Raw genomic sequence first — 565,194 nt, forward strand, 5'->3', positions numbered from 1 at the left:
CTTTTAATATTCACATAGCTAACATTTTGGTGAAAATTAACTACGTGAACATTAAAAGATGCCTCAATACAGCCAATATAAAAGGGTTTGTTTCATGCTTCTTTACAAATATGAAAGGTTTTGTTGCTCCAGTCTCTTGGCACAGAGAAAATTCTAATGAATAATGCCACTGTTAGCTGGTTGTGGTCAAACCCAGACAGGAAGGGTGGTGTAGTGGTCTGGGCACTAGCCTGGGATCTGGAAGACCTTCAACCCTCTGCTCCACCACAGACGTCCTGTGGGGCTTTGGACAAACACTAAGTCTCTCTGTGCCTCATTTTCCCAGCTATAAAATGGGGATACCTACCTCCTTCACAGGGATATTGTGAGAATAAACACATTAAAGAATGTGAGCTGCTTAGATACTATCTTAAGAAGGGCCATGTAAGTACATAAGATACATAGGTAAGCCCTCTGATGCGCTAGAGGGTAAGGAGCTCTCTGCCACCATCTACTGGGGAAAGTTTGGCTGCAGAGAGAGCTTCATTTGCAAAAGTGACACTTTTGGAGCCACCATAACTGAACACAAACTCAGCATTGGTTGGGCCAGACCCAGTGACTTAGGTGCCTATTTACTTTCATTGGGAGTTAGGCATATCCTCCTAGGTGCCCATCTGCATTTTAGGAATCTAAATATCTTTGAAAATCTCTCCCTTAAAAAACTGTGGTTTAAAATTCTAAAAAACCACCAAATATTGTATGTGATTAAAAGAAAAACCCTGAAATTCTAGAAGTGTCACTTAGGGAAACACAAACATACCAGATCCCCATGAACCAAAAGTGTATAAAGTATCATGGGAAACAATGTACCACTGTAGTCCAGGAAGGTGACAGCACTTGTGAACTAAATGGACAGCTCTCTTTCATTAGGTCTACATTTCAAAGGGGCATGTGATTCTCTTAGGTGGATGAAGGAATAGTCAAAGGGAGGATTAAAAATTCTTCCGTTATTCTTGTAGAGTCAAATGAACTTAAAATTCTTCATGATCTTAAACTAAAATGATATAAGTAGTAAAGGCCTAGATTTTTTTTTTTAAACTTCACTGCTTTATCATGTAGCTAGGTTCAAGCCATCAGTACTATTACTTGTTGATTAGGATCTTACCTTGGACAAAGACCACCCAATATTGTCTTAAAGTTAAGTACAGCTCTCTGGTGGAATGGGAGTCATGCATGCAGAACTGAATACCCTTAGTGTTTTGTGCTATATGTTCTTGTATCCTAATATGGCAATCTAGGTGTTACAATTAGACAGACAGGTAAGGCAGCACTTTATGGCACATTTTCTATATTGGAACCGATGGACTTCAGCCAAATCAACATGCATTACTCTGATTTTTCTAAAGCTGTTAAACAATGTACTTTTTAAAAAGCATGTACAGTGTTATGAAGTACTAAATGCCAAATTCAGACCTCATTATAGCCTAATAATGTCAACACATGGGCTGCTGCAGGTGTAACCAAAGATATAATTTGGAGATAATGGGGTTGCACAGGTCTCTCAGAATATCAGGGTTGGAAGGGACTTCAGGAGGTCATCTAGTCCAACCCCCTGCTCAAAGCAGCACCAATCCCCAACTATCTCATTGAGGGCACAATTTAGCCTAAAATGTTCTTATAGCTGGTGATGAACCATGAGATGGAAATAACCTAGCTGGACCGCCAGAGTCCAAGGGAGATTGCAGAGCAAGCAATTAGGGGGTGGGGGGGAAATCTTTTAACTTGCAAACCGAGCACATTTGATAAGGAAATCGGTGAGGCAGTGACAACTATGAAGCCCCACTATGTTGAATCTATTAACTGAGTTTCCTCTCTCCTGAAGTCATTGATTGCCCTCAGCACTGGCCTTCCCCTTTTTGTCTCCACAGTGCTACCCCCACCTCATGACACCATGGGTGGGGGAAGCGGGTCAGGCTCTCTATATTCCTCAGTCCCTTTAGAGTTGCTGGGCCAGGCAAGGAATGGGGAGTCAGGCATCTGCCTCATGCCTGCTCAACAGCCACAGGAGAAAAACCACCTCTAGTGGTGGCCAGGAGAGACTCCTCTTTACAAACATATGTCCAGCTGGAAGAGGATGTGCCAGGGAGCTGGAAAAGGATTGCAATGAGTCCATCTCCAGGTACAGGTTAGGCAGCTATTACTGCATTCAGTGCTAGTGGTGGAAGCTTGAAGACAAAGAACATAGCCTCCTATAAAGTTCCACCTGGTACGCTTAGGAGTCTTACACCAGGGTCTATTTCCTTTGCAAGTATCCAACCTTCTCAACTACCACGTTTGTGAGCTGTTTTTATTTTTAATCCTTCTTGTGCACTCTAGGCAGCTCAGGAATTCTGGCTGAGCAGCTTGCAGTTCCTGCCCCTGTCTCTGAGGAGCTGCTCTTCTACCTTCCTGAAAATGTTTCTGTGTTCTGAGCAGCCGCAGAGCGGGGAATCCCTGCACAGGCACCCAGAGCAGCAGCCTTTCCCTTCCAACCTCATTACAGTTAGGTTGACCAGATAGCAAGTGTGAAAAATTGGGACCGGGGGTAATAGGAGCCCATATTAAAAAAAAGCCCCAAATATCAGGACTGTCCCTATAAAATCAGGACATCTGGTCACCCTAATTACAGTACACTAAGGTAGGGGAGGAATCTGCCTGGGAAGTGGCCAGGGTGCTGTGCCACCCCATCCCAGGGATTAAGAGGCCCTTTCTCTGACAGAACAAGGGTCTGTGGGTGTGCATCACAGGCAGAACTTGCTGAGATTTATAGTAATGCATTTTCCCTGGCTCACCCATAGAGGACACTTAGCGTGGATAAGGAATGCTGAAGAGAAACACTCTGAGCAGGGTCCTAATAAGCTTGAAAGCTTTCCTGAAAGTTCCCTTAGAAGGAAGGGGAAAGGATGTAGGCAACTTGCCAGAGGTTGGTCTGCCCAATTGAAAGAAATTAACTTAATTACTGGTCACAGTGGCTAACTCCAAAGGCAGAAAACCTGGACAGTAAGGGCAGAGGCAACAAAGCATCAGCTACCCCTGGAACTGCTGGAGGGAGCAAGGTACCCAACAGTAAGGACTTGTTAAGATCCTGTGGTTTAAGGAAATCATAATCCTAAAACCTCAGAGTTGCCACACTGCCTCTGGAAATTTCCACCACATGCGTCTGACGAAGTGGGTATTCACCCATGAAAGCTTATGCTTCAATACATCTGTTAGTCTATAAGGTGCCACAGGCGCTTTTTACACATTAAGAGAATCATTTTCAGAGAAGAACCACGCTTTAAAATGCAGCTTCCATGTTCATGCACACAGTAGCTGGCACAAGGTATCAAAACACCTCCCAGCATTACTCAAATTAAATCAACACCTCACCTTGCAAATCACATGCACCGCCTGCAAAGGGGGGCTAAGCAGAAGATTAAGGCTGTCCTCGTTTTTGCAGTCCGTGATCTTTCCACACATAGTTGGAATTCCCAAGCCCATGGAAAAGACAGAGCTAACAACTGTGTGATTACAAAATTATATTTTGCTTATTTATTTTCCCTCTGAAGATAAGAACAGTTGATGTCACTGTTGTGGGGCCTCAGCAATCTGCCGCCAGGATTTGCTGTTTGAAACTGTCAACTATCCAGTTTAATCCAAATTAGTAGGAGCTTCAGAACAGGATTTTGGCAAAGTCACAACTGGAAAGATTTTTGTCATTAATTCTGCCAAGTATATAAGAAAATACAAAAAAAGGGGGTGGGGAGAATAAAGATTCTTGGCACAAGTGTTTTCTTTTTAAATAAAAAAAACAAATGAAAATCCAGATTTAATTAAGAAATGTTCCATATTTTTGCCTACCCCATAATTATTATGAAATGGCACAAAATCTAGTAGATGGTTATATAATTAAATTTAGAAAGGGGGAAATTTTCTAAATTTTAAAGGGAGGAAAACTAGTTTGAGGGTTTTTTTCCCCCAGTTCCTTTCCCCCCAATAGCGATGTAGGCCTGGGTCATTTCTGGCAGGTCATTTCTTGCAGCAAACAGAAGTAGTTTATCGAGTTCAAACTGTGGCTTGTCGGGATTGCTTCCCAGAACTCCACTATTCGGAAACAAAACAACCATACAGAGCTCCCAGAGTAGATAAAAACCCAACCACCTCTGTGTGGCGCTATCATTCAGGCAGACTCAACTGACCTACAAGTAGGCTTGATAGATTTCCATTTCCATTTTTTAAATAATTTCAATGGATAATAGCTATGTTTAACATAAGGCCATAAGAATGGCCATACTGGGTCAGACCAATGGTCCATCTAGCCAGTATCCTGTCTTCTAACTGTGGCCATGCCACGTGCTTCAGAGTAAATTAATGGAACAGGTAATCATCGAGTGATCCACCCCGTCGCCCATTCCCAGCTTCTGGCAAACAGAGGCCACGGACACCATCTCTGTGCATCCTAACTAATAGCAGTTAAGCATTTTTCTGTACTTATTAATTGAAATGTTTACAGTTGCACAAAATTACAGGTTTGAAGCTTTTTTCTAATTAATACTATTTTCACAGTTATGAGAGATTGTGGGGAGGATGTCAGACAATGGGAAGGGGGTTAGACAATTATTTAATGACAGTAGACATTGATCAAAAAATTAAAGCTTTATAGCCATTACAAGGCAAATTGTAACCATTACATGTCAAAATATACAAACTAAATATGCTTGAAAACTGATTTAAGGCTATTTCTTACTGTACCTATCTGTAAATTTCAATTAGCACCAATGGAAATATTTTTTCATCAGTGTGTCTCTCTATGACAAAAATTGATGTTTATCAACATTTACTGACAAAAAAATCTAATCCTTCCAAGACTATCTACAAGCCATTGTCATTATCAACTGCTTTAAAGCGACATGGCTGACCAGGTCCATTGTGTTAATAAACAAAAATGATTTATTTTCAAATAATTAATAGCAAGTTACTTTAATGCACCGTAAATTTCACCAGCAGCTCTCCGTAGTGTGAGTCACCTTGCACCCTCATTGGCCAGTCATACACCTGTCCCTCCATCTGAGACCTGTGAAGAGGAAAGACTTGAAAGGCAACACAATGCTCCTGGGCTCTTGAAATTACAGTGTTGAATTTCAGAGCTAGTGGTTCAATTCCCCCTAGGAACAGGGATTGTTTAACACAAATGTCTTCTCCCTCTTTAAAAACACATGCACAAATTCCTTCATTTTACAAACTATATTCTAGAATAAGCTAGGAGAGCAAGAGCCAATTCAGGGAAGTATCTCCCCAAGCCTGTGAACATAATAAGAATAAATATAACAAGACCCAGTGGCCCAAGGAGAAGGGTTGTTTTTTTTTCCTTTGGGGGGGGGGGGCAAATGGATTTCTACCCTCTATTCCCAAACATGCAATGGCAGCTTCCAATGGCAATAGGGACTATAGCAGGCTGAAGTTTTTCCAAATTCTGAGTTTGAGAATTTATTTTTTTAATTTGATCCCTGTCTCCCCCAAATTTCATCTTTTTTTTTTCTTGGTCTGGCGGGGGGGGGGGGTAGGTGAGAGGTTGAACAGCTGTAGAACTTGTCTAATATTACTGCCAGTTTTGAACAGCCACTAAATACTTTCAAAAACATCCTGGAATCTTTTTATTTTTATCAGCTGTACTAGGGATAGAAGTGGATATCCTAAATGGTAGGGACCATGATGTTAGCTCTGACTGGGTGTATCCACAGTCTGTGGTTTATTACCATATAGAGCATATTGTACTTACCTAGCACCTCTCACCTCAGGATCTCAAGGCTTCTTTACAGATATTAAGCCCTTACACACCCTTATGAAGTAGGCACTGAACTCAAATTACATATGAGTAAACTGGGGCCAGAGAAGTGACCTTGCTCAAGATCACACTAGTTCCTGTCAGAGATAGGAACAGAACTCAGTAAAGGAAACTGCATAAATAAGGACATCTAAATGCCCTTCCAAATTACTTGGAATTACCCAAGTAATTCTGTACATGTACATAAAGGTTATTTTGACCTTTGCTAAGAATCTGTAGTCACTCAAACCCACTATCCAAAGTATTTTGATAGCTGAATGAGTGCATCCTGTGCTGAATTTATCCACCATATTTATTTCACAAATGCATCCAGTAGATGAGGGGAGGGCAGCAAGGGCAGAAGCCTTTTGGTCCTTTTGATACGAATATCTACAGCCTTAATCCTGCTCCCAATTATGTCAATAGCAAAAACTCCATTGTCTTCAGAGGGAGCAGCATCTGGCCCCATGTTTGCAATGAATCTCAAACAGAATGATGAGGAATTTGCTAAGGACAGTTACCATGGCACTGGGCAGCTGCCCTATTCTATTCAGAGAAAAAAACCTATTCTGGGACAGAATGGAATGGAAGATGATGATTGGTGTTCCTGTTCATTTGTCCTCAACTGCGCATTAATAGACGTGTGCTTGCACTGCCACGGATACATCCCCACAGAAGTGAGGCATCAGTCCCACCAAAATACATATTTCTTAACGAAAACCAGAGATATGTTTAAGTAACTCTAAGGTTGGGACATACACTAACGAAAATCAGTGTCATGCTGTCGGGAGTGGCTCACGGCCATGAGTGCCTACTCAGGGCAGACTGTCAAAAACAGGGCAAATACCCCAAACTGGTGGTATGTTCTTTAATTAGATTTCACCAAGCCAGTAACAAATGTGAACTCCTGGATCATTATGAGAGTCTTACCAGGGAGCCATAGACAGTCCTCTTAGACTCTCCAGTCTATCTTGCCAGCCAAACTGGATTGAGTGACAAGTGGTCACTTACACCAAAAAATCACACCACATTCAGGTTGCTTCCAGTCCCAAGAGACCAAACATGCACCCCAAATCAACTGGTATCCTTGATCTTACATCAAAGACAATGCCTGTAGCCAATACTGTAATAAACTATCTAAAGGTTTATTAACAAGAAAAAAGGAATAAGAGTTATTTACAGGTTTAAGCCAGCAAACATATACACACAAATGAGTTACCATCTAAACCCTGAGAATGAAAGAATTGTAGTGATCTGTCAATTCAAAGTGTCTTTCAGGGTGGATCCCGGAGGCAGCCTCTCAGGATCTCCGGCTTAAGTTTACCATCTCTGGTACTTCAGAGTTCAAACAGTCAAAAAGATGGAAAAATTTCCTGTGGCTTTGCTTTATTTCCTTCATTCATTTTCCAAGCCCACAGGACGAGCTTCCCTGCACGTAGCATTTCCCAGGTGCAATAGAGCCATTAACCAATCCTTTGTTTTGTGAAATTTCTTGATGGCTCATCTGATTTTGATAGTCCTTCTAGATGGGGAGAGATGATTCCCATGCCTGAGTTCACAAGTTCAGAGCAGTTTCAAAGTTATAAAGCAAGAAACTTACATATTTTCTTATAGCATGGAATAGAGACATTACAAGTGAGATTAATGCATGCAGCAACTTACAGGCATTTCATAAAGTCTAAAGACTAAATACATTCTTATAAGACTAATACTTATTGTGAGTAAAACAGACCAGGTGAACTGGTCTGGTCTCCAGCTATAAATGTCAGTTCTTAGTTAATGCCTGCAGCCTGGGCAAGAACTGGCATCTGACCTGCCAGGATCACAGCCAGATCCATCTGAAGAATGGCAGATGGGCAACTCAGAGATGAACACCTACAATAGAGGAGGAGAAGAGAGGTGGTGCTCACATTACAAATACCCAAAGCTGTTCCTTGGCAGCAGGTCAGTTCTGTTCTTGCTAGACTTGGCTCCTACTCCTCCCCAGCTGTCAGACACTCTGAGCTTCCCAAAAAGGAGGTGACAACATAACTGTGAAGGGAACTAACCCAGCTGCAGTGTGGCCCTGCAGCCTTCTACCTGCCCAACAGGGAGGCCCTGCAGAGAGGAGACTTCTGCAGACGCCTGATGACTGAGCGCAGCAGCTGCTCACTTACTGGCAGGGGGAGGAAAGTATGATGAGCAGGACTGCATAAAACCAATAGCCTCAGACTGGACACTTCCCCCTCCACTGCCCTGGCAGGATCATTGTTGTTCCTGATAAGTGGTGGGGAGGGGGCATTAAATAGGGTTTAGTATGTTCACTTGTGACTCTCTCACCCCCCCACCCCCACCCCTACCTCTAGCTCATAATCCACAGGTCACAAAAAAGTCCTGGATATAGAGGAAATAACCACTGGGGGGGGGGGGGGGAAGAGGCAGAGAGGAGGAGAAGAGAGACTAAGAACAGTAAGATTTCTTTCCATAATAGCCAGCACTCACTAGTTCTCTGTACGGATCCATTCTGTGAGGACATTGGCACTTAGAGCAATGTTTCTGAACTTTTTCAGATTGGTGACCCCTTATTCAAAGACATAAGTTTTCACAATCCTCTTACATTTACTATAGGAGAGTAAAAAAAAGTGTATCAATGATAAGGCAGGAAATGAATTGGAATCTGAGGAAGAGAGATGGGATTGAGTCAGCTTGGAAAGAGGATGTCAAAAACCTTTGCTATTAATGGCTGATTCCTCCGAGGAAGAACAATCCATCTATCTATAATGGAGAGGAGCCCCCAGTCGACAAACTTGAAAGGACCCTTCATTACAGAAAGCATGGCCGCTGCATCACAGCATTCACACTATCAAAACAGCAGCATCCATACGTTGGGTACATAACTGGAGAGTCTACTATAGGGATGTCAGATCAGGAAAAAAATTGACTGAAGAGCTTAGACAATTGAAGCTGCTCTTAAGTGACATTAGGTGGTCGAGAGATGCTTCTTTAGCTGACTTTTTAAATTTGGTACTATTCTGAAACAGTGGATGTAACACCAGTGCCAAAATTCCACTTGTACTTTCAACTGGAATGTGGTACTCTTCAGTTACTTAAGAACATGATGTGTGAACTGCTTGTCTCGTTTCAGGGCAACTGCACCTGTACTTCCCCTCAGTGGTCTAGCAAGGGCACCCACTCTCAGGCCTCCAGCTCCCCAACCACTGCCTTTCTTGGGAAGAGCCCCCATCTCACACCCTTCTACCAGCGTATTCCCAGGCTGCACTGTTCCCTTCACTGTGTATTTCCAGCAAGACAGGCTGCCCAAGGTGTAATTGCTACAGTTATAAGTTACCACCCAGTTTTCTCTGCAAGCCTACTTTCTTTGTAAGGTAAAAGCACTACAGAGAAAAACATGTTAAAAATAATAGAAGAACCTACATACATGCTCATAAACTTACCAGACACCATCCCAACCCTAACATGGGGCTACTCTCTGGCAGAAGCAGTCATTCAACACCCCACCCAGAGGGTTTCCTTTGCGGTAACAAGTTCATCATAGCTTCTGCTCAGAACAGGCACGCAATCTTAGAGGGTCTCAGGACACAGGTGCTGGAACCAGTTTAAAACCAGATTATTTATCCAAAAATCATCATCTTCTTCTATTAGTCCCTGGAGAATTCAATTTGAATTAGTATATGAAACATCTCCAAGCAGGTGGCTTTAACGGGCTGATAACAGAGAAAGTACATTAGCAACCCCCTTCTACTAGAGAAGGCACATACTATGCAACAATAACACATACCAAATTGCATTTTAAATACAGTACCCCAAAGGTATTAACCCTAATTCAATAAGGTCTGACTTCACTCTTTATTGAGTTACCTTAATTCCATAAAATTTGCTCAGGATATTAGCAGTCTGTCACATGCTAAATAGATGCTACATGTCATTCCTGAGGTAGCAGCATTCTGGGACAAGTGGAAGAGACACTGAATCAAAGCTCTCTCACATATATGGGGCCTGATTCTCCCCTGCTAATATCTTATACAGATATTTAGATCATGTCTGCCAGAAGAGCGGGGGTGGGTTGTGAATAAATCACTCCCTGTACAACACAAGTTACACCAACTAAAGTGCCGGCATAGACAGCGTTAGGTCAGTCGGAGAGTTTCTCCTGCCAACATAACTACCGCTGCTCACGGAGTGCGGGGCTGGAGTAGTTAAGCTGACAGTAGAGCTCAGTTGGAGCTACATTAGACAGCTCACAGCAATGCAGCTGCATTGTTGCAGCTGCGCTGATGCAAACTCTGCAGTGTAGCAATGCCCTCAGAGTCAAACACAAGGGAAGGTGAAATAAATCAATGAACCGAAGAGATGCAGACTCGTGCCTGCCTAGGTATCGCTGGCTTTTTGAAGGTCACCACTATATGCAGACTATTCTATGACCACAATAACCTGCAGTAAATTAAGAAATGGGGCTCTATCTAGCTGGAACAAATAGATATACCTCAGCAGGGCACTGGTGAGTGTATTTGACCACCAAAAGCAAGTAAAGCCATTAATATCCTTAATTAATGGGTCTAGTAGTTTTCAACAAAGATATTTTCACAATGGACACAATGTAGGTTCAGCAAAGTTTTCCCATTTAAAAATACAATTTCAGTTTCAAAGAGCTGATCAGGCTTAATACCATTAAGAAACCATTACCAAATCTTTTGTTGTTGGTACGGCTTTAACTATCAGTTAGTTTCTGAATCAAAAATTGCAGACAGTTGGCTTGACCAGCAGTCAAAGTTTAGGAATGCAACAGCAAATCCAAGGTACAGATGAGCTTCAGATGCGGACAGGCTTTATGGGGTTTAATAGTCTCTCCAAGCCTTGTCAGGTCCTTCCTCAGCTCCTAGAGGTTTTTTTGGGTTTTTTTTTTTTTTTTAAACATAGCTGGCCCAGTACATGGCAGTAAGAATTCACATGAGAATCTGTTGCATGCAACACAATTTTAAAAAGTCACAACAAGCTCTGTTGGTTTTTATTTTGTATCAGTTACAAAAAAACAAAACAAATGAAAGCAATATTCCTAATGAGCAAACCCTGATCTCTATTATGTGTTTCTAAAGCATCCAGATGTTCACAGTTTAAGAAGCCAAACAATACTACTATTTTCTGTAAAAGTTAATGGTAAAAGAATAATAATAATGGTTTTAGTCAATCATCATTAGTACTTGAAAGTACAAATATAAATTAAATAAGGCTCAAAACTTGTACAATAAATCTGCTATAAACAAAGCTAATTAAAAAGAACTGTTCTTAACCTATGTTGTGGTTTTCATTGTGACTTTTTTTAAATTAAAAACAGTATTTGCTTTCTGAAGCATCCAGATGTCTTTACAAAAGAAATACAATCTTCATACTTTCCTCATTTTTAATGTTTGTTTTATTTTTTTTTTTACTTCTGGTTGTCTTTTTCTTCCTTGGCAATCCTCTTTGTCACACCACTGAAATACTTCTCACGAAAGGAATTGTGACCCTTGTATAGCAAAGATTGATAATCCAACAAGTGAGAATACTGGTCTTTGTCCTGTATAGCATTAAAATACAGAGATTAGTCCCAAAAGCTCATTCAAAAAAATGACAAATGAAAGTAAATAGTCAAACTAAAAGTCTTTCTAAGGTTTGGGGGTTTTTTTTGTTTTTTTTTAAAATAGTCCAAAGATAACTCAAGTTTCAATAAGAGTTTACAGGAATGTTGATATTCTTCTCCAAATTTCAATATTAAACAGAATTGAGAAATAATTTGCAATGAATAATTGATGTGAGTTTGCAGATATTCTTGGAACAAAAAAGCTAATAGATTGTTTCAAGTGTATTCATTATTCAAATCTTCTTGCCCTTTTCCATTCTATGCACCAGTCTTGAACAATTTGCTATAAGTATTTGATACCTGATATTTGAAAAGTGAGCCGTGCTGTTTAATTACAATTTTTCAGATCGAAACAGCAGCACGCAGCTGTCTCCTGACCGGAGACGTGGACAGGCACTTCCACCATGATGATTACTCAGACAGCAATTTAAGGTTTGGTTTCTGGAAATGTTGCTACCAGTAACACTTAATCACACAAATATTTGTGGAAAGCAAACATAAAAGAGGCACAAGAATGGCCAGAGTGAATTTGTATAAAAATTACAGCTATTGGTGGAAGGATGGTTGGGTTTTTTGTTTCGTTTTGTGCAGTACTCACTCAGCTATAATGTTAACATTTTGACTGATATCCTTATAAATTATACACATCTTATGTTAGGCAAGAATAGTTTAAGTTGGTATATATGTGTGTGTATAACAAAGCTGATGTGTTTTAATGTATAATATATAGATACTTGACAGGGATTTTGAAACTTTATTATGTGTATTTTGAACAAAATCTCTTGGCCTTAAAAGCCAGTAAATGACTAAAATGACATTTTAATTTGTGTTAAAATTAAACACACACACACACACACACACATATAAATGTCATTTTAGCCATTTACTGGCTTTTAAGGCCAAGAGATTTTGTTCAAAATACATGTAATTAAGTTTCAAAATGCCTGTCAAATATCTATATTGTACATTAAAACACATCAACTTTGCTTGGGAATAAACTTGCTGGTTACTTTACACTAACCATAAATGCTAGACTGTCATTAAATTGATCATGATTGTCAGCAGGCTTGAATTAGTAAAAGAAACCTTAAAAAAAGAAAAAAAAGCTAAATAGTCCAGGAAAGTGTTTCTTCTGTATATACATATGAGGTTTGTGATTGTAGTTTACTTTAAAACAAACAAAGCAGCAAGTTACACCTCTACCCTGATATAACGTGACCTGATATAATATATGGAGATATACATATCTCCTAGAACTGGAAGGGACCTTGAAAAGTCATTGAGTCCGGCCCCCTGCCTTCATTAGCAGGACCAAGTACTGATTTTTGCCCCAGATCCCTAAGTGGCCCCCTCAAGGATTGAACTCACAACCTTGGGTTTTGCAGGCCAATGCTCAAACCACTGAGCTATCCCTCCCCTGCCCTGATATAACACAAATTTGGATATAATGTGGTAAAGCACTGCTCCGGGGGTGGGGAGGGGGGAAGAGGGAGGGCTGCACACTCCCGTGGATCAAAGCACGTTCGATATAACACAGTCTCACCTATAACGCAGTAAGAGTTTTTTGGCTCCCGAGGACAGCGTTATGTAGAGGTGTATTCAGTTTATAATTTTCAGTAGAGGGTTATCCCTCCTCCCTCCCCCACCAGCGGCGGCTCCAGGCACTAGCGCTCCAAGCGCATGCCTGGGGCGGCAAGCCGCAGGGGGTGCCCTGCCAGTCCCTGCGAGGGCGACAGTCAGGCAGCCTTCGGTGGCTTGCCTGAGGGAAGTCCGCCGGTCTTGCGGATTTGGCAGCAGGTACGCTGAAGCTGCGGGACGGGAGGACCTCCCGCAGGCAAGCCACTGAAGGAAGCCTGACTGCCGTGCCTGGGGCGGCAAAAAAGCTAGAGCTGCCCCTGTCCCCCACTGCTTTGAAATTAGGGTTTCTCAAGTAGATTTTGTCACATAAATGCAAACAGTAAGATGAAAATAATTTAAGGCAACATTTACACTCAGCATAATAAAGTCTCCAAACCTTAGTCAATACCATATGGTGACCATGATGTAGTGGACATTTGCTTTTATTAATATTAAATACCCTGATAGTAAAGTGGAACATTTTTCAACACCAGATTGTAACAAGGTTAAAATAATCAAATTCAAAGGAGCTTCCCCTATTATGCAACTCTGAGATTCTAAGCGTACAAAGCAATCTGCACAATTGGAACTTTGTGATTGCAAGGAGTCCCATTGGCTTCAGAGTGCATGACACTTAGAAAAACTACAATGTGTATTTTAAAAGACTGAAACTAAGATTTGTAATACTGGTCTGTGTGTATGCGTACAACTTCCCTAGTCTACTAGATACAATTAGATATATTCCTGTATACATGCATATAGTTTGTCTCTACCAGTAAATTCTATTAGCTCAAGCTACCAAAACCAAAGGTATCTAAGGAAATGTAATGTGTAAACTCACAAATAGAACAGCATTAAACTCCAAGTGCTAACAAGTCTATTTAAATACAGAGAAGATAAAGAGAGCGGGTAAGAGAAAGATGACATGGGTAAATCCATAACAGATTAAAGAAAGTAGTCAACCCATTGATCAAACATTCGAATTATGGTTTGCTCTCTTCTTAAAAGAAAAAGTCAAACATTGAACTGTTCTGAATCCAATAATTTACCAATCACAATGGACATAATTCTGTAGGGAAGAACTAGAATTGGAATGATCAAAATCAAATTCATTCCTGATTTCAGACTCAGATACTAATATTTAAAACCTATTTTAACATTTCCTTTGTTTTATTAAGACTCTAAATAGGTAGGTTGGTGCATTTAGGTTGTCTATTTCATTTTTGCCTAGAACACCACTGTGACCCTGTATAAAAAGAAAGATGACTATGTTTACATTAAGGCGCCACCACTGTTGCACAACTGTGATAAATCTTATATAGAGTATACCTTGTAAGGCAGGGGTGGGCAACCTATGGCACGCGTGCCAAAGGCGGCAAACGAGCTGATTTTCAGTGGCACTCACACTGCCAGGGTCCTGGCCACCGGTCCAGGGAGCTCTGCATTTTAATTTAATTTTAAATGAAGCTTCTTAAAAACATTTCAGAAACCGTATTTACTTTACATACAACAATAGTTTAGTTATATATTATAGACTTATAGAAAGAGACCTTCTAAAAATGTTAACATGTATTACTGGCACGCGAAACCTTAAATCAGAGTGAATAAATGAAGACTCAGCAGAGCACTTCTCAAAGGTTGCCGACCCCTGTTGTAAGGTATAATTTAAAAAGATGTAATCTGTTGAACAATGTTATCCCATTTATATCCATGTATTATCATTGTATACGAAGGTTAAGAATCTTTGCTATGTGTTTGTATCTCAAACATGTTGTGTCCCTTGGTAACACTCAGAAGACAGCTTCCCCCCCCCCCCCCACCCCCCGCTAACGATAGCTCATCTCAATTGATTAGACTTTTCCTATTGTTATGCATACTTCCACCTTTTCATGTTCTCTGTATGTATAAATATCTCCTGTCTGTGTGTTCCATTCTATGCATCCGAAGAAGTGAGCTGTAGCTCACGAAAACTCATGGTAAAATAAATTTGTTAGTCCTTAAGGTGCCACAAGTACTCCTGTTCTTTTTACGGATACAGACTAACACGGCTGCTACTCTGAACTCAGAAGACAGATTTACATCAAGACGAGCCAGCCATGTGTTGATGAGCCATTAAGGAGAATCAGCTCTTCCAGTGGGCCCCTCCTGAGGATGCCTCACAGACAGTATGAACAATGGAGGCCCAGTGACTCAACAAGACTTGTAGAGCATGTGACCCCTGACTCCATGTTTGAGATAGTTTGTCTCTATCAGTAAATGGACTGGAGGTATAAACTGGAAACTGTGACCACTCGTGGCCTCTTTCCTGCTCCACATCTCTGGACTATGATTTCTAACAAAGGGAAGCTTTGAACAAAGGACCGAATACCCTCAATCTTTTGGAAGATCCAGAGAAACTTATTGCAAGCTAACAGATTTAACATCACTGCTATTATCCTGATCTACAAACTCTGAAATCAACTGTAATGCATAGGATTCATTTTAACCTTTTAATGACTCTTCTCTTATTAATAAATCTTTAGTTTACTAAAGACCGGCAATCAATGCTGCAGCCAACTTTCTATCCGCAGAAAACTGAATATTCTTGCCCCACCCTGCCCCTTCTCCGAGGCCCCACCCTGGCTCCGCCCCTTCTTGGAGGCTCTGCCGTCCACTCACTGCATCCCCCCCCCTCCATCCATCACTCGCTCACTTGCTCATTTTCATCAGGCTGGGGCAGGGGGTTAGGGTATTGGAGGGAGTACAGGCTCTGGGCTGGGGGTGTGGGCTTTGGGGTAGTGCCAGGGAAGAGGGGTTTGGGGTGCAGGAGGAGGCTCTGGGTTGGGGCCAAGGGATTCGGAGTGTGAGAGGGGCTTCAGGCTGGGGCGGGGGGTTGGGGTACGGCAAGGGGTGAGGGCTCCAGCTGGGGGTGTGGGCTCGGGATGAAGGGTTTGGGGTGCAGGAAGGGGCTCTGAGCTGGGATTGAGAGTTTTAGAGTGTGGGAGGGGGCTCTGGGCTGGGATTTGGGCTCTGGCCTGGTGGTGTGGGCAAGCGGGTGGGTGTATGGGGGGGCTCAGGGCTGGGGAAGGTGGTTGGGGCATAGGAGGGAGCTCCAGGCGGCACTGACCACAGGCAGTGCCCAGGAAGTGGTAACATGTCCCTCCGACTTCTAGGCAGAGAAGTGGCCAGAGGGGTCCATCCTCTGCCTCCACAGATCTCATTGGCCATGGTTCTCGACCAATGAGAGCTGTGGAGCCAGCACTCAGGGTGATGCCTGCAGGTGAGGGCAGTGCACAGAGCCCCCCTGGCCACCCCTCTGCCTAGGAGTCTGAGAGACATGCAGGCCGCTTCCCAGGAGCCACATGCAGCCTGCCTACCCCGCTGCAGCCAACTGGACTTTTAGCAGCCAGTCAACTGTGCTGAGCAGAGCTGCTAGGGGTCCCTTTTCGACCAGGTGTTCCAGTCGAAAACCGGACGCCTGGCAACCCTAAATGCAGTATTTGGTAAGATCCTGAAGTACATATTGACCTGGGGTGAATGTCTGGTTCACTAGAACTAATAGTTGTTATTTGGTTTTAATAATCATTTATCACAGAAGTCTGGTTTGTCTGGATGGTGCATGAGAGGCTAGAGGGCCTGATGGGACAGTCTGTGGCTTCATAATAACTAGTATAGTAATTTGGAAGCACACATTTGTTACTGGCTTGGTGAAGTCTTATGATAGAATAAACCACCAGTTTGGGGTGCATGCCCTGTTTTCTGGCAGTCTGACCTGAAATTGGCACCCATAGCTCTGTCCCACTCTAGGCAGCATGACAATCTGTTACCTAATGACAAGCTGAATGGGTAGAATCTGAACAGTACTGATATTCTGACTTTAGCCATAAAAAAAATGACAAATACATGCAAGATCTTTTGGAAATAATTTATTCTCTACTATTTTTGCTGGATGTTAGGTAATTACAATGAACAGAATATAATGGTTAACTAAAATATGCTTCTGAATAATGGCTGAAGTCAGCAGGTTTATACAAGCACTAATCCTGCAACAGTATCTCTGCCAAATCTCTAAAGAGGCTCTCTCTTCATATACACCTTACAGTAGGTGCATGGGCCCCACTAGTTAATGAAATCTGCAGCACAGCAGATTTCATACAATTAAAGTGTTGGTGTCAAATCCTCTTGTACCACTGAACTGCCAGGTGCAGTTTCCAAATATTGTGCCTTTTCTTCCCCTAGCTCCCGCTCTTTAAGCAAAGCAACAGGTCAGGGACAAAAGTTGAACTTTATAATTTGAACTATCACCTTAAAGCTCCCCTTCCTCTCCCTAACATTACCTACTCCAGTGCAATGACATCTCCCACCCCTCTTTTTCTGTTTTGTTCCCCAGACCTGAAACTGAAGAGGAGGGGAAAGAATAGGAAAAGTTTTTTCATTTTATTTCCTTTGTAACCACTGCCCAAAGTTGGTATTAGAGGTAAAACATTTAACTGGTTACTCTGTACAAGCAGGTGAAGTTTCTCTAGAAGCCATTGCTTTGGGTCAGGTACCAAGAGTGGCCAACAATGAACTGTACACACTAACTTGATTAAATCTATCACTATTATGATATCAGTTCAGGAAAGCAAGTGATTTCCTCCTTTGTTTGCAAGACTCAGGTTTCCACCATCCTTTAACCTACTGTCAGTCTCTGATAATGATTTCTTTCACATCGTTGGTATGAACCATGATATATTTATATTCTCCTCAGTGGCACCAATTTTCAACTAAACTGCTGTTTTTCATAAACGTTTACCCACATATGGCTTATGATGCATCCTACAATAAATGAAAGCCAGAAAGGCTGATATCAAAGTGAAAGCCACTTAGTGCTTACAACTTATTTGATCATGCAACTTCACATTAGTTTTGCTTCTATAAAATAAGCATAAAATGGTGCAATATATTTCTAGCATAACAACGCAGGTAGGGGAGGACGAAAAAGAACTGAAGTTTACAAACAGAGCTGTGTTTACATTAGATATCTGCACAGATGTTAAACTTACGTACAAGCTTATGCTGAATCTAGTGGGCCTCAGTTCAGCCTCAGGGTAATTACTCATGTCTGTTTTTTGTTTTAAAAAAATCCTCCTATCCTTATCACAGCTTCCCAGTGTTCTACATCTGGAACTGGACAGTAGCTACAGAAACCCTTGTACAAATTTTAGACAGCTATAAACATCACCAAGTAGTTCAAACAGGACAACAGGGTCAAGTCTAGCAACTGATGCTGCTAAATACAGTAGAAAAAACTCAACTCCAATAAAGATGCCTAGAATGGCCATGTAACAAGGAGGTGCTGGAAACCTTCAGCTTTGCAAAGCCGTTAACACTTTGCTCCCAAGTCTTTTCATGGGCAGTCATTTGTTCAGAGTGCACTTTCAGTTTAGTTCTTGTTCCCATCTTGACATGCAATTCATAGGCACATTTCTCAAGTGTGGTCAACAGCCCCTCTCCTCTAGAGCTCTACAGATATCAGTATTTTGTCAGGAGTACAGATTAAAAGTTTCAGAACGAGAACAATCACCAGCAAAATAGATACGAATTATTCTATAAAGACACCAGACACAGAATAATAGTGAAACAGAAAGTGGAAGAGAGTATATAGTCATCAAAATATTTTACAGAGTGACTCAACAAGCCCCACAAAACTAGAAGCTAAACAGTTTTATTTAAAAAGTGGAACAGACAAAAGATCCCTCCTCTTCTTCCCCCCGCCCTCCCCCCCCAAAAAACCTAATTACAACAGGAATTTAAAAACAAGTTGATCTTTAAAGAATAGATATGGAGCCTCAAGAATACTTCCCGTAATAATGCTGGAAATTGTTTTGTCCCATATACATTTGTAGTTACACGGTTTCCATCTGATTCTACTTTGGAATTAGAAAAATATGAAGTATGCAACATAAAACTGTTTGTTTCCTCCTTCCCTGCGTCACCTACACAGATTGCTTATGAAACTTGGAAACTAACCTGGTGCAACATCAAGCACAGTACACTTCAACTTGGCTCAACCTACAGCTAACATAAAACAAAAGACTGAACCAGTTTTACTGGACACCAACCAGATTATATACCACAAGCTGGACAGATTCTGCATCTGCTGAAGAAGCAGCCATTCATATGCCTCACCATCAGACACACTATGGTGCTTCCACATGCATGCCAAATTCTAAACTCTGCCTCCTCATCAGCCTTGATGAGGACAGGCTCATATCCCCTATGTGGAAAAAGCTTGCTGTAATAGCACTGGCCCATGTGTAAAAGGTCCCCTTTATAATAATGGTTTTAGGTCCTTATCATCAAGGGTAGCAAATACTCACCTCATATCCCTCAAACTTTACTTCTCCCCCACTTCCTTTCCTTGTTCTTTCACTTTCTTGGTTTTTATTTCATACAGATTCATAAGGTATTAACTAGCTATTATTAACCTACCTCCATTATGGCCATACCCATTTATTATGGGGAAGGAGTGAAGTAATTAACAACAGACACCTTGGCCCAAAGTAAGCCTCAAAATGTTTCTTTTAAGATTTCCCACCCATTGGGTGCCATACTTGAGTACATTTTTTGTATAGACTTTGTCCAGTTTGCTCTGTGTGTACACATTACTGCACATTTTTTAAAAAAACCTTTATCAGCTATAAGAGGAATTCCTATTGAACTTAATGAGATAAAAACAATTCAAATTGTTTATTACTAGGATGTTCTGTGGTCTTTATGCTTATGATAAAATTATGTATATGTCAATTAATTTTTTGGATAGGATTCTAGTCTACTTTGGTTTCTTAGATCACTAATTTCTTGAAAATATAAACACGACCAATTTTCAACACCCGTTCAATGGGGATGAGTATTTTCAACAACAGGTCAATTTCTTTAGTAGAGTCAGGGTTTTAGAGTGTTTATACTGTACATAAATATATACAATATATTTGTTACTGCTAGTACTTGTAACTCCTGGCAATACTGCATGATGATTATGCAGTATAATTAAGGCTGCAAGTTTGTCATGGAGCTCACGGATACTGTGAATTTCTGTGACCTCCATGACTTCTGCAGTGGCCGGTGCGCTTGGCTCAGGGACAGCTCAGGCAGCCCCTGCGCCAGGCGCACCAGCCACTGCTGGAGCAGCCCCAGGCCGCCCTCCTCCCCCCGCAGCAGAGTTTGGGTGAGGCGCGCTCTGGGCATCACTTACCTGGGGGCTCCCCGAAAGCGGTGACATCCCCCTCGCTCAGCTACTAGGCGAAGGCATAGCCATGTGGCTCTGCGCGCTGCCTCCGTCCAGAGTGCTGGTTTTGCAGCTCCCATTGGCCAGGAACTGTGGCCAATGGGAGCTGCAGGGTCGGTGCCTGGAGGCGGAGGCAGTGCGCAGAGCTGCTTGGCCACACCTCCGCCTAGGACGGAGCTGAATGAGGGGGGAAGTCACCGTATCCGGGGAGCCCCCCCAGATAAGTGCAGCCCAGATCCAGCCTCACCCCATCCTGTGCCCAATCCCCTTCTCTCCCCTGACCCCAAATATGCTGCAGCTGCTGGGTGGAGGAAGGTGTGGAGGCAGGTAGAAGCCTGCAGACCCTTCCAACCCTCCCACCCCAGTGGGGGTCCTGGCTGCCCACAACCACCTGCCCGCCCCCAGCACCCAGGCCCCCCGCCGCCAGCACTCATGGGGGCCCCGGGCAGCCCACCCCCAAGTTTTACTCATGAGTATTTTTAGTAAAAGTCAGGGACAGGTCATGGGCCATGAATTTTTGTTTACTGCCTGTGACCTGTCAATTTTTTTTTTACTAAAAATACTCGTGACTAAAACATAGCCTTAAGTATAATCTAAAAATCACTATCTTTATAAAAATGTATCATCATCATCATTCACAGACACTGTACACTGTGGCTGAATTATCACATACACTAGAAAATTAGTTCCTAATTAAATGAAATTATACTGAACAATGCCTGGCAAAGTACATTAGATGCTGGAGTACGAAAAAAACCCTCACTTGCACAAAAAAGCAAGATAAATGGGCAGACCTCCAATTCTCCCCAACAACTTCTTTTCGTGTCACTTCTTTGCTTTTACTGGACACCATAATGTCCCTACAAAACATTTGTTTGATATGAAACAAGGTAGGAAGAATGTCTAAGAGATCCCTGTAAAAGGAACTAAACAGTGTGATGCCAAACATACCCTCTATCAGGGGTCGGCAACCTCTGGCACGCGGTTCACCAGGGCAAGCACCCTGGCGGGCTGGGCCAGTTTGTTTACCTGCCACTTTGGCAGGTTCGGCTGATTGCGGCTCCCACTGGCTGTGGTTCGCCATCCCAAGCCAATGGGGGCAGCGGGAAGTGGCGTGGGCCAAGGGATATGCTGGCCGTACCTCTCCCCCGACCCTCACTTGTCACTGAACTGACAAGATATATACTGAAGAGTAACTGATGTACAAAACACAATAGTGATAAATGAGTGAAGCCTATATACAGAAGGGTGAAGAAGTGGTTTAAATTAGAACATGTAGTCCAATACTACTACTATTTTTTATATATTGACAGGTTTGACATTAAAACTGGCATAGGGGCAGGGGGGAGAGATACATGTCCAAATTTTAAGTTATAAATGATGGTTTGTTACTGCCAAAGTCAACAGCACCTGTTCTGAACAACTTATACAATTTGTTACACTACGTAAGTGCTATTTGACAATTTAAGTCATCACTTGCATTATGAAATCCAGACTGGAAGCCTGCTGGATTGCTAGTGTATACCATAATGCTGAAGCATTAATTTGCTGCAAACCACATCCATTGTTTAAAATAATAGCTTTTTACAGCTAATTAAGAAAATACTGGAAGCGCGTGCTCGCCTCCTACACATTTTAGCTAAGAACAATGTCCTACTTATTGACTTGCCTCTGCTTTCCTACCATGTCTAAGTATCTCTTTTGTAATGTTCCATTTCCAGACTGATTTTTTTGTTAATCATCTTTAACAGTTTAAGCAACTGAAAACACATTACCTTTCCTGCATGGAGAACTGGAGATTAAATACCACTGTCAGGAGGCCCCCACATCATTGAACTAATGTCAGACTTTAGTACTGTTTATATAATGGATTAAAACCCAATTTTCAGAGATAAGCACTCTCAATCCCCACTGAAGTCAACAGGAAAGGCACGCAGTCAGCACCTCTGAAACAATATCTTGTCCTCAAAGATCCTGCCCTCACCCATACTAATCAGTTTGCCCTGGGTGAAAAATTGATCAAAATGTTTTAAAAACAAAAAACTACCTTAAATCATTGCAAGTGAGCAACACAACAGGCTTGTGTTTTGTCTTTAAGATGTGGCATTTTTCAAAGCCTCTAATTCATGTCATAAAAACATCTTAGCAGCAGCAGAATTGACAATCCAGTACTGGATACCAAATCTGGTGATGGTAATACAATAAATTCCCTTTTGCAGTTCAAACAGTAGAGCAAACCTTTCATATATTTGACAGCTGTCATTTCGCACAACACACCCAAGAACATTTTACCTCAAATTCTTTCACCTTTTCCATGGTTATCAAGCGCCTTGACGTGTGGCTGGAAAGCATCTGCTCACAGTTACTAATAAGTTTCAGGCAGGGGTGCCGGGGTATAATCTCTTCTGTATATCTGGAAGAAATAAGCAGTCAGAAAGCTGTAAACCCATGAACTGTACCATGTGCATCTGAAAAACGGTTATACAGATCTATTCAAACTGGCTTACCCTACAAGCTTCCACACATTTTATAGCCATACTAAGTTACCAGAAACAATGTTTTCAGAAATCATAAACATATATCCCATCTTTTTGGGACACAAATAAAAGACATGGTGCAGATGAACTAGCTATAAACGGGAAGAATATTTCCCATAGGGCTCTCTACAAATAGGTAATTGAGCTCTTGAGGTCCCTTCCAGCCATAAATTTCTATATGTAGATGCCTGCATTATGTCAAGTATCATGGGAAAATTCCTCCAACCATCCAATCAGGAACTGTGCTTTTTAAAAGTATTTCAACAAGCATCCAATTATAATCAACTTATTTGGGTGGCTGTATATTTACTGACGCACCCCAATAGGAGACTACTATACTTGGACTTCAATATATATTACAACACAACCTCTTTAATAACCATTGAAATCTTTTGGATTCAGAGACTGGTGTTATAAACAGACTGGAGCATATTGGACTTCCTCTGTTAGACAGGGAAAGACATTTTAAAAGAGAAAATCTGTTCTGATAGCCCTTTGACAGAGGGCAATAATACTGTCTGGCTGACAAAATGTACCAAAATTAATTCAGTTAAAAACTTCTGTACTAGTGGGTGAAGAGTAAGCTTCCACAATATTTTACGTAACTTTGATCTTGCAGAAAAACTACATCTACACCAGCCATACGAAGACGAGTAGATTCTTGGAAATTAGATCTCCGAAACTGCATTCCCCCCTCTTATTTTTCCAAGTGCTAAAAGCTGAATTAGGTTTTAAAGAGATTCAGGAAGGGGGAGGGGAGGAGACATCGGACTCAATTAACAGCCTATAAATATATAATAAAGGAAAGTGTGAATATGAGGCATCTTCACCCTGCTGCTGAGTCAGTCAGTCTTTAAAAAACTAACCCACACACATCCCTTGAAGGGCAAGGAGTACTTGGGTAAAATATGGAGCATCTGCCTTGTGCCCCATGACAAGGAGGCATTTCTGAACATCTACTGAAAAGTAAATAAAGGGAAAACAAAAAATATGCAAAAGCAGTTCCTACCGCCACCTACTGCCACCTATGATGGTACCTTCCCAAGTTTGCTTGTTTTACTTTTTCTATGCATCTATACACTTTCTGTGTGACTGTCAGTTAGTCTCCATGCCTCAGTTTCCTCAACTGTAAAATGAAGATAATAGCAATCCCCTACTTCACAGGGTTGTTGTAAGGATAACTACATCAAGAGACTGCTCAGATACTACAGTAATGTGGCCACTCAAGACAGAATATAAGTGTACGGTTTGCATTGCTACCTGAAAAATTATGAACAATGTGACCAAAGTTGAAAGTCTTGCTTCTTTCAACTGTATTAGAAAGCCTGCTACAACAGCCATAGACACTAACCTTTGCAATAATGCTGGTACAGAGCTGGGGGCCATTAATACAGAACACTGTAGTATTTTTTAAATAAGGGGAGTTCCACCCCCCGCATAAACAAATAAATCAAACCAAAATAGAACTAGAGTTTCTTAGGTCTATACTAGGAATTTACATTAGTATAGCTATGTCTCTCAGGAGTGTGAAAAATCCACACCCCCCGAGAGACAGCTATACCAACCTAACTCCTGATGTAGATGGCTCTAAGTCAACAGATGATTTCTTTTGTTGACCTAGCTACTGCTTCTCGGGAAGGTAGATTACCTATGTCATCGGGAGAAGCTTTCCTGTCAGTGTACAATGAAGTGCTACAGCAGGGAGGCTGCAACTGCTGTGGTGTTTTACACATAGACATACCGAGCAGCTACAAGATTGCACAGGAAAGTGGAAAATAAAACGTCAATGACAGAAGTTCCAGGCTCCTTAATTCTTGTACTAACGTGTGTCTCTTCAGCAAAGCTCAAACAGCAATAAACTTCTTGCCTCCTGAGCTGCATTTATTCTCCATTTTCTGCACTGGGCACTACTATGATGCCCAAGAACTCCTAAACCTGTTTAAATTTTTATCTGCTACCTGAACTAGCACCCCAATACACTGTGCTTCAGTCAATTAATGGATAAAAGGGGATGGTTTTAACCTATATAAAACCCTAAATCGCTCAGGACCTTTTTATGAGACTGCCTCTCTCTTCTTGCTACACTACCACAGCTGCAATCAGCAAATGTGCTTGACCAAAAGCCCCCTAGATTTATAAAGGAGTGGGGCTGGCAACAGAGTTATCCGTAAGAGGCTCTGAGCTCTGAAACAAGCTAGCTCTGATCTGTTGAACTTCAAGGCATGCTGAAAAGCACATTTATCTGTGCAGGCTGCTCCAGAGGATGGTGGGTTTGATGTATGTGGGGAAAGGGAGATGTGTTCTGTGGGCAGGTAAGTGGCTATTTAGTTTTATTTTTGTTCTTTTGATTTGTGGCAGAATGCTGAGTCTTCGATAGGTGCCCTTTATTGTATAAATCCACAGAAAATTTTAAATTAAAAATTACAGCCAAAGCGACACTCCATGCCTTATGGAGGACAGACAGCATGAAAAATAACTAGACTCAGAACACTTGAGCATAGAGGAAAGGGAGCTGGCAGGAGTCTCTCCCTTAGTTCCTTAAACAATGAAAGTTTCTTCTCTCTCTTGCTTCAGGAGCGGATAACAGGCCACTTTCTCTCTTCCCCTATTGCTAGTCTGCTCATGGGAGATGGCTGCTGCAAGGCAGTGGTTTAAGCAAGCACAGTCATAGGCCAGTGTAAGAGACAGCAGTAGCCACCAACAAGGTCACCCCTTCTGCGCTGCATGCAGCTCTCTGGTCAAAGCAGAGCAGGGTGCAGAGCATGCAAGCCAAGGAGTGGGTGAGGCAGTCTAGGCCTGAATGTCAGAAGCAGATGGCACAAAAGGCAAATGCCCAGTTAGCTGGTCCTAGTCTGGGTGGATAGCAACACAGGGAGTGACAAAAATTGTGACTTTGGAAAACATAACCCCTATGAGATAGGTTTTGAGCTTGTCAAAAATAGCACATGGGAGGTGTGATGCTAACAGACCAGCTCAAGCCAAAGGGCAATTCATTTGTGTATGAATTGTTAAAAGAAGTGGTGTTAAAAGATATTATAGTGTATTCAGGCCAATTTGCTTGTGTGTTAGTATAGATCAAAAGAGATGTTAATTGTATTGTTTTCAGTTGTCTATATCCTGTTTGCTATTACATTACATTTATATTATGTATGCCCCAGTAATTAAATGACCCTAGATCAAAGGTGTGTTAATGTAAGAGTGTATTCAGGTGTTAACATTTCATGAAAACTAATGGAATCTTACTTGTATTTTTTCACTTACCTATTTCTATCATAATGTAATGGCAGGCTATGGCAGGTATTTACATTATATATCTATATATCACTATAATTAAATTACTCATCAAACGCAATTGGAGCCTTGGAAATGTAAATGAAGAAGAGTGCTAACTTCAAAGCGAGGGCCCTTGTGGTCAACAATGGGAATTCACATATTCAGTCTGCATTTCCTACTCATTGTCAAAGGGTAAAAACACACTATCCAGATTGTTTTCTGGAGAAGAAACTATAAATATAGATTCAAGGAACAGTCCTGTGTCCCTGGACTGTTTGGATTCTAACAGGGTAGAATAACTGAACAAGACAACAGACCCCAGACTTATTAAGGGGACCGAGAGACATTTAGAAACTGGCAGTTTATTACACCTCTGCTATCATTTCAGACTTACAAACTTTGAGTCATCTGTTAATTTGTGTTACCTACTTTAACCTCTCAGTACCTCTCATTTCTTTTCCTTAGCTAATAAACCTATAGTTAGTTTACTATAGAATTAGCTGCCAGCGTGGTCTTTGGTGTCAGACTTGCAGTACCAATTGATGGGGGGTAAGTGACTGGGCTCTTGGGATTGGTAGAAACCTGATGTGGTGTGATTTTTGGTTTTTAATAACCTTTTATCATAAAGTTCAGTTTGTCTGGGTGGCAAGATGGACTGAGAGACTAAGGGGACTGTCTGTGACTCTATGGTAAGACTGATATAGTGATCCAGAGTTCACATGTGCTACTGGATTGGTGAAATCTAATCATAGAACGTACCACCAGTTTGGCCCTTGTTTTCTGACCGTCTGCCCTGAGATAGGCACTCACAGTTGAGTGTCACTCCAGACAGCATGACAGGAGAAAAATATTGTTTTGATCCTTAGGAGTTCTGATTACAGGAGGTAACAAATCTCATGCAACTTTTAGTTTGCAAAAGGCAAATGATAAATCAGAGCCTCACTTATGCACATGTACCTGACAGGACACACTACCATTATTTGTACTGAAGTAGTGCGTAGGGACTCCAGTTCTGGATCAGAACCCCATTGCGCCAGGCATGGTACAGATATACAACGGAGATGGGCCCTGCCCTGAATAGTTTATAATTTAAGACAGACAACAGTCTTGAGGGTTTTGCTTTTTTAAGAAAGAGGGAGTTTAGTAGCCTAGGCAAATATTACTACATTTCACATAATGAGACTGGCAGGGAGAGGGACGGACACTCTTGGCTAACACTGGCCCAAAGATACAAAACTAATATTTTCATCATTAATAAATTAATCTAGCTACCATGATTTATGACCACAAGCACAGAAAAGGGTCACAGACCAACTCAAACAGTAGCTGGAAGAGCAAACTCTACTACTATTTTTCCCCACACTTCCTTTTAGTTACCCAGTTGCTGAGGTCTTTGCTACACATAATGTGATCTGAAAGCCAGGTAACAACTGAAAGTACCCCATGCTCTTTTAGCTATTCCTCAGGTGCAACAAGTATTATTACCGGATCTTCATTCAAAAGCTCTATTATAATCTTTATGTTCTCCATTTTAATTCTTTGCCCAACCAAACTGCAGTTCTATTTCCCAAAACAGACATCAAACCAACCACCAACAGAGTTTCAGCTACAGTGTTACCAGGGTGGAGCACTTTGTGATTGTGAACAAACCAGTCCACAAAATCTGGATAATAGAAAGCTAAAGACAGATCCGAAGCACCTCCTACAATAGACTGCAACTTCAAACAACCATCCGAAAAAGCAGGAAAGTGTAGGTGAGGAGGAAGATTTTGAAATTTCTTACTTAAAAAAAACAAAAACAAAAAAACTAGATGTGAGCTTTTATAAAATTAAGATGATATATCACAAGTCCTACCAAGTAAATGAGTTGGTTCTGTGCATCATTCCAGAGGCTCCAAATTCACTACCTCAAACTCCTCTCCCAATGCACCTACAGCTTGAAACCTGGCAACGCGTTACAACAGGTAAAAATCAGGAAATGCATGACAGAAGAGGGCCAAAGAATTCTTAACAACTTACAAAGATAGGCACTCTGCCACCACTTCTTTTAGAAGTTTCTCTTCATAATTGTGTAAAAGCCTGACAGCAAAGGAATTAAAAGAATTCAAGCCTAACAATGATTTCAATGTCAGATTGAAACAATAAACTACTTTGGAGTGTAATGTTATCTTTCAGAATGAGAGGTGTTATCACTCTGCTAAAACACCTTCCTGTCTTTTTAGCATTAATGCAGACAGTTCTTTCTACAGGTAATGATTACTCTGTTAGGTAAATCCCAGAACCTTGTCAAATGAAGTATAGTAGCAATTGCTTTAACAAAAATCCATTTTACCCAATTTTCTTTTTAATGTAAAAGAAGGGGACATATGGTAACCATAAGTTACAGGTGGATAGGAAGGGAGACCTTGTCAGTGAACACCTGACAGCTCAACAGATTAATCACTAGCTTCTCTCTCCTTGGCCCACAAATTTGCTAGCAAGTTTGTTAAAGTAAGAACCTGCACAGAGGATTAGAACAGAAAACTCAGTGTGTTAATATATTAATGTTTCACATTTCCATGGTGCATTTCATCTGAAATTTTCACACTGCACTACAAAACATTCGTAACAGTAGGTAGTCAGCACCATTTTACACATGGGGAAACTGAGAAAGTGAGAGGTTGATTTGCTCAAGGCAAGTCAGTGGCACAGCTACAACAGAACACAGAATTCATAACTCCTAGCCACCTGTTCTAACCTAAGCCCCCTGTAAGCTGTGCGGCTGTGAAGCAACCTATTTAGCACCATGCAGGAGCTCAGAAAACCCACCCAGAGACCTGCCATGGCCGGAGAGGGGTGCCCCTCCTCCAGCCCCCACCTAGCCTGGCCCCTAATCTGCCACCAGAGCAGGGCCCCTCCCCCAACCCAGCCTGAGGCCCAGACCAAGCCACAGCCAGATGGGGCCCAGCTGCGCCTGGGGCAACATGGCCCAACCCCGGAGCAGCCCAGACCCAGCCAGGCCCTGGGGTGGTGCAGCCCAGACCAACCCCGGAGCGACGTAGCCCTCTCACAGCCCAGACCTGCTGGGGCCAGGAGAGGGGCACCTAACCTGTAGCTCCAGCCCCAGAGCTGCCGTGGTGCGGAGAGGGTCCTCCCCCCTCCGCCCCCAAGCCTAGGTGCTGCTGCGGGAAGAGAGCACTGTGGGGAGTCCTCTCTCCCCACTGTAGCCCCGGAGCACCCCCCTGCACTCCAAACCACTCATCCATGGCCCCACTACAGAGCCCACACCCCCAGCCGTAGCCCTCGCACCCTGCACCCCAAGCCTCTGTCCCAGCCCTGAGCCCCCTCCCACACTCCGAACCCCTCAGCCCTACCCCCACCATATGAATTTTGTTACGTGCACCAATATGACACATCACCTCCATATTGGTGCACATAACAAAATTCAGTCCGCACATGGATGGGAAAAATTAAAGGGAACACTGGCTCTAACCAGTAAACATAGCTTCCATTGTTGGGGCAGCACTGCTGTTGCACAACTTCAGAAAAAGTAGGGAAAACGTGATGCTGTGACAAACAGAATAGACATGACAATTTTAAGCAAACAGCATATTAGCACAAGCCATACATTTTAGCAATCTAGGATTCACAAGCACACACAATGCCATCAGAGATAAGCAGTAGACATTCTGAATAATGAATTAAACACTTCCATTGGTTAAGGCACCTTTTTGTTTGCAAGAACCATATAATAAGTATACACAAAAATATTTATTCCATCATTCAAAAAGAGTGACATGCAAACTATATGTTACAGATCCACTAAGCTCACCTTTGAAGTATATTTTTGTAGTGATTCCACCATCACAAAGCAACTAGAGAGAGGTCTGATGTTAGATTATTTGTCTTTTCAAGTGTTAAAATGATCTCATTCCCAGTCTTTCCCAGGCAGATGGACGGGGTGGAGTTTAACCCTTGGTCAATGCTTCCCCTTCCAAGAATCACCCAAGGCCAAATCAAACGAATTTCTCTAGCTCTTCCCAGACTTAATAGTCCTTCTGCCCTGTTAGTGCAGGCTTGCTCTCCTGGGGGTACACAGTGCCTTCCTGCTGAACCAGCTACAGCTTTCACCCATGTTGATGCATGACTGCCCTTCCATACCCAGTTAAGTCATATGCCGTCCCCCAGGGCCAAATGATTCCTTGCCCTATTGGCAGAGGGTTCTCTGCTCTTCTCAGCCTTCTCCAGGCTTTGAGACAACAGTCCTTTTCCTCTCATGGCAGGTGTGTCAGCTCACCCTCTCCCCGTAGAGCAGTGGAGGGACAAGAGAGGCTTGTCTTCTCCTGGGCCTCTCCCAGGCCTCATTAGCCAAGCCCCTCTGGCAGACTCCACCCCAGCTCACTCTCTTCACAGGGAACCACCTGACCCCTCGCAAGCTTGCCCAGTCCACCATAGTCATAACCCACACGTATGCAGCTGAACAGCCAGCATTTCCAGTTCCCTGCAAGTCTGCCTCTCCCCTAACTGAGCTACAGGCAGCTTCTTATATAGCCTGGCAGTCATGATTCCTCTTGGTCACCTGACCTCTGGACTCTCCTGGAGAAGTTAATTGTCCAGAATTTCTCTCTTTAAAAGGGTCAAGCCCCAATAAAAAGGCAAACTAATATTGCCTGCTCTTAAAGGGGTGTGCATTTAGCTTTGACGTTTACCTGGATTCCAGTATTGTGGTTTTCCATTCCTTTATCAGTTGCATGCATTTTTGCAAAAAAATAAAAAGTTTTGATTTCTAACTGGCAGCACATGGCTCTCTCTCTCCTTTCAAAAATTGTTCCAAACTCTTCTCCTTCACCCACCCAGTTTTGATATATGAAAATCGTAGGAATCCCTCTTAAACCCCAGTAGGAAGTTCTAGAGACACCCCACCCTGGAAGAAATTATAGCTAGGTTATACTATATTTTTTATCTACTACAGACTAGATATCAAGGCATTTAGAAGAGTACGTACTCAGGTTTGTAAACTGGTAGCCAGTACACCAATCTTCCTCCCATCACCAGGTACTCTGCCGCAGAGTTTAACAAGTCAAAAAAGATATCACTCAGATGATAGTTCGAGGAAATGGAGATGTGATTTTCTGTGCTAAACAATATTGAAAAAAATACTGAACAAGTAATAGCCACAATTTTATTTTATTTTTTGAACACAGTCTGAGATTTGCAAAGCCAGGTAAGGGTATTAGATGACCAAGTCCCACTTAAATTAATGAGAAATCTGCATCCAAACTCTTTCACAGTGGCTTTTTAAATGTTAGGGATGGAATTTGCAAAGAAAACTACTCAACTAAAATCACTTTTGAAATACACCTATTTTGTACAGTGTCTTTCATGAGCGTTATTGTAAGAATCAAAGGAGGATGAGACATTGACATGAAATCTGAAAAGAACAGAAAACCAAGGCCAAGCAGCAGAAAAGGCTGTCATCCCAACAACGGAGAGATTGTCTGCCAGGACAGAGAATGCCTGCTGCAGGTGAGCACAAAGAGGTGGGCAAGGGAAACTAAAAGACATGGGTAGGGCCCTACCAAATTCATGGCCATGAAAAACATGTCATGGACTGTGAAATCTGGTCTTGTGTGCGCTTTTACCCTATACTATACGGATTTCACAGGGAGATCGATGTTTCTCAACTTGGGGATCCTGACCCAAAACGGAGTTGTGAGGGGTAGGGGTGGGGTCACAAGGTTATTTTAGAGGAGTTGCGGTATTGCCACCTTTACTTCTGCACTGCCTTCAGAGCTAGGAAGCCAGAGAGTGGCAGCTGTTAGCCGGGTACCTAGCTCTGAAGGCAACAGCAGCGCAGAAGTAAGGGTGGCATGCTACGGTATAGGGGTCCTGACGAAAAAGGAGGTTGTGCTTGGGGGAGGGGTTGCAAGGTTATTGTAGGGGGGGTCCGGTACTGTTACCCTTACTTCTGTGCTGCTGCTGGTGGCAACGCTGCATTCAGAGCTGGGCAGCTGGAGAGCGGCAGCTGTTGGCCGGGAGACCAGATCTGAAGACAGAGCTGCCGCCACCAGCAGCAGCACAGAAGGATAACAGTACTGCAACCCCCTTACAATAACCTTGCAACCACCCGCCCCCCGCACACACACAAACTCCTTTTTGGGTCAGGACCCCTTTAATTACAACACCCTGAAATTTCAGATTTAAATAGCTGAAATCATGACATTTACGATTTTAAAATTCCTATGACCATGAAATTGACCAAAATAGACCATGAATTTGGTAGGGCCCTAGGCATGGTGGTTTAAAACAAAGGTAAGCAATTTTGGACTGGATGCTTGAGCCTTCAGGGGATTAAGTAGAGCTGTTCAAGGACACGCACGATGACGTGAAGCTATTTTGTAAATGTAAGAGAAGGAGCTTGGGACTTAGAAGCTAGAAAACTTGCTTGGCCAAAGAGGAGGATTATTTTAGGAAGACTGGCATTGACAGTCACTTTTGCAAGCTACGTAGTGACAGTGGTACTTTTTAAAATTGTTTGGTTAAAGGACAGCAATGAAGTAAGTTTCTAAAACTGTGGCTGGCCTTCCATTAACACATTGATATGTGCAATGAATAAAAGGTTTACCTACCCTCTTTCCGTTGCTTTAAGTATTTCTTTTTGTGAACCAGTTCTTCTAGTAGCTTCTCGTATGCCATATGGAGCTATACAGAGTAAGTACATAATGTCGAGATCAGGAGTTCACCCTTTACACAAATAACGTCATGAAATTCTACAATAGTGTACATGTGGTAGCAGTTGCAAAGAGTTTATAAGATTAACTTCTTCAAGATGTATCCATTAAAAGTTTATCTTGATCCTAAGGCTCACTTTTTTAAAGCTATTTCAAAAAGGTCTCTTATCAGTAAGACACTAAACAGTCAAGTGTAATAGCACACTAACCACTTTAAAACTATTTAATATGGTGCTGAAGTGGGGTTGTTGTTTTTTTTAATGATTTTGTTGACTAAAATATTTTCTTGACATTTCCAACTCACGACGCTGTTAATCCCCTTCCCTTGCTTCATCTTGTAATGGGGTTTAATGACTCTTTTAAGGTTAGAGGGGGCCAGAAGACCCTATACCAGGAATTTGAATTGGAAAAGGCCCAGAAAATGGCCTGGCTCTCCAGAGAGGTCAAGGGCTGATGTGGGACTGATAGAGCTCCCTCGTTGGGGTTCAGAGGTAACTGGAGGGGGAACTAGGAACCAGATGCCCTGGAATGAGAGTGAAATTGAAAACCTCAGAAAGGATTTGGGCCAATAAACTGAACCCCAGGAAGTGAAGTGTTACTTTAAGTACTCTTGCCTGCAAGTATGTCACTGAGGGAACTGAGGGCAAGATACCTGCAGGGCCCCACTGTGCCTCGAAGGGGTATGCCCTGGGATGGGACCCTGCCACACTGATGCTGCAGGGCAGCATTGGGAAAGGGAGCTTCAGAAAAGAGATTGTTATTGTATTGTGGTAGCGTCTAGGAGCCCTAGTCATAGACCAGGACCCCAGTGTGCTAGGCACTGTACAAACAGAACAAAAAGGTGGTCTCTGCTCCAAAGACTCTACCATCTAAGTATAAGACAATGTATGTAGCCACGGTTCTTCTTTTTATCCCTGGTTGAATGCCCAAGTAAACCCTAAAAGTCCAATTGCATTTTTCAGAAAGATATGGGTTATCCCTAGTGCCCTGGCCAACAGCCCTCTCCCCCAATCTCAGGGCAACAAGTCGTAAATGTCCAAGGTTATGTCTTAGTTCTTGCTATGGCTGTTAAGCTCACCTGTCTAGCTGTTTCACTACCACTATCTATTGCTTTGTAAAATACTTGGACTACTTTGGGATCAGGAGCCCTGTAGTGCAGACCTGGCTGGGTTCCCTTCTCTTTCAGCCCACTGGGAGCAGCTCTCTGGAGGAGGGTGGTATATACACTGGCTTTTCCCTCAAGACAAGGGGAAACACTGACAAGAGAAGAAAGCCAGGGCCAGAGCTCCAACCAGAAAGGTCTGGGACTGGCAGATTTGGTTAGCGCAGACTTGGGTAGAGCAAAGCTTTGTGTGTGGCAGAAGAACCAGGGCTGAATATGAATTTGTGTGTCGTCATTATGAACTTTGTTTTAGGGACTCTCTGATGATTGTTTGTTTGAAATATTTTGTTATTAAGGACTGAGGATTGTTTGAACCTTTTCTATTATTAAACCAGCCGCAGGTGGGGATGCTGTTAGCCAGAAAAGAGAGACTTGCGGGGGGAGGAGGGGTTTAAGGGACCGACAAGAGGGGGGGCTAAGAGGGGCAGGGTGCCTGTAAAGTGACACCTGGCCACAAGGGGGTGCTCCGTAAGCAGCCACCCCACTACAAAAGTCTGAAGAACAAACCCCTGTTAATGCACTTAGAAAATCTGTAACATTTCAAAATGTTGTAATCGTCTACATTTTTAAAAAAAAATTCCTAAAAATACTACACAAGTCTTTATTTTTACACATCTCCGCAAAGCTTTAAGAATGCTGTACAAACATTAATTCATCTTCAACACTTCTGTAACCTTTCCTAATGCTCTTATTGCCACGGCATCGGAGAAATGTCATCTCCATTTCACAGACATGGAAACTGAAGCACAGAGATTATGGGCTTGATTCTAACACCCTTACTCACAATGTGCATTACCTTGTTCGGCCAGCAGTCCTGATGAAATCAATGGGACTGGCTCCTGGAGCAAAGTAACATTCCCCAGGAACAAGGACAACAGAATAGAGTCTCAGCTGATTTGCTCATGGTAACACAGCAAGTCAGGGCAGAGCCATAGTAGAGGTCAGGAGTTCCTGGCTCCCCATCCCACGTTTAGTCTAGTAGACTGTGCTGACTTTTAGGTCTCCTGCTCATGACAAATAGTGTCTAATAAACAGACTCAAAAGGGCCTTAACCGAAGGCATGATTAAAGTCGGTCAGACCCTTTCCATGGACTTCAATAATGTTTGAATCCAGGCTCAAGGGCAATGCAGAACAACTTAAAAATTGAACAGAAACCTCTCCTAATGTAGAAGGAAGTATGACTCAGTAAAGGTATAGGAGACAATAAGATTGGTTCCTATTCAGAAATATAATACTCTTTCAGTGGAAAGAAGTTAACGAAACAAAACACAAAATGTTATAGTTACAATGCTTTAATAAAGTGGTCCATATTTCATTAGGTATTTAACATACTCAGATTAAATGTAGAAGTAGTCAAAATGTAGCCCCAATTTCTACAATGCTGCCTATGATGTTCATCATTTCTAATGTGGAAATCACAGATTCCAGCACACTATTAGTAGAATTGTGGTCTCAGCAGGCCATGCTTATGTCAAGATGGTAGATGCAAACGTCTCCATTTTACACAAATTAAGAGCAAGGTTCCAATCTTTTGGATACCACAGTTAGGCTGTTATGAATCATATATATTTAGGACATTAATCAACTTACGATCTGTAATAATTGCATCAAAAAGCATTTCCTTCCTCCATATAGGTTTTGATGCATCAGAAACGAGTGCATCAAGATAGTACTTCTCTAAACCATACTGCCGAAGGTTAGCTCTGATATTCTCATCTGGTCCTCTCCACTTCTGGTTCTTCCTGCTAGCCTTGCCTGCAAGAAAATAAAAAAGGCATAATCTAAGGCAGTGGTCCGCAGACTATGTCTAAGATTTCCAAAGGGGTCTGCAAATGAAAAAAAAGGTTGAAAACCACTGATCTAAGGCAAATCAGATGTGGCAAAAGTGTTCTGATTTTTCATTATTTATTTTAAGAGAATAATAATATCACCTAGCTCTTATATAATGCTTTTCACATTAATGCAGATCTCACAACACTTCACAGGATTCATATTTGAGTAGTTGCCTCAAATAAAAACAATTTAAGACCTCTTGTCACCAGACATGTTCTACTTATTGTGGGAAGTGGCTGTCAGGATTCGTCGAAGTATCAGAAATTAATCTAGTCAGGCCTTCTATTTCAGTTACGTTGTTCCATAATGCAAATGAGAGGGAGAATAGTTCAATTAAACGCCCCTACTTCACAGAGATATTGTGAGGAAAGTTTATTAATGTTTACAAGGCACTCATGCTATGCTAACATACACCACGTAAAACCCTATTCATACATCAAATTTACTCTACACAAGAATATTCCAGAGTAGCAAAAATATTGTTAGAACTTTGGGTTTTGAAAGCTACTAAGAAAATAACTACTGTATGACAAAACAGGATGGTTCCACTAGTACTAGCAGTGGTCTATTGTTTTTTTTAATCCCTATGATAGACTAACAGTGGCTAACCTTTTATCGTAATTTAACACAGAAAACCAAAGGGATTCAATAAAGCCAATAGTGATTTCTAACCATGAAAGTACTTCTCCAGGATTTAACAGGAAGAGAGAACACATTTGTATCTAACTTTAATATGAAGATAACTCTCTCTCATCTTGAATATTTGCAGGTTAAAAAATACACACCTGTGGCAAAGGCAAAAGATCTGAATGGGAACATATAGTTGTAATATTGAATTCTACTACTTCGAACTGCACTATCAATATAACTAGACAACTCTAAAAAAAGCTCAAAAAAGTTAAGTTTTTAGTAACAAAAACTGCCAATACAAACTGGTATTAAAGCCAAAATACTTAAAATTGAGCATTAGTGAGTTCCAACCCACTGCAAAGAAAACACCCATCTCAAAGCCAACTCCTCCTCACTCAGTCACATTTAATAAGTTTGGATGGAACCTCACTATGCTTGTCCCCACGACCCAATGGCTCTGGGACATCACTGTTAGCCAAACCAATCTACCTGCTAATCTTACCACTAAACTGAACCATGCCAGGCACTGCCACGCCAGATGCCATCACTTAGTGTTGTTGGATTGGCAGTTAAAGTTTTCTAATACATGTAACTAGTTTAAAATAAAATTTTAAAAATCCCATCTTTATATCTTACTGACCCTTAATATTCTGAGTACTGCCTAGCTAGACTATATCTGTAAATGAGTTAGTATATCACAGATGTTTCACAAAACAAATTCTGTGAAGAGGAATGCTCCTTTCATACCTGGATCTACTCGTACCTGCTATAAAAGATACTTAAATACCGAAGAGTTAGAATTACCTTGTTCAGAAAGAAAATATCCAACATACCTAATCCATGGACAGTATTATAATCTATATCAGTACCACACACATATGCTCCAAAACGTGCGGAGGATATAAGAAGGCCACCTGCAAAGAAAAGATAAAAGTCTGCTGTCATGGATATTGCTACCTGAGAGTCTGTATTGAGGAACATGAGAAATTTGAAAACACATGTACCACTCTGGGTTACAATCAGATGGCAGTTGCCCCTTTCTATTAGAAATAATATTACTGTGAGGTCCCCTGTATGCCAACACTATTTTCCCTTTTATTCTCCTCACTGAACCTTCGTTTAACTTTGGAGGCTGAGCGTATGGTCTGCTCACAAGGGTGCCCATTTCTGCAAGGCAGGCATCCACTCCCATGTACTAAAGTGCATTGACTTAAAATGTGATGGAATGAAAACCATGAGATGTGGGCCACCTTCACAAGTCGACACTGTGCAGTAGCCAAGATAATGACTTAGGTAATGGAATGGAGGATATGGTTATAAAACTTGCAGATGACACTAAGATGGGAGGGGTTGCAAGCATTTTGGAGGACAGGATTAGAAATCCAAATGACCTTGACAAATTGGAGAATTGGTCTGAAATCAACAAGATTAAATGCAATAGACAAGTGCAAAGTACTTCACATAGGAAGGAAAGAATCAAATGCACAATTACAAAATGGGAACTAACAGCTTGGTGGTGGTACTACTGAAAAGGATCTGGGGGTTATAATGGATCACAAACTGAACAGGAGTCAACAATGTGACGCAACTGTGAAAAAGGCCAATATCATTCTGTGGTTTATTAACAGGAGTGTCATGGAAGACACAGGAGATACTTGTCCTGCTCTGCTTGACACTGGTGAGGCCTCAGTTGGAGTATTGAGTCCAATTCTGAGCACCCCACTTTAAGAAAGATGTGGACAAATTTGTGAGAGTCCAGAGAAGAGCAACAAAAATGATAAAAGGTTTAGAAAACCTGACTTCTTAGGAAACAAACACTGGGCATGTTTAGTCTTGCAAAAAGACGACTGATGGGGGACCTGATAACAGTCTTCCAATATGTTAAGGGCTGCTATAAAGAGGACTGTGATCAATTTTTCCTCATGTCTACTGAAGGTAGGTCAAGAAAATAACGAGCATAATCTGCAGAAAGGGAGATTTAAGTTAGATATTAGGAAAAAAATTAAGTAAAGCCCTGGAACAGGCTTCCAAGAGAGGTTTTGGAATTCCCCCCCACACGCACACACACTGGAGATTTTAAGAAACAGGTTGGATAAACATCCATCAGGGATGGTCTACATTTGCTTGGTCCTGCCACAGTGCTGGAGGCTGGACTTGATGGCTTCTCAAAGTCCCTTCCAGTGCAACATTTCTATCCTATCACTGAAACTTGTAGAAACTGGGGCTGCATTGAATCTGAGAGGGAGATAAGAGACAGTCAAGGGTAGCAGTGTTCCTCTGCAGCTCAAGAGGTACTGATGATATGTCTGAAGATGTGGAAAAACAGTTGCTAAAAAGAGGTAGCGTTCTACTGTTCATCAGCCCTATAAACACCCAGAGGATAAGGATCCACACCAGGCAGAGATGGTTTGTTCAGCACTTACACTCCCCTCTGGTTACCGTAAAACAATTAAATGGATATCAGTTTAAAAATCACTTCTGTCTGATACACCTCTACCCTGATATAACTCTGTCCTCGGGAGCCAAAAAATCTTACCGCATTATAGGTGAAACTGTGTTATATTGAACTTGCTTTGATCCGGCGGAGCGCGCAGCCCCGCCCCCCCAGAGCACTGCTTTACCACGTTGTATCCGAATTCGTGTTATATTGACGTAGAGGTGTAGTCTTTTTTTAAAAACTTTCTATTGTTACAACTTTTCCCTAAGGTTACTTAAAGTAAAATATTATCATGGGGAAAATATTGTTCTTAGTTTTTCCTAGTTTACTTTGTCCATTTCACAGCAGTTTGTGTAAATTCAATGTCCGTGTTTGTGGGAATACTTCACACAGCAACAGGGGAGAGAAGCTAAAATACGAGGAAAATGTAATTGTAAAAAGCACAACAATTGACAGTGTCAGATGCGGTACTTGAAATAATTTTTAACTCATTTTTACAGTTAGACTTGAAATTGACAATGTCCCGTTGAAGTTATGTAAGTATGGCCAGAACGAAGACAGTTTATTTCCTCAGTTATTGTGATGGATAGGACTGTGTACAGTTACCATTTTTCTTGGGTATATAAAATTCTTGTTTTACTATGTCAATGGTGTCCTTAGTTTTTGTTGTGTGTATAGAAGTAAATTAAGTATTTCTTTCCCCTTACTGTTGCGATCTATTAGCTTAGTAAAAAGCTTTATGTATGATTTACCCTTGAAATCATGCTGCATCTGAATGGTATATAAAAGGGATTCAAGTGTTTTCTCTCTGCCCTGAACAGCTTCCAAAATAAAGAGAAGGATGGTAGTAGTGTACTTCCAAAGAGAAACTGCATTGTTGGGTTAAATTATTACAAAGGAGATGTGCATGTCAGTAAGCCTAACATAATATTACAAGGCCTTACACTGCAACTATAGACCAGACTCTGAACCTGCGACTCACAGTGATGAGTGGTTATGCATACAGATCATCCCATTTTAGTGAGTGGGACAGTTCCATAAGAGTCAACAGCTCACCAATGTGAGTAAGGGGTTCACAATCTGACCTTTTGTGTTCATAATACAGATTTTTACTTTAGCCGTAATCTGAAGAGGAGTTTCACACAGCTACATTAATCAAATGCTACCCATCACCATCTGTGTATTCTTAACACTCATTAAATATGCCTGCTAAATATGCCATTTCAGAGCATATAAAAAAACCTCTTAATTTGAATTCATTAATTTATCAGTGTAAGTAAAAATGAGGAGAAAACAAAAATTGTCCTCCACTTTTCTTTGTTAATTGGATTTGGGAAAAACAAGGTTACTCACCCTAAAGGAGTCAACCATTTCCCTTCTCGACTGTAATCCCTCAGAACAGATGGGCAGTGCCTCCAGAAAGTCAAGACAAATTTAGCTAGCCCTGTCCCCAAGTATGATATACCACCCAGTCCTATAAACAGAGCAAGAAAGAGTACTTTGCTCATCTAATAAATTTTTTCTTGATTGCAGAAAAGGAAGAGTTAGGAAACATGAACTGATCACTCAATAAGTCTCTGGTTTTACCTCCCACCTATATCAAATAGTCACACTTTAAAACTGAATCATAGAGAATACAAAATTGATGATAAAGAACGTATAATACTGTCTTCAATTTCTGTACTTCCACCATTATTACAATGAATTCTTCCCGTTCTGTCTAACCTTGCCCACCTCTCTCTCCAAGTTTGATTTCCTAAGAGAATGAATTCCCCTGCAAAGTTGCTTTGTAACTTTAGTTTTTATTTAAACACAAATATTGTAATTAAATGAATCTGCCAAGAAAAGCAGAACACAAGCCTAAGTGAATTTCCTTGACCTTCCAAAAAGCACTACCAATCTGTGTGTGGGGGAGGGGGGATGTGGGGGGGGGGGTAGAGACACAAGAAGTTTCTGAAGAGATTATAGTGTGGACTGAAAATCTCAGTTTGCACATGAACTATATTATATACAAAATGTAGAACTGACAAACACTTTGTATCATCCGAAAAACATTGATGCCATAAAATCAGGATATTTTCCAAGTCACATTTACACATAATAAAGAGAATCAGTCCCAGAACTGTGGGACCTGCTCCTCCCCATTTCTAACTTCTCAATGAGGACTTGCTGCCATTCATTCTCTGGACCCTTCCTGCCAACTAAACACTCCCTTCCCCTCCCCTCTACATTAGCAAAGATACCTTTAGATCATTTCTTGTTCCCCTAGTTCCTTCTGGATACCTGATCAAAGTTCACCTGGATTTCACTAAGTCACATCTACTGCCCTCCTTCATCTATGTCCTTTGAAGAAATTGATGAAATTATCTTGACATAATCTACTTAAATGGCACATCCTGAAACATACGTTTTTCCATTTCAAATTTAAACAAGGTGCAGGAAAAGGTACTTGAATGCCTCACAAGTGATCCAATAAATGGAATGAAAGCTCCCCCTACTGACTTGTCAGAAAAAGGAAAAAAAAACCTCAGCCAGAGAAAGAAGTGGACAATTTTGTCACCACATTTCCCTAGGACACAAGGAATTGCTCATTATTTCCACCCTTGAAGAATGTGTTCCCACAATTGCCATGCTAATGTGTACAGTCGAGGGTGCTCTCTGCTCTTCAATACCATCCTAACAACTCCCCTACAAAAATGTAAGTTCCTACAGTGACTTAGGAGTCTAACTTCAAATTTCACATAATTTTGGAACTTAAGTTCTATTGAAAGTCAGAGTGACTTTGGCTCCTAAACAGTTAAATAACTTCTGAAAATGGGACTTAAGCGCTTTTAAAAATGTTACTCGAGGTAAATAAAGAATTGGGAAGGTACTTTGTTCTACAGTTTCAGCAAATCTACCCAGTCCTTCTGAAGTTATAACCACTGCCCCTACAGGGCTTTGGGAAATAACCAAGCAGTTGATTTTATAATTATTCTTATTTGTACTGTGGCAGAACCCAGTCATGAACCAGGACCAGGAGCCTCAGTCATGAACCAGGACTTCACTGTGCTAGGCACTGTACAAACAAAAACAGACAGACAGTCCCTCCCCTAAATAATTTACTTTTCACACACAATGTATATAAAGCAAGCAATGCCCAATTTTTTTCAGCAGTAGAAAAAGAAATACCTGTTCCAACAAATGGATCAAACACAACATCATTTGCTTTTACTCTCCCATGATTTGCCATGATGAAAGACAAGCAGGCATCCATGCTTGTGTTCCCAATAAAATGCCTCCTTTTTACACTGTATGACTCAATAAGCTCCCTTTGCCCATCCGCAATCTGTAGGAACATTCAGAAAAAGTCAATGTGATGGCCCTAGATATAATACGTAAGTAGACTAATAAACAGTCTTAATAATATTACATCACAAACAGAATATCAGGCATTCTTCATTGAATAGTATGCCACCTGGATTGAATCCACTGAAAATATAGAAATGAGACTTCTCTATAAAAGAACTGGCCTATTAGTAAAATTCCCAGACTTTAGGCTATTCATCAATTACAGGGATGATGCAATTACCAACCGTTATAGTGTCAGCTACCTTTGGGGCATCCTCGTGTGACTTGAGTTTGCTACGCAGGCCCCCACCTTCAACCTTCCTCCTTCCTTCTCAGGGCTCCCCAAGGAAATACAAACCAGATCAGTCCCGCAGGTCCCTTTGGCTTTCCCTCCCCCACCCCCACAAACAACAAACCAAAAATAAAAACACGAAAACATCAAGCAATTACCTTGCTGGCCTTAGTCTCTGCCCTGAGGTATCTCCAAAAGCCACTGCCAGGCTTGCTTTCTCTGGCAGTCCCTGAAATTCTCTCAGTCCACCTCCTTCCATTTCCTATTACTTTTTACAGGGAAATCAGCTGATCCGTGTTCAGATGTGCCTCCTTAGTAAGTAGGGTTGCCAACTTTCTACTTGCACAAAACCGAACACCCTTGCCAAGGTCCCACCCATGCCCCACTGCTCCTCTGAGGCCTTACCCTCACTCACTCCATCACTTCCCCCTGTTGCTCACTCTCACTTACTCATTTTCACTGGGCTAGCTCAGGGAGTTGGGATGCGAGTGGGGGTGAGGGCTCCAGCTGGGTCGTGTGGCCAGAGATGAAGGGTTTGAGTTGCAGGAGAGGGCTCTGGGGTGAGGGATGGAGCCAAGGGGTTTGGAGTATGGAGTGTGGGAGGAGGTATGGGCTCTGGCCTGGGTGTGCAGGTTCTGGGCTGGGGCCAGAAATGAGGGGTTCAGGGTGTGGGAGGGGGCTCTGAGCTGGGGTTGGGATAAGGGGGATGGAGGGATGAGGACTCCAGCTGGGGGTGCGGGCTCTGATGTGAGGCCGCGGATGAGGGATCTGGGGTGCAGGAGCGGGGCCAGAGGGGTTTGCAGTGTGGGAGGGGGCTCTGGGCTGGGATTGAGGTATTTGGACAGCAGGAAGGGGCTCAGGGCTCAGATAGGGGCACTGGTGCAGGGGAGGGTTTAGGGGTACAGGCTCTGGGTGGCACTTACCTCAAGCAGCTCCCAGACACAGGAGCACGTCCCCCCTCCAAGCACCTATGCGGAGGCATGGACAGGCGGCTCTATATGCTGCTCTGTCCGCAGGCACCGCCCCTGCAGCTCCCATTGGCCACAGTTCCCGGCCAATTGGAGCTGTGGGGGTGGCACTTGAGGTGGGGGCAGTGTGCAGAGCCCCCTGGCCGCCCCTAAACATAGGAGCGAGGTGGACACATACCAGCTGCTTCCTGGGAGCCGCACGGTTCGGCGGCTAGCAAAAAGCATGCCAGCCCCACTGGGTGGCGCTGCCAACCGGACAGTCAATGGCCCAGTCAGCGCCAGGATCTCTTTTCAACCGGGTGTTCCGATCAAAAACCAGACACCTGGTCACCTTATTAGTGAATAGGGTCAGCTGGACCCAGGCCTCTGTCCCATAAGGGTATGTCTGCACTGCATCCAGGAGTGAGCCACCCAGCCTGAGTCCACTGACTTGTGCAGCTGGGGCTTGTGCTAGCACACTGCAAAATAGCTTTGTTTGGAGACCTTGCAGCTTGTGCTGAAGTCTGAGGGCGGCTCGAGAAGCCAAGCTCCAGCCCAAGTCACAATGTCTACACGGCTAATTTTAATGCCCTAGCTTGAGCACCACCGACACAAGTCTGTAGATGTGAGCTGGGAGGCTTGCTCTCAGATGCAATGCAGACATATGCTATGGGGCAAGCCATCTGGTTACGCCCAGAAAATTCAGAATTAAAGCTAACCTTAAAAAAACTCAAATATATTAAAGTATTTATGTAAATGCATGGCTACACACACAAACCACTTAAGTTCTACATTAAGGTCCTAGATATACTGGTTTTCCAGTTATGTTTATAAGCTATGTTTAAGTGCTGTTAAAAGCAAACTGTCTTCAGACCAGAACTTGTTGAAAAAAATAGCATACATTTTTAATGAGAATTTCAACCATCATATTTCTAACACAGTTTGGACAGAACCAACATAGGCAGGGTCAAACCACGTTAGAACACTAATCTGCCACCATGTGCCAGCATAGTTTGATATAATACAAACTGTCTTGCCAAACCATAGTAGAATCAAAAACAGGTTTCTATGTTTAAATATTCAAAGCCAGTACAGATGGGACAACAATGACTTTAGGCCTTTCACAGTGTTGCAGCAACTCAAGGCCTTCTCTACATTAGTTACAAAGGTGGACAATACTCTTAGTAGCTAAGAGTGTGGATTCTTGCTAGCAGCCCAGGTGGTCACGATTGTCTTCTTGTAACCAGATCTTACTACTTGGTTAGGGGTCTTGTCCAGATATCAAAGTCTGTGTAAACAGGTTGGTTGGTCTTCCTTCCTTCTAGTTTTCTTTGCACTAGGACATCCAAGAGTGGATTTTCCCAGGTACTGCTGGTCCTACCCGTGAACATGACCTCTGGATACTCTATCCTTGCTGAAGCAGTACAAGAGACCAGTTTAGATTTTCCCAGGATGCACTGATACAAATATAGTTAGGCAGGTGGCATGGTAGAATATGGACATGCCATTGTGACTGAATCATGGCTGTATTGTGAAAGACACTGCTGTATGAACACAAATCAATCACTTTTATTGTACATGGATCAGATGAACATGTCCCAGCCAGTTTAAAAAACATGGCAGTACTTCCTATATAGTGTAGATGGGGACAAAGTCCAGCACTTCCAGTCTTCTGCTCTATGAAACTCAACTTCTGATTTACGCTGAGTCAACAACTTCTGAGATCCCAAGTTCATAGAATCATAGGACTGGAAGGGACCTCGAGAGGTCATCTAGTCCAGTCCCTTGCACTAAGTATTATCAGGACTAAGAATTATCTTAGACCATTCCTGACAGGTGTTTGGAGATTTTGAAGAGCAGGTTCAACAATGATGGAGATTCCACAACTTCCCTAGGCAATTTATTCCAGTGCTTTACCTAACTGTGAGGGCAGTTAGGTAGATTTCCTAATGTCCAACCTAAACCTCCCTTGCTGCAACTTAAGCCCATTCCTTCTTGCCCTATCCTCAGAGGTTATGAAGAACACATTTTTCCCCTCCTCCTTGTAACAACCTTTTATGTACTTGAAAACTATTATGTCCCCTCTCAGTCTTTTCTTTTCCAGACTAAACAAACCCATTTTTTTCAATCTTCCCTCACAGGTCATGTTTTCTAGACCTTTAATAATTTTTGTTGTACTTCTCTGGACTTTCTCCAATTTGTCCACATCTTTCCTGAAATGTGGCATCCAGAACTGGACAGAATACTCCAGTTGAGGCCTAATCAGTGTGGAGTAGAGCGGAAGAATTACTTCCTGTGTCTTGCTTACAACACTCCTGCTAATATACTCCAGAATGATGTTTGGTTTTTTGCAACAGTGTTACACTGTTGACTCGTATTTAGCTCGTGGAGTTGCAGGAATAGGACCCATGGGAAACAGGTTGCGGGAAAACAAACTACATAGGTGTCATCCGGGGCCACTTAGAGTCCCTAGGGGCAGATTAGAACAGCCTCAGGGATGCCCTAATTTGGATCCAGCTGCCTATAGCTTCAGGAAATTGTTCAGAGATCCTGGAACAGCTAGAGAGTGGTGCTTCAGCCACATACCTCCCTCCACACAACTTTACTCTGGGGGTAGCGCAGGGAGGCTGTGTAGTACTATTAAGCCAGTATTGTGTGTTGCAGATACTTGCTCCTATGTTGGAGAACTCTCCAGTGGACAGGAGTATAGCTCCTCTGTGCTGGCAGAGCTGCCATAAAGGGGATGTACAGTGGCACTAAAATTCACTGGGTCTCATGTCTAATCTCTTCACAGACACCTTAATCTTTTCATTTTTGTTTGGACTGATGAATTAACCTGCCTTTTCTTACTCACAATAAGGATTCCCAAAATTCTGCATTATACTGTATATGGTGGCATGAACAACTAGTAAATTTTTAAAAAGCAGAGAATTTATCACTTTTTTTTAAAGCCTTAAATTTACTTACATTTAATTTCTAAAAAAAATAAAGTTTAAGTAATGATGCTAGAATCTGGCTTTTCTGATTATGCAAATTACTAAAATGTGATATAGTTTTTACCACTCACCCATCTACCAAAATACAAATCAAGAGGTTCTTCTGGAATGTTGTTAGGGTCCATTCCATAATCTTCCAGAATCCAGAAGATATGTTCTGGGTTTTTTAAATTCACTTTCCCTTCAAATGGCAGAAATTCCAGAGCCTGTATAAATAACAAAAACAAATTCTTCCTGAGGCAAATTTTTAAATAGCCAGGACAAGAAAAACAAAACATCTCTTAATAAGACATTAAAAGTTACCAGAAAACAGGAAGGGGACAAAGTAGATTGAGATTGCCCTCTTTAGCTTCTTTCTGATGTATAAAGAAAGTCTGAATGGTTTTGGATTGAAGATAGGTCAGGAGCCATTGTGTTTATTATTACATATGCATTGCTCACTTCTAAAAGAGATCTGCTGTGAATACTACATATGGACTTTTTTGTTTTCTTCAAGTCAAGCCAAAAGGTACCTGCTCTTAGTAAGGACTATAGCTACACCAAGGTCTACTTTAAAAATTCAGACATTTTTCATGTAGACATTTAAAAAAAAATATTCTAGCCATAATGGGGGATGGAGGGGGAGAGAGAGGATTCATCCCAACTCCCCTGTAAGTGAGAATCAGCTGAAGGAATTTTGCTCAAACTTCCTTACTGCAACCCAACACCATAAAAATGAGAATCAACATTAATAGTGAAAATTTCAGCAAGATATATAAAATAGGTGGTTATAAAGATTGCATAAGTACACTAGTCACAATTTCTTTAAAAGACCATGGGAATATACAAAAATTACTATTCATTTACCAATGCTTCTTGATTAAAACACTATTCTAGTTAACAAAGAGACAGCATGGTCCAGCAGATTGGGCATAGGACCAGGAATCAGAAGACTATTTCCAGCTCTACAGCTAACTCATTGTATCACATTGGGCAAGCCACTTAAGTCAAAGTTTTCCAAACACAAATTCCTAAAGTAAAGGCACCTGAACATGGCCAGAGTTCCAGAGGTGCTGTGTCCAGAAGTCCATTGCCTAACTTTAGCCATCCAACTTTGAACATTTTGGCCTTAACACCTCTGTGCCTCAGTTTCCCCATCTGTAAAATAGGTACACTGATACTTGTTTTTCTTCATAAAAAGGTTTTGAGTGAGATCTATTAGGAAAAGTACCAACTGTGGGATTTTCAATGGATTTTGAGTTAGGTACACAACTCCCATTCAATTTCAAACGAGATTAGGGTGACTAACTCCCTTAAACTCTTTTGAAAATCCCAACACAAGCGTAAATGTGTTAACACTGTTGTACTCATATGAATACATGAAGTTGAAAATAAATTATTTTTTTTTAAAAAATCCACTTACATCTATCCTTCTGATTTTTTCCTCTTGTGTCAGTGTTTTGTTAAATGCATGAATATGTATTTTGTATGTTGAGTTTGACTGTAGATATGGAACCTAAAATAAAGAAAAAACATCTTTTGGTTAGTACAAACTGCAATGCTAGCCAGTGTGACTGTGAAATTAATCGCCTAGATTTTTATACACGTACCATCTTCTCCATTGGGTAGTTCTTCAGAGATGTGTACAGTTCCTCTGCAGATTTTCCCTGACCCCACAGTTCAAATATAGACCTGGAAATTCCATGATTATTAGATTGCAGTCAGTGAAGAAAATTATGCCTATAAAATAAACACCCTATTTCACACAGTCTTCTTGCTCAACATATTCAGGCCCTGATTCAGGAAACAGGGTTTGTTAATTGGGGTCTCAGGGCTTGGCTACACTTGCAGATGTGCAGCGCTGGGAGTTACAGCAGTGTTCGTACAGCTGTGTAGGGAAAGCGCTGGTGTGTGGCCACACTCACAGCTACCAGCGCTGCAGTGTGGCCACATTTGCAGCATTTGCAGCGCTGTTGGGAGTGGTGCATTATGGGCAGCTATCCCAGCGTTCAAGTGGCAACAATGTGCTTTTCAAAAGAGGGGGGTGGGGTGGAGTGTGACAGGGAGCGGGGGAGAGAGAGAGAGAGAGTGGATTTTTGGAGCCGACACTGTGTGTCAGCTCCCTGCCTTGCAAAATCTGAACATTTCCTCGACCCCCCATTCACTCTTAACTGCAAATAGCCTGCAGACCAGATAAGCAGCTGCTCCAACGGACTCCCTTTCTCCCCCTCCCCCGCTGTTTCTCTCCTCAAGCAAACACTAGCTAGACATTCATCCCCCTGCCTGCCTCATTCACAGCAAGGTAGTGGGTTATCTCAATTGATTGTTCACAGTCAGTTACAGATTGATCACAGCAAACAAGAGCTGTGTTTGTTTTTTAGATAAGCAGCTCCTGCAGCCCCGAGTTCACAACAAAACAAAGAGAGGCATCATAACAAAACAAAGAGTAATTTAGTTAAAAGCATTCTGGGATATCTCCTAATACCCTGGAAGCCAATAACAGCGCTGGTGTGTGGCCACACTTGACGAGCAGCGCTGCATCACCAGCGCTGCACTCGTTATACCCCAAGCAGACCAGGTGTACAGCCAGCACTGCAGCCAGGGAGTTGCAGCGCTGGATGTGCCCTGCAGGTGTGGACAGTTACTAATTGCAGTGCTGGAAAGCCTTCACCAGCACTGCAACTCTCCAGTGTAGCCAAGCCCTCAGTGATGCTTTCCCTCTCTTGCATCACAAGCTGGAGATGCAAATTTTAGTTCCTATGTTATGGGATCCTTAAAAAATATCCTTCATTTAACAACGTTAGCATGGTAGTAATTAATGCTACCAGGTATGATTCACCAACAAAATTTCACTCACGTTTAAAAAGTTCAAGAAAGAGCATTCAGGCTGAAATTCTGTTCTTTACCTATTTCAAAGTGTTTAGGTATCATTATATCTGAGCATTATACTGTGCTGTAATACCCAAGGTATAACGGGACCAGCTACCATCAGAGGTTCTGCCTCATTTTTAAGATGTTCTGTCTTATGCCATTTTGAGACAGATCATTAGCATTAGCATTACCACCACCAACATTTTATGGATTTCCTTTGCTTTCTATACTACTATAGAACCATTCTGCCCAGCCCCTGAGCTCCTGCCTCGGGAGGCTAGCCCCCGGCTCCTCCCCTGCTGTCCCTCCACCCCCGCAGCCTCGCCTCACTGCGCCACCGGCGCAATGCTCTGGCCAGCGGGGCTGCAAGTTCCTGGGGTAATGCAGCTCCAGAGCCCGGCCTGACCCGGTGCTCTGTGCTGTGCGGGTGTGGCTGGCTCCAGCTGGGCAGCGCGGCTGTAGCGTTGCCAGCCACCGGTGTTCCAGGCAGTGCGGTAAGGGGGAAAGGAGCAGGGGAGGGGGTTTGGATAGAGGGCAGGGGAGTTCGGGGGGTGGTCAGGGGTGTGGATGAGGTGGGGCGGTCAGAGGGCAGGGAACAGGGGGGTTGAATGGGGGCAGGTGTCCCGGAGGCGGTCTGGGACACGGGGGGGTTGGATGGGGCAGAGGTCCCGGGGAGGGGACAGGACAGTCAGGAAGGAGTGGGGGTTGGATAGGGCAGTGGGGGGAAATCAGGGGCGGGGGTTCTGGGGATGGTCAGGAGACAGGGAGAAGGGGTGGGTTGGATGGGGCAGGGGGCCTGGGAGGGGCAATCTGGAAGGGGGGTTGGATGGGCCGTGGTGGGGGGGCAGTTGAGGTGGAGGATCTGGGAGCAGTCAGGGAGAAGAGGTGGTTGGATGGGGCACGGGTCCCGGGGGGCAGTCAGGAAGGAGAGGGAGGGTTGGATGGGGCAGTTAGGGGCGGAGGGTCCAAGGGCGGTCAGGGGACGAGAAATAGGGGGGTCAGATAGGGGGCAGGGGCCGGGCCACGCCTGGCTGTTTGGGGAGGCACAGCCTCCCATAACGGGCCCTCCATACAATTTCTGAAACCCAATACGGCCCTCAGGCCAAAAACTTTGCCCGCCCCTGCCCTAACTCTTCCTTTTGAAGAGTTATATACACCATAGTTTGTCTTTTCTCCCATTCATATAGCCTAATCCAATGGCCTTTTCATGTCAGAAAATCCCTTTTTCAGTACCAGGAACTTTAATGGTACCATATATTGCTATACATTCTTATGGTGCAGTTACAGTACATCACATGTTAAGAACTCTGACAAAGTATCTAAGGATTAGTCACTGCGCAGCACCTTATTTTCAAAGATAAGGGTCTAACATCTTAAGGAAATTCTTCAAAATGCTCAAAGGTTCTAGTTTGCTCAAACTGACATGTAAATGAGCTATATTTTATTAAGCAACAACAAAAGCCACTCAGAATAAGTCATTTTATTAATGTATTCAGTTCCTGAAAGTGTTATTTAAAGCTAAATTTGTAATCAGCATTTCCCCTGGAAAATAAGACATTTTTGAACAGTCTGCTATTTCTTCTCACAGCATCTGTGTTTCTATCTACTGTGAAATTTTAAATTACTCAGAGTAAGAGCTAAAGAAATGCTGACAGTATAAACTGCATTAAGCAGAACTGAATATTAATCTTTGTCTTTTGATTTAATGTTAGAGGGGTATTTAAAAAAAAGGTCTTAGGCCCATATCTCACCTATTTATCTATCTGTTGGCAAAGACCACGTCATTCATTTTTTTGTTGCTGGTGTTGGGTTTTTTTAATAGTGCTTCAGAGTACAGTATTTAATCACCTTCATTGCTAGCAACCTGGAAAACCATTAATAACCTTATACTAAAACTAGTGTGTGGGCACAATGGGTGAAAAAAATACAATGAGCAGCTATGCCAGGTTCGTTCTTTCTAAGGGATGTCCTTAATTATTTTTTTTTCTTTCATATTAGAAATACATTTGTTGAAGGCACCCTTTATAAAAGATCACTACCACTTAGGTGAATTTCAAAAAACATTTTGCTGAGAACGCCATACCTTTCAGTTTCCTTCCCCATTGTTTTTTGAAGTAGAGCAGAATTTATCCCCAAAGGAAATACAACTATATTTTTCCATATAAAGGTACATTTGCATGAGCACACTCATAGCTCAGCATAGATTAAACTAAATATAAGACGCAATCGACAGTCAAAAAGACATAAGGCTTTCTTTTCAGCCCCCAGACCATTGAATCTGGTCTGCAAAGTGCCATATAATGGTCACCGACTTCTGCAGTTTGAAAAGCATATAGGGCTGCATTCTCCAAAACAAGGAGACCTCATCTTAAGGGAGGATGGCACTAGCTCCCTGGAAAACTTTCCCCACCCTAGGACCTGCTCTCTGCTGCAGCTCCACAGGCTGAGTACTCAGCATTCAGGAGTGGAAGAGTGAAGCCAGGAAGCAGCTACTCTGTACTCCTTTTTTAAAATTCAGTGTATAACTCTTATCACTTCCAACTGATGTAAAAATAAAAATATACCCAAACGGATTTAAAAAAATCTCTCCCTTTTCTCCTTCAAAAAAGTCACTAACTTAACATGACAAGATGTCCAAACAACTTTGCTACAAGGTTGTTAACGTGAAGAAATAAGTACTGTACTCTGCAATGAAGAACACAGGATAAGACTGCGAAAGAGACTTGAAACTAAAGAATAAAGACGGATTCTTTTCAATCAGCCATATTTCATTTCATTAATGTGTACACATTTTCAAAGTTTCAACAGTGAAATTAAAAAAAAAAAAAGATTCCATGTAAAAATATTTGCCACAAAATAGCTGAACATGTTGCACAGCTATACATGATTTGTAACTCTTACTTTGCACATACTGTCCTTTTCATTAGTCCTCTTGCCATCTCTTCTGAAGGAATATTGAGAATCCAAAATGGAGACTGAAATAAAAAGACAGTACAAGAAATCCGAGTGCTAAGAAGAGGATATCACAAGATACACTAAACAATTAAGATTACTTATATAGAATTACAATATGCAGTGAAAAGGTACAAGAACACCTTTTTCTGGTTCTAATATTAACTGCTGTATAAATACGAGGAGGTAATGTTTGAGGTCAAACAGGAGTAGTTGGAATGCACACACACACGCTCTGTTTAGCATGTGTAGATAGTCCAAAATAGTAGACTGTCGACTTGTTTATTCATTCTTCCTCAAAGAATCCTGTAGAAGCATAACCTTACAGTTGTATTTACATTTATTTATCCTTGCTTGATTTGTTTTGAGTAACTGCTAAGACTAAAATTTAATACCTTCACCTTTCTAGACACTCACACATTAGATTTAGAGAAAAAAACAAATCCAATCAGGACTCCAGCTACTGCAAAGACTAGCAATTCTCATGGCTCAACTGCTTTAGAAAGAAGCAACAGACTTCCAGTAGATGGCACTATTTCTTTTAAGATTATAGTCAGTAGCATGTATGGCAACTACCCTTCAACAGTTCTATTTTGAGACGTCACATGAAGGGGTAGAAAGCAGACATTATAGCAGGGGTGGGCAAACTACGGCCCGCGGGCCGAATCCAGCCCGCTAGCCGATTTAATCTGGCTCTCAAGCTCATGCTGGGGAGTGGGGTCTGGAGTTTGCCCCGCTCCAGCGGGGGAGCAGGGTTGGGGGCTGCTCCACGTGGCTCCCAGAAGTAGCGGCATGGCCCCTCTCCGTCTCCTACGCATAGGGGCAGCCAGGAGGCTCTGCTCTGCATGCTGTCCCTGCAGCTCCCATTGGCCGGGAACCATAGCCAATGGGATCTGCCGGGGCAGTGCCTGCGGACGGAGCAGCATGCAGAACTGCCTGGCCATGCTGCCGCGTAGGAGCCAAAAAAGGGACATGCTGTTGCTTCCGGGAGCCACTTGAGGTAAGCATCACCCAGAGCCTGCAACCCTGAGCCTCTCTCCATGCCCCAACCCCCTGCCACAGCACTGATCTCCCTCCCGCACTCCAAACCCCACAATACCAGCCCAGAGCACCCTCCTGCACCCTAAACCCCTCATCCCCAGACTCCACCCCAGAGCCCGCACCTCCATCTGGAGTCTTCACCCCCCCAAACACAGCCCACTCCCCCGCCCCAGCTCGGAGCCTCCTCCTGCACTCTGAACTCCTCATTTCTGGCCCTACCCCGGAGCCCACACCCCCAACCAAAGCCCTCACTCCCTCCCATACCCCAACCCCAATTTTGTGAGCATTCATGGCCCACCATATAATTTCTATTACCCAAGATGCTGGCAGAACAGGCACCAACTGATGCCAAGGCCCAGGACCTCACTGAGTACTGACATATGCACAGCTGAAATCCTGTTTGGTTTACCAATGGGTTAGCATAGTTAAAATCGATATTAGTGTTACAAGAATGTGTTTAGATCTATGAAATACTTGTAGGATGTTGCATGTATTAATCCTTCTTATAATATATGTATCCCATGGTATAAAGTTATATCGAGACTTTGCATTGTAAACCTCTGTAACTGTGTAACTCACCAAACAGGAAAAAAAAGCATTAAATTCAAGTGCTCGCCCTGCACACAAGATGGCCCACTGAAGGCAAATGAGTTATTGTGTAACAAAGGACAAAGACTTTGTTGATTGCATTCCTCACTCCCTCCAGGAAGGGGAGACCTGTGCAGGAACTCATCCCATGTTCAGCTTGGATTCTGGGGTGAAAGGGGATAAAAATCCCTGACAAGGAGAAACAGGATTTCTTTATGCTGTCTGGACTCTGAGGGGCAAAGATTCCTAAACATAAGCAAGAGATCCCCATGCTGCTTGGCATGGGTCAGCCCTAAAGGATAAGCAGCTCTGTGTATTATAGAAGCTTATACTACCTTTTTAAGTCCAAGACTGTATCTCATTTGTGTGTATATTTCCTGTTTTAACCTTGTAAATAACTCATTTTTTCCCTAAGTTAATAAATCTTTAGTTAGTTTATCACAGGATTGGCTACAGGTGTAGTCCTTGGTTTGAGATTTAGTACAATTGACGGGGGCAAGTGACTGGTCCTTTGGGACTGCAAGTAACCTGAATATTATTGTTATTTTTGGTGTAAAGTGACCATCTATCATGGGGCGGGCAAACATTTTGGCCCGAGGGCCACATATAGGCATGGAAATTGTATGGTGGGCCATGAATGCTCACAAAATTGGGAGTTGGGGTGCGGTAGGGGGTGAGGGCTCTGGCTGGGGATGCGGGGTTGGGGTGCAGGAGGGTGCTCCGGGCTGGGGCCGAGGGGTTCGGAGGGTGGGAGGGGGTCAGGGCTGGGGAATGGGTTTGGGGCACGGAAGGGGGTCAGGAGTGCAGGCTCTGTGCGGCACTTGCCTCAAGCAGCTCCCAGAAGCAGCGGCATGTCCTCCCTCCAGCTCCTATGCGGAGGCACGGCCAGACAGCTCTGTGCGCTGCCCCGTCTGCAGGTGCCGCCCCTGCAGTTCCCATTGGTCGCTGTTCCCAGCCAACAGGAGCTGCGGGAGCGGCCCTTGGGGCTGGGGCAGCCTGCAGAGCCCCCTGGCTGCCCCTATGCGTAGGAGCCAGAGGGAGGACATGCTGCTGCTTCCAGGAGCCACATGGAGCAGGGCAAGCCCCCAACCCCGCTCCCCGGCTGGAGCACTGGAGCGGGGCAAACCCCGGATCCTGCTCCCTGCCAGGAGCTTGAGGGCCAGATTAAAATGTCTGGAGGGCCAGATGCAGTCCCTGGGCCATAGTTTGCCCACCCCTGATCTATCACATAGTCCAGCTTGCCTGGGCGACAAGATAGACTGGAATGCCCAAGGGGACTGTCTGTGACTCCATCGTAAGTCTGTTACAGTGCTTCAGGAGTTTACATTTATTACTGGGTTGGTGAAATCTAATTACAGAATGTACAACCACCTTAGGGTTTCTGCCCTGCTTTTTTAAAGTCTGCCCTGAGGTTGACACTCATGGTCTTAAGTCACTTCAGACTGTGACACACCCACCATTTCCCCTCCGCCCCAGTCTCCTATTATCCCCCCAATTCAATGCCAGAAACTCTGTGTGAACCTCCATACCCCCATGGCGAGGCTCCACGTATCCCATTGCCAATATGAGGTACTCCCAATCTCCATCACTTGGGGATTCTGTGTGCCCCCACATAGCTCCTCCCCTTATTCCTGGGTCTCCTATTCTCCTTTTCCCTGCCAGGGGTTCTGTGTGCCCCCCACTCCTCCTACAGCAGGGTCCCCCATTCTTCCCCCCATACCATTATTTTTCTGGGAGATAAGTCATTCAAGGTGTCAGCATTTAAAACTCTATTGGGAGGATAAGTAGGAGTACTGTTATGCTGAACAGTGTTGATGGTTGCCATCAACCAGCTGTTTGATCTAGAGACAATTGCAGAATGCTTGAAGCTGTGACCATGCTAAATATAGCAGCAGCACCACATGCCCTCCATTTCCCCCCTTTTTGTCTTCTAATTCTCCCCAAAATCAATAGGGTTCTGGCAGCTGATGTTTAGAGTGTTCCCTAAAATTTTGGTATTGACTAGATGCAGATTTCAAAAGTTTTTGCGTTACATGCACACAAACACACACACAGAAATGCCATGAAATTGAATGTAAGGCAGACACAAACTCCACCAATGACAGTTTTTGGAAAATGCTCTCTTCTCCCAAGCATCTTTGAAATTTGATCAGCTACTCACAATGAATAAAGATAATACAAAGAAAATACATAAGTCAAGTCAATCTATCACAAGTAGCCCATATATATTATATATTTATTTCAAGTAAAACATTACAACTTACATTTATACGAATTTCTTGTTGACTGCTGAATTGTCCACCACAAAGTGAGAGCAAGGACTTTATCTCCTACAATGAAAACATTGTAGGACAAAACATTTTTTAGAAAACAGAAGTATTGTTCCCATACCATAATTTCACATACATCTACAATAACTTTATACTAAAAACAAAATTTCAAAGAGACTTCAACAACAAAGTTATAATAGTTCTTATGTCCAATATCAATTTATAGGAGGAGCCAACTATTAAAAATCTTAGGAGAGGAGAAAAATCTGACATTGTGGTAGCGAATGACTACTTACATTTTACTTAAATATTCCACTTTAAAAATAAGCCTTTTTTTTTTTTACTACAGCCTACAAGTACCCTCTGATAGTAGTAATACATTGATTAGTAATCCAATGCACAATGGGATTAGGTTAAAAATTAGCCTAATCATTTTATCAAGCTCCAGTGTGCTTCATTTTTATACTTACCTCTCTCTGAAATTGCTAATATTTAACAAGGTTGTACACTGACTATAACTATAATTGAATTCTGGGTAATGGGTCTAGTCATAGAAAGATTCAAGTGTATTATTAGCAAGGCAAGTCCCTCTTGAGGAAAACAATGGCAGGAGTCCCTCTTTCTGCTTCCTTCTCTGCTTACAGAGATCTTGATAACTTGCTCTGTTGGGTGCATTTTCCATAGTAACTGAAGTTAGAGACTGTAAACTGAAGCAGGAAGATTATGAATCCCCGAGCAACCATTAAGTACTAAGGAACAAGAGAATAATGAACTAGAATAGGCTTTCAATCTCTGATGTCTCTGTTGTTTCTCAAGATACTTCTCTTGGAGATCTATCCATATCAATAAATATCCTGAAATGATGAACTTCCCATTCATTTTCTAACAGATGACTACCTATTTCCTCACAAAATTATCCTTATAAATACATATGCCTACATTTTATTATGGACTGAGAATTACATGGGGATGGAAGACAAAGGGAAGAAGTCATTCAGTATTGTCAAAAATCACTGGATAATGCTAGTCATCCACTATTTTAGTAAGACTGCTATTATGACCCTTTTCCTCTTCTATTTTCTATAGAAAATAAGAGGATGCTAGAGTTTTCCAAAAGCAAGTTACTTGCCAGCTTGCACAAGGTGAATAAAATGCCATTAGTTGGTTCATTATGATCATAGTAGTCATGGGACCACATGGGTAGATATTACATATGGGTTGGTGATGTTTCCTGACAATGTTAAAAAGGAGGGTTTATAATTACAGTAAAATCTTTATTATCCAGCATGCTGGGGGAATAGGGGGTGCTGATAAGTCAAAAATTCCAGTTAACTTAGGGGAGGAGTTTGGGTGTGGGAGGAGGCTCAGGGCTGGAGCCCGGGAGGGCTTTTGGGGTGCCGGATCTGGGCGGTGCTCACCTCGAGCGGCTCCCCACAAGTAGCGACATGTCCCTGCTGCTCCTAGGCAGAGGCACGGCTGGCAGCTCTGTGCACTGTCTCTGCCCACAGGTGGAGCCAGCGATTGGGATGGGGTGGGGGCAGCGCACAGAGCCTCCGTGGCTGTTCCTCCACCTAGGAGCAGCAGGGACATGTTGCCACTTGCAGTGAGCTGCCCGAGGTGAGCGCTGCCCGGATCTGGCACCCCAAAACCCCTCCCATGCCCCAAACCCCTGCCCCGAGCTCCCTCCTACACCCAAACTCCCTCCCAGAGCCCGCGCCCCGCAACCCCTCCCAAAATGCCAGTTTCTAGAGCTTTCCGGTTGGTAAAGTGCCGGATAACATATCTTTTACTGTATTTGTTTCCAATAGCGCCCACAGTGTGCTAGCTGCTTTCCAAACATAATTCCAAACTTAAAAGTGGCCTTAATCATCTCTGAAAATCCTACCTGGTACCAAAGTTTGAAGAGAAGAGAGGACAAGACACTCTGTGCCCTGAAACAGCCAATGAAGATGTATTCACTAGAGCTAAAAAATACACTCTTGTTTTTTTCTCCTCGCTCTTTTTATATGTATCTATGGGTGTGTCTACACAGAGATAAAAGACCTGTGGCATGGCCTGGATCAGCTGACTTAGGCTTGTGGGACTAGAAATCACTCTGTAGATGTCCACACTCGGGCTGGAGCTCAAGCTCTGGGACCCTCCAGCTCGTGTTTGAATTTCTATACAATGCTTTTTCAACCCCAGAATCTGAGCCCCACAAGCCTGAGTCAGCTGACCCAGGCCAGCAACAGATTTTTTATTCCTGTGTAGATACACCCGATGAGACAGTTGGATTTGCTCTGGTTTTGTTGCTTTGCCTACTTAGTGTGCCTAAAATTTGCCTATATAAATCTCATCCCTTTCCCCGTCAATAATACCAACAACCAACACCAATACAGAATTAATATCTGCCATTCACTGAGCCCCCCTAGCCTCTCTCACACAGTCTCTCAGCCCAAGACTGTAGCAAAGACACATGGCTCTACATGGGGAAAAAAGGAGATAGAGTCACAGTCCTCCATTAAAACAAGACAGGAACTAAAGCAAAACCTCAGAAACTCAAACCTAAGAACTGACATAGCGCTGTAAACATCAGACAAAATATTGCAACACTAACAAAAATAGCCAGGAAACCCTTCTTATGTTATTTGTTTTAAGCTTCCAATTTGAACACTCCTTGAGACATAGTCAGGTACGCTAGTTAGCCCAACATGCACAAGTGGAGATGCCTTCAATCTTACCAACAACAGAGATATTTGCAATGTCAATAACATTACCAAACTATCCTTTAGCATCCTTAAATAAAATACAGATATTGACAAAAACCAACATAATCCAGAATTAAACTGGATTCCTCATGGATTCTAAGAAATGATCTAACCAGAACTTTACCCTATGGACACTTGTTAACAAACATGTAAAAAAGACAAGTAAGTTTGTTTGTTTCATATATTTGAAAGAACTTTTGACTCAACTGAGCAACCTGGACTGAAGTGTAAAGGCATATATAAAGGTATCCATATTTCAGTCCCATCAAAAGCCTGTGAAAAAATGAATATACAAACAGAAATCTTCATGCAAGCAAGGGGAATAAACAAGAGATGTAACCTTCACCCAATCATTTTCAATATATATATATATCCATGACCTACTAACTCTAATGAAATAGTCCTAAAACACAGGACTACCATTAAACAACTAAGAGCTTTTTAAAAAAAAATACTTATCTGGATGTCATATTATCAGCTATGCAAAATGGCCCCCAAAGGAACATACACCAGACAGAAACATACTGCAATGCACAGGATATTTGCTGACCAGCCTGGGAAAACAAAACTCTTGATTTCTGTAGAAGACTCAAAACAAACTAATTTTTTTATTAGAGACAGAAATTGAGTATATACTAAATTATACATACTTGGGCCTCAAACTCCACTTTAGAGAGTTTCAGATTAGCCATAAAAACACCTGCTAAAACTATTCAGCAGGATAATTCAATCCAATTTACTAGATTTACTGAGCTTTTGCAACCAGTTATGCCTCTGGAGACAAGACCCCCAACAGAAACGGTACATCTGTAATTCTGTATATACTCTGACAGGTTTCAGAGTAACAGCCGTGTTAGTCTGTATCCGCAAAAAAAAACAGAAGTACTTGTGGCACCTTAAATAAATTTGTTAGTCTTTAAGGTGCCACAAGTACTCCTGTTCTTTTTTTTTTTTTTTTGTAAATACTCTGTTTGTTAGAACATAAGAACGGTCATACTGGATCAGACCAAGGGTCCATCTAGCCCAATATCCATCCCCTGTCGTCCTGTCCCAGCATCTGGCAGTCAGAGGCTTAGGGACACACTCAGAGCATGGGGTTGTTGTGTCCCTGATCACCTTGACTAATAGCCATTGCTGGCCCTATCCTCTCCCTGTTGCTGGGTTCACGTTTAATGACTGCAGGGCAGAGCTGGGATGATTCCCTCCGCTAACCCACATACCGAAAATACAAGCAGGCGCGTGGGCCCATCTCAGCCAACGGGGCACACACAGGCCAGCTCGATGCCCGGCTAGGAAGGCGGCACAGTCCCCAAAGAGAGTCACCGCAACCCTCCCTCCCGCGACAGGGGGGAAGCGAGAGAGCAGCCTGCCCACGAGCGGGGCAGCGGTAGCTGGCAAGGGAGGGAGCGGGCCGGGGGGCCGAGGTTTGCACGCCCCCCTCCGCTCGCACACACCGATGGTGCTGCAGGGACGAGCTACCCCCCAGCTCCTGCCCGGCAGGAGGCACGTGCCCAGCGGGGGCTGCCCCGCCCCTGCGCCCCGGCTCTCACCGGCAGCCGGAACTCCAGGTTCTCCTGCGCCAGCAGCAGCAGGTAGCTCGGCAGCGGCCAGCGCGCCATAGCCCATGGAGTGCTCCGCCCAACCGCGCATGCGCCGCCGAAGGGGGGGGCGGGGGCTCGTGCAGGCCGAAGCGCCTCGAGGCGCGGGCGGGGCTCCTCGCTGCGGCCCGTTACGGGCTCACGTCTGCGGCCGCCGGCCGGCGTCACAACAACGGCCAGACTCGAGGCCGCGCCACCACGGAAATCTGGCGGGAACTGGGGCCGCCTCCCCCTCTCGGGACGTGACGCGTCTCCTTTGACCCCACAGGGGAGCCGCGGGGGCGGGGGATAACCCGGGAGCCGCCCCAGCGGGGGGCTGTTTGCACGTGAGCGCAGCCCCATTGGGGGGATCCCTTCTCTGGGGAGGAGCAGAGGCCGGGGCAGGGCGGGGTTGTGCGTCCAGCGCCCAGGGCAGCGGGAGGCCTGTGGAAGAGACTCTCCAGAGAGGCCAGGGGCTGCTGTGGGGTCTGACAGAGCTGGCTGGCTGGCTCGGGTGAAATGGGGAACCTCAGGCAGGGAGGGTTTGGGCCTGAAGGGCCAAAGGAGGTGGCATTTCATAAGGTCTCAGTTGAACCCCAGCAAGAGGAGTGTTACTTTAAGTACTCTTGCCTGCAAGTATGTCACTGCAGGTAGGGTGTGTGCAGGGCCAGACTCTGCCATGCCCTGGAATGCCACATTGATGCTGCAGGGCAGTATTGGGAAAGGGAGCTTCAGAAAAGAGATTGTTATTGTATTGTGGTAGCATCTAGGAGCCCTACTCATAGACCAGGACCCCAGTGTGCTAGGCACTGGACAAACAGAACAAAAAGATGAGCCACATCCTAGGGAGCCTACAATCTAAGTATAAGACAAATTACGTAGCTAAGACTCCTTTTTATTCCTGGTTGGATGCCCAAGTAGGCCCTAAAGATCCAATTGCAATTTTCAAGAAGATATGGTTTATGCCTAGTGCCATGGCCAACAGCCTTCTCGCCCCATCTCAGGGAACCAGGTTGTAATGTCCAAAATTATGTTTGAGCCCCTGCTGTTAAGCTCGCCAATGTAGTTGTTTCACTACCACTATATATTGTTTTGTAAAATAGTCTAATATATTGAGTATGGAAGATGCTTTATACATATACATTGTTCTCCACTTCAGTACTGAGCTACCAAGAAAAAAAAAAGCCTGGGAATCAATTAGAAGCAAGATGGTTTTGGCAGCATCTGTGGTCTATAGGTAGTACTTTGGCAGTGCAGGAGACCTGACTTCCATTTCTGGTCCCGATTTCACATCCTGTGAAGTAATGTCTATCTCTCTTAAGCCCTATGTACTCTTGTAGAGAATTGTTACAAAAACTTCCAACCCATTTACCTAGCTTTCTGATTATGGTAGCTGTTTTCAGCACTAGGTGGAAGGGACTGTCTTTAAATGCTTTGGGCAGCACTACCAACTTTAATGGTGTGACATACAAATGTTACAAAATAATACTACCTTAGAGTTTGGAAATGCTCTTGAGGGCAAGAGGCTTTCCCTTCTGGAGGGCAGGAGTACTCATGTTGCTCACCATTGACCCCTCCAGCTGATTAAGGAGTGGCACAATCTAGATTCTATCTAGAAGATGGACTAGAAGGCATCAACAGTTTCTGAAGGGAGTTGCATCCAAAGAGGACAGTAGCCATTGCATAGAGTTGTGAGGATGGGAAGTGAATGGAGATGGAGAAAATGGAGAGATACTCAGGATTGTGACAGACATGAGGATAAAAAAGGCGGACTTTCTTCCTGTATTTTTCTTGAAGGTTTGTTCTCCTTTGTTTTGGGTTCCCCCCCCCCTCCAATATCTAGGTGTGATTACTGTAATTCCCTACTGGCTGGTGTCTCTATTTTGCTGACTGAAAGGTTTAGCTTATCCAGATTTCACTAAGCCTTTTATTAGCACTAGACCAACTCAACACTTAACTCGTGTTTTCCAGCTTTTTGTTGTTGTCATATGATAGCTTTCCTTGTAGATTTTAAGATCTTGCTCATGACTTATAAGAGCTCCATGGACTGCATTCTTTATATATTTGTGTTCAGAGGTTGGAAAGAGCTGCTGTTGGCTGATGCATTACACTAGAACTTCTATGGTCACCTCATTGGTTTCTGCAGAATTTACACTTTCACTTTAAAAATGTCTAGCCCTTATAATCTCAAAGAAAACGTTCCAAATTTGAACAGAGGCAGTACTGTCTGAGTCTACAGACAGAACAGCTTTGAGAGATGTCAGCTATCCCCCTTTGTCTCAGAATCTTAATGCTGAAACCTAATTTTGACACATTTTTTATCAACATTGTTAACAGTTTCACTGCTAATGATTTCAGCAGAAACATCCAGCTAGTCTGGGGTTGTTGACAAAAGTTTGGGATTGCAGGAAGAGATTAGCGGAAGGTCACCACTTTTATTTTTCCAATCTGACCCATTTGAGGTTTTTTTAGCCATTTAGTCTCTGTCTTGGCATCTTGTAAGTAGGAGTTATCTGTTCCATTGTTTAAAATTATCTTTGACGAGATGATTTTCTCTTCACATGCTTTCTTTTGTCAGGAACGCTGAATACTTCACTGTATTCCAATCATACTGTTTTCTAAACGGGTTAAGAGAGTGAACAAATAATCAATCTTGTTTGCGGGGGGGAGATTTAAAATTTTAAACACCTCATGCAAATAACACCAGATAAGCTTGTATATTTCTAGTGTATTTTAAAATCTGAACCAGCTACATGCACATGTGAACAGAGATACACTTCATGTTAGTATTATCTCATAAAATTTTGTTTTCACATTTTCACTGTAAATGCCAAACAAAAGCACAAGCTGAGTCTCTGTAATGAATGTGCTGCTCAATTCTGCTTGACTGCACATGTGATAGCTATGATTTATACAGAATGTTAGATCCTGAAAGAATCCAAACAATTTTACAGATTGTATATTTTTTTATATATAAACCATTTCTCTACTATTTTTTATATATATTTTTTATATATAAACCATTTCTGCTATTGAAAAGTAACTGTTTTGAGGATGGAATAGGACAGCCATATTAAACCAACAACATTACATAATTGATTTTAGGAGGGGGAAACGAAAAACAATCCCTCGTTTCAGCCTACGGGGCGAATTTTAGGTAAGCAGTATGTAATTATCCAAATTGGAATTTGACCAGTACACTGGAGTTAACACTCCCTTCTCCTGTAGCAAGTGTCATGGGATCTTATAATGATCACGAGTTTGAATGGGGGTGGGAGAAATCCTCAAAACACTTCTGATGAACAATGATTTAACTCATGCTGTTGTTTTTCTAAATTATATTTCACAACCATTGTGTGATCCCCCACGCATAATTCCAAAACCATTTATAGTAAAAATGTTTAGTGAAGTCATTCTTTTTCCACCCAGAAATACTTCATTATGAGCATAAATTCATTATAATTGGTATTGAAGTTTACACATTACAATGCACTGGAGCAATTTGGGAATGCCATTCTTATTTATTATTAATGGAGTATTTCTATATCGGAATTCACTACAAGCAGCACTGCAGTCTGCTTATAGACAAATTGCCATGAAATTTTAACTTTTAAGTTATAGGAGAACATACAAAACATCTTCCCTTGCATTGTTATCAAACTGGTCAGGTTTGTGTTACTGTAAATTAAAACAGTAATTAACCCATCCACCCCAACCCCATCTAGGGGGGAAACACCTACAGCTTTTCTTTTGTATTGGATGGTCCTAGTATGTTAATTTTAACAGCCAAAGTATAAGGCTGGTATAAAGAAAAGACTAATACAAATGGATCCATCTCTATAAGTGGGACAACTACACATGATCTTTCTATATATCAAATAATTATAGCTGCACATGAGCTGATTCCATAGTTCTTATCCTTTTCTTTTCAATGAGATCTAGGACAGCCCATGTATATCATTTCCCACATGCAAAAGGTCTTTTGACTGCAGTGCTGCAATGCACATTTTCCTTAGCAGGCATCCCTGACTTTGCTGTACAGAACAAGCATATTAAGGGAGTGCCATCTACTATAGTCTTACATGCTTCAGTGTTTGAAGTGCATAGTTGTAGATATCAAAATTTGTTGGGATTCCATTTCCTTTTCAGCCTGTGTGACCACTGAAATCCCTTTTAATACACTGTGCATCAGTGTATGGCATATCGCAGATGAGGGGATAATGTTTTCTGTAAAGAGTAACTAACATCAGCTTTGGGAATCTTCAAAGCATGGTTTGTGTGTCCACCTTAAGTGTATAAGCAGGAGAGAGAAAATCCCCACCCCTTAGCACTTATTGGTAGGCTGTTGCTTGATGACTGGTTTGTTTTGTTGTCTGTCAGCAGGCAGCTGCAATGAACAGGTCAAAAAATATCAGAACAGATTATTTGGGTATGGTCTGTGCTACAAAGGGTGAATGCTTTATAAAAGATGCAATTGCATGAAAAAGTAAGTAAATATTATAATGCATTTTTATTTCACAAAGGCTATACTGTATTGATCCCAAGCCTACTGGGCTATATGGTATATCTGTATGGAAACTGAAGGAAATGTATGTCCTGTAACAGACTCAAAGTTTAATTTGTTTAATTTATGGACCTACATTATTTCAGTGACTTATTATTTAATTAGGGTTATTTTATGTTTTTGATTGTTGTTGAGTTAGGAGCAGACATAATGACTCACTCAGATTTTTACTGTATTCTTTGGTCTAAGCCTCCAGCCCTAACTCAGGCAAAACTCCCATAGAAATCACCAGGACTTTTGCCTGAGTAAGGACTGTTATTTTCAGTTCATGCAGGTTGTACAATTGAAAGAAGTGGAGGTATGGGGGGCTTTGGATGCTACATCTGCTACAAGATGTGAATGGATTTTTAAGAAGATGAAAAGACCCAGAAACTATTTCATTTTTTATTATAATATTTTATATAAGCACTTAAGGATCTTTAGATAAGAGCTATATGAATGTAAAGTGTTATTTTCCTCCGCAGCTGTGAGTGCATACAGGAAGCTGCTGTTCCAGCAGTGCATTGCTTTGACTCCTGCTTGGATGCCACAAAACATTTTTGAGAAATGGAGGAAAACAAAGGGCAGAGTGCTGGAGCCACCAGAACCCAACTCACCGCAGTAGGTGACCTGAGGAGAAGCTGGCAGAGCTGGGCAGAAGATCACATTGATTATCAGAGACAGAATCCATTCAGCAATGATAGCAAGCCCGTGACTAGGTCTGTGCATCCCCAAAGAGGAGATCCCATCTATGGGAGACCGCCTGAAGGGTCTAAAACAGAGCAAAGAGGGAAAGATGCCCACACACATGTGGGAAAGGAAGTGGAAGAGCTATGCTTGATCATGAGAAATATTGGGGAGAAAGGAGATGATGGAAATGTAAGAGTGACATTCCGACAGCTGTTTGAAACATATGTGACTATTTCCAATAAAGTAGTGGGAATCCTGCTGAGAGCAAGAAAATATGGGCTGGTTCAGTTTGAAGGTGAAATGCTTTGGCAAGGAAAAGACGACAATGTCATCATCACCTTACTTGAATAATACTGATGAATGTTTCCATTTTGGAAAATAAACCATCTAAATGTCAGCTTGATAAAGGTTTATACAGCACAGGGGTGGAATGGAAAACCAATGAAAAATATTTTGATAGGATCCTGGAAGTTGGAGATAGAAATGATGCAATGGGTCAACTAATCTATCCCTGTGCCCTTTTCCATCACAGCTTTGTCTTGTCTACTTCTAAATGTCTCAAGTGATGGCTTCTCTTACGGCTCTGCATAATTGAAGTTAAAATTCTTTACTAACTTACTACCAGTCTGCACTGGGTCTTGTAGCACTGAGTTTAGAAATAAGCACAGAGTAAAATCTATCACTGAATGTGGTATCTTGCTAATGAACCACAGTAGAATGCTTGGAGATGAATTAATAAACTTTTTTCACTTAAAAAAACAAACAAACTGTACCTATGGTACAACTTTAATTATTTTCACATATTGAAATTGTAATAATACATGCAAACTAGCCATAACTTCACACAGTACTTGAAAAATTCAAAACCTACCAACTTAATGAAATACTCCTTACTTAAATGTTCTGCAATTCCAGCAAGAGCATTTGGTGATTTCATAAGTTGTGTTCCACTTTATGTATTTTTGGAAGCCAAATTTTTTTGATGTGGTAGAAAAATCTCTTTGCTTTCTTTCCCACTACCTTTAAGTGTCTCTGCTTTTTTTTTTTTGGTCCTGTTCTCATGCTTACTTCTGTCCCAAGAAGTTTACAGGGCAGTCTCTGCTATGCCCTTTGCAGGAAATCTGGAAGTGCCCTTGTAAAGGGATTCTATCTAGGCCACCTCAGAAGGAAGGCTGCCACATAGCACAGGGCCTTTGAGGGCAGAAAATGTAAACTAGGCTAATGCTCATGGCACTGAATAAAGAGGATGATTCCCTTGAAACAAAATACAGCAATGTTGTGCAACTTTTAGAAGGAAGAGCCCGGGGGGAGAGGAGATGACAGACCGTAGAGTGCCAAATAGACATCTAATCATGCAACACATAATCATATACCTCATTTGGCAGATGCAGAAAGACAGAGTGGTTTAAACTCCATGCATTTTCAGAATTCTTCAAAAAGGGGAGAAAGAATGGTCTTGTGGTTGAAAAATGGGAACTAATATATATCGATTCTACTTCTGATTCTGCTATGACGTTTCTGGACTTTTCTACACTAGAAAAATTAGAATCTGTAATTCAAATTGATGCATCAATACCACTGGAACCTGTAATATACTCAGGAGCCCTGTTTACACTACAGTTTCCCTCAATGCATTTGCATCCAGTGGGGATAACACATTCCATTTTTGACACTGTAGATTCAACTCCTTGTGTGATACTGACCAAAAGTGTCTTAACGGGTCTGGTGCCTCAGCTTCCCCACCTGTTAAATGAAGACTATTCCCCTGCTTCAGAGGGATGTAGAGAGTGAATTGAGTGCTCTGATAGACTCAGAAGGAGCTTGATAAGTTCAAACTATTATCATGCTATTAGAGATACTCGAAAATTTGTCAGCTTTCAAAATGGAAGTTTTGAAACAAAACTTCATTTCAGTTTGAGTTGATGCAAAGTTTGGTTTTCAATTTTCATTCCCCCTAACCCAGGGGTCCCCAACACAGTGCCCATGGGTGCCCGGCATCTAAATGCATCCACGTCCTGGCCGGCGGTCGAGCATCCGCTGAAATGCCACTGAATTTCTGTGGCATTTCGGTGATGACGCCTCTCGATGATGCTGTTTGCCACCGACAAGCGATGTCAACGAGAGGCGTCGCCGCCGAAATGCCGCAGAAATTCAGCGGCATTTCGGCGGATGCTCCACTGGTGCCTGCCAGACGAAAAGGTTGGGGACCACTGCCCTAACCTCTTCTCTCCTTTTACCACTGGAACTGGAGAGACAAAAAGAAAATTGAAAACTTTTCAGTTTCAGTTGAAACAATTGCTTGTTTTGATGAAAATCAAACTTCAAGCAATACAGAAAGCTTGAAAATTTTCATATTCAAACAGCCATTGGTCAAAACTTGTGCTTCTCAGTAGCTGTAATAGTGCATGTGTATTGTATGAATATGGACATATAGTAGAATCAAGTTTTTTTAAAATACATTTACAGCTAGTACGCTTAAGTTTTAAATGCTGTAACCCCCTTGATTTCTCATTACAGTAGTGGATCATTCCTCCTAGGAAGTGTTTTTTAGGTAGGACACGCCTTGATGGGTGACCAGTGGTACAGATCAGCATTGCTGGGGAAAAGCAAGCAACAGCCTGCCTCTCTTAAAAGTGGTACCCCAGTGCTCCAGCCCCATTGGGATGGCATAGAGGCAGGCCAGTTAAGGTCCAATGAAATGAATGAGGAAAGGCTACTCTTGTGGAGATAGAGTGCAATTGGCTGGTCCTATCATACATACATAGGTTACTAGACAAAACTTAGTGAGAAGGTTACTGGGGATTCTAAGTGCAATAAGATGTGACCTGTTCACAAGTTATGCACATGAGTCCCCTAAAGACTGGCAAATCCTTCTGAGTGATAGCAGGGGATAGTTAAGCATGTAAGAATAACCATACTGGATCAGATCATAGCTCTGAGTTCACCAGCCTGCAAGGGGTGTGTGCAAGGGTGGGAGGGCACAGAACTGGGGCACAGAACTCAAGAGGCTAGGGCAGGGAGAGTGAGCTCCTGGGCCGGAGATGACAACTCCAGCCCTGGGGCCGCAGCAGGAGAGGCAGCTTCTCCAGCCTGGAGGGTGGAAGAGTGCCAGTTCCTCGGGCCCTGGGGGCACAGAAAGTGCCCTGCCAGAAGTGGACAAATTTTTATTCCCATACATGCCCTTGCTAGCTTGCTTTCAGCGATGGCTAATACCTTAAAAGAAGCTTGAAAGAATGGAGTTGTCCAATTTGTTCTCATGGGGTGAAAAATAAAATCCTGAGCTTGTCAGGAAACCATTAAGTATAGTGGGTAGAGCATGAGACTGGGGTGCAGACCTGACTTCTAATCCCAACTCTAATATTCACTAGTTGTATGTATGATGCAGACCAAATACTTAAATCTTTCTTGCCTTAGGTACCCCAGTGTAGCATGGGGTAACTCACCTTTGAAAAGCACTTTGAGATCTACAGCTGAAAAAGCACTACATAACTGCACATAATTCATTACGATCAGCTAAACTGATTACAACTACCACTGCCACTCATAAGAGAGCATGTGGAATACATTAATTTACCAGGAAAATTTTTACCATTTATTTTTATTGGGTTGAGTTCTGTTTTTTGATATTTTAAATTGCCACACATTCAGTAGCAAACCTTGGTTTTGATCATATTAAAATTCCTACTTTTGCTCTGCCAAGTCACTTTCTTTTCTTCCTTCCAATCCTTCCTAAAAGATTAACTTTTTCTGGGTTCCCACAAGTAGTGAGCAACTTAACATAAGCTACCAAAAGGAAAAAAAAAACATATTCCTTCATTTGTCTTCCAGTTGTGACCTGTCCACTCTGTGTCTATTCAGCTGAGAGTGTAAGTTCTTTGGGACAGGCTTTATCTTGTGAAGCATTGAGCACAGTGCCAGCAGTTTAATAAATATCCTCATGCAACAGTTGAACATGTGAGATGTTTTTCTTATGCAGCACCTTTTGTTAACACCAGTTTAAAATAAGGTGGGCAAACTAGAAGTGTTGATCTATAATTAGCATGAAAGGAATACACTCCAAAATAACTTGAAGGATCATTGTCAACTTAAATTACATTAGTGGAACTTTTTGTATTTATGATGCTAAACAGCCCTGTCACTAAGATGTGTAAGAAAATATTTCCTTTTTACTTGGTGCTATCAAATGCACTGTGTTTAAACCATATTACAGTTTAGTTGCTGGTACTTACTTTAGCATTAATCTCAAGCTCTGTTCTCAGTGCGGGGAAAGGAAAATTTACATTGCAGCTTAAGGGTATGCCTAGACTGAAACTGGACTCTGTAAATTCCAGCTTGAGATCACAGCCATTCTAGCTATGATCAAGTTAACAGGTTAAAGCATATAGCCACCGTGGGATGAGGGGCTACTCCCCCAACTATGATCCCAAGAGACCCTAAGTGGGTACTCAGGAAGTTATCCCACCCCCCCCTCCCATTACACCTCCACCCTTTTTAGCACACTAGTTCAGTCAGAGCTAGCATTGGTATGTCATGTCAAGGTGGAATTTACACCTTTCACCACTAGTGTAAAATATGCTCGGTCACAGGCCCTGCAAGAAGGTGTTGTTGCTGAATTGCTAGAAGAGCTTTTGATGTTCCTGAGTTTGTGGCCAAAAGGGTGGTTTTATTCCTCTTAGGAGCCAGGGCTAGGAAACCCCTTCACACCCTAGGCCCCTGCAGGCATTAGAAGAACTATAAACATGAGGAAAGCTGCTTCAGTCTCCAGGCTCCCACAGGGGTCCACAAAGGAACAGTGGCTGAGGCAGCTGAGACCACTTCCCAGGCTTCCATGGAGCATCCCCATGAGCAGAGGTAGCTAGAGTGGTGTTCATTTCTTAGGGGATGGGGGAAGCCTTTATTTCAGTGCTATTAAAGAGGGTGGGAGAAACAAGTGGGGGAGAAGAGAAGGAACAAGCCTATCCACTGTCTTACTAAAAATAAAACCTTTATAAATATCCACAAGGAGCAGGAAGCTTTAAGAAATCAGGAGACTAAAAGATTCTATCAGAAAAAAATTCTTACTTTTTTATTTAAGTTATTAACACTGACAGTGCCCTTTTCAAGAAGCAAACTTACTACTCCCAATAGGTCCACCATGAACTTAGTCAGCCCCCAAAGGAAACAAAGTGAAAATCTACACTGAAGTACTTCTCCATGTCTACACTGGCAAGCTTACAGCAGCAGAGCTGTACCGATACAGCTGTGCCACTAAGATTGCGCGTGTAACCACATTATGCCAACAGGAGAGAGCTCTCCTGTCAACATAAAACCAGCTCAACGATTGGCGGTAGCTATGTCAACGGGAGATGCTGTCCCACCAACATAGAGCTGTGCACACAAGTGCTTACACCGGCAAAACTCACGTTGCTGAGAGTGTGTTTTTTCACACCCCGAGCGATAAAAATTGTGCAGACGTGCTAGTGTAGACATGGCCTAAGAAAAGCAGTGTGAGGTTCTGTTTGTCTCAATTTCTGTAGCCCCATTTACAATTAAATGTTAACAGCCTGCCCTGTAAACAATCTAATCTCAGAATCAAGTTGGCTTCTTTCAATCTTGCACATCACAAAAAGGGTTTTGCAGGCAAAATTATGCCCTCATTATACCCTTATAACCCTATTGTGTCGAGTGAGGTTTGCACACATATAACTGGCTGGAATTTACAAAATTCCATTGATGCTCAAGATGTAATAAAATCTAACTCTTGATATGAGGTGCTGATCTTTCTGGAGGTAAAAATTTATTAACTAAAATTGAATAGGCAATTCTAAATATACGCAGCTGAGTAAGGCTGTCCTGTTTATACATTGTCTCTTTCCAGAGTAGAGTCTCATTTTACAAGTACAGTTGGGCATACACTGTACACTAAATTCCCAATTTAATTTTACCCTGGGAAGAATGACAGTATGGGCAAGGGCACGTCTAACAGGGCAACAGTAGTGTCTACTGCCACACACAACCCTGACTATGACTCAGCTATAAAGGTTTAGTCTTTAGTTAGTGAAAAGGTCATTCAGTCTTTGACCTTAGTATCTACTAAAAACAGGGAGTAATTGTTAATTATGGTGTTCTTTGTGATGTAAATACCCATCCCCTATTAACTTGATTAAAACTAAATTTTGTTTATATAAGCCACTGAACAGCCATTAAATGGCAATGTGGTTTTGTTGTTTTGCCATTACCAGCCTAGACTGAATTGGAACTAGCAACCCAGAAATGAAAGTTTCTGTTTCCCGTTAACAGTTTCTAGCACCATCTGTCCCACTAGAGTTTCATTCTAAGCACTGAATGTGACCCTGTCTACATTTTCTATACCAGAGTTAAGATACTTTTCATTTTCACATTTTAGCAGCTCTGCAAAGGTATGACACCTAAGAATATAACAGTTAAATTCAACCATCTACCTCTAACAGAATTATAAAATATTCCAAGAAGGCTAGGTTAACATTTACTACTTCTGGTTTTTATTAAGCTTTTCCACAATATTTTAAAACTGGCTCATAAAAGTAGCTTGTAATGATGCATATCAGTTAAGTATAGTTACATAAATTAACTCACTACCACAATATTCATGAGCAGTATTTTTAACACTGTTTTAAAAAAGATGTTAATATATTGGCATCCTAATATTTTAATCAAGTTAGGATGTGTGAGTTGATCCCCAATTATTGAAAGGAATGAATCAAAGTCTTCCTAGCACCATTCTGAAATAAACCAGACTCCAAAGTACTGTAAGTTACAAGACAATCCCCTGTAACAAGAGGATCAAGACACTAACACTGCATCTATATTTGGAGCTGAAGATGCTTTCCCAGCTCCGGTAGATGTACCGGTGCTAGCTTTGATCAATCTAGCATGCTAAAAATAGCAGTGTAGCCAGAGTCACACAGGCAGCAGCAAGTGGCAGCGTGGGCTAGCTGCCTTGAGAAGGTAACCACTGGGTCTGGGTGGGATACAAGCAGGACAGCTAGCTCATGCCACAAGCTCACGCCTCCCCCCCTACCATAAATTACACTGCTATTTTTAGCATGCTAACTTAAGCAAAGCTAGCACAGGTAGGTCCGGGAACCACACCCTCAGCTCCAACTGCAGAGATAGCCTAAGTGCAATGTCTCAGAGAAAAGATAGACAGAAGCAAGCTCTTTATGGCAGGGAATTTTGTTCTTTGGTCTGCATATTCTTAACACTTCAAGTACTATATACAAGTAAGGTGTTACATAAATAAACATTACAAAACATTGCATCAGTAAGGCAACAGGATCCGTGGCAAGCACTTCAAGACTTCTCAGAGAAACCTGCAGGTGTAATGGATAACCACTACCTTGGCTGTTAACACATAGATGCTAAGGGCACTGGTTTCAATTAGGTAAATGCAAAATGGTTTGGTAGAAACAAACAAAAAAACACCAAACAAACAAGGGATAAAATTATTGTCCTGAAATTTTATCTTCTTTTCAAATTATCGGAATTAATAAAAATGAGGGACCGACAGCACTGGCCAAAGCCAGGCACAGTGCAGACAGGCCCTGTGAACACCTCCTCATGCAACTCTTTGACACCGCATCACATGAATATTTCAGATTTGGGCTTTGATATGCCAGATGTCCCAGATATGCCAAAATCTATCAGATTATATGGTAGTTGTGTGTGGTGAGCTCAAGAACAACAAGACCTACCATCAGTGAACAATTTATCTTGTGACCTATAATAGTTAGGAGTCAAATTTAGCCACGGCATAAGTAAATCCAAGTGACATTCAGTAGAACCATATGTTAGGGCTTGTCTACCCAGTGTGTTCGTCTGCACGAGAAGGATGTAAAATTCTAGTGCACACTACCATGTTGCAAACTAACTGGCCCATGTGAACCTCACTGGCATGCTCTAAAACAGTGGTCCCCAACCTTTTTCATCTGGCGGGCGCCGAGACACAGAGGACAGTGGCCGGCAGACAAGCATCTGCCGAAATGCCACCGAGAAGCGGCAACGTCAAGAGGCGTCACCACTGAAATGCTGCCGAAAATCAGTGTCAATCCTCTTGATGACGCTGCTTTTCAGCGGCATTTCGGCAGCAACGCCTCTTGACGTTGCTGCTTTTCGGCAGCATTTCGGCGGATGCTTGTCCGTGGGCCAGTAGGCAGGCGCAGATAGATGCCCCAGTGGGTGCCATGGCGCTCACGGGCACCGCGTTGGGGACCACTGCATTAAAAGATCCCTAGTGTGTGTGAATGTAGTACTGTTTGAAACAGGACTACATTCACACACACTAGGGATCTTTTAGTGCATTCCAGCAGGAGCCACACAGGCTAGTTAGTATGCAACAGAGTAATGTACACTAGAATTTACACCCCGCTCTTCTAGTGCTGACTAATGCACTGTGTAGACAAGTCCTTAATCTAGGTTCTAGTTAAAACTTGATTCCCAGAGGCAAGTGTGTTAATTCAATCCATCCAAACTCTTGACAAGATTTTTAAATGTATAGTTAAATTATTTAGAGAATTAATATTCAAGGTGAGTAACAATCTTAATCCAAGTCCATCATATAAACATTCCTACACACATTTAAACTAAATTCTATGTTCTAAAGCATCATCATATTCTGGGCTCAATATGTTATGTTTAGCACTTGCTACAGACCATTACCATGCAAGATACAGTGATGGTTTAGCACCAAAAAACAGTAGTGTCTATCTTTAGCACTGTACCTACTCAGAACTAGACATCACCAGCATGACTCTTGCAAGTACTAAAGGAAACCTGTACGTTTTAAACACTATTGCATTCCCCAATTTTTTTAAAATAAAAAAGCTAGATTCCACTTTTAAGCATTCAACTTGGTACAGTGTACATGCTATTAATAGTTACTGTTGAAAATTTTCCCAGTTTTAATACATTCAAACCATTACTGTTTATACTCTGTTTTACTAGGACTAGTGTTTTATAAATTACTCTATTTTCCAGTCAAATATTTTGCATCTATTATCAGAAAACTTGAGTATACATACATTAAGAATTAGGTAGACAATCAAAAGTTTCTTGCCCTGAAGGAATAGACAATCAATTCAAGCTTTTCCTTTTCTTAAAAAAAACCCTAACAAATAGTTGCACCAAACTGTATAATCTTAATCAGAGTTCAAAGAACAAAATCTAAATTGATTTGCGATCCAGAACTAGGCAAGGTGCTTTCAACTGGCAGCATTTTCAGTCTGCAGTCGTTCAATCAGCTGTTCAGCCTGCAGGAAAAAAGAAGCAAGATATTAACCCTATAGCCGATGGATCTCCAGTTTAATAACTGGTCTTCCATAAATCCAGAACATCCCACTGAAAGCAACACATTTAGCCCTGGACCTCACTATGAGTTTAGGTCGAATTTAGCAGCGTTAGATCAATTTAACCCTGCACCCGTCCAGAGATTTAAAGGGCTCTTAAAATCTATTTCAGTACTCCTCCCCGACAAGGGGATTAGCGCTGAAATCGACCCTGCTGGGTTGAATTTGGGGTAGTGTCGATGCAATTCGACGGTATTGGCTGTCCCAGAGTGCTCCATTGTGACAGCTCTGGACAGCACTCTCAACTCAGATGCACTGGCCAGGTAGACAGGAAAAGCCCCGCGAACTTTTGAATTTCATTTCCTGTTTGGCCAGCGTAGCGAGCTGATCAGCACAGGTGACCATGCAGACCTCATCAGCACAGGTGACCACGGAGTCCCAGAATCGCAAAAGAGCTCCAGCATGGACCAAACGGGAGGTACTGCATCTGATCGCTCTATGGGGAGACGAATCCATGCTATCCGAACTCCATTCCAAAAGATGAAATGCCCAAATATTTGAAAAAATCTCCAAGGGCATGAAGGACAAAGGTTATAACGGGGACCCGCAGCAGTGCCGCATGAAGCCTACCAAAGAACAAGAGAGGCAAACGACCACTCCAGGTCAGAGCCCCAGACATGCCACTTCTATGATGAGCTGCATGCCATTCTAGGGGGTGCCCCTACAACTACCCCACCGCTGTGCTTCCCTCCTTCCCCACCCCTCCCGGGCTACCTTGGCAGTTATCCCCCCATTTCTGTGACGAATTAATAAAGAATGCATGAATTTGAAACAATAATGACTTTATTGCCTCTGCAAGCGGAGATCAAAGGCGGGAGGGGAGGACAGTTGACTTACAGGGAAGTAGAGTGAACCAAGTGGGCAGGTTTTCATCAAGGAGAAACAAACAGAACTTTCATACTGTAGCCTGGCCAGTCATGAAACTGGTTTTCAAAGCTTCTCTGATGCACAGCGCGCCCTGCTGTGCTCTTCTAACCACCTTGGTGTCTGGCTGCGCGTAATCAGCAGCCAGGCGATTTGCCTCAACCTCCCACCCCACCATAAACATCTACCCCTTAATCTAACAGATATTATGGAGCACACAGCAAGCAGTAATAATGATGGGAATATTGGTTTCGCTGAGGTCTAACCGAGTCAGTAAACTGCGCCAGTGAGCTTTTAAATGTCCAAAGGCACATTCTACCACCCTTATGCACTTGCTCAGCCTATAGTTGAACTGCTCTTTACTACTGTCCAGGCTTCATGAGCCATAGGAGCAAGGGATAGGTGCAACCGCATGGTGCTGCCAACTGGGAAAGCAGCCTGAGGCAGAAGCCTCCAGCTGGCATGATATTCCAGGCAGGACTGAATCTCCATTAGAGGAAACTTAAAGAAGAGAATGACCTGGAGTCATTCCCATTTTTGTCCAGGTGCCCCCGACCGACCTCACCAACGCCAACCAGGAGCACCCACGGGACGAAGACGACGACTAGCAGTCGTATTGTACCATCGGCCATCTGCAAGGCAAGGCAAGGGGATGCTGCTGTGTAGCACTGCAGTACCGTGTCTGCCAGCAGCACCCAGGAGACATATGGTGACAGTGAGTTGAGCCGGCTCCATGCTTGCCATGGTATGTTGTCTGCATGGGTAACCCAGGAAAAATGGCGAGAAACGATTTTTTGCCATTGCTTTCACGGAGGGAGGGAGGGGGGCCTGACGACATGTACCCAGAACCACCCGCAACAATGTTTTTGCCCCATCAGGCATTGGGAGCTCAAACCAGAATTCCAATGGGCAGCAGAGACTGTGGGAACGCTACCACAGTGCAATGCTCCGAAAGTCGACGCTAGCCTCGATACTGTGGACGCAGCCCGCCGACTTAATGCGCTTAGTGGGGACATACACACACACAATTGACTGTATCAAATCAATTTCTAAAAAAATCAACTTCTATTAAATCGACCTAATTTTGTAGTGCAGACATACCCTTAGTTTAAGGTAAATATGTACCAGATACATTAAGCAGAACAGTGAGAGCTTCTTGCTTCACATAGCCAGGATGTAAACCAGAAGTTAAATCTGCTAGAGCAACAGATTCACTAGTTTTCTCCCTCTACCACTGTAGGGTTAGTATGTCAGCAGAAAAAGGAGAAAGTTTTGAGACAATTGGGATGATGACTGGTCAAGTGTGGGTCACCCAGGCAGGGTGTTTTGGAAACCTAAGAGGAGAAGTATGCTTAGAAACAGCTGAGTTATGAAAGCTGGGGCACAAGGAGCTGGTACTGCTGACGACTTCATGCTTGGACACCTAGCCAAGCAAAGGTAGGGCAGCCTATGGGTGACTCATCAACATGGAAGGACAATGTGGAGGGGGCCCCAAGTGAGACATAATGTGGAACTTACTAAAGGATTTCCAAGGATATCCAAATTCCTTTAGCAGACTAAACTGGGGCACACCAGGTATTAGGCATGAGGAGCCCTAAACCTATTTTAGATGGCCCTTAAGAGCCAAGCTAGGAGCAACTCGGTTGACAATTGTAATAGGGTATTTCTGACCTTTTCTGCCAGTCCTATTAAGTTATCCTTTCCATTTGAACATGTGTCTGAGGTCTTACTGAGACTCACTAGGTACCGGAACCTAAAAACGCAAGCCGCTTAAGTGCCTCAACACTTGCCTTCAAGTCATTAATATACTTGCTAACTGTTATGGGACACCAGACCTCTAGCATGTTACCAAGCTCACCTGGTGAGGACAATTAAACAAGGTTAAATACCCTTACAGTTCATTTGCTATTAAAAAGTCAGGTAATTAAATTTTGAGTTCTATAATTTAATATAATTCTGAATCTTGATTTCCATTCTTTCAAAATCAAGTGTCAAAAATTCAAGTATGTTTTCCATTTTATGTTATTTGTATTTATCTTTATAATGTCATCTCAGAAAATTAAAGGGGCCCTCTCTTGGCTTTTTATTCACCTTTACAGATCCTATGTCCCAGCAACACTCCCTTAAGCCAAAGGCAAGGCAGGGATTTTTCTAGCACTTATGTGGAGGGTCTGTCTCACTTAACAGGATAATGCTGCTGCACTAAAAGTGTAGGTTTTTCTGTTTATTCAACACAGCTGTAGCTCAGAAGCCTTCCCCACCCTGCCCTGCCAGCATGCCTCAACCCTTAAAAGATAACTTCTCAAGATTAGTAAATTATTCAGTCTCCATGCCAATTCTGGTCTTACCCCTCTCAGTGGAGATTTGGCACTATTTGGTACTTTTGCTGCAACAGAAAATTTTTTGTGAAGTGGACACTAGATGACCTCCTGAAGTCCCTGCCAACCCGGACATTCTATGAACAGTCTCTTAGGCTACCACACTGCTCACAAGTATTTTTTCTTGTTTCCAAGTTTTACTGTATTTGCATGTTTAATATAGGCCATATATTAGATCTAAAACTACACAATAGTTTGTACGGCTCATATTTTAACACCACATTTGCCTTAAAAAGGAAATGGCTGTAAACGGTCAAGTAAAGCACACTGAGTTTTACCTTGACATTTGCTCAAGGAAGGTATAAGTAATTCTGAATTAAAAATTATACAAATGTCTTTCTCAAAATAACTGTTCAAACAGTAGTTTTAACATGGATAACTAAAGATTTTTGCATTGTATTATACATTTCAAACTAGAACCTTGCAACCCTTCCTCTGCAGCACAGGGCACTTGCGGGTTAACTAGAGTAAATTGTGGATTCTCTGTAACTTGAAGTCTTTTAATCATTATTTGAGGACTTCAGAAACTCACCCAGAGGCTACAGGTCTATTACTGGAGTGAGTGGATGCAGTTCTGTGGCCTACAACATGTAGGTCAGATCAGATGATCACAATGGTTCCTTATGGTCTTAAACTCTATGACCCAAACCCAGTGGGACCCGACTACAAGTGTTAGGTTAGATCTGAAAACAGTCGAAACATCTCAGGCTTGTGTTGAGTAGGCTCTAATCTCCTTCTCCTACCCATGGGGTCGGTGCACCAACAGCTGCATGCCCTGTTCTTGCTGCCCACTGACACCTTGGTGTGCTGTGTATGAGGAGGAGTGGGAAGTTCTATGACTCGTTGGCACACTCACTCCACAGCACAGCAACTGTCCCAACTTCACCAGAGATGGATTGCAGGCATGGAGAAAAGCAGCACTCACCATACTGAGCCCCCAGGATGTGGGTGTGACAATAATTCAGGTTCAGAGGGAAGTGTTGGATTCAAGTTGGGCTGGGTCTGAAAACAACTCTACCTCTGAGGCTTGGGTATGGTTTAGGTTGGCTATGGGGCACATCGGATTTGGAGCAGTCTTTAAAATTAGGACCGAGCAGATCACTATTTCAAATCATTTGAAAGCTTTCACTTTTTATGCTTGCAACTGGAAACCTACCAAACCAACTGTGCTGCACTTACCGTGATAAACCAATAGGAATTGATTCTGTATATCATCCTGGACAAGAATCCCAACTGACTGGCTGGGGCCAGGACATGAAGATGTAAGTGAGATATTGAGCAGAATGGAGGCCAGTGGAATCCCATCCTTGAGAAGAGTGGGGGAGGGGAAAAAATCAGCTGCATTAATTCAGACAGAGGCTAGAACAGCTTAAAACTGTGTCATGGGCTGATTGTGTTGAACTGTAGATTTTTGCCTGGAGTACCAGAACTACTTCACAGATCTAGCAGCAAACACAAATATTTATGTGACCAAACAAATTTTTTTTTTAAATTTTCACCGCTTTTCCCCCCACAGAGTCATAAAATTGAAATAACAGAAGCTACAATATGTGTTAAGGGGTATTTTTATTTAAGTCAAGGGTTCATACAGTAACATTAATACCCCCTTCCTTCACTCAGGCTGTCAAGACAATATCTCAATTTAGGGCATTATTTCTCACTTAGTTAGCAGTTAAATATATTTTCCTATTAAGAAAAAGAAGATTTTAACATACTACCAAAAATGCATCACATCTAACAGTGAAATCAGCAATAAGCTGTCTCCTAAATGAAAGGTACCCTCCAACTTCTTCAGCCACAAAAATATGGGCCTATCCATTCTGGGAAACATGGTTCAAGCCCAAAGTATTTAAATATGTTTTTAAAGCACTTTTGATATTTGAAACACGGTTTTGCTTGCTAGCATGGCAGGGGCCCAACTCTTTTCAAACAAATTCTTTAAAACAGCATTTGAGACTAGCATAAGCTCAACCACATTCAAACTCATCTCAAATAGAGACCCAGGGTTCCATATGGATAGGGCCAGGAAGTTCATCTCTACTTTGGACTCCAAAGCATGCTACTGGCACCTGGTCAGGGCAGCCTTTTGAAGTTTGTTTAAAGTTTTCCCCAAGGCCTGGCCATAGACAAACCTCAAACTGCAACACTATTTTGTTACATTCTAGAAAACAAACTGTTCTAGAAAACAAACAGGAAACTAATTTCATATAGAATCATGCTATATTTTACCAAACAGTCAAATCAAATTAACTCTGCACTAAAAATGTATCAGTGGAAGAATAGTTTATGGTCCCATGTTTGTGCATTCTACCAGAGAGCTCACGCTGTATTTCAAATCCTAATCAACTCCCAAGTCCGTTTCTCTCAGACAATTAACAATGCCGCCCTTGCTACTACTATCAGAAAAAGTACCGTTGTAAAAAAAAGTCAATACTGTACTAGCTATATCCAGAAAGCAAGTTATATACCTTATATCGTTCAAGTCAGTAAAATTATTTTGCTGAAGAATGTTCTTTCCAGCTTCCATCATTTTCTCCACTAAGTAGAAAAGAGGTTAAATTGAATGTAAACTCTAAATGTAATGCACTAAATGCCTCTAAATAATGAGAAATCTAAAAAAAATGGGTACTTCTCTGTAACAGCCCCAAACTCTTCCAGTCTACAAGGATTGTTTTGTAAAATACTATTTTAAATTTTTTAACAATTTAGTAGCAGGGATAAATTGGAAAACTCATGAGATTGATAATTAAATACAAACCCTTTGCTGATTTGTATCTAGTGCAGATTGTTAGATGTGGCTGTCTGATGATGAAAGTGAAATGCAAAGGTGGTGTCCATCCACTTTAGTGGTCAAACTTCCACATCAAAAAACTTCCACCCATATTTTGGCACCATTTTTGGCAGCTTCAGCAAGGCCAAAAAATTATCTTCTCATGCCTAAAACCTCCAGGCCAATGCTGATGCATATTAGTGGGTCAGAATGGGGAAGTTTGCTCTGTTGCCCCCAGTGATTATCTGTTTTATAGACAGCTGCAGGACTTCAATCTCTAGGGCCTAGCATTTTTCTTAAAGTCTGACAGCAGCAAACAGGACAAAGGCCAGCCTACACTAGTACTCCAAGCTGCACTGGTGTTAGTGAAACAGTAAGAGATGTTAAGAAAAAATGCCAGAATACACAAGGACTAGGACTGTTAATCCAGAATCTTTCAGATTCATTTTTTAAATTCTTGGTTTGTTTGTTTTTTTTAACATTTTTGAAGTTTAAGTAGGTTGAATGAGAAACTCAGGACAAAAATTAATGTTCACGTTAACAAGAATAAACATTTCATAGTCTCTCTCTCTGATGCTTAACATACACAGCTAATCAGAACATTTCTTGCAGACTAAAGCAATCATGGAGCGTGACCAGGATTTTTTAAACCAGAAAATCTTTGACATTTTATGAATGCTACAAGCTGATTAAAAAAACCAAACCAAAAAAAAAAAAAATCTAATCTGTTCTCACTGAAACTGCACCTAGCTTTAGAAACTGCACTATCTTTCCAACATCATTAATAAACAATATCCCAATTTAGCCCAGGTAGTAAAGCTAGTAATAAAATACCTTCCACATACTTATTTCTTCTCTCCATTCTCCAAAGGAAAAAAAGGTTTTATGAGAAGCACTAACAAAGATTCTCAACCAATTTAAACTACATCTGCAACTTCAAACAAGAAGAAATAGCTATATTCTTGGATCTTAGGACTTGTATACACAGGCAAATTGACTGACATAGCTACAGTAGAATTATTAACCCAAAACAGAGTATTCACACAGAGGACTTATACCACCATAGCCACAGCAGAATAATTATAACTATTCTGCTATAGCTATGCCTGTCAAATTCCCTGTGTAAACAAGCCCTAATATACTACTATCCAGTAATCCTCTGATACTGGGATGGAGGAAAACCAGTGATCTCTTAATAAAACAAAACAAAAAAAATTGACATTTTAAATTTAAATCAGAATTTTCAAATTTAATTTTTAAAGGGTTTACTAAAATAATTGAATACACTTTGACAACCTATGTCAAGGCCTTGACCTAAACTTAATATAATCTATTAAAATAATTGAAATAAATATTCAAGCAGTACATATTTGCTGCCAAAGTTTTAACGAAAAATCAAACCACTGAACTGGTGGAATACACTCGCTAACGGCTAGAAGCAGGGTTTGAAAATGTTCTAAGCCAGCTTTTGACAGCATTTGCCTCTTCTGCAGGTGCAGTGAGAATATTTTCTACATTTCAGTTTATTCAATTTGCTCAATTCAAATTGGACTAGTTCATTCAAAATTGAGAAATCAATCAGAAGTTGAAAAAAGCAGGAAAGCATTTTTCTTCTTCCTAAAAACTAGGTGTGAAAAGATGATACTTACTAGTTCTAAAATCCTGAAGGACATGGTGACCAGTGTCAATCAGTTCAATGCACTAACTACAGATGCTCTGTGTTTTGTTTAAGAAATCCATTTTAAATGCAAAATTTGTTGTAATAGGCTTTTTTTTTTAAATGCAACACAGTTAAGGTTGTTTTAGTTAAATAAAACTATTTTAAAATATTGTTTGTGCATTTTTATTGAATTTCAATTTCCTTCCAAATACAGTTTGACAAATCAGAAGTAAAATGTATCATCTAGTAAACAAGAAGTGAATCATTCACTAATTTCTAACAAAGAAATAATAATAATTAAGAATCTGAATAAATGTGTGATGTCATATATTGAATAAAAGTATAGATATAGTGTATCCTTCTGGTTACTATGAAGTACCAAATCATACCAATCTTTCTTTAGGAAAAGAACTCCCAAAAGTACACCTGCAAAACGAGATTTAAATCAATTACTTAAAATCAATGCTTTCTGTTTGCTGATTTAAGTCATGATTAAAATCTGATTTAAATCAAATTACCCTGACACGGTTACCCATTCCCATAATATATCTTTATCCACAAAATAAACAATGCTCAAAACTACAATGCAATTGACAATATACAGTGGCATGCATCTCTACAGGAATAAACAATGATCCACAACTGTTTTCTTTTGATTCATGCAATAGCCATAGTTACAGTCTTACCTAGTGGTATGTGCTCTTTCTTTAGAGTCTTGCAGTTTCCCATATGCTCTACTGGCACTACTAGATAATGGTGTGGAGCCCCAGGTCTGATATCTCTAAAACAGACTAGGCCTTCAGACTAATGGAACAACAACGACATATTAATCTCTTATTAAAATTAACACATTAGAAAACAGCAGATAACATAAAATCACTTTTACTGGACCTGAAGTGGCATTCACACAGTGGAGCACTCTATGGTTATTCAAATTACATTATAGTTCTATAAACTGTAGCATTAGCTTCACAAGTATTTATCTCAGTGATGTACAAGATGTATATTGGAATTAGTCCACAAAAAGCAATAATGCTGGTAAATAGTTACATCATCAGCCACTCTCCATCCAGGCCTCCCCAAAGTTCTGATGCTCTCCTACTGTAAGGATACTGCTCAGAACAGTGAGACATTTTGAGTGACTGCCTTTCTGATGAACATCTCACTAACATCTCCATCATATTAGTGTAGGAGATCTTCCAGCTTTTTAGCTATGCCGGCCCCAAACCCACAAGGAACTCTGTACAGGCAGACCCCTGTGTTTACTTAGAGCCCCATGCAGGTTCAGGGCTTAAATTTGTGAATTATTGTATTAGTCCAGTACCACAATATTTAATCTACAGAATGATTATGGATAAAACTAAGAACCTGTCATTTACTGACATTTGGAAATTAAATTTTCCCTACAGATTAAGTGAAATGATAAAGAATAAACCAGACATTTTAATTCAAATACACATTTTTAGCTATATTTACTGCCCCAAGCCCCGGCCCAACCTCAAAGTTAAGACTGAAAAAAGTTTAGTTCTACCCTCATACTCTACTGTTGGACCCCACCCATCCCACTTTCTGGGCAAGGCAGGGAAGAATGATTTAAGCTAAGGCAGTTTAAATATTGTTCCAAGCAGCAAGACACTAACAAGCAGCAGATGAAGATAACCCCTGAACTGACTAGTTAGCTAGAAAACAGTAGATTAGGTGAGTTACAGATCATTCAACTAGAACTACTGAGATTTGGACCATCCCAGCACTGGCTCTGCAGCACAGACTGCACATCTTTATTTGCTTGTTACTGTTCAATAATGAGGAGAATGGAGAATAATCCATAAAGTCATGAATCACGGCACCTTCCGCAGCGTTTCTGCTCAGTCGAGTCTGGGGCACCCCTGCACTTCCCCTGGGAGCCCCTGGGCTCTGCTTCCCAGACCTGTGAGGAAATTCTCCTTCCCTCAACTGCAGGATCAGCAACTTCGGCTGCTCTTCCCACGGGGACGGGTCAGCGAAAGAGGAGACAGACCCCAGGGTCTGCCACGCTGCCCGAGCCAGGTCCCGCCCGCCCCGGGCTCGCAGCCGGCCCACGCCCAAGCCCCGCGCTGCCACCGGCGGCTCTGCAGGGCCATGCCCGGACACCCCGGCTTAGACACCTTTAACTGTGGGGTCACAACGCCCCTGGGCCGCGGGGCGGGGGCAGGGCTCAGAGGCCGGCAGGGAGGGGTCGGTGCTCGGCGGTGCCCGGCTCCCCTCACCTCGCAGGGCAGCAGCGCGGTGCCCGGCTCCTCCCCACGGCCGATCCTGCAGAAGACGCACTTGCCATCGTAGCCGCCGCCAGTGCCCGGGCTCGGGTCCGCGCGGGGCTGCACAGCCTCGGGGGCGGCGGCTCCGTCCTCCCCGGCCATCGCTCAGCGCTGCTACCACCCCCCGCCTGCCCGCCCGGAGCCCGGCGCAGCCGCCGCGTCGCCTAGTGCAGCGGCCCCTGCCAGACCCAACCACCCCGCTCCAGCAGGGCGCGGGGCACGTGACTGTGAGCAGGCGCGCGGCGCTAACGGCACTGAGACCTAGAGGCGCGCGCGCGCGCGCTAAGTGGCTCGGGTCATCTCCCTCTCTCTCTGCGGGGGCGGGGCTGCGAGCTCTCTGGGCAGGTACACGTTCTGCTCCAGCCTCGGGCCGGGGGCGGGGCGCTGACTCCCCTGCGTACCCCAGGCCTAGGACCGGGCTGCCGCGCGGAACCCCGCTAGGCCCGCGTCCCCCAGCCAGGCCCGCGCGGGAGAGGGGGGGGGCGAAGGCGAGACACGCAAGGATCCCTGTGGAGGGCTGGCGGCGCAGCGCTTGGGGGCGGGGCTGGGCGGGGCGGAGAGGGCGTCGCCGCGCGCAGCTCCCAACGCACGGGGCGGGCGCGCAGGAGCAGGGAGCGAGGCGCCGAGGGGTGCGCTGGGCCCAGGGGTGTCTGTGGTAACGCCCCTTCCCCCCCCCCAGTGCTGCGGTTGTCTGTGGGGGGCCCTGGGCGAACGGTTCACCCCGCGCGCTGTGTCTGCGCACGTTTCATACACGCGCAGCGTCTGGAACAAACCTGAGGAAGGCGGCGCCCGGGAGAGCTGGCAGACAGGCGAAAAGGCACAGCTGGGAACGGTCCTGCGGCAAAGGAAAGGCAGAGGTAGCGGCAGGCCAGTGATGCGCTGAACGCCAAACAAGGAACCCTACCAAAACTGGGGATTTGGACAAGTTGCTAAAGAGAACAAAAGCGGTGTCCAGGTACTCAGGGAAAACAGCAGAAAGGCTAAGGTACAAAGCAAGTTACAGCCTGCACGGGCCATAGGAAGGCAGTAAGAAGAGGTTCATTATATACGCTAGGAATGAGAGAAAGATGAAGGACCGTGTAGGGCTGTTACTTGATGGGGAAGGAGAGTTAATAACTGATGCCATCAAAAAGACTGAAGTGTTTAAGGCCGATTTTGCTTCAGTCATTGCTGACAACGGTTAATGGTGACCACATCCACAAGTGATTATTAATAAAGGGGAAGGAATGCAAGCCAAAGTAAGGAAAGAACAGGCTAAATATTTAGATAAGTTAGCTGGATTCAGATCAGTAGAGCCTTTGACAAAATTAATCTTAGGCTACATAAGGAACTAATGGAAGCAATCTCAGAAACATTAGCAATAATCTTTGAGGACAGGTGAGGTCCTAGAGCAAGGGATCTCAGCAAAATTTTGGTGGCCTCAGAGTGTGGTCACCAACCCTTGCTGGTGTCTGTACTGACAATTTTTTCCCTAAATTTTATTTTTCCTAAAGTTAATAAAGTAATATATACATACAAATCATTGTAAATTATGTATCTAAGGTTTTGGGTTTTCTTCTGTAGACTCAATAAAAAAAATGCAGTTCTCTCTATTCATTACTGGACCTAACAGAATCTAAACAGAAATAAGGTGCTTTGCATGTTCTTGTCTTTTTATTATTGTTCTTTTGCTTTTTTTGGTAAAAGTAGTTGTATAACAATTCTGATGTAAAATTAAAAATGTTTTGACATAATAGAAGTCCAAATAATAATAAAAAAAGTCTGCAAATTGTTTCTGAAATAAGAAATTTCCATCTGACCAAAAAAAATAAATCAAATAATAATGATATTAACAACAAACATAATAGAAATACAGTGTGACAAAGGTTCTGGGTTTTACCACATCTGTTGTGTGGATCAGATTACTTGCAATAACTCATTTTAAAAGGAAAGTTTGCAGCATATTGGGTCGCCTGTGAAATTAGCAGAGAAGCTTAGAAGTTAGCATCAGTGAGGCACTTTCAGTACTTGTTTTTCAGGAAATGAAGTGCACTGAATGCCCTCTCACACAGCACCATAGTAGAAAACAGGGACAAGAAAAGCAAAGCAACTTTAGCTAGGGGCTTGTAGGTGTCCTCAAACAGGTACACGTTACTCCAGAACTCCTGTGCTGTAACAGCAGCTGCCAGCAGTATGTTTTCATTCTTGAATCATTGCACATTTTCAGCATGAGGAACTTGAGATTCCTTAAATCCAAAGAGTCAAAGGAAGCTAATCTGTCTTGTGGGGATCAGTCCCTGCAGCTCCGCTTCAATGGACTCCAGAGTGTCACATGACATAACCCCAGCTATCCAGTACAGCAACTTTTTTCGGTTTAAATATTTCTCAGGCCACTCATGTGCTTTCTGCCTTTCGGAATAGTACCAGCTTATCAGGTTCTGGTGTAGAACCTGAGCAAACCATCATATAATTGGAGTGAGGTGTCTCTATCAGCAACCTGAAGGTCAACAAGGAGGGCACCAAAGTCTTCTCCTTGCATGCACTCCTTGATTAGAGCCACTGCATCCTCCTACCTAATTCCAAGAAGGAAATTTACTTTAGCAAGCCGGTCGAGATGTTTCCTTATTGAGGGGGCCTAATGCTTTCTCCATGGCCCTTGCCTGCTCCAGGGTATACGGTTTTATTTCATGCTGCATTTCAGTCAATCCTGATGACCCTGGTCCATAACTGACTATGTTGGTGGTCACCAGGGCCAAAGGCAGGCTTCTTCCCTCTTTGGGTCTCTTCGTTTCTGGCGGCGCTGACGTCTCTGCATGACATACTGTTTTCCGAAGAACTTCTGCCTCTTCAGATTCATCAGAGCTGCTGCTGTTTGAGCTTGACTCTTCTGGGTTCTTCCTTAGAGGGTCCTGACCAATAGCATTGAGAAGCCCCTTGGTTTGCTTTAGCTTGTGTTCAAACTTTCTAATCCTTTCCTGGTAGTTGTTGTGTTCTGCCTGCTGGTGCTGGTTTTGGCAGTGCTGGAGTTCTATCATCAACTCTCGAATCGCTGCCTGCAATTCCTCTTGTTTAATTGTCAGTATGGAGATTTCTTTCTCCCTCTTGGAGACTAGGCTGCTTAATTCCTGAACTTGCAGATCTAGTCTGCCTATCTGGGTTACATACCCTCCATTTTGAGCCTCTAGCCATTCCACCCATTTTTCCAACTCAGTATCCTGGGCCTTAACCTGGTCTTTTAGCTGGGCTATTTCAACTTTTGCAGTGCCCGTCGAGCTCCCTACTAGCTACATATAGCCCGTACATCAAAGCCCTTTTTCTTTCCTTTTTTGTGGGTGTGGGCTCGTCCAGTACAAAGCCCTCCCATTTACTACGCAAGGTGGCATAAGCATCACCTCCCTTGAGCAAACTCACCGCCCAGGGGTTCTTTCCCTTTCCAAATAAATGCACACACGCATCCAGGGAATTTTATTTGTGGCAGCCATCCATTCTCCCCACATGTGTGAGTGCTGATCCCCACAAGGCACTTAAGTCTTCTCCTGAAATTCCTAGGATGACAGCAGTTGCAGTACCCAGCAACGTCTGGCGTATTACCAAAAGCACAGTGTTACTAATACCAGTTCAAATCCACTAAGCAGATGGGATTGGATTCTGCTCTAAGTGAGGCTTGCCTTTCAAAGCCTGCTTCAATCAATTAACTGCTGCTTTCTGAGACTGCAGTGAGGTTCAGATCCATCTCAGAGCTGGGCTCTTTGGCTGCAGTCCCTTTGTAGAGCTGAGTGCGTTGCTGGAGTCTATTTCACTTGCCTCCAACAAGTGTACTCCTTTCAGCAGCGCACACGGCTGCAGCACCAGCAGCGCACAGGGCCACTCCCTGACAGCACACAGGGTAAGTGCAATGGTGGCACACAAGGCTCTACTCAAACAGTACTACTAGGCCTCTCCCCTACGGCACACAGGCTCGCACTCAAGGGGGTTGTAATGATGCACAAGGCCACACACACACAGCACAGAGGGCTGTCAGCACTCAAGGCTGCTTCACTGCTTTAGCATACAGGCCCGAAGCCGCCCTGCCTGGACCCAAGCCAGGTAGAGGCGTGGTCCCAATAATCGAGACCTGCAACCAGTGTTCCCTCTAATTTTTTCCATGCATGTGGCAATGAATTTTATGTGCACCAATATAGAGGTGATGATGTGTGATACATCACCTCCATATTGGTGCACATAAAATTTAATGTGGTGGAGGTGGGGCTGAAGGGTTCGGCGGACGGGAGGGGGCTCAGGGCTGGGGCAGAGGGTTGGGGTGCGGAGAGTGAGGGCTCCAGATGGGGGTGTAAAGCTCTGGGGTGGGCCAGGGATGAGGGGTGCAGGCTGCCCCTGGGCTATAGCAGGGAGAGAGGACTCACCCCAGCTCTCTCCCTGCAGCAGCACCTGGGCTCGGGTGGAGAGGTGCCTCTCCCCTGGCCATGGCAGGTCCAGGGCTGGGTTGGAGCTAGGGGAGGGGCGCCTTTCCCCCAGCCATGGCAGGTCCGGGGCTGGGTGAGGGACATCTCTTCACGCTGCAGCCGTAAGCACCTGTGCGGTGCTTAATAGGCTGCTGCACGGCTGCGCAGCTTAGAGGGAACTTAGCCTGTGACCCCCTCCTAGACTCAGGCTAGGTAGAAGTCAATGGCGCACAGGCCATCACGGTACCTAGGCCCCACCCGCTACCAATCATTGCCGGTGCTTGTGATCAGTGATCCAACACTGCCAGTACTCGCAGCCAGTGTTCCATCCACACAGCCTGGGGCTGCAGTTAACGAACCGAGCAAATAAGCTTAAAGCAAAATACTAAAAAAATCAAGCAAAGGAGGTCCTGCCACACTCACCAAATTTGTTAAAGACTTTTACTTGGACTAGACTAGATGACATAGAAGTGGGAGGAGGTACAAACCTGTGACATCTATCATTGGTGCTTGATAGAAAAACTGATGCACAATTAAGGTGCAAACACAAACAGTTTATTTAAAACAAGGACACCAATACTAATAACATACAAACAAACCACTCTGTCGTTAAACCAGAGGGCCTTAAGCCCAGGAACTGCAAAAGGTATACACATGGTGGGTAAAAGATATAACAAAAGATTTAACGTGTCACCATATTCGCAGGAACATGGGATACGAAAGAGGTAGGGATCGACGAGGGCACTAGGATATACCGAGATGGAACACAGGTAAGACAATCTTCAGGTAAGCTGATCTTCTACACTTGTCTCATCCTGGGTGGATGTATGTGGACACTAACCCGATAAGTGATGGTATGCCAGGTGAGTGGGAGCAATGCAATTGCAAATGGAACAATGGGCACTGGTCTGCCACTCTGATTGGCAGCAGCCGCAGGATGGGTGAACCAACCTTAAATACTCTATTACAAGGCAGATTAGGATCATGTGACTTTGCATTTTCCCGCCTTGCGGAGAAAAAAGCACCAAACCTGGCAACAAGAAGGGCACCAAAAATGGAGGGACAACCACCACCCCTTGAATCCAAGATGGTTAAGTAGGGGAAAAACAATAAAAACAGAAAAATTTCCTACAAAACCATCTTTGTGGCTTTCTGCTCCTGGAGCTGATGGATGCTGGCACAAGATAGAACAGTTTGGAAAATACAAGCCAATCTCTACAGAGAATCTTCCAACCAAAATCAAACAAGAAAGTTGTTTTAAATTGAGACACTTTGAAAAAGTTCACCTCTGAAGATTATTCTAAGACATTTTCTTGCAAGATCCTAGTTTGAGAACAGAAAGTGGGAGCTAATTTCAGTGATTCCAACACAAAAAACTGTGGTGTGCAACAGCTAAGTTTGCACAAGTACAACTACCGACTCAAATATTAAACTTAGAAAATTCAGTTAAGAGGTAGCAAACACACTATAGCAGCCAGCCAACAAAAATGCATGGAAATTAAAATCTTAATCATCCATCACACACTTGTAAGGAAACCAAAATAACCTTCAACTCTATTTCTGTAGTGATTAAAGCACACGATTCTGAAACAACTTTCCATCAATAACAGTTTCAAAATCCTAGTGACCATAAAACACTTGACTATTTTACTTCTAGTTACAGTTCTCCTGCAAATTCTGGTAACTTAAGTTTATACAAAGATGTAAATTTATTAAAAGAGGATATTCTCTTTCTGAGACCTCTGAGTTTCTCCAGTCAGACCAAAAACTTGACATGCCTGATCTTTCTGAAATTAAAGAAAAAAAATGCCCAAAAGAACCCAAAACCAAACAAAAATAAAACACACCACAGAAGAGTTTTTCTGGTTTTAATTTCAGGCCTTCTTCATACACTATAAAGTAGCAAAAAAAGCACAAGTTCCTTTGTGGATTACTTTCATGTTACTAATACCAATTTTAGCTTTATTTTAGTTATTTTTTGTCTGGAAATAAAAGTACTATATTTTGCAAAGTCAGATGGTAAGTTGTATGTGTGCTACCATTTCATATCTTGAGATCTGTTGGGACTCAGGAATATCATGGCCATTTTCAAAAACATGAAGTACTTGGAACATGGCATGTGGGCACATACAAAAGTATGAGTAAGCAATGCAGAATAAGGTTGATCAGACCCTTAAATTAACTGTTATATTATTTTAATTATTTTTTCCCTAGTAAAAGGAAAAAGTGTTTTTTTCTTTTTTTGCACAGCTTTTCTTCTTGAAATCCCTTCATAGGTACATTGAACCAACCCAAGTTAGAAAATAGCATACCAAAATAGATCAGCTTCCACCATCTGCTCCTGTATTCTGCCTCTGCTACGATCTGTACCTTTGAAATTCTCTTCTCAAGGAGGATTCAGCTACTATTCTTATCTGAAGCATTTGTGCCTTAAGGAAGGGCTCATATTATTCCCTCATTTTTAGGCGTATTCAAGGTTTGTAAATAAATGTAAAAGGGAAAACATCCAAAATAAGCATCTGAATGCATAAACTCCTTTATTGAAAATATTGTGATAGCACTGCATTACATATATTCAAGATTCATAGTTTAAAGTGTAAAGGGTCACAGAAGTTTGAATGAACAACACTGCTGAATATAGAACACAGCGTTTAGATATGCTCTGACAAATACAGAGTAATGGAATAAACTGTAGTTAAGTAAGAGAGATAGGTATGTAAAATGACAATTTTTTTGCTTGTTACCAGTAAGTGGTATGCAACTGGCCAAAATGGCAGACATTATTAGACATTCCTAGAATCTCTCAAAGCACTATGCTATTAGCAGTTTCTGAAATATCTTACAGCTAAATCCATCAGAACTTTTTTTTTTTTATGGATAGGCCAAGTGGAAGAAAACTGTGTTATTAGCGTATGTGCACTGTGTTACAGACTTCTTATTTTCACGGCATCAGTTTTTAACTGCATGGAACCTCTGTGTGGACTTAAGACTGATTGATGCTTTTGGGAAAAAAACCCACACACTTGGCATCTAAGTTGTTCCCTTTTATTTCTGGGGGACGGGAGAAGAGGGTGAAGAGTAGTAACTAACTGGAGTTGTACTACTTCAGTGGAATATTCCAAGTGTTTACAGTGCTTTTTTGAGCATGGAAGTGCAACACCAGTTCTAAAACCTGCCTTCTTTTAAGATTAATTGGATTCAGTATGATGTGGTTACATTTTGCTTTGAACTCTAGAGACAGGACAGATTCCTTTCCTACCAGCAGAAATTATCATTTAAATAATTTTTTTTAAACAAAAACACCCACAAAAGCTATGTTTTTTGACAAGGCAGAATTGGTCACATACCATAAAGAAAAAAGTATTTTCTTATTTCCTTCAGTTACATTTTGTATCTATCGATGTTTTCACAGCACTACCTGGATTAGAGTTCAGCTCTGCCTTTCGCAAATGAAAATGTCCCTCAAGAGAAAAAATTCTGGTCTGTATTTAAATGCCACTTCATTAAACCAAAAAAGAAATAATTAGTTACTTGTAAAAGCATAAGTTAGCCTGTTGGTTCAAGCCTTTTTCAGGAAGGAAACCAAATATCAGTTACCAAGAAAAACAGTTATTATATCAACATAACATGGCCTAATTGGGAAAGAACATTCCTTCCCACTTTTCACATTATATTTTCCCCCCTATTAACAAACAAGATTTTCTTTACCAAAAAAAAAAAAAAAAAGTGTAGGGTAAGACACATGAAACAGAGCTAGTTTTCTGTGCCACCAAACAAGTGGCTGAGAAAAACAACCCGTGTTTCTTTTCAAACATTTTCTTAGTCATGAGTATAAACATGCTGGGGCAGATCCTGAGCTGGTATAAACTGTCATAGCTCTACTGAAGTCAATGAAGCTATGACAAGTTACACTAAGAATATGCCCTGCTGTCTCATATATTGCCAGTAGAACACCCAATTAATAGGAAGATGGCAGCAGAGTCAATAATGAATGCTGACAGCACCCACCTCTCTCCCACCATCTGAAAGAAATCCAGAATTATGCACTCAGTGTTTCTGCCAAAAAACAAAAACCCTAAATTAGGGCAACAACAACAAAACAGAAACAAAGTTTCATTTACAAAATTAAAAAAATTATAAAACTAACTTTAGAAATCAAATGGATTTGTTGCCAACACATATGAAAACTACCTCAACAGTATTTTTCTGTCAAATTCTGAGGTTTTAAACATTAAAAGAAAAAAAAATACCTAATACATTTTAAACAAATGTACTATACAATGAACAATAAATAAAAAGATTTAAAAAAAAAACATGTTCCCTTTAAGTGCTGTGTTCATCTATTATTTCAGATGATTATTATTGTTTTCATGGCAAACAGAAAGTATGTTGTAGAGTTTCTTTTTGGTTAGCACTTATATGTAATATAAATACACATGGAATGTACTATATATATTTTTTCCACAGTTACTGAAAATAAAAAAACCATTTTAAACAAATTCATACACCATGAATGTCTTCATAAGCATCTTGTTTCCTTATTCAAGGACTGTTGGTGGGAAGAGAGTAAAAACACTAACACACACTAGTCCTCTTATTGTTTTCTCCATTTCTGCCTCTTAAAATTGGGTCTCAATGTTTTCGTGTAGTCGTGTTCTGCTACGATATCAGAAAGAACGTGTTGCGTTGTGAGGCAGCCTGTGCTGGGGATTTGGCTTTCAGCATCCTCAACGAACCCAGTCCATAAGGCAAGCCGTATTTCACTCAAATGTCCATACTTCCACATCTTGTATTATGAAATCTTCTTTCTTGGATAAGATGTCATTATTGAAGGTGCTGCAGGAGTTGCTTCGCCCATGATACAAATCAGCATCTAGCCATAAACCAAACCGACCACTAAAAAGAAAGAAAAAAAATTGTTAAAGTTTGAACTTTATCTACAGCAGCTAAGCCCACATCCTTATTAGCTGGAAACAAAACAAAAACCCCACAGCTTGGGCAAAAAAGAGTTACCTTCTTGTAACTGTTGTTCTTCGAGATGTGTTGTTCACATCCATTCCAATCAGGTGTGCGCACACTGAGTGCACGGTTGTCAGAAACTTTTACCTTAGTAACTCCCATTGGGTCGGCTAGGGAGCCCCCTGGAGTGGCACCTTCATGGCGCTCAATATATGACCCCCCCCCCCCCCGAGTTTCTTCTTGCCGGATACTCCAACAGACAGGAAGGAGGGTGGGTATTGAAATGGATGTGAACAACACATCTCAAAGTACAACAGTTACAAGAAGGTGAGTAACCGTTTTTTCTTCTTCAAGTGCTTGTTCACGTCAATTCCAATCAGGTGTCTCCCAAGCTCTCCCCTGGAGGTGGGGTCGGAGTTAAGGAATCACTGATTGGAGAACCGCCCTGCCGAAGGTGGTGTCCTCTCTAGCATGCTGGGTGATAGCATAGTGGGTGGTAAACGTGTGCACCAAAGACCAGGTTGCTGCTCTGCAGATCTCCTGGATGGGCACCTGGGCCAGGAAAGCGGCAGATGAGGCTTGAGCTCGTGTCGAGTGGTCCATATTAGCTGGGGCTGGGATCCTGGCAAGGTTGTAGCAGGTATGGATGCAGTCCGTGATCCAGGAAGAAATGTGTTGTGAGAAGACGGGAAGTCTCTTCATCTGGTCTTCCTGAACCAAGCTGCCTGCACTGCCGTGGGGCATAGCTCAGTGGTTTGAGCATTGGCCTGCTAAACCCAGGGTTGTGAGTTCAATCCTTGCGGGGACCACTTAGGGATCTGGGGCAAAATCAGTACTCGGTCCTGCTAGTGAAGGCAGGGGGCTGGACTTGATGACCTTTCAAGGTCCCTTCCAGTTCCATGATAGGTATATCTCCATATTAAAAGAAAAAAAAAAAAGTGGGACAGACGATTCAGGAAGTACGGAGAAGGATCTGGGATATTGGTGGGTACGCCGTCCTCGGGCGTCCCTTGAGAATCCTTGTTTGGAGCCCGACAATGACTTGGTTGGGCCCTGACCCCTGCCCTGATACGGGGGTATCAAGGCTTGCGCCTGTGATTTCTGCTCTTTCGCCTATAAAATCCTGCCTCGGCCAAGGAGGATATGGGCATTGCTGTTGCAGTGGTTGGGGCTTAAAGTGCTTGCGTTGGGTTGCAGGGGTGTGCATCCCCAATGACTTCATGATCGCCCTGGAATCTTTCAAACTGTGCAGCTTGAAGTCAGTCTGCTCCAAAAAAAGCCCTGCACCCTTGAAGGGAAGGTGCTGCAGGGTTTGCTGCACTTCCGGGGGTAGCCCAGATGCCTAGAGCCATGATATTCCTGAGGAGAGGGTACTGGCAGCTGAATCTGTCGAGTCCGGGGACGCCTGCAGAGAGGTCCGTGTAAACGCCTTCCCTTCCTGGACAATAGCAGAGAATTCCATTCTGGAGTCCATCGGGATCATGTCTTTGAACTTCAACATGGTGGTCCATGAACTGAAGTTGTACCTACTGAGTGGCTATCCTCAGTTGTAGACTGCCCGTGGCATTGACCTTTCTGCCGAAGAAGTCCATCCTTTTCACCCCCTTGGATTTGAGGGCTGGCCCTTGCTTCCCTTCACACTCCTTATCATTGACTACTGACACAACAAGCGAGCATGGCTGTGCATGTGAGAATAAATACTCATATCCCTTGGAAGGGATGAAATATTTACGCTCTACACCTCTAGCAGTCGGCGGGATTGAGGCCGGGGTCTACCACAGAGTTTTTATATTGTTCTGCACCATCTTGATTAGGGAACAGCCACGCGTGATGGACCTTCAGGAGCAAGAATGTACACCATGGGGTCCTCAGTCTTGACAACCTCCTCCACTTGCAACCCCACGTTGTGGGCGATTCGCCTGAGGAGGTCTTGGTGCACCCTGTGATCTATTGGAGGTGGCCTCGAAGTTGATGCCCCTGCTACAGTCCCTGCTCTTCCTAGCTGTGGTCTTAAGGGCCAAACAGAAGGAACATTTCTGGGACATGTGGAACTCCCCCAGGCAACAGACACACTTGGGAGTGCCCAGTGCTTACTGGTATGGCCTCCAAGCAAGACAGGCAGCATCGGAAGCCTGGTGAACCAGGCATGCCCCACCAAAAGAAGACAAGTCTCCCCCGAGGGAAAGGGGGAAAAACCATCCGCAATCATCTCACCAAAACTAACTATGGTAAACACTAAGTACAACTATCTGTGCAAAACAAAGAGAAGGCCAATTACGCTCTAGGTGGACATGCTAGGTGTTCCATAAGGCTGAGGCAGTAGAGAAGGAACTGAGGGTGGTTTGCGTGTGCATCCTTCTGTAGCCTTAGTGTCTGCCACCAGGAGGCATAGGGTGCATGCACAGGCCAAACAGACACCGCTGACTAGAAATCTCTGATTATGGGCTCGGGAGGCGCATGTGCGCCTGACGTGGAGCACCCATAGGGAAACTATTCTAAGAAGGATAAATTAATCTACTGGATTAACTTAACTTTCACACTTACATGTAACAATATCCCTTCTCTCCCAAAGTGTAGTCAATTTTAGGATTTCAAAACCAAAAACCACATACTTACCCTCCACCTCCAAGTTCTAGAGAGCTGATATCTCCATTGATAAAGTAAGTGTTTTCTCCAGACCACTTAAACACCTAGAAATGCAAGACCCAAATTTGATTATTGGGAATATAATAAACTAAAAAAAGTAGGCTGGGGAATTATTCTGGGTAATTTAATGTGTGTGTCAAGGAGGGAAAAAAAAAATAAAGCAGCATGGTTCATATCTAAAAAAGGCACCAAATTGCTTTAAATTTGACATGTGTCCAATCAATACACCTTTCCATTTCATAGACTTCTTTAATATCTTCAGTATTTAAAAATAATCAATCTATTTACATTTTAAGGGTGTCTCACAGTTGCCTCATTCTTTAGTTTCTTGTCACTATGGCCTAAACACTATGTGAAATCGTAAACTGCTTCTGTAGTTGCCACCTCTCTGGTTTTATGAGTGTTCCATGGTTTATTCATTACATCTTCCCACACAATCAACCTAGAACCCTCTTCTTACTCTCATGGAAGAGACTGATCCAGCTCCTCCAGCCACTTTTGCTGAAAGTATTGCAGTTTGGTAGCACTGAATGAAGAGTTTAGTGATTAACTGCATTCACAAGAAGTTTGTCTCACATCTTAAAACTGATGCTTTCTGAGGAGTCAATTTTTTTCTTCTCTCTCTGACTAAGAGAAGTTGGTCCAATAAAAGATATTACTCCTCCCACCTTGTCTCTCTAATATCCTGGAACCAACATGGCTGCCTCAACACTGCAAAAGGTTCTCATGATAAACATGCTGTATCAGTAATGTTTTGTCAAGCATGTTTCACAAGTGGAGCTCCCCTTAGCCTTGGGTCCCCTCCCCCAACAAGTTACCTTGAAGTTTGGACTAAACGTGTAGAGGAAAGTTTCGCCTGTGCCGTAATAGTGGTCACTAAATCTGAAAGGATGTGTTGCATATGCTCCAAATATCTGTCAAAACAAAAATGGTTGTGTTATACTTGAAGACGATTTGCAAAATTCAAAAGGAGAAAGGCCTTTCAAATATAGTTTCTGACAAATAACTGCACTGATGTTTTAGGTAATAAAGGCTAATTAGTAAAATTCGGGGGGGGTGGGGAGAAGCGGGAAGAGGGGGAAATGTTGATCTGGTGTCTGGGTTGTCCACACCCCTTTTTAGTTTTAAAAGCCACATGGCTCCAGATATGGGGATTCTAGAAGCTACTGGAGAACTTCACACCAGTCCCAAGGATGCTCTCTGCTATTTTATAGCAGATTGATAACTGAATTCTGCTAGTGACTGGGATGGATGCTTCGAGAACACTATTACAATTGCAAAGCATGCTCCATAGAAATTTTGAATTGCTGTAGAGATTTTACCTCTTTTAGTACTAATATTTTCCTGGGTTTGAATTTAAGGATAAATATGCTAATTTAACAGTACTAAGCATAGTATAACATACATCTTGTCTTATTTTGACTCATACTATTCCATATAATTGAATTTGGCTGAAAACTGCTGCTTTAATAACAAGCATATGCAACTCTTAAAATTTTATGGAATACCCATGTGAAGATTGCACTGCAAATGATAAAGATTGTAAATAGATTAAACATAACTATCATAAGGTCTTCTTTAATGGGGTCACTCCAATCAAGGAGACCCCAAAATAAGTGCACTATACTCAGGTCCTAACCTGGTTGTCCATATCTTTGATGACAAGGAGGACTGGACTGTCAAGAGACGCTGATTTCCTGTACAGAGTTTTCAGGCTGGTTCCATGCTCCAATGTGCTATATGCAAGCCGCCATGGATATCCCTGCACTCTTGCTGGCAGACAGCGGGCAAGCTGGGAGTCAAAGAAAAGAATGGTGTAGACATTTAATTATATAGGATTTCTCTCTCTCCATCTCAAGTCAACAGCCAGTAGAGCACTGCAAGAAGCTGTGCCTGACACCTAGACACTACAGAGATGGGTATTTACAGTGCACTCAAAATAAAGAGCTGAAGCATTGTGGTTAGAAATTTAAATTTGCGATAGTGTGCCAATATAATTTCTAATGTAACGGTTCCAGTGTCAGCAGGGAAGAAAATGAGAATGTGGGGAAGGAAGTAACCCAAAACTCCATTACGAATTATACCTGTTCTATGTGCATATTCTCTAGGAGCGCGCTGTGGTGCTTTAGGACAGGTAAAGAGTCATCGTCATCTTCCTCATAATAACTGCAAATGCTCTTTCGACGTTTTGCCTCTTCTACAGTGATAATCTGAGACAAGGGGACACAAGTATTATAAATTTGAGTCAACTTCTGGGTTTTCATTAACCTTACACCTGAAAGAGTGAATTAGACTAATGGAGTTAAGTTAGTACCAGGCCCAGAACTTGTACACTGTGAAACAGCCCCAGAAAGCTAGTATATCATAGGCAGGACCACCCCAACGTAAGGGGATACCCCAGGGACAATGTTACATAGTGAATAAAGAAGTGTTGTTGACCCTGTTCCACAATACCAAAATCAGGGGTCACCTGATGAAATTAAATAGGCAGAAGATTTAATACAAACAAGAGGAAGTACTTTTTCATACCCCACAATTAATCTGTGGAACTCATTGCCATGGGATTTTGTGAATGCCAAAAGTATAACTGAGTTAAAAAAAAAAAGGAACTGGATAAATTCATGGAGGATAGGTCCACCAATGGAAATTAACCAAGATGGTCAGGGATGCAACCTCTTGCTTGGGGTAACCCTACACTCTGCCATAAACTGAAAGATGGGGTAGATCACTCCAAAATTGCCCTGATCTGTACACTCTCCCTGAAGCTCTGGTACAGTCACTGTCAAAAGACAAGATACTGCTTCAGACCAATAGTCCATCTAACCCAGTATGGCAGCTCATATATTCTTATTCTATGGGTAGCACAGGAAGCATGGACATGTCTTCCTTATGGACTGACAATCCCTTGTTGCTGTATTATCCCCTTGAGGCCATTAGCTGGTGGAGTAACTAAGCTATGTTGGGGAACTAGCCTGGTACATACTTAGTCCAACATCAAAGGAGTGCAAAGGCCACTTCCTCCTGAGAGGCACAATGTGCATCTGGGCCACGGGGCTTGGGATGTTCTCTTAAATATGAAGGACACAGAAGCTTCTTCATTTTCCTTCCTGCAGTTAGTCAAGCGCAATGAACTCTTCTCAGATGCTAATGCATAACACTAGTTTATATAAAGCTTTAAGTTTCACTTCCCATTATTCAAGTATCAGAGGGGTAGTGGTGTTAGTCTGGATCTGTAACAAGCGACAAAAAGTTCTGTGCCACCTTATAGACTAACAAGACGTATTGGAGCATGAGCTTTTGTGGGTGAATATGCATGTGTCTGACAAAGTGGGTGTTCACCCACGAAAGCTTATGCTCCAATACGTCTGTTAGTTTATAAGGTGCCAAAGGACTTTTTGTCATTTTTTACTTCCCATTTTTGCTAAACTAACAGCAGCCCTTTCTTGCTCATTTACCAATAAATAAACATTTATTTATATAAACTGAAATAAAACACCACACCAAAGAACCAAAAAGAAAGTTACATTTGAGCAAAACCTGGAAGAAAAGCACGTGCTCTGAAAGCTGCATCATATAGGCAAGCTCTCAATGAAACTATGTGCTCAGTCAAGTATTTAGTCCCAAATTCTTTCTAGTGTAAGTTCTTTCTTGTCTATAAAATAGTCATTTTGGGAAACTGATGCTTATTTCAACAAATTTTAAGAATTTATTCCAAGGTCAAAGGTCTCATGGTATGATTTTTTAAAATACATTTTCAGTTGAAAAACTATCCAATAATTCTTTGGAAGTGTGGAGAGGGATGGGTTACTGATAGTTTTTAAATCTGAGTGTGCTACAACTTTAAAAACAACATTGATCCATATAAAGACTCATTAGTCAGATCTGGATTCAAATGTTCTTCCTATAGTTAGAAGGAAAATACCATGCCCCCAGAACTCCACTAAGGGGATTCATTAAACAGCAATCCAGACATGTGTTAATGAAATGTTGTGTGTCTGTCTGTCTGGAAAGAAAGGCACTGCATATTATATTATTATTATGGATAGAATAACAGTGTAAGCAGCAGTGCACTGCATGCAAGGGCAGCAGCAACATTACTGTTGGCTCAGCCTCAATTTCCCCTCAAGGCATCCCTATAATCCTGAAGCCCTGTGCTGCCTCTCTATTAGCCCTGCTCTATATTCATGGGATAGAAGGTCATTGCCTGTTCCAATGGGGCTATAACTTTAGTGAGAACTGACTGCAGAGTCTGTGGCTTCAAATTTATCCCTCTCTATACAAACCTATTAGCCTACAATTCCCACTCTGATGACCTGGAATAATGGCCCTAATCTTTGTGCTGAGTGCTCTACAGCCAACTCATAGGTGCAGCCTGAGGCTATCTTTACAGAGCTATGCAAAGCCATTCCCCTCCAGCATCAATTTCCCCCCACAAAAGCTGTTGTAATTTGCAGAAGCTGCCAAGAATTTCCAAGAAGCCCTCTCCTCCTACTTTAGCCACAGGTAGAAGCTGCTGGGACAGCTATCTGCCACTAGAAGATTCCCCCTATACTGGGGCAATTTTCCTCATGGCCAGCTTTGTACCAGTGTTACTCAAAGTGGCTGCATTGCAGTGTGGCATCTAGTCCAATATGTTTAAAGCTGTTCAAGGCAGTGGTTCTCAACTAGGGGTATGTGTATCCCTGACGTTATGCAAGGGTCTTTAGGGGGTACATCAACTCATCAGGATATTTGCCTAGTTTTACAGTAGGCTACATTAAAAGCACTAGCGAAGGCAGTACAGTAGAACCTCAAAAGATATAAACACCAGTTACAGACTTACCGGTCAACCGCACACCACGTGGAACCGGAAGTAATCAATCAGGCAGCAGCAGAGACCAAAAAACAAAAAAAAACCACACCACACCAGCAAATACTGTACCGCCTCAGGACTTCAGCCTTGGCTGCAGCCAAAGGGGAGTTGGGGGGCAGGGTCAGGGCTTTTGCCCCACAGGAGCACGAGGGCTCAGGGCTGCAGTCTGGTGGCTCTGTTCCCAGCTTCTGCCCCATGGGGGAGTGTGCCAGGGCTCAGGGCTTTAGCTACAGGGGGAAGCACCTGTTTCAGCCCCAGCACTCCCCCCTCCTGTAGCTAAAGCCCCGAGCCCTGGTGCCCCCTTGTGGGGCAGCAGCTTGGATGGGAGCTACGAGGCTGAAGCCCCAAGCCCCAGCCCCCAGAGAGGCTGAAACTGGGAGTGGAGCCGCAGGGCTTAAGCCCCGAGCCCCAGCGCTCCTCCCAGATCTAAAGCCCTGAGCCCTGGTGCTCCCATGGGGCAGAAGCCCTGAGGGCCCCTCCCCCCCAAGCCCTGACCTCCTCCCACCCCGCAGCTGCAGCCCCAACTCCCTCGTGGCTGAAGTCCGTAACATTCGGTTGAGCGTTACAGAACATTTCAGATATATGAACAACCTCCATTCACGAGGTGTTCGTAACTCTGAGGTTCTACTGTACAAACTAAAATTTCATACAGACAATGACTTGTTAATACTGCTCTGTATACACTGTACACTGAAATGTAAGTACAATATTTATATTCCAATTAAGGCTGTCAAGCAATTTAAAAAAAATAATCACGGTTAATCGCACTGTTAAACAGTAATAGAATACCATTTACTTAAATATTTTGAATGCTTTCTACATTTTCAAATATATTGATTTCATTTACAACATTGAGCACTGTACACTTTGTATTCTATTTATATTTACAAATATTTGCACTGTAAAAAACCAAAGAAATAGTATTTTTCAATTCACCTAATACAAGTACTGTAGTGCAATCTCTTTATAATGAAAGTTAATTCTACATTTCTAAGTTCATGTACAAAAAATAACTGCATTCAAAAATAAAACAAATGTAAAACGTTAGCGCCTACAATTCCACTCAGTCCTTCTTCTTGTTCAGCCAATCGCTCAGACAAACAAGTTTGTTTACATTTATGGGAAGTAATGCTGTCTGCTTCTTGTTTACGATGTCACTTGAAAGTGAGAACAGGTGTTCACATGGCATTGTTGTAGCTGGTGTCGCAAGATATTTTCGTGGCAGATGTGCTAAAGATTCATACGTCCTTTCATGCTTCCACCACCATTCCAGAGGATATGCATCCACGCTGACAGGTTCTGCTCAACAATGATCCAAAGCAGTGAGGACCAATGCATGTTCATTTTCATCATCTGAGTCAGATGCCACCAGCAGAAGGTCGATTTTTTTGTGTGTGTGTTCAGGTTCTGCAGTTTCCACATCCGAGTGTTGCTCTTTTAAGACTCCTAGCAGCATGCTCCACAACTCCTCTCTCTCAGATTTTGGAAGGCACTTCAGATTATTAAATCTTGGATTGAGTGCTGTAGCTATCCTGAGAAATCTCACATTGGTACCTTCTTTGCGTTTTGTCAAATATGCTGTGAAAGTGTTCTAAAAATGAACATGTGCTGCTATAACTGCTATAACATGAAATATATGGCAGAATGTGGGTAAAACAGAGCAGGGGACATATAATTCTCCCCACCCACTAGGAGTTCAGTCACAAATTTAATTAACACATTTTTTTTAAATAAGCATCATCAGCATGTCCTCTGGAATAGTGGCCGAAGCATGAAGGGGCATATCAATATTTAGCATATCTGGCACGTAAATACCTTGCAACGCTGGCTACAAAAGTACCATGTGAATCCCCGTTCTCACTTTCAGGTGTCATTGTAAATAAGATGCAATAAGCAGTATCTCCCGTAAATGTAAACAACTTGTTTGTCTTAGCAATTGGCTGAAAAAGAAGGAGGACTTGTAGGCTCTGAAGTTTTACATTGTTTTGTTTTTTAATGCAGTTATGTAACAAAATAATAATTAAAAAAAATCTACATTTGTAAGTTACACTTTCACTATAAAGAAATTGTACTACAGTACTTGTATGAGGTCAATTGAAAAATACTATTTCTTTTGTTTGCCATTTTTACAGTGCAAATATTTGTAATAAAAAATAATATAAAAAGTGAGCACTGTACACTTTGTATTCTGTGTTGTAATAGAAATCAATATATTTGAAAATGTAGAAAAATATCCAAAAATATTTAAATAAATTTCAGTTGGTATTCTCGTTTAACAATGCGATTAATCACAATTAATTTTTTAATCACAGTTGTTTATTTTTTTTAGTTAATGGAGTGAGTTAACTGCGATTAATCTTAACCCTAATTCCAATTGATTTATAATTATATGGTCAAACTGAGAATGGAAGCAATTTATCAGTAATAGTATACTGGGACATTTTTGTATTTTTATGTCTGATTTTGTAAGCAAGTAGTTTTTAAGTGAGGTGAAACTTGGGGGTGTGGAAGACAAATCAGACTCCTGAAAGGGATACAGTAGTCTGAAAAGGTTGAGAGCAACTGGTTTAAGGGATGTGAATTTTCTGCTGTTTCCTTTCTTCTCATTAACTGTGGTCTCCCTGGAACCAGTACTTTTTTACATTTTTATTTTTGAATATTTTATGAGTGACTCCTCTCCCCCTCACTGTAATCAAAACAACCCTCCACTAAGCTTTCATAATGCCTCCAGGTTTCTCAAAGCTTTCATAATGCCTCCACGTTTCAAAAAGAAAGAACTCATACCAAGTCTACCGGCCAAATATGTTTGTAGTGATGTATAACTGAATTTGCAGAGGCAAGCAGCGGCAGATATGTTTCTTCTTAACAAGTCCATCATCAATTCCTATCAGTCAGGAATAAAAGTCAAGCCTCTCTTACCACCCAAAAAAGAGACAGAAATCCAGTTCTTAAGAAGTTAAAACAGAAAGGCAATCAATAACTCTCCAAAAGTTCACCTATTTGCATCACACCAGATTAATTAAATATCTCAATGCTGTAGTCCAGGGGTCGGCAACCTCTCAGAAGTGCTGTGCCGAGTCTTCATTTATTCACTTAATTTAAGGTTTTGCGTGCCAGTAATAACGTTTTTAGAAGGTCTCTTTCTATAAGGCTATAATATATAACTAAACTATTGTTAAGTATCAGAGGGGTAGCCGTGTTAGTCTGGATCTGTAAAAGCAGCAAAGAGTCTCGTGGCACCTTATAGACTAACAGATGTATTGGAGCATGAGCTTTCATTGGTGAATACCCACTTTGTCGGATGCATCTATTGTTGTATGTAAAGTAAATAAGTTTTTTTAAATGTTTAAGAAGCTTCATTTAAAATTAAATTAAAATGCAGAGCCCCCTGGACCGGTGGCCAGGACCCGGGCAGTGTGAATGCCACTGAAAATCAGCTTAAGTGCCACCTTCGGCACCTGTGCCATAGGTTGCTATCCCTGCTGTAGTCAGACCAAAACAGCAATGAAGAGGTCTGCATTACCAACCATTTACAGGTCAGTTCAGGTAGCATAAACATTAAAAACCACACAGAGATCTGAACTGCAAAAAGGTTTTTAAGTACTGCCATTTTTAGGAACAAAGAAGCAAGCCCCAGCATGCAGAAATACCAAGTTAAAATATATTTTAGTTTATTGGTACAGAGATAGAACACAGGACCACACCAATGTATGCAGTCCAACATACCTGCACAAAAGGCTCCTGGTCAGGTCTGACAGAGTAAACAATCTGAATATCCAAAGGTATTTTTCGCACTCTCATTGTTATAGAATTTATTTTCACTATATCAAACTTCTCTTCTGTACTGCCAAAGCTGTTTCCTACACACTAGACAAGGCAGCTACTGCTTCTGCCACGCTGTGATAATATTGCTTATACACTTCCCTGGTACAGTCTTACTTTCTGTTTCCCCAACATGAAGTATAAGTTTCACAAAGGATTATGACCAAATTAGGACTTCACTCAAAGCCATTTTCTGGTAGATCCACCTTCATGTGTAAAAGCTGTAAGGGTTTGTTTTTTTTTCTTTGAACCTTTGGAACCATTCCCAGCTATTTCCTTATTACCACCAGCACATATTTAAAATAGAACAATGAGAGTTCAGCATGATAGGAGCAGCGGTTTGTCTCCTGTGCCTTGTGGTAGGCGTTCTGCAGCTCCTTCACTTTGATCCTGCACTGCAGAGTGTCCCGATCATGGCCCCTTTCTGTCATGCATTGTGAAATCTGTCCGTAGGTATCATAATTCCTATGGGTAGAGCACAGCTGGGACTGGACAGCCTCCTCTTCCCAAATGCTGATGAGGTCCAGCAGCTCGGAATTGCTCTAAGCGGGGGATTGCCTGGTGCGTGGAGCAGGCATGGTCACCTGGAAAGATGTGCTGAGACCACTGCACGCGTCACGGAGCAAACAGGAAGGGGACTTTCAAAATTCCCCAAGGAATATAAGGGCTAGGGCTCATGGTTGGTCACCTGAAGGCAGGGCAGTAGAGTTCAAACCGATGACCAGAGGCAAGAACAGACTGTAATTGACCAGTGTCTCTACACTGGCACCGCAGTGCTGTAGCCCTGGCACAGAAAGCTCTACGCCTCTCACTGAGGTATTTTTTTTTACAGCACTGCAACTGTGCAATTTTTACACACTAAGTGGCTTGGCATAGTGTACGCACCTCGGGGTTACAGCACAGAAAACTGCTTTACTGCACAGAAACTTGCCAGTGTAGAGAAGGCCTAAGTTATTCCATCATCTTTTCTTCCTCTCTTCAGCTTCCCTCAACCCCTCTCTCTCTGTCCTTGGGTTTATTATCCCTCCCCATCAAATCTACTTACACATCGTGTGCTTGAACTAACAACTGCACAGTGAAACTTACCATATATACTTGTTCATAAGCCGAATATTTTTGGTAAAAAAAATGACACATCAAAGAATGGGGGTCAGCTTATAAACGGGTCTACACCAACATCCGAGGATTTTAAACTCTATGGAATCATTGAATTGAATATCTAATGCAGGGATCGGCAACCTTTGGCACACAGCCCACCAGGGTAAGCACCCTGGCAGGCAGGGCCGGTTTGTTTACACCTGCCGCGTCCACAAGTTTCTCCAATCGTGGCTCCCACTGGCTGTGGTTCGCAGCTCCAGGCCAATTGAGGCAGTGGGAAGCGGCAGCCAGGACATCCCTCAGCCCGCGCTGCTTCTCGCCGCCCCGATTGGCCTGAAGCGGCGAACCGCGGCCACAGGTTGCTGAGGGGCTCCATGCCTGCAGACGCTTCAGGGAAACAAAACGTCCTGACCTGCTAGGGGCTTACCCTGATGGGCTGGGAGCCAAAGTTTTCCAACCCCTGAAATATAGGGTCAGCTTATGAAAGGGTCATACAGTTTTTGCTATTTTTACCTAACCATCTTGAGGGGTCGGCTTATAAATAAACGGGCTAATGAACGAGTACAGTAAGAATGATTCATATCCACTGACTGTACACTCAGCCCTGTACAAGGCAGGGAATAAAGTCATAAATTTCCCTTTGCAGAACTGAAATCTGTTTCTTTATACAGCATTTAAGCTACAGACTGTAAAGTGGAAGTTATCAACAATTACAGACGGGCGACAGTTTTCCAATATAAGCCCTACTTTCCATCCCTTTCTCTAACTTTTGAGCAGAGCAACTCATTTGTTTGCAGATAGGAATGCTTAAAATAGGAGAGCTGTAGAATTTTTCTAGAGATGTTTGAAATTTTACTATTTAAATTCTTAAATACTAGATCAATTTTTTTTAAATTAAAATTAAAAACTTGATGTTGGAAGACTAGCAGTTCTAAGTGCTACATTAGGTAATAGGTAATAATTGGAGATATACCAATCTCCTAGAACTGGAAGGGACCTCGAAAGGTCATCGAGTCCAGTCCCCTGCCTTCACTAGCAGGACCAATTTTTGCCCAGATCCCTAAGTGGCCCCCTCAAGGATTGAACTCACAACCCTAGGTTTAGCAGGCCAATACTCAAACCACTGAGCTATCCCTCCTGCTCCACTGAGCTATCCCTCCCGCTCCAGGGAGTTTAGAAGGGGAGTGGGAAGGGAGCGGGAGTCCATCGCCGGCCGTAACCCCTTCCCTGTGCCCCCCCCCCTAAAATCCTAAAACCTATAAACCAAACTACATTCAAAACCTCTTTCTTTAAACCACCCTTACATTAACTAGGAGACAATGCAGGCAGAAGCCCAGCAGCAGGGTGGGGGCTATCCAGTTTATTGCGCTGAGTGTTGCATGTATGATTACCTGCCCTGTGGGCGGGTGGCGTATGTGTGCAGTCGGTGCAAGGAGCTCCTGGCCCTCAGAGACCATGTACGGGCTTTGGAGGCCAGGGTGGCGGAACTGGAGGAGCTAAGAGAGGCAGAGAGGTATGTTGATGAGGCTTTCCGGGACACTGTAGAATTGTCCCACCTCCGCTCAGACAGCTCCTGTGCTGTTGAGGAGGAAGAAAGGCCCAGGGAAGCAGAGCAGTCAATGGGAGCAGAGGGAAACCTTCCCATAGTTGGGACCCTCCTTCCAGATGGTGCTGGGGTTGCCTCTCGCACTGAGGTTGCCTCTCCGGGGGAGGGAACTCCAGTTTCTAGGAAAAGGCAGGTGTTAGTAATGGGAGATTCGATTATTAGAAATGTAGATAGCTGGGTCTGTGATGACCAGGAGAACCGTATGATGACTTGCCTGCCTGGTGCGAAGGTTGCGGATCTCTCGAGGCATCTAGATAGACTTATGTGTAGTGCTGGGGAGGAGCCGGTGGTCGTGGTACATGTAGGTACCAATGACATAGGGAAGGGTAGGAGAGATGTCCTGGAAGCCAAATTTAGGCTGCTAGGGAAGAAACTGAAATCCAGGACCTCTATGGTGGCATTTTCAGAAATGCTCCCAGTTCCACGCGCAGGGCCAGGTAGGCAGGCAGAGCTTCAGTGTCTCAATGCGTGGATGAGACGATGGTGTAGAGAGGAGGGGTTCACGTTCATTAGGAACTGGGGAAACTTCTGGGATGGGAGGAGCCTATACAGGAGAGATTGGTTCCACTTTGGTTTAGGTGGAGCCCGACTGCTGGCACTAAATATTAAAAAGGTTGTAGAGCAGTTTTTAAACTAGGAGATGGGGGAAAGCCGACTGCTGCAGAGGAGCGTGTGGATCAGACACAGACTTCTCTTAGGGGAGAGTCTGATGATAGAGAATCTCCAGGTTATAGTCAGGAGCAGAGGACTGAAAAGTATAATGTAAGGGCCGGATCAGATGATAAACAGTCACATAAAAAAGAATCTGGCACATCAGAAAAAGGCAGGCTAATAAACAGGGACAAGTTTTTAAAGTGCTTGTACACAAATGCCAGAAGTCTAAATAATAAGATGTGTGAACTAGAGTGCCTTGTGATAAAGGAGGATATAGATATAATAGGCATCACAGAAACCTGGTGGACTGAGAGCAACCAATGGGACACAATAATTCCGGGGTACAAAATATATCGGAAGGACAGAACAGGTCATGCAGGGGGAGGAGTGGCACTATATGTGAAAGAAAGTGTAGATTCAAATGAAGTAAAAATCGTAGTTTAATCCACATGTTCCATAGAGTCTCTATGGATAGAAATTTCATGCTCTAGTAAAAATATAACATTAGGGATCTATTATCGACCACCTGACCAGGACAGTAATAGTGATGATGAAATGCTAAGGGAAATTAGAGAGGCTATCAAAATTAAGAACACAATAATAGTGGGGGATTTCAATTATCCCCATATTGACTGGGAACATTTCACTTCAGGACGAAATGCAGAGATAAAATTTCTCGATACTTTAAATGACTGCTTCATGGAGCAGCTGGTACGGAACCCACAAGGAGAGGCAACTCTAGATTTAATCCTGAGTGGAGCGCAGGAGCTGGTCCAAGAGGTAACTATAGCAGGACCGCTTGGAAATAGTGACCATAATACAATAGCATTCAACATCCCTGTGGTGGGAAGAACACAACTGCCCAACACTGTGGCATTTAATTTCAAAAGGGGGAACTATACAAAAATGAGGGGGTTAGTTAGACAAAAGTTAAAAGGTACAGTGACTAAAGTGAAATCCCTGCAAGTTGCATGGGCCCTTTTTAAAGACACCATAATAGAGGCCCAACTTCAATGTATACCCCAAATTAAGAAAAACAGTAAAAGAACTAAAAAAGAGCCACCGTGGCTTAACAACCATGTAAAAGAAGCGGTGAGAGATAAAAATACTTCCTTTAAAAAGTGGAAGTCAAATCCTAGTGAGGCAAATAGAAAGGAGCACAAACACTGCCAACTTAAGTGCAAGAGTGTAATAAGAAAAGCCAAAGAGGAGTTTGAAGAACGGCTAGCCAAAAACTCCAAAGGTAATAACAAAATGTTTTTTAAGTACATCAGAAGCAGGAAGCCTGCTAAACAACCAGTGGGCCCCTTGATGATCAAAATACAAAAGGAGCGCTTAAAGATGATAAAGTCATTGCGGAGAAACTAAATGGATTCTTTGCTTCAGTCTTCACGGCTGAGGATGTTAGGGAGATTCCCAAACCTGAGCTGGCTTTTGTAGGTGACAAATCTGAGGAACTGTCACAGATTGAAGTGTCACTAGAGGAGGTTTTGGAATTAATTGATAAACTCAACATTAACAAGTCACCAGGACCAGATGGCATTCACCCAAGAGTTCTGAAAGAACTCAAATGTGAAGTTGCGGAACTATTAACTAAGGTTTGTAACCTGTCCTTTAAATCGGCTTCGGTACCCAATGACTGGAAGTTAGCTAATGTAATGCCAATATTTAAAAAGGGCTCTAGGAGTGATCCTGGCAATTACAGACCGGTAAGTCTAACATCGGTACTGGGCAAATTAGTTGAAACAATAGTAAAGAATAAAATTGTCAGACACATAGAAAAACAAACTCTTGAGCAATAGTCAACATGGTTTCTGTAAAGGGAAATCGTGTCTTACTAATCTATTAGAATTCTTTGAAGGGGTCAACAAACATGTGGACAAGGGGGATCCGGTGGACATAGTGTACTTGGATTTCCAGAAAGCCTTTGACAAGGTCCCTCACCAAAGGCTCTTACGTAAATTAAGCTGTCATGGGATAAAAGGGAAGGTCCTTTCATGGTTTGAGAACTGGTTAAAGGACAGGGAACAAAGGGTAGGAATTAATGGTAAATTCTCAGAATGGAGAGGGTGTTCCCCAAGGGTCAGTCCTCGGACTAATCCTATTCAATTTATTCATAAATGATCTGGAGAAAGGGGTAAACAGTGAGGTGGCCAAGTTTGCAGATGATATTAAACTTCTGAAGATAGTTAAGACCAAAGCAGATTGTGAAGACCTTCAAAAAGATCTCACAAAACTAAGTGATTGGGCAACAAAATGGCAAATGAAATTTAATGTGGATAAATGTAAAGTAATGCACATTGGAAAAAATAACCCCAACTATACATACAACATGATGGGGGCTAATTTAGCTACAACGAGTCAGGGAAAAGATCTTGGCGTCATCGTGGATAGTTCTCTGAAGATGTCCACGCAGTGTGCAGAGGCAGTCAAAAAAGCAAACAGGATGTTAGGAATCATTAAAAAGGGGATAGAGAATAAGACTGAGAATATATTATTGCCCTTATATAAATCCATGGTACACCCACATCTCGAATACTGTGTACAGATGTGGTCTCCTCACCTCAAAAAAAGATATTCTAGCACTAGAAAAGGTTCAGAAAAGGGCAACTAAAATGATTAGGGGTTTAGAGAGGGTCCCATACGAGGAAAGATTAAAGAGGCTAGGACTCTTCAGCTTGGAAAAGAGAAGACTAAGGGGGAACATGATAGAGGTATATAAAATCATGATTGATGTTGAGAAAGTGGATAAGGAAAAGTTATTTACTTATTCCCATAATACAAGAACTAGGGGTCACCAAATGAAATTAATAGGCAGCAGGTTTAAAACAAATAAAAGGAAGTTCTTCTTCACGCAGCGCACAGTCAACTTGTGGAACTCCTTACCTGAGGAGGTTGTGAAGGCTAGGACTATAACATGGTTTAATAGGGGACTGGATAAATTCATGGTGGCTAAGTCCATAAATGGCTATTAGCCAGAATGGGTAAGAATGGTGTCCCTAGCCTCTGTTCATCAGAGGATGGAGATGGATGGCAGGAGAGAGATCACTTGATCATTGCCTGTTAGATTCACTCCCTCTGGGGCACCTGGCATTGGCCACTGTCGGTAGACAGCTACTGGGCTAGATGGACCTTTGGTCTGACCCGGTACGGCCTTTCTTATGTTCTTATGAGAAGAGAAGACTGAGGGCACAGTCATCAAGTATGTAAAAGATTGTTCAAAAGAGAAGGGTGATAAATTGTTCTCCTTAGCCACTGAGGACAGGACAAGCAGGAACGGTCTTAAATTGCAGGAAGGGAGACTTACATTAGATATTAAGAAACATTTCCTAAACACTGGACTAAATTACCTAGGGAGGCTGTGGAATCTCTGTCATTGGAGATTTTTTAAGAACAGGTTTGACAAACACTTGTCAGGATGGACTGGAAGGATAATACTAAGTCCTGCCTTAGTGCTGGGGTCTGGAGTAGGTCCTTTCCAGTCCTACATTTCTATGATTCTTTGGTTACATTCATGAAAAAAGGATCCCAAGCCTTCCTGGTTGGGAGCACTATAAAAGACATTTTAGGTGAGAAGAGACTGCTTTTAGACAGATAACTTAAACAGGTTAACCAAGTTCAGTCTCTAGAAAGCATGTATGGATTTTGTTTTTTATATAACCTGTTTCCATTATTGTCATTCACTATCTCCTAAATCTTAGCTTTTGATGATGAACTTAAGATAGTTTTCATGATAAATATATCTCAGGGCTGTGATGTTACATAGGGGCTGATCCTGAATTGAATCTCATAAGCTGGTATGTACTTGCAAATTAACATAATGTTTTGTTTGGAATTTGTTGTATTTATTTTTTGTTAATTTCTTATTTCATCTCATGTCAGGCTTCTGCTTCAAGAAAATTTCTGTATACTATCTAGTGAAAACTTGAATGTTGGTGAAAGCTTTGCTGAGAATGCAAAGATTCCCCGCCCCCCCGGAGATTGCTCACTAGCTATATGGTTCTGCTTCTCAGACAATCTCGTTCCCAGATCCCACAAATCGTCTCTGGCCTTGGTTTCCCAACCACTCCTAGCTCTCTGATTCCAGACTCCAGCTGGTTCTCATTACCAAGCTGCAGACTCATTCCCATTCTCCAGCCAGCCCCTTTCCTTGACTTGCTTCTTTCCCTATCCCTAGTGCCCGTTTCTCCCACTGCTAGGTGTACAGAGGATACTCCTGGGGGAATTCTGCATCATTGTGCATGCACAGAATTCATGTCCCCTGCAGATTTCTTTGCTTCCCTGCAGAAAAATGACTTCTGATGGGGAAGCAAATGGAAGCCTACAAGAGCAGTCATTAATATAATATATGGAGATATACCTATCTCATAGAGCTGGAAGGGACCCTGAAAGGTCAGTGAGTCCAGCCCCCTGCCTTCACTACTGATTTTGCCCCTGATCCCTAAGTGGCCTCCTCAAGGATTGAACTCACAACCCTGGGTTTAGCAGGCCAATGCTCAAACCACTGAGCTATGTGCCCCCACAGCAACACAGGCAGGTTGGTTCAGGCACCTGGGGCAGCTGGTAGAGACGTAACTCACCACTAGGACGGAGGAGGGGATGTGCAGGGCGGGGGCTGGGCAGTCATGTGTGTGAGAGGGAGAGAGACACTCTGTCCCTCTTGCTCGCTATTGTGGCACGCTTGGCGTGGAGAGACAGGGCTTTGGGGTGTTTCTGAGGAGGGTGGTGTGGGGCAGAGCAGAATGTAGCAGCCTTCCTGCTTACTGAATTGTTCCCATTGTCTTTGTGAATTCCTCCAGGAGCATAAAACAGATGTAGAAGTTTTAAGGTTCCTTTACATTGCCCGAGTGGTGTAAAGGACAATATGGCTGTATAAATGCTTATGGTGCGTTAGTGATTAGAACTGGTCTAAATTTTTGGACTGAAAAAACTTCCTATCAAAATGTGCTCCATGAACTGTTCGGTACTTACCTTTCTGGAGATGGTCAGTAGCCAATATAAATTGTGAGTTTGATACCCCAGCCCTTACTTGCTCTTCAGTTGCCTGTGATATAACACTGAGCATATGGCTGCATATATTTGTTGACTAATAACTAGAAATAAAGGGTCAAACCTAGCTATATTACTATTAGACAAAGGGGTGGGGGGTTCTCCATCCATTGAATTGTAGTTTAAATAAATTGCCAAAGTAATTGAAACTGGCATGATTATATTGCATTATTTTGACACAATGTGTGGAATTTTGTAGAATTTTAAAATATCGTGCACAGAATTTTTAATTTTATGGTGCAGAATTTTATTATTTTGGTGCAGGCTTCCCCCAGAAGCAAGAGGAGGAGTCTTGCTTGACTGGAGCTTAGGAGATCTGCTGGTTTTCAAAGTAGCCTGAATATCAGAGCCTGGAACCTCTTCTCCTTGGAGCCTATAGAATACACCCTACCCCCCGTTCAGTGTTCCTCCATGATTATCGAAGTCTGCCATCCCCAGCTTCTGTTAATTCTAGAACACAGCTGAATGTGACCCAGACTAAACAAACCCATTTTTTTCAATCTTTCCTTGTAGGTCATGTTTTCTAGACCTTTTATCATTTTTGTTGCCCCCTCTGGACTTTTTTCAATTTGTCCACATCTTTCCTGAAGTTTGGTGCCCAGAACTGGACAAAGCTCTGCAGCTGAAGCCTTATCAGCACAGAGTAGAGTGGAAGAATTACTTCTTGGTTCTTGCTTACAACACTCCTGCTAATACATCCCAGAATGATGTGTCTTCCCTCCCCCCCCGCAATAAATAAATAAATAAGGAGCAACAATTTTACATTGTTGACTCATATTTAGTTTGTGATCCACTATAACCTCCAGATCCTTTTCTGAAGTACTCCTTCCTAGGCAGTCATTTCCCATTTTGTACATGTGCAATTGATTATTCCTTCCTAAGTGTAGTACTTTGCATTTGTCCTTATTGGATCTCATCCTATTTATTTCAGGCCATTTCTCTAGTTAATCACATTGCCTGATTATTTCCTAAGGTGCAGGATAAGGAGACGTCCTTTTGCCGCCTCATGTGCTCACATCCCATTTTTTGTACTTAGAGTCAGGGTGATCTGATAAAGTCTATTCCCTGCTGTGACTTCATGCTGAATTCACATCTTCATGTTGACTTCCATTGTGTTGGCTTGCAATGCTTAACTTACACATGAACTGAGGCAGGCAGGTAAATATACATCCCTGGCCTGGCAGAAACACATTTTTAAGGCCTGCCTTGATTCAGAGACTTTAGGAACAGAATTTTTTTATACATATAAAACTTTTTATGTAGTATCTGTACATACATTTCACAATGATAGTAATGATCAGTGGCTTTTATTAAAGATCCTACATGACATCATTTATGGATAAACAGATGAAAGCAGTGTACAAGATGTAGTTTGTCAGGCTTGTTAGGTGTCATTGTTACAGTGCAGTGAACTCTTTGCCAACTGACACTGAGGTGTTCTTACGGTTACAATGATGAGAATCAGAAGCTAATATTACAACAAGTTCTACCCTTAGCACAGAGGTGCGCAAACTATGGCCACCTCCATGGCGCCGCGGGCCCCGCGCCACTCCCGGAAGCAGCCAGCATGTCCTTGCAGTCCCTGGGGGAGAGGGGGGCAGAGGGCTCCGTGCGTTGCCCTCAGCTGCAGGCACCGCTCCCCGCAGCTTCCATTGGCCGGGAACGGGGAACCATGGCCAATGGGAGCTTTGGAGGAGATTCCCGCAGCGAGGGCAGCGCGCAGAGCCCTCTGCCCCTCACTTCCCCAGGGACCGCAGGGACGTGGTGCCGGCCGCTTCCAGGAGTGGTGCGGGGCCAGGGCAGGCAGGGAGCCTGTCTTAGCCTCACTGCCACCCCGGAGCTCCTTCAGGTAAGCGGTGACGGGCCAGAGCTGGCACCTCTGAACCCCTCCTGCACCCTATACCCCAACCCCCTACCCTGAGTCCCCTCCCACACCCCAACCCCCTGCCACACCCCTCCCACCCCAACCCCCTGCCACACCCACACCCTTCCTGCACCCCAACCTCCTGCCCTGGGCCCCTTCCTGCACACCACACCCCCTTCCACAGCCCTACATTCATGGCCTTGCATGCAATTTCCCCACCCAGATGTGGCCCTCAGGCCAAAAAGTTTGCCCACCCCTGCCTTAGCACCAAATCCACAAAGTCTGTTGAACAAAAGCCATGTCCCAAAGACCAGCACTCAGACCTCCTTAACTCTGTTCCAGTAATGCAACACTCAAAATAAAGTTCACTTACGCTTCACAGTTATCTATTCAGCACAAAGCTTTCGCCCAGAACACTAAAACTTTAATACCTTATCTTCCTTATTCTTTTTCATACAAACATTGTGAAATGTTTGGCCTTTCACACATGCAAGTACAATCCACAGACCAGAGATACATCAGCAATGCTGTAAAAGTATTCATTAATGATGTAAAACAGATGCTCAAGCAAGCACTATACTAAATGATATTCTTCTCCTTGGAACTTCACTGAAGCTGACCTATAAGTGCCTTTTTTGCAACACCTGCAACTATTGTAACATTTGTAAAGTTTCAAAAAAAATGTTCTCTCTAAAAGGCTATGAAATATGGTTTAAAAACTTGTTATGCAAATACTTACTGCAACTATTATACATTCTATTGATTCTGCTGGAATCAGAAAGTTCCTTGCCTGGCCACTACCTTGATCACTAGAGGATGATGGGAAAGGAGAGCTGTAGGGATGAGAGTAGGTATGTTGGACAGCCACAAAGCCTGAGGACACCATAATACAAGGAGTAAGTGTCCTATCAGTAAATAAAGTACCAGAATGTTAGAAAAATTAAAAGAGTGTGTATTTAGATTCTCAGTGGATGATGCACATTCCCTGTATCATTCTTGCATCTCTGAAAAAATAGAAGACACTTACCTCCCAGCTTTTAGTTGATGGCTCACTGAAGAAGTTGTCTATCATATCAAGCTCTTCCTTTTCCACCACTACAAAACCTTGCTCTTTGGCATCTTTTCCATATACTTCTGGTGACCACTGAACAAAAAATGTATACAGATGATCTACCCTGTGAAACAAAACAAGAGGAGACATGGTATTCAGTTTTCCACAGAATTGACATATGGTATGCAAATGTCACTCAGTGGCAAAGAATGAACAACAATTCAAGTTTTTGTCTATCTGTTTCACACTCAAATTAATGCATTGCACATCTACAGCTCCGTACAGCATTTTAAAATTTCAGCTCATGTCACCTTTGTGTTTTTCCCACATTTTACACATGAGGAAACTGAGGTATAGAGAAGCCAAGTGGCTTGCCCAACGTTACACAAAACTTGTGTGTCAGAGTCAAAGACAGAACTTGCACGTCCCAGTCTTCACAGAATTTAAGGCCAGAAGGAATCAATCATGATGATCATTCAGTATGACCTCCTATGTAAAACACTGGCCAAAGAACTTTTCACCCAATAATTCCCACATCAAGCTCCTTACTTATGGTTGAGCTATAGCGTTATTTTTTTCGTTAGAAAGACTTAACAACAACACTGCCCTTCCTCCTTTTATCACAGTGGAAATGATCAGTTGTTGCTGGTTTTCTGAAACTGACAGTATAACAACAGCATCCCGAGGTAGGTAGAGAGCTAGCTCATCACCATCTTCCTTTGCTATTTATTAAACACGCCTGAAAAAATTATTGCAGTGTATAAAAATGAGCAAGTTATTCAGTGACCTATTTACACCAAAATTATTTTGTTGTGATAGTGCTAGAAATAGTGCAATTAGAACACACCCTCTCACTAATACTTTCCTGTCAGTAGGGGTACCACTTGCCAGAGGCCTTTACCTACTGGTGAAAGTTAAAGTCCTAACTAGAGAACATACCTATGAAGTTATAAATAATTATACTACATAGGAATATTGTCAACTAACAAGATATTTTACCAGCAGTTTTGATTACTCCTTGACAGACAGATAAAAACCAAAGATGAAGGGCTCTATTTTATTATTTTTTCCTGGGAATTTATCAGAAGTTATTACTACAACAACAACAAAAATTGGAGGAAAAAAATATTAATAATTCTTCTGGGTAAATATTGGGGTATATTTTTGTGGACGGAAGAACATGTGTGTGTGGGGGGGAAGTATTCAGTAGATTAATGCTTTAATGAATGGAATTCAATATGGTTTGCTACAGAACTAAAACAGAACTCAAAACTCAATGCCACCTGAGTTTAAGGAAATAGATTTCTAATCCCCAATTAAAAATTTTCATTAGAACGAACAATGTACTGTTGTAGACTTAATACTATTAGCCCTATAAATATTTACATTTAATAATTGGGCCACACCATTTGCAGTGCATACACCCAACTTCATGCTTTCTCCTGTTTTTGTTTTCTTAAAACTTGATTCCTTCCTGGTGTTCTGAAACATACTCTAAAATGGAAAGCAAACGAAAATCTGTATCAGCGTGTCAGATCTTTAAACCGTTACCTGCTAACCACTTAAAATGGGTCACGGGTGGGCATGAGATTCATTCAGATGTACATGCACTTCATATATATTATTTTGATAGATATTGATGTTTATTTTTAAGCTTTTTTTATTTTTATCAACTGAAATTTCACAGTTGCAGAGTTGTCAGACAATTATTGTATGACAGAGACATTGAGATTTAAAACTTTAAAGTTTTATAGACAATTTGTGTATAAACAGTTAACATCATGTGTCAAAAATATACAAAGTAAATATCCTTAAAATCAATAAATACTTGTTTTTACTAATCACTTGCTAATCCATTTGTAACAAGCCTAATTAAATAGTCTAAATCACTGTTTTTCCCCCAACAGTCTTACTTTGCCTAGCTATAAATTTCAATCATCAAAGGAAATATTTTTTCATCGATTTGTGTGTATGGTGAAATCAATATTTATCAACATTTACCAATACAAATCTAATCCATCCAAGCCTACCTAGAAGATTCGTTTTACATTACAAATCATTTTAGGATTTATGATGTATGCATGACTGATCTTGAACATTTTTTATAAAACACCAAATAAGCAACATCATTAATTTCATCCTAAAGTGTGAACACTGCAATAAAACACCTGTGGTCGGGGTAGGTCAGTTGACTCAGGGGCTTAGGCTGCAGGGCTATAAAACTGCAGTGTAGATGTTTGAGCTCAGGCTGGAGCCTGGCTCAGGGACCCTCCCCCCTTGTGGGGTCTCAGAGCCAAGCCCTGAGACCCTGCGAGGAGGGAGGCTCCCAGAGCCTGGGCTCCAGCCTGAACTTCTACACTGCAATTTGATAATCCCACTGCCTGACCCAGCTGACCAGGGTCAGCGACGGGTGTTTAATTGCAGTGTAGACATTTTCTTAAGAGTCAAATTCTGCTGATGGCTAGTCCAGTGTAAATCCAGAGTAACTGCATTTAAGACAGTGGAATTACACTGGTCAGAATCTAGCCTTTAATCACTTAAATTATCAACCCCCAAATTCTAGACAGATTAGTCCCCAACTAGCATTTTGTGTTTAATAAAAAAATTATACCTATAAAAAGGGACACCGATAGTTGGCTGCAAATGCTCTCCCAGATCTCAGCTACATCTTGGGCCGCTGGCTCACTTTGGACCCAGAGATTTGGCTGCAACTCCCCACACCCAAAGCAGAATGAGAGGTGGGTTTTTGCTACATCACAGACACTTCCTTTCCCTATCTCCAGAGGGGGAACAAGCTTACTCCTCTTTTGTTCTCCCTGTCAGCACAGATACCAGCTGCACAAATCCACGTTCCACTGGAGGCCCTTCTGTTTTTAGTGAATTTAAGTTCTCATTTTAAAATTTTGTAAAAAGTGACTCTGGTTGCAAAGAACAACATTCCAAAGGCAAGGCCAAATCCAGTGTAATCTTTCAGAGTCTGTGGACAGCCTGTAACAGTAGCCCAGAGGTGTATGCAATGCATGGGGGCAGGTAAGAAGGGTGTGTGTGGAGGGGAGTTTAACTCTGAAGTTTAATGGCAATTTACAATGTCCATTATTAACTATTTCACTGCTCATCACCACAGCAGAACTATTTAGCTAACGTGCTTCTCCAAAGTGGTTGGATAACAGAAATTAGCTATGCAAAAAAGGGAGTGGAAAATAAAAGTTATGTGCACTACACAGGCTGAGCAAATCTGGGGATGATCAACCGTAAACAGCGAGGGGAGCTTATGGAAGGCTTATTCTCTAGCTATTGAGGACTCTACTCTGCAAATCTGAAGCCACTTGACTAACTCAAACAGTTAACAAAATCTGCATGCTTATAAAAATATCAAGCTGTGGAGAGGAGCTTGTGGCTGTCATAATGGGGGAGGAGATAAGGCTTTTATTTCTAGTTGCAAGATTTTTTCCCATGGACAACTTCAGCAGAAGGATCTTTCCCACTCCTGACTTGCTCAAGAAACAGGAATGTAACAATGATCCCTATGCTGAATGGATCAGAAAGTTTCCACATTCATTTGATCAACAGTTTTAAAATTTCTAAAGGGACAACAAAATGTCCAAGTTCCTTACAGACTCATTTTTAGCTTAACCTGTAGAAAACAGTCACAGTTGAGCTAGACATGTCTGACGTGCAATACTCTGATCCAAAGTTTGGGAAGCTAGCTAAATTTCTACTAATCCCTGTGAAGGGACTAATATGCAGAGAGCTACTGTTGTGAAAGCATGTTTGAAAGTATTTATGTTTGTGAAAAAAAAATTCTATGAGAGCTAAACAAATTCACACACTATAGACCCAAACCAGATTCTATAATGTATGTGACAACCTCAAAAACAAAGCCAGACAAGAGGATGGACTGAGAGAACCAGTACGAGCCATTAATACCAGTTTCTTAAAACATTATACTGTGCATGTACTGAAAAACTACTATGTATGCTTACAGCACTGTCTACTTATAAAACTGTGTGGTTAGCATTCGCTAAAATCCCATGTACATTTCATGTAAATTAGGTGCAGTCCTTGTACCACGGTGCAAGAAAAGTTTTGCATCACTGACCTATTTAAGAGGCAGGCAACTGTGGAGAGGTTTTTTTATTTTGACTAAGGCCAGTTTTACTGTCTAATTCAGTCATCTGCTTTTCAAAGCAAGGTCTTTGTATTAGGCGGTCATACAAGAAAAGGAGGTCAGTTGTTCAAAGGATGAAATGATGTCCCTTTTGAAGGTAACTGAAGAAGTGATATACAACACATCACCTCTGCTTCAGTGCATTATAAATGTCAAAATGGAGGAATTCGCAGTTCTTATTTTCTAAAAATTATAACTGACAATTTCCTAATTCAAAAAGTGTGGCATCCAACATGGGGAAATCCTATCTTAGACCTAATTTTGCAGATAAAGAGGACATGATCACAGAACTAAAAGTTAAGGGTTGCCTAGATGCATGCAACTGTGACTGGATTACATTTGTATGTCCACAGAGATAGAGTCCGAGCCAGTAATATACATAGTTAGTCCTTTACAAGGGCCATTTCACAAAGATGAAAATTATAAGTCAGATCAGCTAGGAGAAAGAACAGAAAAATGTTAGTGATAATTGGGAACTGTTCAAGAATGTTTTACTAGATGTCCTAAAGGCAAAAAACCCAAGAAAGAAGGCTATGCTGGTTAAACAAAAAAAAAAAAAAAAAAAAAAACCAACCCCCGACCCATACCCTTGCTTAGAGGGGAACTGAACGCAGCAATAAAAATAAATATATAACAAATGGAAAAAAAGGGAAACTGATAGCAGTGAATATACATTAGAGGTGAGAAACTGTAGGAAATTGATAAGGAAGCAAAAGGACACAAGACAAAATCCATGCCAGCAGAATTAAGGACAATAAGGAGAGGCATACAAGAACGAAAGGAATCCTGACAATGGTACTGGTCCATTATGTAGAACTGTCACTAATAATGCAGCAAGGCAGAAGTATTCAAAAATATCTGTGTTCTGTATTTGGTAAAAAAGCTAATGTTTTCATATCATATGAGGATGATTAAATAACTCTACATAAGTAACTTAAGGGCATGTTACACAGTAGCTACTGAAGTTAAACATCTTTAAATCAAGAGATCCAGATAACTTGCATCCAAGAGTTTTAAAAGAGCTGCCTGAGTAGTACTTTTTAAATAGGTCTTGGAACACTGGGGGAGGTTCCAGAAAACTGGAAGAAAAGCTGATGTTATGCCAATATTTAAAAGGGGGGAAACAGGACAACCCACGTAATATCCCCGACTTCAATCCTGGGAAAAATAATGGAATGGCTGATATGGGACTCAATTAATAAAGAAGGGTAATTGAATTAATGCGGATCAGCTTAGGTTTATAGAAAAATATCTCAAACTAACTTGGTATAATTTTTTATAAGATTTTTGATAATTAATTTAAATTAATAGCCTGATGTTATATACTTGGATTTCTGAACGGCATTTGACCTAGTACTGCACAACATGATGTATTGTTCTAGTTTCTTAATCAAAAATCAACAAGCACATATTCAATTAATTAAAAACTGGCTAACTGATAGGTCTCAAAATATAATTGTAAATAGGGACAGTCATTGAGCAGGTGCATTTATAATTGGTTCCTCCAGGAATCAATTCTTAGTCCTATGCGATTTAATATTTTAGCAATGATCTGGAAGTAAATATAAAATCTAGAGCTGGTTGAAATTCAGAAATGTGGGAAACTCCAAAATTTAAAAAAAAAAAGAAGAAAAATTAGTTCAGAATCACAATGAAGATGAAATTATAAACTTTCTTACAAAAAAATCAGTTGGGTTAATCAAAATGGCCTATTTTGATTTTTTAAAATATTTAATTTTCTTTTTATTATATTTTCTTTTATATTTTTATTTGAGAACTTGGTGACTGGTTTTTGAAATAAATAATTGGTATAAATTGGTTTGGTGGTATTCTAACTGACCATCTGTCATTGTTATTCTAATTATTTGGGAACTGGTACTGTAATTGATTAATAAAATATTAGACATTTCAAAACTAAAAGGAGTTTTTAAATGAAAAATCAAAGTATTACATTTCACCTTTTCAGAACAGAACATTTGGCCTTAACAAAATGCTTTGTTTCAATTTTTTTTTCCTGAAAGCAAATTTCATTGACAACAACACATCCCCACAGAATGTTTAGTTTTCCATGAATCAGCACTTTCTAAGAAGAAAAACACTGCGTTGGAAAATTTTTGACCAGATCTAATAAAATCCATCACTGATGAAATTTGTAAATGACAAAGATTGGGGAGCAGTAAATAAGGAAGAAGAGAGGTCACTGATACAGGGTGGTCCGTCTTGCTTGGTAAGCTGGGCACAAGCAAATAATATGTATTACAGTATAACTAAGGCAATGTCTACACTAGAGAGCTTATAGTGGCACCGCTGTACCAATGCAGCTGCACCGCTGTAAAATCTCTGGTGTACCCGGTCTATGCTGACAGGGGAGAGCTTTCCTGTTGACATAATTAAACCACCCCCAACGAGTGGCAGTAACTATGTTGGCGGGAGAAGCTCTCCAGCCGACATAGCGCTGTGCACACCATCACTTATGTCGACATAACTTATATTGCCGGTTTGGGTGGGGTGGGAGGGGCTTCCATACCCCTTAGCGACATAAGTTTTGCTGACGTAAGTGGTAGCGTAGCCATGGCCTAAATGTAAGGTCATACATCCAAGAACGAAGATGCAGACCATACTTAGGCCTTGTCTACACTGCAGAGTTTTGTCAGCATAAGGCAGCTTTTGGCAACAAAACAGTGGAGGCGTTCACACTGCAATGCCTGGCGACAAAATACAGATGAGAGACAGAGCTTTTTGCGGCAAAGTTAAAGCAACAAGATGTCAGCATACTCCAGTGGTTCTCAACCTATTTATCATTGTGGGCCGCATATACAGCTTTCTAAGTATTATGTGGGCTGCATCCACACAATAGATATACTACCTGTATGGCCCTGAGGCTGTCACGTGGGCCAAATCCGTGCGCTGACTGGGCCACAAGTGGCTTGTAGGCTGCAGGTTAAGAACCACTGGTGTAGACACGGCCGTTCGTTATATCGCCAGAGCTGGCCTCCCCCAGTATCCCACAATGCCTGCCGTAACCGCTCTGCTCACTGTTTTGAACTCAGCTGCCCTGCAGGCATGTGCCCCTCTCAAAGCTCCAGGAAGTTCTGACAGCTGAGCATGCCTCCAGAATCCTCTCCCTCTGCACTAGGAACACAGCAGCAGGCAGTCTGCTGCTGGGGGCGGGGGCGGCAGGGACTGCTGTGCTGTGCAGAGCCAGGGAGGGAGGCAGGAGCTGATGGCTGCCCCCATCTAGCTATGCAGTCATAGCCTTTTCAAAGCCTCCCTTTTCAAAACTCCAAGAAGCTTTGACATTCCTCAGTGTGGAGAGCTCACAGAGCTGCTGAGGATGTTGCTCCCAGCAGCTGGAGAATCACAGAACCATAGGCAGGCAGGCAGAGTGGGCTGCTGCTGCGGGAAGGATGGTAGAAGAGACTGCTGAATTGTCCAAAGCCGGGGGCTGATGTGTATGGGGGAGGTCTACACACTTGGTTTCTGTCTCTCCCCACATACACACTACCTGTCACATACTCTTTTCCCCCCACCCCCCTTCGCCCCCCTTCAGTTGAAAAGCAGCTGCAATCTACTAGGATGCCCTTGGAACAATGCAATTGAGAAACCTGCATCATGTGACACTGTACCTGCCCCATGAGGCATTGCAAACCCTTCCCAAAGCACCCTGCAGCAAGTTGCACAGTGGGATAGCTTTCACAATGCACTACTCTCTGTGTCAATGCTAGAGCTATTAGTATGGATACGCTCTGCTGACATAAGAAGCATAGTGTGGACATGCAACAGTGGTTTAATTAAAGTGCTTTAATTAAAGCAGCATATTTTTCTACAAAACTCTGTAGTGAAGACGAGGCCTTACAGGATGGGCTACTCTATCATGGGAAGCAGTGACTGAAAAACACTTCAGTGTAATGGTGGATAATCAGCCGAATGCAAGCTTGCTGCGCAATGCTGTGGTTAAAAGGGCTAACATGATCATGGAATAGGAAATATTAAGTACAAGTAAGGATGTTCTATTACCTCTGTATTTGCACAGGTGTGACTGCTACTGGATTTTGAAATATTGGAGAGGGTTCAGAGAAGAACCACAAGAATGATTAAAAGGGTTAAAAAAATGCCATATAGTGAGAGAGACTGAAGAAGTTCAATCTATTTAGCATATCAAAGAGAAGGTTAAAGTGTGACTATAAGGGAACAGATATTTGATAAAAGAGGGCTCTTTAATCTAGCAGACAAGATCCAGTGTATAACAAGATCCAGTGGCTGGAAGTTGAAGCTAGATAAATTCAGACTAGAAATAAGGTTAAAAAAAAAAATTAACAGTGGAAGGACTTTCTAAGGGTTGTGGTAGATTCTCCATTACTGGAAATTTTAAAATCAAGATTGGATGCTTTCCTTGAAGATATTCTCCAGTTCAAACACGAGTTCATTCAGGGAAGTCTCATGGCTTGTGTTATATAGGAGGTCAGACTAGACAGTCACAGTGGTCCTTTCTGGCTTTAGCATCTATAAAGGATATATGAAAGTGAACATCCAAGGCACCCACTGGCTGCATAACTAGAACACACTGCAAACCTATTGTATCTTTTACTTGGTATCTTGCCTCTCTGGAGTTCCAAAGGGCACTGGACATCACCCAAGGAGTCCAATCCTTAACTTTATCCAGTCTGCTCCATTAATCATATGAATAATAGGAAAGGGAGGGAAATTTTGGGTCAGCCTCTCCAGATGGCCCTAGCACCAATGTCCAGAGTCATGTCAAAATCCAAACGGCTCCCTGTCACACCACCCATGATGTACAGTCCTGGTGTATTTGACATGGGACCATGTATGATTCTAGACCTTTGCTAGTTAGAATGGAATTCAACTTTTTGAAATTTCTTGCAAGAGATCCAACTTTAATAACCACTAATCTCCTCTCAACTGACAAAATGTCACAGTTTGTTTACAGCCAGGGTTCCCATAAACAAAAGACAAACCAGCAAGAATCTCATCTTTTAAAATCAACTGTGTTGGAAACAGAAATTGCCCATATTCATCAAGCACCAAAACCTATTACCTCTCTTTCCTGAAGCTACTGTCTGCATCAAACATAACAAGTGAGTGCCAATGAGAGAGCGCCTGATTCCTGGATGCTGATAACAAGGCAAAAAATAAATCCATACATTTGCCTGGTGAAAGGCTACTGCAGGTAACTGACAAGGTTTACTTTTTAATATGGAAACTACCCTGAATATTGTAGTAATTAGAAAAAAAATTAATGTAGCATGCACATGTGTGTTTTGAATTTGTAAGTGTATATTTGGCAGTTCTGGATTCAAGCCTGATATGTGCACTTCAGTCCCTGCAAAGCAGAATTTAAAACAAAAATGAAGAAATTATTGAATAGTGTGTTTCACCTTGAATCATTTCATACTAATCTTCCTTAATCTGTGCATCATTGTTTTTTCACCACTTTCCATACATACCTTAAACTAAAAACCATTCTACAGTTGTGTTTATTTTCCAGCACTAGATATTTTTTCTCTTAATGCCTTTAAATAAATAATTTTAAGAGTAGCTCACCAAACAGTCTAATATCCTCAACAACAACTGAGAATCAATTCAGAAATGTAATTCTACAGATTCACTTAGCTCCAGCAAAATATAAAGCCATACAATTCAAGCCCACTTATACTTACTCTCCAACGCTGTAAGCAACACCCATTGTCAGGTCTACCAGCAAGCGAATAAGTTACTCTCAGTCACTGTCCAAAAGCATTAGAGCTACTCTGCCAGTTAGCAGCGCAAGAAGTTCCCTTATGTAGTGCACCTTTTTCAGCTGAGACTTCTTTAATGATTACATCTTCCCAGTTACGTGCTGGAGACAAGGACTGCTGCGATTTTGCAATCAAAAGAGCAGCCTTGGAGTCACCGATTAACTCAACTACATCATCAGGGATAATGGGGAGACGTATTTTTGGGACTTTCTGTAATTTGTAAGTCATGTATTGCACGAGAAGGAATGCACTAGAAGAATTAAGACAGAAGACAAGGTGGATACATGATTCGTTACAGTTTTGCGACCCCACAGGAAGCAAATACTGGGTTCTGCACATATTTTTTTTAAAAGTTGTATTAAAAGCTATTAAAACAGTTAAAACTAAGGAATAAAATTTTTTGTGTCTCCACGACTGATGTTTCAGGTGGCTTACAGAAAACACTGAAAAACAGATTAATTCAGACAGGTATATGATGGTATGATACCGAATTTGAAAATCATGAAGTAACTTTTTGCATGTGACTTTAGCACTCATGAAACGTACCAGACTGAAGGACCTGGGTGCCTGCACTATGTATGCACACAGCAAGTACTACACTAGGAGGGGCAGTTTAAGTCCCCACTATCTCTGCAACACTGAAATGCAGGCACCTGTGGGGCTAATTACAGCAGTGGTTTAACAGCAGTACTACATGGAAGTTTAGGATGGGGTGAACTCAAAGTTGAAACTATGGGGGAAATTTCACTGGACAGAATGACTGGGAGCATGGATACTGATTTCGCCACATTCTGGCTACAGTTGTTTGTTGTTTTTTTTTAAAAGATACACTAAGATGTCACACAGGCTACTACAGGGGTGGCCAACCTGTGGCTCCGGAGCCACATGCGGCTCTTCAGTAGTTAGTATGTGGCTCCTTGTATAGGCACCGACTCCGGGGCTCAAGCTACAGGCGCCAACTTTCCAATGTGCCGGAGGTGCTCACTGGTCAACCCCTGGCTCTGCCATAGGCCCTGCCCCCACTCCACCCCTTCCTGCCCCCTCCCCTGAGCCTGCCGTGCCCTCGCTCCTCCCGCCCAGAGCCTCCTGCACGCCACAAAACAGCTGACTGGGAGGTGCGGGGAGGAAGGGGGAGGTGCTGCAGCAGGGCTGCCAGTGGTTGGGAGGCACAGGGAGCAGGGGGGGAGGGGGGCGAGAGCTGGTGGGGGTTGCTGACGTATTACTGTGGCTCTTTGGCAATGTACATTGGTAAATTCTGGCTCCTTCTCAAGCTCAGGTTGGCCACCCCTGGGTTACTATGACTGGATTGCATGGGGGAGACTTTGGTTTCACTGGTGGCAGGTTGAGAGGGTTTGTATGTGGCTATTGAGCCTATATAGGTTGGGTTTGGTTTTTTTTTGTACATTTGGAATAAATAATTTCATCAGCACCTTAAGTTTTATAACTAGAAAATGCTTTTTTTTGATCTACAGAAAGAAACAAAAACAGCCCTACATGATCTGCTGTTCACAGCTTTCCCAAGGAACAGCACAGTGAAACAGACCTGATTATGGACAGCAGTGAAACTGTCAAGGTTTTGAATAGCAGCTCTGAAAGTCACCAGTCTTGTTGATTTCACTGTGAGGCTCTTTGACAAAGACCAGCAGCAGAGGTATTGGAGCTGTCAGCCTGCAGACTCAGTGGCAGCAGTTCACATTTAGAATGATTTCTTTGTAATCACAAGGGCTAGAAAATTAGTTTAAAAAAAAAAAAAGCTTAATTATACATGGCCACTTCACTCACCAGAAGAATTTTCTACTCCTCAATGACAAGGCCGCAAGTCATTTTTCAAGCATGGCTAAGGTTAATATATATTTCAGATTTATCCTTGAACACAGAATAAGCACCCAGAGAAAGACCTTTAGCATTTTATTAATACAACATTAAATTAGATACACCACCTAAAAAGCAATACTGGCCTTGCATTAAGTTACAGTATCACTCAACCTCTGAAGCGCTGGCTCACATTTTAATCTAGAATTTTCTTAATCTACAATTTTGTGACCCTACTGGAAGCAAGTACTGGGTTCTGCACATAGCCAGTGAATTAAAAGCTATCTTCAACTACAGCTCAAACCACTATAAATTTAACTACTACCAACATTCCAGCTGGATTAAACCTTTATCTCTGAGTCAGCAAGTTCCACACCACTGCTCTGCTTAACTAACTCCTTTCTAAAATGCACCCGGGGATCAGACATAGCTAATTTTATCTTTGTTTTTTGTATTCTGAAACTATTGGAAGATTAGGGAAATATGATTTTTAAAAAATGACTACAGCTTAAACCCCCTGACTGATATTTGCAACAGTGGGATAGTTCTCTCTCAATTTTTCGATCATCAATAAAACTAACTGAGCAGCTCTGCATATTATGCGAGTCCATTATAGCAATACAATTGCAGAATGCTGGGGGGCGAGGGGAGGAAGAGGGTAGGAGCGTTGTATGTGGAAAGCGGCAGCCGCTGGAAAAAATCCCTCTCAAAACATAAGTCTGAAAAAGCCCTACCATTGCAAAGATCATTTAGCAATATGAAATGAGACTTTAGGTCATTGACTGCACTAAAGCCTTATTTCAACAAGTTTGATGAGCAAATACAGCCAGTTATGTTCTTTTGTCCATCAGTGAAAGCTAGATGTTACTGATACAGTGAAATGCAGGTAAGCAGTTTTAGCAAACTGGTCCACATCTGCCAAAAAGGAGAAAAATCAAGAGCATGGCTTAACGGGTGATTTACTTTGAAAAATGACCTTTAAAATAACTGGCATTGCGGGTTCTGCATTTATTGCTGCTCACTGACCTACTAGCAAACTACGCTAACTTGCTGTGTAAGAAGATAATTTGTGCCAACCCCACAAACTCAATCTGGGGAGTTTAAAAAAAAAACCAAACAAAAAAACCCCCACATTGGCTTCCTTTTGGCTTGTACATCATTGTAGTTGTTAGGGCAGAATTGGGTTTGCAGGATCTCTAATTTACACCAAAGAAGCCCCATTGACTTCCATCCATATTTTGACACTTACATAACTTGTAACTGCTCAAATGAAATTGACAGGCAGAGTTTGAAATTGAACTGAAAAAATGCAATGTGTAAGCCTGAACAGATCCAGCTCATTCTCTCACATAATTGTGTTGGCTCCATGCTGCTAACAAAACTTCGGTAGGACGACACTGGCCACGTTCTAAAGCATTTGACAGACAATCAGTCTCCAAATACAAACTGAGAACAGATGTGAGTAAGAAGATGCCATTTTTACATAACCGCATTGAAATGCAGACCTAAGGATTGTACTCTTGAGCTCTGATGGAAGCAATACCCTTTGAAATGCCCACTTTTGACAGCATTTCTCTGCAGCAGCCACATGACTATCTTTACAAGCTACAAATTCCAGTGGAATAAATAATATTTTAACAGGCTAGAAATTCAAGTGAATCATGATGCTCTAATGAAGTCTCTGGAACTTATTCTATGGCTCTTAGAAGCAAGAAATTATTCAACTACTATACACAATATATCCTTCCAGCAGAGTAAGTTGTTCTTTTCACAGTGGTCTCCTTCAATTCAGAATACAAGAAACGAAGGCTCAGTGAAAAAAATAAATAAATCTAATTCCTGTGCGCAGGAATCCAACCCTCCTTTGTTGAACATTGTTTATTACAATTTATACTCTTCTAAACAACGGAAGCAGAAATAACTGAACTTCTTTGACAGTCACTCCTTCATCCCCACCTCCCAAACACCTCTCTGCTCACATGCTGCTAAGGAGGAGTATGCTTTCCTTTGTGCTTCCAGTCCCTCTTCACCCCATACACTTCCCCTGCATCCTCAAGAACACCACACAGACTCCTTACCTCCTCGCATTCCTGCTGCATTTGGGCTCTTGGGCAAACTTTGGTGTGGGATACAGGATGTCAGGATTTGCCCCTAAAATTGTTGATGTGGTTGATAATTAATGAAGAGACAAATGCGTTTTGTATCATGCACTGCAGCCTACCTTTCCCGAGGAACAGCAAACCAGTACTCCGGCTGCTTTCTCCTTTTACCATACTGCTGTGCCATGGTGGTGCTTTGAGTAACAAAGGACTTTCTCATGGGCTTGCCCACTTTGATACACAGGAACATGGGAGGGGTCTTGCTTTTCTCCTCTTTTGAAGGAAGCATATCTGAATCAGAAACAAAAGGAATGATAGGCTTCCAGTACAGTACTGGTAGCTTAGATACAGACACAAAGATCAATCTCCTCCTGGGAAGGAATATTCAACACTCTGAGTTTACCACATTCACCCTGGGAAGGCTTGAAGGCCACCGTTTCCATAAGACAGATAGATGCCCAAGAACGGTCAGTGGCACACAGATCTTTTCCAAAAAGGGGAGATTTAATTCCCCCCCCACCCCCACACAGACACAATTTGTGACCTAGACTCTGATTCTCCTCTCACCTACTCTGGTGTAAATCAAGGATTTCTCCACTGAAGTCAATGGAGTTTGTTACCCCCTGGTTTTAAGGGAGAATCAAGCCCTTAGACTTGAAAAAAGAAACACCTCACACATGCTGTGTAAACTGGAGGTCAGTTTGGCTTGGGTTCAAGAGAATTCCACATTTTCCAATGTGCTCCTATATTTCATCTATAGTCACATAATAGTAGAACAAACAGAATGGTGACTCAGCAAGACTGTGCTTATACTCCTGCTCAGCAGCACATCTTGGGTGGTCCAGCAGCACAAAAAGGACTAAGAAACAGTATAAACATGTGCACGCCTGCACACACTCACTCTTTTGAGTCATTATGTTGCTATGCATCACTCTGGATTTTTACACATTAGAAGCAACAAAGAATCCTGTGGCACCTTATAGACTAACAGACGTTCTGCAGCATGAGCTTTCGTGGGTGAATACCCACTTCTTCAGATGCAATAGTACTTGCATCTGAAGAAGTGGGTATTCACCCACGAAAGCTCATGCTGCAGAACGTCTGTTAGTCTATAAGGTGCCACAGGATTCTTTGTTGCTTTTACAGATCCAGACTAACACGGCTACCCCTCTGATACTTGACACATTAGAAGTACATTGGCAGTCTTCAATGAAACTGCAGATCGTGTCAATACATAGCAAAATAATAGTAATCTTTCAGCCACTGCTTGTCACAGTCAACACTATACATGGATGACATTTTATTGCACTTATTGCTAAAATGTTATGAAAAATAGTTACTAAACATGGACAAAGCACACTAGCCATCCGTCAAACTTAGGAGGGTGGTGAAGCACTGGAATGGGTTACCTAGGGAGGTGGTGGAATCTCCTTCCTTGACAAAGCCCTGGCTGGGATGATTTAGTTGGGAATTGGTCCTGCTTTGAGCAGGGGGTTGGACTAGATGACCTCCTGAGGTCCCTTCCAACCCTGATATTCTATGATTCTTTGAAACTCTGTAGCCCAAACTATTAGAAGGGATCCTTTTTCTCATACATTACTTCTGGATTGAGAATTTGTACGGTCAAGTTATTGCCTCAAGATTTATATTGTAAAATACCAAACTACACTGAAAAAGAAATAAATAGTACTGAGCACTGAACTCATGCTGCCCAGCTCCCACAATTAACAGAATAAGCATAGACAGAGACCTACCTTCAATTGGTACTTGAATTCTCTGTAACAGCCACAGTCTGATTTCTGAATTATTGTCCAACTGTGTTTCTTGACACACCTTGTCCAGAGATGGTACCGATGAAGATTTCACAGACTCTTTAAGATCCTTTTCCTCCACTGCAGCCAAACAGACTTCCAGTGAAGGCTCTTTCCTTTCAATGCAGCTTGAATCCCCACTTTTAACTGCAAGAAGTTTGTTAACTTGGGACTCTGAACTGCTAAGTGTGAGGTCTACACCTGTTGCTTTATTGTTTTCACCTTCACCAATTCCAGCCTTATGTAGGTTTTCAGAAGGCTGTGACCCATCTTTATCTTTACTGAGGTAAAACTCAATAAGTTTGTTTTTATCTAGCTCCTTTTGAATGTCCAGTGTAGTCTCCACCTTACCTGTCGGGGAACTGGCACACTTGTTTACTTCTGGCATGGCATCTTGCTTCTCACATGATTCTGAGTCTAGATCAGCTTTGGGTTCAACATCATTCTTTGTGCCCAAGGAATCAAATGCCAGTAGGTCCTGGACTTCTGAAACAGATTTGGTTACTTGCGACCTGGCTTTCCCCAAATCCTTGAGGTCAAAAGAAAAACCTTCTGTTACTGCATCTTTTCTGTCTAATCTGGTATTTGTAAGAGATGCAGTCTCTTGGAGTTCAATGAAGTCATCATCTCCTCCTTCTATAATGGAACGTTCTTTGGTTTTGGAGTCTGAAGCAGCTTTTTCCCCAGAAGGTTCCTTGGTATGTGCCCCTACAGCAGACCTTTCAGATGCTTCAGCAGAGGCCATGCCACTGGGAGGTTCCAATGACTTAGCTTCCATTGAAATAGTGCTGTCAGAAGGCTTAAGAAGTTCAAAATCTGCAGATTTCTCCTTGTCCAAAGGCTTTATTGATTTGGAATCATCCCCATTTTGCTGCCTCTTTTCCTTGCTCAGGGACTTGAATTTGCTGAAAGGGTTGATATCTTTCTCAGAGGAAAGGTCTTCCCACTCTCCTGGCCTGTACAAAGGACAAAGATCCTTTGGAATGTCACTGTCAGGAGAAATGGTGGATGTACGTGGGATGTTAAAAACAAAATGGAAACGAAACAAAATGGCAAAGAAAACAACTTAAATATGTGAAAATGATTTTAAACAACAAAACCAAACCAAAAATGGCTTCCTTGAAAATAAAACGTAAGCCAGCTGAAATACATGGTATCAAAATGAAGAAACTGTGGGAAGTATAACTTTTAAAAGATGAGTAATTCTGCAGCATATATCTCTTGGGGGAAAAATGGTACATAATGTCACTGACATTGTATACATCATCAGGTATTCAATAATACAAAAATAAGGCCAGCTGGTCTAAAATGGCATTGCTTTACTGAAGTCAAAGGACCTGCACTGATTTGCACCAGCTACGGATCTAGCCCTGTTTATTCTGTTACTTCTCATCCTTTATAAAAGAAGAGTGGTATGTCTGGGACAATGCTCCAGACTCTTGCAGCATTCCTGCTTCTTTAACTGGTAGAAGTTAATTATTGAAAGTACAGAAAACCACAGAGAGACTCTCCTCTACATTTTTTAAGTACTTACACAACTTTAGAGCTGTAAGTGCCTTAAAAAGCTTAAGTTATTTGTTATTCCTCCAATGCTAAAATTGATCATTTGACTGCAGAATTTCCCCAAAAACTCTAGGGATGGGTGGGGCAACCCATCAAAGAGCCTGAAATTAGGAAAATCTTGGAAATAAGGACATATAGCTCAAGATCTTTACTTACTTTGTTATTCACATAGGTCAAGTTTAAAGAGCCTGAGAACAGATAATGAAAGCTTATATATTTTCCCATGAAGATACTGAGATGCAAAGTATGGTATAGATGTCTAAACAGCTAAGACAGGAAACCCTATGACTAAGGATCACATTATGCCACAGAGGTCACAGATTCTGTAACATTCAGAGACCTCCGTGACATTTTCCACCTCAGCCCTAGGGCCCCGGAGACCTGAGCTGCCGCGGGCAGGCCCTGGAGCCCCAAGCCGCCCCATTATTTTTAGTAAAAGTCACTGACAGGTTGAGGACTTCTGTGAATTTTTGTTTATTGCCCGAGACCTGTCACAAAATCTTAGTCTTACCTATGACTATATCACCATTATACATCTCTCCAGGGCTAGCTGCCTTTGTTCTGCATGGCTGAGATGTTATGACTAACAGGGGAGGAGAGGGAAGATGACACATTTACTTAAACGGTGAAACCCTGTTATCTGCATTGAGAAGACAGGTTGTTTTCTAGAACAGACCTGTGGACAGTGTTCATCATCAAGGTATAATTGACCAAGTGTAAGTGAAAATACCAGGTAAGAAAACACTACTGTGTATTAGAAGTAATTAAATGGGTTACAATCTCTTATTCCTACCTAAGAGGACTGATATTTTGGAGGTTTGTGGGAGGTAGTGCTGTGACCAGAAATGTTTAAAAATACCTGTTCCATTCACCAATATAGTCACAATAGCAACAGCAAGCAATCTGAATGAAAACTAATCAGTAACATTCTGTAGTCACCTCCCTTCCATTAAAATTGTGGAACACTTTCTGGGGGGTCTCAATCAGTTGTAGAAACTAACCCGCAGGAATAAATATCACATAAACCTAAACATTACACCTGGCGTGCCATCTTTCTCTCTGCCTTTGGACATTTTCACTGTCCTCTGTCTCTTAGGTTTTGATACCTACTACACATGTCTCCTTTTCTGCTGTTGAAAAATTTATTTTCCTTCATCTTTTATAGCAGTGGCTCTCAACCTTTCCAGACTACTCTACCCCTTTCAGGAGTCTGATTTGTCTTGCATGCCCCCAAGTTTCACCTCACTGGAAAAGTACTTGCTTACAAAATCAGACATAAAAATACAAACATGTCACAGCACACTATTACTGAAAAATTGCTTACTTTCTTGTTTTTACCATGGTATATAAATATTGTACTTACATTTCAGTGTACAGTATATAGAGCAGTATAAACAAGTCACTGTCTGTGTGAAATTTTAGTTTGTACTGACTTCACTACTGCGTTTTATGTAGCCTGTTGTAAAAGTAGGCAAATATCTAGATGAGCTGATGTACCCCCTGGAAGACATCGGGTACTCCCAGGGGTATATCTACACCTGGTTGAGAACCACTGTTTTATAGGACATCACACCTTTCTGCCTTTCTCCAGCTCTCTTTCCTTTAAGGCACTGTTAATTGTCTCTTCCCATGAACTTTATTACCACTCCCACCAAACCTCTCTTTTCTTGTTTTGTTTTCCCCTCCCCAGCTGATAAGATGTAAACACAATCAGGAAAGAACACTCCTTACGATGGCAGGGCATCTTTAATCTTCATGTGAGAGATATCATTGTAGAGGGCTATCGAGACAACCTCCTCCATAGGGCAGATGAGCCCATACTCTTCACAGCCATTCTCAATTACCAGAGGATCCGACTTATGTGGGTCAAACATGATGTTGTTTGGAGTCACTATCATGACACCCCCAACTACACCCTAATAAAAACAAATAAAGAGAGAGTTAGCACATCAAATCTAATCACTGACCAGAGGTCACTTTAATGAATAGCTCAGTGTCAACCTTTAAGTTATTTGCCTAGTATAATACTCTCTCTCATCTCTCTTTATATCCCTGTGGGGCAATATTTTCTAACAGAACGCTCTGGCTTCCAACTGCACTGGGCCAGATATTATAAAGAAGGATAAATAAAAAAGAGAACTCTTTGGAACACTCAAAATGCTTAGCTGACAAGGACAGTGTTATAAAGAGGATTCAAGGTACTTAACTTTCATCCCTGGCTGCTATAAACTGGAGCTGCAGCTTGTTAATTAACCAGAAGCAAGAAAAGACTATTTTTTTTAAACCCACCGGCAACTTTTTATTTTGGCTACACCTGCCTGGTAAATCTGTGCTAGCAGCCCTACCTCAACCTGCTGGCACGGATTTCTGCACACATACAGGGCCTCCCAGTAATAGGGACATGGAGATGTTGCTGTACTGACAGCAGATGAATCTAGGGTTCCACATCCCCTTTCTTGAGAGAGCCGTCTGGTACATAGAAAATCTTTTCTTGACCTATTTTACAGGCATCCAACATGGTAATTCCATTCTCCACCCTCCAATGGCTCTCTGGCCAAGCTGGGAATTTACACTGCTGTGGAAACAATTTTTAACTCTTGGAAATGACTAGACCTGGGTTGGATGAATGACCGTCTCCCACAACCGGACATGGGGCTCATGGATGTGGCCTTTTAGTAGCCTACAATCATGACCAAAATTGTCAGCAATACTGCATTTGATCAGAAGTCATTTGACAGACAGCTATCATAGAGCCCAAATGACCACAAGATTAACCTGCATAACACAGCAAGCATCACTAAGGAAAAGGCTAGTCAACCAGCAAGTCATGCCAGTGCAGGCTAGGAAGCCAGAGGAAGAGATACAACAAAACTAACAGATCGATACTAGGGAGCACGTGTTGCCTTTTGTTTGTGGAGCAAAGGCAAGATATACTTTGCACATCCTTCTTCTGTGTGATCTGTGTGTATAGCGGGAGGTTCTGCCATTCAGACTCACAGGTGTCAAAGTCACTATTCTCAATACAGACAGCAGAATGTCACATATTTAGGCCAAGTTTTGTATTTGGGCCAAAGGGGAAACAGGAATAGATCAGACTCTGCTTGAAGATATGTTGCCAAGACCAAAGTCCACACTGGACTGCTGAGGTGTGAAGCTGTTTTTGGCTCCTAAAGCATACGTAGGCTTCAAAGAAACTGACAGTTATATAATTTGAAATGGAACCCAGTATCAAAAAAGCTTTACACAAGAAAGCACTGTGTTGTACAAGTTTCTGCACAAGACACACTAGTATTCTGCTACTTTCTACAAAAACTCCAAGATGGTTAAATGCATATTCCACATCTGTTCAGAAACAGAAAAAGTGAGCGCCCTGAATGTAAATCGTATACAAAACAACAGGACAAAAGAGAAAAAAGCTAAGTTGAAACAATTAGTATCTCAGGTGTTTCCTGTTGACTCCAAAGAACGTGAAAACTCAAGTGTATAAACATCTTTTATAGGAGACGTAAATGAGAAACAACAAGAGTAAATAAGAAAATAAATAAATATAGGAAAACAGTTTTCAAACTTCGGGAGTAAGAGAACTAAGATCTGCCCTGATCTTGTGCATTTACCCCTAGAGAGAGTTCAAAGCCAATTCAGGTCACACGTATACTACAATAAACATTTGTCCATTTTATAAAGCAATCCTGTAATTTGATGGAACTTGGCAGTCTCTGCTCAGGCATTTTATACATCATGATTAATGGAACTATGAAGTGCAATACTCTCTGTACAGGTGTCTTCCAAGCACATGGGTGGGGCTCCCAACATTTCTTGAAAGGAGACCTTTCCAGTAAAAGGCTGTAAAGGAGAAGGAGATGGGTGGGAAGGAAGAGCTTCAAGCAGTCACTGTAATAGGTAAATGGATGTAAAGAGCAAATATGTCACTATAGTGTGGAGTAACAAACAGAATGTCCAGAGCACTTTCTTACGTTATGCTTGGCTCCCAAACCCGCTGTTAGCCTCTGACTTACACTAACAACAAAGCTCACGCTGTAAAAGGATCTCGAATCAGACACAAGGCCCAAGCTCCACTTACCTTACCATCTGTGAAGTAACGGCAGTTCATTTTTAAAAATTTGACAACTATTGGTTCATCTTCCTCCGAGGTAGATGACAGGACTCGCTCAATTGGTTTGAAGGCCTTTCTTGCCAAGTCAGCATCCTTTAAAAAGCAAAAGCCTCAGTGCAAAACATCAGGACCAGTTTCACAGACATTTTCCTTCTCAGATTTTGAAAAATTAAAGACCAAGGTGCATTAACAATTTTCCTTTTGGTTTAAAGGAAGAACACAGCCAGATTTATATTTCATACTCCACCCAGCATGTGTCCACATTTTGTTTATAACATACATATATATTTATAAATAAAACTCCAAGTAAATGAGACACAGGAAATTAAGGAAAAAAACAAAACCACCCACTACAAAAGTTTCCAATTAGACACCTAAGTTAATCACACTAAGGCCTAAGTTCCCTGTAAACTACGCAGCCACGCAGTAGCCTATTTAGCGCCACGCAGAGGCTTAGAGAACCCACCCGGGGGCCTGCCTCAGCCGGGGGAGGGACAACTCACCCTGCGGCACAGACCTACCACAGCCAGATCGGGCCCAGGTACAGCCCCAGGCGTGGCCGGGGTGGTGTTGTAGATAAATCTCTGATAATTTTCATATGACTTTACATTGTGCCTCTTCATATAACCTTGTAGTGGGTCTACCCATGCGTGACCTCTGTTTTCATGAGACTTTGTATCAAAGCCTCATATAGAAATCTTGTATTAATGAGCCTTGGTATATGGAAACTTTGTATCAAAGCCTCATGTAGAAACTTTGCATTGCCCTTGGTATAATGTTATAGCCCCTAAGGATAGAATAAGATAGAAGAAAAATGTCTTTTTGCTAGCAGTAGAACAAGATCTCCCCCCAGCCCCCAACTCCCTTAATCAATTGCCCTGTTGAATGAATGAGGTGTGAATGAGCCAGGCATGGCAGGCAGCACCTCCAGACAGCCTCAACCGTTTGGGGTTGAGGGACTGGGAGCCAGACCCAAGGACAATAAAACCTGTCAGGTGGGCTCATTAAAGACAAGCAGACATACTGACAGCCTCGGGGGTTAGAAGCAAGCACCTTCTTTTGGAAACACGCTCTTTGCAGCATTGGAACAACACCCAGAAGAAAGCAGGACAAAGAACCAATGGACACAAACACAAATTTTGAATCTGGTACGTATTTGCATAAGAGGGAAGCTGCTATAAAGGTGAGGTGTCTTGCAGAGGACCCCGGGTTTCGTCTTGTCAACATGGGAGCATCAATCTGGATCAGCAGAAGCCCGGCTCCACCCCCTACCCCATCTAACTCACCTGGCCAGTGCAGTTAGGGGGAGCAACTAATTGGTAACAACAACAAGTCGGAGTGTGCTTGTGTGTGTGTGTGAGTGCATAAGTGTGAGATATATCTCATATGCATATGATACAATGTTAATGAATACATGTATTACTAATAAATGTGGCGTTTTGCCTTATTCCCCCTGAAAAGATCCTGGGCAGTACTTTAAGTACAATAGTGTGGCTTAGGCCAGCCCCAGGCGCAGCACGGGCCGACCCCAGCCTGCCAGAGCTGGGCGCCTATCCTGCTGCCCTTGCCCCCAGAGCTCCCACAGCAGGGACAGGCACCTCTCCCCCCAAGCCCAGGTGCTGCTGTGGGGAGAGAGCACTGGGGGTGGGGGCAGGAAGAGTCCTCTCCCCTCACAGTAGCCCCAGAGCACCCTCCTGCATCCTAAACCCATCATCCCCAGCCCCACCCCAGAGCCCGCACCCCCAGCTGGAGCCCTCACCCCCTGCACCCAACCCTCTGTCCCCACCCAGAGCCCCTCATCCCCAGCCCCACTCCAGAGCCTTCACACCCCTTCACCCCAACCTTCTGCCGCAGCTCCCTCCCACAAAAATCACTCGGCCTCACCCCCACCACACGGATGTTGTTATGTGCACCAATATGAATGTGATGTGTCACACCTCCATAATAACAAAATTCATTCCGCACATGGGTGGGAAAAATTAGAGGGAACACTGACTAAGGCCCAATTCTTCAATTTGATTGACATGGAAAGACCAATGAACACAGCCCCACTGACTTTAATGGGACTCCATTTTCATGGATCAGATCATAGGACTGATGGGGGGCGGGCGGGGATTGGTTTAATTGTGTAAACATCAGTACAGAAACACCTAAACTCCCAAGAACAACTGGCTCAAACCCATCAGCCGCTTTTAATGCCATTTTCTACAATGCCTCAATTGCAACCTCATCAAAAAATAACTATTTAATAGGATTTAACCTGAGTTTCAAAGAAACAGTGTTCTGTAAACACAAGATTTACTTACAGGAAGTTTATCATATTCAGCATCTGATGATGAAGGAGAAACAGGAGCACCAGGACTGGAAGACGCTAACCTAGAAGCACTGGAATAGTGGTCAGTATCTGGGACATAGAGAACCTGCACAAAGATTACATTAAATATAAATAACTTATCTGAAAAGAGTTACATATACAAGAAAAAGAGAGACATATGTAATATAAACACTATGGCCCTGATTCTGCAATGAGATCCATGCAGGAGTCCCAACAAAGACAATCTGGTATTGATCACACACATCTCACTGCAAAACACATTCTGGAATAACTCCTATCTCTAAAATGCTATTTGTCAGTCAGTGGGGTTCCATATGAATCTCACTGCAGGATCAGGGTCTATATTTTGTTTTTTGAGAAAGGCAGCAGCGTACACCAGTTTTGAAAGAATGATAACCTCCCTTACCTGTGTAAACTACAACCTAATTACAAGATGAACTAATACAGAAATCATCACAGTATAGTTTATAGACGTTAATGCAGCAGATACCTGTTATAAAGGCAAAAATTGGACCCAAAAAAAGAAGCCACTGGAGGAAGCAACAAATGTAAATTTTAGAGCTAGAAGTTACAGGAAATTATGTTTTGCAATAAGATTTCTCTTTTCCAAACCATATTTATGTCAGAGGGAAAAACTCTTCTGAATTAAAGAGAAAATATGTAATGGAACACTGTCAGGTACCTTGGAAACTTTTTATTAATACAAATAAATCTAATGTCAACAATTTTTTTTTATAAAAAAATTAAGCCATGTCTTATTTGGATTTTTACTCTTACAGACTTTCAAGCGTTTAGTAGCATAAGACCCTAAAAATAAAGCTGCAGAGTCATTTGTCAATGTCAAAGCCCAAAGAAGTGCAGAAAGAAATACACTTCAATGGTCAAAAAGAAAAATTAAAACTACATAACTTTTTAAACCCACAGTATTATTTACGAGTACAGACATTTAAAAAAAATTATTTTTCTTTAAATAATAAAAACTTAAGGCGTCCCTGTACTTGAATTCACTCTGCTGCTGAGTGACCATAGGCAAATCACTTTACCTTTGTGCCTTGGTTTCCCCATCTGTCAAATGGAGACAATGATACTTGCTTACTTTATAAGTTGCTTTGAGATCTACTAATGAAATGTACTTTATAAGAGCTAGATATTATCATCACTAGAGCTGGCCAAAACTCAGGATTTCTGGTTAGCGAGAAATTTCAGAATTTCGAGAACTGGTTTTGTTCTGACTCAGAATGAAATCAAATTTTCAAGATTTCCTGCAAATCAGAAATTCTGGAAAAAAAAACTGTACCCTGTGTTTTCAAATCTAACTATGCTCCCAGGACAGCAGCAGCTCACTGACTATTAGCAGTGGTGAAGCTGACAAGGATGTCAATTTCACTCAGCAGCTGCTGGGGGCTCCCAGAATCTAGGGTTCCTGGGCAGACCTGCCATGCAGATTGCCTCTGGGACAAGGAACCCAGGGTTTCTTATTCCTGGGCCAGCTGGCTTCCTGATTCCCAAGTGGGTCTAGACCAATTCTTGCAACTATCTGAGCTATACTGCCCATCACCATCATATATATCTGCCTAACAGACTCATTACGTTTGGGGGGGGGGGGGAAAGAGTCTTTAAATACATAGCAAAGAATCAGAATTTCTGAGTATTTAAAACTTAAAAAATTACCTGCCCTGGAACAATTGTGTGTGTGAACAGCCTATTGAGTTCCACAAGTCTGTTTGGAGTGATGTTAAATTTCAATGCTATGCTGTTTAGGGTGTCCTGACTTCCAGCCTGAAGAAAGAAAACTGGATGTTTAAGATACAGCAATAATCAAGTACAGGATCAGTATAATAATTTATTTAAACTTTATCGGGTAGACCAGCTGCAGGCTATGGACTTGGTGATCTAAAATATTTTCTATCGGTCTACTTTTTGGGAGATGACACAGTTAATTATAAAACAACATCTACTAAGTTAGCAGCACTTTTTCCACTCTATAAAACAGAGAAAAAAGAACAGTTACAATCCCTCTCTCACTGCTTCATCAAACTTAGTTAAACAATGTATCATTTTAACTTAGCTCCTTCCAGTTATAACTGGTTACGAGAGAGGAGGGGGGCACATTGTGCACACATTATATATATATTTGACATTCATTACTCTTTCACTCATTCTAGCAGTTAAGATTCAAGCCTATTCTCAGCAGGCCTGGTGGTAACACAGCATACTAGCACATGAGAGAGTCAGGTTAAGGGTTCCTTCCCTTCCTGAATCTGTAGCGAAAAGGGGACATCACAATATGTCCCTGGCACCTTTCAGTAAGCTTGCTCCCAGAACACAACTAATCACTTCTGATACAGAGGCAGTGTATATGATTGGCATTCCAAAAAGGAAACACTGGCATCTCATGATCAGGGTACAAACATATTCCTGATAGAGGGCCTAGGCAACACTTAATGGGACAGAGCTATGGGTACGTCTACACTACCTGCCGGATCGGCGAGTAGCGATCTATCGAGGCTTGGTTTATCGCATGTAGTGTAGATGCAATAAATTGATCCCCGATCGCTCTCCCGTGGACTGCTGAACTCTCGCAGTGTGAGAGGCGGAAGCAAAGTCGACAGGGGAGCCGCGGCCGTTGATCCAGCGCCGCGAGGACGCGAAGTAGGTAATTTTAGTTTGATCTAAGATACGTCGACTTCAGCTACGCTATTCTCGTAGCTGAAGTTGTGTATCTTAGATCGATTCTCTCTCCCCCTCAGTGTAGACCAGGCCTATTTCTCAGAGAAAGAGGAGAGGTATTATTACATGGTCACACTATGGAAGTGGAAATACACAAGGCAGGAAGCTGGGAGAGGGTGGGTGATGCCTACGTTGGAGGATGGTTGTGGGGTTGAGACCAATTTCCCTTCCTACACATAGAATATTTGGAGGATATTTTTAAAAAGAATTAAAGGGTGTCTATATTAGTTTGGTTTCTTTAGATTCTCATTAACCTCGACAACCTCATTTTAAACATTAACAAATGACCTAACTGTGCACCCAGTACTTACAGTATATTCTATAGTTCCAAGGGGTTTCTGAGTAACCATTTTCTTCTCTTTCTTTTCATTGGTTTTGTTTTGATTGTCATCTGAGGAACAAACAAGTCACTTGAATTAACCAAGTCTCAAACCTTTCACCTGTCAACATTTTTCAAGTGAGGATACTTACAGTACATGTGGGACATAACTATGGTTTGATCACATACAACAATGACACTTCAAAAAAGAGACACTGTACTTGTTAAGCCCTGAAATGTTATCATATAACCACCAAGACTAAATCAATACTGTACTAGGTTCTGATTAGAATTTTAAAGCCTTTTAAGGTCAACTTATACCCTACTGCATCCCTGTAAAAAGTCTTTGTGGATTCTTCCCTTAGTTAATGGAGAACAATTTACTTCTGGGGTAAAGCACACATTTGTACTACACGACTGGGGTGATGTCCAGATAGAAAGAGCTAGCACGTGGTCGTATATTCAGTAATTCTGCATCAGTACATTTATGAAAAATCAGATTACAATGGAGACCTAACCAATAATACTTAATATTTTAAATACTATTTTCATCCTCAAAATATTTTACAAGCTAAGGCCCTTGAAGACACTTACATGAGTTAATGGAGTTATTCAGGTGTGTGTGTGTGTAAAACTTTGCAGAATAAGAGCTTAATTCATTAGAATTCTCAACTTCAGTGTTAGGTAGGTAGGTACGGCAAGTATTATTATCCTTATTTTTTGCAGAGAGTTTAAGTAACATGCTCAAAATATGAGAGAGACAACAGGTATCTGGCAGTCAGTTGCATGCCCACAGCTCTTACTGACTTCAAGGATTGCTGAGTAAAGGTGCTGGAGGATAAATCTGCATGGAGTCCTACTGAAATCAATGGGACTCTGCCTAGGTTGATCCCTTTGGAGGACTGAAATTTGATTTTGAAAACAAGCACTTTTTTCTTAACTACATGGTTTATTTCTTTGGAAAAATAAAGTTACTCCTCAATTACTTAGAAATAGTCATGCAAACACTGCCGCTATTTAAGAGATAAACCACCGTTTACTAAATATATACAGCTAAATGATTAGATAATTGTATTGATTGTAAAGGTACTGGCAGCAGAATGTCTTTTCTTGCTAATCTGTACTCATGAGCAAGCGCTAAAACCAAAACATGGTAAACACAGCATGAATAAATCGGCCGCTAAAAAACAAGACGACCTTAATGATCTATCTGATGCATCTGGGAGTTTTGGATGTGAAGAAACACGCCACATCATCGGCACACAACCTGGGTATTAATTTTCAAATGATGCCATTACTACAATAGTCTCTGTACATGCTTAATGGAAACCAACACCACACTTTTAGGGGCAAAGGTACAATTATTTGCTATTAGAGATAGCAAATACACCCACTCACGTAAGATTTCAAAGTGATTCAGCCCCTTAACCTCCTCCCCCATATTCTAACAAGTAAAGTGACCAGCGGAAGGAAACAGGAATCAAAGACTGCATACCTAGCAAAAGGTAAGGCTGTCTGTAGTCAACACACCAGGAGAAATGCTTGTGAACAGAAAGACTGTGCATAACCTCTAGCGGGTTGTTCAAACTGCTTGGATCACAGGCCACAACTTCAGGTAAGGACTCGCAGCTGTCTCCATTTGCCGAATTGTACCCAGAAGACAAAGTCTCATCGCTTTCAACACTGCTGCATTTTTGGGGAAATTTGCATGCAGCTCTTTTGTCTGTGGCAGCCGCAGCAGCGGGAGAAGGGCAGATGTTGCAACATTCACCTGGATCGTGGACACAACAACACTCCACTGCAAACATCTCCGGGCGGGGAATGAGGGCAAATTACCTAATCACACGCAATGTGTCTGATAAGGAACGTGCTGGCTCATACCCTGCAAAGAAACGGTGACTTCTGAAAAGCACAGGGATCCTGCTGTTCTGTTGCTTATCCTGCAGTCTTCTAGAAAGGACACGTCTCTCCCCTTTCCCCGCCTCCTCCTCCCAAGACAGCTCGCCTGGCTCCAGGCAGGACAGGCAGCTCCAGCAGAGCCTCTCGCTGCTCTGAGCTGTAGGGGTCTCTCCCCTGCAGACGGAGGCCTCTCTCCAGCAGGACGTGCTTGTTGCTCGAGGAACTAACGCCATGAAAAGAAGCTGCTGCCCACCCTCGTCCCTTCTCCGAGCAGCTGGAGACGCGCTGGCCGGGGGCGGGGCCGCTGAGCTCTCCCAGTGCTCACTGGGGAGGGGGCTTGCTCAGCGCAGTCCAGTTTCAACCAGACTAGAGCAGGAGCAGAGCGAGTGCTGCCCTGCACGCACCGCCCCCAGCCCCAGGATCGCAGGCTCTGTCTGGAACAAAGGTATAAGGGCCCTCCCTGGTCTTACACATGCAGCACGTACAGCCCCAGGCCCTGCAATAAAGCCCAGGAAGGAGCAGGGTCAGTAGTGGGACAAGGGGCACTCTGTCTCCCTCCCCACTCAGGAGCCACTCCTGCAGGTACTCTGACACTATTCTCCACAAATCAGTTTTAACGACACTAGCAGCTGTTTTTACCAACCCACTAAAATAGATTCCAGACCCTGCTTTGTGATCTAACCCCACAGAGAGGCCTAAACATTAAAAGTTTAGGTCTGTTTAACAATATCTTTTTCTTTAAGGTAATCAGTGGCTGATTTACTTGTTCCATCCTGCTTTGTGATTTGGAGAATAGGTAACCAAATACTGCAAAGCTGGGCTTCTAGTACTTTATATTACTATTTTAGAGAGCCTATGAAATTTAACCTCCTTGTAGGAGGGAAAGGACCAAAGAAACCTAGCACAATAGCATTAACTTCAAAAAGGGAAACTATACAAAAATGAGCAGGCTAGTTAAACAAATTAAAAGAAACACTCATAAGAGTTAAATGCCTGCAAGCTGCATAGAAACTCTTTAAAAACACCATAATAGAGGCTCCAGCTAAATGTATCCCCCTCCCCTCCAAGTACCCAAAATGCATGGTAGCTTTGGCTTGTGTGACTGTTAATGTATTTACTTAGTAGGGTTCCAAACAGCTGTCTGATGCAATACAGAAAAGTGAGCTAGATTCTTGTTTTTAATTTAAAAAGCCTAAATTAATGCAAACAGTACAGAAGCTTTGCAAAAGTTCACAAAATCAGTTTAGGCTAAATATAAATTCTAACTAAGGCAAAAGAGACACTGTCAAAATTAATTATACCCAATTTTCACCAATAACTATTTTTATTGCATCTAGCACCTTTGCCAACACATATGTTCATCTTTCCAAGTGCAAGAGAAATAGCATACACGAGAATACAGACATTGTATAAAATTATTTTTTTATTTTAAATAGATTTTTAATTTGATCACCTTTATAGTCACCTTTCTTCTATAAGATGGAAATTTCCAAAGAGATAAGTTGCATGACTTATATGACCCAGTACTTAAAATATAAAGATTGCCAAATAGCCTTGTTTACAAGAAATGATGGGACATATGTTATAAACTGTCTGAGTTTCTTCTTAATGTTGCTGGTGAATTCACATTCAGTGGCTGGTATGTGTTTGTTAGGGCTTTTGTAACGAGTTGTTTTTACAGAATTTGAGGATACGCTCCGTAAGGTGATCATAGCATTTTAGGCCTGAAAGAGACTTTGAGAGGTCCTCTAGTCCAGTCCCCTGCACTCATGGCAGGACCAAGTATTATGACAGATACCTGTTGACTCTGTCATATTTTGGGCATGTTACTTAAACTCTCTGCAAAGAATAAGGATAATACTACTTGCCAACCTACCTAACGCTGAAGTTCTAGGTCTTTGTTACCCAGGTAATTCCATGTTAACTTCCTCAAAAGTGGTTGTTTGTCTTTTTCATTTTGATATTTTCTGGGCATGTGGCATACAACACTGAATATTTTTTTTAAAGCTGCTGGTTTCAGCAGGACTTTTCCAGAAAATGACATGAGCCCAGGATGACATAAAACAAATCTTATTGGGCCATGTTATCAGAATTGAAGGCAGGGCTGGCTCCAGGCACCAGCTCAGCAAGCAGGTGCTTGGGGCGGCCGAGGGGAAGGGGCAGCACGTCGGGCTCTTTGGCTGCAATTCAGCAGCGGGTCCCTCGGTCCCTCTGATTGCCATCGCGGCTTTTTTTTCTTTTCTTTTTCGCTGCTTGAGGCGGCAAAAACCCTGGAGCCAGCCCTGATTGAAGGTAGTTTCCACAACTGATGTGCCTGAAGACCCTCGGGGGAAGGTGCTGCAAGGCAGAGTAAGCTATAGTCACCACCCATCAAAATCAAGTAGAAAGCTGAGACCATCACTTTTTTGAGACAAAAGAAGACTGATGGTTCAGAACCCCAGGACTAATTACCTCCAGGGAAAGAAGTCATGACATCAATAAACAGGCTACACCAGCCTTTGACCAGTCTCCCAGTACCTGAAAAGCCCTCTACTGTGAAGTACTGTGCCAGCTATAACATCATCTACTTCCTTGACTGCAGCTGTAGCTCCTGACCCCTGAAAGGCCAGAAGACTGCAAGTGCAGAAGAGTTTGCAAATTCCCTGTTATCTTCTTATTTTTCCTTTTTTTCTACTTTTGTTTTCATTATCTGGGGGCATCCCAAACTTTTTGTTAGTTTAGGATGTGAAGGTATAGTTGGGTGTGCACCAATTAGGGCCACCGCCAATTCTCCCAATTCCGGGGCGGCGCTAAGCCCCGCCGCCCAGTGCCCATCCTTCCTCCTTTCCTTTTTTTTTTTTTTTTTTTTTTTTTTACGCGGCGCTCGGGTCTTGTCTCGGCGCGCTGAGTCTCGCGCGCTGCTCTGGGTCTTCGGTGGGGTCTTGGTGCCAACAACACACACACCTGGACAACCTGCCGCTGAAGTGCCTGAAGCTGCTGAGGACCGCAGTGAGTACAGTGAGTGCATGTGGTTTTTTTTTTTTTTTTTTTTTTAAATCATCATCCCTGGCCCCGCGTAAACTGAAACTGTTTGGGCCCCGCACTTCCTAAAGCCGGCCCTGTGGGTGTGGATGTGTGTCTGAGTGCCTGTAACGCTCTCACAGGGAAGGCATCAGAAAAAAAAAGCAGCAAAGAATCCTGTGGCACCTTATAGACTAACAGACTATCTATAAGGTGCCACAGGATTCTTTGCTGCTTTTACAGATCCAGACTAACACGGCTAACCCTCTGATATCAGAAAAAAAGATTCCCTCCTCCCCTGGTTCAAAACAACACTAAATGCTACCTCTTAAAAGATATTTAGTAATGTGTATTCCATGTAAGCATCCTAGGAAACTTAAGACTGTCAGCTGAAAATTGTTAAGTAAGATTTGTCAAACTTCTGCTTACCAGAGTATTCTGCTAAAAGTCTATAATCCTGGCTGGGCGATTGGAGGCAGGAGAGAAAGGGTTAACCACCAGATAAAAGTTTGGAAATCAGCTTACACGTTAAACAATAGTTTGGCTTGAATATTAAAATAGCCAACCCCCTCCAAGCCCTGATTTGAATAACAGCCTCATCCTTAGACTGTCAGTAAGGACTTATTGTGAACCCCAGGCACTGTTAACTTTTTTTGGGACGCTGTGGAATCTACAGAATGATCTCCTTCGGATCCAGAGGATTGGGATGCCATGAAAAAGAGAGCTATGACCGAGTTTTCTGAGTAGTGGTGGAGAGAGATAAACACAGCCATTCCCATCCAGGCATGGACTTGAGGGACACCATTCAGCTCATGGTCAGCCCTATTAACTAATAGATAGTAAATCTAATAAACACAGAAAATACTTTGTGTAACTATGACCAATAGTAACAGACCTCTTTTGTAATAGGCATATATATTAGTCTTCACTGGTTGCCTGTCCATAGTATGTAATATGGAAATTTGGAATATGGAAATTAAAAAAAAATTGCTAGAGGACAACCAGGATCCTTGCTTCTGAAGAATTCATTTGCTCCTTCTACTTATTCCCTACCTAAAATGACAATCCTTCAATTGTGATTTCATAATCAGTTTTGATGTCAGAAAAAGTATTAAGACATCAGGTACGGAATTAAATAACAGGAACAGATGAACTCTTAAAGAAAGATTCGATTTTCATGCTACTATCCTTAATAATAAAATTGGGGATGGGTAGAGAGAGCAAAGAATAGAAAGAAGAGTGAAGCTATCTAGGCAAAACAGTCTCTACACAGATTTTCAAAGTTTTCCACCGGGCATCAACAGGGCTGCAAGTACTATATCAGGTGTGATGGAATGAGTGGGGAATTCTTCCTTGTTGTGGTTGTCCTAGTGGAGAAGATGGGGCAAGGGGCTTCATGCATCTTCTCCCTTGCCTACCTAGGAAGGGGCTGGGCTAGCACAGCCAGAGGCACTGCAAACCCTAAAGAAGGCATGGCTGAGTGTGGTAGGGCCATGCTCATATCGCCCCTTGTATATCTGCTGGAGGTTGGTGCTGATGGGAGCCCATACTGCACCTCTAAAACCGGTGTGAAAACTGCTTCTTACCAAAGGCATGAGCCATGGCTCAGCGCCCCCAACTAATGCTGGCAGGGTGCCCTGCCGCAACTTCATCTATCATCTCAACTCTGGCTCTGAAAGCCACAAAAAAGGGCCCATATCTTTGTGCTTCTAAACATATTTCAAAAACAAATGTGAACTCTTTAGTCATATTTTCTTTGTTTGGGGCAATTTATTTTTACCCTGCAAATACAGTAACTAAGTCTAGATAAAATCCTTAGAATAACCCCTCATCCACTTCATTTGACAGGTTTTTGCCATTTAATTATTGCATTTTCACTGGTGGAAAATATTGGTATATAGGCATGAGCTATCGATGTATCTTGCGTACACAGTTTTAAAAAAAATTAACCTTTCATCTGAAAACCTGAGTTTGTTTTAAAAAATCCAACTAACCTAAATCCCAGGGGATTTACTGTACTTGTAACCACGCTTATCATATGTTTAACTTCACAGAGGTCACAAACTGAACTCTGCACAAAAATATTTTTATATATATGTTTATCATTCCCCCTGTCACCACTACCCTCATTTCTCCATGAAGGAACCAAAGTTTTCTTCTCTGTGCATGAACTAGGGACAATAATACTTGTGTCCTGTTTGCTCCAGCAGAGGTCCCAGGCACCTAGTAAATATCAGGTGGTGGAGTTCAGCTAGGCAGTTTCTAGGCAACTTCTTCATCCCATGGTAGTATGGGCAATCGCTCTTTTTTGAGTCAAATAGTATTTCAGGCTCAAAGGAAAAAGGCAGCCAGCATCTGTCCTTTGAACTTGGACATTTGCTTAGTGCTGAGATGATACATTCATGTTCTCAGGTTTTTCTGTAGTGCCCATTTGCCCAAAAGCTGGTGGCTCAAGCATTTGAGAATTCTAAGATGTTAATACCATTTGTGGTATGTACTGAATAGCATTTGCAGGAAGGGGGCAATTGGGGGCGGAGAGGGAGCCATCCACAAATCCAACACACATGGACAGTAGCAAAGTAACAAGAAGCAAAATAAAAGTATATAGAAAATGATTATTAATAAAGAACAATGAGAATGAATGTTCAGAGAAAAAAAGCAGTAAAAGAGATCAGCTAAAAAAAAAGATTGTAGCAAAGAACTACTGACTCCTTTATGCCTCTGTCTGTGAATTTATACATAATTCCTGAATTCCCTGGAAGATTATTCTGATTTTTCTTTTCAGTGATCCTTAAAAATGTGGAAGGTCACTTTTTGATGGTATTTTGGTAAGTGAGAATGAGTGCTAAAAGAAAATGATGCTAAAAGAGCAACTATCATCCTAGTTGCCTTGTGGAATTATAGTAGAATATTACTCCTGCAACCGAGTAAATATTTGTGTAAATGGAGAAAAAGAGTCCAAGGAAAAAGCCAATAAAATGCTGGGCTGTATACATAGAAGTATCATATCTGGGTGCTGTAATGTACTATAAACAGTACTTTCTATCTCCCACCTTTGCTATCACCCAATTCAACATTCTGGCAGTGGTACTTGGTGCTCGAAGCCTTCAAGGATTGATTTAATCAAGAAAAGTTAAAGGCATTAAATAATAATAGCTTAGCTAAACTACAACTAAGGAGTGGATGCATGATTGCAGTCCACAAGTATTTGAAGAGCATGAACACACGGGGGCGAGATGAAATGATCCAACCATAACACTAGAGGTAATGGGATGAAACAGAGTTAACGGCTGAATCTCAGGAAACATTCCTTATCAGTGAGCTCCTGTTTAGAATATGAAACTGCACAGTCTCCATGAGGATGTGGTACAATACCCATCCTGTGAGTCATCCTAAAAGAGACACAGAATTTAAGAATATAGAAAGTAGGGAGCAATCCTGCTTTGGCCAAGGTAAGGGTGTTAGAGACATGGGAAAGGGGGAAGATGGATAAGATGACATAATATGTCTTTTCTATCTCTAGATTCTAGGATGTCATAGCAGGTTGCAGCGATAGTGGCATGTGGAGGGGGTGATTTCATTGTATGTCTGGGGGTATCGTGATACCTACTGTTGGCTGTTTCAAATGGAAGTGGGAGGGTTTGTTTATGAATTCTTTCAGCTCCTTTATTTTTTTCCTAGACCCCTGTAATTTAAGTGTCTTCTGTTGCCACTTCTCTCCACCCCCCGTCTCCCGTCCCCATCTTGATTCCTGTATGTTTCTTCTCTGTCACCTTATTCTTTCCGCTCTCTCTTGCGGAGGGTAGCTGGGGCTGTGTGTGGGCAGGGGAGTAGCTCATGGTGCAGGCAGAGGGTAGCTAGGGGTTGTGTACGGGCACAGGTAGCTCAGGGTGCAGGCAGGGGGTAGCTAGAGGCTTTGTGCAGGCAGGGGGTAGCTATGGGTTATGTACGGGCAGGGGAGTAGCTAGGGAATGCACAGACGGGAGTAGTTCAGGGTGCAGGCAAGGGGGTAGCTCAGGTTGCAGGGAGAAGGATAGTTAGGGGCTGTGTGCCAGGAGGGTCTGTGGTGGCTGCTCCCGGAGGGTTCTGCTGGCTCTGGAGCTGGGTCCCCCCACTAGGGTGGCTCTTACTGGCAGAGCTGGGAGCTGAGGAGCAGCTGCAACCCCGGCCACCAGCAGCAGATGGGGCAATGCCACAGCTGCCCACCCCATGGCACCACCAGCCAGAGGAGCAGCTGGCCCACACTGCCTGGCTCTGGCTTCCCACCTACAATGTGGCCTGAGGGAGAGGAGGAGGTGTGGGGGGGGTGGAGCTGCCCCTGGACTACCCCACTCTGGGTAAGGCAGTGCAGTTTGGGGGGCCAACACCCTTGTGCCCCCCCCCCAACTCTGCCCATGGGCTCAGGGCTTCTGTCCATGGGGAGCGCTGGGGCTCGGGGCTTCAGTCACACATGGCTCCCAGCTTCAGTGGGGGAGGAGAGGCAGACTGGGGCTCCCGGCTTCAGCCCTGTGCTGCTCCCAGCTTCAGGGGGTGCTTCCAGGGCAGGGCTGCTGATTTCAGCCCCAGGCCACTCCCAGGGCTCCCGGCTTCAACACCATGGGGGGTGCCAGGGCTTGGGGCACCTGGTTTCAGCCATAGGGCTCTGCAGTCCCCCTGAAAGGGCTTGTGGCCCCTCAGTGGGCCACAGACCCCTGATTGAGAACCACTGAGTTAAAGGACAGGGTCATTTGAGAATGTACTTGGTTTTGTGGCAAAACCTTAGCAGAACATCTAATCCTATTTTAATAGCCTTTTACATCTAATCAAAGTATTTTTTCATTATCAGAGCACTTTATAAAAATGAATCTTCTGCATCTCTCTGAGGGAGATAACTGAGGCCTGGTCTACGCTACACGGTTATATCGATGCAAGGCAGTTTATGTCGACCTAGTTGCGCATGTGTCTCCCACCGCTGTAAGCTCCGACATAGTAACATCACCTTCCCAAGCAGTGTAGAGCCATGGCCAGTGTACTTAAGTCTATGCAGTGCAAGTGTAAACACTGCATTAGTTATGTCAAACCTCACTGTCCTCCAGCATCCCCCACTGACCCACTCTGGTCACCACTTTGAACTCCACTGCCCAGTAGTCACGCAGACCAGAAGTCCCTGTCCCCCCTTTAAAGCCCCACAACATTTTGAAATTCCTTTTCTTGAGGGCCTGGCTTGGTGGGCACACCTAGATTGTGGCAGAGGAAGAGGAGAGGCATGCGGGACAGACAATCAGGGGATCCAGCTGTGCTGCAAGCCAGGACCAGTTTTTTACTCCACTGCAGTCCACGCAGTCAAGCCTGATGCAGGGGAAGGAACCTTGGGTAAATGTGTAGGTACATTTTCAGTTACAGGGATGGCACCCCCAAAGCAGCAGGACACATCTTTTGACTTTTCATGACTTTACTCATGTTAGAAGAGGAAGTGGTACAATCAAGAAAGACAGAGTTGCTACACCTCTACCCCGATATAACGCTGTCCTCGGGAGCCAAAAAATCTTACTGCGTTATAGGTGAAACCGTGTTATATCGAACTTGCTTTGATCCAATGGAGTGCGCAGCCCTGCCCCCCCGGAGCGCTGCTTTTCCACGTTATAGCCCAATTAGTGTTACATCAGGTCGCGTTATATCGGGGTAGAGGTGTATCTGCTTTTCATTCTCCTCTAGAGTTGGGGAGGGGGAGCAGAGCAGTTTGTTTATGTACACGGGGATGTCCCTTGAATCTCCTGAGAGAACTTGATGAAACTTTCATGGAGATACTCTGCAGTCCTCTGCTGAAGGTGTCTACGGAGATCTGCTTTCTTTCTGCCTCTGTGGTAGGACACTTTTCTGTGCCACTCAGTGATACCTGCAGCAGGCATCATTGCAGTAAACAAGTTAGTAGCCTATGGCTCGGGCATTTTGGGATGCCAGCAGCTCCTGTACAATCCCTGCCTTTGTGACCCTCTGATATCAGGAGTGTGATATCAGCTAAAATCACCACCACATATGGAAAATGGGGCCAGTATTCAGTGCCATTACTCTCAATTATTAGACTCTGTGACGGGGCGGGACAGCCCTGCACTGGTACAGCAGGGGTTAACCCTTCTTTGCTAGCAGAGGAAGCCACGCCCAGGAAGCTCTGCTGGGCATGCTCCAACTGGCAGACCGGTATAAAAGCCTGCAGGTCTGCTCAGTCTGGGCTGGCCACCGGGGGAGAAGGATGCAGACCGTCAGCTCCTGCAGAGGGAAAGCCAGTGAGCCTGGACCGGGGCGTCAGCCGAGCTGAGGCCGTACCGGAGACCCTGGGGAGGGACGCCTGCCGCGAGGGACCTACGGGGGAACCGCTCCCACAACACCGATGTCCGGCTAGACAGGGTAGGAAGTGACCCAGGGTGATTGTCGGGACTGACAGCCTTAAAGCTGCAGTACCGCTCGGCGTGTTGCGGGCGGATCCCCGCCAAGTGGGTGGCAAGGAGAGCTTGCCACAATCAGGGCCCTGGGTCGGGGCTCGGTGGAGAGGGCGGGCCCGACTCCCCCGACCCCACCCCTTAAACCCCGCTCCGAAGGGGGTGTTTATGGACTCCGGCCGCTAGGCCGCGCTACCCCGCTCCGAAGAGGGTGTTTGTGGACTCTGGCCGCTAGGCTGCGCTACCCCGCTCCGAAGAGGGTGTTTGTGGACTGTGGCCGCTAGGCCGCGCTACTCCGCCCCGAAGGGGGTGTTTGTGGACTCTGGCCGCTAGGCCGCGCTACTCTGCTCCGAAGGGGGTATTTGTGGACTCCGGCCGCTAGGCCGTAATACGCCGGCTACCAGGGGCCGACAGACAGACAAGGGAGTGGTGTGGTGCTAGGCCCACAGCTCGCCCCTGCCACTAGGGGGTGCTGGGGTACCAGACCCGTCACAGACTCATACAACCAAGCAATTCCCTCCTCATTTCTCCTATCCTTGGTGGGCCATACTCACCAGGGCTAATGCCATGACTGCCACCGTGCACAAGCAATCCCAAGCCGAAGTGAGACTGTAGTGCTTAATACTTGACAGGAGCGAGGGGAGTGACTTCAAAATCTTAAGTTTTTTACTTTCTGTAGTGAATGCACTGACAATGGTACCCCTGTGTTTTATCTTCAGCTGCTGCCACTGTGGCCTTCACCACCACACAACGCCTGAGCCAGATAAGGAAGAAAAAGATGAGGACTTGGGATAACCTTTCAGCAAGATCCTGCAAGCCAGTGCTGCATCAGACCATGAGCATGAACACTGCGATCAGCCTGAAGAAGGAAAGAGTGGTGAGGAGACAGGAGTCCCAGCAGGAAAAGGAGAGAGAGATGCACCAGGACACAATGGGGCTTCTCAAGCAATAAGCACAGATGCTGTAGACTCTGGTGGATCTGCAGATTCAACAATCCAGTGCTTGCCTCCCTCTGCAGCCCACTGAGAACTGAATATTGGGATCTCTGTATACATTCCACATGGCATCAGGGGTCACTGCACTACCCCTACCACTCCACTCCAGGGAACATTAAAGACAATCACATCTTCACGTACACTAACCTCTGAAAGCCATGATTGGTGTACATGTTGCTAAAATGGACATAATGTTTTTTCCCCTTCATAAGTTCTGTTCTCTTAATTTATTAGGTTTTTAAGGTATTTGTTTTAAAATCACGGGTTTTTTCATAGATTTTGTTACAGAATAAAATTCTATTTGGAGCATTATTCATCTTTATTAGTACACAACATATGCCGCCAAGCGCTCAGCAGTTCTGAAAATACCTACTTACCTCTTACTGCACAATGTCACACAACTAATAGGATCATTCACAAACAAAATGAATAGGTGCATTGACAATGTTACATTCCTACATGTACAGCAATCACCATACAATTCCTACCAGGCTACAAAAGCGCAAGGCCAAGTAGAGCACACTATAACACACACTACTCTGGCTTGCTGTTAAAATGGTCTTTCAAAGCCTTCCTGAGCCTTTGAGCTCTTCTAATAGCCCTTGTTCAAATTCAGCAGACAGCCACTCCATCTCCACCCTGGTGGAAACATTTCCCCCTTTGCTTTATGACAGACACAGCAGGCAGTGATAACCATTGGGATATTTTTCCCACTGAGTTCCCATATTGTGAGTAAACAATTCCAGCAACCCTTCAAACAATCAAAAGCACATTCAACGGTCATTTTGCACCTGCTGAGCCAATGGCTGAATTGTTCTTTGGTACTGTCAAGATGGCTGGTATATGGCATCATGAGTAAAGGGTAGACTGGGTCCCCCAGGATCACTATTGGCATTTCAACATTCCCAATGGTAATCTGCCGATTGGGAAAGAAAGTCTCTGCTTGCAATTTTCTGAACAGTCCTGTGTTCTTAAAGATGCAAGTGTCATGCACCTTTCCTGAGCAGCCCACACTGATATCAGTGAAGCATCCCCAGTGATCCACCAATGCTTGCATAACCATAGAAAAGTAGCCCTTTCTGTTGATGTACTCTGTGGCAAGGTGGTCTAGTGTGAAAATAGGTATATGCCCTCTATCGCTCCACCACAGTTTAGGAGCCCCATTGCTGCAAATCTATCCACTACTTCCTGCACATTGCTCAAATCACATCCAGCGGGATGTGATTAATGGCTCTGCACACTTGCATCACAACAGCCCCCACGGTGGATTTCCTGACTCCAAATTGATTCTTGACTGACCAGTAGCCATCTGGCGTTGCAAGTGTCTACAGTGCGATATGCCATTCGCTTCTCCACCGTCAGAGCAGCTCTCATTTTGGTGTTCCTGCCCTGGAGGACTGGGGCAAACTTGGTGTTAGGGTGTCCAGATGTCCCGATTTTATAGGGACAGTCCCGATTTTGGGGGCTTTTTCTTATATAGACTCCTATTACCCCCATCTCCTGTCCCGATTTTTCACACTTGCTATCTGGTCATCCTACTCGGCGTACAGATCTAGGAATATGGCCTTGCACATCTGAAAGTTCTGCAGCCACTTCTAGTCATCCCAAACCTGCATTATAGTGCTATCCGACCAGTTAGTGCTTGTCTTTCACCCAGGAGCGGTGCTCCATCACCTGCAGCTGCTCTGTGTATGCCACCAACAGCCATGAATTGGTTCTCGCTATGTCCAACAGCAATCTGTCCTCCAAGAATTGTCATGTTCCCCACTCATTCAGTTCTTGCAGCTCTTCAAATATTCCAGGAATGTGTGCCCTGTGCTTCCAATGCTCATAACAATAGTGCAGAACTGTGCAGGCTCCATGCTTCTGTCAGAGATGGTGGGCAGTGAGGAGGGCAGAGTAGGTTTGTAGGATTTTCAAAAAAAAAAAAAAGTGTGAAAATTATAGGATACAGGTACCCTTATGGGATGGAGACAGTTGCAAACAGGGAAGTTGACCCCAGGTTCCCAGTCACCCCTGCATGACTCGTTTTGGCCCCATTATGTAAAAGACAGTGCGCTGGATGGTGATGAGTTGCACATGGGATTCCTACCGTTGGTGTATCACATTCTACAAGCACGAGGAAATGCACTGCCAGTACAAGGAGCCAAATATTCAGGTGCACGAATGATGTAGCAACTACGGCGGCTGTATGCCAACGTAACTTGTGTAAATATACGTTTGTATGTAGACATGGCCTAAGTATGAACCCCATTTTACTGATGAGGAAGCTAAAGCAGGGAGTTAAAGTCTTGTCCACACCAGCCTACTTCTGGCAAACATTTCCCACCGTGGTTACAATTAGTACAGGTGAAAGCACGAGCACTAGCCGAAACGAGGCTTTTGCAGCTGTAGATGTTTAAGCCCACTTTATCGAACCTGCTCAGAGCAGCTGTAACTGAAATGGCATTGAGAATGCCAGTTGCTGTTGCATATTGGATAAAAATTTTAAAAGCACCTAGGCTCTTAAGTCACTTGAATGTCAATAAAATTTAGGTTCCTAGGTGCCCAAGTTTCTTTTGAAAATGGAACTTAGGAGCCTAAGGCACTTAGGTGCTTTTGAAAATTGTACTCCTTTGTCTACTCTACCACTGGATGCAATGGTCGGAATACTAACGATTCACTGGTGTGAACAATATTGGGAAATGTTTGTCAAAACCCAAGCGTACAGAAGGTCTCAATCCTGCACTTATGCATATGCTTAATTTTAAGTGCCTGCATAGTGCCATCAAGATCAATAGAACAGCTCAGGTGCTTAAATTTAAGCAGGCTTAAGTGACTTGCCCAAAAACATAGAAATAAGAGCTGAGATTAGAACTCAAGATGGCTTTGTCTAACACTGTTTAAGATTCAAAGGTCTCACTTTGCTAACTAGGCAATTTAGAGAATTCGCTCACTAGCATCCACTCACATCCCAGAGAGGAACCTTTTCAGGAGACCACACACTGGAAGTCAGTTTCATACTGTGTGGTTTTCAGAGACAGCGTTACTCCCAGAATACAGCAACCTTGAGGTGGGGAGGCAAAGGGGGAAAAAATACATGAACTAAAAGATTAATATTAGAAAATAATAGTTATAGAACAACAATAGAAAAACCTTGGCATATGAAAGGGAAAAAAAACAGGCAGTTCTAAATTAAAGATATTTAAAGCATTTTTAAAGCAATTGTAAAAGTTAACCTAAAACTCTGAGTTCAAAGGGACCCATGAAAAAAGCATCTTCAGTAAAAGCCTGTTGAAGTGGAGGAAAACATTTACCGGATGAACCAAACGGAACTGTCCCCTACATGCAAATACCTCACAGAACAGGAAAGAAAACAGGCATCAAGAACTGCTTGGTTTGAGGTTGGGGGATTTAATGCAGTTTAAAAGCCACAGACAATTGACTGCATTGGGAAAGTACAATTTCATTCATTTTCCTGTCCATTAGATCACAGAGCTAGTAAAGATGTAACGATATGGGCATCTTACTAACGCAGAAAAGTATCAGAGTGCAATTATGTAGGTATGCACAGCCTCTCAGCTTCAAATTACTTTGAACTCAGCCCTTGGGGAGATGTGTGGCACAGCTTTCTTGTGCTCTGGGTTTTCCTCATTCAATATTACTGTTTCATACGCTTGCCAATTTCACTTTGGATCAATATAAAAAAACTGCAGTCACCACACACCCAGATAGTGCTATCTAGCTCCCACTTCAGCTACAAACTTCAAGTGAAAACCACCACTCATGTAAAGCAACTGAATAGATTGCTCCTGCTTACTCCTGCTGGCATGCCAGACTGAAAGGCAGAGAGAGAAATTTCAGATGGAACAGTCAGGAAATTCCAAAGTTAAAGGTTCTTATGGCTGAAGTAACTTAGTGTGTTGCCTCTGAGCGTATTTTATAGTGTACACATAAGAATATGAACAGTAACATATGAAGTTATATAATCAAACACCACCAAAATAAGAATACCACATTTGTCCAACGAGGCTGAGTTTGCAATGTTGTACAAAACAGTCATTTCCCAACTTCCTGCCTTTGGGGGCTTAATTTCTTAGCTGTAGCTTTGCATTTAATTTCCCTTCTGTGGGACCCTCCCTGCAAAAAGCAGCTCTCTGGCTTTAGCTTCTGCCCTCCCCTTTGCTAGCCAATTCACTCCTGAGTCCTCTCCCTCCCTCCCTCCCCTCCCTCTCTCCCTCCCTTCCACTAGTTCAGAAGACAGTGGTCAACAAACGTGGACAAGGGGGATCCAGTGGATATAGTGTACTTGGTTTTTCAGAAAACCCTTAACAAAGTCCATCACCAAAAGGTCTTAACCAAAGTAAGCAGTCATGGGATAAGAGGGAAGGTCCTCTCGTGGATCAGTAGCTGGTTGAAAGTCAGGAGACAAAGAATAGGAATAAATGGTCAGTTTTCAGAATGGAGAGAGATAAATAGCAGGGTCCCCCAAAGATCTGTATGGAGACCAGTGCTATTCAAAATATTCATAAATGATCTGCAAAAAGGGGCAAACAGTGAGGTACAAAGTTTGCAGACGATACTAAATTACCAAAAATAGTTAAGTCCAAAACTGACTGCAAAGGGTTACACAGGGATCTCACTACAGTGGGTGACTGGGGAACAAAATGGCAGATGAAATTCAAGGTTGATTAATGCAAAGTAATGCACATTGGAAAACATAATCCCAACTATTGATACAAAAGGAGGGTGTCTAAATTAGCTTTACCACTCAAGAAAGATCTTGGAGTTACCATAAATAATTCTCTGAAAACATCTGCTCCATGTGCAGCAGCAGTCAGTCAAAAAGGCTAACAGAATGTTAAGAGCCATTAGGAAAGGGATAGTTAAGCAGACAGAAAATATCCCAAAGCCACTACATAAATCCATTCTACACCCACACCTTCTGAGAGCCCCATCTCAAAAAAGATGCATTAGAATTGAAAAAAGTACAGAGAAGGACAACAAAAACAATGAGGAGAGATTAAAAAGACTGTGACTGTCAGTTTAGAAAAGAGATGACTAAGGGGCAATATGATAGAGGTCTATAAAATCATGACTGGTGTGGAGAAAGTGAATAAGGAAGTATTTACCCCTTCACATAACACAAAAGCCAGAGGTCACCCAATCAAGTTAATAGACAGCAGTGTTAAAACAACCAAAAGGAACTACTTCTTCACACAATGCACAGTCAACCTATCAAACTCGTTGTTCTGAAGGCCAAAGTACAACTGGGTTTAAAAAAGAATTAGATAAATTCATGGATGATAGGTCCCTCAGTGGCTATTAGCTAAGATGGTCAGGAACACAACCCCATGCTCTGGGTGTCCCTAAACCTCAGATTGCCAGAAGCTGAGACCAGACAACAGGGGATGGATCACTTGATAGTGCCCTGTTCCGTTCATTCCCTCTGAAGCATCTGGCATCAGTCACTGTCAGAAGGCAGGTTACTGGTCTAGACCATTGGTCTGACCCAGTATGGCCGTGCTGATGTCTCTAGCTGGGTGAGATACATGTGAAAAGTAGGGCAGGCTTCTTTTCCCTCTGTGATTAAACACAAATTTCCTGTTGGTCCAGCCTTCATCTATCATCATTAAGGCTAAGATTTTGTCACGGATATTTTTAGTAAAAGTCAGCGACAGGTCAAAGTCAGGGACAGGTCACGGACAATGAAGAAAAATTCACAAGCCTGTAACCTGACCCTGACTTTTACTAAAAATATCCCTGACAAAATGCAGAGCTCGGCTGCGGGGTCCCCAGACCACCAACAGAGGTTGGGCAGCTGCAGGGGCTGCTCCGAGCTCTGGGGGGCCCCACCACCTGTGGGGGCTCAGAGTTCTGGGGTACCCCCACTACCTGCAGCAGCTGGGAGCTTTGAAGGACCCCGGGCTCCTGCGGCGGCTCAGAACTCCAGGGGCCCCACTGCCCTTGGCGGCTCAGAGCTCAGGGGTACCCCCACCACCCACGGTGGCAGGAGATTCGGGGTATCCCCGCCCCTCACGGTGGCCAGAAGCTGCAGCCCCACTACCCACGGCAGCTCGGAGCTGTGGAGGGCCCCACTGCCCGCGGTGGCTGGGAGCTGTGCGGGGGCCCACTGCTGCCAGACGCTATGGCCCCATCGCCCACAATGGCTGGGAGCTCTAGGGGGCCCCTGGCTCCCACGGCCATGGGGAGCTGCAGGGTACCCCCCCACAACAGGCAGACGCTGCAGCTTCTGGCCAACAAGGCTGAATTCATGGAGGTAGCTGGAAGTCACGGATTCTGTGACTTCCACGACCTCCGTGAAAAAATCATAGCCTTAATCATCGTTTAAAAAACAGTATATTTGCAGTTCATAAAAGAATAATAAAGTGACCTCCTGTGGACTGTCAACAAGGGTACCATACATCAGCCCAATAGTTTGAAAGTTTGGGTGATAAAAAGCATTTCAGATTAAGGTGGAAGAAGGGCTGATAGGACTCAAACTCTGCAATCCCAAAATAGCTGGGTGTTTCTGCTAAAGTAATCAGCAGTCAAATACTTAACAATGTTCGATATTTAAAATATTAGAATTTTAGGGGTCACGTTTCACTGAGCAGGGCCCATCCCCACTTCTTAGAGCATTTGCTTCAGTTTGTCTTTCTGTAGATTTAGGAAGATATTGCACCAAATTATTTTATACTTATTCTGACTTGCTATCATTTACAGAATCAAAATGTTCTAAGTCTTGGTCTGATGGACAGTACACTGACCATTCTTTATTCATTATATTTGTTATTTAAGTCTTGGTGAGTTTAATTATGTGCGTATAAAATATTAGGCTGCCTAACAAATCAGCCTAGAACCCAAGAAACCACCTAGAGTGAAGAAGTAATTAGTGTACTGAAAGACCTGCTGTTAGGGGATGTTTACCCAGACATCACAAAAGAAGGTGTATGCTTTTTGAAAGACATCAAGGTGTTATCAGTACGTAAGATGAATTGTTTTTTATATAAAAGCTTATCTATTTATCTTAAAATAATTAGCTTTAAATAATTGTTTGAAATGGGCAGTTTCTTTGAAATGTCCATTGTAATCCTTGATTATTTGCAGGGAATTATGAGGTTGTGAATTAGAAACCTAAATATGATGTGAAAAATGTGTGAATGATGATGTCAATGTCCAGTGTATTGTTAAGGATTTTTAGCACTTCAGGATTTTCGGGAACTATAAAACAGAGAGACTCAGGTTACACAACACACTGATCCTGGATCAACCTGATGAGAGTCACAGCACACTCACAAAGGCTAGGACTCTAGAAAACTGTCAGCTTAGGAGCTGGGAACAAAGCTTTTCCCAGGATATAAAGCAATCTTCTTGCTTAACTTATACTGTAATTTCTACTTACTTTTATACTTATACTGATATTAATGTGGGTCCCATCACGTCCATTTGTCACAGTACTTAAATATGAATTCCATCACCTCTATTTTTCACGAAAGATGGGGCAAAGAAGCTGGTATAGGCTAGTGTGATCATAGGGTGAGATGCAAGGCCATAAGGGTGCTCAGTCTGTTTACACAGAGGAATGGAAATTATGCTTCAGTATCTTGTGGGTCAATGTTCTCTAAATCTTACGACATTTAGCATTGTTTGTGGTTTTGCCTATCTGAGAAAGAATGAGCGACTGTTGGTAAGGGTTGCTTATGTTTTAAAACACTAAGAGATTTACATCCAATCTGCTTTTAACAGAAAGCAAATCAGTCAAAACCATATGCAAATTGTTCAGTACATTTATATGTGCATGGAGCTTTTAGTTACATTTATTAATACTCATACCTGCAAATGTAAAAATCCATTCAGCGAAGGGAAAACCCTAGACCTCTCCATAGGCATAAGGTCCCAGCAGGCAGCTGAACTGCTAGGGTTCCATTGTGCGGAGGAGGAGGTGTGACATGGAGAGACTTAGGCCTTGTCTACCCTGCCACTTTACAGTGCTGAAACCTTCTTGCTCAGGGGTGTGAAGAAACACACCCCTGAGCGCTGAAGTTTCAGTGCTGTAAAGCGTCAGTGTAGACAGTGCACCAGCGGTGGGAGCCGCGTTCCCAGTGCTGGTAGATACTCCCCTCGCAGGGGTGGGTTTTTGGTAGCGCTGGAGAGTTCTCTCCCAGCGCTGGTGCCGCAGCAGCGCTTTAACGTTGCTAGTGAAGACAAACCCTTACACAGGGTATGCACGCATCCAGTGCCCAGTCCTGCCGGCTCCCAGAATGTTGTCACATAAAGAGATTTGAGGGTGGGGCAGGAGGGCTAAGGATCTGCCTCTTTATGGATCCATCATCCCCTACATAATGAGGGTGCAGGATTGCAGTAGCAGCCACTGAACAGCTCTGCTGCTACACTGCAGCCTTGGGTGGAGGATGATTCCTTCATCTCCAGCCCCTTCTAGAAACCTCCGCTACCCCCAGTCCAGCTTGTTGGGCTACATGCTAGGGAACAATTTGCCCCACTAGGTCTTGATTTTCAGAGATGCTGAGTATCTGCAACTTCCACTGGCTACAATTAAGGATGGTGAGTGCTCAGTACTTCAGAAAGTCAGGTAGTCAAAGGGTGGCATAAGGGTGGCAGAATCAAACCTTTTAAGGTTAGATCTGCTGTAGAAAGCAGGCGTTATGCCAGGGGCAGTTTACATGGGTTTTGTTTTTTAAATGTACCTCACCTTTTTCAGGTCAAATTACGAGAAGCACTTTATTAAATTATGCCCTCAGCTTATCGGTGTTAAATAAAATCATATATTTTAAACAAACAGGTTTCGAATACCAAATGAGACCACCACATTAGCACAGTAACGCTTCAGTTTTAGGTCTACTCTTGTGACAAATGAAGTGGGGGGGAGCTCCCTTTTATGGACACCCAGAAGCCAGTTAGCTATAAAGTCCCTTTTGGTGACTGCTTGCTTTACCTGTAAAGGGTTAAAAAGTACCCAGGTAAAGAAAAGGGAGTGGGCACCTGACCAAAAGAGCCAATGGGAAGGCTAGAACTTTTTAAAATGGGAAAAAAGCTTTCCCTTTGTCCCTCTGTTGTTCTCTCTGGGTTCAAGGGACGGGAGAAGCTGGAATGCTGTGTAAAGTTTGAACCAGGTATTAAAATTCATCGTTCATACCTAGAAGAATTCACTTGGGACAGGGAATGTTTAGATAGACGCGATTAGGGTTATTTCTTTTATTAAGGCTTGTGGACTCCTCTCTGCTAATCCCAGATGCTTTTGTGTGCTTGTTACTTTTAAGCTGAACCCCCAAGAAAGCTAGTTTTGGGTGCTTAATTTTTGGAATTGCTCTTTTAAAATCTAGCAAAAGCCTAAGTTCCAGATGTATTTTCTTTCTTTTTGTTTTTAATAAAATTTACCTTTTTTTAAGAACCTGATTGGTTTTGTGTTTTAAAAGGTCTGTGGATATGTTTTTCAATTAGCTGGTGGCAACAGCTGGGTTTCCCTTTTGTTGTTTTCTTTCTTGGCTTCCCCAAGGGAGGGGTGGAAAAGCCAAGGGGCCTCAGGGAAAACTTTCCAAGTGAGTTTTTCCAGGATTTGCAAGAGGCAGTTTTTCACTTAGGTGGTGGCAGCAGTCAAGTCAGAGAAAAGCTGTAACCTTAGGAATTTTTTAGTGGCCAGTATTAATTTTTTAAATCCTTGTGGGCCCCCACCTTCTGCACTCAAAGTGCCAGAGTGGGGAATCAGCCTTGACAACTCTAAACTGAAAATTCCACAATAAAATGTCATTTTTTTCCTGAGCTCTGACATTACTATACATTTTTTAAAATTTGCGCATCCCAGTTCAGAAGAGTGTCTTAATAGGATTACGTCCATTTAATAAGATTGTCACCAATAGAATATTTGAAGTGTATCCCCAATGTGCTATGCAGTATTATGTATTATGTATTTAAGTTGTCTAACCTTTTCATTAACAAAATTCTTCCGGACTTTGAGGTTTGACAGTGGGATAGTCTTGGCATTAGGGAGCTACCTTCTGCTGGTCCCATGTAATCAGTGCAGATTTGGCTGTGATATGAGCTACTGAACATTGTCATTTCCCTTCTGTGTTTTACTTACTACACCTTGTTCTCGGCCTGCTGCCAAAAACTGTGAACATTCTATTAACACTGCACGTGCACTACCCTTCAGGTGGCCTCAGAGCACCTTTAGATACGACGCAGACAAAATGAATCTTCCTCCTGTTTCCCCCCCCATTAAAATACCCTTTGGCTTAGGGGAATATACACTTGTCCATGTGCATTACAACAAGATCTTTAATTACATGATCACATACTATTTTTCCCACAAGATCCTGCCTCATTCACTTTACTGGATGGACCTGCTATAGTGATGAATCAGCACTGTGTAATGAAGGAGGCCCCTCTGGCATCTCTGCCACATTTACTGAAAAAGATGGAAGGTGTGTAGTGAATGGGGCAGGGAATTATAAGAAGAGAATGGATGGCCTTGTGGTTAAGGAAAGTTAAATGCCACCCTGCAGAATTGGATTCGATCCCTGCCTTAGCCTTCCTATGTGATGCTAAACCAAACTTTTGACAAAAGTTGGCCTCTAATTACCGTATGTGTTCCCCACTTTCGGGGTGCCCAAATTAAGACACCTTATTTTCAGACATACGAAGCACTCACAACTGCAGCTTTAGTCAGTGGTCAGCCCATCTGGTCATGAGACAGAATGTGGTGTGGAGGAATGAACACAGGGTGGTGAGTCACGCGGTTCTGAGTCTGAATCCTGGCTTTGGCCGTCAACTCAGTGTATGGCTTCAGAAAATCATGTTACCTTTCTGTTTCAGTTTCCCCTCTGTAGAATGGGGCAGTACACTAAGGGTACCCTGAGGGTATGCCTACACTGCACATGGGAGCATGCTTGCCACCGCAGATAGACAGGCCTGCACGAGCTCTGCTGGACTAGTGTTCTAAACATTGTCAGCATGTGCATAGCACAGGCAGTGGATAGGGCTAGCTGCCCAAGTGTGTAGCCAGACGGTCCAGAAGGGTTTGTACCTATTGGGTTTCTGGGCCGCCCGCCCAATGCTAAAGGATCCCCCGCAAGCCTAAGGGGAGGATCTACAGGACCTCAGAACCCAACTGATTCCGAGGGACAACTAATAAAAGAACAGGGACAGGAGTGCGGTCAAAGGGTCATAAGAAGGGAGCCTGACAGGGACACCGAGCAGAGAACCCCGGACAGCGCCCACTGCTCCTCGAAGGTGTCAAGGGAGCCAGTGGACGCCGCCCAGAGGAACTCTGCCCGGATGCGTCAACAGACAGAGGATCGGAACCAAGCCCCACAGTCACAGGAGTCTCCGTTGGCCAACCTCCTCTCCCTGGGTGCATAGATGGCCATTTTAGCCAGGGCGAGGAAAAGGTTGACGAGGAGGTCCCGCGACTTCGTGGGGCCACGGATAGGGAGTGCATAGAGAAGGAGGTGAGGTGAAAAGTGCAGCCAGAAATGTAACAGTATATTGGTGAGGAGCCGGTATAAGGGCTGCAACCTGGCGCACTCTAAGTAAACGTGCGCCAGGGTCTCCCTCGTGCCGCAGAAGGGGCAGGTGTCTGGGACAGGGGTAAACCGCGCCAAATACACGTCCGTGCTCACGGCCCCATGAAGGAGCCGCCAACTGATATCCCCAGCAGGCCTCAGGACCAGGATAGAGTATAGGCTGGCCCACCGGGGCTCCTCACTCTCCAGAGGTGGCAGGAGGTCCTGCCACTTTGTGTTGGGGCGGGACACAAGGGTGAGGAAGTGAAGGGTGTGGAGCACGAGCGTGTAGAGCTGCTTCCTTGGCGCGGTTTGTAAGCGGACCGGCTGCAGATCGTGCAGCCGGCTTGCAGAGAAGGGGCGGGGCGGCCGGTCGGGTCCACGGGGCAAGGCCGATGAAAAGGTCCGGAGGGCCCGGGGTGGAGGGTGGGCGGGGCGTGCCCTCTCGCAGGACCCGGTCGAGGTAGGCCCGAGCAGCGGGCGGCAAAGCGGCCTTCACCTCCTGTAGTACGCACCGGGGAGTACAAGCAGGGGCGGCTCTAGGCACCAGCGGGCCAAGCGCCCGCTTGGGGCGGCGTCCTGGGGAGGGCGGCATTTGGCTCCGGTGGAGCTCCCGCCGGCATGCCTGCGGCAGGTCCACCGGAGCCCGGGACGAGCGGACCTTCCGCAGGCGTGACTGCGGCGGGTCCCGTCTTCCCGCGGCTCCAGTTGAGCTCCCGCAGGCATGACTGCGGCAGGTCCGCTCGTCCCGGGCTCCGGTGGACCTGCCGCTGGCATGCCGGCGGGAGCTCAACCGGAGCCACGGGAAGAGGGGACCCACCGCGGGACCGGGGAAGGGCGGCGCAGCGCTCCGCGCTGCTTGGGGCAGCCTACTTTGTAGAGCCGCCCCTGAGTACAAGGTCTGGAGAGCCCCATACGCCGAGCGAGCGTCGGGGGATCCAGCCAGTCTCCCCGGTCGTAGTCCAGGAGGTCTCCGACCCTGGTAGCTTCTGCCAGGACCAACCTCTGGCATCTTCAGACAACTATCCACAATGACTCCAAGATCTTTTTCCTGATTAGTTGTAGCTAAATTAACCCCCATCATATTGTATGTATAGTTGGGGTTATTTTTCCCAATGTGCATTACTTTACATTTATCCACATTAAATTTCATTTGCCATTTTGTTGTCCAATCACTTAGTTTTGTGAGATCTTTTTGAAGTTCTTCACAGTCTGCTTTGGTCTTAACTATCTTGAGCAGTTTAGTATCATCTGTAAACTTGCCTTCCTCCCCCCCTACCCCCCATGCCAGGAAACAGCTGATTGGGAGGGAGGGGGAGGTCCTGCTCAATGCGGGTGGGTGGGAAGTGCTGGGAGCGGGCAGGGTGGGGGGCTAGTGGGGGGCTGTTGACATATTACTGTGGCTCTTTGGCAACGTACATTGGTAAATTCTGGCTCCTTCTCAGGCTCAGGTTGGCCACCTCTGTAATAAACTGTGCAATCTTCTCCCCAAGGATGTGGTGGCAGTTCCCTAGCCTGGGACATTTAATAATAAACCAATCAAAACACTAGAAAATGTACTGTGGGGAACAATCCTGCACTGGGAGAGGTCTTAGGTAAACTAAAAGGAACTTTTCATTTCCACTTTATGATTCTTTCCTACAGAATCAAAAGGTGCAACAGCTATTCCTTTTTGGTTCTGATACGTCACCTACTGGCCTCTAACAGTAACAACAAGATAACATCATATTCCTTCTTCAAATATACTACTCTAAGATTTCTCATTCCCATGTCATATTTGGAACCTCTTCCAAAGATAGAAAATGTCAAAATCAATTCCTTCTAAGAACCATCTCCTCCTCAAAATCGAACAGAAAAGCAACAGTGCCTAGTTAATGTGTATCTCCACACCCTTTAGAAGCTGCATTATACTCATCCTAATGTAAGAAGTGGCATTTGTGGAGTCAGTGAAATTATGCTGACAGAAAATATTACATATTACACTTAAATCTGTTAAGGGAACTGACATTCAAAGTGAAAGAATGAGAAAGTCACTGTCAGCATTTACAAATTAACATGCAGATTTACATGTTTGCCATGAAGATTCATGGAGTCTAAGTAATGATTTATAGTGAGATGTGGTGCTCTTCCCCCTTCTCCCCAACGGCAATAAATAAAGAAGGCTTTACGACCCTGTAAACCATGAAAGGGAGATTATTAAGAGGACAAATTTCTGCTAGACTGACAGACTTGACCTTTCTAGACTCAAAGCACTTGTGATAAAACTTCCATTAAGCCATGTTATATATTATGCATCCACAATCACATTAGCACACAGATGAGGCAAACTGCAGTGCCATTAATACATCTAATACATTTCTTTCTTTTCCACAGAAGCACAAAGGTGTACTGGAAAAGCATAAACTATTACTGAGAAAGAATCTCAGAAGTACCACTCAGAAACCATTAAATGTTAAAGGTCTAAAGTGTAGAGTTACATTATATGGATATTCCTCAAGCTAGCAGCAACAACAAACAAACAACAACAAAACATACAAATGTACCCAACACTAGATATATGGATAGGCAGAAGAACAAGTGAGAGTGAGGTTATTGGGTTTAGTCAAAGCACTTCAGGGCCTGTCTAGAGAATACTGGTCAAAACTACATTTAGACTGAATGAAGTATGGCACGGACACTCTCCATTAGCCTGCTTGTTAAGGAAGTCCTGTGATACTTCAAATAAGCATGTGAATTGTTTGCAGGATGTGTGTGTACATATTATTGACTAGGCAGAAAGTATCCCCTTATTGGTAGGGCCCTGTGTGTTCTGCCACTGCAGAATTCCTGAATACACCCCTTTGTACAGAACTGCACTCTGGGATCTAATTAGCTTTTAAATTAATTAATTAATTAATGTTTATAGCCCTTATGGTTGTGGAGATTACTTTGAAAATGTTAAGTAGCGTAAGGGCATATCTACACTTAGAACACTGCAGTGATGCATCTGCACTGGTGCAAATGCACCACTGTAACGCTTCAGTGAAACACTACTATGCAGATGGGAGAGCTTCTTCTGTTGGTGTAGTTAATACATCTCCCTGAGAAGCGGTAGCTATGTTGACAGGAGAAGCCCTCCCGTCGACATAGCACTGTCTACTCCAGGGGATAGGATGTTATAACTGCATCGCTCAGGGATGTGGATTTTTCACACCCCCGAACGACGTAGTAATACTGATGTAAGTTTATAGTGTAGACCTGAAAGGTCACTTTTCAAGCATACCAGTCCATTTTAAACATCTCATCACATATGAGACAAATTTTGTTAATATAAATTCAATCTCTGCATTCTCAGTTTACTCAGATTAAGATGCTAAAAGCTCTCCGTATAAAGGCTCAGGGGGCACATTTTTTGCTGGAAAGAACCAACTTGCAAAGACATTCTTAAGAGAAAACGATGGCAGGGAATGTGACCACAGAAGAGCCTTAAAGGAGTACAAGTGTACAGGGAGAGAGGAAAGGAGCATCATGATGTTTATATTCCTAGCAACTTCATTTTTGTGTTTGTCATGTTTTTCCAAGGAAGTTCCAATAGTTCTTCAATGTTTCACAAAAACTCTGAAACACTAAAACAAATTCCAGCCATTTCACAAAACTCAGAACTGCTCCAGATTGTCATTCTCTATTAAAAATGATCCTTTAAAGAAAGGGTTAAGATTTCATCTAAATCATTTTAAGTAGAAACACTTTTAATAACCACAGTATTTACTTTGCTGTCTTTCAATTATTTGTCAGTTATAAATACTTGCAAAAAGGTTTGCCAGAACAACTAAACAGAAGTAATTTAACAGATTTATTCTTCAATCCAAACACTTCAGTGTTCTTATACTAAAGATACTATTGCAAATATATTGTTGATCTGAGGCAGTACTCAAGATAAACTGAAGTACAATTTTTTTTAAACATCTAAATTGTTGATCTCTTTGGGTCCAGCTCTGCCAATGCTTTACACACAAGGAATTTTGCTTAAATGAGTGAAGTTACCAACAAGCAAAAGAATTTACAGGATAGGGTCTTTAAAAAAAAAAAGTCACAAATTACCACAGAAGAGCTTGGGTTAATGTACAACAGCGATTCTAAAACTGTTGATTAATCTGCACCTGCTGCTCACAAGGCGCTAGCTTCTTTTTGGTTTCTGATTTTTTTATTTCAATGCAGGATATTCAGAGTGAAGTGGGTTTTCATGAATGTGCAGGGCACAAATTGTAACAATATATCACGTAACACAAAAGGGTCATGTCTTTATGATGTAAAATGTACAATACTCTTTTTTTTTTAGAGACAGCTTTGTGACAGCAAGTCCTCACAAAACAGGACTGCTGTGATGCCATGTACTGGCACCATAAATTAACCATTAGTTAATGGTTACTTTTTCTATCAAATTCCCACTACAACATTTGGAAGCCAAAATATATTATCATAAATCATATCTGAAATATATTTGTCCTGTGACTACAGAGGTGTTAACAGGCCACTTCACCTTGAACAGTCCCTTAGAATATGTGCTACTTACACTAAATTATCTGTTCGATCTTGTATTTAGCTGTGACACTCTTAGTACCTTTCCCAGACCTGAGGAAGAGCTCTGTGTAGCTTGAAAGCTTGTCTCTCTCACCAACAGAAGTTAGTCCAATAAAAGATATTACCTCACCCACCTTGTCTTTGAAATGATTTAGGTAGGGTGATCATACGTCCTGTTTTGACCTGGACAGTCTCCTTTTTAACCTTTGGCCCAGACGTCATGACTTTTTTGCAAAACTGGGCATTTGTCTCGTTTGCTCTTGCCCTAAGGGGGTGCAGAGGAACGTCTGGGCAATAGCAAGTGGGACAAATGCCAAGTTTTGCCAAAAAAGTTGTAACATCCGTGACTTCAGCTTGGGAGAGCAACACCACCAGGTGGTTCAGGCCAACCCAGTGCAGTGGGGCTCAGGCAAGCAGCAACGCCAGGTGACGTGGGGTTGGCCCGAACCGCCTGGCACTGCCACTTACCCAGTGTCCCGTTTTCAGTTTAGGGAAACATGGTCACCCTAGATTCAGGGCATGTAACAAAATGTAATCCAGACCAACAGACTGGACGCTACATATGGACTCTTAACTTGCAAACACTTAGATGCGAGCTTAACTCAGAGGCACAAGCTAAACTTTATTTCAATAGGATTATTCACATGTGTAAAATTAATAAGTGATTGTGAGACCATGGACATTTTTTTTAATCATTTATCAATGTCTCAGCGCCATATCTTCTCAAGACTGTGGGTGGATTGTTTTAAACACTTATGTCACGGCACTGCAAATAGAACAGGACTTAAATTTAAAAGCAACACCCTTCTAGATTGGTATATATTCGGTTGTCAGTATGCAAAAAAAAAGAAACTGAAAAACTATATTGAATATACACCATCAATTTAAAAAATACAAACCACATGTCTAAAAATGTTTAACCCTATTATATAGTTACAAACATCACCTAATATTTCCACAACGGAAAAGGACGAAAATTATTTCTATCTTTTCATTTGTTTACTTCATGATATTGACAGTACATTGTCTACAGTCATTTTCTCCTGTTTGCGTGGGCATTTCACGCAGAAACAGGGAAAAGAAAAATGATTATTTTTTTTTAAATTAAGAAACCAGTGATTGAAACACCACAAAAGCTGGCAGAAGGGAACTAGGCTATGTCTGCATTATGAACTAGGGGTGTGGTTTCCCAGCTCACGTGACAGCTCTCATCGAGCAAGCCAAGTATACATAGCAGTGTAACAGTGCTAGCACTGATTGGTATGTAGTCAGCACGGCTCAGCTGTTCCTCCACTGCCACTACCTGTGCTACTGTGGCTACACTACTACTTATACTCATGCTATCTCAATGACAGCTAGCGTGAATATCCGTAAGTGAGCAGGGGAATCACACCCCTAGCTCATAGTGCAAACATAGCCTTGGGGGCAGGTGTAGTACCTGAAACTATTTTAACTAATTTTTAGATTTTACAAGATTTCAAGTTGACTATCCCTTTAAGGAATACCTAAGTCAATCACATGAGAAAAAGATATTAAGAACTACCAAAACAATACTGTGTCAAAATACTGTAGTGCTAACATCACTCACCAGTATTATAGTATCTTTTCAGCTCTGTGCGCCTGATATCTTTTAGTTGATTATATTTTTTCTTTTTCTTCTCTTCTTCGATGACACACTCCTCCTTTTCCTCAGCAAGTTTGCAGTTGTCTTCAGAACTGATTTGCTCCAAAATGACCTTACTGCCATCATCCTTCCCAATCTGAGTTCTGGAAGCAGTGGTTCCACGAGAATTAGTAGTGACTGTCTCAGCATTTTGTTTGGCTTGCTTTTTCTTTTTCAACCTAGATAAAATACAAATTACAAAAAAAAGAGAGTGAGATGTGGTCTCTTACTGGGAACTGATTTGGCCAATCTTGTTTCTGCAAATGAATTTATTATATGGTCTCTCTCTCTCTCTCTCTCTCTCTCTCTCTCTCTCTCTCTCACACACACACACACACACACACACACACACACACACACACACACACACACACACACACACACACACACACACACACACACACTTAGGAGTAGGGGGGAAACAAAGCATGGAGTAATGTTTTCTAGATGAGACATGGGATGAAATCAAAACTATTCCAGTTCTAAATGTATTATAACACAACAGCTAAAGTTATAATTTCACAGTTGACTGCCTCTGCTTTGGTGAGCTAGCTTGTTTTGATATAAACTTGTTATTTATTTACATTTTGTTCAAGGTTATTTATCAGCAGCCACTCATACTCTGTTCTATAAAGATTGTTATACCACCCTCACCACCACCAGTTTCTGAATGCCTATTGCATTAAGCAATATAACTACGGTTCTCTCAGGACTGTTCATACAGGGCAATGTTCTCAAGCTGTCACAGTTTCTACAAGAGAAATCTTAATGCCCTGCCTGTAACTCTCTACAAAATCTTTTATCACAAGAGATTTTTTTTTCAAAAATGCCTTAAAATATACCCAAAATGAGAGATATGTGGCAGGTGTCACAACTGCTGTTCCAGTCGCCATCTTTGGCACTCAATTTCAGTAAGAACAGTGCTTAACTGAGAGATCATCACAAAGATTATCAATGGTAATGTAATCCTTACAACAACCCTCTGTTACCACTGATTTACAAATCATTGACACAAACTGTATGAACAGAAAAACAACTAACCTCAATGATCTTTCCCTCTAGTGCATTAATAGCTTTTCAGTTACAGGGATACTAAGGAGGATGCTATATGTTGTTCTCTGCAGCTGATAACAGTCATTATGTATGTGCATTGAGAGAAGATAGCCATAAAGCTACAACTATTAAGGATCCATTACAGTTATGAAAATGTTTCATGAGCTTGCACAAATGGAATAGGATGGGAAGGGAAAACTCAACATACATACAAGTATCAGGGGGTAGCCGTGTTAGTCTGTATCCACAAAAACAACAAGGAGTCCGGTGGCACCTTAAAGACTAACAGATTTATTTGGGCATAAGCTTTCGTGGGTAAAAAAAACTCACTTCTTCAGATGCATGGAGTGAAAGTTACAGATGCAGGCATTATATAATGACAAGATCTAAATCTGGTGCAAAAGCAGCAGTACACTATGATCAGATTGCAGACATATGGCTATACAGTACTCAGTCCTTGGGTAAACTTGTGCAAAGCTACTGTCTATGCTGAAATTGCAACCTCTTACATCATGGTTGATCTTAGCTCCAGACTCTTAGTGACTTGCATTTTCTGCTCTGGAGAAGGTGATGACCTTTATCTGTGTGTGTAAGATTGCATCACTTTTAGGGAGACCTGAATCATCTGGTTCAGTAAAAAGTAAAACTAACAACAGCCTACTAATGGCCCATCTACAATTCAAACCCACCAGGGCTGTAGTTTTCAGATTCACAGTTTATTTATTTTTATCAAAACCAGATGAGCAAGTTTTGAACTGCGTATGTACAGTCTCAAAACTAAGAAAATGGTAACAGAAAATTACAGACGATTTCTCACATACACCCACCAACTAACTTTAAGAAACCCTCAACATGTACACTGATCCTCAGAAACAGAGGGTCATATAAAGGACACTATAAACAGATTCCTCCAATTAATGTTTTCTTATAATATTCTTGTGTCCTTATTTAGATAAACTGTAGTTAATAAAAAGAAAAAGACAAAAACCAAAGATTATCAGGCCTGTTCTACAGGCGGTAGCAATGGCGAAAGCAGTAGCATGAATACAGAGTTGATGTGGTTTTTTATCACCACATCTAACCCTGAGTCCTGAGCACTGTACTATAAGTGCATGATTCATACCAGTCTGGCACATAACTTCCTTTGCAAATGGGATTGTTTAAGAAAGACACCGTAAGATTAAAAATAATGGCCAAATTTTCCAAAAATGACTAGTCTTCTTACTGAATGCGGAGTGTGCCAAGCCAATTTGAGGCAGCCTCATCAGCGAAGCATAGAGCCTTCAGACCACCGTCAAATCTGGGCAGAAGGCAGTGATTTGGGGTGAGTCACATTTTGAATTCCCAATCTTTGACACCTTAGAAGGGCTTGCTTTTCAGATAGTGCTGAAAAGCAGAGCCTTTTAAGGTGTCTCAAGCTTGGCATCCAAAAACTGAGACACTACAAATCAGGAGTCACTTTTGAAAATCCTGGTCTATATATTTAAAAAAACAACAACAACAAAAAAATCCCTTTGCCTGGGCTAGCGACACTACCTAGCATTATACACAACAGATTATTAAAAAAATCTCACTTTCTTTTTTCTCTCTATGACTTTGTTTACTATTTGCATTTCTCTCAGCCTGGCCAATGAAAAACGCTATACAAGTGCTACGTATTATTATTATGCACTAGCACAGTGCAGCAGAATGTGTTTGCAACTCTCACCGTTACACGCCTAGCTTCACTTTTGACCCCTCTCTAGTCCCTTTGGGTATGTCTACACAGCAACTAGACAGGCATGGCTGGCCCATGCCAGCCAACTCGGGCTCATGGGGTAGGGCAGTTTCACTGCTTTGTGGACTTCTGGGTTCAAAATGGAGCCTGAGTTCGGGGACCCTTCCCCCCTCACAAAGTCTTAGAGCCCAGGTTTCGGCCCAAGCCCAGAAATCTACACAGCAATGAAACAGCCCCCAACCCTGAGCTCCACAAGCCTGAGTTGGCTGGCATGGGCCTGCTGCAGGTGTCTAGTTGCTGTGTAGACATACCATTTGAGTGCATGCATTCAGGTGAGTAGCCCTGAGACTTCACTTCACTCAAGGTGGAATCCTTCAGTTCTCCAACTCACTGCTCAGCAGGTCTGACTGGGACCAGCTGCCTGTGGTTCTTCCCATTGGGAGTAGTGGTGAACACAGTGACCTAACAGAGCCTTTTCAAAACAGAAGTATTGTTTAATCTCATCAGGAAGAACAAGGCCTAATCAGAGAAAAGGGTATATAACACAATAAAAAGTCTATATGCAGGTCTATGTTACCTAAAGAATAAGCGTAGTTTATCCCAGACACTTCAACCTCTTGGGATTGGAGTTTAGTCTGCTCCCCAGCAGTTTGCTGCCTACTCTCCCCAGTCCTTCAGAGACTATCATAAAATCATAGAATATCGGGGTTGGAAGGGACCTCAGGAGGTCATCTAGTCCAACCCCCTGCTCAAAGCAGGACCAACACCAACTAAATCAGGGGTTCTTAAACTGGGGGTTAGGACCCTTCAGGGATTTGTGAGGTTATTACCTGGGGGGTCGTGAGCTGTCAGCCTCCACCCCAAACCCACTTTGTCTCCAGCATTTATAATGGTGTTAAATGTATTAAAAAGTGTTTTTAATATATTAGTGAGGGTCACACTCACAGGCTTGCTATGTGAAAGGGGTCACCAGTACGAAAGTTGGAGAACCACTAAACTAAATCATCCCAGCCAGGGCTACCTTTTTATCCATACAAAAATCTTTGTTCCAGTTTTTCCTATGTGGAGTTGGGATCCCCCTGTGGATACACTTCAAAGCACTAAGTGTAGTCAAAGCGCCAGCGCTGGGAGAAAGCTCTCCTAGTGCTGTCCGTACTCCACCTCCGTGTGGGGAATAACGGACAGTGCTGGGAGCCGCGCTCCCAGCGCTGGGGCTTTGACCACACTGGCGCTTTGCAGCGCCGCAATTTGCAGCGCTGGAGAGGGTGTGTTTTCACACCCTGCTGCAGCGCTGCAAATTTGTAAGTGTAGCCAAGCCTGGGACCCGGCCCACTCTGCCAAACCAGACTGTTGAGCTCAGCATGGTTAGAGGTAATGACACCTGCATTGTCCTTTAAGTATCGGTAAATGGGAGGCTATCTGAAGTTATTGTCCTTTTTCTGGGTACATGCCACTACCTCCTGCTTGAATTAATCCCTTGTAATCAGACAGCAAACAACACAAGAACCATCAATAAGATGGAACATATAATATTCATTAAATATTACAGATCACTCCCATGTCCTTCACAGCAGCCACTCAGGGGAAGATTTATTTAACAAAAAATGTTTCCTTTGGAATAATTTGATAGAAACATTTTTACCGTTTTCAATTCTGCAGAACTTTTTCTTTTTTTTGTGAAAAAACAAAACTTGGTGCCAGATTTGAACCCCAGAATCCAATCCAGAAAGTTATTCTTAAAATACATTGAGTATGAGCACTGTACGGCAGGTTTCTGTGGTTAAACAATAGACTTTGGAACAGCAGTACATGACCTTTCTGGTGAATGAATAAATTGCTATTACAGGAGATACCTGATTAGCCACATCACACTAATGGATAACCTATCATGTTTCATTGGGCAGGCTGGGAGAAGAGAAAAGATGCCTCTCAGCAGACAAAAAGAGTTTTCGCTATGTGTATTTCCATGACAATAGAACCCACATCACTCAGATGAGTGTCTTTCACAGCTTTCTTTGTACTTAAGCACCAAGAAAAGTATTTCATATAAGGCAGTCCTGACACGCAACACAACTATTTTATTTATTTACTTACTTACAGGCATCTCTGTAGTGCTCCCACACCATGGCATTTGCACACCGTGGCATCTGAGTAACAACTGATATTCTATTTCCCACGTCTAAATGCATAACAATGATTTTCAAAGCCAAAGCCTCCAGTCTCCATTGGTTTCCACCAATTTTGATGAGGGGGGGTTGGATAAATTCCCACTAAAATAAGGGAAAGATTCATATTGATTCCTGTATGAGTTAGCTATGGTTAATTTGCTGGGGGGTGGAGGGGAACCTTATAAATAGAGCTAAGGGAGCAGAAAAACCCTTACAATTCCTTTTTTGATATTATATTATATATCTATATCTATATATAATAAAAACAGAAACCCTCTTCCATTTTCACCCTCCATACATATCAATTAACAAACAAATAAAAAATCAGCCAACTAGAAACAACTTCCCTTTAAGCCCTCAAACAGATATGGAAAGAGAAAATAGGGACAAACTGCTATGTTCCCCAGCACAGATACAGCAAAGCAGGATAAAAAAAACTTCAAATACTCTTGCTGGAAGGTTGCAATGTAATATTACTTTTACTATTAGAATCCAGAACAATAACACACAGTAACCAAAATCAGAGAGAGAGAAAGCAGGTTGCTCCCTAAAACAAAGAGGCACAATTCACCCCAACTTACTATGTAGGCCAGGGGTAGGCAACCTATGGCACATGTGCCGAAGGCGGCACGCGAGCTGATTTTCATTGGCACTCAGACTGCCCAGGTCCTGGCCACTGGTCTGGGGCGCTCTGCATTTTAATTTAATTTTAAATGAAGCTTCTTAAACATTTTAAAAACCTTATTTACTTTAGATACAACAATAGTTTAGTTATATATTATAGACTTATAGAAAGAGACCTTCTAAAAACGTTAAAATGGCACGCGAAACCTTAAATCAGAGTGAATAAACGAAGACTCGGCACACCGCTTCTGAAAGGTTGCCGACCCCTGATATAGGCTGTCTGTCGGCAGACTGAGTGCTGCTAGGCCAAGATCTCACATGTCCCTGCAGAGCCCCTAGCCCACAAGCGGAACCAGAAAAAAACCTTGATATTTATAGTGTCAGCTTACAATTTTAACACAGCTCTTAGTAAATCACACAAACCTTCCCTCTTCATTTCACTTTTAATGGACATCCTTTTTCCACTGGGAACAGTTCCACAATGTGCATCCTGTAAAAGTTTCCTTGGCAACTGGTATACAATCAGCATAACATCCTGTGGCACATGCACATTATGCTCCACAGATGGAGTCACTGGAAATCCAGCAACATGCATATAGGCAGTAAGGTGTTTTTTGTTTTTTAAATTAAGCCAATAGCCATTTTAAATCACTTAAAAAGAATCTTTATCTATTTGTGCCCCCACATGGAGACATGAGATTAATATAATAAGAGTATTATCTTAATTACTCTGTATCACCTCACAACAATATAATTAAAAGAATACTCATCCTAACTATATTAATCTCACCTCACCACAATATTAATGTTAATTCTCCTCTCTAAGAGGAGTCCCCCATAAACTTTACACTATCCAAATATATTGCACAGAATTATTCTATTAGAAGCCTACATTAGATTTCACTAGACAGACACTTCCCAGGCTTTCCACTCTAGCCTGCCCAACATCTCCCCTTCATTCAGCTCAGTGCCGCCGCAGCTCAATCAGCTCTGGGCACAGCTACCCTCTCATCGGATCTGATGTAATCTGATGAATAAGTGATTTCAGGCTAAATAAATTATAGCTGCTTGCAAAGCTAAGGGAAGTCAGATGCTTTGCCAAAGCATCACGCCTTGCTCCAGACTTCCGTTGCGGAGCCAGCAATCTTTCTTTTCAGATCAAAACTGGTGCAAACAATTCATCTTGGGTGAAATGTCTTCATAAATCCACGTATCAGCCACCCTGCAGGAAAACAGCTCTCTGAAATGGCAACAAGTGTCCACACTGATACATATCCTGCAGCAGAAACAGAAAAGCCAAGAAGCTTGGTATTCCTATGCTTAAACTGACTCAAGGCAAACTTGGGGGCTGGCACACTATTTCGTACTTTATTTAAAATAATGAACATGTTCAACTACCACTGAAACACATCTATAACAATAATCTCTACTAGCTCTTTCAATTTTCAAAACAAACCTTATTGTAATTCAGTTAAACAAACTCAATTATCTATTAAAATGACAAAATATACTATGTAAGAGAATAAATTAGCAGCATAGATCATTACAGGAAATTCCCTCTTTAGCTGAAATTAATTACTAATCTGCAGAAACAGTCTTCACATAATTTGATTTTTATTTTTTTATCATTTTGATGGATACTGTTTGTTTTTAAGCTTTTTTGATATTTATACATTTAAATGTTTACAGCTGCAAGGAATTGGGAGGATGTCAGACAACAAGGGTGTCAGAAAATAATTATTTAGTAACAGTAGACACAGATTCAAAAAGTTCAAGTTTTATAACCATTAAAATACAAATTGTCAACATCACATGTCAAAATATACAAAGTAAATATCCTTAAATCAAACACTAATAAGTTCTCAAGTAGTATTTTTCTTACTTTGCCTATCTGTACATTTTGATTGTCATCTATGGAAAGACCGTATCAGTTTGTGTGTGTATGGTAAAAATCGACAGTTATCAATAAAAATCTAATCCTTCCATGCCTAAGTAAACAGCAGATTCAGATTTCACACACAGTCACTCATCAACATCACCAAAAAGGCAGCACGATCCAATGGATATGGCACTGCACTCATGATACCTCAGTTATGACTCTGATCAAGTCACTGCACCTCTGGACTTCAGTTTCCACATCTGTGAAATGGTGCTACGGATATTTACCCTCCTTTGTAAAGAGCTTTGAAAGCTATGAACTGAAAAAAGATGTATAAGAGCTCCTTATTATTACTTTAGTAAGACTGAAGAACCTAAAAACTCAGTATATGTATAAAAACCCTAACAATCTATTTGGAAATTTATAAGATAACCCCAACTTTTGCCTATGTGTACATAGCAGCTGGCGGTGTGTGATTCCCAGCTTGCGTAGACACACACACGCTAGCTATGCTCCAGCTAGCGTGCTAAAAATCATTGAGTGGCTGCAGTGACACAGACAGCAGCTCAGACTAGGCACCTCTAAGTACATACATAGGACCTCAGATGGGATGGATTTGGGCAGCTAGCCCAAGCCACCTCGCATGCTACCACAAGCATACTGATATTTTTATCACATGAGCACAAGCAGAGCTAATGCATATACATCTACCCTAGCTGGGAGTCGTACCTCCCAGCTGAAGTGTTGACACACCTTTTCTGTTTACATAAGGAAAAAAAAAAGATTATAATGCATTCAGGTCTACATTACCATTACAGCAGGGGTTCTCAAACTGGGGGTCGGGACCCCTCAGGGGGTCGCAAGGGTATTACATGGAGGGTCGCGAGCTATCAGTCTCCACCCCAAACCCTGCTTTGCCTCCAGCATTTATAATGGTGTTAAATGTATAAAGTGTTATTAATTTATAAGGGGGGGGGTCACACTCAGAGGCTTCCTATGTGAAAGGGGTCATCAGTACAAAAGTTTAAGAACTACTGCATTACAGCAATCTAATAAATCCCCTCACAGTGGAAGGCTTTTATAAGGATATTTTTACTTTGATTTACAAATCTAGGTAATGCCTTCTTTTATAATGAGTTACAGCTGGCTCTCTTGGGAATTGCTGCTTTAGCATTCTCTAAAGGTCACATAACCACAGGTGCCGACTTTCCAAAGTACCAGGGAGGGCTTGACACCCAGCTCTGCCCCAGGCCCCATCCCCACTCCATCCCTTCCCCCAAGGCCCCACCACGCCTCTTTCCGTCCCTGCACCACCCCCATCCCACCTCTCCCTGCCCAGTTCTGCCCCCTCCCCCCAGTGCGTCACATCCTTGCTCCTCTCCTCTTGCCCCGAGCCTCCTGCATGCCGTGAAACAGCTGATTGCGGTGGGCGGGAGGCGCAGGGAGGGATGGGGAGGCGCTGATATGCGTGTTCCAATGGCAGACAGGAGGCTCTGGGGGGAGGAAGAGGTGTTGATGGGAGGCTGCCATTGAGTGCTCAGCACCCCCATTTTTTCCCTGTGGGTGCTCCAGCCCCAGAGCACCCACAGCATCAGCACCTATGTACATAACCCATACTTGTTCAAGTAAATCCATATTACAAATCTTTTTTTCCAAATGCAAAATTAGATTCTCTAACTGCATTCCCATCCCAGCCACCTCCTCTGCTCTGCCAGTGATGTTCTCCTAATACCAGTTCCACGCATCATTACGCACTGGTCCTGCATATAAAACACTTTCTAAATGGGCAAAGTAGATCACTCACTCTCTCCCCATTCAAATACCTCCTTGAGCAAAGGATGGTCTTGTAGTTGAGACACTGGACTGGCACTCAGGAGATCTAGGTTCATTTTTGCCCTGCCAAAATTTCTGGTACGACTTTGGTCAAATCACTTAATCTCTCTGTGCCAGTTCCTCATCTGTAAAATTATAACAATAATTTCTTGCGCTCACGTTTTGTCTGCCTTATCTAGTCAGTATGTAAGCTCTTCAGGGCAGGCACTGTCATACTGTATATGCATACAGTGCCTACCACAATGGAGCCTGATCTTTGGTGGAAACTCTAGATCAGGGATTCTCACGATGAAATTTTTGGTGGCCTCAGAGTGCAGCCACCAACTCTGACAATTTTTCCTAAAATACTTAATTAACTTTAGGAAAAACAAATAAATATGCACATATGCACATCAAAATCATTGTAATGTATTTATCGCTAGCTAGTAAGTCTGCTGCTGAGAAAAGTGACATTTGTATGTTTGTTAATATTTTTACAGCCTCCCAGCCAGCCACTAAGTCTGCCATGAAAAATGATATTAACAAACATACAAGTATCACTTTTCACAGCAGACTTACACAGCCCCAGCAAGCCCAGGGACAAATTAATCCCTCGATGGGGAGGCGGATGGATAGTCTGCAGGGGTCAGGGGCGATGAGGTCCCCAGGAAGGAGGATGGGGAGTCAGTGGGGAGCCAGAGCTTGAAGCCCTGCAGCCAGGGGATGGGGCCCTGTGGCCAGGGGACGGGGCCAGAGCCCGAAGCTCTGTGGCCTGAGCCCTACCGCCCCTGGGAAGATGGGGAACTCACAGGCTGCCTGCTCCTCAGCACTGTGTCTCCAGAAGGGGGCCGGGGCAGGGCCCAACCCCTGCTGGCAGCCCCAGCAACCAACACCAAAGTGGCACATCCAGGAGCAACAGGGAAGGGGAGGGGCAGCTGCTTTGTCCCCCAATCACTGCCCAGGATGCTGTGGCCACAAGAAAAGCCCGTGGCAGCTGCCATGCATTTGAGAAATGCTGCTCTAGACACTAGTGTCACAGTTCAGGCCAATTGCACCTGCATTCCCCCATCGTGGTCCACCAAGGGCACCCATTTTAGGCTCCTGGCTGCTTGGGAGACCCATGTCTTTTCCTTCTGACTGTTTTTCCAGGTTGTACAGTTCCCGGCCTAGACTGTGATATTTCCAGCAAGCCAGACTTCCTAAAAGGCCAGTGCCTGCACTTTGCTTTCTTTCCAGAGACTGTGCCCAGGGTGTTGCCCGCAGTTATAAGTTACCACACATCTCTTTATAAACAAGCACATTTATTTTTAAGGTGAAACATATTAAAACAACAAAAGAACCTATACGCATGCTAAAAATCTTATCAGAGGTTATCCCAACTCCAGCCTCAGGATGTGGTACCTGTTAGTTCTTTAAAACCCACAACTGGGTTTTCCCCATGGCTACAAGTTTGTAAGGGTCTTGGATTTAGAACCAGAACACAGGCTAGCAGAGTAGCCAGTTTCTTTATATGGCTATTGATTGTTACCTTTGGTAGCAGGTAATTAGCAGACAAAGACCCTTTCCTTAGGGCATAATTTTAAAAGACTGAGATTTTGCATAACCAAAGGTGGAAAATTTTTTTAGTCTTTTTAAGGTATTTTACAGGAAATTCACTTAACACTTATTGTTCCAAAAGTTCATTTTTGTCTGGCACATTTTTAATATAGTTCTTTGAACTTTCAGGCCTTACTCCCTCCACCCCATTGCCCCTGCTAGAGAGGTTGCATGCAATCCCAGCCCACAATCCACAATAATACATAAACTTTGCATTTAACACAGAGGACCCTAAATATATTTTAATTCAGTGTAATAAGTTTTTCCAAGGATATTCAGGAAACTGTCATATTTGTTATTTAGCATAACACCACCAAATATTTAAGACCCACTACTATCATGAAGCCTATGATAGTAGGGGGTCTTAAATATTTGGTGGTGTTATGCTATGTCTTTTCTGATTTTTTATATAAAAACCTAAAACTGTCACCAGCTTTTCACTTAAAAAGAAATCATAAAAATGTCACTTGACATTAAATTTTTCTATGCAAATATTCATTTTTGGGAAAAAACAATTTTCCAAGAAAATATGTCACAATTAAATTTGTTTTGACCATCTCTAAAAAGCAGGAAGAAAATAGGGCCATAGCAGTGGCAGTGTTCTGCACTATTACATAATATATTCTGCTTTCCTTCCCTGCATAAATTACTCACACTCATAACCATTTGCTGGATCAGAACCATATTCTGCATTTTTTAGAAATCTTATTAGGGTTGTCTAGCTGTGCCTTTGGCAGCATTAATACTATGAAAGCTTTCCATGGTAACAAAAACGTTGCTCGTTCTGAAACAAGTTGAGATGTGATAAGCAACCCATATTTTGTTTAGAAAGAATGAAAAACTGCTACTTTTAATAACCATATTGGACACAAAAAAAATCTGAGAAATTTTCAAAATTAGTCAGAAGTGTTGTGATTTAATATCATAACATATGAGTTAAATAATTAAAGCCATTTTATGCAAATACCTGTTACAAGCAAGTTGCACTAAAAAGCCTCGTATTCTTTTTTAAATCTTATTTAAAAAAATGTTTTCATTTGGACAGTGACTGGGTGTGCTCCAAATTCCAGCCTAAAGAAGAAAACCCACCCAACTACCAGAATGGATAAGAAGGCAAAAATTTAGGTATTGTTAAGGTGCCAAGTGAGCTTGGTTCTTTATAAGTAGAGTGACCATAAGTCCCGTTTTGAGCCCTGTCCCAGCTGTTCCGACTTTTCTGGCAAAACTGGGCATTTGTCCCATTTGCAGTGGGGTGCGACCCTTAGCGGGGTGCGGAAAATGTGTGGGGCAGGGGGGCCAAGCAGCAACACTAGCCCTATGCGGGAGGGATGGCTTGGGAGAGCAGCTTGCTCGGGCCTGCCCTATGGGTGGGCGAGCAATAGGGGGGCCTCAGGACAGCCCCACACTGGGGGGGCTTGGACCAAACCCGCGGGGGAAGGGGGACATAGGCTGGCCCCACACAGCTAGGAGGCAAGGAGGGCTCTGGCCAGCCGCACAGGGAGCAGTGGGGTACTATGGGGGGCCTCGGGCTGGCCCATGGGGTGTCCCATTTTCCCTCTGGAAAGAGACAATCTCTGTGTTTACAATCTAAATAGACAAACACACGACACACTGGGGCACCCAGAAGGCTAATATTAATTTAAGGCTTTCTGGGGTGTAAATCTATCCCACACTTGCAAGCTGGGGTGTAACTCTATCCCACACTAGCCTGCCATGCACTAAGTGTCGGTGTGGATGCTGCTGCCACACACTAAAAGTTCCCTAGTGCACTTTAATGTCTCCTGCTTTAAAACAGGAATAGATTAAAGCATACCAGGGAACTGTTGTTGTGCAGCAGTGGAGCCCACACAAGTATTGTGTGGGGTAGACTTATACCCCAGCTTGCCATGAACTAAATGTTTGTGTAGACAAGCCCTTTGGGTGATTTTCTCCTATCCAATTCAAGGGCAAAACTCTCACTAACTTCAATAGTGCAGCTTCAAGATCTTACAGCATATTCCTAAATCCTATTGCATCACTGGGATTTAATCACATGCTTAAATGTAAGTACATGCTTAAGCACTTTCCTAATGTAGGGTCTTTATTATTATTATTATCTTAATCATTCATAATTACACAAGTATAACAGTCAAATTTTAGATGTTAGCCAGCCACTAATTAGTGGCTGGGGGGCTAAGGGGAAAAACAACCTTCCTCCCTGGGCATGCAATTGCATAATTGTTCATTACAGGAGTTTTAAGCCTTACACTGAAACATCTGGCACAGGCCACTGTCAGAAACAGGATACCACACTAGATGGACCAATGACAATCCCTAGTGAAGGGTGTGTAAAATTTTTAGGACAGCAAATTTACTGGCAAGGGATAATATTTTTGGTACAGATATACATTTCCACAGGAAGTATTTCAGTTTCCTGCCAAAACAGGTTATTCTTGCATGCACATAATTTACTGTTGCAGACCAGTTTGATGCAATCTCTGTTGGGTGAGATTTACAGGCATATTGCCCTGCTTGTCAGGAACAGTCCTGTTTTTTGCGACTTTTTCTTATATAGGCGCCTATTACCCCCATCCCCTGTCCCATTTTTTCACAGTTGCTATCTGGTCACCCTACCATTATCATGTGCGAAAATGGCCTTAAAGACTTTAATCCAAAATAAGAGATCTTTCTATCTGCTTGTTTTATTAGATTAAAAAAATATCAGGTATGGATTTCCCTCTTTTTCCCTATATCCTTTTGGCATTCTCTAGCAGACTGGGAACGACCAGAGGCTAAAGCCTGAGCTGCAGTGATTCAAGTCCCCAGCTGAGGGGAGATAAAGATCTTGAGTTAATTTAATTTACTGTGGGAGCACAGGAAAGTTTGTTTAAGGTCAACATTCCCCCACCACCACCACCATCCCCTTTCAATTGAATGCCAGGGGAGCTGCAGCTCAAGGTTTAGGGTTCTGCAATGTCACATTCACAGTCCTCCTAAAGTTTGCAAAGTCCTCCAGGAAAAAAAAAGGGAAGTCAGGACCTGATCATTCTAACGTGTGAAGAAAAATCAAACAAACATAGAACTGCATGTTGATTTTATATATCACAAAGAGCAGTAAAGGATATACATGTTTTGGTGATTTGGCTTGGTTTACAATTCAGTCTTCATGCCTCTTCTTATTAGGTTGCCATCATAGCACTACCAAAGCTTGTATTCCACTGCAAATATTGTTAGGTAAATTGTGGCTTCCCAAAATATTTGATTGAATGAGAGGCTAACAACAAAAAACAAAAGAAACAAGCCAAAAAAAACCCCACAACCCTACCACAACTCTGTACTACTAAATGTTTGTTTATTAAATTGCATTTCTCAATGCTAGGATTTAAACAGCTTCATCTTGAATTTAAATTTCATAGAGGTCAACAGAATTGTTTGTGGGGTTCCCTACTGCAATTTGGCTGCACCTAGTTTTCTGTAAGGTGAAGTTAACAGGACAATAGTACACTGGGAGGGCTATTTTCAAAACTGAAAAAAAATAAAACTGCAATATTTTAAAATTAAAATCTTAGATTCTGCAAAGTACAGAAAGAGTCTAAAACTGAGGAATCAAACAGATCTTGCCCTATTGTTTTCCGGTGCCCTCCCTTATTTTCTTGAGGGTCACTAAGATGTAGTGCTATTTAACTATTCCAATGACAGGATCAGTTAAATTGTGCAATATTACATAACCTTAAGGGATCTCCAGAGACAGCTCCGAGACCCTTCCTATGGTGGAGGAAAATGAAGACATAATATATTATGACTACAATACCACCAACTCTTATCAGAACTGTACAGACTTCTGCATCAAAGCTGCATTATGCACACTGTTTACACACTAAAGGAGGGACAAGTTCATTTTTTTCTAATGCTTTCTTTTTAAAGACAGATAAAAGTCACCAAAGGCCCCCCTTACAAAGGCAAATAGAAGGTCATTGTATGCTTACTGCATAACAAGTTAGTACTGCACATATTTTTCAGGATAAACAATTTGTGAAAATCAGCTATGAAATCTCTAATGTACCACAGTATGTTTTGAAATTAAGTAATCACACACTTTTTACTCTGTATGTTTATAATGGTGCCCCAACAGAATTCAAAACACTCTTCATTCTAACTTTCTTCCTTCTTCCCTTTGCTAAAATCTCTGTACACTAAACTTGGGACTATTCCCTGGTCTCTCTTCCTTCACTCCCCTCTCACTGTGCATGGTGACTAGACATACAGCACGGAGAAGCTCCTCTCTTCAAGAAAATGGCCCAAATGACCTAAATAAATACTCCCACTATCCCCACATCTAGTAACAATGTTTGTTCTGCACTCCTATAAGGTACCTACTCATATGAATAAATACATTTGTTAGTCTCTCAGGTTCCACAAGTACTCCTGTTCTTTTGCGGATACAGACTAACACGGCTGCTACTCTGACACCTACTCAGTGAAGGCACACATATCAGTATAAACTCACTAAGACTGCACAAATCACTGTTGTTGCTTGGTCTGCCCTGAAGAAAAACGTGTATGTTGGGAACGTTGTCCTGTGACTGACTGCACAACTAGTGTTTAGGTAGTTCTTATATGCACTCTTATCCTGTCTTACACAAAGGATATCACAGAAATACAAAGAGCTCCATGCTGGTAATGTAAAACCTCACCTATAGTTCAGAAATCACAAGGACACAGTTCCCAAGCTAAGTGCTGCCTCAATATCTCCTAAAACCTTCACATTCCATATCTACTTCCGTAACAGATTTTTTTATGCAGTAATTAAATAACTGCAAACTGTCACACTTTTCAGATTTACACATACAATAAAAGCTATTCTTAATAAATGCAACAGCAGCATGATGTGAACAATGAACTGCAGATTCAACCTATCCATACTAGAGGATCTTCTTAGTTTAGCAAAGCCCCTAACAAAAATCTAAGAATTTCTTATACTGTTTGTGCAGTTCTAGACATTCTTCAATGTCTGAAAGCTAAAGCCATTGTGCAAGGGATTCAAAATATTAAAATTAGATTTCATCAAAAAAAAATCCTAAAAAGTTATATAAAACTTTATATAGTTATATAAAAGCTCTGGAGCGATGTATTGCTATAAGGCACGCTAGCAGGCAGAAAACCGGCTACAATCATTGACATTTCTGCTCCCCATAATATCACAAAGGTCTAAGTCCCAGTTCCTTTATGGTATCTCTTAGGCCAGGTCTACACTAGGAAATCAGGTTGGCATAACTACATTGCTCAGACGTTTGAAAAATCCACACCCCTGAGTGATCTAGTTAAACTGACCTAACCCCCGGTTTCGACAGCGCTAAATCACATAGCTACCGCCTCTTGGGGAGGTGGTGTACCTACGCTGGCAGAAGAAGCCTATCAAGTGTAGACCTGCCCTTAGCATCCAGAGCTTTATCCACCACTACATAGAGAAATCTTCAGTTATAGGGCAGATTATATGGGTTATAAATATTCATAAATCTGAACAAGTTATACACCGCTACCTCAATATAACGCCACCCGATATAACACGAATTTGGATATAACGCGGTAGAGCAGTGCTCAGGGGAAAAGGGGAGGCTGCGCACTCCGGTGGATCAAAGCAAGTTCAGTATAACACGGTTTCACATATAATGCGGTAAGATATTTTGGCTCCCAAGGACAACGTTATATCAAGGTAGAGGTGTATATCTGTAGTTATTTTTTTGAGAATGAAGCTTCTTTGGCATACATGCCATTGGTCATGACAATGGGACTAAAATATAATACTGTTTATAGTCTGAATAGCAGGATACTGAGCTGATAAGTAAGCTGATACAAGACAATATTTCCCCCACAGTAATTTATAAATTCCAACTTCTGCTATATGTTGGCTTTGAGACTATTCATACTGCAAGGATAAACCGCCTAGTCACTATGCCTTAACAATATGTGGAAACTTCCCCTCCTGAAAACACATAAAAGACTGGGGACAAACAGATGATAAAGAATACCCAAGCTTGATATACCTGTGTAGAAGCATTCTGTACAGTCAGTTTCTGAGTTTTTCCAAACAAAGGTGTTAATGCTAGAGGGTGAATGTGAAAATCTAACCACTGATTTAATATTTCTCAAATATTTTAATTACACGGTCAGATACTATTATAAAACAAAACTATCTAAATAATCAACTCCTTCTTTACTTACAGATTCACAGATTCCAAGGCCAGAAGGGACCATTGTAATAATTTAATCTGGATAACACGGGCCATGAGGGTAAATAATTCCTTTTGAATTAAGCAGATCTTTTAGAAAAACATCTAAACTTGATTTTAAAATGACCAGTGACAGAGAATCCACCATGACCCTTGGTAAATTCTTCTAATGGTTAATTACCCTCATTGTTTAAAATGTTCACCTAACTTCCAGTCTGAATTTGTCTAGTTTCAACTTCCAACCATTGGATTGTGTTATACCTTTCTCTGGTAGACTGATGAGCACTTTATCAAATATGTTGTTCCCCATACAGGTATAGACTGTGATCAAGTCACCCTTTAACCTTTTCTTTGTTAAACTAAATAGACTGAGCTCCTTTAATCTATCACTATACGTAAGGCTAAGATTTTATCATGGATATTTTTAGTCAAAGTCATGGACAGGTCACAGGCAATAAAGACAAATTCACGGAAGCCCGTGACCTGTCCCTGACTTTGACTAAAAATATCCATGATAAAATGGGAAGGGGCTGGGCAGCTGTGGGGTGGCTGAGAGCTCAGGGGCCTCCACCACCCATACGGAGTTAGAGCTCCAGGTCTTCCTGTTCCCCTATGGTGGCGGGGAGCTGCAGAGTCCCCCTCCCCCATCCCCAGTGGTGGGGAGCTGCGGGGATCTCCCTGCCGCTGTCGCCACCATAGCCGGGGACTGCGGGGGTCCCCCTGTTGCCTGCGAGGTACCTGTCACCCGCAGCGGCCAGGAGCTGTGGGGTACCCCTCCTGCCCACGGTGGCTGGGAGCTGCGGGGTACCCTCATGGCTGCTCAGAGCTTGGAGGCTAGCTGCCTCAGGCAGCAGGGGCATCTCACAGCTCCCTGCCCTACGGGAGGCAGCGAAACCCTGAAGCTCCCAGCCACCGGGGCTGAAGTCACAGAGATCTTTGGAAATCACGGATTCCATAACTTCCGCAACCTCCATGACAAAATTGTAGCCTTAACTATAAGGCATGTTTTCTAATACAGTAAAAGCTGTTTTATCTGTCACTTCACCAACCGGAAAGCTCTATAAACCAGCATTTCTGATCTTCACTGAAATTCCAGTTTATAGTCCAGTTGGTGCGGGGCCAGCAGGGGATTCAGGCGTGGGAGGGGATGTGATGCGCAGGCTCTTGGAGGGAGTTTGGGTGCAGGAGGGGGTTTGGGGCATGGGAGGGTGTGCCAGATCCAAGGGTCACTCACCTTGGGCGGCTCCCCGCAAGCGGCTACCTGTCCCGGCTGCTCCTAGGTGGAGGTGCAGCAGGCAGCTCTGCGCGCTGACCTTGCCCTGCCTTGAGTGCTAGCTCCGCAACTCCCATTGGCTGAGAGCCACAGCCAATGAGAGCTAAGGGGGCGGCGTCTGTGGATGGAGACAGCGTGCACAGCCTCCTGCCGCACCTAATGAACCCCAAATCATTTTCATCCTTATCCTAGTTTAAAAACCCCTGTGGGGGCTCTCTTATTTTGGTTGAAGAGTGGCTTATTTCAGATTAGTTTACACCATGTCCCCAGTCAATTTAGGCTATTTCTTTCTGTAGAGAAGGCCTAACTTACAACTGACATTTCTTGTCAATCTTCTCCAAGTTCTCCTCAGTGTCACTGTTCCTCTCAGCAGAGGAATGGAACTTGTAACTCCCTCCACAGCCGTCCCATGCATCAACCACGATTTGGGAGAACAGAAGCTAGTGTAACTAGTACCTTAATAATCACTGCCTCTTGCAAACAAAGAGGATTGTGGAATGTGGAACACACAAAGCCTTCATTAATTTAAGAGGTCCTGAGAGTAGTTCCAGACTTTGGGAGAGGGAGAAGAGAACTACTCAGGGGCGGCTCCAGGCCTCAGCACGCCAAGCGCGTGCTTGGGGCGGCAAGCCGCGGGGGCGCTCTGCCACCGCCGCCAGGGCGGCAGGCAGGCTGCCCTCAGCAGCTTGCCTGCGGAGGGTACGCTGATCCCGCGGCTTCGGCGGACTTCCCGCAGGCATGCCTGCGGAGGGTCCGCTGGTCCTGCGACTTCGGAGGACCTCCCGCCGGCACGTGCTTGGGGCGGCAAAATTCCTAGAGCCGCCCCTGGAACTACTGCCATAGTCACCACTTAGAAACTTTTCAAAGCTGAAGCTCTCAAATTATCACTACTGTGAACTTCCACACTACTATTACGTCTACATTCCATCTCACATTTACCTTAGGTTTTGGCTAAACAGCAACCAAACATTGTTGCACCCTTTTTCCCACTCCTGTTATTAGGGAGGGGACCTATTTTATTACAAGTCCACAAAACACCTAGTGCAGTTTTTGGTGCAGTTGGTTAACAACAATTAGGCTTGGCAGAATTTGATTTTTATTTTTTTATAATGTCAGATAATGTCAATGTTTCTTTGTAAGTATTTTTTTTATTTTTATCGATTTAAAGTTGTGCAGAATTATGTGTTTAAGCATTTGTTCCTGATTTTTATTCACTTAAATTTTCAGAGTTGCGGGAAATTATCAGGAGAGTTCAGACAATAATTATTTAATGTCAGTAGATGCTGAGATTCAAAAAGGTAAAACTTTATAGACATTAAAACACGAACTGTCAACAGCCAATGTCAAAATATACACGGTAAATATCCCTAAATCAAACTTTAATATGAGTTTTCTTATTAGCATTTTTCTTACTATGCCTATCTGTAAATTTTGATTATTATTGACAGAAATATTTGTTGATCAGTTTCTGTACAGTGAAACAGACATTTACTGATAACAATCTAATCCTTCCAAGCCTAACAATAATTAAGTACAGACTGGAGAGGGAAGATGGAAAGGCACCTTTGTGGTGTATTTTCCTTCCCAGTAATGTTACAGCAGCTATTTTTATATCTCTGTTTGAAAGCAGAGTGAAGAATTTTTCTAACTGAGCTTTGGCACTTTTTCTCCCATACAGCTCATCATGGATGACTATTTATAAAATGTTTATTATATTAACAAAGAATTAATTTCCCAGCAACTCATTTTTATCCTTAAAAATCACATGCCATGGCTCCCAGATAATAAAAGTAGTTGGCAAAAATTTAATGCTGTCTTTATAAATAGTAATATAATCCAACTACTAGAGTAGTTTATAAGTATTAGCATAGAACATCATCTCATCTTTTAAATTATTAGAGTGATGGTCTCCCATAATTTACCCACCTTCCCACTATGAGAATGGACTGCTGAATCATTGTCTCTTTAGGAATCTGAAGTTAACAAACTTCTGTTGTGTTGCAGATTTACAGTCATTGCAGGTTTATCCAGTTCACCTTAAACAGGAGCCAGGCAAGTTGCTGATATGAGATTCAGAGAATATTGCAACTAAGTTCAGTGACAGCTCTGTACCGTAAGTAACATTTGTAACTGGTATTGCAGCACTGCCTCCATTACCGAGAAACAGCAGGAAAAGGACAACAAATTATTACTCAAACTCAAGGGGAAAATGCAGATAGAAATCCAGGTCCCACTGAGGCACCTGTGGATTCATAATGCACTAGATTATAATTTTAAAATGTGAAAAACAAGCCTATTACCAATGGCAAAGTCCACAGGTACATTTTTATCAGCACTGAAATAATAATGCACACTTACCGGGCAAAATAGCCTTGTCTCCGCTCCTTCTTCTCCTCCTTAGTCTCCATGGTATACAATGAAAAGTGCCAGGTGAGTGTTTGGGGTGTGTTTCTCTTTTTCGCAGTGCCTCATACCCATGTATAGTTCCCTGTATTTATCATTTAAAAACAAAAAGGAAGTTCATAAATCAAAATGTCAATAACTTCTGCAGCAATTTACAGTGCGGAGATAACACACATAGCCCCATGACAAATGGCAGTAAACTTTAACCAGTGAAAACACGTCACATGATACAGACCTATTGTACCAAAAACACAAGACTACGAATATGGCTGGGCAAGTCACTGCAGAAAAATCATATCTGAGATTTGTTTGTTTTTGTTCTTTTTTTTTCTGAGGGAGAATCAGAGGGAATCTGAAGAGCGTTTGATATGAAAATCAGTGACATAATTTACAGTGGCATACTACGGGGATTAATTCAAAGTGCTGTAACAATGTCTTAACAGCCTGTAAATATTTTATCCTTTACAGATTTGTAAATTGGTTGTATATACCAAAAAAGCCCACCCGTCTTTTGTTTCCCAGTTATGACCCTAATGATCCCAAACTGCCTAGAAATCTTATAATATGAGGAGAAAACCTGAAATTATAATTTAAATTGCATTTACTGAAAAATGCTGACAAAAGCAACAAAGCGGAAAGTTTGAGTAGGTACCCACTGACAATTCAGCTTGAAATAGTAAAAAGCAATCTCTTTTCGCTTTAACAGCACAGGTATTGTTTTTCATTCCTCATTAAACCAATACAGAAAATCACAAATAACGATGGTACAGGTTGAACCTCTCTAGTCCAGCATCCTCGGGACCTGACCGGAGCTGAACCAAAGAATTTGCTGAACCACGGGAAGTCAATGCAGAGCTTCAGTGGGTCTCCATAGGAGTGGGAAGTAGGGGTATGGGAGGTGCTGCAGCACCCCCAAGCTTTACACCCAGCGTAACCTCCCGCCCAGGGGCCCCACTGCCACCCGGGTTCGCAGCCACTGGCCCCCTGCCTGGGGGCTCCAATGCCGGCCCCAGGTCCCAGCCGCCAGCCCCTCGCCCGGGGTCCTAGCCACTAACCCCAGGTCCTCTCCCTCCCTCCCTCCCTCCCAGAGCTTGAACGCCACAAATCAGCTGTTCATGGCGCTCCGGAAGCGCTGGGAGGAAGGAGGAGGCGTTGGGGTCACCTGCGCGCAAGAGGCACAGGGGGAGGGTGGCAGAGGGGAGAACTTGGCACCGGTGGATGCTCTGCACTGATTTTTCCCCATGGGTGCTCCAGACCTGGAACACCCATGGAGTCGGCGCCTATGCCAGACCACGGATGTTGCCGGACCAGGGAGTGACGGATTAGAGAGGTTCAACCTATATGCTGCTTGCAGATGAATTGTAACCACCTTGAACAAGGAACCAGTGACTTTTCTGGGCTATATGAGAAATGGAAAATATACCTAAAGAAGGTCAAAGTAACATCCAAAGTTTTAAATTATTGCAAATTAACATATCAGTTTTGGCTAGATATCTGTTTATTGCATTATGCATTGGATCACAGCTTCTTTACACAATGCAGGACCAAGGCACTTTTAAGCCAGAGAGTAGGATTTTCAAATGGGCTCTGCACTAGAGCTGGGCAAAATATTAATTGGAGCAGGAACTTAAACACAGGTGTCCTCCCCACCCCCTAACTGCCAGGCTATAGAGTCATTCTCAATGAATATTTAATTATTTACACAAAATGGAACCGCTTCTATGAAAGAGGTTCAGAGACACCTATCCCAGACTAGCCAACAAATAGCTTGGAGGTTAGGGCAAAAGCACATCTTCTACCAAGAGATGGAGAGTCCATCACCGCCCTTAGTAATGGGAGACATACAAATGATTTCTCATGTAAGCAACAGAAAATTTACCCCTTAGCATAATCTGTTCCCACCAGTTTTGTTTCTGCATTAAAATCACACTCCTCAAAGTAGTAGGCATCTATCAGAGTAAATGTATCTAAAAGAGGTCAACTTGATTGAAATACCAAAGAAGAAGATATTTGGTAGTGTGTAATATTATATTCTATCAAAACATTTGGAATAATTTTCCCATCCCCATATAATGAGCGCTGAACATCATCAGCCCATGTTCCTCAACATGTACTGCATCAAAATGCACTTTCTATTCTTACAAACTCTTTGTGGTTAACTGATCATATTCCAAATTAAAATCTTCTTTCTATACAGTTCTATGCAGCAGTCATCATTGCAGTCTGCTAACAGCAATCATTATAAACCCTAAATTGAATTAGATAGATTAGACAGATTTACCATTTTAAAAAATGCTGGACACTCCCGATCAAGTGCTCTGCAAACTAAAATGATGCAAAGTCTTCACTAGGATACTAGGAGGATCTATGTGACAGTAGCATAGGAAAAACACCATAATATGCCATTCTGTCCCAGATACTTAGGGCCCAATTATGGAAGATGCTGAGTGCCTCCTGAAAAATTAGGAGTACCCTTACATCCAGCCACTTTGGAAGGCCCTGAACAGCTTTCACAACCAAGTCCTCAATACTTAGATGTTTAAATGTAAGGCAATAACAGTCACTTTTTTTTGCTCGTGCTATATTTAGAGTCAAGCTTGCACTTGGAGTTCAAGTGCCATCTATCCAGTAAATTTCAAGAAGTTCAAGTGCAGAAGGAGCCTATTCTTCTTCTCTAACTTTGACCACACGTCAGGTAGTAAAACCAAAAACATTCTGTGCAGAGTGTCACATAGCAAAGCTACGCATGAGAATGCAAGGCCACAGGCTACAATTTGCTTCCCATTTCAGCTCCATCCAACACAAGTAAAAGCAGCAGAACGTATCCCTTTGGGCAACTTCCAAAATCAAGACTAAATACAATAGAAGTGCAGTATTCTATTCAGGATAAATGAACTACCCTGAAAATGGGAACATAATATATAATGTGGAAGTGAAGTGAGGGCATTCAGATAAAATTGAGGAATTCTTAAAAGAGAAGTAAAGTGTTTGTTCTTTTTTGTCTTATTGTACTCAGAGGGAAATAATGAGCTCATCTCAAACATTGTTAAGAATTGCCCCAATCAGTGAAAGTTCACATATAACTGACTTCACACTGTTTAACTTCTTCTTCTATTGTTTTGTTTAGTTTTAAATCTTAGCTCACTTTCTCTGAAAGAAATCTGAGTAATTCCAGACAAAATATTGATGCATCTTAAAGGTATGTTGTAAGGTTTAAATTCGTAGTTAAAAAAATTCCTTCTTAATATTACTATAAAAACAGATATTAAAATGCATATTTTTAAAAAATCCAATTTAGTTTTCACCATTTATGTCTGGAGTTTTTGTGTTTTACTTGAACAAGGAAAACAACCTAGGCGAGAGGTTCTGAAACTTTTTAATACCACGGATCACATCACAATAGCGATAGTGTCTCATGGACCATCTCCCATCATGAGCACATAACAATCTACAGTAATTACTACCAAAAAGTAATAGTTGGGAAAGAAAAGCTTCCATTTCTGGTTCTCATGCACTAGTTCAATGCTGAAATGCTTTGGTTACAAACACTAAAGGGAAATATTAATGCTAAATAATACAAATTTTTACTTGAAATTTAAAAACATCTGAAAATTCTTTAATATTTTTTTATAACTTTTATTAAATAAAGAAACCCCATATTTTTCATGGATAGTGTCCCTTCAATACTGTCAGAAAAGAGATTAGATTAATTTAGGTTACTACAGATATTTAAAAATCCACCTTATCTTGTACTACAGATAAGGATTAGATCATGAAGCTTCTATGGAGGTCCAAAGATAATATTTTTATTAGGGAGAAAGATACTCATATTCCCAAATACTGCCAGCATGTCCCAGGCTCAAAAATACAGGTATGACAGAGTTGAATTTGTCTTTATAGGTATTTCAGGTTCAGTATTATTTCCTACTAAAATGCACTTTTCAAAAGATGGGAGAAAGTTTCTATTTAATGACTCTGATGATGCTAGGGTATTTTTGCTTTGTTTTGTTTTGTTTTTTGGACACAATTTTCTAAAGAGGAAAGATCTGGTTGAATGATCTCATACACTGGATCTCAAGATGGAGTTTAGCAATAATTCATGTTGAGAACAATTAAATCAGTGTTAAATAACATAGCCAAATAAAATATATACCAATATGAAATATTTAAAACTATACTATAAATTTGGGTTAGTTATGTGTTTAGCCTTCTTGCTTTTGGTTTATTTTCTTAATACCTAAACAGTCCTCTAAACCGTTTTCATTGACAACTTTTAACTGAGCCTTAGGGACTCTTATTTTCTTCTTTCTTTTCACCTCTCGATCTATCAAGATGAACTGATTGATTTTAACAACAAATTAATTAAACATTAAGAACAGTTTGTTATTTGTGTTCCAAGTCATTTGTTTTCTTTAAATAAGTCTGTTTGGTGCACACCAGTGTAACAACCTATTATCACTTTTTGACTGGCTCTGCGGCAGCTGTTCTCAAGCATCAAGTACTATTTCCCTGAGCTGTGCACCATGCTGATAGTATATTCAACAATATTAGTACACAGATGAGCATGAAACAGATTCTGGTATGTTGATATGACATTCAATTTATCTGGTGCTTTATCTGGTGCTTGTCACTTTGTGCAACAAGTTTAAGAATCACACACACAAAAAAATGTTACCACACACAGACACATCCCACAGAGAAACTGTGAAAATCTAAGGCCATGTCTACACTACAAAGTTAAGTTGACTTTATATAAGTCGACATCAACTTCCGATTTCAGCAAGTCGATCCTGCGTGTCCACACTACGCTCATTGTGTCAGCGGAGTGCATCGACACACGGAGCACTGCACTGTGGGTAGCTATCCCACACTGCATGTAGCAGAGTGGAATTTTGGGTGGGACTTGCAGTGTCTTATGGGACCAAAATATTGGCACGGGTGGTTATGGGAACATGGCGTTAGCCTCCCATGATGTACTTACCTATTTCCCTCCCAGCCTCTATCCCTTGCTCCCATGGCTCATGAAGCCGTACACAGGCAGCCTGGACAGTAGTAAGGACTGGTTCAACCATGCGCTAAGTGCAGAATGATGGTGGAATGTGCCTTTGGATGTTTAAAAGATTGCTGGTGTTGTTTGCTTACTAGGTTAGACTTTAGTGGAAGCAGTATCCCCACTGCTATTGCTGCCTGCTGTGTGCTCCATAATCTCTGTGAAACAAAGGGAGAAAAGTTTCTGCTGGAGTGGGAGGTTGAGGCAGATTGCCTAGCAGCCAATTTTGAGCAGCCAGACATCAGGGCAATAAGAAGAGCACATCAAGGGTCTCTGGGTCTCTATGAGGCTTTGAAAACCAGTTTCAGCAATAAGCCAGAATAATGTGACCCTTATGTGTTCCTTACCAAACTGTCCCCTCCGTTGCATTTTCTCTCCTGTAAATTCCACCCCCGCCAACCACCATATGTTGAATGAATAAAGAGTCTTTTCTCCTCAATCCGTTATGTTTTATTATGCACACAAACACACAGAGACAGCAAAGAAAAGTAAGATAATCTGGGGCAAAGGGCTGATAACCCTGTGGAGGGGCGGGGGGAGAAACAAGGAAAGTTTGCTTATAGGTGCACTGCAATAACAATCAAAGGTGAGGGAACTGGGAGCCTTCATAATCCGCAGAATCCCTTCCTGTGTGGCACGCTCCTGTTCCCTACATGCTCTCCTGTCCTCCCTGTCCAGGTCCTCGGACAGTGTAATCCTCCATGCTCTGAGCTTCATCTTGTCACTCTCAGAGGTGCGCATTAACTCACTGAACATGTTCTACCGAGTCTTCGTTTTCCGCCTTCTAATCTGGGAAAGTCTCTGTCCCGGTGTGGAGGATGCGCCAACAGAGAAGGTTTCAGCTGCAAGGAATACAAAGCACAAGGGTAGCACTGAAAGTGCATACATTGTTTCTTTTTTTTATTAAAAAAAATCCCTCAATACACTTCACTGCAAGCCACAACATAATCACAACCACTGACTATTGCAAGAGTTGGTTTGCTGCTCCAGCCATGATAAGTAAGGACATGAGGCATGGGCAAGAGGTCTTGTGATGTTGCTTTTGTGAAGACATCCTTGGGATCACAGGTTAGAACTTGAGAAAAGCACCCTTTCCCCTACCAACCTGGATGGTGCTTGAGGACAGGCACCAGTGTAAAGCCTTCCCCGAATAGACTGGTTTTTACGAAAGCAGCACCAAGGGAGGGGGGGACACAAACAGGAAGCCACTCACCCGCCTGTTTTTTTGTTTATTTTTTATAATGCTGCTTCCAATACGTGGTGATCCCTTCCAACCATAACCATGGCATGTTTGGGAAAGCGTGGTTGTGTGACCCAGATTTCACCAAACAGGAGGAAGATTACTTATTGAATTGTTTGCAGTTTAAGGGCTAGCATTGAAAACTTCCCCTGTTTCCCCTAGGTGACCCTATGCAATATCACTCTCCTGAGGGTAACAGAGTCAGCAAAGGAGCAGATTCTGCAAGTGTCTGGGTACAGACCTGGTCCTTATGCTCCAATGCTGTGTGCTGCAATGATGCCAGCAGAATTAATACTGGAGTGGTGCGGGAAAGTGTCTTACCAGGATGAAATAAGGCAGCCCTTTCCAGAAACCTTCTGCAAAAGATTGCAGAGTACCTCCATGAAAGCTTCCTAGAGGTCTCCATGGAGGATTCCTGGGCCATCCCTATGCACATAAACAGTCTTTTTCGGCGAGCACCCTCTGCATAGCTGGACTGGCCACCGATACCCTCTACACCTACTTTTTTGTTCAGATTAAACATAAAAAAGATAGCATGTAACCCCTATGGTTTGATGGAAATGTGTACTCACCAGAGGTGCCTTCCCCAGCATCACACTCTGTTGCCAACTGGTCCTGTGTAGGGATGGGCTCCAGGGTTAAAACCAGTTCTTGGCTGGCAGTGGAGAATGGATCTTTCGCTTGCCTGCCGCACATTCTCCTCCTCCTCAATAAAATCCTCCTCATTGTTGCTCAAGGCCACACGGGGCTCCTGGGAGGTATTCACGGAGAATTTTGGGGTAATGGTGGGATCACTGCCAAGAATTGCATGCAGCTCCTCCTAAAAGCAGCATGATTGTGAGACAGAACCAGAATGACTGTTCACCTCCCTTGTCTTCTGGTACACTTGCCAAAGCTCCTTTATTTTCACACGGCACTGCTGCATGTCCCTGGTATAGCCCTTCTCCCCCATCATGCCCCGTGAAATCTTGGCATAAATGTCAGCATTTCATCTGCTGGATCGGAGCTCTGTTGGTACAGACTCTTCTCCCCACACAGCAATAAGATCCACCACCTCCTGTGTACTCCATGCTGGAGAGCATTTGCGGCCTTGAGTCTCCAAGATCAGCTGTACTGGTGGGCTCTACATGCAGATCAAACAGGAAATGAAAATTCAAAAGTTCCCGGGGCTTTAACGGGGAAGCAGCTGTTTCCTCTGTACCTGGCTGACGTGCAGTAGAGTTGAAATGCTCTCCAAAGCACTCACAGGGGAGCATTGTGGGACACCTCCTGGAGGCCAATTCATTCAAATTATACAGTGCAGTGTCTACACTATCCCATGTCCACTCGTGGCTGTCGAATCAAGCACTACGCCTCTCACAGATGCCCTCCTGATTCAGAAAAAGCAGAAAGCCTACAAGGAGTGGAAGATGGGCAGGATTAGCAAGGAAAGCTACCTTATTGAGGTCAGAACATGTAGGGATGAAGTGAGAAAGGCTAAAAGTCATGTAGAGTTGGACCTTGCAAAGGGAATTAAAACCAATAGTAAAAGGTTCTATAGCCATATAAATAAGAAGAAAACAAAGAAAGAAGAAGTGGGACCGCTAAACACTGAGGATGGAATGGAGGTTAAGGATTATCTAGGCATGGCCCAATATCTAAATAAATACTTTGCCTCAGTCTTTAATAAGGCTAATGAGGAGCTTAGGGATAATGGTAGGATGACAAATGGGAATGAGGACATGGAGGTAGATATTACCACATCTGAGGTAGAAGCCAAACTCGAACAGCTTAATGCGACAAAATCGGAGGGCCCAGATAACCTTCATCCAAGAATATTAAAGGAACTGGCACATGAAATTGCAAGCCCATTAGCAAGAATTTTTAATGAATCAGTAAACTCAGGGGTTGTACCGTACGACTGGAGAATTGCTAACTTAGTTCCTATTTTTAAGAAAAAGGAAAAAAAGTAATCCGAGTAACTATAGGCCTGTTAGTTTGACATCTGTAGTATGTAAGGTCTTGGAAAAAATTTTGAAGGAGAAAGTAGTTAATGACATTGAGGTCAATGGTAATTGAGACAAAATACAACATGGTTTTACAAAAGATAGATCATGCCAAACCAACCCGATCTCCTTCTTTGAGAAGGTAACAGATTTTCTAGACAAAGGAAACACAGTGGATCTAATTTACCTCTATTTCAATAAGGCATTTGACACGGTTCCACATGGGGAATTATTAGTTAAATTGGAAAAGATGGGGATCAATATGAAAATTGAAAGGTGGATAAGGAACTGGTTAAAGGGGAGACTACAACGGGTCGTACTGAAAGGTGAACTGTCAGGCTGGAAGGAGGTTACTAGTGGAGTTCCTCAGGGATCAGTTTTGGGGCCAATCTTATTTAATCTTTTTATTACTGACCTTGGCACAAAAAGCGGGAATGTTCTAATAAAGTCTGCGGATGACACAAAACTGGTAGGTATTGCTAACACAGAGAAGGACCGGGATATCATACAGGAAGATCTGGATGACCTTGTAAACTAGAGTAATAGGAATAGGATGAAATTTAATAGTGAAAAGTGCAAGGTCATGCATTTAGGGAGTAATAACAAGAATTTTAGTTATAAATTGGGGACACATCCGTTGGAAGTAACAGAGGAGGAGAAGGACCTCAGGTTATTGGTTGATCACAGGATGACTATGAACCGCCAATGTGATATGGCCGTAAAAAAAGCTAATGCGGTTTTAGGATGCATCAGGCAAGGTATTTCCAGCAAAGATAAGGAGGTGTTAGTACCGTTATACAAGGCACTGGTGAGACCTCATCTGGAATACTGTGTGCAGTTCTGGTCTCCCATGTTTAAGAAGGATGAATTCAAATTGGAACAGGTTCAGAGACGGGCTACTAGGATGATCCGAGGAATGGAAAACCTGTCTTATTAAAGGAGACTCAAAGAGCTTGGCTTGTTTAGCCTAACCAAAAGAAGGTTAAGGGGGGATATGATGGCTCTTTATAAATATATCAGAGGGATTAATATTAGGGAGGGAGAGGAATTATTTAAGTTTAGTACCAATGTGGACACAAGAACAAATGGATATAAACTGGACACTAGGAAGTTTAGACTTGAAATTAGACAAAGGTTTCTAACCATTAGGGGAGTGAAGTTCTGGAACAGCCTTCCCAGGGGAGTAGCGGGGGAAAAAGACATATCTGGCTTCAAGACTAAGCTTGATAAGTTTATGGAGGGGATGGTATGATGGGATAGCCTAATTTTGGCAACTGATCAAAGATCAATAGCCAAATTATCAGCAGGTAAGTATGCCCAGTGGTCTGTGATGGGATGTTAGATGGGGTGGGATCTGAGGTACTACAGAGAATTCTTTCCTGGGTGCTGGCTGGTGAGTCTTGCCCACATGCTCAGGGTTTAACTGATCACCATATTTGGGGTCGGGAAGGAATTTTCCTCCAGGGCAGATTGGCAGAGGCCCTGGAGGTTTTTCGTCTTCCTTTGCAGCATGGGGCACGGGTCACTTGCTGGAGGATTCTCTGCACCTTGAGGTCTTTAAACCATGATTTGAGGACTTCAATAACTCAGACATAGGTTAGGGGGTTGTTACAGGAGTGGGTGAGTGAGATTCTGTGGCCTGCATTGTGCAGGAGGTCAGACTAGATGATCATAATGGTTCCTTCTGACCTTAAAGTCTATGAGTCCAGAAGTCGACTTTACAGGCCACTTAGGTCAGCGGAAGGGATTTGGTAGTCTAGAAACACATTATTAGATTGACTTAACGTGGTTTATGTCAACCTAAGTTTGTAGTGGACCAGGCCTAACCCATACAAAAGCTAGCACTTTTCTCTCTTCCATGTCCCCCATTACTGTAATATGTACACGCTTCACAATCTTGCATGTTTCCTGACAAAATTCTTGAGAGGTAGGAAAGTGCTATTATTTCCATGTTACAGATGGGGAACAGAGGAACATGGAGACTAAATGACTTGCTGATGTCATACAGGAAGTCTATAGCAAAGCAGAAAACTGAACCCAGGTCTCCAAAGTCCCAGGTTAGCATGCTAACTCCTGGACCATCCTTCTCTCTCTAGGTTCTCCAACAAACAATGGAAGACATAGCAGGTCTGAGCCTACATTTCAACAGCTTTCTGAATTTCTAGCACAGAATAACCAATATATTATTAACTGGAGGACAGATACATTTGATTGCTTTCTATTATTGTTAGGAGGCCTGAATCAGGGCTCTACTGTATTAGGTGTTGCACACACATGTAACATAGTAGAGAGATTCCCTGCTCCAAAAAGCTTACAATCTAAACACATGGTTCTGTTTGAATCTGCTTCCTTGGAGAGGACTATATTTGAAATGTAAGAAAACATGCAGGGTTTTATTTGTTTCAATGTCAATTTGACATATATAAGGACACAGTGATAGCAGCAAGGATATTGCCAATAAAACAGCCAGGTAGCAAAAAGGATTCAACATCATAAAAATGATGGGTGTGTGTGTGTGTGTGTGTGTGTGTGTGTGTGTGTGTGTGTGTGGCGGGTTCTTAAGGAAAAATTATATATAGCACTTTGAGAATGATCTTGAAATATGGATCAGAGTGAAAAAGGGAAGAGTTCAGCAAGCTAGAGCAATGCAAGTGGAAGTATTTACTCCATTTTACTAATTAGGGACCTGATCCTGCAACTGGCTTCAAGAGGGCAGATCTCTGTGCCCACATGGAACCCAGTAAAGTCAATGGGCTCTATGCGGGTGCAAGATCCACCTACACATAGAAGAAGCTTATTCAATACAGACTTATTGTGAAACAAGTAAGTTTGGAATGTGAGGATTCTGATTTGTTATCAAGTCATGGAAATGAGAATAAGGTTTACATGCTGTGGGTTACTGGGCTGAAGCACGTATATTATCAAGTCTTTAAAGAAATATTAATTTTAAAATGCCTTTCCATTTATTCAAACACTACAACAAGCAGGTGTATTTTAACACTATACCTGCAAAGTGAAAGCGATGCCAATTTTCATTAAATTATTCAACAATGACTGGACCAATCAGGTTTACTTTGAATTACTGTCATGATCAACTAGTTCATTTCATTTGTTGCAATCATAAAAACCCAAGCAGAAGAACAACACTGCAGTGTCTCAGGATAAAAAGGCAACAGAAATGCATAGCCAGCAAAGATTACACTAAGCCACAGTTTATTTAGTTCTTTCTTCAGGCAGAATGCTGCAACTACAAATAAGATTGGAGGCTTATAAGTAAGCTCCAGCACAGCCATATGATTTAGCCTGAGCTACATTTTATTAAATTAGATTTAAGTGCCTTGAACAATAAATGCAGAAGTTATTAGGTTACCTTAAGAAAACCAGGGAATTTTTACCCTCAATTATGTAATCAAGGTACTAATTACCATGTGAATTTTAAAGAAATTTCCAAAACAAAAATATGAATAAGCTCTTTGTCTTTGCAAAAACTCATGGTCCAATCAGCTTACTAGCCAGTTTAGACTACACAGGAAAGCTTCCTCATTGTGGTGAGATTGAGTCTGCTCATGCAATCCTTGCTCATGAGAGTAATCCTTACTTATGCAAATAGTTCCATTGATTTCAGTGTGTTGGGCGAGTAAGAGTTGAAGCAGCAGGACCTAGTGTTTCTTGCACTGATACTGCACTTTTAAAATCTAATAAAGAGGTTTTCAACCTGTGGTCCACAGACTGTGTCTAAGGGGTCTGCGAAAGATCGTCATTATCATAGAACAGTGGTTTTCAAACTCGGGTCTGCAGACTATGGCCAAGATTTCCAAAGGGGTCCATACCTCCATCAAAAATGTTTAGTGGGCTCGCAAATGAAAAAAGGTTGAAAACCACTAATCTAATACAACTCAAAAACACACAGAGATATAAAAGACTTGAAAATGAATACATGGAAAAGATTTCTGTGGGGATTTTGTTCAAAATAAACCTAGTTGGGTATCAGACCAATGCAAACTTGTATTTCTAAGGCTAAATGAAGACCAAGATTTTCTATGGTAGCTCCATCTTATGGGATTGCTATACCTTCTACTGAAAACCAGAATAAAAAATATGTTGACACTGTTTCCAATCCAAAGACATGATCCTGCTTCCAGTGGACTCAGCAGAAAAACTCCTATTGACTTAATTGGGAGTAGGATTGTGCCCCAAATCAAATCACTCTGTTTCCTCACAGAACATGAGTAAGTGAATAAAAATGCAAGGAATTCCATGCTGTGAGTAACAATAGTATTTGTCAAAGATAAAAACATCTTGATTTAGTCTCCTGTGCCCTTAATACTTGGCAACCAAACACCATCAAGTTATTTTCCACATGGTACAATACATCATGGTGTGCAATTCAGTTGTTTCTGTTAGAAAAAAAAACTGGAAAATAACACGGTAATTCATTAATATGGGGTGAGTTGTATAATATTGAAGGTTAAAAGTAGCTCTCAACAGACTAAATTGTAAGGGTTTTGGCAAGTCTTATTGTAGAAGTTCATTCCCATATAGGTTTAAAGGGAATCTTCACTCCCTTGCATCTTGTGTTTGCATGTACACCAGTGCAAAGCTGGTGTAAAACACCCAACACTCTGTTTTGGCAGCATTTCACATCCATGTTGCACAAGCGTACATGGCAACACTAGGCAACACAGCAAAGAATCAAACCCTGTATGCTTTACAAATAGAAAACTCTAGTGTTTTCTTATCAGATATCGTATAGGAAGATGAATGTTCCAGAAAAACCCTATATCACATTTTTATAAACAGAATGAATGATATACTTCTTAAAGTCAACAGGACTACGTGCATGTGTAAAGTGATGCACGTGCATACGTGGTTGAAGGATTGGGGGTCTGGTTACTTCTCAAATGTTGAAAAAACACTACACTATTTATTTATTTAAATTAAACCCGACAACATTTCTGTGCAATAGCATTGCCACCATTTTACAGATGAGAAACTGAGCCCCAGGAAGGTTAAGAGACTCCCCTTCAGATCATATGGCAAATCTGTGACAGAGCCACAGACCTCTCAATTCCCATTCCTGTGGTTTATCTACTGCTCCTTACTTCCTCTCATGCTTCTACCATTACACTTTTTGAATTAAACTTGAAACCTGAAAGTCCTAACTATATCTCAAAGGCTATGCCTCCACTAGTAGCTAGGAGTGTGATTCCCCTGCTCGTGTACATGTACTTGCGATAGCTCTCATTGAGCTAGTGAAAGTACACATAGCAGTGTAGCTGATGTAGTACGGCTCCAAGTTGCTGCTCTGCAAATGTCTTACAGTGGAATGTCCAATAAAGATGCAGTGGAGGCTGTCTTGTTCTCACATGGAATAAGCTGTAATACCCCCAGAAGGGGAAAGTTTTGCTATTTTGTAGTATTCTAAGATGCATCCCAAAACCCACTTAGAAGTCCTCTGTAAGGACAATGCTTGTCCATGTTATCTTTCTGCTATGGCAACAAAGAGTCTTGGATGGGTTTGGTTTGATTTTTTGTAGGTAGAACGCCAGAGTGCATTTGACATTGAGAGAGTGAAGTCTCTTGTTTTTGGAAGAAGCATGGGGTTTTGGAAAAATACAGGTAAATGTATTAACTGATTGGTATGGAACTCAGAAAAAATCATGGGGAGAAATTTAGGGCGTAATCTAAGGGACCCCTTCTCTTTGTGAAATACTGTATAAGGAATATCTGCCTTCATGGCTCCTAGCTCAATGATCCTTCAGGCTAATGTGATTGTCACTACGAATGCCACCTTCCTGGACTGGTGGATCATAGCACATGTTGCTATAGGTTCAAAGGGTTGACCTGTGACTGTTGACAGGACAAGGTTAAGGTCGCATTGAGGCGTAGGTTTAAAGACCAGTGAGAAGGTCCTGATCAAGCCCTTCATAAATTGCACAGTAGCCAGATGTTTAAAGACAGAACATCCCTCCACCGGAGGGAGAAAGGCATTAATCACTGCTAGGTGTACCCGCAGTGAGCTAAGGGCCAGAGCTGAAGTCTTTAATGAAAGGAGATAGTCTAAGACAGGGGTAGGCAACCTATGGCACGGGTGCCGAAGGCGGCACGCAAGCTGATTTTCAGTGGCACTCACACTGCCCAGGTCCTGGCCACCAGTCTGGGGGCTCTGCATTTTAATTTAATGTTAAATGAAGCCTCTTAAACATTTAAAAAATCTTATTTACTTTACATACAGCAATAGTTTAGTTATATATTATAGACTTATAGAAAGAGGCCTTCTAAAAATGTTAAAATGTATTACTGGCACGCGAAACCTTAAATTAGAGTGAAAAAATGAAGATTCAGCACACCACTTCTGAAAGGTTGCCGATCGCTGGTCTAGGATAACTGGAATGCCTACTGTATCAAATGAATGTTACTGACCTTGTTCCTAGGCTGGAAAGCACCACCATGTAGCCTGGTAGCAGACTCTGATAGAATCTTTTCTACTTTGGTTAAGGATTTTCTGAATAGGGATAGAGAATGAACATTTTATTTCTGACACCCATCCAAATGCCAGACCGTGAGGTGGAGTCAGCCTGAATTGGGGTGCTTGATTTCCCCCCTATTTGGCTTAGGAGATTCTGAAATGGGTGGATCCTGATTGGTGAGCATGAGGACATCATTAGTAGTTCCATGAACCAGAGTTCTCTGGACCAGTAGGGTGCTAGGAGGATTATGGCGGCTCTGTCAAGCTGTACAACTTATGGTAGCAGGGGGAAGGGAGGATAGGCGTATCTGAGGTCATCCCATCAGGAGAACACTGTCCTGGGAATCATGGTCTCTGGTTCCCCTGGAGCAATAGATGGGAAGCTTTCTTTTTGGCTGGGAAGCAATGAGATCCCAAAACAGTGTATCCCATTGGGCAAATATGTTGGTTAGAACTCTGTCGTGGATCTCCCATTCGTGGTCTGCTTCTGCTTAACCTGTCTGCCAGGGAGTTGTGAACACCCAGGAGGTATGCAGCCTGTTTCATAATGTGGTTTCTGATGCACCAGTTCCAAAGTCTGACTGCTTCCAGGCTGGGGCAGGACGAGATTTTGCCCCTCCCTGTTTGTTTATATAGACCACTGTGGTGATACTGTCTGATATTATCTGTACATGGAGTGAGTGTTTGAGGGGAAGAACATAAGAATGGCCGTACTGGGTCAGACAAAAGGTCCAACCAGCCCAGTATCCTGTCTGCTGACAGAGGCCAATGCCAGGTGCCCCAGAGGGAGTGAACCTAACAGGTAATGATCAAGTGATCTCTCTCCTGCCATCCATCTCCACCTTCTGACAAACAGAGTCTAGGGACACCATTCCTTACCCATCCTGGCTAATAGCCATTAATGGACTTAACCTCCATGAATTTATCTAGTTCTCTTTTAAACCTTGTTATATTCCTAGGCTTCACAACCTCCTCAGGCAAGGAGTGCCACAGGTTAACTGTGAGCTGTGTGAAGAACTTCCTTTTATTTGTTTTAAACCTACTGCCCATTAATTTCATTTGGTGGCCCCTAGTTCTTATATTATGGGAATAAGTAAATAACTTTTCCTTATTCACTTTCTCCACATCACTCATGATTTTATATACCTCTATCATATCCCTCCTTAGTCTCCTCTTTTCCAAGCTGAAAAGTCCTAGCCTCTTTAATCTCTCCTCATATCGGACCCATTCCAAACCCCCTAATCATTTTAGTTGCCCTTCTCTGAACCTTTTCTAATGCCAGCATATCTTTTTTGAGATTAGGAGACCACATCTGTATGCAGTATTCAAGATGTGGGCGTACCAAGGATTTATATAAGGGCAATAAGATATTCTCCATCTTATTCTCTATCCCTTTTTTAATGATTCCTAACATCCTCTTTGCTTTTTTGACTGCTGCTGCACGCTGCATGGACGTCTTCGGAGAACTATCCACGATGACTCCAAGATCTCTTTCCTGATTAGTTATAGCTAAATTAGCTCCCATCATATTGTATGTATAGTTGGGGTTATTTTTTCCAATATGTATTACTTTACATTTATCCAAATTAAATTTAATTTGCCATTTTGTTGCCCAATCACTTAGTTTTGGGAGATCTTTTTGAAGCTCTTCACAGTCTGTCGTTCATTCCGGCAACCAGACCTTGCATTTCTTTGTTGCACTGTTTGCATTTTGCACGCATGCCTGTCTTACCCACAGGTAGAAGAACTTCATTAAAATATTTCTAAATTGGGTCTCTTTTAGGCCTGCTGCCATTATAGGTTTTCCCTTCTAGTAAGAGAATGGTATGATAGATCTCAAATCAGTGAAGGCTACACTCAGAAAGACCTCAAGACTTCTGGAATACGCTGCTCAAACAGTTTCACTTTTGTTTCTACTGCCTGTCCCTCCCTTCTCACATTTATTTCCAGACTTCTTCTCCTTGTCCAGATCTATTCCGCCCCCAACAATCTTCTATTCACTGAACTTTTTGAAACTTTTCACTTTTAGAGAGAGGTAAGGAATTGACTCTATGTACACAAATTTGCAGAGGGACAATAGGGTTGAGGTCTGTTATGTCTCACCTCTATATATTATTTATTTATTTATTTATTTATTTAAAAACATTTTTGCTATTAACAAGCATGTTATCTCTGGAGACACAAATCCACAGTTTTATAACTGCAAAACTAAACAACTGTGATGGTATCTTCTAGACTGAGCACTGAGTCACATTGGGTAGATAGAAAGATTAACCTAAATAATCTATACAGAAGCGCCTAGAATCCCATAAGATTGTGTCTCTAATTTACATACAGGCTGTATGTTTTATGAGAGTGAAGTAGGCAGCATTGGTGGGCAAAAATCCACCCATTAACCCAAGAGCCCGGGCATGGGGCTGCCATGCTGACTCCCCTTCCCAGGACCACTATTCCACTCTGTGGTGATAGCAGCAGCCCTCCTGTGTCACGTGCATATATTACTTTGGGCCAGTAGATCCATGTAAGCACAGATCTCATGGCTGGCTAAACACAACAATTGCTTCTTTTTTGCTAGTCTATGTGAGAAAACTTGGAAAAATTGCCTCCATGATAGAGACGGTAGGGAGAATCCACTGTGCAGCAGACCCACCACAGGGCATTGGTGGTGCAGAGGTGGGGGTTTGGGCCTTCCTGGCACCAGGGTGAAATTCACCAAGAGCAAGGTCTGAGCCTGAAGAAAGCATAAATTTGTTCCACGCCTCCCTATTTAGTTACACAATGATAGCTGTCATGCAGATGTCTGCCTGTCTCAATATGGTGCCCTTTCCATTCTGTGTTAGTGACTAGGGAAAGCTATGTGCTCTGAGTTTCACAGTAAAGTAAGCATTTATGGGTTTTTTTAAATTTATTTTTTCACCCCTAACCCAATAACAGACTTTACTCTGAGGAGAAAACAATGAAAAGGGGGATGGGGGGGGGGAATACACTTGGCTCTTCAAGGTAAGAACTTTTAAAGAATAAAAAGTTGTAATACAGTTCAATGTTTACACCCACCAATTACTATAACAATAATATTTTGCATTTATAATTAATTCCCACTCCTGCAAATACTTATGAATGAGGTTATTTTTATACATGTAAATAGTGCCAATGGATTTCAATGGGAGAAATCAGGTGTGTAAAGTTAAATGTGTGTGTATGTTTGCAAGACTGAGGCCAGTCAATATGTAAATTTGAAAGAAAGTTTTAAAAATAACATTATAAGCTACTTAGATACTGACTTTAATGGGAGTTGAAGATACTCAGCATCTTATCGGGTAAAATTTTAAGTGCCTGATCCCACCCCACTGAAGTAAATGGAACCTCTCTCATTCAGGATCAAACATTTATTACAAAACCTTAGTTAAAAAAAAAAAAGAAAGAAAAAAAAGTGCCCCTAAATGAGGTTACTTCCTGTGGTATTACAGAGTTCTACAACCTCCTAGTACAGTGGTTCCCAAACTGGGGTTCATGAACTCCTGGGGGTTAGCGAAATGTTACAGGGGGTTCTCGGGAAAAAATTCTCTAATGGCGGACAGAGCCCCTGGACTTCCAAGAGCTAAGCAGATCAAAGCAAGCATATCTATCACACTGAGGAGATTTAAACTTCAAGACGCCTTATAAGAAACGGAAAGGGAGGTGAATATTTTTTGCTGTTTTTAAAATTAAATAGGCAGCTAGTATTGTTTTAAAATTATTATGAAGAACAAGTTTAAGCTTTGTTGTAACATGCGTTGTTTGCCTGAACTGCTCAAGACGTGAAAACTTGTGTAGGAGGAACTTTTTTGAGTTGGCTTCTTAAATACCTTCATGCTGTTTCACATCTGATACTCCTTGATGAAACATAGGAGCCTTGTCTTATAAACAGGCTTATTCAAAGTGATACAAGCTATGAAAGTGAGATCTTGGAAGAGTGCTGCTGTTTTCATAATGTAATAAAAATACTGTAATGATAAATAATAATTAATAATAAAGTGTGTGTAATAAGCATGGCATAAAAACAAATTTTATATTTCCAAGATAATTGCTTTTATAATTTATACTCAGGTAAAGGAGAAAATCCCAGGAAATATTCATTGTTAAGAGGGGGTTCACAAGACTTGATGTGCTAGTGAAAGGGGTTCACAGGCTGTTAAAGTTTGGGAACACTGCCCTAGTAATATACAGTGAAACTCAGGGCTTGTCTACACCACCGCGCGGGGTTGATCTAACATATGCAACTTTATCTACGTAAATAGCGTAGCTGAAGTCAACGTACTTAGATTTACTTACCGCGGGTGTCTTCACTGCGGTAAGTCGATCACTAACGCTCTCCCATCGACTCCGCTTGCACTTCTCGTTCGGGTAGAGTACCGGAGTCAACGGAAGAGCGCTCAGTATAGATGTGATAAATCAATCCCCGCTGGATCGATCGCTGCCTGCCGATCCGGCGGGTAGTGTAGACAAGCCCTTGGTAGTAATGCAGCTAGATCCTTCATTCTTCCATTGAATACTATCTAGAGCTGGTCAAAGTTTTTTTTCCAATATTGAAAATGTTCATGAAAAATTGTTTTTCAAAATGTGTCATGACATTATCAAAAGTAATTTATCATTTGCCATTTTCAAGATAAGAAGTTTAATGATTTTTTTAAAATGTAATTTAAAAACCCACCCTGTGACTAAACTGACACATTCTTAAGTATTAAATATTTAAAAAACAAAAAAGATAAATGAAAAATTCCAATTAAAAATGTTTTTTAATTCTCTACTGTACACCCCATTTTTAAACTAATCCAAGTGGTATATTTTACAACCTATTGTACTCAATTGTGCAATTCCAAAATTTTCTTGTCTTTTTTTTTCCTCCTTCTTAAATAAAAGCAAAGGAATCCAATGAAAAAAATCTACAGTAATGCAATACAAATGTTTCATATTTGATCACACAAGTTAGGAGAAGCAAAATTTAAGGTTTCCATAGCAACATTATTTCTGCCAGATTGCATAGTAACTGAAAATACTATATAAGTATAATGTGGGAGACTTAGCATTGCTATAGAAACCTTAATTTTGTATGTCTGAACTTGTTGAAGTTGCATTAGAGTGTTTTTAATACTGTATCACATAACCCTTGCCGCTCAACAGATGCTCAGATGCAGCAGTGCTGGATGTATTATACTCAAATACTAGAGAGTGAATCATATCATTTACACACTGTGCACTCTGACACGTCTCTTAAAAAAAAAGGAAGACTTCTAATTATTTCCCTCCTCTTTGCAAAATTCCTCTGTGTATTATAGCCAATAATAATATTAAACACAGTTAGTTCTCTTGCCTTTCTTCATGAATCTATTCTCTCTAAAGCCTTTATTAGCCTAGCAGTTTTCTCCTCTATCTTTCCATAGTAGAGGGCTGGAAATTGCATGTAGTATTCTAGTAGTGGACCTGTGCGGTGTATAAAGAAGAAACATCTCCCTAGTTGGGAACTTAATTCACCTAGTTATATAATATATTGTGTGACTACATTTGCTTTAATAACTATAGTGTTACACTGAATACTAATTCCTTTAAGAATTGATATAACCAGGTCTTTTCCACTTTACTACTGTCCAGCCACTTGTACACTGCTGCAAACTGCATTATATTACTCCTCTGAATAAGTGTTTGGGGGGGCCACAGTTCTACTATGATATTTCTTTGTAGTTGAGGAAGACAACTAGCCATAAATGCCTTTGAAAGCTGCTCTTGTACTAATGCCAGAAAAGGCAAGAAGAGGGACTGCAGGCCTAAAAAAAAATAGAATGTTTACATCTGAGTCAGTGGGTTATCATACTTTTTCTCCCCTATTGCTTCCCCCTTCGGCATTCCCCCTCATTTTCTGTGAGCTACAGAGTAAAGTTCTTACATTGAGGAGAAATCCAGCAAATCCCTACATGGTTTATTTTTTAATATCTTGTCTTCAAAAACAGTCCAAATTTTAACTTTTTAAAAAGCATTTGAAGGGCGACCCAAGTCAGCTGATTCAGGTCGCAGTGTAGATATACCCATAGGAGCTAAACCCAACTGAGTGGTCTGCCAAAGGTATAAGCACCCTGAGGCCAACAAGGAATTCCATTTGGAAGGAAAAGATTAAAGTTGGAAGCAGGCATTTGAGGCCAGTTTTTGGGCAATACATATGCAACTCCACTGGAACTAAATAAAGTGCCACTATCAATCCCACCGGCAAAAGAATCAATTAGTTTAGGAGTTGAGGGCTCAGTTTAGCCAATGCAAGCAGTATGAAATTGTTCTATCATGAAAGAACAAAAAAAACCTGTTTGGTAAGCTTCCTGCTTCTATTGTACCTGACAGTCAGTTGGGCCACTGGATGATCGAGGTGCTAAAGGAACACTCAAGGAAAATAAGGCCACTGCAGAGAAGCTAAATGAATTATTTATAATAATAATAATAGGAGATATACCTATCTCCTAGAGCTGGAAGGGACCTTGAAAGGTCATTGAGTCCAGCCTCCTGCCTTCACTAGGAGGACCAAATACTGATTTTTGCCCCAGATCCCTAGGTGGTCCCCTCAAGGATTGAACTCATGACCTGAAGTTTATAGCAGGCCAATGCTCAAACCACTGAGCTATCCCTCCCCCCCTTTGCATTAGTCTTCACTGCAGAGGATGTGCGGGAGATCCCCACACCTGAGTGATTAAATCTGAGGAACTGTCCCAGACTGAGGTGTCAACAGATGAGATTTTGGAATAAACTGATGAACTAAACAATAAGAAGTCACCGGGATCAGATGATATTCACTGAAGAGTTCTAAAATATGAGATTGCAGAACTATTAACTTTGGTATGTAAACTATCGCTTAAATCAGCCTCTGCACCAGATCACTGGAGGTTAATTAATATAACACCTATTTTTAAAAAAGGCCCAGTTTTCCCAATGGAGATAGTAAAAAGTGGGGTCCCCCAAGGATCTGTACTGGGACCTGTACTATTCAACATATTCATAAATGATCTGGGAAAAGGGAAGAACAGTGAGGTGGCAACATTTGCAGACAATACAAAATTACTAAAGATAGGTTCAAAACTGACTGCAAAGTGTTACAAAAGGATCTCACTAAACTGGGTGACAAAATGACAGACGAAATTCAATGCTGGTAAATGCAAAGTAACGCACATTGGAAAACATAATCCCAACTATATACAAAATGAGGGGTGCGTAAATTAGCTGTTACCATTCAAGAAATGTTGGAGACATTGTGGATAGTTCTCTGAAACCATCCACTCAATGGGCAACGGCTGGCAGAAAAGCTAACAGAATGTTAGGAACCATTAGGAAAGAGATAGATAAGAAGACAGAAAATATCTTAATACAGCTATATAAATCCATGGTATACCCACACCTTGAATAGTGTGTGCAGTTCTCGTTGCCCCATCTCAAAAAAATATATATAAGAATTGGAAAAGTTGCAGAGGACAATGAAAATGATTAGGGGAAATCAAACAGCTTCCATGTGAGGAGAGATTCAAAAGAATGGGACTGTTCAGCTTAGAAGAGATGACTAAGGGGTGGGGATATGACAGAGGTCTATAAAATCATGAACGATATGGAGGAAGTGAATAGGATGGAAACTTACCGTATATACTCAATCATAAGCCGGTATCCAAGAGGGATAAGTAAAAATGTGACCTGTTCATAAGCCGACCCTATAATTCAGGGGTTGGCAAACTTTGGCTCCTGGGCCATCAGGATAAGCCGCTGGTGGGCCGAGATGGTTTGTTTACCTTGAGCATCCATAGGCACAGAGGTAAACCTAAGTAAACAAAGTGTCCCGGTGCGCCAGCTGCTTACCCTGACAGGCCGGGACAACAACTAGTGGGGAAATTTTGTGGGGGGCAGAAGCTGGTGTCAGGGGAGTAACCCCTGTGACCACCGCCCACAGGACCCCACCCCTAGCCTGAGACCCCTACCCTCTCCTCATCCCATCCCTTCCCACCTTATCTGGGGAGGGCCAGTGGAGGATGTCTCTGGTCTGGCTGGAGATGCTCTGGCAGGCTGGGCAGCGCGGCCGCAGCCTGCTCCGCGGGCCAGACCGGTCAGTGCAGCCACAGCATGTTCCAGCGGGCTGAGCCAGGCAGCACAGCCGCAGAGTGCTCCGGCGGACCAGGCAGTGCGGCCACAGCCTGCTCTTGGGGGCGGGGCCAAGCAGCACGGCTGCAGCCTGCCAGCCCCAGAGCTGCAGCTGCTTTGGAAGCTGGGGGGAGAGCAGCATGGCCAGAAGCGGAGAGACTCTGGCCCTGCCTCTTCCCTTCTGGCTCTACTGCCTCTCCTTGCTCCCTCTGTTTGGGGGAGGGACTGTGTCCAACCTTTCCCTCTGTATACCCGTTCATAAGCTGACCCCCTTCTCTGGTGCTTCCCTTTTTTACCAAAAAAATTCAGCTTATGAGTGAGTATATATGGTCATTTTCAAGCTGTCAGAGTCCCTTTAAACTTCTCCACCAGGCCATTGGTTTATGGGCAATACACTGAGATTCAAATCGACTTAAATTTTGTGGAAGTTCCAAAACTCCTCCATTAAGTAAAACAAAGTTAGTTCCTTGGTAAGTAAGAACATCAGTGGGTAGTCCAGCACGCCAGGAGAATTGTATTAATTCTTTGGCTTCGCTCGGACAGTACTTACAAGGGCAGCTAACTACTGCAAGGCTCCATAGCTGTACAGAGGCCACACAGTTCTGATGTCATCTGTTTTCTGCCTGTGTACCTACATCCCATATAATCACACTGAATAACCAGGCACACGCAACTAATGGACCCCAATGTTCTATGCTGAAAATAAATTATTGGTGGGTCAAATGGATTTTCCTCGGCCTCATAATATGACTTCCTTAGACACTGTAGCTAATGACTCCTTGTGAGAAGCAGGAGTGCATCCAGGGCTCTCTTTGGTAGTCCGTTGTTCTTCTCCTACCAACTCTGATGACTCTTCTGATTGCCTGGTATTCAGCTCCTCCATTCTCACTATATGGCAAGGAGAGCTGCTAACTAATCAGTCATTGTGTAGTTTTCAGTCACTTGGGCCAGAGGTGGCAGAGCCTGCCCAAAAGTGTGGGGGGGGGGGCTAGGGCGCTTCGCCCCGCCTCTTCTGCCTGAAGCCCTGCCCCCAGCCAAGCTGGAACCTGGAGCAGGCCGGGAGCCACGGACCCAGGGCAGAAGGGTCCGCAGCTCCCCACGTGGCTCTTACCATAGCCAGACTGCGGCCCCCCAGCTGGAGCCAGGTCCAGGTAAGAGCTGCATGTGGCATGCAGGCAGCTGTGGGGAGCGGCGGACCTTCTTGCCCTGGGCGGGGGAGGGGGAGGGAGGAGGAGCCCCACGGGGCAGAGACTGCTCTCTATCCCCCCCCCCCACTCCAGGCAGGTGGAGAGGCTGTGGCGCCAAAACGTGGGAGGGCCATGGCCCCCTCGCCACCCCCTTCTGGTGTCCCTGACCCAGGCTGCATCTGACTGACTGTTTCTACCAGCAAATCCAACTTTACACATGTGACAGATATGAACACAGGCCTAGCTTGAAACTATGTTTTCCACTTTATAAAGGTTACCTCTCCGAGCCAGGGATTGTATGCTGGCTAGTTGGGGAAGATTATTGAGCTCTGCCCAGGAACTAAAATGGAGAAGTTTAAAGGGTCTCTGACAGCTTGAAAATTAAATTTCCATCTGAAAGTTTTGTACACACTCTTATTACAAGTAACACTTAAGATTAGGGCTGCTGATTAATCGCAGTTAACTCATGCAACTAACTCAAAAAAATTCAAGTGGAGAAGTGATGGTTCTTGGGGCACTGTAGCTATTGGGTTCCGGGAAGTTCTTGGGGCACTGTAGCGGGGCAGTTACCCTGCTCCTAGGAGAAAAGGTTAAAGGCAGCTCAAGTAGGCTGATTGGGGAGGCAGCCACAGCTGTGACCACACCCAATCAGGCCACAGCTCGCCCTGATATAAGGGCTAAGGGAGGCATTGCATCAGTCTCACTCCAGGTGGGAGTGGGAAGGACTTAGCTGTCTGGCAGTACAGGATACCTGGCACAGAGCAGTGCTGGAGACAGGCAAGAGGAGCTGGGGAGCTCCAGCCTAGCAACTCCCCAGGGTGAGGCTGGGGCTACAGAGGTGCAGGCTCTTGGGGGATAGGCAGCTGGTCCAACTCCCTTGCCAGTGATGAGTAGCCATTACAGACTGCAGTCTGCCCCAGAGAAAGGGGATAGATGATGACTGGCAGTAGCCACTGAGGCAAGAAGGGCATAGGGACGAGGGGAGACCCAGAGTGTGGGGATACTGCTGGGGGGCAGAACCCCAAGGTAAAGGGCACTGGGGTCTGGGAGGGACATGGGGGCCTGAGACAAGGGAGACACCAGCCAGCAGGGGTTGCGCCAAGTGCTGGAATCAAGCTAATTCCTGGATAACCAGCAGGAGGCGCTGTACCAGTGAGTCGGCCGTGTTACAGGCACTCTGGCCTGAGAGTCACTTTGTTATCCCCTGCCTCTCCAAGAGGTAACCTTCCCCATGATGGCTGGGTGTTAGGCTAGTGGTGTTAGGGACCTATCAGCCACTCAAGCACTTCTCTGGGTAATGCCAGCCCTGTTTCACCTTGCAGGTTAACAATAGGTGCACCTGAGTCTCTTTGAAGTGTTCCCCTGGATATCCAGCCCCTGACACTGTCTGCTCACAGAAATCCCAGATCCACTGTTCCTGTACCCAAGTTTACTAGATTAACCTTAAACTCTCACTCCTGTATACCACACAGCACTTGTAATAGAACAAAAGAAGATTTATTTAAGAAAAAACAGATTCAACTCAAACAAGAGTGATGGAAACAAATGGTTACAATACAAAACAATAAAACGCAAACATGGGCCTACACTTAATATCTCATGTTCCCACACACAAAGTCTGGACTATTATTGCAGAGCTGTCTGGCTTCACAGGAACTGGGATCTAATTTTTAATGAAAATGCCTCTGTCCCTCAAAAGGTCTGCCCAGTGAGTGGATACAGAGTGTCTCTGCCCCTCAGTGCTCTACAGAAACAGTCTTGTCAGTATTCATAGGGTGATTTCCTAGTTTGCAGCTGATTGGTAAGCTTAAGTAGGTGCTTAGATCTTTTATTGTTTTATTATACATTTCATCTATAATGTTTTAGGACAAAAACACTGTGCTCTGTGTATGGCTGTCTGGTCTCTGGTAAACCATTGTCTTTCTTTATGACAGAAATAAAGAGTGAAACCGCAGGTGCAGAGCTAAGTCACACCTAGTGAGATAATCACAGTAAGTTGCAGGGGGCTGCAGACTAAAACCCTTGTCTGGAGGGAAATGGGCAGGGTTGGCTTTAGGAAGTGTGGGGCCCAATTCGAACATTTTCGGTGGGGCCCCGGCAGGGATGACTAAAAAAAAAAAAGTAAAAAAAAAAAGCCTTTCATTTCTTCCCTATAAAAAGTTCTGATTTAAGGGATGTGCCCCAGTATGTATTTTTTGTACCAATAGGGTTACCATACGTCCGTATTTTTAAAAATTCCTCCAGGATGGCGATTTAAGAACCAAAAAGCTGGATATGTCCGGGAAAATACAGATGTATGTTAACCCTAACTAAAGTTCTTTTTAAAAAAGATGGCCCTGAACTAGAAATGAGCTCCATTTCACAAGTGTGGGTCCCCACCACTCCCTGGGGGTGTGCTAGGGTGACCAGATGTCCCGATTTTATAGGGACAGTCCCGATTTTTGGGTCTTTTTCTTATATAGGATCCTATTACCCCCCACCCCCTGTTCCAATTTTTCACACTTGCTGTCTGGTCACCCTAGGGTGTGTACATGTGTGGGTCCCAGCTGCTCCCTGCCCCCCTCATTGAAGCAGGTGTTACTGCCCTGGGAACTGCAGGGCACCAGTGGACATGGGGCTGGCTGGAAGCAGGGCAGGGGCTGACTGGAGGTAGGGTCTGGCTGCAGGCAGGGCAAGGGGTGTGGGGCTGGCTGGAGACGGGGATGTGGGGTGGGGTGGGATGGCTGGCTTCAGGCAGGGCCGCAGTGGGGGTGCAGCATGGGTTGGCAGGGCTGGAGACAGAGGAGTGTGGGACTGGCTGGCTTCAGGCAGGGGGGTGCGGCAGCGGTTGGCTGGAGACAGGGCAGGGTGTGCGGGGCTGGTGCGGGCAGGACCGTGCGGGCAGAGGGAGCAGGGCCTGGCTGTGGGCAGGGGGTGCAGGTACAGGGGGTACAGCCCACCCTGTAGGGTAAGTCCCCCCCTCCTCCTCCCTCCCCCACAGGGGTAGCAGCAGCAGCTGCTTCTACCAGCAGCTATTTAAAGGGCCGGGGCGGTAGAAGCAACGGGAGCCCCAGATTTTTTAAATAGCCCCCAGAGCCCTGCAGCCCTACCCCAGAGCTCCAGCAGTGGGGCTCTGGTGGCAATTTAAAGGGCCTGAGGCTCCAGTCCCTGCTGGGAGCCCCAGGCCCTTTAAATTGCCCCCTGGGGAAGCCAGGCCACCCCGGTACAGTGCACCAGCGGGGCTTGGGCGTGGGGCCCTCTTAGGCGCGGGGCCCGATTCAGAGGAATTGGTTGAGTTGGCCTAAAGCTGGCCCTGGAAATGAGCATAGGTCCCTGTCCAGAGGGACGTGACAGTTAGAGGCCTGAGACCTTAGGGGGCATCCCTTGAGCAGACCACAGATGGGGTCAGAGGTGTATTTACCCCAAAATTGATAAAACATATCTGGATATGTGCCAGCAAGTTCTTCCAGAACAAAAGAAGAGTCTAAAACAGGAGTCTCAAACACGCAGCCCGCAGGCTGCATGTGGCCCACGAGGTTATTTTCTGCGGCCCCCGAGGTCCTCGTGGGCCCCCCCGCCGCCCTCCCCCAGCGTTTACCTAGGAAGCGGAAAGAACGTTCCCTGTTCCCGGCCAATGGGAGATGCTGGGGGCGGTGCCTGAAGCAACAGCAACACACACCCCTGTGCCCTTGCTCCCCCACGTTCCAGCCGCTTCCTGGAGCGGAGCAGCGAGGGGGCAGAGCAGGGAGGCAGGGAGCCTGCCCTGCCCCCGGTGTGTGCCAGGCCACAGCCCGCCCCCCGAGAACCTCCTGCAGTCGAACCCCCTGCCCTGAGCACCTTGCCGCACCCTGACCCCCTGCCACACCCCTCCTGCACCCCAACCCACTGCCCTGAGCCCCCTTGCTGCCCCCCAACCTCCTGCCATACCCTGCACCCCTGCCCTGAGCCCCCTGCTGCACTCCGCACCTCTCCTGTACCCCAACCCTCTTCCCTGAGCCACCTGCCGCACCCCAACCCACTGCCCTGACCCCCCTGCACTCCGATCCCCTGCCCTGACCCCTGCCACACCCCTCACCCCAACTCACTGCCCTGAGCCCCCTGTCGCACCCCGATCCCCTGCCCTGACCCCCGGCCACACCCTCATCCCTCCTGCACCCCACACCTCAACTCTCTGCCCTCAGCCCCTGCCACACCCCACACCCCTCCTGCACCCCCTGGGGGCAGGGAGGGGGTGGAGGTGGGGTGGGGATTTCAGGGAAGGGGTTGGAATGGGGGCAGGGAAGGGGTGGGAAGAGCCGGGGCCTCAGGGAAGGGGTGGGGTGGGGGCCAAGGGCAGCAGGGCGGGTGTCAGTAATGCGGCCCTCGGGCCAATGTACTACTACTCATGTGGCCCTTGTGGTCATTTGAGTTTGAGACCCCTGGTCTAAAAGGTCTTTTACTAGGCAGTTCTCTGGCCAGTGCCACCAAGTGGCCTATTCCTTCAAGTGCTGGGCAATAACTCATTGTCAGAACCCTGGGGAGTAGGGGAAATGGTTCTCACTGGAATTAACATCAGTAGCTCTCACTTGTCCCTAGTCAGAAACGTACTGCCAGGTTCAGACTCTCAATCGTTAGCAAATTCATCGTCCAGTTGGATGGCTTGGTTGGCAGCTTGAGTTTTGCCAGTCAGAATGGGTACCACTTGAGGAACTCACCATACCCTTCACCCACAGTAGCTACCTGCACAGAAAAGACTGGGTAAGCATCTGGATCATCATAATACCCTAGCTGGACAGGGTGGGGCTGGGACTGGCAGTCAGAACATCAGCTGGGTTGGGTTGATGACCCAGTGAAGTAGAAATTCCTGGAACTGTTGCTCCTACTTCTGCTAGATGGCCAAATGACCTTGCTGAAACTATTTTGGGGCTCCTATTAGGGTCTAATGCTGTTGGGCCAAATACTTTGTGAGACTTTCCATTTTTCTTCGCTTGTGTAGAGAGTGTCTGCAATTCCACTTCTAGTGCAAGACTATGAGAGACAGGTAATCTGAATAGCTAGAGCAAGGCAGTTCAAGGGAGATTCAGCTAGAGAGACAGTTCAGAGTTTGTGTAAACACAAGAAATGTTCTCTGGGATTTCAGTTTTATCTCAGAAGTTCTGGTTTAACCAAAACAACCCATATTAAAAAAAAAAAAAGTATATAAACCAAAAGTCCCTGTCTGTGTTTCTTCCATGCAGCTCAACACTCAATAAAACTCAAAACAACATTACCAAACAACCAACAGGTATTCTATTCAGATGAGGGTGACCAGAGGTCCTGATTTTATAGGGATGGTCCTGATTTTTGGGTCTTTTTCTTATATAGGCTTCTATTACTCCCCATCCCCTGTCCCAATTTTTCACATTTGCTGTCTGGTTACCCTAATTCAGGGCTTAGCTACACTCGAAATGCCAAAGCGCTGCCGCGGGAGCACTCCCGCGGCAGCGCTTTGAAGTGCGAGTGTGGTCGCGGCGCCAGCGCTGGGAAAGAGCTCTCCCAGCACTGCAGGTACTCCACCTCCCCGAGGGGATTAGCTTACAGCGCTGGGTGCCGCGCTCCCAGCGCTGGGGCACTGTTTACACTGGCGCTTTACAGCGCTGTAACTTGCTGGGCTCAGGGGGGTGTTTTTTCACACCCCCGAGGGAGAAAGTTGCAGCGCTGTAAAGCGCCAGTGTAGCCAAGGCCTCAGATTCTTATGTCTCCTCAAAGCTCCCTGCTAGTCTCCTCTCCTCCACTGGAGTAACCCAGACTCCCTTTAAAAGATGATGTACACAAGAGGGAAAATGGCTTTTGCCCTTTTTTGCTTCTTTGTGAGACAAAGCCGGTCTGTATTTTTTCAGAAAGGTGAATGGAGAACCAGTAAAATGGTAAATCCAGGAGAAAGAGTGAAAACTAAACAACTGACAGAGAAGGAGTTTTAGCCAGACCTTTTAAAAATGAAAAAGAAAAGGTTTTAATTCAGGGGTGGGCAAAGTACAGCCCGCGGGCTGGATCTGGCCTTCCAACCGTTTTAAGCTGGCCCTCGATCTCCCTCTGGGGAGAGGGGTCTGGGGCTTGCCCTACTCCGGTGCTCCAGCTGGGGGCTGCTCCACGCGGAGGCAGATGCATGGCTCCGCTCCAGCCGGGGAGCCAGGGGCCACTCCATGCAGCTCCTAGAAGCCACGGCATAGCCCTCCTTTCAGCTCCTACACACTCCACTGGCCCCCTCCGGCACGCCAACAGAGAAGGGACATGCCACTGTTTCCAGGAGTCGCTTGTAGTAAGTGCTGCCCCGAGCCTGCACCCCTGAGCCTCTTCCCATGCCCCAACTCCCTGCCCCAGCCCTGATCCCCCTCCCGCCCTCTGAACCCCTCAATCCCAGCCTGGAGCACCCTCCTGCACCCCAAACTCCTCATCCCCAGCCCCACTCCAGAGCCTGCACCCATTCCCGCACCCCAACCCCCACCCTGATCCCCCTTCCACCCTCTAAACCCCTCTGTCCCAGCCCAGAGCACCCTCCTATACCCCAAACTCCTCATTCCCAGCCTCACCACAGAGCCCGCACCCCCAGCCAGAGCCCTCACACCACCACCCCGGACCCCACTCCCCCGCCCGAGCCCGGAGCCCCCTCGTGCATCCTGAATTCATCATTTCTGGCCCTACCCTGGAGCCTGCAGCCCCAACCAGAGCCCTCACCCCCCCACACACCCCAACCCCAATTTTGTGAGCATTCATGGCCCACCATACAATTTCTATTCACAGATGTAGCCCTCGGGCCAAAATGTTTGCCCACTCCTGTTTTAATTAACACCTGTTTAACTTACATGACTAATGGTTTCGCTAAAGAAAGCCTTTTTTAAGATTCAGCGCCCTCATCCCTTCATTTAATGTGTTACAACTCACAGTAAACATCCCTAAGACTTCCCCAAGCTCCTCCAACGAAACCAGACAAACATTCTTGACATTTATTTCGAAGGTAAAAAAGAAAGATGGGGGGATGAGAAGGGGAAGAGCCATCAGGTATTCTTTATATATCACAAAGGAGTAAAAAAAAAAAAGCCCAAATTTATTTTAAATCCTTTATAATTCACCTTAATGTTTTGAGACCAACTGGGCTCAGCTGAACTTAATTAGCTCCTTGCTGGGCATGCCTACTTGAGGCATAACTGAACCTTTGCTGGGAGACAATCAATAAAACATAGGCCACTATCTGGCTTGCCTCTTCATCGGGGCACTGCCTGGGTGGGGAGTGGCAGGGCTATAGGATCCTTGCTAGGGAACACCAAAACACCTGTACACCCCATCAAATTCAACTTTATTAGAAGTCCCAGGGAATCTGAAATAAGCACAGATGGTTAAAAAAACAGCACTGTTTTATCTCTCAATTTACCACCAGGTTGGGGCATTCCTTACCCAAGAGATGATTTCTTACTACATGAAACAAATGCCACTTACTATTTTATTTACCTGATGTTTTTTCATAGTGCCCATCACCACAGTACTCACATACTGCTGAATCATCAACTCTTCTTAGCTGTTCCTGGCATGTGTCCCGTCCAAGTAATGGCCCAGCCTGACCCCATTTAGCTTGAGATCGCAGAACCAGCTGGTACGGCAGCAAGCCACACCGGTTCCCCTTGAAACTTAGGTGACAGCACTAGTCTCATAAATATTAATGGTTTTAGTCTTTTCCATTATTATGCTGGTTTGGAATATAAGAAAAACAGAAAATGAGACAGATGGTGTGTGGGACAGAAAGTAAAGAAGTGAGAGTGACTGCAGAAATGGAAAATGTCATTGCTAGGAAACATTAAATTTAGTTTGAAAATGAGTCAGGTGCTGGTTGACATTTTCTGGAGATAAGCAGATGCCTGTGCAATTAATCCACATCAGGCTGGAATTCCACTAAGTATTCACTCTTATTATGTATTTTTGTGAGACAGCCTAAACAGTATCCTCTCTTCTCCATTTAGGCTTTGCCTACACTAGACAATTAAGTCGGTTTATGTTTGGTCAACATACAGCCACCGCAGTAATTACTGCAGTTTTTCATGTCCACACTACCCTCCTTCTGCCAGTGGTGCACGTCCTCTCCAGGAGAGTTTGCTCCAACTTAAGTGCAGGGCCGTCCCTACCCATACACAAAGTACGCAGCTGTGTAGGGCAACAGGAAATTTGAGGACTGAAGCAGGGCCAGGCATGCACTCACCGGCGGCAAGTGCAGCAACCTGGCCCCAGCCGTGCCACTAGTGTGTGCTGGGGCAGTTTCCCCTGCCCCCCAAGCCAGCCCCGCCCTGTGAGGGGGCTGCGTAAGGCCCCAGAATAGCTAGGTATGGCCCTGGAAGTGTGAGCCCTGCTGTCAGGTGCTGGAACCTCACTGCCGGGCACTGACAGCCCAGACAGCAACCAGCAGCAGGGCTCACAGCTGTGACCTCCATGCGGAGCTGATAGGCGATGTAAGTAATGCAGTGACTACATACACACACTGCATCGCCCTAACTACATCGACCTAAGCTCTACGCTGCTCATGGAGGTGGAGTTACTTGGTCAGTATAGTGGGGGACTTACAGCAGCGGGCGCAATGCTGCAGTGTAGACACTTACACCTGCCTTACATCGACCTAACTCTGTAGCGTAAATCTGGCCTTAGTCCTCATCTTCTAGGTGCAGGAGCTGGTTCTTTGCCTATATCTGAGGAAGGACCATAGGGGATCCCTGGGCAATTGAGATGGTAAAGGGTTCTGAATGAAACTATTTCCCTCTCTTCTCTCCTCCCAGAGAACTGATACTACTCCATCAGAATCATATAACTGACTGTGTACAGGGGAAGATCCAGAAACAAGCCATAATTTGGGGAATCTACAGAAAGAGGGATTATAGCCTGAAAATTAATTAATCTGAAAAAAGACTTAGGGATCCTGGTAGATAACCAGCTGAACATGTCTTCCCAGTGTGAGGCTGTGGCCAAAAGGGTAATGACAACTAACTGAAGTTTCCAGATCACAGTCCCTGGTTCTAATGGGGGACTTCAATCACCCTGACATCTGCTGGAAGAGCAATACAGCAATGCACAGACAATCCAGGAAGTTTTTGGAGAGTGTTGGGGACAACTTCCTGGTATAAGTGCTGGAGGAACTGACTAGGGGCCGTGCTCCTCTTGACCTGCTGCTTACAAACAGGGAGGAATTAGTAGGGGAAGTAGAAGTGGGTGGCAACCTAGGCAGCAGTGACCATGAGATGGTTGACTTCAGGATCCTGACAAAATAAAGAAAGGAGAGTAGCAAAATATGGACTTTGAACTTCAGAAAAGAAGACTTTGACTCCCTTAGGGAATTGATTGGCAGGATACCCTGGGAAGCTAATATGATGGGAGAAAGGAGTCCAGGAGAGCTGTCTGTATTTTTAAAAAGCCTTATTGAGGGCGCAGGAACAAATCATCCCGAAGTGCAGAAAGAATAGCAAATATGGCAGGCAACCAGCTTGGCTTAACAGTAAAATCTTCAGTGAGCTTAAACTCAGAAAGGAAGCTTACAAGAAGTGGAAATTTGGACAGATGACTAGGGAAGAGTATAAAAATATTGCTCGAGCATGCAAGGGTGTAATCAGGAAGGCAAAGGCACAATTGGAGTGGAAGCTAGCAAGGGATGTTAAGGGTAACAAGAAGGTGGTCAGGGAAAGTGTGGGAACCTTACTGAATGGGGGAGGCAACCTAGTGACAGATGATGTGGAAAAAGCTGAAGTACTAAATGATTTTTTTCCCTTGGTCTTCACAGACAAGGTCAGCTCCCAGCCTGCTGCACTGGGCAGCACAGTATGTGGAGGAAGTGAGCAGCCCTCAGTGATGAAAGAACAGGTTAAGGACTATTTAGAAAAGCTGGACATGCACAAGTCCATGGGTCCAGATGTAATGCATCCAAGAGTGCTGAAGGAGTTGGCTGATGTGATTGCAGAGCCACTGGCCATTATCTTTGAAAATTCATGGTGATCGGGGGAGGTCCCAGACAATTGGAAAAAGGCAAATATAGTGCCTATTGTTAAAAAAGGGAAGAAAGAGAACCTGGGGAACTACAGACTGGTCAGCATCACTTCAGTCCCCGGCAAAATCATGCAGGAGGTACTCAAAGAATCCATTTTGAAGCATCTGGAGGAGAGGAAGGTGATCAGGAACAGTCAGCATGGATTCACCAAGGGCAAGTCATGCCTGACCAACCTGATTGCCTTCTATGATGAGATAACTGGCTCTGTGGATATGGAGAAAGCAGTGGTTGTGATAGATCTTGACTTTAGCAAAGCTTTTGATACGGTCTCCCACAGTATTCTTGCCAGCAAGTTAAAAAAGTATGGATTGGATGAATGGACTATTAGGTGGATAGAAAGCTGGCTAGATTGTCAGGCTCAGCGGGTAGTGATCAACGGCTTGATGTCTAGTTGGCAGCCGGTATCAAGCAGAGTGCCCCAGAGGTCGGTCCTGAGGCCCGTTTTGTTCAACATCTTTATTAATGATCTGGATGATGGGATTAATTGCACCCTCAGAGAAGTAAAGAGGTGACTTAAGCATGGTTAGTATATACTTACATGGGGAGAAAACACCTGATGAGTATATGGTGAATTACTACCTTCAAGATGGAGCAAATTCAGTTGATAGGTGACACTGTCCAGTGGCAGCCTGGCTCGGTTTCAGCAGCTTACCCCTGAATGGCATTCCAATCAGCAGCCAGCACAGGAACAGAGGATATTTGGTGTGTTTTCCTCATGGACACAGAAGCATTTGTGATTAATAGGAAAAATATACATGCTGGAACCCACACTGAGAACAGCTTCCATCAGATTCAAGGTGGACTTTACCATGGCCCTGATAAATCTCCCCGCGAACAAACTAGGGAAAATAAGGAAGAAGATAAAGAGACTCCTCAGACTTCAAAAAATTCCTCAAAAACTAGGCTCAAGTTCAGGGGTTACTATCTCTACCATTCAGTCAAACCTTCCAAGTCTGGATTCGTAACTGGGCCCTCTGAAAACTGAAAGCTAACCTGCCTCACAGTGGTAGTTCATATGACATCATCTTTAGTGGAAAGTGAATAAGGAAGTCCTATGGTGTCTAAACCACATGAAGATATGGAACAGCAATGTAATCTGTCTGTCTTCCCCAGTGGGACAGTAGAATCAGATGCCAGTCTGTCAGGTTAGGGAGCAAAAGCTGAAAAATATCAAAAAGGGGACAATGGTCCCTTAAAGAGTCAAACTGGTACATAAACTCACTGAAGTATAATGACTGGAGTGTTTGCCATCATGATTTTTGCAAACAACTGAGACAGATTCTGGGTCCTTCTAAAAAAGGGCAATGCAACCAATGTATAGTATATAAATTTCATCAGGGTGGTCCAAAATCCTAGAAAATGTCCAACATTGCTGGAGGCTTTGGATCTATATTGTCTGCTGTGCCAAATCTTGGTTCAGGTCCAGTATATTTCAGAAGTGACTAACCTAATAGCAGACTGTTATTCTTACCCTCAGCATGATGCCTGGTGGAAACTACCCAGTTATTAATACAAGTCTTGGGCCCAAGCAATAGTCAAATTTGCCTCACGTCAGCTCTACTAACCCAGTGAAACAAGTATAATTATTCCAGAATTGGAAGAATAAAAACTCTTCCCCTTAATTACCAGTAAGCAAACCTTGGCTATGCTGCTTTGTCTGGCATAGGTTCCTCCTCTCTAAGATAAAGGGAGTGGTAAAATTTTCTCTTATCAGTTGTGTTCCAACCTTCCTTCAATGCCTACGAGAGTAAAAAGGGAAACTGGGCTCTCCTGTCCTCTATTTAGATCACAATTATCCTTTTGTAAAAACCTCTTCTGCCAGGATCAGCAATTAATAGGATCAGACAGATCACGTTGCAAGCAATATAGATACTTCCATGTATGAGATACCCATTGGACCCGCTTTGGTCATCCATCTAAAGGAGATGTATCAAGTTGGACAATTAGGTCACAGAAGAGGTCCTGCTTTAACAATGTTATCATCTACTCTATTATCCAAATGAATGCAGCTCTATATCAGCACTGAATATAGAAGCTCAACCCCTTGCCTTAATATTGTGATGCTTGCTGGCACCACACTGTAGGAAAATCAGGACTTAAAAGATATGGAGGTGAAATATTGTATACCGTCACTCCCTAAGTAATTCTGCTTGTATTCTCCAAATCTTAAACACGGAGTATAACAAACAGAAGCATTCTTATTGATTCACTTCAAGTTCAAGGGATGATTTATCACTTCAACATTAGAGATGACGAATCAGAATCCTAGCGGCATCAAATGAAGTGCTGCAACTCATAGGAACAGGGACATCACAAGGGAAGAGCCCATTGAGGCGAGAGAGGGACAGTGAGGCATGTATATACAACGTGTTTTCTGGAAATGTTCCTTGTCTGATGCTGTGCTACACAATGAAGAAAAGGAAGGCACTGAATATAGAGCCTCCATGTTCTTTAATAAAGAACAGAATTTCCTGCAAGATCCTTTTGCAAAATTCACAATACTGAATCATAAATGAACTAAATAGACAATGGACTCAATCCTGCAAAGTTTTATGCCTGGGAGTAATTTAGTTCATGGGATTGCTCCTGTTGCAGTCAATGGGACTACTTACAAGAGCAAAGTTACTCACAGGTATAAAACTTGCAAGGTTGAGTCCATTGTCTATTTAGTTCATTTATGGAAATCTTCCAGGTAAGAGGATTTGAGAGAGAAAGAGGACTGGAAAATGGAAACATTTAAACTTTGGCTTGCTTTCAACTTAAGATCTGCGTGGCTGCTTATTCAGTTTTTCAGATGCAGTATATATATTTCTTGGTGTTTCCTTTTGCAAGCTGCAGTAACTTTTTTTCTAATGTTATATTTTGTACATATAATACCAGTATTCATTTTTTAAAATATGTAAATATTTGTGTAAGCAATAGACTGGAAAGACTTCTTCAATATGCATGCAAAATATTATCCAAATACAGGCACTCAAAGTCGTTCTAGCAGCTTCCAACAAATCATAATCGATTACTGCATAAACATCACCCATTTAAAAGTCCATAATGATGTATTAAGACAAGCATGTACCATGACCTCATGGAAGTGCAGTATTTACAGACCATTAAGTAAATAACACGTGATAAAATTACATTACTGAGTATTTACTCTAACAAGACTAATGTCAAGAAGAGAGCTGTTAAAAATCTGTAGCCTTAATACTGCCGGCAGATTGATGCAGGTGAATCCCTGTATCCACTCAAAGAATCATACTGAAATCAGTAAGGATGTGAACAGGTGTAGGGGTCCAGTTGCTCAAATGAAATTGAAAGATCTGGGCCCAATGTATCCACTCTCATACACCCACTATTGCTTATTAGCTATTGTCTTCTCTCTCTGTTTAGAAAAGAAAATTAAACCATAAAATATGTTCTGATATCATGAGTCGGATTAGCAAACCATCAACAGACAGGAAAATCAGATGTCGGGACTATAAATCCAGGATAACAATCCATCCACACTTAAAACTGTTTAAAAAAAAATACAATGGCACAAGTCTGAGTCCAGATTTGTAATGTTAACTCTAAGTAGCCTCTATTCTCTTGGTCAAATCTTTAATATGTTTGTGACTAATGTTGTTTGATAATTAAAATACATCTATTTGTTTTAAATAGAACTATCACAACCAACCCCATTTTCCAATAATTCACATGCTGGGAATCTTACAATTGCCCCAAATCCAGACTGACACAAGAAAATTAAAATCAGCATTTGTTCCTTATTTCTAATTATTTTTTAAACCAAGTTCCTAGCTCACCAATTTCCCTGAATAACAAAGGCTATCCGGTATAAAGTTATGTCAAACACACTGGAATATGATCGTTGCCTATTGCTGAATGCTTCGGTGCATCACTGCAGTGAATACCCACCCCACATCACCCAATAGCTACGACAGATTTCATGCTCCCAAAATATCATTTAAGGCCCTTCCCTCAAATTACCCCCATCACCTCCTCTTCCTCCTCCTCAAATTATAAAAAATGAAACCTACTTCCTGGAGGTATATGTAAAAATTCCATAATCCTAACTGGAAATATATTTCAGAACCTGTTAAAGGTGGGAGAAGAAATAATTACACTATTAGCAACAGGATTTTGATTGCAGAGAAATAAATAGACTTGGATTGTAAAATCTTTGAAGCAGGACTACAGAGATTGAAAGCAGCTACCTCACTGTGGGTGTTACCAAAACATAACCAGTCCAATGAAGAATTCAAGCGAACTGAAGCCCTCCTTCCCCAAACACAGGCTAGCTGTACATCTACAACACACAATCTGCACCTTTCAGTCCCGCAGCCATAGGAGCCAAGTTATATGGGCTCGAGGAGCCCCAGCCCCAGGAATATTCAAGGCTGAGGGCTGTGCTCCACCAATATCTGGAGCTGGATTTCTCCCCTGGCCCTGCATGGAGCAGGCACTGGCCCCTGCCACTACCACCAGCCCTAGTCCCGGAGCATCCCCGCCCACCCAGTAGTATAGTGGGGTGGAAGGGGGGAAGCAGCTGCTCCCCTCTGAGCACATTTTCCAAAATCAGCACCTTTCCAGGCAGCCAGCACTGGGCTCTGGACTTGGAGTCCGGACCGGGTTTAGCGTGTGGCCGCCAGCTGGCTCTGGGCTCTGCACCGCCCTCCTGCAGCCCCAGCCCGGGCTGGGGGCTGCAGGCAGCGTGGGCTGGTTGCGGGCTCCCGGGGAAAGGAGGAGGAGGCGCCCGCCCGCTCGCAGCTGCCCGCTCCCGGAGCCAGGGTGGGCTCTGCCGGGAGGGGGAGGGGTGGCAGCGCAGCCCCCGCAGTGCGGCGGGGGACTGAGGAGCAGCAGCCCCCTTGGTCCCAGGCAGCCCCGTGCAGAGCAAGGTGGCCGTGCGGCAGGGAAGGGGGCTCTGAAGCCCAGCTGGTGCCGGTGGAGAAGGAAGGAAAAGGAGGGGGGGGGATGTTTTTTTCTCGTGGTCTCTCTTCAGCAGAGGGGACAGAGGGAGCAGCAGGACCAGGAGGCAAAGGAGCGACTTTGGGTTATTGCCCCCCCACTTACCCCCCTCCCTGTGCTGCTCCCAGGGCTGTGAAAGGGGGCTTAGTGCAGCTTGTGAAGGAATGGGGGGGTAAAGGTACTTTAAGGTGCCAGTTGTGTCTCCTCATCTCACTGCTGCCTAGCTGCAGACCCAGTGCTTAGAAATCAGCAATGATCTCAGGGGCTGCACAGTGCTCTGTAGGAGATCTCAGTTGCCTGCTAAATGCTTCCACAATGCCACCTTTTCACTCAGTACATCCTGAATAGTGGGAACTGGGGGCGGGGGGAGTGTAGCAGATGCCAATTTGAGGTGAATAGTCTCTTGGCCAGATTCTACTGCATTTATGGTGCTTTGTGCCATGGGCTGGAGCAAAGTGGCTGGTGGATAACCAGGAATCTGGTTAATAATTGTTCTCTAAATTCAGCTTTCTTCTTTCTCTCTCTCTGAATTATCACTAATTCAAAATAGTAGCGTGCAAGCTGACTGGATAATGGTAATAGCATAATCTCTTGTTATAGCACTACCTGATTAGTAATTGGATATGTTGGCTGGCACCTTTTTTTACGTGTTCGCTCCCCCTGATGTTAGAACCTGGCTACACCACTGGGGAGGGGAGCTTCCTAGACCTGTGCAGCTGGGGCTTGGGTGAATTTTGTGATACTGTGCCCCTCCCCAGCTACCACCCTGCAGTCCCCACTCCTGCACCATGCTGGGCAAGGGGCAGCTCCATCCCCAGTGAGGCAGTGGTGAGGGGTGGCAGCAGGGGAGGCCACACGTGATGGCAACCTCCCCCGTCGGTACCCACCATAGGGGAGGCGAGTGGGCTTTCTGGACCTGAGAGGGACCCTAGGAGCATGTGCAGTGAACTTGGGGGGAGAGGAGAGGTCCCTCCCCTGGAGCTTGCTGCTGCCAGGGAGGGTGGAGGGGAGTCCTCTTTGGCCCTAGCCCTGGGGCAGCCTGTCTGCACCCCAAGTTCCTTATCCCCAGCCCTGCCCCAGAGTCCTCACCTGATGGGAAAAACACGCAACTTAAATTTGGTGGTCAGTTTAGAGTATCATAGAATATCAGGGTTGGAAGGGGCCTCAGGAGGTCATCTAGTCCAACCTCATGCTCAAAGCAGGACCAATTCCCAACTAAATCATCCCAGACAGGGCTTTGTCAAGCCGGGCCTTAAAAACCTCTAAGGAAGGAGATTCCACCACCTCCCTAGGTAACCCATTCCAGTGCTTCACCACCCTCCTAGTGAAAAAGTTTTTCCTTAATAGCCAACCTAAACCTCCCCCACTGCAACTTGAGACCATTACTCCTTGTTCTGTCCTCTGCTACCACTGAGAACAGTCTAGATCCATCCTCTTTGTAACCCCTATCAGGTAGTTGAAAGCAGCTATCAAATCCTCCCTCATTCTTCTCTTCTGCAGACTAAACCCTCCCAGTTCCCTCAACCTCTCCTCAGAAGTCATGTGCTCCAGCCCCCTAATCATTTTTGTTGCCCTCCACTGGACTTTCCAATTTTTCCACATCCTTCTTGCAATGTGGGGCCCAAAACTGCACGTAGTACTCTAGATGAGGCCTCACCAATGTTGAATAGAGGAGAATGATCATGTCCCTCGATCTGCTGGCAATGCCCCTACTTATACAGCCCAAAATGCTGTTAGCCTTCTTGACAAAGGCCAGAGGAGGGAGTGTTAGTGCCTGTGCGGACTTCTGGGAAGTGCATGGGGTGGAAGGGGATGCTGGGATGCTCTGGAACCACTCCTTCAAAGCCAGTCAGGACTCTGGGGGAGCCTCCTCTCTGAGCAGACTGTCTCCAGGGCAAGAAGCTTACACCTTCCTGGGTCTGACCTCATAGCATTCAGCATGCCCTTCCACACCATGCACTTTCCGCAGTGAGTCCACCCAGGCGGGGTCCTGGGGCAGCCAGAGGTCCCTGCACCCCAACTCCGCAGTCAGATGTGACTCTCAGCCAGACAGTAAAACAGACGGTTTATTAGATGACGGGAATACAGTTTAAACAGAGCTTGTTGGTACAGAAAACAGAACCCCTCGGTCAGGTCCATCTTGCAGGGTGGGGAGCCCAGAACCAAGCTCTGGGTCTCTCCCCATTTCCCCAGCCAGCTCCAAACTGACACTCCCTCCTCTGGCCTCTGTGTCTCTTCCGGACAAGGAGGCCACCTGATCTCTTTGTCCCCAACACCTTCAGTTGGCATCTTGCAGGGGAAACTGAGGCACCCACACAGTATTCAGAGAAAATATTAAGAACATTCCCACTTCATCACAACAGGTGCAACAAAATATAATACTGTATATTTAAGTAGGCAAGTGCTGCTTCTGACTTTCCACTTTTAATTGACCCTTGTAATCTCGTGGCACTGACGCGTTGTAGCTTCATTTTATATCGGCGTACAGGGCGGGAGCAGGGGGGCACCACCATTTTGGGCCCCACCAAAAATTATACAAACCTGCCGCCTATGCCCGCAGCCCCTTCTCTAAGCAGCTTCCTCACGCCCGATGTTCCCCCTCTGGTTTTGCTGTCACAGATAAGCCAAGGGACCCAGCGTTTCTGAAGCCAGCCAAACTAATGCACTTCCCCATCTGCCCGCCTCCTCCCGCCCTTGCCGGCTGTGTTGTTGTGCTGTGCCTGTGAAAAGGCAGATTAATTGTTTGTTATGAGGGCTGCAAAATGTGAGCCCCCGATGGAGCCCCCTTCCCCTCCTCAGGCTGCTGCTGGGTCACCCCTACCCCAGCCCGAGAGGGGCATCTGCCGCCCGCTGATACCCACCCAGCTGCACCGGTTCCTTCAGCCGCGGGCCGGGCACTTGCGGTTGCGGCGGGGTCGGATCCTCTCAGGGATGCTCAGCGGGGCCCCCATGCTCCCCGGGCGGCTTCAGGAGGAGGGGGTGGGGGTCGCTGCAGAGGGGCGGATGCGGCAGCCCGGGAACATCCACGGCCGCCGAGGAGAGGTCCCCGGAGAGACCCGGCCGCTGCAGGCAGCTCAGCCCGCTGCAGAGAGCGCGCAGCTCCCGGCCTCCGCCAGCAGCATGGTCGCCAGGCACAGCCCCAGCCCGCCCCGCCCCGCCTGGCCTGCGCCGCACTCACCCAGCGGCCCTCGCCGCCAGCGCGCCCCGCTCCCCCGGCTCTGCCTGCGCCGCCAGCACGGCCCGCAGCTCCGCCCTGCCGGGCCCCTCCTCCAGCCCCGCTCCGCGCATCGGGTCTCCTCTCCCCCGAGGGACGGGGGCAGTATTAGCCCCTTCAAATGTCACCCGCAGCTTTCGGCCCCACCGCGGGGGCCAAAATCCCCCCCGCCATCTTTCTGCTGCCCTATGGTTTGTCCCCTTGACCACACCAGGGAGCCGGCCCCCAGGTTGCTCATTTTCTAGGCAATTTGACTTGTCTGAGGTTTTTGGGGGGAGGGGGAGGGCGAGGAGGAGAAACAGTCTCACATGTTGTAACGTAAAGGGTTGACACCCCCACCCCACTACCCCATAGAGTCCATGGCAGGGTCAGCACCTTAATCTGAGCAAGTTGGTGTTCGCTTAGTTCTCTTGGATCCCCCCCTCCCAAAAAAAGGTACATATACTTTTTCAATTTGATCCAAACAGTTGACCCCTTGCACCCATGAGGAGCCCCATTATAGAATCAGGGCCCAAATTTTAAAATGCATTGAAAATTGATAACGTTAATTTCAGTGGGAAAATGAAAAACCTGAGCTACTCATATTCCAGGCCTCCCTACACTCCTGGCCTCCACCTTTCTTCTTAAGACAAAAAAGTGTTTTGTTTCAAAATCAGGAAAATAGATATATTTCCCTGCATTATGTGACTTTGGGAAACAGCAGGTCTTGAGCACACATGATTTGTAGTCTTTGCAGATATTCCTCCTTTAGACAGGGTAATGTTCACCCCTACTCTATTCCTCTCTTAGTCTGTTTCACATTCACAGTTAGTCTGCAGAAGAGAAGAATGAGGGGGGATTTGATAGCTGCTTTCAACTACCTGAAAGGGGGTTCCAAAGAGGATGGATCTAGACTGTTCTCAGTGGTAGCAGATGAAAGAAGGAGGAGTAATGGTCTCAAGTTGCAGTAGGGGAGGTTTAGGTTGGATATTAGGAAACACTATTTCACTAGGAGGGTGGTGAAGCACTGGAATGGGTTACCTGGGGGGGGGGTGGAATCTCCTTCCTTAGAAATTTTTAAGGTCAGGCTTGACAAAGCCCTGGCTGGGATGATTTAGTTGGGGATTGGTCCTGCTTTGAGCAGGGGGTTGGAATAAATGACCTCCTGAGGTCCCTTCCAACCCTGATATTCTATGAAAGTCCTGAGGCTTCAGAGGCGGGGCTGAAGGCTTTAGCAATCCTACAAAATCATGATCTGCAGACTAAAAGCCTGAGGTTAAGCAGTTATATATAGAAACACCATGGGTGTATGGTATCATAGGCTGGGGGAGGCTGTGCCTCCCCAAACAGCCAGATGTGGCCCTGCACACACTCCACCCCCAGGTCCCCATACCAGCTTCCACTAGGTGCAGCTCCAGTCTCCCTGGGGGGTGGCTCCAGCTCAGGCTGCACCACCCACTCTCTTGGCATTCTGGGTCTAGGAAGACTGAGGCCATGCCACCCACCCTCCCGACACTCTGTGGCTCGGGGGCTGTGGGGGCTATGCTGCCCAACCTCCCGCCAGGTGCTGAGGGGGGCTGCAGCTGCACCATCTACCTAGTGCTCTATGGTCAGGGAGGCTGCAGCCACACCGCCTGCTCTAGGGCTGTGAGGGAGGCTGTGGGCGCTCCGGGGCTGGAGGCTCTAGCCTGACGCAGATGCTTGCGGCTGCCATGGGGAATGGCTCTGGCAGGGGGTGTGGAAGGGTTGGGGCCTCAGGCGGAAGAGGCACGGCTGGGAGCTAGCCTCCCCCAGCCAGCAGTTCCCACGCCACCCATGATAAACACACAATATTCCCTACACTTGTAAAATGAGACTCTCATAACGAAATGCCAGATAAAGAATAAAGTGCCATAGCACGGCAGCTCTTTTAAGATAAGAAATATTATCACGACTTCCATATGGGCCTAGCCTACTTAAGCCGCATTCTTGGATGGTCCCCAGACACTACCCTAATAAACATAATTCACAATGAAAGGGAAACACTGTGGAGAACAAACTGGGACATTTTTTCTTTCCCTCTTCTCTTTGTTTCCATTGAAGATGTACATCTCCCACTCAAAATGGTGCAAAGCCTATTTAATTCATCCCTACATTTGGCTGACTAGGTAAAGGCAGTGACTAGCAACACTTTCTTTCAGCTCCAAGGAAACTTCACCCCTTCCTCTTGGCCAAGGACCTGATCATAGAATCAGGGTTAGAAGGGACCTCAGGAGGTCATCTAGTCCAACCCCCTGCTCAATGCAGGACCAACCCCCAGATTTTTACCCCAGTTCCCCAAATGTTCCCCAAATGGCCCCCTCAAGGATTGAACTCACAACCCTAGATTTAGCAAGCCAATGCTCAAACCACTGAGCTATCCCTGGAGTTCAAATATGATAAAGTAAATTAAATAAGCATGACTTGTAAACTTAATCCTCGGGCTAGAAGGTGGAAAGGAAGTTTCGTAAAATCTACGGAAATAAGCTAGTTTGTGTTACCATGAATATGGTTCTCTATCTATGTGTACAGATTCTCCACACACACAAGGTCAAGAACCAGACTGGTTATATGAATGCATCCTGATGATGCAGCATATAAGGAGACCAACCAATGGAGGGATTGGAAAGCATATGGGAGCATCTAACCCTTCTCTATGCACATCAGAAGGCACACCTCAGATATTCAATAGCTTCCCCGGCATCTCTTCCCATTTCTTACATTGCCTCCATTCCAGCACCAGGCTGCTGCTGTTTCTGCTCCCCTAATGGAGAGGCTTGTGCCAACAATGGTCACTTCCCTATGCTCCCTCTTCCCACCTCACACCTAGAAAAGCAGGTGATGAAACTGGATTATACAACACCTCTCCCATTAACTCTTCATAGTCCCCTCATAATAGAATAAAACTGCCCTCTCACACATACACACTGGACAACACTATTCAGACACCTAGCTTCATACGTGACACCCTCTCACAAATCAGACATTTATCTGGTCTGAATGAGAGGTTTTGATTCTGGAGAATGTTTTTCTTTTAATGAAAGTTTATAAACAAGTAAATGGATAGCCCTGCCATTCTGAGAAAAATTTAATCTGAACTAACAGTAAACCAATGCTGTTTTTCCTTCATTTGTCTGGTGACAAACAGGCTGAAACAAAACTCCAGAGATGCAATCTGCCCCTATTCATCTCAATATTTGAGCTTGTTTCTGTAATTTTCACTCCATGCATCTGAAGAAGTAGGTTCCTTTACCCACGAAAGCTTATGTCCAAATAAATACAGTCTTTAAGGTGCCAACGGACTCCTCGTTGTTTTTGTGGATACAGACTAACACAGCTACCTCTCTGATTCTTTCAGAGCTACAATTTTAAATAATTTAGGTGCACTACTGTGCATCTAATGCTTGGTCACCATGATCCATGCATTTGTCACTCTCAGGCTATATCACTGTAATTTACTGTATCTGAAGCTGACTTTAAAGAAAATGCAGAGGCTCGCAAGATGTAGCTGCCCACCTTTTTGTGGTTTAGTTTGTTGTGAACATATATATCCACACTCTTATTACTAATAGATTTTACCTAGAAGGTGCTCAGAAACTACAGTGATGATAGGGAGCTGCATAAAACCTTAATCGAAGCATCCTGAAGATTATGGTCCCACTCCTCCACGATGATCCAAGAGGATATACCCCATACCCCCACAAAACTCCTTGTAAGAGCAAGGTCTAAGACTCCACTTAACCATATACTGGGCTTCTACAGTTAGAGATAGTAGCTCACATTAGCAGCTACTCAGATACTGTAGTGATGAGGTTACCTAAGAACTAAGGGCTTGGCTACACTCGAAACTCCAAAGCGCTGCAGGTACTCCACCTCCCCGAGGGGATTAGCTTACCGCGCTGGGAGCCGCGCTCGGGCACTGTTTACACTGGCGCTTTACAGCGCTGTAACTTGCTGCGCTCAGGGGGGGTGTTTTTTTTTACACCCCTGAATGAGAAAGTTGCAGCGCTGTAAAGCGCCAGTGTAGCCAAGGCCTTAGATATCAATTTTATTTTTGTCTTTTTTCCCCCTACCACACAGGATAGAAGATAAGTCTGAACTCTTCCCTTATCATGATTATAGAGTCTGTGGCATTCGTTTGCACACGACCAGGTCACGGGTGTATCTTTGATTAGCTCATCTTCTGTAGCAAATGGCTATTAACAGTGGACAACTTTTTACCCATAAAAATCCCCCAATTCCTGTGAATTGCTTCTTTTAGAGTTAGACAATTCGGTTCCGTTAGTGGTTACACTAGTTTGAAAAAATATATATAACTATTTTTCAGCCACTGACAACATTATTCTGTGGATTGTGGCCTTGCTGGGATATCTGGGGAGATTTGTACCAAGTCAGGACAAAAATTTAAATTACTGCTTTAGATACATGCAAAATAAACAAACAGCATAACTGGGATGCTAGAGTCAAATTTTGGATTTAAATTTCTCTTTAGGCCCTGATGTTTGGGGGAATATTACTGGAAATGCATACTTTGCACAGAGTTAAAGCCACAGGTTATATTTTGTGTTAGTTGGAAGTTTTAACTATTAATAGTTAAGGCTGCGATTCTGTCACGGAGGATGTGGAAGTCATGAATTCTGGGCAGCTGGGTCTGGGGATTGCCTGAGCAGCAGCCAGTGCAGCTGGTCCCGGGGAGGGCCCGAGCTGTGGTCCTAGGGGCTGCCCTGGAGCCAGCTGCACTGGCCGCTGCTTGAGGCAGTCCCTGGGGCCAGCCACACTGCCTTCTGCAGGAACAGCCCCAGGCAGCTGGCCCTGGGGAGCACCCAAGCAGCAGCCATCCAAGCATTAGTCCCAGGGACCACCCCAGCAGTAGCGGTCCCTACATGGCCAGAGCAGCAGCCCTGGAGGCCATCTGGAAAGCGGTACCCGGAGACCAGTGGCCACTGGCGGGGAGAGGGGGGACAGTCAACCCCCGGCACTGGAGCAGGGGCCCTGGAGCAGGACCCCACCCCAGAAGCAGAGATTTAGTCATGTGTCTGTATAGTAAAAGTCATGGATGGGTCATGAGCCATGAATTTTTATTTATTGCCCGTGAGCTGTCCATGACTTTTACCAAAAATATCCATGACTAAATCTTAGCCTTATTAATAGTATTATCTGAATTACTATTAGTCATTAAAACCTAATCCAATGCCCATTGAAGTCAACAGGACTCTTTCTATTGATTTTAATGGACATGGGCTCAAGCATTTAGTAAAAACTAGAATCATATACATTTGCACACTAGATAACTTAAAAGGGCAATCTGGGACTTTGAGGTACAGAAAAGGGCTTCTCACGTCTAACAGAGTGAGGGAGAAAGAAAAATAGGAAAAAATATTAAATTCTTCACAAGAAAAATTTAGTTGAGACTTCCTTCCTCCCCTTCCCCAATTTTCTTTTGAAAAAAGGCTAACAATTTTCTAATCAGCTGTAAATAGTAGCCATACATTGTACATGAACATGATTTTCAAACTGTCAGATAGCACCCTCTAGCTCAGTTGAAGTTTAACAGCATGTAATAAAAATATAAAGGAAATTAAACTACAGGAAGGTACTGTCAGCCAACTCACAGCTCATAAACACAACATTGGGGGCAGAGGGTGGAAGCTTGCTACAAAGCTCTGGACAATGTATTTTGATGTTTGCTTGTTTTTAAAATCACCTTTATGCTAAAAAAAAGTATAACACACTTCAGCTGTAATGGTAATTTTCAGAGAGTTATAAGGGCCTGATAATGAAGTCTCTTCTCCTGTTATCTGATAAAAGAGGCTTAGAATGAAAGGGCAACTGTAGAGATGCCACGCAGAGCCCCTGTACAAATCAAGATATGTTAGTATTGAAGTGGGTACTTAGAAAGCACTATATAGAGAGCACACCAGAATTCTACAGAAAGTCATCTTCTACCTAACGTATCTTATCTAAGAACATCAAAATAATTCTTTACTTTGCTTAGGCTTTTTAAGAACCACAATCAAATTAGAGTAATAACTTAACCCATATATTAACTTATAACAATCACATTAGTCAAACGTGGGTACACAGCCATGTGAAAATAAAGCCACTTATTAGGTGCCCATATGTGAATTTGTGTACCTAACTCTGAACATTTTGGCTACAGTGCCTTTGATGAAAAGCTGGGCTTTATTAATTTTGATTGCTCACGGACATTTCCTTTTTAAAATTAATGGATGGAAGTCTCTTTCAGACTTTATTCCTCCCCCTCCACCAACATCCCCCCCGGCTCAGGAAAATTGTACATCTGTCTTGGGTGTTCTTGATTGCTAGTTGGTGCTGAAGAGACACTGAGCCCAACTGGCTGCTTCTGTGCCAGTAGGAGCTGAGAGAAACCGAAACACTGACAGAACAACACATAGTGAAGCTATCTTAGATAGGGAAGGGGGAAGTGAAAGAATAAAGAGGAGTCACATGAGTTAGTCCCAGAAGAAAAGGAAACCTACATATGTAAACAAAAGTTTACAACCAAGTGTGTAACAACATTATAAATTTTTCCCTGGTGGTCTAGTAGTTAGGATTCATTGCTTTCACCACCACTGACCGGGTTCCATTCTTAGTCAGGAAAGTACTTTTTCCTCCCTTCCACTCATCTTTTACTACATGTTTAAAAGAGTATTTTTCACAATTCACATCGCAAAACTAAAATCCTCACTATAAGTAATTAAAGTTTATTTATATTTTTTGAATATCACTTCTTTTGAAAAATACTCTGTTTGCTTATTGTGAAACATGCCAGTGAGAGAATTTAACATTTTTACTTTTAAAAAGTTTCCCTAAACACACACATCAAGATCTTTGTAAACATACAAGCAATCAATTAGAGCAAGTTAACTGTACATCAATTAATCATTCTTGCTCAAGCTTTTCAAATGTGAAAGCTTGCTAGCTTTGGGATGAAGCAAGCTATTGATTCTTTAAAAAACAGACAAGGCTGGTACTGTGATGCCAAACATTCAATATTGCCAATCATGAGTCAGGCCCCCAAACATCATTACATTTCATTTGTAAGTTGCTTGGACCATTTTATATGCCGTTTTACCCAATTCACATTTTTAAGTTATCCTCCACAACTATGAGGGCAAGAAACTTAGCTTTCATTTAAAAAAAAGGGAGGGAAGGGGGTAAGATGATCACGTAGTCCCTTAACTTCAGTAGAAAGGCCTCTAAGGCCTAATTGATATTAGAAAAAGTTTGCTGGCATAGCTATATCAGCAAGCCCTCCTAGGGTAGACACAATTTATATCTGCAAGAGAACGCTTTTGCCAATATAATTATGCTAGACTACAGCTTTTGCTGGCACAGAAATGTTGCAAAAATAAATAAAATCATAACTCTACCTGAAAATGCTATGCTGACAAAAGTTTCTAGTGTATTCCTGGCCTAAGAAAGCCACCACATAGTATAAGAATTCACAACACTAAACATGTGCACTAGGTTTCCATTTTTTGATGTATAGTTCCCCACTGTTGGCCTGTATGATCCGGTCAGTTTCTACCAAAAGACTGGATATGGAAATATACAGGATTCATTTTCTCTACAGTCCCACTTCTGCTTCCACTGACCTCAGAGGCAAAACTCCACCAATATTACTAGGAGCAGGACCAGACTTATATTTCATTTCCATATTCTGTCTACTCACAAGGACAAAATAATTACCTGCATGCACACCTGGTGTGGGTTTGTGTTGTAGGGTCCCTCTGCAATGTACACATTAGTTGGCTACAAAGCTTTACTGCATATGAATTATGCATCTTTGAAGTAAAGCTAATTGTATCATCAATGTTTAGGATGAGATCATATGAAAATCTAAGCAGGGCTTCAGGAATTTGCTCTCCTTGTATTATGGCGGCAGCAGTAGCAATTCTATAATAAAGGGTGAGCCCACTCTTGCATGTAAACACACAGATTTCATACCTTTTAGATATGAAAAAGACAATATATCCTTCCCCAAATTAAAGCACTTACTCTCTGAGCACAGAATAGCTTTTCTGAGAATGTTTAAGTACCACTGTTCTTTGCTGTGTTGTTGTATCCATGTCAGTCCCAGGATACTAGAGAAACAAGGTGAGTGAGGTAATGGACAACTTCTTTTGGTGAAAGAAACAAGCTTTCAAGCTACACAGAGTTCTTTATCAGGTCTGGGAAAGGTCCTCAGTGCCACAGCCAAATAAATGAACTTACAAAGGAAAATGATAAAAGACAAAAACACCATCACCTGTGGACAAATACTTTTCACAAACAATCACTCCATTTTGTATTTAGCTGTGACAACTCTGAGTACCTTTCCCAGACCTGAAGAAGAGCACTGTATAACTCAAAAGCTTGTTTCTTTCACCAACACAAGTTGGTCCAATAAAAGATATCACCTCACCCAGTTTTTCTCTCCAGTGTATAGCTCAGTGGTTTGAGCACTGGCTTTCTAAAACCTAAGTTGTAAATTCAATCCTTGAGGGGGCCATTTAGGGAACTGGAGTAAAAATCTGTCTGGCGATTGGTCCTGCTTTGAGCAGCAGGTTGGACTAGATCATCTCCTGAGGTCTCTTCTAACCCTGATATTCTAAGTATATCTGTTAATTTAGGAATTCAAGTTAACTTAAATGGGTTCTTTAAGGAGTTTAGCACCTAGCATTAGGCTCCCCACCCTCTTAATTTCAGTAAGAGAACATCACAGACTCTTCAAGCTTCCCATATAGTTAAAACTCACTAAAATCTTATGCACAGGCTACACCTGAACTTAAAATCAGTGGTCTTTTTTCCTGTTATTCTTCATATAAGTCTCTTCCTCAGCAGAAGCTGTGAAGGACACAATGGTCTACCTCAGAATTCCACAAACTGCCCTCTTTCACAATGGCTGCCATTTCCCATTGAGAACAATGGGACTGAAGCCACAGCTGGTGGCCATTTTGAGAAAGTGTTCTCATTCTCCTACAATGTTCTCAATGGAACTGAATGTCTTCCCCTCTTTACAGTCCAGGGGAACAATCGTGTTCCCCTGCTGGCAGCTGTTGCTTCAGTCCCACTGAGGAAAAAAATGGCAGGTTGTGGCTATTATGAAAGGGGGCAATTCTTCATGGCAAATTTTCAATTATAAAAATTATGGCAGTGATCATCATCTTAAAAATCTTTAAAAACAAACAAACAAAAAAAACCCTACCACACCAAAACTACTTAAGAGGTAGGCAGAGGGGAAAGGAAACATAGGATGAGTAGGCACATGTGGAGATAAACATAAGGTGAAGCAAAATGCAGTGTGAACTCATGCTACTTTATGCTGCTCCCTCAAAACAAAGCAGCTGTTAACTCAGTTTAGTTGGTCCACATGCTCTGACTGCTGTACCTCACTTTGGAGCAGCACAATATACCAATGAATCTGTCCATAAAAGTTTTTAAAAATGATTTAAAGTTGATGCTTCAGATCTTCAAATCATTAGGAATATTACATGATAGCATTCTTTCAATTTCTTGTTTATTGTTCATATGACATTAATAAAAATTCCCAGACAAAAAATTTAAAATAGAGTTACAGCTGAGTATATAGCTGTAATTTAAGGTAAACTAAGCTACACTAACAGCTGTTGTAATCATCCTAAAACCAAGCATTATAAATCCAGGAAACCAAGCTAAGGTTAATTTGAAAAGAAATCTAAACACGTTCAGGTATGGAAATGCAGTCAAGGAACAAAAAAGCAACTTAACTCTGCCCCGTCACAAATATTTCAAACTTCACATGTAGTTAACACTAAAAATGCCTTACTCCAAATTGTGATTTCTGCCTTATGTCACTACAGGTCAGAGTTGAGGTTTCTGCTGAAAAATGATTTTTTGATTATGAAGAATAATGGAGGAAAGATTGACCATTAATTCTTTTTTTTTCTAATTAGTCTATGCACAATATTTCAGTGAATGTTAACTATATGGGGAGATTGAGGCATCTTTGACAAGGCAGAGTTACAGCACCCAAACAACTCTTACTGTGCATTTCACCTTAATTTGCTGGATTTCTTTTCAGTTTAACATTAGCTGTTAGTTTTCTAATTTATAATGTTTGATTTGGGGTTATTTACAACATTCCTGTACCACTGTTTATCTTAAGTCACTCTTAAATCCATTTAACTTTTAGTTATTGTCAGGTAATATCATACCTGACATACCATAGTGTGCTTGAAAACCATTAAGATGAAAGATCTCTTATTAGCAAACCCTCAAAAAAGATATTACAGTCTTCATGGGCAACCAGAGGGATGTCAACTAACTACTTCTTTTGGAACTGTAAGGCAACAACAAGAACATTAAAAGAATTCTTTAATCCAGGGGTTTTCAAACTTCAACCCCCTTCTGACAAAAAACAAAAATGACTATACAACCCCAGGATGGGGGACCAAAGCCTGAGCCTGCCCAAGCCCAGCTGGGAGGAATCTAAATCCCAAGGGCTTTAGCCTGTACCAGGGACCTGTAACCTGAACCCTGCCACCCAGGGCTGAAGCAGTCAGCCTCTGACTGATCAGGGTGGTGGAGCTCAGGCTTTAGCTTCAGCCCCAGGCCCCTGCAAGGATAATGCCGGCCCTGGCAACCCTATTAAAATGGGGTCCTGACACACAGTTTGAAAACTGCTGTTTTAATCAAACTCTTGACTAATTTTTTACATCTGACTTTTCCCCATGCCATCCTCAAACCTAGCTCTGATCAGAGCCAGGCTTTAAGACCAAGTACCCCTACAAGCTTAAGCCCCCACAATGAATTTTCCATCTCAAAATATCTTAAGATATTTTATGAATTCTGGCTGCAATTCTGCAAGCTCTCTATGTGAAAATAATTTTGAAGTCAATGGGAGTTCTGCATGCGGAGGACTTGCTGGATCACACCCTCTATGTGTGGCATTTTACCCATCACTGAAATTCAGCTACCTCCAAGGTCAAGCATTTAACTGCATATACCAATACTGCACAATAGTTTCTTATTGGAGTGATGGAGAAACTTAAGCACATACAATATACCTGGCCAAACAGAAATACAGTCAGGTGTTTACCATTACACTTGTGATGAGTAACACTGCAGTTTAAAAAAAAAATCAGAAATCCAGTTGTTTTTTTTATGTACTCCACCTGCAGCTTTCCAAGAACCCCTTGATTTTGATTTATTTGTGGATTTAGAACCATTTTTTCTTATTTGTCAAGACCTGCAAAGCTTCCGGACTATGCAGAGGAAGCAATAAACTAAGAACTGACAATTACACATCACAGGCGGAGAATAAACACAATGAGGGAGGGAAAGAAAAAAAAAGGAGGGAAAGATTATTTCCCAACCCCTCAGATCCTTTTCACTTCTAGTCGTCTCAGGCATTTACCCACGACCTGCCACACGAGTTAAACTACCGCGAGGGAGAGCAGCTCTCTCACATTGGCACGCGCCCGGTTCAGGTCTCATCCCAAACCCAGGGCTCCCCTGGAAGGGCAGCGGAGTGACCTGGGCTGTGCCCCAGGAGAGTTGCAGGTCACCCACCCACGCGCCTCGCTACTGCCCCCGCCGCACGCGCGCCGGACACAGCGCCGCCAGCCCCGAACGCGCGCCACGCTCGCGCCCCAGGCCCGGCGACTCCTCGCAGCCTGTTTATCACAGCCCGCCCCCTGCATCCTGCCGGGCCTCCGCGGGAGGGAATGGACTCTCCCTGGCTCGGTCCGTCACACACCCCTTTCCATCCCCGCAGGGTGGTACCGGCCGAGAGGGGGGAGGCAAAGGGCTAGGGCTAGGGAGTGGGAGGGATACAAGTTACGTATGGGCGTGTCTACGTGTCGAGACGGGCGGGTTTTACGTGAATAGGCGGAGTTAGGAATTCGAGCACGGCACGGCGTAGAGTGGCAGAGGCGGAGCTACGTGAGAAAGCGGGGAGAACGCCTTACGTATAGCGCTTACAATGATGCTCAGGGAACGTATCTATCAGCTCCCTGGTGGTCTAGTGGTTAGGATTCGGCGCTCTCACCGCCGCGGCCCGGGTTCGATTCCCGGTCAGGGAAGCGAGATTTTTTCCCCCCCATTGCGGCTGGTTTGGAGCTTGAAGCAGCGAGCACCTGCGTCTTGCGCAACCCCGCGGCCGCCCACCCATGCCATACACGGCCCTGTCAGATGCAGGCGTGGTGGGCACCGGGCCTGGGAGGTGGTTTTCACCCCCAAACTACAAACCCTCGGGAGTGCACCAGCATGTGCAATATGGCCCGTGGGCACTCGCAGGGGCCTGGTACTCTCCTCGCCAGGCCTGGGCCCGCCCGCTGCTCCCCAGAGGCGCCATCGCCCTGAGACGTGTCACAGTTCTCCCTGTTTCTGTCATTTCACAGGCTCAGGGCTCGGGATCGCTTCCTGCACTCAACATCCAGCCCTGGCACGTGGAATTGGATTGGTGGGGTCCGCAGCAGCGGGGCGAGGGACAGAAATGTCCTGGCTGCTCCTTGATCCCTTCTGCATCCTCCCCTAGCCTCTACACCAGGTGTCGGCAACCTTTCAGAAGTGCTGTGCCGAGTCTTCATTTATTCACTCTGATTTAAGGTTTCGCGTGCCAGTAATACATTTTAATGTTTTTAAAGGTCTCTTTCTATAAGTCTATAATATATAACTAAACTATTGTTGTATGTAAAGTAAATAAGTAAATGTTTAAGAAGCTTCATTTAAAATTAAATTAAAATGCAGAGCCCCCCGGACTGGTGGCCAGGACCCAGGCAGTGTGAGTGCCACTGAAAATCAGCTCACGTGCTGCCTTCGGCACCCATGCCATAGGTTGCCTACCCCTGCTCTACACACACACAGGGGAATGTGTCACTTGGTGGTAGGGTTACTACCTGAGTGGTATTTGACGAGCCTGGCCTGTTTTTTTTATGATTTGCCAGTTGCCAGCAAAATCTACAGTACTGGGTTATTGTTTTTTTAACATGGTTCTAAAGATTTGCATTTTTATCACACTAGACTGGGATATCTAGTGTTAAAAGGTTCTTTGTCCAGCTAAAGATGCTGAGATATTCCCACATCTGCAGTTTAAGCAACAATAGATCAAAACTGTTGAAAATACGGTAGTTGGCTGCCCACCAACCATAGGCGCCGACTCCGTGGGTGCTCCGGGGCTGGAGCATCCATGCGGAAAAATTGGTGGGTGCTCCGCACCCACCGGCAGCTTCCTGCCCCACCCCCCACCCCAGCTCACTTCCGCCTCCTCCCCTGAGCGCACCGGATGCCCACTTTTCCCCCCTGGCTCCCAGCATTTGCACCGTGAACGCGGCGGCAAGCGCTGAGAGGGAGGGCGGAGGAGGGCGAATGTGGCGCACTTGAGGGAAGAGGCGGGGCCGGGGTGGAGATTTGGGGAGGGGTCCAATAGGGATGCGGGGGCTGGGACGGGGACTTTGGGGAAGGGGTTGGAATGGGGGCGGGGCAGGGATGGAGTTGGGGCAGGGCCGGGGGATGAGGGGGCACCACCACCCGCCAGTGCCGGGAAAAGTTGGTGCCTGTGCCACCAAAACGGAAGCACAGTGCACCTGTGTGTGAGAGAGGGTTTGACTCATGCGAGAGTGAGGAGACGTGCTAGGCGTATTAAATAATGGACGATCATGGTGGTGCTGTGAGTGATCCTAGTACACCCCCAAGAAAAAAGTTTACATTAGAAACTGCACATTCAATGACAACTAGCTAAATGAAACACTACGAAGACTGGCTGGCAAAAAATACGCTCATAAAATAAATGCCTGTTTTTGTTATCAATCTTATCTAGATATATTATCTCTCTACATACTAGAAGTGACTGTTGAAGTAGGGGTTGCAGAGTTGCCTTTTGGTTGGGGTTGTGGCAGGCGTGCCTTGTCGGGTTGGGGGGTGCTGGTTTCTTTGCATTTCAAAGGTGGTAACCCTAATTGGTGGGTTTATACCCTCTTGGATTCACTGACTATGCCCCAAGCAACCAGCTAAGGCACATGGCACTCCCCACACCCTGCCCTCCTGATTGCAGTGCTTCTCTACCCATTCCACTGCCTATTGAACAATATGTGCTCATATAATAGGTGGAGGCAGGATTTGTCCCCTAAGGCCTTGTCTTGACTGGCAAGAAGTGTTTGTTTTTCAATTGAGTTATGTCAGTTGAGTTAGGTTAATAAGATTGAAAAGCCGCTCAACACTTGTTAAAACACAGGTTAACACATTTGGAGCTTTGCTAGCTGATAGTGTTTTAGCACGGCTCCTCCCTGCCATTGGCCTGTCACTGAGGTAGCTGTGCCAGTGCAATTCTTTAACCTTGACAGGCAAAGCCACTCCTTACACTGAGGGAGATTGAAAGCACCACTACAAATAGTGGCTTTGCCTCTCCACTACAGTTTGCATTGTTGTAGCTACAACAAGGGTTGGGTACAAATTGATGTAATGGGGACACAGCTCTAATCTTGTTACATTGTGTGTATGTTTAGTTAAGTATATTAACCTACTTTTATGACAAGGAATCACCAAGCCTGAGCAAACAGAAGGCTGGGATCTCCTTCACTTTTCTACTCCAGAAAACAGGTGCAAGGAAAAAAAAAAAGGGCTGGTTGCAACAAAAAGAATATGGGCTTTCAGCCATTCCCCCATTTTACCCTTTTTCTTTTGGACACCTGCTTCCATATACAGTAATCTACAATTTACTCCTGCTACCTCTGTTAGAGTGTCACATTTGTAACATCAGGGATTGCAAGGTGGCTCCCATACTTGCTGGAGGAGTCTCTGCAGCTTGAGGTCTTCAAACCGCAATTTGGGGACTTCAATAACTCAGACATAGATTAGGGGTTTGTTATAGAAGTGGATGGGTGAGATTCTGTGGCCTGCGTTGTGCAGGAGGTCAGACTAGATGATCATATTGGTCCCTTCTGACCTTAAAGTCTATGAGTCTATATTCCACTCTCTCCCTTGGATCTCAGTGCAAAATGACTAATGTAATGGTGTAGTGTTACTTCCTGCTTTTCACTTCAGGGAATGATGGTTAGTTTCAGAAGTGGTTGAAGTGATTTCCATCTAATGACAGCTCTCAGCAGAGATGGTGATATGTGCTATATATTTTACAGAATAACTAGGGTAGAAATATTTTAAACATTTGAGCATTATTTGTTATTGGTATAACTTTCACATACCCAGTGGTAAAGTCAGAGTCTCTTAGTACCAAGAGTTCAGCTTTACAGGCATCAGAAAGAGACTAATTATAACAAAGAGACCTTAGACACTTCTAAAAAAAAAACCCAAAATAGCTTTTGCATGCACAAATGGTGCAATTTTAAGGCCAGATATTTTGTATTTTACTAGGGCTAGAAATTTATGCCTCTAAAAAGTGAGATTCCTTCCTTTCTAATGGTATAAAGCTTCTCTTTCGAGCATTAATGAGTTACAGAGTATCAGACCTTAAACTTATTACAGGTCCAGGCATGAATCTAGACTTTGAGCCAATGTCATTGCCCATCTAAACCTTGGGCCAATGTCATTCTGGGAGGAAATTCCACATTTGGTGGTAAGAGAAGGAAACATTGCTCTGGCATGTTTTTTGTTCGTTTGTTTTAAATGAGTGAATCATGTCATTGGAATGTTAGAATGGGTCCCAGAAGAACTGGCTAATAGAGCAGGGAGCTCAAGAGGCAATCAGTGATGAAATAAATTGATTACATGGCTTTGCAGTTTAGCATATGGATATTGCCATCATGTAGAAGATGAACAGAAGTTTTAAACTAATTGAAACAGCAGATTCCCAGCATTCAAATGAGATATACAGTACTTGTTTCTCAAATTCTGAAATATTGGACTTTAACATTGCAAGATGATTATGTATAGAAAATCTTTTATGAGTATTTGTAGACGTTTTAAAATGTATCATTTCAATTTTTCTCTCCATCCAAAGCCTATATAGTTGGGCATCATGGAACCACTATAGCTGGCAGATGCATAGGATGGTAGGGATATGAAAATAGAGTTAAGGAAGACCGGTAAACAGGTGGTATAAATCTGTAAAGCTCTAATTAATTCAATGGCTGAGAATCTTGCCTAGATTTGCATGGCTACCTTAACTCTTATTATACATACTTTCCAATATTTGGGGATCGGGGGTAGAGGCTGTTCAATGGGACCTTTATTTTAAATTTCCTGGTATTCAGGGTTTGTTTGTCTCATTTTTTGTTTTTTTTTAAAGCTACAACCTTCTACTAATTTCCTCCCCCCCTTTAGATTGTTGGTATATATTGTGACGGTGCATCCCATAAGGCTTTATGGACATATGCTTATGAATGTATATATATGACATAACTGGAATATGTTTTATGCTACATATGCCATATAACATATCTCTGTAAAGGTTAGGATCTACTGAATCTATTCATCCTATTTGTCTGCATGTGTCATTGTTGTATTCGAACTTATGAATATTAGCTTTGTACTTGCTTGATTTCGAAGTAGCCTTAGTAAAGCATTTGGTCAGTTTCTTGAGAAAGTCATGTTTATTGATAAAAAATATTGTTTTAGTATACCACAAGGTGGCATCCTAACTGCATGATCTCCAGATCTACTCCTATTCACACTCTGTACAGGTTGCTGTTAAGGGGAATAATCATTAAATATCATAAAGTAAAATAGCTTGGTTTAGCGAGCTATGCACACAAAGTAACAAAGCAGCTATTCCTATGATATTTCCTGGTAAAATACATTAAATACTAACATATATCTGTTACCAAACCCAAACACTTCATGATGATCATCAGTTTTCTTGACAGCAACATACATAACAATGTGTGTAAACATCAAATATTTCTCTTGAACATTTTTTATTAGAGGGTATTGTTTATAAAAAAGAAAGTACAAAAGGTTATCAGGTGCATTAGTGTGTTTCTAGAACAAATGTACCTAGTCAAGGTACTTATATGGCCCAGTTACCCTAATATCTGAGAATCTCACAACCTTTAAGGCATTTAGCCTCACAACAACTCTTTGAGATAGGGAGCTAGTAGCATCCTCATTTTACAGATGGACTAAAAGAGACTGTCCAAGACCTCACAGGAAATCAGTGTCAAAGCAGAGAAGTGAACCTCAGACTCGGCATTCCAGGCTAGCATAGAATCATAGAAGATTAGATTGGAAGAGACCTTAGGAGGTCATCTAGTCCAACCCCCTGCTTAAAGCAGGACCAATCCCCAACTAAATCATCCCAGCCAGGGCTTTGTCAAGCCAGGCCTTAAAAACCTCTAAGACTGGAGATTCCACCACCTAACCCATTCCAGTGCTTCACCACCCTCCTAGTGACATAGCGTTTCCTAATATCCAACCTAGACCTCCCCCACTGCAACTTGAGCCCATTGCTCCTTGTTCTGTCATCTGCCACCACTGAGAACAGCCGAGCTCCATCCTCTTTGGAACCCTCCTTCACGTAGTTGAAGGCTACTATCAAATCCCCCCTCACTCTTCTCTTCTGCAGACTAAATAAACCCAGCTCCCTCAGCCTCTCCTCATAAGTCATGTGCCCCAACCCCTAATCATTTTGGTTGCCCTCCGCTGGACTCTCTTCAATTTGTCCACATTGTTTCTGTAGTGGGGGGCCCAAAACTGGATGCAATGTGGCCTCTCCAGTGCTGAATAGAGGGGAATAATTACTTCATTTGATCTGCTGGCAACGCTCCTACTAATGCAGCCCAATATGCCATTAGCATTCTTGGCAACAAGGGCACACTGTTGACTCATATCCAGCTTCTTGTCCACTGTAATCCAGCTTCTTGTCCTTTTCTGTAGAAATGCTGCTTAGCCAGTCGGTCCCCAGTCTCTAGCAGTGCCTGGGATTCTTCCATCCTAAGTGCAGGACTCTGCACTTGTCCTTGTTGAACCTCATCAGATTTCTTTTGGCCCAATCCTCCAATTTGTCTAGGTCACTCTGGACCCTATCCCTACCCTCCATCTTATCTACCTCTCCCATCAGCTTAGTGTCATCCATGAACTTGCTGAGGGTGCAATCCATCCCATCATCCAGATCATTAATGAAGATGTTGAACAAAACCAGCCCCAGAACCGACCCCTGGGGCACTCTGCTTGATACCGGCTGCCAACTAGACATCTAGCCGTTGATCACTACCCGTTGAGCCCAACAATCTAGACAGCTTTTTATCCATCTTATAGTCAAAGATGAAAGTGGGCCAGTACAGCGTACTGGTAAGAAGTGGCCACCGGTATGGGCCCATACGCAGCCGACAAAGACCCTCCTTAAAGCGCTTCCGCGGCAGCTGCCCCACTCCAGTAAAGGGGGGTTAAAAGCAGCCCTGGAGAGGGCTGCAGCTGAGAAAAGCTAGGCTGATTGGGGAAGCTGCCACAGCGGTGGCCAGCTCAATTAGGGCCCAGCTGGCCCTGATAAGAGGGCTGTGGGCCAGAAGCTGGAGGAGTCTCTCTCCAGACCTTGAGAGAGAGGGCTTAGCTGTTGGGGAACATAGAGTACATACAATACCCGAAACTGGTGCAGTGCTGAGGAATAGGGCAAGGGAGCTCCAGCCTGGTAAACCCCTAGGCTTCAGGCCTTAGTAAAGGCCTACACAGGTACTGGGGTTGCAGAGGTGCAGCCCAGGGTTAGGCAGAGGCAGCTGGTCCAACCTACTTGCTGATGATGAGTGGCCATGACAGACTGCAGTCTGCCCCAGTGAATGGGGGCTAGATGGTGACTGGCAGTAGCCACTGAGACAAGGTGGGTGAGAGGGTTGGGGGTTCCCCTGGGAGGGGAGACCCAGAGAGTGGGGGTACTGCTGGGGCAGAACCCCAGGGTAAAGGGCTCCAGGGTCTGGGAGGGACATGGGGGGCCTAAGGCAGATGAGCCACTGGCCAACAGAGGGTGCTCCCAGCTGGACAAGAGCTAATTCCTAGGATGACCAGCAGGAGGTGCCACACCGGTGAGTCTCGGTTTGCTGCATGGATGCACCTAAAGATGAGGATGGGATGAGGTCCATATCAAAGAGGAGAGACCACAGTCTCTTTGCCAGACAAATATGAAAAAAAGACTATGGTCTCATCTCCCTCTGTTCTGACCTATGGGAACCAAGGGCCAGAGTGAGCAATATCTGCCATAAAATGACATTGATCCATAAAGGGATTTAGTTTTTTTTTACATTATTAAAGAAAAAATTAAATGGTATATTGATTTATTAGAGAAAGCAATTACTGTGGACTGGGCTGATTATTTGGATCTGGTCTGATTACTATATTGCCTGATTACCACAGTGCTGGGTATCTAGATAGTGCATATGCTATAAGTGGATGCTGCTGATATAATAAGATAAGCTAAATAACATTTTAGCCTTATATACCCGTCACTCTATGACTGTAGGTTGAAGAGTTGTTCTGGTGCATGAGGAAAAAGAGTCAGGATGCACTGATTTTGATTAAACAAAATGCATTTTATTTAATCTGACATCATAAAAGAAGAAAATGTTGTAGCCATACTGGTCCCAGGATATTAGAGAGACAAGGTGGTGAGGTAAAATCTTTTATTTGCCCAACTTCTGTTGATGAGAGATAAGCTTTTGAGCTTATACAGACATCTTCTGTCAGAAAGCTTGTCTCTCTCACCAACAGAAGTTGGTCCAAGAAAAGATATTACCTCCCCCACATAGTTTCTATCCTAAAAGAAAGATGGATTGAATAACCATACATAAAACCAAGTAATAAAGTCCAAGCACTATTTTCCAAGAGGTCCTTCAACAAGTCCTGTCAAGTTACTCCAGAGTTCTGATCCTTTCAAAGGCCTAAATTGACTTTGCCTTTGGGCTGAAAACCTATTTTATAGGTTTCTGTTTCTGCCTCCTTTTGGCTTCAGTCAGCCCCTTCCACCTTTCCCTGCTTTGTTTCCCCCACAACTTTTTTCTGTTACGTATTTATTTTTTTGTAAACCATATTTAAAAATTAACATGCCCTGCCAATCTTTGCCTGGCTTTCAGGAAGCCAGGAAACCAACACCAGCTATACAAGAAAAGACAAAGACAAAGTAAAACATGAACTGATAATATATGACATGGGAAGGCAGTTTCCCATTCAGTGCTGCAGTTTCCTGTTTGTGGCAATGAGAGACTACAGTACTGCATTTCTGCCACTGAAGTGATGCTGTGGGAGGCTATAAATCTTAAACTGTCTCAGATGCCTTTATAGGATTCAAAATGGTGTCTCACACATGCGAGGTGGTTTTGTGAACTTCTGCCAGGGAGCAGGGAAAGCCCCTGCACCCCAATCCCACTCCCTGGCAGGAGTGCTGGGAGGAAGCATGGGGACGGCAGGTGGAAGGGGTGGGGAGGGGTCCCCATTTGCTTTGGCTCAGGGCTCCACAAACCCTTAATCGGCCTCTGATGCCAGAGGTTTCAGAGGGAGTGAGCAGACCAGGGCAATTATCAAGTGATCCATCACCTGGCATCCAGTCCTAACATCTGAGAGTCAGAGGCTTAGAGACACCCAGAGCATGGGGTTGCACCCCTGACCATATTGGCTAATAGCCATTGATTGACCCATCCTCTGTGAACTTATCTAATGCTTTTTTGAACTCCACAAAAGACCTAATAAACCACATATGTGGCATGTGTTGTATATGGCAACAAATAATTCAGGGATGAAAGTAACATCCTGAATTTACTGGCTTTTGTGAGCATTATGCACTCTTAATATATTTTTTTTAAAGTTAGCCTATAGGTACACACATACACACACAAACTAGATTTTAAAGAGTCTACTAATTCTATGTGCTTCAGTTTTTGGGTGCCCAAGCTGACACATCTAGGGTTTGATTTTTCTAAGGTAGTGAGTAAGTATAGTTGCCAATGACTTCGCTGATAGTTGTAGCTACACAGCACTTCTGAAAACCAGGCTTGTGGTGACTCAAATTCCTCTTTAACTGACGGTTATCCAATCTTGTTTCTGAAGAAAAAGTTAAAAATAAGTTAAAGGCAATAATCCCCTACTCCACTTTTGCGGACCTGAGGACCATTCATTCTATTAACAGGATCTCCAATTCAGTTTTTTCATGGCCAGTTCCCACTTCCATTAGAAATTTGTTGGATCCACAAAAACAAAGAGTAAGAGTTTTAAAAAATACTTTCAAAAACAACCCCTCCATCACGTAGACTGTTTTCACCAATCCGACTTCTGTGTCCATGGAAATGAGACTAGAAAGCCCAACCGCAGCAACTGCAAATGAAGTGCTTCATTTTTAGATTTTAGCTACTTGCTCACAGGTTAGATCTAAAAGTGCTGGTATTGGCTTACAATTTTAGAACCCATAAATAATTTAAATGCTGGGAAAAATTAAAAAGGGAGAGGGAAAAAGCAGGGAAAATATCCCAATGTCTTTCCCCTTTGTGTATAATTTTCTGGGAAGGCTAATTGTTTAATGCATTCCAATATATTTGGATATGACAGATAAGCACACTGTCATAACTTCATGAGCCAATAAGCCATCTTTTTCAAAGATCCATATTTTATAAATAGTCACATGCACTTACATAAATAAATAGCATTATTATATTTTGATAGGGCCTATACTTGACTCCATTTGCATCCTATTATTTCAATCTGCTCCTTTCCCCCCTCATCCTCCTTTATGCCAGTTAGGCATTGGACTCCTTTGTTGGGGATGGCTTGCCTTGAGACTTGATATTATCCTTTATTAGTGGTAGCATTACAATAAACAAACAGAGTCTCGAGCTGATCTTAGGGCCGTTAGTCTGATAATAATTGAATAGAGATAGTCTCTGCCCCCAGAGCCTGCACTCTAAATTGGCAAGACAAAGGATTGGATAAAGGAAGTAGCGTTATCCCCATTTTACAGATGGGGAAACTGAGACACAAAGCCTAAGATCATACAGGAAGTGTGTTACAGAGTCTGAAACTGTACATTCAACTCCTAAGTATCAGTCCAGCTTTTTAATCACATGCTGATCCTTTGTGGGAAGATTCCTGACTACTGGGTTTCTTCCTGGGCCAGCTTTCTGGGCATTTGGGCTCTTGTTTGTTTCTTTTTGTTTGTTTGTTTTATACTTTAGTGTTTAGTATTTTGCTTTTCCTTGTTTACAGCAATTAGATGCCTTGAGACAGATGTTCTATTAGCATGTATCTGACAGTCAGAATTGCACACTAAGTTACACACATTATAAAAATACAGAAAAATAATGTATTCTCCCTACCTCTGAGCAAACACTTAAGCAGATGCTGTAATGAGATCTCATTACAATTTTTTTTTTCAAAATACACTATATTACCTTTAGTAGTATATTTTTAAGTCCCAATCCTGCAAATACATGTGAGTAGAGCCAGAGAAATCAATAGGGCTACTCACATGAGTAAAATTACTCATGTGTGTAAGTGTTGACAAGGTTGGGGCTTACCCTATACATTCTTAGGGTCAGGGACTGTCTTACTATGCGTTTGTGGAGGAGGTCACCAATCCTTTGCAAACGACTGCTGTGCAAGTAAAAATAATAGGTTTAGGAATTATAATAAAGCTGAACTACAATATATTTAAATTCTTTATTTACTTGCTAGTTCACAATAGATCTCCTGGCCATGCAATTTAGCATGGTTCTGCTATGTTTGTGCATATGTCTATGCTGAACTGTACCAATACTGTACTTGTCCGCATAGGAAAAGCAAATAAGCATTTCTTCCTTGAAGCTCTGGTCCTACAAAGGGTTAAGAACATATATAATCATTTACATGAGTAGTCCTAGTGAAGTCAATGTGACTACTTCTCTGAGTATTGTTGCCTGTGTTCTTAAGTCTCTTTGCAGGATTGGCCCTAAGCATATTGTAACTTCAAACTATTTGATAGATATTTAAAAAAAAAAAGTGCGTGTGGGGACACATCCCCTCTTATGAAAGTCATGGATATCCATTATGGCTGAAGAAGATTGATACAATATGTGCAGCCTTTCTTCTCTTAAAGGGTTATCCACAGAAAATACTGCAATTACCATGAACTTTATTTATCCTTAATCTCCAATTTCATATACCCAGGGAGACGTGCCCTGCTGCAAAAGCTGAGCATTTTGGGAGGCAGGCTTTACATATGTATATTGAATTATTACTTCTCTATTGTTTTGTCTGTGGCTATTGCTTTTGGGCATCCTTGGGTTTTGATGGTCACATCAAAGGAGCTGCTCTGGCGTGAGAACCGGTCAATGTGAGCCAGATAATTCATGGATTTATTACCGAGGTCGGTTCCCATGATTGTCAGTGGGCAGCAGGCCTTGGGTGTCATAATCCTCATTCTCTGGGTAAAGCACATACTGGCTTTAAAAGGTTTAATGATCCAACAGTGATTTACTAATGGGAATCTTTCTTCTGAGTTTACTAGGCCTTGAAGGAGGACAGGATAACATATAAAGGTCACTTTACCAGCAGTATCAAAAAATGTTTTCCACAACAGATAATTGCTGCCCACAGTATCTTATCTGCACAGATCAGTGTGCACAGCTTAATTTACATTTTTTTTAGCAGCACATATATTTGGAAGCATTATAATTTGCTTGTTTTTATGTGGTGCCAGATCATGGGAAGGGGAGGGGGAGAATACAGTGCAATTATTGAAAACATACATTTAGTTCATAACAGTAAGACAGATAAAAAATAATAATGGAGAGACACACATAAGCTTCTAGGACAGCCTGGCACAACTGCAAACTTATCAGTGGCTGGCATTTAAAACTAGCTGGTATTTAGGGTTATGGCTAAAACTTTCTAGTGTCTGGTTGGATCGGCAGTTTTACTGTGGTTTCAGCAAATTTTTGGCTTTCATTTTTGCCAGAAATGAGGGTTGCATTTTGGAGCAGCTGCCCAGAAAGGGGTAAGGTTACGGTGAAAAAGAGGAAGTATTTTTAACTAACTGAACAGTGCAACAGGAGAAGACTATTTTCATGGTTGCCATTTCCTCTTACCAGTGTTGTGGTGTTTCAGAATAACACCACCAAATGCCCCAAACAAAATAAACTCCAGGGTCTTTGTATCAAAAATACATTAAAAATGTAATAGGACTGGGGGGCGGGGGGAGAGTAAGGATGTTTTCAGGTTTGTATATATTACAAATGTTGTGCTGGAGAATATCATGGAAATGTTAAAACCATTTAAACATTCCACATGCAGTGTATATACCGATGTTCATCTGATTACAAATATAAATCTTAAAAAATAACCATTTCGTTTAAAGCTCCCCAAAGGAGCACCCCCAAAAAGAAAAATTCCCTGGATCCCTGATATATGCTAAAAATGCAGCATTAAGACTGAGAGTTTAATCAAAGTCAGAAAAATTAAAGTATAGGTCCCTAAAATAACCTTCATTCTGCCCCTTTGGATAACCAAATAGTCATTTATTGATTTGTCACATAATACGCAATAATATAAAATACATATGTCCATATATTACAGAAAAAACCCTTTCCTTTATTTTTGCCAGAACTATATTGTTTCCTGGATTAGCGTGATCATTTAATAGAAGGGACTACTGTAGTTAATGCACATGATGATAGAGCAGAGTTAGAATTTCCTGGCTGTTTTGTGATTATAATCAACTGTAACATTACATTAATGTATTTTTTCCCCTTCATTAAAACTTTTCTTTAAAAAGGTACCCAAAATGGAATACATAAAAAACAAAATACAACTAACACTTCATAAAAGGTTCTATAGATTAAACAATGGCTCTGTTCTAATGCACAAAAGCTACACATTGTCTATAACCTTCAAGTTTGCTTGAAGACAGTATTGCCAGCCCCATGAGTTCAAATATGAGTCTGGTCTCCAAAATCATTAAATCTGTTTTAAAAATCCCAAGACTTTTTTTTAAATAGTACTTTTGGGTTAATTTTATTTGCCTTCTGGTTTCTAGCCTTTAAGGTGCATTCAGTTCACATTTTGAGACTATTCTTTGCAACCAGGAGAGCTAGAAATTTACTTTTTCCCCTAGGACTCCAGTAGCTAGGGATTTAAGAAAAGCAGCAAATACTGCTGTAAAGGTGCCCCATTCAAGTGTAACCAGGCCTTATCTTGCCAAGGGCAACATATGGCAGCAGATGGCTGCTGGCTAATCCTTTTTTGTTTATGTTCACTTACTCCTCTGAAAACATAAGAGCAAGAATCAAACTCAGGTCTTCCTCTCACCCCAAGATAGACACATAAGTACACTATATTATATACAGTCTTAAAGGATAAATATGGTATGGTATTATTAATAGTAGCCCTTTAGCAGTAACCATTAGTACTACAGAAGCAACAAAGCCTTTTCTCAGGTGATACCTACTGAAGCCAGGACCAAATCTGTTTAGCTTATCAAGCTGGTTGGGAATTTTCTGATTAAATGCTTTTCTTTGGAAAATGTCAATTCATCAAAACCAAAGCTGTTTGCAGGAAAGGGTCAGTTTTGAAAAATCTTCTGATTTGAATTTTTTTTTAAATAAAGTTTCAGAATTACCAGAATGCCCCATTTTGACATTTTCAAAATGAAAAGCTTCATGTTCTGATTCAAACTGAGCTTTTGTTTAAAAAGTGTAGTTAATTCAAAATAATAAAAAGGTTAAACAAAAAAAAGTTAAAATATAAATCAAATGTTTTAAGATGACTAAAATGAAACTTTTCAATTAACCCAATCAGAAAAAAGTTTTCAGATGGTTGGGTCATGAAAAAATTCAAGAGTGACATTTTAATCCCAATTTGGGAGAGGAAAAAGTTTCAAACTCTCAAAATCTCAGGAGACAGGAAGCTGTATTAGCTTGTAAAATCAGGAAATATTGGGCACATAGTTAGACTGATAAAGCCCCCTGCTGCCAAAACTCCAACTACTGCTCCTTTATTTACAATTTACTGTGATTCTTATAATGGACTCATTCAGGGTACATATATACATCTACACTGTTGTTCTTTGAGATTTTTAAAGCTAATTGGTGAAACAAAGTACAAATCTTTACAAACATGTAAAGTTTAAAAGGTTAAAGAGACTCATAAGTGGCCTGCAGCCGCTTTGAGTAAAAATTACACCCAAGCTATTTACAAAGTGTATAAAACTCATGGATAAAATATAAAAATCCTTTTATCATTTTGTAAAGTTGAACAAAACTGCCTGTGGCTGTTAGAGTGATCACTTAATCAAATGTGATATTTAAAATATCCAAACCTATGGGAGTGGATAGCTCAGGGGACTAGTAATAATAGAGGGAGTAAATAACCCCTATATTTAATTTTCTTAACACTTTCTCCTATAAAATATGCTTGCAACTTTTTGTTGTTGTTAAGAAAATGTAACACTTTCATTTTTTTGCAGAAGTCCTCTGAAAGTCCTGGGGCTAAAGACATGACCTTCATTTAGCTCAGGAAATTTTGTTCATGTTTGGTTGAGACACAAAGTGTTTAAAATTGCCATTTCTCTTCTGTTATTTGTGTTCTGCAGGAAAACACTGTCAGACTGGTAAAATAATCACTGAATGTGAATGTTCTAAAAAGTCAGGCCCATACTACTGCTAAAGCAGCAGCAGAACCTGCACTGAACTGAGAATGTCTGGAACAGCTGTAGCTGCAACTGAGCCAGGCACAACTCCTTCTGACTATACCTGCCCAGAACATGGCTCCAGCCTCTGGGACACTACATAAGGGAGGAGTTCTCTTGATCCCCAAGGGGTGGGGATGGGGAGATGGGCCAAGTTCCCCCTAATTTCATCACTTGACCTAGTCCATGGCCCCAGCAGCCCATCTCCCTTCAGCAGGAGAGTAGCTTTCCCTTGCTGCCAGTTAATGTAATTAATTATACAGCTCAAGTGGTATGGGTTCAGGGTTCAGGCTGATGATGAATGACTGGGGGAGGCTACAGTTGTACATAAAAGTACCTTTTTTAAAACCTTGTTTTCTCTTAAGAAACATCTTAGGAAATTGCATGCAATCCCCCCTTCCATCTTTAAAGAACATTAAGGTTGCAACGTTAAGCACTGGAAAACTCAGAAAAGCCAGATTTACACATGATCATACAACCTTAATTCATCCCCTTTGTATTATGTGTTATGAAACCATCTCCGATTACATGAGCATGTTGTTTTTTTCCACAGGACCACTGTCTATTGCAGTACATAGAATGGATGGGCAAAAGGACAGAATTAGGGTTGCACAGATAATCATAAATCTGGCATTTTTTAACTTTTGAGTGCTTTATTTTGCAATCCAAATAGCTTTCTTTTACTGTATTTTTTTTAAATGTAATAGCTATATGGACCCTTTAACTTAGCTATATGGATCTTTAACTTATTAGTATGAACAGAACCAAAGTCATCAGACAGTGGAAATTATTACTCTTCACTGGCTATTAAGCAGCATACATAAAGTATGACTGATTTCAGTTAAGTTCTCACTGGGCAAATGTCCACGTCACATCACTATTGATGGCACCCTTGTTAGCATTCTAAGCAGAGAGGCCAAAGACTAAATGGGCATGAAGACTGAGCTAATGTCTCATCCCCAGAGTTGGTTCCTCCATGTCAGCTTTCACAGTGGTCCTATTGAAAATTCCAGGGGAAGTGGGTGGGCATAAGCCCCCCTCCCATGGCTAAAGACCCTCCCCCAGCCTTTGGGGAGGATCCACTGAGCCTGGGAACTCAACTGATTACGGGGGACAACAAAAAAGAAAACAAGGGTGGGTGTGAAGGTCAAAGGGTCAAAATGAGAGAACCTAAAGGGGACACCGAGCAGAAAATCCTGGACAGCACCCACTGCTCCTCAAAGGTGTCAAGGGAGCCAGCGGACACCGCCCAGAAGACCTCTGCCCAGATGCATGAATGGAGGGCGGACCGGAAATAGGCCCCACAGTCACAAAGAAGTCCCTCAGCCAACATCCTCTCCCTGGTGTTATAGATGGCCACTTTGGCCATTGTCAGGAGGAGGTCCCACGACTTCATGGGGCCATGGATAGGCTGTGCGTAAATGAGAAGATGGGGCAAAAAGTGCAGCCAAAAACGTAATAAAAGATCTAGGAGGAGCCGGAGTAGGGTCTGTAACCTAGTGAACTCCAGATAAACATGTGCCGGGGTTTCCCTCATGCCACAGAAGGGACAGGGGTGAACCACGCCAAGTACACACCTGTGCTCACAGTTCTGTGAAGGAGCTGCCAACCGATATCCCCGTCAGGCTATGGGACTAAGGTGGAATACAGGCTGGCCCACTGGGGTTACTCACCCTCAATGGGTGCCATTAGGTCCTGCTGTTTGGTATCAGGGTGGGACATGAGGATGAGGAAATGAGAGTATCGTGCATAAGCGTGTATAGGTGTGCCCTTAGCACAGATTGAAAGCATACCCGCTGCAAAACTTGCAGATGACTCAGGGTATGTGGATGGGGTGGCCGAGGGAACTTCACAGTGGTGCTGTCATGGCAAAGTTGAGCACTTTGCACTACCACTGCCTGTACCATTTTTGTTGCATGGATCAAAAAACAGGATTGAAACACACTGAAACTGGCACTTCATGTGAGCTCATAAATCCATACCTGTTTTATTTCTGAAGTTAAGGTAAATATGCTGCGTGCGCTCAGTTTATTTTAAAATATTCATAACTAAAATGTAAAACTCAATTTCTTCAAATACAGAAAAGGAGATACTTCTGATTCAGAATTATGTATTCTTATCTATGATTTGGAGGGCAGAAAGTGGTAGTGGTGGGGAACCAAAATGAAGCCTCGGGGCAAACGAAGCCACTGGTTGCTTTCATTTCTAAGTACCCCTCTAGTCACACAAGCATACTAATGTCCCACATGGTTTGACTGGCAAGGCTAATAGTTTCTGCATTAAAGACATGAGTGAGATGCTGCAATCTGCTTTGTTCTATGCAGAAAAGATGCAGCCTTCCACCTCCTTGTAAGATGGCATAAATTTATTCAATTTAGAGGAAAATTCAAGGTACTGGAACTGAACATTGGTAAAAACATACTTAGAACAGAGCTTGTGTTTCCATAAGGAAAAATCTGATTCCCTCCTCAAACAGCAGACCTTGAAAGAACATCCAGTATGTTATTACATGTCAGAGATAAAATGTCTCAACCACCCTTTGTTCATTCTTTAATATTCTACTATCCAAGCAAACAAAAATCTGCATAATAGGCTAGTTTATTCTCTTTAAGACTGGAAGTGTTTTTTACTGCTTGGACCAAGGGCCAGGCACAGTGAGTCAAGGTGGAGGAGTTGTAGTTCAGACTCTGATACTGCCTCAGGCTGTTTGCCCTTGGGCATGTCATGTCTCTGTGCCTCAATCTTCTTATCTGTAAAGTGGGCATCATAATATTTTCTCCACTTCCCAGGGATTTTGTGGCTTAATGATGGTTAAGTGCTTTTAAGCACATGAGATTAAATGGACAATAGAAGTTATGTTATGTTATCTTCTTGATTTGAGGTTAAATGCTAGGTACAGCAAACTCAGGACAGTGGCTACTTTACTAATCCATGAGGATCTGCAAAATGGAAGGCTGGGAAGTAGTGAAAAACACCACCACACTCTATTAACATGTTTGTGGATCTTCTGGGGTTAGTACCTGGCCACTCATTCCAAATAATACCACATCTTTAGTGTTTTAACAAAAGAGACATCTGCAACCCACAGCTGTTTCTTGTTGCTGCTGGGGGTGGGGTGGGGGAAACGGTCAGGACCGGTTCATATTGTAGGGTTTACTGTCAACGGACACGGAGCCAATTTAGAAGCCTGAAAACAACACTGTTTCAGTGGTAGGATTATTTTTCCATTCCCATTTCAAGCACACTACATAGCAGATGTGCTTTTAGAACAAGCAAAGAGGTCAAAACAAAAACAGCAACTTATGGATGCTTGTTATCAGAGGTAGACACTGAACTTCAAGTCCATTTAGGCTTTCCACTTCCCAAAGGCAAGCAAAACAAACTGCAACAAATCATCTATAAAACGCAGTCAAAAAGGACTTCGTTTAATTAGTGATATGTAAAGACTTTTGCATAGAAAAAGGTTAACAAAGTAATGCACAAAAAAGCAACTAGGTATAGTATTTTTAAAACAAATATTTTAAAGTATATTTTGCATAATGTTTAACATTCTCCATGTTTATTGCTTTCTCCACACAGCAGAGAAATCAAGTGCATAATACATGCTGTGTTTTATTTTCTCATAAAATCTCTAGTTCTTGAGTCAATGTACTAAAATATTAGGTTATTTTAAGTCACTGTAATAAAAAAAGAAAGCAGAACTTTTAATGCAGCACTAGTTGTCTGGGTACTGACAAAATAATTTACTGATATGCCCTTTAGTACATTCATTTTGGTTTGGAATCAAACCCACATTTACAATGTTGGCATGTAAAAAGCCAGTTTAAAATAGCACCCCCACAGTAACTTCATTCAGACCCAGAGAAATCGTTACCTCCAGAAGTTGATAGTGAAGAGTGGACAGATCTTGCACAGAATGTGGAGGCTGCTAAAAATAAATGTCCAAATGCAACTAAATAAGTTAATCTGAACTCTTTACAACATTGAGTCTCGTGTATTGGCATGGATCAACTGTCTTGACGTGTGCACGCTTTTAGTAGGCAACTACTTCTGTGTGCACTATAAATTCATTGCTTGTACAGAGACAAGCAAGCACCATAGTCTAAGCCATTTAAAAACAAAACAAAACCAAAGTGCCTCAAGGCTCACAGACAGTGCTGAAATGTTCATCAATCCAAGCGCTGATAAGATAATTGTTTTTACCAGTGCTATGCTAGATGTCACCATTTGGCAAGTCTGTACAAAGAAAGTCAACTAGGTAAGATAAAAACTAGGCCTGTCAAGCTGAACATTCTTTCTCAGCAATCCTTTTGGCTAAATAAGCCTGTTGGTTTAGAGTTCACTCTTTCCTGGAAATGTATCAAAATGTCTGTAGCTTAATGCAAGATTCTCCCCCTTCCTGCTCCCCCTCCCCCCCCCCATCTCTTTTTTTTTTCTCCCATACTTGCGCAGTGTGATTTGCTTCAGAAGATCGCATATGCATGTCAGGCACTTATGAAACTCAAACTTTTTGTCCAGCTCAGGAGAAATGTAGAGGTGCTAACCCCCATCTGTCTGCCAAATAACGGTGCATAGCTGGAGGATTATTGGGTCTAGAGTCTACCTATTTCCCAATAAACTTCTAAATGGTCATTGGGGTACGATGTTTCTGAAAGCCACCGTTGCTCAATGTGCCTTAAACAAAACAAAGAAAAATATACCCAATACTGCCATATGTCCTCTTTGAAGTCTGACGCTAGAATAGCTTTACTGTTCCTTGATTGGCTTGCAGGCATCTATAAGGCTATTTGTGTGGATACAGACCTTCAATCTGACTGAATAGGAAGGACACTGAGTTACTACTGCATGAAGTCCAAAGACGGCTTGTGTGTTTGTGTCTGAGGCTTAAAAAGCTCCAACTTCAGTCCCCCAAGGTCGGTAGGGTTTACTATTTCCACCACTACTAGTTTGCTGAGGACTGGAAGCTGCTGATACACATAATGGTGGGCTGATTGCTGTTGCAGCTGCCACTGCTGCTGCTGCACTAGGTGGAAGCATTGGAAATGCTCCAGCAAAAGACAGAGGGAAACTCTGAGCAGCTGCCGCAGCAGCGTGTACAGTGGCAGAGAGCGAGAGAAGAGAGGTAGAAAGAGGTGGGACACAGGGAGCAACACTGCCAGCAGAGGGCACTCTAAGTGCGGAGTCAGCATGGGCAAAGGTGGCTGTGAGAAGAGCAGAGCCATGAGGAGGTACTTCTGACGCTGTTGAAAGTCTACAAGGAGTGGTGTCAGAGGAATGAAGTCCATTCTGCTGCAGTAAAGCGGCAGGGAGATGGTGAAATGCTGCTGTCCAGTGGTGAGGATGCAAGGGATGATGGTGATGAGCCATGGATGAGGTCATTGCAGCAGCTTCCCTTTGAGACGCACAAGAACTGAGATGAGACACAAGTCTAGCTCTTAGCGGATCAGATGTGTCCAGACCTTCCACTGAGCTCAGATATCTTGCAACTTCAGTTAAACATTCTCGGAACCCAATGCTCATGAAATCCATGGCCAGTGCGTGAGCATCAAAATAACCTGAAAGGAAAGGTAAAAGATGCATGAGTATCAGATGATTTCCTAGCCTGTCTTAGCTAAGAGTTAGCTAGCATGATCCTAGCTAAATATCTGTATCTCCTATTTATGGTTTGAGATTTGGTGGGAGGAAAGTTTGCTTTGTAAATTGTGTGTGAGATTATCTCTGGTAATGTAATATGCTACAGTTGTTCTTGCAACCAAATATTACAGTGGAGAAAAATTAAGACCATCAGTGTTTGAGGTTCTTCAAAAAGCTTTATGATGCCTCTCATCTTGTATTGTGGGAAACTGAAATTCCACAGCAAGCTTTTCCATGGTAACACTGACCCAGAGTCTGTGTGTATGTCTCACGCACATACGCACAAAGGAATGGGTTGAAGATTAAAGGGCTTATATATAGTATCCTGCCTTTTCTCCCCTACATTGGCATTTATAAAATAGTTCTTAAAATCTACCGCTCGACAGTTTGGAGACAGTCTTTACAAACTCTGCTAAGTAAATTCATAAAAGCTTCATGACATGTTGTGTTATTTAACAGCAAACTCAAAACATCTTGTCATTGCTTCTGCATGAAAAGGTTTGCAATAAAAAATGCTTTACATAAAATGTTGTAATCACTTAAAGACATACTATGTAGGCGCTATGGTCATCTGACCTCTGAGGCACTTCAGCAAATGATAGCTGAATCTATAGCACATTGGATGGAGGGAGAGAATTAAACAGGTATCTAATTAGTTGCCCAAAACATGGTAGACACTTTCTAAACACAGAGGAAATGACATTCGCCTTCCCAAAGAGTTTATCATCAAACTCAATTTATAGCCTACAGCATTTTGTTTACTGAGAAAACTATTGCCCTTCAGCCGCCAGTGGGAAATAATGCCCTATGGCAGTAATACCCGTTCAGCATTATACCAGCATGGTCTCCCATTGTCAATCACTTTCAGTTCAAAACAGGGTACTTTTTCACTATATATCTCAATTCGAGTCAGAGTATTTAAGGTAGCCCTCAGGGCCTTTTATTGTCCCATGAAGGGTATGACTTCACTGCTGAGTAAACTTGGGATTTTATTCTGAAGTTGCCTCAGACCCCTTTCTTGTCCACACATAACACCCCGCCTCCTAGTTTAGTGATGCTTTCAACCTGGGCTAGTTGGCTTGTCTGTGGCTGTAGGCTAAAACCCACACGAAGCTTTCACTTGGTCTGGTAACTCACCCACTGAGCAGCAAGTACATAGGCTAAATCATTCGAGTACTGATAGTCCTCCAATGCCTTCCCATAATTCCCCATGTGCCAAGAACAACAGACAAGTTCTCCCGCAATTCACAAAGTAAGACTCAGAGCAACTCAGGGCTTACTGAAAGAAACACAGATAACCATAGGCTGTGCCCCCAGAAGTCCTAGCAACACACATGGGGATGGACAGCACCAGTGAGGACAAAGTAACTCAGGAGGGGATTTGTAGCGTGGCTGCTCGGGAGTTCAGACCTGGGTGCAGATCACCTGGGTTAACTATGCAGTGAAGACATAGCTCAACCTTAATGTAATTTTGGGTGAGTTATAAATTGTTGGAAATTGCCATTTCCCGTTTCTTACTTTCCAGCCCCAACATCATCTCAGTGCCAGCTAATAAGGAATAACTGAACACCCTGCCGTGCGTTACTGTCTGCATAAAAGTATGAGTCTAAATATGTATTATCTATCTATCGTCTGATACCCAGAGGTGCATGTAATAAGATTAGATTTTGGTCTGGTGAATGAGATAGTCTAATCTTGAATTTAAAATAGTCTTTCAGAACAAAGAAAATATATAAACAAAAGTGAACGTTTCTCTGGATCCACTTCCTTTGGTATAACTGCTGTATAATGAGTTTTAACATTTTTTTTTTGTGCTGCACAATTGTTGCCACAAACCTCCTGTTTATGTTTGGATGTTTGTGTATTTGTTTTGTCTCCCTGTACAGATTTCAGTGCTCTTTGGAAACCCCAAACAAATCTCTGACTGGGCTGCCTGTGAATGAAGCCTTTACTCCCACAGTGTTATGAAAGCAAACACAAGCCCAGGGTCAAGTGCTTCTTTTGTCCCAGCAGTTCTTTCCCACGAGTTCAATCCTGACATTAGCATTGATTTCCACTCCTTTAATCTGGAATCGCCTATCATGGCTCGTCAAAGGACCGTTTGCTAAGATTTCCCCAAATATTAGGAAAAAAAGAGTCAACTCCTTACCTTTACCTCCTGTTGCCTGGAGCATCTTCAAATGATCCACTGTCATTTGCAGTATTTCTGCTTTTTCTAATTTTGCAGATCCCTTTGAGATAAGAGGTTCAAATAAATAGAGGCTTACAAGTACTGTAAGCTTTAATTTGGTATACTTTCCTTTGAGTTCAGTCTTATGGTTTCAATTTTCCCTACCATTAGAACATTCTCAGCTTAATGCTTTCACTGAGCATCTGCATCCCAGACTTTATTTAAAGACAAATACCATATCACGTCTAGCAATGTGTATGTGTCTAACGCATTAGTAAAGAAATAATGATACCACAAAAAAATTACAGTTTAGGGGGTTCACAGTCTATTTATGCAACAGAACGGATCATTATTAAAGATGCATAAATAATAGAATTGCTTGACAAGGGGATTGGCCTAATGTATCTGTGGACTAAAGTCAGTGTAGACATGTCAGATATTACACTGCTGTGCAATGGATTAAGTAGGTGGCTCTTCAGAGGTTTGTTCCCACAAAGGCATAGAAATATAACAAACGGCAAGCAATGTGCAATTATTGATGGGAGCCTATCACAGCATTGTTTTCTGCTTTTACCAGTAGGTGTCACTGTGTACACCTACAAAAGAGAATCCAGGAATTACACAGACTTTTTTTTTTTTTTTTTTTAAGATGACCCAACAATTTTTTGATCACTCATTTGGATGATAAAAATTCTATTCTCATCCTTTATTGAAACATGGTCATTTCTGCGTATACACATACATTGTCCAAAATTTTCTAGATTAGGAAGAGGCCTTGCTTACAGGAAAAGGAAAGACCATCACTGTTAACAGAGAGCACAATTTGCTGTGCCCATGGGACTTGGTTATGCTGGTTCACAGGCTTTTGTAAATATTGGGAAAATAGAAAATTTAAGTTTTACAATACTGAGATAATTAATTGTTTGTAGATAAATTTATGAATATTCTTGTGGCTATTAGCATTTCCTTACACATCTGGAGGATGCCTAAAGAACTACACTCTCCTTTAAATATTATGGGTTGGATCCTCAACTGGCATAAATCAGTAGAGCTACAACAGAGCTATGTTGATTTATGCCACATGAGAATCTGGCTCCATGAGCCAATTCTTCTCTCCCTTATATCCATACAACCTCACTGACTTCAGTAGGTATAAAAAAAAATCCACTGATTTCACTGAGGTCGTATGGTAGAAATGAAATCAAAAGTTTATTTCTCTGCAACTAAGTTTTATGACCTACAAAACTCTACAACTGAATCTCTAACGAACAGAGATTTTGATTTTGTTGTTGTTAAACTAAGACTACTGACCCTTTACAAGTATGGCAATTTCAGTGATCTGAACGTCAAGAAGAATACTAAAAACGGATGTTTTGTGGTTAATATATCATGGAAAAACTTTAAGAACCCACTGTATGCTACTTTTTCCACTTATTTTTTTCTTACTAAGTTAATATGCTCAACATCTCAGTATACCAAAATTTGGTGAATTTGTGACTATTGTTTGTTAGAATTTTATACGGAAATATACACTTCTGTACATTTCTCAATCTTAATCTTTTTTCATAGATGGAATACAAGCCGTCTCAATGAGAGTGACTAATAGCTCAAAACTGTATGTTACTGGGTAATTTCCAAGGGCTTTGTAGGACTTGTTTTATAATGTATGTGGTTTTCAAGACGTAAACAATAAAATGGGACAAACAATTGTCTCTAGCCTGTTTTGCCTAGCTGAAAATGCCTTGGTCATGCCATGTTGCCAGAGTCTATGAAATGGCACTGTTCTGACTATGAGCTATTAAAGGCATATTGCAGGTAGCACAAGTGCACAATTGCTTAAGTGTTAGGTTTTGTTTAGGTCAGAAATAGTATAAGGCCCAATCCTGGGAGTAGCTAAGCACTCTCAACTCCCACCAAAATCAATGGGAGTTGAGAGCAGTCAGCACCTTGAAGGATTTGGCTCACAGTAATTTAAATACATTTAAAACAAACAAAGAGCTTTGTTCTTAAATTTTAGTTGTTTCCCCTCTTGTTGGAACACACTGATTTAAATCAGCAACTAGTTTTGCCATATTTTGAGTTTGGGTTTTATTCTAATATGCCCTAACATTTCTGTTTTACTGAATATCGGGGTTTTATGGATGTTGACATTGCATGAAATTATCAAAACAAGTAAGTCGTCGTTAGCTGGTAAGTTCGATACAGATAAAAACCTAAGGACCTGACCCATAGCCTACTGAAGTCAAGGTGAATCTTTCCATTGAAGACTTTCCCATTGAAAGCCTTTGAAAATCCCTTTGACTTCATTAGGAGCAGGACCATATTCCTACAATCCAATATGCAGCTACTAACTAGACATTTAAACACTGAGTAACCTAGGCAATCTGTTTACTTTTTAGGAAACAGGACTGATTACATCATTCTGGATTTGCAAATTTTGTTTACAAGAAAGCTATTTAAAGAGGTGGGGAAGGGGGATTTTGTTAGAAGATTTAGACAGATGGGTAACTGGCCCACAATTTTTTTTTTTTTTAAGTATATGGAATAAAGCACATTTTTTAACAAAACCACTACTGGAATTCATCGAAAGAACAGAGACAACATGAAAACTGTGACCCTTAAGGGAAAAACAAGCCAAAGAATGGAAATGTTTTTCAGCTTTACGGTGGATTATGTTTTTAATAGTTTTGCCACAACAAAGCATTTTGTTGAAATGCCTGCTCTGTGCCAGATCAGGACACATACAATATTATTTTAATGAGCTTTATAAGAAAACCAACACTGCCAGATGACACAGGTATAAAATAAGAAAAGCTTACTTGTTTTTCAAAAGCAGTTGGCACAAGCCGCCTCAACTCAGATAAACTGTTATTTATACGATCACGGCGCCTTTTCTCTATAATCTATCCCCCAAAAAAACAAAACAAAAATGAGTTTATAAAACCATGAAGGACAAAAATCAGAGGACACATGCAAATATTACATGGGAAATTTAAAAAAAAAAAATCCATACCCCTCTTCTTTTTTTTCTGGCCATAATCTGAGATGTTGTTGTTGGGGAATTTGATCGAATCACAGAACCACTACTTTGCCTGTGAAATAGTAAAGGTAAGTCAGGTGTTGCATAACATGACACTATTGCCTTGTAAATCCCTAGTGTCACCACATTAAATATTCACAGCTATTTCTCTGTTGTTCTACATGTTTGGAAGAGGTGCTTTGTACAACATGGTTAAGTCTTTCCTTCTTACCAAGGTTTCACTTTCTCCCTACCCTAGCATAGTGTTTGAAGTGGCTGGCAGATAACTTTGTTAGGAGTATCCATCCCAAAGACACATCATGGTACCAGCTCAGTTGATTTGGCTTCCACCATGACAAATTCATGTATATAATATTCAGTCTAAAAAAATTCAATAAAGAAAACACGATAAATTCATACACTTTGGATTACACTTGTGATGAAAGGTGCTTTAATATACCAGCCATAACCACAGACTGTGTCTCTGTCTAGGTTCTCACACTGGTGCCTATCGCAACAGTATCTAATGGCCACCCACATAAGTAGAAATATGTCCTAATTCCATTCCTTTGTCCAGCTCCAGAAAAAAAGTTTAAAACGTTTGTTTTTAAATCTACCCCCACCATCAAGTGTTATACATTTCATTCAGTCAGGAGTGAACAGAAACAATCATGGTCTTTCAAAGATACATAGAGAGAGAGATTTTTCACATATCTGCAGACACAAATGGACACTGAGACCTGCTTCTCAAAATTGGCAGTATCTTCCAACTTTCAAATCCAGCCCTGTCTCTGCAACTCTGGGAAACTTCATCCTCATTTTATGCAGGGAGCAAGAGAGAGTGCTTGTAGTGTTTGCTCCATGACTGGAATAATCACTTTCCAAAAGTAGTTTCTAATAGGTACTGAGGTATTTGAGACTACTTATACTGATCACTTTTCAGGATATATGTTATCTTCTCAATCAAATCCTTACAAGTAATCATAACTAATTAATTAAAACAGTGCATTTTTCTTTTTTTTAAGTTCCAAAATCTTGGAAATAATTTTGAATCTCATAGGTGATATACAGCGTTAGATAAATCACGGAAAAATTTGTGGTAATGCCAATTAGATTAAATTATAACTTGACCTGCCTGGGCACTAAAATTCCTAGTAGAACTTGATTAGTCTTTTTTTAAACAGAGATATTAATTCATGTTTGAATGTTGGTAGCACATGATTTCCTGACTCCACATGTACTGATCATTCGGCTATTAAAAATATATATATATATATATATATATATATATATATATATATATATAGTGAAACAGATCCTTAAAACAGAATACCATGGTCTAAATCAGATGGTGACTGTCATTCCTCAAAACACACAACAGCGAGACCAAACACATTGAATTGATTTAATTTCTATAATTCAATATTAGCCCTTTTATCATTTCATTTTCAGATGGTGGACTGTTTATAATTAGTGGACTGTTTATAATAAGTGTTTATAATTAGACCAGTAGTGAAAAGAATCTACTGCACTTTATTGTCAGCTTGAAGCCTACCTTGGCCTCCGCCCCCTTCTATCCACCTATAGGGGTGTGACAGCTTAGGCTCAGGTAAGCAAACTGCTCCTAACAACATGGGATCGCAGGAGGGTTCTTAATTCCTCCATCAGCTACAACCCCAACCCCACAGGCTGGCTCCAGGTTGCCGGGATGCTCCACACCAGAACAGTCCCCGTCCCCACCCACGGCCCACTGAGAAAAAAAAAGCCGGGACAAGCCCTGAGAAACGGGACGCTGGAACTGCCAGCTCACAAGCCCCCACGTGCGTGACCCCGCCTGCCCGGGCATTAGCCGACATCCATTTCCCCCGTTCCCCGGCACAGAGCGCCTGGGTGCCGGCCCCTCGCCCGGGGTGCTGAGCGCCACTGAACCCAAGGACAAACTCCGCATGTGAGGGGAACCACTGCAAGCCGGGGGTGCAGCAGCCCCCCCTGGCCCCGCACCTAGGTCCTTACCCCGAGTAATTATTCTCGCTCCCCACGTCTATGGTCTCGTCCATGTCGCTGTCGGAGCTAGTTTCCTCGCACGGCCGCTTCATGGCGGCGGCAGCGGCGGCACAGCCCCGGCCACGGACGGGGAGCGCGCACCGACGCGTGGCCCGCAGCGCGGCGAAGCCCCTCCAGCGCCAGCAGCCCGCAGCGCGTCTAAGGCGCTTTCCCACGCCGCCGCTCAGCCTCAAGCGCCCGGACCCCGCCCCCGCCTGCCGAAGCCGCGCCCCTTCGGGCGGGGGGCGCCGCCCATTGGAGGAGAAGGCGGTTGAGTGACAGCCCCGCCCCGCCCCGTTCGGGCTCGGCCCTGGCTGGAGCCTGGGGGCGGTCCGGCGGCGGCGGAGCGTGGGAAAGCTCGGCGTGCCGCGAGCGCGGGGCAGGGGGTGCGGGTCCGGGTCCGGGTCCGGGCAGCCTGGCCGGGGCACGTGCCTAACCTGAGGCGGGCCGCTGCGCGCAGCCAGTAACTGAGCGTGTCTCGCTCTGTCCAGGTGCGCGGCCGCCAGCCCCCTCCTGCAGGGCAGCGGAGCGCTCCCCTCTCCCCTGGCCAGAGCCCGAGCCAGAGCCCCAGCGCTCCGACCCCGCTCGCTCGGTCACGGGCACGACTTACGCGCTAGAAAGGGGATTTGACCCCCCCCACCGCCCAGCGGTGTTTCCATTCCGATGCACGCTCCGTCTCACTCCATGGCACGTGATGCTGGATTAGTTCACCCCTCTTTTCGCCCAAAATCACAAATGGATGTTTTCCCTTTGCACGTAGTTTGAAGGGAAGGTTAAAAAAATGCAGCCACGGGTCCTGCCTGAACTCGTGTGACTCTGCTGCTTTTAGGCTGCTGTGATCTGAGGAATTTTTATTGTGGGAAGCTCGATCCTGGTGTTAAGGATTTTTATATCTCTGGGGAAATTTCAGCCTGGGCTGGGCCGGGCCTCCCCCGTCCTGCCCCTCCCTTGCAGGACGTGGTGGTGGTGAGTTGAGATGGCCAGTAGCTGCTTCTGAGTGCCCAATGTGTTTGTCGGGTGTCTGACATTTTAAAGGACTAGGGAGACAAAGATGGCAGGAATAAGTGTTGAAAAGGATTTGGAGGAGGCTGTGAGGCGGTGGATTTACGAGAGACAGGGTTTGCTAATACCGGGAACGCGGTTTGACTAGATTTATTACACGATATACCATTGGAAAATCTGTTTTTCATAATTTCAAGTGTATTTTAACAGTTTGGTTATTCTCTCCCCCTCCCCTCCCCGTTTTCCTGAGATCATTGTTCTACAGTCATTGTTTCGAGTCGTTTTCTCTTCAGGAGGGAGATCTGGTCCAAACTGGGAGCACTCAGCATGCTGGAGGTTGTAGCGCCGCCAGGTTGAACTCTTTTGTGTCCGTTTTATAGTGGACAGTTGCCAGTCGAAAGCTGCCTGCGTGAAGCCCAGGAGCACTAGACCTGGCTGCTTTGGACTGGACACAGAGTCAGTTTAAGAAAATAAAGTGCTTAAAACAGAAATAGCCTTACGCCCTGCCTGGCAACCCGAGGGGCGGAGGAGAAGGGGTTTGCTTTTTCTGAGGCGGGAAGAGAGGGAAAGGAAAGGAGGAGAGGGAAGGAGGAAAGAAGAGATGAGGGGAAGCGAAGTGGGAAACCGATGGGAGCAGATGAAAGTGATGGCGGGGCGGGGGGGAGAGATGCAGCGAGAGAGAGAAGTGGCCGAAGCTCAGGGGCGTCGAGCCTGTTCAGCGGGCGAGTTAAGATGTCTCATCGTCCCCCGGCGGCGGCGGGGCTGGGCTGAGCTGGCTCCCCGCGTGGACAGAAATCTGAAACTTGTCATCCTGGCTTTTGAAATGTAACCTGCGCCAATTACACGGTGTCAGGGCCGGACGGGGCGGGGAGCGGGGGAGCTTGCGGAGTGTGGCGAGCTCCCGCTATACTGTAACAACTCCCCACTTTAGCGGTAGGTTTTCATCGGGTCAGGGCTCCTAAGTGATCGGGATAGTTTTAAGCACATCGCTTCTTGGCGGAGTTGTGTGATAAGACGGGAAACCACAGACAGGGACAATACCAGGGTTTGTTGAGCTTCGATCTTGCTTTCCAAGCAAGCTGGAGCAATTGTACTGACCAGGCTAAAAGAATTAACTGGCGCTTAGTTAAACAAATATACACACGCTATTCACTAGAGTCTGAGTCCAGACGTTAAGCTGAGTTATTGGTGAAGGGCAAAATCGATGTATTGATTTTATGTTTGTTTACCTCTGTCTATTTATTTTAAAGCATAAGAATAACAGTAGGCTAAAATATCCAATGGAATAAACGGATTGAAAAAACAGTCGTTTGCCTTTCTTTAAAGTATCACCAGTGACAATCTAGAAAATGTAGTAATTTCTTCCGCACCCCTCCAAGCGTCTTAAAAAGACTACAAAGGATGAAGCAAAGGAAAAGAGGGCCGAGTAACTGCGAAATGTTCTGTTACACCAAAGTGCTTTTTCAAATTAAAACCAAAATTAAAATATTTAACAATAAACTGTTTTTCTAATTAAAAAAACAAAAGCTTGATTTCCCTGGAATATAAAGTTCCAGCACCTACGCACTTATTGATCATTCTAAAGAGAAGCTATGATGAAGAAGGCTTGTGAATCTTTAAATCAGAACGCATTACCCCATTTCTTTTTAGAAGAGTGCTCTTTGCTTTTCTGTTTTTTTTACATTATTATTATTTTATTTTAAGATCTGGAGCGGGTGGGGAATATATCCAACGAAAGGAAGAAACACAGAAGCAAATCATACCTGCCAGCTATATTTAAGGGTGTGTGAATAGACCAGAGGACATTGTTGGAGGATTTCCATTCGAAAGTGTATACTGTAATTATTAGTTAATTAGACCCCGTTCCTGTAGTTTTTAACCAAGCAAAATAACCACCCGGGTTTGCTTGGACTTCATGTTCAGTCTTATTTAATATATAATTCTACAAACGACTAATTTCCCCATTAAGCTATTCCCCCTCTCCCTCTGTAGGGGAGAGAGACAGTGTGTGTGTGTGTGTGTGTGTGAGAGAGAGAGAGAGAGAGAGCGAGAGAGCGAGGAATACACTGAAAGAGAAACCAGCCACAGCTAATTTTTACGGACATTTCCAATATGTGTTATTGTATCTAGTGACATGGTGTGTGCTAGTCTTCCATGTGGATATTGTTATTGTGTAAAGGAGCTGCGGGATTTCATGCTTCGTTCCCCTACAGGCTACAGGGGCATCCTTTTCATGCTAATGTTCGACACAACAGAGGCAAGCACCCACAGGAAAAACAAATTGCAGTTCTCAGGGATTTAAAAAAAATTCTCTACAATGGGTTGATTTAAGGAAGCAGACAGAAAGGTATGAGGGCCTTTCAGGAAAACTGAAATAGTAGAAAGGGTAACGCGTGGAGACTGTCTGAGCTCAATTGAAGGAGGCGATTTAGAAATCTTGGACAACGCTGGGCGTTTCTTCTCCAATGTGCAGTTTTCCAGATTGCTTTTTTTCCTTTACAGAGCTCTGACAGTTTGAATGTGATATATGTAGACCTGCAGGCATATGCTTTTATGCATTTTAAATCTCTCTGAAACACCGACAAAGAAAATAATGGTTCATAGGAGTGAGAGCGCTTTAAGAACGGCACGAACATTAATCTAGCTGAAGAAGTCTCCCTCCAAATAAATGAGACTACTATTGTTAGACACTCTTGTAGCTGCTTCAGGTGCTTGAGGAAATACTTACAAACTTGGTTTATGGGGGTGAGTGTGTGTTTCCATTGTGCCCCAGAATTTTGTACATTTTAAAAAATTTAATTGGTCAGTGTTTCTGGATTTACACATTTGCTGTATTAATAATAGGTCCCTATTGTGTTTTTGAAATTTTCTATGGTAAAACTTTATTCTGCTGCTTCTGTGGAAATCTGGATGAATGCCTTTTTATTTCCCAACGCTGATTAGTTCTATTTACTGTTTATGGGGCTTCTGAATCAGATGATATTTTGTTTGCAATTAATTCAAAAAATGTATTGCTGTTGTCCAGGCTATTTAGCAAGTCACTCATTCTGTCACCATTTAAATGGATTTACCCAAGTTTAAAATAGGATAGATTTAAAGAATTAACTTTAAATGCTCCTTTAAGAATAAAGTCCATGATTTAAACCAGACTTTAGGAAAATCACATTTAAAACATCTAACAGCTCCTTGAGAGCAAGTGTATCGGTTTCTCAAATTGCATTGCAGCTCGTTAAAATGACAACTACCCCGCTGGGCGACCTGCCAAGAGCAAATCTAAAGAGCTGGTTTTGTTTGCTTCCGCAGGTACGTGTACACTGGCATGACATAAGCACCCTTGTGCTCATCACGCCGTCCCTCTGCTTTATCAGCCGCCCAAGTCATTGTGAGCAGGCAGGATATTGAAATGTACAAAGAACTCCACACTCTGCTAGCAGCGTCCAAGGGCAGGATTCTTGTACTTTTCGTTACCCTGCCTACTCGAAAGAATGGAGCCGACACAGGTCAGCATGACATGCGCTCTTATGCTACCAAACCAAAGCAAAGCGGGTAGAGTGTCGTTTTAGGCCTGCCATTCCAACGTAACGGTGTCTCTTTGACGGTTAGGTCCTGCAGTCCTTATTCAGGGCATGGGAGTCAATCTGTTAGTCTGAGTAAGAACTGCAGAACCAGTCCCTAGAGAGGGTGCAGATCAAGGAATTATATTAACAGCTCCATCTGTACAATGCATTACTTAACAATGTGTGCCTGTTAATTGCTCCCTTCTGTTTCTCTTAGGTCTCAGGGGGAGAGAAATTTTAAGACACTAATCACCACTTTTCTCAGTTAAAAAACTAGCTTCATCTCTGTTGTTAAAGATTTACTGCTCAGACCTTTTACTTTTATGTGGTTTCCACATAGTAAATGTACATTGATGAGCATTATTTTGAAACACAGCAAAATATTATCTTCCCAGGGTATTTTTTCCAAGTGGGAAAGTTGCATTGATGTACAAAAGTGTACCTTACTCATTCAAGAATTATTTATTTTGCAATCTCAAGGTAGCTCTTTTGCCAACAACACTTATCATAATTGCATTAACACATATTGGACTAGAATGGAAAACTGGTGAAGAGATTACATCAGCATTAATGTCAAATGTGTTCTTCATGCTTAATTTTTTTTATATAAACAACATCTTAACAATTACATAACAATGTAACAGACAGCAATGTCTATACAGCTGCCTATTCACAAACAAAAATGCTTAAAAAGATTAAGTTGGAAAATTTGTTTCTTTGGAGTCCTAGTAACACCAAAACAAACAAAATCCCCCAAACCCAGCCCTCCCACCCCCACAACAGGCACTTTTAACAAAATTCTACACCTTTAAAAACGTTTTAAAAGCTTGGAAATGAAGTGTTGCACAGCCTTAAATTAGCAATAGATTAGTTTATATTTCTAAACATTTACAGCAATTTGAGCATTACCCTTTACACTTGTATGGTTGTAATTTATCCATGCCCTGACCATAGCTACAGATAATAGGAAGGGGGTGGAAGTGCAGAGGGACAAAGAGAAAGAAAATACTGCACCCTGACACTTTAGTCATAAATACTCCTGCTCAAGTGTTTCCCAACTCTGGCCCCAGGAACAGGGAGTTCTTCTATCTGTTTTTTAAACAAAAAGGTGAGAGAGAGGGAAGGGAAATGGATGTCTTGCTTCAGCTACGTAAAAAACAAACTTTGCACAAAGTACAGACAGCCGTATTGTCTTTTCCCAGTTCCTCTTGGTGCTTGGTCCTGGGAACTTGCTGAACAGAGTGGGCAGACACAGAGTGAGAGAATGCACATGTGCAGGAGAGCTTTCCTCTGCCCTTCCACAGCCTGGTAGTTATGGCATTTACTTAGGATGTGGGAGACCCAAATTCAAGGCTTTGCTCCAATAGCTATTTAATTAGTTATAAAAAGTGGAACAGATAAAAGGGGGAGGGAATCAAACAAACTAACCAACCCCCCCAAACACAGAAAGCCAATGGGCTGACAGTGTGTTAGTGGTAGGGAAACCAATAGAGAAGTCAGGGCCTGCATTCTCAAAAGGCGAGCCTGTGTTACCTGCCAAATCTTTTTATGTAGTTTCATGAGGAGACATTTTTATTGGGTCTCCAAAAAGAGCTGTGCTGAAGACTTAGAATCCTTATCTTACAGAGACAAATTCTGCTCTGATATGCACAAGAAGGTGAACGGGAGCTATGCATGCACAGCTGAGGCAGAATATAGCCAATACACTTATTTCATTTTTCAAAGTGTGACAGCTTGTCCGGATTGACCTGATTGGACACCCTCCGGAGAGGCAGTTTGCTCAGCAGCCTGTTGAGATACAGGGACCGGAGAAGGCCCAACACCAGTCCAAATACACTGTGTTACATTGCTACAACTACTGGGACGAGATGCTGAGATTAGCATATAGGCCTGCAACAATCTTCACAGCTTTTGAAAGTAGAATTTGTTAATCTAAAATGAGCAATGGGTTTACATCTTTATGTTTGATTGACAATTTACAGTATCTGAGGGCAATTATGACAAATAAAAAATATTTGCCATGGGGAAGGAAAAAGGTCCTTTACTTTTGTATGTATTCTCTTTAAAAATGCAAAATAACAAGTCTTAGGGTATGTCTACACTACGAAATTAGGTCGAATTTATAGAAGTCTTTTTTTTTAGAAATTGTTTTTATGCAGTCGATTGCGCGTGTCCCCACACAAAATGCTCTAAGTGCATTAAGTTGGCAGACTGCATCCACAGTACTGAGGCTAGTGTCGACTTCCAGAGCGTTGCACTGTGGGTAGCTGTGGGTAGCTATCCCACAGTTCCCGCAGTCTCTGCTGCCCATTGGAATTCTGGGTTGAGATCCCAATGCCTGATGGGGCAAAAACAGTGTCAAGAGTGGTTCTGGGTACATGTTGTCAGGCCCCCCTCTCCCTCCCTCCTTCCCTCCCTCCCTCCATGAAAGCAAAGGCAGACAATGGTTTCATGCCTTTTTTCCTGGGTTACCTGAGCAGATGCCATACCACGGCAAGCATGGAGCCTGCTCAGCTCACGGTCACTGTACGTCTCCTGGGTGCTGGCAGACATGGGACTGCATTGCTACACAGCAACAGCTCATTGCCTTTTGGCATCAGACAGTGCATTGCGATTGGTAACCATCGTCATCGTACTCCTGGGTGCTCTTTTAGTCGACCTTGGTGAGGCAGACATGGGAGTGACTCAGCCAAGTTATTCCCATCTTCTGGCGAGCAGCCAGGAGATGATGATGGCTAGCAATCATAATGCAGCATCTTCTGCTGAGCACACAGGAGATGACGATGGCTAGCAGCCGTACTGCACCATCTGCTGCCAGCCTAAGATGTAAAAGATAGATGGAGTGGATCAAAACAAGAAATTGACTCAATTTGTTTTGTGAAATCAATGGCCTGCTAAACCCTGGCTTTTGAGTTCAATCCTTGAGGGGGCCATTCTGTGTGAAAGTTGTTTGTGTTTCTCCTTGATGCAAAGCCACCCCTTTTGTTGATTTTAATTCCCTGTAAGCCATATTATCAGTCATCCCTCCCTCCATCAGGGCAACAGCAGGCAATTGTTTTGCGCCTTTTTTCAGTGCAGAACCAGAAGCTGCAAAAGCAAAACCAGGCAAGGAGGCGACAGCTGTGCAGTGACGAGACTGATGAGGACATAGACATGGACATAGAGTCCTCACAAAGTTCAGGCCAGGCAATGTGCCCCAGCAATGTGCACATCATGCCCATGAGCTCTGCATGGTCACCTGTGCTGATCAGCTCCCCACGCTGGCCAAACAGGAAATGAAATTCAAAAGTTTGCGGACCTTTTCCTGTCTACCTGGCCAGTGCATCTGAGTTGAGAGCGCTGTCCAGAGCAGTTACAATGGAGCACTCTGGGATAGCTCCTGGAGGCCAATACCATCGAATTGTGTTCACACTACCCCAAATTTCACCTGGCAAGGCCGATTTCAGTGCTAATCCCCTCGTCGGAGGTGGAGTAAAGAAATTGATTTAAAGAGCCCTTTAAGTCGAAAAAAAGGGCTTCGTCGTGTGGACGGGTCCAGGCTTAAATCGAGGTAACACTGCTAAATGTGACCTAAAATTGTAGTGTAGACCAGGATCTAGTCTGGATGTTAGGTCTGAAGAAATTAAGAAAAATGTAGGATTAAACATGTGTCTATTAAGGTGACCCAAAATATAGAGTCAACTTCTGCTCTATTACATTGTTGCATTCCTATTGAAATTAAAGGGTTTGATTAAATGTAACAGAAAGCTTAGAGATCTCTTTGAGAGATAAGGGAATAGAGCGTGTTAGGACATTTCCCACCAAACCTCTACAATTTGTTTTCGCCACATAGGGTGCACAAACCTACTATATTTTCTGAGGCAAAATTTCTCCATTGGATGTGATGGTAGCTTTGCCTGAGTAAAGAACTAAAAAATAGCCACCATGGCTTAACAACCATGTAAAAGAAGCAGAGGGAGATAAAAAGGCATCTTTTAAAAAGTGGAAGTCAAATCCTAGTGAGGTAAATAGAAAGGAGCATAAACACTGCCAAATTAAGTGTAAAAATGTATAAGAAAAGCCAAACAGGAGTTTGAAGTACAGCTAGCCAAAAACTCCAAAGATAATAACAAAATGTTTTATAAGTATATCAGAAGCAGGAAGCCTGTTAAACAACCAGTGGGGCCCCTGGATGATCGAGATACAAAAGGAGCACTTAAAGATGATAAAGTCATTGCGGAGAAACTAATGAATTCTTTGCTTCAGTCTTCACGGCTGATGATGTTATGGGAGATTCCCAAACCTGAGCCGGCTTTTGTAGGTGACAAATCTGAGGAACTGTCACAGATTGAGGTGTTATTAGTGGAGGTTTTGGAATTAATTGATAAACTTAACAGTAACATGTCACCGGGACCAGAGGGCATTCACCCAAGGGTTCTGAAAGAACTCAAATGTGAAACTGTGGCACTGTTAACTATGGTTTGTAACCTGTCCTTTAAATCGGCTTCTGTACCCAATGACCGGAAAATAGCTAATATAACACCAATATTTAAAAAGGGCTCTAGAGGTGATCCTGGCAATTGCAAACCGGTAAGTCTAATGTCAGTACTGGGCAAATTAGTTGAAATAATCATAGAGAATAAAATTGTTAGGCACATAGAAGAACATAAATTGTTGGGCAAAAGTCAACATGGTTTCTGTAAAGGGAAATCATGCCTTACTAATCTATTAGAGTTCTTTGAAGGGGTCAACAAACGTGGACAAGGGAGATCCAGTGGACATAGTGTACTTAGATTTCCAGAAAGCCTTTGACAAGGTCCCTCACTAAAGGCTCTTACGTAAATTAAGTTGTCATGGGATAAAAGGGAAGGTCCTTTCATGGATTGAGAACTGGTTAAGAGACAGGGAACAAAGGGTAGGAATAAATGGTAAATTTTCAGAATGGAGAGGGGTAACTAGTGGTGTTCCCCAAGGGTCAGTCCTAGGACCAATCCTATTCAACTTATTCATAAATGATCTGGAGAAAGGGGTAAACAGTGAGGTGGCAAAGTTTGCAGATGATACTAAACTGCTCAAGATAGTTACGACCAAAGCAGACTGTGAAGAACTTCAAAAAGATCTTACAAAACTAAGTTATTGGGCAACAAAATGGCAAATAAAATTTAATGTGGATAAATGTAAAGTAATGCACATTGGGAAAAATAACCCCAACTATACATACAATATGATGAGGGCTAATTAAGCTACAACTAATCAGGAAAAAGATCTTGGAGTCATCATGGATAGGTCTCTGAAGATGTCCACGCAGTGTGCAGCAGCAGTCAAAAAAGCAAACAGGATGTTAGGAATCATTGAAAGGGGGATAGAGAATAAGACTCAGAGTATCTTATTGCCCTTATCTTATTGTGGTATGCCCACATCTCGAATACTGCGTACAGATGTAGTCTTCTCATCTCAAAAAAAAGATATACTGGCATTAGAAAAGGTTCAGAGAAGGGCAACTAAAATGATTAGGGGTTTGGAACGAGTCCCATATGAGGCGAGATTAAAGAGGCTAGGACTTTTCATCTTGGAAAAGAGGAGACTAAGGGGGGATATGATAGAGGTATATAAAACCATGAGTGATGTGGAGAAAGTGAATAAGGAAAAGTTATTTACTTGTTCCCATAATATAAGAACTAGGGGCCACCAAATGAAATTAATGGGCAGCAGATTTAAAACAAATAAAAGGAAGTTCTTCTTCACACAGCGCACGGTCAACTTGTGGAACTCCTTGCCTGAGGAGGTTGTGAAGGCTAGGACTATAACAGGGTTTAAAAGAGAACTGGATAAATTCATGGAGGTTAAGTCCATTAATGGTTATTAGCCAGGATGGGTAAGGAATGGTGTCCCTAGCCTCTGTTTGTCAAAGGGTGGTGATGGATGGCAGGAGAGAGATCACTTGATCATTACCTGTTAGGTTCACTCCCTCTGGGGCACGTGACACTGGCCACTGTCAGTAGACAGGATACTGGGCTCGATGGACCTTTGGTCTGACCCAGTACGGCCATTCTTATGTTCTTATTTGGCAGTTCATGATACCTCATGTAACATTAAACAAAATGTTTAAGGGCCAGTGTCAAAGATTTTACGTGAACATCACAGGATGAATATGATTCTCCAGAGTAATGTGTAGCTCCTAAATAATGGCTCTGTTCTATGCCATGCAGGTTTTCCAGTAGCTCCTATTGACTGCACTGGTCATTAAGGATGCATAGAATCTTTTTGGATATGGCTTTATAGCCTGTATTTATTGATCTCTCTCTCTCACACACATTTGATATAACTGAAGAGGGTGAGGCAGGATAATTTTCAAATCACAGTGTCTGCTTTACTCAAGTAAAATAGAGTGCGTTCAGTAAGACCATTTTAGTCATTAAAAACACAGGACTGTAATTCACCACTTATTTTTAAGAGTTTATCTTAAATATCAGTGGCATGATACAGCCCAAAGTTAAGATAAAAAGCAAAGACCAATTTTAGCTACTACAAAATAGTTAAATAAACATTTTTATAATTTTCCCTTGAATAGCAAATAGAAAAGAGCCTCAAGTTGATACACAAGCATTTTATTACCTTCAGTTTTCCTTTCTTTTATTAAAAAATGTAGTAAAAAGTGATAGCCAAGACTAGTGAAAGGAAATTACAAACCTAATAGAATATGGAGAATCAAGTTATCCTCCCTGAACTGGTTCTGGTGTGATCACACCTAGAAGACTGAACTCATTTCTTTGCCATCTCCTTACTGGAACGGTATTGACAAACTGGAGGGGCTGTGGAGAACAGCAAAAAAAAGTATTAAGAGTCTGAAGGGATTGATGCATGAAGACAGATTAAAAGAGCTAAATGTATGTAGCTTGCCTGGACAATGACTGTGTGTAGGCGTGTGTGTGCATAAGAATCCACAAATATTTGAATATGTAGGAAGATAAATTTAGTGTGATACACAGGGCGGTCTAGCTAGAACTAACAGATGAACGTAAGGGCTAGTCCATGCACAGTTTTTGTACCACCATCAGTTTAGAAACAGATACAACTCCCTAGTATGGACTCAGTTATCCTGTACTTATATTGATATCGTTTATTTACATAAATACATAGCAGTAGGAAAACTGTAGACCAGCCTTAAGAAAGGAAAGATTTAGGTTGCATAACAGGAAAAAAGCTTTTTGACAGTGAGATTTATTAGAGTGAAGCATAGCAAGAAAATATTTTGCATTGGCAGGCAGAAGGGTTGGATAAACCAATAGCTTTTACTTTTATGGTTTTATCATTCATTTACATCTCTGCAAACCCAGTGATGTCAGTGGAGTTTCTGATAGCAGAATTTAGATCCATTGCTGTAAACAGAACCCCATATCCCAGGCAATGTGTCATTCAGCTTTTACATTTTCCATACATAAAATCTGTATATTTTCATGGTTTATAATGACCTTCAAGTTGTTCATTTTCTGGAGGCAGTAAATAGATGGCATAAGGCTCTTCCAGTTTTCTCATCCAATGCCAGAAATGCTCTCCCCGCTCGTTGTTATTACTTGACATATGTTGTTGGAAGGATAAGAATTTCTTTTCCAGTCCACACAAGAATGAAGTTTATGCCTTTCTTCACATATGTGCATAGTTTCCAGTGTAATTAATTGGAATTCAACAGGCAGGTGAAGGATGAGGAAAGATAGGCCAGTGGTTAGAGTACTAGCCTGGACTTTAAAAACCCAGGTTCAGTTCTCTGTTATGTCACAGACTGCCTGTGTGACTTAGGTGAATCCCTTAATATCTCTGTGTTTTGGTTCCCCATCAGTAGAATGGGGATAATACACTGTTGCTTATTAAGATTTTTAAGTCTTTGCACATGAGGGGCAATGGAGCACTGGTTGGTAATTTCAGAGTTTTGTCTAATATTCAGCATGTGTGTTCTGAAAAAATCAGGTCCTGATTCTCCACATCCTTGCACCCGCGCACAGTGTGTGCAACATAGCAGTAAAATGCTACCTTTCTGGCCTGATAGCCGCACTGCACATGACTACCCAAAGCTTTGAGCAGTGGAGGTCAGGACCTCAATGTACATTTTAAAATTTCACTGCACATTTACATAATGCTGATTCTTTATTTTTTCCATATGACACTGGGCCAATATTTTTTAAAATAGTACGGCTCTAGGCACCTAAATAAATGGCCTTATTGACTTTAACGGGAATTGCATTGTGCTCAGCACTTTTGAAAATCAGGCCTAAGGAGGGAGTGGGCTTCACAGATGCAAATTCAAAGCACAGTCTATACAGCTATTATTAGAGCACTAATGCCAATCTGTTGACCTGGGGTGGGAGGCTTGCTGCCGTGGGCTGTGTAGAAATACCCTTATTTACGTGCCTAACTTTAGGCATTTATTTTTTAATAACTCAGCCCTGGATTACTTCTCTTTATAAGGAGCCCTCCGTAAAAGAATTCCAGTAGTTATTGTTGGCACCTGCAAGTGACAATGAAAATGGAGCTCGCCGCCACACTAGGCAAATAAAAGGACATGCCAAATAACTCACAGCACATCAGTTTATCAGTACGCTTGCTAAGCTTTAGAAACAGAAAGTGAAAAATACTAATAAAAAGTAGGTCTAGCACCAAGTTTAAAAGTCTTTACTATGAAACGTTTAAGGCCAAGGTGAATATTTGGACTCAGGGCCAAATTCAGACCTGATGAAAGCAGGCATAAGGCCAATAAAGTTAGTGGAATTGTAGCTTCTTACAGCAGGGCTGAATTTGGCCCAGGATCTCCAGCCAAAAAGTTAAGTTGCTTTTCCCAAACCAAGAGTTTGAAATACTGCCATGAATGGCAAGGAGAGGAGACACTTTAAACTAGCCAGCATGGTCTGTAGTAAGGTTCCTTTTATCAAAGATCAGGCAGTTTCCCTCAGGAGAGAAAGTAGTGTGCAATGAGATGTTTATCTTCTTTGGTCTCTTTGTCTTGATTGGATTCAGTTCAGTACTTAGACTTGCAATTGCCTGTATGCAGACAAGCATTTGTACAATTCTTTAGCTAAAATAGGACTTGATCCTTCTGAACTTATTCAGGGAAAAATATGTTGATTTTAATATGAGTTTTGCTTCAGTATTATAGAAAATTGGACATAATATGTACATATTCTAATTTTTTCCATATATCCTACATAAAAGGACCCAATCTAGATATTTTTCATATTCATTGGTGAAAACATATCTCCCTCCCCTGTAAAATGTCACCTTAGAAATAACTTGAATCTAAAATTGTTTTACTAATCATTGTATTTCTTGTATTTTGGGTACATATTTGTTTGGTTTTTGTGGGGTTGTTCATAAATATGATTGTCAAGGTATAGGAAAAAAGACAGCAGTATGGTTAGGTAGGAATCTGGATCTGTAGTGCTCTGGAGGAAAGTGCTCTGTTATTTGAGTTTGGAGGATGGCCCTCTTTGCTGAAGCCAGTGACTTAAGAATTGTCCATGATTCTTTACAGCTTTTCACTGCTGTTCCAATGCAAGAGCTAACAAAAGTATGCAGACTGAAACCTTGCCAAAATGTTACACTGTTTTCCGTTGTTCTGTGAATAATGAGTTGCTGCCTGATGGCAGATGCTGATTTAACTAATGAACATTTAAAAGTATTATTGGTAAGAGAATGCTTTGATTCTTGGTAGATCACCATTTTATGTGGTCTAGTAAGAAGGCTTTCCACCTTCTAAAAGCTGGACTTCCTGCAATGATTTCTGAGAACCTGCAAATGAATGCTTGCATTTTCAGAAGAACCACCAGGTCCCAGAGGGGTGTTTTCTGGTATTAATGTTATAACAAGTCATGTGTTACTCTCCTTTAACTCCATCCCAGATCCCTTGCCCATGGACTTCACTCCATGGAAATTCTTCCCAACAAAATTTCTAACTATGTTTTCCTAGTGAAATCTAGAATCTCTATTCAATCATCACCTTCTGAAACTCTCCCTGCTGTCTTTAATACCGTCAATCACATCCTCTTGCTTGAAACCTTGTCCTCCAGTAGCGTTTGTGACTTCATTCTCTCCTGGTTCTCTTCCTACCTCTTTCATTATTCCTTTACTTGGTCCCCTCTAGCATTCTTCAAGGGGTCCCACAGCATCCAAATCTTGCCACTAATTCTTCCCCAAAACAGTTAAAATCTGACATTTCTGTCCAGGGAAAACTCTTGTTCAAGCCCACATCTCCCATCTTGATTACTGTAACTTCCTTCTCTATGGTCTCCCCAGCACCTCCAATCCAGTCAAAAACCAGCTTCTAAGTTCATCTTCCATGTCAGTAGCTCTGACCATATCACTCCCATCTTTGAATCCCCACTGGCTCCCAGGGCTGGCCTTACCATGAGGGAAACTGAGGTGGCTGCCTCAGATGCCAGACTGTGGGGCGGGGGCGCCACTAGGACCCAGAGTTTCAAAGTTTTGGCCCAAGCAAGGGGTCATGGGGGTGTCATTTGAGCTCCCTGCCTCAGGTACTAAAATGTTGTGGGCCGACCGTGCTGGCTCCCTCTCTTTCACACCCCTCCCTCCCCCCACACTTGGACACTCTTTTCTCTTGCCAAGTTGCCTTCCCCACTAAGCCAATAATGGCTCTCTTGTCTGCCCACTTTTTAGCTTCTCACATAAATGTCTCAGTACCTCTGTATGCAATCCTCCAGGTGCTCCTGGGGCTACTCTCTTTTTCTTGAAAGTCCTGATCAGTATCCACTTCTTCTGTGATGCTTGCAAGAAACTGGGTAACCGATGCTCACTAGGTTGTGCAGCAATCAGAGGTAGCTGAGGTAATACAGGGCCCTTAAAAGCAGAGGGTTCTGAGAAGTCACCTGTATTACTTGTGCTTAGAGCTAGCCCTGCACATCTCCCAGGCCCAGCGGGCACTCCCCTTCACAGAATAACTCCAGCCCTTTCATGGTTAGCAGTGCCACTTCTAATACATTTCCCATACTGCCTTTATTTTTCTTCCTAGCTTAGGGGTAGGCATTGCAGGACCAGGATGCTTCTAGGACTAGTTTGTATATAAGGGTCCCTAAGCAGACCTTTCACCTTAGAGCTACCTTTCCCACCAGACACATTGCTTCTGAAGTCTGTGAGCCTGACTTGGAGGTACTGTAGAGGGCCAGATTTTCAGAGAGTGACATCACAGAGTAGTAGCACTTAGACTCAGTCACTTCCCCACCTCTGCTGTTGATTTCGTTTTACATAATCAGTGAGGATTTTTCTTTTCTGATAGGGGAATTCCAAGCATTAGCTGCAGCTCTGTTGGTTCTGTCACTGAAGAGGTGAGAGGAACAAGCTCCAGAAGCCTCACTCTTGCTGTCCTTCAAAAGCTGTTGGTGGGAAGGATGGTTGTACAGGGCTAGTATTCTCATGGCTGCTTCTTTAATTCAACTATTCACTCACAAGGGGCAGTGTTTGAGCTGGATAAGAGTGGATGGTGATGTTCCTGCTGTGGCAAATGGTTAATAACAAGAAAAACAAAAGGCTTGATCCATTAAATTACTCAAGAAGAAGGTGGAATGACAATCGGTCCCCATGGTGAGAGCAAGGGTTGTGCACAATACAGCATTACAGGTAAGCAAATGTCCTTCCTCCTTGGATGAAAAAAGTTATCACTTATGTAATGGATAAAAGAGCATTGAAATTGGATTCCCCACCGTCAACAGGGCCAGTAGATACTCAACAGGGGTCAAGTGTTGACAGCACATTGCCATATGATGTGCTTCTTCTGATGTAATCACAAAGTTAGGCTGAAAACCTGTTTTGCTTTGAGTAGTCTGTGTGAAGTCAATGGGATTATTTATGTGATTAAAGTGACCAGGATGCACAAGGGGAATGTGGTAGATGTATTTGGATTTTAATACAGTTTTGGATAAAGTGTCTCAAAGAATCTTAACTCCAAATTAAAATTGGCTTAGATAAAATCACTGCCATGAAGACTGAAATCAGTGAGTGGCCTGTAAACAGAAGGAAAATTATAGTGTATGGCGTGGTGTGTGGGAGGTGACTGAAGAGGTACTGTAGGACTTAGCATTTGGACCAGTTTTATTTAAATCTTCATTAGGGATCTGGAAGAGGCAGTATACAGCACACTGCTGAAACACTAAAAAATGCACACTGGATAGTACTAAATTCAAAAGAGGTGAAAAGAACAGTGAGGTTAGAGAACTAAGGCAAAGGAGACTAGAAAGCTTAGCAGAAACTTGAGCAGAAAATAAAAAGAAATTGAGATCCTGTTTGCGAAAATGCAAACTAATCCATCTGGGGAAAAATAAACCAAAACACACATGGGAAAAGGACACCTGGGGAACAGTCCTACTAAAAGAGGCCTACAGGTGGTAGTGGGCAGCAAACTAGACATGTATTTTCAATGTGATAGGGAAGGAAAAAAAGATCAGTGAGATTTTGTGTTGCATATGTAAAGGTATTATGTTAAAAAGCAATTAATAGTTCCTCTCTAAAGCTATATCTACCCTCTAAAGTAGGGCTCTGATGCCCCTGCTTGTGTACACATATTCGTGCTAACTCATAGCAATGTATGGGTAGCAGCAGTAGAGGCCTGGCTTAACCATGCTGAGTATGTACCCACTGGTCACAGGTGGGTTTGTGCTCAGTACACCTAGCTGTGCCTTAGTTGCTGCTACCCGTGATATCATGAGCTACACTGCTATTTATACTCACACTAGCTCCCTGAGAGCTAGCTTGAGTACATGTACATGAGCAGGGGAATCAAACCCCTAGCTCATAGGGCGGATGTAGTCTTAGGGTCAGATCTTGTGGTCTGGCTCTGGTAGGGATGCAGGCAATAGGTTAGGGATAGCAGGGGATTGGGCATGTCTCTAGTATAACCTAGAGCAGCATTAGGGCGGCTCTAATTTATGCCTGACTGCCTGCTACGGCAAAGGGTGGTTCCAGCAGCAGCTGGGGATCTTTGAGGCACAGGAGTGTTCTGGGAATGCTACCCACACTGAGAATCAGGGGTGATATTGGCATTTAAGCCATAACATGCCATCTAAGGATTCCCCTAGACAGTGGAATGATCAGGGAACCGGATCTACTGGCTTTATTTCTGCTTGGTACTGTCAAACCACTGTAAAGATGCCTGAATGGGGCAGGGGATCTGGTCCTGTCTCTCTGGTGCACTTGGGACATTGGTTCAGATCTTCAACTGTGGTCCAACTGCAATGAACAAAAGATGGGGGTACTGTGCGAAGGCTGATGAGGTAACTTCTGAAGGAATTGCAACTGCATGCAATGTCTTTGGGGACCATACTGTGTTAAGTTTATGAATCACTGTGGGCCAGGGATTGTATGGAACTCCGGTGGGGAAGGTTACCACAGCTCCTCCAGGTACCAAAAACAGTAGGGGGTGATTAAGGTGAATCACTCACATTGTAAACACCTCCAGAGATGCTGGTGTATACTGGTTCAAGCTGGGTTTTCTGGAGGCCAACAGACGAAGTATGGGCTTTTGATATAAAAAGGATGAGTTCAGACTAACACAGGACTTTTTTTTAATTCAGCAAATTGACAGGACCTTCTGTCCAAAGGGGGTGGGGGATTGAATCCTTGTGGAAGAAGGGATGGACTTCAGCTTACTAGGACCCCCTAGGACTGATGGGTAAGCTTTTAACATGCATCTGGGCACTTGATTGTTTTATATGCTTTTCTGTAATGCTTTTACCCTAAGAATAAATGTCTTTTGCTTTGTGAAGGCCGGTTAGTAACTGCTATACAGTGTTGCAGCCCCTGCAGAAAGGTTAACCACAGGCGCTGGACTCTGGTCACACCTGTTGGGGAAATCACAGTGAGGTACAGATGGACTGCAAACTCTGGAGGGGGAGAGATGAGGGGTTTCTGCCCCAGAGAGATGATGGCAGGAAGTCTGAAAGCTTAAGGTGTCTCAGAGGCGAAGCCACTTCAGAAACTGTGACATAATGATCATGGTTCTATCTCTGTGTATCAAAACCCTCTTACATATGGTGTCATAGGTGGCTGCCTATTTAGGCAGTGCCCAGTACTGCTGCTGCTAAGTGCAAAACTAGGAGAGGGAAGAAGATGTTTTGCCTTATGAACTTCATTTCATCCCCTCCTGCACTATCCAGAGCTGGGGCTTGGGATTGCTCTTGCTGTTATGGGGCAAAACCCGTAGCTGCAAGTGATAGGAATGAAGCGTCTCACTAAGGGAAGGGGAAACCCTCCACTTTCCTCACACATGCATGGAGTTTGTCCTCTTTAGCAAGTGCTCATTGCTCAACTAATCAGGGACTGTAAGCCAAAGACATATCTTGGAAAGAAGGGTGTCCAGCTGCTAATGTTGCCACATCACAAGACCAGTTTAAAAGGGGTGTGAACAAAATGGGGTGTGAAAAAATGTCATGGTTAGCTCTTCAGAGGGCTGTTAAACAGGCTACATTTAAAAGCAAAGCTATGAGCAGGAATGTAAAGGGAATATACTGTCGAGAGTATAACAAGCAGTGATGTAGCTGTGCCAGAAGTGTATTCCAGTATCTTTTTACAGGCCAGATTGTTTTAATCGAAGGCAGCCTTCCACAGGAAAGGAGTTTTGAGACAGGAGAGAAATAAGATTCTAGTAGGCTTCCAGAGGTATCTCAGAGGAGATTGTACAAGCTTCTATATCACTTGATCCTTTATATTCCTTTATAGCCACTTAGAAGAGAAGTGTTTTTCCATCCAACCCCTATTTTTTTTCATTAAATGGCAAGCTTTGTTGTTAGAAAGTTTTATATGCAGCAAAGCAAGAGATGGTTAATATTCAACAAGAGTAACTCTTCCCCCTATATTCTCTCCCTAGATTTAGTGGATTAGTTATTTTATGTGTTCAAGGGGAATAGAGTTCCATATGTCCCTACATCTTTTATTAACTTCTTGACTTTCCCTCTATTGTGCTGCAGGACTCATTCATTTCCACTAGGGCTGTCAAGCGATTAAAAAAATTAATTGTGATTAACTGCACTGTTAAACAATAATAGAATGCCATTTATTTAAATAGTTTTGGATATTTTCTAGATTTTCAAATATACTGATTTCAATTACAACGCAATACAAAGTGTACAGTACTCACTTTATATTTATTTTTATTACAAATATATGCACTGTAAAAACCAAAAGTAATAGTATTTTTCAATTCACCTAATACAAGTACTGTAGTGCAATCTCTATCATGAAAGTTGCACTTACAAATGTAGAATTATGTACAAAAAATAATTTCATTCAAAAATAAAACAATGTAAAACTTTAGAGCCTACAAGACCACTCAGTCCTACTTCTTCTTCAGCCAATCACTCAAACAAGTTTTTTTTACATTTTTCAGGAGACAATGCTGCCCGCTTCTTGTTTACAATATCACCTGAAAGAGAGAGCAGGGGTTTACATGGCACTGTTGTAGCCAGCGTTGCAAGATATCTTGTCTAGGTCCCTCTGTATCCTATCCCTACTCTCCAGCGTATCTACCACTCCTCCCAGTTTAGTGTCATCTGCAACCTTGCTGAGGGTGCAGTCCATGCCATACTCCAGATCATTAATGAAGATATCGAACAAAAACAGCCCCAGGACTGACCTTTGGGGCACTCTGCTTGATACTGGGCTGCCAACTAGACATGGAGAATTGATCACTACCCTTTGAGCCTGACAATCTAGCCAGCTTTCTATCCACCTTAGAATCCATTCATCCAGCCCATACTTCTTTAACTTGCCGGTAAGAATACTGTGGGAGACCTTATCAAAAGCTTTGCTAAAGTCAAGGAATAACACTGCTTTCCCTTCATCCACAGGGCCAGTTATCTCATCATAGAAGGCAATTAGGTTAGTCAGGCATGACTTGCCCTTGGTGAATCCATGCTGACTGTTCCTGATCACTTTCCTCTCCTCGAACTGCTTCAAAATTGATTCCTTGAGGACCTGTTCCATGATTTTTCCAGGGACTGAGGTGAGGCTGACTGGATCCTCCTTCTTCCCTCTTTTAAAGATGGGCACTTCATTAGCCTTTTTCCAGTCATCCGAGACCTCCCCGATCACCATGAGTTTTCAAAGATAATGGCTAATGGCTCTGCAATGACATCTGCCAACTCCTTTAGCACCCTCAGATGCAGTGCATCCAGCCCCATGGACTTGTGTGAAGCACAGGAATGGGTTACCTATGGAGGTGGTGGAATCTCCTTCCTTAGAGGTTTTTAAGGTCAGGCTTGACAAAGCCCTGGCTGGGATGATTTAGTTGGGGATTGGTCCTGCTTTGAGCAGGGGTTTGGACTAGATGACCTCCTGAGGTCCCTTCCAACCCTGATATTCTATGATTCTATATTCATGTGCCAGATGCAATAAAGATTCATGTGTCCCTTCATGCTTCAAGTACCATTCCAAATGACATGCGTCCATGCTGATAATGGGTTCTGCTTGATAACCATCCAAAGTAGTGCAGACTGACACACATTCATTTTCATCATCTGAGTCAGATGCCCCAGCAGAAGGTTGATTTTCTTTATTGGTGGTTCAGGTTCTATAGTTTCCGCATCACAGTGTTGCTCTTTTAAGACTTCTGAAAGCATGCTCCACACCTCATCCCTCTCAGATTTTGGAAGACACTTCAGATTCTTAAGCCTTGGGTTGAGTGCTGTAGCTATCTTTAGAAATCTCACATTGGTACCTTCTTTGCATTTTGTCAAGTCTGCAGCAAAAGTCTTCTTAAAACGAACAACATGTGCTAGGCCATCATCCCAGACTTCTATAACATGAACGATCTGGCAGAATGCGGGTAAAACAGAGTAGGAGATGTACAGTTCTCCCACAAGGATTTCAGCCATAAATTTAATTAATGCATTTTTTTAAAATGAGCATCATCAGCATGTCCTCTGGAATGGCGGCTGAAGCATGAAGGGGCATACAAATGTTTAGCATATCTGGCACATCAATAGTTTGTCTCACTTTCAGGTGACGTAAATAAGAAGTGGGCAGTATTATCTCCTGAAAAATGTAAACAAACTTGTTTGTCTTAGCAACTGGCTGAACAAGAAGTAGAACTGAGTGGACTTGTAGGCTCTAAAGTTTTACATTGTTTTGCTTTTGAGTGCTGTTATTGTAACAAAAAAAAATCTACATTTTTAAGTTGCACTTTCACCATAAGAAGATTATACTACAGTACTTGTCTGAGGTGAATTGAAAAATACTATTTTTTTTGTTTGCCATTTTTACAGTGTAAATATTTGTAATAAAAATCACAATAAGAAATAAATAAAAATGTGAGCACTGTGTACTTTGTATACTGTGGTGTAATTGAAATCAATATAGTAAATATCAGTAAAAGCTGTTTTATCTAACATGTTGAAGGAATGGGGGGTGCCCGTAAGTGAAAAATGCGGTTAACTAAGAGGGAGGGAGTTTGGGTGTGGGTGGGGATGCTGGGTGCTGGATCTGGGTGCCGCTCACCTCGGATGGCTCCCCGCAAGTGGCGACCTGTCTAGGCTGAGGCGTGGCAGGCGTCTCTGCGCACTGCCCCTGCCCCGAATGCTGGCTCTGCAGCTCCCATTGGCTGGGAACCATGGCACCCCCTCCCTGTTGAAAAATATTTTCTGCTGTCAATGCCTCCACATTAGGCATGATTTATATGTCCTGCCTATTATCACAGCTGCGAATGGGACCAGGACCCTAGTATTCTGCAGACTGCAGTTCTATTGGGTGAGACAAATGGAGCCTGTCCCTGGGCATATCAGTAGTAGCTATGCAAAGCTTGTGTCAGGTGGAGAAAGCTTTACCTTACCCTGCATAGCATGAAGTTCATGCATTTAGTTTCTTTGCCAATCTGTCAACAATTTTTTTAAAAAAAGCAGTGATGAAAGGAGCAATTCCAGTTCTGTCATGGGGGAACACATTTTTCAAGCATTCCTTGTGTGGTGGAGCACTCTGTATTTTACTTTCCTTTGTAAAACACTTTCCTCCCCCCTGCTGTCGACTTGGCTGACTCTGCAATTTGTTACACCCAGCAAGTGAGCTAGTCCTTCCCAGAGCCAAACTGGCACTTGGAAAGCCTTTTTTGTTTGTTTTCTTAAAGTCTGTACCCAGCTGAACATCATCCAAAAACCCTGTGAGGAGGAGGAGGTGCAGCACAGAGCAGACAGTGGGGAAGAGGTGGAGAGAGAGAATAATGTGATGTGATTGCTTTGCTGCCATAGCTAGGATTGGTGTAGAGGCAGGATACTTTCAAGAGTGTTTAAATTGCTTCATATTTTGGTGGTTACTGCTATGTTTTGGTATTTGTGGTGATTATCCCTATAGCTTCAAGGACCAGAGATTCTAATTGTCTGTCTCTCTTGCTGGTTACCATAAACAGTGTATGGAGAGGATGGTGGGAACTGAGAAAAAAAGAGAAGGAGAATCAACTGCATTTAATAAAATGTGACAAGTATATATCATATCTACCAAGAAATAAACAGCCATGCCTTCTTAGCACTATGATAACTCAGTTATACAAAGATCAATGTATTCAAGATTTATATCTATAAACTGGAGGGAAGTCACATAAAAGAAACAAAAATCAGTGAAGGACTTCAAGGACTGGTTTATGGGAAAGATTAAAATAGCTAAAAATGTCTGTCTGTCTAGATGTTTATAATCACATTCATCACTGTCATATACTATGCCGCTAGGCCTATGACTAAACTGGGGGTGAGGGATCTGGTAACCATCTACAAGTATTGCAAGTATACCAAGGAGCGTGAGAAATTGTTTAGGAAGGTTCAAGGAGTACAACCCAGGAGTAATAGGATGAAATGAGGGGAAAATTAGGCTAAATATCAGGAAATATTCTGCCCAGTGCGAGCTGGTAGACTGTAGCCAGAAGTGGTAGAAGACTTATCACTTGCATGATTTCAAATAGGACTGGAAGAATCACTCTAGAAAATATACTGTAGTAACAATCCTGCATTGGCGGAGGGACAGTGTAGATGATAGGTCGTTTTTGTCTATTATTCTGTTGCAACTCATTACCAGTGTAGTAAAGCAAAATAGTACCCATCACAGTATATTTGATTTAGAGCAATGGAGCCCAAGCTATAATGGCCTCTGAGAACTGCCAAATGGGGTATGTCTACACTACGAAATTAGGTCAAATTTATAGAGGTCGGTTTTTTAGAAATCATTTTTATACAGTCGATTATGCATGTCCCCACACAAAATGCTCTAAGTGCATTAAGTCGGCAGACTGAGTACACAGTACCGAGGCTAGCGTCAACTTCTGGAGCATTGCACTGTGGGTAGCTGTGGGTAGCTATCCTACAGTACCCGCAGTATCTGCTGCTCATTGGAATTCTGGGTTGAGATTCCAATGCCTGACGGGGCAAAAACAGTGTCGCAGGTGGTTCTGGGTATATGTTGTCAAGCCCCCCTCTCCCTCCCTCCCTGCCTCCTTCCTTCCCTCCGTGAAAGCAACGGCAGACAATGGTTTCGCGCCTTTTTTCCTGGGTTACCTGAGCAGATGACATACCACGGCAAGCATGGAGCCCGCTCAGCTCACCATCACAGTACATCTCCTGGGTGCTGGCAGACATGGGACTGCATTGCTACACAGCAGCAGCTCATTGCCTTTTGGCAGCAGACAGTGCATTATGATTGGTAGCCATCGTCGTCGTACTCCTGGGTGCTCTTTTAGCCGGCCTCGGTGAGGTCAGTCAGGGCGCCTGGGCAGACATGGGAGTGACTCAACCAGGTCATTCCCATCTTCTAGCGAGCAGCTAGGAGATGACAATGGCTAGCAGTCATACTGCACCGTCTTCTGGCGAGCAGCCAGGAGATGATGATGGCTAGCAATCGTAATGCAGCATCTTCTGCCGAGCACCCAGGAGATGATGATGGCTAGCAGTCGTACTGCACCATCTGCTGCCAACCTAAGATGTAAAAGATAGATGAAGTGGATCAAAACAAGAAATTGACTCAATTTGTTTTGTGAAATCAATGGCCTGCTAAACCCTGGCTTTTGAGTTCAATCCTTGAGGGGGCCATTCTGTGTGACAGTTATTTGTGTTTCTCCTTGATGCAAAGCCACCCTTTTAGTTGATTTTAATTCCCTGTAAGCCATGTCGTCAGTTGCCCCTCCCTCTGTCAGACCAATGGCAGACAATTATTTTGTGCCTTTTTTCAATGCAGATGACATAGCACTGGGATCATGGAGCTTGCTCAGATCACCGTGGCAGTTATGAACACTGTAAACACCACGTGCATTATCCTGGAGTATATGCAGAACCAGAAGCTGCAAAAGCAAAACCAGGCGAGGAGGCGACGGCAGTGCGGTGACAAGACTGATGAGGACATAGACATGGACATAGACTTCTCACAAAGTACAGGCCAGGCAATGTGCCCCGGCAAGGTGCACATCATGCCCATGAGCTCTGCATGGTCACCTGTGCTGATCAGCGCGCCACGCTGGCCAAACAGGAAATGAAATTCAAAAGTTCACCGGCCTTTTCCTGTCTACCTGGCCAGTGCATCTGAGTTGAGAGCGCTGTCCAGAGCGGTCACAATGGAGCACCCTGGGATAGCTCCCAAAGGCCAATACTGTTGAATTGTGTCCACAATACCCCAAATTTGACCCGGCAAGGCCGATTTCAGTGCTAAACCCCTAGCCGGAGGTGGAGTAAATAAATTGATTTAAAGAGCCCTTTAAGTGGAAAAAAAGGGCTTCGTCATGTGGACAAGTCCAGGGTTAAATCGAGGTAACACTGCTAAATTCGACCTAAAATCGTAGTGTAGACCAGGCCATGATCTGTGGAGCTCCTTCTGAATCAACTATTACCTACCAAGTAGTGGTTCTCCTTGCTCATTGTAGTCCAGTCAATAACTCTCTTAGGCACTCCGAAAAGTTTTTCAACCAACTAAATTAAAACAAATAAACAAACAGAAAATCCAAACAAAGTATCTCTTTGCTCCCAGAATCAAGGGGTAGCCGTGTTAGTCTGTATCCACAAAAACAACAAGGAGTCCAGTGGCACCTTAAAGACTAACAGATTTATTTGGGCATAAGCTTTCATGGGTAAAATACCGGTACCTCACTTCTTCAGAGTGGCTGCTTCGTGCCTTCCATTTTTTGGTAGTTACTTTGGTACAAGTTCAGAAATGATCATATTTGCTGATGACACCGAAATTGGAGAAGCATCAGTGCAGACAAAGGAGGACAGAACCAAATTGTATATAACTCAGCCTTAGGGGCTTAGGAAGAAACTTTCCCTGTGGGCAAGTCATTTCATAACTGCTGACATAGGATTTCTTGCACCTCCCTTTGAAGTGTCTGGTAATGGCCACTTTTGGAGACAGGATACACTCTCACACAAATAGTCCCCCTGAAGTCTAATGTCACACCAATAAGCAGTAATAGAACATACATTATTATAGTGAATCAATCTAATCCTAGGTGTATTACTGATCAACCCAGAAAAGAATAAGGAGAAGAAAGAGTGGAAGCAAGCAGTGGGATCTACAACTGCCACTCACGTTGGTCAGTGTTTTCAGTGTCCCTTGTCACATGATCATTCATAGTAGTGGAATGGAAGTTGGAAGAGGTAAGCAGGAGAATTGCTCAGGCTCGACTCTTTTCTTTTCTTTACTCCTCCCTACCCTCCTTTGTTTGTATTCGAGAAGAAAAACAGTTGAGCTGTCACACTGAACATTTTATGTTTCCTCCCTTCCCTATTTTGATGAAGCAGGAGTTACTGCGACCTGAGGGAAAGCTCCATGACAGATGGAAGAAGCTAGTCTGAGAGAAAAGAACAATCAGTCATTTCAGAGCCACCGAATCAAGCGGTAAAAAGAAGGAAGTTGTTGCTAGAAGCTTTACAAAGAGTGTTTCTGTAGCTTGCCAGTCCTGCTCCTGCTGAGGTCTGAGAAGATTCTGCAGTCGCCATACAGAACCCCACAGTAAGTGTTTGTTGCTAGATTTCCCATAAGGGCCTTCAAAAATCTCATATTCCTGTTAGACACATCCCTCAAGAAAGTGAGAAAGGAGAACTGAACATGAAGAACTGAAAATCCCCTTGAGAGAAAATCCCCTTGCAGGGGCGGCTCTAGGTATTTTGCCACCCCAAGCATGGCACTCAGGCAGCTTTCAGCAGCATGCCTGCGGGAGGTCCGCTGGTAATGGGGATTCGGCAGCATGCCTGTGGGAGGTCCGCTGGTAATGGGGATTCGGCAGCATGCCTGCGGGAGGTCCGCTGGTCCTGTGCCTTCAGCGTACCTGCTGCTGAATTGCCGCCAAAGCCGCAGGACTGGTGGACCTCCCGCACGCATGCCGCTGAAGGCTGCCTGTCTGCTGCCCTCACAGCAACCGGCAGGCACCGCCCCCCCAGCTTGCCGCCCCAGGCACACGCTTGGTGCACTGGTGCCTGGAGCTGCCCCAGCCCCCTTGAGAGAACAGAAGCTGTTGCCCCCTTTCCTTTTATAAAGTAGTGATTGCTTGGTTAAACAAATGGCTAAAGTTGAAGGCCTGATGCTTTACTGGCCTATTAACCCAGTCTTTTGCTATACTATTGTGGACTGACATGTCTTCTAGTCCCCAAAAATGTAACCTTACACTGAGTGCTTCCAGTGAATTTGTGATTCTTAATCATAGAGGGTTAATTCTAAAGAAACAAATCCTTAAATTCTGAGGCCTTAATGGGCTGTCTTTGTAGTTTTGCCACAATAAAAGCTGTTACTCTTACTGATCAGACTTCTGAGATCAGGATTATTCTAGTGATGAAAGGGATTAGTTACCAGAATTGATAGGGGACAGGAAGGGGAGGGGTAGTCAATAGTAGCAGGCTTTCTCTGTGATAGTCATAATTTTGGGGCCTCATTTTTGTTAAAGGGTCCTCAACCTGGTATCCATTTTTGCAGGCCCAATTAATTTGCACCTTAATTGTGGATGGAAATACTACTAGTATGTAAACATCCATTCCACAGCATAACATTTTCCTCTTCCCATTTCCTAACCTTTACCCCACACCATGACCTTCCTCTGATTCATCTAGTTATTTCTGTCTGGAGAGTGAAGTCAGAATGTAATCTACACAGTAAATACTGTCTGCATTGCTGAGTTCTATCTATGGTATTTATAGGATTCCAATCATCCCATGTGGGAGAATGGTATAAGAAAGAGGGAATGCTCCTTAGCCTGTGATCTAGTGGTGATATACAGAGGCAGCCCCTTTCCCAAAAACACCTTTCTTGGGGATGTCCTGATTTCTACTATCTCTTCTCAGTGCAGGTTTGTCTTCTTATAGGACATGATATTCTGGGGCTGATGCTTTAGGTTGGGCTGAGCCAACCAGCTGCAGGCCTAAAGTATCCATTTTGCAACTGGCTTTTACTCACAGCATCTTTCTTATTGTTGAGGAGATGGCACATTCTCTCAAGACCCTTTTACTTAAAGCGCACTCACCTTTTAAGAAGTTCTCTTGAACACTGAGCACTGCCAGCCTACTGTAGCCTCCCAGGGTGAAGGAAGGAAGAGATCTGTGGATTGGTGGAAAAATTCAGCCATATGTATTACCTCCCAGCTCTGTGATCTGCTCAGCCTGCCTGTTGGTTTCTGGATTGATATTAAGATGTTGGGATTGCCCTGTAAAGCTCTAAATGGTTTGGGACCTGTAATCGTGTGGGTCCGGGGCTCAACCCTCCGAGGGGAGGAGGGGAGCCACACTGGCCCGCTGCTCTCACGTGGGTTCTGCCCTGTTCCTTTAAGACTGAGCACCAATAGAGTCAGAGTCAAGTAGGGCTCAGGCCTTCTGCTGCAAGGCTGAGGACAAAAGATAAACAGTTCAGGAAAGCCCAGGCCCTTTGATGCAGGGGCTGGGCAACAACACAAACAGTACAAAGTGGCTCAGGCTCCTGAGTGCAGGGGCTGAGCAACAAACAGTACAAAGTGGCTCAGGCCCTTTGGTGCAGGGGCTGAGCAGCAAACAGTTCAAGGAGCTCAGGCCCTTTGCGGCAGGGGCTGAGCAGCAAATAGTTCAGGGAGCTCAGGCCCTTTGTAGCAGGGGCTGAGCAGGAAACAGTTCAGGGAGCTCAGGCCCTTTGTAGCAGGGGCTGAGCAGGAAACAGTTCAAAGTGGCTCAGGCCCTTTGGTTCAGGGGCTGAGCAGTGAACAGTACAAAGTCTAGGAAGGCCCAGGCCCTAGCTTAGGGCGGGGCAACAACAGTTGGGGCTCAGGCCCGTAGGTGCGGGGGCTGAGCACTGGGGTGAGGGGGATAACTGCCACCCATGAGTGGGGTGGCAGGGGGGACACAGGCCCACCCACTCCACTGTGTCCTGGCCCGGGGCCCTAGGCAGCGGTCGTTACCGCTGATGGTCAGTGGGGATCCTGACCACAACACACTGACATGGGTGTTGTTTGGTCACCAGCCTGACTGAGGTCGGCTGCCCCCGGGCCACTTCCAATATCCCCCTCGGGGCCTACCTGGTCCGCGGCGTCCGCTCCCGGGAAGTCCCACTGCATGGGCTCCTCACAGCCCGGGCTGGGGGGTAGGTCTGGCAGGTCCTCGGGGAAGTCCGGCCAGTTCTGCTCTGGGGGTTCCTCGGGGTAACAACAAGGTAGCGGGGAAGTCTCTGGCGGCTCCTCATATATGGCGCGGGGAAGCTCCGGCGGATCTTCCCAGAAGCGAGCGAGGGGAAGCTCCGGCCAGTCCGGGCAACTGCTCTGGGCCCCAGCGGCTTCCCAGTCACGAGCTCCCTCGGGCAGGTCTGCTCCTGGCGGTGGCTGGGCTCTGACCAAGCTGGAAGGGCCGGCTTTTATACTTCTGGGTCGCCGCCTGACCCTCTGAGGGGCGGGCTCACTGCTCTGGAGCCCCGCCCCTTCCGGTTGCCGGGGCTCAACCCTCCGAGGGGAGGAGGGGAGCCACACCGGCCCACTACAGGACCTAACAGACTCCTCTCTAGGAGACCCCATTTCTCCCTGTGACATACTGCCACAGTTTTGGTCAGCAGAAGTCCCTGAACTAGAGCCACACTGGTATGTCAGATAGAGGAGGCTGTTGGCAAGATGTTCTCTGACAGGGCCCTGAGGGTAAGTGTACACTGCAATAAAAAAAACCACAGCACCGAGTCTGGGAGCCCGGGTCAGCTGACTCGGGTTCATGGGGCTCAGGCTGGGGGACTAGAAATAGCAGTGTAGGCATTTGGGCTTGGGCTGGAGCCTGGGTTATGAGATCCTCCCATCTCACAGGACCAGTCACCAGTTCAAGTGCTCTGAGAATTGCCTTCTCTCTGCTCTCTTTCTTGCTTCAACATAATAAAAAATGAAAGATGCCAGTCTTCAGCTCCCAAAATGCAGTGATGGGGTTAAAGACAGAGTGGATGATAAGGTGCGCATAGAGGTGTCTGTATGAGGGACACACAACATGCTGTTTGATTGCAAAGACCCAGCTAGAGGAGGAAAACAAAAGATGTTCTCACACTAGCTGAGATGTTAATGGTCACCACAAGTTTACTGGAAAATTAGTTGGAAAGAGACAGGAGGAAGCCAGGAGCCCACTTAGCTTTTGCCAGAAGTTTCTTTATAATAGGTTCTCTTTATATGGGAGCCATCCTGTGTCAGTTGGTAGTATGAAAGCATTTCCCCATATATTTTTTAGGAATGCTGGGATCTTTTAAGATGCCCAAGAAACACAGACATATGAATATTTTATAAAATTTCACAAATTCTAATTGTCACGTCATGCCCATATTCTTCATAGAATTATGCTTATGATATGAATATGGCATAACTAAGTTGTATTTGATGCAAGATGGGTCTTGTGAGATATCATTACAAAGGTTATGATTTATCAAATATGATCATCCTATTTGTGCATGTATCATTGCTGTACCTGAAATTAGGAATATAAACTCTGTATCAACTGCAAAAATGTTTGCATCTGGGAAATGCCCGCCAGACAGGAGCCAATCAGCCTGAATCGGCCATTAGGAAGAACAATAAGACTTTGAAGATACTAATCTCTCACCTTCCCGGGTTGCTGCTTTAACACTACAGGGTCAGATAATTGTGTCACCTGGTACTAGACCCCCATCTTGGGCTTTCAGTGGTTTTGCATTAAGGGCGGTGTGGGGGGGTCAGATTGGGAAACAAAAGATTCCCGCCATATGTAAATTCTATTTAAGACTGGAGAGTGAGTTAATCATGGTTGCCAATTCTTCATGGAATCCTTGCCCAGGATGACTGCTGAAAACTCCTAAGACTGATCTGGGGAGAAGGACTGGGACCCAGACTGAGAAAGGTCAGCCTGTGAAGGGTATACCTGGAGATTTAAGCTGCAAGCAGTGCAGAGTTTCTTGAAGGTAAACTGCAACCTGCATAAAACAACATTTAGCGTGAGAAATTACTATTTGTAGCCAATTTATTTAATGTATCAAGCCTAGTTTGTGTGTTTTGTTTTATTTGTTCAATAATCTGCTTTGATCTGTGTGCTATCCCTTATAATTACTTAAAATCTGTCTTTTGTAGTTAATAAACTTGTCTTTGTTTTCTATAAACCAGTTTGTACAATTCATATTGGGGTGAGGAGAGGGAGGGGGAGAGGGAGAGGGAGGGGAAAGCTGTGCATATCTCCCTCTACATTGAGTGACACGGTGATTTTTATGAGTTTGCGCTGTACAGATCTCTCTATACAGCACAAGACAATATTATTTTGGGTTTACTCCCCAAAGGAGATGTGTATGTGAGTGCTGGGTAAATCCCTGAGCTGAATCCTCCCAAACTGAACTGATTTCAGTCTGTATCTGCAGCTGGCTGTGACCTCACCTGTGTGTGTGCTGGAGAAGGCTTGAGGGCCTGGGACCCCAGTATATCAGGTGGCAACCCAGACAGGGGAATCCAACCCGTCACACTAATGTTAAAATAAACTTCTCTCTATCTCCTGTGATTTTGTTCTGCTTTTTTAAAAATGAAATGTTTATAGTTTGTTTTAAGTTTTAACTATGGCTGTCTTCATGTTATAGTAACATGAGTTCAGTTGCATGAGAAGAGCAAACCAATTCATTTGAAACTATTGTATTTACCCCAGCAATTGTGCAGATTTCAGCAAGCCAAGAACAGGGAAAAATTCCTTTAGAGTTCAACCCCTATGTTTATGTCCTTTTCAGGCATTTCCTATCTGTCCTTATGAGCTATGCAACTAGCTAGGAAGTATCTGGTAATGAATAATTCTAATTTTTTTTGGACATCAGTTAGATGGAAAGTAATCCCTAAGAATTCTCCTTACACTCATAGAATTTGCAGTTGGATGAGCCATTGACAACAAAGACAGCAAAATAGTTCAGAAAAACCATATCTAAGTGACCCTAACCTTAAATTCCTTTTGAACACTAAAAAGTTAGTAGAGCTGGTCAAAAACTAGAATTTCCATCCTATGAGAAATTGATATTTCTAAATTTATTTTTGTCTTGAACTGAGACAAAAAGTGAAAATATCAAAATTTTTCACAGAACAGAAAGTTTCACAAAATGATTCTATATTCCTGAATCAAAACATTTCACACTGGTTTGTTGAACTGAATCAAAACATTTAATTTTGACTTGGTTTGACATTAATCTGTGTTTTCCTGGGCTGCTGCAGTGCCTCCTGGGAGTTGTAGTCTAAGTACCACATGCGACAACTCTTTTCTATTGGCTGAGCTCCCTGGCCAGACTACATCTCCCCTGGTACACCATGTGACATGATGCACCACATTGGTTCAACCAGGGATGGAAATTGTGATGCCTCATGGGTGATATAGTAGAACCAGGTAACCCAGCCCATAGAAGAATTGAGCATGAGGCACTCAAACTACAACTCCCATGAGGTGCCCTGGCAGGTTTGGTAAAGACAGATTAGCCAGACTGACCTAAGCCGCCCCACCCCCCAAAAAACAAAACAAAAACAAAAAAAACCCATTTTGATTTGGTTGAACAAACTGAAAGACTTCAGTTTGAGTCAACCAAACCTGAAACAAAATATTTTGTTTAGAGTTCCCACCAGCTCTAAATATAACATTCTGTTAATAGAAACAGGGCCGGCTCCAGCGTTTTTGCCACCCCAAGCAGCGAAAAAAAAAAAAAAGCCGCGATCAGCAGCAGCTCTACCGCCACCGCTTCATTCTTCGGGGGCAATTCGGCGGCAGGTCCTTCCGAGAGGGACTGAGGGACCCGCTGCTGAATTGCCGCCGCAGAGCTGATCGTGCCGCCCCTTCCCCTTGGCCACCCCTAGCACCTGCTTGCTGCGCTGGTGCTTGGAGCTCGCCCTGAATAGGAATGAGGGAGAAATCTATTTCACAAAGACATTTTTAATGTATAATCTTTGTCACAGAGATACAGTACACCCCTTCATGGCCAGAAGTGGCATTGTGTCAGCTGTGCCTTCCACAGTGTCTTCTCAGGACACAGGAGTGACCTAGCCTGCTGCCCAAGTCATGCAACAGAGTGCAACCTCTTTCAGGGCTTCACAATCTTAAAGTCCAACAGAAAATAACAAAACAATTGTACCTTCAGCCCAGCTTGGCTCAGCTGCTGGCCTCTTTCTTTGCTGGCTAACCCCAGCTGCAATAAACTGTCCTACCACCAACCTCAGTTTCTGGGCTTCAGCCTCACCACCTAAGGGCTGGCACACTCTCCTCTTACCCAGGGTTTTCAGGCAGGCTGTAGTCCCTGATCAGCTCCTGTTTCCATGTAGGCTCCTTTCCCATTGCAGGACAGCCTGTCTGTTCTACTTCACCCACCACTGCATCACTGCTGTGCATCCTTCCTCTGAATCACAGTCCTGCACAGGTGTAGTGGGCTAGGCTAATTGAACAGGGCTGACTGGCCCAAGGCTTCTGTCACACTTTCTTAATTTGCATTTGTTATTTCCAAAGATATTTTTATTTTATATTGATTTTACAGTAACATACTTGTTTTTGTTTGTCAGTTTTCAGGGGCAACTATGTCCCTATCAAATCAAGACATGGCAACCGAAATACAGAGAGATACACCATGAAACAATATTTTAACTCTGTTTGGCAGGGATATTAAATGTAACATTCACAGGCTGAATTCATTGTGTTAGGTTAACATTAGAACTGGTTAAATGGTACTAACAATTATTCATGAATATACATGGTGAGTTCACTTTGCTGGTAGTTGTGGGAGGTCAAATTAGTTTTCCATGCATAGTGGGATGACTGACAGTTTAGTCATGAAAATGTTTTCAAATCCAAGAAATGTCACAAGTTTTGGCACAGATCATTTGTTTTAAAAAAGAAAAATCACAGCAGATGTGAATTACTTGGTACTCTTTATTCTCCTGTTTAAGAGTTTCAGTCATCCAACAGGGAGAAGAAACTATACCATGTTATTTAGGAGACCTGTCATGCACCCATGACTAGCAAATAGTCTAAGGGAACCATTTGGAAAGAATCTATAGGCTGAAATTTGTTTGCATAAACTATTTGATGAATATTTATAAATAAAAAATAAATGCGTAGCAATCAGGCTCACCTTGCCAACAGAAAAGCATGCAACATTCACAGTCAATATTATTTGCAATAAATAATTTGAACAGCTCTACTTACTATGAACACATTAACGTAACACATGGAGTATTTTTCTCATCTTTGTCTAGGATTCAAGACCACAAATTTTTCAAATATGTCGGTAAAAAATGTTGCCTTTTTTCTCTTACTAAATTCTACTCTGCTTGTGCAATTGATATCATGTGGCCAGATTTTTGTTCCTCCATTGGAGCCCAATTGTTGTTTACAAGACTCCATGTGTATGCAGCAGTCTGCCCACATTCCGTGAATTTCACAGCCAGGGCCTAAAGTTGTAAAGCTCTGGAATGGATCACTGAGCCCAGTTCTGCTTTCATTGTAATCAGTTGACTTCAGTGGGAACAGGAATAGGGTCATTATCTGCTAGCATAAATGTGATTGAACTGCCTAGAGTAATTTACTGTAACAATTAAACAGTGATGTGCTGTAGGGAAGAAGCCATGGAAATTATTCTCTTGGGACCTGCATGCTTAACTTTACAGATGAGTAAAGCACATGCATAAATGTTTGTAGAATTGTATCCTAAACTATTTTCCTGGGCTCTAGACAGTCAATAACTTCCCAGATAGGGAATGTCTCTATCCCCTCAGGCAGCAGAAAGTCTGTAATGATAGTTAATTAAACAAAAGGGAAAAAGAAGAAGAGTAGGTAAAGAAGGCTAACCTTTCACACAACTATTTAAAGAAACTGGTAGTTTGAAAAGACGGCTGGAAAATAAGAACAGCAAAAAGCTTTATGAAACGGGTTTTGTTTTATCATTTCAAGTCTGCAAAGCAGAAACAAGGAGTTAATTGTCAAACAAAATTTTTATAAAACTGTCTAATGTGTTAATGAGGCCAGTTATTTTAAAATGGCATCAACATGTTAAATATTAAATTGAAAAAAATGAGGCTGAATAGCTGGCCAAAAAAAAAATCACTTGGGCCTCTTTTTTTCCATGGGTAAATGTAAAGTCTGTGATCTTTGTTCAAGAGAATGATCAAGAAGTGAGGCTTGGGCCCAAGTTAAGTTACCATGAACAGCAAAATCCAATTGGAATAGAAGTAATTTATTCATTAAACTTCGATAATCCCTTTGGAATTTTTCTTAGACTGGTAGAACTTTTATCTTCAAAATCTCTGTGACACAAACACCACTAGTGTGTAGATTAGAAAATTAAAAAAACAAAACAAGGTGGTTAAGATACCACCTTGGGGCAGGGGAGGGATAACTCAGTGGTTTGAGCATGGCCTGTTAAACCCAGGGATTGTGAGCTCAATCCTTGAGGGGGCCATTTAGGGATCTGGAGCAAAAACCTGTCTGGGGATTGGTCCTGCTTTGAGCTGGGGGTTGGACTAGATGAACCCCTGAGGTCTCTTCCAACCCTGCCATTCTATACTAATTTACAAAAAACTAGCAGCTTCAAAATAAAGGTTAATACTCCATCTTTGGGCTTTGATGCTGCAAAGATTTATGCACACACTTCACTTTATGCATTGATTTTCCACTGTGGCTGATATCCTGAAGCCAATAGCAAAACTCCCATTGACTTCAATAGGACTACTCACAGTGCGTAAAGTTAAGCATGTGCATAAGTGTTTGCAGGATCAGGCCTTTATTTTGTGCCATTAGGAGAATGAGATAAAACAAAATATAGAAGACATAGCAGCAGGACTTAGAGGAGAAGGCATTTGAGTATCAAACACTTCAATGCTGAATTTCCTGGATTTGTCAGGTTGTTTGACATCATCAGTATAACTAAATATTATGTGTTTGTTAAGCCTTGACAGGGTGCTTAGTACTATAGAAGACATCAAATGCAGATAGAACCTGCCCCCAAAGACTTAACAGTTTCTCAGCAAGGCAGACCAAGGAGATGGGAGACACTAGAAAGCAGAGGATAAATATATAGTAGGATATATTTATATTTAAAACTTAAGTAGCTTATGTTATATTAACTAACTTCTCCTGGGCAACAAAGTAGTACTGAGTCATCAGGGGAGCTGTGAATGAAGAGAAGGCACTAGCATTGTGGAAGGGCCTCCTAGCTCCAGTCCATGCACTGGGAGAAGCCTAGAAGGCATGCTGCTGGCTGGGTGAGAAATAAATGAACAGGGCCTCCTGGCCGATATTGGCAGAGTACAGGTGATGGGGGAATGATTCAGTATGTGGCAAGGTTTGAGATGAAGGCTGAGGCAGATTTTTTTCTTGTCATGTAAGGATTTGCATGGGAATTTTTTGGGTATCTAGATCACTTAGTATAGAAAGGCAGACCTTTCATGTAAGATTATGGAACATTTAGGGCTAAAGTCTACCCCAGGTATTTGCAGTGGGATTCCATTTCCCTCAAGGAGAGTTGCCACATTCATCTGGATTTTGAAAATTCTCTGCCCTCTTCATTTTTCCTTCCTCGATACTCTCATTTGTACACATCATGTTTAAAAAGAAATCATGTGAGAAGTACCTCCTTGCTCCCCCCAATTTATTATGCTCCTTCTGACTAAAACCCCATTCTTAAATATCTCATCTTATTACTTAAAAACCCCCAAAAGAGTAAGAGTGCACATTATGATCAAATTACCTGAAAAGTTTTGATTTAAAAACAAAAACCAAAGACCCCTACAGCCGGAGGTCTGTTCCATTGACTTCACTGGATGTTGGATCATAGATTCATAGATTTTAAGGCCAAAAAGGATCATTTTGGTCATCCACTTTGCCTCTTGCATAGCAGGCCATAGAATCCCACCCAGTAATCTCTGCATGAGGCCCATAGGTTCCTAACTGTCAGGGTAGTTAAACACTGGAATAAACTGTCTAGGAGGTTGTGGAATCTCCATCTCTGGATATATTTAAGAGTAGGTTAGATAAATGTCTACAATGGATGGTCTACACAGTATTTGGTCCTGCCATGAGGGCAGGGGACTGGACTCAATGACCTCTCGAAGTCCCTTCCAGTCCTAGAATCTATGACTAATATCTCTTTAGAAAGACATCTAGTCTTGATTTAAAAATTCAAGCAACAGAGAATCCACCACATCCCTAGGTAAGTTGTTCCAATGGTTAACTACCCTCACTGTTAAAAATTTGCACCTTATTTCTAGGCTGAATTTGTTTAATTTCAGCTTCTAGCCATTGGATCTTGTTGTATCTTTTGCTGCTAAATTAAAGATCTGTCCGCGATCAGAAATCTCGAGTCCATCTAGGTACTTGTAGACCAGGGATTGGCTGTTAAAGAAGAGAGGAAAAACACCTGAGCTTTAAATAGATAATTAGATTTTGATTTAAATTTTGTAATATCTGTAAAAAATGTATTTGCTTCTTGGCCAACAGCAGCAGAAAGTCAATTTATAACCAGTTCTAGGCTTCATCAAACTGGGAATTTAGACCCTGGTCCTGAGATATGTGCTAGGCCACAGGAGTTGAACTCTTACAATTTCCATTCAGACTTTTTATAATAGAAATAATCATTAACTGATGTTAATGTACCCAATGTAATTATGATACAATATTGGAAAATAGTCCTAGCAAAATTATTTTATCAAAGAAGTCCTATTTACTCCTATACAAGCAATCATACACCTCTCAATTTTGCTTCCATGGTGACACAAACATTAGAATATATAAGATAATTTGGTTATGAACAACTACAAAATATAACCCATCACCTGGTATTTCTTACCCACTCATGGGCTATTACAAATTTTGGAAGTAATGTTCAATTTTGAGGATATGAAATCTTGATTTTCAAAATGTATTTTAATGGTAACATTGATGAAAGCGATAAAGTTCAGATTTATTCTGAAACTCCATCTTTAAAGGACTTCGGATGCATTAATTAAGCATATGTCTAAGTGCTTTGCAAGATAAAGGCCTGGGTGTTTCGTCACTTGAAGGATTATGGCCCTTGGTCCTCAGAGCCCAGATTTTGTTTGCACGGCTGTCAGTTGGATCAAATGTTTTCCTTCTTGTAAACTGAGTACATTTAATACAGAAATAATGAACACAATAAACTTGGAACTCTGCCAGGCCATTATTAATGAATCTCCTTTCAGAACAGAACAGTACTTTAGGGTATGTAGGAGAAAATCAGAGTCCTTCTCCCTTCATCCCATCCCAGCAGCCAAATATGCCTAATGGGAAGAGTTAAAAGATTTAAGAAATCAAATCTGATTTTCCTTTTAATGGGTTTGAGGACAGAGGTATTTTATATACAGGATAAGTTGTATGGACAATAGGTGAAGGACTTCATGGGAATTAAATGCTTGCCTAACTGGCCGGATTTCTGAATTATCCTCTGCTAGAGCTTACTGCTCACATAGTGGCTAAATGCACCTCTTTCCATTTGAATGTTTGGCCCAAAATGTTTTCCTGGCTGCCAAAACTTTGACAGGAATATAAGTGTCCTAAAAGAATGCACTTTATGGGAAGAATGTTCCTTTTGTACCCTTAGATTAAACTACTGAAGGTGAACAAAGAGGAAGACATGTCTAGAAATGCAGAAATAAGTTGAGTTAATTAAGAGAGCTCCCACTGCCCCCCTTCATATGCTTTTGAAACACTGGAGATGGTTTCACTGTGAATTTGTGAGGTTAGGATACAGCTGGGATGCTGAGACTGTGGGCTGGGTGGTATGTATAGAATGTGTTTGATCCGTTTCCCCACTTGTATTAGATAGAGATGGCATTAAACAAATGTGGTAGAAATAGGCAAAAGGGATGAGCAGGTTTCTATGGGATAAGACTGAACTGATTTAGATTTTTGGAGAATAATTTTTCTGTTCAAATATTATTTGCTTCAAAGACTTCAGTGAGAAGACTTTTCTAACCTCTGTAAATGACACAGGAATCATTTCAGTGCTTCCAAAAATCAGGCTTAAACTTTACAGTATATTGCTTGAGATCAGTTACTAGGTGCTTCAGTGAGAGTATTCTGGGTATTAAAATACAGGGGAGCACACCAAGCCTTCCATTGTCATGCCAATAGTATTTTCTGTAACATACACACCAATGGGTACCTTAGCATTACACACATGCTAAATACATATGCTCACAGTACTTTGAAATAGCACTGTGGGTGAGCCAGAACTGAGTTCATCCAACCTTAAGTAACTGGAGATAAATAATCAATTCCAATTGCACTCCATTAAGCCCTCCAACACTAAGGCTACCAAATAGGTAAGTCTCCCCTTCAGCCTAATTCATAGACAATAGCTCCCTCATAAATACAGTATATATTATAAGAATGAATCATTTACTTTGTCCTGAAGTACATTACAATCATTCTTTCCTCTCTTTTCCCTGCAAGTTTCATTCTGATCATTTGATTCCAGATCCATTGTGGAAGGATTTCTTTTTGTAAAGAACCATGGACAAACTTGGCACCACATTCAAATGTAAAACCACATTAAAAATAACAGATGTAAGATGTTTTCCAATGTTTGCAAGCTCTCCTGCCAGTTGCTTTTTGTGCCATTCACATAACACTATGGATTGATTTTCATTCAATAAATATGTGATCAAACATTAAGGGAATAACCCAAAACTGTCTAAAGAAAGCAAAGAAGTTTGGTTTTGTCTGATAGATTCCTGACCTGACCAGACTCTACACATTGAAAACAGGTACTGGACTAAATGGGGGACAGTCTCATTTTGTCTTGTGAACCGCTCCCCCAAGTTCCATCTCTCATCCCGGAAATAATATTTTTTGAAAATGTGAGCTCCACTGGGCTTTCTATGGGGATAACAATACTCATTAATCCTAAGGAAAAATAACCAGTCGAAGCTAGAAGGCACCAAAATCTTTTGTTTGTAGGAAAAGAGACAATACTGCATTTATAGCTGGCCTGCCCTCTTTTTTTTTCCTTTTTTTTTCTTTTTAGTATCCCTTCTCTCTGGCTCTGGTTCAGCAAGGTAATTAAACATCTGGTTTATCTTATTCAGGGAACAGATTAAGTTTCTTGCGGTCTTGGGGGGTCTGTAGATGGAGTGGGGGTCAGCATGAATAAATAATTGTTGGTGTTAGAGCTGTGTGAGATTTTTGTAACAAAAACCCAGGAACTCCACGATGAACGCAAAATACTTTGAGTTTCACACAAACTTTTCACTAAGGGGGTCTATGCCAGTGTGTTGTGCACTAGGGGTATCTGACTTCAGAACTAGATAAGACAGAGGTTCATTCCCTCCTGTTTTCTGTGGATCATTCGCGGTTGATTGAGCAATTGCTGGTGGTCCATGGAGAGCTGAATTTTCTGGGCCCATGCAGAAAGAGGGAACAGGTAACACAATACCAGTGGATTAAGTGGGGGAAATGGACTAACTTTGCTTCCTCTATCCCCGGGGGACATAGGCTTGCTGGCTAACCCCTTTAATTATCGGGATGGTAAGGAGGCAGCCATCAATCCCCTGAAGACTGCAGAGTACCAGAGCATGTAGCAAGTCACCAGTTCCCTCTTACTCTTTCAGAAGACAGCATCAGGTAACAGTTGTAGGGGAAAGCGGGGTAGGATTTGTGCAACTTTCTGCTCAAACCAAGTGAGACCCATCTGTTTTGCAGGTTTCATTTGAATTAACATATTCACATCAGCTTGAATTGTAAGGTACTAAAACCATGTAGACTGAATTCACTGAAACCCACTGAACCAAAACCAGCAGGTTTCCCACAACTCCATGTGGTCTGCATAACACAGAGAGCAGAACAAAAATAAAATGTAGAAAATATTGTGCAAGTGCCCATATTTCCCTCTAACCCTTCCTGTATAGGTTTGATTGAGGCTGAAGCCTGAACACACTGCTTACAGCTCCACTGTTGATCTGTGTTAGATTATTAGGGCTTTACTTTCCAGTTGCTGATTAGCTTTCTGATGTGCACTCTGGATAGCCTAATACGGGGAGAGGTGGAGCTATTACCAATGGCAGAATAAACACCTGAAACAAAGTATATTACTGCCCTGGATGCCAAAATGATGGATGTTTTGTTTTAAAATCTTCTTAAAGGAAATCTAGCAGTTGAACCATCAGGCTGTTTGAAATTCCTGAAAATAAAGTGATCACACTTTTGTTATGCCTTCTGATCTGAATAGAAATGGTAAAGACGATCCCATAGGGTTTGAAAAAGTGCACAGGATTCCACTGTGACCATCCAGCTAGGATTTCAGCCCAGGAAGACTGCTGCAGAGAGAAACCTAATTTTGCTGATGGCTCTTGCCACCAAAAGTCTTGATGTGGATGATAAAATGATTTTCTTCATCCTGGAATGCAGTCTGATCACACAGTCCAAAAGAAAAGAGCATGCTGTGCCTTCGGAAGAGCTTTCAAACTGAGGATGATGAATTTACCATCCTATTTCCAGCCAACTTTAGAGTAGTACATACCCTTTCTGGGATTATGTTAGAGCTCTCAAATCGTTCAAAAATAGTTAAGTCAGCCAGCAGTTTAGGAACTTGGAGGCAGAGGAGCATATGAATCATCAGTAACCGTATTATTTGTGTTAGGTTCTTTGCCTGATTTTAAAAGAAAAATACTCTGGTGCATTAGGCTTTAGTTCTTTTAAAGCAAGTTTCTATGCTATGCTCCTTGTCATTTCCTCCTTGGACTTGTCTTTTCAAAGCTTAACCCCCAACCTCCAAGAATGGGGTATGAAGGTTTGTTGCTTACAAAGTAGCCAGAGAGAAATTTATTCATGAGTGATTGAGCACCCTGTGTGAAGCCCAAAGCTTCACTTGAAGTGAAATTGATTTGGTGAATTTGGGGTTTAGTGAAATACTACCCTGAGGCTGGTGGGCTTTGGGGGTGCATGATATGTGGTATTTCAGAAGAAGGATTTTAAATAGAGGGCACAGTTTTCAGTATACAATAGGGAGGGTAACAGAAGTTCAGTAGTTAGAATAGGAAACTGAGAACCAAGACTTCTGTTTTTTTCAGTGTCCCACTCACTTTGTGACATTGGACAGGTGACTCAGTTTACTATCTGTAATAACGGAAGTGCCCAGAGGTCCCAATCAGGATGGGAACATCAATGTGCTCAGTGCTGTACAAGTGTCAAAGAAGACAATGTAAATGGTAGAGCTGGTCTAAATTTTCCAACTTTTGAAATTTGGTTGGAATTCTTTGTCAAAATCTTAACTAAGAAAAGGAGGATAACATTTCATGAAAATGTTAATAACCTTTTCTCCTTTTTTCACCCAGTTCTAATAAATAGCATGACACAAAGAGGGTGTAGAAAATAACTGAGTGAGGAGGGAGAAGGGAAAAGCAACAGTAATAGGAACATTGGAGATTTTTACCTATTTGCTACAGGGTGCTGAAGTATAGTTAATTAACATAAGTAATGTGTTTCAAGATCTTTGGATAAAAGGTGCTATGTAGTAGCAAGATACTATTACTTCACTTGCTAGCTATCATCTTCTCAATTGTGTCTGAGCCACAGCCAATGGATGAACGGCAGGCAAAAAAAAAACACTTCAAAGTCACCCTCAAAGCCAACATAAAGAATTGCAATATTGACATAAACTCACAAAAAACCCAATCCCTCGACCAACCAAAATGGAACAGGAAATGGAGAAACTGGAAAGGAGTAAAGAATGCGCCAGAGTCCGACTCAACAATCCAGTTCCGCCCCATCCATCAGGAAATGTCTGCCCCAATTGTGACAAGATCTATGGATTCTGGATCAGTCTCATTAGCCATCTGCAGATCCACCAGTGATAACTGGCTATCATTTATGGAAGACAATCATCCTTGAACTCCGAGGGATCGCCAACACATCATCTTTTATCTTAAGCTTTCAGCTTCTTCTACTGAACTTTTGCTGTGAAATCCCACAATCGAGTTCATGCAAAAAAGGAATGAACAGACCTAATAATGAAATCAATAATTGTCTGTCTCTCAAGAGAGAAAAACACCTATTTGGCCTGACAATAAAGATTTAATTGGCTTGACAGACTTCCCAAAGATAGATAGATAAAAAATATTAGCTAAATCCTAAAACAGAAATGGTCATGAGGCAAAGCTCTGGAATAAAGCCCTTAATTCCCCTTGCTAGGAAAGTCTGGATCTGGGTGTGTATATAAATGTTGTGACTGGCCACTACGAACTGAAATGGTGTGGCTGACCACTATGGACTAGATCAAACCTTAGATATGAAGAATCCCAGACTTCGGTACTTTGTGTCCAAATTTTGAAACTCAAGCCTATCTTTGTCCTAAAGCAACAAATGTATGGCCTAATTTGAGGAAGTGATGAGCACTTGCAGCTTCTATTGGTTTACGGAGGCTGATCATCCCTGATTAGTGGTGTTCTATTAGGATAACATTTTATTAGAAGCATTCTTAGGCTTATCTAGTCTCTGCAGTTGGACTGGGCCCTCTGCTTCCAGGTCCCTGCACAACCCCCTTTTCCCATCTGCACTCACACCAGACCTACCAGCTAGAACCCTATACTGGATTCCTCATCATGATCCCCACTGATTCTTAATGTTATTGAATTCTGTTACTGCCTTCTCCTGTGCCCTACTTGGAATGTGGCACTTTGGCTCTACCTTCTAGTTTCCTGATCCATCCTATGCTCTGAATGAGGCAGGGTCCTGTATGCAATCATGTCATAAGGCTGTAGCATAATGCATGCACACAAGGGGTCCGAATTAAAGTTGTTTGGGCAACCTTATTTATTGAATTTCCTAAATTTCGAATATTTGACTTTGCAACCTTAACATTCTTTCTCTGTATGGAAATATGAGGGTCCATCTAGTACTACAAGCTGTACTGACACGCCACAGGTGACTGGGAAATGTATCGATTTGTTCCAGGCTGCACTTTACTTATCACTGTCACTTTCAGAAGCCGGCATTTTAATGCTGGTTTGCAAATAGCTTTGGCATGTTACAAGCCACAGGTGTGTGTAAGTACATCTGTGTATGCCGGTGTATCGTAGATAGAGATGTGTGTATTGTACCAAACATTCAAAAGGGCCACTTGAGAAACTTGAGATTTTATTTAGGTTTCGACAACCTGATAAGTGTTTGTTTTAGCTACATTTTTATAAAGTAACAATGACATCAAGACTTTTGTTAAACTAACCACAAGACCAGTATGAATTAACTATGGCTTTCTCAGGGGATAGCCAAAGACTCTACTCCTGCCAAAAGGCAATGTTCTGAAATATTGCAGGGACTGGGTACCTGCAGTGCATCTGATTTAAACTTCTGTCAGACATTAGGGTCTGGTACAGTGATGTGTAATTTAGGATTATTAACTATTCTGCAATGTCCGGTAAGTGGCATACTAATTCTGTGTCACTATTCTAGAGATACAGTGAGCACTTGGATATCTAGCCCTGGATGTTTAGCAGATGCAGTAGAGTTTACATTGCATATATATTCCCTTCTACCATGTAGAATTAAGGTTCATTATTAAGAACTACTGACACAGTAATACCATGCAAGGCCAAATTGCTCTCATTTTGTGAATACCCATGCAAATCTATATTTGTTGAAAAGTTTGAACAGAAGTGACAAGCCCTCTACCAGCTTATAAAAGTTTCAGTCAACCAATCAGGTGACAGAAACAATACCATGTAAGTTAGGTGACCTGTCACACAGCACAAATAGAAACACCTCCAATGGATAATTATAGCAAAGTATTAAAGAGCAACCTGTACTCTGGAATTTCTTTGCGTAAATTATTTGTTGAATAAGTTAATGCATAAAACCTACAGTCTGAGAATAATTTGTGAACATAAAAAAGCCTAAATTTGTTCTATTATTAGTGGTCCAACTCTAATGCTGAGTCAACAGTTAGGCCACTTAGATTTGTTATTTAAGTCTGTTCAAATCATGCCAGACTCCAAAGATCCCTGAAACTACGCTAAGTGCAGTGAGGCTCTGTGCTAATCTTGGTGAACTCCTCTGACTTACATCTCACAACTGAAAACTGCCAGATCCCAGCATGCCCACAGCCTTTGTTATGGATACACAGAGCGTTGCTGCTGAAAGCAAAGCTGCTGATGATCCTTAATTGGAGCCAGCCTGTGAAAAGTTAGAGATTTTGGGGTGCAACTTTTGGTGAGCCTTATTTCACCATTCAGGAGACGGACAAGCTGGTACAAAAGGAAAGCAGCACATTGTGCATGATACAGGGTGATGATGTTCTGATGGGAGGTGGAAGAAGCAGAGTGTGGAACTAGATCTTGCACTTTAATGCAAGGAGGACGAGGAGGAAATGGGAAAATAGAATGAGGGAGTGTGGGGAGGGGAAGAGTGCAGCGCAGCAAAGTAGTCTCATGGTCAAGTATTTATCATCTTTTCCATATGCCCATCCGTTTGGTTTGAGCTTCCCTTGTCATATCTACTTAGACTGTAAGCAATCTGGGGCCAGGATTGGTCTTATACTATAAACACATATATTACACTCCCAAAAATATGCTAACGAACACATCAACAAACACAAAAGTTCATATTCTCTCCTGTAGCCTTGGTCTCCTAAGGGAAGATGGGCATAGCATTGTGGAACTCCACATGCATCTTCTTTCCTATGATGAATCCTTTCCTTCCCTCCCATGCCAAGGAGGGATTTGACTGAGTGGGGCAGTAAGGCGGGTGTCATGTTAGTTTCTTGATTTTTAAAAATCTAGAGACTTTGTTATATATTGTGCATTTAAAACATTCATTGCAAAAAATAATGAAGCTTTGTCTTAAGAAAAGAACAGGAGTACTTGTGGCACTTTAGAGACTAACAAATGTATTTGTTAGTCTCTAAAGTGCCACAAGTACTCCTGTTCTTTTTGCGGATACAGACTAACATGGCTGCTACTTTTAAACCTGTCTTAAGAAAATATCCCTGCCATTTTGAAATGTTTGGAAAGCTCAGTAAAACGTCTTGTCAAAAAATGAAGACTTTTTGGTTTTTTTGACAGTAAGTGAAAAATGATTCAGTCAAAAGACAAGGGCTATACATAACCTACACCATGGACTACAGTGCTTACTGTAATAACAACACAGTTATGGAAGATGATTGTTTAGCAGCTCTATGTTCCAACTGGCCAGAGAAATTATATTTACATAAGTAATAACACATGACTAAGAATGCGCTTATACCTGGCATGGGTTATTACCTCTGTAAACACAATCTCTCTGGCCAGGTACAGCAATAAAAATACACCCAATAAATAAATGTGTATATATTTTTAACAGCATGCGATGCATCCACACATTTTATATATTGGGTGTATTTTTATTGCTGTATCTGTTCCATGGATGAATAGATTTCAGTCTCCAGAGAGATCAATCTGACATCTTCCATGAACATTCAGTTCACTCAAAGGAAATAATTCCTATATGTTCTCAGAGATGTTCAACTCCCATAAAAAAACCTCCTTAATATCAAATTCCTGCATGCAGGGAGAGGAAAGAAACATGGAACCTATTTAATTGAATGCCATACCACAGTTTTTCCTGTTGACAATAATAGAATTACTTAGTAAAACAAACAATAATTAATCTGCAGTAGTGCCCAAGGATTCTGGTCAGAGATCAGGGCCCCAGTGTACTAGGCATGGTACAACCAAATATCTCAAAGGACAGTCCTTCCCCAGAGAACTCACATTCTAGGACTTAGACAGTAAGCACCACATGACCAACCCAACAAATGGAGAACAAGGTAACAGTCAAGACAGATGCGAGGTGAATATGTAATTTTCATAGATTTTAAAATCAGAAGGGACCATTATGATAATCTAATGTGGCTTCCTACATAATATAGGTGATAGATATGAGATTATGAAGGGTAATTAATGGAATTCTGGCCAACCTATTTTAATATCACTTTCTTTATATCTCACAATTTAAATGACAAAGTGGCAGAATGTGCATCTGTTACAAATGATCCAATTTCCAATTGGAGATGTATGGCTATAGGTCAGAACGATACCCTGGGTTACATATTGGGATCTCAGCTCTTACTAGCTGCTTTTCCTGCATGCAAGGATCTGCCTCTGGTATCAGTGGAAGTTCCACACATGTAGGTAGAGCACAATGTTAGAGAGGAGATCTATCATGTGGATCCGAAAGAAGAATTATCTCTCTGTTCCCACTGTGCCTGTTATCAAAAGGACCTCCCCTGCTTTTAATTTTAGGGATCATTCTTAATTTTAGCAATATTTAGACATACGATTGTGTTGTAAACCACAGGACAAATGATGATGTAACCCACACACTTCTGGGGTGTGGTGCTCTGTTCCCTCTAGAGTCTGCTATAGCCTTAGCTAGTAAACATATGGCTTTTAGCTCATGCTGTAGAAGCTTATACACTAGACACTCGTACACTAAACTTCAGAGGTCCCAGGTTTGATCCTGCCCACGACTAGGGTCTCTTGGCGTTACAACAGCATCTAGTTATTTTAATTATTTTTTACAGCTGTTAGATTTTTTCAAAAGCCAGACAAAAGTAAACAAAAATCTATTGTTGCTGTTTCCCTTCTTGGGTGATATATGTGAAACTTGACAAACAGGGTTGGTGTAAGTGTGACTGTGGCTGCAGATTTTGTCTCCAGGATGTAGTACACTAGAATGTAGGAAATAGACAGGAACTGGCCAAAACAGCATCTTGTATCTCCAAAATGTGTAGAAATCAGGAGAAATTATCTAAATTATTTCAAAGAGCCTGTAGGCAGCTTGAAAATGTGTGACAAGTGTGTACTCAGCAGATGACCTTAGGTCATGGTGACCTTGTCAACAGCAGAGGTTGAGAGAAGGAATACCGTGGAGAGATTATTAAGAATTACTTGTTTGTTTTACTGCAACATAGCTTTGTGGAAAAAAACCCATGAACAAGTTTACATTTTCTTGAACAATTTCCCAATGTTCTAAGCTGATACTTGATTTTTTTCAATATAAGGCACTAGGCACTGATTTCTATGATTTAACAAGCAGATACTTGGCCCAGTCCTGCATGACTTTCACAGGAAACACTCCCATTAAAATCACTCAAAATTTTGACTAACTAGGAGTGCAGGATCAGGCCCATTGAAAGGAAAATAGCACTCCCCTTCCATGTCAGTTTTGTTATACTCCCCTTACAGCATTTCCTGGCAATGATTAAAAGTGGGAGCATCCCCTATTTATTTTTTAAAAAGGACAGTTCCCCCACTTCTATGGTCTCCATAGGAAACACATCAGATCTGAAAGCTATTGTTTGGTATGTCAAATCCTGGTCTCTTTACCTCCAGTGGGTGAGCTAAGAGGAGAGAGTGAGAGAGAAGACAAGAGAATAGGAGAAAGAAAGGGTGTGCGCGCGCGTGTGTGTGGGAAGCCTAAATAAATAGTTATAGAAATAATGTTGAGCCAAGAAAAGGAGTAAAGGACAAAGACAAGAGTGAGAGTACAGTCAACTTAGCCCCTAATCATGCTATGTTCCCCTAAGAACATAACGGCCATACTGGGTCAGACCAAAGGTCCATCTAGCCCAGTATCCTGTCTTCCGACTGTGGCTAATGCCAGGTGCTTCAGAGGGAATGAACAGAACAGGTAATCATCTAGTGATCCATCTCCTGTCATCCACTCCTAGTTTCTGGAAGTCATAAGCTAGGGACACCCAGAGAATGGTTTTGCATCCCTGACTATCTTAACTAATAGCCATTGATGGACCTATCCTCCATGAACTTATCTACCGTATTTATCGGCGTATAACACGCACTTTTCCCCCCTGAAAATAGGGGGCAAATGATGTGTGCGTGTTATACGCCGATATAACCTTAACAGGGCCGGCTCTAGGATTTCTGCCGCCCCAGGCAGAAAAGAAAAGCGCCGCCCCCCCCCAGCGGCGCGGAGCGGCGCCCTAGCCCCTGCCCCACTCCCGAGCAGTGCGGCCCTAGCCCCCAGCGGCCCGAGCCCCGCCTCTCCCCAGCGGCGGGGCCTGAGCCCCGAGCCCGGCCTGCGCGAGCCCCACCTCCCGGCGGCGCGGCCGGCCCTAGCCCCTCCCGAGCGGCCCGGCCCGAGCTGCCTTAGCCCGCGCCCCTCCAGAGCGGCCTGAGACCCCGTCCTCCTCCCTCCCGAGCGGCCCTGGCCTAGCCCCGCCCCCTCCCGAGCGGCCCGGCCAGAGCCGCCTTAGCCCCCGCCCCCTCCCGAGCGGCCCGAGACCCCGTCCCGTCCCCGAGCGGCTAACCCGCGGAGCACCGCCTAGCCCCGCCCCCTCCCGGCGGCGCGGCCCGAGCCCCCGAGCGGCCTTAGTCCCCGACCCCCACCCGAGCGGCCCTAGCCCCTGCCCCCCTCCCGGTTTTGTTAGTGAAAAATGGTAGCTAACAGGAGGTTAGTGCTATTTATAGGGTGTCTGTAACCTGCAAGTGGAATATGCATGGGAAGTAATAAATGAACATGTTAAGGATGGTGCTGGAATTTTAACCTTGACTTTATAATGCTTAGTATTTTGTAGCTATGTGTTTAGGGGGAAAATATATTAAAATTTATCTTGACAATTTATTTATTTCTACCTTTTTCTTTTTGTCCTTGAAATTTGTTTTTTAAAGGAATTGTATGCAAGTTCTGAGCTACCCTTATTTTGCTTCAAAGTCCTTTATTTGAAATTTAAGTTTTTTTCCTGAAATTTCCCCCTTAAAATGAAGGTGCGTGTTATACGCCTGTGCGTGTTATACGCCGATAAATACGTTCTTTTTTTAACCTAGTTGTACTTCGGCCTTCACAACATCTGCTAGCAATGAGTTTCATAGGTTGACTGTGTATTGTATGAAGAAGTACTTCCTTTACTCTGTTTTAAAACTGTTGCCTATTAATTTTACTGATCCCTAGTTCTTGTGTTATGTGAAGGAGTAAATAACATTTCTTTATTTACTTTCTCTACACCAGTCATGATTTTATAGACCTCTATCATATCCCCACCTTAGCTGTCTCTTTTCCAAGCTGAAAAGTCCCAGTCTTTTTAATCTCTCCTCACCGGGAAGCTGTTTCATACCCTTAGTTATTTGTGTTGTCCTTCTCTACACCTTTTTCAATTCTAATGTATCTTTTTTGAGATGGGGTGACCACAACTGCATGCTGTATTCAAGGTATGGGTGTACCATGGACTTATATGTGGCATGATGATATCTCCTGTCTTACCTGTCCCTTTCCTAATGGTTCCTAACATTCTGCGGTAGATCCTGGCATAGATGTCAAGGGGGCTCTGTGTAAGCACAAGGATCTACCCAGGAGGAACAAGTTGCAGGATTGGTGCCTGAGAGGGGAGTAATTAAAATATAAACATTAATAAGAACTGAATAAATGAAGTAGAGGAAATACAAATCAAACAGGGAGAATAAAGACACTGCATGTGTCCTAAATACAGAATGGGGTCAAGAAAAAGAATTAAGCAAAGTGCTCTGTAACTGACTTCCCATCTAGGGTAAGTCACTTATTCAATCTGTGCCTCAGTTTCCCCACATCTAGAACGGGGTTAAAGTATTTGACATCTGTGAATGAAATGTTTGGATTCCTGTTAATATTTATTAATGAAGACAGAGAAGAGGAACTCTACAGAGGTGGAGTCATCCTTGGGAAAACCAAGTCAAAGACAGGTTTATCATAGAAACCAATATATAGTGTTGAGATGGAGGGGAGAAGGGAAAAGGACAGAACATTAAGAAATGTGTAATAAATGGGAGCCTAAATGGCAAGTAAAAAAAAAATCACAGCTTTTACCTATTACTATATCTATCAGAATGTTAATATTTTCCCTGCTATATTGCCAAAGGTTCTAATCACTGCCGAGTTAATCAAACCCTTTCATTGAGTTCTTGGTCATCTTGAACAGTTTATCCACCCAGATTTCCCATCTCCAAAGTGTGTGTCATAAGGTCTGCATGTTCTCTATCTGTGATGGAAACTCTCCAGAAAGCAGTGTCATGGTATCGCATGAAACAGCCAAGTCCAGAACCATTACAGCAAATGTAATTACAGCCTGACAGTCTTGTGTTGTATAAGTGATGCGTGTGAGTATACATGAATGTGCTACAGAAAGCGGTTTGTCTGGCAAATTCTAGATCCTTCCTTTGTGTGAAATTATAAATTTGTGAAGGGGTTTGTAGTGTCAACAGCTGAAAATTGTCATAATCTCTTTCATCTTTGACATCACTGGAAAACACATGGCTTGTTTCTGTTGCAAAAGCCTAATGGCGGCTGTCAGTTGTTTGAAACTTCTCTGTGGCTGGTTATTGATAAATCTTTCTTCCCTCCTTGCAGTATCTAATTTCGTCACCATCTCCTATGTAGTTACATTTTGCAATCTGTTGAACATGCTTATTATTTGTACAGAAGTGACTAGGCCTCATACTCCACCAAATCATTGGAGAGTTTGACCATACTAGATAACAAATTCAGATGGATTTTACATTATATAGGTCCTAGATGATATGTGGTTCTGTTATAGCTAGGGTCCTACCAAATTCAGAGTCATGAAAAATGCATCACGGACCATGACATCTGGTCTTGTGTTTTTATCCTATAACAGGGATTCTCAAACTGGGGGTTGGGACCCCTCAGGGGGTTGCAAGGTTATTACATGGGGGATTGCAAGCTGTCAGCCTCCACCCCAAGCCCACCTTTGCCTCCAGCATTTACAATTGTGTTAAATATATTAAAAAACTGTTTTTAATTTATAAGGGGGGGGTCACACTCAGAGGCTAGCTATGTGAAAGGGGTCACCAGGACAAAAGTTTGAGAACTACTGCTCTATACTATACAGATTTCACAGGGAGACCAGTGTTTCTCAAATTGGGGGCTCTCTGACCCAAACGGGAGTTGCGGGGGGGTGTCACAAGGTTATTTTACGGAGGTTGCCACCCTTACTTCTGCACTGCCTTCTGAGTTGGAGGGCTGGAGAGTGACGGCTGTTAGCTGGGCACTCAGCTCTGAAGGCAGGACCCCGCTAGCAACAGCACAGAAATAAGGGTGGCAATACCATACCATGCAACCTTACTTCTGCACTGCTGCTGGCAGCGGCTCTGCCTTCAGAGCTGGGCTCCTGGTCAGCAGCCACCAGTCTCCAGCTGCCCAGCTCTAAAGGCAGTGCCGCTGCCAGCAGCAGTGCAGACATAAGAGTAACAGTACTGCAACTCCCCCGCCCTACAATAACCTTGTCACCCTCCCACAACTCCTTTCTGGGTCAGGACCCCTACAATTATAACACTGAAATTTCAGATTTAAGTAGCTGAAATCATGAAATTTATGATTTTAAAAACCCTATGAGTGTGAAATTGACCAAAATGGACCATGAATTTGGTAGGTCCCTAGTTATAGCCAATGAAAAACTCATGAGGGGAGCCTATTCAGTGGCTAGCAGCTAAAATGAGATACAAGAAGAAGAAATGTCCAACTCTAGAGCTATATGTGGATTTCTCTGGGGCATTAAATATGGGTTGTGATGACTGAAGAGCAGATCTGAGATTCCCTTCCACTACTAGATCCGACAACTTTGATAATCAAAGTCTGGAATATGTTATGAGTAGGGCTCCATGTGTGTCATGGAGATCATGGAAGCCACAGAATCCATGACTTCCGATGACCTCTGTGACTTCTGCAGGGGCCAGTGTGGCTGACCCCAGGGCTGCCCACGCAGCTGGCTCCGGGGGCCAGCTGCTTAGGTGGTCCCCAGGACAGCTGGAGCAGCTGCTGCTCTGGCAGCCCCGGCAGTGGTCTACCAGAGCAGCCACGGTCTGCTGGCCCTGGCCAACTGGTGCCACTAGGCCTGCGCGCCCCTCCTCCCACCCAGCAACAGCAACCCCTGCTCTTTGCCCCCCCCTCAAGATTTAATCATGTGTAATTTTAGTACCAGTCATGGACAGGTCACGGGCCATGAATTTTTGTTTATTGCCTGTGACCTGTCCATGACTTTTACTAAAAATACCCCTGACTAAATCGTAGCCTTAGTTATGAGTTTTACGGTCCTGGTTGCATATAGACTTAGATATGTCAATAATTTGAGGGTAAGTATTCCGGTCTTCAAAAATTTGGATTTAAGCTATAAAGTTTGGGAAACCTGAGAAGCATGATGAAAGCAGTTGTCTTCCATTCTGTTGTATATAGTTTCTTATTGCACTCACCATAGTACCTGAGCACCTTTCAGCAGTGCATTCTCTAATCCCCCCCATCCCTCGAGGGAAAAATTTGTGTATTTTGTTTTCTTCAGGATTTTATTTTATGTACCTGTTGCCGTGTGCTTATGTTAGAGAAGGCAGGGTAAGAAAGTGCACCTTGAATTTGAAGTGGTCTATGATACTCCTTAACTTCTGTTGGAGTTTGTTCCAGCCTCAGACTGCCCCCTCAAGAATGTTCTGTCTCCTGCCCAGATGAGCTTATGATAGCAAATGCCACTGTGCCCGAGAGAGGAAGTCATCGAGCACGGTCTTCATCCCGGAACTTTAGGCAATCTTTCAAATATGCTGGGCGCAGGCCATTGAGCACCTTTAAGGGTTTGTCTACATAGGAATACTCAAGAAAATTAATCTGAACAAACAAAAAGGGGTGAATTTCAAGTGGCTCCATTAAACCCCTGGGTGAAAATTTCATTCAGATTTCAAGTGTTAGTTCAGTTTAGCTTAATTCACTTCCAAAGTGAACTGAACTAAGGAAACTTTAATTCTATGAGAGTGCCCGTTCAGGGGTTTAATGCAGTTTATCTACTTTAAATTCATACCCGTTAATTTGATTAACTTTGAGTGTTCCCATGTTAGAGTGACCAGATGTTCTGATTTTATAGGGACAGTCCCAATTTTTGGGTCTTTTTCTTATATAGGCTCCTATTACCCCTCACCCCCATCCCGATTTTTCACACTTGCTGGCTGGTTACCCTATTCCATGTAGACAAGGCCCAAATTAAGACTGAGACCTTGAACTTGACAGTCTATGGGAACCTAGCATAGGGAGCAGAGGACAAATCTGATATGCTTGTGGACACACCTATGCTACTGAGACATGTTACAGTGTCCTTTACTAGCGGAAGTTTTGTAAGGGCTGGTGGCTTTCTGCCCACGTATATTACATTGCTATAGTCCAGAAAGAGACATATATTACTAAGGCCATGTCAACATCTATTGGTTTGGGACAGAGACTCCTAGCCAACCAAAGGTGACAAAAGCATTTTTCAAGAGAGAGATGAACTGCAAAAAACTTGTGTTTGAACTGTGATTAAATATACAACCTGAATTTTACTTTACAAACACTTAAAGGGCTCTAATTTCTAGCAGTAAAATCCCCAGAGTTGGCAACTGGGCCCTGTTTTCTGTAGCAAAATAGTCCATGATTAATATTGTGGGAATTTACTGGAAGAGCTGAATGGCAAATTATTTTCATTGAAAAGAAAGGATAACTCACAAAAACTAGACAAAATGCAACATGCCTTTCAACAGCACAATAATTTGGGATCCAGCAAAGCATTAATCTATGGAAAGTGATATTACAGCAGTATGAAAATTTTTAAAATTTGCAATATTTTAGAAGAAAGCAGCAGTACTCTTGTAATGTCAAATGGACACAATTTCATAAAGATATGGGTAAAATTGGGTGGTTTTTGTTTGGCAAAACCAAGGCCAAAAACAGAGATGGTTCAGATTCTTGATCCATTTATCTGGAAACTCTTAATCACAAAAGTTCAAGGATTCAACTATCTAGTTCCTGTTTGCTCATCTCTAGAGCTGCTGCATAATTCATTTTTCATTCACTGACAGTTGAAAAAATTGGTTTGGGCCAAACTGAATCTCAACATTTTTAGTGAATTGATAAATGTCAGTTTCCAAGCATTAGTGAATCTAGAAGATTTGTAATTAACAACCAGAAGGTGGGGGTGCAAGCACCATTACCTTTAGCTCAGTGGCTAGGTCACTCAGCTGGGATGTCTTCCCTCTCCCAGGTGAATGCCTTAACCACCAGGACATTGAGTATTCTGGCCTGGGTCTCTCTCAACCGCTCCTGTTGAAGCTGTTCCACTTAGGGCAGGTCCATACTCACCGTGCGGGTCGACACGGTGAGTTCGACTTCACAGAGTTCGAACTATCGCGTCTGATCTAGATGCGATAGTTCGAACTCCGGAAGCGCCGCGGTCGACTCCGGTACTTCACCACTGCAAACGGCGGTGGTGGAGTCGACGGGGGAGCCGCGGAGTTCGACCCCGCCACATCTGGACGGGTGAGTAGTTCGAATTAGGGTACTTCGAATTCAGCTACGCTATTCCCGTAGCTGAATTTGCATACCCTAATTCAAACCCCCTTTTTAGTGTGGACCAGGCCTTAGTTATTTATACAAAGTAACTATTAGCGCAGGGGGACTGGCACTGGGCTATAGTCATTCTCTTTCTGGCCTAATGAGCAACTTCAACAGGAGAGATTGAGAGATGCACCTGAAATACTCTAGCTGGGTGTGAGGCACTCTACTGGTAGTAGGGAGACCTGGGTTCCATTCCCTGTCCCACAGTGGAGATCAAACCTGGGTCTCCTACATCCTAGGTGAGTTCCCTAACCACTGAGCCAAAAAGCTATAAGGGGGGCACTGCTACTACTACCACCACCCCCTCTTCTGGTGGTTTTGTGAATGGTGCTCAAGTCTCATGGTGAATCTAGCCTGACAAAAAAAATATGGGGTTCAAAACTCTGAATTTGTCTCAAATTTACAAATAGTTTTGGGTCAATGGAAACTGCCTTTTCTGGTGAATAAACTATTTATTCATTCCCCTCCCAAACAAATCACATACAACTTTAGCCTTGAGCAAGGAAGGTTAGCTCAGCAAAGTAATTTGTTCCCTTAAAGCATATAATAAAACAGAGGGAGAAGGTGGGTGAGGTAATATCGTTTATTGGGCCAACTTCTTGGTAAGAGACAAGCTTTCGAGCCATGCAGAGCTCTTCCTCAGCTGTGGGAAAGGTACGCCAAGCATCACAGCTAAATGCCAGGTGGAACAGATTGTTTAGCATAAATCTTGCATTTATCTGTGATGCTCAGCGTTCCTTTCCCACAGCTGAGCAAGAGCTCTGTGTGGCTCGAAAGCTTGTGTCTTACCAAGAAGTTGGCCCAATAAACGATATTACCTCACCCACCCCATTTCTCTAGTGTCCTGGGACTGATACAGCTACAACTATGCTACATAGAATAAAACATCTTAACTGAGATACTGCAGTGGTCTTCTGGTTAAGGCACAAGACTGGGAATCAGGACATATTGACTGAATTCATGGCTCGTCCACAGACTTCTTGTGTGACTTTTGGCAAGTGACAACTTCTGTGTCCCGATTTCCCCATCTGTAAAAAGGGAATAATAGTTAGAGCTGGTATTCACACATATTTGCTTTTCTCTTGGACAAAATTGCCTGTTTCCAGGTTCAGGAGATTTCAATGCAATTTGAGTAAGTTTACAAAATATTGTGGTAGAGTTTCATATTAAACATTACTCATTATACAATGTAAAGTTGAAATGCCTCTTCTTCCCCACCCCACAGGTTATCATTGTTACTTTCAGATATCAATTAATTGGGTCATGTCATGTGAGCTGTGTAGTGAGGGGCTGAGTGATCCTTTATTTTTTCTGTATCCCAAAGTCCCATTGCAGAAATATAGGCATCTAGCCCCAGGATTGTGGCCATATAGATTACTACAAGAGTATTGTTCATAACTGAAGACAGGAACAACAAAATTGCCAGGAAATATTGCTAAAAATAATAATTAAGGGTCTAACTTCGAGGTAGTGCTGACTGTTTTTATCTCCCATTAATTTCAATTTGGCTACTGTCCCCAGATTACTAATGATACTAATGTTACTAATGATAAATCCCACTCAATGGCAAAAAGCTACATTAATGCAGACTTAAGGTTGCTTGGTGGTAAGTTGCAGAATGCCGAGTTGAGCAAAACTCAAATCTCTGAGTATCAGAGGGTTATTCACCCACGAAAGCTCATGCTCCAATACGTCTGTTAGTCTATAAGGTGCCACAGGACTCTTCGCTGCTTTTTCAAATCTCTGAGAACCAGGAAATGCACAGTTGAGGTTGCCCATGCAACCTTAACTCTGGCCTCTTTCAGCAATGCCCCAATGCGCCCTGTTAACACACATACCTTTACTCTGCCAAGCCCACAGTTGTACAAGTTCTTTACCTTTTTATAACCCACTCATTCTCATCCACTGGATTCCATCTAATATTATTAAAGGGGAAAAAAGTTGCCTATGCCACCTTCCTTCTACCCTCGTTGAGCAAGGCCCCCAATATGCACACAGTACAGTAACTCCTCACTTAACATTGTAGTTATGTTCCTGAAAAAATGCAACTTTAAGTGAAATGATGTTAAGCAAATCCAATTTCCCCATAAGAATTAATGCAACTGATTTCCAGGGAATTTTTTTTCAACCAGACAAAAAAGACTACACACACGTTTTAAAAAAACAATTTAATACTGGTACACAGTGATGATGATTGTGAAGCTTGGTTGAGGTGGAGGAGTCAGAGGGTGGGATATTTCCAGGGAATGCCTTACTGCTAAATGATGCACTAACAATTGTCTGAGCCCTCAAGGGTTAACTCTCTCACTCTACAGTACAAGGCAGCAGGAAAGGAGGGAGGGCAGACAGAGACAGACACACACGGTGTGTGTGTGTGTATATATGTGTCTGTGAGAGAGAGATGTCCATTTCCCCTTTAAGTATGAAGAGTGGGGTCAGAAGTACACTGCCTTGTTAATTAGATCAGCAAGCTGAGACTGGACCACAGCTGCAGCTGCTGCTGCCTGGAAGCTCCCTCTGTCATGTGTCCCCCCTGCTCTATGGAAGATGGGGTAAGTGGGGTTCAGGAGCAGGGGAGAGGGGGACACCCTGACATTAGCTCCCTTCTTCCCCACCCCCACCCCCAGCAAGCAGGAGGCTCAGGGAGCAGCTCCAAGGCAGAGGGCAGGAGCAGCACATGGCAGTGAGGGGAGGAACAGCCTCAATTGCTAGCCTGCTGGGCAGCTGCTGCACAGGGAACTTAAGGGAACAGGGAGCTGATAGGGGGGGCTTTCAGTCCACTCTGGTTCCAGCCACCCACCAGCTAGCTCCACCAGGCTGCTCTTCCTGCTGACAAACGATGTTAGAAGGGAGCATTGCACAACTTTAAATGAGCATGTTCCCTAATTGATCAGTAACAAAACATTAACCAGGACGACTAAGTGAGGAGTTACTGTACGTACTTATACTGGCCCTATAAGATTCAGGAGCTTCCAGATCCTGGCATATCCTCTCACATGTAGCCAGCTCCCCTAGAAAGAATACCACACATTTACAATTAAAGAACCACATCACAGCCTTTTACAGCTTCCTAACGCTTACTCACAGGATACCATCTCAACCTACACTTTCACTTACCTATCATGAAAGCATTAGAATCTTCTCTTATTCAGCCAGGGGACAACATACCATCAATCAACCCTACCTCTGTGTTAGAGGCTTTTTGCCATTGAATTTCCTAGCTTTTTAAACAGGAAAATATATGTTGTCAGTCATGTAGGCAGTTGTACATATCATGTGCTGCAACTTGCCTCCCATATGGACCAATACTGTGTTATTGTTTAACTGTAGTTCTCTATCTGTCTGTATCCAGCTGTTCTCGTCTTATACCTAGATTGTAAGCTACTTGGGGCAGGGACTGTCTTTTTGTTCTGTTTGTATAGTGACAAGCACAATGGGGTCTTGTTCCTTGACTGGGTTGCCTAGGCACTATGACGACAAATAAGCATCACCTTTTTCAGAAATAGACTTCTAAATGTAGGTTTAAGAAATGGATCAAGTTTTTCCCCTCTCAGACTAGCCAAATTTAAATAAATTACTCCTACTTGTTAGAAATATTCAGGGAATTAGTAAAAATTCCATTCCTAAATACAATGCCCCCCGCAAGGAAAACTAAAAGAAAAAAACCCTTGCATTTCAAGTAGTTTCATATTTTACTGTGATTATTTTGAAGATCGCCATCTGCTGGCTGTCTAACAAATGTAGAACTTAATTTTCTATTCTCCTGCCCCACCCCTATGTTCACTATATTCTTTGAAGTTTATGTCACATTTAAAATGAATCCTGGAGGTACTGCAATAGGTCAGCATGTGCCAATTGTGACTTTCATTGTAATCTGAATCCCGGTTTCTCTTGGGAATATTTGACCTGACAATTCACCTAATTTATGAGGGAGAAATCCCTTCAAAGGCTGAGAATTTATGCTGAGAATTTATGGCTTCCAGATCACTTTGTGCAAGGAATTAAATTAACAGATAATCTAAAAAGTGATAGAAAAAACATTCAGCACAGCATCTCCAAAGCATGGCACATGTATCCTTTAATGCACAGCAGCATGATGCAATGCCACTGATGGGATCCGTGAAACCAGGGCACTGCTGTGCCCCCTTAACTCTCCAGCCTGGGCTGTCTCTCACAATGCTAGTGACAAGCTGCAAACCCCTCCAGGCACTGTGATCACTCAGCACAACAGCATGTCAAGCCCCACACCCAGCTAGATTGCATGAATGCTCCCTGAGCCACTCATGAATCCCAGAGAAAGGCATCAGCAAATCTCTCAAGCGACCAGCCTTCTAGAAATGTAATATACTCTGTTGCCCTCATCAGAAGCCTGATCAGTGCAAGTTTATTACCCAGTCCACCCCACCCTGGATGTGGAGAAGACACACACACTAGTCTTTGTTCACTGAGCTGAGATTTCCCGAGCACGTCAACCAAAACACACTGTTTTAGGTAAAATATAAAACAGATTTATTAAACTACAGAAAGATAGATTTTAAGTGATTATAAGTGGTAGGCACAAAAGGTCAGAGATAGTTTCCAAAGAAAATAAAAGGCAAGTGCGCAATCTAAATCTTATTAGGCCAGGCAGTATTTAGATCAAGCAGTTTCTGACCCCACAGGATGTTGCAGGTAGGTTTCAATTTTAATACACAGGCTTCCTGATTAAGCCTGGGACCAATCTCCTCAGTTCAAGTCTTTGTCTTCCCTTGTTTTTGTTGCTTCCACCTTAGGAGGGGGAGGAGAAAGGTAAAAGCCTGATGCCACTGTCCCCTATTTTATATCCTCAGTCTATGTGCCTGGAACACACTAGCCCAGACATGTCCTGGTGGGCTCTGCTGAGTCAGAGTTAAGCAATCCCCCAGTGTGTGATGCTTGCGCAGCTCTCTTACAGCATTGTAAATCCCTTGCTTACAACCCCCCTGCTGATTAATGGTTGTTTAACACCCTCCTGGGAGTGGATCATCACCTTTGTTGTCACTGTAGAACTGGCAGTGGATGACTCAAATTTACAACATATTTCAGTAACCATTCAGCAAAAATCTTAGCTTCATACACACTAATGATATACATATTCTGACAGAAGAATGGGTTTGAGCAGATCATGACATTTTATACGATATCTTACATGCATGCTTTGTATGAAATATATCATTATATGTGGGGGTTCCAGGGTGCTGCTTTGGAGGTACAGAGTGCCCAGGGGTGGCTCTAGACATTTTGCCACCCCAAGCACGGAGGGTCCGCTGGTCCCGCGGCTTCGGTGGACCTCCCGCAGGCTGCGGGAGGTCCACCGAAGCCGCGGGACCAGCGGACCCTCCACAGGCACGCCACCGAAGACACCCTGCCTGCCGCTCTAGCGGCGACTGGCAGAGCGCCCCCCAGGCCGCCCCAGGCACACGTTTGGAGCGCTGGTGCCTGGAGCCGCCCTGAGAGTGTCACAGCCACACATAGTAATTCTATGCAGGAAGCCAAAATAGAATTCCTCAAATCAAAACTGCAATATACTAGAAAGTGAACACAAAAGTGAATGTAAAAGCTAGGTTAGGCTCCAAAATTTTTTTTTTAAACCCACCACACCTAATAAATGCATAAACTTATTTAATGATATCTATGACTTCTTTAAAAAACCAAACACTTCCCTGCAGCTCATCATAACTGCTTCCTCTATGGTAGCACTAAAGCTCAGATTCAGCAAGGTACACAGTGCCATTGATTTCAATATTGCGCCCCCCCACCCCGTTTAACCCCTATCTCCAGTTTGATTTCAATAGGATAAGCATATAACTAACTTTAAGCATGTAAGTTAACTACCTTGCTGAACTGAAGCCTGAGAAGGGAAGAAACACTGTGCACCCGCCCCGCCCATGTATCCATTTTGGAGCATCCATGATTTGGTTCAGCCATGCTTCACCTACAAATAAGCCATGCAACACAGCTGAGGTATAGATGGAAGACTAAACCTTTGTGCTGGTTTGCTGTGGTGGTAGTTTTCTCTCATTGGTTTAGTTATTCATTTTCAGCACACAAGAAGTTAGCTCTTCTGCAAGTCCTTTGAATGACAAGTTTTAAGAGTAGACTCACTAATTTGACATAAATATTCATGATAATACCACCCAGTAATACTAGCAGGTGTTCTGTATCCTCTTTTGTAAAAGAAATTAAGCCCTAATATAGGACCCTCTCCCCTCCTACAGTGCTTTGCTCTCAATTCTTTGCTGAGAAGCCCAGCGAGACTTCTTGTTTCTGCACACAAACAATCTACCACAGGGATGTGTGAGGGATGAGAACCTGATTGGAGTAGAGATTATAGGTACAATCAGCAGAATTGAATTACAGTTCTGCTGACTGGTGAAGTGAATGAATGGTGAAAAGTCTATTCGGGGCCAGATACTCAGCCTATTTCCATTGATTATAATAGAGCTATGCAAGTTTAAACCAGCCAAGGATTTGACTATATATTTACAAGACATTTTAAATTTTAAATAATCCCAGGTGGGGTTAGTGACAGGTGAGGATATTTATAAATATATCTGTATATCAATTTTTAACTTGGCAGTGTCTCTTTAAAGTGACTTTTCTATTTGGTTACAAAATGTTTTCTAAGTTATTCATGACAATACACATCTGGTCTCCAGCAGGCATGTATCATAGCTTCAGGGTGTGTTTACTAGTAACCAGGGCCAGATTAACCCATCAGTGGGCCCTTGGCAAACCCCAGCGCCCTTCTCCCTGCTGGATCCCCCGTCGGCACTCACTGCAGCTCCCTATCCAGTGCCTCGATGCTGGTGGCGAAGCTCAGGCTGCTCTGGTTCAGGTACCGGTGCAGGAGCCAGCCCCATAGCAGTGGCGAGGAAGAGCAGCACTGGCCAACCCACTGCACACTCAGGCTTGGCCCTGCCATCCCTCCATTAGGATGGTGAATGGGGGTATCAGGGGGCCAAAATTGATTGAGTGGCTTTGTGATGTGGTGCACAGGGGGTGCAGCGCTGCTCAGGTTTGGCCCTGCAGTCCCTCCATTATAATAGAGGGGCTATGGGGCCAAACCTGAGTGGGTAGTGAGGTGTCCAGCATCCCTATAGGGCTGGCTGCTGCACCAGTACCTGAACAAGGCCAGTCAGAGCTCAGGCTGGGGCTCCCCCATAAATTGGGACCTTGGTCTGTAGCTGAGTTGCCTAAACCTTAATCTGTCCTGGTTGGTAACCAACATGTTAAACACACAGGAAGACCCGATGAAGTGACACTTCTGTTTTAAACTGATTCATCAGGGGGAATAAAAGAGGGAGGAGTTTCAGCCATTTCCCCCAATTTCTCTTCTTTTGTGGACATCTGTCTTGCTATCCTTGTTCTTCCTGATGAAGTGGGTGCTTTCACAAGTTGCTAGTGTAGCCGATCCTTGTGAGATGGATGGAACCAATGCAGGGGATGGACCATAAAAATACAAGGAACTAGTGGCTGATTTAGAGTTAGTGGGGCCCTGAGCGCAGCTTCATTTTTCAGCCCTGCCCCCCTCTCGGGAACCAGCCAAGAAAGAACATTCTCTCTCCTCCCCGTTTTTCATTCTTTTTTTCCTTCATCCTCCTATATTATAAGTAATAGGAAGTAAATGAAAATAAAGTGAGGTACCTTGATTGGGGCAGGGGCTTGGGGAGCAGGACAGGGGTGTGTGTGGGGGGAAGACGTTTGGGTGCAGGCTCTGGGCTGGGGCAGGGGTGCAGCAGAGGTCGGGGAGGCAGTGCTTACCTTGGACAGCGCAGCTTCCCAAAGTGACCGGCACACCCCGCTGGCTGCAGCTCTGGCCAATGGGAGCTGCAGAGTCAGCACAACAACCTGTGGAGACCCCCCCACCCCCGACCAGGGGCTGCAGGGATATGCTGGCCACTTCCAGGTGTGGTGCAGCATGGAGGGAGACAGGCAGGGAGCTGCCTTAGCTCTGCTGTTCTGGCATGTCTCTGCACACCCCTTGGGCGGGGTGGGGGGAGGGGAGCAGTGGGTCTCCATGTGCTGCCTGGTACCAGAACAGCACACAGAGCTGCCTTCTGGGGCACGCAGAGATGTGCCAGCAGCCAGCTGCTTCCAGGAGCGGCATGCTGTGCTGCTGGCCGGGACTCAGGGACAGCTTCTCAGAGGAGATTTGTCCTACATTTTGGGAGGCCCCCTGTCATTGGGGGCCCTGTGTCACCACATTGTTTCATAGTAAATCCACCTCTGCAAGGAACAGCTGAATGCTGATGCAGCTAAAAACCTAACAAGGATGGGGGTACCGTTCAAAGGGTCAAAACAAGGGATCCAGAAAGAAATGCTGAAGAGAGAACCCCAGCCCATGGTCCAAGAAATCAGTGGTGCTGCCTAGAGCAACTCTGCCCAGATGCAGGAAATGACCAGGGAATGGAAATAGGTCCCACCTCAGAGAATCTCCCTGTTCACAGGTTGTTAGTTTGATGGTCCACAGATCAGATATTTCAGTGGTAATACAAGGTTTCCCCATGGTGCTGGGCCAATATGCCAGAACCCTTTAGGGACAGCCTCTGTGGGGAAATGTAAGTTCAGTTTCCATACTCATTTAATCCTTGGCCTTTCTGCTGAGGATGACAACTTAAATCAGACGCTTGATTAGAGGTGAACAAATGGGAGGCCAGGACTAGCCATACCAGATCAGCTCAATGGCCCATCTAGCTGTACCAGAGCTCTAGCATTGGACAGCACTAGATGCTTCAGAGGAAGGTGCTAGGAACTCCACACTAGGCAGTTATGGTAAAACTAGCCAGGAAAATTTCTTCCCAATATCCACTGGGAGTTTGGCTTTTGTCCTGACACCTAAGTGTTCACATCCCTTTTGAACATTGTTTCAATCTCTGACTGTAACTCTGGATGTTTTGATTATCCATGTAAGTGTCCAGTCCTTCTTGGAGTCCTCCTAAACTCTTGACCTCAATAATACCAACGGCAATGAACTCCAGATTGAGTGCTGTGTAAAGCTTGTCTTTGTCAGTCTCAAACTTGCTGCCTTTCACTTTCATTGAACGTCCTCTTGTTCTTGTATTGGGAATAGAAGTGCTCAATCTGCCTTCTCTTTACCATTTATTTTCTATATCTTTATCATATCTCTTTACCATTCTCATCTGTCTCTGAATTGCCTCTGTTTCTACTTTATCCTTTTTGAAGCCATGATGACTAGAATTGAAAACAGCATTTTAGGTGAGGCTGCAGCGTTGATTAATACAATGGCATTGCAATGTATTCTAGGCTATTCTCCATCCAATCCTGCAAGCGTGCTTCCATTTCATAGCTGCCTCCGTGCATCGAGCAGAGGTCTTCACTGAGTTTTCCACAATGATGCCCTGAGTAGGTCTCCAGAGCTGGTACTCTTCACTAGGTTCTAAATTAATAGCATGAGTAGTTCAGACCAGTAGCCTTCCCATCCAGCATGCATGTTGGTAAAGCAGCAAACTACTGCCTTACACCAAAGTAATGTACAGGGAACAACCTGCATCAGCAAATGTAGAAAAAGGGGGCCACGTGTGTGTGTTTACTAGTCTACTTGACTGCTATACTACAAACCAGTTTGTTCATGCCTGTTAACTGCTCAAGCAAAAACTACATCAAGATGGAGTTAAGAGTGAAAGTACATATCAGTAACTTAGGGCAATTCAAGCCTTTAACATAATTTTGTTATTTGATTTCTTCCTTTTTGTAATGTCACTATATTATATACTTGTGTTATGTCAGTAAACATGGAGATAGCCCATTATATTTAGTTATCCAAGTCATTATGATGTATTCTGTCTATGAATATTAGAAACATGCATGGTATATAATAGACCCATAGTACCAAATAAGCAGTAACCGGTTCTGAATGGTTAGTGCACATGCACATATTAGATGCTATAAAACTCTAATATGCAGGGCCACCCAGAGGATTCAGGCGCCCCCTCCCCCCCCCCGCTGCCAAATAGCTGTGGAAGATGTTCTGGGGGCCCAGGCCCCGCAAGAGTTTTCCAGGGCCCCTGGAGTGAGTGAAGGACCCCACTCTAGGGCCCCCCAAAAACTCTCGTGGGGGCCCCTGTGGGGCCCAGGGCAGATTGCCCCACTTGCCCCCTCCTCGGGCGGCCCTGCTAATATGTTGACCACAGGATTCAATTAACTCACATCATGGACTAATTAGCTGCAAACGTCTTATTTTAAGAAGGCTTCCTTCTATAGTTAGTGCAACACACACAAATCTGAAATCAGCAAATACTTGACTTTGAAAAGGGTCTTAACTGATTTAAAAACGTTCCCTGAAAGATTATGCCATATTCCTGACTGGAGTGAATTTCTTTTATGAACACATTTAAAATTCCTTTAAGATGAGTTTGCTGTGAAGGACTATTATAATAATGTCAGTTAGGGGGTTGATTTAAAACAAAACAATATAGTTATACTGGTGTGAATGCTGTTGTACCAATATAACAATGCTTTATATTGGGATGCCTTATTTCTCTTCACGTATGGGAAGAAGCTATACTACTAGAAACACTTTTACACTGATTTAACTGCATTTACACCATAGGGATTTTTGCCACTTAACTATACCAGGAAAATTTTAGGAGTGCAACTTGCGTGTCTAGTCAAGGCTGAAAGAGTTGAGAGCTTCTTAACAATATCAGTGTCCCCAAGAATCCATTACTTGTGTTTGAGAGTTTTCTGTGCAGCCGCTAAGTACAATTACACAAAGTGAACAAGACATGTTATGTCAAAGGCAAAACACAATTATGAGACATGTTGCATCAATTTTTAAAGCAGATTTCCAGGTGGCATGAAGCCAACAGGAGGATCAGCCTAAAAATGTATGGCATGATATGGTTCTTGGAATTAAATTTATGGGATTAATTGTGCGAGGTGGACATCACAAAGAAATGCACTTTTCATGACGTTTTTGAAACTGCTAGACAGCCTTTTCCTTCTGGTCATAGCACATGGGGCTGTGACCCTCTCAGTGCTTGCAAGCTAAGCATATTCAGAACCAATCAGCATTTGGATGGGACAACACCAAGGAAAACTGAAATACTATGCAGGAAGTGGGTTTCTGTTGCGAATTAAATGGCCATACTTCCCTGGGAGTTAAAACTGAACCTGTCTCAACATGATGGTAGGGGCTCTCTGCTGTTGGAGGTGCCATTGTTCAAAAGGGACATAAGATGTAGGTCCCAGCCATCAGAGTTCATTATTAAAGATGTCATGGGACTCTTTGTATAACCTGGTGGTCTATCTACATTTCAATTTGAGAAATTATTAAATTTGAGAAATTTAGCCACCATGGCTAAACAAAAAAGTAAAAGAAGCAGTGAGAGGCCAAAAGGCATCCTTTAAAAAGTGGAAGTCAAATCCTAGTGAGGAAAATAGAAAGGAGCATAAACACTGGCAAATTAAATGTAAAAATACAATTAGGAAGGCCAAAAAAGAATTTAAGGAACAATTAGCCAAAGACTGAAAAAGTAACAGCATTTTTTTAAGTACATCAGAAGCAGGAAGTCTGATAAACAACCAGTGGGGCCACTGGATGATCAAGCTGCTAAAGGAGCACTCAAGTATAAGGCCATTGCAGAGAAACTAAATGAATTATTTGCATTGGTCTTCACGGCTGAGGATGTGAGGGAGATTCCCAAACCTGAGCCATTCTTTTTAGGTGACATATCTGAGGAACTGTCCCAGATTGAGGTAGCATTAGAGGTGGTTTTGGAACAAATTGATAAATTAAACAGAAATAAGTCACCAGGACCAGATGGTATTAACCCAAGAGTTCTGAAGGAACACAAATGTGAAATTGCAGAATTACTAACTGTAGTCTGTAACTCATCATTTAAATCAGCTTCTGTACCAGATGACTGGAGGATAGCTTCCTGTAGCCTGCACCTCATCCCTCACCACAGCAGACCCACATGGGTTCTGCTACCTAGTAGCTCAGCAAGCATGCACAGTGTGTGTGTGTGTGTAGGTCGTTGTGAGGGCACATATTTTACAGATAATGGCCTGTTTTCAATATACTTGTTAAATAAGGCACATTCTAAAGAAACTCCTTATGGTGACTCATTTGACACTTACATTGACATAAGAGGTGATATCATGGTTCTATATTCACACCTAAACCCACTTAAGACTGCCTTCACTCAACAATTTTTAAAAAGGGCTCCAGAGGTGATCCCGGCAATTACAGGCCTGTAAGCCTGACTTCAGTACCAGGTAAACTGGTTGAAACTATAATAAAGAACAATGTTGTCAGATATATAGATGAACATATAATTTGTTGAGGAAGAGTCAACATGGTTTTAGTAAAGGAAAATCATGCTTCACCAATCTACTAGAATTCTTTGAGGGGGAGGGGGGGCGGTCAACAAGCATGTGGACTAACAGGATCCAACGGCTATAGTGTACTTAGATTTTCAGAAAGCCTTTGACAAGGTCCCTCACCAAAGGCTCTTAAGCAAAGTAAGCTGCCATGGGATAAGAGGGAAGGTGCTCATGGATTGGTAATGGATTAAAAGATAGGAAACAAAGAGTAGGAATAAACGGTCAGTTCTCAGAATGGGAGAGGTAAATAGTGGTGTCCCCCAGGGGGGGTCTGTTCTGGGACCAGTCCTATTCCTACCCCTATCTAAAAAAAGGGGTAAATAGTGAGGTGGCAAAATTTGCAGATGATACAAAATTACTAAAGATAGTTAAGACCCAGGCAGACTGTGAAGAGCTACAAAAGGATCTCTCAAAACTGGGTGACTGAGCAACAAAATGGCAGATGAAGTTTAATGTTGATAAATGCAAAGTAATGCACATTGGAAAACAATCCCAACGATACATATAGAATGATGGGATCTAAATTGGCTGTTACCGCTCAAGAAAGATCTTGGAGTCATTGTGGATAGTTCTCTGAAAACATCCACTCAATGTGCAGCAGCAGTCAAAAAGTAAACAGAATGTTGGGAATAATTAAGAAAGGGATAGATAATAGGACAGAAAAGATCGTGTTGCCGCTATATAAATCTGCATGCCGATGTGGTCGCCCCATTTCAAACAAATATATATATTGGAATTAGAAAAGGTTCAGAAAATGGCAACAAAAATGGAACAGCTGCCTTATGAGGAGAGATTAATAAGACTGGGACATTTCATCTTGGAAAAGAGACGGCTAATGGGAGATATGATTGGGTCTATAAAATCATGAGGAAGTAGATAAGGAAGTGTTGTTTACTACTTCTCATAACACAAAAACCAGGAGTCACCAAATGAAATTAATAGGCAGCAGGTTTAAAACAAATAAAGGGAAGCATTTCTTCACACACCACACAATCAACCTGTGGAACTCCATGCCAGATGATGTTGAAGGCCAGGACCATAACAGGTTTCAAAAAAGAACTAGATAAATTCATGGAGTATAGGTCCGTCAACGGCTATTTGCCAGGATGGACAGGAATGGTGTCCCTAGCCTCTGTTTGCCAGAAGCTGGGAATGAGCGACAGGGGATGGAGCACTTGATGATTACCTGTTCTGTTCATTCCCTCTGGGGCACCTGGCACTGGCCACTGTCAGAATACAGCCTACTGGGCTAGATGGACCTTTGGCCTGACCCAGGAGGGCCATTCTTATGTTCTTATTATATTCTGCAAGTCTAGGTTCTTATAACAATTTTATTGGGGTGTAGTATGCTACTGGCCCATAATTGTTTTTATAGTGTTACAGCTTGCCATTATAACATTTGTCACATTCCACCACAGAAGTGATTGTTTTTCAATGGTAAGTGAAATAATTTTTGTCTATGCAACATGTAAAGTGCTTTGAGGTTCTTCATGACTGTGCAAGTATTATCCTCCCACACACTTCCTCATGGCAGCCCTGCAAGAGGCCCCTCATATCAGTTTCTCTCTTGGGTAACCCCAAGGACTCCATTTCAGGCTTTTATTTAAACCATACCATTCGTAGGGGGGGGGGGAAGAGGAGGAATTTATTTTAAAAACTTTGTACAAATAGTCTATAGCAAAATCCCCATATCACCCCAGTGTATATACTCCATGTTCTTACCATACTTGTGTGTCTTCCATCAGAGGTAGGCTCCTTATCCAGCCTCTTCCAGGATAGCCACCCCAGCCCTTCCTTCTAGGGTGCACCTCCACTCTTCCCAGCAGGAACTCCCACAGCCTCTCCATTGAGAGAATCCTTGCCAGGGAGCATTCCTCACACCCCTGGCCCACTCACAGTTTCTCCGAGTCCAGCTCTCCAGCAAAGAGACATCAGTGGGGAAGCCTCTGTGCAGTTCCCCTTTCCTTCAGCCCTCTCTGGCCCTTGGATTCAGGGCACTGGCTTAGAATCAGCAGGCATCTCCCTCTCCCTTCAGCCATAACTCTGAGACTTGGGGATGCTAGCCAGCAAAAACCCACTTACTGCCCTGCTGCTTCAGCCTTCTCCCTGTAAGCACCTTCTGTCTCTGGCAGCTCTCATCTCCTACCCTTTGTCTGTCTAACTCCTGACCTTCTAGAGCCCACAGGTGCTGCCCCACCCTATTAATTGGCCTGACTGAGAGCACCTGGACTGGAATAGGAGCACTGAGCCCACGTCCCGGTACTCAAAAGGACCCCATTTAAATGATTAAAAATGCCATATTTTGGAAAGATTATATTGTTGTTTTTCTTTTAGGCTCCAATCAGGAAAGAACTTAAGCACATGCTTAATTATGTCTCACTGAAGTCAGTATAATTGAAGTCTAGGCAAGGGATTTAGCATGTGCTTCAAATCAAGCACATCCAGAAGCTCTTTCCTGATTAATATTTGGGAAAGCACAAAAGGTGAGATATGATTTTTGCCCACTCTTGACAGTTATTTAATGGGAAGCATGTTTGAAAATGGCCAATTTTATCATGTTACTTATTTTATCTGTGCTGTAGTTTATGGCACTATGGCCTCAATCCCGCACTGAGGACCACATGGGTGCAGTGGTTCACCTATGCAGAGTCCCCAAGTCAGGGCCTTAAACAGGGACAGGTGACAGATGTGTAGTCATCTTACTTTATGCACTACTGGAAGGCACTCAGAAACTAGAGTGATGAGTGTCGTATAAGAATCTAAATAGAATAGAATTGAAATAGAATAGTAATGCTGAAGATCAGTATTAGCCTGAAGGTGCAGTGAATGCATCAACAATCTCAGAGAAGGGAAGGGGAGTGAAAAATCCACGATAGGAAAGTGAGAAGAGACTAAGAAGCTCTCAGCGTGAAATTGTCATCATGCAAATTACATCCTTAGGGTCTAATCCTGTAATCCTGGAATAGTCCCTCTCATGGAGTCCTGTTGGTATTAATGGGCCTACTCGTGAGTATAAGTTTTTCAGGCCTTTATAACTTGAGGTCACGGGGAAAAAAATCTAACTAAGGGCTAGACCTTGCAGACCAGATCCTGCAAAGTTCCCACCGGATTCAAATATTTGAATTACAATCTACATTCATACTCTCTCTCTCTATTATGAATAAGCAATTATATTTTATTATTCTGCATTATTTCATGCAGGGAAAACAAATTTATTGTAGCCTTTTTCTTTCTAATTTTACAGTTGCCCCAGCTGACTACTAAAAGAAAACCCAAATGAATGTGTTTTGCCCACCTTCTATACTAAATGACAGAGGTAGATCAGTTTAAAAAAGAAAGGTAGTGTCTGGTTGTGCTTATAGGCTTGATTTTTGTGAGGCTGACCTTACAATCATTCCTGTCTCTCTAGGATCTGTTACAGTGCCCAACACTATGTTATTGGAGAACCTTGTGTTTTTATTAATGTGAATACAAGAAGCTCTCTGTATCTCTCTCCCTTTCCTTTCTCATTAGCAGAAAGGTGTTGGCATGTTTGTTTTCAAACGTGTGATCTGAGGGAAAGCTAAACCAGTGGTCTGCTTTATACATTTTGTTCTGAAGACGCTCAGTTTTGCAGTCATTCTGATCTCTTTGCTAAGCAGGTTCCACAGTTCAGGGCCAGTCGCTGAGAAAACTCTGCCCACAGAGCAGAGGATTCTCACTCTCATGGCTGACAGGTCCATTGTTACAGAGTAATGGAGTTGTCTTGGGGAGGTCTTGATCACATAGAGTGGGGGCAGGGCCCTCACAAAAGTTGGGCCAATCTCATGGAGGGCTTTGCCAATACGCACCAAAACCATTGGTCTATGTCAGGATGTACCACAGAGCATCAAAAACATACCATAAAATGAGTAAATAATGCTATAAAATATTGTAGCTACCACAAAAATAGCTTTCCACCATTGATTTCAGTTCAACAAAAATGAATAGAGCATCCACAGCTGTGAGACTGTTAGTATGAAATATACTTTGCACTAATCTCCCCAAGGATAGGAGGTCACAAAATGTAGATGGGAATGACTCAGTTTATAGGATAGCACATGATGTCACTGTCATTGGTGAATGCGGTTGCCAATCCTCCAGAATTGCCCGGAGTTTCTGGGAATTAAAGATTAATCTTTAATTAAAGAGTATGTCATGTGATGAAACCTCTAGGAACACGTCCAGCCAGAATTCTAGCTAACCAAGTCTATGCTAATGTCAGGAAGATAGGAGACTCTCTTCCTCTATGGATTCCTCAGCTACATTTATTTGCCCAGAAACAGAGTTGGCAATTGGGTTTGACAAAGCATGTGGCCACTAAGGTAGTCTAATTTGAAGGAAATAGTAATAGACAGGAGCAGCTCAGCTTTAATTTTTAAAAGTAATTTTCTAGCCCTTTTCTTTGTGAACCCTTGAAAATGTACCCATCTAAGGCACTTATATGGCCCCCTATTACCATAGTAGCTGGGCACGTCACGATCTGTAGGGTATTTATCCTCACAACACCCCTTGTGCCGCAGGGTAGTGCTATTATCCCCATTTCAGAGATGGAGAACTGAGGCAGAGAGGGACTAAATGACTTGCCCAAGGTCACACAGGAAGTCTGGCAAAGTACATCTCCCAAATCCTAGGGCTCCCCACTGGACCATCTTCCTCAGTGTAAAGTGGTATAATTTGATAGCTTGAATAGCAGCCTTCCTTTCTGCAGCAGGAGGTTGGGGAGAAGGAATTTAAAATCCCTCCCACAAACACACCTTTTATGTCAAAGGAGTCAGGGCTTGTCTACACTTAAAACACTACAACTGTGCCATTGTAGTGCTTTACTGTAGACCCTACCATCAGCGAAGGTAATTCCCTTCCCTGAGAGGCAATAGCTAGGTCGAGGAAGAATTCTTCTGTCAACCTAGCACTGTCTTTATGGCGACTTAGGTTGGCTTAACCACGCTGCTCAGGGGTATGGATTTTTCACACCCCTGACTGATGTAGTTAAACCTAATTTTCTAGTGTTGACTAGGCCTCGGTTATGCTTAGGGTATATCTCAAAGAATCATCTCACTGCTCCTCCCCAGATTCTGTAAGCCAGCCCTGGGCATAGAGATGGAAAGATAGGCCCTGAAGCAGCAAAACACTTAAGCATACGTATAAATGCTTTTCTGAATTGGGATGGTTTCAGGACCAGATTTTTGAAGGTATGTAGGTGCCTAAATAGGCAGACAGGCACCTAGTGGGATTTTTAATAGCACCTAGGCACCTAGCTGCCATTGAGATCAATGCGCTTTGCTGCATCAGGACCGTAATAGACTGGAGGTCTGCAGGAGGCAAAATAATGGTTTGCAGGCCTGTCCAAATATGTAAAGGCTGGCCTTGTGTTCACCTGGAATTATTCCCAGAGTGAGGTTTTGTGCACCTGATAACTTGTGAACTTGAAGACTGCATCTGTATGGTTTTAAATGACTGATAATAGACTGATGCTGAAAAGTCATTTACTGGTGCTGGTGCGATGCCTTCCCCTACTCCTTGTCACTCAACCACTAAGTTTTTGGAAGCTTTCCATGCCTCTCACAGCCAATTCTTCGCCTGGGAGCAGAATGCTCAGCACAATAAGATCCAGGAGAAGAGGCGGGATTTTCATATTTTGCTCTGATGTCAGCAGCAGTAATCTTCAAAAGAGGGACCCCCCTCGGGGAGCTGGATTCTTCCAGGAGGGACCACCCCTGCCATTTAATCAAGCCTGATCAGGGTAGCACAGAGCTCTTTCTGCAGGCCAGGGCTGTGTGCACCAACGAGGCGCCAGCGCCTCCCGCCCACAATCCTCATTAAAGAAAAATAGCAACAGCACAAAGACTGTTTACTTATTTGTAGTATCTCAGCAACAGCGACTCTATCATCTGGTTTTGCTTTGGTGATTTTTACTAAAAGAAATGCCACATGCTGCCACAAGAGTAGCAAAATCACTCTTGCTGGGGGTCAGAGGGTATGCCTGTATGCTGAGACTGGATACGTGGGTGGTTCTGCACCGTTATCCTTTCAGATTTCACCTGGAAGCTCCGGGTGCCGGACAGTGATGAGGATGGGGCTAAAGGTAATATTCAAGCCATATTAGATGGTGAGATCTCTAGGACAGAGACCTTGTTGTTGTTGTTTTTTGTCTGTCTAGGGCAGATGATGCACACCTGGTATGGAATCTTCAGGTGGCTAGTCCTTTCTTCATTTTGACATGACTTTTGCAGCTCGTTTTGCCAATGAAATCTTAGTGAATTGTAAAACACCAGGCAGAACTATGGTGCGACAGCATGTAAATAACAATCATCAGTCCATCTGCCTGTTCTAGAGAGGCTGCTAAGCTATGAGGCATTATTCTGAGTTTGACTGGTAGAGAAAATTGGAAGCCTCAGAAAGAGGGTAGGAGACCAATAAGTCTCCTATAGTAAGTAATGTTATCTGGAGAGGATCATAGTCCAGAGTGATGGAACTGAACTTCTTCATAGCAGCTATAGCTACATGATAAAAGAGAGAAAAGTCATATTCTTATATCTATTTATTTATTACAGTAGCACTGAGGCCCTAACTGAGATTAGGGTCCCATTGTGCTAGGCACTGTCAAACACATGGTAAGAGACAGTCCCTTCCGTAAAGAGCTTACGGTCTATGTAGATAAGACATTGGGTGGGAGAAAGCAGTGTTGTCATCCCCAACTTACAGATGAGGCTTGGAAAGAGTACGTGACCTGCCCAAAGTCACAAGTCTCTAGCAAAGGCAACAATTGAGACTAAATCTCCTGAGTCCCAGGCCAATCTCTTAACCACAAGACCATATGTCAGAAAGACTTGGAAGAGCATCAGAACTGTGGCAGCCACCAACTCAAAAACCAGTCAATCTAGGAGCAAATTCTGTTTCAGTCACAATGGTACACTGGAAAGCTGCTGTCCCCATCTTACTTCCTCATAAGCCCCACTCTACCACATGGAGTTTACAGACTCCTTCATTCTTTCTTACCATTATATTTTCAGTCTTTGGTTATGGGACTGCACTGATCTAGGCTGTTGGATAAACTCTGGGTGTCATTCACGAAATGTACTGGCTTAACCGGGGGTGAGTGGAGCATGGCAGGAACTGTATCTGAGCAATGAAAAAACTGCTCCTAAATTATTTCAGAGTTGTTACTTGCCTGAATGAAAACACCTCTAAAGCTCAATGGATGGTCATAGAAAACTTTGAAAAGAGATCCCTCTGGCTTTACAGCTGCTCCCCCCGCCCAATCCTAATCCTCCAAAGCAACCAGTTGAGACATAACCATAGACAAGGAACACTTTGGAAAGGGAAGAATCAGTAGAAGCCAATAAACCCTTAAGAAACAAAGATCCCACTGGTGCTGCAAATATCTTCAGATCAAAGGAGAACTTCGGATAATACAATATTGATGGAATTGTTGCTCAGATATGAGGGCCTGATTTTCATGCATGGCCATATGCACATGTGCAAAAGGGATATGCATGTGCACATGGCTAGCTGGGGATCTGTGGAGGCACAGGCTCACTAGCCTCCTAGCTAGCCATGTGCATGTGCAAATCCCTGATTTGCGCACGCACTGCAACATGAAGGTGTATGTGGTTACTGAAAATCAGGCCCTCCTTGTACTCCTTAAGGCACCAGCACACTTGAAATGCCCCTTGGCACTCCCTGCTTTACTGTAGTATGCAGCCAAACTAGGGAAAAAATAAAAAAAAAAGTTTGGTGCCCTAGCAGCCCCGAGTGCTGAACTGTCATCTTGAAATGCTACGTCAACAGCACTTCACAAACCCGCCCATTATTTTTACTGGCTGCAGTTCTCGGGCTAGTGTTGACAGTTTAGTTCACAATAACAGTAAGAGCCACATTTACTACTCTTGACCAGAAAGAGGGTTAAGTTCTGTACTTGAATGCCATGTTCCCAAAGGCTGGAACCTTTGAGAGTGAGTGAGTGCTGCGTTGCAATCTCATAAAGTCAATCATACAGAAGAATGTTCTTTTGGTGAATTAATATTTTCCAGGGGATTTGAGATGAACAGGCATGGTTGTAATTATTTCTTACCGTGTTTGTTAGTGAGGACATATGGAAAGATTAGTCTCAAGAATCTTACCCTTGGACATAGTCTTCCGCTGGGGATTATGCTACAATTCCCCCCCTTCCCCCCCCTTTCCTTTTCAATACATCAAAGTTTGGTGTAAGAAATTTCCCTTGGTAACATATATACAGATAGTGCTTAGCAGATCCTTCAAAATATGCGTTGTTTTGAGAGAGAGGCTACGCACCAGCATAGAGAGGGTTTAAAAAAAAAGGGGGGGGGTAATCTTAAAAGCTAGCATGTGGAGGGAAGTTTTAGGCCAAGAAAGACGGTGTGACATGGGTTAGTAAGGATATGCTACTGCTAGTGAAGTCTTCAGGCAGCTGGCCAGGCTGGCATGAAGCAAGCAGTGGCAGCAGGATTAAGGAAGCTGTGAGGAAAATGCACACAGGGAAAGTTGGAGATAGAAATACAATGTATGTCAGAGGAAGAGAAGTGGTTAGTGCAGAAGCAAGTTAAACACACAAATCTGCTGCAGGACTTGCACCGAAGGAAGTTCAGAGTTGAATGTCTCATGCATAGCTGCCACGTAGTTCCGTGGAAAAGTGCTTTTAGGGTACATTTGTTAAAATATAGAGAAACACTTTGGTAGAACCACAGTTCTACAAGCACTACAAACTACAGCACAAACCAAACTTTGATTAGTGGTATTTCAGTCTTAGAAATGTAACAAATATCTACCCCAAACTCTTGGCTGCTTGCAGCCATTTCACTACCAGCTATGATCTTGGCATACACGGTGTAAACTAATCATGGTTTGGCAGTGGCCCAGTCGGTACTTGGATCAGTGATCACCAAGGAAAGCCCAGATACTACGCAAAGTGATGTTCAGAAGGGGATTGAAGTTTGAACCAAATACTGGTGCTAGGATGCACAGTGCCACAGAAGCTGCTGTCTTCAATGTAACATGGCTTTGCCATTTGTGGTCACTAAGGATTCTTCAGAGTGTTTAGTAAATGTAGGGCAGTGAACACTAGTACTGCAGCCGTATTCTGCTTTGGGTAAATTACTTTCTGACTACCTAATTTCTCCCAGCAGTTCCGATATAATATTCTGAACTGTTGTGCGGTGTTGCTTTCCTTCACCACTGAGGGGGCAGCACTTCAGTAGGGAGGCAAAGTGATTCCTATATTTGATTTATAAATCCCTTGATCAAAGGTTTGGAAGTGCTTTGGGGTCCTTCTGTTGTGGAAATGTGACATCATTGTATTTAAAACTGCTCGGTTGCCAATTTGTATTTTGTCTCATCAGTCAGCTCTCCTAAAGAGTGTACGGAATTTCTCCATCACTTTGGCTCAACTCTCACTTGAGAACTCAGAAACTATTACAAAAGTCAATCTATCAGGAGAGCTCCAGCAGATGCGTGCATAGGACCAAGAGAGCAGGTGGGTAGAGGAAGGAATGGAAAAGGAGATGAAGAATTCAGGAAGTAAATGAGGGGGTCAGAAGAAAGATCTCTTGTCTTCCTCCATATACTGCATGCACATATGTGTGCAGACACACATGCACACATGAGCATCATTTCACAAGGATAAGCCACCTTTGAGATGCGCACAAATAATTTACATAGATTTTAATTTACAGAGAAAAGATGATCCAGGGGTTAGAGTGCTAGCTGAGGCTTAAGAGAACTAGGTTCAATTACCTGCTATGCCACAGACTTCCTATGCCATAGTCTCGCTGTGCCTCAGTTCCTCATCTGTAAAATAGAGTTAATAGCACTTCCCTACCTCACAGGGGATTTGTCAGAATAAACGCATTAAAGATGGTGAGGTGATCAGGTACCACAATAATCGGGGTGTAAACTGGGCCAGCCACGTCCCATGAGCCCCTTTGTGACCTAGGGTCATGCTACAGGCAGCCTGTCTCAGTTTCTCCTCTTGAACTATTTAAGAAACTCAAACACTTTTGTCCATTCTCATCCCTTCACAGGTTGTGCTTTATTAAATGAACAAACATTCAAAATAAAGTTTTGAAGTCCATTCAAAAGTCCACACAAACAAAGATTTTGCTTCCTCCTTTCTTTGCTTTGGCCTATCACTCCTAGGCCTTACCTAGCTGGGGTATCACTCCTAGATCCTCCTCACTCATAGCAATCGCTAATCGTTGAACATTCCTCCCTTCACTGCAGCCTCCTGCTGGTCTTTATGGTACAATCACCTAATCTCTCCCATGGCTCATTCCATAATCAGGTTTGGCTAATGCCATGCCCTGCCTCCAGCCCTTACGGGGTGAGCCACCCTGTTACAGGGAGCCAGGGAAGTACTATAGAGCAGGGGCGGGCAAACTTTTTGGCCTGAGGGCTGCATCAGGTTTCGGAAATTGTATTGAGGACTAGTTAGAGGAGGCAGTGCCTCCCCAAACAGTCAGGTGTGGCCCAGCCCCCACCCCCATCCGACCCGTCCCCGCTTCTCTCCCCCTGATGCCCCCCCTGGGACCCCTGCCCCATCTACCCCACCCTGCTCCCTGCCCACCCCTGGAACCCCCACTCCTGACTGCCCCCCGCTGCCCCATCCAACCCCTCCTCTCATTCCTGACTGCCCCCCGGGACCCCTGCACCCATTTAATCCCCCCATCCCCGCCCTCTGACTGCCCTGACCCCTATCCACACCCCTGCCATCTGACCACCACCCCAAACTCCCCTACCCTTTATCCTACCCCACCTGCTCTCTGCTCCCTTACCACGCTGCCTGGAGCACCGGTGGCTGGTAGCGCTACAGCCGTGCCACCCGACTGGAGCCAACCATGCCACCGTGCAGCACAGAGCACTGGGTCAGGCCAGACTATGCAGCTGCGCTGCCCGGCCGCCCAGAGCATTGCACCGGCGGCATGGTGTGCTGAGGCTGTGTGGGAGGGGGAATAGCAGGGGAGGGGCTGGGGGCAGGTTTCCTGGGGCAGGAGGGTCCCACAGGCCAGATGTGACCCGCGGGCCATAGTTTGCCCACCTCTGCTATAGAGAGATAACTTCCCTTTACTATTTGATATCTATAGTGCAGTATCCAAAGGCCTCAATTAGGATTGGGATCCCACTCTGGAAGGCACTTGACAAGCACATACTGTTTGAAGAGTCAGCCTGTGGCCCAATAGCTTGCAGAATTGCAATGTCACTCCAGTATAGTTCACCAATTATACTTTGAACGTTTAAACAGAGTCCACATGTGTGCTGACTAGTTTGTCTTTTTTTGCAGATTGGAGATAGCCAGTGTTGTTAAATATCAAAGCACCACTTATTTTTGCACATTGAACCAGGTTGCAATAGCTGTAGTCTTACTGGAGTGCTTGAGTCATGGTAAAGTCCATGAGCAAGATTTTTAAAGTGGCTAAAGATTTTCAGTGCCTCATTTTTAGGGTGCCCCTCTTGAGACTGCTGAAAGGAGCCTGATTCTGAGAAAGTCCTGAGCACCCACCCTTTGAAAATCAGGCCCCTTTAAGGAGTTTTAAAATGGGCATTCTAAATTGGAGGCACCCAAAAACACATCACTAGTGAAAATCTCGATCCCCTAATAATGGGGAAGTAATGCTTATTCCATAGAATTTATTAGGGCAATAAAGTAGGACTTTTATGTCAGATATACAGTGCATGTGGTAATGCACTGCCTTCCCTACACATCCATATGTCTCGTTCTGCCTTTGTAATGCAAGGCAGACAGGCTAGTAGATAATGCACTGTATGTCATACTATGCAGAAAAGCTGCAGCATAGCATAGCTGGACAAATTTTGAAGGCCCACTAGAGATCCTTGTGCTCTTTTGCTGCCCTGTAGTGTCACTGGAGCTTTGGTGGAGAGTGCTCCTTTGCTGGCTGCTAGTAGACTGATTCATTCCCATAGCCTCCTTCACTTGGATGTAACTCAATCACCGTGTGATAGCGACAAAGGCAGTTACAAGGACACTGAATCAGAAAACCTCTTCTCCTTTCCACCACAGTCTTTCCCCTCATTTATGCAGGCACTGTTTCTTGCAACACGATCAGACGAATTCTAGAGAACTGGAGTTAAGCATATCTCAGTGCACTGGCACTGAACTACTTTCTCCCGCCATTAGTGTCATGCTAAAGCAACAATGGAACTGTCTTACAGACCAATTACAGTGTAAAGTAGAACCGCATTTTCAGCATTGCCTCTACATCTGTGGTCCTATGGCCATAGATACTATGGCAATGGGTGCCTTCACACTCGGTAAGAGAATGGTGTATTGTGGTACAGGCAGGACCAAGAAGCACAGAGAGATACATGTAATTGCAATAGAGGTAAGTGCTTTAGCAGTGAGAACCTGGAAGTGGCCCATATACTCAGTATTACTTGTGTGTGTAGGGAGAACCATAGCATGTTAACTCTTTAAGTGCCTTTCAACATAGCTGGATAATTCCCCTTTTAAAAATATAAAAATGTGTGACTCTAAATGTCAAGTGGAACAAGATTTTATTATGTGATTTTTAGAACTAAAGCTATAGGCCAGATTCTCCACCCTGGGAAAGTCCCTTTTGTGCTGCTCCAGCATGTAAAAGAGATTTACAAGCAGCCCTAAGAAGGCACCTGGAGATTCCCCTGACTAAGGGAATTCCCCAGTGCTGGAAAGTGCATGATGCCTATGTGCTTATTTATTTAGCTATCCTAATAAATCCTCCTATGAGTTAGGGAAGTACTATTATTATCCCCATCTGACAAGGGGAGAAACTGATACATGCAGAGATTAAGTAATTTGCCCTAAGTTACACAAGGAGAGATGGGAAGTGAATCTGGGTCTCCTAATCTTTCAGGATCATCTACCATGTGTTTCACTGTCCAAAAGAGAACAGAGAGAGACTGCCCAATGCTGGTCCTGACATGGTTAAATCATCCCCCTAAGGTGGTGGTGGTGTGATGATTCAAGCAGGTAGCCTAGGGAATTAGCTGTCCTCAGCAGGTTTTCAAGGTGCACATCTCCACTTGCTTCTGAGCACCAGAGATTTTTCAGATTTTTTCCTCCTTGGGATCTGCATTTCTTGAGGCTGACATCAGCATCCCAAGTAATCACAAAGACAAATGTCAGCAGTGGCTCCCATTGAAGAAAGCGAAGAGTAGTGGTAACCACTTGTTTGGAACTCGGCTAACTGGGGGCTCCTCTCCATTTGAAGCTGAGTCTGTTGCATCAAACTTTGATTTTCTTTCAGCTGCGGGGACTAGTTGTGATGCATCCACTCTGAGAGTCTTCTCAAACTCACTCAGAATTCGTTCTCCTTCTATCTACAAATTCAAGCAGCCAAGGGAAAATATTTTCTTTTTCTGAAGAGAACATTTCAGCCAAAGATACAATGTTCTTTGGTTCTGGTCTCACTAACACTGCATAACCTGGCAAGAATTCCTTGTTTCCTGCGTCAGTCATTCTTTGGCCTTATTTCCAGTAGAAGAGAATATGCCCCAACCTCCGGCACCCTACCTCCATTGCTACCAGAGCTTTCTTGTCCCCTCTGTGCTTCACAACATAGCTGTGGCAGCAGAAGACCATATGTTTGTCAGATTAGTTACTCTCACATTTTCACATAAAGTTTGAATTTGTGTTCACTTATGCAGTGGGAGACCTTTCACTGGTTGTTCAGATAGGGTATTATTAATTATGTGTGTTTTCCCCTTTCTAACAAAGCATTCTATTTGTTCCAGAGCGTGCTGGTAATTTTGATGGGGGAGTTCAGGAGATGGAGCGCAACGTGATTCAAGACAAAAGAGTCTCCATTCTGATTCCTGCTCCATTGTGTGACAGAGCAAAACATTTCATTGTGGTTGAGACTGAATTTGAGTCAAGGAAATACAAGTTGCAGGTAAAAAAATGTTTTGTAGTCATTGAAAGTTGAGGGTGAGGTGGGAGAGATTGGTAATTAAGTGTCAAAGTTTGAGATGTCATCATAGCCTGGAGATGTTTGTATAGTCTTAGTCGCACAGTTTCCCTATGTTGTGGTTTATATATTTGAAGAGTATAAAAATTACACATTTTAACAAGAACCCCCCCCCCCCCGCTTGTTTATTACAGTCACACAACAAAAGTCTCTGCTCTTAGCATGTTTTTTTGGAGAGATTTTGTTTATTAGAGAACAAAGGAAAAGCAGAAAAATAAGGATTAAACTTTTCAGGTTTTTTAATTTAAAAACTCTTTGATTTCCAAGCTGGTTATGATTAACAGTATTAACTGTTTCATTCCCTTAGCTGGGCCTGGAAGGGGACATGGCAGATGTCTTTCACCCTGGTTAGCACACGTAGTCTTTGGACCAATGTGTGTCAGATAAAATTTTCAAGCCCAATTCATGAGGGAGTACTGGGATGGTAGCAGTGAGTTAATTGAACAAGTCACCATATAGCTGGCTTGAGTATATCCACCTACTACAGTTCTCTGGGATGCTGTAAACATACTGTAACCTTGGGGTGTTCTCATACTTTAAAAGAAACCTGATCTTATTACTACGAGTCAGTATGAAATCTAGTTCCCTGCTGACATCCAAGCCACAAAATATTTTGCTCACTGGTAGTAGGATTCCTTTGCATACCCTTAAAAAAACAACTCTCTGTCTAAAAAGGGACAATGGCAAGTTAAACAAGTAAAATAGCCCACTCCCTTTGTGTGGCATTCACTCAGCATGAGAAATGGGTTAGCCTTTTGTATGTCAATATTCTCTGTTTATCCATGCCTCAAAAATGTTTCTATTTAACTGCTACCTACTTCTTAGTGAATCAGTCAGTGCTAGTGGCACTCATTGATCTCAATTGGAACAATGAACAAGTGTTAGGCAGAATCTGGCCCTAAGTAACATATCAGCCTATTAGTAGAGGGTATAGGAAGGAACCACTTTCCATAAGACCTGTGCCAATTGTTAAATTAAATTAATAATTCACTGACAAACTGAGAGGCGTTAATCAACTGAATGAAACATTTTGGATGCTCAGGCTTTGTAAACAAGAATTCATAGAGATAATAGCTAGAGTAACTTTTAGCTGTGTATTTGTAGAACAGTAAAGGGCCAGATGGTGAGAGCTGTCCATGCATGGAATTCCAATGGTTTCTCTGGGAGTTTTGCATGCAGACCCAAAGTTTCTGTGAGTAGACCTTGTGATTGGGGAGAAAATGGACATAGGTTAATACCATATTGGGTTGAAAGAGTCAAATCCTGAGCTACTGTATGCAGGATATGACTTTGTTCACTTTAATATGCAGTTCATAAGAAAAAGAATGTCACTGCTAAGGTTAAATAATGGCTGGTGCTCATGAACCTTTCTGTGGCAAAAGGAGATGACAATGGAAAAGCAAAACTTGTATATGAAATTGATTCTATAATTATTACAGTCTGTACTAAAAGTTCAAATATGAAGAATTATTTTCTATTCTGTGCCTTAGGAATACAGTTGTTGCCAGATCGGATCAGACTCATGGTCCACCTAGTCCAGTAACTTGATTCAGACAATGGCCAGCACAAGATGCGTTAGAAGAAGGTGCAAGAACCTTGTGTTGGGTAGATGTGGGATAATCTCCTCCCACATTGGTCTCTTCTGAATCCCTAGTAGCGATTGACTTAAACCCTTGATCATAAGCCTTAACAATCCTTCCAAAATTTTAGCATTAACTGTTATAACTCTGAATATTCTTGTTATATAACAATCCCTGTTATGAGTCAACAGTGTGCCCTTGTTGCTAAGAAGGCTAACAGCATTTTGGGCTGTATAAATAGGAGCATTGCCAGCAGATTGAGGGACGTGATCATTCCCCTCTATCTGGCGATGGTGAGGTTTCATCTGGAGTACTGTGTCCAGTTTTGGGCCCCACACTGCAAGAAGGATGTGGAAAAATTGGAAAGAGTCCAGCGGAGGGCAACAAAAATGATTAGGGGGCTGGAGCACATGATTTATGAGGAGAGGCTGAGGGAACTGGGATTATTTAGTCTGCAGAGGAGAAGAATGAGGGGGGATTTGATAGCTGCTTTCAACTACCTGAAAGGGGGTTCCAAAGAGGATGGATCTAGACTGGTCTCAGTGGTAGCAGATGACAGAACAAGGACTAATGGTTTCAAGTTGCAGTGGGGGAGGTTTAGGTTGGATATTAGGAAAAACTTTTTCACTAGGAGGGTGGTGAAGCACTGGAATGGGTTGCCTAGGGAGGTGGTGGAATCTCCTTCCTTAGGTGTTTTTAAGGTCAGGCTTGACAAAGCCCTGGCTGGGATGATTTAGTTGGGGATTGGTCCTGCTTTGAGCAGGGGGTTGGACTAGATGACCTCCTGAGGTCTCTTCTAACCCTGATATTCTATGATTCCATGATTCTATGTTTGAATTTTAACAGTTGTCTTATTTTTTTAATACTACTGTACATTGATCAGAAATTTTCACTGCACTATTCTGATAGTGCCCAGGTCTTTTTCCTGATGGTTACAACTGATTTAGAACCCTGCAATGTGTGAGAGCAGTTCAAATTATTATCCTTCTAATGTGCATTACTTTGCATTTGTCAACAAAGACTTCTGCCATCGTGTGGCCCATTCCCCAGCTGTAAACCACTCTGAAGCTTCTCAGTAATCTCTGGTCTTGAGTAATAATCTTGTGCCATCTGCAAATACCGATGCCTCATTGTTCACCCCCTTAATTATATAAACCTCGCTGGGTTTAGTAGAGAGAACCGTGGATCACCCTACTGCTAATCTTTGTTATATTGAAAATTAAATCTTCATTTTTCTTTTTTCTCTTTTTCTTTCAGCCAGTTTCTAATCTATAGCAGAATTTTATGTAGCGCCAGGAGAACATATTTATGCAACATTGTTCTATTCCATTGACTTAATCTTTCAGTTAACGTTCTTGCACTACTGTATTATTATTCACAGGTTGATTTAGAGCAATGGAGCTACATGTGGTCTTCTGATATGCACGGCTCATTGCCCAGTGTCTTGGCAAGTCAGTTACTGCAATTGATTTATATGTTGGATGTTTCCTCTTACGTCATTCTTCATATCTCCTCCCACTTAAACTCCTCAAAGGTTCTGTATTATTTTTTAAAGAATGGCTGATAGCAAATGTATCACTATAGTTACAAAAGAGAGCCCTACAATTATAATTTGGTGTACAAAATACTGCAAATAAGAGACATGCCTTAATATACCATCCCAGGGTTATTTGGAGGACAGGGAGGCTTTAGCAGATCTATGGTATATAAACAAGAGACACGCTGCAACTCCAAACTAAAATACCAACATGTAATGATTCTGGGCTTCCAGGGAAGATCAGCCATACCAAACCTCTTCAGTGTCTGCTCATGATGCTACCATGATGTCACTTTGGGCTCTGTGAATAGATTGGTCCACCTGTATGTCTGCCTGCTTCTTGTTTGCAAGTTGATTATTTTGAAAAAATACCAGCCTGGTATCTTAGTACCAGTGTAACAAGGAACTCTTAATAATCCTGTGTTACTTCCCAAAATTGACCCCTGGGTTATTTCATGCATAATCTGTCTTGCTGTAAAATGTATCACTGCATTGTATCGGCTATTTCACGACTCTTTAGTTTGTCCATTAATCTCTTATTTAGAACTAGCTACATTCATTTGAGAATTGGCTTAATGTTCTCTCTTCAGGAGCATACATGGCTTACTCTGTACAGCAAGATACTTGACCTATTAAAGTTGGCTTGCAGTTAGTAGACAGCAGCAGGGTCAGGATTAGTTCAAAATATATCATTAGTTAGAAATTCTAACTCACTGTGCTACATGTGGTGCATCCTTCAAGGCATATTTACCAATTGTTGTAATTTCTTTCTTCAATGGGTTCCAAAAAATTCTTAGGTATGCTAATTAGTACTGGTTTTGCTACAGAGGACATTTGGCCTGAAAGTTTAATTTAATATTATGCTTTGATCATAGAACTCCCATTAGAGGATGCCCCCAAGAAAATGACTTTTTTTTTTGCATAGTGATTTAAATGGTAATGCTGCTGCTTAGTTGGAACAGAATTTAGCTAGTGCCAGATAGTTTAGTGGTGAGAACCAGATGTTAAATAAGTGTGAAATTCTAAACTGTAAATTGTTATAGGTAAGTGAACTTTGGTGATATTGGTTAAAGATTAAAGCAGCAGTCCAAACCAATCTAGCCAAGTAGTTCTTGATCATAGATCTGCCACTAGCTGGCCTATCACTCCCTGCAAGTGAAGATACAGGAACAACAGGGGTTATTAGAACATTAGGGTCTTCAAATGGTTCCACTTTAGCTCAGCAGCTACTCCATGGGTTTAAGCATCAGGATTCCTTCCTCAATCAGCCTCAGTAGAACCTTCACACATGACATCCAGCATCAGCTCGCTAGTTTTGCTCAGATGAAGGATGTAACCTGAAGGTCCTGATCCTATAAGCATGGACACAAATTCAATGCAGTGGGCGACATCCTTCCCCTGTTAAAGTCCATGGGTAAAACTCTCACTGACTCCATGGGGGCCCGTATATAACCCATGGGACTCCTCTTGTATGGTAGCTAAGCACATATTTAAGTGTTTGCAGAAGCAGGGCCTATGCATGTAAATTCTTCCTCTCTCTCCTCCAGATTTTTTGAACATGGCTGGCCCAGGGGAATTGTTCATCTCCTAGGAAGACTGAAAAACAAATGAAAACTTGACGATGCTTTGGATCCTTGTTGTTCAAAAAAAATAAATCCTTCTTTCTATTTAAAAACAAGAGATATTTTTTTCGTACTGATTTTTATGTAACTTCTACCACCAAGAAATAAACAAAATTGATTTGACTGCGCTATTACATGTCAGTGAGCTGCAGCTTAGTGTGTCAGTTCTCATCAGACACTTATGTGGCAGGTTTTATGAATAAAACATGGGCAGTTGCTTTATGGGAGGATTCCACATCTTAGCTACCCTAAACCCTCTGTCCTTGAAGCGAAAAGCTTTGAAAAACTGGGACCGTATTTCACTCCAAGATATACAATATACTTTTCAATGAAGTGATAATATATCGTTTTTAGCTGAATAACTTTCTTCCCTCCTCCCCCCCCATACTTACGAGAAAAATATGGCATCTTAAACTAAAGCACACTTCAGTCAGTCTCCCTGTGTCCGCTCTGTGCCAGCAGCCACAACACTGCTTTCATCTTGGCTTCAAAGCATGGTACTGGAGGGTGGGGGAAGGGATGTCTAATGCAAGAAGGGGAAACAAACAAAACAAAAAAAAGAGAGGAAAAGAAAAATAATATTCTACCTTTCCAATGCAAGCCTTGCCTGCAGGAAGGCTACAGTGCATGCTGTATTCACACAGTTTTGCACAGTTGTGTATATACTTTTTGGTTATTGCCACTTCCAATGCTGGGAAGATTCTTGTCATCTCTGACATATTTTATCCACAGAAAAGACTGCCCTGCCCTGTGCTTGGTGATTGAGGCTGTGCCCCCGGTGTGCCACACTATCAGTGGTTCCCAAGGCTGCCTAGCCTGGGAAAAGCTGCATGGACACGTTCCAAAATCAGCATTACATGCATTATTGTTCTTACTCTGCCTGATTAGAGTGCACACAATGAAAACAACAGCAACAGCCTCATTTTCTAACCCTCCTCCCAACACAAGGCTGCTCCAAGTCTGTTTTTTTCCCCTGAGTCTTCATAAAAATTAACTGTTTCGCTGCTGCAGGAGTCCCAGATACCACCGTTGCTGAACTGCTGTGTTCTTGATTATTCCACAAGAGTTTCCAGAGATTGTGGGGAACATTTTCAGAAGTGCCTAACTGACTTAACAGAGTCACTTTTGAAAATGAGACTTAAACACATGATTAACATCTGGGCTTAATACACTACTGGATCGTGCTCAGATACTATGGTGATGAGTGTGACATAAGAACTCATATAGAACAGTGTGAGCCTTCTCCTCCTAAGTGCCTATTTTTTTCTTAGATGCTCTTGTGCTGTGTGACACATGCAGCAACTCAGTTTTTTCGCCTCCGTTTGTCTAATGCCATGTTTCTTGCTCCATTGTAGTCTGTTTCCATGACAGTGACCTCATTCTCAGTGCTTTTCTGATATGTCATATATTGTCTTCCTCTTTTCCATCTTCCACCAAGTGGTATCCAATGAAGGAGTTGTCTAGGAATACAGTTCTTTGGCATTCATACAACATGCCCAAACCACTTCAGCCTTCTTTCTCAAATCATTGTCTCTACAGTCTGTTGGCCAGTCCTTTGTAACACATCAGCATTAGTTACTTTATCCCACTAGCAGACACCAAATTCTCTGCAAGCATCTCTGATGGAATGCGCTAAATTTCCTATTCTAGCATTTGCCAAGTTTCAGGAGCCTATAAAAATGTGCAAAAAAACCAGGAGTACTTGTGGCACCTTAAAGACTAACAAATTTATTTAAGCATGAGCTTTCGGTTAGCACAATGCACTAGATAACTTTATCTTGGTTCATGTATGAAGCTCCTTATTTTTCCAGATATTTGGCAGTCTCAGAAAAGCTCCACTTGCCTTCCCAGGTCTTGCTTTCATCTCCTTATAGAGTTGGCCATCAGCACTGCTTATGCTTCTGAGATACACAAACTCATTAACCATGCATCAGAGGGGTAGCCGTGTTAGTCTGGATCTGTAAAAGCAACAAAGAATCCTGTGGCACCTTATAGACTAACAGACGTTCTGCAGCATGAGCTTTCGTGGGTGAATACCCACTTCTTCAGATGCAAGTCAGAATACCCACTTCTTGCATCTGAAGAAGTGGGTATTCACCCACGAAAGCTCATGCTGCAGAACGTCTGTTAGTCTATAAGGTGCCACAGGATTCTTTGTTGCATTAACCATGCAGTATACTTCACTATCAATCACATACACACCATCATTGCTGACTCCTCTTTCAATGATCATGAGCTCATTTTCTTTTGGCTGATTTTTAATCCTACTTTGGCGGCCTCACCTTGGACATTGACAGTGCTCGTTTTCATGGCATCGTCATATATGTCCAATAGAACCATATCATCCCACAAAGTTAAGATCTTGAAGTCTTGGAAGTCTAGCTTGATCCACCACCCAAGAGAGGTGCCTGGTAGCATAGCATGCTCCAGACCTAAGTGCCTATGTCACTTTAAAAAATGGGATTTGGGCTCCTAAATCACTTAGCTGCTTTTGAAAGTTTTATCCTGTATGCCTCCAGGAAGCTGCTGGTAGGACAGACTTGGAAGGCTGATGAAGAGAAGTGAAGGTGAAATCCCTATAGATAAAATATGAGAGACAGTATGCAGTATTGTATATATTTTACATGCACCAATAACTGTAATAAAATATGTAGAAATACAATATTACATACTGTATAGTCAAAGCAACAAAGAATCCTGTGGCACCTTATAGACTAACAGACGTTTTGCAGCATGAGCTTTCGTGGGTGAATACCCACTTCTTCGGATGCAAGTGGTGGAAATTTCCAGGGGCAGGTTTATATATGCAAGCAAGCATGAGGTTGATGGATTTCCACTCCATACGGCTAAATGCAGTGCCTTGCATGGTGTCAAGTATCAGAGGGGTAGCCGTGTTAGTCTGGATCTGTAAAAGCAACAAAGAATCCTGTGGCACCTTATAGACTAACAGACGTTTTGCAGCATGAGCTTTCGTGGGTGAATACTGTATAGTGTTTCTTGTATTGTATATAAACTACATACCATTATGAGTACATAGATAAACAGACAAAATTGGATACAATGTAGATGTTTTATTTCAGGAAATATTTTTATGCTGTTTTTATACCACGTTGATAGTACAGAAAGACAGTGCCTGAACCATACAAACTCTTCCAGAGAAATGCTGCTCTCCCAGGGATTACAGCCTTGTTACTGTCCTCTGTTAACCTTTTTCTGCCTTCACATTCACCGATGCAACATCCACTGAAGCCAGTCAAAGAAATTATGACTCAAAAGACCTAGCGTATCAATTTTCCAATCAGTTAAGTGGATGTAACTCCCACTATGGTCAGCATAGCTGAGGGCAGAATTGAACCCTGTCGCTTTTGAGTCATTGGGCATATCTACACTACATCTAGGTAGACCATTTGCCAAGTTTTAATCAGGACAGTCCTGCTTTTCCAAGGTTACTTTGCCCCCCTTCTGCCTTTTACCATACTATCTAACTAACAACGCTGCCAGCTAAAGTCAGGCTCTAATGTCCTTATTGGACATGCTGATACATGAGGAAGAAAAAAATATAACCAACTTGATTTTAAAGTCCCAAGGTGAACTGGCTGGCGTGGAAATTAGAACAATTTCATTTGGACTTGCAAACTTAGCAAATGCAACACTGAAATCACTGATGGAAAATAAAGAAGCTTAACATTTTATTTTGGCAGAATCACATTTCTGGCCATAACACACTTCAACAACTACAACAAAAACAGATACACTTAATACAGATTAGAAAGCTATCTGCATATGTCTTTTGTTTCATGTTGTAGAAGTACTAAAGGCAAGGAAAATGAGTTTTATTCTGGCTTCAAGTGGCTTCAAGATAACCAGTTGCAGACCTACAGATGAAAAGAAGAAAGTCCATCACATAACACAATAATATCTGCACAAATTCTCAATGATTGAAAACAAGTTGCAGATTGACCTCAGCCTTAATATGTAAAGAAGCCTCACTATCTGCAACCAGCTGAAGAGAATATTCCTTCCAAGCTGCAAGGGGCCATTTTATTAAACTAGCTTTTCTGACCCTCACCACATTTTAAAGAGTACATTTGCTGAGTGTTTGTGTGAAATTAACATATTTAAGAGCAGACTCCTATATCATGACTGTTTCCTCTACTCATCACGGAGAAATATAGGCTGGAGTTAAGTGTTACTTCTCTTTCAAACCAATTCCAGTGATTGTGTCAGTTACGTGTTTTGTCCAGCAGTTTCAGTCAGAGGGATGTTATAGTCCATCAGGTTACAATTTTCTAATTTTAGCTGGGAGAAAGTCTCAGACTGTTCTGGAGAGCTTCAATGTTAGGCTTTTTATAAAACTAATTAAAGTGTGGAACCAATTCTTGAAGACAATATTAATGAAGCTCCTATAGTATAAACCTCCCCCCCCAACTATTTCAGTATAGTAAAATCACTATAGTCATCAAAGATTTATGTGGTGACATATATTACAGGTGGTTTTGGTATTTCTAGATTCATGGCTACTCTCGAACCTATTGGTCAGATTTGCATTAGCTTACTGCCGAGCAGTGTCTACACTGTAAGCACTTACAGGGAAGTGGCTCCCAATTCTGTTTGTGGATCTGGGCTTTAGGAGCCTAAGGGCTTGTCTATGTGGGAAGTTATACCAGTATAATTATACTAGTATAGTATCAGAGGGGTAGCCGTGTTAGTCTGGATCTGTAAAAGCAACAAAGAATCCTCTGGCACCTTATAGACTAACAGACGTTCTGCAGCATGAGCTTTCGTGGGTGAATACCCACTTCTTCGGATGCAAGACTATACTAGTATAGTTAAACGTCTATAGTCAAACCTATATAGATCCCTGTGTGGGAGCTTTTATTCCAGAAAGAGAGTGGCTTTTTCTGGTTTAGCTCAAACCATTTTCAAAGCAACATAAACTAACTCCCTCTTCCCCCCACCCACACCCCAGTGACCCTCTTATGCTGGAATAACATCTATATGGGAGTTGTACCAGTATAATTAATAGTGGTTTAAATTCATACCTTACCTTATGTGCCAGTATAATTTTCCATTTAGGCAAGCCTTTACTCTCATTGAAAGTCAATGGGACTTAGTCTCCTACATCAGTTAGATGGTTTTGATAATATTACGCTAAATTTATTGAAGAGACCAAATTAACTGAGCATAGATTTGTACAAATTTATGTTTACAGAGATGGCCTCAGGATGAAATGTCTGATTAAAGCAATAAAATTGCATCATGGCCTAAATGAAGATTTACTGACAGTGCTTCCAGGCATACCTACGCCAAGCCCTTATACTAATCGCTGAGTTGCCACTTGGTGTAAAGTATCCACTTCACATGGGATAGTTTGCTATGGGCCCCTTTGGAATAAAGCCATCCCGCAGCTGTGTGTTACCTGAACATACTTGGATTAAGTTTCTGTTGCCAAGGCAGCCACGTATTCCCCTCTAATTATTCTGTTCACATGACAGCCATGCCCACTGTGGGATAAATTCTGACAGAGTTCAGATTACAAGGCAGGTTCCTTTCTCTTTTTTGGTGAGGAAGGCATATTAGATCAATGTGTAGCTGGCCTACAAATAACTGAAAAGACCTGATTGCGCAGGGCAAGGTTTGTAAGTAGATAGTTTGAAATTATAACGTATATGTCCTCTGCCATACTTATCTCGTGGGCAAACATGTTAAATTAACTTGGAAAAAGAAGAGATGCCTGCCAGCCACAGCTGTTAGTCTTAATCTTTCTCATTTAATTTCCAAACAAGCCTTTTCTCATCTCACACATTATGCTTAGAAAGGGGAGATGTGTGTACTCCATGAATCTGGAGTGAGATTTATGGAAAATCTGACATGGAGCAGAAGAGATGTGTTATTGTGTAGATATTGTTGGTTTTAACCAATAAAACCCTACATGGCATTTTTCAGACTGCCTTTCTTCTTATATGATACACAACAGCTGAGTTCAGTGGAGGCACTTAGGCTACTAAGGATCAGGGTGGTGCATTTGAATAAACTGAAATACTTAAATATAAATGCAGTGGCATAAATGACAGGTATGGCACAAGAGGTCATCAGGAAAATTAGAACAACCAGGAAGGTGGGTCAGGAAGAGAGAGATTGACAGTTCATCTCATGGAGACATGCCAGAGAAACAGGAAAAGTCAGCACTTCCTGCATGAGTTGTACCTATGCTCTCAATAATTTCATGGATTTGGTTAAGTGGTTGGGAGATTGAATGTGAGACCTGAATGCCAAGAAGATGCAACAAGGAGGCAGAGGGAAAACACACAAAAGCAAGATGCTATTGCAGGAAGTTCAAAAGCAGGGTGATTGGTGAGTAGTAATCCCCAGAATCTCTTGAATCAAGTCTCACATCATGGAAGTACTCCAGGTTCTCCAGAAGGTGATACTCAAAGTCTCTCTCAGACCTTTGAGAGGATACCCTGAATATGACAGTAGCAAAAAATCAATTAATGTTGTTATTAATTATTAATTATTATTATTATTATATTATTTTTATTAACCATGTTTATTATGGAAGTACCTAAAGGTCAATCAAGAATGGGGCTTCATTTTGCCAGGCCCTGTAAAAAACCAAAAAAACCAAACCCAAAACAGCAGTTGTAGACAATCCCTATCCCCAAAGACCTTATAATCTAAACAGTCTTGCTACTGTATTCAGACAAGACAACTTGCAATTTATAGTGATTCAGATGTTAAGATGTAACCTGAGCATTATGAACAAGAGAAATGAGCCATCCAGAAAACTCACAATATTAATACGTCAGGAATTCCAGAGGTGTACATTTTTATCCTACCTACAAACCCTGGGAGGCAAACACATTTGGAGGACCTCTAATAAAAGTGAAAGTGAATAAGGCAAGAAATCAAGTTGTCAGCATTTCTCAAATGAGTCTGTTCCTGAAGATTATTTTGAAGATATGAAAACTGGGTACAAGTTGTCTAAACACAAACCTCAAATAACTTGCCCACAAATACCCATAACATCTGCAACACAGTTCAATATTTCATACAATGAACCCAAGACAATCTGTTCAGCAAACATAAGGTTTAAAGACACGTCATGCTTGTAACATAAGAACATAAGAACATAAGAAAGGCCGTACCGGGTCAGACCAAAGGTCCATCTAGCCCAGTATCCGTCTACCAACAGTGGCCAATGCCAGGTGCCCCAGAGGGAGTGAATCTAACAGGCAATGATCAAGTGATCTCTCTCCTGCCATCCATCTCCATCCTCTGACGAACAGAGGCTAGGTACACCATTCTTACCCATTCTGGCTAATAGCCATTTATGGACTTAGCCACCATGAATTTATCCAGTCCCCTTTGAAACATTGTTATAGTCCTAGCCTTCACAACCTCCTCAGGTAAGGAGTTCCACAAGTTGACTGTGCGCTGCGTGAAGAAGAACTTCCTTTTATTTGTTTTAAACCTGCTGCCTATTAATTTCATTTGGTGACCCCTAGTTCTTGTATTATGGGAATAAGTAAATAACTTTTCCTTATCCACTTTCTCAACATCACTCATGATTTTATATACCTCTATCATGTCCCCCCCTTAGTCTTCTCTTTTCCAAGCTGAAGAGTCCTAGCCTCTTTAATCTTTCCTCGTATGGGACCCTCTCTAAACCCCTAATCATTTTAGTTGCCCTTTTCTGAACCTTTTCTAGTGCTAGAATATCTTTTTTGAGGTGAGGAGACCACATCTGTACACAGTATTCGAGATGTGGGCGTACCATGGATTTATATAAGGGCAATAATATATTCTCAGTCTTATTATCTATCCCCTTTCTAATGATTCCTAACATCCTGTTTGCTTTTTTGACCGCCTCTGCACACTGCGTGGACATCTTCAGAGAACTATCCACGATGACGCCAAGATCTTTTTCCTGACTCGTTGTAGCTAAATTAGCCCCCATCATGTTGTATGTATAGTTGGGGTTATTTTTTCCAATGTGCATTACTTTACATTTATCCACATTAAATTTCATTTGCCATTTTGTTGCCCAATCACTTAGTTTTGTGAGATCTTTTTGAAGTTCTTCACAATCTGCTTTGGTCTTAACTGTCTTGAGCAGTTTAGTATCATCTGCAAACTTGGCCACCTCACTGTTTACCCCTTTCTCTAGATCATTTATGAATAAATTGAATAGGATTGGTCCGAGGACTGACCCTTGGGGAACACCACTCGTTACCCCTCTCCATTCTGAGAATTTACCATTAATTCCTACCCTTTGTTCCCTGTCCTTTAACCAGTTCTCAATCCATGAAAGGACCTTCCCTTTTATCCCATGACAGCTTAATTTACGTAAGAGCCTTTGGTGAGGGACCTTGTCAAAGGCTTTCTGGAAATCCAAGTACACTATGTCCACCGGATCCCCCTTGTCCACATGTTTGTTGACCCCTTCAAAGAATTCTAATAGATTAGTAAGACACGATTTCCCTTTACAGAAACCATGTTGACTATTGCTCAAGAGTTTATGTTTTCTATGTGTCTGACAATTTTATTCTTTACTATTGTTTCAACTAATTTGCCCAGTACTGACATTAGACTTACCGGTCTGTAATTGCCGGGATCACCCCTAGAACCCTTTTTAAATATTGGCGTTACATTAGCTAACTTCCAGTCATTGGGTACCGAAGCCGATTTAAAGGACAGGTTACAAACCTTAGTTAATAGTTCCGCAACTTCACATTTGAGTTCTTTCAGAACTCTTGGGTGAATGCCATCTGGTCCCGGTGACTTGTTAATGTTGAGTTTATCAATTAATTCCAAAACCTCCTCTAGTGACACTTCAATCTGTGACAGTTCCTCAGATTTGTCACCTACAAAAGCCAGCTCAGGTTTGGGAATCTCCCTAACATCCTCAGCCGTGAAGACTGAAGCAAAGAATCCATTTAGTTTCTCCGCAATGACTTTATCGTCTTTAAGCGCTCCTTTTGTATTTTGATCATCAAGGGGCCCCACTGGTTGTTTAGCAGGCTTCCTGCTTCTGATGTACTTAAAAAACATTTTGTTATTACCTTTGGAGTTTTTGGCTAGCCGTTCTTCAAACTCCTCTTTGGCTTTTCTTATTACACTCTTGCACTTAAGTTGGCAGTGTTTGTGCTCCTTTCTATTTGCCTGACTAGGATTTAACAACTACAGATAGTCTATTCTTTTCTATTACTACATATTGGTACCATCAAAATTTTCAAATACCAGATGTTTCTTTAGCATCTTTAAATGCAATGGACCCATCACTAAAACTCTGTAATTTGGTCTCGCTGTAATGAGTCAAAGGCCTCGTCTACACTAGGGTGGGGGGTCGAACTAAGGTACGCGACTTCAGCTACGCGAATAGCGTAGCTGAAGTCGAACTACCTTAGTTCGAACTTCTTACCTGTCCAGACGCCGCGGGATCGAAGTCCGCGGCTCCCCCGTCGACTCCGCCACCGCCATTCGTGGTGGTGGAGTTCTGGAGTCGACGGGAGCGCGTTCAGAGTTCGAACTATCGCGTCTAGATTAGACGCGATAGTTCGAACTCCGAGAAGTCGAACGCTACCCGTCGACCCGGCCATAAGTATGGACATACCCAAAGTCTCTGTAAATATTAAAGGTGGTGATGGATTCACCTTCACAATGTCCTCAGTCTTTTTCCAGGGAAGCTTCCTAAAGATTGGATGCCTATCCAAACTTAATTGTTCACTTCTTGGTATAGAATTTGGGCTGTCAAGTTTGGGATAACAGGTTTCCTCTCAGGAAGTCCAGTGCTCCCTTGTCTTGTTGGGATTGGAAAACGTAAGGATATCTTTTCTAGCTGTGTTTCAGTATGTTTGCTTCTGAGAAAAAAGAAGAAAAAGAAGAAGAAAATAGTTTATAAATTAACAAACTAACTTTTTCAAACCTCAGAATAGCTTCAGGTTCAGTTTTGTGTGAAGGATCAGGTCTGTCATTTTATTTGAAGCAGTTCACCTATCCTTATTAAATACGGCACATGCTGCTTTTTATTACTACATACAACAGCTGTTGTAGCCATAATAAAGTAGATATGAAATTCTATATGCTGTGCCTTTTAAAGATATGATGCAGCCTCAATACTCTTGCAGGTATCTATCTATCTATCTATCTATCTATCTATCTATCTAATGTTTTATTAATGTTGAGAAAAAAATGAAATGCATTGAATTGAGTTCTGGATGGACATATTGGAAAAATAGGTATTTTATTACCAAAAGGGAATTATTTTTTCTGACAATGGGCATGTCAGTATCTTAGCTGAAAAGATGCTGACCTGAATAGACAATCAAAATGCTTCATGGCTGTTAAATGAAGAACTCATCCTTCTAATCTTTGAGTGGGAGAGGAGGCATTTGTTCGATAGTCACACGCACACACACACACATACACAGCAACAAAATTTGATTCACAACAATATCTACTGGATTGAAAGGAAAGCAATGGGGTCTTTGCAAGAACCACAGTAAACCATTTCCATAGTTCATTTTAATGAGAACAATAAAATGGACACATCAGACACCAGGAAATAACCTGAGGCATGTTGATCTGAATAGCCAGAGGAAAGTTTATAGAGAGGTCCAAGAGAGACAGAAATGTTCCAAAGATACTCATCGTTATTGAACTCTTTTTATGGATATGTGCTATAGAGTTTAATAGGAATGAAACATACAGGGTTAGGTAGAAATTAATGTTAAAATCTATCATGTGGAATTTAATTGAGAACCATACCTTGATATCTTTTTTTTAACTGAGAATTCATTAAAAAAAATCTGGGAGGTGTGACAGGGTGTGAGTAGCCTAAGGCTGACTCCTCATTCTATGCACTTAGGTCTGGTGTACACCACAGAGTTAGGTCGACACAAGGCAGCTTACGTTGACCTAACTATGGAAGTGCCTGCACTTAAATTTTGCTCCCGCTGATGTTACTGCCCAACTATGCTAACTTAATAACTCCACCTCTGCAGGGGGCGTAGTGTCATGGTCAATGTAGTTAGGGCGACACAGTGTCAGTGTAGACACTGCATTGCTTATATTGGCTGTTACTGGCTTTCAGGAACCATCCCACAATGCCCCACACTGCCCCATACAAGCGTGCCCGGTGAGGACGTGCACCGCTGACACAAGGAGCAAAGTGTAGAAATGGACAAGCAATACAATTACTGCAATGGCTATATGCCAACATAAGCTAGGTCAACTTAATTTTTTAGAAAGCAACAAAATGTTCTGTGGCACCTTACAGACTAACAGACGTATTGGAGCATAAGCTTTCCTGGGTGAATACCCACTGTGTCTGACGAAGTGGGTATTCACCCAGGAAAGCTTATGCTCCAATACATCTGTTAGTCTGTAAGGTGCCACAGGACTCTTTGTTGCTTTTTACAGATCCAGACTAACTCAGTAAGTGTTCCCACATGAGCCAAAGTGACGAGATAATTGATTAAGTACCAGGTGATTAATCAGTCAGCAAGGGGATTCAGCTCCTCAGCTGAGGATGGTAAAATGAGAGTTAGGAGGAGGCTGGAGGGCAGAAGGGCAAAGGAGCCCAGGATCTCAGAGAGATGAGATCTCTCTTCTGCCCTGTGCCTTGGTAGTAGGTAAAGGCTTGGGAAAAAGACTTATGCAGTGGTGAACAAACACTTGTAAAGCATGTTGTAAACCAGACATGTTCAAACTGGGGGCATGCTCCCTAGAGGGCATGGAATGTGTTTGGGGGTTGAGGGCATCAGAAGATTTAGGGAAAAAAGCTTACTGCACATATTCAGAGCTGGGCAGCCGGAGAGCAATGGCTGCTGGCCAGGTGCCCAGCTCTGAAGCCAGCATTGCTGCCAGCAGCAGTGGAGAAGTAAGGGCATAGCATGCCACTTTTACTTCTGAACTGCTGGTGGTGGTGATGCTGCCTTCAGAGCTGGGAGCCTGGCCAGATGCCGCTGCTCTCCCCTGCAGTGGCTGCTAGCTGGGCACCCTGGGAGAGGGCATGTAAATTACTGACACCAAGAATGGGGGCATGGTAAGTTTGAGAATCACTGTTGTAAATAATGCAGATGGTGTGGAACGTGCCACTGGTGTGCATGAGGACTGTTTGCAGCAAGAAATACAGTGTGAGAGAACCATGCCCTGTGATAGGAGGGAACTGTGGAGTAATGGTATTATGTCAATAATAAAATTCACACATAAAGGGGCCTGATTCTGATCTCTCACCAGTTTTACATGCTGGGGTCACACCACTAGCTTCAGTGGAGTTACTCTTGATTTACACTGGAGTAAGTAAGATCCTTGCTAGGAGTACCATTTGCTCTTAAGATGGGCTGAAACTTCAGTAGAATTTCAGATGTGTGTTAAGGTCTCAACTGTGAGCAGACCTGTAATACTGTGCTGTTTGGCCATGCAGTGCCCAGAAGTGTTAAGTCTCATTACAAGTATAAATTCTATGTTTTATTCATCTCCATGGGCCAAATTCTGCCCTTAGAAACATGTGCCCAGCTCCTGTTGAAAAAAATGGAAATTGTATGAGTGTATCTGAGGGAGGTATGAACATAGACTGCCATAGTTTTCATCCATTTCTCATGGCATCAGAATTGTGTGTCTCCCATTGTAATGTTACAAGATTTCACTTGCTAAGAATTCAGTACTTTTGAGAGGCTGAGGAACTGTACTTTGCACCATATGTACCTAAATGTAGCTTGGGGATGAACACTGTTACGTTTTCTCTCATTTCTTATTGTTCACCCCTCTTCTGTCTGTGACTTCATTTCAGACCAAGAAAGTCAATATTTACTCTGCTTTTTTATTTTTCATTTTGCTGCTCTATTATAGCATAACTAATATAGGCTGATCTTACATAATGTGATACATTGGTGGTGATAACAGAAGGTTACCATGCCTATCACAAATAAACATGACAAAATAACACAGGTTTATAGTCAGAAGAAATATCTATTTTAGCAGGTGTCAAAGCAGCTAAAACACTTATTCAATAATAACTTTCTACCCACTTTTCAAGTGTCTCTTGCTTTCTCTTCATTTGTCTTATGCTTTATTTCTACAATGCTTTGCATTTGTATTTATTTATTAATTTATGTCGAGTAACACTATCATTTTGACTCATTGCTTAACAAAGAGGAGCATGGCTCATGGTCTCCTTTGCCCTATGGCCAATTTGCCCAGCTTGATCCAAATTTATGTTCTTCTTGCCTACTCAAGGTTAAGCATTTAGGGTCCATTGGTGCAAAACCTCACATGTAGGGGGAAGCAGCAGATAGTGTCCACTACTCTTCCCTAGGGTACATGTACACTACAAACTTAAGTCAACTTCAGATAAGTCGATGTCCCGCCGCCACAGTAATTAAGTTGGTAGTGTGCGTCCATACCACACTCTTTGTGTTGGTGGAGCGCGTCCTCACTAGCAGCTCTTGCACTGATGCAGAGAGCAGTGCACTGTCGGTAGCTATCCCACAGTGCAACTTGCTGCAGAGGGTTTTGGGAAGGGCTTGCAATGCCTCATGAGATCAAAACATTCTCGTGGGGGAACTGGGAACATGGCTTCAATATCCCATGATGCAGTTTTCTCCCTCCCCTGATTTCAACTGTAACCCAAAATATTTCGCACCTTTTTTCAAAAGGCTGGCATAGCTGCATGTATGCCATATTCCGAGAAGCGTGGACACTGCTCAGATGTACACTATTGTTGTGAGTATTATGAACACCACAAACCTTATCCTGCAGTATTTCCAGAGCCAAAAGAGGAGCCGCTGCACAGAGCATTGTCCTGGAAGCCACAGAATGAAACAATTCCTGGTTGCTGTTGGCAGTTGAGCAGCAGCTGAATATGGTGGAGCGCTGTTTCTGGTCCCAAGAAATAAGCACTGACTGGTGGGATCACAGCGATATGCAGTTATGGGAGGATGAGCGGTGGCTGCAGAACTTTCATATGCGCAAGACCATGTTCCAGGAACTGTGAGCAGTGCTCTCCCCAGCCCTGCAGTGCAGCAACACTAAGATGAGAGCTACTCTGACAGCAGAGAAGCGAGTGATGATCGTTGTGTGGAAGCTTGTAACGCCAGACTGCTACCGTCAGTGGGGAATCAATTTTGAGTTGGTAGGAGCACCATGGGGGCTGTTGTGATCCAAGTATACAGGTGTCATAAAACAGTTAGTTAAGGGTTAAGGTCTCTTTTACCTGTAAAGGGTTAACAAGCAGTAACCTGATGAACACCTGACCAGAGGACCAATCAAGGGACAAGATAATTTCAAATCTCTGTGGAGGGAAGGCTTTGTCTGTGTCCTTTGTTTGGATGGTCGTTCTCTCTTGGATTTAAGGGAGGCCAGACATATTCTTCAAGTTCTCCAAAGTTTCCTGAAGTATTTTCTTCTATTCAGTATAGTGAGTATTAGAAAGGCGAATTAGTCTTATAATTTAATTTCTGCATTTGCAATTGTGTGTTTGCTGGAGAAATATCTTTATTTCTGTTGCTGTTACTTTGATTATTCTGAGGAGGAGGGAGGGGAAGTCTCTCCAGGTTTTATAAATTAGACCCTGTAATTTTTTCCATCCTGGTAATACAGAGATAGTGTACTTTTTTTCTTTCTTTTAATAAAATCTTTTCTTTTTAGAACTTGATTGATTTCTTCCCTTGTTTGGATTTTCAGGGGAAGGGGAGGGGGAAAAGTGAATCCCTCTTTGTTTGATTCAAGGAGTTTGAATCAGGTATCTCTCCTAAGGACTTGGAGAGGGGAGGGGGGAAATGGGTTGTTTCCCTTTGTGTTGAGATTCAAGTTTGAATCTGTGTTCCCCAGGGAGAGTTTTGGGGGAACAGGGAGTGTGTCAGACACTTAAAACTTGACTGGTGGCAGCAAGAACCAGATCTAAACTAGGATTTTAGTTTAGAGGAGTCCATGCAGGTCCCCATCTTGTGAACGCTAAAGTTCAAAGTGGGGAATAAACCTATGACAACAGGGTTATTAATCACCATTTTCTAAGAAAGGTTGTGTCTCCGGGCAATGTGCAGGAGATACTGGATGGTTTTGCTGCCATGGGGTTTGCTAACTGAGGTGCGGTGACCGATGGAATGCATATGCTGGCACTAGACCACTTTGCCTGAGAGTACATACACAGAAAGGGATACTTTTCAATGGTGTTGCAAGCGCTGTTGGATCACTGACATCAAAGTGGGAGGGTCAGTGAATGGGCATGACGTGCACATATTTAAGAACACAGGTGTGTTCAGAAAGCTGCAAGCAGGGACTTTCTTTCCAGACCACAAAATAACCATTGGTGATGTTAAAATGTCAGTAGTGATCCTGGGAGACTGTAGCCCAGTGGGCTGGCTTGCCTTTATTATATTGACTGCTTTGCATTATATTATGCTTTGTATTATATTCAGCAGTAATGCAAGAAACCTACAGGTCTGTATCCTGTAAGACATTAGCTTCAGCAAGTGAGAATAAGGCTTGAGGCCTATGCACTTTGAACAGATAAATTTTGCACAGATAAACCGCCCAGTGAAAAACCCAAAGTATTTGGGAAGCCAAAAATAGAGTTTAAGTGAAAGTTCTGACCAAAGGTACATGAGTCAACTACAGAAGTTGTCCTGGCAATGAAATGACATACATAACAGGTACATGAGATACATCTAAGGCCAATCTGCTTGCTTGCCTATATATATTTTCTTATAAGTTTCTTATTTTCTTATGGGTTTGATTATTTGTTTTATTATAATAGGTTTATAGGTCTATATTAGAGTATATTTTGGCTGTAACATGAGGGACCTGCAGGCCATAGCCAGCCTGTATGTTGAGCTAAGGCAAAGTTAGCATACATAGCATACATTAGGACCTTTCACCAAATAGATAGTGAAGAGCTAAAGCATAAGACCCATGTGTGGCTGCAAGCTTTAAAAGGGTATGAATTTAGGAAGCCCTCTATACTAACCTGTTTTACCACACCCTCTATGTTAAACTTAACGGGTACACCACAACTTGGAACTTGGAAAGAACCAAAATAACCAGTTAGGACAGAAATAACAAATGTGATTCCTAACCACAAAAGGGCCATGGTAACAAATGGACGTATATTATAATAAGTTGAGATCACTGATATACTAACCCAGGCACACGGCCCGGCTGGGCCGGTTTGTTTACCTGCTGCATCCGCAAGTTCAGCCGATCGTGGCTCCCACTGGCCGCGGTTCACTGCTCCAGGCCAATCGGGGTGGTGGGAAGCGGCGGCCAGCACATCCCTCAGCCTGCACCGCTTCCCACAGCCCCCATTGGCCTGGAGCGGTGAACCGTGGCCAGTGGGAGCCGCGATCGGCTGAACCTGAGGATGCAGCAGGTAAACAAACTGGCCCAGCTGGACTGCGTGCCAAAGGTTGCCGATCTCTGTACTAACCTATAGGAAAAAGACACTCCAACATTAGTAAGGTGAGGAAATACAAATAAGGAAAAGGGGAAAATCTCCAACTGAATATGTTTCAAACATGATGGCATCAGCATAAAATATTATAAAAGTGGCATTCCAGCCTAGAGGTGGTAGGAATGGGAGATGTAGTCCTTGGGAGGTGCCAGAATGATGGCTATTGGAGATGATGGGGAAGGTGATAGTGATGAGGAAGATGATGGCTAACGCATCAGGTTGTTCTGCAGGAGATGGTGTGAGTCTATGGATGTGCATATGTGCATTCTGTAGTATCTCTATCTACATTACTGAGTTGGGGGGTTTGTTACTGTGCTAAATGTATTAATAAATTATATTTGCAAATACAGAGGAGTTCCTATAGTGTGAGTTTTGCAACTGTGCACATCTTAAGTAATCAATATAACTAATACACTGCTCTTGGGGGTTGTAGTGGGGTCACTGTTGAGAATTGCATGCAGCTCATTGTAGAAGTGGCATGTCTGTGGTGCTGCACCAGAGTGGCTGTTTACCTCCCTTGCCTTCTGGTACATCTGCCACAGTTCCTTGATTTTCATGTGGCTGTGTGTCCTGGGTGTAGCCCTTTTCCCTCATTCCCCCTGAGATCTGCTCATAGATGTTGTGGTGTTTAGATGTTGCTTATAATTATTAGAACTGGGAGCACTGGCTGTTGGGAGTCGGAAAGGACAGGAAACAGGAAGGAGGGGGGAGGAGTTGAGGAGGCTGAGTGAGAGTTACAGAGGGTGCAGCAGCAGCTTGGTAAAGAGATTTCCACTTTAAAAATAAAGTCCTGTTGAAGTTTGTTAGTACTTTGCCTGGTTGGTACAACAGATGTCTATGTTTTTATGTCTGAATCAGAGCTGTGTCTGCACAGCCTCTTCTCCCCACAGACCAAGAAGATGCACCATCTCCTGCGTACTTCCGGCTGGAGTGTGTTTGAAGTGTGGAGCTGCCAAGATCAGCTGGGCAGGCAAGCTCTCCACACCAAAAAATGGAAATTCAAAAGTTCCCAGGCCTTTAACAGGGGAGGGGTTGTTTCCTGTGTACCTGGCTTCTGGACAGCGGAGTTGAAAACATTTACCAGAGCGGTCACAGTAGAGCATTGTGGGACGCCTCCTGGAGGCCAGTTAAGTCAATGTAAGCAATGCAATGTCTACACTGCCTCTGTGTCGACCTAACAACATTGACTTAAGTGCTACACCTCTGGCGGAGGTGGAGTAATTAGGTCAATGTTGCAATGTAGGTGGTAGTGCTGGTAGTGTAGATACATTAATTATTAGGTCGACATAAGCTGCCTTATGTTGACCTAACTGTGTACTGTAGACCAGGCCTTAGACACAATGGGTCTGATCCTCAGCTGTTTTAAGTGGAGCTACACTGCTTTAGATCAGCTGAGGTTCTGGTCCAGTATCAGTGACCGTGACTTGGCAGATACATCACCATCTACTTGTGTGTTGAGAAAGCAGAATTCCATCCCCCTGATTACACAACAGTTCTTTCAGGCAAAGCCCTTCTACTTAGAGTTTGCTCTCAGGGGCAGGATCCCTGAGAGTTTAGGGTTCAAATTAACCTATATTAATTATTCATGAAAAAATATGGACTCTGGCTCTTTTGAGCTCTTCTCACATTAACAAAAAGGGCCTGATTGAAAGTCCACTTAAATCAGGGGGTGTCTTTCCATTGGCATCAGGGCTGGCGCAACCCATTAGGTAACTTAGGCGGTCGCCTAGGGCGATAACATTTGGGGGGCGGCGACCGCAGTGGCCGGACCTTCTGTTGCCTCTGTCGGGGGCAGCATTTCGGGGGTGGGACCTTCCGCCGCCTAGGGCGGCAAAAAAGCTGGCGGCACTCCTGATGGGCATCAATCAGGTCCTGTATTTTGTGATGGAGCAAGGCCGGATGGCTACAGGAAAGTACTGAGGAGCAGGTATGTTAGCTCCAGGCTAAGCAAATCCCTAGTACCATGGGAACCAAAATGGCAGTTGCTCCAGGCTAATCAAGGCACCTGGGGCCAATTAAGAACTTTCTAGAAGGCACCGGAGAGAGCTACATTGATTGGAGCACCTGCAGCCAATCAGAACAGACTAATCAAGGCACCTGGGGCCAATTAAGAACTTTCTAGAAGGCACCGGAGAGAGCTACATTGATTGGAGCACCTGCAGCCAATCAGGACAGGCTAATCAAGTCACCTGGTATAAAAAGGGGAGCTCACTCCAGTCTAGGGAGGAGGAACCAGAGGAAAGAAGTGCGCATGAGGAGCTGGGAGCAAGAGACACAAGGAACTAAGAACTGAGAGGGGGTACTACTGGAGGATTGAGGAAAACACCATACAATCAAGCAGCATCAGACACAAGGAGGATCCTGTGGTGAGGATAAAGAAGGTGTTTGAAGGAGGCTATGGGGAAGTAGCCCAGGGAGCTGTAGCGATCAAGCAGCGGTTACAAGTAGCACTATAGAGACTGCTGCAATTCACAGGGCCCTGGGCTGGAACCCAGAGTAGAGGGCGGGCCCAGGTTCCCCCCTAGCCCCGCTACTCCTAATCAGACATAGGAGTAGTTGATCCAGTCTATGGGTTTCATCCAAGGGGAAAACCACTGAGGGGAAGAAATCTTCCAATAAGCGCAGGACCTACTAGAGGAGAGGAGGAACTTTGCCACAATTTGCACATAAAAATCACAAAGCATCAGTAGATATCAGATCTCCTTGAGTGGACATGCCTCATTCCTAATCTAGAACACACCAGTTCTAGGAGCTGTACTTAGTTCAAAGATGTACTAAACTATTCTGTGTTCCTCAATCAATACCTTTGACTGCAGATAAAATGGTGACTGTTACTTTTGATACATCACCTTGTGTAAGTTCTCTTCTCATCATATATTTTTAGGACAGAAAAATAATTTAAAAGCATTTGGGTCAAAAGCATTTAAAATATGGTCAGACATCAGTGGAACATGCCCCAACTAGGTTTTAAACGTGGCATGACTGTTTGATCCACAATTCTAACCATGTAACTTATTTTATCTCCAGGTATAGATAAAATAAACACCAAAAAATAAAACAAAATAAAGCAAAGTGCGATCCGAGGTCCTTGGTCCATAGTCCCATTGATATTAGCTTCCCAGGGACATAAGGATCACACGCAGTCTTGTAGTTTGGAATGTAAGCTAATGATTGTGTACAAGAAACAAATCCTTGGAATGTGTGCTCTGGTGAAACTACACACTGCTAAGAATTTGATCCTGAAATCTCAGTGGTGTAGCATGCTTGGGGAAGAGAGAACAAAGCTATGAGTGCTGCTGATCTGCTTCTAGTTGTTAGCATATTTATATTTGATCTCCTAGCATTCTGGATTAACTTTCACTGCAGGCAAAAGAGCAGATTGAAGTGTATTTTTAAATCTCCTATCCATACAATCATAATAAACAGAACACAACATGAAGGATTCTGGACAAATAGTAGACAACTGAACCCACCCATTAAACTTCCAAATCAATCACTCACATTGTGATTGGCTTTCAAGGCCTGTCTAGGTCATATTATGACTCCTTTATTAGTGTTTAAGGTCACCAGGAGACATGCAAGTGCATCCTATATCAGGAAGTGTCGTACGTCTCAAGAGTGAAATATTTGGCTTTTAGTACAAGCTGTGGCTGTGACTCGGAAATCCAGGGAAGTGAGTTAAATGCAGACAAGCTCCAGGCGCCACTGCCTCCACACTGCCTCACAGGAGATAGAATGGACTAGAATAATAGAGGCTTTCCTGCCATTCTCAATATTATGTTATATTTCTGTCCCATTGAGTTCCTCGAGGCCATTTTCCATTCTGCCCGGCTGGCCACAGGCAGTAATTCAAAGGAAAAGGCTTTCCGAAAGGCAGGTACACAGCACGAGAACGTGAAACAGTCTGATTTCATATTGGTGCCAGGCGATTGCTCCTGCAGGAAGGCAGATTAGAAGCCCGCAGTGTACACATTTTGTTAGGTGAGTGCAAGTCTGTATGTCTGTGTGACTGTGCTGCAGATTTATTGGTTTATTTATTGGCACTGGCCTGTAATTAGACTTGGCAAGCATGTGTGTGCACCCGTGTGTACACATGCACAAACAATCACACAATGTAAACCACACCCCCACCCCAAAATGACTAACCACAAACAAAGACTACTTACTATCAACGAAAAGGGAAAAGAAGGCAGGAACTGCAGCACTCAAATCCATCTCTCCACCTCTCCAAATCTTCAGATCAAGACTGGAAGATATGCTTTTACCAGACACAAGCTAGTGGGCGCAACACAGAAGTAATTGGATGAAATTCTGTTGCCTGTGGTATAGAGAAGGTCAGACTAGAAGATCTAATGGTTCCAGGGCTGGCTTTAGGGCGATTCAGCTGATTCCCTGGAATTGGGCCCCGCGGCCCTAAGAGGGCCCCGCAATGTCCTGAAGGAGCTGCCGCCAAAGTCCTGGCACTGTCAGCGGCGGCAGCTTAATCGTTGCCGCGGCAGCTCCTTCGAATCGGGGCCCCGCGGTGCCTAAAGCCGGCCATGAATGGTTCCTTTTGGCCTTAAAAATCATTGAAACTATGAAATCCCACATATATTTTTGTGCCTTTTGGTAGACAATGTCATAGCTTACCTAACTTTTGTTGCAGTCATTCCCCAACCCCATTGGTAATATTTTGTGGACAGTTAATGTGGTTCAACTCCAAGTCAGCATAAATGTACTGGAATAATAATAGTAATAATATCTAGCTCTTCTATAGTGCTTTTTCATCCATGGATCTCAAAATGCTTTACCAAGGACGTCAAGTGTCATTATCCGCATTTTACAGATGGGGAAATTAAGCCACAAGAAGGTGACGTGAATTGCTGTTCCTTTTTTATATAGAATGATTAAAAAGAGCTAAAGGAGATACAGCTGCTAGTAAATATTGATACAAAAATGTGCAAGGAAGCAGGATGAGTTTTCTTCAGTTACAAGATAAAGTAATTAATTATGCTGCATTTAGTATGTATAATGACAAAATTTGCCTCTGTCAATAATAGACAGAAACCCAATATAGACAGAAACAGACAAGGGCACACAAACACCAACAGTTTCAGTAGGTAAGAATAAAAGGTTTTCAGGTCTGTTTTTGCTATAGTGCAGTGGAACTTTTGTGAAGAGTCTGTGAAGTACTCACTGGCTGCATAAGAAAGACAACAAATGTTTATCCTATTAGCAGAGGAAAGCTATTAAGAAGTGATTCCGTCTAAATGACATAGATAAACTAAAAACAGAACTACTGGTCTCAATCTTAAAGAAATATTATATCTTAATGAAACGAGAGAAAATAACACTGTATTTAATAATTGGAACAGGAATGACTTCTCTAGGGTTGCTTAACTGTTTCCACTTATAGCATCCTGCTTTCAGACTTTCATAACTCTTGGAAACTTTCAGGCTAAAATTTTTCATATTTGGTCCCTGCCAAATTATTAGAGAGAAAGAGAGTGCGTGTATGTAAATTTAAATGAAAACAGTTCAACTACAGTTGGTTAAAAAAACCCATAAAATGTTTTGTGAAAAACTTTCAGATTTTGAAGTTCTCACCGTTTTGGGGGGATTCCAGATAGAGCCATTTTCTGTTTTTCACAAAACTGTTCGAATTTTTTACCAACATTTTTTCAAAATCATTTTTGAAAACATTATTAAAATTTTAAATGAAAAAAAAACCCTATGTTTTTAGTGGTAAAACTTTTTGGTAAACATAAAATTTTGAAAACAATTTTAATAATTTTTTTGATACACATATAGATTAACTTTTTTTTTGCTAAAATGGAAAATTTTGAAAATGTTGCCAATTTCCCCCCCAAAAAGTTCTGTGTTTACAAAAGGTAATTTTTATGAGAAATTTCCATGCACAAAAATTTCAGCTCTAGATTCATCTTTTTTGTTGGGGTGTGTGTGTGCGTGCGTGCGTGCACATGTGCATGCTTAAAGCGTGTTGAAAGTGGGGAAAAAATGACATTCCCTATATGTGCAAGGGAATGAGTTAAGGTTGTGCATGCAGCCTTGACCTCCTGGCTTCGGCGTGGTATGCCATGCAACTTTAATCTTCTATTAATGCACTTATGTATGCAATATAGTTTATATAAATACAAGGAGAACTGTGAGTTTTACTAAAAATGACGGTTTTGCCCTGAGGCATTTTATCCCAGTTGAAAAAGAGTCAGGAAACAGGTCAAGCTCATGGTAGGTCAAGCTCATCGTCTGGAACTGTCATAGGTCTCACCCCCACTTAGAGCTGTTGGGTTCCAAAATGGGGATCTGCATGGACTCCTCTAAACTAAAATCCTAGTTTAGATCTGGTAAAAGCTGCCACCACCCAATAATGTACGTGTATTGGGACACAGTCCTTCCCCAAAATCCTTGGGGATCCCAAGAGCCCCAAATCCATGGAGTTCTTACACCTAGGAGAAATAAACCATTCCCCCCTGCTTCCTCCCCCTCCCTTTTCCTAGGAGAGATACCGGGATCCAACTACAGAGGGATGCCTCCCTCCTCCCCTTTCCCTGAGAATCCACCCAAGGAAAGATCAACCAAGTCCTTAACAGAAAAGATTTATTAAAGAATAAAAAGAAAGTAAACTGCCTCTGTAATACCAAAATGGAACAATACATAGGGTCTAAACTTATTAATCTGGAGAGAATCCCCCCCCTCCTTTCTTTCTCAGTAAAACCAAAGTAACAGCAAACAGAAATAAAGAATTTTCTTCAGCAAACACACAATTGCAAATGTAGAAATCAAATTATAAGACTAATCCGCCTTTCTAATTAATACTCACTATTGGATAGTAGGAACTACTCCAGGAGAACTTGGAGACATGTCTGGCCTCTCTTAGATCCAAAAAGAGAACGAACAATCCAACAAAGAACACAGACAAAGGCTTCCCTCCACAGAGATTTGAAATTACCCTGTCCCTTGATTGGTCCTCTGGTTAGGTGTTTCTCAGGTTACTGAGCTTGTTAACCCTTCCCAGGTAAAAGAGACCTTAACCCTGATCTGTTTATTTATGACAGGAACCAACACCATCCATCCACTGACTAGCATCTGAGCACATCTGCTCATCTGCTCTACACTTCTTAGCTGACAATGAAACGTACAAGACTCCTATACACCAAACGCTTATGAGACTGGGATTCATTACAGTACCCTCTTCAGCAGTGGAGAAGAAGATTGGTGTGATTTGTTCATGGCAGACAAAGCAAATTAATAGTCTAACTTTAGGCCTACCACTTTTCACAATGTCCCTTAACATATCAGATTATATTTAATTACTACTGTTACCACAATAAGGGAAGCTCTGTTGGGACTCATCAGAACTGTATGTTTAGCAGAAGGTCTAGGGTAAACAGTACTGTTAGCACACATAGGTTGAGTTGGACTTTTGAGAACATTTGGAAAAGGTTTTCAACTTATTTCATATATGTTTTTGTTCCTGGTTTCCTGTTCCTCTATCTGGCACTCTCCCTCTAGTGAGGATAGCAAAAATATGACTAGGAGAGTATTGCTATAATGGGGCTTCCTCATTCCCTCGCCTCAAAGAAAAAAACATTTTGTCTGTGTAGAACTTGCAATCTCTCGTAAGCCTGAGGTGACTAGGAAAGGTTATGTGCAATCTGTCTAGCTCATGAAGCTCTGAGATCAGTAGTATGACAAACCTGGCTGTGCACTGTCAGACATTCATGGAAGGCTCACACACTTCCTATGAATTTCCTTTAGCAGTCACTGTATGTCACGTCTGGGCTCTATGAATCTGTTGGAAGATATTTACCGCCTGTTTCAAATGCAAGTACAAGGCAGATGAAATTAATTAGACATTTTATTTTGCTGCTTTGCTATCTAAAATTTCAAATGGAGGCTGACGGAGGGTACATTTCCCTCCATATAAAACATTAGCACACGGTACAGTGTCAGCTTACATAATAAAACAGGGATTGCAATAATCCTGCATAAAGTCGACTTTGTATGTTGAGAAGTATTATGCAGCAGGATCCAACATGAAAAGAATCATGACTCTTATTCCACCACTCTGGCCAAGTACCACGTTGTCTTTACTGGAAGACTAGTGTTCATCATGTGTTTAAAACTAAGAGTGGGAGAAGTTGGAACATAACATTATTGGAAGATGACAGTATAAATAATACTGTCTTGCTTTGCCTTTGTGTAGCTAGTACATCTGGAATATTATAGTGTGAGCATGGAGAGCATGCTATAGTTAAGGTTGAGTTCCAGCTTCTATTTAATGTCCCTTTTTCCAGCTTTTCATAACTTTCTCAAACAAGTAGGCTAGACAAATAGACTCTAAACTAGGAGACATACTCATCAGGGTTCCAAATTCCTCTCTGCCTCTTCTCCCTCTGGAGAGATACTTATCAATAGGTATCAAGCCAACAGCTCTACATCAAGGAATGTACAATTTCCACAAGTGTATAATGTTGGATCAAGAAAATTACAGGCTCTGGCAGCTATAGGGCTCTGATTTTTTCCCCTATTTTTCTTTTATTAACCAAATAATCAAGGACATTCCATGCAAAAACTTAGGTAGATAAGAATGGACTTTATAGAATGCAGACTGGCAGCTCCTCTTCATTTAGAGAGAAATATAAATGTTGGTATATACCCGGTGCTGTGCATGTGTGCGCACTCGTGTGTGTGTGCATGTGCACACACGCAGGTTAGTGATGTTTTGATTGCTACATACAAGAATTACGTACATTATAGCAATGCTGTTATTCTAAAGGTGTCACATCTCATCCCAGGATTCTTGTCTTTCCTCTGTCCACTGTGTTTCAGTGGTTACATTAGAGACTGGACACTCTTTTTTCAAAGAGATGTTTATGGTTTTTACCCACAACAGTGTATGCTAAGTCACTGCACGGCATGTGAGAAATATTTTTCAGTAACTGGGCTGGCAGGTCTATAGCCTCAGTCAAGGATGACTGGCATGAACCAGACATTTCTGGTATCCACTGTGTCTGTCCTGGAGCCCTTGCAAACTTTGAAGACCAGTGTTATAGGCTGAGGTGGATACTGACGTGAGCTCTGGTACACAGGAACTGGGCAGAGGCCATTTAGTTGAAAGATGCTAGTGAGATCTTTTATCAAAGGAAACAAATGGCATAATAACAATGTTTTTGTTAATTTCTCACAAGTACTTTATGGCTCCACGGAAAGTGGAACGTTGACAAAAATCTTGAAAACAGGATTTCATAATAAATTGCAATGGTGAAAATATTTATTTTTTCCTTCGGTGAAGTCCCTTTTCTTTGGGAACATTTTCTTCATGGTTCAGCAGGACATGGAGGCTGATGGTGCATGAAAACATATCACATTGGTGAGTACACTTTGCAGCAAAATCAGTACAAAGAATATCCAAACCTTTTGTTTCCTTACCACATTGCTCCCTTACTTTTCTCTCTTTCATCTGTTCCCCAGGCTTGCCTCCCCCACAAGCAGGCAGTTCTAGAAAAGAGTAAAAGGATCCAACCAGTAAACGGAGACCTTAAAAACTGAGGCTAGAAATGAGAAGGGAATTTCCCTTTACATTGTAAGGTTCTTTGATGTTCTGAGGTTCCACTGAAATGGTAAGACTTCAAAACTTGGTAACAGGGAAGCACTAATGGTGAAGTTCAGGAGGAGCCAGGGGACAAAGAGAAAATTAATTATTGCTGAGTCTTCCCAAAATGCTGGGAGAGAGACTAAACAATAGAAGAACACTCACTACGCTGTGGTGGGAAGGGAAGGAGTGTGTGTATATAAGACTGAGAGAGACAGTGAGAGAGACTAAGGCCTGGTCTACACTACAATTTTAGGTGGAATTTAGCAGCGTTACCTCGATTTAACCCTGGACCTGTCCACATGACAGAGCCCTTTCTTTCCACTTAAAGGGCTCTTTAAATAGATTTCTTTACTCCACCTCCGATGAGGGAATTAGCGCTGAAATTAGCCTTGCCAGGTCGAATTTGGGGTACTGTGGACGTAATTCGACGGTATTGCCCTCTGGGAGCTATTCCAGAGTGCTCCATTGTGACCGCTCTGGACAGCGCTCTCAACTCAGATGCACTGGCCAGGTAGACAGGAAAAGGCCTGTGAACTTTTGAATTTAATTTCCTGTTTGGAAAGTGTGGTGAGCTGATCAGCACAGGTGACCATGCAGAGCTCATCAGCATGATGTGCACATTGCTGGGTCAATTTCTTGTTTTGATCCACTCCATCTATCTTTTCCATCTTAGGCTGGCAGCAGACGGTGCAGTACGACTGCTAGCCATTGTCATCTCCTGGATGCTTGCCAGAAGACGGTGCAGTATGACTGCTAGCCATCGTCATCTCTGGCTGCTCGCCAGAAGAAGGAAATGACCTGGCTGAGTCACTCCCATGTCTGCCCAGGCGCCCTGACTGACCTCACTGAAGTCGGCTAAAAGAGCACCCAGGAGTATGACGACAATGGCTACCAATCGTAATGCACCGTCTGCTGCCAAAAGGCAATGAGCTGCTGCTGTGTAGCAATGCAGTCCCATGTCTGCCAACACTCAGGAGACGTACGGTGACGGTGAGCTGAGCGGGCTCCATGCTTGCCGTGGTATGACGTCTGCTCAGGTAACCCAGGAAAAAAGGCACAAAACGATTGTCTGACATTGCTTTCACTAAGGGAGGAAGGGGGGGGGGGGGCTGACGACATGTACCCAGAACCACTCGCGACACTGTTTTTGCCCCATCAGGCATTGGGATCTCAACCCAGAATTCCAATGAGCCGCAGAAACTGCAGGAACTGTGGGATAGCTACCCACAGTGCAACGCTCCGGAAGTCGATGCTAGCCTCGGTACTGTGGACGCAGTCCGCCGATTTAACGCACTTAGAGCATTTTGTGTGGGGACACACACAATCAACTGTATAAAAATGATTTCTAAAAAAAGACTTCTATAAATTCGACCTAATTTCGTAGTGTAGACATACCCTAAGTGTTTCTTATGCTCCCTCATCAATTGGAGGAGGATAGAAGAAAGGATGACCATATGATACACGTGCCAGCCCCGCTCCCACATTGCTCTCCTGAGGTTCCTCTTAATAGGTATATAATGTTGTGCACATTTTGTACTGCAGATAAGAGCCGTAACTAGGGATTTTTGTGCCCAAGACAAGGGCACATCCGGCTCTTCAGCGGTGGGTTCCTCTAGGAGGGAAGGACCGCCGCCGAATTTCCGCCAAAGAGCCGGACGTGCCACCCCCTCCCTTGCTGACAACAGGCAGCAATTTGATGGCAAGTCCCTCAGTCCCTCTCGGAGGGAAGGACTTGCCGCTGAATTGCCGCCGAATGAGAGACTTTCTGCGCCCCTCACCTTCTGCGCCCGAAGCAAGTGCCTCACTCGCCTTGCCCTCATTACAGCACTGCTGCAAATCCAAGTATGTATGAAGAGCTTTTAAAACCAGACTATTGATTCTGTTTAAAGGAAAGCTCACATGACATAATAGCAACAGTGACAAATCGAACGAGAGAAAACATATTTGAAAGAGTTTATCAAACAAGAGGATGAGGTGGGTAGGAAGTTTATGTAACCCATGTGCCTAACAGGGAGATCTCTCTTTAAGAGACCCATGCGGGAGATAGGAGTGAGTTGTGTCTGGGTCATTGTTGCTAGGCAGATTTAGCCCTCCACATCCAGAAGCACCTGGATTTTGGTTGGGGTAATTTGGGGTATGGTTCAACAGGTTTCCTGTTACTGAGGTCAGACTCCATACGGGCAGTTAGGGCAGCTGCTTTACAAAGGGCCATGTGTGAGTTGGGAGAAGCAGAGCCCAGGAGCAGAAAGCAGGCTGTTGTTCCTAACTCTGAAGCATTTTGCAGCAGGTTAGTGATATTGTTAACCCTCTAACAGGGAAACCTGGGTAATGTTAATAATAGCAAGGGGAGATTAGAAGGGAAAAATAATTTCTTCTATTTTAATTGTATGCTTTGAATGTTGTTTTGATTTTAGCCAAACTGTTCTAGTTAAATTGTCTAAACTAGTGCAATTCATCAACTTTCCTTTAAATGTAGTAATGGGGAAAGAGTCATTTATATTTTGCTATTCTCAGTTTTGTATTTTCTTGTAACAGGGGTTCTCTTTTTAAATCTACACTTACTTGATTAATCAGTTAGCTGACTGACTAACAGTGATTTCAGAAGAGGAAGGGTCTGCATGAATTCCAGTTGAAGATTCCTACAAGCAAGTGGAGGGAAGATGTTGTTTTTGACTCAGCAGACTATAGATTTGGTGATCAAAGACTCTAACAGAGATTCAAGTGAACTCAACCTATGCTTTTGGGAACTCTCAGTTTCTTCTCCCTGTTTTGGTGGCGACTGAACTGTTGAGATTTTATGTAGATTATATGTAGATCTATGGGGATTATAAAATAACCATGTTATGTTATAAAAATTAAATCATTATTTGTTTATCATACGATTTTATAAAGTATTAAATTAAATTAATTTCTTTAGTTCCTTTTGGGATTTGAATGTGGGGAGGCTGACCCTGTGCAATCCTTGCTGAAAAACCCTAGAGACTGAATTCTTGGTCTCCAGCTACATTTCTATGGGAATTGGGTTTCTTTTAGGCTCTGCAGGAGGGCAATGAAGTGAACTCTATTCCACCCAAAGGTTACATTTACTCATGTGCTTTACTCCCTAAAAGCTTGTTTACGTGGTAGATTACTGTGCAGCAATGTGAATCTACAGCACACTGGCTCACTGTGCAGTAATGTTCTGTGTGGACACTGTTTTGAAAGTCCAAGTGCAGCTTGGCAAGTATTTTTCCATAAGATGGGGTGCAAATGTTATCATGAACTTGTAAGTGCTTGTTATATGTCTGCAGGCTCGCAAAAATCTAAAACATTAGTATTTTAGCAGGAGGATGCTATCCTCATGCCCTGATGACTTTCATACCTCAGGAGTTTGGTCCTCCATGTGAGCGTTCCTCCTTAGTGATGGTGAGATCCCGTCGCTGGTGCCCTTGAAGAAGGCTTGGTTTTCATTTTTAAAAGAAAAAGTATGTTTCTAGCCACTTTTCTGGGCTGCACTTCTCTAGGATGAAGCTGGTGGTTTAGCAGTCTAAATGGAACTTGGAGAGAGGAGCACAGGTTGCAGGAGGGAAGAGTTTAGAGGAGGCACCAAGAAGTCATTGTGTGTGTACATGGTTGGAATGCTAACTGAAGTTGCACCACCTCTGTAAGTTGTTCTCTTAATAAGTTTAGTTTTAGAAAGTGTCCTTTCATGTTATTACCAGGTATGTGGTACATGAAACAAGGGGAGCTAAAGATACACACTTTTTATGTGAAATAATCAGCTATATTTGAGGTGAAAGCCAAAGAATCATCATTCTAGCTGCTGCTTGCTAAAACAGCTGCTTCGGCACATGTGTACCTACCATTGCTGTGGTAGCCACTGGAAGGGGAACTCCTCTTCTGCGTCCTCCAGTGCTCATTGGGTATGCACAACTTTGTTCCTGCAACCCCAGCCGCTGACTACTCCAGCAGGGCATGAGGAGCAGGATGAGAGGAAACACAGTGCAGCAGCAGTTCCACTGAGTGGGAGTCTCACAGTATCTGAAATCCAGCTGTCTTGCCTCTTCTGTCTGTCTGCCCAGCCTGGAATTTGAAAAGCCTGTACCAGTGGTCACAAAACTTTTGAGGGTCACATCCCCCACTTATCCTTGTCCATGTCTCCCTGCCCCACTGGAACTGGGGCCAGGAGTGGGGACCATCACAAAGTATAGTGTAGTTGCTAAGACAGAAGATCTAAAATAAACAGCAAAGGTAGAAGAAAATTACTTCAATAGCATATTTATGGACTCAGAGAACAGAAGTAAATAAACCAGTTGTATAGAACCAGTTTGAACACAAATGATTCCTTAGGCCAAAATTAGCAAGGCTGATTCAATTTAAGAATCTTTTGTCTTACATCTAGAATATCACTGAACTAAACTATTTCAGTTGCAGTGCCCTTCAGGTACCTATCCCACATTTCTCTGTACAGATCCTGGAAGCAGGTGGATTCTGGGAGACTTTGAAGGGCTAGTGGTGCACTCTGGGACATCAATGTAGATCTAGTAAAACTCTGTCACCTATTCCACATGCACAAGGGCACTAGTACAGTTCACACTGAACCAGTTCATAGCCTGGTTGAAAACATAGCTGGCTACAAACAGTTCTTAGAGCACATAAAAACTGGTTAGAGCACTTGGATGTTTTTCATGAGTGTTCTATGTGGTTCAAATGGATCTGGAAACAGTACATTTCTCCAGTGTAGGCCAGGCACATCATGACTTACGTATTGACCATTATCACATTGGGGATTCATGCCATTTCTTGAATTAATACCTGTTTTTTTTTTCTTTAAGAAGTCATTGGGGGCTGAGTGGAGAAGAGGGAAGTGTCTAGAATACATTGGCCTCTCACAGCTGTGAGAGGAGGACAGAGATTAAAACTATTGCCAAGACATCCAGGGAGACATGGGTCTTACCTAATAGAGTGTGTTGATTTATAAATAGCCCTGGGTGGTACATACAGTTTTCCAGGCCAGCTTCCTTGGTGAGGGCTTGATTCAGTGTTATCTGAGTTTTCAGAAGGTACCCTTAGAAAATGAACCCAGCCTTTTTTGCTGCTGACAATCCCAAGCAGAAGGGAGACACAAATCAGAACAAAGAGCCATTCCCTATAAAGGAGATGTCTGCACAAGCCACCAAAATATTGTCATCTATGTGTGCAACAGGTACCTCTTGTATATGGGAGGTCCTGTTTGAAAGTCTGTGATTATATCAATACTCTGAAATTCTTAGTGGCTATAGAATCATTGGGTGCTTTTTCACTGTACTAAGAACAATTAGTATAAGAGGGTATAAGAGCAACATTTCAGATAAGGTAAATGAGGTCTCTAGGGCTGCAGGCCTGACAGAGTATTGAAACCATGATTAAATAAAAGGTCAGGTGACCCAAGGTGGTAGAGGGGTAATAGGTCTTCTGATCACGACCAGAAATCCACCACTAGGGTTAAGTTAATTTGCACCAACTCCTTCAAGGGTAAGAAATACAGATTTAAGCAATGTCCCTTAATTATGACAATGCACATGGTACAGACTTCTATACAGAAAAAAAACGAGAGACTAATTCCTGTTATTCTCATGACTGAACTTAATATTTTTGTGTGAGGTTTTAAATAATTGGAAAAGCAGATTAGTAGAAAGTGGCACAAAATGTTAGAGTAGCTTCTTTTAGAATGGAGGATTTATTATACTGCATGTTCATAGATTCATATACTTAAGGTCAAAAGGGACCATTATGGTCATCTAGTCTGACCTCCTGCACAATGCAGGCCACAGAATCTCACCCACCCACCCACTCCTGTAACAAACCCCTAACCTATGTCTGAGTTATTGAAGTCCTCAAATCATGGTTTAAAGACCTCAAGGTGCAGAGAATCCTCCAGCAAGTGACCCGTGCCCCATGCTGCAAAGGAAGGCGAAAAACCTCCAGGGCCTCTGCCAATCTTCCTTGGAGGAAAATTCCTTCCCAACACCAAATATGGCGATCAGTTAAACCCTGAGCATGTGGGCAAGACTCACCAGCCAGCACCCAGGAAAGAATTCTCTGTAGTAACTCAGATCCCACCCCATCTAACGTCCCATCACAGACCATTGGGCCTATTTACCTGCTAATAATCAAAGATCAATTAATTGCCAATATTAGGCTGTCCCATCGCACCATCCCCTCCATAAACTTATCAAGCTTAGTCTTGAAGCCAGATATGTCTTTTGCTCCCACTACTCCCCTTGGAAGGCTGTTCCAGAACTTCACTCCTCTAATGGTTAGAAACCTTTGTCTAATTTCAAGTCTAAACTTCCTAGTGTCCAGTTGGTACTAAGCTTAAATAATTCCTCTCCCTCCCTGATATTTATCCCTCTGATATATTTATAAAGAGCAATCATATCTCCCCTCAGCCTTCTTTTGGTTAGGCTAAACAAGCCAAGCTCTTTCAGTCTCCTTTCATAAGACAGGTTTTCCATTCCTCGGATCATCCTAGTAGCCCTTCTCTGAACCTGTTCCAGTTTGAATTCATCCTTCTTAAACATGGGAGACCAGAACTGCACACATTATTCCAGATGAGATCTCACCAGTGCCTTGTATAACGGTACTAACACCTCCTTATCTTACTGGAAATACCTCGCCTGATGCATCCTAAAACCGCATTAGCTTTTTTAACGGCCATATCACATTGGCGTCTCATAGTCATCCTGTGATCAACCAATACTCCAAAGTCCTTCTCCTCCTCTGTTACTTCCAATGGATGTGTCCCCAATTTATAACCAAAATTCTTGTTATTAATCCCTAAATGCATGACCTTGCTCTTTTCACCAGTAAATTTCATCCTATTCTTATTACTCCAGTTTACAAGGTCATCCAGATCTTCCTGTATGATATCCCGGTCCTTCTCTGTGTTAGCAATACCTCCCAGCTTTGTGTCATCTGCAAACTTTATTAGAACATTCCCACTTTTTGTGCCAAGGTCAGTAATAAAAAGATTAAATAAGATTGGTCCCAAAACCGATCCCTGAGGAACTCCACTAGTAACCTCCTTCCAGCCTGACAGTTCACCTTTCAGTATGACCCATTGTAGTCTCCCCGTTGACCAGTTCCTTATCCACCTTTCAATTTTCATATTGATCCCCATCTTTTCCAATTTAACTAATAATTCCCCATGTGGAACCATAGCAAATGCCTTACTGAAATAGAGGTAAATTAGATCCACTGTGTTTCCTTTTTCTAAAAAATCTGTTACTTTCTCAAAGAAGGAGATCAGGTTGGTTTTGCATGATCTACCTTTTATAAAACCGTGTTGTATTTTGTCCCAATTACCCTTGACCTCAATGTCCTTAACTACTTTCTCCTTCAAATTTTTTCCAAAACCTTGCATACTACAGATGTTAAACTAACAAGCCTATAGTTACTCGGATCACTTTTTTTCCCTTTCTTAAAAATAGGAACTATGTTAGCAATTCTGCAGTCGTACCGTACAACCCCCAAATTTACTGATTCATTAAAAATTCTTGCTAATGGGCTTGCAATTTCATGTGCCCGTTTGTAAGAGTCCGGTGTGGGGGCTCGGCCGTCTCAGGTGCGGCCGGGAGCCAGGCCGCGTCACTACACGGCCTAAATCCGCAAATCAATCTCCGAAGGTCCACGGGCTCAGACCCTCAGGCAGGGGCTGAGCAAACAGAGTCAGTGGTTTAAGCCCCAAGCCCTCAGTCAGGGCGGGGCAGCAAACAGCAGTTCTAGGCTCAGACCCTCAGGCAGGGGCTGAGCACACAGAGTCAGTAATTTAAGCCCCAGGCCCTCAGTCAGGGCGGGGCAGCAAAACAGCAGTTCTAGGCTCAGATCCTTAGGCAGGAGCTGAGCTACACCAATAGTTCAGGGCTCAGGTCCTTGGCAGCAGGAGCTGAGCAACAACAATAGGTGAGTCCAGACTTCTGGGTCTGCGCTCTGGTGTGAGGGGGAGACTGCCACCCGTGAGAGGGGTAGCAGGGGGGACACAGGCCCGCCCACTCCACTGTGTCCCGGCCCGGGGCCCTAACAGCAGCAGTTAGTCTGCTGCTGGGTCAATGGGGTCCTGACCGCAACACACCGACATTGGCTCAACGTCTGCTGTAGCCAGACTGGGGTCAGCTACCCCGGGCTACTTTCCATTTCCCCCTCCATGGGTACCTGCTCAGTACTGGTGTCCGGCGTGGGGTACCACACCATGGGCTCCTCGTCGTGCTCAGTGTCGGCTAGCTCGGGCTGTTCCTCAGGACGCGGGTCGGGGTTACGCTCGGGTAGCTCCTCGGAGTACCGTGCTCGGGGAAGGCTCGGCCAGTCCACTTCAGGATACCGGGCTCGGGGAAGGCTCGGCCAGCCTTCTTCAGGGTACCGGGCTCGGGGAAGGCTCGGCCAGCCTTCTTCAGGGTACCGGGCTCGGGGAAGGCTCGGTCCCACAGGAGCTCGGTCAGGAGTGTCTGTCCTCTCCAGCCGCTGGGCTGCAACTGAGCGCTGGGCCGGGGCTCTTATACTTCCTGTCCCGCCCCTTGACTTCCGGGGGGTGGGGACAGGCGGCAATGGCTCCGCCCACTGTGGTGGCTGTTCTGGCTCCTCCCTCTCAGGAGCGCCCGGGTGCCAGGCCGCCTCACTACACCGTTCCTTTAATATTCTTGGATGAAGGTTATCTGGGCCCTCCGATTTTGTCCCATTAAGCTGTTCGAGTTTAGCTTCTACCTCGGATGTGGTAATATCTACCTCCATATCCTCATTCCCATTTGTCATCCTACCATTATCCCTAAGCTCCTCATTAGCCTCATTAAAGACTGAGGCAAAGTATTTCTTTAGGTATTGGGACAATATCTAAACAATATCTACCAGAAACAGGAAGAGACTTTGTAATTCCCCTTATATTTTCAGTTACATAGTTTTGCCACAGAGGGAAAAAAGGACAAATAGCTCCTGGAATGGCTGATTCAGACTATTTTATTTCTGGACTCTCAGTGAAAAGTGATTGCAGGTAGAGTATATAAACGCTTCCATAGTTTGAATAAAACTAACAACATTAACTATAAGTACAAATGGGCCAAAACCTCTGATTTCCCAATGAAAGAGGAATAATGGGATAGTAGCGTACACCAAGAACAGTGCTCCACCTGCAGCCAGATAGATGCTCAATATATGTTACAGAGTTTCTATTATACCCCTTACAAGATTATGGGCCTGTGATGCGGTGTCCACACAGCACAGCAGGTTGTTAGGACAATTAACCTGACAGGCTGCACCTGGGAAGAGCCAGGGACTGATGGGCTGATTGATGATGAAGCCCAGCTGGACAGAGGCAGCCTGAGCTTGTACAAAGCCTGCAAGCTGAGAACAGAAGAGGGTTGCGGAGGAAGTAGTTTGTAGTTACTCCCTAGGAGAAGGGTCTTGTGTGTGAGGCTAGTGAGATGCTGAAGAAAGAAGCAGTTTACAGATTCTTCCTGGGAGGAGAGAATTTGGGCTAGTAGACCCAGAAGATAGAGAAGGGCATAAGGAAGGAGTCCAGGGAAATAACAATAAGGTCTGGGAGGAAGTATCCTGTAGTTGCTAGATGTAGGATCGCTGGGCTGGATCCCAGAGTGATGATGGACCCAGATTCCCCTACCAGCTGCTGGTAAAGTTGTACAGAACCTGGCCTTGGACTGGAAGACTGTCTAGAGGGGCATGAGGCATTTGTCTGGTACTACAGAAGGGGAGGATTATATACTGGTCTGGATGGAGAGCTCTGTCAGAGCGAGAGCACCGCAAGTCCTGAAAAAGTGAAGAGGGATGTGGTCTGAGCAACCATCAGAAAGGGGGCATCTGACCTGAAAGAAGCTGATCCCCCACCCCCAATGTAACCCCAAGGAGGTATGCTAGTGGTGAGTGAACCCCATGGCAGGGCCATAAAATTGTCTCACAAGTAATGTTGAAGAAATTGCAATGAGGAAGGAAACCTTATAACTTGCAAAGTACAGCCCCAAAGTACAGAATTATTGGCAGAAAATTATATAAATTATCAAAAAACCACTGGGATGAGAAATATTGAGTTTTTCCCCATACAAGGTTGTTTTTGGACAGTGTAAATACTGAGATAGTGAATGCAAATACACACACATGTTTGTAAAAATGTTATTTTTAGCAGGGAACCAAACTACAGTAAAAGCTTGGAAGCCTGAATCCCCTATGAATTGTAATGACTGGTTATGGAGAATCTAGTATATGGTAAAAATGGACTTTGGATATAATTTTGAGTGATTTTAGGAATATAATTCTTAGTTTCTAAAGGAACCTAGGCACTTAAGAGCTTGTCATATTTACTTGCATTATGTCCTTTGCCCCTAAAGCTTTTTGAATGTAGGACTCAGGCACCTAAGTCACTTAGGCACTTCTGAAAACTTTGTCCTGGGGAGTCTAAATTTCATTGACTTTTTAATGAGACTTAGGACTCCTGAGGGACTAAGTCTCACTCCTACAAATGGGAATTTAGTACTTTTTTGAAGAGTTTGCAACTTGAAATGTCTGGTTTTTTTTGTTTTATTATTAAGTAAGCCTCCTTTCTTACATCACTTGGCAGAATATTTCAAACCCTGAGGGAACTGGACACCCAGACAACTCAGTTTGAAATTTTTGACTAATTTTTTTTCTCTATTTTGGAAAAAAAATAACTTGTGCATGTCAAGTGTCAGTGGAGAACTCCCTCTGTTTCAGAATAGAGGTTGCTAATGTTTGGTACTATGGCAGGGTATGAGACTTGCTATTTTATTTTGAAAGGGGGGATTGTGCAGTGGTTCACTTTGGTCAACATGAAAGTCATGAGGCTACTCTTGTGAGTAAATGCTCAACTGCTGTGCTTTGTTGTTCAGATGGCTTATTTAAGCTCTGGTTTGGCATATGTGTAATTTGAGGACTTCTTGATGCCAACTGGCAGAGCAGTACATAAGAGTTACAGGAATCCCTTGGATCTGGCATCTACCTACTAGTCCACCAAAGAATGTAACGCAAGGTCTGTAATGAAAGCTGTGTCACACTGCTCATGGATGTACAGAAAACGTGAAGTTATGTCTAAATACTGAAAATTATGTTCTCTAGATCTAAAAGGTGATGCACGTACCCCTGACAGGAAGTGGGGAAGGCGCACTTATTCTGGCTGGTCATGTGCGAATTATGAGTATGATTCACAATGGATGTCCATTTATAGTTATGGTTGCTAACTTTCTAGTCGCACAAAACTGAACACCCTTCCCCAAGGCCCTGCCCACTACATTCCCCCTCCCTCAGTGGCTTGCTCTCTTTTCCCCCGCCCCACTCACTTTCACTGGGCTGGGGCAGGGAGTTGGGGTGGGGCTGGGGATGAAGGGTTTGGGGTGCAGGAGGGGGGTCCAGACTGGGGCTGAGGGATTTGGAGTGTGGGAGTGGGCTGCAGGCTGAGGCAGGGGCTTAGGGTGCAGGGCGGTGAGGGCTCTGGGCTGGGGTCAGGGATGAGGGCTTTGGGGTGCAGGAGGGTGCTCTGGGTTTGGAGGGGGCTCAGAGCTGGGGCAAGGGTTTGGGGGTTGGGGGCACGGGCTTACCTTGGGCAGCTTCCCGTCAGGGGAGCTCTGGCACTGCAGCGCACCCTGGAAGCAGCCAGCAGGTCTGGAGTGGGGAAGAGGGGCCCAGGAGGCTCCATGTGCTGCTCTTGCCTGCAGGCATTGCCTCCCCTTTTCCAGCCAAGGGAGTGCAGAGACAGTGCTTGGGGTCGGGGCAGTGCACAGAGCCCCCTGGCCCCTCCATCTAGGAGCCAGACCTGCTGGCTGCTTCTGGGGTGCAGTGCTATGCCAGCCAGGACAGGCAGGGACTATCTTGCCTTAGCACCGCTGACCGGACTTTCAATTGCTTGGTCGGTAGTGCTGACTGGAGCCTCCATGGTCCCTTTTTGACGGGGTGTTCCGGGCAAAAATTGGACACCTGGTCACCCTATTTATAGTCTTAGCAAAAGGCTAATCAATAGATTGCTTGTGCAGAAGTGAAAAACCAAAAGCAGCAGGGGTAATCCTGTTTAGGATTAAAACAATGAACTTTTGGAAACTATACCTGGGGTGCAGGTTATTTCTACAGTCTGTGAGGACAAGTCACTGGGGGTCTTATGAGAAGGGATCTCAGCCAAACTGTTTGAAAATGCCAAGAAAAGGATGTGGGGTAAGCTATCTTGTAGGAGATAGGGGAATGTCTTGTGAGTTAAGTTTAGGATCCAGAAAGCATATTATGATTTTGTTTTATATGCAACCATTTGTTACCAATATTCTCGCTCTATCACTTGAACCCTCTGTTCTTTGATAAACTTATTCATGTTTTCACTAGATAGTACTTAGAAAATTATATAATCTCTGTGTTAAGTGGACAAATACCCAAGTTGCATGCATCTCGGCAATGGTGGTTATTCTAATCTGTGAAAAACAGATAATTTAACTTCAATAACCCCCCTCCCCCTTTTTTTAAAAAAGAAGCTGCTTTGACTGTAGAGTGCTACTGTGCAGGGCTTTCATATGGAATGTGGTCACGTGGATAGTGTCATGGATTATATAAATGTTGAGTGTTGGTTGAGGAAATTGCAGTTGCATTTGATAACATTAAAGAAGAATGGAGAATTTGTAGAGTCTGTCACATTTCAATTAATGTGAGATCTATGTGAATAGACAAGTATCCTCTTTGTTTAGCCCAGGGGTCGGCAACCTTTCAGAAGTGCTGTGCCGAGTCTTCATATATTCACTCTAATTTAAGGTTTTGCGTGCCAGTAATACACTTTAATGTTTTTAGAAGGTCTCTTTCTAGAAGTCTATAATATATAACTAAACTATTGTTATATGTAAAGTAAATAAGGTTTTAAAAATTAAATTAAACTGCAGAACCCCCCGGACTGGTGGCCAGGACCCGGGCAGTGTGAGTGCCACTGAAAATCAGCTTGCTTGCTGCCTTCAGTACCTGTGCCATAGGTTGCCTACCCCTGGTTTAGCCTGTGCAGTGCCCATTATAAATCTCAGGGTTTGAATTTGTATTCTCCACTAGTCAGTGTAATTCAGGTTATAAGAGGCAGTGTAAGATTGCCTTTCTTTTATCCACATAACTTAGCAGATCTTCAAAAGTTACTTTGTCCCTTACTGGTTGCAGTTCTCTCCTCATAAGACTAGAAAATGTGTGCGCCCCCACATTTGTCAAGCCTAGACAGGATATTGTTTATGAGCTTATTGGTAAAGAAAATGCAAGTAACAGCATAACAGTTCACTCCTGTAGCCAAATAGGTACATAAATCACTCTCAACTACTCCAAGTGTTAAGTGCATAATGCTGTTAGTTCTGCTATCTCTTTTCACTAGCTTGATAGACAGTTCTTGCACTGGATCTTCTCCTGCTTATGTGAAACAAGCATGTAAGAGTAACTTACAGGGAAATTGACAGTGGGTTTTTTTTTTCTTCTTACCACCTAGAACAGAAACTGAGGGCTAACTGTGAGCACAGGCACAGACTTTCTAATGTGCCATGGGGTGCTCCCTCCCCCACCCCAACTCCACCCCTTCCCCCAAGGCCCTGCCTCTTCCTGCCTTGCCTCCTCCCCCAAGCGCACCCTGCGGAACAGCTGATCTGTGGTGCGTGTGAGGTGCTGGGGGAAGGGGAGGTGCTGATTGGGGCTGGGTTGGGGGCTGCCAGTGGGTGCTAAGCACCCACCATTTTTTTTCTCCCATTTGTCCAGCCATGGAACACCCACAGAGTGGGTGCCTATGACTGTGAGGAATAAGGAAACACCTCTGGGATTTTTAGCAGCAAGATAAAACTCACTGGAGAAAACTGCATTATAAGTCTATATTTGAGGTCAAGCTGCATGTAACACTACTTCTAACAGATATAGAATGTATACACTCATCGAGAAGAATGCAGTTATATCTGCCTTTTGTTTAGCAGGGTTGTGTTCAGAGATGCAGGTGAAAACTAGAATAGAATTCTGGATGTGTAGAAGGACACGTCTTCTGTACAAGTTTGATGCAACAGGTAGAAATACTAGTATTTCTGATATATGTGTGTGTGTAAGCTGTAGTTTTCAATACGGGGCTGTAATGAAGGCACTCACCTCCAGAGTGCATTCTAGTGACTGGGTGTGGTACTGCTGGCCTTTCTGTTCTGGCTCCCTTTTGGAGCTTGCTGACTTCACTAGCTGGGTCTTCAGTGGCTCAGCCCTCCAGACAAATTACACAATCAAAACTGGATTCCTTCCAGAGTAGCAAAGAGTTGAACAAACTGTCTTTCCTCATCAGGGTCTCCAGCCCCATCTTTGGGCCCTCTAAATTCAGACTTTGGTTCAGGCCCCTAAAGGAACTTTGTTGCCTGCTCAGGGCTTAGACTGCTTGGCCAGTGGCTGGTGGGGGAACCCAGGCCTGACCACTTCTCTGGATTCCAACCCAGGGAACCTATAAATAGCAGCTGCATACTGCTGCTTCCAGTTCACTGCTGCTTTTCCCTGGACCTTTTTCCCACATCAGCCCTGAGAGAAGGGTGCAGAGAAAGGGGTTAAGTTCTCAGATCCTCTTACTCACTGAATGCAAATGCTGCCCATACCTGTCTTCTGATTCTCTCTCTCTCTCTAGCTCCTATGCCTGGCAAGGAGCACCCTTCTTCGCTCCTCTGGTCCCAGACAGGAACTGACCAGCTCGGTTCTGCAGCTCCTCTTTACCTGAGCCAACTGGGCTCTGATGGCTGCTTCTATACAACCTCTCTAGGCAGGCCTGGATGACCCACCTTCATGGTTCCTTTCCTGAGTTGGAGTGTGGTAGAACTACGAAGGCTTGGTACAGCCTGTCACAGGGACAAACTACAGAATGTTGCCACCGATACACAGATGGAAGATGAGCAGTGGTGGAAATGCTATGACGCTGGATGCTCTAGAAGACTGAGATTACCTGCAGTTTAATAAAGTTTTGATAATTCTAGACAACTAAAAATATGAAACTGATCTCTCTAAAAATGCTACCTTTGTCCTTTTATCCCATTACATTTTTTGAGAACTCGTATAATCTGTATATGATCTATGCCCAAAGTAAATGTACAATTAGAAGCTGTCAAAGGGGACTATGCTACAGACTGTAGGTAAAAGTAGGAAGCTGTGCTTAGCAGTGTCTGATGGGCTCATTGAGGATTTTTTCCATGTTGCCCTATTAGTAAGAGTCCTTCATGATTTTTTTTCCGTTTGCATTTCAGTGGTATTAATAAGATATTTGAAAAAATCTCATTATTCAGATTATATTGTACAAACTTGGTAGAAAAAGAACATTCCCCAAATGGTTCTGTATGGAGATTGATAATTGCCTTTATTCATTTGTCAGCTATGTAAATTGCAGATGAATGTTTCAGAAGTTGATTGACTGAAAACACAAGGTTACAATGGAAATGTGACCACTATAGTTAAGAACATGCACTAGAGCTCCCTGTCCGATGGCTTTTTGTCTTTGCTGTCGGTTTACTTCTCCCACTCTTCTTCGAATCAGTGTCTCTGGGCTGATTGCCTGCAAGTATTTAGCACACAACGAGAGGTCAGATGAGATGCAGAAGGAAACTTTGAGGGAAGTTTGGATATACACGGAAATATGGCATCTATTTGTTCATAATTGGCCAAACCAAAATTCTCCCAAGCCCTCCCAAACATTGGGAATATTTGGATCTGGATCTGAACATCATGGGTCAGGCCCATCCCTAGAACGGATACGAAAAACAGATAGGTGAGACTGAGGGCTGGTGCTAGAGAAGAAAAGGAGGGGGAGCAGAAAAGAGTGCCATAATCCCTGTCGATATTATCCCATGTATGCCCAGAATTATGCATGCAAAATTCTTCCTTTGGCACATGCTAGATTTGCTGGTGAAATATAGAACTCATTTGGCAGTTTAAAGGAATGATATTTGAATGGCAATATCTTGAAATGGTTCTTCAGTAGAAATTATTCTGGCAATTCTTGGTATCAAAACAGTCTCATAATTTATTGCTTTTCTGAAGTTTGATTCAAACCAGTAGACAATTTATGAACAGTAAATTGCCACTGCTGAAGCTGTGCTCTAATATGTGCCCTGCAAGAAGAGCAATGTACTACAGTAGTGTTTTGTAACGGGGGGGGGGGGGGGAGGATGAAAAGGATCTTTTCAGGTCTCTGTCTCTTCTGAGGCTTTAGCAGTCAGATGAAAGAATCTGTGTTGTCTAAACATCCTCCTGAAGAGTAATTGCCATAGCAGCTCATATAAAAGAAACAGTAGAAAGGTGTAAAAGTCATTAGCTAGGGAGAAATAGGAAGCAATCAGCAACACTTTAAACAAATTATTACCATGAAATTACACTCTCCGCTTGAGAAGTGCCTAGGGTCTGTTAAAGCTATATAGGCCTCCACTGGCTTCCATCCTGCTGCAGGGGTGTTGGAACAATTTGTATAGTGAGGGTGCTGAAAGCTATTGAACAAAACTGTAAACCCTGTACATGATGGAAACCACTTTAAGCTGGGGGGTGGTGTTCCGACTGAGGAAAACTTCTTCTTTTTTTCCTGTTTGTTTATAAAGTGTTGGATTTAGGTATTAAGCAAGTATCTATGATTCTAAGTGCTTCAATTTTACTCTGTCCCAGGCTGTTGCTGGATATTAGTGCTGTTATGTTCGTGTGTGTGAGTGAGAGTGTGTGCATGGTGACTTTTCAAATCAATGCCGTTATGAGTGGTGCCCTCAAAGGATGTAGTTCATAGGTAGCTGTTTGTGACAGTAACAGTGTGCATGTGTTTTATTTTTGTAAGATCATCCGCGTGTGAGATGAGGGGGGAATATATGTATAGGACAGCTGTCTTTTTGACCCCTTTCTGAAGTCACAAGTACGGCGGGGTTTATCTCAGGACACTATGCTGTTGCTCTGTCACGCACAGCCAGCAACCTGGGAACTCAGTGGAGTACCAGGAGGGAGGTGTTTTTGTTGCCACTCTCTGCATCTCTATGAATCATCCAGTGGCTGCTGGCACAGGCCCAAGGCTTTCCCTAAACACCTGTATGCTGCTTCTCTCTCTATTCTCACCAAATCAGCAATAGCATTGAATTAAGGATCAAACAAGTCTTCACAGGAAGCTCTGAAAACATGGGGGAATAGTTCTGGCTGTACATCACTTCTAGGGTGGTTTTTCTTTTAAACCTTCTCTCATTTTTGTTACTTGTGACATTGAAGGGGCAGGGCACAATAGGGTGACCAGATGTCCTGATTTTATATGGTCAGTCCCAATTTTGGGGTCTTTCTTCTATAGGCTCTTATTACCTCCACCCCCTGTCCTGATCTTTTCACACTTGCTGTCTGGTCACCCTAGGGCACAATGACCTGATCTTTAAGAGTTTCATTTGTGCTGCTTAGCCACAATTCTTGATTATATCAGTCATCTATCAACCAACTCTGAAGTCACAAATATGATGGTAACCCCAAGTAAGGAATAAGCAACAGGAGCCAATAAGTTCTTAAACACCTCCTTTTGTAGATTTTTTTTTTAAATTTATGAATGGAGATCGATATGAAACCATAATGATCACTGAGTAGAACATTTTTCAAAAATGTATGGGATCTGTGAATATCAGTGGGTTACTGTTAAGGCAGAGTCTGTCTTTTTGTTCTGTTTTTACAGCACCTAGCACCAAGGGTCCATGACTGAGGCTCCTAGGTGCTATGATAATGCAGATAATTAATAATAGTAGAATGATAAATGCAGCCAACTACTTCGTCATTAGATGGCACTGTGCTTTTAAATCAGATTATCAGACTGTAGTCTTGGAATTTCTGGGTGAACTCAGGGTTTTATTCTGCCTATGCCTGTCAGGAACTTGCAATGTTATCACTTAGTGACCCAGCCATATGCCTTGCTTACAGGGATTGAATCTGGGACCTTTACACAGAAAAGTTTGAGTGTCTCCCATTTGAGCTAAAGAATGATATTTGCTGGCTGTGTCAGTAGCAGACTCAAACTGCCATACATGTTCTATTGCTAGATAGAGCCACAGTGTGATAACATGGGGTATACATACGTTAAACAAATTTTCAGTTAGCAGGTTTTTAAGTGTACAAATTCCAAAATGATCAGTAAGTGCTTTTAAAAATATCTTAAGCTTATGTTGCTGTATGTTTCTCTGGGCCCTCAGTACAGGACATTTAAACTGAACGTAAAATACCTATTGTTCCCAGATCTGGATTTGAGAACAGGCTGGTGAAGACAAATCTTGTTCTCCTTAAATGGTCAAATCTGGTTCTGTTGAAGTCAGGAGTAGGTTTTAGTGTGCGTGTGTCTGTGTGTGCGCACGCAGGCGCCACAGGGACATGTCACAGCTTCCGAGGAGGTGCCTGAGGTGAGGGCTGCAAGGAACCTGCACCCCAAACACCCTCCCAAGCTCCAGCCTGTCTGGGGCTGACCGGACTTTTAATGGCCTGGTCAGCGGTGCTGACTGGAGCCACCAGGGTCCCTTTTAACCGGGTATTCTGATTGAAAACTAGATGCCTGGCAACCCTAGTGTGGTATATGGAGTATGTCTACATTCAAGCTGGGGATGTAACTTCCAACTTTGGAGGATGCAGGGGTGGCAGAACAAGGGGGGGGGCCAAGGCCCCCTGCCCTTCCTTTCCCACCTGAAGGCCCACCTCCCCAGCCCAGCCAGAAGCTGGAGCCTGGTCCAGAGCAGCTCGGGGAGCTGCAGACCCTCCACCTGACTGAGGTGGAGGGACCCGAGAGCAGCCCCTGGCCTGTCTCTCCATTCCCTGGGCCCCCTGCCCAGGGCAGATGGAGGGTCTCTGGCTCCCCCAAGCTGCCTGGTGGCTCTCTGGCCCCCAAGGCTCTCTCATGAGCCAGCTCTGAGAAAGAGCTGTGTGGGCAGCTGTGGGGAGCTGCAGACCCTTCACTTGCCCTGGGCAGGGGGCCTCCCCCACCCTGGGCAGGTGAAGGGGCCCAAGATCCCTGGCCCAGCTATGGCTTCTGACCTTGCCAGGGGGTGGGGCCTTGGAGGGAGGGAAGAAGGTATCAGGAGTGGGGCCATAGTGGTGATGGGGCCTCATGCCCCTCCTTTTAGGAAGACTTCGTTGCCCCTGGGTGGACATACATATGCACACTAGCTTTGAGATAGCACACTAAAAAAAGAGACACAGCCCTGATGGCACAGTGGCAGGAGGGTTTAGTTACCATGAGTAAAATCCCAAGGTATGTATTTGGGTGGCTAGCTGGTCCTGCCACCTGTGCCACCACTGCTACTTTTCTATTTTGGGCATGCTAGCTTGTGTGTGTTGCAATAATAATAATAATAATAAAAAAAGTGTGTATCTGTCTACCCAAGCTGTAAATCGCACCCCCCCCTTACCCTTACAGTGAGCTGTGAAACAAGCTGCTCTGTTCTTTGCATTAATACATTACTATTCTAATAACACTGTGTGGTGCTTTTGGTATATGCTAGTATTGATTTTAGGTGAAGTAGAAACCATTCATGTTGTTATTTATTTACACCTTGACTGTCAGGGGTATTGTTTATTAATCTATATACAAGTAATTGTATGAAAAATTAGTTTGTACTGACTTCGCTAGTGCTTTTTTATTTTTATTTTTATATTTTTTTATTTTTTAAAACATAACCTGTTGTAAAACTAGGCAAATATTTGGAAGGGGTCTGCGTACCCCTGGTTGAGAACCACTGGCTTATAGTGCACTGTGTAAGCTGTGCGAGACACTAAATGAACTGTATAAAGCGATCTTAGTCTGTTGCTCTTCTGGCAATGTTTTGTTCTATAGCTTTCTATGTGCTCCTTTGCTTTCTAGTACTGTCCTTCTAGCCTCCAGTGTTCCTTTAATTACAATCTGAAAAGTGATCAACTGTGCCCTTTTCCAGCATTCAGACAGCATGTCCAAGACTTCCCTTCTCCTTGCCCTCTGACCCTGAAATTGGGTGTGCCATCTTGCTTTAATGGTTGATAAGGAGGAAGGGCAGCCTAGCCTACTGTACTGGGACTGAGGAGCACTGGGTTCGGTTCTAGGCTCAGACACAGATGTCATGTTTGACCATGACCAAGTCACTAATCTAGCCTGTGCCTCAGAGCTCTCTCTGTAAAAGGGGACAATACATCACAGTATCTGAGTGTCTCTGTCATTCACAGGGGAGATGGTAACTAGACTAATTCATAGATGGTGTCTGCATGTCATAGGGATTGAGCATTTGCATGTGAGGAAGAAACAGAGCAGGAGTCTGCTACTTCTGGGACAAGAAAGTGAAACATGGCCAAAACAATACAGCTTAAAATATGGATGGCAGGGAAAGAACACAAGTTAGCTCATTGAGAAGCCTTTACAACTGTTTTCACGTGTCCTAGCTCTATACAGTCAATATTTCTTTTCACACACTCATGATGCAGTGAAATCTTCTCCTCTTTCCAAGACCAAATGTGAGATGAAGATCCCCCACCCCCCGCCATTAGAAAATTACTTGTCTGGGAAGCTGTACACTTAATTTGTATGAGGCAAATAATACAATGACAGCAATATTCTGATTCAGCATGTTGAAATCTATATGAACCTTTTTTTTTTAAAATATTTGTATTGCAGTAGCACTTAGGAGCTGCAGGCATGAACCAGGACCCAACTATGTGAGGCAGTATATGAAAAAAGAATAAAAATCCCCAAAGACCTTACAATCTAAATATGGGTAGTGGTGTATTGAAAGCCCAGGGATATGAGTCCCCTGCTTATCCACAGAACAGAAATAACATGGAAGGCAGAAGTACCAGATTCCTTTCACTTCCCTACCAATGTGCTTCAATTCTGATGTGGAGAACTCACCTCTAGGTGCATTCAGTCTGTTGTTGGCATCTGCTGAGACTGCCAGCAAGGGTGCTAACTAGTCCCCAGGGTGGGAGGGTTGTGATTAGGGTGACCAGATGTCCCAGTTTTATAGGGACAGTCCCAATTTTTGGGGTCTCTTTCTTTCTTATATAGGCTCCTATTACACCCCCCCTCCCAATTTTTCACACCTGTTGTCTGGTCACCCTAGTTGTGATGAAGTCTGTTGTCTGCTTGAATCAGGATATGGGATACAAACATGTCATGTTTTGGGGAGAGGGTCTGTGATGGAGGAAAATGAGTCTACAGTGAGGTTCAGTTGAGTGGTGGCTACTAGATGCACTTAAAGACTCTGCAGACCCTGGGAATGCAAACAAAGGTGTATATTTAAACTTTGGGGCGGGTTGAGGGGGGGAGACATTTTTTTCCTCCCCTTTGGCCCTTTCTGGCCTTTTTCCTTGATATGGGTATGACAGGTGAGTCAGGATCCCATGGTGGAAGAATAAGAAACTTCAAACCATAGATTCTCTGTCACATCCACACTCCAGGCCCAAATTCCTGCTGATCTCGATCACCTCAGCTCAACACAACATACTTCTCACCTCTTTTGTGCAGCCAAAAGTAGCAGCAGCTTTAACCACCTGGCTCCTGACATTTGAGCAAGGCATTTCTTTTACACTCAAAGCTGTGATTTACATTGTAGTAAAACCTTGGTCTTATCAAGCCTCCTCTTGGGCCATAAAGTTAATCTGAAAAGTGAGTGACTAGATAAAGCCCACACTTTGATCTTCCCCTGAGCATGGGTCTAATTCCATTCGTTGTGAATTCTAGTCTGGGTGATCATCGTTTAGGGAACTGCAGACTTGACAAAAGCCTGACAATTAAAATGGCCATTCTCTGTGCAACTTCAACTATCTCAATAAAGGGCGAAATGAGGCCTGTGCCTTGCTCCCCAGCTGGCTGTGGGCAGCAGTGTTGCCACAGTTCTGCTACCACTGACTGCTTTCCTCAGAGATGAGCAAGGTGCTGCAATCAGATGACTAGGCAGGCACCAGACTTTCATGCTGGATACTTTTTTCTAAATAAGTACGTATGTGGTTCTCCCCACTCTAGTGTCTGAGCACCTCACAATCATCAATGGATTTTAGCCTTGCACCCCTGTGTGATAAGGAAATCGAGTCCCAGTTTACACATTGGGAATGAAGGTGCAACGTAGATTAGGTGACTTGCCTTCCTGTCTTGTCTTGGGCTGTTGTTGAGCAAGGCCTCGAACCTAGGTTTTCAGACCCAATTCAGTGCCCTAACCACCAGACCATCCTTTGTGCCCTTATTTTTTGTCATCTTACTTACAGGTCTCCTCTAAAAACGTAGACAAGTTGGAGCTTACAGTGACACAAGGGCCACAGTTTATGTATTGCTTCTGTGGCTGATGGTTTGTTGCATATTTATTGTGATTTTTCTGCTTTTTCTCTTGCTGTCTTGTGTGAGGTATCTAAGATGTCAACCACAAATAGATAGCCACTAAATAATAGGCCAAGCCTTCACTCAAAGAAAACACCTAAGTGTGGGCTTCAGAATTTGACATGCTATCTGAAAACCAGAGGACTTGCCAAACGACTGTAAGAAGTAACTAGCATTAAGAATAACCCTCCTCCCCAGACTGGAGTGCACATGTACCTTGTAGTATCTAGAGAATGAAGACCCTGTAGAGGGTACTGCCATTGCCACTCGTGGGACCAGCTGGCAGAGGGCACTATGATCTATGAATAGTGGCAAAGCTTGCATTGTCCCTAGGTGTGTATTTAGATGTTAGAAAAGGTGGTAACTTCTGAAGGAAGCTACCAATCAAGGATACAGTATAAACTAAAGGGCATTGCAGTGATTCTTTATGATGGATAGCACACAGGCTAGACCTAAGAGCCTGAACCAGGCAATTAATGGCACTCTGAAATAGGAGAAGGTCTTTTTAAACAGCACATATCCTGTGCTATCGTAGTTTTAGAAAGGGAGAGGGAGTAATTGTGGTGATGTACTTGAGTGAACTGTTAAATATACAAAGTTTGCTTGCAATTTGGGAGGTTTAAATTTTCAGCCTACTGTTTTAGGCCTCAGTGTTGTGCTTTATTTACTGATCTGTGCGAAGGAAAAGTGAAATGTGATGTAGCCCCAGGCTACCAAACATGTCTTTAATGTATGTTCTTCATACCCATACCTCATCATTAAGCCAAGGCAGTTGTGAGCACAAGTAGTAAGAACTATAGATCAGAAAAGGAAGAGAGAGACTCAATCATGAAATGTATATTAGTCATTGCAGGAGAATATATCCGCTATTAAACTGATATTATTAAATGGCTAAAATCAAGTGTAGGAAGATCTGCTTCCCCTTCCCCCTTTGCTCTTCAGTACAGAAGCTTCCTCTTTGCAACTGTACTTCACCCAATGTTGCCCCTTTCCTCCCTCAGGTTGTATAATAAGTCATGACAAAAGCATCTAATCATTGTTAGAATGTGACATTTGGTTCAGATTCTCATATCAGTATCACCTTCCCTTCTCTCTGTCTTGTCCTTAAAGAAGACCAGGCAATGGACCTCGGATCAGTGACACGTCGACCACTTCTTCAAACACTTCACGTGGAAAGCCATTCAGAGGCATGATTGCTGAGCTGCAGACCTGGAAAATAACTGTCATCAAGATCTTTACATCCGTTAAAGGAATTTCAGCCCACTGGCATTGCTTTGCCCCCACTTTTTTTAAACTTTAACATGCTGTTGGGTTCTTCACAATGCAAAACTAAAGAGTGGTAGTTCACTTTGAGGGGACTGTGGGGTTCTAGCTGATAACGACTAAGCCAATGATAATTTATAAATTTACTTTTTTCCCGTTTAAAAATGTTCTGTTGTGTTTTCTTATTCAGGAAAGAATTTATGGGTTTTTCTTCTCCTACTGACATATCATAGGAAAAAATACTTTCCATAAAGTGTGTGTTTTCTACTACATGAAACCTGTTTAAAGTTAGAGACTACTTTTGTGTTTTTAAGCTAGAGTTTAGAACAGCATAAGTCAAATTCTGCACTACTTATGCAGGGTATAAGAGTAGCTAAGCCAGGAGTAGGGGACACCGAATTGTTGAGCTGCTCCTGGAAGGCAGATTGAGTCAGTGAGACACAATCTGTCTTCTGGGCTCCACCTTGCTCTGTGCAGGCAGTACCATGTGCCTGGTCTATGCCAAGTGTGCCATGGTTTCCCCCCCCCCCCCAGCCTGCTGGCATAGCTGCACTAGCCAGTGCATTTTCAGGGTGGAGCCAAGGCTCTGCCAAATGCCCACCGTGTAGCATGGGGTAAGGGTCATTAGTCTCTGCTGGCTTAGTGGAGTAAGGGAATGTCTTTATACCCCATTGCCTCTGCCACCATGCAAGGGAGCAGGATCACAATCTGGCCTGCAGAACTTCCTCAGGCACAATCCCAGTGAATCAGTGGCAGTTGGCATAGTAGGGATTGAATCCCTGATTCAGCAAATTACTTAAGCATGTGAACAACTTTAAGCATGTTTAAGACCTATTGATTTTAATGGAACTAAGCATGTGTTAAAGCAAGGCATGTGCTGAAGTGTGTTGCTGGACAGATATGGATAAGTTAACAACTTGTGTGTTTTGGCTGAAAAGAGCCTGAATGAGGATGGCAGGATTTGGCCCACTGTAATTCGATTAAATTCTATTGTGTATATACCCATGTACATTAAAGAACATACCACCCAGCCCATCTTATATGCGTTAATAGCTACACCTCACCAATGATTCATCTCTTGAGGACTAATCAGTGATGAGCTGCTAAAATCTTAACAACCGGTTCCCTATAAAAAGTTCTGATTTAAGGGATGTGCCACAGTATGTATTTTTTTTGTACCAATAGGGTTGCCATACGTCCATATTTTCCCGGGAGGAATTTTTAAATTTTAAAAATTCCGCCCGGACGGCGATTTAAGAACCAAAACGCCTGACATCTCCAGGAAAATACAGATGTATGTTAACCCTACCTAAAGTTCTTTTTTTAAAAAGATGGGCCTGAACTAGGAATGAGCTCCGTTTCACATGTGTGGGTCCCCGCCACTCCCTGGGGGTGTGCCAGGGTGACCAGATGTCCTGATTTTATAGGGACAGTCTTGATTTTTGGGTCTCTTTCTTATATAGGCTCCTATTACCCTCCACCCCCGTCCCAATTTTTCACACTTGCTGTCTGGTCACACTAGGGTGTGCACATGTGGGGTCCCAGCTGCTCCCTGCCCCCCTCATTGAAGCAGGTATGCAGGGTTCCTGCCCTGGGAACTGCAGGGCACCAGTGGACGTGTGGCTGGCTGCGGGCAGGGGCTGCAGCAGGGGCTGGCTGCAGGCAGGGGCTGGCTGTGGGCAGCGTGGTGGGTACTCACGCAGGGACAGCAGCCCGAGCAGCAGGACGCAGCCCAGGCCCAGCAGAGCAGCCGGGGACCCACCAGGCAGCAGCGGGAGCCCCAGGGCCAGAGGTCCGAGGAGCAGCAGCAACAGGGCTAGGAGACAGCCCACATGGCTCCCTCAGCGCAGCGCACCTTGGTGGCTGGAAGGAGGAATTACATGTGTCCCGGCCGGAGCCCGTCAAAACTTCCCTCGCAGGGAAGCCAGTTAACAAGCGGTTCTAAAACCGCTTCAAAATTTAACAACGGGTTCATGCAAACCAGTGCGAACCGGCTCCAACTCACCACTGGGCCTAATCCTGCAAGATGCTGAGCGTGCCTATAAAAGTATTGAGTGACCTCAACTGCCCCTGAAGTAATCAGAACTTGAGGGTATGCAGCATCTTGGAAGACAATTACTTTTGCATCGAAAAGTGCAAACTTGGCAACACCAAATACTTTGTGAATTTGTCAGTTTCACTGACTTGTTCATGTGGCTCAGGGGACCGAAAGATATTCTGAAAGTCAAAGCATTTCGTTTCAATGTTTTAAAATTAAATATTTTGTTTTTTTTCAATTTAAAACATTGTCTAGAAATTTCCTTACATTTTATTTAAAAAAAAATTAAAGGCCATTTAAAATATGTTCATCATCTAAATGTGTTGTTTCTCTTTCATGTTAAAAAAAAATTGTATTTGGGTGGACCTGAAGTATCTTTAGTTTTTCAGAATTACCAGCAAACTGAGAATTTAATAGTGTGCACAGTTCTACTTGGAATAACTATTAATCAGCAAGTAAACTACAACTATTTTTGGATGACTCTCTAACTTACATATAATTTCCGTTCTACAGTACAGTAAGTGTTGTGGAATTTTTGCCACCGTTTAGACCAGAGCACTAACAAGAGTAATGTGAATATGGTCAATTTTCATCAGACTTTCCAGAACTCTGGGTAGGGAATTGAGCACAAACTTCCATCTATTTAATTGCTCACTCACCCTTCACACAATGGAAGATACTAAAAAAAAAAAAAAAATCATTACATCCTTCCTGCACTAACATTAGTTCATAGAGGGATGGACGAGACTTGTTTCCACCCTGTCATTTGCTGCTTCCATCTGCCCTGTGGTGCTGAGATTAACTATTCTGCCCTCCCTACTAAAGGGGGTTCTTGAGGCTTCTTTTGGGCACATTCATTTCCTTTTAGCAGTTGGTTTCCATTTGACAACTTCTTCGGGGAGTCTGTTTTTGGCATCTGGAGTACATGTCCCAAATATGTCCAATGCTTCCTTCTCGTTCTGGTGGAAATGAGCTGCTGGCTGGTGATTTCTCAGATTCCTTTGCTAGTTATGATGTCTTTCCACCCAAAGCACAGAATCTTTCATAGGCATTTATTTTCAAAGGTGTCTAGTTTTTTGTCTAATGGTTTGAGAGCTACAGTTTTGCAGCCATATGTTTAGTAATATTACATTTGAGCTGGAAATTGTTTTATTTTGATGCTGTATATCCTTGCTTTCCATATGTTGCATTTAGTAAATGCCGCCAGAGGCGGATTTACCATGAAACAGTGCGGTGGCATGGGGCCCCCAATAACAGGGCCCCCCAAAATGCAAATCTCATCTGACAACAACCTGCCCCTGAGTCGCTGCCAGGGGCGCAGCAGGGCTCAGGCAGGCTGCCTGCATTCCATGGCCAGTGGCCCCATGCCATTCCCAGAAGCCGACGGCTGCTGGCACATCTCTGTGTGCCCCTGTGGGGAGGGGGCGGCTCCATGCACTGACCCCGCCCCAAGCAGCGCATGAGACCCGCGACCCCCCTCCCACCAAGGGGCACACAGATGTGCCAGCAGCAGCATGGCTAAGGTGGTTCCCTGCCCGCATTGCCTCCCACTGTGTTGCTCCCAGAAGTGGCTGGCGTGTCCTTGTGGCCCATGGGGGGAGAAGGGCTGTCTCTGTGCGTTGCTCCTGCCCCAGGTGCCGACTCCGCAGCTCCCATTGGCCGGGAATTGCAGCCAGTGGGAGCTGTGGGGACTGCCTGTGGGCAGCATCATGGAGAGACCCCCTGGTTCGCCCCCCCCTCCACCACCTAGAAGCCGCTGCCAGGAGCTGTGCTGCCCAGCCCAGAGCCCACAGCCTGCATCCAAACTTCCTCCCAGAGTCTGACCTCCTCCTGCACCCCTCACCTTCTGCTCCAGCCCAGAACCTGCACCCCTAACCCCCTCCCAGAGCTCAAACCCAAACTTCCTCCCAGTGCCTGCCCCCGACACCCCAACCCCTTTCCCCAGTCAAAGTACCTCACTTTATTGTCATTTACTTCCTATTACTTATAATATAGGAGGAGGATGAAGGGGAGGGGGGAGAGTGAAAAGCGGGGTAGGTGGAATAAGAGAGAATGTTCGTTTTCTTTTTCTTGGCTGGGTCCTGAGGTTTGGGGGGGGGGCAAAAATGAAGCTGTGCACAGGGCCCCACTAACTCTAAATCCGCCACTGAATGCCATGAATGCTTTTCCTCTCCTTGATGTCACTTTTTTTTCTTGAGATCTCCATTGGCGGGTGTGGTGCCGCCAGGTAGATCAACTGTTCTTCCCCCTTGATGTTTCAGACTTCTAATGTGGTGGTGCTGCTTGGGTTCAAGGATTTCTCCTTTTATTTTTTCGCATAACTGATTTTTTGAGCCCTGAATGGACCTGCTGTTTTTGCCAAGTTATCTGTCTTAGTTCATGGGTTTTGGGGGTGTTGCTCAATAGCGCAATATCACTGGCAAAGTCTAGATCTTCATGGCATTTGCCATCTACCCAGGCTACCCGCGTGTTTGTTTTGCTAAGACACTGCTTCATCATCCAGTCTATGACCATGCCAAACAGCAGAGATTGCAGACATGTTTCATGCCATTGTCCCCTTTTAGTTGCTCTGGTTGTTAATCGTTCCATAGTACTCTGCTTTGACGACAGCTTTAGCTGGAGTTCCATAGGACTGAAGAATATTCCACAATGAATGTCTGTGCAGGCTGCCTAATAACTTTTTCAAAGTCAATGGAATTGATGATGGGTTGGGGTGGGAGGCTGCCATTCTATATATTCTGGTCATTAGTGTGAATATCTGATGTAGACAGAATCTTTTGGACCTGAATCCAACTTGTTCGTTCTTTTTTTTTTCTTTTTTTCTTCACACTACAGAATATATATAAGAACAGGGCTGGCTCCAGACTCCAGCGCACTAAGCGCGCACTTGGGGCGGCGTGTCACGGGAGGGCGGCAGGCAGCTGCGGTGTACCTCCCACAGGCATGCCTGCGGAGGGTCCGCTAGTCCCACGGCTTTGGTGGAGCATCCGCAGGCGTGCCTGCGGGAGGTCCAGTGGAGCCGCGGGACCAGCGGACCCTCCGCAGGCACGTCTGCAGGAGGTCCACCAGAGCTGCGGGACCGGCGACCCTGCTTGGGGCGGCGCAATTCCTAGAGTCGTCCCTGTATAAGAACAGCCATGCTGGGTCAGACCAAAGGTCCATCTAGCCCAGTATTCTGTCTTCCGACAGTGGCAATGCCAGGTTCCCCAGGGGGAATTAACAGAACAGGTAATCAAGTGATCCATCCTCTGTTAGGAATGGGCAACATCTGGCAAACAGAAGCTAGGGACACCATCCCTGCCCATCCTGGCTAATAGGTCCATCAATGGCTATCCTCCATGAATTTATCTAGTTCGTTTTTTTGAATGCTGCTGTGGTCTTGGCCTTCACAACATCCTCTGGCAAGAAGTTCCACGGGTTGACTGTGCACTGTGTGGAAAAACTTCCTTTTTTGTTTTTGTTTTAAACCTGCTGCCTATGAATTTCATTTGGTGGCCCCTCCTTGTGTTATGAGGAGTAAATAACACTTGTTTACTTTCTCCACACCAGTCATGATTTTATAAATCTCTGTCATATCCCCCTTTAGTCATCTCTTTTTCCAAGCTGAAAAGTCCCAGTCTTTTCAATCTCTCCTCATACGGAAGCTGTTTCATACCCCCTAATCATTTTTATTGCCCTTTTCTGAACCTCTTCCAATTCCAATATATTTTGAGATGGGGCGACCACATCTGCATGCAGTATTCAAGATGTGGGCATGCCGTGGATTTATATAGAGACAATATATTTTCTGTCGTATTATCTATCCCTTTCTTAAAGATTCCCAACATTGTTTGATTTATTTTTTTTGACTTCCGGTGCACATTGAGTTGATGTTTTCCGAGCACTATCCACAGTGACTCCAGGATCTTTCTTGAATGGTAACAGCTAATTTAGACTCCATCATTTTATATGTGTAGTTGGGATTGTTTTCCAATGTGCATTACTTTGCATTTATCAACAATGAATTTCAGCTCCCATTTTGTTGCCCATTCACCCAGTTTTGAGAGAGCCTTTTGTAGCTCTTCACAGTCTGACTGGGACTTAACTATCTTGAATAGTTTTGTGTTATCTGCAAATTTTGCTGCCTCATTGTTTACCCCTTTTTTCCAGATCATTTGTGAATGTTAAATAAGACTGGGTCCAGTATAGACACTTTTGGGACACCACTATTTACCTCTCTCCATTCTGAAGATTGACCATTTTATTCCTACCCTTTGTTTCCTATCTTTTAACCAGTTACCAATCCATGAGAGAACCTTCCCTCTTATCCCGTGACAGCTTACTTTACTTCAGAGCCTTTGGTGAGGGATATTGTCAAAGGCTTTCTGAAAATCTAAATACCCTATATCCACTGGATCTCCCAGGTCCACATGCATGTTGACCCCCCCACCTCAAAGAATTCTAGTAGGCTGGTGAGGCATGATTTCCCTTTGCAAAGACCATGTTGACTCTTCCCCAACAAATTATATTCATCTATGTTTCTGACAATTTTGGTCTTTACTATAGTTTCAACCAGTTTGCCCAGTACTGAAGTCAGGCGTACTGGCCTGTAATTGCCAGGGTCACCACTAGAGCCCTTTTTAAAAATTGGCATCACGTTAGCTATCCTCCAGTCATTTGGTACAGAAGCTGATTTAAATGATAGGTTACAGACTATAATTAGTAGTCCTGCAATTTCACATTTGAATTCCTTCAAAAATCTTGGATGAATAACATCTGGTCCTGGTGACTTATTGCTGTTTAGTTAATCAATTTGTTGCAAAACCTTGTCTAATGACACCTCAATCTGGGACAGTTCCTCAGATTTGTCATCTAAAAAGAATGGCTCCGGTTCAGAAATCTCCCTCATATTCTCAACCGTGAAGACCTATGCAAAGGCCTTATCGTCCTTGAAGACTTGCACTATGACTTTGTGTTGTTAGTAATTGGAGAGGAGTTTGCTTATCAGTGAGATCATACTTCCTGGGTCTTTTAACAGATTCTTTGCTTCTACTGGTCAGGGCTCTTCTTTTCTCCAGACTTCGTTAAACAGTTCTTTCAATTTCATTAAAGTGGTGGTATCAAATGCTGCTAGCGTTTTTGCTGTCACTTGATCATTTCCTGCCACTGTGTTTTTCAGTTTCTTGAGTGTAGCCTGTAGTTCTGACATCTCTGTTGGACTGATGTTAATGTCAAATTGGTCATGTTTAATCAAAATCTAGTACTTAGATGTATCTGGGTCTACAGAGAACTTCTTTGAAATGCTCCGTCTAGCTATTTTTCTGTTCCAGCTGAGTTGTAAGCATTTTTCCATCTTTGCTTTTTATTGGCCCATCTTCTGTTTTGAAATTTCCACCAAGGTTTTAGTCACTTAGGAAACCACAGAGCCATTTACAATATTTATTTATTTATTTTAAGGGGGGAAACTTGGGTCACTTTATATGTAGTCTGTCCTTTCCTCTTATAACAATGGTGTGTCATCTTCAGTGGCAATATATCTAATTGCAATATACAATATTAGGCTTTTTTTAACCTGGAAGATATTCAATTGTTTTTATTTTTAACTGCATAGCCAAATTTCTCCATATAAAGTGTTGCATTGTCACACACGAATTTTAGTGCCATTATATTTGAGACACTGTCCTGCACCAGTGATACTGAACTGATGAATTGTATGGATCCTTTCAAGTATGGAGAGAAGGATCTCTAACTGCATGGTATTCAGCATGTTGGAAGCATAACCGATGGTAAGGGTCCTTTTTAATGGAAGACCAAGCTAGTTGCATACAGTTGACTCAACCAGAGCTGGTAGTGGACAGGTTATCACAGTTAGAATGTTTCTGTCGAAGATGAGGCAATATTAACTTAGCTCCAGGAGAGCTTTAGTTGGCTTTCATGAAGTAGCAGTGAATGCCAGTAAGTTCTCAACTATTTCTAATCAAATACGAGCGAGGTTCTGTTGTAATCCAGCTAGGCCCATTTGGACCATAATCATATGCCTGAAGTTGGAAGCACCTGTTGGCTCAGGTGGAAGGTTTATTTAAAAATAGATTGCCTACCTGTCAAAAAGAAATGTTCTCAAAAAAATGTAAACACTTTATAACAAAGCAAACACCATGCATTCCCAAAGGGGATGTGCTTTGTTTGTGTACATGGCAATACATCAGCTTTTCATTATCTACCTATTCAAACTGTTTCATGTGCATGGTTGCATGTTCCTCATTCCTGGTTGTATTTTCACCTGTTATTTCAGCAGTTGTTCGTAGCATTAGGGTGTCTGTCCCCAAAGGAGAGAACTGTGTGTGGGGGGGGGAAGATTGGCAAGAGGAGGGGAAAAAAGCAGAAGAGAACCCCGCAGCAACAGCCTCTTCACACTGTCACAGGACAACTTCAAAAAGATGGGTGTAATAAATTAATGGCAAGCTCAGGCGGGCATCCTGAATAGGAAGTAGTTGCTGGAGAAGCAGCAGGTAACAAGTTGCCTCCGCTTTGTTTCTTACAGATCAGAATTGGTCTAGCTTCCAACATATGCTAGGGATACACAGACTGAGCAGATCCTTTTATTTACAACGCAGGTCCATCTCCTTCCTACAGTTTCATGATGATAGGCACAAGCTCTCTCTCTTACGGGGAGCCTGTCATTATCATTCTAGAGTATTCTCATTCATTTTCTCCTTCCAGGTTGTTTAAATGCTGCCAGAACAGCAAATCTAGCTAATTATTAACCTAACTTATGCATAGGTGTAAAACAGGGGTTCTCAAACTTCACTGCACCATGACCCTCTTCTGACAAGGAAAAAATACTACATGAGCCCAGGACGGGGGACCGAAGCCTGGGCCCTCCCAAGCCCTGCCACCCCAGGCAGGGGAGCCAAAGCTAAAGCCCTGGGGCTTTAGCCCCAAGTGTGTGTGTGTGGGGGGCCTGTAACTAGTGAGTCCCACCACCCAGGACTGAAGCCCTGAGGCTTCAGCTTCGGCCCTGGGCAGTGGGGCTCAGGCTTTGGCTTTGGGCCCCAGCAAGTCTAACGCCAGCCCTGGCTATCCCCATTAAAATGGGGTCTCAACCCACAGTCTGAGAACTGCTGGTATAAAAATCAAATATACTTCAATTTAAAACCAAAAATTTGAAAATCCATTTCTTCCCTGAGGTCAGGATGCTGTGTTCCCTTCCAAGTGCTGATGACAATGCAGAAAAGCATAGCAGAGTCCTACTTGGGTCTTGCCAGGTGTTCGGCATGAAGGAAGAGCTGTTTTACAAACAATTTGTTTTAAGACAATTTTTTTTAAAGTACAGAATCATTAAAATCCAAGACTATTTATAGGTCCCCCATCAACATTGTATCTGAATAATTCACAACGTCCTTGTGAGGTACAGAGATAATAGTATCCCCTTTTTACAGATGGGGAACTGAGGCACAGCAGAGACTTAAGGCTAGATTCTTAAAGGCATACAAGTGTCTCACTCCCATTGATCTCAGTGGGAATTAGGAACATAAATACTTTAAATCTGGCCCTAAGTGACTTGCTCAGGGTCATTCAGGAAGTCCTATGAAGTCCTATCGCCACTCCAGGCTAATGGGGGCTGCGGGAAGCCGCGGCCAGCACATCCCTTGGCCTGCGCCGCTTCCCACAGCTCCCATTGGCCTGGAGTGATGAACCGCGGCCAGTGGGAGCTGTGATCAGTCAAAACTGTGGACGCGGCAGGTAAACAAACTGGCCTGGCCTGCCAGGGTGCTTGGCCTGGCTCGCCAGGGTGCCAGAGGTTGCTGACCCCGATCTAATGCATCCCCCTGCCAGTATGAGGTTGTTTTGCTACTGAACACTTACTACCATTTTCTCCAATCTAGTTTTCGTTGCCCCAAGCAGTGGGGTATCCGCCATTTCTTTTAGAAAATTATTATTCTGCCATCAAATAGATCTTTCTCATATTTACCCTGTTTTATCCTGTCTTAGTGTCATTGTTTGTCACACTCCTACATAATAACCATCAGTGTTTGCTCTTTATAAGTGTGTGTGTTTAATGGGATCATAGATGTATAGGACTTGAAGGGACCTCAAGAGGTCATCTTCTCCATCCCCATACGTTGAGGCAGGATTAACATCCCATAGTTATCACTTAGAAAAGCTACATATTACTAACTCTTCTAATCTTTCCTAATCAGTCTTTCTAGACCTGTACTTATTTTTGCTTCTTTCTGAACTCTCTAATTTGTCAATATCTCCCTTTTGCCTTCAGTTCTGGGAACCTCATGACATCTGCTTGGAGCAGTCACATAGAAGGACATCACCCCCAAGATGTATTAACTTTTAAATTTTTTCTGTCTAAACTTGCATCTTGTTTTTCTACTTGCTTCCATTTTCTGTTTCCTCCCATGTTGGTTGTTGGTGTTCACAACTCCTCCCAATGTAATGTCGCCCACAAATGTCATTAATATGTTTTTTTACCTCCTTTTTAAACTCTGATAGTGGTTTTTTTTATATCCATCCCTATCTGTACCCCCTGTAAGAGTGCAGTCACTTACACTACTGTAGCAGTGCTTATTCTAGATTGGGAAGTGAAACAAGCTATACTAGTATAGGGCATCTTTATACTGATAACTGCATCCCCACTAGGGCTTTTACCAGTATAACTAATATTGTTTTTTTTAAAAACATAAGCCAACATATCAGGTATCATAATTTATATTAATCTGAACAATACTGCTTATGCATTATTAAATATTTTCCTTCTTAAAGTGTAACATAATGCTCCATTAAATCTGCTGAGGCAATATAAATGGATGTCCTTAATGAGGAAAGGCCAGGTATAATGTTTGCCCACATTACCAAACAGAAAAATTTAACAAAAAATAAGGTCACTCAAACCGTAATGCACTACTCACATCACTGTACAAAACCTACTATAGACAGGATCCAAACAACCTCCAAAAATTAGTCTTTCCAGAAGAATGTTCCAGGAGTGGGGTAATCTTTCATCAGCTGATGAAAGCAATCAATAAGGCTGAAAATGTGGTAACTTGACTGTCTATTCACTAGGAACTGAATGAAAACCACTAATCTGTTTCCTATATGGTGCCACTTGTCCATCAGATGGTGGTGATTCAGTTACTAGTTTCCTAGGACTAAGTTCCTTAGAAGTGGGAATGAGAAACCAATTTTTGTAATGGACTGAATTTGAACCCAGACATGAAGAGGGTTGTGTCATCACCAGTTCTGGGATATTCCAGTCCTCATCAAATGAGTCTTTAAAGGGGGCAAGACTTTAGCTGCCATTTCAATTCACTCATGAGAGAGCAGGTCCTGGAAGTCATTGTAAAAACTCTTGCTTCCATTTCAAAGCACATATTTATGTAGAGGCAATATTCTGAATTGGGGAGGGAAGAGCAGCTTGGGACACCCATTCCAGCATGGTGTGCCCTCCCTGTTTTGAATTCAAATCAAACACTTAAAAAAGGCTACTGGGCCTTGCTTCTTGGATGAATCCAAAAAAGAGGCAGATTTTTAAGGGTTCCATGATAAACTATTTCCAAGGTCCTGTGGCACCATCAGACTTTTTAAGGTGACTGTACTGCATATTTTATTGCTGTTTTGAGGTCTCTAGGAGTTCCTCATTTTTAATGTCTTGAGCAGGGGTCCTGAGAGCCATTGAACCAAACTGTAAACTCTGTATATAATGGAAACCATTTCAAGCCAGGGGGTGAGACAGCATCCCTAGTCCCAGCTCCTATGGTTTTAAAGGTCTGCTCACCAACCCCCACTGTTTCAGTTTTGCTACATCTTTCAAAGGGGATGAAACTTAACAGATCTGACTTTCATGCATAAGGACGGGAACTGTGATACCCACAAGCAGACACATGGCTTTAATCCTTTTGTTTTATTCCAAGCCCTATAATTTAGAAAGCCATGTGTCAATTACCAGCCTAACCAAATACTCAGTGATAGTGATCTGTGAGAGACAGCCTTCTGCCTCTGCCCTCCCCTCTCCTCCTTTAAGTCCTGTAAGAGTTAATCACTGTAAAGAATTGTTTGATCAGGCCAGAGTATTAAATGCTAGAAAGGCCCCCCCACCAGTATTAACTAATGTATTCAAGATGCCATCCGTTAGCCTAAAGAGCAGCAAGCCTGATGGGACTGTGGGAGGAGTGAACTGTCCCAGCCGAACCTTGAGAAAGAGAAGCGGAGTTCCAAAAAACTGGAAGCAGGTAAATTACGAATAATAGAAAAACTTGATCCAAGGGGTACACAACAACCAAAACCTATGTACAGGATAGTGATGTAGTAGGGACAGTCAAACTTTTGAAACAGGATATGGAAAACAGCACTCAGGGTTTGAACAATAACTATAGTGAAATCCTCACTATTGACTGACTGGGGACTAGCCCTTACTTGCTTCTGATTTCCCAAGTCTGTCTGCCAGTGTGGGGAAAGGAAAGTCTTGTGAAGGAGGGTGATCATTGTGGATCTCTGAGAGTCCAACATGCTGCTGACACAGCTTTGTTCACCCAGGAAAAGCCACAGTCTCTTAAAAGGAAGAGCACTTCCCTCTGCTCTGTTCTCTTAAACAACTTCAATCACTTTACTTTGGATGATATCCATTTCCCCTGTGTTTTCTCTAATTTAGACTGTAAGTACTTCACAGCCAGGGTGTACTTTCTTCCACGGCTGAAAAGTGCCATGCTCACTAGTTGTGCACTGTAAGTAAAAATAGTGGTGAGAAAAGTTGCGATTAAATATTGGACTTTTGTACTCTAAAACAGTTTTTTGGGTGGGGAAGGGAGGTAGCAGCTGAAGATAAGTGTTTACTGTGCTTATACAGTTGATGGTGGAGAGGGACCATGAGTGTTCAATCTCTAAAATTTCTTTCCGCCTCTTACTAATGGGAATTGTGTGATCATGGGAGACTTTAACTTCCCAGGTATAGACTGGAGGACAAGTGCTAGTAATAATAGGGCTCAGATTTTCCTAGATGCGATAGCTGATGGATTCCCTCACAAAGTAGTTGCTGAACCAACAAGAGGGGATGCCATTTTAGATTTGGTTTTGGTGAGTAGTGAGGACCTCATAGAGGAAATGGTTGTAAGGGACAACCTTGGTTCGAGGGTTCATGAGCTAATTCAGTTCAAACTAGATGGAAAGATAAACAAAAATAGATCTGGGACTAGGGTTTTTTATTTCAAAAGGGCTAACTTTAAAGAATTAAGGAAATTAGTTAGGGAAGTGGATTGGACTGAAGAACTTGGGGATCTAAAGGTGGAGGAAGCCTGGAAATACTTCAAGTCAAAGTTGCAGACTTTGCCTCAGTCTTTAATGACGCTAATGAGGAGCTTAGGGATAATGGTAGGATGACAAATGGGAATGAGGATATGGAGGTAAATATTACCACATCTGAGGTAGAAGCCAAACTTGAACAGCTTAATGGGACAAAATCAGGGGGCCTAGATAATCTTCATCCAAGAATATTAAAGGAACCGACACATGAAATTGCAAGCCCATTAGCAAGAATTTTTTAATGAATCTGTAAACTCGGGTTGTACCTTAAGACTGTAGAATTGCTAACATAGTTCCTATCTTTAAGAAAGGGGGGAAAAGGGTGATCCAGGCAACTACAGGCCTGTTAGGTTGACATCCGTAGTATGCAAGGTCTTGGAAAATTTTTTGAAGGAGAAAGTAATTAAGGACACTGAGGTCAATGGTAATTGGGACAAAATACAACATGGTTTTACAAAAGGTAGATCATGCCAAATCAACCTGAGCTCCTTCTTTGAGAAGGTAACAGATTTTTTTTTTTTTTAAGACAAAGGAAATGCAGTGGATCTAATTTACTCTATTCAGTAAGGCATTTGATATAGTTCCACATGGGGAATTATTAGCTAAATGGGAAAAGATAGGGATCAATATGAAAATTGAAAGGTGGCTAAGGAACTGGTTAAAGGGGAGACTACAACAGGTCATACTGAAAGGTGAATTGTCAGGCTGGAGGGAGGTTACTAGTGGAGTTCCTCAGGGATCGGTTTTGGGACCGATCTTATTTAATCTTTTTATTACTGACCTTGGCACAAAAAGTGGAAATATGCTAATAAACTTTGTGGATGACACAAAGCTGGGAGGCATTGCCAATACAGAGAAGGACCGTGATATCATACAGGAAGATCTGGATGACCTTGTAAACTGGAGTAAGAGTAATAGGATGAAATTTAATAGTGAAAAGTGCAAGGTCATGCATTTAGAGATTAATAACAGGAACTATTGTTGGGGAGGCATCCGTTGGAAGTAACAGAGGAGGAGAAGGACCTCACAGTACTGGTTAATCACAGGATGACTATGAGCCGCCAATGTGATATGGCTGTGAAAAAAGCTAATGCGGTCATGGGCTGCATCAGGTGAGGTATTTCCAGCAAAGATAAGGAGGTGTTAGTACAGTTATACAAGGCACTGGTGAGACCTCATCTGGAATACTGAGTGCAGTTCTGGTCTCCCATGTTTAAGAAGGATGAATTCAAACTGGAACAGGTTCAGAGAAGGGCTACTAGGATGATCCAAGGAATGGAAAACCTGTCCAGGAGACCGAAAGAGCTTGGCTTGTTTAATCTAACCAAAAGAAGGCTGAGGGGGGAGATGATTGCTCTTTATAAATATATCAGAGGAATAAATACCAGGAGGGAGAGGAATTATTTAAGCTCAGTACCAATGTGGACACAAAAACAAATGGATATAAACTGGACACTAGCAAGTTTAGACTTGAAATTAGACAAAGGTTTCTAACCATTAGAGGAGTGAAGTTCTGGAACAGCCTTCCAAGGGGAGTAGTGGGGGCAAAAGACATATCTGGCTTCAAGACTAAGCTTGATAAGTTTATGGAGGGGATGGTATAATGGGATAGCCTAATTTTGGCAATCAATTCGTCTTTGACTACTAGCAGTAAATATGCCCAATGGCCTGTGATGGGATGTTAGATGGGGTGGGATCTGAGTTACTACAGAGAATTCTTTCCTGGGTGTCTGGCTAGTGAGTCTTGTCCACATGCTCAGGGTTTAGCTGATCGCTATATTTGGTGTTGGGAAGGAATTTTCCTCCAGGGCAGATTGGCAGAAGCCCTGGGTTTTTTTTGCATTCCTCTGCAGTGTGGGGCACAGGTCACTTGCTGGAAGATTCTCTGCACCTTGAAGTCTTTAAACCATGTTTGAGGACTTCAATGGCTCAGACACAGATTTGATACAGGAGTGGGTGGGTGAGATTCTGTGGCTTGCGTTGTGCAGGAGGTCAGACTAGATGATCATAAATGGTCCCTTCTGACCTTAAAGTCTATGAGTCTATGATACTCCTCAGGCTCCTCAATACTTTTCTTTTTCTTTTATGCTCTTTCTTTCCCCCCGGGAAAGGCTTCTTTTCACACAGTCTTCTCTGCACATTCTTGGATCTTAACCATGTATCTTCTTCTTAGTTAGATTGCTCAGGTTAGATCAGGGTTGGGACCTTGTCTGTTAGCATCTTGTGTAGGTCTGTATACACGCAATAATCCAATCAAGTCAGATAGTCTTTCTGAGGCTGCCACCTTCTTTGCCAGTACAAAACATACTTGGAGTGCACTGATCAATAAATGAGTGATAGTTTTGAGCTGGTTTCCCTTTTTCATTTCCCCTTGGATGGATTCTAAGCAGCTCTGTAATTAACCCTCTACTTCTGATTTAAGTGTAAAACCGTGACTGAGAGTATCACAATTATAGGGAACCACAGACCTTCATAAATGTTGGCCATTTATTAGAAAAAATAGCAACAAGTTACAAACGGAACAGACCTTCCTCCCCAGTCTCTGCTCCATCTTTCTCTGTTATCAGAGACCACTCCCTTTCTGGAATCTTCAGCACAGAGGTGTAGCCTGTAGGCCCAGCTCCACAAAGGGATTTAGGCCCTAAATGTAGGAGCCTAAGTAAGATTTAGGGGCCATTATGATCCACAACCCCCATCTGCTGGGCTGCCACCTAAACCTGTAGGTGCCTAAACTTACTCAGCACTCTCATTTGTGCTGTATGCGTTCCTAGGACCTGTGTTTCTGCCCCTGGATGTGCACACTGGTGCCTGACTCTAGGCATCTGGACACCTATCTCCCACCTAAACCCTGTGCGACCAATAAACCATCAGAAGATAAGCATTCCTGTGGCTACCTTCCCCATGGGTCCTGATCCAGCAGGTGTGATTGACCATGCCTACTGGACTGAACCCCATTCAAAATCCAGGAGGTGGTGGTGGTAGCGCTGTCGCACTTATAACTTTTAGCATAGTGGCTAGAGCAGCCAATAGGCCAGCAAGAGAGTGAGAGTGACTGATTCTATGGCCTGCTGGTTAGGGCACCCAACTGGAGGCAGAAGACCCAGGTTCCTTTGCTCCGTTGACTCTAATTATTTATCCAAAGTGGAACAACTTCAATAGGAGAGACCAAGGGAGTCCCACATCAGAATACCCCCACAGCCCAGTGGCTGGAGCGCTCCTCTCCAATGTGGGAGACCCCAGTTCAATGCTCAGGATGTAGTGGGGAGAATCCGAAGCACTGGGCTAAGAGTTTTAAGGGCACCACCATTTCTTCCTCCAGTTTCTTCCAAGAGTGGTGTAGGTGTCTAAGATGTCTGACTCCAGGAGTGGGGTTCCTTGCTGTGGATTGCAAGCAGAGGTAGGCACCTTCCTTCAGCCTAGACTTGGGCACGTAACTCCATGCGAGGGGAAGGGCTTAGGATGCAGCTCCCTGCCCAGCATGTAGGCACCTGTCTATTCCCACTCATTGTACAGGCAGGCTAGGGGCCTAAATTAGGCTTTGTGAATCCCATTGTTCCAATGATTTTTTTTTCTAGGTGCCTAAAAGTTAGGTATGGCAATATCCAGCATTGCAACACAGTCCCCTCTGTGGATTAGGGCTACAGACTATCCACTCTACAACATCGTCTTGAGTTTTGGGCCACTATTTGGATCAAGATGAGGCATTGCATGCTGGGACCTGCAGAGAATTTTGACCTGTTAGCTCTAGCTAAGAACTGTGCTAACCTGAGGCATATACAGAAAATACTGAGTACACTGTTTAATATAAGCACAGTCCTTATCCCCACAAGGATTGTCAAGAAAATACAATCATTCTGCCATTTTTAAATGGCCTGAGGATATTTCATTTTTCCACTGACAGCAATCAGCTTCCATTAAGCTGGCAAGAGTCAGGAAGTCTGCTGCACCTCACCCAGTTAGTTCTGCTTGACCTCCCACTTGACTCTGTTACACCTCGCCTGTGATAGAGACCATGAACTGCTCTCAAGTTTCCACTTGAGTGTTGAAGTGTTAGTCCCATAATCCAGTGTGCAAGTGGCCAGTAAAATGGGTGCATGAGGCACAGGGCAAATTCCTGCTGTAACAGATAAGTCTCCGATGGTCCCCGGCATGCTGATCAAAAGGTGCAGAAGAAGGTCAAGATTCTAGATAAGTAGAATGAGTGTTCCGGGAGAGTCCTATTATGTCCTCAGAGGCAGAGTGTTGTAACTTGTAATCCTCTTTATTTCACTTTGCATCAATGTAGATTCCTTCAGATTTCTGCTTTGTCTTTTTGAGTTTCCTGCTCTAACATTAGTTCACATGAAACAAGTACTATGATTATTGGTCTAAATTACTAAATTGAATCTTAGTTTCTGGCAATACAGACACTATCTATAAAACAATTGGCAGTGCTTCTTAGAAAATCTTAATATTTCCTTGTGATCCTAAGCCCAGTGTAAATTTACAAGGGAAATTTCTAAAAATATAAAACTGAAGGAGTTATTGTCACTCAGAATTTAATCCCCCATAGAATATAAAGAAACATGATATAGAGGCTTTTGGGCACTTGTTTGGCCTTATTTGTATGCTATGGTAACTTACAATCTATAAGGTAAAGCATGTACTTGTGTCGTTTTTTTCCAGTTCAATCATTCAAAATATTTTGGTATTTAACTGAAAGTGTTGTGATTTATTTATATAATTGGATTCATTCCTGGCAATTTTTAGGCAGGCATGGCATGACATGGAGATGGCATAATCTTATGAACATCCATGCTGAGGTATTGCTTTCCCACCTATAAAGCCTGGCAGGTATAAGCAGAGTCACTTTGTACTGATGCCCTGTGTTCCTTTTAGAGACATCCTAGATAGTGGCAATGGGTGACCATTCCTAATCTTTCTTGAGGTCACTCAGCTGTGGAGTTCTGCACTGACCTATTTGTTCTGTTATTTAGCATCTCTCTCTGAGGCCACAAGGGGAGGTTGATATACAGATATCCAGTTCTTGGCATCTGGCAGGCAGGGCTGGTGCAAGGATGTTTCGCGCCCTAGGCGAAACTTCCACCTTGCGCCCCACCCCCCCGTGCCCCTGCCCTGAGGTGCCCCCCCCCACAGCAGCTTCCCCCCTCCGCCCTGAGACGCCGCAGCTCCCCACCCCCACCCTCTGCCCTGAGGCACCCACCCCGCCCCAGCTCACCCCTGCTCCACGCACGAGCACCCCGAGCACGCCGTCGCTGCTTCATTTCTCCCGCCTCCCAGGCTTGCGGCACCTAAGCTGATTGGCACCGCAAGCCTGGGAGGCGGGAGAAGTGAAACAACTCATCCCTGCCCTGCCACCTCCCCGAGCACACCGTAGCTGCTTAACTAAATGCCGGCAGCGACCAGGGTGGCCGAAGATCCGGCCGCCGTGGTCGCTGCCAAAGAAAATGGTGCCCCCCAAATCCCAGCGCCCTAGGCGACTGCCTAGGTCACCTAAATGGTTGCACTGGCCCTGCTGGCAGGGGACTGGATTATAGGCAGTTATGCCTAGTGCTCAGAGCAGGGATCAGAACCAGAATCCACGGTGTGGGTGTTGAGCAGCCACTGAGCCTCTGCAGTTGCTGGGTTATGAACAAGCCACCTGATTAGCAAAGACAATTTGGATGGTTCTGCTATGGCCCAGCTGCACTCATTGACCTGCCTAGCGACTAGGCAGGTGCAGCTGCTACCTCTCATTCCTGACCGCCTACTTCTCAGCAAATGGAGTCACTGACTCTCCCTAGCGATTTGGTGTCGGGATGAAGACCGACTAAACTAAACATAGTGAAGATGGAAGTGATGTTGATTAGAAGTGGGAACAAGTTTGAGACTGGCTGAAAAGGTGATTTTATGCCTTCATGGAAGATCTCTGCCCTTCTTCAGTGGTCAGAGTAGATAGTTGCAGGTCCTCTGATTCTTCATTGCTCCGGGATATCCAACTAGCAGCAATGGGCAGCTAGGTTTTTTGTAACCTTCCACTAGGCAAGGGACCACACCGTTCCTCTCCGATGCAGACTTGGTGACAGTGATTTATGCATTTGTCACCTCCAGAATAAACACTAATGCAAAGTACCTGTTCAAGCCGCAGTAGTTCATGGGAGCCCCAGCTGGTGCAGCATGGAGCAACCTACCTCTTACCCAAAGATGAGTAATATGAACACATCACCAGAGGCGCGCTGCCATCCGTGGTAGTTATCAAACAAATTCCAGGGCTGTTTCAAGGTTCTTGTCCTTCACTTTAGAGCCTGAAATGGATTAGAGCCCCTTTATCTCAGTGTCTGTGTCCAGCACTATCTGCTCACCATCATGTTTGCTGTACTCAGCAGGGGCACTTCATTTGAAATCTGAACTTTTTACCATCAACAGCAGGGCCTAGGACCCAGGAATTCACTCCTTCAGGAGCTCAGGTTAAACCTGATTTCAGTCTTTAGACACGTTTCTTTTAAGATGATGTTTCCCCAAACAACCATGTTGTAATCATGTGGGCCACAGATGGAATCTCCCAAGTCCCAGTTACTACAGATATCTGGTTGTTGAGCCTATAAAAATGCATATAAATAAATAACTGGAAAACCATGCCCTAGCCACACACAATATGGCTGATGCAACAATTCCTGCAGAGGATGTTATGCTGCATAAACAGAGAGGGAAAGCAATCTGTCATTATTTCTATTTTGCTAATAACCACGATGTGCTAATGTCCATACATAAGACAGTAGGTCTTATATTCAGCTGCTTTCAATGGAACTATGCCAATTTAGGTCTTCTGAGGTTCTTAAGCCAATTTATAAACATTAACTAAACCCCACACTAACCTTGTGAAGTAGATACTTAATAATCCCTGTTTTACCGATGAGGATCCTGATGAGGCACAGGGCAAGTCTGATGTGGAGTGACTTGCCCAAGGCCATTCAGGAAAGCTGTGCCAAAACTCCCACTGTTGTATTTTAAACACAGATTATCTCTCCAGTCTTCACATAGTGGAGGTCTGAGCATTGCAGGACAACTGAATTACCTTGATTACCCTCTTAAATTTTGCACCTCATAGTAGCTGCATCCATTTTGTTCTCTAATCTTCCCTGCTTTCTCAATGCGATCTAATATTTTAAACTAGGCATGAACACTTTTGCTTTATATGTTCTACCTCAACCAGAAGTTATGGAACGGATATAGATGAAATTCTATGATTTTTGTGCCGCAGAAGATCAAACTAGATCATCATGGTTCTTCTGGCCTTAAATTATTGCATCTCTGGTAAATCAGAATATTGTGTCCTTTGGTTTATGCTGTAACTAAATTCTCCTTTATTTTGACACTGCAAATGATTCCTCATATGTCTTCTCCTCCTCTTGCTCCTCTTCCCCCCCTCCCCTGAAAAGTCATAATCATGCAAGTTTACTTCCAGTACATAGCTTCAGAATGTTAGTGACCTCATACTGACTTTCATGCACAACACACAGACATGCCTTCCTCTTTTTTCTTATTTAGCTGCTGCTTGTATGCACCAATTACGATTAAAAAGGAAAACAGTTTTTTATTGATGTTGCAGTGTAAAATAATGAGAGTGGAAACAACTGAGACGTGGGAAATGACCGTTTTACTCTCACCAATGAGCGACAGCGGAAACACAAGTGGGAAAACAAATAAGCTGTCAGGGAAGAAAACAAACAAGCCAAGGGAAAACACACAAGATAGAGAATAGTTTACAGGAAAATTTCCTCCCCATGCTATTATGCAAGGGAAAGGTGTTTTTTGTTTTTTTTAATGAAAATTCTTTCACTGTGGTCTTTTTAAATGTTCTAGATGCCAGTGTAGCTGAAACTCCTGTATTGAGGAATGAATCTCTAGAACTGTGATGTTGAGGAGTGGCTAGAACATGCACTATGAAAGGTATAGTGTTAGGTACATGAGAACATAGTTGGTATACCAGATCAGATCATTGGGGGCTCTGGTGGTAGGCTAGTACCAGATGCTTTAGAAGAAAGCTAGGCAGGGTGGGAGAAACCCCCATAATGAATATTAGAAAGTAACCAATCCATGATGTAAGTGGTACTCCTACTCCCCATCATTCAGTGGTTGATTATGTCCTGAAACATGGCTTTATCTCTTTAAAAACATTTCCTCTAATGTAACTCTGGATGCTGTCATCCATATAAGGGATGTCTTGTGGCAATGAGTGCCATAGGGTAATTTTGAAAAGAGAAAAATATTATTTTTTAACATTTTCAAATGGTTGCCCTTCAATTTCACTGAATGGCCTCTTTTTTTTTTCCTTATATGATGAAACTAACTATACTAAAACTTTACAAAGCTATCTATTTATAAATAGTGCTGGGTTCCAAATAATGGGGGCAGGGGAGGAGGAGACCCATGTTGGAGACAACTCCTGTGCAGAATTTTCTGCACAATGGTGTTGACTGTCAAAGTAAATAAAATATTTTATATAAGGAGTGGAATAAAAATGGCATATTCTTTTCAGTATGAGTTATGTAAATTAATGATCTGGACAAAGGGGTAAACAGTGAGGTGGCAAAGTCTGCAGATGATACCAAATTACTGAAGATAGTTAAGAGCAAAGCTGACTGTGAAGAGTAACAAAGGGATCTCAAAAACCTGGGTGACTAGGGCAACAAAATGGCAGATTAAATTCAGTATTGATTAATGCACCTAGGAAAATATTATCCCAACTATACATACAAACTGAAGAGGTCTAATTTAGCTGTTACTGATGAAGAACAAGATCTTGGAGTCCTTATGAGTAGTTCTCTGAAAACATTGACTCAGTGTGCAGTGGCAGCCAAAAAAGTGAACAATATTAGGAACAAGCAACAGAGAGTCCTGTGGCACCTTTAAGACTAACAGATGTATTGGAGCATAAGCTTTCGTGGGTGAATACCCATGCATCTGACAAAGTGGGTATTCACCCATGAAAGCTTATGCTCCAATACATCTGTTAGTCTTAAAGGTGCCACAGGACTCAGTCTGGATCTGTAAAAAGCAACAAATACCCCTCTAATATTAGGAACAGTTATGAAAGGTATATAGAAGAAGACATACAATACCATCTCCATACCAGTCATGATTTTATAGACCTCAGTCAGATCCCCCTCCACCCCATAGTCTTTCTTTTTCCAAGCTGAAAAATGCCAGTTTTATTACTCTCCTTATACGGTAGCCGTTCCATACCCCTAATTATTTTTGTTGCCCTTTTCCAAGTCCACTATATATATATATTTTTTTTGAGATAAGGCGACCACATCTGTACACGGTATTCTAGATGTGGGCATACCATGGATTTATATAGAGGCAATATATTTTGTCCTATCTATCTCTTTCTTAGTGATGCCCAACATTCTGTTTGCTTTTTTGACTGTCCCTCACATTGAGTGGATGTTTTCCGAGAACTATCCACAATGACTCCAAGATCTTTCATGAGTGATAACAGCTAATTTAGATGCCATCATTTTATATGTATAGTTGAGATTGTTTTCCAATGTGCATTACTTTGCATTTATCAACATTGAACTTCATCTGTCATTTTGTTACCCAGTCATCCAGTTTTGAGAGATCCTTTTGTAGCTTTTCTCAGTCGCTGTGGACTAACTATCTTGGTTAGTTTTGTATCCTCTGCAAATTTCCCCCCATCACTGTTTACCTCACTGTTTACCCCTTTGTCCAGATTATTAAGTTACATAACTCATACTGAAAATATGCCATTTTTATTCCATTCCTTATCAAACTAATTTTATTTACTTTTTTGATGGTCACGACACCATTGTGCAGAATTTTCTGCACAGAGTTGTATCTAATAACAGGGGTCTCCTCCTCCTCCTGCCCCCAGTTATTTGAAACCCAGCACTGTTTATAAATAGATCAGATTATCCCTGCCTCTGTGGATTAGCTTGAGTTAGGTAACATGATGGCAGAGAAGATGCAGTGTTGACAATTTATCAACCTTGGTTATATCCCTCTAAAGTTCCTCACAATCTTTCGCAGTCTGGACTAAACTAAATTTTGTACCAGACAGGTTTTCCCACCGGGCTTTTCACTCTTTTCTCCTCAGTCATTAATATATGAAACAATAAGAAAGTAAGCAAATCCTGGGCCAGCTAAGCCAAGTTAGACCAGCTGAGGATCTGGCACAGATTCCTATCAGTTACTTTTTTTGGCCTAGTCATCTTTGTCCCAGTGAGAGCTGTGCCTGTACATCATACCAAAAGTTAGTTTTGTTGTGCCCCCCCCCCCACACACACACTATACAAACAAGCTGTAAGAGATGGCTTTTTCAAATTACTACTTAACAAATAGAAAATAATGACTCTTCCAAGGTAAACCGTGCTCAAGCTGAAGGAGGGATGGGGAACTCCCTGCCTCCAGTAAAACTCATGTCTTATCCTAGATACTGCCAAAGCATCCCTTCCAGGAAGACCCTTTTTCCTTGCCTTAAAATTATGCAAATCTGAATAGCAGATTTTTGAGGACTGATTTTACTTAGAGTAAACCCATGTATTGACCTCAGTGGCATTACTCATGATTCTCCCTGATATAAGTGAGAGCAGAATCAGGACCATTTCTCCTTGGTACCTTGAATTGGTCCCAGCTGTCTCTCAAACAGACCTATTAGAGCTAGTAGAAAAGGGACCCTTTTTATAACCAACTGTACTGTTAGAGCATCCCATCCCATTAAACTCAATGGGAGCCTTTCCATTAGTTACTTTTCCTGTCATTGTACGATTATTCCTTATATCCTTTGCTAGTGCTTAAACGAATCATGTTATAAATGATTTAAGACACGTCTTGAATTTTGGGACGGAGAAGAAGAGACTCTTTCATGCAGTGGGCCAGAATCTGACCTCTGTTCCACTGGAGCCCATATGCAGTAACTTTACAAATTGTTGTGGAGTTACCACTGATGTAAACCTAGAGTGTGGAGATCCGAATTTGGCCCACTGCCTTTTGGTTTTCAAGTCTGGAAAGACTAGAGCTCCTTCCTTTAAATGTAAAAAAAACAGCCCTACTTAGTTAGCCTTTTGGCTTATTCTTCCCAACAAGCTTCTGTATAATAAATGAGAACAATTTCTAGAGCCTTATCAGAACACCAGCCAAGGAGTGTCTAGCCCACTATCTGCACCTTACGAAAGAAACAATGAGCAATTGAAAGCAGGCGGCAAGGCAAGTGCTGGTACACCCTCCCTAGAGAATGGCAGCGGCGGCCGGGAAGGAGGGAACGGCGGGGGGATAATCATCGCCCTGTTGGGAACATAATAGCCCCAGGGTAGGCCACTGCAAACAGGAAGGGTGTGGACAGGATCTGAGTGCAGCTGCTGCTTTGCTAACCGCATCTGTTCCCACAGTCTTTGATCTGTGGGCATATGGCATTCTGTGCCACGAGATAAACATGCTGTTGGAGGGGGGGTTGTTTGTGTTACACATAGCTCCTTAATGAGCAGTATGCCCAGGCAGCCACACACTGCAAATCCAGGAGCAACACGACCAAGACATTTTTCAAAGGTTCTAGCAGGTCCTTGCAGTCTTTTCACAGGTCCAGGAGGATTATGTTATCTAACTATTTCTAGCCAACCCCAAATTTCTCATAGCCTGGCATAATCACAGTTCTCCCTAACGCCCATGTAAAACTTTCTATGTTCACTTTCTCTTGCTTGCCGCTGTAGCTGAATCTCTTAAAGCAGTGCACTCAAATTAATATAATTAACTCTCGCACGCACAATGATTCCAGTTGGCACATCGGCATGACTCTGGCACTTTGCACTCCCTTGCTTGAGCCCCTAGGTTTGGAAATGAATTGGGAATTCCAAGTTCCAGGCTGCGAGAGAACAGAAACACTGCTTGAATGGGAATGCACTTGGATTTCTGCCCAGGGGCCCCAATCCATCTCCCTTTCAAGTCAATGGGAATCTTTCCAATAACTTCAATGAAAGTTGGATCAGCCTCATGGTGGATGGGAAGGGAAACTGAGCCAGTGTAATGGTTCCTGCTCCTTTGCTTTAAAAGCCTCAAAAGGAGAATGTTTCTCACCCTCCAACTGTTGTAAAGGTGGATGTTCCAGAGACTAGAGGCAGGGGAACGGTAATGGTTGTGTTCCTGTTTTCTGAGGTTAAACACAGCATTGTAATTGGGTTTGCTTGTGTTTGCACATAACTTTTCATAATCACTGTGACTATATTTCACAACAATCTATGTACTTACCATGGGCCTTAGCCACAACCCATTGAAGCCAATGGAAAGACTCCTGTATTTTTGGCTCTTTGGGTAATAAACATAATATGAAGGAACGACATAGGCACAGTGGGGTTCAAATAATCGTGTTTAATTAGATACAACAAATAGCTACATATACTACTTCTGTGGCAGGGTTATAAACACAAAATACAAAGTGCCACTTGAGGCTTCACAGACTATTAAAAGTATAGTATCCATTTCCTATACACTACACTCCCCCATTAATTTAAACTGGCTTTGGATCAAGCCCCCTGTTTCCTACCTGGGCTAATTCCAGAAGTTTGAGACTGGTGGGGTGTGCAAACCTCCCCGCACCCTCCATTTAAAGAAATCTCAGTCTCTCTCTCTTTTCCCGCCCCTGCCCTCCTCCCCCTCGGGTAGTTAGCAGTCAATTTGATACTGGCCCAAGCAGAAGTGACAATTTGAAAGGAACGTTCCATTGCTGCAATATATGTACTGATGCCAATATTAATAATTGTACAGTGACTAAATTCCTCTGATCTGGCATTAGGTAGTATCATATTTGAACTCGTATGTAAAGACTGATATCTATAGCAAATGACCTCCATAAAAACACTGGCTAAAATAACTGAAGCTAGTAAACAGTTATTTAGAGGTTAAAGCATAATAAGATTTTATTCAGTTTTAACAACTGCTCTCAATTACGCTTGTGTAAATCTAGAGTAACTTAATTCGCTACACTGAAATAGTGTTATCATTTTAAAAGTTCTTTAAAAGTTTTGAAAATTTAATCTGGTCTCTACATTATTATAGTGTCATTACTGCAGGACTGGAATTATGGCTAAAGAATTTTGTACAATAAATTCATGTTTTTAGATGCATATAACTTCAGAGGCAGGGGGAAACTAACCTTTCAGCTGGGATTTTCAGCCCAAAAGTGGATTTTTCAGGAAAGCTTGACGTAAATCTTTTTGGCCACTTTTTTTTTGTGTGAAGACGGAGTGAGGAGCCAATTTTTGGTTTTGCAGACTTAGTTGATCAGGTGTGAGATTTTGTAAACAAAATCAGTTACAATTTAAGCCAAACAATCAAAGTTTGGGTTCAGATAAGTTTGAGTGTCTCCAGTTTCTGACAAACTGAAGCAATTAAGGTTTGGTTTTGCAACATCAGTTAGGTTATGAGATTGCAAAATTGAGCACAGTTTAGATCCAGATTCGATTTTTATCCCTACCCTAATCACCAGTTCTGTGTGTATGAATATGTATACATCGTTGTAGCTGTGCTGGTCCCAGGATACTAGAGACACGATGGGAGAGGTAATATCTTTTATTGAACCATCTTCTGTTGGTGAGAGAGACAAGCTTTCACAGAGCTCTTATTCCGCCGTCGTGTATGAATATGAGAGTCAGGTAAGACAAACACAGAAATATTATTCAGTCTTTTTTCTGAAGGCCTGAATGATTTGGACTCCAGAACTGAGGCATGGTACTGCATTACTTTAACTCTATGCACATCCATAGGTTGTCAGAATGTGCAGGGAACATGCATTTTTATTATTTGTATTGCAGTTGCATGTTGAGGCCAGGGTTCCATTGTGCTAGGCATTCTACAGAGATATAAAAAAGCCATCCCTGCTCCAAAAACCTTACAAGCTATATGAGACAACAGGCAGTCAGTCGGGAAGAGCACAAGGAAACAATGAAATGGTACAAGTGGGATTATATACAGTGGACACACCACATCAGCTGCTTTTTTCACACTTTTAAAATTTTTTACAAGGCTTTCTTTACATTCAAACAGTTTGCGTTGTCACACTTGGGGGCTTGGTCCTGCAAACCATTATTTGCATAATTGACCATACTCATGTCCCACTAAAATCAGTGGTGACTACTTGTACAAGGAAGGGCTTGCAGTTTCAAAGATGAAGCATATAAATAATCACTATAGAGAATGTATGCTTTAGCTTTAAAATTTTAAAGAAATAAATATTTTGTAAATGGGAGGAAGAAGGTTAATATACTGGAATGGAACTCAGGAGATCTAGGTTCAGATCCTGGCTCAGTCACAGACTTTCTGTGTGACCTTGGGCAAGTCACTAAATGTCAGTGCCCCATGTGTAAATTGGGGAGGATAATACTTCCTTTCTCCCACTCTTTCTGTTTAGACTGTGAGCTCTTTGAGGAACGACTGACTCCTACTATGTGTGTGTACAGTGCCTGGTAGAATGGAGCCTTTATCTCAGTGGGGACCTCAAGGTGCTTCTCTGAAATGCTTCCAATTCCACATTCAAGGTCAGGAAGACAGGCAGAACTGCAGGGTCTCAATGTGGTGATGAGACAAAGTGTGTAGGGGAGGAAGTTCTTAGGTTTAGTAGGAACTGGGGAACCTTTTGGGAAAGGAGGCACCTATACAGAAAGGATGGTCTCCATCTAATCTGAAAAGGAAGCAGACTGCTTGCATGTAAAATTAAACAGGACAGAGAGGAGTTTTTAAACTAAGGGCTGGGGGAAAGCTGACCGATGCAGAGAAGCACACAGTTTGGGCAGATGTAGCCCATAGGGGTCAATTTATTGAGGGAGGAACTCTACCAACTTCTTTCCTGTCCTCTTTACTAGCATATAAAGTACAGGTGGGCGCTAGTGAAGAATGATAACAGTCCCATTTTTAAAAGAACAAATGAATATTGGCAAAAATGTACAAATACTTGCAGTCTAAATACTAAGACAGGTGAACTAGAGTGCCTGGCATTAAATGATTATATTGATATGATAGGCATCATGGGATGAGGATATAGTGAATGGGATGCAGTAACACTGGGGTACAAAATATATAGGAATGACAGAGCAAGTTGTGCTGTGGGGGAGTGGCACTATCGGAAAGGAAAGCATAGAGTCCAAGTGAAAATCTTAAATTGATCAAACTGTACCATGGAATTTTGATCCATAGAGATTTTATGCTTGAACAATAAGATTATACCAGTAAGAATATACTTCTGATCACCAGACTGGGATGGTGACTTGTGATTGTGACATGTTCAGGGAGATTAGAGAGACTATAAAGGTATAAAATGCAATAATAATAATGGGTGACTTCAACTACCGTTCTATTTATTGGTTATATGTCAGCTCAAAAAGGGATGCAGAGATAAAATTTCTAGATGCCAGTAATGACAGCTCCTTGGAACAGCTTGTCCTGGAACCCACAAGACGAGAGACAATTTTTGATTTAGTCCTAAGTAGAGCAAAGGATCTGGTCCAAGACGTGAATATTGCTGAATGGCTCTGTAATAGCAGCCTTAATGTAACATCTTTATAGGGGGAAAAGTGCCAAAGAAACCCACCATAGCAGAATTTCCCTTCAAAGAGGGAAATTACACGACGAGTTAAATGGATATTAAAAGGAATAATCACAAGGGTGCAATTCCTGCAAACACTATGAAGACTTTTTAAAAACAGCATAATAGAGGCTCAAACTAAATGTATACCCCAGATTTAAAAAAAAAAAGGCAAGAAGATGACCAAAAAAAAAAAAAAGGCCACCATGGCTAAGCAGCAGAATACAAGAGGTGGATAGAGTCACAAAACTGGAAGTCAAATCCTAATGAGGAAAATAGGAGCATAAACTCTGGCAAGTCAAATGTAAAAGTAGAATAAGGCAGGCCAAAAATAAGTTTGAGGCGCAAGTAGCTAAGGGCACAAAAACTAACAGCAAAACTTTTTAAAGTACATCAGAAGCAGGAAGACTGCAAAATAGTCAGTGGGGCTGCTGGATGACCAAGGTATTACAGGAGCCCTCAAGACAGACAGGCTGTTGCGGAGAAGCTACATGAATTCTTTGCATTAATCTTTACTGCAGGGAATGTCGGGGGGATTCCCACATGTGAGCCATTCTTTTTATGTGACAAATCTGGGGAACTGTCTCAGACAGAGGTTTCAATAGAAGAGATTTTGGAATAAACCGATAAATTAAACAGTATTGCGTCACCAGAACCAGACAGTATTCACACAAGAGTTCTGAAGGAATTCAAATATGAAATTGCAGAACTGCTAATTATTTCCCCCCCACCTACTGTTACTAACACCTTCTTGTCAGTTGTTGGAAATGGGCCATCCTGATTATCACTACAAAGGTTTTTTTTTACTCCTTCTGATAATAGCCCACCTTAACTGATTACTCTAATTATAGTTAGTATGGCAGCACCCATTTTTTTCATGTCCTCTGTGTATATGTATCGTCCTACTGGATTTTCCACTGCATGCATCCAGTGATGTGGGTTTTAGCTCATGAAAGCTTATGCTCAAATAAATTTGTTAGTCTCTAAGGCCTGGTCTACACTACGAGTTTAGGTCGAATTTAGCAGCGTTAAATCGAATTAACCCTGCATCTGTCCACCCAACGAAGCCATTTTTGTCAACATAAAGGGCTCTTAAAATCGATTTCTGTACTCCTCCCTGATGAGGGGAGTACTGCTGAAATCGACATTGACGGGTCGAATTAGTTAGTGTGGCCGCAATTCGACAGTATTGGCCTCCGGGCAGTGATTTCCCTACACCCCCCCTGAATTTTCCCAACACCCCCCCCAGTTTTGTGAGCTAGTTACATACCAATTTAGTGACTGTTTGGAAATCTGAATTTAAACTGAAACATTAATACACACTTTAAAAGCTTATACAGTGTATGATAAAAATATGTGTATCTGAAAAAGTATAATAGATTTGAAAAGTATGAACATAGACTAGCTTCCTTGCTTCCTTCTACAGCTGTTTTTTATGATGTCAGTGCATTCATTTCGGTGATGTTGGCCAACCTAATAATTTCAAATGATGATTTGTAAGAAAAGTCTAAATGAGCTCTCCCTGACAGCTAGTGATGAGCTGGGGGCTAAGGCTTCAGGGCCAGATTATATTTACATTCACACCTAATCTACCTAGGTATCCAGCAAACAGAGCTGTGTCGTCGAAGTGATAGATTTTGGCTGGGGTTGGGTTTCAAACCACTTGAATGTGGGGGAAGAGGGGATGAAATGTTGTTCTTATTGTATGAGTAAAGGGCAGTAGAACTGTACTTAGTCTGTGATGATTTGAAGGCATCAAGAGAGAGGGTGGGGACCTGTCCCTCTCCACTGTTTAAAGACAGAGCTGACAGGCTCCATAGACAGTCTTTTGTTCTGTTAAGTGACCACTGCAGCCGAAATCACTGACAATCAGGTCTAAGTGCTTAGTCCTGTTGTGGGGACAGTGTTCCTGTGGGGACAGTGTTTTTGTGTAAGAGACAGCCCAGACTGCACTAGCAGCGAGGTTCCCACACTGAGAACTGAGCTGAAATCACTGAGAGCTGGTGGAACCTCAAGAGACCAACTCGCAGAGGTCACAGTGGTAGGTGACAGCAGAAGGTGATTGTGCAGGGCCATTGGCAACAGAGTGGTGGAGTGAACGGTGGCACAACGAACAGCCGTGGCCAGAGCGAACTGTGCCTTTTTGTCCCCCACCTGGAAGGTGTACTCACGTGAAAGCACCTCTGAACTCTGAGTCTCCACTGACCAAGGACAACACCGGTGAGTGGAGTGCGGTGTAGGGAAAAGTGAGGGGCATATTAAGCAAACATTTGTTTGTTGGACTATATTTTAGTCACTTTGCTCCAGAATGCTAGATTTGTGACTGGGAATGGAAACTTATATAAATATGTTTCCCAGTAGGCCAAGATTTTTAAAATGCAGTATTTGCCAAGGTTGTTATCTCACATTGTTGCTATCTTGGGAGGTCATTATGTTGTGGAGTTTCTGTACTAAACATTTTTATTATAATTAATTTTTACATAAGAATGGTCATACTGGGTCAGACCCATGGTCCATATAGCCCAGTACCCTGTCTTACAACAGTGGTCAAGGCCAGGTGCTTCAGAGGGAATGAACAGAACAGGGAATCATCAAGTGATCCATCCCCTGTTGCCCATTCCCAGCTTCTGGCAAACAGGCTAGGGACACTCAGAGCATGGCGTTGCATCCCTCTCATCCTGGCTAATAGCCACAGATGGACCTGTTCTCCAGGAATTTATCTAGTTCTTTTTAAAATCCTGTTATAGTTTTGGTCTTCACAGCATCCCCTGGCAAAGAGTTCCCTGGGTTGACTTTATATTGTGTGAAGAAATACTTCCTTTTGTTTTTTTAAAACCTGCTGCCTATTAATTTCATTGGGTGACTGCTAGTTCTTGTGTTATGTGAAGGATTAAATAAAATTTCCTTATTCACTTTCTTCGCACCAGTCAAGATTTTGTAGACCTCTATCATATCCCCACTAGTCATCTCTTTTCTAAGCTGAAAATTCCCAGTCACTTTAATCTCTCCTCCTGTTTCATACCCCTCATCATTTTAGTTGCCCATCTCTGTACCTTTTCCAATTCCAATATATATATTTTTAGGATGGGTGACCAGATCTACACACACTATTCAAGGTGTGCACGTACCATGGATTTATATAGAGGCAATATGATATTTTCTGTCTTATTATCTATCCCTTTCTTAATGATTCCCAACATTGTTTGCTTTTGTGACTGTTGTTGCACATGGAGTGGATGTTTTCAGAGATCTATCCACAATGACTCCAAGATCTCTTCCTTGAGTGTTAACAGCTAATTCAGATGCCATCATTTTGTATGTATAGTTGAGATTGTTTTCCAATGTGCATTACTTTGCATTTATCAGCATTGAATTTAATTTGCCATTTTGTTGCCCAGTCACCCAGTTTTGTGACTCTTTTTTGTAGCTCTTCGCAGTCTGCCGTTTTGTATCATCTGCAAATTTTGCCACCTCACTGTTTACCCATTTTTCCAGATGAATATGTTGAATAGGACTGGTCCCAGTACTGACACCTCAAGGATACCACTAATTATCTCTCTCCATTCTGAAAACTGATAATTTATTCCTACCCTTTGTTTCCCATCTTTTAACCAGTTACTGATCCAGGAGAGGATCTTCCCTCTTACCCCATGATGGCTTACTTTTCAAAAGTCAATTTAAATAAAATACATTTTTTTAAATTATATATTTTTTTAGAAATCTAGATCTGTTATGTGTTTTGGTGTAACTTGCATTTTCCTTTATGTTAAATTTGGATTATCCTAACAAAACATTTACTTTATTCACTTTCTTCACATCAGTGAAGATTTTATAGACCTTTAGCATATCCCCCCTTAGTCATCTCTTTTCTAAGCTGAAAATTCCTACTCATTTTAATTTCTTCTTCTGTTTCATACCCTAATCATTTTAGTTGCCCATCTCTGTACTTTTTGCATTTCCAGTATGTCTTTTTTGGGATGGGGTAACCAGATCTGCACACAGTATTCAAGGTGTACATGTGCCATGGATTTATATAGAGGCAATATATTTTCTGTCTTATTATCTATCCCTTTCTTAAAAAAGCAAAGGTTTCAGAGTAGCAGCCGTGTTAGTCTGTATTGCAAAAAGAACATAAGCTTTCGTGGGCTACATCCAATGAAGTGGACTGTAGCCCACGAAAGCTTATGCTCAAATAAATTTGTTAGTCTCTAAGGTGCCACAAGTGCTCCTGTTCTTTTTAAAAAAGCAAACAGAATGTTGGGTATCACTGACTGCCGCTGCACACTGAGTAGATGTTTTCAGAGAACTATCCACAATGACTGCAAGATCTTTCTTGAGTGTTAACAGCTAATTCAGACTCCTTCATTTTGTATGTATAGTTGAGATTGTTTTCCAATGTGCATTACTTTGCATTTATCAACATTAAATTTCATCTGCCATTTTTGTTGCCCAGTCACCCAGTTTTATGAGATCCCTTTGTAATTCTTCGCAGTCTGCCTGGGACTTAACTATCTTGAATAGTTTTGTATCATCTGCAAATTTTGCCACCTCACTGTTTTACCCATTTTTCCAGATCATTTATGAATATGTTGAACAGCACTGGTCCCAGTACCGACCCCTCAGGGATACCACTATTTATCTCTCTCCATTCTGAAAACTGATAATTTATTCCTACCCTTTGTTTCCCATCTTTTAACCAGTTACTGATCTATGAGAGGACTTTCCTCTTACCCCATGATGGCTTACTTTTCAAAAGTCAATTTAAATTAAATACTTTTTTTTTAAATGTATATTTTTTTAGAAATCTAGACCTGTTATGTGTTTTGGTGTAACTTGCATTTTCCTTTATGTTAAATTTGCATCATCCTAACAAAACATTTACTTTATTCATATCTCTTTTATATATCTCATTGGTCCTGACACCCCCCCTGTAAATTCGAACACCCCCCCGAATTTCAATTCCTGGGGAAACCACTGCCTCCGGGAGCTATCTCACAGTGCACCATTGTGACAGCTCTGGACAGTTATGAACTCGGATGCACTGGCCAGGTAGACAGGAAAAGCCCCGCAAACTTTTGAATTTCATTTCCTGTTTGCCCAGCATGGAGAGCTGATCAGTACAGGTGACCATGCAGTCCCAGAATTGAAAAAGAGCTCCAGCATGGACCATATGGGAGGTACTGGATCTGATCACTATAGGGGGAGATGAATCCGTGCTATCAGAACTCCGTTCCAAAAGACAGAATGCCAAAACATTTGGAAAAAATCTCCAAGGCCATGATGGACAGAAGCCACAACAGGGACTCGACACAGTGCCGTGTGAAATTTAAGGAGCTGAGACAAGCGTACCAGAAAACCAAAGAAGCAAACGGATGGGCTGGTGCAGAGCCACAGACATGCCGCTTCTACGCTGAGCTGCAGGCAATTCTAGGGGGGCCGCCACCACTACCCCACCCATGTCTGTGGACTCCGATGATGGGGTACTCTGTCGCCATGCCTGAGGATTTTGCGGATGATGAGGAGGAGGAGGACGAGGTTGAGGAGAGCACACAGCACACCGTTCTCCCCGACAGCCAGGATCTTTTTCTCACCCTGACTGAAATACCCTCCCAAGGAGGTATCCCGGACCATGAAGCTGTAGAAGGGACCTCTGGTGAGTGTACCTTTTTGTAAATATAAAACATGGTTTAAAAGCAAGCATTTTTTTAATGATTAATTTGCCCTGAGGACTTGGGATGCATTCATGGCCAGTACAGCTACTGGAAAAGTCTGTTAACGTGTCTGGGGATTGAGCGGAAATCCTCCAGGGACATCTCCATGAAGTTCTCCTGGAGGTACTCCAAAAGCCTTTGCAGAAGGTTTCTGGGCAGCGCAGCCTTATTCCGTCCTCCATGGTAGGACGCTTTACCACGCCATGCTAGTAGCAAGTAATCTGGTATCACTGTATGACAAAGCCTGGCAGCATATAGTCCCAGTGTTTGCTGGCATTCAAGCAACATCCGTTCTTTATCTCCTCAGGAGAGTGATATCGTTCATGGTAACCTGGTTGAAATACAGGAATTTAATTAAGGGAACATTCATAGGTGGCCGTTCCTACTGGGCTGTTTGCCTGTGCTGAAAAGAAATCCTCCCCACAGTTAGCCAAGCAGTGGGGGTAGGGTCATTGGCGCTGAGCCATTCACGTTTGGCTAGCAGGGATCTTCCCTGATACCAGCCGTGTGGTGCGGTGTGGGGAGGGTTAAAGCGGTCATCCCAGAGAAAAGGATGGGGGAGAGGGGGTTAGTTTGGTTTCTGCTGCTGCACGTTAACATGAAAACCGCAGCCCTCAATGGACAACTCAACAGGCTTTGCTTGGTATGAGAAAGGAGGGTGCTGCTGTTATGAAGGTTCAGAAGCCAAAAGACTATGGCTTACCATGGCCACCTGCAAGCCGAATTCTGTTGCCCGGCATGTTTGATCTCTAACACCAAAGCCACAGGCACTCAATATAAGATGCAAAATAGACCTTGTACCGAAATCACACGTGCTATGTAATGTGAATAGTGTTGTTCACCATGAAAGAGTGTACCCATTGTTCTGTAAAATGTATCTTCTCTCCCTTTTTTCCTCCCACAGCTGCAAATGTTTCAGCCTTTGGGACAGAGGAGGGAGGTTTATCTCAGATAAGGTGGCGAAAAAAACACACGTGCGATGAAATGTGTTCTGAGCTCATGCAGGCCACCTGCACTGAAAGAGCTCAGCAGAAAGTGTGGAGGGACACAATAGCACAGACAGAAAAGCGTCCAGTGAATGTGAGGAGAGGTGGTGGCAGGAAGATCAGAAGAGGCAGGATGAAACACTGGGGCTACTGCAGGAACAAACGGACATGATGTGGCATCTGGTGGAGGTTCAGGAACATCAGCTGGAGAGACTGCCGCTGCAGCCCCTGTTTAACCGCCCTCCTTCCTCCACAAGTTCCATAGCCGCTGCCTCACCTTGAATACTGCATCCAGTCCTGGTTGCCTCATCTCTAAAAGTGTTGTTTTTTTTTTTAGAAATAGAAAAGGTACAGAGAAGGGCAACAAAAATGATTAGGGGTTATAGAACAGCTTCCATCTGAGGAAAGATTAAAAAGACTGGGACTGTTCACATTAGAAAAGAGACAGCTAAGGAGGGTGTGGCGAAAACGAAGACGGAAGGTTTTATTTGCCCCCCTCCCCCATAATACAAGAACTAGGGGTCACCAATGAAATTAATAGGCAGCATGCTTAAAATAAAAGCAACTACTTCTTTACACAATGCACAGTCAACCTGTGGAACTCATTTCCAGGGGAGGTTATGAAGGCCAAAAATATAACTGGGTTCAAAAAAGAATTAGATAAATTCCTGGAGAATAGGTCCATCAATGGCTATGAGCCAAGACAGTCAGGGATGCAATCCCATGCTCTGGGTGTCCCCTAAAACCTCTGACTACACAACAGGGATCACTCAGTTTAGGGTGCCCAGACAGCAAATGTGAAAAATCAGGACGGGGGTAGGAGGTAATAGGAGCCTATATAAGAAAAAGACCCCAAAATCAGGACTGTCCTTATAAAATCGGGACATCTGGCCACCCTAACTCGATTACCTTGGTCTGTTTACTCCATCTAAGGCATCTGGCACCAGTCACTGTCAGAAGACAGAATACTGGGCTAGATAGGCCATAGGTCTGACCCTGTATGGCCATTCTTATGTACCATAATACAAATTATAGTTATGAATGAACAAAGCACTGTATATGTACATCACATCATTTTCTTTATCAGTGTAACTATCCCAGAAGTGCAGATATTAATTAATACGCTGTATATTGGATGTTTGTATGCAGCAGATCTAGAACTATTATAGCCTTGCTCACTTATCTTATCTGTGACTTATACACAAAAAACTAAGGAAAACCTAATTATGGCATTTACCTTTTGAGTGCTTTACTTTTCAACTTTAATAATAATCTTTTTATCCCAGTTTTTGGGTGTTGTAATATAGTGTACAGGCCAGTCAAACTGACAAGACTCTTTTTAACTGAGCAGGACTGGATTAGGTTGGAATGTGAGTGGGTCCAGATCGGCCCTGTGGATTCTGGAATCTATTTTTATTTTTTCCTTATAATTCATAGTTTGAGCTGTGGAGCACATTTAAAGTAGGGGGACATAGATTTGACCCCTCTTTTTCCCGCTTGATCCTCCTTTTCTTTTCTGAGGTGCCCCCCCAATAGCCTGAAACCCCTGGACGTTGAAATCCTACACTCCAAATCTGAGTGAGTGGCATTGCGACCTGGCACATGGGGTCATAGAACCACTTGTGACCCCGCACACCAGGTCATACCACCACTCACTTAAATTTGACCTGCCTGCTGCTCCACTACATTTCAGAAGTGGCAACTGGGCCAAATTTTACTGATTGGTGTTGTGACCTGGTGCATGGGGTTGCAGTGCCACTCAGGTTTGGCCTGGCCAAATGGTTGTGCCATTGCCCTGGGAGTCGCTCCCAGCTGTGCTGTCTGCTCTGCTTACTTCTGATTTTTAACTTTTCTTGTTTTTCCTTTAATATTAGAGATTGGGCCCAAACCAAAGCCACCTATCACTTTGGCTGTTTGCAAAATTCGGAAGCAGATCTGAATTTCAATGTGAGCCCAGGTTGGTTTAATATGGGAGAAATCCTGAAGTCCATGCACAGGGCTGAATAATTTCTCCCACCTCCACTGCCCCATCCTTTGCATGGTAGAAGGAACCCTCCTCATCTCTGCCTGGAAGGGGGATGGGATTAAATGGCATTGGTGATACCTTCCCCTTGACCCTGCTGACATTTTTCTGTTCATTCAGGATCCACATGGTGGCTGGGAGAGCAGTGAGTGAGTGGATGGGCTGCTGTTCCAGCAGAAGTGCCAGTGGAATACGCACTTTGTCCCCATCTGGCACTGTAGACGTTACCTGGAAAAGGTAATTTAGCCTCAGTCCCTGTCCTGGAGTCTAAATTTATCCTGGCCTCCCAAAAGAGGGGACAGTAGTTTTGTCAGAGAGAGAGAGAGAGACTTGCACACATTTTACTCAATTCACACAGATACTCAAGCCTTGAAAGCATGCACTTCTTTAATATTTACAAGGGCATGCCACTTATTTGACTTCTCTTGACTTTAAGTGTTTGTGGAAACCTCATTTTATACAGGAAATGGATATAATCGCCAATAAATGTAATTTTAATAACTAAAATACTGGGAGCCATTCCTGGTTGGCACAAAACTCCACCACACAGTAAATCCTCATGATGGGATATCCTAGTTTCTTATCTAGAGTTAAAAGTCAGGATAAATCCAACTGATTAAGAAAATCTTCAAGAAAGATATTTCATGTCCTTTTTAAAATTAAACTCTGGCTAAAAGTTCACTCACTTCCATCAGACATTACAAATGTAAATTCTGAAAGCTTAAAAAAAAAACCAGAGAATTTTTTTTACTCATCTGTCAAAGAGAAGAAAATAAAGCAACCAAAGATCATCAATCTGGAGGAGCAGGCTAGTAAATTATTAACAGTCAGTTAAAAATTGTATTAAAGTACTGGAGAAATTGGCAGTGGTGGTTTTTGTTTTGCATTTTTAGTTTTCCAGTTTGAGGGTTCATACAAAATATCTGTTTGTTTAAATTAGGACTTGATCTGGCTCCCTCTGAAGTGAATGGAAAGGCTCCCATTGACTCCAGTGGGAGATGGATCAGGCCATTAAACATTAAAAAGGCTAATGGAAATGTTCTAGAAAGGAATCACACCTTTTGCAAATGAGCACTTTAATGAAATCATTTCTCACCGATCCCCAATGCTTTCAGAAGTGTGTGACTAGTATGCTCCCTTCCCAGACAGTTAGACACACTGTTTAAAAAAAACAAACAAAAACCACTGACCATGGGAATTATAAAGGGGGAAAAAGGACACGTTCATAAACAGGGATAAACATCTTTCTCTAAGCAAAGCTGTCAGATCCATTTAAGCAGAGACCTGCTTGTTCTTTCCCTCTGGGGCCACTATTTCCTGTCTGGGAACTGCCGTGGCATTGCCCATCTGTTCCCGAGTGACCATCACTGAGAGCTTTAGATAAGGGAAAGAGTCGCACTCAACAGACTTGCAATCCCTGGCTCCAAGACAAAATGGGAAGGCTGTATTTTTTGTTAGCACTTTGTCAAGAAAAAACAAAGGGCAAATATCAATTGTGCACAGCTTTATATTGTCGGATCCCTAATATCTGTATTTATGCAACGATTTATGCAATGATTTTAAGAGGTCTAGCTAAAACCTCAGCAGTGTGGCTGCAATAGCAAGTGTTTAGCTAGTTAGCCAGCTTTCTAAGAGTCTAAATGAAGCAATGACTTAAAAAAAAAAGTATTGCTTGTGTCTAAATTAGGTTGTAAACTCCTGGAAACAAAGATCATGTCTTATCTGAGCATATACTGCAGAGCACAACGACTGTGCTCAGTAAATAATAATATCACATGGAGTTCAAGATGCTCAACTCATAGTTGTGTAAAATGTTAGTGTAAAGTTCTACAATGTAATAATATTTTTTTTATCCTTGATTCCCAAGAACTTACCATATAGTGTACTCCAGATGGAGATATGAATTTTATTTAGCTTCTGTGAAGCAGTGGAATGGATGGTGAATGACTCACTAGGAGTCTCTTCTAATCTCCAGATTATTCTATATAAGGAGATGGAGAATTGAGTGAATGTATTGCATCTTTCAGACTTCAAATAATTCCTATGGTTAATATCTCATGACATACGGAGGAATTGCTTTGGTCAGATATAATTATTTATTATAGTTGTATTGTTGTAATGCCCAACTATGGCCTCCCTGAAAGTGTGGACAAATTGTGGCATTTTGAAATGTACGAAGGTGCGACTAGTGAAAAATCTAACTTTTTCCATAGCCATTTATGGATGTGAATAATGGGAAGTTAATGCTTTTGACAAGAAGAAAACTGAAGCTTTTGAAATGTAGTGCTGGCAAAGATTCTTGCGTATCTCCTGGATAGAAAAAAAGATGAATGCCTGTGTTAGAAATATTATTGGAGAGAAGCAAATCCTGATGTTGGAAATCAACAGTTGCAAATTTATGTACTTTGGTCACATTAGGTGTAGAGATGGAAAAATCCTTGAGAAAGTTATTGCAGAAGGAATGGTGGAGGGTCATTATGGTAGCAGATGACCAGCAAGGAGACAGATGGATGGCATACAACAGATCATTGGAAGGTCAGTTACTGAGCACTCAAAGTTAGCAATGGATCATGAAGGCTTCTGAAAATTCTGCTTTGATGTCACCTATATTCAGACATAAATAAATAGATTTACTTAGTGTCTGCAACCCATCATCATGCATTTGAGCCCCATTATATTAGGCAAAGTAAACACATATAATGAAAGACAGCTCATACCCCAAATTATTGTATTTTCTGTTTTTAGAATGTACAGGTTCTTGAGATGGTGGTGGTTGATCGAGAAGTGGAGTGAAATTTATACTTGGGTACAGCATTATAGGGTAGGCCTTCAGCTGATGTAAACTGGCTAATCTTCATTGACTTCAATAGAGCTATCCCAATTTACTCCAATTGAGTCTCTGGTCCTATATCTGTAACTACCCCTGGCTCAACAGGAAATGACATATTGTTGTATGGGGAAAATTTTAATTTAAAAGCTTTTAAATATACGTCAGAACTCTGAAGGAGAGGCAGACATGATGCCTTCAGTCTCCTGGGAGAAGATGCCATGCTGTCTTTGCCCTCTTCACCAGTTGGGAAGGAAACCAAATAAGGGCACAGTCTGGCTACCAGTGAGGTCAGTGGAAATTTTCCTTATGATACGCTTGTTTTGTTCTTTCTGGGCTGTGGTATAACTTCAGTAACAGAATACATTTTATTCTGTATAGGTTCTTGTACTACCCTCTTCATAATGATGTCAGAGTGCCTTCCAGCAATGCATAAAGCAATGTGACTAACTTCTATCATGTGTGGTTCATTCTCTCTCTCGTCCCCTCTTTGGGGGGGGGGGAGAATTGTAAGTGTCTAGTTTGACAGAGGTTTTTGGTTTCAAATGAACACACTGCTATTTGTTTATGTTGGAGAAGGCAAGGTCAAAAGTGTACCTTTTATGTGGAATGGAAGCTGGTGAAGTGTCTGAAGGTCCTTAGTTCTGGTGAGAATTTGTTCCACAGTCTCAGGCCGACCCCACAAGACAGCTCTGTCACCTCCATGGATGAACTTTACCCTTCTGGTAGAAAGTGTCACTGTGCCTGAGGAAGAGAGCTGCTGATCAGTCTTCATCCTCAAGCTTTAGATGATCCATTAGATATGATGGCTCAGTACTGTGAGGTTGTTCATGGAAGGGGGAGTGTGTGACACGTAACAACTAAATCAAACATGCACATTTAAACAAGGTCAAATTTCCCCTAATTCAGTTGAATGGTCAGTGGAACTGAATGTGGAGTTTACTATAGAACAGATTCCACTTGGGATCCAGCTCCTCAGCTCGTGTGAAATCAGCACAGCTTTGCTGAAGTCAATGGAGCTGCACCAGTTTACTGTATGATTATAAATAAACTAAGAATTAAAATATAAAAAAGAAAAAGATGGAAGCCATTTTAAGAAAGCTAGCCATCTAGTAAAATGTACAAGCGATGTACACGTCTGTTACAGAGACCTATGCTTGATGTGACTGTTTCATTTCTCTGAATTATTTTGTCAGTCTCAAATTCCTTTTACAGACTTCCTGAGATGCCTTTTCGTTCTCTTCTCACCTTAAGTCTTCAAACGTATAGTGTTTGTACCGGGACTCTAATCTTATCTTTTCTGAGGCATGCACCACTTAAATATCCAATCTCTGTGATAGCTTTGTATTGTGCTGTTCAATAAGATGCTTTTTTAAAATCAGGAAAATAAAATGTAACGGTACTTAGCCCTTTAACCCAAACTTTTGCTTAGCGGAACAAGGGTTGGCAACAGCCAGTGGAACTAACACTAGTTTTTAAACGCTTTTCATTTATTACATTGGTCTGGACTACTGGTTAATTGTCTTTGCTTGAAATTTCTTATCATTTTATCTGCCTTTACAAAGGCAGTGTAACCACTCACAAACAGACAAAAATAAAATGTTGCTTAATTTCACTGAAGCATCTTTAAGGACCTCAGTGTTCTCTGCCACTTACGTTTTGTAGCTTTTTACAACAATACATCTCACTGAGTCACAGCAGATCTTGACACCACTTCCAATAGGTGGCAATAAGACTCAGAGGACTGGTTCCCACCCCCTGCCACTGCCTTTTATTTTGGTAGTGGAAACACAACATTGGCACACAGCAGTGGTAAATCAGGGAGAGTAACTATCAAGATGTGGACAGCAATCTTGATTCTTGAACCAGCAGTAATGGGCTAGAGATGAAGGATGGCCTTGTGGTTAAGCTATTGGTCTGAGACTCTGGAGATCTGGATTCAATCCTAACTTTGCCAGAGAATTTGGGCAATTTTCTTAGTCTTTCTGTGCCTTCTCTGTAAAACGGGGATAATCCTACTTCCTTTCTTCCGCTTTTTATTTGTTGCCTGTTTTAGGTTTATAATTTAAATTGTAAACTCTTTGACGTACTGACCGTTTTCATGCTACATGTCTATACAGGGCCTAGCACCAGGGCCTGATCTTGGTTGGAGTCTCTAGTTACTACTTTAATACAAATAATTTTTATTAGTAATATTAATCAATATGTGCATGTGCCTAAATTGAACAATCATGTGACCTTATTGCTGTGACCCTCAACATTCCTTTCCCCACCTTCTATTTGTTACTCTCACTTATCAAGTCATCTAAAATTAGATAATAGGTGCTTAGGAACGGGGACCATGAATGAAATACCAGCCCCATTGAAGTCGGTAGGAGTTTTGCCATTAACTTCAGTTGAGTCAGGATTTCATCCCATGGCTTTTTTCATTGAAATCACAGACCTCAACATGAATGAGGATAGAAAACATCACGTTGGTAATGGTAGTGGAAGTATACGTCTAATATTCTAATGGCTGTATTTGCATTAAAAACACAAATGTGCACATACACACACCATAATCCTCTCTCAAAACCCAGGATCCTTTGGTTAATTGTCTCAGAATGTTTATTGTTGTGATCATGCAGAGAGATTTTATTTTAGAATGATCATTGAGCCATTTGTCAGTTTAAGAAGCCTAATCACAAAGCCCCTCCAGCAACTATAACAACTCCTATGCATGTTTTTAGTAATGAACATATTGAGCCATAGAACCTGGTGCAGTTCCATCAAAATCACTGGGCTTGACTCACTCCCCCACTGCAGCAGGTTACAAATTGCACCTTCTTTGCTACTGCCATTTATTTACATTTTAATGTTTTTAGAAGGTCTTTCTCTACAAGTCTATGTATTATATAACTAAACTAGTGTTGTATTGTAAAATAAACAAGGTTTTCAAAATGTTTAAGAAGCTAGACCAGCAGCAGGCTGCAGTGGGCTGAGCAGCTCAGCCCACTGCTGCTCAGGGGTTCCATCCGCCGGCTCCTGCCAGCCGGAATCCCGGCTGCCAGACCTGCTCACGCCGCTGCTGGTCTGGGGTCCCGGCCCTGCCCACATACAGTGGGTACCTACCTTCTCTCTGGTTCTGGCCCATTCTCTTCCTCTCTCTGCACTGAGCTGAGGGTGGGAGTGCACTAAGCAGGGCTGGGGGTGAAGGGTCTGGCCAGGAGCTAGAATGAGGGAGGGGGCTCAGGTTTGGGGTAGGAAATTTGAGTGTGGGGGCACTTGCTTGGGCAGCTCCCACTTGGTGTGAGGGGTGCAGGTGGGAATGTGAGGGGTGGGTGCAGGAGCTCCCGTTTGGTACTCAGGGTGAGGATGTGTGGGATACATAGGATGTGGGGGCATGCAAGAGTCAGGGCAGAGGGCTGGGGGCATGTGAGAGGGGTGCAGGTGTCAGGGCAGGGAAGGCTGGGGATGTGTGGGGGTGCCAGAGTCAGGGCTGGGGTCGTGAGGGGAGGTTTGAAGGAGTCAACAGAGGGCTGGGTACATATGAGGGAGGTACAAAGCTCAGGGCAGAGGGCTGGGTGACTGCCCCCCTCAGAATCCCCACCCCCCCCCGCTCCTTGTCCCCTGCCCTTCCCCTCCTGGGACCCCTGTCCCTAACTGTCCCCCAGGACCCTATCCCCTATCTAAGCCTCCCTGCTCCTTGTCCCCTGACTTCCCCCCTAGGACCCTACCCCCTACCTGTCCCCTGACTGCCCTGCACCTTATCCACACCCCTGCCCCCAGACAGACCCCTGGGACTCCCATGCCTATCCAACCGCTCCCCACCCCCTGACAGGACCCCCAGAACTCCGGACCCATACAACCCCCCCTGCTCCCTGCCTGCCCCAACCCCTCTCCACACCCCTGCCTCCTGACAGCCCCCCCAGAACTCCCGACTCATCCCACCCCCCAGCTCCTTGTCCCCTGACCACCCCCTCCAGAGACCCCCTCATCCTAACTGCCCCCCAGAACCCTCCTTGCTCCCTGTCCCCTGACTGCGCTGGCCCCATCCATCCCCACCCCTAACAGACCCTGGGACTCCCATGCCCCATCCACCCCCGCTCCTGACTGCCCCCTCCAGAGACCCCTGCCCCTAACCCCCACCCTGCTCTCTATCCCCTGACTTCCCTTACCCAACCCCGGCCCTGGACCCCTTACCATGAGGCTTGAAGCAGAGCCAGATACGCTGCCCTGCGGGAGCACACAGCCCCAGCCCCCAGAGCGCTGCACGCACGGCAGCAGGGCTCCAGGGGAAGGCGGGAAAGGCAGAGGAGGGGCCAGCGGTTTGCTGTGCTCCGCTGGACGCTCCGGTTCGGGAGCGCGGACCCTGTGGCTTGCCACCGGCAGGATTTTTAATGGCACACTGGAGTCCCGGCAGGCCACAGCATGCCATTAAAAATCGGCTCGTGCGCCGTCTTTGGCACGCGTGCCATAGGTTGCCGACCCCTGATTTAAACGGTTCACTTTTAAAATGGTATTGACATTCCTATACTGCAGGCAACTTCACCCCTGTGAGAAGGCAAAAGGATGTTTACACTGCTGTCCTCCCTAGGGTTCCCACTAGACTGGGCAGCTTTGAAACTATGTCCAGTGCTCTGTAGGAATCCTGCAGATGGAGGCTGCCATGAAGTGTGCTGAATCAGCTCATCCTCCATTTGCCCTGGCAATGCTTGCACCTTAAGCAGTGCAAATCTTCTTTTTGAGCCAACCAGCAGGGCTGGGTTGCATCTTGGGAGTCACTGTAACCCACCGCTGGGCAAACTTTTCACTCCTTTTCAGCTCACTAAGTCCTGAAATGTAATGGGAGAAGCCAGTGCATATTTGGTTTGAATCAAGGCCACCAACCTGAATGGAATTGCATAAGTTTCCAAAAATGTATATTGTTGATTAAGTGTAGAAAAGCTGCCTGGTGTGATAGTTCAGGGAAGAAAAACCGTTTCGAGTATATTATTTTCCTATTGTCAGAGTGGGAATTCATTAAACAAACCTCCTGTTTCTAATTGATGTTTTGACAATTTCCCAAGCAAAACCATGAAGACTCTTGCCTTGCCATGTTTACATACCTGAGAAACAGATACACTTTTTGAAGTTAATTAAAGAATCCATCATGTTTAAAAAAAATTCCAGATGATAGTGTGAGACCAACTAGATTGATGATGGAAGTAATCTCGAGTGCTTCCCTCTGTCATCTCTCTCAGACAGGTCTTTTAAGTCCTTGTCCTAGTGGGACTGATATCAGCGGTAGTGCTACTGGAGAAAATAGCAAACTCTAATGTCAGGATGTCTACTTTGGATCATAATGAATGCAGTAGGCGCTGTTCCTTTTCAGCAAATGGCTTTCAGCTTTTGGTAGATTAATTAGGACATGTTGCACGCTAAGGGTACGTCCATACTTATGGCCGGGTCGACGGGTAGCGTTCGACTTCTCGGAGTTCGAACTATCGCGTCTAATCAAGACGCGATATATCGAACTCTGAACGCGTTCCCGTCGACTCCGGAACTCCACCACAGTGAACGGCGGTGGCGGAGTCGACGGGGGAGCCGCGGACTTCGATCCCGCGGCGTCTGGACAGGTAAGAAGTTCGAACTAAGGTAGTTCGACTTCAGCTACGCTATTTGCGTAGCTGAAGTCGCATACCTTAGTTCAACCCCCCACCCTAGTGTAGACCAGGCCTAAGCTATGAGGCTGTGCTACTGAGTATCAGCAGAGCAAAACATGTCAGTGTATTGGTTCTGGAAACCTTACAAGAATATTCTTTGGGAAAGGATTTGTGCATTGGAAAGAGAAGACCTAATCATGGGTCTTAAGGTGTATGCTGAAAACAACAAGCAAGGACTGCTTGCTGCCTTCATGGAATTTGCTTCTCCTGTAAATTTGTGCACAATAGCAACCCTGAGGGCCAAGTCTAACAGGAAGCATAGTGAGTTTCATCTAAAGATGTCACAGGATTAAATTACCTGCATTCATAAAAAATGTGTGGGCACAATTTACTTCTCAACAGTCTTTCATTTAGCCAAACAATCCTACCTTTGGAGGCTACTTTCCCTCCTTCTCACACTGGTCTGATGCAATTGTAGAAAGCAGGGATGACATGTTACTACCTTACAAGCATAAATATGCAATTTAAATTACAAAGCAGTTTACTGGAATTTGCTGTTCTGCTTAGTAATACTGTGCTCTTCCTATTGGTCCTCAAGAGCAAATGTCAAAGCACAGTGTCCCTCATTTTAAAAGCTGCTTCTCCCTGGGAGGTGTTTGTGTTTTTGTTTCACCCGGATACCAGGGTGAAGACTCCAAGCTAACATTATAATTTATATATTTGTTTAACTAAAACAGTGAAATTAGCCTTCAACTAAGAGATTCTATAAAGATTAGGCATTTACCAGTAAATACAGATTTCTTCAATAAGACTATTTTTCTCTTTAGGGGACTGTATATGAAATTCTTGGCTTTCATTCAGATTGTGGACGTTCTCTCTCTCCCTTTTAAAAGTTAATTCAATTTCTATTTAAGAGCAGGCCTTTCATAATTTTAAACTATCATCTAAGAAAGAACTACGTGTGGGTGAGTAAAGGTTGCAGGATTGGTTTTTTAAACCCAATCTGACAAACACACACACTTAATTTTATTCACACATGTTGTCCTGTAGTTCAATGGAACTACTCATCTGCTTAAAGTTAATCACATGGATAAGTACTTGCAGGATTGAGGCTATGATTGTAGGTTTCATGCCCACCTTGATTGCTGTATATAGTAATAAAAATGTAGACACAGTCTTAGTGTTTCCACAGTATGCTAATTATAGTGCCATTCTTTTAGCTGAACTTTAAGAGGACAGAATTAATTCCAGGGCTGCCCAGAGGGGGTGGCAAGTGGGGCAATTTGCCCCATGCCCTGGGTCCCACAGGGCCCCCACAATAATATAGTATTCTATAGTATTGCAACTTTTTTTAATGGAAGGGGCCCCCAAAATTGCTTTGCCCCAGGCCCTCTGAATCCTCTGGGCGGCCTTGATTAATTCTTATAAACTGTGGGGAAAAATCTGTTCCTTTATATTGCTGAAAAGAAGAACAGAATTTGACTCCACAGACTTCACCTTATAGTGAGGGGGTGTTAGAAAAGAAGCAGGAGGGATTGAAGAAAAATACTGTGAAACTGGAAATAGCTTGGGAACTGAAGAAAAAGTTAGTCAGAATCACAGAACCTAAAAAGACACTTCCTCTCACCCTCACCCTAAAAAGTCAAGATCTTTGTTGAAAAACATGTTTCAAAAGCTCAGATGATGCATTTCCAAATCCCTTGTATATTACTTAGTAAAAATGACTTGCTTTCATACATGGTAGCATATCATCAAACTCTAAAATTCTTCAGTGTTAAACATGTTGTTAGCTGGCACAAAGATATTTGCATAAGTGATTCCACAATACGCAGATCCTGTTTTGCTGAAAGTGTTTGGCTGACCAGTAACTGCAAATGATATTTTTTAGGGTGAGCAGAGAAAGTGAGGACATTTGCTGCACAATTCATGACAGGCAGATTATCAGTTTGTGTAAACTGGAAGCATTTAATTGACTTGAGTGGAACTACATTGATCGCAACAGGTATGAATCTGGTTCCTAACTTCAGGACTCTACAGAGACTCTTCTACAGTTATTTCAATGTGAAGATAGTTCTTTCTGAACAGCAGGAAATATTGCTTCTCAACCCTGGTATTTAAGTGACAGTTGTAATTGAAAATTTTACCAAAATGTTTATCAAAATTGACATTTTAAAAAAGTCAATGATTAATAATAAAAATGTCATGAGAAAGGAAAAAATTGGAAAATGTTAACTGTTTTTCATGACTTTTTTTTCTTTTTTTGGTCTGGAAAAGGTCTTTTAATAAACACTTTTTGTTTAAAAAAAAGTCAACCTACTCTAAGTGAATGATAGTAATCTTCAATATTTATATTTTTAAAAAGGTAACTGAAAAGCATATCAGAGTTTTAATGTTGTATTTGAAACTGCTTCCAGTCAAAAATATTGTGATTGCACATCTGGCACTCCCACACTTGCAAATCTTCTGTCTCAGACCCTCCCAGTCCAGGTAAGACTGTGACAGAGTGATAATTCTGGCACTGTGGGAATGTTTCTTGCTCTCTAGATTGTTGCTAGTATGGTACTTGAACTCTTGAGTTTCATAGCATATTCAGGCTTCCAAAGTAAAAGATAAGAAACCTTCCTTTATCTGTTCAGTAGTTGTAGCTCATTTGTGCACTAAACACAGTGCTGCATGCTGTTCATCTTCACTTTTGGGTATGTCTCGTTCTTGTATCTTATCAGCTTGAATTGTAGATGTAAAAATACAAGACCAATGTACTTTTGATGTAGGAAAAAATGTGAGGGAGACTAAGGTGACATACAATGTTGTATATCAGTCACATATTTGTTGCCTGCAGGTTGTTGTAGCTGTGTTGGTCCCAGGATATTAGAAAGACAAGGTAGGTGAGATAATACCTTTGATTCAACCAACTTCTGTTGGTGAGAGTGCCAAGCTTTCAAGTTTATACAGAGCTCTTCTTCAGAACGCTTGGCGCTCTCACCAACAGAAGTTGGTTGAATCAAAGATATTACCTCACCTATCTTGTCTCTAAGTACTTTATTTTATTGTACAATATTATCTTTGCATAATTATTTATTTTGATCCTAGTAAAACCCTACGATTACCAAACTTCTTTTCTTTCTTGAGTTTTTTGATCAACAGTGAAATAGTTAACAATATTTGTTTAGATTAGCATCATTAGGCATCAGAGCTATCACCTCCTAGTCCTATACAGTGGCAGTTCAGACCTCCTAAAACTATTCTTTCAAGCAGACATTACTGCACTAGTTTACATCTTTACATTTTGAAGGATATCTTTGCAACCATTAAGGCTAGAGGCTTATTTTTTTTTATATGAAAGTTTAGGTTCTGGAACACAACATAGAGCCTCTAGGAGAAAGCACCAGCTCATTGACCCAGTTCAGTTACTGTTAGAGAAAGAAGGTCCATTGTTTGTTTCATTCAATTTGATGGGGGACCAATTTATTTAACAAAACCTCAGATTCATGCAAGTGGTATGTAGCCAGTGGAGTTCTTCTTTGAGTGCTTGCTCATGTCGATTCCATTTTAGGTGTGTGGGTGCCCACATGCTCAGTTGTCAAAATTTCTGCCTTAGCGGTACCCATCTGGCTGGCTGTGGCACCCCCTGGAGTGGCGCTCCCATGCGACAGTATATCAGGCACTGCTGGTCCTACACCCTCTCAGTTCCTTCTTACTGCCCGTGACAGTTAGCTGGAGCGCCTTGTCTTGCCTCGCAAGAACAGTAGCGGTTTACCCATTGACTTTATAGTGGTGGTGGTGTTGTACATAGTTTCTCTATAGTTCATAATTAGTGTTAGTTAGCCAGAGAGTCCCCGGTTGGGACTTTGCCCCAGCGGGGCATGCCCTGCTACCCAGGCTTTAAGCCATGTGTGTCATGCTGCCGGCCGATGCTGATCAGCGATCTGCATGAGAGCTGTCTTAAGTGTCTGGGGGAAGACCATCGCAAGGACAGGTGCCTTATCTGTAAGAACTTTTGCCCACAGACTCAGAAGGAGCGGGATATCCACTTGAGGGCATTACTAATGGAGGCTGCTCTCTTTGTCCAGCATTGGAACCCTCCACCATGGCACCCACTCCCAGTACTTTGGCCTCGGCTTGCAGCGCACTGCTGGTTTCGGACTCAGCCAGGCACCGCTCTGTCTTGCCAGTGCCGAAGAAAAGAAGCCCCTCCATGCCAATGGAGAGAGGTGCTCCGGGCAAAGGACCATTGTCGGGCTATGCGCCTGTTACAGGGAGTCACAGGGGTACTGCAAAGGGGTACTGCGGGACCCATCAGCCCCACCAGGGACCCATCCTCCTGCCCCTGGCAGAGGACCCCAGCCTGTGAAGGGGGCCACAGTGCCCAAAGTGGTTTCGGTGGCCAAGGAGCAAGGCCAACTGACTCCGCAGATGCTGTGCCAGGTGACCGATATGGCTTTGCTGGTGGCACTGAAGGGGAAAGCCACCGGGGTGCTGCAGCTTGGACTGGCGGAACACCCCAGGTTGCTGGATCCTAGACGCAAGTCCTCCTTGCTGCAACCTCAGGACCCGGAGCTGTGCCTTGGCTCGCCAGATAGACAGCTTAGATCTCCATTGAGATCCCCTCCTTCCAGAAGGGGGATGCCGGAATCATGGAGACGCTCTTCATATCACCAGTACCAATAACCGTCTGCCCATTGGTTGCCTAGGTGGCGTAGGTGCCGAACATCCTCTCCCAGGAGGTCTCCTCATCATTGGCCCCTGTCCTGGAGGGCTCATTTGGGATCGCAGCGTCAGTCACGCTTGCCTCTGTATCACTCCTCCAGCAAGCGGCGCTGCTCCCCGTTGCCTTGTTGCTCACCTACAACAGTCAGAAGACAGATTCAGGCCTCGTGGCTCCACCATGGTCACCAGAGGGGCAGTGGTCGGGGTCGGCCCACGACTTCAGCCCATCGCCGAGGTGAGGTGATTTCCACCCCGCTCTTCCCCCGATGTGGGAGTCCGAGGACGCGCCAGCCAAGGCACCAACATCAACATGAGTCAGAAATGTGATGCTATTGCAGAAAAAAGCAACTGCAATTTTGGGTTACATTAACAGAGGCATAGCATGCAAGTCATGGGAGTGGATAATACAACTCTTTTTGTCGCGGATTAGGCCTTAGCTGGAATATTGTGTCCAATTTTGATCACCAATGTGTAGAAAGGATGTAGAGAAACTAGAAGGTATCCAGAGGTGAGTGACGAAGATGATCAAAGGGATGGGATGCCAACCATATGAGCAACGGCTGAAGGAACTTGGTATGTTTAGTTTAGAAAAGAGGAACATAACAATGGCCCTATTGGATCAGACCAAAGGTCCATCTAGCCCAGTATCCTGTCTTCCAATAGTGCCAGGTGCCCCAGAGGGAATGAACAGAACAGGTAATCATCAAGTGATCCATCCCACGTCACTCATTCCCAGCTTCTGGCAAACAGAGGCTAGGGACACCATACCTGCCCATCCTGGCTAATAGCCAGTGACGGATCTATCCTCCATGAATTTATCTAGTTCTTTTTTGAACCCTGTTATGGTCTTGGCCTTCACAACATCCTCTGGCAAGGAGTTCCACAGGTTGATTGTGTACTGTGTGAAGAAATACTTCCTTTTGTTTGTCTTAAACCTGCTGCCTATTAATTTCATTTGGTGACCCCTAGTTCTTGTGTTATGAGAAGTAGTAAGCAGCACTTCCTTATCTACTTTCTCTATACCAGTCATGATTTTATAGACCTCAATCATATCTCCCCTTAGCCGTCTCTTTTCCAAGCTGAAAAGTCCCAGTCTTATTAATCTCTCCTCCATATGGAAGCTGTTCTGCACCCCTAGTAATTTTTGTTGCCCTTTTCTGAACCTTTTCTGATTCCAATATATCTTTTGAGATGGGGTGACGACATCTGCACACAGTATTCAAGATGTGGGCATACCATGGATTTATATAGAGGCAACATGATATTTTCTGTCCTATTTTCTATCCCTTTCTTAATTATTACTAGCATTCTGTTCACTTTTTTGACTGCCGCTGAACATTGAGTGGATGTTTTCAGAGAACTATCCACAATGACTCCAAGCTCTTTTTTGAGTGGTAACAGCTAATTTAGACCCCCATCATTTTATATGTATAGTTGGGATTATGCTTTCCAATGTGTATTACTTTGCATTTATCAACATTAAACTTCATCTGCCATTTTGTTGCCCAGTCACCCAGTTTTGAGAGATCCTTTTGTAGCTCTTCGCAGTCTGGCTGGGTTTTAACTATCATCTGCAAATTTTGCCACCTCACTGTTTAACCCTTTTTCCAGATAATTTATGAACATGTTGAATAGGACTGGTCCTAGAACAGACCCCTGGGGGACACCACTGTTTAAAGGGGTGCAAGATAGCAATCTTCAAACACTTGAAAGACTGTGTCATGATGGTCAGTCACTACAAGTGGCGCTTCCTCCTTGCTGTTCTGGGGTTAGCTCTGACCAGACACTGTGCCCTCCTCCAGTGGAGTCTATCCCTTCCTCCTTTCATCCTGTAGACCACTCTTGCTCCAGGAATTGCAGCCTCCTTTTTGTGACTTGGTCCCTCCCCCCTTCTGGGGAGGTATGTAACAAAATCTTTCCACAACAAATCAGGCATTCCACTGTCCTCTGCCTGGTCAGTGCCACATCCCCCATCCTTGCTGCTTTGCCCCTGAGCCTTCCCTACCTTCCTGGCTTCCTCCCTGTCTGGATTTGCCTGCCTCCTCTGAGTGACTGCAGCCTACTTTCCTGCAGCCCCCTTCTGCTCGCTGCTCCTGGGCTTTATACCGGCCCCTCCTTTTCCTGACCAGCTGACCCTCATTTAATCAACCCCTGTTCTCTGGCTCCTCCTCCAGGTGCAGCCTGGGCAGTTAATTGGGCCTAATTTACCCTCTCAGGGCCAGTGTGGAGAGTATATCCCATCACAGGCTGACATAAAAAAGATGGAAAAAAGTTGTTCTCTTTTGCCACAGAGGGCAGGACAAGAGGCAATGGGTTCAAACTACAGCACAGCAGATTTAGATTAAATCTCAGGAAAAGCTTCCTAACTGTAGGAACAGTAGGCGCATGGAACAGACTGCCGAGGGAGGTCGTGGAAGTTCCTTCACTGGATGCTTTCAAAAGGAGGCTGGATAGAGCCATCTGTCTTGGATGGTTTAGACACGACAAATCCTGCATCTTGGCAGGGGGTTAGACTAGATGCCCCTTGTGGTCCCTTCTAACAACACTTTTGGTAGCCATCTTTGTTAAGAACAAACTTCAGAAGCAGGGAGACTTCAGAGCCATTTTTTAAAGCTACAAATATTGCTCTGCAGGTTTTCTTCTATTGGACGCTTTATTTCTCAGAGCTCTTTGGATATAAGGGAATTAAAACACCTATAGTAATTAGACATGACATGGCTCAGACATTGTCTGGTTTTAAAGTGCCTGTAAAGGGAGAAGGCCCAACTAAAACTACAAAGTAACATAATCTACCATGGCTTTTTTTAGAAATGGTTAAAATGCCAAGTTGGATAACTGTGGACCTACCATCTTTGTTTGGAGGACAATAAGGGCAGGGATGGGGCACAGTAACTCAGCTAAAGACATCTTGTCAGAAATCAATGCAAACTTTGGTACTGCAATGTCCATACAACAACTGCTGGTCTGTATACTAAATTTGACAGCCTGTATCATAATGTATACACAATTCTTCCCATTTGTAAGGTTGCTTGTGTATCCTTTGATATTTCCTGTTTTTTTCTGTGCTTAAATGTACAACCTTGTCATTCCCTTAATGTACATTTTTGTTTAGCGACCTCAGTCCCACACTGGTGCTCCATAAGTATCTCATGGGCATAAAACTATTGTGAACATTCCTCTTCAAATTTGCCACATAGTTGCTAAAATATATTGCAGTTACAGATCTTAGAGCATGTCTAATGTCCTATTGCATGATAATTTAATCAACAGAAGTCATTCTGCTAACAGTAGAGCAATTGTGAAAGACTGATTTTTCTGAGTTGGAAGACAGTTTCTGGAATCCCTGTTGCCTTGAAAGACTGTATTGTTGTTTGCATCACTTGACCCATTACTCTTTTCATCACTTAATTAAATTATGAAATCCTTTGCTGCTGCCTCTTGCTGGGATGTTTTCCCATTCATTTTGTCTGAACTCCTCTTCACCTACTCCTTTAATTTCCTAATCTGCCTTGTCATTGGCGCTTGAAGTAAAAAAGCTGACACAGATTCCCATTTCACATAAAGTCACAGAGGCCTGTTTCTCCGATCTGTTGCACAGCCTACATTTGACAAACACTGAGCAAGTTGTATCCATTCCTCTAAAACAAATACATGCAAAATACAGACTCTCCTGTGCTTCCATTGTGAGTAAGAGGGAGCTGGGTGCATTATGTAGGGTACATCATTTTTTAGGGTGCACTGTAGATAAAGTGGGCATGGCCATGCGAAGCCTTATAACTGCTCAGCAACTTTCCATGGAAATGAAACATTTTACACAAAGCTGAAGAAAATGTTTGTAACACTTTTCCCCCTCATTTTAAATCCAGTTCTACTTAATACGCCCCCCTCCAAAAAGAAGCAGAATTGCTTGGTCTGGTTCTTATGTTATCTGATTTCAGTGGTGGTGTAACTGAGAGCGGAATTTGGTTCATGATCTTTAACTTGATGCTAAATTAAGCAAAATAATTAAGTTTTCAAAAGCAAAACCAGTTGATTTCACCAATAAATTCTGCAAATCTTATGGCTAATGCTCTAACATAAAGAAAATGTTTAGAGCTTGATTCTGCAGTCCTGACTGGGGAAAAATTCCTATTGAAGTCAATGGGAGATTTACCGATATCAGGGCTATGGGACTGGACTCAAAGTCTGAGATTTTTAAAGCTGCATTAGGGGATTGAATGCTGGGTATCTACATCCGTTGGTTAGCTTTGAAAATCTCAGCTAAAGATTTCCAAGGAGCATCTTGCAATTCTTTAAATAACATGTTACGTTACTAATAGATGGCAAGGAGAAAACTGTTCTGTAAATGGACAATTTCACTCAGGTTGGCTTGAGTGATTATTGTTGTGGTTGAGTCAACAGAGCCTGATGTGCTGGTAATGAATAACTAAATCCAGAGGAAGCCTGTCTGAACTACCCTGCCTAGTGTAGGTGAGGACAGTGGAGAGAAGACAGGGAGTGAGTGTTTAAAACAATGACACCACCAAAAGAAGGATAAACATAAATAAGTCCTTATCTTAACATTGCTGTATCCTACTCAGAGTGAACTAAATGCCTGGCACAAGTAGAATATTGCACTCAAAACTTCTGAATGCTTAGTGGCTCTATACAAAAACATGCCATTTGTACAGTTCAGATCTCTCTCTCTTGACCTGCTTATTATAAGGGACAATACATTACTGAGTAGTGAACATTCAGGGCCTGAGAGATTTTTATCGGACATCAAATGGTGCTTAAAAATGTTAGATTTAGCAAATTTTATGTGATATAGTAGGTTGTGGGAAGAATTGCACGTTCAGGTCTCCCGTACATCAGCTGACTCTGTTCCTTTTCTAATGCCTCATACAGTTTCTATTAACTCTGCCAATCTTTGGGAAAGTCTGTCAAACAAAAGTTTGGAACGTGACTTGCACAGATTGCTGACTGCCTTTCACAGGCTGGACATTTTATGAAGTCCTTCATGGATGACAGTGTTTTGTTTTTTAATGTATTCCATAGTGTGAGAATACTGAACTAAGCCACTGTGATCACACTTAATCGACTTGCAAACAATTCACAGAAAAGAATTCATTATATAACTATAGAGCATTCAGGCCATTTAAGGATAGTGCTATTATGAATGGAGCTTATTGAAAGCAAAATGCTTGAATTTATTTATAGATCTCATGCACAGATGAAGGGAATAAAAGGGTTTGAAAATGGCCAATGTACTAGCAGCTAAGGCTGCTCCAGTGGAAGTTAGCTATAGCATGTCATGGAGAAAGTCACTAAGGGTGGGATTTTCAAAAGTGCTCAGCATTTGCCTAGCTCTGTGCCTGTTTCAGTCAATGCTAACTCTTCCAGAGTTAACAGAATTAAGTCAAGGCCTACTTTAGACCTTAAGAAGACTGAGCTAATATTATGTCTATTGATTCAGCTGAACGAAGGCCATGTCTACACTTACAAGCTTACAGCAGCACAACTGTACCAATACAGCTGTAAGAGTGCTCGGATAGCCACGTTATGTAGATGGGAGAGAGCTCTCTTGTCAACATAATGAAACCTGCTCAACAAGCGGTGGTAGCTATGTCGGCAGGAGAGCATCTCCAGCTGATGTCGTGCTGTGCACACAAATGCTTATGCCGGCAAAACTTATGTCACTTGGGATGTGTTCTTTTCACACCCCTGATTGGCAAAAGTTTTGCTGACATAAGGCCATGTCTACACTAGCACTTACACACAACATTTCAGAGCTCTGAACGTTGTGCTTTTGCAGTTAAAGAAAAGATGCTTTAGACTCAATTGTCAAGGGACTGGCTAGATTGGTCATGTACCTACTTACACGTGCAAATATATAAGACAGAAAGTGAGTGTTGCCCCATGCTCAAATGCTTAGAGGTATCTTTTTGGCAAAAACAGTAAATTTAAAAAAAAGTTGTATTTACAGTTTGAAAATCTTTCTATCAAGCAGGGAGAGAACATTTTGAGAGTAATACCAGTGTTGTCCTAGATTTCTTCATCATGGCTCACTTTGACTCAAGTGGAGAAAAGATGATGATTTCATACATGGTCCTTAAACTCTGTGGTAAGATCTGGTGTCAAGACATGAATGAAGTCTGTATTAACTCATGTCAAAGAGTGGTACGTATAATGTGTATGTGAATACCTGCTGTTGCCAAAGCTGCTAGATCATAAATGTGATTGTGATGGGGCTCAGATACAAAGGTGTAAATCAGGAGTAATTCCACGGAAGCCAATGGAGTTGCACTGAAGTGGTGTGAGATCAGAGTCAGGCCTCCTGTCAATGGAACCCCCATGCTTGTACTGCAGCAACTGATATATATTTAGTCTAAAAAGGGGAGAGAAGCAGTGGGGAGGAGACCTGGGTTTTTTTCTGAATCATCTGTATCCTTGCAGAGAACAGAGCCCAGCGCATGGGCCCACAGGAATCTTTTGTTTTCATAGTTGATGCAGTATGTCAATTCAAGCTGACAGCTGCCTTCTTCTCTTATAAGTAATTGATTTCTCAATGCCACTTACATGTTTTGATTTTAATTGCACAATATTCAAATTTAAGTTTCCCATAGACATCTTAACTCTGCCCATTTCCAAATTCTTGTGGGAGTTGCAATATGGCCTATCACAGAAAGGGAGTAATATAGAATGCTACATCCCCTTTATGTGTTGTGTACATCTATAGTCAAAGGAAAAGGGGTAATTTAAACATGGAACACAGCATTCAGCATACTTACACAGACATACTGGAGGAGCAGCACAGAAAAACATAAGTAGAAGAGATGAGACCTTTATGTTTATCTCTATGTTTATCAAAGTGGAATTTCTCTGCTAAAGACTTGGGACAAAATCCTGGTATCTGTGACAAGGCTGTATTTGTTAGGCAGTGGATGCCCCGAAGAAAGTGGGAAGAAGATTTTGCCCCTTGGCCATTGATCGCCATTAATAGTTTACTGGAGCCTTCTTCTCAATGTTTAATGGTATGAAGCACCTCACTTGCATAGTAAATATTCTAAGTGGCTAAAATATCCTCCACTGAAATGAATAAATGGGAATATTCAGTATGATTTTGTTTTCTTTTTACCAGCAAGACTAAGTGACCTGTAGTTAGAAATATCTTGATTCTTCCAGCTGAGCTTTGAGAGTAGCGACATAATGGCATGCACAGGCAAATAGAACTTATCTGCTAGCGGTTTCATAGTCTTGGCTTTTAAAAATTTCACTAAGGTGGTAGTGAAATCAAAGTCCTGGACTTCTGCTTACCATGCATCCGACGAAGTGGGTATTCACCCACGAAAGCTCATGCTCCAATACGTTTGCTAGCCTATAAGGTGCCACAGAACTCTTTGCCGCTTTTGCAGATCCAGACTAACACGGCTACCCCTCTGATACTGCTTATCATTGTTTACCCAGTCTGAGTGGCAGATCTACCAGCTCACATTATCACACTAGTCCATGCATGCAAGAAGACTAATGAACTTAAAATACCGTCTAGATGACAACTCTTCCAGATATCCATATGGAGATTATGCTTTCCCTCTTCATTTACAATCTGATACAATCTGTATTTTTCGACTGCAAATATGATGCCTGCAAATTAGCAGAGTGCAAAAAGAAAAGTAAAAACCTCTTGACATCATGGCTGAACATCTGATTACTTTCCTTTGGATTTAGCTTGAGCACTTTCTTTATTTGAACACACTAGCCTTCATTAGTTTGTTTTAAAAGATCAGCAGCACATACCCTTCCTCTCATGCACAGTTATACTGTCACAAGCTTGAAGCCTTATCTCAAACAGATGGTCCCCTTATTTGGGTTCTCAAGGAAAAACATCAGCATCCTCCTCAACTAATTGCATAGTTCTCTGGTGTAGGCCATCCTTACTCAAACCTGCCATTGTTTAAGACTGGAGAATGCAGTTTGAGTGTGCATGTTCTTTGTTCCTTTTGGACTAATTAAAAGTAGGCTTCCATCGTTTTTTTTCATCTGTGTAGCCCAAGGCCAAAGGACATTGCCACGCTTAGTATTTAGTGGATGTTAGATAAAGTAATGTTGAAAAAGTGCTCTGCGTTGATTGCTATAATTGCTGACACATTCCTGTGGTACACTTGATCATTGGAACAGCTTTCTTAAAACAATATTTCCTTTATAGAAAGGAAGTCAGTAATCGAGTTGTTATGCTTCTCTGCTTTGCATTCTGAGCCTTAATATTATGTTGGCATACTGTGCATGATTTTTGCTTACCAGAGCATGCTGACTCAAATTTCCAATATCCAAATGCAAGTTGACTTTACTGGATTCCTTTAACCACTTAATTGCTGCAGCATTTCATGCATCAGGCCTTCTAATTTTAGTCATATACATGGTGGGATATTTGAAAATGGGGTAATGTTATACTACTCTGTTATAAAATGGCTCTGAGACTGATTAAATTCTCTTAACTGTATACCAAGACTCAATTACCAAAAATAATTTGACACATTTTTTAAAAATTTGCAAGAAAATACAGTATATAAAGTAGTCCAAACCTAGTTGCAGAAACCAGAGTTTTACCCAGAAAGCATTTTAGTGGCTGAGGCTGAGCTAATGTTGAATTATTGGTGAGGTTCAAATGTCAATGGTTATGAAGTGTATAGTGATAGGAGACTGATATGTGCTATCATTAGTGATCTCTTCCTGAAAAAGAGTAATAACAGGAAAAACACAGCTTTCCCCATTCAGACATGAATAGATAATAAGGCCAAAAGGGACCAGTAGGATCATCGGCTCTGACTTCGTGTATAAAATAGGCCATAGGACTTCGCTGAATTAAATCCTGTTTGAACTACAGAGTATCTTTTAGAAAAAACCATCGTCTTGATTTTAAAATTGCCAGTGATGGAGAATCCTCCACAACCCTTGGTAATTTGTTCCAATGGCTAATTATTACCCTCACTGAAAGGTTTGAACCTTATTTCTAGTCTGAATTTGCCTAGCTTCAATTTCTAGATGTTGGATCTTGTTATACTTTCTTTAGATCAAAGAGCCCTCTTATCAGATTTACGTTCCCCATGTAGGTACTTATAAACTGTGATGAAGAGACCCCATAATCTTCTCTTTGATATGCTAAATAGATTGAGATCCTTGAGCCTATCCCTGTAAGGCCTGTTTTCCAATCCTTTAATTATTCTAGTCTCTTCTCTGACTCCCTCCCCAATTTTTCAGCATCCTTCTTTAATTATGGACACTAGAAATGGACACACACTATTCCACTAGTGGTCATAACAGTGCTAAATACAGCAGTAATATAATTTCTCTTCTCCTACTTGATATTTCCTTGTTTATACATCCAAGGATTGCATTAGCTCTTTTGGCCACCGCATTGTACTGGGAGCTTATGTTCAGCTGATTACCCATCATGATTTCCAAGTCTTTTTCAGATCACCAGAGAGTTGCCCACCCTGTAAGTATGGCCTGCATTCTTTTTTTCCTAGATGTATAACCTTACATTTGGCCATATTGAAATGCATATTGTTTGCTCGTACTCAGCTTACCAAGAGATCCAGATCGCTCTGTATCAGTGATCTATCCTCTTCATTATTTACTACACCCTCAATTTCTGTGTCATCTACAGACTTTATCAATAAAGATTTTGTTCTCTTCCAGGTCATTATGTCCATCTGGAGTTCTAGGTAAACAGCGTATGCAGATGAAGTAGCTCTGTGACAGTTACTCTGCTTTCAGTTGTTTATAATTCCGCTGAAATAATTCTGTTCATGATGGGCTGAAATTTTCCATGCTGGATGCCTGCCTCAGTCTGAATTTTTAGAAATATCAGTCAAAATTGTTTGTCATGTCCGAGAGTGAAATTTGGGGGAAATATGTTGCTTTGCCATTTAAACAAATTCTGGTGACCTTTTCTTTGAGAAGCTGTAATGCGCCCATGCTTTGGAGCAGGGACTTGAAATTTGGCAGGGGAGTATCAAGTATGTGCTTTTTGCTGTTCCTGTGAAAATTTACCCAAATGCCAAGTTATAAGACTTTGAAAAATACCACTTTACACATGCTCAGTAGAGACTTTTAAGAAAAACATAGCAGCTAAAATCGCCAACGATTCCATTTTCACTGAGCATGCTTAAGCCAGTTATAGCTAGTGGTGCTGACTGGACTGCACATGTGCCATCCCCCACAGGGCAAAGGAGCATGCTCCATTACCTCAGCACTCCTAGATGTGACAGGATTATGCATATACCATCCCCACAGAGCAACTGAACATGCTCCACCCCAGAGATACAGAGGTGAAATTGGGCTTTCCCTGTAATTGCTTCTCTTGGCTATTCTGGGTCAGGGTGATGCCTGGCACTGGAACGGACAGAAGAGACCTTGTCTCTACTATGCTCTCCATGACCTCTGCTGGTGCCTGAGCAGCATGGAGGAGGAAGCCACCTGACTTTCAGCCAGAAAAAAGCTGGACTGGGAGGAGGGAAAGGAGTAGACTGTAACAATTCTGGCAGTATTTGCCCAGTTTTCATGAATATTTATATTCTGTCATATAACTCTTTCTTGTTTATCTGAGATCCAATATTAGTTTTATCTTTATTTTTCCATATAAATTCTGTTTCTTTGTATTAGTCGATTAAAAATCTCATTAACAACTCAGGAGGGGTAACTGGTGAAGGCTCTACAGACACTGCTATGTGACTGAACAGTGTTTCTAATGAGGGAGTTTACCCAAAGAGCAATCCACTGCTATGAGCTATCTGAGCTAAGGGTTGATTGCTAAAATGAATAGCAGCAATGTCATGTGAACTAGTCTTTCTCAGCCTTCTGAATGCATCACATTCTCTGGCTATTCTTCCAGTCTGAAAAGCATTGCACTGACTACCATTTTTTACATAAACAAACCTTTTTACTGCCATAAAAATACACCACACTCTCCTTGGAGAAAAAAAAGATCCCTGCCCCAATCTCCAAATGTTGCTGGTTTTGCAATACAGTGTTTATTGTAGGCTGATATTTTGTAAATGCTACATATTTAAGCTTCCCAGAAAGCTGCTACAAGTTATTCATAACTAGGGAGTGGAATTTCAATGTAATTCAGGAATGAAAAGTCCCTTTGCTCAACAAAGAGCAGAATATTCAACCTTTTCATGGAAGGATTGAGTCGTCTTTTCAAAGCCATATATCAAAAACCCACATACAGTGAAAACATTTTCCCTTTCTAGAACATAAAAGGCAAGGGAACTTGAATGTTACGCATTCTGAAATGATCCCTTTTCATTACAACTTCAGACTTTTTTCTCCAGGGATCACTGACTGCAAACCATGAGGAGAAGGAGAATCGACATCATACCGTTTCCATTAAAAGCAGCCATGCATAGCCTGTATTTTTTCCCTTTAGTCTTTTTTTCCTATTTCACAATAATATTTGCATTCCAAAAATGTGATTCTCCTTTTTTGGTGCACTGAGGTTAAGCCAATGAGTTCAAAGCTGAGGACATTGTTCATACCACTTGTGCCGTCTTTGTTTTGAGCAGGCGGCAGAGAAGCCAGCAACATTCACCACAGAAGCTAAGTTTGTATAAAATCTATTAGGAAACAAAGCATTCCATCTTTCTTCATTTGGGCAGATTTTCCTTGTTTAGCTTAATTAAGTCACAAGTGAAGTATCTAAGCCAAAGAGAATACAGAGCCCTTACTCCTGCATAGCCTACATGAGGGTATGTCTACACTACCCGCCAGATCAGTGGGTAGTGATCGATCTCTCGCGTCTCATCTGGATGCGATACATCAATCCCCGAACACGCTCCCTGTTGACTCCAGAACTCCACCAAGGCGAGAGGCAGAAGCGGAGTCGATGGGGGAGCGTCGGCCATCAATCCCGCACCGTGAGGACGCGAAGTAAGTCAGTCTAAGTCGATCTAAGATATGTCGACTTCAGCTACGCTATTCTCGTAGCTGAAGTTGCGTATCTTATATCAATTCCCCCCCCCCCCAGTGTAGACCAGGCCTTAGACTTAATTAACCATATAGCAAGTGGTAGTAGTTGTACTCTTATGCTAAGTTCAGTGCTGTGATTATCCAGTGTACAGTTTATCAGGTGAACCAATAGAAAAAATCAAGAGGGGGACAGAGGAGTAAGTAACTCTGAGAGATACAGGGAGTATGAGTAAAAATTAAGGTGATAGCTTCGTTAGAAATGTTAATGGGTTTATAAAAATAAAAGCCAATATGATCTGGGTTATATACAAAGAAATAAGACAACATGGTCCTTCTCTTTCTGGGTCTAGTGAGACTGCAGCTACAATATCCGATTTAGTTCTAGGCACCTCAATATCAGAAAGCTGGCATTAAAATAGAGGGAATTTAGGTAAGAGAGGCAAAAGGGATTGTTAAATGAAGAAAGATCAATACTTTGTATTTATATTGTACTTTGTGTTCAAAGCACAGTATAGACTTTAACTAATGAATCATGAGAACATAAGAATAGCCATAGTGGGCCAAACCAGTGTTCCATCTAGCTCAGTATCCTGTCTTCAGACATTGGCCAATGCCAGGTGCTTCACAGGGAATGAACAGAACAGGGCAATTTTATCAAGTGATTCATCCCCTGTCATCCAGTCCCATGTTCTGGCAATCAGAGGTTTAGGGACACCCAGAGCCTGGGATTGCATCCCTAGCCATTGATGGACCTGTCCTCCATGAATTTATCTAATTCCTTTTAAGCCCAATTATACTTTGGGCATTCACAACTTCCCCTGGCAGTGAGTTCCAAAGATTAACTGTGCATTGTGTGAAGAAGTACTTCCTTATGTTTGTCTTAAACCTGCTGCCTATTAATTTTACTGGGTGACCCTCTGGTTACTGGGTTATAGAAAGGTATAAATAACACTTCCCCATTCATTTTCTCCACACCATTCATGATTTCATAAACCTCTATCATATCCCCCTTAATCATCTTTCTTCTAAGATGAACAGTCCCAGTTTTTTTAATCTCACTTCATATGGAAGCTGATCCATACTGCTAATCTTTTTTGTTGCCCTTCTCTGTACCTTTTCCAATTCTAATGTATCTTTTTTGAGATGGGGCAACCAGAACTGCATGCAGTATTCAAGGTGTGGACATACCATGGATTTATATAGTGGCATTATATTTTCTGTTGTATTATCTATCCCTTTCCTAATGATTCCTAACATTCTGTTAGCTATTTTGACTGCCCCTGCACGGTGAGCAGATGTTTTCAGAGAACTATCCACAATGACCCCAAGATCTCTTGTTGAGTGGTAACAGCTAGTTTAAACACCCTCATTTTGTATGGATAGTTGGGATTATGTTTTCCAATATGTATTAGTTTGCATTTATCAACATTAACTTTCATCTGTTATTTTTGTTGCCTTGTTGGAAAAAGTTTTGTGAGATTCCTTTGTAACTCTTAGCTGTCAACTTTGGACTTAACCATATTGAGTAATTTTGTATCATGTGCAAACTTTGCCACATCACTATTTATCCCCTTTTCCAAATCATTTATGAATATTTTGAACTGTCCAGGTCCCAGTACAGATCCTTGGCGGACCCTGCTATTTATCTCTCTCCATTTAGGAATAAATGGTTAGTTTTCAGTCCTTTGTTTCCTACCTTTTAACCAGTTTCTGGTCCTGCTTGCTTTGCATAAGAGTCTTTGGTGTGAGACCTTATCAAAGGTTTTCTGAAAGTCCAAGTACATCATATCCACTGGATCATCCTTGTCCACATGTTTGTTTGACCCCCGCCCTGAAAGAATTCAAATAGATTGGTGAGGCATGATTTCCCTTTAAATAAGAAGTGTTGACTCTTCCCTAACATACCTGGTTCATCCATGTGTTTGATAATTTTGTTCTTTACTATAATTTCCACTAATTTTCCTAGTACTGATGTAAGGCCTGTAATGCCAGAATTGCCTCTGAAGCCTCTTTAAAAATTAGCATTACATTAGCTATCCTCTAGTCATCTGGTGCAGCGACTGATTTAAGTAATAGGTTATATACCACAGTTAGTAGTTCTGCAATTTCATACCTGAGTTCCTTCAGAAGTTTTGGATGAATACTGTCTGGTCCTGATTACTCATTACTGTTTAATTTATCAGTTGGTTCTAAAACTTCCTCTACTGACACCTCAGTTTGGGACAGTCCCTCAGATTTGTCACCTAAAATCAGTGGCTCAGGTGTGGCAATCTCCCTCACATCCTCTACAGTGAAGACCAATGCAAAGAATTCATTTAGCTTCTCTGTAATAGTGTTGTCTTCCTTGAGTGTCATTAAGCACCTCGATCATCCACTGGCCACACTGATTGTTTGGCAAAAAAAAATGTACATGCCAGAAGCTGGGTTCTGTTGTGATTTAGGTGGAGCCCATTCTTCTTGTATAGGCTGCTCCCTTCCCAAAAGGTTTCCCAGTTCCTAATAAACCTAAGTCCCTCCTCCCAACACCATGATCTCATCCAGGCATTGAGACCTTGTAGTGATGTCTATCTAAAATTGGTCCTGCATGTGGAACTGGAAGCATTTCAGAGAATAATATCATGGAGGTCCTGGACTGTAATCTCTTACCTAGAAACCTAAATTTTGGCCTCCAGATCTTCTTTTCTACCTTTCCCTATGTCATTGGTACCTATATATACCATTACAACCAGCTCCTCCCCACCACTGCACGTAAGTCTGTCTAGATGTCTCAGGAGGTCTGCAATCTTCATATCCATGTGGTTCTCCTAGTCATAACAAACCCAACTATCTCCGTCTAATAATCAAATCCCCCATTATTATTACCCGTGTCTTCCTAATAACAGGGCTCCCCTTCCCCAGAAAGGCATCTTCAGTGCGAGAGGACACCATGACATCATCTGGAAGCAGTGCCCCAAGTATGGGATAGTTTCCTTCCACTCCAGCTTAATTTCTCCTTCCCTGAGACTTTCCTCCTCCTCCACAGCACAGAGGCTGTCAGACTGGGAGTGGGACCATTCCACTGTGTCCCAGAAAGTCATCTCTATCTACCTCTCTGTCTCCCTTAGCTCCTCCAGTTCAGCCACTCTGATATCAAGAGCCCCTACTCACTCTCTGAGGGCGATGAGTTGCTTGCTCTGAATTCACATATACACCAGTTGCCCACAAGGCAGGTAATCCTACATGCTGCATTCAGTGCAATAAACTGGATAGCCCTCACTCTGCTGCTGGACTTCTGTCTGCATTATTTTTTACTCGTACATGGGTTTTCTTTGTGTATGGGAGGGTGCTTTTTGCAGGGGAGGGTGGTATTGGCTTAAGTTTAGAGAGTGCTTATTAGGTGTATCTGGTTCTCATGCTCTGTCTCTAAACTCCTTCGTAAAATTAGGGTGACCAGATGTCCTTATTTTTGGGTCTTTTTCTTATATAGGCTCCTATTACCCCCCGCCCCCGTCCCAATTTTTCACATTTGCTGTCTAGTCACCTTACGTAAAATGCCCTTGTTTGCTAGCTCCTCTGGTAGCTCATGAGTTAGCTTTTTAAAACTGTGTTCTCTCTGAATTAACCCCCACCTGCTTGTCAATGGATCCTAAAGGAATTAGGGGTCCAAGTATGGCAGACCAGATTCTCATTAGGAAGTTCTCAGCCTTGTCTAGCAGGCCGCAAGATTCAGCTCACAGCCCTCCAGCAAAACCACACTATAAACTTCTATCAGGCAGACACACGGCAATGAAGCAAGCACACAACAGACAACATGCTGACTCCTGTGGTCATGTAGTTGCTTCTCCTTCACCTGAGGAACTCCCTTGCTGCTCCTGTTCACTAGCTACATAACACCCCTCTGAAATATGTGGGTATTTTTATCCCCATTCTACAGATTAGGAACCTAAGAAAGAGAGGGAGGTAAAGTGACTTGCCCAGAACCACACAATGAACCAGTGGCTGATTCAGAATGAGAACTCAGGCCCTCCTGTGCTCTTTCCTGCAGACTGTACTGCTATTGATTAAAAGTGCTGATTATGGTTAATTTAGGCAAACTATAACAATTTAGAGGGCTGGGATTGTTTATGAATATCTGAAAGCTACCAGTCATCATGCAGGGAAAGAAATTAAGGATGTTATAATGGGGTGTGGGATGAAACTCAGCAGAATAATGTTCCTAAATGTGAGGCCTGTTGCAGTGTGGACTGATCTCCCAAAGAATATAGTAGTAGTTCCATTCAATCATTTAAAACTGAACTAGACAAAGCACTGTTAAGAATATACTGTGCAGGACAATCATGCAGAGGTGGGGAGATGGGGCATGCAATCTACTGGGTCTCCTCCATCTACCTATACTAGCAAAAGTGCAAGAATCATATATACAAAAATCATGCACAGACTATGCAAAAATGGCTTTAGCTAAGCTATCTCTTTGTGTGTGACTTGCATTAAAGTCACATGGATTAAATCTTGCATAACTAATCATGGCAGCATCCAAGTGTGATTCTTGCAATTTTGCCAGTATTCATAACTAAGAAGATTCTAAGAAAAGTGCCTGTTCACTAAAATGGAAAAATATGGCCATAGACAGGAGAAGCTGCTTTTAGGTCATAAAAGAAGACCATTGGGTTGTGGTATGAGGATTGGTTTAATGTCAAACAGTGCTTTGAAAATGTAGAGCTCTGTATAAATATTCAGTATTAGTAGTACTATCTAAGAGTAAGAAGAACAAGACACTGGCAACACTATGTGGACCAAGTTAACTGTAAATACTACTTTCTCATATACTCTGTTAAAATAACCACATACTATAACAGCACTAAATCTACATCACCTTCACATGAATTCGGGAATTGAATATCCAGTTCTGAAAACACTTCAGTTTTTTCATGGTGTTTACAGAGCTAGTCCAATTATTTATTGAGAACAAATTATCTCATCAGTTTAGCCCATTTGTCTGTTGCTGAATCATTCTCGGTTCTGTCCTGATTTCTGTAAATGTGTTCATAAGTATTCACTGAATAGCCTAAGGTAACAATTTGAACATAAAGTCAGTTGGATGTTCTTTCTTCAATTTATGAAAGTTGTGCTGTAGTTTATTCCCATCCTCCAGAGTGTTTACAATCCTTTCCAGGTGCACATCTGTACATCCAATTAATGTGCTCTCTTCCAAGTCATTCATGAAATTATTGGACACAGAATAACCCCACAGGGCACCTTCTCCCAATTTAACACTGGATCAGTAATAATTATTTTCTTCAGTTTTTTTAAAGTCGTGTACCTATTCCCATAGCTACACATTATGACATCAAACAATTGAGATTATGATCTGAGTCTGAACAAGCAGGAAAGACATATGTTCTTAGAGGGAGAAATCTCTCACACAGTGATATTTTCAATAAAGTGAAGAGTGGAGAACCTCAGCAAAAGCCTGAGCTTTAAATTGACTTATTTTAAATGCTACTTCCCCCTCATTCCAAAATATACACTTGGTCCTAATGAAAAAGGTGGGGGAGTTGCATTGTATGCAAGAGAGCAGTATGACTGCTCAGAGCTCTGGTATGAAACTGCAGAAAAACCTGAGAGTCTCTGGATTAAGTTTAGAAGTGTGAGCAACAAGGGTGATGTCATGGTGGAAGTCTGCTATAGACCACCAGGCCAGGGGGATGAGGTGGACAAGGCTTTCTTCAGGCAACTAACAGAAGTTACTAGATCACAGGACCTGGTGCTCCTGAGGGACTTCAATCACCCCGATATCTGCTGAGAGAGCAATACAGCAGTGCACAGACAATCCAGGAAGTTTTTGAAAGTGTAGGGGACAATTTCCTGGTGCAAGTGCTGGAGGAACCAACTAGAGGCTCTTCTTGACCTGCTGCTCACAAACAGGGAAGAATTAGTACAAGAAGCAAAAGTGAATGGGAACCTGGGAGGCAGTGACCATGAGATGGTCGAATTCAGGATCCTGACACAAGGAAGAAAGGAGAGCAGCAGAATATGGACCTTGGACTTCAGAAAAGCAGACTTTGACTCCCTCAGGGAACTGATGGGCAGGATCCCCTGGGACAATAACATGAGGGGGAAAGGAGTCCAGGAGAGCTGGCTGTATTTTAAAGAATCCCAAATGAGGTTGCGGGAACAAGCCATCCTGTTGTGTAGAAAGAATAGTAAATATGGCAGGCAACCAGCTTGGCTTAACAGTGAAATCCTTGCTGATCTTAAACACAAAAAAGAAGTTTACAAGAAGTAGAACCTTGGACAAATGACCAGGGAGGAGTATAAATACAGAAGGAGGTCACACAGCTAGGTACAGGTTTCTACAAGTCAGTCAAGCAAGGGATGTTAAGACTACAAGGAAGGTTGAGGAAGGGAAAAGGGAGAGGATGTGGAAAAAATGTGGAGAAAGTGTGGTTTTCAAGGAATGACAAAAACACTGGTCCAGACAGCAAACAGGTCACTGGGCAGAAAAGCATGGAGGTTCACAACTTTTGGAACTGTTGAAAAGAGTGGAGACCAGGACAAAGTGAAAAGGGGAGTGAAGCAGGTGGTGAGGGGCCAGAAAGCCTGCTGTGGAGATGCCAGGAAGCTGACAAGCCAGAAAAGCTGGAAGGCCATTATGAGCAGGGGCCAGTGACTCATGAGGGGCGGATGTGATTTTGGAGGATTTGATGCATTCTAGATCATCTTTCAGGAATCTGGGAAAAAAGGAGGAGAAATGGGAATGTAATCTCCACTGGAAAAAAAGGGAAGGAGGGGAGGATGGAAAGGGGAGCAGATTTGGAGCATCACTTTGAATCACTTTGAAGAGGATCAGGAGAGGGAAAATCATCATTTGAATCAGAGAGATGCCTGGAACCATGATCATGTCAATGGATCATCAGTGTTGATGTCTATGGTCATGTGGACAGTCAGACTTTGATGGGGTCTCCCACAGTATTTTTTGGGAAATTTGTGGTGTGTAGTAGTTGAAACTTTTGACAGCAAGTATGAAAGTATGGACTGAATTGCCAGCAAGTTAAAGAAGTAGAGCAGAATGGCTCTATCTGAAGGTGGATAATATTGGCATGGCTATCTGGCAAAAGATGGAAAGGTCATCAGAAGAGTGGCTCTATGTCTGGTTATCAAATGGAGTGCTGGAGAATGGAGTGTGGGTGGATGGGCAGTTCTGTATAATATGTTCATTCATGAATGGGATGGAGGAGTGGATTGCACCACAGAGGGGGAGAGCACATGAGGAGAGAGAGGAAGGAGATAGAGAAGATTAGGAGAAGAGATACAGAGGGAAAGAGGCAAGAGTCCTGAGGGGATGGGGGAGAGATGACATAAGAGCTACAGACTAGGGACTGTGCAGCTAGTGGCAAAGAGGAAGAAACTGCAGTCTGCTAGACAGGACCCAGAAGATGAAGGGCTGCAATGGACATGAAAAGGACCCACCAACAGGTGGCTGGATGACAAGCTGGATATGAACATACATTGCCAGTGTTAAAAAAATGAATCAGCCAGCAGGCCTCTATTATGATGGCATTGCCCTGCAGCCTCATGACAGTAGATCATTCCCCGCATTGGCCTCAGTTGGAAAGAAGGATGTGGAGAAATTGGTGGAAAAGTCCAAGAGAGGGCCCAGCAGAGGGAAAGGAGAATGAGAAGGAAACATGAATGAGGAAGGATGAGAAGAGCTGAGGTTATGAGGGAGATGAGAAGAGAGGAGATGATTTGATAGGGAGAAGATAAGAATGAGAGGAGAAGGGATGTTCAGGAGATTGGATAGATACTTTCAACTACCCAGATGGGTGGGAAGAAAGAAGAGAAGGTCTCAAGTTCAGGAGGGCAGAAGGAGACAAGAAGGTTGAGGGTTTCAGCAGGAGGGGAGATTTGGAGGGTGGGATGGGTTACCTAGGGAGGTGGTGGATGTTTTTGAAATGGATGTTTGGGTCAGTGGTGAAGGTCTCCTTTCTTAGATGTTTGGGGGTTTGAGTTTTCAGGCTTCCCTGAACCTGATGAGAGATGTTAGTTGGGGATCTTCCTTCCTGATATTCTGAAAAGATGAAACTGAGGTCCCTTCCAACCCCTGAGATCTATGAAAAGGCCAGACAGATAGCATAAGACCCAGTCATAGAATCTAGAGGAATGGTGAAGTGTGCACCTCATCATTGCCATCTCTCCTCATTCTCTCACAGTGAATCTCCTCATTCACCTCTTTAAGAGGCACACTCAAGCTTTTGGCCTCTGAATCTTGGGACCTTTGATCAAAAGGCTCTTTGGCTCTGCTGATTTTCAGCTTGCCTCTTACTTCCCCCCATTCTGCTGTCTCTTCAGTCTGCCACAGCAGGAGGCAGCAGTCAGGCTTTCTCAGACAGCAGAGTTTTCTCCAGGAATTTTTTCAGATTTTTTTTTTTTTTTTGGGAAGGGGGATGCTCTAGTCTTCCACCTACTTGCCTCTCTGATGCCTCTTCCAGGGAAGGGGGAAGGAGGAGTGGGGGGAGGGGGGGGGGCAATTATTCCAGTAAGTTGTTCTGTCAGGAATTGTTTTGTCAGGGGGGGGGGGGGGGGAGGGGGAGCCACAGGCTAATCCATTGTGTACATGGATGTGCTGCTGAGAGTGTTGGGGAGGAATGGGAGGAAGGTGTGGGAGCAATGAGAGTTGAGGTTGAGAGCTCTTTTTGAGATTTCTGCTGAGCCTCAGCCTCATGCTGGCTAGGCGAGTGGGCGTGGCTAACCCCCCCCAGGGCTGCAAACCTAGGCCCAACCTTAGCCTAGGCCAGGCTTTTCTCAATCAGCTAATCACCTAATTTAATATCCAATAATCACACCATCCCCAAAATTCATCAAAAAAAAAAATCATATTTTTTTTAAAAAAATAAAAAAAAACTAATACTTTATATATTGTTTTTTAAGTGGATTTATTTATGTTTTTTTATTATTGTTACATTAAATCTAACCATTAATGTAAAGTTACTCCAGTACTTACAGTGGACTAAGTGCTTACAAAAACAAACTGTGGTAGTAATGGAAATTAGGGAGAGAGGTAGAAAGATCCCTGGAAAAAAAATCTCAAAATCTAAAACAAAACTTTAAAACTTATAGTTGGTCTTATTATTTAGTCTCCTCTTCCCTGCAGATTTATAAATCAGGAATGACATCACTGAAGTCAATGGAGTGTGTGAGAGGTGTGAGAGGTCTACATTTTGAGAGTAAAATAAAAAAATACCTCTCATAACTTCCCTGAAATCCAAATTTCTAAAAAAATTTCCCCTCCTTCCCCCCTTCCCCCCCCCCCCTCCCAAATCTCCCCACATTTTTTCACTGGTTCACCACACAAACCCACAAAACCACTGCAACCAACACTGGGGACTCTACTAGGCGTTTAAATCGTTTGCAGGGTTTTAAATTTATTTAAAATTTAACCTTCCACACACCACCACACACCTTTATATTATATCAATTTTAATGGCTCTTTTACTTCCTCCTCTAAACTGAGAGTGTACTGAGCTAGTATATGACCATATCGGATTAGGGTTAGGTTTGTGCTGATCGATGGTGGTATTGGCCTCGGCGGTATCAGTGCACCACACACCACAGTGGACAGCTGACCTGAACTCGGATGCAGTGGGCAGCAGTGAGACAAAAGCCGCGAACTTTTGAATATTTTTTGTTTGCCCAGTTTGAGCTGCTCAGCATGCGTGTCAACGCGTTAAAAAAAAAAAAAAAAAAAAAAAAAAAGAGAGATGATGCATGGACCATGCTGAGGGGGCAGGCAAATAGGGCAGGCAAATCTCCGTTCTCAGAAGCAAATTCAAATCATCGAAATTCAAAATCATTTTTCAAAATCGCCAGAGCAATCGCCCAGCGCACTGCTGCGCGCTGCTAACTAAAGCGTACAAGAAGCCAAAAAAAATCAAATGGGCGGACATGGATGACTCATGGACTGGATCTATCCCCAGCTCCACTGCAGCAAAAGCATGCATTTGCATTTCGAAAAACAAATAAAAGGTGGGTCAACAGTTGTCCGGGTCATCAGTCAGGCCTTTTTCGCACAACCCCACCCCACCCCCCCCCCCAAGGAAAAAAAAAACAATCCTCTCTTGACTTTACCCTATCTTTACTGAATGCTGCAGATATGGCAGAGATGCAGAGCCGTCCAAACACTAACATCCCTCTCCCCCACGCCATGGTGGGGGATGTGGCAGCACGACTGATACCCATCCTCGTCATCAGTCTATCGGCACATGGGGCAGTGCAAAAGGGCTGGTAACCATGCCGACTAGCATCAGTGAGGTCAATCAAGGGTGCCTGGCCCTAATTTTTCCTTGTAGATGGTGCAGTATGGCTGGTAACCATCCTCATAATAGCAACAGGGGGCTGAGCTCCATCAGCCCCCACCCTTCATGTGTAAAGAAAAGATTCAATTGCCCCTGGACTAGCAGAGGGATGCTGGGCTCCTCTTCTCCACACTCCTTACTGTCCTGTCTGGACTATCATAGCAGCTGGAAGCTGCCTTCCACTCATTTCTCACTAACAAGTCACTGTGTCTTATTCCTGCATTCTTTATTAATTCATCACACAAGTTGGGGTGCAATGCTATGGTAGCCCAGGAAGGCTGGGGGAAGAACAGAATCAACAGGTGGGCTTGTTGCAGGAGTACCCCCTGTGAATAGCATACAGCTCATAATTTCTGTGGGATCTGACACAGAGCAGCTGTGCTCTCTGGCTCTATGATACAGTGGTTCTCTAGTACACTTGCCCATATTCTAGGCAGGACTGATTCTATTTTTAGATACCAAAAAGGAGGGATTGACTCAGGGAGTCATTCCCAATTTTGGCTTTTGCGCCCCTGGCTGATCGGCCAGGGGCACTTATGACAGCAGCAAATGGCACAGTGCAAAAGGACTGGTAACCATGACCATCTTATTACCAATTTATGGTATGGTAGATGGTGCAGTATGGCTAGTAACCATCTCTGCTATCATGCAAAAGCAAAAGCATGCTGCTGTGTAGCGCTGCTGAATCGCCTCTGTCAGCGGCATCTATTACACATACGGTGACAGTCACAAAAGGCAAAACAGGCTCAATGATTGCCATGCTATGGCATCTGCCAGGGCAATCCAGGGAAAAAAGCTGCGAAATGCTTGTCTGCCGTTGCTTTCCCAGAGGAAGGAGTGACTGACGACATCTACCCAGAACCACCCGCGACAATGATTTTTGCCCCATCAGGCACTGGGATCTCAACCCGGAAGTTCCAAGGGGCGGGGTAGGCTGCGGGAACTATGGGATAGCTAGGGAATAGCTACCCACAGTGCAACGCTCCAGAAATCGACGCTAGCCTCGAACCGTGGACGCACACCACCGATTTAATGTGTTTAGTGTGGCCGCGCGCACTCGATTTTATAAAATCTGTTTTACAAAACCGGTTTATGCAAATTCGGAATAGTCCCGTAGTGTAGACGTACCCAAATTGTCATGGCTAACTTTCAGCCAGTTTGCAAACGGAAGTTTTTTAGCTGGTTTGAGCATCCTTTGCTTCCAATGACAATAACCAAAGAAATGCACAACAACAACCAGAAAGAAACAACTGCCGTTGTTAGTAAGGATTTGCCTCCCCCCACCCCACACTCACACCTGCATGTAAACTTTATTGTTTAAAATTAGTGTTGACCCTGAATGAAGCAATGGGATGGAAAATGCACTGAAGGTGCAATTGATGGAACAAGGCAGAACAGTGAAGTCTGAAATTTACTTTTATCTTGTTTGGCTACTTGGGGAAAATCTCATCATCTACATAAAACCCTAGAGAATATGAACTTTTTGACATGAATTCCAAGCACATCCTAACGCTACTTATATACAAAACAGAGTAATAATTAGAATTTGTACTTTAAATAACATAAAACTCTTTTAAAATATTCATATAAAAATGTTCTCAAATTAAAATATCAGTGAATTGCATGCTTAAGCATTTAATTCACTTCTAGCTACATTCAAAGGAAACAATTGATTTGATCCAAGTATTTTTTAATACTTACAGAGGAAAGCTATCATAAGACAAAGAAATACTTTAATTCTGTGGTCTGATCCTATATTGTCCGGGGATCTGAAAATATCATTCTAACATTTCCCCTGAATGCGATTCATTCATATTGAAACCAAAAGGCAAGGAAGTGGTAAGGTCATTGGGCAATGCTTATTTTTTGTGAACATACAAACACAAGCTAATGTTGGCTTATTGGGTCAGATGATTCTTCTTCATATGAAGGAACATCTTTAAGAAATTAGGAACATCCTAATGGCTTATGAACATTCCATTTGTATTTGAATGCATTAAAAATGCATTTTCTTGAGAAGCAAAAGGCAACTCCCCTCCACTCCAGTCCTCTGATGTTTAATTTAAAAGTTTTCCAAGAACATATGGTTGATATGCTTAGGACTGTTGATGTGATGAAACCAAAATAAGAATGTATTACTATGATCTCATGAATGTTAGGAGATAAAAGAGCCTATTGTTAAGAGATATTGATTGATCCAGAATTCTATCTCCTGTACATGGCCTTTTAATACCCTAACAAGAATAGGATATTACTGTCACACATCATTATATGAAAGTGGGGTCAGCAATTCGTATGCAAATAGAGTAAAGTGGATGTACAGAGATGGAGATAAAGAACACATGCTGAAATATAAATACTTAAAAGAAAAACATAATTTTTAACCAATCGAGAATTCCTTCTTCCCAACTCCCAGCTTCCCATTCAGGCCATTTTTCAGACCAGTGTTAAAATAGGCTTCTATGAATAATAACTATACACTCAATCCAGATTTTTCAGACGGCCCTGCACCTTGTTTACATGTTGACAAATACAGTACTTTAATTCTTGTGCTAGGAAAATAACTTAAGACACCACTATTTGAAATTCGCTTGAAGGTTGCAAAGGTTAGAGGAAGTACAGAGGTAACAGATGGTTCTAGTCATTCTTGCAGTTGGATATCATATAATGAATCATCCTGTAGCAAGCCTGGAATTGGGTTAGCAACCCCCAAAACAGCTGTAGTTTTTATTCCTATTAATATAATACAATATAATATAATTAATAGGTGTTTTTAAAGTAATAGTGGACTTGACTGTCACTCAAAATATTTCCAGTTGCATGGGATACACCAGTAGTAGAAAGAGTCATTCAGCGGAAGCAGGAATGCTGAAGCACAGATGCGCACGGGTAGGAATATGAAACAAATCACTGGTGCTTCCCACAGTCATGGATGACTGCTGCCCACTCTTTGACCTTTTCTGATTATTTTTCATGTTATACACTTTTCAGCACACCCATTTGCTTATTTGGACAGCCACGTGTTTTCTGAGAGAGCAGGTTTCGTGGGAATCAAACATGAGAACACAATGCCTCTTGTGTCAGAAAAATGCCACTAATTTCGCTATGAAGATAAAACTGGACTGGGTGAAAATGTTCTACGGTTGTTCATTGGTCAGGGTGGGAGAAGGGAGAAATGAAGGGAGCAAGTCAATGGGGTGCCTGTTACAAAACATCAGTTTTTCATCTTGCCTGCCTGTGTGAATTTAGTTTCCTGTCCTTGATCCTAGATTATTTTATCCAGTCAGCAGACTGCTGGTTTGGCAGACCCATGTGCTGTTCAGCAGGCAGCTCTGGGGGGTACAGAGCATGGGGTGGGAGGATGAAACCCTTGGAGGCAGCATAGCACTAGCTGCAATTGAAGCTGCCTCTGGGTTAGCAGTGGCAGCTAGAGGTCCTGTGAAAAAAGGCTGGGCGGCCTCTGTTGGCGACCCTCCAACAAGAACTGTTCACAGGCCTTTTCTCATACTTGCCTGTTCCAAGGGGTCTAACTGGGAACAGAAAATGAATTGCTTTTTTATTGACCTCAAAGAGGTCCTTTTATGGGCAGGCCTACGCCTGTCATTTTTATTTGATCCCACTTGAGAAGCTGACCTCTGCTTCCCGCAGCGCTTGCCCTCAACGAGGCAACAGGTGACATTCCCAGCAAGTGTCAGCCTTTCACATCTGCTCCCGCCCTTGTGCTTCGAGTGAACCTCAGACAACCACAAGACAAATGGGCTTTCAGCCTCCACCACCGACTGAAATGTTACTAGAATTGCCTTTGTCACTGCACTGGTTACAGTTGTGTGTTATAAGGTAATGCTTGCCTCCAAAGCAAAGCCTTATGTAGTACATCAGCTCCTTGGAGAAGTAGCCCCACTGTAGCCATTTAAGAATATGGTGAGTAGGATTTGGTCAGTTATATTGTATTTACCCACATATTTTTCACTGGCTGATTTTTACTTACATACAGTTGCAATTAAGGGTGTGTGACTATCCTTTTGAGAGTGCTTGTCTGGGCTACAAGTACAACAGTTTGCACTATTTCACTCGGCTCTGTAGGGCAGACAGACCTCGCTCCTTTCAACTATAGTTAGAGGAGAGAATAGTGGATCTTTTCCTTCTGTGTCAGAAAGTCAAGACCCAAGATATTCATCCCTGATGCACTGTGTCACAATCAAGACCTCACAGCAGCAGTCAACAAAGTGGTTGACTGGGAGAGGGGTTTGTTTTAAATAGTGTGGTGTCTGGGTTTTGTGGGGTTGGGTTTTGGAGACTATATATCTTAGCTTTTGTGCACCTCAAGAAAGCAGCAGGAATTAACTCAAGAAAAATAAATATGGACTTTTAATGTCATGTTTATTTATGGACCTGCTTTCATGCATGCATCTTAAGGCACTTCACATAAAACATAATTAAAACAAGCATCACGCGGAATCTGATTCAGAAAATAAAAATGTCTTTAAAACAACTTAACTGCCAGCAATTCAACATACCTCATTCCTCCCGGGAAGGAGTAACAGAGACGTGAAGCTCCATAACTATAAAAGCCACAGGGTTTGGATATTTTTAGGAGATGTACAACATAGGGAAATAACTGATCTGTAACAGGAGTTCAGTGCAAGTAATGCCCTTCACACATCCACACCATTAGGTCACACAGTGCAGGTTCCCCATGTGGAAGTTTTGTCTAGTGGTTAAAGCATGCAGCAGGGAGCCAGAGCTTGTAGGTTTTATTCCTGGCTGTGTGCTTGGGTCAGTTACTTAAACTTTCTAAGACTCAGTTTACCCATCTTTAAAATGGATAGTGTAACAGATCCCTCACAGGGCTGTTTTGAGGTTTAATTAATGTATGCAAAATACTATGAGATTTGAACGATTCTAATAATGTTCTTTCTAAAATACTGAGTTTGAATTGAAATGAAAGAAGTTTTCCAGAGAAAGGTGATGGGCTGACTGAGAATCTAAAAGCTCTGGCACTTTTGGAGAGAGGACTGCAATGTAGAGTAAATCCATTGGTCCTGATTCTCCAGTACCCTGCACCAAGTGTTGTCATTTGCCAGTAACATTGTATTACCAAGAAATCAGAATGATTGAGGTTTACACCCACATGACATAGGTATAGGTGTCTATAAGATATAAAATCACCACAACAGCTAATGTCAATTGTCACTCTTGTGGAGAGTCTCAAGAGTTAGGGTAAAGGACTGATGGGCATGGAGACTAAACGACCCCTATTCTGCACTTTTTCATCTCCCCCCCCCCAGATCCTCTTATTTGCCAAGAGGGGAGAGATGCTTTCTTTACTATCCTCCTGTGCGCGGGTGTAAAAGTGAAGGGGGAGTGTGGTGCTGCCTCAGGTATGTCTACCTGTAGGCATTTTACCAGTGCCAAAAAGCTCTCCTGTGACCTTTTTGAAGGCTTTTTGCCTGCATTGTTTCCACTAGACATACCAAGACAAAGCTGTTTCTCATGTAATTTCAACTGTGATTCTTTTTTAAATGCCCCTGACAGTAAACATTCAGTCTGGTGCTGTCTATGGGTTTCCCGCATTCTTCACAGTAATAATGTGGGGAAGTTTCAACCTTTTCCCCTTGTCAGCTTTGGATGGTTTTTCAGTAACTGAGGACACTTTTTTTTTTAAAGAGAGACTGATGTTAGTTTGACTAGAGTCTTAGCTCTACTACAGGACCAAGATGTATATTAAAGAGCTTCTACTGTATTGTGAAAAACTGAAAAACATTCTGAACAGGAACAAATGTAAATCCTATGTAAGGGTGGGGAGAAAGGCAAACGAAACTCCTCCTCTCCATGGCTTGTCTGCCCAAGAAGAAAGACTGCTAAAGACAGCTGAAGGGGAGAATTCAGACTGAGACAGGGGTCCAGTCTGAAAAGGAATAAAACTGTAACTCTGAATCACAGAGACTTTACAACCTGCCTAAAATAACATTTAGGGTGAGAATTTACATCGTGTAACCTGTTTCTTAAGTATATTGAGCTTAGCTTGCATATTTTGCTTTATTTGGCCAGTAATCTGCTTTTTTCTGTCTGTTATCTCTTATATTCACTTAAAATTCACCTTTTGTAGTTAACAAACGTATTTCTTGTTTATAATATAACCCAGTTTATGTAATTTCTAATAGAGGGGGAGCAAGAAGCTGTGCATATCTCCCTCCACATTGAGGGAGGGGGCGAATTTAATAAAACCTTTGGGTTTGTACCCCTTAAAGGGAGGGGCAGCAGAGAGTTGGGGTGAGCCCCTAAGGCTGAATTTTTCTAGAGCGGATGGATCTCTGTCTCTCTCTGCAGCTGGGTGTGGCCCTGCCTGTGTGAGGCTTGTGAGCCTAGACTAGCAAGGCCAGGTAAAGGAGACCTAGGCTGGCACAATAGACTGACTTGGTGGCATCCCAGCACATCAGGTGACATCCCAAGGGTCCCAAACCTGTCACAGGGTTCTTATGATAAAAAAACTATAAGAACATATACAGAACAATAGGATCTTTTTAGACTTACACATTGGTCTTGCTCTTTATTGCCCTGCCCATTCTCAGTTTGAGATGTCATAATTGTCCCCACAGCAAACATTAGCAGTGTCCCAATTGCAACCAGGAGATAAGCAAGCAGCAGAGGTAGGAAAAGAGTATGGGAGAAAATACCATTCTGATATTGCTCTTGCTCCCTTTGAAGTTAGTAGCAAAACTACCAAGCGTTTCAATGAGGCCAGGATCAGGCCCTTAATTTTAATCTACATGTAACTGCAGAATGTTAACATCCATCAAGGAACTGATACCGATGAGAAAATCAGACTGTAGGGAGAATAAAACTAAGGTGCTGCCTCTATTAAGTATAGCTGGAGATTCTTGAATATTAGACTTTCTTATTTGATTACAAAAAATGTTAGATGTTTTACCTGTTTTCTTAAGCTACACTGTAACTGGCTGCTACAACACAATTCTTTCCTAAAAATTAAATTGTTGGTTCATATAAAAGAGTGATCTACTTTCAATAGACTTTACTTCAAGTGTATTGAAAAGATGCAAATCAAATTCTGCTCTCACTTGTTCTCCTCCCTATTTAATTTTATTTGTTTTTGTAATTTGTGGCAGGGTTGTCCAATCCTTGGATAGGTGCCCCCTTTATTATTGCATAAATCTAAACAAATAAACAAGTGTATTTGATCCCTGCGTAACTCCATTGACTTTCACGGTAAGACTCTGGATTTCAACCAATATAGCTAAGATCAGACTATGACCTCATACGAAGTATATGCACATATATATGATACATATGGAGATACAGCAAGTGTATTTTTGTGAGGAGATCTTTCCTCTTAGATTTTCTAATATATCTGGGCATCAAATGTGAAAATGAAGGATAAAATTAGTGGCAGATCCAACTCTGTTAATGTCAGTGAGAGTTTTAACACTGATTTCAAAAACAGCACAGGATTGAACCCTGTCTTCATCTAAAATGCCTAGGGTTGACCTTGAACAGCTCAATCAAAGTTAGAAGGTATTAACTTGGGTCTACACTAGGGGAAATGTTGTGGTTAGGTCAAGGTTAGCTAACGTGTGTTTGCTAATTTAGACAAACCCAATGGGGAGAGCCCAACAAATCTGTGGCTGTCCTCAGACCATGTATGCGGATCGAATGCAGATACAAATTTTGTATCCGTGCAGCGCTCTGCCAATAGGTGGAGATGAATGATTATAGAGGATGACTGGGAATGGGTGTGTGGGTTCTAAGTTGCCAAGGCCCTAAGATGTCTTATCTCTGTGTTGTTGTCTGCTTGTGGGCAGAGATGAAACCAATATTCTGCTAGGGCTGGGAAGAGATAGGGAAGACATGGAATATAGAAAAGTGGGGGAGAAGTTGTGTAGTTTATCAAGAAGGAGTTTAGATTTCCTGTTGTTTGAGGTCCTACCGAGAAATTGTTACGACCATGTCCATGGGAATTTGGTGGGGTGGACAAACGTACTGGGGTGGTGGGGGAGTTTGATAACATGCTTGGTATCCAGTGGTACCTTTTGCAGGTGTAACCTGCTCATGTAGGACCTGACACTGCACCACAATTTAAGATGCCATACTACACTGTATGCTGGTCACAAAAAAGGAAATCCTCATGACTTGGTATGATAGCCACGGGGCCCATATTTCAAAATTAGGTGTGTAAATGGACACTTGGGTGTCTAAAAGTTGCTGTACCTAAATGCTGATTTTTGATATTTATATTTTGGCTCTCAAGTCTGAAAATAGTTTCCTGTTCTTTACTGATTCACCAAATATCCCAGCTCCACACCAGAACATGGCTGTGTTTCTCCCATACCTTGGAGGGGTGGGGGCTGGATAAAATACAGTGTGGAACCCCAGAAGGAAATGGAGGATCTAGTTAGTGTCTGGCCATAATAGTGTGCTTTGACAGAACATATTGGTCAGTGAATAGGTGGTGACATAAGGGACTTTTGCTTTGGAATTTATGTTATTTCTGAAAACATGCATGTTTGGTGGGGAGCTGGGTGGTCATTGCAGCGTTCGGTGTAATCATTTTAAATCCAGACTTCCCCCTCCCTCTGCTTTATCTTAGGGGAAAGTAAGGACAATTACCTATGTTAGAGCTCTCTCTCCAGTATATTTTGTGTGTGTGTGTATACTTACATATTAAAATATATATACACACATACTACATATATATATATATATATATATATATATATATATATATATATATATATATATATATATATATATATATATATATAATTGCAACTGCTTAGACATTTCCTGCTCAAATTTCTCACCTAAACCACCCCAGCCCAGTCCACCCCAGGGAAACACTTTTTACCTTTCCGAGTAGCAGCTGTGTTAGTCTATATCTGCAAAAAGAACAGGAGTGCTTGTCTCTAAGATGCCACTTTTTACCTTGAGGGCGTGCAATGTGTGGGTATTGGCAAGTGCTCATTAGTTACACAGGGAGGGAAGCCAGCAGCTGAGTCAGAGTTGCTGTGGTATCAGTCGGGCTGGGGATAGTCAGCAAGGAAACAGCAGAGAGAAAGCTCTGGTGGCAGCATCTGATTGCTAATGAGCTTTCTGGTGGCAGTGCTGTTCTCATCAGCAATATTTGTTTTTACAGGCTGCCCATTGTTGACTTTAGGCTTGTTTTCCTTATCCTGCAGTAAAAATATTCTCAGGCGTTAAGCTTTCCTTGCCCTGGCTGCCTCCTTTTCATCTGGGACTGTGTAGGAGCTAAATTTAAACTTGATTGATAGCATTTAACCCAGAGAGGGTCAGGATGCTACTTTCCTGTTAAATGTTCTCCAGTCTGCTTCTTGTGTGTACAATAGTTTCTTTAAGACACTGCAGTCAGTCCTCCTTCACAATGAAAGCTCTCCTGCTTCTCTTGCCACGAGGGGCAGGAGGTTTTTTTGGTTTGTTTATGATGTAAAACCTCATGTTGCCCACGTCTGATCATAGGTGGAAAAGGGCAACAACTCTGGATCTTTAAATGAGATGATACCATAATCCACTCTCCTTACTTTATAATGGATAACAGGCTCTTAAACCTACTTTACTGAATTACTCAGATGTTGAAATCAGGAAGGAATCTTGGCTGTGCTTTTCCCTGCTCTGGCTGTCCTGGAGAAACATCTCACTTGGGTAACCACATGTTCCACATAACCATGTGAGTTCCTGGTTATAGTTCTGAAGAAGGCAGCATCACTGTCAGTCTCAGCACTTCTTTCCCCATTGCATTTTGGGTGCATGGTGATAGGGAAAGGGGTAAAGACAACACAATTCAGAAATTTCATGTAGGGCAGTGGACACAATTTCAACACAGATGAAAAATCCAAGTGATTTAACAGATGTAAGTGAAAATACTTTTCCTCCTTGATGCCTGTACAGTCATATTATCTGAAGCTACTCCAAGCACAAGATTCCTATTGACTTCAGCTAACAACATGTAAGCTTTCATTGACATTAGTTAGCACAATGGCCTTTCATTGCCGCAATCATCATAAAATGGTTGTGAAGCCCATAAGGGAATTCCAGGATGTTATCAAACTATGGACATTTGGTGGGAAAGCAGCTGGACACTTTCTCAATGATGGACTAGGGAGGAATTCAAGATCTAGACCACAGGCAGAAACAGGACAACCAGGCAGTTTGAATTTAACTACCAGTGCCACAGTTACAGACCTGGGAACCGCTACCTACTGTCACCCCAGCCCCAGAATGAATAACTGTACTTTCTCTGTCATTCAGCTCAGAGATTGCTTGACAGGTTTGGAGTCTGCTCCCAACAAAGTCATCTTCAAAATGACATCATTCCAGAAAAGGAGGAAGGTGAAATGGGGGGAGAGAGAGAAAGAGAGAGAGTGTGTGCACAGAGGGAGAGGTAATTAGCTAAGGGAAGAAAAGATGAGAGTAAAAGTAAACACGGTGAAAATAGAAAAAAGAGAAAACACTAAACTGGACAAGCCGAAAACTGGAGGTGGCAAAACACAGAGAACAGATAAAAAGATGGATGGAGGAGAAAGAAGAGGCAAAGGTTTTTGGTTTAGATTGTTTCCCCTTTTCATACTTTGCAGTGCCAATAGAGTGCATTCTTGAATACAAAAGCTACATTTTAAATATGTTTTTAAAAAATGCCTAGAGCTATTTTCCCAGCCACTCTGGACTGAGTGATTAAAAAGCAATAAGCTGACCATAAAATAAAAACTGAAATTCCTCTGATTTATATTTTAATTTTAAAAGCTTTGCATTTGGGAGAGGGTGGTAATCTTCGCATTCATGGGAACTTAGTCCTCCTGCCAGATGCCATACTCTCAATAATATTTTTGCAGTGTTCCTCAAAGTAGAATTCTCCCAGTGGCAGCCATCTGAGTGTAGCTAACTAAGATAATCAGTGCCATTCAATGACTTAGTCCATTGGTATTAGAAATTAGATTTTCCAGGTTGATGACATACCTATAGTATAAACACATCTACTGACTCAGACTACTGTCAAGTAGTTGGTGATCTCCATTTAGTTGTACTGTACTAAGAAACATGATTTAACTGACATTTAATTTAACATTATCTAATATATTCACCAATAACCTACTGAACACTATCTCCAGGAGATTCAGGCACACTAACAATATCTGCTTGGCCTCAAGTGACACTGACTTCCAAAGGACTGAAGAGAACCTGAACAATGATGTGGCTGCCATGACTGACTATTGCAAAAAATGGAGACACAAACCAAATACATCAGATGTGTCAACATACTTCCACTTACACCATGTTCAGAACCAACTTGAGCTTAACATCTGTTTGAATGGTCAGCGGTTGGCACACAATCCTAAGCCAGTGTATCTAGGGTGACCCCTAGATCTCACACTCCCATGCAAATGCCATCTCACTAAAGTTGCTCAAAAGATCAAGAGCAAAAACTGTCTACTGAATAAGCTGGTAGGATCCACTTGGCGAACCAATGCACAAACACTGCAGTTTGGGACTCTTGCTCTGCTACTCATTTGGAGATATTGTGCCCCAATTTAGTTAAACTCTGTCCACACTAGGCTAGAAGACACACATCTTAATCATACCTGGACAGGCATGTTGAAGCCAACAAAACTTGTATGGTCACCAGTCCTACCAATATTCCTCTACCTAACATCCAGCATCGAATGTGACCAACAAACTGATTACCAAGTACAGCATATGCCACACTTGCTACTGTTCAGGGATACATGGGATGAACCCTGCCACTGACTGTGTAGCAGTAATTGCATCTGGACAGTGTTGCCCACTCTTCAACCAGCTGGTAACTACATCAGCTCACTGTGGTCGGGGGGAGCCTCTGCCACTACCAGGAACTCCCATATCATCACCAGACCACATGAACGGCTACCTGGCTTTGGGCTCCCACACTTCTTCTGGAGCCAGCTTAATAGGTTCAGGCATGGCATGGTTTGCTGTGTCAAGACCGACCAAGCCTGGGGCATCCAGGACAGTCCACTGTGCATCTGTCATGCTGTGGAGGATGCTGCACACATGCTGGATGGTAGCACTTTTTGTGGTGGGCTCCCCAGAGGTCTTCCCAAGCTGAACACTGTTGACTCAGAAACCACTGACTGTCTCAACAATTCAGCTGTTTGTTTTGCTAAACCTTGCCTTGTCCACATGCAATCATATATATATATATATATATATATATATATATATAATCACATGCATTCAGAATATAGCATACCTTTAAAACAGATCACAGCACAGAGCCTAATCTCAGCAATGTTACAATTTTCTGTCTTCCCTGAATCAGGGTTGTTGCAGAGAAATAAAAAAACTCCAACAAATAATAACAGGGCCTACAGTGACTTGTGTTCTCCTGAATACCCATACACAAACACCTGTACCACAATCAGAGTGAACACTTGTTAAAACCAATAATTATACTGTACTCTGAGTAATGCAGCGGTATTCCAAGCTGCTGGGCCACAAACAAGGAAATAAATGGTATCAGGCTCATTTGTACTTAATAAAAGATATAGGGAGTAATAATATTTGCCAGTTGGAAGTGAAAAGTTTAGAAAGAGAGTTACTTTTCTGAAATGATTAAACAAGGAAAGTGAATTAAGGAATTGTGGAAAACAAACTTGACAAAGACCCTATAAGCAATAACATCAGTTTGAAAATAGAGGAAAGATCAGCCTATTTCAAGGTAAAAATAGCAGAAAGCAGGTAAGCAAATCTCAAATCTCATTGTGATGAGTGTTCACCCCACTCCAGCCCAGAAGTCTTAAAAGAGCAACACTCCAGTGCGGAAACTACAGAACCCGAACCATCAAAAAAGAAAATAAACCTTCTGCTGGTGGCAAATGACTCAGATGATGAAAATGAACATGTCCACATTGATTTGGATTGTTATTGAGCAGAACCCATCATCAGCATGGACACATGTGCTCTGGAATAGTGGTTGAAATATGAAGAGAGACATGAATCTTTAGCACATCTGTCATGAAAATATCTTGCAACACTGGCTACAACAGTGCTGTGAGAACGCCTGTTCTCACTTTCAGGTGACGTGAACAAGAAGCAGGCAGCATTATCTCCTGCAAATGTAACCAAACTTGTTTGTCTGAACAATTGGCTGAACAAGGAATAGGACTAAGTGGACTTGTAGGCTCTAAAGTTTTACATTGTTTTATTTTTGAATACAGGTATTTTGCTACATAATTCGACATTTGTAAGTTCAACATTCATGATAAAGAGATTGCACTACAATACTTGCATTAGGTGAATTGAAAAATACTATTTCTTTTAGTTTTTACAGTGCAAATATTTGTAATAAAAATAAACTGAGCACTGTACACTTTGTATTCTGTGTTATAATTGAAATCAATATATTTGAAAATGTGGAAAACATCCAAATTATTTAAATAAATGGCATTCTATTGTTTAACAGTGTGATTAATTGCGATTAATTTTTTTAATTGTGTGATTAATTGTGATTACTTTTTTTTAATCGCTTGACAGCCTCAAAATTTATGTGGAGTAGATTTAGGCTGGTAGCCTTTTTTGGTCTCTAATTTCCTTCAGTCTTCTTCTGTGACTTTCATTGTCTCCAGGAATTCAGGTGGGACAATGCCCTTTCCAGTGTGACCAAACCAGCAAATCTAAATGGTATGGGAATAATTTCTTGAGGATACGAGAGCTATTCCATCATTCACTGCTGCATTTTAGTAAATTACAGTAATCAAAATTGAAACCACTTCCCAACAGTAGAAGATGAAAGGGGATTTTATGTAGACTTGAAGAACAGGATTTTCTCATTTAGGAGTTGATTCAGTTACCCCTACGCATAATAAGTAGTACCTTACTAACTAACACAAGCAATTCCAATATAGTCAATGGAGTGACATGTAAACACTATTAAGTTGCTAGTCAGTGCAGATAAGGGTAGCAGAATTAGGCCTTTAATCGGGTGAGCTGATAAAATACACTACCAGGTAGACTTTATAATTGATTCCTTAAATAAAATCATTTTAAAACGTATAATCTAATTATTCTAGTGATGCCCACTGGCAATGTCTTGGTTCAGGATCTAAGGCCTGGTCTACACTAAAAAGGGGGTTCAAATTAGGGTACGCAAATTCAGCTACGGGAATAGCGTAGCTGAATTCGAAGTACCCTAATTCGAACTACTCACCCGTCCAGACGCGGCTGGGTCGAACTCCGCGGCTCCCCCGTCGACTCCACCACCGCTGTTTGCAGTGGTGGAGTACCGGAGTCGACCGCGGCGCTTCCGGAGTTCGAACTATCGCATCTAGATCAGACGCGATAGTTCGAACTCCGAGAAGTCGAACTCACCGCATTGACCTGGACGGTAAGTGTGGACTAGCCCTAACAAGATGAAGAAGTACCTGCTACACTCTTAAAATTAAAGCTAGCTTCTTATTAAGCCCAATTTTAATTCCTCTGAAGTGTCACCTGCCTGATCTTATCCTAGGATAGAATTTTTCTGGGGAATTCAGGAAGAGAAATCAGCAAAGGAGTTTTAAAGTTCTGTAGGGCAGCTATATATCATGTCATCAGTGGCAGAATTCCTCATCCCTGCATTCATTGCCTTATTGCCCTTATACATTAAGCTAATCATACCTGCATTAAGACACTATAACATCAATTATAAAACTCCCAAAGACAAACCTTGTTCCATACTTTGCACTTCATTATGATAGAACATTGTTTTATCTCGACTGGGGCAGATCTATGGCTGTGGTTGTTATCTGTTTGAGGTTAATGCCTTTTTGAGAAATGCAGCTTTAACCCCTTGTTTTCTGGTTTTCTATTTTATTTTAATTCAGATGTTCTTAAAAGGTAATATACACTTATACCACAGAGAGGGCCCAGTTTAATTTCAGCATAACTATTTTTTAAAAAGTGATGAGGTTTTTTCTTTAATTCGTCAAAAAATTGGTAAGTTTCAATCTGAAACAATTTTTTATTTTTCAGTTTGTCAAACCAAAAAATGAAGTATTGGCACAGCTCTATTGGTGGGTCCCCACCCTTGCCTTCCTGCAAACCAAAAGATGTTCTTCACAGTCCAACCAGACCCTTTCCTCCCTTCACCTTAAGTGGTAGGCAGCTAGTTAATCCACAGTGAGTTACATGTCACAGTTCAGGGCAACTGCACCTATATTTCTCCTCAATGGTCTGACAAGGGCACCCACTCTCCGGCTTCTGGGTCCCCAAGCCATTGCTTCTCTTGGGTGGAGACGTGCATCCTTCTCCATCCTGACTACTGTATCTCCAGGCTACACAGCTCCCAGCCTACTCTGTGTTGTTCCTCCAGAAGACAGATTGCCTAAGCAGGCCTGCTTGCCTTCTCTTCAGAGGCTAGTAACAGTGTGATTGCCCATGGTTTTAAATTACTACACAGTTCTTTCTAAGCAAGCACATTTATTTTTAAGGTATAAATCATTACAGGGAAAAATATTATAAACAATACACGCATGCTAATAAGCGTACCAGAGATCACCTCCTTCCCCCCCTTACTAAAGTGACAAGGTGTCACTTGCTGTGCTTGGTGATTACTCCTTCAAACCTCACTCAGGTCTTTTCCTGTGGTTTCTAGTGCATAACATCTTTTGCTCTGAGCAATAAGTCAGTTTTATGGGGCCTCAGTAGGCCTAAATTTTGCCAACCCTTCCCTAAGGATGGGGGCCCTGCATGGACCAGAGGTCCTGTCCATTTGCTGGATCAGGAAGGAGGCCCTGAGTCAGTTTAAACACAGGTTATTTATCCCAAAGTCCTTTTTTGACTGCTGATCTCTAGAGAATCTTTTGAAGAGAGTGAATAGGTAATCAGCCAGATAATATCTCCCCTCCTCAGGATTTTCATTAGCATACCTTCTCCTCCTAGAAGTTACATACAGTCTCATGATAACGCAAACAATTGCATTTTTAATATAATGGTCCCCAAAGGTCTTTAAACTTAATTCAGTAAGGTTTATCCAGGATATTTTAGGACTGTCACACTAAAATTGGATAGTCAGCCACCCGACAACCCTAAATCAGTCACTGCATGATCCTATTTAATCTTTCCAGGGGTCTCATGACACTATTTAAGCTTTTTTGAGACCTGCCAAACCTAATAAGGCTCCCATTGGGTGAAGCTGTTTGTTAAATTTGTTAAATGAGCATCTTCAGGCTTCAGTAGTGTGTGTGTGTGTGTGTGTGCGGCGGGGTTGGAGACGCATCAAGTCTACCCAGGGTGCATAGGGGAAGACCCATCTTATTGACCCCCTTCTCTATGGGCCCACTTTTTTTGGCACCTTCCATGCCCTCCTTCTCCATTGACCTCCCAAGTTCCATGTTTTCCCCAGCCTACAACCCCAAGTCATTCCCACACACATCTCCTGCTCCACAGGAAGTGTGCATTTTAAGGGGTCCACAGGAAGGGGATACAGAGGCTATCACAAGACTATGAAGTACGAAGCAGCAGACTGGAGAGAAGACACCCCTGCTGTCCCCACCCACACTTATGTCAAATAAATGAATCAACTAATCTTAAATGTAAATGCCTCCTAATTTATCCTCAAGATAAGGAGCTGGCAAAAAAGTGTTAGCAAATGTAGTTGTGGTGACCACAATTGTTTTAGTGCCTGAATTTACAAATTTCCGTTTTGGTGGAAATGTTCCCCGTTCTTCATTGATGAGCATCTGCGGGGGATTAGCTTACACTCCAAGGTCTGGTTTCAGAGTAGCAGCCGTGTTAGTCTGTATCCGCAAAAAGAACAGGAGTACTTGTGGCACCTTAAAGACTAACAAATTTATTTTAGCAAGGTCTCTCTCTCTCTCTCTCTCTCTCTCTCTCTCTCTCTGTGCAAGGAATAGGGCTGGGGACTGACTTTTAACAACAACTAAAATTTAACAGCCTTCTGATGCCCCATTTTAAGCCTATTGGTATTAAGGCCCCCACAACAATGTTATTTAAAATCTTAATATGTTTGATAGGTCTGTGGCTAAGACAGACTTTTTCTAACCCGTCATTTTTAAGGACAATATTCCTTTGTTTGCAGATTTTTAGAGAGCTGGGGAAGATCTATGTTTATAATGGAAACTCAGCTATTTTGATATACAGCAACAATATGTGTATGACCAAAAGACAGAATAGTTTCTTATATTCTAGTAATAAGCATTTGAGTGATGGTTGTTGCATGCTTGTCTGATATACTGGCCTTTTTAGCAAAACTTCAGTTTCTTTGGCATTTATTAAAACAAGGAAACTGAATATGAAAAAATGGCATTTATGTAGGGCTAATGTTGAGCTACCAGCAGACAAATGCAGGAAATATCACCACACATGAGTCTTGTTTTCTCAGAGCAACATGTGTTAAGCACAGATCTATACGTCCTCATTTTGCATTTCCTGATTTTAGTCTCTCATGTGTTTTAAATGGGGACTTTTTTTTTTTGTCTTTGGCTGCAAGTGCCTAAGCTGCAGGAAAGCTCTTCCACTAGAAACCAAATGTGCTGTGGCTAAAATGGAACTCCATTATCCTTTATGCAGTCTCCTTCCCTCCTGTCTAAAGGATTTCATTTAGCAGATGTTTTTTCCCCAGTACAATATTATTTAGTCAGTCATGACTGATGGATAGAGCATATCCTGGAAGTAAAGGCTTGATCTTGTTATCAGTGGAGTCAATGGCAAAATCCCCACCTGCTTCTGTGTCGCAGGGTCAGCCAATAAATGGCCTCAGTTCCTTAACACAGCTGGTCATGAACTGCAAACAGTCCCCCTTGTTGATTATTTATTGCGAGAGATGGTTGATCCTCATCAACCATCAGAGTTTGAGGTTCTGTAATTACTCCCCACATAAATTAGATCTACATAGTAAGGTGCTTAGGGCCTAATACAGAAGCCATTGAAACCAATGGAAAGCATCCCACTGATTTCAGTGGGCTTTGAATCAGGTACTTTGGGCACTTCATAGCATCTTCTGCTCTCCTTTCCCTAATGTAGGAAGCTGTGCTTGGAGTATTTCTCTCTCTCTCTCTCTCCACATTTTTTAATATTCTGACCATGGCAGGAAAGCTTAATCAAAGATGAGTGTCTTGCAGTGTGTCCTGCAACTGGCGAACACTGGATTAATCTGATTTCTTCTGGCATTTCATACCACAGCCATATTCCATCAGCTGAGAAGTGGTCTCCAGTTCTCATGTACTTCATCCTGGGTTTTATGAGCTGCATTGTCCCAGAGGAGCATAGCTGTCTTGGGTTATTGTGGATGGAGAAGTGATCATTGATATACCTGGGTACTGATCTGATAAAGTCTTTGAAGACAGGAGAAAGGCCTTGAACTGGCAACAGAAGCAGACTACAGCACTGTGGGGATGTGTTCATGGAGACCCATCCAGTTCTAGAGGTGTGTTGCCAGATTCTACACCATCTGGGGCCCCTGCATTGCTGCCACCTTCAATTCCAGACATAGTGTGTTACAATAATCCAGTCTAAATATGAAAAATAAAAGGATTGCTTTGTATTAGGGCAAACAGACAATGACATGAGTGGGTGCCCCATATAAAATTTATATATTGTATGTACATTACATAGACACATACACAGTCCTTTTTCATTAGAACTTTTCTCTTCCCCTTTCATCTCAGTCCCTCCTTAGCACAATGCAAACTCAATACAATTCAAGTTGAAATTTAGAACTCATGAAGTTTTAGGCTGAAATTAGTTAATAATTCTGCCCATTTGGTATAAGACATGACATGGTAAAAATATAAAGGGAGACTGAAATAACTAATTTTTTATGTGCTGAAATGTTAAAGGCTGGATTGCATGTTGCCAGGGATAGAGTGTAATGTTGTAAGTAAGTGTAAATGTTTATTATGTTAATAATATGAATTATTATTTCTTTATTGTGCCCAATACCAAAATTGCTTACCCAGACCAAAATATCGTGGACTGCTTTCACTGAGGGTTGTGTCTGAGTAACGAGTTCAGGACTGGACCAATTGTTGTTATATGATAATTCTACAAACAGATACCTAAGGCTTTGAATGAAGTCAAGCAACTCTCAGAAATATGCACTGGTGGCATAAAGTGTTGCCTTCTGGGAATATTAAGCATAAATGTCAGGTATGGTTTCCTAGTTCTCTATGGATATTTTCATACCTCTACAGTGTGTTGGGTGAGAGGCAGCAGATTTTATTATTATCTTTACTAAATACAGTAGCATGCTTATGTCCTCAGTAGGTAGGATCTGGAATTGTTTTACGCTTCACTAGTTTCTCTTCTCTTAAAATTAATTTTATTATGAGGTTTTCATATCTTTTAACATATGGGCACCTAGGGCTTTGAAACCAATGTGGAACAGAAGCCTGCACTGGGAGCATGTAGTACATTATCTGTCTCTCCCTGTAGACAAGATGACAGCTGGGGTCTGTGTGCCAAACTGGTGTCTGACACTGGAATGCTTACTGGCAGAGTGCCATGCCACAGGCTACAGTAAAAGGCTTTGAGAAATGCAATGAAAGAAAACATGTTAATATGTACAAGAGTCTTAAAACTTAAGGAAAGGAAACTTTGCCTGTCTTACACAAAGTACTTATGAATACATGGTTTAGACAAAGGGATTTTCAAAGTATTCTTAGTATCCTCAAAAGGAAGGTTTCCAAAGGGTAATTTTGAGAAATAGGGAGATTTTTTAAAAAGTTATCCATAGAGGAACTTGATTGCTCAGGAAATTGACCATGGGCTTTTCATCTCTGGGTACCGTTCAAATCCATCCCATTTCAGTAGAGACCAAATGTCTATTGTACTACTCTTATTCAGCAATAGAGACAAGCCAGCCACAGAGACATGGAAATGTTTGGTTCAATAACACTATAAAGATTTTCATGTATTTTTTCTATAAATTAACTTCTTATAACCCTTTGCAGACTGCAGAGATATGTGTACACTCACACACACATCTTCCTATGCGTTTATGTGGCTGGCAGTCTGGAAAAGCCGGAGCTTTAAATTAAGATCAGAAATGGATTCACTTTCTTCTTGGGCCTCATCCAAGTCCTTTGAAGTCAATGTGAATCTTTCCATTGACTTCCGTAGGCCCAAACTTGACCAGGCTCATAGAGAAGACACAAAACTTTATAGTAATTCTGTATCCTCTGTTTTCTTATACAATATAAAAGGTCTTAAGGATTTTGTACAAAATTTAAATCTTGTTTTGTAACCTATTTTTCCCCCTAGACAAGCAACATTAAATAAGGCACTGAACAAGACATTCTGTATCAACCACTGTATGACGTATACTATAGTGAGGAGTTATATATTAAAAAACAACTTGATCAAGTTTGATTCAGGGTGAAGTCCTTCTTTAATCCATTGGAGAGGATAGCAGAAGCTTAAATGCTTTTATTAAATAACAAACACCCAAAAATATCAGTAGTATTTCCCATTTAACTTTTTCTCAGTCTTTAATAACAGCACCAAGGACATTTTCTCCACTTGGTGAGTTTTCTCTTTTTTGAAGCATGTCTCTGTCAAAAGGCAGATTTTAATTTCCTTTAAGGATCACAACATATGCAGCTCCTTTCCCCTTCCTCACTGTGGTTAGGGGGTTATTTTTCAGTAATAATAAACTCTTTACATAACATTAATCTATGTTTTGTTTGTGTATAGGAATGGAACATAGAGGTCATATAATTTCAACGTGGTTTTCTATTGGGGGAGTGGCTAATGGTCACAAAGTGGTACAGAAATAAACCTAAGTTAGGCTGCTATTAGCAACTACACCTACTAATGCAGAGAACATAAAAGAACTACATGGATTGTAGTATAGAACTGAGACAGGCTTTTACACAAGTGGTTTTACTTTTAGTTTAGTAGGGATGTGAATTGGAAGTACCAATGGTTTTGTGGTTAAGACACAGATCTCAAAATCAGCTGATCTGGATTCTATTCCCAAATTTACCACAAACTACTTTTGTGACCTTGGACAAGTTATTTTACTTCTCTGTAACCTTCTCTACACTAGGGAAACTTTCTAAAATTTTCTCACTGTTGCTATCTTGGTGATGCTGCAGTGATGTTAGCAATGTTTGGAGCCCTGATACAGTCAAGGCTCCCACGGTCATTTTTTTTCTAATGTAATCATGTCACAATTATATTCAGGCTCCATTTGATCTCATTCATGGTATCTACCTCCATAAGTCAAATTCTCCTGTTGCTTGCATGCATACAACTCACATTGACTTGAGTGAGAGCTGCATGCATATAACCTAGAAGAGAATTTGGTGGCAGTCATTAATATGACTCATTAATGAATAAAAATGGGTTTTTCTTTTTTTTTATTGTGTATAAAGAAGGGCTGGATTTTTTTTCTTTATTTTAAGGTGTTTTTTTTTCCATGTGTTTCATATTACAAATTCTGGACTGGCCTACCATGTTTTTCTTGAAACAATATGTAGTTGACTAGAGAACAAATGGAATTATGACATCACAAAATGAAATCTGATTAATTAAGAAGGAAAGTGATTTTCATTCAGAGTGTTTAAAACTTGGAGGGGGCAGGAGGGGAGAGGAGGGTTTTGTTGTTTGATATTATTTATCTATTTCACTCAAATGCTATATATATATTTGAGAGAGAAGATTCATTTGTTAGATCCATTCGTTTCTCATTTCAGTGAGAAAGCACCCAATCCACACCTAAGAAGACTTTCATCAAAAGCAAGGGAGACCTATTTTTCTGATATACTATTATTTTTAAGATAAAAATCATCAGTAAGAGTGTGCGTATGTGTGTGTGCACGCGTGTGTGTGTGTTTAAAATCAGGCTTTCTTTCTTTCTACATACCAATAAGCAAAACACATTTTTCCTTTACATGTCACCTTTTAAGGTGTTTGGGTATTTTTTCGTCTTTGAAATATTATAAATTTTGTGATTGCTACTGGTTCTAAGTGAACCCTAGCAGCAGTCCTGCATCTCCTCACCTTCATAAAAACAATTTGTCTTTAATCTCGCCACCTGGTCCCTCTTACAGTCATTTCCTTTCATTCTTACGTCTCAAGTAATTGTTATGGATTTCATATTGTTTTCCTGTGCAAACACTATCCTTTGCATTTTTGTGTCTATTTCCAGAAATCCCAGTCTCTTTTGTTTTCTTAAATTACTTTTTGTCTCTAATTTTGGTCCTTGCATAATGAAAGCTCATGCACAAAGAGTATTTCAATGGGTTATTTGTATTTTACAATTGCCCAGGTCAATTTTACAACATTGTGTCTATTACTTGGTATTTATTTCTGAGCATCAACTTCAATAATTGTCACTGATGTGAAAATCTGGATTGTTTCATTGTTTTGCCTCTCTCTGTTTATCGCTGTCCAACCAGTTAGACCATGAAAAAAGGATTCTTCTTGCATATGGTCCTTAACTTTGCCTTTTTATAAAAGGCTGTTCTCAGCTGTACATCTCATCTACATCCTATTCTGGGTTAATTAATTCATGTTTATACAGTTTTTTGCAGAAAAAAACCAGATTATTTATTAATTACTATGAGGATTCAGTTTACTGAAATGTAGCCTTCCTGATACCACATTTTGCTGTATACTTTCAATGCAAACAAAAGCACTCTAAAATATAGAATTTAAATATAATACATATAATAATGATTTCAGAATTAAAGTTTTTAGCTTGCTAAAGGCTAACGTATTCACTTGAGTCCTGTTAGAGAGCCAGACTGAGGAATTATATGATATTAGCCACAGACCCCAGGATGAATATTTTTGTACATAGAGACAGATTCAAACCCACATTCTGTGAAAGTTTTTGAATCTAGATCTGAATTTTGTGGTTGGTTTCTATCTTTATAATGGACTGAACCAAAACTCAAGCTCCAAACAACTTCAAGCTTTGGCAAGTATGGGTCTGGGATGAATTTTGTCACTTTTCCCTATTAGTATAAATAGGATTTATGAAACCTTACATCAGATCTAAACTATCTGTTTCTCGACATTTGGGACTGCAGCTCATTTGCATCTCATATGCTACATTTGCCTAATTTTTCAAAAAACAAACTGAGGATAATCTCAGAGTTAAAAAGAAATAGCGATGAGGAATAAAGAGCATCTCTCAAATCTGTTCAGGTTTCCAACAATAACTGGAAAATTTTGTGTAAAACAAAGAATGACTAAATATGTAACTAACTGAAAAATACACATTCTTGGATGGAAGGTGCTAAAGATATTCATGATATATTTAAAACTGCCGGTGCATATTCTAAAAAACATGACAACATTTATGTCACGGGTAAATATGGCTTGGCTTACATGATATGACACTACAATTAAAAGTTACATGAGGGACAAATTTGGCCCAAGATGTCCTTCCTGTGACAGAGCCATATCCTCCTTCCATGGTGGTGTGACAGCAGTCCTCTGTAGCTGGATAGCTTCCTCAGCCTTGGATGTCGCCATCTGAATACTCTCGAGGAATTTCCAATGGGCAAGGATGCAGGGGACTGGACTAGATGACCTCTTGAGGTCCCTTCCAGTCCTATGATTCTAAGTTTTGACAATTATTTATCTAATCCTTTCCTCATGTCATCTTCAGAGAGTGTGATAGGATATACCTGCCCCTCACTGGACAGGAAGGCAGGGCTGGCCTTACCATGAAATGAACTGAGGTGGCCGCCTCAGGTGCCAGACAGGGCGGGGGGCGCCACTAGGACCCAGAGTGTAGAAAATTGTGTCTGCTGCTAGTGCATATGTATTCTCTCTGCTCTAGATGCACAGAGATGGAGGAGTGCTGTGCTGGAGGAAGGAGGGCACAAGAGACATAACAGGCAGGCAGGAGAAAAGGTGAGGTAATAACAGAAAGCAGCAGGAGCTGCAGGGAGAGAGAGGAGGAGGAGCCTCTTATGTACCTCTCTAGCCCCCTGTGGAGCCTGGACTGATTAACACCAGCTTCTCAGGGAGCTTCCTGTTTCCTGCTGCTTACCTGAACCCAGGTGAGGAGAACAGGCAGTCAATTGAAGTAGTAGGAGCGAGTTAGGCCCTTAAGATGCTGATATCTTCCCTCACTCAGGCCCTGCTACCAGCCTGCTTATTTGTCCCCTCCAATTGAGTGTTGAGAGCTACTACAGCTGGCACAGAACAGCAGTAATGAGTGAAAGAAGAAAATGCCCCTCTGGGGCAGCATTCAGAAAAAGAAAGAAAGCAAAGGAAGCTTTTCTATCTAAGCAGGAAGGAGCTCTCCTGAGATACATAGACACAAATGTTCACAGTGAGCCTTCCTACCACCACAGTGAGGATGTGAGTGGTGAGGAGATGCCTGATTTCCAGTTAGTCAGAGTGCAGGTGACCTGGCAGCTACTGCAGCATCCATATCTCCATCTCAAATGGATGTAACCCTGCACATTCCAGAAGAAAAGTGTAGATCAGAGAAGAGTGTGGTGGAGGTGCAATAAACAGCTGCTGCTGAGTTTAGTTCCTTAAGTCTAGATGATCCAGGACTGTGGACCCACTTGAGCAGTAGCCTGAGGGACTTCCTTGTACTGCATGGGCCACAGCAAGTGAAAAACTTCATGTTCCCCAAAAACAATGAAAATAGAAATTTCCATCCAACACACTACTGGCATGAAATCCCGAATAGTGACAAAGTGGAGAGGCCATGGCTTATGTACTCAAAACAGTATGCAGCATTCTGGGTTTTTTGTTGCAAACTCTTCCAGTCTAATGTTCCAGCCATATTGGGTTCTACAGGAACAAAGGACTGGAAAAATCTGGCTAGAAGTCTGGCATGCCATGAGAAGGCAGCAAATCACCAGAGAGCATTCCATAGGTGGAAAGAGCTTGAGATGAGACTAAGGTTAAAGGCCACCATAGATGATCAGCATCAAGAGAAGATTGCATCAGAGTCTCTTTACTGGCAAAATGTTCTGAAAAGGCTCATTGCCATTGTGAGAATGCTTGCTACCCAAAACCTAGCACTGTGTGACACTTCAGATCAGCCGTATGTGCCAAACAATGGAAACTTCCTTAAAATTGTGGAGCTGATGGCTGAGTTTGATGCTGTACTCCAGGACCATCTAAGAAGAGTCACCACCCAAGAAATGTACACACACCACTACCTTGGAAAAACAATTCAAAATGAGATCATATAGTTACTGACAACAAAAGTCAAACAGAAGATTGTGGCAGATCTGAAGTTAGCAAGATATTACTCTGTTATTCTGGACTGCACACCTGACATCAGCCATATGGAACAAATGACTTTAATGGTGCATTTTGTAACAACAACAGAACCTAGTGAAAATGTCCCTGCAATGGTGACTGTCGGAGAGCATTTTCTAGAATTTATTGACATTGATGATACTACAGGAGCTGGTATGACAAATGTGCTTCTTAAAAAGCTGGAAGATACGAGAATTGTGATAGCTGACATGAGAAGTCAGGGCTATAATAATGGTGCTAACACGAGAGGAAAGAACAGAGGAGTGCAGACACGATCTGAGAGTTAAACCCTCGAGCCTTTTTTTGTCCCATGCAGTTCTCGTTCATTGAACTTGGTGGTCAGTGATGCAGCATCAGCTTCTAGTGAAGCTGCTGCATTTTTTAATGTAATTCAAAGCATCTATGTATTTTTCTTTGCATCAACTCATCGATGACAAATTTTGAAGCAACATCTGGGAACACCCTATCTGACACTGAAACCACTGAGTGCCACACGATGGGAAAGTCAAGTGGAGGCGATAAAGCCTATCAAACACAAAATTAGGAAGATAGATGATGCCATAGTTGCCATTATAGAGGATAATGCTATGACAGGAACTGTTCATGAGAGAACAGTGGCAGAGGGAAATGGAATCACCAGAAACATACATAACTTCAAATTTCTGTGTGGCTTAGTGTTGTGGCATGACATACTGTTTGAAATAAATGTTGTATGCAAGAGACTCCAAGGTGTTGACCTTGCTATATTTGGAGCAATGGAACAACTGGACAAAGCAAAGTCATATCTACAGTCTTAACAGTCAGATGAGGGATTTCAAAATGTTCTGAAGAGTGCACAGAAGTTGGCAGAGGAACTTCACACTGAAGCTATTTTCCCACCCATTCAAGAATACAAGAGTCACCAAAGAAAAAGACATTTTCATTACGAGGCACAGGCTAATCCCACAAGAGACCCCAAACAACAATTCAAAGTTGAATTCTTTAACCAGGTGCTAGATTGTGCAATACAGTCAGTTGAAGAATGTTTCATGCAGCTCAAGGAACACAGCAGTATATTTGGGATGTTCCATGATATTCCAGAATTCCTCACTATACCTGAAGAAGACCTACACCACCAATGCAGGGCACTAGAGACAGCGTTAACACATGATGACATGTGCGATATTGATGCGAGTGATTTAGGTGATGAACTGAAAGCCCTTTCAAGATACATTTCAGCAACTCCAAAGCCTGTTCTGGAATATATGTGCACAAATAAGATGACCACCCTCTTTCCAAATGCTTTTGTTGCTCTGCACGTACCTCTAACACTTCCTGTAACAGTTGCTAGTGGAGAACGCAGCGTCTCCAAGCTGAAGTTAATAAAAACACATCTACGCTCCACAATGACACAGGAGAGGCTGATCGGCCTTGCAACCATCTCAATAGAGCATGAGCTGGCCCAGACTGTGGACTTTCAGGAAGCAGTTCAGATCTTTGCAACCAAGAAGGCATGGAAAGCACCACTTTGATTATTCAAACAGATAAAAATGCCAGTGTTTACTATGCAGATAAGAAAAGTTACATTTGCTGTTCAGGCATTTGAAAGTTAAGTGTTACTTAAAATTTTTGAACAAGGCATTTTAAGTTGTTCTCCTTTATTGGGGTAGGTAGCAGAGCAGTACCATGAGAGGAGTAGAACAGGAAGAAGGCAGAATTGAGATCTTTCAAAGTTTTGGCCCAAGCGAGGGGGCACAGAGGCATCATTTGAGCTCCCCGCCCTAGGTGCCAAAATGTTGTGGGCTGTCCCTGCCTGGATAGCAGCTTATCCTCTACCTGGCCACAAGACCCTACTGTCCTGCTTAGAAGGGCCATCTTATTGACTCTGGCCACTAGGCAACACCACCCTGCACACAATGGCAACCCTATTGACTCTGATCACTAGGCCATATTGCCCTGAAGTCATCCCATCATGGAGTATCCTGATGATGGAAATGTGGACAGCCAAACCTACACAGCACCTTGCACAAGGCATCACGATTGATAGAATCAGAGACCTTGGTTAGGTCGATGAATGCCATGAACAGTTCCTGGTGTTTCTCTCTGCACTTCTTCCTGAATCTGTCATGCCACAAAGATCATGTCAGTTGTGCCTCGGGATGGCCTGAAGCCACACTGTGATTAGGGGAGGAGTTCCTCAGCAAGGGGAAGGAGGCGTTTAGTAGGATCCAGGCAAGGATCTTCCCTGTGATAGAGAGGAGGGCAATGCCTCTGTAGTCCCCACCCAAAGATTTGTCCTCTTTCTTGAATATTGTAACAAAGTTGGTGTTCTTAAAGTCAGGTGGAATTTCTTCGCAGGTCCAGATTTTGTCAAGGAGTTGGCAATGTTTGTGCTTTAAAAACCTCAGTGGGGATGCCGCTGAGGCCTGGTGCCTTGAGATATTTTGTGTGGATGATGGCACGCTGGACTTCCTCCGAAGATGGGGATCATCGAGGTGTTCCATTGCTGAGCATTGTGGAATAAACTCGATGGTGTCTTCAAAGACCGTGGGTTCGTGGTTTAGGAGGCTTTCGAAGTTTTCCTTCCAGTGTTGTTTAATGGCTGCATTCTCTGTGAGGAGGGTGAAGCCATCCTGGGAACGTAAGTGGGTTGTGCCTTTAGAGCTTGGCCCACATATAGATTTTGTTGCTTGAAAGAAGCTTCTCATATATTCCTGGTCTATGAAACCTTGGATCTCAAAGCCTATCTCTTGCCATCACTTGCTTTTGATATCATGTAGTCTCCTTTGGACTTCGGCTTTGAGCAGGTGATAGAGGAATCATTTTGCCAGTTACAGAATGCATTTCTTTTCTGTTGAATGAATTCTAGGATTTCCTCATTGTTTTCATCAAACCAGTCTTGGTGTCAGTGAGTAGAATATCCTCTGGTTTCATCACATGCACTGTGAATGGTATTTTTAAGTTGATCCCAGTGCTCTTGAATGTCATTGATGTTGTTAGGCAAGTTAAAGAGTTTCTCAAACAGGTGTTGCTGGAACGTCTCGCAGCTGGCTTGGTCTTGAAGTGCTTTGATGTTGTATCAGTTTCGCGTAGTCTTTGGGTGTTTGCAGTGCAGTGGAGCGAGTTGCAGGTACATGACTGATCTTACTAATCGATGGTCTGTCCAACAGTGATCTATATCTCTCATAGCTCATGTTATACGGACATCGGCGTAATCTCAGGCTCTGACTATAACATAGTCAAGGAAGTGCCAGTGTTTGGATATTTCTAGGTGGTCTTAAATTTGTTATTCTGCCTAAAGATGGTATTTGTGATGAGCAGGTCATGTGCCACACATTTGCTGAGGAGGCAAATACCATTGGGGTTTGCATTTCCTACCCCTTTTTTACCTATTTTGCCGCTCCAGAGTTGGCATTAAAATCTCCCAGGAGGATGAGTTTGTCAGCCTTCGGTGTGGCTGTGAGGACTGCATCGAGAGTACCGTAAAACTGCTCCTTATTGTCTTCCTCATCACTGAGTGTTGGGGCGTATGTGCTGATGACTGTGGCATATTCGTTGTTGCTGAGCTTGAGCCAAAGAGTCATGAGACGCTCGTTGAACCCCATGGGAAGCTACAAAAGCTGACTGGCAATCTTATTTTTGATGGCAAAGCCAATCCTGTGAATGCATCTCTCTTAGGGTGGCTTTCCTTTCCAAAAGAAGGTGTAGCCACGTTCATCCTCTTTTAATTGGTCCTCATTGGCCCGGCGGGTCTCACTAAGGCCTGCAATGTCAATGCTGAGGCCTGGTCTACACTAGGAGCATAAAACCGATTTAACGCCACACCCGTCCACACTGAGAGGCCCTTTATATCGGTATAAAGGGCTCTTTAAACCGGTTTCTGTACTCCTCCCTAACGAGAGGAGTAGCGCTAGTATCGGAATTACCATATCGGATTAGGGTTAGTGTGGCCGCAGATCGACGGTAGTGGCCTCCGGGCGGTATCCCACAGTGCACCACTGACCGCTCTGGACCGCAATCTGAACTCGGATGCAGTGGCCAGGTAGACAGAAAAAGCCCCGCGAACTTTTGAATATTTTCTGTTTGCCTAGCGTGGAGCTCAGATCAGCACGTGTGGCGATGCAGTTAAAAATCAAAATAAAGAAAGAGCTCCCGCATGGACCATGCGATGTGATCGCTGTAAGGGCAGGCAAATCTGTTCTATCAGCGCTCCGTTACAGAAGACGAAATTCAAAATCATTTTTAAAAAATCTCCAGACAGATGCCATAGCAGGGGCTCAGCGCACTGCTGCGTGACAAGCGTAACGGAAAGCCAAAGAATCAAATGGACGCTCATGGACTGGAGGACTCAAGCTATCCCACAGTTCCTGCAGTCTCCGAAAAGTATTTGCATTCTTGGCTGAGCTCCAAATGCTTCTAGGGTCAAACACAGTGTCCACGGTGGGTCAGGGCATAGCTCGGCAAGTTACGCACCCCACCCCCAGAAGTGCTTTCCCAGAGGAAGGAGTGACTGACGACATTTACCCAGAACCACCCGCGACAATGATTTTTGCCCCATCAGGCACTGGGATCTCAACCCAGAAATTCCAAGGGGCGGGGGAGGCTGTGGGAACTATGGGATAGCTACGGAATAGCTACCCACAGTGCAACGCTCCAGAAGTCGATGCTAGCCTTGGACCGTGGACGCACACCACCGATTTAATGTGTTTAGTGTGGCCGCGCGCACTCGATTTTATACAATCTGTTTTACAAAACCGGTTTATGCAAATTCAGAATAGTCCCGTAGTGTAGACGTACCCTGAGTCTTGCCAGTTCTCTAGCAATTATAGCAGTTCTTTCTGGGCATTTGCTGTGCTGAGAATCCCTAAGGGTGCAGACGTTCCAGTTAGCAAAATTAATTGTCTTGTATCTCTTGTTTCGGTCGCGCATTGAGTGATCCCACTGGACGCGGCCATCCAGTCATAAGAGTGTGAGACAACCTATGTTAGGGGCATCTTTTCTAGCCACCTCCACATTTGGTGTGAGCAGAGGGGATCCTGAAAAGGCCTGGTCAGTCACAGCTGCTGCTGCTGCTGAAATTCACTTCTGTTTCATCCAAGCACAAGACGATCAGGAGAGGAATTATTTCAGCTCAGTGCTAATGTGGACACGAGGACAAACGGATATAAATTGTCAGTCAGGAAATTCAGGCTTGAAATTAGACGAAGGTTTCTAACCATCAGGGGAGTGCAATACTGGAACAGCCTACCGAGGGAAACAGTGGGGGCGAAGGACCTCCATGACTTTAAGATTAAGCTAGATAAGTTTATGGAGGAGATGGTATGATAGGATAACGGGCTTAGTCAATAGGTCAATTAAGTGCCACACTGGTAAATAGTACAATGGGTCAATGGTATGATATAATCTTTTCCAGAGGGTTTGGCTGAAGAGTCTTGCCCGCATGCTCGGGGTTCAGCTGACCGCCATATTTGGGGTCGGGAAGGAATTTTCCTCCAGGGAAGATTGGCAATGGCCCTGGAGGTTTTTCGCCTTCCTCCGAAGCATGGGGCAGGGGTCGCTTGCTAAGGAGTGGGTGGATCGGCTTATGTGGCCTGCATCTTGCAGGAGGTCAGACTAGATGATCATAATGGTCCCTTCTGATCTTGAATTCTATGATTCTATGATTCTATGATCATCACACGGCTGCTGCCCGCATGCAGACTAAAGACTCCCAGAGATCACTGCTCCTTTCTTCACTGCCACTCCCACGCCTCTGTTGTGGCAGGGCTTTGTGCCAGTGTGAGTCCTTGGCAGAGGCCTGCACGTGAAATCTTTTAACATGGGGAAACCGGTGCGCAGGTGGTAACCACATGAGACTTGACAGGAGGAAAATCCTGACCCAGTGGCAAGGAGATTCAAGACAACCAGGGGCCTCCCTTCTGCTGCAGCTCTCATCCTCCTTCACAGCCACAGAGTATTTGAAGGTCCCGATCCACCATTGGAGTCTTGTGAGGTTTGGACCGTAGTTAGTCAGGAGCCTCGCCTCAGACCTGCTCACCAAGGGTGACCCTAAAACAGGAGTATGAAAGCTACGGACCATATAGCTCTGAGAGTCTTTAGCCCACACAAGTCTCTCCACCACTGCAAGGTTGAGGTCCATCAGACTACTCCATGATGGGATGACTGCCACCATTCTGTGCAATGGCTCAGAGACCGAACCATTCATCATTCTCACTGGTGCCAACAGGGGCTGTGTCATTGCTCCAATACTCTTCTCCATTTACCTTGCCGTGATCCTGATTCTCATCCGTGACCACCTTCCTGACAGAATCGAGATTGAGTATCTTATGGATGGCCAACTCCTCAATCTCTGACATCTCTAAACAAAGTCTAAGATCATGAGAACTGGTATCACTGACCTTCAGTATGCAGATGACTGCATCATTCTCACACACACAGAGGCTGATCTGCAAAGCATCCTAAATCTTTTTTGCAGGTGCCTCTCACAGCCTGGGTCTCTCTCTGAAGGTACTCTACCAGCCCTCACCTGCACAAACTACTCTTCGTACTCCACAAATCACCATCAGCAGAGAACCCCTGGAAAATGTGGACCATTTTCCATACCTTGGCAGCTACCTCTCCCAAACAGCCAGCACTGACACAGAAATCGAATACAGGATCCGCTGTGCCAGCACATCATTTGGAAAACTACTCAAACAAGTTTTCAATGATAGGGATCTGCAAACAGGTAAACCAAGATCCTGGTTTACAAGGCAGTTGTAATCCCCACCCTGGGTAACCTACAGACGACATCTCAAGTGGCTGGAGTCATTCCAACAGCACTGCATCAGAAGGATTCTCAGGATCAGCTGGGAAGACCGATGCACTAACATCAGCGTTCTCTCTGCAGCCAACATCAACAGTGTAGAAGCACAGGTTATGAAACATCAATTCTGCTGGGCTGATCACTGTGTGCTTATGCCTGACACTTGCCTCCCGAAGCAAGTACTCTTCTCTCAGCTAAGTCAGGGAAGAAGGGTTCACAGAGGGCAACAGAAGCGTTTCAAAGACATACTGAAAGTACACCTTAAAAAGGGAGGCATCAACCCAACAAACTGGGAGGACTTGGTGCAGAACAGAACAAGTGGTGCCACACCATACACCAAGCCACAGCTGACTTTGAGGAGAATAGACATGCTCATGAGACAGAGAAGCAACAAAGGAGGAAAGAAAGGGCACAACACTCCAGACAACAACTGTGGCTCCTCCAAGATTACCCATCACTTCTGTGAGAAAATCTATAGGGCATGAATTGGGCTCCTCAGCCACCTAAAAACCGATCAATGAATCCCCTTGGCCGACATCATCCTTACACTGAGGAATAGCTAAAGACTGCCCTGAAGCTAAAGACAGCTCTGCTGATCCTGGCCATGGGGCCATAATGCCCTGCATTGAAAGGCAGTCCTATTGACTCTGGCCAATAGGTGATACTGCCCTGAGGCCAAGGCCAGTCCCACTGACTCTGGCTGCTGGACACCACTGCCCTGAATCTAGGGACAGGCCCATTGACTTTGATCATTAGGTCATACCGCCCTGAGGAAAAGGGCAGTTATTTGGACCCGACCACAGGGCTATACCACCCTTCTCCCTTCTTGCCCCACAACAGAGAGAAACTAAAGGTTATAGAGCTGTTCATATGCAACATTTGCCCTCAGAAGGTTAAAGTAATATGATTGGGGAAATGTTCTGTCTGTTTCTTATTGCCCAGAAATTTGGCATAATGAGATCTTTGTACTCTGGAAAATTGCCATTTTTCACATCAACTCTATTTTTGTGTGTGAGTGTGTGTGTGGGGGGGGGTCACTTGGAATTGAAGAAATTGAGGCTGAATTTGTTGTGTATATTGGACCAATTCATCCCTAGTGTAACTTCATAATGTGTGTGTGACGCTGGCAGACCAGGTCATGTCAGTGTGTATTCAGGCCAATTCACTTGTGTATTAGATTAAAGCAATTGTTAAATGTACAAGTGTTTTGGGTGTTTAAACTTCATAAAACTAATGGGATGTTACATGCATTGTTTGTACTTATCTGTGTCCTGTCATAGTGTAATAGCAAACATTTATATTGTAAACACTCCTGTAACTCAATAACTCATCAGACATCAAAGAAGCCTGGTGGAATGCTAATGAAGGACGTTATGAGAAAAGGTGCTAGTTCCAAAGCAAATGGCCATTGTGTGTGATGACCTGAGGTCAGAGGCTCAAAGTGCATTCATCACTCAGCGCCATCAAAAGAAAAGCCCTCGTGGGTGGAGTGACTGTCAGCTTGTCTTCTGTGAGAAGAAGATATAAGAATGGATCCAAAGAAAGAGCCTTCATCTCTGAACTGTTTGGACTCTTACAGGGAAGTGTACCAGATGCAAAGCGGAGATCCCCAGAGACAAGCTGGGTACCCTGAAAGACTTTTGGGAAACTGGCAGTTTATTACAGCACTGTCACCATTTGGAGTTACAAACAGATTCACCTGTACATATATTTTACCTACTTTAACCTCTCAACAATTCTCATAATTTTCTTTTTTTTAGCTAACAAGTCTTTAGATAGTTTACTATAATATTGGCTGCCAACGTTGTCTTTGGTGTAAGATCTGGAGTATCAATTGATCTGGGGTAAGTGACTGGTCGCTTGGGACCGGGAGAAACCTGACATGGTGTGATTTTTTATTTAAGTGACTGTTAGCACAAAGTTCAGTTTGTCTGGCTGGCAAGATAGGCTGGACAGTCTAAGGGGACTGTCAGTGACACTCTGCTAAAGCTGATATAGTGATCCAGAAGTTCACATTTGTTACTGGCTTGGTGAAATCTAATGATAGTTTAGGGTGTCTGCCCTTGTTTTCGGACAGTCTGCTCTGAGGTGGGCACTCACAGTTGTGAGCCACTCCACACAGCATGACCGTGTGTTCACGAGGGTGAATCTGGCCCACTGAAAATTAGGTTTGCTTGTACTCACAGGGAAAGATTCAGATTTTATTAGAGTCTGGCATATGGAAGTTTTTGGGAGAAAATATTCTATTTAAATAAAAAAGAGCTGTGATCTTGAATCCTAGAAAAATAAAAGGAATTCAGATGTATGATTGAAAGTGGGTTGGAAGTCGGAGGGACTCAGAGTGACATAGAGAGGAACATTCTCTAGAAGGATTACTGTAAATTAATCTGCAGCTCACTTTAGTCTAGAAAGAAATGCAAGGCCTACAACTGAAGGAAAAGAATTATTGACTGTCCACACAATGTAACTACTGAGATCATATAATCAAGAAAGTACTTTCATTTAAATTCTTGGTTATATTGTACCAAAATACAAAGTGCACAGAAAGACTGAAGGAAAGCTGAAATTCACTGAAAGTTTGTTTGTTAAAGAATCAAATCCTGTAGTCCTGTTTTTATATTATCCTTACTCAGGCAAATTCTGATGAAATCAATGGAAACTTTGACTGAATAAAGACCGAGTTAAAACTAAGAAATAACTAGGGTTAGACCATGAGACTTCCTATCATAAACCTGAGATTTACTCCACCCCATTTCCAGCCATCTCAACTTTCTTTAGATATATATTTCCATGTCTGGTCTCTTGTCTGAGGAGACATTTTAGTAAACTTTGCGGCTAATCAGAGATCTGTTTATACCTGTGATGCATTTAGGCCATTTTATTTCATTTCAGCTTATGTGGGCTCACTCCTGAGTTTCATTTTGAGGCTAGGTTTAAACAAACTCTCATTTTCAATGTAAAACTCAGTCAAACCATGTGAAACAGTCAATCTTGCCTGGTTTCAGTGCAGACCTGTAAATCCAGACCAGATTCTCCTGCAGTTTGGTCTAGGTTCACTCAACAGCTTGCAACAAACATTTGGCACGGCTCTGCTCTGAGGATGCTCTGACTCAGCATAGCCTGCTGCAGCCTTTAGTGGGGAGGTTTCTATGGAGCCCCTTGGCAGAAACTGAAGTGTTCTTTCCCGATGGAATATCTAAGGAGAGCAGTGCTGGAAACACTGCCTGCCTACCTTGGAGTAAATGCCCTCCAGGATACAGTGAGATGAAGACTACTGCTGCCTGTTCTAACAGCAATTAATCTGTCCCAGTGCCAACAACATGTAGCACATGACTATAGAGCTTGTAATATGTAATAATATTGCCTTTCTGATGAGCAGTAGCAAACGTTTGTGGCCTGCAGGTTGGCTTGCCAGTGGAGGAGAAATCTGTGGCACAGAGTTTGGGTATATGTTAAGTGTTCCTTGTTTTATTTACACAGGAACAGAGATGGTCAAAGAGTAAGCAAGGCATCCCTTCTTCCAGAAACCACAGCCCAAAACCATTCAAGAGCTGAATCGAATCAGAGACTTAGGGCTTGGCTACACTTACAAGTTGCAGCGCTGGTGGAGGCTTTCCAGCGCTGCAATTAACACCCCGTCCACACTTGCAGGGCACAACCAGCGCTGCAACTCCCTGGTTGCAGCACTGGCTGAAAACCCATCCGGGTTGGGGTATAAGGAGTGCAGCGCTGGTGACACCAGCGCTGCTCAGCAGGTGTGGACACTCACCAGCGCTTTACCTGTCCTCCAGGGAATAAGGAGCTATCCCAGAATTCCTGTTCAGCCACTCTGCACATCAGTTTGCACTCTACTGCTCTTGCCTCAGGTGACCCGCCCTTTAAATGCCCCGGGAAATTTAAAAATCTCCTTCCTGTTTGCTGCAGCCAGGTGTGGAGTGCAATCAGTTAATCAGTTACAGGTTACAGGTAACCATGCCTCCACGCGGCAAACGAGCCCCAGCATGGAGCACAGGTGAATTGCAGGACCTCATCAGTGTTTGGGGTGAGGCATCTGTTCAGGCACAGCTGCGCTCCGGACGTAGGAATTACGATATCTTTGAGCAGATAGCAAGGGACATGCTGGATAGGGGCCATCAACGGGACGCACTACAATGCAGGGTGAAAGTTAAAGAGCTGCGGAGTGCCTATTACAAAGCCCGCGAGGGTAATCACCGATCCGGAGCTGCTCCCACGACCTGCCGTTTTTACTTGGAGATGGACAAGATACTTGGGGGTGACCCCACTGCCAATCCCAGGGTAACGATGGACACTTCTGAGCAGGCTGGGGGACAGGAGGAGGAGGAGGCTGCGGGGAGAGGAAACCGCGAGTGAAGCTCCTGGGATGGGGAAGAAACCGCAGATTCCTGGAGGCATGCAGCCAGGAGCTCTTCTCAAGCCAGGAGGAAAGTACCCAATCGCAGCAGCCAGCAGTTGCAGAAGGACAAGCAGAGGAGCGGGGTACCGGTAAGCGGCTTTTATTTTCTGGGTGGAAATGTTTCTGGAGAGGAAGGGGGGTTATGGATGCATGCATGGCAGCGTCTAGATGTGGAATAGCCCGTTGATGTGGTCTATCACGTCGCGGTAATCTGCTTCAGTTATCTCAGCAAAAGCTTCATCCAGAGCGTGGGCAATATGCCTGCGCAGGTTTATAGGCAGAGCCACTGTGTCCCTTGTCCCAGTGACGGTGACGCGTCCGCGCCACTCTTCGGCCAGTGGGGGGGGGACCATTTCTGAACACAGGCACGCCGCATAGGGTCCCGGGCGGAATCCACATTGCTCTAAAAGAGCCCCCCGCTGTTCCCTAGTGACTATCAGTATGGAAACTTCTTCCAGGATTAAGTCCTGTGAAAAATGTTGGGAGACTCTTTAGTGAAGAGATAGGAGATAAGATCACCCCTGCATCTGCATCTTCACTCAACCCCTCTAGCACTCCAGATTACCCGAAGCAACCAGCTCCCTCTCACTCAAGCCCCTCTTCTCCTATATAAGTAAACACTCCTCACTCACCATTTCGTGGCTTCTGTTGTGTTTTCCTTTGGGATAAAGAATGCAAGTGAGAACTTGCAAGTGAGAACTCCTCAGTGTAACAATTCATGTCTGGAGATAGTGGATACAATGCTGCCCGTGTTAAATGTTGTCATTTCTGTGTCTACAGTGACCTTGACTGGACTGCCCAGATGTTCAACATCACAGAGGCTTCAAAATTTGAGAAAAATCCCGAAAGAGCAAAGAGGACATGCTGAAAACTGTTCTTCAGCACTCTGCTACAGAGAGAAAAGAATTGAAGGAGTGGCGAGAAAGAAAGCAGGACCCGCCAGAGAAATGCAGTGGCCAAGAGGAAAGCACGGAGCGGCTGCTAAGCATCCTGGAGCGCCAAGCGAGTCTATAGAGTCACTCGTTGCCATGCAAGCAGAGCACTACCGTGCTACTCCCCACCCGCCCGCCCTTTGTGCCTTGTGCCCCAATGTCAGCTCAAACCACCTTTCCCCAGCATCCAGGCTCTTACCACCACCAGCTGCCTCCAACACCTGTACGTTCCCCAACCAGCCCTGATACCTCCCACCACCCTTACCCTCTGCATTCAACCCCATCACCATGCAGTATATGAACCCTGAAGTGCAGGATTCATTAAACAGCAATCCAGACATGGCATATGCAAACTTGTGACTGTACAGTTCACCAACCCACAGCATTGCCCTCTTGTGTTAATGAAATGTTGTGTGTCTGTCTGTCTGTCAAGGAAGTTTTTTTCTTTTCAATAAAACAATTCTTGGCTTTGAAAACAGTCTTTATTATAGCAGATAGTGAAAGATACCTTAGCCCAGTAAAGAAAGAGGCACTGCAAATGATATTATTATTATGGATAATAGAATAACAGTGTAAGCAGTGCAATTCACTCCCATGCAAGGCAGCAAACATTACTGTTGGCTTTCAGCCTCAAATTCTTCCCTCAAGGCATCCCTAATCCTTGAAGCCCTGTGCTGGGCCTCTCTATTAGCCCTGCTCTCTGGCTGTGCATATTCAGCCTCCAGGACTTGAACCTCGGTGGTCCATGCCTCACTGAATGTTTCACCCTTCCTTCACAAATATTATGGAGGGTACAGCAAGCGCTTATAACCGCGGGATGCTGCTTTCCCCAAGTCTAGCTTCCCATACAAACATCTCCAGCGAGCCTTTAAACGCCCAAAAGCACACTCCACAGTCATTCTGCACCGGCTCAGCCTGTAGTTGAACCGGTCCTTGCTCCTGTCAAGCTTCCCTGTATAGGGTTTCATGAGCCAAGGCAGTAACGGGTATGCGGGGTCTCCAAGGATCACAGTGGGCATTTCGACATCCCCTACTGTGATCTTCCTGTCTGGGAAAAAAGTCCCTGCCTGCATCTTCCTGAACAGGCCACTGTTCCGAAGATGCGTGCATCATGCACCTTCCAGGCCAGCCGGTGTAACTGACAATGAAACGCCCGCGGTGACCCACACGCGCCGGGAGAACCATCGCCAAATACCCCGCCCGAGTACCGTACCCTGATGCCAGGTTGGGGGGGGGGGGCAGAATAGGAATATGCGTCCCATCTATCGCCTCCACAGTTAGGGAAACCCATTTGTGCAAAGCCATCCACAATGTCCTGCACGCTCCCGAGTCACGGTCTTTCTTAGCAGGATGCGATTAATTGCCTTGCAAACTTGCATCAAAACGATTCCCACGGTCGACTTTCCCACACCAAACTGGTTCCCGACCGACCGGTAGCTGTCTGGATTTGCCATCTTCCAGATTGCAATAGCCACCCGCTTTTCCACCGTCAGGGCAGCTCTCAATCTTGTGTCCTTGCGCCGCAGAGTGGGGCGAGCTCAGCACACAGTCCCATGAAAGTGGCTTTTCTCATACGAAAGTTCTGCAGCCACTGCTCGTCATCCCAGACTTCCATGACGATGTGATCCCACCACTCAGTGCTTGTTTCGAGCCCAAAAGCGGCGTTCAACGGTGCTGAGCATTTCCGTGAATGCCGCAAGCACTGTAGTGTCACACGCGCAGACAAATCCATATTGATATCATCGCCGGACTCCTCACTGTCACTTTGGAGCTGAAGGAATAGGTCGACTGCCAAACGTGTTGTGCTGGTGACACTCATCAGCAGAGTCCTCAGCAGATCGGGCTCCATTTGCCACAGAAATCGCGATTCACAGAGAGTAACAGAAAGACACTCACAATGGCGCCAAACGCTGCCGGAATGAATGCTGGGATGTGAAGCGATGCACCACGGGGCGCTGGCAAACAGGAAGCGGAATGACCCGCACACTTCCTTCCCCTTCCCACAATACTCAGTGCCAAAATGGGACGAGGTGCTCTGTGGGATAGCTGCCCACAATGCACCTCTCAATACAGCGCTGGAAAGTGCTGCAAGTGTGGCCACACTGCAGCGCTGGTAGCTGTCAGTGTGGCCACACTCCAGCGCTGGCCCTTACACAGCTGCATGAGCAGCGCTGTAACTCCCAGCGCTGCAACTTGTAAGTGTAGCCAAGCCCTAAGGCAGAAACTCTCTTGCCATTTGTGCAATTGCTTTTCCCAAGAACCTTGCATAACAAAACTAACACCACCACCCAGCATGTCTTTCCAAGACTGAGCCTTTGCTTGCACACTAAGAAAAAGACCTTAGACTATGTGTAATGGAGCCATCTGGTGATAGTTATCATAATAATATCTATTCATATAAATACTGCAAAGGGTATCCAACTAATCCTACATTGCTACAAAGTAATTGCTAAATTTAATTTACTTACAGCATGATTTCAGCAAAGCATTTTTGGAAAATTGGTCGCCCCGCCTTATTGGTTGGTTATAACCCATGCTGGGTGCCCAGGATGGAGGGCATGTTGAAATAATCAGTGCTAAGAAAAATGCTAAGTTTCAATCAGTAACTGTTTCCCAAACTTTATAGGTTATTGACTGCTATCTTGATGTTTTTCACCAATCTCTTAGGCCTGGTCTACACTAGGCGTTTAAATCGGTTTTAGGAGCGTAAAACCGATTTAACGCCGAAACCGTCCACACTAGCAGGCACCTTATATCGATTTTAATGGCTCTTTAAACCGGTTTCTGTACTCCTCCCTAACGAGAGGAGTAACGCTAGTATCGGTATTAACATATCGGATTAGGGTTAGTGTGGACGCTGATCGACGGTATTGGCCTCCGGGAGCTATCCCACAGTGCACCAGTGACCGCTCTGGACCGCAATCTGAACTCGGATGCAGTGGTCAGGTAAACAGGAAAAGCCCCGCGAACTTTTGAATATTTCCTGTTTGCCCAGCGTGGAGCTCTGATCAGCACGGGTGGCGATGCAGTCCGAAATCAAAATAAAAAAAAGAGCTCCCGCATGGACCATGCGGATGTGATCGCTGTAAGGGCAGGCAAATCCGTTCTATCCGTTCTATCAGCGCTCCGTTAGAATCCTTTTTTAAAAATCTCCAGACAGACGCCAAAGCAGGGACTCAGCGCACTGCAGCGTGACAAGCGTAACGGAAAGCCAAAGAATCAAATGGATGCGCATGGACTGGAGGACTGAAGCTATCCCACAGTTCCTGCAGCCTCCTAAAATTATTTGCATTCTTGGCTGAGCTCCAAATGCTTCTAGGGTCAAACACAGTGCCCGCGGGTCAGGGCATAGCTTGGCAATCTACTCACCCACCCCCAGAAGCGAAAGGTAAAACAATCCTCTGACTCTTTTACATGTCACCCTATCTTTACTGAATGCTGCAGATAGACGCGATAGTGCAGCACTCAACACCAACATCCTTGCTCCCCCCCCCCGTCATGGGCGGCTGATGGTACAAAAAGATGGAAATCCATCCTCATCATCAGCATAAGCTGATCGTGCAAAATGATGGAAATCTATCCTCATGATCAGCTTCAGCTGATGGGACAAAAGGACTGGTAACCGTCCTCGTCATCAGCCTATTGGCCCTAATTTTTTCTGGTGGATGGATGGTGCAATATGGCTGGTAACCATCCTCATCATAGCAACAGGGGGCTGAGCTCCATCAGCCCCCACCCTTCATGTGTAAAGAAAAGATTCAGTTGCCCCTGGACTAGCAGTGGGATGCTGGGCTTCTCTCCTACACACTGCTTAATGTCCTGTCTGGACTATCATAGCAGCTGGAGGCTGCCTTCCACTCATTTCTCACTAACAAGTCAGTGTGTCTTATTCCTGCATTCTTTATTAATTCATCACACAAGTGGGGGGACAATGCTACGGTAGCCAAGAAAGGCTGGGGGAAGAACGGAATCAACAGGTGGGGTTGTTACAGGAGCACCCCCTGTGAATAGCATACAGATAATTTCTGGCTCTGACACAGAGCAGGTGGTTCTCTAGCACACTTGCCTATATTAGGCAGCACAGATTCTATTTTTAGATACCAAAAAGGAGGGATTGACTCAGGGAGTCATTCCCAATTTTTGCTTTTGCGCCCCTGGCTGATCGGCCAGGGCACTTATGACAGCAGCCAATGGTACAAAACGATGGAAGGTACAATATGGCTAGTAACCACTCTTGGCTTTTGCGCTGGCTGATTGACCAGGGGCACTAGCAGCAAATGGTACAAAAGGACTGGTAGCCATGATCATCCTCAGTTCCAATTTATGGAAGGGTTTGGATGGTGCAATATGGCTAGTAACCATCTCTGCTGTCATGCAAAAGCAAAAGCATGCTTCTGTGTAGCGCTGCTGAATCGCCTCTGTGAGCGGCATCTAGTACACATACGGTGAGAGTCACAAACGGCAAAATAAGCTCCATGATTGCCATGCTATGGCATCTGCCAGGGCAATCCAGGGAAAAAAGGCGCGAAATGCTTGTCTGCCGTTGCTTTCCCAGACGAAGGAGTGACTGACGACATTTACCCAGAACCACCCGCGACAATGATTTTTGCCCCATCAGGCACTGGGATCTCAACCCGGAAGTTCCAAGGGGCGGGGGAGGCTGCGGGAACTATGGGATAGCTAGGGAATAGCTACCCACAGTGCAACGCTCCAGAAATCGACGCTAGCCTCGGACCATGGACGCACACCACCGATTTAATGTGTTTAGTGTGGCCGCGCGCACTCGATTTTATAAAATCTGTTTTACAAAACCGGTTTATGCAAATTCGGAATAGTCCCGTAGTGTAGACGTACCCTTACTGCCACAGTAGCATCACTGCTGCCCCAGAAAACCTGAGTATAATTAAAATGTAGTAAGAGTTCTTGGTGGTTGTTGTTGAGGACAATGAATGTGGTAATTTGGGAAATATTTAAGGACGTAGTTTCCTTCTGAGTGGCCCCAAATTAAAATTCTGGGGATTTTAGGGAGCTGTTTCACCTTCTGGAAGGCTGAAGTCTTCTCAGCTCTTTAAAGCAGTTACTCTAAAAATAGGTTTTTTTAAAGCTTAGTACTTATAAATTTCATATGTCACTGTACTAGAGGAGGTCCTGTGACATTTACTAAATTTTCTGTCGAGTTTTAGATTGTTCTTTCTGTCATTCAGTACAAACTGCTACTATTCAGAGAGAGAATATTAAAGATGCAGCAAAGAATCCTGTGGCACCTTATAGACTAACAGATGTTTTGCAGCCACTGCTTGCATCCGAAGAAGTGGGTATTCACCCACGAAAGCTCATGCTGCAAAACGTCTGTTAGTCTATAAGGTGCCACAGGATTCTTTGCTGCTTCTACAGAACCAGACTAACACGGCTACCCCTCTAATATTAAAGATGTGATACAAATAACTGAGCCAGGAGATTCAAAGTTACAGCTGTCACTCAGTGCCAGATTAATCATTGCGCCATGGTCCCTTTGCACAAGTGCAGCCATTGGGCAATACCCTCAGTGCAAAAGGCTCTCTGTACCATAATCTGCCCACAGCAGGTCCCAGCAAAGGGGGCATTCTTGGGCAGACTGGGGATGGAAAGGGGAATATCTAAGGGATTCGATTCTGCATAGGGCCTGTGCAGAAGCGGTGCAAAGTACGGCAGCCATCAAGGAATCAAACTGGTCCACAGCCCCTGAATAATTCACTTCTGTTAGCAGTGGCACAAAGATAAATTTCTCTGTCTGTAACTTAAGCTGAGGGAGGGGAGAGCACAAAAGGGTGAGAGTGACAGTTGAATCACTTCTGTTAACTTGCGAAAGTCCTGTTTGTGTGCATCAAAAGAAGCGTATATCAAAAATGGATTAGCCATTCATACAAATAAGAACAACATGTACATTTATTTCAGCTGGGATAAAGTCATTAAGGCGATCAGTTCTCATACTTCATATGTGAAAGAGAATTTACACAAGGGACAACTTGCCCCAAATATTTAGATACACATACTGTAAGTGTGCACATTATTTTCTTGAGCCTTCAGAAACATCACAGTTTACCAAACCAAAGCTTTCAGTGTTTGAACAGGCCACCAGAAACCACCGTTTGAAGGAAGGAGTAATGATTTTACACTCCCAATTTACTTTCTAAACCTACTATTTTTGTCCAAGTTGGGATTCTTTTCCAAATGGTTTTAAATCCCTTTCACATAGTAACACAAAAATTACCCAGTAAATATGTGGAACAAATGTTGGCTTTAGAGTAAACCAGTATTCAGGCATTTCTCCAAAGCCTTTTTTTTTTTTTTTTGGATTGTGAAATAAGTTTAATGGTATATAGTTGTTGCAGTTTAGCATGTGAATGACACATTTTTTAGCACAAGGACTTACACTAATACATGTGTGTATACCATGTTTCAGACCTGCTCTTTTCATTTGCAGATTGTTGACCAAATCGAGACATTACAGGCTAGTATATTAGTCTTATTGCTATACATGATAATAATACTAATAATCATCACAATACTTTGCACTTTTATTGGGCTTTTTATCAGGCAGGTCTCAAAATGTTTTGCAAACATTAGCTAACCAAGCTTCAAACATTCGCATGTTAGAGGTAGCATCACTTTACCCACCTTGGAAATGCAGACTCCTCTGCAGTGGAGCGTGATGGTTGTCTAAAGGCTCAAAGCAACAGCACACAAGAGGGAATATAGTAGAATGTTGTTTCCAACTGAAATTTCAGTGTGGAATTGAGGTGGGCAGAATCTGGGTACCCAAGATGAAATTTGACCAAGACTAAGGTTAAGACCCCCTAGTCTTACAAAAACTGCCATGGGAACTGTAATAGGCATATACATGGTCAGACTCTCAGCTAGGTAGATGGCCAGTGGGGCTTACTGATATTTATTTCATTTCTCTGTTTTTAAATCTTTTAAACATTTACTGAGAAGTATATGGGTGTATACCGAAGGCTTGTCTATACAGTGTGTTAATTTACACTAGGGGTGTGTAAATGCTAGTCTGCACTTATGGGTTGCACACTAACTAGCCTCTGTGGACCCTGCTGGCGCACACTAAAAGTTCCCTAGTGCATGTTAGTGTAGTCCTGTTTCAAAGAGTACAACATTAATGTGTACTAGAGAACTTTTGATGTGTGCCAGCAGGACCCACACAGGCCAGTTAGTGTGTGACATGCTAGTGCAGGCTAGAATTTACACACCCCTAATGCAGAGATGCCTATAGTGAGTCTGTCATCCTTCCCTCATCTTCCTTCCCCTATTATCTCTGACTCTTTGATACACTCAAGTGTTCAAAGTGGTCTTAAATTAGGCCCTGATCCAGCAAGTTGCTCAGTTCCCATCAATTGGGCTACAAGTAGGTGCAGGAGTTTGCCCATGCAGAACAACTTGCAGGACTGGGGCATTCATCTGTTAAACCCTTCAGGCCAAGGACTGTCGTATACTATGTGTTTTTACAGTATCTAGCACAAAGGAGTTCCAATCCTGACTGGAGCTTCAAGATACCACTATGGTGTAGATAAGAAATATTAATAATCGGCACCTCATGCCAAATATACCACTTCCACCAGCATGGTACCCCTTATGCTGGGGCATTAGTTTACTACTAACAGAAGGAGACAGTACCACATCTTGCATCACTGTGGTGTTCTTGGAGGTCTCCGCCCAACCCAATGAAATATATGGAATCTCACGTGATCACAAAACAAGGTGGCAGCCTACAGGTACAGCCTACAGGTTCTATGGGAGCCTAATCCTGCTCCCATAGAAGCCAGTTGGGTTTTGTCATTGACTTCAATAGGAAAAGGATTTGGCCCTTGTTCTACTTGCTGATCATCCTTATGCACAATATCTATTTCTAAACATCTAACTTGGTCATTTTGGGGTGTGCAAAGTATGTCCTTTTTGAATTTCAGAAAAAAAGAAGTGTTTTAGTTATTGGAACTTAAAAATCTCCCAGTGATCAGTTTTTCTGGGTTGCTTTTAATTTGAAAATAGACAGATTTAATATAGAATAAAAATTATTATTCCAGTTGAAATCTAAAATGGCAAGCTTTTACCCTGGAGTAAATTGTCCCAGAGAAAACAGAGGTTTGTACTGGGAACACTGACTCACATGGAACTAGAACACTATGATCAGAAATTCTAAGAGTACTAGAGATTAACATAGCATTAAATCCTTGTAGTTGTAAAGAAGACACAACAATGAAACCTCTTCTGCCCATGACACCAGTTGCCTTTCTCCTTTCTCATATTTTGGGGGGGGGAGGAGGGGTCAGGCTTTACTTTTGATTGGGCTCTGATTCTGCCTGCTGTCCTCTTCGATGATTACACTGCTGCCTTCCAAGAACATCCATACACACTCAGTGAATTATGCAGAGCCACCTTATGTGCCAAACTTGGAGGCGGCATTTGATGAACATCCTTCCCTGCCTGACAGGATATATAGAAACAGCCCAGCTGGACAGACTCTTTGAATAGCGCAGGAGCCTGTTTTACTTATGGGGTTGAGTTCAGCACTTTCAAGCTGGGTGTATTCTTAACCAACTGACTAGAGTTCCAATGAAACCCTACGAGACCATGAGCACAGGCCTTAGAGAGAAGTTTATTTTGCCGTCCCCTATTTTTCCATCTATATTACAACAAGCAGAGTGTAGTCAATTTTAGACTGGGAAAAAAGAATAAACTACACCTTTAATTTACTGTCTGGCAAAAGCTTGTAAGATGGGTTGGTTTATAGAGGGAAACAACAGACATTCAAGTTTCTCCAAGTTTCTGTAGCAAGAGACGATAGAAAATGCATGCATGTAACAGAACAAAATTCTGGTGGTTCTGAGAAGCAGCACCAGAAACTTCTGCTATCTCTGGTTACTATTAGAGCTGTGCAAATAACTGATTTTCTTAGTTCAGTGGCTGAACCAAAAGAGTTTTTAAAAAATTTCATTTGGGGTCAAACTTTTTTTTTTGTTTGAGTTTTCTTGACCCCTTTAAAAACAAAATTGAGGTAAAAGTTGAATAATCCTTTTGAATAAAAAAATTTAGGTTTAGAAAATGTAAAAATGAAATGTTTTGATTTTTTATCAAAAATTTTTGTTTGATGACAACTGTTTTTGGCAAATTTGACATAAATTTGCAAAATGTTTTGGCCAGTCCGAATCTGCATGAGGGGTGCGGGGAGAAGAGGGCAAAAAAAGTTTTTGTGAGAAGAATTTTGCCCATCTCTAGTTATTGCAAAGGCCTGTTTTTGGAAAGACAATCTCCTATTTTGCACACGCAACTTTGCACCAGCAGTTACTTGCACGTGTGTTTCTGCACTATCAAATAATTGTCAAGATGATAGGATTTAGCTATCTAACTATCCCACATGTCAGGGATTAGGTAAATGGTTAAATTCCATCCTGTTTGTCTACAGTTAATCAATCCTAAACTGAATTTGCAAAATTAGACGCCTAAATTAGGTCATTTGGAAATTTAGCCCTTGATGTCTAGGTTCTTAAAATCAATGGATGCTATTATTATCACTGCATTATATTTTTAGGCCCTGGTTCAGACGCAAATTCGAAGCGCTGTCTGCACAGCTATTTTTAGAGCGCTGGCACAAGGCCTGCTAGCCCAAGTCTGTCGACCCCGCCTGGGAGGTTTGCTGCCACAGGCTGTGTAGACATACACTCGGAAAAAGGTGTGTTCTTTACTCCAAGCTAGCTGACACATGAGAGCTAACTCGAGATAAAATTCTGGTGAAGAAAAGGTGGTATGTAGTTTTCACATGAGTTAATAGATCAAGGTGGACCCTAGACTTTTTCCCCATAGTCTCGCCTTCACTTGCTAACTCTTCGAAAAATACAGTCTACTTTGTCTTTACTAGGATTTTATCTAGGGTTAGCTAACTTGAGTTAAGAAAACACCTCTTTCCTAATAAAAATATGCCATAAGAGGGGCAGCACAGATAACACAGCAAGAGTAGGGGTGGTGAACCCCCTTCAGAGATGCTCCTCTTAGGGTGTGTTTTCATTAGGTGTGTTGTTAACATGAGTTAGCTAAGGGCCCCCAGCCTAAATTGAACAGTCTTGAGGGCCTGTCTTAAGTTATGTCAGTCTTCCTGGGCTACCCTATGGGCTGGAGCACGGCCTGGAATCTCCACAGCTTCATCTCCTGGCAAACCTCTCCCATTCCCTATGCCTGGGTTTGCAAAGGGGTCCTCAGTGAAGCCTTACAGGTGTCCCTGAAGTGCCTAAGATGGGCAAATCCTGCCCTGGTGTATATAGGGGGTTTTATGCCCTCTTTATGCCATTTCAACTGCTTTACTTGGTGTAAAGGGGCTGGAGTAGCAATGAAAACCTCACCCCCTGTATTGATTAGTTCATTGGAGAGGAGCTGAGGGAGAGGGAAGTAAATTGCTGGGAAGGAGCCTGGATGTGAACTTGGGGGATTGTTGGGTATGGGTGGGAAAAGTATAGAACAGGTTTTTTGGGGATGGAGAGGAGAGATTGTTGGGGAGCTTCCCCCATGCAGACCCTGGCTGACCCCTATCCTCTTCCATTCAGTCAAGCAATCTGCCCCTGTCCTCATGTGTCCTTGCACCCTGTGTCCACATGTCTCTCCACCCCCACTCAGACATCCACTACATCCATCCCCATGTGGCCTGCACCCCTCTCCCTGTCCCCATGTGTCTCTGTGCCTCCACCCAGCCACTCCCCTGTCCCTATGTAGCTCTGCACACACCCCCATCAACGTGTGGCCCTACACCTTCCTCCCCCCTGTGGCCTTGTGCCTCCACTCCCATTCAGCCTCTGCCCTAGTCTCTCCTCCTGCACTAGCATGTATGAGCCCCTGTCTGATCCCTCCCCCCACAGCAACCCACACTGTCTGCCTCCCCATAGCTCCTGTCTCCTGACCTGGCATGGCAGGTGCTGTGAAGAAGGCAGACTCTTTCTCATCCCTTGTTGGGCAGGAGCTGCTGCTGTGTTCTATCACTAAAGCTCTCTCTAGTGGGAAAAAGGCAGAACTGCAGCAACATTTCAGCAGAAGCTTTTTTCTGCACAAAAAATTAAAAATATGCATGGCTCATTAACTACGCACACGTGCAGTAGCGCAGAATCCCCCTAGGAGTAATAAGTGTTCACGGGGATGGGACTTTATTTGCAACTAAAGGATAGTTTGGCTCACTTATATAGCTCTTTTTAAGCAGCGGTTCTCAAAATCAGGCCCTGAGTGAAAGCCTGACCCCATAGATGTTTTGGGAATTGTGTCATAATGGGAGATTTTAACTTCCCAGATATAGATCGGAGAATAAATGCTACTAATATTGATAAGGGACCAGTTATTCCTGGATGTGATTGATGACAGTTTTCTTGATAAAATTGTCACTGAACAAACAAAAGGTGATGCAGTTTTAGATTTGGTTTTGGTAAGTAGTGAGGACATCATAGAACAGCTGGTTGTAGTAAATAACCTTGGATAGAGTGATCATGAGTTGATTCAGTTTAAATTAAATGGAAGGATAATCAAAATCAGGTCATCCAGTATGGTTTTTTATTTCAAAAGGGGAGACTTTTGGAAATTAAGAGAATTAGTTAAAGAGTCAATTGGACTGAAGAGCACAAGAACTTAAATGTGGAGGAAGTTTGGAATTTCTTCAGGTCAACAATAAAAAAACTGTCTGAAATTTGCATCCCAACAGAAGGAAAAAAACTTGTAGGGAAAGGCTCCAGACCCGGCTGGATGAATAATCACCTCAAAAAAGTTGTTAGAAGTAAGCAGAGACCCTATAGGGAATGGAAAAAGGGATTGATCAGCAAACTGTTGGAATAAAGGGAGAATTGCTAAAAGTCAAGATAAGTTAGCTCTTGCCAAGGAAATGAAAATAAATAAGAGGTTTTTTAGTTATATTCATAAAAAAAGGAAGGATGAGGTTAGGCCATTATGCAGTGTGAATGGGAAAGAGATTAAAGATAATCTAGGTGTGGCCCAAAAACTAAATGTATACTTTGCCTCACTTTTTAATAAGGATGATAATCTGGAACATGTGCATGAAGTCAGGACAGCTGATGGAAATGAGAAATGGAAATTACCACATCTGAGGTAAAAAAAAAAAAATAAAAACCTAAAGAGCTTAATACATTCAAATCAGGGGTGGGGGGTGGATAATTTCCATCCCAGAATGCCAAAAAACTAGCAGATTGCTACTCTGGTAGCAAAGATTTTTAATATATCTATCAATTTGGCTGTAGTACCATATGATTGGAGAACATTGTACCAACATTTAAGAAAAGGGGAAAAGGTGATCTGGCAATTATAAATCTGTTAGTCTGACTTCAGTAGTGCAAGGTTTTAGAACAAATTGTGAAAGAAAGAATAATCAGATTCATGGTGGTAAATGGTAACGGGAATGTAATGAAACATTGGTTTACCAAAAGTAGTTCATGCCAGGCTAACCTGATTTCCTTCTTTGAGAAAATAATTGTTTTTTAAAGGAAGTGCACTAGATCTAATTTACTTGGATTTCAATAAAGCATTTGACATGGTACCACAGGGGAAATTATTACTTAAATTAGGGAAGATGGGGATCAGTGCAAGAACTGCAAAGGTCCCAGGTGCTGTAAAGGTCCCAAGAACTGTAAAGTGGACAACAAACTAAAGGTAAGACAGCAAGCAGTTGTTCTGAAAGGAGAATTATCTGACTGGAAGGAGGTTACTAGTGATGTTCCTCAAGAATCGGTCTTGGGACCAATTTCATTCAATATTCTTATGAATGACGTTGGCACAAAAAGTAGGAGTGTGATAATGAAATTTGCTGATGATACAAAGTTGGGAGGATTGGAATATTATACAGAGAGATCTGGATGACTTTGAAGAAAAGAGTGATAGAAATGGGATGAAATTCAGTCTAATAAGGTCTAATAAGAATTTCTACTACAAGCTGGGGGCTCATAGTTGGAAGCAACTGAGGAGAAGTGAGGCCTGGGCATGTGGATAGATCAGAGGATGACTCTGGGTCACCAAAATGATGCAGCTGTGAAAAAGCCAAATGCAATCCTAAGATCTATCAGGAAAGTCATTCCCAGTAGATATAGAGAAGTATTAATGCCATTGTACAAAACAGTGGTAAGACATCATTTGGAATACTGCATACAATTCTGGTCATCCATGTTCAAGAAAGATGTATTTAAACTGGAACAAGAGCAGAGAAGGGGCCCTAGGATGATCAGGGAAATGGAGGGCCAACATTATGAGGATACTAAAAGAGCTTTGCTTGTTTAGTCTAGCAAAAAGAAGGCTGAGAGGGGATATGACTGCTCTCTATAAATATTAGGAGGGGAATACCAAGATGGGTGAAGAACAATTTAGGCTAACGGGCAGTGTTGGCACAAGAATAAATGGATATAAATTGTCCATGAACAAATTCAGTCTGGAACTTAGAATATGATGTCTAACCATCAGAGCGGTAAGGTTCTGGAATAACTTCCCAATCAGTTTTTTGGGGGCAAATAACTTAATTAGTTTTAAGAGACAGCTGGACAAGTTTATGACTGGAATTGTATGATGGAGCTGCTTGTGATGGTGGGGGCAGGGCTCAGCAACTCAGGAGCTCCCTTTTGGTTTATGTCTTAGGTTCCTAAAAGTTCATGTTTCAGGGTTTCAGCTGGCCACCTGCAGGGGTTAGGAAGGGATTTCCCATCCTCCAGTGTATTCTGGGGGTGGATTTTTTGTTTGTTTGTTTAATCTCCTTCCTCTGAAGCATATGGGATGGCCATGGTTGGAGATGGGACATGGCTGGACAGGTAGGGACAGAGCTCTGAGGCAGCACCAAGCATTCTATCTCTCTCTCTCTCTCAGGTGCTTGGCTGGCTGATTCAAGCTCACATATTCAGGGTCTAACTGATCACCATATGTGTGGTTGGGAAGGAACTTTCCCCCGGGCCAGATTGGCAGTGACCTTGGGGCGGGGGGTTCACCTTCCTTCTTTGCAGTGTGTGGGTGAGGGTCATTGGCCATGAACAACCTCCAAATGCCAACTGGTAGAGGACACAGATGTACATAGGGACACAAGGATCCCCTGGGTTCTCCAAAAGAATGTCATGTAAGTTCTCTAATGAAAGCCTGTGCCATACTGGTCATCATAACTATTGCAGCATATATGTACAGAAAATAAGTGAGTTCTGTATACATGCTGAAAATTATGTTTCTGTTGTTAAAGTCAGGTCACTCAAAGGTAGTACATCTTGAGACAAACTCTTCTGAATACAATATGGAAGCTGTGAGACGCTTATTTCCCTAGTTTACCACTATGGGATTGTGGGACTTAAAATAGGAATCTATTAGCATACTGAGTCAAATGTTAATTAAAAGCTTGTGGAGACTTCAGAAGGAAATTAACAAGAAGAGGTAAATAGCAGCAGCAGGGGACCCTATTTTCAGGTGAATATAAAAGGTCTGGTCTAGTAAATCTGGGAATGCAGAGATCTGTGAAGACAACTTGCCAACTTGGCTGAAAATACTGGGAACAGGACTTGGGAAAAACTATCATGTAGCAAACAGGAGTGTCTTGTGAGTCAAGTTGAGGCTCTGGAAAGCATGTTATGATTTTATTTTATATGTAACCATTTGTCTCCAGAATTCTTACTATCATTTGAATCTTTGTTCCTTGACAATAAGCTTAGTGTTGTTTTCACTATAAATATATCTAAGTGCTGGAGTGGTGATCCTGAGTTGAATCTTTAAGCTGGTGTGTGCTATTCCCTTGGGAGTAGCAAATCTAGGAGCTCTTGGAGTGCCCAGTGGAAAAGGGGACACTTGGAGGACTTGGGGATTGATGTGTGCCTATCACTGAACTATAAACAAAGAGCAACGCCTGTGGGGGCCTGGAAGGCAGTGCTTGTGTTGCCAGAAGCTGGTGGAGTCAGAGAGCTGATCGCAACAGGCCCAGACAAGATTTTCTCAGCCTTAGGGCAGCTGGTAGGTAGGTGCCTCACAACCCCGGGTATCCCTGGAAACATCACACTAGGATTATCTGGGTATGTCTCACTTAATCATTTCCCTGCCATTGCAGGGGCCTTGGGCACTGGTGCACCTCACACCCTCCTATTCTCTGCCTGTGGCACATAATCTAGTCTTCTGGGGGTTGTAATACTTTGATCTTATTTTGGTTGTTGGGTTTAGTGTGGGGCGCTGGGTGGTGACGGTGGCCTGTGATATACTGGAGATCAGACTAGATGATCTGGTACTCCCTTCTAGCCTTAAATTCTGACTCTAACTCCACTTAAACAAGAGTGTCCCCTACCGCGACAGTGGCCCTGATGCAAAGCTGCCTGTCTGTTTGAAGATATTTTGCTAACAAAGAAAAAATATTGGAAGGGATGCTGGAAAAATATTATTGGTGAGGCAACTCTGCTTAAGCTTCTAAATTCCATTTCCATCTCACTTCAAGAATTATGCAAAATGGCTGAGGGAGTTCAGAGACTGTAGAAACTGATGGGAAAAGCCTTTCCTTTCATCTATTTTAGTAAAACTTGCAACTGCTAAAAATGTTTCCTCTTTCCTGAGATGATAATTTTGTCCCTCTTGCGGCATCATCCGGCTCTAGTCCTGTGAGGAGGAAGCTATTTATTTCAGTCCTCTTGTTTCAAGTTGCCTCAGCCCTTAAATTCCCCTCCTAATCCAGCCTTTGCCTCATCTTTCACCTGCCCTGGCACTAACCTTCCTCCATTCACACAGCAAACAGGAACAGAGGACTCCGCAGTCTGAATGGCAACCCACACACAATGGGCTGACATGGGAGCAAAAGTCAGGCTTATTTGTTTGACACCATTTCCACAAGATCAATGCTGACAGACAGCCTCCCACCAGCCCCCTCAGGCAACCAGCATGCTCTGACACTGAGTGCAAGCAGCTGAGAGGATGCCAATGCTCTGGATCTATTACCTGTTGCCTTAGAAACAAACAAAGGGATGTATGCTTTATTTATTCATAGAGTGATATACTGTGTGCCAAGTCTTTTCTGAAGCTTGGGGGAAGTATTTAAAATAACCCACCACAAGTTAGAATATCAGATTCCAGGAAACAAGTCAATTCTGCAAGCAAATACGAAAGCAAGATGCATAAAGATAGCTACTGGGTTAGATCATGGACTGTTGTCTTTTTGTTACAAATATTATTAGATCATGATTGCTATATTCAGAGCAATTTTCTCTATGACACCTGGGTTACACTGAAAATACATAGGGAATCTTAATGGTGGTACTGGACAATGTTTGTTTTCTCTTGCTTGAGCAAGAACAAAAAGAAGGTTAAGGGGTGACTTGATTACAGTCATGGGGACTGGGGAACAAATATTTAACAATGGGCTCCTCAATCTAGCAGAGAAAGGCATAACATGATCCAATGGATGGAAGTTGAAGCTAGACAAATTCAGACTGGAAATTAGGTGTAAATTTTTAGCAGTGAGAGGAATTAACCATTGGAACAACTTAACAAGGGTGGATTCTCCATCGCTGACCATTTTTTTTTAATCAGGATCAGATGTTTTTTTAAAAGATACTCTCTAGGAATGACTTTGGGGAAGTTCTATGTTATACAGGAGGCCAGACTAGTTGATCCCTTCTGCCCTTTGACTTTATGTATCTATGAATTCCAAATCAGAGATTTAATTAAAGAAAACTCAAAGATGTTTCCCAGCTCAAATATCAGGCAGGACTATGGATGGTCAATGTGGTGTTGGGGTTGTTCCAGAGAAAATTAGATGGTCCAACACACTCTCTTAGGTGAAGGGTTAATTTATTGGTGCAAACAAACAGAAGTGCTGAGGTTAAAACAACAAACATGTGGATTACACTCTAAAGCTATCTACAATTATTCCTGTGGGTAGCCCTAGTCACCCAGAATTAAAAGTAATACCTGAGAAGTCTACTTTCTGGCACAAACCGACGTTCTTCCAGCATCTCTATAACCCTAGGGTTGCCTAATCTTCCCTTATTTTCTGTAGACCCAGTTCCATTAGGGAGAGAGTTTTGGGCAGACACAAGTTGAACTTTTAGCTTGTTTCATCAATCCCAATATACATCAGAGATGGCCCATTCCTAACCTAATCTCTTCTCTCTGTGCTGATGCAGTACAATTGACTTCAGGATTCGATAAAGTGTCAAGAGACAAAGAAAGAGGTGAAAAGGACAGAAAGTAACAACAGGAAAGGGAGACAGAACAGGATCCTACATGCCTTTGGGGTGCTGGCAATTAGGTATCCCCACTGATGGGCTGAGGACTGAATGTCATGATGATATGATGACTTTCAGGCCTTGCAGATGAAAAACAAAGTTCCTTAAACAAGAGCAAGGCCTGATGGCCTTCCTTTCTGGAAGGTTTCAGAGTAGCAGCCGTGTTAGTCTGTATCTTCACCAGTGGGAGAACACTTCAACCTCTCTAACCACTCAGTGACAGACTTGAAGGTGGCAATTTTGCAACAAAAAAAAACTTCAAAAACAGACTCCAAAGAGAAACTGCTGAACTCAAATTAATATGCAAATTAGATACAATTAACTCTGGCCTAAACAAAGACTGGGAATGGTTGGGTCATTACACTAATTGAATCTATTTCCCTATGTTAAGTTCTCCTCACACCTTCTATTGGCCATCTTAATTATCACTTCAAAAAGTTTTTTTTCCTCCTGCTGATAAGAGCTCATCTCAATTGATTAGACTTTTCCTGTTGTTATGCATACTTCCACCTTTTCATGTTCTCTGTATGTATAAATATCTCCTGTCTGTGTGTTCCATTCTATGCATCCGAAGAAGTGAGCTGTAGCTCACGAAAGCTCATGCTACAATAAATTTGTTAGTCTTTAAGGTGCCACAAGTACTCCTGTTTTCTCTGGAAGGAAATCCTTCAGTCTGGTCTGCTCCCTCTGTCTTGGGGAAGATGAGATGAGTTAGGATGAGACAAGAGCACTCAGATGTGTTGGGATGAGATTTTTTTTTCAAAGTTTATGTTTAAGAACCCCCAAAAAGGAAAATAATGGGTGGCATAGTTCATCCCCTCATTATTTTATCCACCAATTAGGCCTAATATTTGCTACACCAATTTTAGTCCATTAATTTCACTGCTCTACAGCCAAAATGCTTCTGAAATAAATGTAGTCAAACTTTACTAATTCTGGGTCACTGAGAATGAAAATGACGCTTAAAATTGTTGATTGGCTCTAGTTTTCAAGATATGCTATTGGGTCAGTATATACGACCCTTGACTTGGGAACAGCGGAGGATAAGTGAGTTATAAAGGGAAGGGATCTCAATTTAAACCAGAAATGACTAAAATACATCTTTGACTGGATCTATGAATAAATCTATGACTGGGTTTGGACAGTACTTGCTTTTTAGGCAAAACAATGAATGATGCAATCTGAAGCTGGTATTGCATCATACATGATATGAATTGCATCATGTTATTCCTAGAAGTCATGGATGATGCAATCATAACGAAGCTTACATCACTCTGCTGAACAAATTGCCCTATATCAGCTCTAGAAATCATACAGTGTCGTGCTCTCTTATTTGTCAGTGTTTGATTTTGCAAAGGGACACATTTCTGTTTAGCCAAAGTGAGCAGAGATGCCTCGTACTTGTGTGAACAGTGCAGATAACTTCTGCTATGTTTGTGGTGAAGTGACTTTTGCATCACAAAAGCGCAGTATAACCACTGTGGTTAAGAAAGCCTATCACCTTTATTTTGGCTGCAAAATTGGAGATCAGGACAAGAGGTGGGCGCCACACATATGCTGCAACACTTGTGCAACAAATCTTCACCAGTGGTTGAACAGGAAAAGGAAATCTATGCCTTTTGCAGTGCCAATGATTTGGAGAGATCATACCAGCAATTGTTACTTCTGCATGGTGCCTCCAGTTGGGAAAGGTGTGTCAAAGAAGAAAAAGTGGACTGTGCATTATCCAAACATTCCATCAGCTATACGCCCAGTACCCCACGGAGAAGGACTGCCGGTTCCTGATGCACCAGAATCATTCTCACTTGAGTCAGACGAGGAAGAGGAAGAGGATGAAACTTCTGGTCCTGAACCATCAGTGTCACAGGACCCACATTTTCTCCCATCCTCCTCCTCTGAACCACACCTCATAACACAAGGTGAACTGAATGACCTTGTCAGGGATTTGGAACTACCCAAGAGTAAGGCAGAGCTGTTGGGCTCCAGACTACAGCAGTGGAATCTCCTGGCAGGTGATGTTAGGGTTTCCATGTTCCGTGACCATCAAAAGGATCTTGTCCCATTCTTCTTCATGGAAGGTGATCTTGTAGCCTGCAACAACATTGATGGTGTGATGGCAGCCCTCAACATCGTTCACGATCCAGATGAGTGGAGACTGTTCATTGATTCATCGAAGACGAGTCTTAAAGCTGTTTTACTGCATAATGGCAATGTTTTGCCATCAATTCCAGTTGGTCATGCAGTCCATATGAAGGAAACCTATGACAACATGAAACAACTTTTGAGGTGCATAAACCACGACCAACATCAGTGGCAGCTTTGTGGTGATTTGAAGGTTGTTGCTTTCTTGCTTGGTCTGCAGACTGGATACACAAAGTACTGCTGTTTTCTCTGCGAATGGGATAGTCGTGCAAGAGATTCCCACTACATCAAGAAAGATTGGCCACTCCGACAGTCATTGGAGCCTGCGAGGAAAAGTGTTCAGCATCCACCACTTGTTGAATCAAGGAAGATTTTGTTACCACCTTTACACATCAAGCTGGGTCTGATGAAGAACTTTGTCAAGGCCATTGACAAAACACAAGCAGCTTTCAAGTACCTCCGTGGAAAATTTCCAAGGTTAAGTGAAGCTAAGATAACGGAAGGAGTCTTTGTTGGTCCTCAGATTTGTGAACTTCTTTGAGATGATGCATTTGACCATGCACTGCGTGGCAAGGAAAAGATGGCATGGAAAGCCTTCCAGTTAGTGGCAATAAATTTTCTCGGAAACAACAAGGCAGACAACTACAGGTTGTTGGTGGAAAACCTCCTCAAGGCATACAAAAGCCTTGGTTGCAACATGTCACTAAAGATACATTTTTTTCACTCTCATCTAGATTTTTTTCCACCGAACTGCGGAGCAGTGAGCAACAAGCACGGCGAGCGATTTCACCAGGACATTGCAACAATGGAGAAACGCTATCAGGGCAAATGGAGCCCATCAATGCTTGCAGACTATTGCTGGACAGTGACAAGAGATGCTCCATTTAATGAATACAAGAGACAAGCCAAGAAGCGCCAAGTAGACACTGAATAGGACTAAACTATGTACATAATAGTTTTTTGCCTTTTGTTTCATAATAAATTTTATTTATATAACCCTTTTGCTGATTTTTAAAGTGTTACATAAACAGGACAGGTGAAATATTATCATGTAAAGCAACCATAAACACATGAAAAGTCCTAGGTTTACAATTTATGATTAAAACTCTACTATCTACACAATATCCATAGACATAAAATGTAAAAACTTAAATATCTTAGAAACAGTAGCCAATCAGTTGTTTTAATTGTCATATTTGAATTCAGCACATCAAAATACATAATAAATAGCACATTTTATCTCTGAAGCAGACGACTTCTCAAAAATTGTAGACCAGTGTTTCCAGAGCCATATCTTATTGTTTATGAAGTCCAACCTTGACATGGTCCTTAAATCAGGTCAGTAGTCCATTGTTTAGACTAATTCAGTCTTTCTGTCTCCTTTTTGTATCTTTTCCCCTCAACATATGTTATTCTAGGTTATTGTGATATCTTATGAACTTTCACATCTTTTTACAGTTGAGCTCACAATCAGAGTAAATTTGTAGGCCCAATTATCGCAACAGGGGATACTGATTCACAAAAAAACAGTATTAAATGGCTTTAGAATGTTGGATGCTGTTGAGATGTCCTTGGCTACTACTCTTGGCACGCTCATGTGTAGAGTGCCCAGTAAATGCATAGAGAGACAAGGTGAGTGAGGTAATATCTTTTACTAGACCAACTTCTGCTGGTGAAAGAGACAAGCTTATGAGCATACACAGAGCTCTAAGTTTGTCCCTCTCACCAGCAGAAGTTGGTTCAACAAAAGGTATTACCTCACTAGTATCCTGGGACCAACATGGCTACAACAACACTGCATACAGTAAATGCATAGTCTGTTTATTTTGTTTTTATGTCCAAGTTCCATAACAGAAGCAAGATAACATAGTCAGGGTTCATTATTTACCTTCTCAGGTGGCGAAAGTCAGGCTTGGTGGCCTCTAAGGATATGTCTACGCAGAGTCTGCATCAATGAGCCTCCCATGCCAGGTCGACAGACTCAGGGTAGTGAGGGTTTGTGCTAGCACTCTAAAAATAGCTGCGTAGAGAGCTCTTTCAAATTGTGACTTGAGCTCGAGCCTGGGCTCTAAAGACTAGAGAGGGGAGCATAATACTGCATCGCCTTGTAAGTATGACTTTGACAAAATTACTGTCACTTGCATGCTGCTAGCACCAGACATCTTAAATAAAATAGGCCTTTGACTTTGCTTCAATGAGTTTTGGATCAGGCCCCAAATTGCTTTCTCAGTAGTGTCATTACTCTCGTACTAATGAGGTGTAGCATGAGAAGCGATAGCAGTTATAGCTTTTTTTTTTTTAAGCCTGTCATATGCTGAAAGGAAAGCATGTGCTTCTGCTGTGGTATAATCAACATTGCACCGCACACTTAAGCCAAAGAGTTATTTCATTTGATTTTAAATATATCATATGAGAGAGGATCCAAAAGTAACACAAGGAGAGAAGTTATGCCTACACACAGGACAATCTGATACACTGAAATGTTTACTGTATAGGGATATGATTGACTTAGACATATACTTGACCTTTGGAAAGCTCTCTTAGGCAAAATACCATGAGAAAATGGGTTTTCATGATGCTGCTACTGAAAACAATGCAAAAGGCTCCTGCCCTTTCTCGCAGCATTTTCAGAAAAAAGGCTTCAGGAATGCTCTTGGTCAGGGAGTTTCCAGCAGAGAGATTCTCAAAACAGCATTTTTTTTGTGTTTAGTAGAAAACTGGGTGACAAATAAAAATTCATAAGGGATCCTTTTCTCCATAGCAGCACCATCTTCAAAGGCCAAGGCCGGCTGTGGAGTGAGTGTGACCGTGAACTGTCACATGGGGAAAGGGGAGAAAACCGACAAAAATCAAATCAGCTGACTCCAAATAAGCCATCCTCTCAGAGGCTGCAGGGAATGGCCGGAGTCTGGGCCTACAGAAGCCAGACCCAGATCATTGCAAGGGGAGAAGGAGAAGGTTGAGGTAGTACTCTAGAAGACTGCAAGGCTGAAACAGTACCTAAGGAGGAAAACAGCTCTAGAAAGGGGCAGGAGATGAGACAAACACCTGCTGGGAAAAGGGTATTGAGTTTGGGGGAGAGTTGGGTACAGACTGGGGCCTCTCTCCCCAGGAAACAGGCTTGTTGGGCATGTACGAGGACTATGGGGAAATGGGACTAAAAGCTTTTTGGTGTAGATGATGATAAATTAAATTCTGACACACCCTTTTAGGACAGTTTATATATATCTTCTGGCTCCATTTTTGTTTCCCCACTTTTTTTTTCCTGTGGTGGTTAGGTCATTCTGGCCCACCAGGTAATAGCTTAATGGCAGAGAGTAAGTCCATATCAAAAGCCAGTCATGTTGGGGATTTGGTGACAGCTAGGTCTGGGTGAAGTTTTTGGCAGAAACTTTTTTTCAGGCCCCACAAAATAAAATAAAATAAATGTAGATTTGGATCAGCCAAAACATGTTGTGAATTTGTTTGATTTCACTAAGTTGTTTAGGTCAAAAGACAACAACAACAAAACAAACTGAAATCACAAACATATTTTTAAATGAAATGTTTTGTTTTATTTGAACTCACTTTTAATTTCAAAATTTGCTTCTATTTTATTAAAGTTACATTTCAAAAATGAAACACTTTGTTTCAAATGAAATGTTTTGTTTGACCTGAAACAATTTTTTCATTTTTGGTTTGCCAAAAACTTTTGAAAGTTTAGTTTTGGGTAGACAGAGACCATTTTTTTTCTGAATTAGACTGTGAACCAAAAAAATCAGTTATTCACATAGCTCTAGTTACAAGATGGTTGTCCCCTGATATGGTTAAAAGAGAGTTCTGTCTTGCGGTGTACAGCAAATAGGACTCAAGTGTTTTAGCTTTGTATACAGTTTGTGCTACAACCTTGGGCCAAACAGGGCTGTAGTGCAGTTCAAGGGTATGGCTGAAATAAACATAAGGTCTTTCCAGGCTACAAGATGGTACTGTGTTTTAACTGTGTCAGGGGATAATTGTGTCGTATCTAGGTCTCCTCAATCTTACAGTGTAGGTGGAAGGCAGTTCTGACTAAGTATACTGTACAGAAGACGGATACAACATATTTATTCCCTTTAAGGCCTTACAAACTAAATATGACAAGACAAATCAAAGACAAGATTTAGGACAAATGTTCTAGAGAGGTAGGATCTGGGGATTAGTGGTGAAAAGAAGGGATTTGCCTAGAAGGTGATATTTAAAGGGGGTGTTTAAAAGAGTATTTTTACCCATCCTATCCCACCCCAAATAGTAAGATATGACAGTTCCTACCCAACTAGAAAATAATTAAAGGCCTCTCTGAGTGTGCCACTTCTGATCCTGTATGTCAGAAAGCCAAATTGTGGCCCTGTTGTATAAATGGTGTTGGTTGAAGGGACTGGGCCCAAATATTTTCTTTTCTGTATCAAGGTTCTGTCCTTACTGTGACAGGGTCAGGCCAGATGGCTACAGGAGAGTGATAGAAGGCAGATATATTATCCCCAGGTTAAGTAGGTCCTCTATCCCTGGGTAAGGTAACAGGGAAGGTTCTGGAACAATCAGGAACTTTCTGGAAACAATTAAGGCAGACAGGCTGATTAGAACACCTGTAGCCAATCAAGAAGCTGCTAGAATCAATTAAGGCAGGCTAATCAGGGCACCTGGGTTTAAAAAGGAGCTCACTTCAGTTTGTGGTGCGTGTGTGAGGAGCTGGGAGCAAGAGGTGCAAGGAGCTGAGAGTGAGAGGGTGTGCTGCTGGAGGACTGAGGAGTACAAGAGTTTTCAGATACCAGGAGGAAGATCCTGTGGTGAGGATAAAGAAGGTGTTTGGAGGAGGCCATGGGGAAGTAGCCCAGGGAGTTGTAGCTGTCATACAGCTGTTACAGGAGGCACTATAGACAGCTGCAATCTACAGCTGGAACCCAAAGTAGAGGGTGGGCCCGGGTTCCCCCCAAACCTCCCAACTCCTGATCAGACACAGGAGGAGTTGACCCAGACTGTGGGTTCCGTCAGAGCGGAAGACTTTTGAGGCAAGCAAATCCGCCAATAAGTGCAGGACCCACCAAGGTAGAGGAGGAACTTTGTCATGTTACCCATTTTCTGGGATTTTTTTCCCTCCAATTCTTATAGCTCCAACTCTTGAGAAGCCGTGTTGTCCAGTGAAGAGGGCACTGTCTAGGGTCAGGAAACTAGCATTTTACTCCCAGCCCTGCCTCTCTGTTCCTCTTTTATTCCTCCACACACCCCTTGTCTGGCTTGTCTGTTGAGATAGTAACCCTGTGGGACAGGGATGTCTATTACTACATATACATTTCATTAATAAAAACACACACACAAAATCCCGACCCCAATTTTTGAACATACATCCACTGCCTTTCCTCCAAGGATGTCAAAGCACTATGCCACCCTGGTCAAGTCATCTTATCCCCATTTAGATAGGGACACTGGTGCACAGGAGGTTACAAGATGTGCCTAAAGTGACACAGTAAGTTAGTGACTGAAGAACAGAACCCAGTTCTGACTTCTAATCCCCTGCAATAGGATGAAGTAATACTGTCTCCTAAGGAGGAGCAAACAAAGGCTTATATCTGAGATATAGCTTTTGCAGTAGGATGGGTGACAGATGCTAAATGTTCATGAACATCTTTCCTGTAACCAGCCTGCCAGGTTGGTTCATAACATCTGGTCAGATGGAAAAGTTGCAGCTTTTCACAGGCCTGCAGCTGACATCCAGAAGCACTACCATGACGACAGCTTGCTTTAAACCCTTCCCTGTGCATAGACAAGGTTTGCTGCTTCCCAAGATTAAAGATGTCAAATCAGGCCCCAAGGGTTGTATTGTCAAGGGCAAAAAATACACATGACCCAACCATTGTGAACTACTGCCGGGCATTCTGGATACCCATGAGAAACTCTGCAGCGTTAGCTTCTCTGCGTCACAGCAGCGTGCAAACCGGGGGCCAGGACAGTTTAAAAATACTGCAACTGCTACAGATTTCCCAGGCCATATATAGTTCACACATCTCGCAATAGCAGGAAGTTGTTACAAAGACACACAGAGAAACAGAGGGGAGAAAGCAAGGGATGCGACTGTCCGTGTGCAACAAAATGGACTAAAAATAATCTGTCACCAAAACAGCTCCATAGAAAGCTGCAGTAAGGAGGCCTTTGTTACTCATCTGCTGTGTCAGACAAACCAACAGAGTGCCCGATCTTCTGTTATAGGCAGAGGACAGGAAGGAAGATCTTGTTTCCTGTAAACAGAGAGAGAGAGAGAGATTTATAGCTGTTATTGTTTTGACAACGGAAGGGCTCCCTGAAGTTTGCTCAGCAATTCATTCCTGATAGATACCAGGTCTGAGCTGCTGGCTCTCTAGAGAAATATCTCCTATGGTGGTAATGTGGGAAGGGACACTGAGGAGAGCTGAAAGCTTTGATGGCTTTGCATTAGTTGTCTAACCATATAAAATGTAATCCTGAGCAGTCTGATGCCATATTACCAAAATGGAATGCAGCCCGTGCTTTGATGAATACTTTGAAACAAGTCTCATCTGCCTGCAGTGGGCAGGTTGAATCTTGACCTGAAAATAAACCAAATCTGTCAAGCCTTACTTTGATGAAACAAGAATGTTTATTCTGTTCACCCCTCCACCTCCCAGCAGCCCACTGTGACTCCCAGCTGTGTTTTTACACTGACCTTCCTTATATCCATTGTGCAGGAAAAGCAGCAAAATACCAAATGTTATGTCTTGACACGTATCTCCTCGTCCACCTTATACTAGTTTGGGGCCTTTTTGGTGACAAAAAGAATTTGTCAGAGTTTGCCATGAGAGCGGATTGTTTAACCTTGGCCTCTCGCCCATCAAGATTTTCAAAAGCCAAGTGAGCACCATTTAATTTGTGGCTGGAGTAAAAATGAAAAAGTGATGCTATTCCCCTAAAAAAAAGCCCGTTAAAAAAATTAAGTACCAAGACTTTTCTTTTACTGTTTGTCATTTATACCCTGAGGGCCTGGCTTTCGGAGCTGTGAACAGCCTCTATCACCTTCTGGGATCTGATGTGAGCAATAGAGAGGGGCCCAAACCAAAAGCTCAGATGCCAAACATCCCTGAACTTTGGAGAAGTTCAGATCTGAACACACGTCTCTAGTGAGAAGAGGAAGGCTGTCACATGATCGCAGTACTGTGCTATAGAGATAATACTAACTAGTAAGTCTGAAGGTGACTTCCAGAATACTCAAAATGGAGCAGAGTGCTAGAAAAGAGGAAATGTATTAGAGATTTCTTAAACTTTAAAGTGCAGTGGGAAGGAATTAGATAGGTGTCCTGTACTTGAGGATAGAGAGGGTTTCTAGCAGCTGAGGGGGTAGTTGTAGGGATCCGTGAGACTAGAATTTGGGTTTACAGAGCCTGGGACATCTGACGTTTCCACATTCCCACCAGGAGGCCATTCAGAGCTATAGCTAATATTAGTGTGGAGGTTAGGCACTGCAGGAAGCACCACTCCAAGGGATCAGAGTGACAGCATCCTGCAGCTTTCTGATTGTCCCATGCTTACTATTTAACCCTGGATGGTGGCCCAGGAAGTTGTCTGGGCAACCATGCAGGCTTCTGGCCTGTTGTAACTCCAGCCCTTGCCTTGCTTTCTGATCTCCAGTCTCTGACCCCAGTCTGACTCTGACCTTGCCTCTTGCCTCCTGATTCCAGCCTCGTAACTACCTCTGGTCTCTGACCCCCAGCCTTGCTCTGACTCTTGCCTACTGATCCCAGCCCTAGCAACTGCTCTGATCCCTGCTCGCTGGCTGCCACCTTATGGCTGTGCTTGACTGGTAGACTCCAGCCCACCTGTGACCGCTAGGCCACACTGCCTAAGCTCCAGTCCCTTACTGTAGTAAGGTATGTGAACTTTGAATGGCGATAAGAAGGCATTCTAGGATCTGGATAGGAGTGTAAGAAAGGTGGTTAGGAGAGAGCTGAAGGATCAAGGCCACCCAGTCAGGCTGAGATATCCTGAAAGTGTATTATCTGAATGTGTGTGATTCTAGGTTCTGAAACTGAACATGGCATTCAGGCTCAGAGACTGACTGCGGTGAAAGCTTAATATAGAACCAACCCCCTTTTAATACTCTTCAGTTACAGTTCTGTTTTCAGGATTGGAGTAACTCTAACCTGAAGGCATACTACTATTCATGGTCGATGTGGTATACAAGGAAAGAACAGCAAAACTCCCTTTGCATGCTGTGGACTATGTACTCCTCAAGGGTCTAGTATATAATGGAAGTCAGTGCCTTGTCCTCTCAGGTACAGCCTGTTGCGTGACATGGGTCTAAGTCTCCACTACCTGGAATCTTGTCTAGTTATTTACACTTGTGAAAAGCGGGTAACACACTAACTCGTTCAGTGGGTGGTTTACACTCAATCTGTGCAGGCATAAATTACAGGGTGCAAGGCAGTGGCTAATCATTCTCTCTGTGTGTGTGAGAGAGAGAATGTGTGTGAGGGTCTGTGTGTGTGTAGGTGAATGTACGTGTGCGCCTGCATGTACTATAAGCATGTGCCAAAATAACACATTCTCTGAGAGATTCAACTTCCTTTCTGCCTGCTGCCAGTGGTTTGAATGGCTTTTGTGCCATCCCATGACACCGTTCACAAAGAGTAAAGGATAGCTTCCTGGCTCGCACTGCCTCATTTAATGAATACCACCACTAATTAACTGATAGTAACATGTAGCTGTTCTTGGCCGTATGTAGATCTTACTGAGGTCATAATGGCTGTTGGTAATATAATTTATTGTTCTGTAAAGCACTTTGGGATACACTGCATGAAGACCATGCAGAAAGTGCCAAGGCAATAATACAAATCAGGATTTTCCCCAATAAGATAATATGTTCCATACTTGCTGTGCCTCAGAGAAATAAAGCATCAAAGTTACATTGGTTCCAATGGAATGCTGTAAAGATTTCCAAATACATCTGTTGAAACAGAGAACTACTGTGTTAAGGAGGTGGGGGTCTGTCTTTCTTTCTTGAGTTGCTAGGGCCAAAACTGCATCTTGAGAAAGCGAATTCAGGAGCTGAATAAAGGAGTCTAGCTTAGGAAGGCAGGCGGTTTTCTGCACGCAGCAGCTGGGGACACACAGTCAAGCCCACGTTAGGACTTGAGTTGTACTCTAGGTGAACTCTACTAAATTAGCTGTATGTGATGCTGCATTCCCTTGTTTCTAGGAAGATCAAAGTTCCTGGATCGAGTCCCGACTTTCTGTAGATAACCAGGTCACAGGATAAGTTTGCACCAATTTGCTGCTTGTAATACATCATGTTACAGATTCCATTGTATTTCCTAGTTTGGACCCATATACAGGGCACTTGTACTCACATTTTTTCCTTCAGTCATCTGAGCTAATCTAGTGACCTTGGATCATTTCTGTGGACTCCACCCTTACTACAGATACTCTTAATATTGTGGAGTATTTGATCTTTTATATAAGGCTATGGCTCCCACCCAATCCCTTTTTATTATTACTTATATATGTAAAAGTACCATATTGTAATGCTCCAGATGCTTGTCTCACAAGTATAGCATTACAAAGGCAGCACAGTATGTCATCAGTCTGACTTTGATTAAGCCACTTCTGAATGGCAAAAGAAGAAACCCGAGGGTATTGAGTTTGGGCAACCAGTGAGGCATTCGTAATTCCCAAGCAAAATGCCTGATAAACAGGAAGGAATAATGAATGGGAATCAATTCCAGTCGTATAAAAGTATTAATTAGTTTATCTGGACACATTGCAGGCTTCACAGAGGCACACAAAAGGTATGGGTAATGCTATAGAAGTATTTGTGGCAATTAATTACGATTAGCATCTCGGATCCATCTCTGTAACTAACATTTGTGTCAAATCAGCACCAATAGAAATAATATTCTCTGGAGAATTCAAAGATGAATGGTAAAATATTGCTATTTCAATAAAACCTACCCATCTACTACAAAAAGGAAATACGCAATTGTGTCTTAAAAACTTCAGATTAGTTGAAATCTCTTTGAGATGGAAACAAATGAATGGCACACTTCTAATATGCAAACATAAGCAACAATGTGCTCCCCCTTTAGTGTGTCAGAGAACCCTGCTCACAGGACTGCATGCATTTGCAGAGGATGAATTTACAGACTGGAGAATCTATTCATTTATTTTCCCATTTAAACAAATATTTTCTTATAATCATAAGAACAATAGAAGGCGGTGCCACTGGGCAAACAAACATATTACAAAGCATTTTGGAAATATTTATACTTTATTTCTGAAAAATACATGGAGTATATTAATAGTTCTGAGTTCAACTTGTGAAATTATAGTGGGGTTGCAGACCTTATGGAAAGTATGGCATAGAATCGTCCTTTGTTATATTTTTGAAAATATGACATTTTTGCAACATGGCTTATTCCAAAGGCTGAAAAAATGCTCCTCAGAAGTATTTTTATGAGTCACAAGAATAAATAACTTCTGGCAAGACTGAGTAGGAGAGCAGTGAAAATGATTTGCAATTAATAATCTATTTGATTAATGGTGCCTCTTTTGGTGTTTGTGAATTGTTCACAAGCCATTTGCAATTTTCTCAAATATATTCATTAGTTAAAATTATTCAGACTCATTTCTACAAATAACTTTTGGTCTGTAGATTGTTCAAGAGCAATTGTGAAAATTCGATATTGTAAATATGAACTGATGATTTGACACAGATCACAGAGTGTGCTTCTGTTCCCTGACTAGACAAGAATAACACTTACAACCAGGCTTCGGGGTGAATACTAGCAATGATGAATTCAAATTTCACTTTCCACCTTTATTTTCCAGTAATCACTTAATATGAACTGTTTCTGTGAACCAGTCAAATGGGTTGGTAGAATGTTTTGCCAAAGCAAACAAAAGAGAGTAAAATTCCAACTAAGGTTGGCAAAACATGTGGTAGTGTTCACTCAGTTTTATTTAGCGGAGTGCAGAGATGGGTCAGTTTATCTAGGACACAAAAATCATCCCAACCTTCTCTTCAACGTGGTGGCAAAATACTGTCACAGGGCTCCTAAGAGCTCCCTGCACCACGGCACAAGGCTTAAGACAACCAGGGTTGCAATTAGCCCTATTTGAATGACTGATTTACGACTATGAATATGATACCATATAAAAGTTGGTTTGTTTAGAAAGACTGTCCTTCTCATACGTGACACGCCACAAATATGAAGCTAAAAGTAGGATTAACTGGAGCTGCAATTCTATAGCTCTTCATAAGATTCCCCCCTTGTTTCTTTCTCATTCACCAAGTCACCTGAATTCATAACATAAATATTTGGGGCTAAATTCAGAAGGGACATAAATGGTGATAGAAGGGCAGGGTGGTAGCATGAAAAGCAACTGACAGGAGGATGTAAAATAGTTTTTCTGTGGGTGGGTGCAGTTGGGATTCAGCTTGCACTTTCCTACACCTTCTTGTTAGGCTCTTTCCCTGCAACCCCATTCTTCTGCCCCTTTCAAATATAAATTTGACAATTTTACCAAAGTGTAATTGACACCATCCTTTAAGTCATCCCTGAGGTAATACTTGTTCCTTAAACAACTCAAAAAACAGAAAACTCCTGTAAAACCAACAAGCGGCATCATAGCTTTATGTGCTTGCTTTGGAAAATCAGTTTTTGATTTACAGCTGTCCAATAAAAATCTCCTTTCAAAATTAATAAAATGAAATGCTTACCATCAGTAGAACTAGAATTCAGTCCAGGGAGGGCCCAAAACACTAAGCCATGATTTCTGTTTGCCTGACGCAGTTTAAAAAATAAAATAAAATCCATCCTTCAGTTAGCAAGTTTGAACTGGTGTCAGCTACCAGAAGACGCCTTTTGTTTGTTAATTAATTTAGACTAACAGAACTATCCAGCCCCCTAACCATCTGCAATTCTTTAAATTGTCATATTTGGTTTCGTTGAATTTTTCACTTGTACAAAATGAGAGCATATTATGTTTTGAGTCTTACTGACATGATTTGTAAAAGTCTATCCTATTGGAAAAGTGTAACACAACGAAGCTAGTTTACGGAAAGTCAGATGTGGTGGGTTTTATCACATCTTGGATTGAATAGTAACTAGTTGACAAAAGGTCAGCCAATTCTATTATCTTAAACAATTATGAATGTCACTGAAAAAGCTTTATAATTTGACCCTTGTGTAACACTATTTGGAATTGCCTGCAAGTAACCACCAAGCAATGAATATTTTTCATGTTGGATCATTCTTCAAGCATTACTATCATCTTCCTAATGTCACCACAGTGACCTGTCAGTACACTGTAATGAAACATGTTTGCATGGCAGTTTATCAAGGAGTGCCTTGCAATGGAATACCAGCAGTCTTGAAATGCTTTCTTGAGTCTTTGTATATTTGCAACACAATTTAGCGCATTCAACGGTCCCCACACTGTAACCCTGGTCCATACTCATGATGATATGCAGTATTCTTATTCCTTTGCAAAATGCACTGACATCCAAACCCAAAACTACAAAATACATATCATTTTGGAATAAAATGTAACTGGCACACACTAAGGTACACATGCAGCACTCCAAATTTTGTATGCTCGCACAATCTGTACAGTGATTTTAAACTTACATTTAAAATTACAATACCAAACAAAGGCTGGGAAATGGAAGGCAATCAATATAATAGAGAGCTCAAATTATTTTGAAAAACAAAGTCTCTTTCGGTCTCTGAATACTTGTTCCATGTAAAGAACCTTAGTTTTAAAGGCAGATAAATTAAAATTAGGTGTACATTTTTAACAGTGAGAGTGATTAATCACTGGAACAATTGCCAAGGTTTATGGTTCTCCTAAAAGATCTGCTCTAGAAATTATTTTGGGGATGCTCTATGGCTTGTGTTATCTGGGGAGGTCAGACTAGATGATCACAATGGTCCCTTCCTGCCTTAGAATCTATGAAAATCAATAGTTTTCCGTTCAGCAGGAATTTTTGGTTATTACTGTAGTTGATTTCCCACATGAAACAATTACCTCTTAAACCTGCTATAAAAGACAATCCATATTCTGAAATTTCTGGGAATTTCTGTTTTACATGGCGGCATGTCTTAGCTTTAAAAATTTATGATCCACTTGCAAAGAATCAGTAAGGAATGTGGGTATAAGGAAGCATGTCAGAAAATCTTTGCATAAAGTTTTACGTATAACCCAAGGACATGGAGTCAGAAAAACAAAACGTCAAAATGTTTGAAATCTTTTTATCTCTCATCTGATCCTGAAACTTTTTTTTTTTTCTGAGCAGGGATGTATTGGAGACCCCTCTCTTGTAAGATGACAATAGGAGTTGCTGCTACTGTGTTCCCTAAAGCCCTCATTCCTGCAATTGTTATGCATGTGGTTACTTAAGTATGTGCATAGTCCCATTGACTACATGTGTGTTTGCAGGAGCAGGGCCTACAAGGCAGTGGGGGTGAAGTGGGGGTGAAGGGATTGTGGGTTTTCATTTTTGTTTCCTTTCCCATACAATTTGTGAAACAAATCTTGTTCAATTTACCTGTCGTCATCATTAGACTGGAGTTTAAAATACGTTAACTGCATAAATGTCTGATTTTTAATACACTAGACTTCCAAATAAACATTACAGCATGCATGCATCCTGACCATGTTCTCCACCCATCCTACTCATATCTCTGTACTCAACTGAAATAAGTTAAAGTGATAGTGTCCTGTGCAGCTGGCCTGTGAGGGAGTCATGCACCCAGCCTACATGTGACAGGCTCCAGTAAGAATGAGCTAGCCCAGTTCCACTTGTGACAGTTAATTGCCTAAGTAGTTGGATGGCAGTTATAGGTAAGGAATCTGGGCCTAATAAAGGCTTATGAGGGGAGAGAATCTTCAGGGGAGCTGGTTAGGAAGCTACTTCCAGAGTTCCAGTGGTGTCTACCTGGACAGCAGACCTCACGGAGAGAGCACGTAAAGCCCTTTTCCAATTTTAGTTTGAACGTACACAACAATTTCCCCTAATTTTTTTGTAAGTTTATTTGCTATGGAAGAATGGAGAAAACAGAAGAATGGGAGGCAAGTTTATACTTTTAAAAGTTGTGTTTCAGGACAGCTCATTGTTGGCTAATTAACTTACTCTGAAGTTACGCTCCAGTCAGTCACTTATTCGAGTTTGTCATGCACACTGCAGTTCTATTGATGATGAATGCTGAATAAGCTATCTTGGATTTTTATCACACTTCAAAATACGTATATCTATATTTCATGGCTGTAATATGGCTGCACGAATTACAGCCCCCTGATGATATCCTGGCATGAGACATATATGTAACAAATACCCAATTGGCAGATAGTAACAAAAGACCATAATGTTATCTAAGGGATATAATTCATAATCTGATATCATAGTAATCAAATATGACTATTCAGAGATATGAAATCAGGACAGCTGTTGCCAAGCATTTCAACCAATAGAACGAGTGCAGTATGCAAATAAACTAAAGTTAACTAGATGTCCACGTACATATGGATCTAATATAACTGTCCTCAAATAACTTTTTAAAAAATGTGCGTCTTCCTCTCCAATGTCTGTGTCTGTCTGTGTGTTTAACAAAGGAGATGTGTACAAAACAAACATGCAGATTCTCACCCAAAGCTTTAGCACTGACTCTCGCTAGTGCCTTTCTACTTCCATTGTCTGAATTCTCTTGGCCAAAAAAATATAAATTAAATATAAGAACACAATTCAGGAGGTTTGTTTCAAACATTTATTATTTTCAGTGTCATATAGGTATGGCCCTTTGTTTTTAGTATTTACTGATTTCCTTCCCCTCCCAATAAAAAATTTCTGGGTTTTTTAAAAAGTCAGTAATTGGGTTTTACTGACTTCTGACTCCCTCCCCCTTCTTCCATAAATGTTGACTTTTTCAAAAACCAAAAAAAAAAAAAAAAAGGATTTTTTTGCAGGGGAAGCTCCTGGGACAGAACTGAAGGGCTGGGGTCAGCATGGGGCTGTGTGCAGCGGGGAGTGGGGGTGTTAGAGGGTTTTAGTACTCCTGGGGTAAAGCCTTCTGCTCCCCTCAGCGCAATCCCATTCACTTCCTCTGAGCAGTGGGGCAGCGAGACTAGCAGGAGCAGGGTCTCAGCAGCTGAGACCAACTAATTGCTGCAGCAACAGGCCTGTGGGGAGCAGAAAGGTGCACCCCACGAGTACTGCCCCCCTTCCCCTTGCGGCTGCATTTCTGCACTTCACAGAGCTCTCTTCTGACCCTGGCCCCTCAGTGCAGCTGCATTCACTTCCTCTATGCAGGTGGGGAGCAAGAAGGATGGGGAAATGGGTCCCAGCAGCTGAGACCATCCAACCTCTGTAGAGAGTAGAAGGCTTCCTCAACTGCCAGGTGGTGAGTCCTGGGCACTCCTGCTCCTTGCCCTTTGTTTTCTGCATTTACCAAGTTTTCTCTCCATTTTTAAACAAATCACAATAAATGGGCTCCCTCTAATCCAACCCTACCCTGGTGCAGTGGAACTATGCTGTGAGAGAAGCTATAGACATGGAAGAAAGAGTGTTAACGTGACCGTCACTTATTTGTACCATGGTGTCTAGGAAGTGGACCTCCCCTGTAGATTGGTCCAGACTGAGGCTGATGGTGGGGTGGAAGCTGTTGAAATCATGGTGGAATTCTTCCAGGGTCTCCTTTCCATGGGTCCAGATGATGAAGATGTCATCAATGTAGCGTAGGTAGAGAAGGGGCTTGAGTGGGCTTTTGCTTAAATTTTCAAAAAATGAATTGGGTCTATGTACTGGAAGATGCAAGAAGAAGTATAAAAATTAAGTTAGGGTTGCATGTATGCAGCTCATGCACTGCATCAGAAGATCTTTTTGTGTAGCGAGCTCTTGGAGAGCTGGAGACATTTTTCAGAATTTGCCTTCAATGACTGATTTTCTTTTGGAGATTTTTCACAGAAGGACCATTAGATCATCTAGTCTGACCTTCTGTATAACACAGACCAGTAACTTTCACCCAGATACCCCTATCAAGCCCAAAGACTTCAATTAGACAAGACCATTTTAGGTGCAAATATGTAATGCCCTACAGAGCATAGGAGCACAAATAAATGTCCTAACTTTTGAGATCAGAGGTGAGTCTGAATCAGAACCTTTCATCTGCTCACTCCTCCTTCCCTGTCAAACACTGACAATTCAGATAAAATGAATTTGAAGATATGAAATGCCCTTGATATTTTTAGGTTTTTCAAAACCAAAACTGGATTCTCAAATTTTGTACAAACCAAAACCCACCCTTCTTGGCTCATCTTGGCTAAAAATTATACCTTTTTCACTTCATTCCCTTCTGTTTCTCTCATACCATCCCACACATTCATTCTTTACTTTTATCTCCATTTTCTTTCTTTCAGCATTCGCTGGGCCAGATTTTCTGGTCCACTAAGGGTATAAGCTGGATGGGTAATTTCCAGTTCAGTTGACATAACCACACAAGCTCTGGTTGAGCTAACATCCTTAAAACAGAAGTGTAGAAATGCACTGAAAACAGTGGGCTGAGCAAGTGATCCTGAATAAGATTCCATCTGAGTCCCTAGGCACATACTCAGGCTGGCTAGCCCATCCCGCCACTCATGGACCCCACAGCTACACTTCTAATTTTAACATGCCAGTTCAATCAGAACTAGCATGTGTATGTCTACCTGAGCTGGAAACTACACCCTCCAGCTGCAGTGTAGACATACCCAAAAGTGGTCTGATTCCAGCCATAGCTGGAGAATGGTTTAATGCTGCAAGAGAAATTCTATCTGACTCAGCCCAATTCCTGCTGGGACTCCAGAGGAAAAGCATGCTGAAGTAGAAACTCTGTCAGCTTGTGCGTCACCCTCTTTCACCAGCCAGTTGGGACAAAGGGGAACATGGCTCTGCCCTAATCTTGCAATCTTAGAAGGCAACAACGATGCTAATCTAGCGCAGCACCTGCACTGCCTAGCCACATTGGTGCTTGCCCCTGGATATGAGTACAAGAAGCCTTTTCTCCCCGTTCCTCAAATGCCTGTGCCATGTTGTCCCTTGAACTTCTAAGCAGAACTCCTTGCCTTTTTTTTTTTTACAATCAAGAAATGATTAGGAACCATTTTATTGCTCTGGTCAATTTCAGAACTAGTTAGCTGCTGTCTGAAGTCATTGACTTACATTGGGCGTAAGGGCCTGATTCTGAGCAGTGCTAAGACCCGACTGCAGGTTGTAGACACAGAGCACTTTGCAGGATTGGGCCCACGTCAGCAGTGAATCTGGCCTTGTGTTTAAACATTTCTTGGATTGGGATTTGTAATTACTGATTTTTATGGTGACCGTTCTTTTCGTATGACGTCTTTATATACCCTTTGTACTATAAACCAGTTGCAAAGTCAAATGCTAAATTAAGTAGTCTTAGTGTTTAAGGCCACAAGGGACCATTAGATCACCTAGTCTGATGACCTGTATAGCACAGGTCATTAAATTTCACCCAGTTACCCCTGTATTGAGCCCAATAATTTGTGTTTGGTTAAAGCATATCTTCCAGAAAGGCATCCCGCCTTGATCGGAAGGGCTCTAGCTGCTCTCTGCTGTGCATTAATATAAGACAATGCAATACTTACCATGGATTGTAACTGTTAAGTGAAATCATTCTGAATACTCCTATGGCAGCTTGGAGATATATTTCTACATGAGTAAAGTTGTTTCTCAACTGAAAAAAAAGCCCACACATCCATTTATCACTGAAAGGAAAATGAGCCCAGTAGGAAATCTCCATGTTGACATATTCACATTGGTGCCACTATTTTGATCTAATCAGGAAAGGAAATGACCTTACAAGTAAGATTTACAGCAGGGTCAGCAGCCTCAGTGAGGCAGCAGTCAGGGATGTTTTCATGCTTGGTGAGGATATTCACATCTTTATAGGGCTTTCAACCAGTCAGTCAATCATTCATATTTTTATATAGCACTTTCAAAGCCTCCCAGCTTCCATTACAAAAAGCAACACCAAGGATCAAATTAAGAAATATATATTCTAATGAAAGTTAACTAAAACCTTATTGTCTTCCACCGCTTTTTTGCCTAGTCTCAGGTTAGTACTATTGAGTTAGAATAATAAGGATTTTCTAATCACTTTCAGCAAAGTAAGTTATGCAAAAATTCACTGGAAATAGATGAAACAAACAAATCTCATGAGGCTTGATGCCCTTAAACAGGTAAAGGGTGAGATGAAATCCAAGTATTTTATTAATAGAACACATAAATCGTAAGTATATATTAACAGATCTACATTTATGTATATAGGGATTGTATATTACAAGAGAAACTTAGAACCAAAAAGGTCCCAATCATTTCTAGCGACTAATACGGTAACCTTCTAAGTGTTGTTAATGTTGTGAGGGCAAAAGATACGTACAAAACTATACCTAGAATAAGGTGTGCGATCTACACCCAGATATCCCCAAATACTCATGCAAATGGTAAAGATGAAGTAGGCAGTGATGTGCTGCCAAAATTTTAAGACTCCCTCAAAAATTGGCACTGGCCTAGTCAGCAATAAATGTGATATTTCTTGAATAAAATACTCTTCTGCCCGCCTCAGCAAATCTCACCCATAGTCCACCCTCAAGAAAAATGTCCATCAGTGCTATAGTTCCCCCTTCTACAAGTCCAAAACCACCAATTCTGTGCTCCTTCCCACTCCTCAGCATCAATCAATTCCATACTCTGATCTCCCTGTGTGAGAGAGGGAAATCAGGACATATATTGCTAAAGGTAGAGAGATATGGTCTAATTCCTATCTCACTTGTACTTGTGTAACTCCACTGACATCAGTGGAAGGACTCCTGATTTACATCAATATGAGAGAAGAGTCTGACCAATAGATGTATTTCAGAATAATCAAGACTATGAAATATAACCGTCTACATGACTCCTGATTTAAGTGAGTGCAACTCACTTGAAGTTAGTGCAATGAGCTTTTTCACTGGGACAAATAAGTGTGGTAAATTGTTGTCAGTTCTGCTTTATTCCCTTACAGGTTCAAACAGGTCTGCATTGTTCCTTTTATACAGGTCTTTTCTCAGGGTATGGCTACACTTGAGAGTTGCAGCGCTGGTGGAGGCTTTCCAGCGCTGCAATTAGTAACTGTCCACACCTGCAGGGCACATCCAGCGCTGCAACTCCCTGGCTGCAGCGCTGGCCGTACACCTGTGTCTGCTTGTGGTATAACGAGTGCAGCGCTGGTGCTGCAGCGCTGCTCGTAAAGTGTGGCCACACACCAGCTCTGTTATTGGCCTCCAGGGTATTAGGAGATATCCCAGAATGCTTTTAACTAAATTACTCCCTTTGTTTTGTTATGCAGCCTCTCTTTGTTTTGTCGTGAACTCGGGGCTCCGGGAGCTGCTTATCTAAAAAACAAACACAGCTCCTGTTTGCCTTGATCAATCTGTAACTGACTGAACAATCAATTGAGATAACCCACTACCTTGCTGTGAATGAGGCAGGCAGGGGGATGAGTTTGCTTGATGAGAGAAACAGCGGTGGCAGGGGTGAGAAAGGGAGTCCGTTGGAGCAGCTGCTTATCTGGTCTGCAGGCTGTTTGCAGTTAAGAGTAAGGGGTCGGGAAAAATTTTTGATTTTGCAAGGCAGGGAGCTGATACACAGTGTCGGCTCCAAAAATCCACTCTCTCTCTCTCCCCCGCTCCCTGTCACACTGCACCCCACCCCCCTCTTTTGAAAAGCACGTTGCTGCCACTTGAATGCTGGGATAGCTGCCCATAATGCATCACTCCCAACAGCGCTGCAAATGCTGCAAATGTGGCCACACTGCAGCGCTGGTAGCTGTGAGTGTGGCCACACACCAGCGCTTTCCCTAATCAGCTGGACGACCAGCGTTGTAACTCCCAGTGCTGCAACTCTGAAGTGTAGTCATACCCTCACTTATTTTTACAGCACTCTTTAGATCACTAATACTTTGCTTTCTAATCAAGTGTCAGCTTTGGAAATGCTGTCACCTGCTGATTATTGATATTAATTACCACCACCATGTCAGTCATCAAAATTGAGCAGTGGAGAATTTTTTTTAAGGTGAAAGACAAAGCTGAAAGTGGCAGCCCAGGAAGGTATCTAAAACTGCCACTGTGCCAGACTTTGGGGAGGAGGCAGAGGGGGTCTACAGAAGCCTCTGACACTGTCAGCAGGGGCGTGACTAATACTGTAACCCACTGAATGTACAGTGTATATTTTAGATAGCAAAGCACTGGCATCTTGCCTGAAATTGAACAGCATACTATGCTTCACAGCCCTACTTGTGCAAAAAGTAGCATCAGGTTTCTCAGTGAGCACAATTGGTCACTGTCTCAGTTAAAGATGGCAATTCAGCAGCCCACTGCCCCCTAACACCATGATGGGCATTGGTTCTGCATTAACTCAGCGGAGGTGCTACCTACTGAGGGCAGGATTACGCTACCACTTAAGTCGATCTAATTTACATCACTCAAGGGTGTGAATAATACACACACACACACACACCCCTTAGCAGTGCAAGTTACAGCGACCTAAGCACTGTCCACACCAGCACTATGTCGGCAGGAGATGCTCTCCCACTGACATAGCTTCCGCCTCCCACAGAGGTGAAGTAATTATGCTGACTGGAAGGCGCTGTCCCATTGGTATAGAGCGTCTTCATTAGATGCACTACAGTGGTGCAGCTGTGCTGCTTCTAGTGTAGACCAGCCCTAAGTCACCAAAACCACTTACTGCAAGACCATGGAGTTCTCCTTTGAAGTTACTTACTGGTAATAAATGGAGATATACCAATCTCCTAGAACGGACCTTGAAAGGTCATTGAGTCCAGCCCCCTGCCTTCACTAGCAGGACCAAGTACTGATTTTTGCCCTAGATCCCTAAGTGATCCCCTCAAGTATTGAACTCACAACCCTGGGTTTAGCAGGCCAATGCTCAAACCACTGAGCTATCCCTCCTCCCTTGGGTTTTTCTTGGAGTTTGCCCCTCTGAACATTGAAGTTTGAAAATATGGAGAAGTTAAACAGTTACTTTTACACCCTGAAATGTTAGAAGGAAACCAAAAATCACCAACTCCAACCGAGAACAGTGAGGGGATTAGCCAAACATCCTATACAGGGTTTCTCTTTGTAGCTGTCAGTTTAGAAATGTTTTTTCTTAAGGAACTATACAGCACTAATTGAGACAGAAACAACTTTTAAAAAGTTATTATAGTGCGACAATTTTTTTTTGACCTAACACTAAGCTCTGTACAACTTAAATGCCAGCAAGACTAATTACTACATAGATAGGCCTCGCATGATTAATTCAGTGTTTCAGACTATGTCTACACTATGGACCTTACAGTGGCACACCGAGTTGCTGGATTTGGGGAGGAAAGGGCCAAAAGGCCATGGCCTTCCCACTTTTGAAAGTAGACAGACCTGTCCTAGGGTTGCCAACTTTCTACTCGCACAAAACCGAACACCTTTGCCCCGCCCCCTTCCCTGCCTTTCCTCTGAGGCCCCTGCCCGGCCCCTTCTCTGAGGCCCTGCCCCCACTCACTCCATCCCCCATCCCTCTTGCTTGCTCTCCCCACCCTCACTCACTCGCTCATTTTCAGCAGGCTGGCTCAGGGGGTTGGGGTGCAGGAGCGGGTGAGGGCTCTGGCTGGGGGTGCAGGCTCTGGGGTGGGGCCAGAAATGAGGAGTTCAGAGTGCGGGAGGGGGCTCCGGGCTGGGACAGGGAGTTGTGGTGTTGGAGGGGGTGATGGCTCCGGCTGGAGGTGCAGGCTCTGGGGTGGAGCCAGGGGGATGAGGGATTTGGGGTGCAGGAGGGTGCTCCAGGATAGGAGGTGGAGCCAAGGGGTTCAGAGTATGGGAGGGAGCTCTGGGCTGAGGCAGGGGGTTAAGGTGTGGGAGGCTATACAGGCTCTGGGTTGGGGTTGTGGGTTCTGGGGTGGGGCCAGAAATGAGGGGTTTAGGGTGTGGGATGGGGTTCTGAGCTGGGGGAGGGGGTTGGGATACAGGGTGTGAGGGCTGCAGTGTGGGGCCGGGGATGAGGGATTTGGGGTGCTGGGGAACCTGCCTTAGCCCCGCTGCGCTGCCGACTGGACACCTGGAAATCCTAGTTTTTTCCGTCCACTTTTTGCCAAGGGCCCAGCCCCCTACCCCTCCTCTTCCCCCAAAGGTCCTGCCCCTGGCCAGGCCGGAAGCTGGAGCCCACCCCAGGTAAGAGCGGCCCAGGGAGCCCGGCCAGCTGTGGGGAGCCGTAGACCCTCCACTTGCCTGGGATAGGGGGGCTCAAGAGCAGCCCCCACCCAGTTTTCCCCCCACCCCCTGGACCTCCTGCCAAGGGCACATGGAGGGTCTGCAACTCCCCAGAGCTGCCTGGGCAGCTCTTACCATGGCCTGGCTGTGGCTGTTTGGCCCCTGAGGCCCCACCCCCTGGCCAGGTCAGAAGCCGGAGCTGGATCGGGGTAAAAGCCGTGCAGGCAGCTCTGGGGAGCCTCCACCTGCCCTGGGTAGGGGGCTAGAAGGGTGGGGACATGGGCTGGGGCCTGTTCTCAGGCTATTTAAGAACATTCTTGTGAATGGATTTCTGTTCATACAAATGTTTGGAGAATAGCTGTTCATATGAATATTGATATTTGCACACAAACACATTTTTGCACGGGAACAGGGGTATTTGCTCTTTTTCTATATAAAAAGTCAGTTATCCAACAGATATGGACGAGAAACAATATCATCTGACTTAGATATACACTACGAATAAAAAACAGTGAATAGCCAAAAGGAACAGTTTGCAGAGATCCCAGGAACTTCTTTGTACAAACGATTGCAAATAATTTAATACGCCTGTTTGCAGAGATTTTGACACAGAAAAAAGTTCATCAGAACTTTCACTATGAATAGACTGGTCATGTCCAATAGCGTACCATTAACATTTGAATTTCTTCATATATTTCCTGGTATCCCTTTCCCTCCACTCATGTCATTAGTCTTCTTAGATTGTAAACTCTTTGGGGTAGAG

The 565,194-nt window shown here is 42.9% G+C and overlaps 5 protein-coding genes, 7 long non-coding RNA genes and 1 other non-coding gene across 30 annotated transcripts; 7 read left to right on the top strand and 6 right to left on the bottom strand.

The window, feature by feature from the left end:
• Positions 1–10,704: 10,704 nt before the first annotated feature.
• Positions 10,705–60,588, bottom strand: TRMT11 (tRNA methyltransferase 11 homolog). Its single transcript, XM_039532231.1, has 13 exons — positions 60,451–60,588; positions 56,148–56,213; positions 52,204–52,277; positions 48,042–48,123; positions 47,855–47,947; positions 46,524–46,658; positions 42,059–42,215; positions 37,284–37,364; positions 35,578–35,742; positions 32,723–32,795; positions 31,099–31,230; positions 22,597–22,717; positions 10,705–11,375 (listed from the first exon to the last, which is right to left on the bottom strand). Exons 1-13 carry the CDS (start codon positions 60,517–60,519, stop codon positions 11,244–11,246), a joined length of 1,380 nt encoding a protein of 459 aa, XP_039388165.1. The 5' UTR covers positions 60,520–60,588; the 3' UTR covers positions 10,705–11,243.
• A 46-nt stretch (positions 60,589–60,634) lies between these two features.
• Positions 60,635–66,107, top strand: LOC120401961 (actin-binding Rho-activating protein-like). 12 transcript variants are annotated; one of them, XR_005596875.1, is made up of 4 exons: positions 60,693–60,824; positions 62,058–62,274; positions 64,861–64,963; positions 65,506–66,107. XR_005596875.1 is itself a non-coding variant. In XM_039532235.1 (2 exons), exon 2 carries the CDS (start codon positions 65,588–65,590, stop codon positions 66,059–66,061), a length of 474 nt encoding a protein of 157 aa, XP_039388169.1. In that variant the 5' UTR covers positions 60,635–60,766; positions 65,506–65,587; the 3' UTR covers positions 66,062–66,107. The 12 variants fall into 12 exon arrangements, 3 of the variants coding, with proteins under 3 accessions (XP_039388169.1, XP_039388168.1, XP_039388167.1); XR_005596877.1 differs by lacking the exon at positions 60,693–60,824 and adding an exon at positions 63,583–63,634 and having other exon boundaries at positions 60,841–62,274; positions 64,858–64,963; XR_005596874.1 differs by lacking the exon at positions 60,693–60,824 and adding an exon at positions 63,583–63,634 and having other exon boundaries at positions 60,841–62,274.
• Positions 66,108–72,187: 6,080 nt separating this feature from the next.
• HINT3 (histidine triad nucleotide binding protein 3) lies at positions 72,188–85,272 on the bottom strand. Its single transcript, XM_039532232.1, has 5 exons — positions 84,991–85,272; positions 83,431–83,548; positions 80,783–80,852; positions 79,494–79,620; positions 72,188–74,976 (listed from the first exon to the last, which is right to left on the bottom strand). The coding sequence occupies exons 1-5, from the start codon at positions 85,138–85,140 to the stop codon at positions 74,929–74,931; spliced, it is 513 nt and encodes a 170-aa protein (XP_039388166.1). The 5' UTR covers positions 85,141–85,272; the 3' UTR covers positions 72,188–74,928.
• Positions 85,273–85,626: 354 nt separating this feature from the next.
• On the top strand, positions 85,627–92,475 carry LOC120400759. 2 transcript variants are annotated; one of them, XR_005596050.1, is made up of 4 exons: positions 85,627–86,023; positions 86,602–86,668; positions 90,165–90,229; positions 91,710–92,475. It is a non-coding gene; the product is annotated as an uncharacterized LOC120400759 (long non-coding RNA). The 2 variants fall into 2 exon arrangements; XR_005596049.1 differs by lacking the exon at positions 86,602–86,668.
• Positions 91,978–236,776, bottom strand: NCOA7 (nuclear receptor coactivator 7). Of its 6 annotated transcripts, none has more exons than XM_039529709.1 (16): positions 236,758–236,776; positions 194,491–194,620; positions 173,727–173,980; positions 143,760–143,839; positions 142,390–142,497; positions 140,690–140,803; positions 138,351–138,476; positions 136,001–136,185; positions 132,650–133,695; positions 131,018–131,186; positions 117,037–117,184; positions 99,149–99,274; positions 98,704–98,856; positions 97,883–97,978; positions 97,035–97,108; positions 91,978–94,355 (listed from the first exon to the last, which is right to left on the bottom strand). In XM_039529709.1, exons 2-16 carry the CDS (start codon positions 194,538–194,540, stop codon positions 94,220–94,222), a joined length of 2,865 nt encoding a protein of 954 aa, XP_039385643.1. In that variant the 5' UTR covers positions 194,541–194,620; positions 236,758–236,776; the 3' UTR covers positions 91,978–94,219. The 6 variants fall into 6 exon arrangements, with proteins under 6 accessions (XP_039385643.1, XP_039385645.1, XP_039385642.1 ...); XM_039529711.1 differs by lacking the exon at positions 236,758–236,776 and adding an exon at positions 236,441–236,720 and having other exon boundaries at positions 132,650–133,662; XM_039529708.1 differs by lacking the exon at positions 236,758–236,776 and adding an exon at positions 236,441–236,720.
• LOC120400758 lies at positions 154,889–156,861 on the top strand. Its single transcript, XR_005596048.1, has 2 exons — positions 154,889–155,050; positions 155,802–156,861. It is a non-coding gene; the product is annotated as an uncharacterized LOC120400758 (long non-coding RNA).
• Positions 236,777–248,786: 12,010 nt separating the features above from the next.
• On the top strand, positions 248,787–248,858 carry TRNAE-CUC. The gene has a single exon. It is a non-coding gene; the product is annotated as a tRNA-Glu (tRNA).
• A 17,459-nt stretch (positions 248,859–266,317) lies between these two features.
• On the bottom strand, positions 266,318–276,399 carry HEY2 (hes related family bHLH transcription factor with YRPW motif 2). Its single transcript, XM_039532993.1, has 5 exons — positions 276,199–276,399; positions 274,180–274,258; positions 273,986–274,069; positions 271,146–271,227; positions 266,318–268,917 (listed from the first exon to the last, which is right to left on the bottom strand). Exons 1-5 carry the CDS (start codon positions 276,279–276,281, stop codon positions 268,247–268,249), a joined length of 999 nt encoding a protein of 332 aa, XP_039388927.1. The 5' UTR covers positions 276,282–276,399; the 3' UTR covers positions 266,318–268,246.
• A 105,042-nt stretch (positions 276,400–381,441) lies between these two features.
• LOC120401991 lies at positions 381,442–388,743 on the top strand. Its single transcript, XR_005596895.1, has 3 exons — positions 381,442–381,491; positions 388,421–388,498; positions 388,600–388,743. It is a non-coding gene; the product is annotated as an uncharacterized LOC120401991 (long non-coding RNA).
• LOC120401992 lies at positions 388,457–397,099 on the bottom strand. Its single transcript, XR_005596896.1, has 3 exons — positions 396,896–397,099; positions 392,566–392,785; positions 388,457–388,626 (listed from the first exon to the last, which is right to left on the bottom strand). It is a non-coding gene; the product is annotated as an uncharacterized LOC120401992 (long non-coding RNA).
• On the top strand, positions 390,631–391,600 carry LOC120401990. Its single transcript, XR_005596894.1, has 2 exons — positions 390,631–391,010; positions 391,259–391,600. It is a non-coding gene; the product is annotated as an uncharacterized LOC120401990 (long non-coding RNA).
• A 52,685-nt stretch (positions 397,100–449,784) lies between the features above and the next one.
• Positions 449,785–452,451, top strand: LOC120401971. The gene is made up of 3 exons (XR_005596887.1): positions 449,785–449,838; positions 450,025–450,141; positions 452,323–452,451. It is a non-coding gene; the product is annotated as an uncharacterized LOC120401971 (long non-coding RNA).
• Positions 452,059–476,834, bottom strand: LOC120401972. The gene is made up of 3 exons (XR_005596888.1): positions 476,711–476,834; positions 453,329–453,475; positions 452,059–452,508 (listed from the first exon to the last, which is right to left on the bottom strand). It is a non-coding gene; the product is annotated as an uncharacterized LOC120401972 (long non-coding RNA).
• Positions 476,835–565,194: the final 88,360 nt, after the last annotated feature.

Source organism: Mauremys reevesii, linkage group 3 (genome assembly GCF_016161935.1).
Source record: "Mauremys reevesii isolate NIE-2019 linkage group 3, ASM1616193v1, whole genome shotgun sequence".
NCBI lineage: Eukaryota > Metazoa > Chordata > Testudines > Geoemydidae > Mauremys > Mauremys reevesii.

Coding starts and splice junctions, on each gene's coding strand:
- NCOA7 (XM_039529707.1), bottom strand. CDS start 145,575: ATGTTTGCAGTGGAGTGTTGTTGTGTCCACGATCCAGGTGAATGTTGC. Junction 136,186..138,350: donor GTTACTTCACAGATGGTAAG/GTAAGTGGAGCT, acceptor TGTTTTTATTAG/GGTGTAGTTGGGGGTGTCAT. Junction 97,979..98,703: donor TCAAAGATATGGACAACCAG/GTTAGGACCTGA, acceptor TTGTTTTGACAG/ATATTTGGAGCATATGCAAC.
- TRMT11 (XM_039532231.1), bottom strand. CDS start 60,519: ATGGCGCGCTGGCCGCTGCCGAGCTACCTGCTGCTGCTGGCGCAGGAG. Junction 46,659..47,854: donor AAAAAATCAGAAGGATAGAT/GTAAGTGGATTT, acceptor TTATTTATACAG/GCTCTGGAATTTCTGCCATT. Junction 11,376..22,596: donor AAAAGGTGAAAGAATTTGAG/GTAAAATGTTCT, acceptor AATGCTATACAG/GACAAAGACCAGTATTCTCA.
- HINT3 (XM_039532232.1), bottom strand. CDS start 85,140: ATGGCCGGGGAGGACGGAGCCGCCGCCCCCGAGGCTGTGCAGCCCCGC. Junction 83,549..84,990: donor CCGCGCTGCTGCCCTGCGAG/GTGAGGGGAGCC, acceptor TTGTTCCATTAG/TCTGAAGGCCTAGTCTGTTT. Junction 80,853..83,430: donor GAAAGAGCACATACCACTAG/GTAAGACTGTAA, acceptor TTTTCTACTTAG/TGGAGAAAATGATGGAAGCT.
- LOC120401961 (XM_039532235.1), top strand. CDS start 65,588: ATGGAGGAAAACAAAGGGCAGAGTGCTGGAGCCACCAGAACCCAACTC.
- HEY2 (XM_039532993.1), bottom strand. CDS start 276,281: ATGAAGCGGCCGTGCGAGGAAACTAGCTCCGACAGCGACATGGACGAG. Junction 274,070..274,179: donor CCAGAAAAAAAAGAAGAGGG/GTATGGATTTTT, acceptor TTTGGGGGATAG/ATTATAGAGAAAAGGCGCCG. Junction 268,918..271,145: donor CCAGGCAACAGGAGGTAAAG/GTAAGGAGTTGA, acceptor CTTTCCTTTCAG/GTTATTTTGATGCTCACGCA.